Source organism: Desmodus rotundus, chromosome 1, assembly GCF_022682495.2.
Source record: "Desmodus rotundus isolate HL8 chromosome 1, HLdesRot8A.1, whole genome shotgun sequence".
NCBI classification, from domain to species: domain Eukaryota; kingdom Metazoa; phylum Chordata; class Mammalia; order Chiroptera; family Phyllostomidae; genus Desmodus; species Desmodus rotundus.
The window spans coordinates 32,261,727-32,820,292 of NC_071387.1; the positions used below are offsets into that span (position 1 = coordinate 32,261,727).

The 558,566-nt window shown below is 43.1% G+C and overlaps 11 protein-coding genes, 1 long non-coding RNA gene, 3 other non-coding genes and 3 pseudogenes across 48 annotated transcripts in view; 15 read left to right on the forward strand and 3 right to left on the reverse strand.

Annotated features, from left to right (window-relative positions):
• CNTFR (ciliary neurotrophic factor receptor) overlaps positions 1-32,063 on the forward strand; it is a 37,523-nt gene extending 5,460 nt beyond the window's left edge. The window contains exons 2-10 of one of the 2 annotated variants that reach the window (XM_024560082.4): positions 2,473-2,582; positions 14,472-14,556; positions 18,890-19,123; positions 25,558-25,675; positions 25,866-26,032; positions 27,079-27,242; positions 30,586-30,766; positions 31,153-31,321; positions 31,413-32,063. In XM_024560082.4, the coding sequence (XP_024415850.1) occupies positions 14,472-14,556; positions 18,890-19,123; positions 25,558-25,675; positions 25,866-26,032; positions 27,079-27,242; positions 30,586-30,766; positions 31,153-31,321; position 31,413 (1,119 nt within the window). In that variant the 5' untranslated portion in view covers positions 2,473-2,582 and the 3' untranslated portion in view covers positions 31,414-32,063. Of the gene's footprint in view, positions 1-2,472; positions 2,583-5,505; positions 5,655-14,471; positions 14,557-18,889; positions 19,124-25,557; positions 25,676-25,865; positions 26,033-27,078; positions 27,243-30,585; positions 30,767-31,152; positions 31,322-31,412 lie in introns of those variants that run through there. The other variant, XM_045195190.3, reaches the window with a different exon arrangement.
• A 16,295-nt stretch (positions 32,064-48,358) lies between these two features.
• ENHO (energy homeostasis associated) lies at positions 48,359-50,416 on the forward strand. Its single transcript, XM_024560184.4, has 2 exons — positions 48,359-48,696; positions 49,636-50,416. Exon 2 carries the CDS (start codon positions 49,809-49,811, stop codon positions 50,037-50,039), a length of 231 nt encoding a protein of 76 aa, XP_024415952.1. The 5' UTR covers positions 48,359-48,696; positions 49,636-49,808; the 3' UTR covers positions 50,040-50,416.
• Positions 50,417-50,488: 72 nt separating this feature from the next.
• On the reverse strand, positions 50,489-108,004 carry DNAI1 (dynein axonemal intermediate chain 1). 4 transcript variants are annotated; one of them, XM_024560173.3, is made up of 20 exons: positions 107,759-108,003; positions 86,724-86,756; positions 85,268-85,366; positions 84,888-84,968; positions 84,268-84,394; positions 83,891-84,012; positions 83,479-83,598; positions 82,361-82,420; positions 81,014-81,148; positions 76,140-76,224; positions 72,725-72,842; positions 72,401-72,444; positions 63,728-63,975; positions 59,116-59,205; positions 58,896-58,983; positions 58,167-58,246; positions 56,593-56,741; positions 56,378-56,477; positions 53,769-53,954; positions 50,489-50,774 (listed from the first exon to the last, which is right to left on the reverse strand). In XM_024560173.3, exons 1-20 carry the CDS (start codon positions 107,786-107,788, stop codon positions 50,676-50,678), a joined length of 2,094 nt encoding a protein of 697 aa, XP_024415941.1. In that variant the 5' UTR covers positions 107,789-108,003; the 3' UTR covers positions 50,489-50,675. The 4 variants fall into 4 exon arrangements, with proteins under 4 accessions (XP_024415941.1, XP_053779128.1, XP_045051237.1 ...); XM_053923153.1 differs by lacking the exon at positions 83,479-83,598 and having other exon boundaries at positions 107,759-108,004; XM_045195302.2 differs by lacking the exons at positions 58,167-58,246; positions 58,896-58,983 and having other exon boundaries at positions 107,759-108,004.
• Positions 108,005-108,195: 191 nt separating this feature from the next.
• On the forward strand, positions 108,196-161,723 carry FAM219A (family with sequence similarity 219 member A). 8 transcript variants are annotated; one of them, XM_053923187.2, is made up of 8 exons: positions 108,204-108,614; positions 126,776-126,869; positions 133,510-133,598; positions 154,241-154,340; positions 157,031-157,133; positions 157,368-157,448; positions 158,066-158,120; positions 158,665-161,721. In XM_053923187.2, the coding sequence occupies exons 4-8, from the start codon at positions 154,304-154,306 to the stop codon at positions 158,821-158,823; spliced, it is 435 nt and encodes a 144-aa protein (XP_053779162.1). In that variant the 5' UTR covers positions 108,204-108,614; positions 126,776-126,869; positions 133,510-133,598; positions 154,241-154,303; the 3' UTR covers positions 158,824-161,721. The 8 variants fall into 8 exon arrangements, with proteins under 8 accessions (XP_053779147.1, XP_053779139.1, XP_053779156.1 ...); XM_053923172.2 differs by lacking the exons at positions 126,776-126,869; positions 133,510-133,598 and having other exon boundaries at positions 108,196-108,581; positions 158,668-161,723; XM_053923164.2 differs by lacking the exons at positions 126,776-126,869; positions 133,510-133,598 and having other exon boundaries at positions 108,197-108,614; positions 158,668-161,722.
• On the forward strand, positions 110,292-131,555 carry LOC112304399 (phospholipid hydroperoxide glutathione peroxidase pseudogene; annotated as a pseudogene).
• Positions 148,348-150,764, forward strand: LOC112304566 (small ribosomal subunit protein eS26 pseudogene; annotated as a pseudogene). Its single transcript, XR_011651110.1, has one exon. The product of XR_011651110.1 is annotated as a small ribosomal subunit protein eS26 pseudogene (transcript).
• Positions 161,724-162,014: 291 nt separating the features above from the next.
• SPMIP6 (sperm microtubule inner protein 6) lies at positions 162,015-174,635 on the forward strand. 3 transcript variants are annotated; one of them, XM_024560220.3, is made up of 7 exons: positions 162,015-162,164; positions 168,905-169,049; positions 171,144-171,256; positions 172,254-172,329; positions 172,553-172,787; positions 173,963-174,049; positions 174,484-174,629. In XM_024560220.3, the coding sequence occupies exons 1-7, from the start codon at positions 162,030-162,032 to the stop codon at positions 174,584-174,586; spliced, it is 894 nt and encodes a 297-aa protein (XP_024415988.1). In that variant the 5' UTR covers positions 162,015-162,029; the 3' UTR covers positions 174,587-174,629. The 3 variants fall into 3 exon arrangements, with proteins under 3 accessions (XP_024415988.1, XP_045050980.2, XP_045050981.2); XM_045195045.2 differs by lacking the exons at positions 162,015-162,164; positions 168,905-169,049; positions 171,144-171,256 and adding an exon at positions 172,059-172,163 and having other exon boundaries at positions 174,484-174,635; XM_045195046.2 differs by lacking the exons at positions 162,015-162,164; positions 168,905-169,049; positions 171,144-171,256 and adding an exon at positions 172,059-172,163 and having other exon boundaries at positions 172,553-172,782; positions 174,484-174,635.
• A 1,278-nt stretch (positions 174,636-175,913) lies between these two features.
• On the forward strand, positions 175,914-183,152 carry MYORG (myogenesis regulating glycosidase). Of its 2 annotated transcripts, none has more exons than XM_024560142.3 (2): positions 175,914-176,045; positions 179,355-183,152. In XM_024560142.3, the coding sequence occupies exon 2, from the start codon at positions 179,428-179,430 to the stop codon at positions 181,570-181,572; it is 2,145 nt and encodes a 714-aa protein (XP_024415910.1). In that variant the 5' UTR covers positions 175,914-176,045; positions 179,355-179,427; the 3' UTR covers positions 181,573-183,152. The 2 variants fall into 2 exon arrangements, with proteins under 2 accessions (XP_024415910.1, XP_024415911.1); XM_024560143.3 differs by having other exon boundaries at positions 175,916-176,045; positions 179,298-183,152.
• Positions 183,153-183,654: 502 nt separating this feature from the next.
• On the forward strand, positions 183,655-183,818 carry LOC112304636 (U1 spliceosomal RNA). Its single transcript, XR_002974768.1, has one exon. It is a non-coding gene; the product is annotated as a U1 spliceosomal RNA (small nuclear RNA).
• A 5,590-nt stretch (positions 183,819-189,408) lies between these two features.
• On the reverse strand, positions 189,409-202,129 carry NUDT2 (nudix hydrolase 2). 5 transcript variants are annotated; one of them, XM_045195226.3, is made up of 4 exons: positions 201,980-202,124; positions 192,552-192,574; positions 191,914-192,091; positions 189,409-189,982 (listed from the first exon to the last, which is right to left on the reverse strand). In XM_045195226.3, the coding sequence occupies exons 3-4, from the start codon at positions 192,038-192,040 to the stop codon at positions 189,657-189,659; spliced, it is 453 nt and encodes a 150-aa protein (XP_045051161.1). In that variant the 5' UTR covers positions 192,041-192,091; positions 192,552-192,574; positions 201,980-202,124; the 3' UTR covers positions 189,409-189,656. The 5 variants fall into 5 exon arrangements, with proteins under 5 accessions (XP_045051161.1, XP_045051162.1, XP_024415890.1 ...); XM_045195227.3 differs by lacking the exon at positions 192,552-192,574 and adding an exon at positions 200,167-200,292; XM_024560122.3 differs by lacking the exon at positions 192,552-192,574 and having other exon boundaries at positions 201,980-202,129.
• A 250-nt stretch (positions 202,130-202,379) lies between these two features.
• Positions 202,380-285,667, forward strand: KIF24 (kinesin family member 24). 2 transcript variants are annotated; one of them, XM_024560222.4, is made up of 13 exons: positions 202,380-202,569; positions 230,148-230,792; positions 236,321-236,510; positions 245,223-245,320; positions 249,844-250,059; positions 253,353-253,440; positions 263,918-264,039; positions 264,916-265,021; positions 274,604-274,675; positions 276,387-276,496; positions 280,881-283,118; positions 283,677-283,770; positions 284,294-285,667. In XM_024560222.4, exons 2-13 carry the CDS (start codon positions 230,170-230,172, stop codon positions 284,432-284,434), a joined length of 4,098 nt encoding a protein of 1,365 aa, XP_024415990.2. In that variant the 5' UTR covers positions 202,380-202,569; positions 230,148-230,169; the 3' UTR covers positions 284,435-285,667. The 2 variants fall into 2 exon arrangements, with proteins under 2 accessions (XP_024415990.2, XP_045051072.2); XM_045195137.3 differs by lacking the exon at positions 249,844-250,059.
• A 976-nt stretch (positions 285,668-286,643) lies between these two features.
• On the reverse strand, positions 286,644-347,740 carry UBAP1 (ubiquitin associated protein 1). 8 transcript variants are annotated; one of them, XM_024560035.3, is made up of 8 exons: positions 347,514-347,726; positions 345,422-345,468; positions 314,478-314,518; positions 300,377-300,501; positions 294,706-295,641; positions 288,926-289,108; positions 288,106-288,207; positions 286,659-287,546 (listed from the first exon to the last, which is right to left on the reverse strand). In XM_024560035.3, the coding sequence occupies exons 3-8, from the start codon at positions 314,509-314,511 to the stop codon at positions 287,406-287,408; spliced, it is 1,521 nt and encodes a 506-aa protein (XP_024415803.1). In that variant the 5' UTR covers positions 314,512-314,518; positions 345,422-345,468; positions 347,514-347,726; the 3' UTR covers positions 286,659-287,405. The 8 variants fall into 8 exon arrangements, with proteins under 8 accessions (XP_024415804.1, XP_024415803.1, XP_045051073.1 ...); XM_045195138.3 differs by lacking the exon at positions 347,514-347,726 and adding an exon at positions 347,145-347,388; XM_024560036.3 differs by lacking the exon at positions 345,422-345,468 and having other exon boundaries at positions 286,644-287,546; positions 347,514-347,740.
• Positions 347,741-347,793: 53 nt separating this feature from the next.
• On the forward strand, positions 347,794-352,932 carry LOC123479703 (uncharacterized). The gene is made up of 3 exons (XR_006655403.3): positions 347,794-347,916; positions 349,549-349,680; positions 351,050-352,932. It is a non-coding gene; the product is annotated as an uncharacterized lncRNA (long non-coding RNA).
• Positions 349,816-350,055, forward strand: LOC112304606 (cytochrome c oxidase subunit 7B, mitochondrial pseudogene; annotated as a pseudogene). Its single transcript, XR_002974760.4, has one exon. The product of XR_002974760.4 is annotated as a cytochrome c oxidase subunit 7B, mitochondrial pseudogene (transcript).
• A 22,453-nt stretch (positions 352,933-375,385) lies between the features above and the next one.
• Positions 375,386-406,521, forward strand: DCAF12 (DDB1 and CUL4 associated factor 12). 2 transcript variants are annotated; one of them, XM_024560073.3, is made up of 9 exons: positions 375,390-375,969; positions 377,052-377,306; positions 392,411-392,617; positions 393,683-393,743; positions 398,697-398,890; positions 399,862-399,927; positions 402,532-402,694; positions 403,540-403,718; positions 404,422-406,521. In XM_024560073.3, the coding sequence occupies exons 1-9, from the start codon at positions 375,892-375,894 to the stop codon at positions 404,578-404,580; spliced, it is 1,362 nt and encodes a 453-aa protein (XP_024415841.2). In that variant the 5' UTR covers positions 375,390-375,891; the 3' UTR covers positions 404,581-406,521. The 2 variants fall into 2 exon arrangements, with proteins under 2 accessions (XP_024415842.1, XP_024415841.2); XM_024560074.3 differs by lacking the exon at positions 377,052-377,306 and having other exon boundaries at positions 375,386-375,969.
• Positions 406,522-434,715: 28,194 nt separating this feature from the next.
• UBAP2 (ubiquitin associated protein 2) lies at positions 434,716-555,102 on the forward strand. Of its 5 annotated transcripts, XM_053923269.2 has the most exons (29): positions 434,716-434,842; positions 458,273-458,412; positions 474,048-474,133; positions 475,823-475,900; positions 478,087-478,197; positions 482,701-482,854; positions 484,224-484,301; positions 500,755-500,809; positions 502,276-502,379; positions 515,084-515,136; positions 522,143-522,210; positions 524,416-524,602; positions 527,218-527,431; positions 533,297-533,571; positions 534,327-534,496; positions 535,560-535,773; positions 541,471-541,507; positions 543,634-543,817; positions 544,951-545,020; positions 548,810-548,993; positions 549,735-549,826; positions 550,140-550,187; positions 552,546-552,624; positions 552,844-553,049; positions 553,310-553,409; positions 553,492-553,599; positions 553,752-553,819; positions 553,898-554,089; positions 554,174-555,102. In XM_053923269.2, exons 4-29 carry the CDS (start codon positions 475,838-475,840, stop codon positions 554,267-554,269), a joined length of 3,210 nt encoding a protein of 1,069 aa, XP_053779244.1. In that variant the 5' UTR covers positions 434,716-434,842; positions 458,273-458,412; positions 474,048-474,133; positions 475,823-475,837; the 3' UTR covers positions 554,270-555,102. The 5 variants fall into 5 exon arrangements, with proteins under 5 accessions (XP_053779244.1, XP_024415823.2, XP_045051133.2 ...); XM_024560055.4 differs by lacking the exon at positions 474,048-474,133; XM_045195198.3 differs by lacking the exons at positions 458,273-458,412; positions 474,048-474,133 and having other exon boundaries at positions 434,727-434,842.
• On the forward strand, positions 524,718-524,800 carry LOC112304644 (small nucleolar RNA SNORD121A). Its single transcript, XR_002974774.1, has one exon. It is a non-coding gene; the product is annotated as a small nucleolar RNA SNORD121A (small nucleolar RNA).
• LOC112304645 (small nucleolar RNA SNORD121A) lies at positions 542,892-542,973 on the forward strand. Its single transcript, XR_002974775.1, has one exon. It is a non-coding gene; the product is annotated as a small nucleolar RNA SNORD121A (small nucleolar RNA).
• Positions 555,103-558,566: the final 3,464 nt, after the last annotated feature.

A 558,566-nucleotide genomic window follows, 5' to 3' on the forward strand; every position in this document is an offset into this window, starting at 1 on the left:
AGGAGGTTCTTGCACACCCACCAGAACTCTGACCCCCAGGCCTCTGTGTAGCCCCTCTCCCTAGGAGAAGGGAGCTAGCTGCACCGTGGTCTCCCAAAGGTAGAAAGAGCCGGGCCACTGAAGTCAGATGCCGTGTGACCTTGACCTGTGAGCTGACCTACCTGGGCCCCTCCGTGAAATCACAGGATGGGGGCTGCCGGGCCTTGGCCCAGGCCAGAGAAAAGGCGGTTTTGGCACCCATCCAGGCCCCTGACGTCAATGACTCCAAATAATGGAATCAATATTGGGGGCGGGGTGGGGGTGCAAGCGTGAACCAGGCCCCAGCGATTAGAAACAGATCAGCACAAACCCGCAGCTGATTCTGATAGAGCTGCCTTGGAGAGCCAGGGTGGGAGGCCTGGAAGGAGGTGGATCTTCGTGGGGAGCAGGGGCTCAGGAATGGGAAGCACAGCCCCTGATTGTCCCCCGAGTGTCCAGAGCGTGCGGGTATACAAGTGGGGCTGCCTGGGTCAGAATGATAGGGTAGGGACCCCTGTCCTGGTCACTTTCTCCTTTGAGCCTGTGGGGTTCCAAGGCTGAGGGAAGTTCGTGAACGGAGACTTCATCCAGTCTTTGAGTGGTAAAGAGTGGGCAAGGGCAGTTCAGAGTTCATCTCTCTGCATCCCACACTGAGGTCCCTAGGCTGGATTGTACTAAGGGTCACAGGTTGCACCGAGGGGACAGAGAGAGTTGTGAGTGAGACCTGAGGGAAATGACCTTTTGCTTGGAGGCAGAAGGCATTAATCTAAGATTGGGAGATGGATATTCCCCCTCAGATTGGGAGTTTGGCCTCCTCTATCAGCTCGTGTACTTTCAGCCTCCTAGAAGGCAGCAGGTGAGGATGGAGGGGGCCATGGGGTCCATAGGGGGCTGGCCTGGCGGCAGCTGACAAAAAACAGGAAGAAGGGCTGGGGGAGAGGCTGTAATTACGGGGCATTTATTATTAATCAGATGAAATTGCTGGAAGCAGCTGGTGTAATCTGCATGGCGATACAGACTGCGTGCCCCCCCCCAACATGCACACACCACACACACAGCCTGTGCCTTGTTTGCTTTCACAGATTTTTTTCTTGTGAAGGTTGGATGGCTGGCTCTGTTTGTGTCTCTGTGTCTGTGTATGTTGGTGTGTATTGGTCTGCGTTTTTCATGTCCACCTGTCCCCCGCTCTCCCTCTATTGTCTTTTCTTCCAGCTCTGTCATTCTTTGGCCTGATGTGTGCCTCTGTCTCTGTCTTCCTCTCTGCCTCCCTGTCTTTGGGTTTATCTCTTGGTGTGTCTGTATCTGTTACCACCAGCCAGCTTATCTCTAACACCTTGTTTTAGTTTCTGGCCATCTCTCCCTAGTTGGTGGTTACTCTGCCTCTCTGGGTGGAGTTGGATGACATGGAGTTCCTTTCTCATGGGTATGTGTTTAGGCACCTGATCATACCTTTGGGACCAGTTTTTGGGAAAGAGGGACATATGGACCCTGAGGATCTCCTGGGGTCTTGCAGAAGGCAAGGGCTCTGTTAAGGAACTGGAGCTCTTAGAAGCCTTAGGGGCTTTCACGATAGTCCTGAGTACAACGCCAGCTCCCTTAGCAACAGTTGTGTGACTTTGGGCAAGGTGATTTTGTTTTCTGAGCCTCAGTTTCCTCATCTGTAAACAGGATCGCCTCCAAAGGTTGTTCTGATGAATCGGTGCAAAAATGTATGTTATGTACATATCATGGTGTCTGGCTCATCAAGGGTCCTGCAAAGGTATTAGCTGCTACTGTATTATTTTTGGGAAAGGTGCCGTGCAAGTAAGAGAGAAATCTGCAGAGGCAAACTGCTGTAGCAGAAAGGCTTTAGAACTAAGACTCCAATCTACGTTCTGGAACTAATCAGCCTGTGTGGTTTTGGGCAAGTTACTTAACCTTCCCGAATGTCAGTTTTTTCAACTGTCAAATGTGAGTAGTACTAGAACCTACCTCATGGAGAAGTCAGGAAAGTTAAACGGGATCGTGCATATAAAGTGCCTACACAGTCCCTGGCATGTAACAGATGCTCAATAAATCAGAGTGGTGGTGAGGCAGAGGCAGGGAATGGTCACGTGGTGTGTCTCTGTGTGAGTATGCATGTGAAAATATGTGTGATATGGAGGTAATTACGTCCGTGAACTGGTTGTGTGGAGATTTTGGAACGTCTGTGGGTGAGTATCCTATGTGTATCCTATGTGGTGTCAGTCACTGGCTTCTGGCCTCCCTTTGTCCCTGTGGCTCAGAACCTGAAGTCAGGAAGGGGTGCCAGATGGAATTTGGATTATCCTAACTTTTCTTCTTCTAGGTGCTTCTCTGCTGCCTGCCTCCGTCTCTCCTTCTTACAGTGGGGTTGTGAGTATGGAACAGGCTCTGAGTTGGACTAAGGCCTGTGGCTCCTCTGTGACCTCTGGTTTGTGCCCTTTGCTCTTCTAGAATTCAGCCTTGACACATCATCCGCCCCCTTGGTTTCGGAAGTCTCAGGAAGAGTTTGGTCTGGAGGAGGAGGACATTGATGTGCTCGGTGTGCGGCCAGTGGTGAAGAGGTATGTGCTGGGGACCCAGGCCAGGCAGATCCAGCTCAGGGCATCAGGCAGACGTGTGGTGAGTGAAGGCGGGCCTCGGATCCCTCTCTTCTCCTCCCATCTTCTTCCTCCTGATGAAGATGGGGCTTTTCATGCTCTCATAACAGGTCCATAAAGGGGAAGAGACTCACCCATAGTCCCACAGGCGAGAGCGAAGCCCGGTCAGAAAACTGGGTTCCACATGAAGGGACTGAATCCTGGATGTGGGAGTATGTTTCTGTCTCATTGTCTGGCTCCCTCTCTGCCCCCAAAGCATTTCTCTGGCTTGACTGGGGAAGCAGCTGGGTTTGGAGGAGGTGGAATGGGGGGTCAGAAAGTCCAAAATCTTCTGGGGCCAGCCGTAGGGCTGGACCCGACTTTCCCTGCCTTTCATTCAGTCCAGGCAAGGCCCCTGGATTGGCAGCCCGGGGGTGGAGTTGTCCAAGGAATTGAGGCACTGAAGCGGAACGGAAGGGCTTATTGTCCAAAACCCGCCAGAGGCCCACAAAGGCCAGCCGGGCTTTTCATCTCAGCTCCCAAACAGACTGGCCATTTTCCCGGCCCGGGAGTGCTGGGGAATGACCCTTCAGAACTAGGAGTGGGGTGTTGTTCAGGGTAGGGTGGGGTATCCCAGGCTGACACATGGCCATTAAAGAGACTTAAAATGGAGCTGGGGTTCTGAAGGGGAGGAAGGGAGGCTCCAGAGGGCTGTAGAGAGTTAAGCTTCCATCACTGTTCCCAGAGGACCGAAGGACATGGAGTGGGGTGTCTGGTAGAAGTTCAGATTTACACAATAATAGATAATAAATATTTATAGGGGGCACACCTGGGGGGGGTCTGAGGGCTTGCTGGGAAAGTGAGCTACTGGGCACGTAATCTTCCCCGCTCCAAATTGGGAACACCTTAGGGAGAGGGAACAGAAGCTGGAGAAATGCAGGCTAGTGGTCAGACAAGAGAATGGGCTCCCTGCAACAGGAGGGACCAAGGCCAGACAGCAGGAAGGACTTCCTGCCAATGAACAGTAGCTCAGATGCCCTGACCCTGTCCCCAGGGATCCCAGAGGATAGCAAAGAGCAGGGGAGCTGGAGAACACCCCCGGGGGGCTAAGGCTGAGGCAGCTTCTGTGAAGGCTGAGGAGGCTGGAGGGAGGACTTGGCAGTTCTGTCCACCCTCTCCCAGCAGCACCTCCAGCTCCACTTTAAAAACAGCTTTTTAATTTAACAAAGTGGATGAAAAACTGTTTTTGGAAATAAAAGATATCTGCTGTCTCCCAGGCCAGCACTCAGCCCTTGCAAAGAGCCTCTCTCCGGGTTTCTCCCACTGCCAGTGGCTCCTTTCCTCTCTCTGTGTCTCTGTGTATATATTTTGCCATTTCTGCTCCTTGGTCCCTGGCTTTGCTTTGGCCTCCCGTCACCACACCCCCCAAATTCAGCCTCTATGGGAGTCTCATCCTCATTCTCTTATTGCCATGTCTCTGCACTTCCTTCTGTCTTTCTCCCAGTCTTTCTTTTCTGGAGCTTTTCTCTCTCTCTCTCTCTCTCTCTCTCTCTCTCTCTCTCTCTCTCTCTCTCTCTCTCTGCCTCTCTCCCTCTCTCCTGATTCGTCTCTGTCTCCCAGCCTGTCTCAATCTCTGTCTCCCTTCCTCCCCTTCCTTTCTCCCCCAACCCCTGCTCTAAATGGGTCTATTTAAAACACCCGACGCTGCCAAGTTAGAAAAGCGTCTCCTGATAAAGCGCATTAGGCAGAGGGAGGGAGGAGGGGGGAGGAGGGAGCAGCGGTGGAGGGATTGATCCAAGCCCGTAACCCCATTAATCAGGCATTGTGGATCCCCCTCCCTCCCCCAGCTTCAGCCCCTTCAGAGCTAAAAGCCCCTGAAATATTTATCACCCCTCCCCCATGGGGGCGAGGGGAGGGATGTGTGGCCCTTGGTGTGAGCATCCCCAGCTGCTTGGTGCTCCCCCCACCATGTGTATGTGCACACGTGTGCATGTGCTTGTGTCTGCATGGCTGGGTGTGCACACCTGACAGGCCAGGGGCCAGCTGCCGTCTGGCCTTTCTCCCACCCCCCACCCCCCACCACAGGAGCAGCTTGGTTCCCTGGGCAGCTCCCAGTCTGGCTGGGATCCTGCCCTTCCTGAAAGGTTGGGCATGTAGAATAGGGAGACTCCAGGGTCAGGTAGGGGTTTTCATGCCCCCCCCAAATTACAGTAACTGGAGGACTGGGTAACAATGAGGACAGGAAGGTGAGTTGGGGTTCAATGTCCAAATTTCCTGTGGGAGAAGTAACTTGGGGAATACAGTTGGGGACTCCATGCTCCTAAATGCAGGAAGGTAACTTGGAAGGCTGGTTGGAGTTCCCCCTTTTATCCTCAGAGGGCAGAAATATGAGCTAAGGTGGTTTGGGGGTCTCCCATTACCCTCAGAAATCCAGGGAGGTGACCTGGGCCTGGGAGGGGCCCTCCATCACACCCCCCTCCCAGCGTAGGAAGGTCGCCACTCTGGGGGTGATGTGGGGCTGGGTCCCACATCTCAGGGCTTACCGATTCCCCCTGGCAGCAGAGGTCAGTCCTGAGACAAGCAGGGGTCTGTCCGAGTGGCCCTGAGGCAACTTCGACCTGGGCGGGGTCCCGTAGGCCCCGGCTGCCCCTGGGTTTGACGAGGGCCCCCCCCCCCTCCGGAGCCGAGAGGGTCCCTTCCCCCTCCCCTCTCGTTGCATCAAGTGCCACATCTCCTCCTGACTCAGACAATTAGATTCAAAGGATGACCTCACTGCCTGCCGTCCCTCACTCGCTCTCTCCGCTCGCTGGGCTCGCTGGCTCGCTCGCTCGCTCGAGGCGCGCTCCTTTCTCCCCTCCTCCCGGCCCGCTCGCCGCCTCGCTCGCTCCGGCGCGGCCCCTCGCCCGCCCACCCGCTGGGACTCTCGGGTGGGGGGTCCTCTGCCTCCCGGGCCGCTCGGGTCCCAGCCCCGAGCCCCCGGGGCCCGATGCCCGCGGGAGGCCGGGCCGACCCACGGAGCGCCGGAGACACCGACGGGGCGCCTGCGTGGGGACACAGGTCAGTGGCCGCGCGGCCGCAGCCGCACAACTTGTCACCTCCGCTGCCGCTGCCGAGACGCCCCCGCCCGCGCCCGCCAGCCAGCCCGCCTCAGCGCTTCCCGCTCCTTTCTCGGCCCCCGCCCCCTGCGGCTGCTCCGCGCGCTCCCCCTGCCAAGCTGTCTCTCTTCCCTTCTCTTTCTCCCCCTCAAAGCCCCCCCTACCTCTGCAGCCGGTGGGAGGGACTGGGACTTCCTGAGGTCTCAGGGATGGGGCAGGGGGCCCATTGACTGCAGCCGGACCAGGCCTCTGACAGAGAGGGGGCTCTGTGTCTTTTGGCCTGGGGGGGCGGGGGGAAGGGACCACCACCTGGGTGGGAAGGGGGCTACTGGGAGAGAGGCCCAGGGTGTGGGGGTGACATCTAGACAGGGGGATGAGCTCCTGATAGCTTCCTTTTCTCACATCCTGTGGGCCTCTTGCCTGGCTTCACTTGTCCCCGCATCCTAGCCAACTCTAGTCCCCACTGCCTGGTTTCATTTGGCCCACACAGCCTGTGTTCTTTTGGGCCCTGTCACCTGGTTTCCCTAAACCCTGCTGCCTGATCTCTTTTGTCCCCACTGCCTGCTTTCCACACTTCTTACCACCAGGCTTTATGGGATTGCCCTACCTGTTTTCCTTGGGTCCTGCTGCCTGGGCTTTGCTCCCCTGCCTTGCTTCCATGGAGCCCTACCAGGTTCCCTTTAGGGTGGGGCATCAGTGTCCAAGCTACACCTGGTGTGGCAAGTGGTGAGGGTGTCAACAGCATTGCCAGTTGTTCCCTGCTTGGGGCCTGGCCAGCACAGCCTAGATTCCATTCTGCTTGGACAGCAACTTGGTGTCCTTTCTTGTGATGGGGGCGGGGGGGGGGGGCAGGGTGCAGAGCTCCAGGGTCCAAGGACACTTAAGGATCCTTGTCCTCAGTGTTACTTAGGGGAGTGCCAGCTTGGCAGTGCTCTCCCCACCTCTCTTTGGGCCTGACAGTGATGACAGTGCTTTGGCTGGGGGTTGAGATTGAGGCCCCATCTCTTTCCCCTTCCTTCCCTTCCTGCAACCAGGCCTAACATTCAGTGCCCTCTAGTCAATTGTGAGCACAGAGCTTTCGAAGAGGCCTGAACTCACACAGCAGATAGCTAGGCTGAGGGCTGCTGCTGGTCCTCATCCCAGAGAGGAGGGGGTGAGGAGGGGAGACAGTAGGGGCCTGGGGAGGAAGCTGGTCTCTGTGGTTTTCTGGCTCCTGCTCCTACCAGTGCTACCATCTCTTTACCCAGTGTCTTCTTCACCCCTCCTGTCTGGCCTGGAGGTCCCCTCATTCTCAGATGCTAGTGTAGTGGGGGTTAGGGGAAGGAGTAGCTGCCTAGGGCAGTGGTTTTCAACGGGTAGGCCACAAGAATGTTTAAAACATGAAATATCCGACTCTCTGGTCAGGGGCACTGACCCCTTTCCCCTCACATTGTCAGATAAAAAATAACAGCCAACAGAACGATAGCCGTCTGGTGTGAATGAGTCAAAGTTAACACCTATTTTTTTGTCAGGTCAGCAAAAGAATATATTTTTTGGTATGCCACAGAATTTTAGTCATTAGTTTACGTGTGCCATGAGATGAAAAAGGTTGAAAATCACTAGGCTAGGGAGTAATTGTCTATTTCCTCATTTCTAGGGACCGTTGAAGTTCCTCCTGCCCTTTTCCTTCCTGCCTTAGACTTACCCTGCCTTACCCTGAGCTTTATCTCCCTCCCCCCAAGCACTGCCTGGGCGACCCAAGGTCCCCACACTGAGTCACTGGTGACTGGGTGGCTCTGCGTTTCTGGAGGTATGATAGTATCTGTGTGGAAGGAAGACCGGCTGTTCTGAATGTGTGATGGTATCCATATGTGAGACCATCGCTGTTCTGAGTGAGCACGTGTCAGAGAGTTTGTGTGTGACTGTGACTGTAGTGCGTGTGTGCACGCACACCAGTGTGTGCGAGGCTGTGGTGCAGGTGTCCATGTGGGAGGCCGTGACGTGAGGCCATGACGGTGGACTCTGAGTGTGGCATCTCCACGGCGCTTTTGGGTGTGTCTTTCAAACTCTGGCCATGTGTTTGTAGAGGTCGGGGTTTTGGGAGCTCTGCCGGGTGGTTGTAAGAGCCCTAGTGTGTGCTGGGACTCAGGGTGGAGTGAGCACTGGGTGTGTGTGAGCATGTGTGTGCGTACTCATGCCTGTGTTTACCCATCAGGAACAGATTGCTCTGGCTTCCCCACTGTGAGAGGGGAGTAAGGGGGAGGAAGGATGGCTTGCTTTTGCCCAGCCGACCAGAAGCTTCCTCAGAGTGTGTGCAGTGTACGTGCATCTTAGGGGAATGGGGGGAACAGGACACTTACATGAAGACAGTTGAAATGTCTGTCCTCCCCTACCCCTACCCCACATCAGCTCTGTTCTGTCAGGGAGAGACCATCTTAAGTTCTTTTTGTCACAAACCAATGCTTCACATACACCACCTCCCAGCCTCCCTGGGGTGTGTGTGTGTGTGTGTGTGTGTGTGTGTACACAAACTGAGAAGCATCGGCTTCTGTGTGTGTACTTGAGGGTGTGTGGGTGTGTCTGCACCACAGCAGTGATGGGGCCAAGGGTGGGGTGTAGTGGGAGATGCTGAGGCAAATAGGTCTTTGTCCCAGGCCCCAAATCTGGAACGCTATTCTGTCCATTCTCTGTCTCATGGAAGGCCCTACAGCCTCCATCCTGCCCCTGCCTCATCTGCTGTGAGCCCTTGAGCCCTCTCCCCCATCAGCTAAGAGAAGTCTCATTCAAACCCATTGCTGTGCCCATCCCCCACCTTTCTTGGAGTTCTTCCAGCTGTCTAACCTGCTGTCCCAGCATTTGGTTTCTCTAAGAGGAGCAGCCCCTTCTCACCACAGAATTAACCTGACCGGTGTGTGGGCCGTTTCTAGGTAGAGAGATCCTTCTCATTCTTCTAGAAGCCAGAAGGGACTCTGGACTGGGGTTAGGGGGTAGGGGATTTGGTGCTTGTGCCTCAGGTTCTGTGAAGCTGTCCAGAGCCCATGTGCCCAGAGGAAGGATAGGAACTTCTCTGTCCCTTCCTGCTCCCCATTGGAGAGGCAAGGAGCTGGACCAGTTGACTTTGGAGGGAGAAAGCCCAGACCTTTTGCACCTAGAGGGCTACTTATGCACAGACCTACATGTACAAGCCCAAGCCCAGGTTACCAGGCAGCCCCCCTCTGGAGTGAGGCTCCACATGTGGGCATGGGCTGGTGGGATGCAGATTCCCACCTTCTTAGGACAGCTCCCAGTTGCCATCCCGGTTCATCATAGAAGGACCCCGAGTTCCCCTCCACAGCACACCCACACACACACATGCAGCAGGGCACGCACATGCTGATCTCAGGGTCCCCGTGGTGCAAGAGGCTGGGGGTGGGGGGTTTGAGCACTCAGAATCCAGGCTGCTGCCAAAATCCATCGGAATCTTGTCTTCTCCTCTCCTCTCGTCCCTCCCTACCCCCGCCCCCATCTCCGGCTGGGCTGTGGAGGTCATAGCAGCAGGTGCGGATACCCCCCCAACTCACTCACATCGGGCTGCCTCCTTTTCCACAACCTCAGCCAAAGGCTGGAGCTGGGGGACCAATCCCCCTGTCTCCCGCCTGCCCCCTCCCCCCCCCCCCCCCCCCCCGCCCCGCCAAGTGGTGTTCAGCTTCTCCTGCCCCCTTCTATGTGGGAGAGAAGGGGGCCTACATTTGGGTGGGGTCCTTTTCTCTGAGCGCTGGGGCTTGCCTCTGGAGTGTGTGGGATTGCGATAGCCCAGGAAGAGATAAGGCTTGAATCCTGAACTCAGGCACGACTTCTGAGTCCTATCCCCTCGAGGTAGGGGCACTGAGAGCTAAGAGCAGGGCCAGATCTGGATTCAGAAAGGAGAAAGAGCCAGGGACAAGAGACTCAGACAGGAGGGAGAGACAGTACAGGGAGTGGGAGCTTACCCCATGGCCAGCCTCCTCAGCCCAGGAGCTGGCCCCTGACCTGGGCCCGCCCCCTCCCTGGTGGGGGGCCTGCCGGCCAGCTGCCAGGGGCCAGACCTCCCTCCTCAGCCTTCCCCCCCACCCCCAGCCTCTGGACAGCTCAGGCCTCTGCCCCCGCCCCCACCGCCCACGCTGTCCAGGCTGCCTAGGCCTGGTGGGATCTGGGGGCCTCCTGGCCTCAGCCCCTCCTCCCCATCCTGGAGCTTCCCGCCAGCCAGGACTGTCTCTCCCAGGCTCCCCCTGGGCCAGTACTGTTCCTCCCTGCCCACCAGGTCCTTGTCCCTGTCTCTGCCCCTGCTGTGTCTCTCATTTTCTCTCCATCTCCCAGTGTAGGTGTCTCTGTCACTCTGCTCTAATTCCTCTGCAGGTCTCGGGCCTCTAGGTTCCTCCGGCCTTTGAATCAGTTAGTTTATGCTGTGTCCTATACTGAGTTTTTGCCTTGTTCCCAGGATGGACCCCCTAGGGCTGCTGTGGGGAGAGGGAAAGGGGATGAGACCCCAGGACAGAGTGCCTTTTCCTTCACACAGAGGGATTTGGAGTCTGGGGTTGCCAAGGGGGACTGGAAGCTGTGGAGATGTCACCTTGGCTCTGCCGTGGGCCATTTGCCCTCCGCCAGGCCATGGCGGTAGTCCAGGCCAGTGAGCTTCGTTGGATCTCAGTTTCTTGGAGGCACCACATGGGCCTCCTTGCTCATTCACTGTCGGGGCCAGACTGAGTCTATCTGACCACTGGCACACCCACGCCCACGACACCCTGAAGCCCCGAACACACTGCTTCTGGCACATCAGCACCTACACAGTCAGAGCTGGGCCGCGGTCAGTGCTGCGCAGGGCCTCCTGTGCGGGGCCTTGTATGAGCCAACTGCCCGCTGCTGCACGGATGCAGAGGGTCTTTCCCAAACGCGCACTTCCCCTTACTCAGGTTCTACCTTCAGTCGGGCGGGGGCTGAGGGCGGGGGCACGGGGCAACTGCGACCTTGCTGGGGCTGGCAAGAGGGACATGAGGGGGCCCTGGATCCTAAGCCAAACTTAGAACCTGGGTAACTGGGGTTCCTGATCTGGAGCCTGTCACTTGTATCTGTCTTTGTCACTGCTGGTGACTGTCAGCCTCCATGGTGCCAGTATTACTGTAGACTGTTACTGAGTCTTGTTAACATTCCTGTGGTACTGTGGATGTCACTGTCATTGTTACTCTCTGTGACTGTCAGTCTCATTGCATTTTTGATTTTGAAGTTATTGTCACTAGGACTGTCAGTGTCAACAGGTGTCATTGCCCTGTTGGTGTCACTGTATGTGGCCGTCACTGCATTACTGTCAGTGTCATGGCTGTCAACACCTGCGTGTCGTTGTGCGCTGTACAACTGTGTTATTCGTCCTTGGTGTGTTATCAGTGTGTAGTGGTATCTGCGTGTCACAGTGCAACAGTGACAGTAAGTTGGGGGCTCAGGATTTGTCTCTGGATGTGTCACCTGTGTGTGTAACAATGACACTTGGGTTCTCTATCAGGTAAAGTGCTGGGCTCTTCGTGCTGACAGGAGTTTGGGCTGCTGGGCACTGGGCTCCTTTCTTGCTACTGGGGAGCCCTCTGTTCCCCCCTCATTCTGGGCTGGGGCTAGAGGCCAGGCTGGCCCCTGCAGGGGTCCACAGGAGCCTGGGCCAGTTTGCATGGCCCTTATCTGGGGCTTTGTGGGATTTATCCTCCAGATCTATCCCAGAGCCATGGGGTGTGGACTCGGAAAATTCCTGGGAAAGATGCTCTTTGCCCTGGGATAGGCAGCCCGGATGCCTCTGGCCTCAGCTTCCCTACCTGGGAATGGGCCCGGGTGGGACTCTGAGGTGAAGGAGAAGTGAAATTGGCCTGGGGCTTTCTGGATTTGTGAGGCAGAGACAGGATGGGGTTTTAGCACGCCCTTATCTCTTGAGGACTGGGCTCCTGCATCCCCAAAGGGAAGTCCTAGGTCCCTGGGAAGGCCCCACTGTCCTTGTCGCACTGGCCAGACTGCTGCCCTGACACCGTTCGTCACACTGGGGGAGCCGGGTGGGCTTAGCGAGATGCCTTCGGGTTGGCACAGAGGCCCTGCCAGTGTCTCTGTCATTCTCTCTAGTCTGTCTCTCCTGTCCCTGCGTCTCTGCCCATCTCCCATTCTCCCCATCTCTCTTCATGTCTCTTCTTCCATTTCTCCCTATTTTGGTCCCTTTTTGTCTCTCTCGGTCTCCACTCTTGCCTTTCCCTCTCTCCCTGCCTCAGTGTTCCCCCTTCCCTGGGTCTCTCCCTTTTCTGGGTGCCCCCAACCATGCAGTGCCTGTCCTGGTACCCCATCCCCCACTCTCTGCAGTGCTCGCTCTCAGCAGCGCCCGTCTCCCATGGCTGCAGCCCCGTTGGCCCAGGGCCCGGCCCTTACAGTAACTCATCGGGCTGATGGAGGCGACTTTGATGAAGAAGCCATCCCCCACTGCGGGGGCCCAAATGTGTGTGTGTTTGCTCCTATGCATGAACACCCATGTCAGGCTGTCTCCTCGCCCCTGCCCTCCCTGCCAAACTCAGACCAGGAAGGAACTGGGAGCAGAGGGCCGCTCCCCGCCACCCCGCCCCGCCCCATCCCTCTTCTCCCATTCTGTGATCTAATCTCCATCCACTCCGCCTGCCCAGCTGCCTCCCCGTGCCAAGGTTCCTGTTCCCATGTGGTGGGCAGTGGGTGGCACTGAGGTGGAGTGTCTTCCTGCCTGTGAGGAGAAAGACAGGCAGATGGCCGAGATGGTGGGGGAGGGTCTGAGGGCTACCTGCAAGGGTGGAGGTGGGAAGCCAGCTCTTGTTTCTCTCTCTGTAGCACCAGCTCTAAATCCAAACAGTCCTGAGTTCATTTCCCGGCCCCACTACTTGCTGACTGTGACTTTGGTCACTGTCTTAACCTCCTAGACCTGAGGAGTAGCTGAAGATGGGGGAGTGGCTGAGGGTCAGGAGCCAGGCCAAGTGGTAGCTAAGGCTCCAGGAACCACTGCCATGGGGGGGAGAGCCAAGGCCACGTGGGGCCTAGAAAGACGAGCTGTGCCAGGGAGGGGCAGTCAGAGCACCTGCAGCTGTGGCTGGGGGAAAACCAGGGCAGAAGGGGCACTCGCCTGGCGAGGGGCGGGTGTAGCAACAGGCCAGAGGGCCCTCTCGCATTAAGGAGCCTCAGAAGTGAGAGTCCCTCCAACCCCCACCCACTGGTACAGGCTGACACCCAGATTTGTCTCCTCCTGCTCTAGCTGTCTGCAGTGTCTCTGGCTGTTTCTCTGGCAGTATTTCTGACAGTGGCTCTGGCTGTGTCTGGCAGTGTGTCTGACTGTGTGTCTGAGTGTCTCTGGCAGTGATTTTAGTGGTGTGGATACTTCCTGACTGAGCATCTGGCTCCGTCTCTGGTTCTCTCTCTCGCTGTTTTTCTGGGTGTATTCCTATTTGTGTCTGTCAGTTTCTCTGGGGTTTCTCTGCTTGTGTGTCAGGCAGTTTCTCTGGCATGGTTTCTAACAGTGTCTCTGCTCTCTGGCTGTGTCACTGATGGTTTCTCTGCCTGTGCTTCTTGCTCTTTCTCTGGTGCCGTGTCGGCTTACGTCTGGTCGAGTCTTTTATACTGGTTCCGGTGGGTCCTTTGGTTGTGTATTAGCTGTTCTCTGGCTTTGTCTGATTGTGCCTCATAGTCTCCCAGTGTAACTCCAACTGTGTTTCTTTGGGGTGTTTAGCTGTTTCAGGCAGTGTCTCTGCTGTGTGTCTGGCCACACCTTTGACAGTGTCTGGTTGGGAGTCTGGCAGTGTTCTTCTCTGGGTCTCTGCTTCTGTCTGCTTGACAGTCCCCTTTCCTCAGACTGAGTTGGGAGAGTCATATTCAGAGCCTTTTCTGAAGGTAATAGTTATTTCCCTGCTCTCGTGTGTTGGCGTGGGGTTTGAGGGGGACAGCTGGAGCCATTCCAGGTCAATAAGTAGGGAGGCAGTTGGGTCCATCCTGGGTCCTGGGGACATGTCCTGTGTCTGGGGAGTGTGCTTTATGTATCCACGTGGGTGTGCGTAGACACCGATGCACATCTGCTGGGCTCTGGGTCACTGGCTCCTGGGGCATGTGGCCAGGGTGAAGGGTGGGCTGGGATCCCTGACAAGGACCTGTATGTGAAAACTCCTCATTCTTCTCTTGATCATGGGTGCACACCAAAGCAAACACAACCTCTGACCTCGGTCACCACGGACCCCTGAGCTGGTACCCTGCTGCTCTGCACTCCTCAGAGCCCCCTGGCCAGGCTCACTGAGGGGCAGATCTGGGGGGCTCCTGAGCATCCAGGCTTTGGACTGTCTCACCAGGGGCACAGCAAGGGACCTTCCATTCAAAGCAATTTGGAGAAGTATAGACCTCCAACTAAGTTAAAACATTACCCTTTCATTCTGTGATGTTTATAGCTAGTGAGCCAACCTCACCAGTAAAGTTTTGTGTTTTTGTTAGAAGAATGGCCCTAACATTACCCATGTTCTATAACTCATCCATGGTTGACTACTTCCTGCAGCCCGCAGCCTTATCAAGCAACAGACTGCTGTAGGTTGCCTTCTACCATCTTAGCAAACCTTTGCCTATAGAAGCCAATAATGTTGTTTTCTATGGCTGGAAAGAGGATCCTGAGCCCCATTAAGAATGGCACGAGGGGCCAAGGTGCCCTGGCCCTAGGGCTGGGATTTCCCAGTCTCGCCTGAGAAGGGGGGGCTCCTTAGGAGGTTCCTGCCTGGGCTGATGCTGCCCCTTCACCCCCCTGCATTCTCCCTGTTTCTCCCAACAGATGGCTGTTCCTGTCCCATGGGCCTGCTGTGCTGTGCTTGCTGCCGCTACTGCCATTGTCTACGCCCAGAGACACAGTCCGCAGGGTGAGTGCCGGGGGGCGTGGCTTTCCCTGCCAACCCCTCCCAGAGATGAGCGTGGACCTTCCTTGGTATAGTTGTATCCACTCACCTGAGAGCCGCACACTGGCATGTACCGGCATCACCGCCGTGAACACCCAGGAGGACGTGAGGCACAGGGCACTGATGTGCAGGCTGACCCAGTGATGTCGTCTCATAGGCATTGTCCTCCAGTCCCTCCTGGGTGGTCTCATGCTGATGGCATCTCTGTTTTGGGATGGTCTGTACCTCTTCCCACTAGGTTGGATAAAGAGTAGACACAGGTGGGGTGGGAGTTGGGGGTGGCTAGGGCTAGGGCCCCTGTACAGCATCTGGTGAAATGGGGTCCCCTAGGGCCTTTTGGGATGAACAGTGGGAGGCACTGAGAGAGACAGTGGGCAAGAATGCTTCCCCTTATTCTAGAAGAAATATGGGGACAGAGATGGTAGACTGAGAACAAGACGGGAACGGGCAGGGTGACAAGTGGGAGAGGGCTGGCACACTAAGGAAGGGGACTGGTGCCATCAGCTGGAACGGAATGGCTGGAGGAGGCAGGGATTACTCCAGCGGTGCCATTGGCAGGCTCCCGCCCTCCCCCTACCAGTGTCCAGCGAGGGCTCCCCACAGCCCTCAGCGCAAGGAGTGGCATTCCTGCTGGGAAACAGGTACCGTCTCAACCTGACTACCAGTCCTTCACTGCATTTGAGGCAGCACGTCTTGCAACCACATTGTGTATAAGGACTGACCTCAAAACTCCTCCAGTGAGGCTCCAAGAGTAGGGAGCTCCCCTTTTGGGTGTCTTCTGCCCCACCCAACCCCACCTCAGCTGGCTGGGGTAGAACCAGAGAAGGTGGGGGCATCTCTGAGGCTCAGACGTAGAGCAGACCCTGATGGCTGAGCTCTGCCACCCTCAAGGCTGTGGGTTCAAGGAGGGCAGTAGGTCAAAGCTCCTGGGGCCTCTTCCTTGTGAGTCCAACACTAAGACCCAGAGAGCCCGGCCTGCCCACATGGCTGTTCCCCAATGGGCAAGGAACAAAGGGACCACTACTAGGCCAGCCCATCGACCTCCCGCCTCAGTCAGCCTGCCCTGGGCTCCTGTGCCAGTCTGACTTGCCTAGGCCTGCAGCGGTCTCTACCATTGGCCTGGCTCCTGCCCTGTGTATAAAGCAGAGCCACATGGGACCAAGGCCACATCTCTGCAAGTGTGTGAGACTCTTCTTGTGCATTACTCTGTGTTGTTGTGTGGGTGAGACCACATCCCTGATGGAGTGTGCTTCTGTGGTTGCATCCTTATGGGCTGGGCCCCATTGTGACATTGTCTGTCTCTGTGTGTGACCGTGCCCTTCGTGGGACTGGGTCCTTGTGGTTGAGACTACACCCCGTATGTCATAGTTTCTGTTTCCACCTGTGTGTTTGTGTCCCTCTTGAACTGTCTCCTCGTATCTGAGACTGTTCCCATATGTCACTGCATTCTGGGTGACAGTGCCCTTCCTTTGCACGCATGTGATCTTGTAGCAGGTGTGTTACCATCCCTCAGGTGGGAGAGTGTCCCTGTGTGTCTGTGACCTTGTGGACAGTTGTCCTGTATGTGCTTGTTCTTTGTGGTGGTTGTCCTTGCCCTATGTGTGTGGTGATGTGAAGTTGCTGAGGACGCCCAGGGGACTGTTTCCAGCATGTGGTCCCCATGTGAGCCTGTGTGTGCAGGTGTGAGGGAGCCGTCAGCTCTGTCCCTCTGTGCTCTCTGTGTCCATGACCTCATCCTGTCTCTGTCTCTCATCCTGGCTTCTAACAACCTTTTCACAGCTGATTCCTTTGGAGCATTTGTCACCGCGTCAGGGCCAAGAACCCCATCCTCCCCCTGCTGCTTGATTTAATTTCTGAAATGGACAGCACATCAGTAGGGGCACCCATGGGGTGGGAGGAGAGCTGTCCAGAAACAAAGGGTTAGATTGCTGCCATCTTTGGGGCTGTTGCATGGCTGTGTGTGTTGCCATTGTTGTGTGGGTGTAGCAGTGTGACGCTGTGTGATTGTCACGTCACATTGCCCCCTCTGCCTCTGCCTTGTGGCCTGTAGTTGTCTTCTGTCATTGTGTTGTCATTTTCTCATCCCTGCCCTGCCCTTACATTGTTGGTTTGTCAATTGTCATGGGGCTGTGCTTCCATGCCCTCCGTGAGGTGGACGGACAGTGGACAGTGGGGAAGCGTTATCGGATTGCTGTGGTATTTGCTGTGCTGTTGGGCCACTGTTTCCTCGCCATGTGCTCGGACCTGGCCCCAGGATGAAAGGACCATCCTGGGTCTGTGCTAGTTCTGAGCTGCTGTTGGTCAGCGTTGATGTGTTGCTTCTGGGACCATGATGGCCACACCCCCTCCCCAACGGTCAGTTTTCAGCCTCCTCCTCAGGCAGCTGGACGCAGAGTCTCTGCTGGGGGGTGGGGTGCAGAGAGAGGGGCTTGGCATGTTTCCTGGAAGCTCCAGGTTTTTGGAAAGGAGGCTGGAAGGGGGCTCAATGGCTAGGGCTGGTGGATTGGGGGGGCTCTATGACTTGAGCCGTGGACACTGGGCCTCTGGTCAGGGGGAGGCCCCCACTCAGTCTCTGGTCCAGCCTCACAGCTGTGGCCTCCAAGGCCCCCAGCCACCGCCCTTCCGCCCCGTTCATCCTCTGTTCGGCTGGTCCCAGGCCCCACGGACGAATGGTCAGGGCTGGCTGGGTTTCCTGCTTCCCTCTCCTCTGACAGGGACAGGGAGGCTCAGAGAGGGGCAAGACAGAGACAAGCAGCGGGGGAGAGACCTGGAGACATGGAGAGACCCCAGTGCAGGGAGACTGACAGAGGCAACAAACAGGGACAGATGTTCTGGAGCAGAGAAAAGCAGTGCTGGGGAGGGGTCTGCGATGGAAGTGGGCCGGTGGCTGGTGACATAGGGGGATCCCTACCCCCTGCTGTCCTGATGGTGTTAACAAGTCTAATTAAGGGGCCACTGGCCCAACTTAATTGGCTCGTTAACAGGAACTGCCTCTGAAAATTCCCCAACTCAGTGGGGTAGCTCTCTGAGGGGAGACTTGAGCGAGTGTTAACGAGGGATACCACAGCCGCCCCCCCCCCCCACTAACCTCCCTCCCTCTCATTCTTCCCCTCCCATCCTCACTCCACAGATCTGGCTGGGACCAGGAAAGCATCTGTCCTTCCAGCTTGGGGGGCAGGATGCGGAGATTAGATTTGCATCTCCCGCTCTCATGCCTGTTTCTCTCCTGGTGTCTGTACATAGGTGTCTGGGACTTTCTCTGTCCCAAATGCCTCCCCCACCTAGCGCTGCCTCTCGACAGGTGCTCCCTCCCGCCCTTCCACTCCAGTCTCCTGGGCTCCGTCCATCATGCCTGGGTTGCCGAGGCCAAGGCTGGGGTTTGCTTTTGGCTCTGACAGGCCCCTCCTGGGGGCAGGAGAGGAGAGAGCTCTCTCAGCCCCAGCACTCCCCCACCCCGGGCCGACACAGTTCCTGCCTCTCAAAGTTTGACAGCTGCCGGGAGTTCCCTAGGGCTCCGGTCCCCCACCGGGCCCTTTCTCCCTTCTCCTGCTGCTGCCCAAGCCCTGGATGGCTGATGGGGGTGGAGGGCGCTTGTCAGTGGGGCCAGAGTGGGAGAGAGGGAAAGAAAGGCAGGACAGAAAGAGATAAGGATGAGGAAGAGAAACAGATGGGGAAGACAGAGAAAGGAGTCCAGGAATGGGGCCCCTCAGCTCCAGCTTGCCTGGGTAGCAGATGTCAGTGACTGAGGCTGGGCCTGTTGGTGGTACGAGGTGAGGGTCACGGGGGTCAGGAAAACTTTTTTAAAGGACCTTGGGACTGGGGGTGAACTGGGTTTTCCCTGAGTTCTAAAATACCTCCCAGCACTCTAGCTCTGTCCGGGCAGCTCAGTTGGTTAGAGTGTCATCCCAATACACAAGGTTGCAGGTTCAATTCCCAGTCAGGGCACGTACAAGAAACAACCAATGAATGCATAAATAAAATGGAACAACAAAATGGATGCTTGAAAAAAAAATATCTCCTAGTACTCTACACAACCAATCAATTTCCTCCCCTCCCTCCGTCTCTCTCTTTCATGGATGCACACGCGCACACAAGATAGCCCATTCACACACAGTTTTGGAGACACATACACTTGCACAGCCACAGAGACATTTTGCACACCCATCTCCCCAAGCCACTTACACCGTCAGACACGGAGCCTCTTGGCGGGGATTCCCCACTCATGCACATTCACCTGTGGTTGCTGGACACGGCCATGATCTGTGACTTTTGCTCTCTGCCCTCCCCACTCCCACAGAGGCACCCCACATGCAGTATGAGCGCCTGGGCTCAGACGTGACTCTGCCGTGTGGAACAGCCAACTGGGATGCAGCTGTGACGTGGCGGGTAAACGGGACAGACCTGGCCCCTGACCTGCTCAATGGCTCTCAGCTCGTGCTGCGTGGCCTGGAACTGGGCCACAGTGGCCTCTACGCCTGCTTCCACCGTGACGCCTGGCATCCGCGCCACCAAGTCCTCCTACATGTGGGCTGTAAGTGCTGCTCCCAACCCCTCCTTTGATCTCCTACTTCACTCAGAGAGGTTGTCAGTAAGTTCCATATCCTAGCGCAGACAAGGTCCCCTCCTGTCGGTGGAGGGAAGAGGGCTGCAGTACCAGACCCTTGCCCTCTGATTCCATCCCAGTCTGCTCTTCTGATCTCTGAGCCGAGCCTTGTCCACCGAGTCCAGAGCCCTGGGCATTCTGCACATGTGTCTCTCTCCCATCCCCCACGGTCTTGGAGATCCTGAAATCCTGTTCCTAGGACAAGATGGGTAGAGGAGGGCTGACAGGTCATGGCCCATCTGGAGCCTGGTGGGGAGTAATCCTGGGGTGACAGCTTGGGGTGGGAGCAGCCACAGTCCGCTGTGTGCTCTCACAGGGGTGGGCCATGAGGGCCTCACAGAGCAAAATGGAATGTGCGGTTATGTAGGCGTGGGTATGGGCACTCAGGAAGGCCCAGGGGAGAAGGAAGGCTTCCTCGAGTGAGAGGCATGTGGAGACTTAGAAGGTTTGGAAGGTACACTGAAAAAGTTGCTTCTGGCAGAGAGCTGACTGTAACTATAGGTCTCAGAGGCTGGGAGGGCATGAAATGGGGGAAGGCGGGGACAGGGAGATCAGGGTCCTAGAAGCTGGGAAGTGACAAGATTAGGTCATGTTCCTAAAAGATTCCTTTCATTGTCTCGAAGATTGCAGGTTGGATGGGGGAAGCCAGGCAGGAAGGAGGCTGTTGTTGGGATGCAGTAGAAGAGATGAGGACCTGGGACTAGGGCGCAGAGTTGGGGAGGTTGGGAGGAGACGGTTGGAGCTCCAGGAGTTGGTGATGGATCCAGCAGTTGGGGAGGACAAGGGAGTAGAGAACAAGAGGAGTCAAGACAGCTGGCCGTACCAATCAGCACAAGAGACACAGTAGGAGGGTCCTTTGGAGGAGAAGACGGAATGTTCCATTTGGACAGTGTCTTTGGGGTTTTTCTAGAATCAGGTCCCAAGATGAGAATTCATATGGAAGTAGTTTGTTTGGCAGGTGACAGAAACACCATAGGGGAATGGAGAAATGATAGAAAAAGGAAGTTAAGTTAGTCAGTAAACAGTTACCAGCTATCAAGTCTGAGCTATTGGAGCCTAACCCACGGGGGCACTCTGGGAGCCCAAGCAGAGCATGCACCTTGGAGGTCTCCTGCCAGAGGGGGAGCTTGGGTGCTTATATACCAATGCCTGCCCATCCTCGGTTGGGGGATTCTCCTTGGGTGGGGGCAGGGGTGTTGTAATTCTCCAGCAGTTTTTTGGCCTGATGCCGCTGCAGGCAATGCAGCTTTGGTGGCCAAAGAAAGCTCTTAGGGAAATAACTGCAGAAGTGGCAGAGGGTATGGGCAAGGGATCTGTGGCACCACCCATATCTGCTACAGACACATTCGTTGGGGTCCTTGGGCAACAACAGGGAGTTGGTGGCTGGTAGTCAGTGAGTCTGAGGCTTTGGGGTTCAGGGGAGAGGTCTGTGCTAGAGATGGGAATCTGCGGACTTGGCAGCATCAAAGCCATGGGACAGGGGATGGGGGTGGGGGGGCGGCTGGCCAAGGAAGAGATTGTCTGGTGAGGAGAGAAGATGACCCAGAATGAGCCCTGAAAACCATCACTGTATAAGGGGTCGATGGAGAGAAAAGAAGAAGCCAGCAGGAAGGTAGAAGGAAGCCCAGGTGAGTGGGATTTGGAAGAGGGGTTTGGAGAAGTCGGAAGCATGAGGGGATCAGTGTTGCTGAGGGTCAGCTCCCGGATCCCGGCCAGAGGTTCCCACTGACAGAAAAAAGTCCTCAGAAGACAGTTTTATTTATTTTCTCCTTGAGCCAAAGAGTCAAGCTTCTCTGGCCTCATGCCAGTTGGGTGATGCACTCCCACAGTCTAAAGACAGTTTCTTTACTCTCCCTGGGAGCTACCAAGGGGAGGAGATACTGGAGGGGCCTGGGAGTGGGCCCTTGCCCCACTGTCAGGAGATCGGTGGACAGCGGTGGGAAATGTTAGGTTGAAGGTTTGCTCAGGGTCCTCCACAAAAAACATCGACCCACCAGTAGGGCTAGAGGAGGGGTGGAAATATGTTTTGGTGGGGATGTTCCTTTCCCCACAGAAAAGCCTTTGACACATTTAAACTGCAGAGATGGCATTCCCAACCAAACTGCTTAGTTGCAAGTCGGGTGGCGTGACCCCTGTTGGCCAGGTCTAGAAATGCAGGGCCAGACACACCAAGCGGAGGACTTAGCCTTTCCTTAGGGGGTGGGGGTGGGGGGTATATATTAAGTGCCATGGAAGAAGGATGAGGCCAACTTGGCGCTGTTGCTTACACTCCTGACTTCTCAGTTTGATTCCCAGAAGTCTTCAGGAGGGACAAGGATGGTAGTAATGGCTGGGCCTCGGTCACCCTGGGCCCCCATTCTTGATGACTTGATCTTCTTTGAGGGGAGTTGGGTCTAGAAGTAATGGCTGTAGTCCGTACCCACAGGACGTGCCCACAGCGGCCCTGTGGTGACCAGAGCCCAGACCTTTTACATATGGTGCTGACCACTCCCCAGGCCCTGCCTGTCAGAGGAGAGCTGGCCATGAATTGGCTGCAGCATTATCTCTATTTCCTTCTAAAGAGCTGGTCAGAGGAACTGGGGACATTAATCATGATTGTCTCAGTCACTTTATATTAGTAACAAGAGACTGGGTTTGGCAACACTCAATATCAAATTATCTTTCTTGCCAGCACTCAGAGAACAGGACGTAGTTACCCCTGATTTGTGAGTCGTTCAAACCAAAAATTATTTAATGTTTATCCTAGACATACATGATTTTTATCTCTTATTTCCACAGGAACCAGATCATAAAAATATTGTGTTGAAAGTCCTCTGAATCAGACTAGTCCCCGAATTGCTTTCTTGTGATCCACCTTCCTGCTCTCAGGGGGGTACTCACAAACAGCTCTGAGGGGGTCCCCTGCCCAGGATGATGAACGGACCCCCACATTAGACAATAGGGTCACAGGGTTCCCTTTAATAGTCTTGTTTACTAGACACAGCTGATGCAGTATCATTCTGATTTTAAGCTAAAACAAATCAAGATTAATCGACTAAATTTAAATTGGACAGTTCCTTGTCCAGTGTTCTAAAATCTGTATTTGACTGGTCAGGATGGGAGCTTCGGACCCCCTGGTTCAGCATTGATTTGCCCTCAGCCCTGTTTGTCTGGGAAGAGCAGCCAGTGGGAGGCGGCAGGGAGCATTTGGGAGTCCAGAGGTTGGGGATATTGAGGGAGGCCACGAGATGAGACGGGGACAGGCCATGGCCCTTGAATGCCAGGCAGCAGTAGGCGCGTGAGTGAGCGGTGCCTGAGGAGGGCTGGAGCTGGAAGGGTCCTGCCCCGCCCTCCCTGCTCTGGCCAGGCCAGGGGTGTGGACGGCCTGCCCCTCCTTTCTCTGGGCCCGCCGGCAGGCCTCGTGCATGCCGGGGGCTCCAGCCCAGGCGGGCTGGCGAGATGAGAGGAAAAACATGCAGTTTGGTGGGCTGGACATGGAAAAACAAGCCAATTAGGAGGAAAACAAACAAACCCTGGGCCAGCAAGGGCACATGCACACACGGCCCCGCATGGGACCCAGGGACACCCTGCCACTGGCTGACAGCACCATTTGGACTTCTCAGGAGTCCCCACAAGAGGCAACTCAGGATGCCTGGGCATTCAGGAACACGCCCGTATGCCCAGAGTGTGATATGGTATGTGTGTGCATGTGAGCTTTTTCTAACATGCTCTCACACAGTGTCCAGTTCATACGTGTGAACACACTTGGAATTCTGGGCACCTTCCCAGACCCAGTTTGAAAAATACATCGAGGCCTAAACTCTACCTCATATACAGTGTCTCCAGTGTGTGGCCCCGCCGTCACTGTGTCCCAGACAGAGTGGCACTTTTACACGTGCTCTCACAGAGCAGCTCAGCCACACAGCCTTACACATACAGACAATCTCAAACGCAGACAGCCACTCCCTGAGTCACACAGAGCCACTCACATGGTTACACAACCACCCAGAGTCCCGGACACACACATGAAGCCTCTCTGAGTTAACACACACAGCCTCACAATCGCACTGCCTTAAAAAACTGCTTCTCCCCAGACTCCCAGCACACTCGCAGCACACTGTCCCACAGCCTCACACTTGGTCTCTCACAGCACCCCCACCTCCGCCCACCCGGCCCCTCAGCTGGGCTCCAGCTGCAGCAAGTCACTCCTTTTCTTCCTTTTCTTTGTTTTTCTTTCCTCCTTTTCCCTCTGAGAAACCTGGTCCCTGTCAGGAAACCCAAGCCCTTTCCTACTCAGGGCCCTGGGCCAGGCAGGAGTAGCCAGATGACAGACAAAGCCCTGCCTGGCCCCCCAGCCCTCCATGACCTGCTCAGGGAGATTGGTTTGAGGGGGAGGCTGGTTTGAGCAGGGAGGACAGTAGAGGAATGAAGAGGCTGGCCAGTGGGGTGGCTGGCCGGGGGAGGGGGCCTGTGAGCCCAGTGCTATGGCCTGCTCTGCCCTCCCAGGAGTCCCAGGCAGCAGGGAGCTGACTCTGCAGGCTTCAATCCCCCACCCCCACCCCCAGCGCCCTTCTCCTTTGAAGCTGAGGGTAAGGGGGGGTGGTGGCAGAAGGGAGGAGTGGAAGCTTTTCGGTCGACCTCGGAATGTCCTTTCCTCCTGGGGTGGCTGCCAGCTCTGGCCTGGCCCACAGGCCCCCACAAGGCACTTCCTGTGTCCTTGGCCGCCCCCCACCCCACCCCCATGCCTCTGTGCCCCTGGGCAGATAGAGAAGGGATACAAGAGGCACACAGTATGAACATGGAACAGACACAAGATGGACACAGGACAAGGAAGGCTTCCCAGGGGAGGCAGAGAGCAGTGGTCAGAATGCAGGTTACCCCTTGTGGGGGCTCAGCCCGGCTCTGGCTCTCCCTTGCAGGCCTGGGGCATGCAGCTGCCTCTCCCCACAGCCTTGCCCACTCCACGTCTACGCCCGAGCACCTCTGATGCTCCTCTGATGCTTTTCTGAGCCCCTCATCTCTTCTGCTGCAGAGCCAGATGGGGGCCCAGGGTTCAGCCCCAAAACATGCATACTTCACACATACTGGACATGTACGCACAATCACACAGAGCCACTCAGTCACGTGCACACCACAGACGAAAGCCCACAGTTCTCCATGTGTCACCGTGGCCACTCAGCAAGCACAGACATGCACTCCCCTTCACTGTCCCTGGCTTATTGAGCTGCCCCCCTCCTATTTCCTGTCCACCTGTCAGGCAGGGGGCGGGGAGGGAGGGGGGGGCACAGGAGGGAGGTGTCAGTGTCCCTGGAGCCACCACGGACATTCCTTGCCTGGGTCAGATCACAGAAGCTGCCTCCTTCCAGGAACCTGAGCCGGCTGTCCTCACGCCTTACCCAGCGCCTGAGGGTGGGAACAGCTGGACTAAGTGTTCATGGCAGCCAGAGTGTGGTCAGACAGCAGAAAACACTTCCCAAGTGTGTTTGTGTGGTCATGTAGGTGACAGCCCCATCCTTGGGTGCAGCCCCAGCTTTGACTTGCTATGTGACCCCAGGCAGGTGCCTGTCCCTCTCTGGGTGTCCCCATTTTAGAGTGAAGACAGCTGCTGGCCATGTCAAGGGCTTCTTAAAGCGCCTGTGATGGAATGGAGAAGCCGGGCTGGGGCAGGGGCGAGGTACACACCAAGGGAATAGCAGCTTCCTCTCAACTGGAATGTGCACACACTTGCAATCCTATGTGGACTCTGAGAGCATGCACACAGATGCTCCTACACATGTACCTACACCCCATCATGGGTCACTTGTTCATGCCGCACACACATGTAACATGCATGCCCACATGTGCAGACACGTACAGATACAAATGTGAACTGCCGCCCGGTGCTGCTGTTCCTGTGGAACCACCAGGCCTGTCCCCGTGTTTCTCATCCTCTGCTGAGGGGAAGCCTGGGGTGTCTCTTCCTCTGGGAGTGTACCCCAGTCATCCCAGTGACCAGACGCCCTCTTGGCCTCCGTTGCACGATTTGGGGATAGACAAGATGTGGCAGGAGATGTGGGGCTGGGCTGGCTCCCCCAGACATCACCTCCATCCTGTGATTGATGAGCTGAGGCCCACAGCCCCCTGCTCCCCACAGTTCCCGCCTCCATTGAGCAGGTGGGGGGGGGTCCCTCTCCTTACAGCCCTTGTTTTTCTTTAATTAAACATCTGGCTTTCTGTGGCCTGGGAAGCCTCAGACCCTCGCTGACAGTCCCCCCCCTCAACCTCTGGCATTGCTGATGGGTTGGAGGGGGAGAGCTGGGGTTCTGGGGCCCACCTGTCCCCACACTAGTGCAGGGGACTGGGGGCTCCAAAAATGCCCTAACTATGCTGCTTTCTCCCCGCAGTGCCACCACGGGAGCCGGTGCTCAGCTGCCGCTCCAACACGTACCCCAAGGGCTTCTATTGCAGCTGGCATCTGCCCGCCCCTACCTACATCCCCAACACCTTCAATGTGACTGTGCTGTGAGTAGACCCACCTTCGGCATTCCAGTCCTGACCCCTGACCTCTCTCCTGCCCCCCGCCCCCACTCCATCCCGTGCCCACAGTCCAGACCCTCGCCCAGCCTTTGGCTTGACCGTCCCCCAACCTCTGCCCTGCCTGACTCTTCATGTTGGTAGCAGTGCCTTGGGCCTCACCCTCACCCCTCCCCAGGCATGGCTCCAAAATTATGGTCTGTGAGAAGGACCCAGCCCTCAAGAACCGCTGCCACATCCGCTACATACACCTGTTCTCCACCATCAAGTACAAGGTCTCGATAAGTGTCAGCAATGCTCTGGGCCACAACGCCACAGCTATCACCTTCGACGAGTTCACCATTGGTACGTGGGAAGGGGGCTCCCTGCTGCTTACTTCAGTAGGAGTGTGTAAGTGGGTGTGTGCCAGAGGTGTTTATGAGTAATGGTGGGATGTTTACATGTGTGCACGTGTATATGTGATATGTATGTATGTGTATACGTATATGTATGGCATGCATGTACCTGTGAACATTTGAGTGAATGTCTACCTGCAGGGGCTGAGAGACCTCTCCAGCAGCTCTTCCCATCCTCTCTTTGGCTCCCACAGCATACAGGAGGGGGAGGGGGCAGGCTGGGCCAGACCCTTGTGCAGCTGCAGCCTCCACCCCCCGACACTAATAGCTTCCTTACGGCCTGTGATGAATGAGGTGTCAGAACAGGAGACAGGACTGGGACAGATACTGCACTCCCCCCAATCCTCATCCCAACCAGACCCTCTGCTTGCCCCTGCTCCATCCCAGCCAGACCCACGCTTGCCTGCCCCATCCCATGGCTGGGTCCCCAGGCAGATTCTTTCTGCATAAGCTGGGCCCTTATATGCTCCCGTCAGATCCCAGCCTACCTTTAACCCAGGTCTGCAACACCTGTGGACTGTCTTTTAACCTTGACCCATAGAGCAGCTTCAAACCCAGACTCTTCCAAGGGAGCCCACATTTCAGTTTGGAAATGGAAACGTTGAAGTGAAAAGCCAGGGTGGGGCGAGTGTGTGGTGCTGGTGCGTGAGGGGATGGTCCAGATGATGATGGGGTGGTGGCAGAGGCATCACATAGGCTTGTGATGGGGACACTGCTCATCACAGGGGTGTGGTTGTGATAGTGGAGTGAAATTGGGGATGTTGATCTCACAAGCGGGTGACAGTGACCATAATGGCAGTCATTGACGATGACAGGAATGTGAGAGGTGAAAGTAATGAGGTGGTTGTTAATGGCCGTTGCCAGACTCAACAGCAGAGAAGAGGGATGGCAACCGTGGTGACGATGACAGTTGTTAGTGAGGTAAGGTGGCGGACGTGGTGACAAAGTGCTCTTCCCAGAGGTCAGTGTGGTAATGAAGCTGTATCTCCTGAACAGTGAAGCCTGATCCTCCAGAAAATGTGGTAGCCCGGCCGGTGCCCAGCAACCCTCGCCGGCTAGAGGTGACGTGGCAGACCCCCTCCACCTGGCCGGACCCCGAGTCCTTTCCTCTCAAGTTCTTTCTGCGCTACCGACCCCTCATCCTGGACCAGTGGCAGCATGTGAGCGCCCGACCCTGCCCCTCCCATGCCCCGCCCAGATGCCCGAGTAGCTTAATCCCAGCCACAGGGCATAGGAGAAACCTGTGTCCCCACTGGTAGCTGTTCTAGTGTGAAGCCTGCACACAGTCAGAGAGGCTTCCGGAGGGGAGAAGGCACCAGGTGGGCCTGGGAGGGTGGAGCTGAAGGAGGTGTCCTGATCTAAGGCCCTTAGGGGTTCCCAGTCACTCCCATTGGATGGGAACACATCTGTCTTTGTGGCTCCCCAGGGTCTGGAGAGAAATGCTGGAAGGGAACTGGCAGGCAGGGCAGCCTCACTTCTGTTTTCTTACTCCTGGCTCTCAGCCTGACCAGGCATCTCCCTCTTACACTTGGGCGCACCCTCTACGCCTGTGCTAGACCCAAGGGCCAGAAGGACTCACAGATGGGCTCAAGGGGTCAGAATTAGGCAATGGAGTCAAGTTGGGTTCAGGGCATGAGTGCCGGGCTCCAAAGTCAGTTCTAGCTTAGGGGTCAGCCTGAAGTTATAGGTCAGAAGGTGGCCCAGGCTGGGAACTAAGCAGTGGACAGGGGGCAGTGTGGGGTCAAGCTGTGGTCTGGGATGTTAATCAAGCTATGATAGAGCTCCGGGGAGCAGACGGGTTTGGGGCAAACTTGAGGTTCTCTATCCTTGAGAGCCCTAGGCCCATAGGGTAGTGGGTGCTCCGTGTGGCCCGTGATGTCTGTGGGCTAGGACTGGGGCTGAGACGGTGCTTCATAGGGCAACCCAGGGTGGTACCCGGGGGGGGGTCAGCCTGTCCTCTGACAACACCTACCAGGCTCCAGCTTCATCTCTTCATACCCCCCCAACCTCAGCTGGCCTCTAAAGTGCGTAATTCGATTCTAGGGCGCCTGTCCGGGTTGCAGGCCTGTCCCCCACAAAGGCTGCTCACATGCTCACATGTTCCCTGACAGAATCCGGAGTCCCTCCCACCTGGCCAGCTGCCGGCGCCTAATGCATTGCTAATAACCAGGGTCTAGTTTCACAAGCCCCCCTCCCCCGCTAACGAGCTACAGGCAGCAGCCCTGCGCGCGTCGCGGCGCACACGCCTTGCAGTGGACCTGGCACATTGCCCACCACACACACGGGAACATGTACACACATACACGGTTCCCAGGAGGAACCATGCTCCATACATACATGTGACTAACATGGCAAAACCATGCCCTGGCCTCTACCATGGGCAGAGCTGCCCACCACCCTGAGGTGGGCAGAGCAAAATATGTGGGGCTCTGTAGCAAGAATGTGCGTGGCCTGTGGCACGTGCTAGCCCTGTTCCATGTCTCATTGGCATTGCAGTTGGCCAGATTTATGGCTCTTTTGAACTTGAGTTTTGCTCTGAACAGAATCTGCTCTCCCTGACTCTTCATCTTAAAGAAAGGCAGGTGTATAATTGGGGGTGAGGGGTGGGCTGTGGAAGGGAATGCACAGAAAAATATTACTTGGATTTTCAGGAGGAAATGAGAGGAACAGGCCAGGAATTACACAAGAAGGGCCACCGTGAGGCCTGACAGGGGCTGTCGGCCCACGGACAAGGGGGAGGCGAGTACTGGGACCCAGCTTGGGTTCTCCTTCCGAGTGTCTTTAGCTATGGCCCTAACTCAGCAGGGAGGCCTGGAGAGTGGATGGAGGACTCAGAGGTGAGGCCGAAGCCAGAGACTAGGGAATTCTTGCCAATTGAGGAGCCATTCTATCAAGGTGGTGGATTAAGGTATCAGTGAAAACGTAGGAAGAAGGACCCAGGCCAGAAGATGTGACTGCCGGAGGGTATTGGGCTTCTGGTACATATTCCTAAATGTAGGATGCCCACCATAAGCCCACCAACGAGGTGGTCATTTGATCTGCTCCCATGGCTCTCTGCCTTTGGAGAAAGACAGATGTGGATGTCTGGGAGACAGTCAAGGTGGGGGGTGGCCTGGGGGTCAAATCCTGTTAAGAGAGAGAAGGAGCTGAAGGAGCTTGGGCTACTCAGCCAGAGGGAGCTTCGCAGAGTGAAAGAGGACCGGGGGACCAGAGGTGGAACTGGAGCCCAGCTCCAGGAGAGGAGGGTCTGTGGGCTGCCAATCTTCCAGGCCTGAGAGTAGGACTTACTAAGCCCAGGTCTGGGCCCTAAGTGGCTCTCACCCTGACCCTGACCTTTACCAGTGCTTCTGCCTCAGGGGGAACTGGAGAGACTTCCCACCCCATATGGACCCAGTCGCCTGCACACAAATGCACACACACACATGCATATATTCATAGCCTGTCAGGTCAGGTAGCCCAGACCCCTGTTTTCTGGGGCGGGTTGCGGGGGATCAGAACAGGGGCCAAAAAATCCCTGAGGCCAGACGTGGCCCAGAGAAGCCCCCTCCTCCGCCACCCCCACTGGCTGCCCCTGTTTATGAGGCGGCTTAATGAGGCAGCGGGTGCTGCTGAGATGAACCAGAGCCCCACCTGGGCCTGGGAGGGGTGCCGGACAGGCAGGCCAGCCTGGAGTTTGGGGGGAGACCAGCAGGGTGAGGCCTGCGGGGGTGGGGTGGCGATGCCTTCAGGAGGAAATGGAGCAGCTGTTCTGCTGTCCTGCCCCCCACCCCCAGCTGCCCCCCACCCCTTTCTGCCTTAGTCAAGGCCATAACCACACTGAGGCCTTCTTGTAGGGGAGGCCAGGCTGGGGCCAGGCTTGGAGGGGCAGGCACTGTGTACCTGGGAACTCAGGCTCTGAGCTGCAATTCCTGATAACAACAGGTCTGGCTAAAGTCTGTTTGGTGCTTACCATGTGCCCGAGTCCTCATTACACTCCCATGAGATAGGTTGTTAACACCACTGACAGGTGAGGACCGCAAGGCTTGTGTAAGTCGAGTAACTTGGTCACCTAGCTAGTAGCGGGTGAAGCCTAGTTCCAGATCTGTGTAACGTTCCCTCTGAACTGCTTCTTGATGGTCAAGGGCAGCACAACGCCATCCTCTCTCGTCACCTCTAGGCTGGGACTGAGGTCAGGTGTCAGGCTGGGGGTTTTGACAGAGCTGGGATGACAGCAGAGTCCAAACACTGAACAAAGTTCTCCTCTTCTCTCCTAGGGGTGCTTCCAATCACCCTAAAGTTTCTTACTCTCCTTCAGGACCATCTTCCCTCCCTTGGGGATCTCTTCCCTAAGATGTCTTCACCTTCCCACAGGAATGTTCTCAGTGTCCCCTCACCCTCTGGGAAGTCCTCATTCCCCCCAGGGGTGTCTTCACTCTTCTCTCCCCAGAAGTATTCTCACTTCCTTTGGAGGTGCCTCACTCTCCTGACTCCCAGGGGTCCCCCCACCCCGTGGTCTGGCTGCAGGTGGAGCTGTCCGACGGCACGGCGCACACCATCACGGACGCCTACCCTGGCAAGGAGTACATCATCCAGGTGGCGGCCAAGGACAATGACATCGGGACATGGAGTGACTGGAGTGTGGCTGCCCACGCCACCCCCTGGACTGAGGAGCCACGACACCTCACCACCGAGGCCCAGGCTCCAGGTGAGCCTGTCCCTGCCCCCTGTGCTTGCGGTCAGCGTGCACTGTTGCCTGGCTTTGTCCTGCTCCCTGCAGCTCCTCCTGCCCTCTGCCCCAGGGGTCTCCACACTCTGTGCTCCCATTTGTCTGTCTAGCCCCCGCTGTTCCTGGTCCTTGCTGTCTGGACATGCTTGGTAGAGGCCATTGGGTAGAGGGGTCATCGTTGAGCCTTGGGGAAACAGGATTTGCCTGATGGGGGAGGCAGAACATGCTTGAGGGAGGAGGCAGGGGCTCTCCGATGGGGAGGCAGCGCTGGTCTGATACAGGGAGAAGGAGCAGTGTTCCTCGTGAACCCCCAGGTCAGGGGGCTCCAGCCCCGGCCCTGCCCTGAGTTCCCCCATGTTCCCCAGAGACCACGACCAGCACCACCAGCTCACTGGTTCCCCCATCCACCACGAAGATCTGTGACCCAATGGAGCTGAGCAGCGGCGGAGGATCCTCAGCACCCTTCTCAGTCAGCGGCCCTGTCACTCTGGCCCTGGCTGCCGCCGCTGCCACCGCCAGTAGTTTCCTGATTTGGTAAGTCAAGTGAGGATGGGCAGCAGAGGGGAGCCTGTGGGGACCCCCACCCCACCCTTATCCCTCACAGCCCCCTGTGCTGTCTCCCCAGAGCCCGGCATCCCGTGAGGACATGCCAGCGCACCTGCAGAGGAGCAGGAGGCCGGAGCTGAGCCCACAGACCCCGGTTTCTATTTTGCACACGGGCAGGAGGACCTTCTGCATTCTCTTCAGACACAATTTGTAGAGACCCCGGCGGGCCCGGGCCTGCCGCCCCCTAGTCCTGCCACACCACACCGGCCCTCCACCCTCCCTAAGGAGAGGAGGACCATGCAGCTAACCCACCCACCAAAGACCACCCCACCCCCACCTGCCCCCTTGGGCTGGACCCTCCAATGCCAGCGACTCCCAGGAGCCCTTGGGGGGGCCTGAGGGGATCCCCTCACATCCACAGTTTTTCCTCCTGCCCCAGCCTCCTGTCTGTCCCAGGGTCTCTGTTGCCACCATCAGATTATAAGCTCCTGACACTGGGGGGACCCCAGCCATGCCCCTCCCCCCAGCACCCATACTTTTCAGTCCCCACCTCTGCTCCTGTTTTGTATGACCCCTCTTTCCCTGCTCCTACACCACAGTATTTAATGCCCTGTCAGTCCTTTCTAGTCTGACTCAATGGTAACTTGCTGTATTTGAAATTTTTATAGATGTATATACAGGTGTGGGGAGTGGGGGGGCGGGGTTCTCATTAAACGTCACCATTTCATGAGTCCTTGGAACAGACCCGCTTTGGGAGGGTGTCTCTCTTCCAAGGATCCCTCCTCTTTTCAGGCCTGGAGGGGGAAGAAGTTATAGTTGGAGAGAGACAACTCTCCATACAGGTGGGGAGAGGCAGTTCAGTGCTCAGGCTATGTGCTGCCTCTGGGGGTGGGCTTCCTGCTTCTTGGGAGGGTAGGGCTCCCTGGAGGTCAGGGACAGACTGGGGAAGTGAGGGGTCCAGTGAAGCAGGTACCATTTGGGGGTATCCAATTAGTCCTGGAGGCTTCTGGCAGGACAGAAGCCTGTCAAGGTCATCTCTTGAGCTGCCCTCCAGGAGTGCCAAGGCCTGGGCTTGACCCACCAGGGCAGAGATGCAAGAAGGTGAGGAGGCCAGACTTCATTCTGGGGCAAGGGGTGTGGTTGTCATCCCTGCTGTCCAGGAGACAGTCCGGGGGTTCTAGCAGGTCAGGCTTGGGGCTCAGCCAGGCCACAGGGCTCAGAGCGCAGGGCAGCCTGGGCCTGGGCAGGCAGGAGGCTGCATTAAGGAGGCCACTTGGAATGTGATTAGGGCTCAGGCCTGTGCTTCGGGACTGGAAATGTGGAGTCCAAGGTTTGGCCCAGGGTGAGGTTACAGTGAGGGCTCCATGTAAGCAGGAATGAGGGGGCTTCGGTGTTACAGGATGCACAGTCCATCTCCACACCCTTCTAGTTCCCACACTGGGACGCCAGGGTCCCTTTGATATTCTCAGAGAAGGGGCCCCTGGCTGCCACAGCCTGCTCAGGTCTAGCCTGCCTTGTAGAAGCCACCTCACTGTGCACCCTTTGCTGAGACTGCCTGAGGCTGGGACCAAGTTGACAGGCACCACTGGCTGAGGGCAGGGGGAAAGTGTTAGACTGAGCCTTGCTCTGAGCGGCTGGAACAAGAAGAGAGAAGTGGAGTCAAGGCCGTGAGCACACTGACCTGGGTACTTCCCACAGCAGGTACCGACACCACTCCTCCACAAAGCCACCCGTCCCATGTCAAAACAGACATCCCTTACTGGTCTCAGCAGGCTACCTGGGATCATGCTCTGGGAGGAGGATTCACCATCCTCCGCACTGATGAGTCAGGCCTGGGCAGGATTTGGGGCTGGCTCTCCTATAGGTCAGGCCTAGAAGAGAAGGGTGTTCTAGGTGGGAGACCCCATGGAGACCAAGGGCTTGATGTCAGGGCAGAAAGGCTTTTCAAGCTGAGTAGCCCCAGCTATGGGAGCACATGGCTTCTGATCACAGGAAGAGGCTTCCAAGGTGGACATCTGATGAGTGGCCATAGACCTACCTCTGAACCCTGGACTCCCGGTTCTGCCTGTCTGGTCTGTGCCAGGTGTGGCACGGTCCTGAACAGGGACTGCCAACTCTTGCCAAGGACATTGTATTCCTGGGATGGGTCCGAGCCTCCCCCTTTCCTGTCCTTGAGGTAGAGGGGCTGAAGTTAGGGGGTCTCTGGCCCATGCTGCCTTCCTGCCTTGGTCAACCCTGACCCACCAGCCGCCCACCCAGGGCTTGGGCATCAGCAATCTGGCGTCCATTAGCAACATGGGAAAGCAATTACGTGGGGCCTGGGGAGGAGGGGAGGGACGGGGGCCTGCTGGAGCCTTGGAAGCTGATGGAAAGGAGGATTGGGGCATCCCCCTTCCCCCAACCCTGAGAGAGAGACCCAGCCCCTTCCCAAGCCCTGAGGTGGCTGGAAGGGTGGTATCATGCCTCTAACCAGACTGGGCCTGGGCCCGATTCTTCCCTCCTTGGGGGTCCTTGTCCTTGACCTCACAGAGGCTGCTCTGCTCACTTTGGGGGGCATGACTGCTTTCTGCCGCTGCCTCTGAGTGCTGTTCCTCCACATCCATTATTTCCCATGATGGTTCTGGGGAGCTGGGGATAAGTATAGACATCATATTTTGGAGCTAAGTCAGAATGTGGAGAATTAAAACACTGCTGAGGGGGCTGCTAGGGGAGTGTTGGATCCCAGGTCCAATGCGCACAGCAGTCCCGCCTCTCAGCTCACTAGTGTTCTTTGGTGCTCTGGGGATGGGGACCCCCTCTATGCCCCATTCCCATAATGCTGACTTGTCTCTGCCTCTACCCTCTTCTCACTGAATCCATCCCTATTTCTGTCTCTGTCTCCCATTCCTCTCTGAATATGTCTGTGTCCCGGTCCCTATTCTTGTGTTTCTCTCCTTATGTCTCTATCTCATCTCTGTCTCTCTATGTCTTCAGCTCCTATCCCTGCTGCCCTCTTTGTCCCTCCAGCCATCTCTCTATCTCCATCCCCATCTGCCTCTCTGTCTCTTCATCTCAACCTTATTCTCCCTGTCTCCCTGTCTCTCTCTGTCCATCCCCATCTCAGAGTCTCTGTCTCTCGCTGTGTGTATCTCCATCTCCATCCCATCTCTGTGCCTCTTCCCTGACTGTGTCGCCCTTCCCTCCCTTTGCCTCCCTTGTGTTCCTGTGCTGGTCCAGAACCCAGCCTGTGGCCGCTGCGCCTCGCTGACCTGAGCCAGGGGCTGCCCTGGCTTCTGCTGCCCCCTCTCGGCCACCTGCCTGTCGTTCATTCCTGCTGCTGGGCAGGCGGCTAGCCCCACACGCATTCCACATCTGCCTTCCAGCAGCCAGCCAGGAGAGAGGGAGGTGGCCGGGAAACACTAGGCAGGAATCCCTCCTGAGTAGCCTCCGGCCCTGAGAACACCCCAGAGCTAGTGAGCTCACCAACTCCCTGGGCTGGGGCTCTGAGGAAGTTCATTCTCACATGGAGAGAACAGAATGTTTGGCTCCAGTCCACAGCTCTGCACCCTGCACCTGTGTGTCTTTAGGTTTTGAAGCCCACATGTTCGCTATGCCCACAGCCCCGAGCTACTGAACCTGACCCTCAGATAGTAGCACCTGTCTGAGGGTGCAGGGCTAAAGCCCTGGGGGCTAAAAGGGCTGGCATGGAATCTTTACACCCTTCGCTCTCCTGGAGAAGAGCAGAGGGGGAAGGAGATCTGATGAGGGGGGTCTGATAGAGCCAGTCTGAGGAGAGAGGCTGGAGGGGACCGCATCTGACAGGGCCACTCTGATGCGGAAGACGACGGTGAAGGTGAGAGGGCCTGTGGGCTGTGTTTACTCTGAAGGGACATGCTGCTGAAGAGGTCGTGTTTGGGAGGGCCAGTCTGAAGGGTGGGCCAATCTAGAGAGGGTCTAAAGGGTCTGGGCTGAGGAGAGACTACTCTGAAGGCACATGGGTTTGAGACTAGAATCACCAACTAGTCCTAGCTTGCCTGGGACTTTCTCAGTTTTAGCACTCAATACCTCGAGTCTTGGGAGGCCCCTCAGTCCCATGCAAACCGGGCCAGTTGGTCATCCTATTGGAGAAGGCCTTGCCTAACAGCACCAGTCCGATGGGGGAGGCTGCTCTGTGAGTAGATCCAAGGGGACCTGGTCTGACAGTGCAAGTCTGAGGGAAGAGGCTGTTCAAGGGTAAAAGCTTCTTTGGGCAGGAATCAGGCCCAGAGGGGGCAGATAGCTAGGGCCCTTCCAGAAGGGCAGGGGCTTGGGGAGTGGCCACCAGGGGGCAGGGCAAGCCCTTAGGAGAACCAGAGGCAAGGGCCCCAGAGGAGGAACCAGACGGGGTGCAAAGTGTGCCTGCGACAGTGCACGTCTCACTGGGCCATCGCGGCTAATTTGTGGTGGTGGTATGCAACTGTGACCATGTTTTTCAGTGGCTAGGTGACCAGGGCACAGTCCATGGTGTGTTAGCCTGTGATGGAGAGTATAACCTACTGAGGTCATGGCTAAGGTCACAAGTCATTACCTGTGGCTATATGGAAGAGAGCGGGAGCACCTCAGGGCACCAGGACAGGACAGCAGTGCCACTGAGCAGTCAGAGAAAGTTCCCTGGGAAGGGCTGAGATGGGGAGGAGCGACAGGATCTAGACTTTCCTACCTGTGTTGCCTCCAGACACAAGAGCTAAGTGCTTGGCTCACACCTAGGGACGGCTCTCAGGCCACCCGCATACCCAGGCCCTGCCTTCCCTCCTCTCCAGCACCTCTCCTGCTCCCTTCAGCTGGCACTCCTCCAGCTGAACACCACCACTCCCCCTACTCTGCCTCCATCCCCTATCATTGTTCCTCTCCTACTTCCACACCTTGGTTCCTGCTGTGTCCTGCCCAGATGCTCTCCTGTGAATCATCTGAGGTCCCTCTGACTCCACCTTCATGAAACACTCCCTGCTCATTCCCTCTTTACTGTGGACTGAACACCCACCATGTGCTGAGTCCTGATCTTGTGGGCCTCTCTCACCCCAGGAACTTGAAAGGGCTGGGGACTGGAGCTGCTAAGGTTTTACCCAGAGGAGGGTCTGAGGGAAAGGCATGGACGAGGCAAGGCGAGGGACCCTCCAGTGAGGATAGTAAAGTGAAGCCAACACAGAATCTCTCCACCCCGTTCTACTCCCCCCCCACTAACAAAATGAACAAAAGCCAAACAAAACAAAACAAAAATGCTGCTACAAACTCAAGTCCACCCAAACAAGGAAATTCTTTTTCAGAAACCTTAAAAATGTGATAGCCAAGGAAAGTAACAGAAGATTCTGGTGCAACGAGGGAGTGGTATATTTCCTTACCTCGTGCCCCAAAGTAGCATTGAGAGAAAGTGAGTCAACAAAACACCAAAAATTCTCACTATTATCCTTTAGTGTGAGGGAAGTGGACTGTGTGGTGAATAAGTAGACTTAGGAAAAGTCTGGAAAAAAAAATATTGTAAGTAGAAGCCCCTGTGTTCCTTCAGGAGATCCCAGGAGAGGCAAGAAGAGCTCCCATGGCTTGGCATCTTCAAGCGTATGGAGCTTGGGTTGGGGTGCGGGAGACAAGCCAAGCCTGCGGGGTGGGATGTGCCCCACACCCCAGCTGGGGTAAGATATCGAACAGGGCCTCAGAGAAGAAACAGAACTCAGGTCCCAGCCAAGCCAGCCTCAGGCCACAGACATGGGGGTGGGTGGGTTTGAAAGCAATAGTCAGCTTTCAAACCACAGCTCATAGGGAAAGATAAGCTGGGCCAGAGGATATGAGAAGGAGCTCAACGGCCTACATTTCAGAGCAAGAAGACGTTTGCCAAAGTGAGCCATGGTAGACAGTTGTAAGAGGAAAGTCCATGGCCTGTAGCCATACAAACCACAGCCACAATATAGGTAAGAAGGAAGAAAAGAGGGAAAGTGTGAAGGAAGGGAAGGAGGGAGGTAGGAGAGTAGGAAGGAGGGAAGGAAGGAGGGGGAAAGGATTGGAGAGAGGGAGGGAGGAAAAAGGAAGAAGGAAGACCAAATAAAAACAAAATAGATCTCCCTGGCTGGTGTGGCTCAGTAGATTGAGTCCTGGCTTGTGAACACAAGGTCGCTGGTTTGATTCCAGTCAGGGCACATGCCTGGGTTGCAGGCCAGGTCCCCAGTTGGGTCCTGTGAGAGGCAACCAATTCATGTAACTGTCACACATTGATATTTCTCTTTCTCCTTCCCTTCTCCTCTCTCTAAAAATAAATAAACGATTTCTTTAAAAAAACAAAAAATAGATGAAAAACCCACTCTAGAAGAGAACTCACCAAAGGAATAAAAGCATATTCCTGGAAAGTTCTTCCTGTTATAGAGGGCCTTAATTATACTATGAAATCAGTAAAATAAGAACTCAAAGACAAGATGATAAAACAGGATGAGATAAAAAGAGATTATAGAACCGTGGAAAAATAATTAAGGACAAAAACAATACCGTTACAGATGTAACAAAGTAGAAAGAGCAGAAACACAGGTATGGCTGAAAATTGAGGTGATGAATGTTGTACAGGAAAGGTCTGAGATACTGAGAGGAAATGTGATTGGCGAGATGATATTAAAGCAGCCAGAGAGAAGTTAATAGGGCAAAGACAAGCTACCATAAGCATGATTATTGGCAACCCTTTGGAAAGTTGAGATTCCAAAAATGGAACGGAAGAAGGTATTAAGGTATGAAGTACAGAAAAGCTTTCCCTGAAATGAAGAACTGAATAATCGGGTTGAAAGTGCATACCACATACTAAAAACATTAATGCAGAATAACTGGCACTAAGACACACTGGTTTAGTTACCAGACTTTGAGGATAAAATAGAAATACTTTAAGAACCTAGGCATAAAAAGCAAGTCACATACTGGGGCCAATTCAGTCTGATCTCAGATTTTTCCAAGGTAACATTTCACAAAGATAATGAAGAATATCTATCTATTTATCTACCCATCTATTTCTTTTGATTTAAGGCAAATCACTTTACCTCCTGAGCCTCAGATTCCTAATCTTCATTCTGGGGATAACAAGATTTACATTAGAGGACGTTTTTTAGATGGTGAGATAATATGCTATCCCCCCTTGTGGTAGGCTAAATAATGGTCCCCAAATATATCAGCATTTTAATTCCCAGAACCTGTGACTGTTAATTTAAAATGGCAAAGGGATCTTACAGCTTGAGTAAGTTAAGGGTCTCGACATGGGAAGATTAGCCTGAATTATCAGGTGATCCCAATGTAATCATAATCATCCTAATAGAAACGAAGCAGAAGGAGGTGATGGGGTGATGGAAGCAGAGATTGGAATGTGGAGGAAGGGGTCGACAGGCCAAGGAATACAGGCAGCTGCTAGAAGCTGAAAAGACAAGGAAATTGACTCTCAACTTAGAGCCCCCAGAAGAAACCAGCCTTGCCCGCACCTTGACTCTTGTGCCCAATGAAACTGATTTCAGACCTCTGATATTCAGACTGTAAGAGAAGAAATCTGTGTTGTCTGAAGCCATTAAATGTAGGGTAACTTGTTAAAACAGCAACAGGAAACTAATATCACACCTTCCTATGAGCTGTTGCTATTCCCTTGGCCCAAGTTGACCTCCCCGTCCATCTCTTTCATCCCAACTCCTACTTGTTCAATATCTGTTTCAAGTTTCCCTGACATCACCTGCCTTCCACTGCTGCCCAGAGGTAGTGCATCCCCATCACAGCATTCACCACTCTGTGTTACAGCTGCTTATAGATAGGTCTCCTCCTGTCTGCCTGCCCAGCCCAGCAGAGTACCCAGCCTGTTGACTAGTAAATGAATAGATGAATAAATGAGGGCTCAGTGAGTAGTTGGTACCATATAAATAACCATTACTCTCTTTCCTTGTTGTCAGGATCTCTCCCTTCCCTATTTCCACCTGGCTCTCTCTCTTTCGCCAGCCTGTCTTCCACATATACACACTCCTCCAATCTCAGAAAACTGACCTGTGTCTTTATCTGATTTCTTTCTTCAGTCATTGGTCCAAAGCATTCGCTGTTGTGTGAGTCTGTCAGTAGGTTTACGTGTGTGTGTTAAGGAGACCTGTGAATTTTGTGTGTATTTTCCTGGATATGTAGTGAGTTTGAGACACGTGTATCTCTGTTTGGGTGTGTTTTCACATGCATGCCTGTGTCCGTGGGTAGGCCTGTTGTTCCAGTAAACATGTCTTTCTTTGTATATATGCGCGTCTCTGCTTTGTGGTGTGTGTGTCTGTGTGGCGTGTGTCTGTATATTCGGGGAAGGATACATTTTGATTTCTGCCCCCAAGGGATTTGACTGCCTGAAGCAGGAGTTGGTGGGCCAGGATAACTTCCTGCCACAGTGCTCCCTTTCCTGTCTCATGCAGGAGGCTGGGCTTTTTTTTCCTCCCTGTCTCTTGGGATGAGGATCTCAGGCCCAAGGCAGAGTCAACCACAGACATATTCCTGGCTCTGGCCTCATAGAAGCCTAAGCTTTTTGAAGTGATTATGCTAAGGAGAAGGGACAAAGGCAAAGCAATCCAGAGAGTACCCCCAAATGAAGAGAGGGTCTGTGTTTGCATGGACAGGTGAGACAGACAAACACTCCCTACCGACGCCCTAGGAGTGAGGGCAGCGTGGGCTTGGGAAAGAAGGATCCTGGACACTGGACTCCCAATCTGGGCATCACGGCAGAGCCATGTGAATCACAACATAAAATAACCAGGACCTCTGCACAGTTGGGGAAGGTGGGGTGAAGAGGAGCTTGCAAAATCACCTTCCTACTGGCTGCAGGAGGTGGGACCTGGGAGAAGAATTACACTTAGTTTTGTTTTGCTTTCCTATGTTAACCATTTTTAAGTGCACAGTTCTATGGTATTAAGTATATTCACATTGTTGTACAATATATACTTATTTAGCATATATATTTAGTTTTTATAAAATAGGGAAACATTACTAATTTTGCTCACCTCAGCACACCCACCACTGGGCTCAGTGTCACGGGATAAACACACCAGGGGTTGGGGGGGACCACCGTGGAGAAGCAGAAGACACCTGCTGCCCCGGGGGGTGTAGAGCAGAGGAAGGATGGGAGGGAAAAGCAGGAATGGCGAGGACTTTCCTGTGGTCTGTCTTGTAGAGGGGCTGCAGAGGAGGTGGGGCCAGGCAGTCTGGGCTTTGAAAGCCAGAGGCTTCTGCCAAGTGTCAGGGGCCCCTGGTTGCTGGGGCCACCGGGTCAGGTTTGTGTTTGGAAAAGACTGTTCTGGGGCCATGCAGAGGAGGGCAAGGAGGGAAGAGAATGTGGAACACTTGTTGGCTGACCGCATGAGCAGGCCTGAGTGAGGTGCTTTGAATGAACGGCGTGAGAGGCCGAGAGCAGGTAGGAGAACTAAGGCCAAAGCAGGGAAAATGGTGCTTTTTCAAGCACATAGTCACCAAGTCTTAATGAACAATGGGTAGGAAGAAGAGGGAGCGAGAAGAGACTCATACAAGCCCTGTTGGTTGAGAGATGGTACTACTGTTTATTGATCTAGTTAGCACAGCAGAGGACAGGCTCTGACAATAACCATGACTCAGACATCCAATCACTTGCCTACAGTCACAGAGCAAGTAAGGGACAGACGATCTCAGAGGTAGACATGTCAAGTGCAAGGCTTGGGGGACCTCTTGGTGGAAGGCATCTGGTTGGTACTTAAAAGAATGGACACTGAGGTCAGACAAACCTGGGCTCCTGTTGCCCTTGGACAAGTTGATTAATCTAAGGTTTAGTTTCCTTAAGTGAAAAATGGGAAGACAGTACCTAATTCATAGGGTTGTTCTAAGGATTTAATGAAATGATGTACATAAAGAAATTAGCACAGCACCTGCCATGTTGTAAACACGCCATGAATCTTAGCTCTTCTAATAACCATAGCAGCAGCAAGAACAAATACCAGTCTGGGACTTGGGAGTGAGGTCGGGGTTGGTGTTACAGAATTTCCAGCACAAAAGTGGGCACTGCAGCCACAATGCAGAGGAGAGCACTTTAGGAGAAGAGAGAAGAGAGTGGGTGCAGAGAGCACAGTTACCAAGAAGCTGAGGAGGGACCAGAGAGGTGAGGGAGACAGACAGTATGCTTCAGTTAAGGGCAGTGCTGCAAATTTGGGTTTAAATCCATACTGTATCATGGCTGCTATGGGCACCATAGAAAAATGCCTTTATTGCCTTGAGCTCAGACTCCTTCATCTGTTCCATGGACCTTTCTTACTTGCAAGTGAAGGATATCTATGACGAAGTAAAGCTCTGACAGAGTCTAGGCAGTTAATAAACAATAGCTGTTTTAGAAGGAGAAATAATGTTCCCAGAGAGGGTGAAAAACAAGGGAAGATAGAGTTTCAAAAGGGATCAACAGCTTCAATGCTGCCAAGAAGTCAACAAAGATAAGGACTAACTATTCATTGGATGTGACAAGGAGGTGGAAGTGACCTTGTTGATCCTGCTTCAGGGACTGTGAGAGCAGAAGGTGGGGACAGTGGCTGAGGAGCAAAGGAAGGTGAGGAAGTGCAGTTGAGAAAAGAGGTGACAGCCTGGCAGGGCTGATGGTCCGGGTCAGGGACAGGCACAGCTTTGAGATGGGGAGACCGAAGCACATGGCAAGTTTGCTTGTGCCAGAGTGTAGCTGCTTTGTGTCCACCGGCCCCCACCTGCCAAAGACCGGCTCCAGCCCTGAGACTCTTTGTTTTCCACACAAGGCCTTTCTGTCTAGGTACAGACCACAATGCAGTCCCAGAGCCCTGGGTCACCCAGGCACCTTCTCTCTCTGCCCTACTTTCCAGTATGGCTTGGGCAAAGCTGAAATGGTTCATACCTTCTGCCACAGCCTTAGTTTTCATCCCTGTCCTTGCCTGCCTACATCTTCACAGACCAGGGGAGATGGACAGTAGTAATAAAAAGAACTATCAATTATATCCTTTCTCCCGGTTCCTTCCCACCAGTACTTAAATTCCTCACCCGCATGTAAAATAGGCCCAGAACTGATGGGTTCCTTCCCACCAGTACTTAAAACATGCCCACATAAGAAACATAAGAAATTTTTAGAAATGAAAAACTTCCTGACTTCACATCCTTGTGATCCTTCCATATCTATTCTCCTTCCTCCTAATTTTTATAGTCAATCATTTTGAAAGAATTATTTATACCTCATCTACTTCTTACTCTCGAAACCACTCACATCTACCACATACCCGTCTCCACTGCCCACTGGAACTCCTTCTTCCCAAGATAATCGACAACCTCAGTTCTTCAGTCCAGTAGTCCCTTTTATATAAACTACTGGAACTCTCTTTAACATTTTGGACTGCTGATCCCTCCCTCCTTGAACCTCTGTCCTTTGGCTATCCTGAAGTTATGTTCCCTCCTGGTTTTCCTTCTACCTCTCTGACAGCTCCTTCCTTATTTTCTTTGCAGATTTATCTCCCCCCCCACCATCCATGTTTTGTTTGAATTGCCCTCCCTTGTGGTAGGAACTACTTTTCATTCACATGGTTATCACGGGAGCCACCAGCTTATGAGACTTCCTCCCAACACAGATCATTGGTGCAGGGAATGGCTTCTGACCAGAGTCAGGCTGATAAGCGCAAGTCCCTAGGAATTTTGGAACTGGAACTGAGAAGCATAAGCCAGAAGTAGAACTGAAAGAGATGAGCCAACATTTTGGGGGGGTACTTGGATTTAAGCTGTAAAGTTCAGAATTGTCAGAAACTGAGTTTATTAATTGATGGACTGGAGAAGCATAGGAAGCTTATCTGGAGAGAAAACAAAGAAGAGAAAGGAGGCAGGGTAGGGGCAACAGGCAGAGCTTCCCAATTCCTCTGACTCTTCCAGTGTATCTTCATCCTGATTGCCAGAGCCTCTCAGCTTCCTAATCAGGCCAGCAACATTAGAGAACGGCCAATAATAAACTCAGCTTCTGCAATTCAGCAAGGCATCTAGCACTCTGAGGTCAAAACTGAAACACATTTCCTTATCCAAGTTAAATACTTACTCTATTGACCCCTAACTGCTTGCAGACCACCCATTTGGATGTCCCTACCCTGCCAGGCAAATGTGATGGTGCCTCCCTTCGTAAAGTGAGCTGACTGGAACGCAAGCGAGGCAAGGTCATCATGCTGGGGCAGGCTGAAGAAAAGCTTCCGGCCCTGTCACTCCAGCCAATGATTCCCCACGAAGCCAGAAGGCACAGTCAGAGGGATTGAAAGAACCCCTAGACTTACTGCTAGAAAAGAGAAATCACTCCTCCAAGACCTTGGGCAGGCCCTGTATCTTCTTGGCACACCTGGAGATTCAGAGAGCGTGGTTCTACAAAATTCTAGTACTGATTATGGTAGTAGAAATATGTTGTATTCATGGATGTCCTTCCTCTTTTATATTGTCATTTTAAAATCCAGCCTCTTCAGTACAGAAGTCAGAACTAAAATCCCCAGCATCCCTTGCAGCTTGTTTACGGGTATGCTCCTTTCACCACGTGAAACTTGGATGTGTAAATGAGGAATATGAGTGAGGTCAATATCACCAAATTTCACCAGTATTTCTGGTTCTTCTGTCCTTCTGAGCACCGGGAGAATTACACTTCCTTGACTCTTGATGTTAGGTGCGGCTGTGAGATTTTTGGTCAATGCAATGTAAGCAGAAGTCAGTTTTTCCTCCCTCTCTTCTGCCCCAGCAAACTCTGAGGGTTGATAGTAAGGAGATGGAGATGGTGGAGTCTCCAACAGCCAATATCCCTGAGTGACCACAGTGAGCAAGACTCCTCTTCCCCCCTTCATTCTGCTGGAACTATAGCATGAGCAAGAAATACGCCTTTGTTGTTTTAAACCAGTAAGATCTGTAACTGCCGTGTTACCTAGCTAACCCTGACTGATACAGGGTGGAAGCAGGTTAGATATAGGGCTTTGATTTCTGCTCTTGCTGGTAAGCACCACAAGTGTCCAGCTGTTGGGTGTGGAGTTAGTGGTAACAGTGGTGGTTCCCAGTGGTTGCAATATTGAGTTCCTACCACAGAAGTGCCATAGAGCTTGTAAAGTTGGCAGTCAAATTGAAATCCCGGTGCTGCTTAGTATTTGGAATGGCAGTGGTGTGGTTTCCTCATCAGGCTGTGTGGTATGGTTTGGGTATTGTTCCTAGAAACAGCCTCCAGCCCATTTCCTCAGCCCTCCTAATAATTCTGAACTAAATACTATCTTTTAAGCAAATCCCTTTTATGCTTCAACTATCCAAAGTGGGTTCTATTATTTGTGGAAAAGGACTCTGACTGATAAAATTACTATATTTAATAAATCTAATGTTCCATCAATTATAAGAGGCAAGTTATTTTATGAACTACTAAGAAAAAACAGGCTGAAAAACTATTACATGAATTGAAAGACATATTCTGATTTCAGAGTTGTTTAAACTAGAAAAACATGTGTTTTAGGATCAATGAGATACGTTTTTAGCAAAAGGAATTCTCCCCCAGACGAAACTGACAGGCAGCTGATGGTGGTTGTAAAAAAGAACTGTATCGTCTGGGAGGAAAAATAAAACCGCGCCCAGCCCTCATAAATGCAGAAATCTGTGTTTGCTCAGTCCCAGAACAGCCCCTAAGACACCACCAGGAAGTGTAGTACTAATCAGTACGGTGCCCCACAGAGAAATCCTCCATAATGGTGCTCTCGGAACACTGGATAAGGATCTCATCCTTGTGGGCAAGACCTTGGGGCAGCCTATCAGGAACCCGACAGCCAAAGAAGTACGTCAGCAAACAGATGCTATGAGATTTCCTAGTCCCATCATTTTCATTGTTACTTGTGGTCAAAAAATATGTAGATGATGCTTAGGGTTACTGACTGACCACCGTACAGTGCTTTCTGTTTACTTCATTTTATTCTCCATTTCTTCCGTCTCTAAGGATTAGAAGGTTTGGGGCTTTTGCAGGGGTGTTAAAGATAGTTCTAAGGCAGTTTAAGCAAAGGCAATAGGATTATTAGAAACTATGTTCACATCTTGGAGAGACCTGGCGATAACTGCAGTACAAAGGGACATTACCCAGAGAACCTGTATTTGAAGAACAGTGGTCCTATGAGATAAACTCCAGGAACAATAGCTAAATGTGTGTCACTGAGCTTCCCTTCTTCCGAAATGAGGTGAACTTACTGGCATATGTATGTGGGATGGTTGGATTATGTAGGTGAGAGCATTTTGGGAATCATATATAGGAAAACGATATGTGTTGGGCAAAGGGCGAACTACAGTGAACAACTGCCATTCTGCTTTTTCAGGATCTCTCTTCTCCTGGGAACCCCACCCCCATCCCAATGTCCATGGAGTTATCTTGTGGACCATGTTGGGCAATTTGATCCTCATTCATTCCTTGACCACAGTTGATTGGTCCCAAGTTAAGCATCTTATTAAGCTGAGCCAATCAGAGTACTTTCTGAGAATTTGCAAACTGCAACCAAGAAAAGCCAGTGTCTGGTTGATAAGATTTTAAGTTTTGGGATAGTCTGAAGTCAAGATTTCCAGCATGTGGACGAGAAGAGCACTGGAAGCCAGTGTGGGGGTAGGGATGCAGGGTCTGGGGTGGGGAGGGGAGGGAAACGAAGGAGACAGAAAATAATAGAGATGGCAAGTAGAGAGAAAACCTAACGTCTTTTGAGTCTATTAGTTCCAGTTGTCCCTGAGGCATCCCTGTCTTTAGGTTTCATTATCCGATTATAAATGTATCTTTTTTGCTTAAACCAGTTCTTGCTTTTCCTGGGTGAGCTCATCCACTTTCCTGGTTTGACTACTGTTTGCTGTTAACTCACAAAATGTTATCTTCAGCCTGGACCTCCCTCCTAAACTCAGACCTGTTTATCCAACTGTCAATTGGACATCTCATCTTGGGTGTCCATGTACCTCAAATTTATCATATCCAAAGCTGAACTCATCTTCTCCCCAACTCCAGCCCCCTGATGAAACTCACCCCTTCCCACGTGTTCCCTATCTTAGTAAAAGGCATCACAGTACTCCTAGTCATCAATCTGGGAGTTATCCCAGATTTTCTCTTCCTCTTACCCCCATATCCGGTAGGTCTAGGTCTCTAAGTCCCGCCAATTGTAACTCCCAAATGTCCTCAATGCTCTCCTGTTCCCTCCACTCCTCCTCCCCTACATCATGTCAGTCCCTGTACTCCTTGTCTTCACTCGAATGCTTTCAATGCCTCCTTCCCCCCAGCAGCTCAAATCATCCTTCTAATTTCTGGATATTATCACATTATTCCTCTGCTCAAAATTCTTCAGTGGCTCCCCACTGTTTCCAGGCTAAAATCTGAGCTCCTGCAACTAGGTCGCAAACTCACTCACAATGCACTCAGATGTACAGTGATACAAGTCTCCTCTGTTTCCTAGAACTGATTTGATCTTGCTCACAATGGCTCCAACCTGCTGGGTAACAGGGGCAGGAGAACTAAAATTAATCCACTCTGGTAAACCCAGTAGGGTCCAAAAGTTTTTTTTAGACAGTCTCTAAGTAATTCAGAAGGTTGGAATGACTCTGTTTTTCTGATTATTTTACCCTTCCCTTTCTCATTTTCCAGACAGCATTTAGATGTATAGCGATCTCTTGTGAATTTCATGGCATTGGGGGGAAGGGATCCCTTAGCCATGTAGTCCTTGGGGTTGTGTCAGTTGGCTTTTACTGAAATGTGGTTGGTCTGGTGTGAGTGAATCAGTGAATTACAACCCTGAGAGGTAGCTGTTAGTATAACCATTTTACAGATGAGAAAGCTAGAAGAGATTAGTAACTTGCCCAAAGTCACAAAGTTAGGTAAGTGCCAGAACCAGGAATCAAAGCCACTCTGAATCTGGTAGGCACTTGGATCTTAGTTTAGAATTCCAAAGGTAAGTTAAGGCTGGGTCCTGACAGGTGTGGCTCTGGAGGGCTGCTGGTTCCCATCATGGCTCAAGCCTAGGTTTCCGGCCAGGTTCCCAGGTGGGGGCTTGCGAGAGGCAACCAATCCATGTTTCTCTCGCACATCATTGTGTCTCTCCCTCTTTTTCTCTCTCGCTTCCCCCCTCTCTAAATATAAATAAAATCTTTAAACATAAAGTTAAGGCTGGATTTGGGAGCATTGTCTTCAGGGTACAGCTTCAGGGAGGTGTGCGTTCATGGAACACATGTAGAACGTGATGAGGAGAGGGTCCAGTTCGAAACACTTAGGAATATGAGGTAGGGTAGGAAGGCCTACCTGAAGGCCCCTGACCAAGCTGATCTTCCCCTTGGGAGAGCTTCTAGGATGGAGTCATGCCTATTCTAGCCAGGGCTGAGCCATCCCTCAGGGTACCCTATTCCTCTCTGTCCCAGGCTCCCCCACAGCAGCATAAAGTACAAACCTCAACCAATACATATGGGTGGGAACTCAGTAAATGTGTCCAAAGAACTTGTGTTGGCAGAGCTGCTCATACCTCCTGGGGCCAAGGAATGTAGAGCCAACTACAGACCCTCTCTAGGGAAGAAGCAGACTCCACACCCAGGTGGGAGTGGACGTGAGGGAATATGGGGAATTTTCAAGATGAAGAGGTTGTCTGTTACCAAATGTAGGGAATGCAGAGACCCCTACCAAATGTGGAGAAGCGGTCCCCTCAGATACAGGGGTATAAAGGCTTTGGCCTTTCTCAGATGCTAAGTGTGCAGCTCTTCCAGGTGTGAGAAAGCTGGGCAAGTAGGTGGCCCTCACCGCCCCGCCCCCTTCTTCATGGGCAAGCATCAAAACAGAATAGCCCCTTCAGCTCTCCTGCCACCCCCTCCCCAAGCCTGCACAAGGGGCGGGTCAGTCCCCACCCAGCACACGACCAATGGCACGTGAGGCTGGAGTAGCCAGCCAATTGAATGGCAGTAGCAGCGTGTGGGGGGGATGGCTCCGCCCCTCGCAGGCCACCAGCCGCCGACAGCCCGAGGGGCGGGACTATTGGCTGTTTTTGCTGTCCGCCGAATCTGGCCGAGTCCAGCCGAACGCGGCCGAGCCCAGCCGAACTGCGTGCCCGGACCGTTCGCCGCTGCCGCCCGAGCGCCGCCTAGCAAGTGAGCGAGCGGCCCCGGCCACGGAGGAGGCGCCGCCCCAGGGAGAGGAGGTGCCCGCTCCGCAGACCGCCCGCGGCAGAGGCCGCCCCGGTCACGCCGCGGCGGGAGCGGCCGGTGGAGGCTGCGTGGCCGAGGGGGAGGGCCGGGGGAGGGGACTTCGCCCCGGCCCGCCTCCCGCGCCCCCCGCTCGCAGGCTTCTGATCCTCAGTCGGCGCCCAGCATCTCACTGCCCTGGACCCTCTGGCGGGCTTGCACCGGGCTCAACTCAGGTAAGGGGGCCCTTCTCCCACGGACACGGGGGCCGGGAATCAGCAAGATTCAGAGACGGAGGTAAAAAGACCCACACGGAGACACCACCGGGAGAAAGACAGACACAAAGACAGACACAAAAGAGACGCACAGACCCAGAGACAGACCCCACGGAGAAAGGAAGAGACACGTCTATGGGGACAGAGGGACATACAGCCATGAAGAAAGAGGGAGAGACACTAGAGACCCATATGCTGATACAGAGATATACAAAGAGACAGACTGGGAGAGAAAGGAGACATACAACAGAAACACTGAGACACTCAGAGATGGGGACACACAGTCAGCTACACAAATTAGAGGGTGTACAAAGGCAGATGCACACATCAGTCGAGGAAACTGAGAGACATGCAGACATGTACCTGACCTGGAGAGACAGTCCCACAGAGAGGTCACACCTAGGTGCACAGCCTTGGATACACAGACCCACACACACCTGCCAGGGCCTCCACAAAGTTCCCTCTATGTGAGCTGGCGTCGCTGGAGGTCTCCTGGGCTGGCTGGCTGGAGTCCGGAGAGGGGGGAGGTGCCCAGGCCACATTGAAGCTGGTTACAATCCCATCCTCCAAGGTCTTGGGCTCCCTGGGTCCCACCCACTCACAGAGTGCTCTAGAGGGCTGGAACCTGGGTGGGCAGGGCCAGAACATGTCCACCTGTTCTAAGGAGAATGAAATACAGGCTGCCTACTCCAGCTTCCCCACTGTGGGTCTACACCCCCTCCAGGTACCCAGAGCCAGGCCTGAGCATGGGATGTTGGCTCTGTGGAGGGTTTGGGCCTGCTGGGACTCAGTTCTCTGTCAGAAAGCCTGAGATGTGGGAGGGGGCTCTCTTCTCTCCTCCTAGGCCTTACCCCATCCCTTCTCCTCACCACCCTTTCCTTTACTCTGTACCCCCCACAGGCTCAGGACTGCAGGTGGACATCTCTACTGCCCAGGAATCATTGAGTGTGCAGACAGAACAGCCTCCTCAGAAGGCTGGCTATACCGGAGTCCTGCCTCGGCATGGGCCTTGCCATTGAGGCGGCCCCGCTGTTGGCCCCCCTGTCTGTGCTGGTCTGAGGCTGCTGCCTGTCATGGGGGCAGCCATCTCCCAGGGCGCCCTCATCGCCATCGTCTGCAACGGCCTAGTAGGATTCTTGCTGCTGCTGCTCTGGGTCATTCTCTGCTGGGCCTGCCACTCCCGCTCTGCCGACATTGACTCACTCTCCGAATCCAGTCCCAACTCCAGCCCTGGCCCCTGTCCTGAGAAGGCGCCCCCACCCCAGAAGCCCAGCCATGAAGGCAGCTACCTACTGCAGCCTTGAAGGCCCCTGGCCTAGCCTGGAGTCTGGGACCTAAGTCCACTTCATCCAGAGCCTGGGCTCCAGAACTCAGTGTCCAGCCTGTCTGGAGCCGGACCCAGCAGGCCAGAGTGTAGCCAGCCTGGCTCCACGAGGGGCTCTGGTGGCCCTGGGTAGACAGGCCCAGGGTGGGGGTTTATGAGTTGGTGCTAGGGCCTGGGCCTTCTGGACTCTGCTCCATCCCAAGGGCCAGGGGCTGGGTCTACCCTCTCTCTAGGCTGAGTGCCTCTAGGCCCTCTCAGTTGGGGAAGCAAACTGGAATCCTTGGCAATAATGGGAGGGTGTCCAGGCTGGGCCCCTCCTCTGGTCCTCCCACTGTTTGCTGGGTAATAAATGGAAGTATGGCTATACCTTGAGATTTTCTCCTCTTCCTGAGGGCCCTGCAGTAGCAAAATTCAAGGTGGTGGTGGGCTTCCAGACAGGTTTATTTGTGCAAAGTAGGAGTGGGTAATGGTGATGGAGGACCAAGTCCTGGGATGAGGTGCTGGGACCTGATCAGGGGTGGGGTCATATATTGGGTGCTAAGGATGGGCTTGTTACCAGGGTCAGAGGCTACAAGTTCTGGGTTCAAGAAATAGGACAGGGACCGAGGCCAGGCGGTTAGATCTTGGGTTTTACTTCCCTCACCAGGTTCAGCAGTTTGTCCAATTTTGCAATCTCCACAGCTGGACCCTTCTGCACTTCCTGCCCTTTCTTTTCCTGGGGAGAAGGGAAGGACAGAGGGAGGAATAGTGAGGGATGGGCCACCTCTCTGGGTCCCAGCAGTACCTCCTCTGCACAGCGAGCCCCAGCTGTACTCTGCCCTATCAGATTCTAGATCGCTGCCTCCCCCACTCCTACCTGACCTTTCCCCCAACTCAGGACAGGTGACACAAGGGCCTGGCTGAGGCTTGCAGAGCCTCCAGATCTGGCTCTGAACCTCAAATGGATATAGGGTCTTGATGCTGGGAGGAGTGAGGGAGTGTTTCTACCCACTGACCCTCCGAGGAACAAGCCTTTCAAGCCAGGGGGACTGTAGCCCTGGGGAGAGGTGGTGCCTCTGACTGTTGGGACCACCCTTCCCTCGGGAAGTTTCCTGGCTGAGTTCTAACAAGGAGCTAAGAGGTAAGTATTAGTGAGGGAGGGGGTGTGAAAAAAACACAGTGCCCTCACCTGGTACTCTAATACTTTTAGGTCAGGTTGGTAGCAGTGTGCCATTTAGAGCCAGGCCTGTGTCAGACATACCCACAGTTGGGGGAGGGTGTCAGAAGCCCCAGGAGGGCAGATGGGATATTCCTATGAGATTCTACAGGTCCTTGGCTGGGCCCATTCCTCCGAGGAGCAGATTCTGAGTTTATGACCCCTCACTCCCTCCTACAGAGCACTCTAATGTTTTAGCTTGTAAGCCAGGCCCTGAGATACAGAGAGTTGGAACACTGGGGTGTGTCACTCACAGGCCCCGAGAGCTCCTTGGCAGACCAGCACCAGTCCTATCCTCCCTTCTGCCCAGGCAGTGGGTTGTGGGCTAGGTTGGGGCAGCTGCCATTTCCTGCCTTCCCTCTGCTCCTGCCCTCTCAGCCACCTGTGCCCACTGCTCACTGGCACTGTCCCAGCCTTGCCTGCTGAGAGCCCAGCCTGAATCTGGCTTGGGCTGGGAGGTGGGAGAGAGTGCAAGGCCAGCAGCCCCCTTCCTGGCCCCATCGCAGCTGCTGACACCATGCGGAGCTCTTATTTCCTCCTGGTGTGACCCCTGCACCTGCTCCCAAATCTGTCTCCCCTCCCCTTGCCAGTGCCTTTCCCACTACTCAGTTTACCTCTATACTCTAGAGGCCGAGGACAATGATGCCTCTTTTTCTCTCCCTCCCAAATTAAGTTCATGTTCTCTTCTTGGCTTCATCCCATCCCCTGGGAGGTAGCAGACTTGGCTTTTAGTTCCAGTTTTGTAATTAACCCCCTATACCACTTTGGGCAAGTCCCTTGCCTTTCTGAGCTTCAGCTTCCCATGTATATATACAGTAGTTAGGGTTAAATAGTCCTTGACCTTTGATAAGCTCCAGCCCTGGGCTGGGAGTTAGGCCTGTGTGGCCAAGCCTGCTTGGGAAGGCCAGGAGTGATGACCAGGGGACTTCTGTTTGCACCAAGCACTTGGCTGCTGGAGGGTCCGATGGCAATTTCACTGGAACCTCCAAGCCACCCAAGTATCATCTCAGCTGTCACCTCTCAGGCCCTCTAATCCCAAAGTGCCCATGTCCTCAGGTCCTCAGTGACATAGGTTACCAGATACACAGAGCCCAGCTCTCCCAGCCATGACTGACCTTGGCTCTGAGAGGATAATAAATGAAACTGACTGTGGGAGATCCTTGCCTCCCTGGGTCTGGGTGGGCAGAGCAGGTCCCACCCACGAAGGCTGTACTCCTGCCCCAAGAGGTGACCATCGTGCCTCCCACCGGGCTGTCCAGCTCTGCCAGCTCAAGCCTCAGCCTCTCTCTCACTAAATTAAGAGCAGATTTTATCTGTTCCACTAATTGTGCTGCCTTTTTCCCCCTCCTCGAGGCCAACTAGCTGGGCTCAGCAAAGAACTTAAGACCACACCCGACCACCCCACTCCACCCCACCCCAGCCCCAGCCCCAGCCCCAGCCCCAGCCCCAGCCCCAGCCCACCACAGTCTCTGGGCCACAGCTGCAGGCGCTTAGCAGCCTCCTGAGTATTTATAGCCAAGTCCACCCCCTCCCCCAGCTGGCTACAATCACAGACCCCGCCAAACTCCTAGCCCTGGCCTCCCTGGCCATGCAAGCCAGCACCAGAGGGATGGTTCAGTGGCCCCTGCCTTGGCAGGGGTACAGAGGGGCGGGTGTCAGTTGTTGAGAAAGGCCCCTGCCTTTGACTCAAACTGCAGTAAATGCCCCAAATTGCAACTACGAGGTACAGTCTTCAGGTCAACTTGGCCCAGCCCTGGCCCAGCTCCGATCCCAGCCCAGGATTTGGCACAAAACAAGTTCCATTTCCTCTCTTAGCAACCAAGTGGGCAGAACCGAACGCCGGGCTCCTGGGCTCTGGACTTTTAAGTTGGGCCCTTGGCCTCTGGATTCTAAGGCCTGGGTTCTTCATTCTGAATCTAAATTCTGAGGCCTGGACTTTGAGATCATGGCCCTGGATCATGTGGCCTGTATCTGGGCCCTTGGGCCCTGGGCAGTCTCCTGATCATTAGAGATTGCAGAAAAGAACCAGAGCTCAAAAGGAGGACTGCCTGGCTGCTGACCTAGTTCTCCTCACGGCTCAGGCTTTCATTTTTCCCCGTGTGGACCCACAGTTCCCAGCTGATGGACCATTGGAACTGAAGCCCTATGTAAACCCAGCCAGTGAAGCAGTAACTAAGCCCCATGCGCCCAGCTGGGGTGACCTGGTCTACACCAAATAAGCCAATGGTGCCCAAGTGCTTCCCCCAGACTTCAGACCCAGTCGGTCTCCTTCCTCACTGAATGTCTCCACCTGGGGGGTCCGGCAGGAAACTCAGATTCAGCATATACAATCTGATCTCATTGTCTCCCCACAAACCTGCTTCTCCTTTGCTCCTCATTTGGGCTATGACATCACTCTTAGCCTGGGTTTCTCAAGCCACAAACATGGGCGCCACCCCCGACTCCTCCCATTTCTCCCAGACCCCACTACTGTGGACACTATTTCTTTTGGTAGCCCAAACTCCTCAAGCATACCTTCGGCATCTTGCGTAAGTTGGGTGAGAGCTTGAGGCAGGTGACATGCCCACGGTTATCGCCCACAATGATGATGGGGTGGATGGGATTGAACTTCACGTGGGTGATCTTGTTCTTCTTTTTGGCCACCACAGGCTGATTGCAGATGGCCTCGTATTTGTTGATGGACAAGTCAAACACGTGGGTCTGTTGGAGAGGTGAGGGACAACACACTTGGGGTTAATGAGGCTTCAGAGGAACCACCCCTCAGCTTTTGGGAAACACGGTAGAAGCCTGGTACACTGGAAGTGGAGGCAGTGAAGAGGGGATTTGTGTCTCTCTTTATGTTTTTCCTGTGGTTGAGAAAACGCAAATAAAAAGTTGAGAAAATTTAAGTCTATGCAGAATTAACAATAATAGCAGCTACCATTTACTGAGCACTTACTATGTACTAGACTCGGGGTGAGCAAGGTACCTGGTTGTATTATCTAATTAGAATCCTCACAGCCACCCTGCAAGGTAGGTTCTATTATTATCTCCATTTTATAAATGAGGGATAGAGGATCTTAAGGCTGACTTGCTAGTAAGTAGCAAAGTCAGGGTTTATACCAGTTAATATATGTAAGGTATTCAAATAGCGCCTGTCATATAAGCGCTCAGCATATATGTTTGTTTGCTCTTATTGTCACCATGCCTCAGGTCCAAACCATTAGCAACTTTTGCCTGGACAACTGTGTCAGTGTCCGAACTGGACTTCCTGCTTCTACTCCTGCCCTTCTACTACAATCATCCATGCAGCTGCCAGACTTATCTTTTATAAAAAAAATCTAAAGTCCCCCAACAGTTCCCTTCCGCACTATCCCTAAAATCCAAATTCCTTGCTCTAGATTCTCCACTCTCATCTCATATTCTCTCCCCTTTATTCAGCAGACCCCAGCCACACCCTCCTGCCTATTCCTTAGACATCTGGTTCTCACTCTCACCTCAGGGCACCTGCACTGGCTGTTCCCACGGGCGGGCGGAGTACCACGGACACCCATCTTCACGTGGCTGGCTCTTTCCTCCCCTTCAGCTCTCAGCTCGAGTATCACCTCTCTGAGGGCGCTTTTTTGACCACTCACTCTAAGAGACCACCCAATCCTTTTCTTTTACATCAGTCTCTTTCTCTCTTTTAAAAATGAAACAGCTTTATTGAGATATAAAGTACACAATTCTTAGTTTTTAGTATATCCAGTTACGCAACCACCACCACCGATTTTGGAACGTATTCATCACCCTGAAAAGAACCCTTGTGTCCATGAGCAGTCATTCCCGTTTTCTCCCACCACCCCCTCCAGCCCTAGACAATCACAAATCTACTTTCTGCCTCTACGGATTTCCCTATTTAGGCAAATAGAAATAGAATCACATAATGTGTGGTCTTCTGTGACTGGATTCTTACACTAAGCATGTGTTCATGGCTCATCCATGTTGTAGCAGGTGTCAGTACTTTATTCCTTGTTATTGCTAAATAACAGTCCTTTTGGACATACATTTTATTCATCTAGTCATTAACTGATGAGCACTTGGGTTCCTCCCACCTTCTGACCACCATTAGGAATAATGCGACTACGAACATTGATATGCACCTCATCTTTTTTATTTTTTTTAGATTTATTTATGTATTTTTAGAGAGAGGGGAAGGGAAGGAGAAAGTGAGGGAGAGAAACATTGATCAGTTGCCTCTCACACACCCCCAACCGGAGACCTGGTCTGCAACCCAGGCCTGTGCCCTGATCAGGAATCTAACTGGAGACCTTTGGATTTGCAGGATGACACCCAACCCACTGAGCCACATCAGTCAGGGCTGTGTGCACGTCATTCTCTTTTCATTTCTGTCTAAACTTAATACTATGGGAATTTTATTGTTGTTGCCTTTTGCCCCTTTCCCTTCCCTAGAATATAAGCTCCATGAGAGCAGGGGCCTGCATCACCAGACCCTAGCCTCGAGCTGGACGCCACAGTTCGTCCTCAGGAAACACCTGTTCGGCAAATAGATGACTGACTGACTTGAGCGGGACGCGTTAATCACTATAGTCTTTCCTTGGGTAAGTGCCTCACATTCTACATCAAAGTCCATAAGGAAAATGGGTTTGCAGCTCAGAATTTTCTTACAAAATATTTTTTGCTGGGCTTTTCCCAATTCTCAGTGTTGAACAGACCATTCCCATCTCCCCTTCTCAGACTCAACTTGCACACTTCCAGGGAAAGGGGCTTCACCAGCTTTTAGACACTATTTTAATTACAGATCAACTCTGACTCATAAGTTTTTCCTTAGGTCAAGCTGGTTCTTGCCACTCTGTAGCTCCCACCCCAGGTGCCTCAGAGAAGATAACTGCTCCTCATGGCATCTCATCCCCCAGAGTGCTCTCTCCTTCCAGAAGAACTGCCCCATTCTCTCCTCGAGGGCTCATGGGATGAACAGTTCCTCTTTTGACAGGGCCTTGGGTGGCCTGGCCCTTGAAAACACAGACGGACAGTCATTACCTCCTGTCTTCCCCGACCTGGCCTGTGCTCTCCAGGAGGAAGACCCTGGGAAACCTCATCCTATCTCTAGCAGCGGCTCGGCAGGGTAGGGAGAGGACACTCACCTTCCCATTGATGGTGACTGCTGCAAACACAGTAGAAGAGTATGGCGCCCAGGCCACATCGCCCACAGCTGAGTTCAGGTCATAGATGAACATTGGGGTCCTGCAGTGGTGGAGGGGTGGAAAGTTCATGACACAGAGAGTTCACAGTGCCAGAGCCCACAGGCCACCCCAGGGTGGGGCCTGAGGGAGTGCAGGGCCAAGGGCGGGCCCCTCACTTGATAGTGTGGTCCCAGATCTTCACTGTCCAGTCGGAGCTGCAGGACATGAAGACCTTCGAGTGGTATGGGTTCCAGGACACAGCATCCACTGCCATGTTGTGGGCATCATAGGTATCCAGGAACTGACTGGAGTAGGATTTGGAGCACTGGGCGTCGGGTAAGGGATCAGAGGTCAGAAGTGAAAGAGGTCAGCAGCCACCACTTCCTTGGGGGCCCTGGAGGATCAGAAGCTGAGACTTCTCTTCTGTTCTCATTCCCCCTCACAGTCACAGCGAAGCTGGGGCCAGGCTGCTAGCTGCTCTTCTCACCCATGACACATGGGAGAGAAAGGAGGGGCTTAAGGGCCTAGGAGTTAGGGTGGGCAGGGGAGGCTTCCTGGAGGATGAGGGAAAGTGCTGTCGTCTTCCCAGAGGATTCCATGCCAGGGAGAAAAGGCCTGTACTTTCTGAGCCAAAGCAGAATAGGTCTGGGGGTCCTGGGTGACGTGTGGTTAGCCTGTGTCCAGGCCAAGGCTGATGGACAGACAGACAGAGCCCTGGGTCCATCCATAGCCCACAGACAGAATCCTGGCAACATTGCTAAATCTCTCACCTTGCCCAGGTAAAGAGCAGGTGCAGAGACAGGAGCAAATCTCAGTCTCGTGATTTGCCATTCCGTTTCTGGCCCTGACCAGCATGCTCCTACGTTCTCCCTCCTGGAGGCAGTGTGACTGACTAGTTTCATTCCCTGGGCCACCACTGGGAGGGGTGGAGAGGAGGTGGGAACCTCTTTTGCATTCAGACCAGCTTTAGCTGGGCCTCAGGGGCTCCCAGGAGGCTGCCTGTAATTAACATTCTGTGTCTATGAGTCTACAAAAAGCTTGCAGTAGAGCTATTTCTGGGTGGATGGAGAGGTTCAGAAGGATGTTCACCCACTGACACTGAGACCTGGCAGAAAGTGGCCATGAAGTTCCATCCTGCCAGCTAGGATGTACCTGATATTTGGAGATAAATTTTTCTTGTTTCTTGGCCTTCAAAGCTCACCTCAAGTTCATATCTCCTCCAGGAAATCTCAGACTGTTCCAACTCCCCCAACTCCTACTCCCACCTCTATCTCCACCACTCCCAGGAAGGGAGGGACGGCCCTGAGGGAAAGATCCTGGGCTAGGCTAAAGGCACCCTTTAAATCAGGGATCCCCAACCTCTGGGCTGAGGACCAGTATCGTCAGGGCCTGTTAGGAACCGGACCCCAAAGCAGGAGGTGAGCTTGAATGAATGTAATGTGCCTGAATCGTCCCAAGCAATCTCTCTCCGCCCCCACCCACCCTGTCCATGGAAAAATTGTCTTCCACGAAACTGGTCGCTGGTGCCAAAAAGGTTGGGGACCGCTGCTCTAGATTATTTCTTCCCTTTCCTGCAGTTAGCCCCTCTTTCTGCCACCCAGGCAGTTCAAGAAATACACTCTCTTCCCCCAAGAAGCCTTCTAGAACTGATGAGCACTAAGGTTTGTTGGAACAGGGTCTGCTGAGAACGATAAGCTCCCGGGGTACTCAGGTTTAAGCTACCCTGTAAGGAGCTGGCACAGGGCCTCACCTTGTAGATCTTTCCCTCCTCTGTGCCCACTAGGAACATGTAGTCGATCTCTTTATGGAAGTCAAAAGCAGTGCCACAGCCTTGGGAGAAGAGGGAGAAACCATAGCAGGATCCTGGGCAGGCGGCTCCCAGCACCTCCCCTCCATAGCAGGCCCCAGGGGATAGCCCGAGCCCAGCCCCTGAGAAGGCTGTGTAACCAGCTAAGCAAACGGAAACCAGCCCTCCGGCTTGCTGCTGGTCCCAGGCTACTGGGACTCTGCAAAGGGCCAGGGCTTCTGCAGACAGGAATGGGGGCCTGGGTAAACAAGGCTGGGATTGAGTTTAACAGGGTCAGGGTCAGGGTAAACAGGGACAGGGTCTACAAACAGGGACGTGGTCTGTGCAAACAGGGATGCAGTCTGCATAAACAAGGTAGGGATTGAGTACACAGAGACAGAATCTGGGTAAACAGGGGCCTGATCTACATAAACAGGGTTGGATCTGCATAACAGCACTTGATCTGCATAAACAGGAACAGGGTCTGCAAACGGGGATGGAACCTGCACGGGGGAGGGTCTGCAAAGGGCCAAGCCTAGGCAGCCAGGGCCAGACTTTCCCATTACCTCCAGCCTTGGGCCCAGCACAAGTGGAGGAGGGAATACTCAGTACCGGGGAGGGCTACCATCTCTGACCCTCGTGAGGCCTGAGTGCTGTGGCCAGGCCTGGATGCAAGTGAGCTGAGGCTCCTACCCACTGTGTGTATCTGTAGCCCCTCTAGACCTTCCGTGGTGCTGCCCTCCACCTTCAGCTTGATGACATCTGTGTGAACCAGCTCGCTCTGCAGTCACAGAGGGGATGGGGAGGGCACATGGACTGGGCTGTATCAGCAGAGTTGGGGGAGATCCCTTTTCCCTTCAGCTTCCCCAGCTCCCCATCCACCCCTGCATGACCCTTTGTGGGAAACAGGCACCTTCACCAGCGTCCAAGACACGATCCTGCCATCAGATGACACAGAGAAGAAGTTAAGGTTGTTGTCCATGTCATCCTTCTGCCACTTGACCTGAAACATCCCGAACTGTGAGCTCCGGGACACTGCTGTGGTGTTGCATTAGGCCTGTAAGCTGAGCACAGCTCCCTCAAGGACCCATCTGAGGTTCAGAAGCAAGTTCTGGAAGCCCATTTCCCAGAGTCCCTTGATTGACCCTCCCTCCTTCCCTCCCTTTCTCTCTCCTACCCAAACCTGTCTCTCCTATCCCCCTGGCCCTGACTATCCTGGGACAACAGTGCCAAGTCAGGTCACTGCCCTAATCCACTGGCTAGTCAGTGCAGGTGGCCAACTCCTCCCTGGGTTGGGTTCAGCATCTTTACACAGATGGGGCCTGGAAAGGACGGGGCCCACCGACCAGTTTCCTCATTTATAGAACAGGAACCGAATGGCACAGGTTTGTTGTAAGAAAAAATGAGATAATAAATGGGAAGCCCTTAGGTCAGAACATTGCATACATTAAGTGTTCAATAAATGTTAGCTAATGTCCTCATTATCACTATCATCCTAGGAACTGGGGTACACATGTTCTGCAGCTGGCTTTTCCCTGCTTGCTCCCTCCCCAGTCTCTTCCTCCAAGCTTAGCCTTTTCCTACGCAATCTTTCCTCTGTTCCCACCTTCACTTTACCACTAGTTCCTGCTCCCAGAATCTTCCTTTCAAATCTCAGATTTGAGCTGCATTTCTCCATCTACAAATTGGGGTTAATAATCCTGCCCCACCCATCTTCTTAGGGCCAGGCGCAAACATATGGGAAAGTGTTTTAGAGACAGAGCTGTTGTCTTATGAAGATGACACGCTTGAGGCTCGAGTTTCTGTTGCCAGATGTGGAGGCCGGGCCAAGCCCTGTCCCGGAGAGCTGGGGAGGGGCTGGGTGCCTAGAGCTCTCCATCCTCCTGCTCCCTCCAGACTTCCATGCTAGGACCACAGTCCCTTCCCATCACAAGCAGAGGCCCAGTGAGGGAGGACAGAAACCCAGTGCCACTGCCTGTAACCACAACTGTCACCATAGCTGTTGAAGGGGGGGGAGAAGGAAAGGGTCGCCCCTCCCCAGCGACCACCCAGGCCCGCTGGATCAGAGCTGCTTTTCTGCACTTTCACTGAGGGGCCTAGACCACCACAGGGCCTGTGAGACACGAGTCAGAACTGACCTGATACTGAGACCACTTCCCCTTCTGTGTAAAGGTGGTCCCTTTAAAGGGGGGAGGGGACAGGGGTGTCAAAGGCCAGGCTGTAAGAGGCGCTAGGGAACTGCTAAGGGAAGTGTTTAATGAGCAGCCACCAGCATGCATGGAAATTGTATTTCACACCCCACTTAGCAGCCTGATGCCCAATGGGGGGTGGTGTGTGCATCCGCAAGTCAGTGTGTGTGTGTGTGTGTGTGCACGCGCAAGTCACACACATGCTCCTGGGGTAGAGGTGGGAGGGTAGAAATGAAGTGTGGGGGGGTGCGGGTGGTAAGTGCGGTTAAGAGAATGAATAATGCCCAGGGAGCAGGAGGGAGGGAGGAGATGAAGCCTGCTCAACAGACCCTTTCTCTCCTGGCTCATCTGATTAGAGCAGACCTGCTCGACCCCAATTTGTGCTCATGGATCTTTCTTGCCACCTCCCGGTGTTGCACAGAACACACAAACACACACATCCAGCAAAGTGTTGCGGGTTGTGGCTTCACCTCGGGGCCTGAACAGGGCGGGCTACTCAGGCGGGCTCCCTGGGAAGCAGCCTGTGTCATGAGACAGGAACTCAGCCCTCTTTGAACAGAATTTGCTCCCTGGCTCCAAAACCTTCCATGGCTCCCTGCTGCCCACAGAACAAAATCTACCTGCCCCAGCCTGGCATTTGGGATCCAAAATAACCTCCTTAGTTCCCTGAGACACTGTCCCTTTGAGAAGGACCTAGATTCTGATGTCTCGTATCTCATTCACCAGCCTGGTTCTCCTTCAAACTCCTTCAAGCCAACTGCCTATAGGACACCTCCCCTGGCATCCTGTATTAACTTCTGGCCAAACCTGTTCCTCTTCTGCATTTCCCACTTCCGTGGATACCCTACTGGGTGCCCCAAATAGAGTCCCAGGAAACATCATCAATTCTTCCTTTTCCCATATGAAATCCGTTGTTTCCTTCTGTTGGTTTTAATGTTTCAACAGCTCTGGACCCTATCTTCTCATCTGTCTCTTCACTGCCTCTGCCCTAGCCCAGGCTTCAGGATTTCTCATGCTACAGCCAGAGGAAATCTCCAAGACACAAACATGACTGCGTTACTCCTCTGCCCCAGACCCTCTGATGGCTGGGCAGTGATTTTCAAACTATGCCGGGGGAAAATCTTAGGAGCCTGGGGAAAGTACCTCAGGGGACAGAGGGAGTGATAACAGGGGACCCTCAAACAAGCAGGACACATGCTCCAGCACGGTTCCACTTTCATCTTTTTAACACATTGGTCTTCCATACAAACACTTCACTTGAAGCCACCCACCTACAAAGTCCAAGCTTCTTACTTCCCAGAGAAGCACACTCAGGACTGGGTGCCTGTGCTTTTTGCAGGTCCTGCTCCCTCTCCCTGTCTCTCACACTGAGCTCCAGATAATGTGCTGTTTCTCATCAGGCCACTCTGCTTGATGCCCCTGTGTCATTGTACCTGTGACCCCTCCGTATCCTTCTTTATCTAACTCATACTTTCTCATCCCTCGCAACTCAGCTCAAGTATTGCTTCCTCTAGAAAGACCTCCCTGGCCCTCTTGGCCCTGCTCCCCATCCCAGACAATCTGAGTGCCCCTCCTCAAGTGACCCCATGAGCCCTCTGTAGCCCATAGCATACTGCACAGCCATGCTTCGCCTGTGGCTGCGGTCCATCTCCCCACAAGGAACTCCAGAGACCAAGCCCTTAGGCATCCTCAGCTCCCAGAGGAGCAAACAGGGAGGAGGTACCAAATGGATGAATGAGGAAGAGGGGGGCAGGAAGGAAGGGAAAGAAGGGAACAGGAAGTGAGTAAATGAGTGAGAGGCAGGCAGGCAAACTCCTCCCATGTCCCAAGCCATGATTTCAGCCAAGAACTCTGAGTCTTCGGTTTTGCAAAGGCAACAGCTCTGTTTTCCTGACAGGATGGTGGGAGAGCAGAAGGCCACCCATCTCCAGATGGGTTCCAGTCTCCCTGGCACCTGCCCAGTGAGAGGGACAGTGTGGCTTCTGCATGCCCCATTTCTTTTTCCAACGTGCTATTTGATTTAGAGAACACAGCAGAGTGGGAGCAGGGTGGTAACCTTGGCCTCTTGCCTTTTCCTAGGCTCGAGGGTGTTCAGAACAACAGAGATGCTCCATGCTTAGCCCTGGACTATCTGAGAGCAGGGGTTAAGGGCTGATGCTAGTTTAGGCCTGTCAAAGAGGCTCTTTTCTCCTCTCCCTGGGCTTTACAATCCCTGAAGACATCTGTGGATGGAGGCAGTGAACTAGGATGGGTGCTTTTCAGTAGAGAGAACTCTGAGGCTGTGAGCTCTGGCCCCCACTTTGGTGGAGAGTAGTGGGGAGGGTGGGGTGTTCCCTTCCTCTGCCCTTGCTCTGGGTAAAGGATGAAGCTGAAAGATCACCATGTCCCCCATGCCTGGAGAGTCCCCTCTCTGCTGGCCTGTCTGAGAGCTGAGAGCCAGTACCTGGGGCCGGTGTCCACCTGACTGAGGGGCCTCAGGGCCAGAAGAGATGGGTGCAGAGCCTGACTGCAGACTGTGTCAGGGCAGGGGGCAAAGAAGATGAGGAGATAGCTGCCTGATGAGCCCAGAGGCCTTGGGCAACTTGAGGCAAAAATCTATCCTGAGGTTCTCCCAGACCTGCCCATGAGGTAAGAGGACATGGCCTCAGAAGAAAGGGACCTTTGGAACATAGTGAGGAAGGACCTGCAAAGCCAGGGCCATTGAGACTAAAACCATGAAATGAAATGCACTCCCAGTGTAGTGAGATGGAAGACAGGGTAAAATCTAAACCCTATGTCCAGGAATAGTCCCACTCTATGTCTGTCTGGGAAAGAGGGGTGCTAAGAAGCCTCAGGATCAGAACTTGACAACCAGGCCTTACAGTCCCACTCAGAGGATAGAAAATGGGCAGCAACTACACCTGACTGCGAGTTCCCCCAAATCTAGCCCAGATAGCAGAGGAGAGCCTTGTGGGGAGTTGAGGAAGCCCACAGACAGGAGACTGGAGCCCTTGACATACTCAGCAGAGGCCTGTCAGGCTTGCAGGCTTCTAGCCACAGGCTCTGGGTCACTAATCACCACATCTAAGAGAACCTTATCGGATGGATGGGCCGTTTTGATGGAGCTCTGGGGCAGCAGACCCAGCTCTTACTGCAGACCCCCTTACCTCCGGATTCTCACCTTCTGCCCTTCTCTGCCCCTTCTCACACCCAGCTCCTTGGCTTCTTCACTGGTACCTGTGACCCCCCACCCCCTTGCTTGTGGCCCTCTCCTCCCCAAAGCCCCTTCTCCAGTGGTGCCCAAGCCCACACTCTACTCATCCATACCCACATCTCCCCTCCTGGTTCAAGGCTTACCTGCCATACAGGGTCCGTGTGCTTGCCAGATTTGGCTGAGCTGCGGAAGGCGGGCTGGGAGTGGGGCTTCTTGAGGTTGTAAATGGCCACATTGCCATCATAGTGGCCCACCACCACCAGATATGGGTGGTCCACGTGTATGTCGAGACACATGATGCCGCTGTCACTGCTGAAGACGTATTCAGGGAAGCTGGGGTTCTTCATGCTGTAGAGCAGTAGCATGCCTCGGCTCTGCTTCATGAAGTCATCTGCCCCAGGGAAGATGGGCCTCAGTGGTTGGAAAATCCAGCTGCCCTGCCAGGAAGCCCCCATGCCCCATCTTCACTGAATGCACAAGCCCTGCCCTGTCTGCCTCTGCCAGAGAGTGTGGGCTTCCTCTCTAAGCTTCATCTTCTCTGTCTGTGAAATAGAATCATAAAACTTGGCCTATCCTTTCATGGGAGGATCCAACAACCAGTAGAGGTGACCAGGCTTATCCACAGGACTGACCATCATTCTCCTTATTCTCCCTGGGGTGAATAAAGCCCTCCCTGAGGGATGGAGACTCCAAAAGTGGCTACATGAAGAATGTGCATGGGCTTAGGAAGGAGCAGTATCCTCAGAGAGGGTTCAGATGCTTGGACCAGGGACAAGTTGCTATCCTCATAAGCCTTCATAATGCCTATGTGCCTCCCAGCCCCTCAGCCAAGGACAGGGGTTCTGTTTGGGCTAACATGGAATTGTCTATAGGAGTCCCAAACTAGCTACCTCTGGGCATTTTCCTATACCTGCTGGCCCCACAACCCCCATTTGCAGCCTGAACCCTAGATCTAGGCATGCTCCCAGAATCCAGAAGGCTCAGGCCAGCCAGTCAGGCTTCCCCAGGCCACTGTGCCATCCTTCTGGCCTGGGTACAGTTTTGGTGATCAACCACAGACCAGTTGACAGGGTTACTTCTCCCTGCCAGCCCCATGTCAAGGGAGTACTTCCCACTCTTTCTTTCATTCTCTGCATACTCGGTCCCTACCCTGACAGTGCAGTCGCTGAACAAAATCTAGTTCCAAGCCCTTAAGTCTAGCACTCCTGCCACAAGCCCAGGACCTTTCTAAGCTCAGAAGGGCCAGAACTGAAAAGGTAAAAGGCTAGAGTTACGCACCATGTTGGGGGCCCTATGCGAAGGCAGCCTTTTGCCGAGAAGAGGGCCCTCTCCCCCACATAGTGAACAGGAAAGAAAATGCTTCTGTTCTGGGGAAAGTGAGCCTCTTGTAAAGAGAAGCAGCTGGGGTGCTTCTAGCTCCCCTGGAGCTGAGTTGGGTTACTCTGAGCCTGGTGATCTCAAAGCCAATAGGGAGTTGGCCTTGAGGTGGGAGTGGGGAGGAGAGCTGGCAGCACCTCATTCATGGGGCTCCAGAGTAGGCCCAAAGGGTTGACTTTATAAGGGAGAGATCTGCAGCTGGCTGAGGGGAGTCTCTTTCTCACTCAGATCATGAAGGGCTTGAAGTCGGCAGTGTGACAATCACTTGCAGCTCCTTTTGTTCATCACGCAAATCCTGAGCCCTTGATCAGGGCTTCCCCCTAGGCTGGACCCTGGCGGGGGCAGAGACCCTCCACTCAAGACCTGAGCTTGCGCCGCAAGTCAGACCCTGCAGCAGAGTGAGGCAAGTGCTCGCTGGAGAACCACACTGTTACCACCCAGCCAGAGGAAAGCTGCTGCTGATGCCCTTGATGTCCAATCTGTCCTTGATGCTGGCAAGACTGACAGAGGGTGAGTGGGTAGGCACGCGGGTGAGTGAATAAAAGGGTGGCAAGGTGGGTGACTGATGCTCAGGTTGAGGACCCAGATGGGACAAAGTTAGCATGACCTTCACACTTGCTCTCATGGGACCCGGTCCCTTGGGAGACAGCAGTGATGACCTACTTGATTTAGACAAACTGTAAGCACTCCCTGCCCCTGCAGGTGGGCAGAGTCTTCATGACCAGTGAAACCATGAAAGGAGGGTAAGAAACCCTAAGTTGGCTTCGTACCTGTAATGAGGACATCTCTGACCCATTTACTGGGACTAGGAGCTGGCCTTACAGCCCCCTAATTTTACAGATGGGTAAACCAATATTAGAGGGGAGAAACGATGTACCAGGTGTATTAGACCCATCACATGGTGTTCACCACACCCAGGATCCTGTTTATGGCTGAAATTAACCTGCTCAGAATGACACTAATCTGGCTTTTACATGGAGGTAAAAAGAAAGAAGGGGAAGGGGCACCAGACCTAATAGGGTGGTGGTGACTAGCAAAGACAGAGAGAATGTGTAAGGGACAGGGTGGTCAAACAGGATAAGAGGAAACTTCTGGCAGAGAAAAGCATAGATTTCACGAGAGAGGGACACACTGAGCCACCAGTCACTCTGAGGCCTCAGATCCTGCCTTAGTTCCCAGCTCCATGCACCCTGACAGTGAGCCTCCCTTTCCTAACCTGGCACTAGTGGGTCTCTGTTACTTGTGACCAGATGAGCTGTCTTGTGATAACAATCACAGTTTCTAATCATGGCTAGACCATGTGTTTCCTGAATTCCAATTCAGGGCTCTAGCTGCCAAACTCCACCAGGAAGGCAAAGAAAACTCTCATTTACCTGGGGCTTCCTCTTCATGTCTTATTCTATAATATTCTCATCTCTGACTCCAGTGGGCCCTACGAGACCTCACTGTTCCATTCTCCAAGTGTACGCTGTGTGACATCACAGCCCAAACCCCCCACCGTCCCAGTATATCATCATCTTGTTTTCTAAAAGTCCTAAAACGGCATCACTACTCAGACCACCAGTGGTCCCCACGTGATATCGTTGCTCATGCTCCAAGCACTCCTACTGACACCATGGCCCAGCCCCCCAACACTCCCGGTATGATGCCACCAGCCAGGTCACCAGCAGTCCCACTACAACACTGGCATCAAGGTCACCTGCAGTGCTTCATTTCCCAGTGAGGGCTAGAATTCCATTAGGCTCAAGGCTACAGAGCCTGGAGCCCTGGGCCCTGGGGCACTTTGTCCTGAATCGCACAAACTCTGGATCCTCAAAGTAGGGCTGGAGAATCCAGTGACAGTGATGGGAGCCCCCAACCCCACACTCTGTTGTATCAAGAGGCAGAGGCTTGGGTGGTGAACACACAATATAATATAGAGATCATGTATTATAGAATTGTACACTTGAGACCTGTTCAATAAATTATATATATATAATTATAATTATATATATATATATATTATATATATATTAAAGGCAGAGACTGAAGCCTGGGGCCAGAGAAGGAATTCCAGGTTCCTCCAGGCAACAAGATTTCAGTATGCATGGCTAGGTAGAAGAGAAGGAGGAATAGAGGAAGGAAAAAAAAGGGAGAAGAGGAGGAAGGGAGGGAGGGAGGGAGATGAGAGAAAGAGAACCTGGTCTGTGACCCTGAGACAGGAAAAGTGCTCCTGGCCTGGCCTTAGGTCTCCTCCACTTTGTACTTTTACCCTCCTCCAGGAAGCCTTCCAGATTGTTCAGCTTCTCCCCTGAGAGTCCCCCACCTTGGGGAGCTCCTCTGCATATATCTCATTATTACAGAAGAATAGGTCCTTCACTTTGACTTCTACCAAGGGAAGGAGTAAGCATGGCCCATCGTGGCCCTGCAGGCTTGCCTTCTCATGTGGGAGGGTTGCCTCCTGCTAACCCTGCTCTGCTAGATAATCTCTAAGGCCTCTCTGACTTGACCTTCAGTGATCCACGAGATTTGGTAAAGAATCAACTGCGTCTTAGAGCCTGACCTGACGGTTCTCAGGAAGCCATGGTCTCAGGGGAGGGGTAGCTTGATTCTACCATTGACCCCTCACTGCCCTCAGTTCCCTCTGCTAGGGCGCAGGCAAAGCGGTACCCAATGAGGAGCATGGATGAATGTTTTCTTCAACTGGCAATCACCAGCAGGGGTCTCAGCCCCCCAGCTCTATCCCTGCCCTGCAAGTAACAGCTCTACATCATGGGAGGCCACTCTAGAGAGTTCTGGCTGCCAGGAGAAGCCTGGGCTCCTGCTCAGGATTCAGGGAGGGCAAGGCAGGCAGAAGGCACGTTCGAGCACCAGGCTAAAGCCAGGTCAGTGGGAACAGGGAGTAGATGACAAGTTGCCAAGACAAGGACACTGTGCCAACCCCGGACAGCAGGCCCCCTCCTTTCTCACTGTGGCATCCCAAATTAGTCCAGTTCAGGGCTGACTCTAAGGCAGCAGCTGTTTAATGACTCCCTTTATTAAGTCATACAAGAGGCACATGGAAGGGGGCTGTGGTGGGCCGAATAATGCCCCCCCAAAGATATCCATGTCTTAATCCCCAGAACCCATAAATATGTTACTTTGCACAGCAAAGGGATTTTGCAGATGTGATTAATTTAAAGACCTTGAGATAGGGAGATTATCCTGGATTATCTGGCTGGACCCAATGTAACACAAGGGTTCTTATAAGGGAAAGAGGGAGACTGGAGAGTCAGAGAAGGAGATGTAACAACAGAAGCAAATGTCAGAATGATGCAATTGCTAGCTGGAAGGGAGCCACAAGCCATGGAATGTGGGCAACCTCTAGAAGCAAGGAGAGGCAAGAAGATGGATGTTCCCCTAGAGCCTCCAAAAGGAATGAAGCCCAGACAATTCCCTGATTCTTGTTCAGTGAAATTCATTTTAGACTCGTGACCTCCAGAGCTGTAAGATAATGAATTTGTATTGTTTTAAGCCATTTTATTTATGGTGATTTGTTATAACAGGAATAGGACACTAATTTTGTAGGCATTCGGGGAAGGTTGTCTCAAACCTCACTTTAGGTATCACAGGGAGATGCCCCCATAGATAGCACCTTTTCCTGGGATGGTTTGGAAGCGGTCCCTCTGGAAGTCAGGTGGATGGATGCAATGATCCCTAGTACTTCTGATGACCATAATGAAACCCTCCCTCAGTTTCCCCCACCCCAGCCCTACCACCTTGGACTCCAGGAACAGAAATACCCCTTGGATTAGGATTTTTACAGTCCCTAAAAGCAGGGGACCACCCCAAGGCTGCCCCAAGAAACGGCATTAGTGCTAGAGGGTTCCAAACCTCCAACATGGCCCAGAGGCCATGGTGCCAGGCGGGGCTCAGTCTCCCAGGCAGCTGGCTTTTCCAAGTATTGTCATCCAATTAGAATTCATATTTAAATGGTATGGGAAGTTAAGGGCAAAGCCTTGGAGACAGACTACATCAAGTAGGACATTTAATTTGATTTAGGGAAAATGAGGCAAACATTTGAGAACCTAAATAACTAGCCAGTAATTAAACTAACAACGGGACTGCCCTTGCACTGCGACCCAGCGAGCACAGCGGCCTTTATGGACTGTATTTACAAAGAGACATGACAACATAATTAGTCCTGTAAATTTCACGCAGCCTGCAGCCGAGGAGTGATGGATTTTGTGTGTGGAGGGTGAACCGGGAGAAATGAGGTAGATGAATTTCCATTTTCAGTAAATGAAATTAACATTGCTTAATTAGTGAAGCTGACAAATAAATGATCAGGGAAGATTTAAATCCCTACAAGTGTATCTGTGGCCTGGGCAGGCTCAGAAACAGGCCAGGATATGATGCGACTGAGTGGGAATGGGTTTAGCACTGGGACCCAGGGCCTGACTTTGGCTCCTTTTGATGGTGCAGCCCCCGAGGGAAGCTGGGCTAGGAGACAGCTGGGAAGCATCCTCCTGATCTCACACCGTGTGATAGCCAGGCAGGACCACACAGAGTTTCTAAGATCTGTTCCACCATCCCTGCCCAACAGACCATAAGGAGTCCCCTTTACCATGCCATGAACTGGCTAATGGGCTGGAAAGGACCCCATCAGTGCAGAGGCTGACATAATTGCAACCCAGCTTTGCCCCTTTTCCCGGACAAGATCCCTCTGCCCTCTAACATTCCTCCATCTGCTTTCGCCTGCTGATAGCCTCTTTCTCTGCTCTGCTGGTAACATGGAGCCTGGCCCCAGGGGGCACCCAGTCTCTGCCCTGTATGCAACCTGGGAGGCAGAGGTGGGGGGCAGGTGTGAATGCTTCTGTGCTGCTGCAGGCAATGGCCCCAACTCCCTTTTTCCCACCAGGTTGCTCCTGGCCTGGCTCTAGGCGACCTGCCCTGTCCCCAAAATGGGGGATTTGGCCCCCAGCCTCCCTAGGGTACATAGCTACCCCTGCCAAAGTCTTATTTGGCTGTGTCAGAGAATAAACGTATGGGAATTCCAGGCAAAAGGAGGTCTGCGCTGAGCTTATCAGGGTCAAACCCAACAACAAACCCAAATGCTCACTTCAGTGTTTATTCCCTCCCATGAGGCAAACCCTGATGATGGAAGGCTGGCAGCTGGGAGCTTCCAAGGACAGTGTGATGGATGCGCGTGAGCCGGCTGCTCCTCACAATGACCCTGATCGGTAACTGGGCCTTTGGCCTGCCTCAGTTTTGCCCTCTTTTTTCCAGGGAGGCACCTGGGCACTCAAGAGCATGGGAGTCCCAGAGGCAACCTCAGGAGTGAATGCAGGGGCCCTTTTGAGTCCCAGCCCTGCCGGCTCGCTCAGGCCCCTGCAGTGTCGCACTGAGGCAGGCAGGGCTCTGGGGAAGAAATAGCTGTCTGAAAACTGGTCAGTAACTCCCATGCCAGTGACATCAGCAAATGCCCCCGCTGCCACAGGGCCCTGCTCTCTAAAACAGTAGGTAGGGGCCTTGTCTGATCCCCCTCTGCCCCCGTAGCCTCCTATCTCTGCTCAGGTCCCCTGAGGTCCTACAGGAAGGCTACCAGAAAGACCAATAGCCAAATCAACAGTGATTGTCCAGCTCAGAGGGAACATTTACCCCTGCTCTTCCCCCTCCCCCCGCACTTTAAATTAGTGTGCCTCACAGCCTCTCCCTGTCGCCAATGAGGAGATCAAGGCTCAGAAAAGCTTTTGGCCCTAGGTCACACCACTAGAAAGTGACCCTCCAGCCAGAAGGTTTGCCCCGGACTGGCACCTCTCAGGAATGTAGATATGGCTGAAAGGACTGACAGAGGACAAAGAGACCCTCTTTAGGCAAGTGCCTGTCCAAAGGAGGCTGCTAGGCCGGTCGGACTTGAGGTCATCTATTCCTGGGGAGTGGGTTACTCTTCCCCATTGCTCCTGGCAGAGGCTGCCTCCATGGACGGTCTCTACATGACTCCGGTCAGCCAACCCTGCTTATGGCCCTCTGTGGGAGGAAGATGGGACTAGAGCCTAAGGAGTTTCTCTTCCCACCTGCTTGGGGAGCTTCCCACACCCCACCTCAGGCCTGGACAGAGAGCCTGGGCTGAGAGCAGCCTCATACCCATTCATGTCCACACCCACTCCTGGGAGGGCCTGCCCAGCCCCCAGGACCTGTTCCAGGCCCAGTAGCTGCAGCAGAGGGGGAGGAATGTGCTAGTTCCCTGCCAGAGGGGGAGGGCGCTTCCAGCTTGGCAGCAGCCCACCCTCAGGAGTAGGGACACAAAGCAGGCATTTAGGGCATCCTCAAAGGCAGCCCAGACCACGAGACTGGGAGCAGCTCCAAGATCTCCTCCCTGAGAGGAATGACAAATACCAACTCCTCCTTGCCCTCCCTTTCCACTGACTCTCCACCCTGGTCAAAGAATGGGCAGACAGGCGGTCTGAGGGGCAGAGACCAGGAGTTTGTAAGCCTGCCAGCCAGCAGCAGCTTGGAGTATGGAGAGGTTTTCCTGTTTGCAGAAGCTGATCCTCCCAGCTAGAGAAACAAGCCACTAGCCTAGGGAGCTGCGGCTAACTCGAAGTGTGGGGCCCTCTCCCGTTAGGAAGGGGGAACGTCCAGCCCAGCAAAGAGGTAGGGGCTTCTGTAGGGACCCAGGAACAAGAGGGAAAGCAAACTGGCACATAGTTACCACGGTGCTGTCTCCTGCTGCAGCAGGAGAGAATGGGCAGTAGCGCCCTGGATAACAGCAGTCTCCCAGGGCTCAGCGGCCAAGCGCTGCACTCCCCTGCCTGCTCCAGAGCCTGATCAGGAACACTGCCCCCCTCACCCCCCACCATCCCGTCCTTCCTCAGGTTTGGCCCAGTCTATCTTCTCATGCTTCTCAAACCCACTCCTCCATCCTTGCTCCATAGTCACGGGTCAGATCCTCCTTGGCATCTCTCCTTGGGATGCCTGCACCAGTCTCCTAACTGGTCTCCCAAATCCAGTCTCTTGCCTGCAGTTCCACCTCCACCGGGCGTGTCCCTGCCCTTCTCAAATTCCTTCAGTGGTTTCCCCTTAGGAGAAGGTCAGAACACTGTCCTCAGGACAAGGGCCATGCCCCTTGGAATGGCTTACCAAGCCCTGTGGGGGCTGACCCTGGCCCTTCGACAGCTTAATTTCCTACCATATCTCGTGCCTCCAGACCTTTGCCTGTGCTGGTTCCTCTGCCAGAAGTGACCTCCCATTCCTTCTTCACCATAATAACCCCTTCAAGGCTCATGTTGGCATATTTCTTCACCCAGCAGCACTAGTTGCGGGTGTGATTGTTGGTCTTCTGAGAATAGCTGTAAGTTCCAAGGGCAATGGCTGCATCCTAGTCATCTGTATCTTTCACACTTGGCAAAGAACTCTGTACTGAATAGGCACTTAGTGTTTGCTGGTTAAGTGAGCAAATAAATAGCCAGATTACTTACAGGAGCCATGTCCCACTGCAAACAGATCATTGTATTTTGGATTCCTGTAAAAGAAATATGAACCCATTGGCCCAGGAAATGGACATGACTCACCCATGGACGTGAGACTCCCCATGAACACTGGTGCCTATCTACACTGCAGTCATCTGTTGGGCTTAGAGACATGGGCTTATCCTACAATCCTCTAAGAATCCCCATCTCATTTTTTCTCATAATACTCCATGTCACCCTCAAGGTGGCTAAGTCCTGTGGAAGTGCCCTGCTTAGGGCTTGGCAACAGCAGGCACTCAGGGGCTCTGGGATTGCGGCAATGCCTATACTCACCAGCAGAGGGCGGTGACAGCCAGGCGCTTGGCTTTGTCATTTTGGAACTTCCAGAGAGGCAGCAGCGTACCCTCCTGGTCCCGGTATTCGTCAGCAGCATCCTCATAGTACTTAAAATCTTAAACATACACAGGCTGTCAGCCCTGGGACTGCCACTTTATGGCTAATCCATGTCTGTCACCTTCTCTCTGTACCTCCTGGCCAAAACAATTAACCTCTCTGTGTTTCATCTCAAGCAACTCTTGTGAGGATCAACAGAGTTAATATATGTAAAATACTGAGAAAAATACCAGGCACATAAGCAGCTCTCTCTGCATGTTATTGTTACTGTCGTCATTGTTGTTGGAGGTAAATTACAATAAAGCAGCCATGTCTACACAGATAAAATCTCGGGTCTGCCCATCTTAATAGCCATCCATTGCCAAGCCCCACTATAGTGAAACTGCCTGGATCCCTCATGGGTTCTCTGAACTGAAGCTCATCTCCTGCTCTAAATTATCCTCCCTCCCATTTCCTCTAACTTAGGTAGAAGCCCCATCCATCCTGCTGCTTGTCTAAGCCAGAAACCTGGGTAACCCTTGACTGATCTCTCTCCGTCATCTCCTATTTTCCTTCCAATTGTCTTTTCAACCCATTCACTTCTCTCCAAACTCTTAGCCACTGCCCAGGTTCAGGGCCCAACAGCCATCACCTGGATCCTTACACTATTTTCCTAACTGGTCTCCCTATCTCCAGTAACTCCTCCTCCAGCCCATGTCCTGCAGAGCTACCAGAGTGAGAACAAATAAATCACTTCACCATACACCTCCCCCACCCCACTGAGAACCCCTCCGTGGCTCCCCTTGCACAGGGTCTCCCTTGTCAAACCAAGGCTCTGGCCACTACTTCCATGTCATTTTGGCCAGCTGTTCACGTGCCCTCTAAAATGTCCTACTCCTCCGTCTTCCTGGCAAATTCCTACTCACTCCAGATCCACATCAAACTGCTCCTCCTCCATGAGGCCTTCACATTCTTGAGGAGAGTTCACTGCTTCCTCCATTCCAGCCCTGTGTTTCTCCTGTACTGAAACGTCTGCCACACTGTGTTGCCTCGATTTATTCTTTTGCCTGCCTCCTCCACCAGACAGCTTCCAGAGAGCAGGAAGCATGTGCTAGTCATCTCTGGATCCATAGTGCCTAGCACAGGGCCAGCCACAGAGCAACCAACCAATGCCTGCTCAGAGAATGCAACGAAACCAGTTGGCAGAAGTGAGTGACTCTCAGTCTTCTTTCCAACCAAGGGTGGTCTATGAGAAAACGAATCCTTTCATCCCACATGGGGAAGGACATGCCCAGGTATGGCCTCAACCTCTCTCACAATGTCCACACCTTGAGACTGTGGGATCACATTCAAACCTCAAAAACTGTCTTAGAACAACAACAACAAAAAAAAATTAGAGTGGTCAGAGGCATGAGCCTTGATCACATCAGAGGTCCCTGAGCTCGTGCTGTCTCCGAAAGTGCCTCGTTTCAGAGAGACTAATTGGTAACACTTCCCTGTTTTCACTTCTCCTTCGTGATTACACTTTCCCAGAGGGAAGAGAGTATGCAATTTAAAAAAATCAAAGTTCAATGAATTTTTATGTGACTGTGTTCTTATAAATGAAAAGGGTTCACCAAGGCCAATTTCTCCATGGATATTAATCATGTTTGCTGCCCTTTGGGGGGCTGGTTGCAGAGGCTGGGTTTCAGGAAGCCAAGCTGTGTGAGTGACAAATTCATTCAGAGCTGCTGTGTACTTTGACAGCTTTGAAAAGCACTCAAGGTCGTTTTCCAGCCTGAATGATAACAAGGGGGCTTGTTTAGGCTTCTGGTCTTGGCAGCCCCAGTCTCTATGTTCCGTGGGTGAGCAATGAACATCAAGTCACCAAGAAGAGCCCTAGGCTGTCAGCAGAGGAGACCAGCCAGCAGCGAGGAGCTGCCAACTCTGGGGACGCAGCTGCTCCAAATAAATGCACAACCTCTTAGGGAAATACAAGCCACTTGGGAATGTACTGTTCATGCCCTGGGAAGGATTTCGTTTTCTTGGCTCTGTCAAAGAATTTCCCAGGCCCCCAGGATTTAAGTGTTTCTGAATCAATCTTTTTCTTCACCTCATCACTAATTAATCACCAGCATAGACCTATTGAATGTTTACTTGAAATGCCTCTTCCAGCTCAGTGGCTCTGCAACCTCATGCTCAAGTGCTCAGGCTATGGATCCAAGGGGCCTGTGTTTGAGTCCTGATTGCACCACTCACACCTCACGGTGGCTGTGGTTTTGAACAAGTAGCAATAATACAGCCTGAATTTCTCACCTATGAAGTGGTAAAAATAATGGTGTTTACCTGAGATTGTGGCTGTCAGGATTAAATAAAATGACATATGTAAATAACATGGCATAACGCCTGGTACATAGGTCAGGGAACGCTGGTGCTTGTTTTTCATTATGATGACTGCTCCTTTTCTCCATCCCCTGGATGCAGCCCGGGCAAGGTGTGGTGAGGCCCACTTCACTGCACACCAGAAGCTCACTTTCACTCCTGTCTCTGTATCCCGCCCAATCACATTCTCCTCCATTCCTGCTCTCATTGGGCTGTGCTCCAGACCGGATAGTATCTTTGAACTGTTTTCAGAGAAAGCTCAGATCTCCTGTGTGACATCCAAGGCCCTCCTTTAACTGGCTCCAACCACCCATCCAGCCTGAACTCTCATCACTTGCCAAAAAAGCCCCTGTTTGGGTCACTGAGCCTGCTGTCCCTTGTCCCCAGAGTCCACTGGAATTCATTTTCACCACTGGGTCACTGCTCATGCTGTCCCCTGACCAGAACATTCACCCTTCCACTAATCTCCTACTCAGAGTCTGCTTATCCCTTGGCATCGAGCTCAACCCTCCCTGAAGCTTTCCTTGACTGCTGCCACTCATCTTTCATTTCCCTCCCTCCCTTCTCTAGGATCTCCAGAGAAGTTTCTGTCTGCATCTTAGCATTTATATGGTCCCCAACAGAGCACGGAAGCTCAAGACCTAGCTTTGGATCCTCTCTGCCATTTACTAGCCAGGTGGCCTGGGCCCGAGCTTTCTCATGAATGAAGGAGGGTTAATAATCTCAGCTCTGCCTGACTCCCAGGATTCTTGGAAGATGACATTGGTTCACTAATGTGCAGGTGTTTTTTTGCTGCACCATTGTCAGATCTCATTACTACACACATTTCTTCTTATGCCATTGTTAATGGTTGACCTGTGTAAGTCTTGTCTCCATAGTGATATCCAGAGGAAGGAGGGATTTTTTTGTTCTCCTCTTGCACCTATGGGACCTACATGGGACACTCAAATACCGATTTGTATGAGGGTTTTTTAAAGTAGGCAATAATAGTACTTCCTAGAACTTCAAATCTTACCCTGAGCAACATCATCATATGTGTTCTGGTTGACCATCCTCTCCACAATTTTAGCAGCTTGTGTCACTTTGGTGATATCATCACTCTGTGGAGGTACAGAGGTGACAGTTTCTCTTATAAGCCAGCACATGAAAGATCATCTCCCAAGCTACAGCCCAGCCTTGTAATTGGTTCAGCAATGCTTCTCTGACACCATCCACCCCAGGGAGTTCTGTAAAGGTACCTCTTCATGCCTGCAGGCCCAGCTTCCCCCATCACACCCTACTGGGAATGCCTAGCTCACAAGTACCACAAGGAGTCTACACTGCCATACACAGCTCCTGGGCAGAGCCTGATTTTTGTTCTTTCATTCTGAGCTTATTCTGGAAAAGGCATGTCTCTGAGCACAAGATGGGGCATTAAACACAGGAAGGGTACCAGAGCGGAGAGCACACAAGGGCAGGTAGGAGGCTTCTTAGGTGAGAACCTGAGATTTCACCGGTGCAGGTAATGACAAAGAGTCCCATTAAGGGCCTCAGAGATTTAGTTAAAAGTTGAAGAAGACAGAGAGGGAGAGATCTGCTTATACATAGGGAGTATCAGGCAGAACTGACTCTCAATCCAGGGCCCTACATACTGGCCAGACCAAAGAGAAAGTAGGAAGTTTCATGTCAGAGAAAAATGACTCATTTTGAACCAAAAAAACAAGATCATCATTCTGTAAAATTCCATAAATCCACAAGGTAAACCACTTAGCAGGTTATTAGAGGAGCAAAGAGTTTGGGGCTGACAAGCAAAGCCCGTGAGTTTAGGGTGGGTGGCAGGAGTGAACCAGCTGAGTGGACAGCCATCCAAGGGGGCTCCAGAGAGCCAGGCCAATGGCTCTCAAGGATGAGATTTCCCAGGAGTGGCAGTGTCAGAAAGTGGTTATTAAGAGAATGGGTTCTGGAGCCAGCCTGACCTGCATTCCCATCTCATTCCATGGATTAGAAGCCAGGTGGCAACTTTGGGCAAGCTTCTTACTTCTCTGAGTCTTAGAGTATTTGTAATACAGTGGGGATGAATAGTACCACCGGCATCATAGGGCCACTGTAGGAATAAATGTAATAACGCACGTGGTATTATTAACTTGGTGCCCGGTTGGTGATGATGGTGGTGGTGTCAGAGGAAACACACAGACCAGTGTGGTGGGGGCTTATCAAGTCACATATGGGGAACTGCCCTTTGAGAGCCTATTGTCAGGTCTCAAACTAACTCCAAGTTTATCTCAGAAAAGTGACCAAAGACATTCCCTAGGATCTTACAATCACAGTCCTCAGAGTTCGCCTAGTCCCAGCTACTGCTGCTACTACCTGGCTCAAAGCAGGAATTCTTCCCCCTCAGCAGCTTCCTGGCAAACGACTCTCCCTATGTCAGGCAGCATCTTCTGTGATCAGACAGCCTATTGGCTGAAACCTACCTCCTTGGGTCTTTTACCCATGGTCTTAACTCTGTCCTCTGGCCACAGAGAATTGTATGTCTAGTAATAGCTCCTCTGATGTAGGGGACAGGGACTCATCCCCTGAGTTAGCATTTCTTCAAGTGAACCCTCCCAGCTCCATCAACTGTGGTATGGTACCAATCAACACCAAGAGAATACTATGTTAGGGGCTGTGCATACATTATCTTGGTTCTCATGATAATCTGGCAAAGTAGGTATATTAGGATGTCTTTACAGATGAAGAAACATGTTTTAGAAAAACTCAGCTAACAAGTGGCGAAGCCAGGATGTAAACTCAAGTCTGTGGACTCCAGGACCCACACTCTCAGCCCCACATAGACAGCCACTTGCTCTTCAATCTGACCACCTTCCATTAAGGTTTCTGTAACCATGGTCTCAGCACAGAGCCCATAGCCAAACCCCTGATAGATATTCAAGTGAACCCTGACCCAGGCCGACAGCCCCTGTGAAGCCCCTAACCTCTAAGGGAATGGTGCAGCAAAAATCAAGGGTCTGGACAGGGCAACATGCAGTGCAGGGACTTCATCTTTCACCCCAGGGTTCCAATATCCAGTATGGTCATGGCCACTAAGACCTTGGTCTGTGATTAAATGAGACTGAATTGGGAAACGGGAGTTCCAGCCAAGATGGAGGCATAGGTAGAAACCCTTTGCTTCCTCGCATAACCAAAAGGAGGATAACAATCAATCTAAAATCAATAAACAACCCAGAGTGCCAGAAAATCAAACTGCATGAACTCCAACAACCATGGAATTAAAGAAATAGTCAAACAGAACAAGGAGACCGGTAAGGCAGTAGACTGAGAGAACCAGAGGCGAGGCGGCAGACCATGTGGGCAGGGCTGGCTCCAGAGAGTCTGTGGGCTGTGTGGGCAGGGCTGACTTAAGGGGAAACTGAGAGTCAGAGCTGGCTGTAGACTACGGTGGTTGCCTCAGTGGGAGAAACTCCTAGTCTCACAGGAGAGTTTGCTGGAAAGTGGGCTAGAGATGAGCAGGGGAGCTGCATTGTTCCCTCTCTGGCTGCTCCCACAGCAACACTGCAGCACAGCAAGGGGGGTTGCCCTGCCCTGGTGAATACCTAAGGCCCTGCCCCCTTACCACTTAACAGGTGCTCTGAACGAAGAAATAGAGCCAAAATGAAAGAACAGTACAAAACTTCAGAAAGAGAGCTAAGCAATGAGGAGATAGCCAATCTATCTGATGGAGAATTTAAAGCCCTGGTAATCAAAATGCTCACAGAACTGGTTGAGCTTAGTCAAAAAATGAAAGAACAAATGAAAGATACCTCAAATGAAATAAAGCAAAATATTCAGGGAACCAACAGTGACAGGAAGGAAACAAAGACTCAGATCAACGATTTGGAAAAAAAGGAAGAAATAAACATCCAACCAGAACAGAATGAAGAAACAAGAATTCAAAAAAATGAAGAGAGACTTTTGAAACTCTATGACAACTGGAAACATTCCAATATCTGAATCATAGGGGTGCCAGAAAGAGAAGAACAACAGCAAGAAATTGAACAAATAAACTTATTTGAACAAATAATGAAGAAAAACTGCTCCAATCTGGTTAAGGAAATAGACTTCCAGGAAGCCCAGAGAGTCCCAAAGAAGTTGGACCCCAAGAGGAACACACTAAAACACATCATCATTAAGTTACCTAAGAGTAAAGACAAAGAGAGAATCTTAAAAGCAGCAAGAGAAAAGGAAAGAGTTACCTACAAAGGAGTCCCCATAAGGCTATCAGTGATTTCTCAAAAGAAACCTTACAAGTAAGAAGGGGCTGGAAAGAAGTATTCTAAGTCATGAAAGGCGAGGACCTACATCCAAGATTGCTCTATCCAGCAAAGCTATCATTTAGAATGGAAGGGCAGATAAAATGCTTCCCAGATAAGGTCAAGTTAAAGGAGTTCATCATCACTAGGCTCTTATTACATGAAATGTTAAAGGGACTTATCTAAGAAAAAGAAGATAAAAAATATGAACAGGAAAATGACAACAAACTCACAACTATCAACATGAACCTAAAAAGAGATAGAAAGAAAAACAAAAACTAAGCAAACAACTAGAACAGGAACAGAATCAGAGAAATGGAGATCACATGGAGGGTTTTCAGTGGGAAGGGGGAAGGGAGGAATAGGGGGGAAAAGGGACAGGGAAGAAGAAGCATAATTAGTAGGCATTAAATAGACGGGGAGAGGTCAAAGATGGTATAGGAAATAGAGAACTCAAAGAACTTATATTACAACCCATGGACATGAACTAAGGGGGATGGATGCTGGAGGGTTGGGGATTGCAGGGTGGAGGGGGGATAAAGGGGAAAAATTGGGAAAACTGTAATAGCATAATCAATAAAATATACTTAAAAAAAAAAAGAACTTGAACCCAGGCAAAAAAACAAAACAAAACAAAAATCCGAATTGGGACAGTATCTATTAAGCCAAGGCAAGGAATCCTTAAACTGCTCCTAAAATGTGATTTTATCAGGGACATGATAAAATCACATTTGAGTGGAAGTGGGCATACCTCAGCAAAGGAAGCAAAACTTCCTTTAGACCATTTGGCTTCTATTCTAGGGTGGAGCAGAACCACTTTCCTGAGAGCTTTTTGGGAGCTCTCCAAGGTGCTGAACCCAGGCCCTAGCTTCCTGTGGACTTTGTTCTTCCCACCCTATTGCAAGTTAAACTCATCCTGATTTCCATACTGGGATCCTGGTTCCTGACCCAGCTTTCTCTCTATTGAAGGGACAAATGTGGCCCTTCAACATCTCCCTGTGGCAAACCTCCCTGTTGTGACCTCTCACTGTAACTTCTATGATGATGCCAAACCTCTGTGGCTACATTCATGTTGAGCCCCCTAACCATGACCTCTAAAACAACTCCTACGTGGTTCCTCATTGTAAATCCATCAAAGAATGGCCACACTCATTGGCCTGGATTTGCTGTTACCTGTGATCAACTCTGACTTGGCTTCTGGCCCTCAAGACTCACCTGAAAAATTGAGCTCAAGGAAACCCAAGGCCTAAAGGTCAAAGAACAAATCACTCTCCCAAACCCCATAAGCCCCTGTCCATGAAGGGGGTGCCCTATTCCCACATCCGACCCCACCCTGAGAAGACTCCCCAGCTCTTCCAGGGTGCACATCAGGCTTTCAATGTCATTCTTATATTCTCTTGCCCCCTAACCCAGCAATACTCAATCTCTGCTAGCCTCCAGAGTTATATAAAATTTGGAGGAGGTGTGGAATTCCAGAGGCAGTTGTAGCTCTCCTCACATCTTCCCACAAGGAATGAACTATTCATACTTCAACTTGAGTCCCCGACCCTTTGTGTGTCTGTGAAGCCCAGATATCCAGGCTTATATCTACCCAATAGAGCCATGGTAACCCTCACCAAACCTGGGACTCCATAGATGTCATCTTCCTCATGGCCATCTTTCCCATTTTTTTAGTCACTGGTGTCTTTGTCTTCTCCTTCTCTTTGGTCTTTTCCTGCTTCTCAAGTTCCTCTACATAGGCATCATAGATCTCCCACTAGACAAGGGAAAAATGAGAAGGATCAATACAGGGCAAAATCTTCAGCCAGCCTTTAGATCTTAAAGAGTTGATCGTGCCAACCCCTGTTGCATGCCTCCACATCATCCTGTACTTGGCCTACTGTAATTATGTATTGGACATCTGTCTTCCCTGCTAGCCATGCGATGAAAGAGCTCTCAGGGCACCTCTGGGCTGGTCTTTCCACCCTACGGCCCAGGGGCTTGGTTGTCAGCTGGAGATCAGTATTATTTCAGCCTACAACCTCTACAGGCAAAACAAATGGGCAAACATGAGCCTAGCTCACATGTTTCTTGGTGACTTACACAACTTTGAACTAGGAAATAAAAAAAAAAATCTTCCCCCAGGGAGATAGGATAAAATTATTGGTTCAGGCTGGCTGTTTACAGCACTGACCATACATTATCAGCATAAAAAAATAAACAAAAAGTTAGGGAAAGCCTGTTAACTAGATCTGACAGCAAGAGAAGCCCAAGGATAGCAGCAGAGGAAGCAACAAGGATCTGAGGCTGGACAAAAGCCCCAGATCACACTGTGTGCTCTCCAGAGCTGGGCAGTCACTGCCACCTGGAGGCCAGATAAGCAGACCTTATATTTAATAATTCACTGATGGGCCAGTACTCCACATTCAGAGCCCTCCAACAACCCTGTCGGGCTGCTTGTTGTCCTCATTTGACAGAAAAAAGAAAACAGTCATCCAGGGTAACATGCATTGGCCAGGATCTTACAGTATGAGCAGCAGAGCTGGGGCCTGAATTCAAGTCTCTTGGCACCATATTCTGCTCAAATCAGCATGCCTATCTAGTAGGACTTGCAGGGGAAGGAGGGTCAGCAGGAACACTGAGGTTGTTGGAAGAGCAGGGTTAGAGTGTTAATACTTTGGAGCCACCCACAGGGTGCTGTGGGTTACAGAGTCCATGAGGAACTTCCAAAAGTCACACCTCTGTCTCCATTGGTCAGCCTTGCCCTGGGGGCAGGGGCATGTGGCTGATTCAGAGCTCACTGGGTGGGAACCTAGTGTCTCACGTGCCTGCTGTTCAGAGCCTGAACAAGGAGCAGGGAGGTGGATGGATGAGGAGGGCAGACTGTCAGAGGCCTCTTTGACCACACAAGTCTCCCTTGTTGCCAAGCCAGACAAGGAGGAATGGGGTAGGGGAAGGTGATGGTTTTTAGACTGGCTCAGGGTCTCACCTGGTTGGCTGTGGCTGAAAAGTTTGTCCTGGGAGGAGGCTCCATCTGGCATTCTCGGTCCTAGAGAATAATGACAAGAGGAAACCTACAGAAAGCCCTTGGCTCTGTCTCACTGAACCCATCAGTATACCCATTGCTGAAGCATTTCTATTGCAGCTAAGTGGGGAGCGGGACACAGAACTGGGGAAATAAAGAGGGCCAGAGCCAGGGCCAGGGCCAGAGCCAGGACAGTAAAATGACCAAATGATGCAGTGAAAGCCTACATTTTCCATCCAAGTCTCCTTCAGAAAAAGCCTAAGCTAGAGAGCAGGGGCCGTGAAGCCTGATTGTACCAGTTTCAACCAAGAAAAACTCCATGTGGGGGCTGGACAGATCTGCAGGAAATCAGGCCTCGGTGTGGCCAGCCTCTAGACACAGGACACAGAGGTCGGCCTCTGACAGGCCATTGGGCTAATTAATATCCCTCACCCTGAGAAGCCTTCTCTCTCATACTGGGGTTTCTGGCTTCACCAGAAAAATGTACCCCCTCCCCAATGTGCATCACTCAGATTACCAAACATCAGGGTAGGGACTGCAGAAGGTAATTAAGAGCTGTCAAAAACCCACCCTGTAGACCTCTGCTATCCACTCACAGATTCGTTTCTGTAGAATACGGCCTTAGACAGGTGAGTCTCTCACCTGAAATCCTGAGAGGTTCTTTCTGCCTGATACTCAGGGTCCTTCACACTTATGAGCCAGGGAATTGTTCTATCCTTTTCCAGCTAGTCTATCACCGAGACCATCACCTTTGGTCAACCTGGCTCCTAGCCCCACCCCCCAGCACATTCTGGCCTCACGTCTCTTCCCCAGATCCTGATCTCCTCTTCAACACCAATTCAGGTTTCACTCTCTCAGTGGAGGGCTTCATTCTCCTTGTAACTCCCTCTGAACTCCTGCCTGGATGGCGCATGGGGACCTGAACACATGCTCCCAGCTCTCCTTGGAGAGAGTAACCATGGCATCTATCCTGTCGCCCTGCCAGGCTGAGGGCTGCTGGGCTGGGGTCAGGCCTGCTTCTTCCCTCCCATGTACAGTGCAGAGTTGGGAGATGAAAGAGCCGGGGTGGGGGCCTGTACTACCCGGAGAGGGTTGTTGAAGGTCTGTGAGGCTCTCTCACTGAAGTTGAACTGGTTGGTGAGCTTTCGCTCCTTGGGCTGCTTAGGAGTCATCAGTTCTTCTTCCGTCACTTTTTCAACTGCCTGGTGGGGGGAAAAGACCCACAGGACCAGGACTCAGCCATGAGGAAAATGTAGTGGGGAATTGGGAGTATAGGGAGAAGACATGTCTGGGAATAGGATGGCAGTGGGAGAGAGTGATGATACCAGAGGCACTGGTACCTGCAGCCTCTAACTTCTCACTTTGAGTCCACAGTAAGTCAGCCTTGAAGCCCCCCCCCACCCCCGCCGCCCCACCTTGCCCCGCCCTCTGCCCTACCATCTGCAGTCGGAGAGAGAAGGGGCAGGCAGGTTGGAGAGCAATACAACACCGTACCGCTGCTGCAGGCATGTCCGTTTGACTCCCAGCTTCAGCTTCTGCTTCTGCTTCCTTGGGCTCTTCTTCTTCTTCAAGGATTTCTGTTTCTGAAAACACCAACTTGGCAGACTCCTGAGAACCTTGGTAGGACATTGCCGATGAGCTCAAAGTCCAGGCCCACTTCCCCATCCCCTGGCAGGGCAGGGCTTTTAGGTTCCTGCCTTTTAGGCACCCCCCACCCCAGGGTTCTCCTGGCCTGAGTCTCATGGGCTAGCTCCCAGACCTATCCGAGACAGCCAGCTGTTAGATTTTACGTAAGTTGATACTCTGCAACTCCCTAGAGTAACCAGAGAAAGGGGACCAGATTGCAGCCTCAGGCTGGCCCACAGGCCTACCTGCCACTAACTCATCACGGTAGTGCTGCCGCCGTCCTTCATCCGAGTCTTTGGGGATCAGGTTCCCAACCTGGCTGTAGTGAACCGCCAGCTGGTTCACAAAGCCAATAAGCTTATATGTGCCTTCCTAAGAAAAGAAGGGGCTGAGTCAGACAGGGGTCCTCAGAAGGGCTGGAGTCAGAATGTGGCCTGCCTTCACTCTCTCAGACCTAAGACAGTCTATCTGTTAACAGAAATATAACTCACCAAATCCTCAGTTAGTATGAAGTTTTCACTGCATGCCAGTTTGAAAAAGAGAGGGAAAATGGAATAAGGTTTTTTTAAAGCTCTCATTAAAGATACATTTTTAAATACCTTCTGCTTCCAACTTTGATTTACCTATCACTGGCTCCTACATCTATGCCAAGGGATCCTGGCTCACCTCTTTCACCTCAGGTCACACGTAGTCACCACAATGGGGCAGGCCTTGTACTTAGTGGATGCCAAGGCTGGATAGATCCTTAGAGACACAAAATGCCCAATACCCCTGTTCCATACAGGAGGGCCACAGAAATCTAGAAAAGGTTGGCATTTGGCACTTGTTTAGGTCACACAGAAAATGAGAAGCAGGGATGACTTACTTTAAAGCTGTACCTGACGATGTTCTGGGGTGCATGTGGGTTGTTGGCTGTCAGAATTCGGGTGAACTCCTCTTTTAGCTCCTAAGGAAAAGAAATACTAAGAGGGTCATACATGGAGTGCCCCCATCCCACTCTGAGGCTTGGGAGAACACCCCCCAGAGTTTCAGCGGACATCTGACACCCAGGTCCTTGCAGGCTCTATAGAAGTACTATGATAGTAGTACTATCATAGTACTATGATACTATAGTACTGTGAAGTACTATCATAGTACTATAGAAGATAGTACATAGTTCTATAGAAGTACTATCAGTACTATGGAAGAACACACTCGGAAGCTGGAGGAGGTAGAAGGAGCAAGAATAGGATGCTGCTAACTCACCGCATCAGTCAGCTCCAGCTGGTCAGGGGGTCTGACTGTGGCTTTGGACTGGGCCCATTCATCTGCCCCTTCCCCCACTTCAGTCCCTGAATCTTCATCCTGGACAAAAACCTCATGTGAGGATCAGGAGTGCCTGATCTGCTTGGATAAGTAAGAATGCTGCAGGAAGCCCCTCCATTCAGAAAACTTAGAAGCCAAGCTCTGTTGTGATACATAGAATACAAAATATAGAAGACGCCACTCATGAAAGAGTCCAAAGGAAGTGCTCAGGCCAGAGTTCTCATTGCCTGAAAGATCATGGCCACCTCAGCCCTGGGGATCAGGCCTCAGCCCTGGGGGTCAGGCCTAAGCTGGAACACTGTGGTGGGCCTTTGGCCCAAGTAGTGGACAAGAAGAACTGGCTCCTCCCTAGTGTTTCCCCACTCAGCCCAGAAGCTGTGGGCCAGGATCAGCTGCCAAAGACAGGGCTTTACGCAATATGAAAGGATACCCACCTATTCTTTATGCTACTTCAACTTGAATTCATATTTTACCTTCCAATATGCCACCTTGAGTTTACTCTTACGGCAATACTTTCAGTACTTGGTAACTTTAAGCCTTACAGTCCCATCAGATCCTTGGAGCAAAAAAATCAGTAAAAGTTTTTCCTTTCCCTGATAGACCGTTAAACACCTTGCCAGTGTGGCCCATGGCGTAGCAAAAAATATTCACCATCACAAGCAATTAAAGATGTACAAAACAAAAACAATGCAGTTTTTCACTATAAAACTTGTGAAAACTAAAACAACAACGAGTGAAAATAAAACCAACCAACCAAAACGAATACCCAGTGTTGGTGAGGTTGTGAGAAAATAAGCACTCGTAAATCAGCACTACTTTTCTAAAAAGCAATTTGGAAATATTTGTCAAAAGCCTAGTAAGTATTTGTACTCTTTGACTCAGGTTTCTATGTGTGGACATTTATATTAAAGAAGTAACTACAGATATGCCCAAGGATTTAAATGCATGAAAGTTTGTTGGAGGATTGATTGTAACAGTGAAAAAGCAGAGACATCTAAATGTCTAACAGTAGGGCCTGGTTGAACTGATTGTGGGATGGCCTTAGGGAACATATGGTAAAATACCATGCACTAATTATTAATGAGGCTATAAAAGTATTTATTGGTAATGAAAGGTACTCTAAATATATCATGTAAAAAGGAGATTATAAAATAACATACGGTTTGAAATTCCATTAAAAATAAATACATGTCATTTTTATAGTTTGCATAAAAACATCAGGGAAGATATAATATCCCATATTCACTAAGAGGTTTCTAAGGGTAGTAGGTTTAAGGGTGATTTTAATATTCTTTTTTGCTCACTTGAATTTTCTAAAAAATATACAGCTAATAATTGAAAGAGAAAAAGTGTTACTAGCTTCCTGCTGAGAGTCGGTGGCAGTTTCAGCACTTACTCTCTTCCTGGCTCCTCTGCCCACAGTGATGCTCTGAAAGAAAGGAAACAGAAGGTAAGTCGCAAGCGAATCTCCATGAGGATATCAGAGGCAGTACCACAGGGAGGCTTCTGCCCACGGACCTGGCCTCTCATAAGCGCCCCAGCTGGGCTCTGAACCCACAACCAAGGCATGTGCCTGACTGAGGAGCAAACCTGTGACCTTTTGGTGTATCGGATAATGCCCCACCCGAGCCACACCAACCTGGGCAACACGTGCTTCTTAGCCCAGCCAAGGAGGTCCTGTGTCTGAGCCAACCCCAGGTCACCATCAGTGGGACTGACCCACGGAGAGCAACCAGGCCATGTAGCACTGGGCATGTCTTATTTGCAACTAGTTCAACAAACATTTTTTAAAAAGCTTATTTTAAGTGCTCAGCTCTGCACTGGGCATTAAGGGAATTTTAAAGGGTAGATTATATTCCTAAACATTTATTTGAAATGAATGTAAGTTCTTTAGAAGCAGGTACTTTGTTTTGTACACTGCTGTCTCATAATATAGTAGGTGTTCAAAAATACTTGTTGGAAAAAATGAACGAATGCCATCAAACCCATTCGTTAGTAATCATGACCCTGGGAAAAACGGTTTTCCTCTCTGGGCCTCAGTTTCCTTATCAGGAAAATGCATGGGACTGGATACAATGGCCTTCTAGTTCTAACATGCTCGATTTTTATGTTCTTAGGAGCAGCATGCTCAATTCTACCTGAAAAACATTTATTGAGCACCTACTATTTACGTGTCAGGTGCTAACCTAAACAGTGGTACAAAGACGAAGAGAGATGATGTCCCTATCCTAGTTTGTTCAGGGTCTATAGACAACAGAAGAATATGATCAGTGTTCGTCATTTACTCACTTGCTCACTCACTCACTCATTCAGCATATGTGGCTTTGAAAGCCTGTTGTGGGCCGGTAACAGAGACATGTATGTACAGGGTGCTGTAGGAATGCACAGAGGCCCCTACCCAGCCTGAGGTTCACAAGAAAGGCTTCCAGAGGTGGCAATTTCTTAGCTGGCTATCAAAGGACAAGTAGGAGGGTCCAGGTGGAGAAAATGTTTTTCGGAAGGGCTTTTCAGGAGAACACAGGATGTGGGAAGTCTAGATGAGAACAGTGACAGAGACAGTAAAATTTCCACCAAACAAACGAAAACCCTGCAGTAGCCATACAGAACAATAGGTGTTCCAGATGATCAAACAAGAGGAAGATCAGTGAAGGCTGGAAAGGTGAGGGAGAGGCTCTTGGAAAAAGCCAGCCTGGAGCACTGGAGGAGGCGGCAAGGCAGCAGAGAAGACAAAGGGCACATGTTGGTGGCAGCATGGTACACGGGAAAGAGACCTGTGCTCCCAGCTCCTGCTGACTACCTACCTGTGTGACCTTTGGGAAGTCTCTGGGCCTCAGCCTCCCAAATGCAAAGCGAGGGAGTTTGACTATATGGGCTCTTACCACCCTTACGTGATAGGGTCTATAGGAGAGGTTTGGGCAGCAGGGGGAGGGGAGAAAAGGAACTCCAGCGGGGAGAGTAGAGTGTGTCTCTGCTTGAGCTGGGATTGTTGCTGGCAGGGCAGGCAGCAGGATTCAAATTTCTGCCAGGTTACCAAGGTTTCCAGTGATGAGAACCCTTCTCTGAGGCTAAGCTGCATGAGCCAGAAAGCTGCTTTCCTTTAAAGGGCCTCTGATCCCTAAGGTAACGAGATGGAAGCACCACAATGCCCAACAGCTTTCTGGCCCACATCAGAGTATTGGAGGGCCAATCCCAACCCAAACTGCCAGCCTTAAATAGAAAATGAGATCCAGTTACCACTGCCCCCATAAATGTCTGTAAAACATTTATCTGGCAATAAAAGAACTGACAAGGCAATTTGAGTGTAATTGTTTTTGGCAGTTGGAAATATTTCAATTAACACACTATAAAAGCCACACTATAATAAATGCAAAACAGGCCAATGAAATCAGCTACAGCCCTGACTTCCCAACCATGGCGAAGGAGATTGAATGTCAGGCTGCCACTATGGGTCCTTGGTCTTCCAGAAGGAGAAGCCTGAGACACACAAGCCTGAATTCCTGAAAAGCTTTTGATGATTCCTCCCAGAATCCGTCAAACCACAGAAGAAGAAAGCCCAAACTCCCTGCCCTGGCCCTCAGAATCTACCATCTGGCCAGTCTCCATTCTAGCCTGCTCTCCCTCCCTTCATGTGCTAGGACTTTGAGATGCAGCTCAGTGAGGCTAATCGCATTTCCTGAGCTTGGCCTGTGCTTTCCCACCTCTACACTTTTGCTTTTACCGTTCCTCCTTTGAAGGAACACCATCGTCCCCTTCCCCCTCCCTGTTCCCACAGTCTATGCCTAACAAAACCCCACCTAATTAGCCTCTGCTAGTCCTTCATCTAAGTCTGACATATTATCACCTTTCTCCTACCTCCCTCTATTCTTCCTTTTCTCACTTTGAGCAAAGCTCTGCACCACCTTCCATCACCACCACAAGAACTGGCCAAACAGACACTCTGTTGTCTCTGAGTTTTTATCTGAAAACAGGGGCAGTATTATAAAAAGAAACATAATACTGCAGTACATATAGGAGGCAACTTGGAGATTCCAGCAAGGGAGGTCCACCATTCTTATACTATTTAGCAAAGAAGACCCTCTTCTCTTGGAGAGGTTATTATTCTGTTTGACCAAGGAGTGATCAAGAAGAGGAATCACCCCCATGTCCCCAACCACCATGACAATCAAAGTAACCCAGGTCTTCAATGGGATAACAGATGTCCCAGCCAGACTCCTTCAGAGTAGAGCATTTTTCTATTCTTATTGTTACAGATTTTAGTGTGAGCATCCTAAGGGCAGCAACTGGTAACAACACAGCTGTCTCTCAGTTCTCTTACAGGACCTAACATTGCTGAGGGCTCACTTGCTCCTTCTTGAAACTTTTTTTTTTTTAGGATTTTATTTATTTACTTTTAAAGAGAGGGAAAGGGAGGGAGAAAGGGAGAGAAACATCAATGTGCAAGAGATACATCGATCAGTTGCCCCCAGCATGCTCCCAACCGGGGACCTGGCCCGCACTCAGGCACATGCCCCGAATGGGAATCAAACCACTGACCTTTTGGCTCACAGGCCAGCACTCAGTCCACTGAGCCACACCAACCAGGGCTGAAATTTCTTCTCCAACTTCATTTCCATATCACCAACCTCTCCAATAGTTCCTTTCAATATCCTTGATCCCTCCAAGAATATATGTGACCCCACAGTCTTCTTATTCTACATACTCCTCCCTTGGAGAGTGTGTAAAATATTCCCACCCATAGTTTCATCTTCTACCTTATGATGAAGCTCAAATCTACTTCTTAGACTTCCCAGAACCTCACATTTAAATTGATGACAGAGTATTCAAACTCAACGTCTTAAAAACTGACCTCATTATGTTCTTTTTCCACCTCAAGCATTATATTTTTCCACCCGAAACTTCCTTTTTTCCCTAGTATTTCCTACCTCATTCAGCACACCACCATCCATTCAGTCACCCAGGTTGGAAATTGAGAGCCATCAAAGACACCTGCCTTTTCCTCACCCTCCCATTTGTCATATTTCAAAACCTAACAATTCTCTTTGATATCTTTCCTAACTATCCTCTCCAGCTATATCCCCTGTTAATTCAGGTCCTTACTATCTCTTGCTTAACTCTATTTAATTTCCCGTGCTCCAATTTCTCTCTACTCTAATAATTATGTCATTATTGTTTTCAGCTATTGAGTACTTATTCTGGGCCAGTGTCTTACTAAATAATTTATCTTTTTAAATCATCTCATTTAATCTTCACAAATATCCTATAGGTCAGGTGCTATCATTATGCACATTTTACAGATGAGGAAGCTGAGGCATACAGAGATCAGGTAACTGACCCAATAATAACCAGGACTTGACTCCAAACCCATCACTATCTATAAGTGGTCCTTCTAAAACAAATCTGATCTTGCCACTCTCCTGTTGAAAGCCTCCAAAGGCTCCCCATCAGCCATGAGGTGAATCCCAAGCTACCTGACACAACACCCACCTCATCTCCGACTCTTTCCCCCCCACAGTTGTTTGGAGGGTGCTATGAAAATAAAAATTCTAGTCCGTGTAACAGGTGATTATATTGCTACCTATTGGGTATTTACCTGCACTTAGAGCTGTTTTGGTATATGACCCATAGAATAATATAAAAAACCCATTTGTCCCTGAGCATGTTTTAGGGATAAGGATATAAAAAATTCTTAAGCTGTTCCTAATTGTGAAGATAGTATGTATGTGTATGTGTGTGTGTATATATAATTTTTTTTAAGTATGAGATCAGACGTACCCATGAAGCCCAAATGTGGGCTTCAAAATCAACCATACCTGGGTTGGAGATCCCACTCTGTTAGTTCTATGACTCTAGGTAAGTTACTTGTCTTCTCTGAATCTCAGTATTCTAACCTTTAAAATGGGCATCATAACAACATCCTCTCAAACAGCCATGGACTTGTTAGCAGGATTTAAATGAGTCGATGCACATGAAGTTCATAGAGTGGTGGCTGGCCAGAGTTTATGCCCAATACATGGTAGCTGGCAGCATCATATTCTCCCTTATAGACCCTGCTCTGCTCTCGGCCACACAAGATCTATGTTGCCCTGTGCCTACTAGGAAGCACCCGCTATAGGGATGACTAGACCTTTCAACAGATCACATCTCCCCCGAAGAGTTCAATGTTGAAACATTATTGTTCCTGGAAAGAGGGGCTCTTCGAAGCATGTAAACCCACAGACGCTACATCCTCCTGCCTGGGGCCCAGGGGACTTTGTTTACCATTTTAGTTGTCTTGGTCCTTATTTTAAAACTCACTAACAGGTTTCCATTAAGCTAAATTGAAACTAAATACCTCACCAGCTTGCAGTTTCCTGTTTCTAAAAGGGTAAAAGCTCTTAGTCCCAAAGGAGCAGTAATTTACCAACAAATCTTCCTCTAACTACACAGACTGCATTTGAAATCCCCAAGCCTGGTGCAGTGTCTAAAGCACACAGAAGGTACTCAATAAGCACAATTGAAAGAGATCTCTAAATTTTGAAACAGTTGATGAAGGGTAACAGACACCATCATACACTATTTTGGAAGTGCCAACTGAGGCAAACCTTTTATAGCGTTATTTCAATACCTACCAAACTTTTAAATGCAGATACCCCTCAATTCAGCAATTCCACCTTCTTGAATTTTTCCTATGGAAATATTTATATATATGCATAGATGTATACACATAATTGCTTGCTGCATCATTATTTGTAATATTTTTAAATGTAAAGACTCAAATATTTATCAGTAGAAGTCTAGTTAAATAAATTATGATATAGAATGGGATATTATGCATCTTATTAAAAGAATGACATAAACTTGCATGTATTGTTATGGAAAGCTCCCCCAGGTGCATTATTAAATTTTAAAAAAAGGGACAGGAATAGATGACCCATCTGCTTACTTTAAAAATATGTGGGTATGCCTGTCGGAATGGCTATCATCAATAAATCAACTAACAGCAAGTTGGTGAGGATGTGGAGAAAAGGGAGCGCTTGTGCATTGTTGGTGGGTATGCAGATTGGTACAGCCACTGTGAAAAACAGTAAGGAGTTTCCTCAGTTAATTATAAAGGAAACTGCCTTATGAACCAGCAGTTCCACCTCTGGGTATATAGCCAAAAGAACCCAAAACACTAATTTGAAAGAATAAATGCACCCATATGTCACTGCAGTGTTATTTAGATAGCCAAGCTATGGAAGCAACCCAAGTGCCTATCAACAGATGAGTGGATGAAAAAGTTGTGGTACATGAATACGATGGAATAATACTCGGCCATTAAAAAGAACAGTCTTACCATTTGCAACAGCATGGGTAGACCTAGAGGGTATTATGTTAAGTGAAATCAGTCAGTCAGAGAAAGACAAATATCACATGATTTCACTTATATGTGAAATCTAAAGAACAATATAAATGACAAAACAGAAACAGATTCATAGCTACAGAGAACAGACTGATGATTGCCAGAGGGGAGGGGATGAGGGTTGAGGGACTAGGTTAAAAAGATGAAGGGATTGATAAGCACAGATTTGTAGTTACAAAATAGTCATGGGGATGTAAAGTACAGCATAGGAAATATAGTCAATAATATTGTAATAACTATGTATAGTGGCATTTGGGTATTGGAAATATCAGGGGGAGCACTTTGTCAAGTATATGATTGGCCAACCACTATGCTGTACCTGTGAAACTAATATAAAATAATAATGAAAGTAAACTGTAATTTAAAAAATTTTAAATAAAACAAGATTATGTGTATGAATAACTTTGTATGGTATCAGATGGGTACCAGACTTATTGGGGTGATCTCTTTGTAAGTTATATAAATGTCTAATTACTATGTTATATGCCTGAAACTAATATAATACTGTATGTCGACTGTAATTGCAATTTTTTAAAATAAGTAAATTAAAAGAAAAAATATGGGTGTATGTGTATTTGCAAATACATACAAAATTTCTGGGAGAATATAGAAAATCTGTTGACAATGATTTGGTCCAAAAAATGTGATTGGGGAATTGTGGGGAAGGGGAACAATACTGTTCACTTTACACTCATTCTCATGGTTTCAATATTTTTTAATGTGAATGTACATTACTTTTTTATTTTATTTAAAAATTTATTTATTTATTTATTTTTAGAGAGGGGAAGGGAGGGAGAAAGAGAGGGAGAGAAACATCAATGTGTGGTTGCCTCTCACATGCCCCCTACTGGGGACCTAGCCTGCAACCCAGGCATGTGCCCTAGACAGGGAATCAAACCCACAACCCTTTGGTTTGCAGGCCAGCACTCAATCCACTGAGCCACATCAGCCAGGGCATGCGTTACTTTTACAATTTAAAATGCTGGCTGAGAATGTAAAAAATCAACAAAGTACATTCTTTTTTTCCTATTAATGTAGTGTTAGCACAGTGCTCAGAATGCAGAAAAAGGGAACAGGAGACCAGGCTTGTGCCTTCCTGGAAGCACAGGACAGCAGAAGCCAACTGTGTCTGGGACCTTTCCCAAATAAAACTATAGAAGGCAAGGCAGGGTAGGGTTTAAAAGCTGAAGCTCGAGTAAGCCTTGGCTGGATTCTTGACTCTGACATGCGTTCTATGTGAGACCTTGGGCAAGGTACTTATTCTCTAATCCTGATTCTCTTATCTATAAGGTAAAGAAAATATTAGTGCACTCCTCAGTGTTCCTGCAAAGATAAAATGAAATAGTGCATAAAGTTCACCTAACTCAAGGCCCAGCAAGCCCTCAAATAACAGTGGCAGTCTTACTGTGTGGTTGTCATTATTTTATTATTCTATCATAGTCTGCTACACATCTCATTGAGTCCTGTCCTGAGGGTGGTTATTGAATAGTTGAAAAGTGTGTCGTCCAAAATGGACTTTGGAACAAAGCACGTGAGAGACAAAGCACGTCATGCTTTGTAAGAGACAAAGCATGTCATGTGATGACAAAGAGAGCAATCCAACATGAGGATATAACCCTCATAAATATTTATACACCCAACAAAGGAGCACCTAAATGTATAAAGCAAATCTTGATGAACAAAAAGGGAGAGAACAACAGTAAGTAGTCATAGTAGGGGGTTTTTGCACCTCATTGACATCAATGGATAGATCTTCCAGACAGAAAATCAACAAGGCAAGCGTGGCCTTAAATGACACACTAGATCAGATGAATTGATATCTTCAAAGCATTTCATCCTAAAGCAGCAGAATATACATTCTTTTTAAGTGCACATGGAACATTTTCTAGGATAGACCACATGTTAGGCCACAAAACAAGTCTCAATAAATTTGAGAAGACTGAAATCATATCAAGCACCTTCTCTGACCACAATGATATCAAACTAGAAATTAATCACAAGAAAAAAAATGAAAAACACACATAGACATGGAAGCCAAATAACATCTTACTACACAATGAATGAATTAACAATGAAATCAAAAAAGAAATCAAAAGATACCTTGAAACAAATGAAAATGAGAACAAAAAACCCAAAATCTATGCGACACAGTGAAAGCAGTCCTAAGAGGGAAATTCATAGCATTACAAGCCTACCTCAAGAAACAAGAAAAATATCAAATAAACAATCTAACTTTACACTTAAAGGAACTAGTAAAAGAACAATAAACAAAACCCAAAGTGAGTAAAAGAAGGGTAATAACAAAAATCAGAGCAGAAATAAATAAAATAGGTCTAAAAAAATACCAAAGATCAATGAAACCAAAACTTGTTCTTTGAAAAGATAAAGATTGACAAACCTTTAACCAGACTCACCAAGAAAATAAGAGAGGACTCAAATAAATAAAAAATCAGAAATGAAAGAGGAGAAGTAACAACTGACACCAAAGAAATACAAAAAATTGTAAGAAAATATTGTGAATAATTATATGCCAACAAACTGGATAATCTGGAGAAAATGGATAAGTTCCTAGAAACACAGTGTTCCAAAACTGAATCAGAAGGACTCAAAAAATCTAAATAGACAGATTACAAATAATAAAATTGAAGCAGTAATAAAAAAAAAGCCTCCCAACAAACAAAAGTCCTGGACCAGATGGCTATGTGTTCATTAGGGATATTGAATCATACGTAAATTTTACTAAACATTCAAAGAAGAACACCTATCCCTTTCAAGCTATTCCAAAAAATTCAAGAGGAGGGAAGACTCCCAAGCTCATTTTACAAGGCCAGCATTACCCTAATTCTAAAACCAGATAAAGACACTACAAAGAAAGAAAATTATAGGCCAATATCCCTAATGAACACAGATGTTAAAATCCTCAACAAAATATTAGCAAAACAGATCCAGCAATACATTAAAAAAATCATACACCACAATCAAGTAGGATTGATTCCAGGGATGCAAGGTTGGTACAATATCAATAAATGTGATACACCACATAAACAAAATGAAGAGTAAAAACCACATGATCATATCAATAGATGCAGAAAAAGCATCTGATAAAATTCAGCACCAATTTACAATAAAAACTCTGAGTAAAATGGGAATAAAGGGAACATACCTCAGTGTAATAAAGACCATATATGTGACAAATCTATAGCCAACATCATACTTTGTGGGCAAAACTAAAAGCTTTTCCCTTAAAATTGGGAACAAGACAGGTACATCCACTTTCACCACTCTCATTCAACATAGCTCTGGAAGTCCTAGCCACAGCAATCAGACAAGAAGAAATAAAGGGCATCCAGCAGGGGGATGACAATAAAAATACTTCCCATTTATATAGCATCTTCCAGTTTACTAAGCACTTTCAAATATATCATATTATTTGACTCTAATACTAATCTTTTGTGGGTTAATGTTGAATTTTGTCAATTTTTTTTTCTGAATCTATTGAGATGTCATCATACAAATTTTCTCCTTTTTTTTCTGTTAATGTGAAGAAGTACCTTGATTGGTTTTTCGACTTTGGGCTAACTTTGTGTTATTTGTATAAATCCCACTTGGTCTGATATATAATTTTTTTATATACTGCTATAACAGATTTGCTAATATGTTTTGGATTTTTTTTTGCATCTATGCATATGAGGAATACTTGTCTGTCATTTTCTTTTCTTATAAGAGCTTTGATTTTTATATAATAGCTCTTGACTTTAGCATCATCAAATGAGGTAGGTTTTGTTTAGTTCTCCTCCATTATCTGTAAGACTTTTTGTAAGACTGATGTTATTTATTTCTTATATATTTGAAAGAATGAAACCATTTGGGCCTGGAGTTTCTTCGTGGAAAGGTTTTAAATTGTGAATTCAATTTCTTTAAATAGATATAGAGTCTTCATATTTCCCATTTATATTCTTTTTTAATATATTTTATTATGCTATTACAGTTGTCCCAGTTTTCCCCCTTTTGTCCTCCTCCCCCCAGTACCCCACTTCTCTCCAGCAATCCTTCCCCTTATTTCAAGTCCTTGGGTCATGCATATAAATTCTTTGGCTTTTCCATTTCTTATACTATTCTTGATATCCCCCTATTTTGTACTTACCCATTATGCTTCTTAATCCCTGCACCTTTCCCCCCTTTCTCCCTTTTCCCCCTCCCCACTGAAAATCCTCCAAATGATCTCCATATCTATGATTCTGTTCTTGTTCTGGTTGTTTGCTTAGTTTGTTGTTTTAGATTCAGTTGTTGATAGTTGTGAATTGGTTGTCATTTTAATGTTCATACTTTTGATGTTCTTCTTTTTCTTAAATAAGTCCCTTTAACATTTCATGTAATAATGGCTTGGTGATGATGAACTCCTTTAGCTTCACCTTGTCTGAGAAGCACTTTATCTGCCCTTCCATTCTAAATGATAGCTTTTCTGGATAGAGTAATCTAGGTTATAGGTCCTTGCTTTTCATGACTTTGAATACTTCTTTCCAGCCCCTTCCTGCCTGAAAGGTTTCTTTTGAGAAATCAGCTGATAGTCTTATGGGAACTCTTTTGTAGGTAACTATCTCCTTTTCTCTTGCTGCTTGTAAGATTCTCTCCTTATCTTTAATCTTGGGTAGTGTATTTTGATGTGCCTTAGTTTGTGCTTCCTTGGGTCCAACTTGTTTGGGACTCTCTGGGCTTCCTGGACTGCCTGGAAGTCTATTTCCTTGGCCAGATTGGGGAAGTTCTCCTTCATTATTTGTTCAAATAAGTTTTCAATTTCTTGCTCTTCCTCTTCTCCTTCTGGCACCCCTATTATTTGAATGTTGGAACATTTAAAGTTGTCCTGGAGGTTCCTAAGACTTTCCTCATTTTTTAAAATTCTTGTTTCTTCATTCTGTTCTGATTCAGTGTTTATTTCTTCCTTCTGGTCCAAACCGTTGATTTGAGTCCAGGTTTCCTTCCCTTCACTGTTGGTTCCCTGTGCATTTTCCTTTATTTCACCTGTCACTGTCAGCTGATTTCTCAAAAGAGACCTTACAGGCAAGAAGAGTCTGGAAAGAAGTATTCCAAGTCATGAAAGGCAAGGACCTACATCCAAGATTGCTCTATCCAGCTAAGCTTTCTCCATTTAGAATGGAAGGGCAGATAAAGTGCTTCTCAGATAAGGTCAAGTTAAAGGAGTTCATTATCACCAAGCCCTTATTATATGAAATGTTAAAGGGATTTATCTAAGAAAAAGAAGATAAAAAAATATAAACAGTAAAAATGACAGCAAACTCACAGCTATTAACAACCACACCTAAAACAAAAACAAAAGCAAACTAAGCAAACAACTAGAACAGGAACAGAACCACAGAAATGGAGATCACATGGAGGGTTATCAACAGGGGAGTGGAAAGGGGAGAGACAGGGGAAAGGTACAGAGAATAAGTAGTATAAATGGTAGGTAGAAAATAGACAGGGGAAGGGTAAGCATAGTATAGGAAATGTAGAAGCCAAAGAACTTATATGTATGACCCATGGACATGAACTATAGGGGGGGAATGTGGGAGGGAGGAGGTGTGCAGGATGGAGTGGAGTGAAGGGGGGGGGGAAATGGGACAACTGTAATATCTTAATAAAATATATTTTAAAAGATTAAAAAATAAAACCTTTAGATTAACAAAACTTTTTTTAAAAAGCTTGCCATTTGCATGGTATATTTTTTCCACTTATATTTTCAACATTTCTATGTCTTTACATTTAAACTCTATCTTTTATAGGCAGCATGTAGTTGAGTCTTGCTTTGTTCTTTCCTTGCCTGATACTCTGCCTTTTAATTGCAAGTATTGGTCTTTACTATGTTGCTCTTTGTTTTCTATTTTCCCATGTGCTTTTTTTTTCTCTTCTTCATCTTCTGCCTTCTTTTGTGTTAAATGAGGGGTTTTTTAGTATTTTATTTCATTTTCTCTATTGTCTTTTTAGCAATGCCTTTTAGTGATTGCTGTAAGGTTTATAATATGCATCCTAAACTTACCATAGTCTACTAAGAATAAATAAATACCACACAACTTCCTTTTTCACAATGTAATAATCTTACAACATTTTAATTCCGTTTACCACCACCACCTCACCCCTTGTCTTATTGCTGTTACGCATTTTATTTCTATGTACGGTATAAGCCCCACCTTACAATGGTATTATTTATGCTTTATGCAGTCGTATGCCTTTTAAGAAAAGTAACAGAAGAAAAAAAGCTAGTCTTTTGTCTTTAGCCATATATTTACCATCTCTAGTACTTTTTAGTCCTTACTATAGATAGAGCTTCCATCAGGTATTATTTTTCTTCAGCCTAAAGAACTTTTTTTAGTGCTTCTTTAAGATTTTATTTATTTATTTTTAGACAGAGGGAAAGGGAGGGAGAAAGAGAGGGAGAGAAACATCAACATGTGATTGCTTCTCATGCACCCCCTACTGGGGACCTGGCCTGCAACCCAGGCATGTGCCCTGACTGGTAATCAAACCTGCTACCCTTTGGTTTGCAGGCTGGTGTTCAACCCACTGAGCCACACCAGCCAGGGCTCTTTAGTACTTCTTATTGTAAAGGTTTACTGATGACAAATTCAGCTTTAGTTTATCTGAACACATATTTATTTTATCCTTCTTTTTTTAAGGGTATTTTTGCTGGATATAAAATTTTGGGTTGACAATAATTTTCTTTCAGTGCTTTAAATATGCCATTCCATTGTCTTCTGACCTCTGTTGTTTATGGTGAAAAGTCAGCCATAATAATATAATTATTCTCCTGTATGAAATGTGTTATTTATCTTTGGCTATTTTCAAGGTTTTATTTTTATCTTTGGTTTTCAATATTTTGACTATGAGGGTCCTAGGGGTGTGTGTGTGTGTGTGTGTGTGTGTGTGTTTCTCCTTCTTGGGGCTTACTGAGCTTCTGATAATACTGTATGTTCTCCATCAAATTTAGGAAACTTTTTATCATTATGTCTTCAAATATTTTCCCCTTCTCTCTTTCCTTCTGGGATTCCAACTACATACATGTCCCAGATAGATATATAACATATTCCCACAAGCCACTAAGGTCCTTTTTTGTTTTCTAATCTTGTTTCTCTCTACTCTTCATATCGGATAATTTCAATGGATCCACCTTCACATTTAGCTGTTAGGCCCATCCTCTACATTTTTCATTTCCAATATATATTTTTTCATTGTTTTCATTTTTCTGCTTAGATCCCCCATACATTAACTCAGTATTTTCTTTAAGTCTATAGATATATTTATAACAGCTGCTTTAAAGTCACTGTCTGCTAATTCCAACATCTGGGTTATCTCATTGGTGTTATCATACTCTCCTTCGGATCTATTGCCCTGAACTACAATGGTCCCAGGCAGAAAGTGAGGATAAACATGTAACTCATGTTGGGTGTTTTCCTTCCTTCAGGAATCACTGTTGGGAAGGAATGCCTCAAACAGTTCTCTCATACATTGTGTCCAGGATTAGAGTTGTTTACAGTGGGATGTCAAGTTCAGCAGGAATGGCTCCAGCATGGCCAGAATATAAGTTCCATATGTCAAGTTCTTTAAAAGTTATGTATAAAGTGTGTTGCATTTTAAAATTCGTTGCAGAAATGTGCTATTTAAAAACATACCCTAAAGTCTTGTGTAAAGGACAGAACCTTTTGTAATGTAAATATCAGCCCTGAAAGAATACATTGGGCTGGAAAAAATCTGAGGTCCTTCATGCACAATGTATTAAAAAGAGATTTATCAGAAGCAGTGCAGAAGTTACTTTGGAATAAAGCAGGTTATAAAGCTCCTTGAACTGAAGGAGCCAAGGAAAAATCACACCTCCTTCTAAGGACAACTGCCTTGCTCACAGCTTTGGCTGTTAAGAGAGATATAGGATCTTGTTCCTCCTGGATGCAGCCTAGCATAAACAGATGAGCTGGGATCAATCAGATTTCTTCTCCAAGAGTACGAACCGGGACTACAGAGAGTGCTGGTGGTTGGATGGAGATATTGATGGAAATCCTTGTGAATAAGAGAGAGGCTAGAGTAGCCATGATGAGCTAGAAACACACTAAAGGATAGTTAGTAGAAACCATAGAAAACATGGCTGGTTGGAAAATAAAAATAGGGAATGAAACATAATTGCTAGGAGAAGTAGAGAGGCCATGAGAGATATGGAGAAAGTAATTACTACTTACATCTGTTTTAGAACCAATAGTTTTCCAATTCCAGTTCTAGGCTACCTACGTATTTATAATACCCACCCACAACCCCCCCGACATACACACCTTCCCTCTTCATCCACATCCTCCCTTTATTTGAGGTAACTTGAGTGAATCGCTGTTCTTTGCTACGTAGATTGCTTATCTAACATACATGTGTCTTAGAGTTTTCCAGGCCCATAAAGGGCAAGGGAAGTAGGAAAGACCTGGGTATTTTAGGCAGAGGGAACAAAATTATTAACAAAGATATAGAGGCTTGGAACCACATGTCTGTCTAGGGATCAGCAGACTTTTTTACCTATTTGTATTCCAACTTGACCCAAAGCAAGATTTGAGACTGACTACGTGACACATGGAAATAAGTAAATGAGAAAATGAATGTAAGGTAAAAGTAAAAGTAGGAAAATAGGCTTAGCATCAAGAGTAGGGTCCTCACATAATTAAGAGAATTAGGGCTGCTTCAACAGGATGAAGGAAGCCTGAACTGCTTCTCCTGAAAGCCTAGAAAAGTTAGTATCCGGAATATTGCAGTATGTACCTTTCCATTATTCATTTATTTCCTCATCAATGAATTCATTCGGTCATTATTCATTCACCCACTAATTATTAAGCATTTACTATGTGCCAGATCCTAGGATAATAACTAAAGAAGAACCAAGGTTGGTCCCACTTCAAGGGGTCTCAACCTAGGAGGTGACATAAATGGAGCACATAAACCCACCATCAGAACCCAGTGACTCCGTTATTAGGGCAAAGTGTTGTGAGACACAAAGCAGTGAAACCAACATTTGATCAATAGCCGTGTCCTATGCTTGCTTCTTCCATCCACCTCTGCTTCAGCAATTGGGAAGACTGAACACTTTCTACAAATTCCTAACTGACAGAAGACAGTTTCATGTGGCTTGCTCACAACTGGAGCCAGAGAATGAAAATTACTCTTCGGCATCGGCTTGCTGCCTGCAAAGCCCAGGGATAAGCACAAGAGCTCTCTGCCTTTATTATTTGAGTACCTGACATGTACTGAGTACTAACAATGCATTAGGCTCCACAGCAAACGGGAGGAGACCAAGTTCTGGCCTCAAATGTTCGCAGCTGTTTTGTAATCTGATAATTGTGCATGACAAACCTCAGACCGTAACTCTGAAAATAGCATGGCTGTAATCATAACAAAATGGAACAGCCATTGGCAAAATTTGTTTTCTAGTTATCACTTCCATAAGGAATTTCATAATACTACTAGGGAAAGAGAAGAGAAAACTCTCTCAACTTCCTGCCACTAAATCTCTGAATTATCATCATCTTGCATTCATCCATTCCTCCTTTCTCCTCTCCTGTTGCAAAGTGTCCCACCTTCTGTCCATAACTCATCCAGTCTCACCTCCTCAGAGATTTGGCTCTACCCACTAGTTTATCTGTCTCCTTCATCTTCGGCTTCTCCCATCTACGCCAGGGTCCCTCCCCTTGGCATTTAACATATTCAAATTTTACTTTCATCTCCAAAAATCCTGCCTACATGGTCTTTACTGCCTTCTTAGCTCAATTCAGTCTGGCTTTTACATTTGAAATTGTTCTTCCCAAGGTCCCCAGTGACTCACTAATTATTCTATGTCTAGTTCTTATCTTCAGTGACCTCTTAGCAGCATGCAGCATGCAGCATGCCTGACCACACACTCTGTAAACACTACAAACTTATTATAAACATGCTCTTCCTTAGGCTTCTAGGACACTGTTCTTCCTTGTTGTCTTCTAACTTCTCTGCCTCACATTTTATCCTAAATTTTAGACTCCTTCCCCCTTCTAAACCTTCAGTCATGGTGTTCCTTCTACAAGTGTTCCCTACTTAAGTCAGTGTTAGGACATCCTACCACATGCTTCTATAGCACCCCTTGCTACTTCCCAACCACAGCCCATCACTCATTCAATAATAATTCCTTAAAAGCTTCTGCTATGATGACCATTGTGTTAAGAACTGAGAATACAGTTGTGAGCAAAAGCATCCACAGGCCCTGCTCTCAAGGAGCTCCAATTTAATAGGAGACACAATAAAATCAAATAATTACACAAACAAATGAACAATTATACACTGTGATACATGCGATAGGAGAAGTGAGGCAATGAGGCTATAGAATAGAAGAAACTTAACACTATCTTCATTGACAAGACAGGAGGCACTGGAGTGGGTTGTAGGGATTGATATTTGGGCTGAAATCTTAGGCATGAGTACATGTGTGAAGAAAGGTGTGAAGAGTGTTCCAGAAAGAGGGGGCAGCACATATAACTGAAGTACAGCAATAATAGGGGGAAAGTAGTGACAAGTTAAGGCTTAGAGACCCAAGTAGGCCTGAGCCCATACAAGTAACTGAAGGGTTCTCTAAAAATTTGTTCCCTATCCTAAGAGCAATGGGAAGATACTGAAGGGTTCTAAGTGGAGGATGACATATAAGATTGAAAGTTTGAAAATATCACTTGATGCAGTGTAGAGAGTGGATTGGAAGGGGCATGAATGAGTGAGGGAAACACCATTGACAAGGCTTTTACAGCAACTCTGTAGGTTGGGCTAGGGGGTGGCAGCAAGTATGAAAAGAGTGGTTTAATTTGAGAGATATTTAGGAGGTACAGGGGCAAAGGATTATATTTAGGACTTAAGGAAGGTAAGAGGTATAAGGATGGCACTAAGGAGGTTCACAAGAGTGAGGTTATCTTACTTTGGACGCATAGAAACATATCAACTTCCCTTGCATTCTGCTCACCCTCTGCTGTCCTTTCTTCTATGCACCTCAAGCCCAGTCACCAGACTCAAAATCTCTGAATTATCTAAGACCTTATTTTGGCTTTGTACCCAATCTTGCCCTCTTGCTCCTACCCTAGTCACCCTCACCAAGATCAATATTACTATATTGTCTCAGAGCGGCCTCTGGAGAGACCACAAAATAATTCAAAAATTCAAGTCTTTTCTTTCACTCTTACAGGCAAGTGATATAAAATTCCAGACTTTCATATTTTTTATGGTAACCAACTGAGTTATAAAGGAGTACTAAAATTAGCTTTTAACTGGAGTTTGCAGAAGATTTTAATTCAGTTCTCTACTAAGAAGTCTGGCTGCCAGGCAGTATTTGGCAATGTTGCAAAGCTCCTCCTGCACATTTACACATGCAGCCAGTTAGAATTCTCCCAATTTTCAGGAAGAACACTTTGTTATTGGGGCATTACCAGTGAGGTTTTGAGCTGGTCATGGTTTATGGCGCCTGACATTCATTTTAATGACATATTGTGATTCATGGAGCTTCCTTATGATCAATGTAACATGCAATGGGTTATTTGATTAACCCTCTGGGGTAGAGGGATGCACCTCTCTGACCTTATTTCCTGCCACTTCTCCCCTTCCTTGCGGATCCAGAGTATGTATAGCAAGCTCCCATCCTCCTTTACACTTGCTAGGCCCTTTGTCTGGAATGCTTCCCCCCAGATATCACATAGTTAACTCTTTTGTTTCCTTCAGTCTTTCTCAAATGTCCCCTGTGAGGCCTTCCCTGACCACTATATTTAAATCATATTCCTCTGATTCCCTGAACTTCCTCACCTATTTCCCTGTTTTATTTTTCTTCTTGACACCTACCACACCATCTGTTAAACTATATATTTTACTTATTTGTTTATCGACAATTTACCTCCCACTAAAAGTTAAGCTCCATAAGTGCAGGGGTTTTTTGATTCTTTTGTTTGTTGTTCTATCACTAATACCTAAACCAATACCTGGCACATAGTAGGTTCTCAACAAATAATTGTTAAGTGAAAATGACTATTTCTCATCAGAATTTTTGATCTCTTAATCTCCAACACCCAGCTTTTAAGCATGGGTATATGTGGTTCAAATATGAACCATTCATTGCCCTATTACCAAAGCAGGTATTAACACAAACTCAGAAAAACATGCTTCTACTGGGATATTTCTTTTGTTATCCTTTCCCACTTTTCTCCCTATCCTTTCCTGTCCTTCAAACACACTCAGAGTAAAATTTCCAAACAGCTTGAGGCATTAAGAATTCATATTCAACTCATTTTCAGAAGTTAATATATTCCAGGCATTGTGTTAGGTCAAGGGAATCAACAATGAACAAGGCGGATATAATCCTTGCCATCAGTTTATATTCTAGTGGGGATATCACCTGATCCTGCCTCCTGAAAGAGTACTTAATCCCGTGTAGGAGGGTATGGTAGCAAACCTGAGGCGTGATATTTCAAGAGGGGATGAAGGAGAGATTTGGGGCAGGGTGGCATGGAGCAGGTAGCAACAGAGAGAAGAGGTTGCATTAGGCACGCAGGCAGGCAGAGAAAACAGCATTTTCAAAGCCTACAGGAGAAAGAGTGTGGATGTCACTTTCCAGGAAGTGAGGACAGTTCAGTGTGCTGTGGCTGTGGAATTTTCACAGAGCACTGGTGAGATCTGAAGTAGGGTGGGTAGCAAAGGCTAAACCTTGCAAGGTTTTGCAGGCCATACAAAGGAAGTTGGACTTTTGGTACTTTATCCTAAGAGCAAGAGGGAGCAACTGAAAGGTCTGATCAGTAGTAGATCAACATAAACAGTGCAGTTTAAATTCTTCTCTGTTCCTTAACAATCCCAACCCTGATCTTCCCTCTCCATTGCAGGCATTTGAGTCATAGCTGCCTCCTTCCTGAAGCTTTTCTGCTTCTCCAATTTGCATTCTCTCTCCTCAGCTCCAGAGAGCCTATTCTCCCTTATCTTTGTATGCCTGGGTTCTGTCTCCCCCCACTGGACTGATTTCCTAGATGACATGGACAACTCCTCAAACCTCTCTAGGCTGTCCCACAGTCAGCTCATCACTGACTCAGACTGGGCTTAACTGACACAAGATGGTAATGAATACAACCTAGCACAACCCAGCCTTCTCTTACACCCCATACACCAATATTCACATTGTGCTAAAACAACCCTTCCCTGTGGGAAGGTGTGTGCAGGGCCAGATGACCCAGGTTTCTCTGCTTCCTGGCTGCGGCCACCTCTCTCTGCTCTCAGCCTAATTAGCCTCTAATGTCTCTCCTAATGGGCTGGGAAAACTTATCCCTAAGCTTGTTCAAACTGTACATGTTAGAAAAGAAAAATCTGATCTGTAGTGACAGATGATCAGTGGTCACCTGGGGTTAGGGGGTTCAGGAGAACTGACTGGGATGAGGCACAAGGGACCATTTCAGGAAAGAGGAAGTATCCTATATATTGTAGTGGTGGTTCACAAATGTACAAATTATTAAAGAAGATGTTATTTATTTATTTTTAGAGGGAGGGGAAGGGAGGGAGAAAGAGAGGAAGAGAAACATCGAAGTGAGGGGGAAACATCCATCAGTTGCTTCTTGTATGCACTCCGACCAGGGACTGACCCCTGAACCCAGGCATGTGTCCTGACTGGGAATTGAACTAGCAACTTTTCACTTTGCTGGACGATGCCCAACCTACTGAGCCACAAAGGTCAAGGCCACAAATGTACATATTTGACAAACCTTGTCAACATGGACAACTAAAATGATCCATTTCATTGCATGTAAACCAGACCCCAACAATGCTGAATTTAAAACAAACTGTATGTAAGTTAAAAGTCAGTAGGTTCAAGCACAGTACACATGGGACCTTCGAAATGTAGTTCAACGCCACCGTAACACTAGGGCATGGCCCTATGGGGAGGAAAAGCAGCCTCCCCATAGTTGCAGAGATCTTAGATGGGACCATCTGCTATGGAAGGCCAGGTTAGAGAAGCAAAGGAACAAAGGCTAGTACGGAAAAGATGAGACCAAAATATGTAAAGTCAAAACCAGCATGGACATAGATTTGCTCTCCACACTTCGAACTACCTAGGCCTGAGTGAGGGAAATTCAGAATAAATAAATAGAAGTCTTGCCTCTCAGAGCCAGAAACTGCATACTAGTTCCAGGGTATTAATTTACAAAAGGTTTAGAAAAAGTGATTCTTGAAGGACTAAGTGGGTTCACCACACAGGGCTTTCAAGAAGCTGGGCCCTCACCTTCCAGGGAGAGGCTGGGGAGGAAAACTCTCTGTACTAAGTGGGTTAGGGGGGTGATTTTTGGGTTTCCTGGGAGAAGGGATAGCATCTGGCCAGGCAACAACAAGAACACAATGCTCACATGACTGAATGAGTCACAGGAGTGGACCAGGGGCTCACAAGGAAGAGAGACATATGAGGCTCCAGAAATATTTGGGGGAAAGTGTTTGGGGTGTACAGTGTGTGAGTGGGGGCAGGGATGGGAAAGGGATCTCTCCTCTTTTTACCTGACCTGTCTCTCTTCATAAGTCTCCGGGCATAGAAAATCTAAATCACTCTAGCACATAATCTGTCCCGTGTCTCCTGTACACTTCTCTTGTACTCTCTCTATGTCCACACTTACTCCAGCACCAGTCACACAGCAAAGTGCTGGAAAAACAATTTCTTTGGAACAAGAATGTGAGGGCAATAGTTGTACATGTTTATCTATTAGTGGGGGTGGGGAGTTAAGGAGGATGGGTCTGTAGACTGGGCGAAGTGAGGTAATGACAAGTGAAAAAGAGATAGGAAACAGTGGGTCAGGGGCAGTGTGGGAGAGATGGCTAGGATTAGTGGGACATAGCAGGACAGTGTCAGAGGTCAGTGAGAACACAGGCCAGGGGTCACAAGGAGAGAGGAGGTTACAGGTCAACAGCGAGAGGGAGCTGAAGGATCAGTAGGAGAGGCATGATCAGTAATCATTGGAGGTGAAGGTCAGAGTTCATCGCAAGAGGGCAGCAGGTTGGAGGGTTACCTGCCTACGTGGCTGCTGTTTCTGGGGCATCTTCAAAGAAGCAGGAAGCACCCTTAACACTTGGAGGGTCTACAAAACGCTCCTTCGCCTGAAGACAAGAAATTTGTCCGTCCTCTCGATCACGCACAGGAAACCCGGATTCTCTTTCACTTCAATTCCCAGTTGTAGGGGTTCTTTGGGGACAGCGATCGTTGAGGGTCTCTACGCCTTTGCAGGAGGGAATCGGCTCCGCCCCCACGCGGTTACCCAGCAACCAACGGCTTCTAGGGCGCAAGCGCTAGGGACACCCAGCCCCTACTCGAGGGGGAGGCGGGGCTAGGCGTGCGGGGAAGCCTGGTTTCACTAAGTCCCGCCCCCTCAGGATAATTCGATCCGCGGCCACGCGCGTTTGTAACTCCGGACTGTGGGAGGGTCTGTGGGGCCAAGTACCGCCCCCTCATGAATAATGCACATTCAGGCGGTGTCCCGGACCCGGAAGTGGAGTTGCCGAGTCACCGCAGTGGCTGAGCTGCTGACAGGAGGCGGCGGCGGAGGAGGAGGCGAGGCTAGACCTGCGGCTCTGCCCCGCCACAGCCGCGTACTGCTAGACAAGCCTACCGAGCCACGCGGGCCTTAGCCTGCCAGCGAACCTCCCGCCCCACTCCCACCCGTCGATCTGCTCGGCCGCCCGCCCGCCCGACTCGTCCGGGGCGGCCTAGTCTGCACCACCCACCCGGCTCTTGGGGCCGCCGCCCCACGCTGTCCTGTTGGCGTCCCTGGCCGCGCCCGGCCCCGGGCCCGCTCGTTCGCCGGCACCATGATGGAGGAGATCGACCGGTTCCAGGTGCCCACCGCGCACTCGGAGATGCAGCCGCTGGTGAGGGGGCGGGCGGCGGGCAGGCCTGGGCCGGGAGGGGGCGGAGGGAATCAGGCCTAAGGGACTGTACGAAGGGGGAGCCTTTGGATGGGGCAAAGAGAGCCATGAAAACACATCGCTGGGGAGGGGGACCTGCAGGACTTGAACACCGTGGGAGAATCCGCGAGGTGACAGCAAAGGGGCCTGTAAAGGCGAAGGGCACGGTGTGAGGAGGTAGGCCGAGGGAACTACTGGGAGCGCCGTCGGATGGAATCGAGCCGGGCACAATGGTGTACACCAACGAAGGCCCATAGCTGGGAAAGGAAGGGAACTGTCATGGGGCACCGCGGGCGGCAGGCCCAGTGGGCTGGCGTGAGAGATGGGAAGGCGTTTAGCTCTGGAGGCCTGTGATGCTCAGGGCGGGGGAGGGGGTCGGAGAGCAGTCAGGCTAAGAGGGACTGGAATAGGCTTGTAGAGGAGGAGGGCCTGCCCGCCAGTTTGCTGGATTTGGATGGGAACGCGGGGGCAGGGGCTGGTAAGGGCAGGGGGTCGGTGCAGGACCCGGGAATTCCCGTCTTCTCCGGAGGAGAGCGCAGGTAGTCTAAACTGGCGGTACGGGAGCCGGGGAGGAGAGAGTGCAGCAGCGAGATGGAGAATCAGAGGCGTGGAAGAGAGAGCTCCGGAACCGACGGGAGAGGGGGCGGGGCTGCGCTGGAGCGCCTGTGCCCACCTTTTGGAAGAGTCCCCATCCTTCTAGGCCTATGTGCTTGGAGCCCTTGCTGGGTGCCTATCCTACCGCCTGACCGCGGTCAGGGTGTCAGGGAGGAATGATGTCATCGATGCCAGCGCAGAGGGGATGGAAGGGGGAGGACAACACGGTCGCACTGAAGCCAGGCCTAGGGCAGACGGTGCCCGCTGCCCACTGCCTCGAGGAGGGGAGGGGCAGGGCACCTGACTGGCTTGTCCGCCGCCAGGTGGAAGACACCAAGGCCTTGCCTGCCGGTGTAGGGAGAGGGGGGAGCAAGGGAGTGCCCGGGCTCTGTTCTCTGTTCGCTTTTCCTTCTTTCCCCCTTGGAGCCTTAGGGGGAGCTGGAAAGAGGCAGAGCAGGCCAGAAACCTGAAGGCTGGGTGCCCTATTCTCTGTGCTCTGCTGTAACCTAATAGAGCTCTCCAAGCCTTGAAGATGTTGGGCTCCCTAAGCCTCTTCCCTGTGATAGGCCTGGAAGGTGAGGAACTGGTTCTACCCTTGGGCCCCCAGGTCCCTGGCTTGCTGGCCCGTGTTTGTGGCTTCCTGAGCAATAACCTGCCCATTACATCAACCAGGACAGACTTGGCAGGAACCCATGATCTACTCTAAGCCACACCTTTTGGAAGGTGATAGAATCATTAGAGGCTACCCAACAGGAGATAAAAAGCATTTGCCCTCTTTTGTGACTACTTAATCCAGAAGCCAAAAGAGAAGCTTTATAAAAGAGTACCATATTGAAATGGGGAGAGAAATGCTAGCCTGATGGCATCGTTGGGTTATTTGGAGGGCCAGAAAATCTTAGTGAGAAGTCTTTCTCATAAACTTGAAGAACTTTGGGCTGGGTTAAGACGACTTTCCTGTATAGATTATTTTTTCAGCCAATCTGGCTTGTCAAATTAGACTGCGCTTCCAGTTCTAAGCATCTAATTAAGAACCAAAAGAAAGGGTGGATGAAGGAGGTGGAGCAGGAGGAGGTGCAAGTGAGTCAGGAGAAGAAAGCAATGAGTTGGTTCTTGCCTCCCATCTGGGTTTCCTAAAACAGGGAGGCAATAACTGTCTAGGGGACGGGGGAAAGGAACTGAGTCACCAGGCTCTCTCAGTTGTCTTGGGTGCCTCCATCATAGCCTGAAGTTCTCAATGGTGGTTTGATTGAGCCATGACCACAGAAGACTCCTGAGCTTCTTCTGGTCTACATGGCTCTGGAGTAGAAGTGCAAGGGGACATTTATCAGAAAGACTGTAATTGCCTTCAGACCTTTTTTTTTTTTTGAAGGCTAAAGGAACCCTTCTCTGCTAGGGGCTGCTTTGTTGTGGTTGAGTGAGAGCCTTATGGAAGAAGCAACACAGTCATCTCCCATTTGAGGGTCATAGACATTGCCCTGCAGATTTCTGCGTCTTGATCCTTGTTCCCAAGTTGAAGCCTAGAGGATTTTCAAAACTCCGTAAGTGTTCTGTGTATTATTGAGGCCAGCAGACTCTTGTGTGGCATTTCCCCAAGAGTCTTCATTTGAGGGCATAAGGAACCAAGAGGATATACCACAAAAGAAAGGCAAAGTGGCTCTTTAGGGTATTTGAGTATACCATACAAACTAGGGTCCCAGGCTTGAATTCAGCTGTGACCTATTTAATTTCTTGCCATTATTTATTGAGCCCTCCAGGAAGTCCCTCTTCTTCTCTGGCCTTAGTTTCCTCATTTATGAAATGAAGACTATCTCTTTCAAGTTTAAACAATAGCTCCTCATTCTGTCTTCTTTCATATCATTTGCTGATATCATTGATCTCGCAGATTCATTCACCTAATACCTATTGAACATCTGCTCTGTTCTAGATACTCACTAGGTGTTGGGGACACAGTGGTTAGCAACACAGACACAAATACGGCCCTGCCCTTCTGAAGCTAACCGTTCAACAGAAGTTTATTGTTCTTGCTCACTCTCTCAGCATGAGCCCCTCTGAGGGCAGAATGGGGGCTGTCTCCATAAACCCTAAAGGCAACAGGCGATGCTGGTTCAGCATTATTTTCCTTTTCTGGACTAAGCTGTTCTCATACAGGCTCTTCACATGCTCCATCATCAAATAACCCTCCCCTGCTCATAGTGGTGGGAAGAATCCAGAGGCCATTTCTCACTTAGAAAAATGAGCTCTAGGGGGAGAGCATCTTTATCTTTTTATTATTTATTGAAAGAGAAACCCAAGCTTAAAAAGGAGGCCTAGAGAAGTGGCAGGAGCTGGAGAAGAAGGCACAGCCTACAGATCTGGGTGTTTCCAAGGTGTGAATTTAAACATTAGTTCTCAGCTTAGTGGAAGGAAGATATCCCTGCCCTGTTGATGCTGCTGCTGTTGCAGCAGCTGGGAGGAGCCTTCTGTCAGGGGTGGGAGCCTGCCTGAGGGTGTGGCCTCCCTCCTTTCCCCATCACACGAATTATTTAATTGGCGTGGCTGCATGTCAGCAGCTGAACCAGGCCTGGGCTTATCCCTGGGAGTTCCCCAGGGTCTCTTCCTGTCTCCTTATAAGAGGAATGAGAGCTCCTCTTGGAGACCTAGTCCCTGGGCTCCACTCCTGCTTTGTCTGTTTCCTAGATAATCCTTAGTGTTTTCTAGCACAGATTTTCCCAAAGAAACCACTAGGGATAGGCACATCTTCTATGTCAGTTCTGTGTCCAAGCCACACACCTCACTGATCTAGGGAAGCACCCATCTGTCCAAGGCTCTCTATTGAGCACTTGGGTTGAATTTGGGCTACGGTTTGGGTGAGCAGCAGTGGTAGGCTCTATGGTCCTATTGTCAATCTGCAGGGCTGGTTGGTACAGCCTCACAGTCCACAACTTCTACTTGTCTACAACTGGAGAGGAAGAGGTTTGTTGGGGGGGGGGGAGCTTTTAAGCACTTATTTGTATCAGGCAAAGCCCTGCTTCCTATGCTTTCAGAGACCAAAGAGAAAAAAATTGCATGTGGCACCAGGCAGGGTCTTTGTGCACTTGACAGAAATGGTAGTCTGGCCTCCCTGAAACCCAGGTTGTGTGTTAACTCATTTGTTTAGTTCATGAGCATTATGCTCAGGTCCAGGTACCTTAAGGATAGAGACAAGTGAGATCTCTCCAGTGCTTGGCTAGGAGAAGGATGGGCTCATATGGCTACAGGAAGGTTTTAGATACATGTTAGGAAAGAGTGGAGATCAATGGAGGGTGCTCCTGAGAGAGGGTGACACCTCCTTTGGGAGAAAATGAGAAATGCTGAGGTTCTGACCCTTTGACCACCTGAGCTTGGAAAGTAGCTTCAGACTCCTCCTGCCTCCTGACACTCAGGGATGGGGATGACCAGGACATTAATTCAGTGAGAGGACCACAGCAGCTCCTGGAAGTGGCGGAGAGGACATTGTGAAGATAGCAGGAGCCACTGTGGAAAATTGACCCACACGTTTTCTTTGGTCAGGGAGTCTCAAGTTGCCTCCTTGTAGTCATATGACTTTTCAATTTAACGGTGGATTCTCTTAGTGGGTCTATGTGGCTTATGACCTAGTAGTACTTCTCAGGTTCTGGGAAGAGGCCCACCCTTTTCTCTTTTCCTATATTGTAAAGTGAGGATCAGGTTTACTCAGGTCTCTGTCTCATCCCTTACTACTACTCATCACCTCAATCAACAAATACTAAGAACCTACTTTCTGCTAGATGTTGTGCCGACTGACCTCCTAAAACAGAATTTTGCTCTAGGGATATATATACACAGTCAAGATGGATTGAGGTACCACAGGATAATGAGCACTACAAAAAGGAAGAACCAGGTCCATCAGGGCCAAAGGAAAACTGGAAGGGCTCCCAACAAGTGGTTAGGGAATGCTTCACAGAGGAGTCATTGCTGAACTAGCTTTTCTTTTGTTTTTTTTTTTAAGATTTTATTTATTTATTTTTAGAGAGAGGGGAAGGGAGAGAGAAAGAGAGGGAGAGAAGCAATCAATGTGTGGCTTCCTCTCACACACCCCCTACTGGGGACCTGGCCAGCAACCCAGGCATGTGTTCTGACTGGGAATCAAACCAGCAACCCTTTGGTTCGCAGGCCGGCACTCAATCCACTGAGCCACGCCAGCCAGGGCATGAGCTGGCTTCTAGAAGAGGAATAGAAGCTTGGCAGACTGATACGATGAGATGGAAGGCATGGAGGAAGAAACAAAAGGGTGCACTTGAATGACTGAAGTGTTTTATTTTTATTTTATTTTATTTTTTTAATCCTCACCCAAGGATATGTATCTTGATTTTTTTTTAAAGAATTTATTTATTTTTAGACAAAGGGGAATGGTGGGAGAAAGAGAAGGAGAGAAACATCAATGTGTGGTTGTGCCTCTTCTGCGTCCCCCACTGGGGACCCAGCCCGAGACCCAGGCATGTGCCCTGACCAGAAATTGAACCAGCGACCCTTTGGTTCACAGGCCGGTGCTCAATCCACTGAGCCACACCAGCCAGGGCTGTATTTTGATTTTTATAGAGAGAGGGTAAGGAGGGGTAGAGAGAGAGAGAAGCGTGATGTGACAGAGAAACATCGATTGGTTGCCTCCAGAACACACCCCAACGAGATTAAACCTGCAACCTACGTATGTGCCCCAATCGAGAATCGAACCTGCAATCTTTTGGTGTTCAGGATGACGCTCCAACCAAATGAGCCACCCAGTCAGGGCTGAAGGGTTTTAATTAAGGGAATAACATCATCAAATTTGAGTGTAGGACTGACACTGCAGTAGTGGATAAGAGATTAGAGAAGGTAAGATGGAGGTCAGAAAACTAATATGAGGGTGGGTTCGTTAGTAATCCAGAAAGAAATGATTTCAACCTAGAGCTGAAAGAGAGGTGGGGACCTATACTGATATTAATAAAGTGGAATAGACAGGATGTGGTACCTGTTTGGAGGTGGGGTGGAGAGGTAGGGAGTCAAGGATGTATCCCAGGTTTCTGGCAAGATAGCTGGATGGCAGGAGGCACCATCACCACCCCCAGAAAGCTCAGGGGACTGTGTATCTCTTGGCTTCAGGGACTGCTTATACGGGAGAAGGTTGCTGCTTTCCTTTGCTCCGCTGGTGAAGCTGCATTCTCAGGGTTATGGGGTACTCAGAGTCCTAGAAAACTTAAGATCAGAGTGTGACACTGGCCCCATAGTCTCAAAAAGGATACTGAGAAATGCCTGCCAATGAGCGATTCTCCCCTGCAACATGCTTTGATGAATGCGAGTGAGTTGGGGACGGCAAAGAGCCACAGCATTTTGTTTTTGTTTCTGTTTTGTTTTTCTGGCAGCACTTTGGTAAAGAAAACTAAAATTGTTGGCTGAGACAGTGCTTTATCCCACAGTTTCTGGCCTGGCCTTTTACCACCATTCTGTTCAAACCTATGGTTTTCTGACTGATTGGCTGAGCTGGGCCTTTCACTAATTTCTTCTAGCATGGATGTGTGAGTTACTACTTGACTTGCGAGAGTCAGAATAGAAAAGGACACATATCTTCTTTCTCTGAGACCAACCTGGGAAGCTGCAGTTGGGGTAGAAGCAGTACCCAAGCTGCTATCTTCCAGGCAAGATGTGCCAAGGGAGCAGACTTCTGGGATGAGATTGTTCAGAGGTGACTTGGCTTCTTAAAGGCCCCAAGTGTGGCCTCCGTAGGTAGGCAGTCCCATGGTAGCTGGGAGTCAGGCTGAGTCATTTCCATCCCTGAGCTGCCTGCTGCCTGACTGACTACAGCCCAGAGTGAACAGAAATGGAAATCAGAGCCTTCTTTACTTGAGCCTGATTAGCTTCAGGGGCCTTTTCCCCTCCTTGAAAAGGCAGATGGAGACTTGTGTCTGGAGAGAGGATGTGGGACACTCAGCTCCGTGCTGTCCAGCAAACCCTGGAAAACTGGGGCAGGGAGCCCCACAAAGGGCAGAAAGGGGAGAGAGAGTCAGGCTAAGGGCAGATACCCAGAGGTGCTGATTGAAGGAAGCAAGAGCCTGGCTCGGCAGGCTCTCAAGGCATTGTTTCCCAAGAAGACGCTGGTGGGAATTTGGCCATCTGGGTGGGAGAAAGGAAGGAAGGAAGCAGGCGGAGTTGGGACCAGCTCTGAATCTGCCTCTGCTCTGGAGTTCAGAAGTTAGCACATGACTCAAAGACCTCACGGTGGGGCAGCTGAGTGAACTGCTGGGCTTTAGCGAGGGACTCCGGAGTATGGAAGTAGGCTAGGAAGGAGGCCCTGAAGGTCTGGCTAGGAAGGGTAGATGGGGATATGTAGGAGTGCCCCCTGCACATTCTCAGGAGCTAGTTCAAGCAAATATGTACCTGCATTTGTTGCTGTTATTCAGAGATGTAAAATTGAGGATCATATGGTTGTACTTTTGAGGGTCAATTTTAAGTTTCTGTGGTGATGATGATGATGTATGAGAGTGTATACACAAATAAGAAGGTAATAATGTCCGTGAAGGGTGTCCTCTGAATGACCATTCTGGCCCCGAGAAGTGTAAATATGATAAGGGGCCACACCCAGGCAGAAATGAGTCCAGCTACTGTGGTTCCTGGTCTGGTTTTGTCTCTTTTTATCACCAGGCTCTTGGCTGTCATAAGCAGAGTCCACCCCATCTATCTCTGTAGAACAATACCTGAAGGCATACTTTAACTAAGATTTATGGAATTAACTACACCCAAACTGTGGAATGGGAACCATATATATTTTACTATGTGGTTAACATAAACATAACTATGTACAAGCTATAAATTACTTATAGTTCCCATATTAATTTGCAATTTTATCCTTATAAAGGAATTGGTGAAGCCCTCGGCCAAGCATGGCTTACACTAGCATTTCCTTAGTATATCCTTAGGAATATTGGCCCCTTGAGATACTTTATGGGGGAAAATCATCTACAGACAAATTCCTTTGGGAAAAGCTACACACTGTCCCATCACAATGTTCATTAGCATTTTCAAGGCTCTGAGAAGTTCTGCAGTAAAGAAACCTTTCCAGCTTTGTTGAACCCAGTGTTTCCCAAGATTATGTAACCACGGAAACTTTTTTCATATTACATCTGTTAACATCTTGCAGAACCAATGTGTTTCATGAAATACTCTTTGGGAAACTCTGGCTTAGAAATTCATGGCTCTTCTGCTTCAGTCTGAATTTATATTCTTTTCAGTTCTTTTGAACCTCTTTTATATCCTACCATTTCCCCCCTTGCTAGTCTCTACTGGGATATTGCTGCTTTGCCTCAGCGTCTGAATTTATTGCCATCAGTAGGAAGATTTCAGTGAACTCAGGTGCAGAAGCAAATACTAAGTGCCTACTTTTTCTCAAGATATTGTTAAGGGGGGCGGTTATTTCCCTTCAAGTACCTCTACTAAATGATGATGTGGCAAAACCAGCATTTTTACCATGAACTTTTTTTTGACAGCTTGATTGAGATGTAATTCATATACTGTACATTTAACCCATTTAGTACTTTACTTTTAATTCTGGTGTGGCTGCCGCATGCCTCGGTTCTGTTTCTCCTTTTTACCTTGGGCTTTGCTCTGCCTTTTAGTGTTCTGCTAAGCAGGAGAGAATATGAAGATTATAGTTCAAATCTCTCATCAGGAAGAATCCTATCTCAATTGGGATTTAAACTGAAAAGCTGGTTCCCTGAGTAGGGTTCCTCAGTACTTCCTCTGCAGTACCATTAAATGTCCCCCCCTGATCACAGCAGCTCAAGAGGCATTCCTGAATATTCATTTTATATATATAAAATGTGGCCTACTTCATGGGCTACATAAAGCATGGATGATAAGCAAATTTCACCCCTTATGCCAATGCCTATTGATCAATAGTGGCTGCCTGGAGCATGTGTTAAGGTGGATTCCGAGGCAGAGACCTTGTTTAGTGAGAAAGAATGACATGGTTGGTTTTCTCTGTCTGCCGTGGTCTTCAGTAGGGGAAGTATCAGCTCTAGTACTCTGCTTGCCACCCTGACAGCCCTGAATCATCATAGTTATTCTAGGCAAAGAATACAGGAAAGGAAGATTCTTGGAGATGTTAGCTAACTCAGCAATCTGCTTCACTGAGGAGCGAGACTCTTGTGGCTCTTTAAGAAATGAATGGAGGTCCAGAAGCTTATCCTACTTAAAAAAAAAAAAAGGAAGAAAGAAATGAATGGAGAAAAATAATCTTCTCTACTCTGATCTTAAGCATGGGTTTTTGAAGTATTGACTTGATATAAAGTTAATAATCCTTTGTAAATACATAGGCAAGGTGAGAAGGAGTATCCTTGACTCTACTGAGAAGATAAAAGGGAGAAAGAGGCAGATTCAGGAAGAGATCTCATAAATATCACATAAGTGGCTGGCCAAACTTAAAGTGAAAATATAAGCCTTGACCAAAGGACTGGGAAGGAGTAGGCTAATAGAGGACTCCCTTAAGCCAGCAGTCACTGTAGAGGAAAGGCCCTATGGTGGGATGCACAACCTTAGCACTCTTCCCTCGAAGTCCCACCCACAACCTCACCCTCAGGCTAAACAGCCCCTGTTTTTTTCTCCACCATTTCTCCAAAGCCCCAATCACCCTGACTGCTCTACTGGATACTTTTGAATTTCTCACTTGTAGAGCTAGACACGGCCTCTCCACGTGATCTGATCAGCCCAAATTACTGAGCAGCTGCCACTCCTCATTGTGTTGATACTGTACTTCTATTATTGGCAGTTGAGGTTCATGATCATATTTAATAGCTGTACCTATTGTTATATTGAACTCGGGACATTGCTGAAATAGGGTAGCCCTTAGCAATGTAAAATCAAGGCAAGAACCTATAAGGACATCTTGGGCTAGGCTGATACAGGTAAGGGTCCTCTGGACTGGAGAAGTAGTGAATTCATACCTGTTAGAAACTATACCACATGTATGTGTTTTTCCTTTTTATTTATTATTATTTTTTATTGTTTATTCTATTACAATTGTCCCAATTTGTTTCCCTTTTGCCTCCCTCCACCCAGCCCACCACTCCCCCACAGTCAATGCCCTCTCCATTGTCCATGTCCATGAGTCATTCATTCATGTTCTTTAACTAATCCCTTCCCTTTCCTTCCACCCTTTCCCCCTTCCTTCTCCCGTCCTACAGCTACCAGTCTATTCCATGTTTCCATGTCTCTGATTCTATTTTTCTTGTTAGTTTATTATGACCTCACTTATAACTGTATATTGACTTATTCTCAAAATAGTTGGCTGAATTCAGCAATGGAATTTAAATAAGAATCTAGGTGAGGCTGTGTGATTGGGTAGCCTAGGGTAGACCTTCAAAGAGAGCCAGTGCTTCTGTGGACAGAAAACTTAACACGAGTCTGCTATATGACATAGCCACCAGAAAAGCTAATGTGCTATTGGGCTGCATTAATAAAAGTATGGAGTTCAGGTCCTAGAAGGTGATAGTCTTACTCTGTGCTGGTCAGGGCTATCTGAAGTCCTGCATTCTACGCTGATGTCACCATTCAAGAAAGGGAGTGATTGGAATGATGATAGGAATCAAAACCATATAACGTGAGAACAGTTAGGTAAATTGAGGCTGTTCAGTTTAGTAATAAAACAGTCTCAGGGAAAGCATTTTATGATTTTCAACTGCCTAAAAAGGACTAGAGTTAAGAAAGGAAATATGGTCGGACTTCATATTACTTGTGTCTTCGCAGGGAGGAACCAGGGCCATTGGATGGGAGTGTGAACATGCTTTTACCTCTGGACTCCATTGCGTCCTTTTCCCTGTGATAGAGGTTCTTAAACCAAGCCAGAGGCCAGGGCACCTAGAATACATGTTGCTCTTTGTAAAGTGCCACACTTTCTAAAGTAGAAACAGAAGCTAGGAACAACATTTTAGGAATAAACAGCTTATCATGTATGTTCAATATAAACATGTCAAAATAGTTTTCTGTTAATGTGTGTTTGCTAATCTTTTCTGTCTTTCAAAGCCCATCACAAAAGTACCACCTTCTTCTTGCATCCTTTTTCTTTCCCTTCAATAAGGAGTGAACCTTCCTCCATTCTACCTGTCTTTTGTCCCCAATACATTGTCTGTGTGAAGTTTATGGATGCAGTTGTCTTATTCTTATCTTAAATTACTTTTTAAGGTAAATAAAAGATGTTTTCAAAACACCTGTACCACCTTGTGAAGGAGGTTGGGAAAGTCATTTTTGCCAATTTTATAGACATGTAAGCAGAATCCCAGAAAGGTAAATAGGCTTGGCCACTACCTAGTTGGAGGTTGGCACGGCCTAGGCTAGAACCTAGGTATTCTGACTCCCAGGCCCATGATATTTCCTTCACTTTGGGCCAAATTAAGTTCTTATGCATGAACTTAAATTTCTGTACTGGCTTTTAAGGCATCTACACTAGCCTTTTTTCTCTCCCAGCTGGCCACACTTTCTGCCATTCATGCCAGCTCTCTAATACGTCCAGCCTGGCCATTCACCTCCTTTCCTCTACTCTTAATAATTCTCTTCACTCTCTTTCTCTGCCTATTCTACTTCTACCCATTCTTTGGAGGTCCATATAAATTTCCCTTCTCCAGGAAGCCTTCCCTGACTATTCTAGTGAGTTCCCAGCCAATCCTAAAAACCTCTATAACCTCTAGCATATAACTTGATACATATGATATCCTGATTTGTGTTGTCCACTTTGATGTGTTCTGAGTCTCACCATCCCAATTCCCCTCTTTAACTCTTTGGTAGACAGCTTTTGCACCCAGAGCTTACAGTCTGGCAAAGAAGAGATGTGCTCTTGTGAAACAGAGCTAAAGAAGAAAACAACCAGTTCCTTTAAGGATCAGTAAGAGTGGATAGGAAGTTGAGAGGTTATTCTAAGGAGAGGACTAGTAGAGACCCAAAGGACGAATAGGTAGAAATTAGTGAATGTAGTAGAAGGTACATGTGGGTAATTGTGGGAGATTCGGGAGGATACATGGATTGGGGCACTCATTCATTATTCAAAAATAATGAATTTTGAGCATCTGCTCTATGCAAGCCTGTGTACCAGACACAAGGAATAATATGATGAATAAAGCAAACATGGCCCATGCCTTAATGAGCTGGCAATCCAGTGAGAGAGACAGATATGAAACAAATAAAGTACACAAACAAAATTACAGTTACCAAGTACGACAAGTGATAGAAAAGACAAGAACAAGGTTGCATGAGAGAGAATAACAAAGCCTCCTGCATTAGACTGGTGATGTCAGGTCAGGCGCCCGTGAGAAAGTGATGTTTGAGCTCAGACCACAAGGTGAGAGGGACCTTGAATGCTCTGACAAGGAGTGACTTGCTTCTTGCTCCCTAGTGGGGTGAGGTCCCTCAGCTGAGTTGGTAGTCTGAATCCCTTACAAATTAGCCTTTCTTCCTTTGCAAGTTTACAGGACTGAGGAACATAGGAAAACATAGGAGGGTGACCCAGCCCCTCTCCCATTGGCAGCACTGCCAATGGGATGACTGTGCTGCCAGCTTTGTTGTGAGGCTGGAGAAGGTATTGATTGAGTTGTGATGTATAACATTTAGTGAGCCCTGCTGATGAAGAGCTCCTACCTGTCCTCCAACATTGTATGATTTGTACAAATCCTCCTGGAGATGGAAAAAAAAAAATATCTGTAGCTCTTGGAGGGAAAGAAGAGTACCAGCCTGTATGTCTAATTCTATATGCGTCAAGCATGGGGTTCACATTCTCTTTACCACAAAACCCAAATGCTACAAGCAGTTCTGTTCAGGGGCCAGCCTGCCTCTGGTGGGAAAGCCAGGGGCCACATTTGCATACAGATTGTAGCACCTGGTGAGAGTGGCTTCCACTGGGCCTACTGCAGATCCTGAAGGTTTTCCCCAAGGATTTCAGCTTCCAAAAAGTCCTCTCTGCTCTCAGCTGGCCTGCTGATTCCAGCCCTGGCTCAGAGTCACTCGTAAGCTCAGAGAAAGACCAACTGGGAATAATGATGTAGGGAGGTGGTAGTGGGTAGTGGCTTGGGGAAGAGAGGGAAAATTATGTGGAGTTAGGGAGAGAGACCAAATTTGGGGTTGATGTTCAAGGTAGCAAACATTGGCAAAGGGAACCAGTCAGGAACCAAGGTTTGGCATCTGTCAGCCTCCCTATCAACTTGCTGATGGGACCTCATGTTTCAGCTCCTTCACTGAGTCAGGAGCTGAACTACAGGACTGAGGAAACCTCTGGGAACTCCCATGAGAGGAATCTGCTTGAGTATCCTTGAGGGGATGTGGAGATCATGGTGAACTAGTGAGGGGCATGGGCCTCAGGGCAGGCACTGTGCACAGTGATTATAGGAAGTTGGCTGGGTGCGTTCTAGCTCTACCACTTTTGTTAGGACCTTCAACCAGGTTCCTAACCTCTTTCAGGCTATTTATAAAATAAATAAGATCATGTAAGTGAAAATGGACTATGAATTACTGTATCATTCTGATCTAAGGGTTGATGGTGATTAAGGGGATAGTGATTTCCATTTTTCATATTTCCCAATGGAGCTGTTGTGGGGAAGACAGTTTATTCTTCTCATCACCAAATGAGAAGAGTCTTTGGCCTATTCGACGGGACCTTGATGAAGCTTGGCTAGAGATGGAAGTGCTCCGTGCTCCCATTGACTCCCAGAGGGGGTTCCATTGAGTGGGACTGGACTGGAGGAGGCCCTGTCCTTGCCCCCTTCCTGCCATGGCTGTTGCAGAGTCCCGTTGGAGTGGGGTCTTCCTGGAGTGCCCCACTACTGATGCTAGTGGGGGGTGCCATTCTGCTGTTTCAGCTCCCAAAGGCCAACTCTTAGGGCTTAAGAAACATTTGAAAAAGGCCACATTCCTACCATTGCTACTGCTCTCCCCACAGAATAGTGGACTAGAGAAGGAGGCAGTTTCCAGTGTGCAGACCTTCAAAGTTTTAAAACATTTTTTCATGGAAAATTTCTAACATATACAATGTAGAGAAAAGGTGAAATGAACCCCCTGGTACTCATCATCCAAATTAAATAATCATCAACCCAGGACTAACCTTGTTTCACCTATACCCACCTAGTAGACTACTGTGAATAATTACTTCATCTATAGTCTTCAGTCTACTGTTTTTCTGCATATTGTTAATTAGATCTCAGGGTTTGATCAGATTCAGGTTCATTTTTTTTGTAAAGAATACTTCTGAATATGTTCTGTGTACTTCCTATTGCACCACATCGGGAGACACAGGACGTATGGTTGCCCTACTTTTTGTGATGTTCAGATTGATTAGTGGTGTAATTAGCCTGACACCTTCATCACAAAGGTTCACCTTCGGCTTTTTGCCTAATATTTTTAGCAGCTGTTAATAGTCATTGCCTCAGTCCATTATTTCATCAGGAGTTCCCTTCACATTTAGACAACAAAGAACTCCTGTCAATTCTCTGCCTTCACCCCCCACAGGTATCACAGATATCCCTAGCCCTTTCTCCATTTTTAAAAAATTCTATTTATTTTTAGAGAGAGGGGAAGGGAAGGAGAAAGAGAGGGAGAGAAACATCAATGTGTGGTTGCCTCTCACAGCCCCCCTCCTGGGGACCTGGCCTGCAACCCAGGCATGTGCTCTGATTGGGAATCAAACCTGCGACCCTTTGGTTCGCCCTTTTTCCTTTGTGTCTAATTTTTGTATCACTTCCCTTAGCTTATACCATCATTTCCTTCCTTATCAACCCCAGATGGCCCTAGGAAATCTTCAGGGCACTGGTACCCATCCTGCTTCACTGTGGAACTATGTTTCTGAGGGGAGGGTCCTTACTTGGAATCTGTTTTCACACTGTTCTGCTCTCCCACCCCCACCCACCATGAAGCTCCTGGTTCTGCTCTATAATCCTACTAGGGCCACACTTGACCATGCTGGGGAAAGGTGGCAGTTCTAGCCTTTTCCTCCTGTGGGAGGGAGTGTGGCAAGGGCTGGGTTTATTTTACCTTCCCAGGGATTTCTGAGCAGCCTTTTTTTATGCTCAAGAGGGTCTTTCTCACTTGTTTCCTGAGCTTCCTGCCCTAGTCTGAGCACTGGCAGGTAGCCAAGTCTGGTTTCCTGTTTAGCTGGGCTGTGGTCTGGGAGAGGTTGGAGGAGGGGTGGGATGGGCAGCTCTAGCACTCTTAGGTCCTTTTCTACTTCCAGCCAAGTTCAAAAACCTATGAGGACTACACAACAGCTACCACCTTCTGGTACTTTAGCATGCCTGTGCTGCCAGGATCTCCACTCCTAGTTTCTCTCCTCACGTAGCAGAGACTGTAAAGACTATGCACTTGTGTGTGTGCATACACCATGGGTACTGTGACCCAGCTAACCAGGAAGGAACACACAGGTTGAGTGCTGCTTCCTGCAAACCTGAACTCACCTTCGGATCCTGTGTCTGCCCACAAGAGTGCTGCGATTCCACCACCCCAGCCTCTTAGCTGGTAGTCCCTGAGTTCTTATGTCCAATGCATTGGAGAATCCAAAGGGACAGGGAGTCCGAGAGGTAGAGGCTGACTAGGGACTGGTGCAGCAGCTAAAAAACATTAGGAGTTTTATAGGGACAGCCCATCACCGAGTACAGGATTTCAGATCAGAGCTCACAGCCCTGGATACCTCACTCACATTCCCCTCAAATGCCTAGTTCTTTGGGTAATGAGGATGCAGAGGGACTCATTCTGTTTTGGAAAGAGACCTGCTATAGATTACTTCTTTGCTCCCCTCTCTTAGATGGCTACAGCAGAAATCGTGTAAAGCCTTCTCCTTTCCTTCCTATGAAAGGAGATAACAGAGAAACGTGTTGCCAAGTAGCAAGGATGCACAGTACAGCCCCTTACATTTCAACAGCTTCCCCCTTGCTCTTACTCTAAAGACTCTAATCCTTTTTAAAAAATATTTATTTATTTTAAGAGAGGGGAAGGGAGGGAGAAAGAGAGGGAGAGAAATATTAATGTGTGGTTGCCTCTTGTGCACCCCCCGATGGGGACCTGGCCCACAACCCAGGCACGTGCCCTAACTCGGAATCAAACCAGTGACCCTTTGGTTCGCAGTCCCAGCACTCAGTCCACTGAGCCATACCAGCCAGGGCTAAAGACTCTAATCCTTAACATGACCTGCAAGGTTTTATATGGTCCAGCTCCTGCCTGCCTCTCCAACTCATCTCATACCACCGTAAGCCCCATCACTGCATCCAGCCTTACTGGCTTTTCCTCCATATCTCTGATGTCCCAGGTTTCCTTCTGCCTGGAATGGTTCCTCTGTACCTTCTACCTTTTTTTCAGTTGACTTAATCATCCTTCAAATATTAGCTTAGCTGTAATTTCATCACAGAGGGCTTCCCTAAAAATCTAGACTTGGCCAGTGGCCTTCTTCCTATTGCGCTTTTTACATTTACAATTTTACATATGAGTATGTTTGTGTGATTTTTCTATTCACATGGGTACTTCTGAAAGCCAGGTTTCATGAAGACAGAGACCATATCTATTTTTACTTCCTGTTACGTCTCCTATGCCATGTAAGGTGCCTTACATATAAAAAACATTCGCTAAACATCCGTTGAATGAGTAAATGAGTGAACTGAATAAATTCAATCTTTTGTCTCCTTTACTTGGTAACTCTATGTCCTATCTGACCATCATATTCAACTATATACCCTACAGATGTGTGCCCTGCAGTTGATGAGCATATACTGTGTGTCTGCCAGCAGACACCCATTTCATTTAATTTTTTCAACAATATGAAGATATACCCTTATTCTACAGAGAAGGCAAGTGACACCCAAGGTCATACAGTGAGCTAGCTAATAAGCAGCAAAGCCCAGTTTCAGGCCCCACTCTGTGGAGTCTAAGCTCATGTTCTTAACCATGACACTGCACTGCCCCCTTTTGGCAGTTTGGAGAGTTGTCACTGAGAGCCTTCTGTCAGGGGGCCCTGGTTAATTTCAACGCTAAATCAATACTTTTTGGAAGGTAAGTGGCAAGAAGCCATGATTCAGTTCCAGTTCTCCTGGGAGAGACTGTGGAAGTACATGGGAAGGGAATTCAGCTGGGACTTCCCAATGTCAAAAGGTGCATGTGTCCCAGGGGCTGCCTCCCTCTTCCGTGGCCCCTTTGTAGCCTTCAGGGCTTAACGAAATGTCCTGTTTTATTTGTATTTTTTAAAATTATTTTTAGAGAGATACGAAAGAGAGGGAGAGAAACATTGATGTGTGAGAGAAACATCAAGTGGTTGCCTCTCTCATGCCCCCAGCTGGGGGCCTGGTCCACAACCCAGGCATGAGCCACACCAGCCAGGATGAAATGTCCTGTTTTAAAGAGCAGAAGGGTCAGCTGTTGAAATGGCCTGATTACCCATGTCGTAGAGAATAAGAATGGCCTGATGAAGATCCTAAGAAAGATCATTGAGAGTGCGAGAGTTTGTCTCTTTGTTACTTAGTCACTAAGGATAAAGCTCTGGAAATTGGCTTCAGTGCTTTCCTGGGAAATTCACACTCAATATCTCTTGCTGTTGATTTAAAAATCTCAAGTTAATCAGTATACCAAGCTCCTTTTGGTAGCCAGAGAAATTGGGACTGATGAATACTTTAGACTGGATGGAAACAAAACAAATGAGGAGGGAGCAACATAAAACCAAAAAAAACAGCTACCATTTTCTTATATGTGTCAGGCATGCTGCAAAGCGTTTTACATACATTTCACTGAATTCTAACACTGGCCTTGCAAAGTAGGTAATGTTACACCCATGGAAAGGCAAAGAACACTAACAAAGGTAACCTGCTAAATGTCAGACAACCACCTGGCTTTAGAACTAATCCAGGTCTTTCTGACTTCAAATTCCAAGTAGCCTTTGCCCCTTCCAATTTTTGAGAAATACACATTGTCACAGCCTCTCTGGAAAGAAAAAAGGCAACATAATATATGCGTGCCTGTTGACCCCTTCAGCAATTCCACTTCTAGGAATTTATTAATCTAAAGAAATAGGCAAGTGTATAAAGACTTTTTACAAGATATAGTAGTTATAAATAAATATAATAACATTATAGTAGTTGCAACATGATTATTATGGGGGGGGGGAAGTAAATGACATAAATCTCCATCAGTGGGGACTGATGAGATAAATCATAGTACGCCCATTCCACAGCATACATATAGGAAGCCTTCTAAAAGGAAGAGGTAAGATCTCATATGGATTGACATGAAAAGATGGTCAAGATATATATTTCTTTATTGTGGTAAAATGCATGTAACATAAAAGTTACCATTTTGGTGTATATTTTGAATATGGATGATCTGATTCATCTATGCTTAAATTTGCATACGTGAATATACATTTTAAAAGTCTGAGGAGATATAATAAACTGGTCATTGCTTACAGAACTTTCATGTTCTTTTATGTCTTTAAATTTGTTTACCTTAAAGTATTTGAATTTGTTATAACAAACCAATATTATGTTTTTTCTCTTCATTTTGTTTTTCCATTTTAGGAAACAAATGGTCAAAAATCATGCTCTTTCTACTGTATTATGCCTGCCCAGGAGATATAGCTTTTGCCTCATAATTCCCATATTTTTCAATCAGGTATGCACACCAACAAATTGGTGAGATGAATGGGTTATGGAAATACTGCCAGATACTTGTATCCCACTGGTCTGGCCAATCTTATTCCTTCTGGGCCCCACCAGCTTTGACTGGCCACATAGGACTCAGCTCTGTTCACTTCCTTCTTAAGTTCTGCAAAACCCTGTAGCTTTTGGGAGGCAGAACATTTCTCTGGAAATAGAAAGCCATACACTTTGATCAGATACATTCCTGCCTCTTATTTCTTGTTTAGAGATCTCCTGCAGTCTCACCTTCACCATAAAAGAGAAGCACAGGGACAAAATTATTCTCACATTCCCCAAGGGAAAGCCAAAATCACTGATGAGTCAACATTCTGAGTGATTGTCTTTGGCTCTGGGTTCCCTCCCATAATGTTGCTTTAGTGTTGCGGTTTTCGGTATGGCCTTTTAATGTGGTAAAGTAGGAAAGGGGTCAGGAAACTTGGAACCAAGCCCTGGCTAGGTGACTTCAGAGGAGCTGCTCTGCTTTACACGATGTCAGCTTTTTACTCTGTAAAATGGGAATAAATAATAGATGCTGGATTTTTAGGGTAGTGAAAATACTTTCTATGATACCATAGTGATGGATACATGTCGTTTTACAATTGTCCAAACCCATAGAATGTACAACAAACACAAAGACTGAACCACAATGTAAACTGTGGACTTTGGGTGATTATAATGTATCACTAGGTTCACCAGTTGTAACAAATGTACCACACTGGTGGGGAGTATTAATACCAGGCGAGACTGGCTATGTGTATGTGGGTGCAGGGGTGTTATGGAAAATCTCTGTACCTTCCCCTCAGTTTTGCTGTGAACCTAAGACTGTTCTGAAAAAAAAAGTTTTAATTAAAAAAAAAAGATGCTATTTCTCTCAGGATTGTCAGAGATTAAATGAGATAATAAGGAAAAGGCTTTGAAAGCATAGGTTACGATACAAACCAAGATCTGTTTTTTCTGAACTTAACCTTTTATGATTTGCATCATAAACTCTTAAATCAAGAAACATGTCTCTAAATCTGTTTGCTGTGATGTAGCAACTTAATAGGGAGTTAGGGAAGACACTGAATAGTCTGGAAAGCTCACTTCATTCTTAAAACCAACCTGAGGAAAGGGGAGAGAAAGGAGAGTCAGGGGAAGCTGAGTGAAGGGTGTATAAGGACTCTCTGCACCGTCCTTGTAACTCTTCTCTAAATATAAGATTATTTCAAAATAAAAAGTTTCCATTTTAACCACTTCTGTATTGTTTTAATTTACTCCATCAAACATATATTACTTTTTGTAAGTTAAGGAAACCAATGAAGATTTTTTAAATTGTGATATGCTTAACATCACCAATAGAAATTAGAAGTCATCTGCATATAGGGCTGAAAGCTGGAGCAGAGAACAAAGGTTTTAGAAAAATAAGCAACCTGATTGGCAAGTTGGAGCCATGTTATTAAAACTATTGAATGTCAGATTGAGGAGTTTTAAGTAGTGGGAGCAATTAAAGCATCTAGAGCAAGGGATACTGTAATCAGAGCAGTGTTTCATTCCCAGAAGGGAAATATAAGAATGATGCACGGGATGAGTTGAAGGAAGAAGAGGCAGGTTGGGTAGATGAGTGAGCTGCCACTGCAGTGGTCCCGATGTCCTGGAATAAGTTGGTAAGGGCATGAAGCAAGATGCTGGCAGAGAGTATGTAAAAAAAATTAATTTAATTAAAGTATAAAAAGATGAATATTAGGTATGTTGAAGAAAGTGCTACCATAGGCTTGTGATTAGATCACCAGAGGGATGAAAGGGAAAGAGGGGCATCAATGACCCCCTAGGCAGGTCAAAAGGAGACAGGAGCCAACTTGAAAGGGCTTCCAGCGACTCAAAGCTGGAACAATTTGAGCAACACAATAAATAACGATAGTATTGGATTATAACCACAAAAGAAAATAAATATACATTAATCCATACTGATATAACTAAATGATTGAATAAATTAATAAACTGGGAAAAGGGGGCAAATTATTTTTTTAGAATTATAATTTTTATGTATTAAAAAGTTACTTATTAAAATTTATTCATACAGTATTTGTCCCTTGCCATGAACAACAATAATGTAATTTTTAAAAAAAATTTATTCAAAAGTTTTATTTGTGGAAAGAATGAGAGAAATTTTAAAAATACCTTTAGAACATCATAGTAATAATTGCTGCTGACAAGATCCACTGATTGCTAAAACTCATGGATAAAACTTTAAAGAGAAACACCATATTTGCATATCCTATAAGAATCTCAATCAGAATAGGTATTAATTACTGTAGTTGTTTTTAACATGTGTCCACAAATTCTCTGATACTCCTCCCTCTAGGTGATGGAACTTAATTCCCTTCCCAATGATTGCGGCCTAGACTTAGTGACTTGCTTCTGACTAATGAAATGCAGTCAGAACAAGAGAAAAACAATAACTTTACAGTGAAGAAACCTGGCAAATAATACCCTAAGTGATTAAAATTAACAGCACCAATAATAATAAGTCATATACCCCCTGATATGCTGTGATGCAACAGACATATCACCTATATGGTGTTCTCCCCCTACATCCATAAGCTCAATCTAAGCATGAGAAAACATCAGGCAAATCCAAATTGGAGGAATATTCTAGAATATGTCTGCCCTTCAAAAGTCAAGGTCATGAAAGTCAAGAAAAGACACAGAAACTAAGGCGACTATGGAGACATGTTGATGAAATGCAGTATAGATCCTGGAACAGAAAAAGGGATATTAATAGAAAAACTGGAGAAATTTGCACACACCCTGTAGTTTAGACAGTGGTGTAGATTTGAGCGATGTAAAATGCTAAGATCAGGGGAAGCTGAGTGAAGGGTGTACAAGGACTCTCTGCACTGTCCTTGTAACTTCTGTAAATATAAAATTGTTTTAAAATAAAAAGGTTTTAAAATGGCCCTCAGTTTTTTAAGTTAACTGGGGAAACGGTTGTGCCATTAACAAGATAAAGGTAGCTAAAAGGAAAAAGTAGGTCAGAGAGAGGTACGATATCAATGGAAGTAGTAGGCAGTTAGAAATGTGGGTCTGGAGCTGAAGAGAGAGGTCAGAGCTAGAGACATAGATTTGGGAGTAAAACCCAAAAAGATATTCCTTGAAATAATAAGTTTATACCACTATTATATTATATTTCCACATGCAAGAAGAGAGCATGTGAAAGAAGCCAGTGACTAAGGAAAGGATCTATGTCTAGAGTATGACTGGAGGAACAGTAGGGAGGATAGTCAAAACAGATAGATATAGGATGTTTTCAGAAAAGCCAAGGGACATGTGTGCGGCCTGCTGAAGCCTGCCTTTCTGTGTGGGTCTCCAGCAGCCCCGGCCTGGCGAGCACCGTGTGCACATCCTGCGATGACTGGCCCTGTGCTCAGTCCACGCACTGAGTTCTCAGCCAAAGACATCGACAGGCGCATGGACAAGTACCAGGGCTTCGTGTGCATCATCACCAACATGTTCTTGCAATGAGGCAAAGTAGACATAAGCTACACTCAACTAGCCGACATGCTGAGTGTAGTTTGCAGATCCTGGCTTTTCCCTTGCAACCAGTTTGAGATCCAGGGACTAGTGCCGAGATCAAAAAGTTTGCCACTCCGATAATGTCAAATTCAATATGTATAGCAAGATTTATGTGAATGGGGATGACACCCACCCACTGTGGAAGTGGACAAAAGTCCAATCCAAGGGAAGGGGCATCCTGGGGAATGCTGTCAAATGGAACTTCACCAGGTTCCTCACTGACAAGAACGGTAGGCATGGTGAAGTGGTATAGTCCCAGGGAAGAGCCCCTGGTCGTAGAGAAGTACCTGCCCTGTTACTTATAGCTCCACAAGTGTGTATCCCCCATCCGAACCTGCACCCCTCAGAGCCTTCCACCCAGCACCCATGACAGTCTGCTTAAAAACCAGCCTGCTGGTGGGACAGACCTGAGAACCCCACGTGCCACCCTGTAGGAGAAAGGCCCTTAGCCTAGTCTGGCTCGTAGCTGGCATCCCCACTGCTGGCTACTGTGTGGTAATAAAGCATACAAATTTGCCAAAGGAAAAAAAAAGCCAAGGGAAAATAGAATTTCTAGAAAGATCTCGCCAGTACTGTCCAATGATACTGAAAGGTGATGGAAGATCACCTGAGAAAAGACCACTGAGTTTTAAGTAGGAGCTCAGTGCTGACCTCAAAGAGAACAGTATTAGTAGAGTAGGTATGGAGAGGTTGGGTAGCAGACATAGGAATCAAATGGCCAGGACTCAGGGGAAGCAGGCTTGCTCAAGCCAAGCAAGTGGACTTGTGCAGGTGCCAAGGGGAAGGAGCACCTGGAGGAAAGTGGGACGTTCCTGGGCAGAGAGGCAGAAAGTGCTGGTGAGACCAGGTGGGCCAAAGGGCTGGGGCCCAAAGCTCAAGAAGTAGAGAGAACCTTGACCAAAAGAAAGGCTCTGTTGTTTTCTGCTGCAGAACTCAGGCTGAAAGCTAGAAGCCCTGGGTCAAGGATTGCTTTTTTCCCCCCCTGAGCTAGGAAGTCATTCTGCTTCCCATATCCTAGCTTACCCTACTGTGGCCTAGAAAGTTATGCCAGACAGGAAATGAAGTAAGATGAAGTAATGAACTTAATTCATCCTGTCTTCAACTTTTATCTGAGATGGAGAATAAATTGTGTATTAAAATTAGGCATTAAACAGCATTACAGCATGATCTCTATGGGGTGTATGTGTGTATAATAAAAGCTACCCTTTATTGACTACTCATCATGTGACAGGATGGTGATAAGAACTTTATATGTGTACATTATCCCATTAAAACTCTCCCAACAACACTATGAGGTGAGTATTGTTATTTTCCCCATGTTAAAGATGAAAAACAGACCCACACAGATTAGAAATTTGATCAAGAGCACACAGATAAGTCAGTGGCGGAGTCAGGACTTACTCTAAAATGCACTTAACCACTGCTCTATGCTGCCTCTTACTGACACCCATGTGCCCGTGTGTGCACATGGACACATAAGGAATCAGCTTGTGTGCCAGGAGGTTAACATGGAATATAACTCTGGGTGATATGACTAAGGGTGTTTTTTTAAATATTCTTTTGTCCTGATCTTGTACAGTGACTACATATTCCTCTTGAATTCAGAAAAAGAAATCAATATTTTATTTTATATAAGTTTTAAATTTGGGTGCTCTTTGCCAAAATTCCGTAATATCCATGATAGGAACAAAGCAGCTGCGTTCTGTCCAACTGCAGACAAAGGACATTGTACCTTCTCTGCAGCAGTACAGCCTCTGCAGTGACAGGACGGAGGATCTGGCGTATGTGTCTGTGCGCATGTGTTTGAGCACGTGAGTGCGATGGCTGCAGAAGGGAGGGGAGGACTTCTCTGAGGATGTGCCAAAGGGAGAACTCTCTCCCTCACCTACAGCCACTTTGTCCCTGTGCCAGGCCCATTTAGTCCTGAGCATCTATCCAGAGGTACTTGAGATATTTTTCACACATACCAAGATCCTCAACTTTACCCTTTGTTGTAAATCTGGCCAGGGAGCCACGCTGCTGGCATAAAGCCCAGCCTATAGCCGTATAGAGTGATTGGAGTTATTCTGGAGCTACTTCAGGCCATGCAGGACATGGTGCAGACAGGCAGTTGGTATTAAGGATGGGCAGAAAGGGGCCAACAGCATTTAAGTATGGCATTAACCAACAGGCAGGGCTCTCGTCCTAAGCTGCCCAGGTCTTCAGGTGGAGGCAGTTCAGGACCCTGGATAGCTCCAGAGAGGGTCCCAGTCCCTGCCAGGTCTGAAAAGCCTAGGTGACTGAGTCCTTAAGGCCCTTGCTTATTTAATTTTAAACAGCCTTCCTGCACATGTCTCTAGCTGTGAGAGGGGCTGCCCTCTTCTCCTTTGAAGATAAGCCTGATGGATCCAAGGACTCCCCCTTATCCCCTTTAGCCCCTGCCCCACCTTCCCCAACAAACATCTAGCCTGACTGAGCTCTCTGCTGAGGTCACCATCACTCTGAAGATGAAATAAGCTTTCAAGATAACCATGTCAATTTCTGAGGTGTCCTTAGCCAGGACCTGACACCCTGATACCTCAGAGCTGTAGGAGTCTGGGGGGAGGGTAAGAGTAGTGGAACAAAGGAATGTGAAATGGGCCTTTGTCTCCAATACCCCTGCACTGCCCTCTTCAATCTGAGAATGAGGAGTTAAGGGGCAGGGGAAATACTGAGCAAGTTTCAAGGCCTGAACCTGTGGCCTTATATCACTGTACCTTTAGCCTGGCATTGGGAATACACTTGATTTAAAGACATCACTTTTAGGGGAAGGGCATTGACATGAGGTGGAAGGTCACAGATATAACAAATAGGAGCAGAAATGAAACTAGTGAGTCTGGAGCTTCACAGCCTGCCACCCTACCCTAGCCATGCGCATGGCTCCTAGACAGAGGAGAGTTAAATTACCACCGTAGAGGGGTTTTCTTCCCAATTTTCCCAAATCATCCAGAGGAGAACTGTGTTTGAGGAGTCTGGAAGAGCAGAATCATAATCATCTACTAGGGATTTGATTTTCTAGTTGAAATTTCTTCCTCTACTTCCAGGCCTCTTCCATGGCTAAATGAATCAGAACAAGCAAATGAAATTACTATGCTCTCACTTTGATTGTCTGGGCTAGTGAGTGAGGAAGAAGGTAAGTCTGCCTAAATTAAATATGAGTAAAAACACTCAGGATCCCACCTCTGCCAAGCAGCCCTGCTCTGGGCCTTGTGCAAGTCTTTTCTCCATTGCTTTCTTCACCTCTTTTAGGCTCCTGGGTCCCTTATTGAAGGCATTCTCTGAGCCCGAAGGCCATTTGATATGTCTTATATAAAAGAAATTTCTGCCCTGGCTGGCATGGCTCAGTGAATTGAGTGCCAGCTTGCCAACCAAAGGGTTGCCGGTTCAATTCCCGGTTAGGGCACATGCCTGTGTTGCAGGCTAGTTTCCCAGTGCGGGGCACGTGAGAGGCAACCACACATTGATGTTTCTCTCCCTCTCTTTCTCCCCCTCTTCCCCTCTCTCTAAAATAAATAAATAAAAATCTTAAAAATAAAAAAGAACTTCCTGGTCAAAGAAATAGGTGGTAAGACCATATTGAAACCACCAGAGAACAGCTACAGGCTCCCTCTCTTAGCCAGCCAGTCAGTGGGATAGGGAAGGGCAGGGAGAAGAAAAGAATGTCTGGTGTTTCCTAAACCATGAATGGACCTGTCAAAGTTTGGGCTGGAAGGACTAGGGCTGCCACCACCCCTGGCACTCCTGGAGATGGGAGCACTAACAACGTAGCAACTAATTTATTGATGGAAAGATGCTCAGAGGATCTGGATCCAAACTTTCTCTCAGCCCGACCCCTCTCTTGCCTCTACAAATAGTGTATTCCAGCTTCCAGAAGAGACCCTTACTGTGGGATTAAGCACAGGCTTTTGATACACAAGGAAGCCTGGAGAAGAAATGAGAACAGATGAGGACTCTGCCAGACCTCAAGAGAGTTGTTTATGTTGGTTTTTGTTAAAGTAGAACAGGTCTAACCTCATCCGAAGCTTGCTTTTGGCCTGTTCTCTGGGGAGCAAAGGTGCCCACCCCCATGTTTGCCTGCCTTACAGTGGATGCCCTGCAGTCATTGTTTTATTTAGGAGCAGTGATTATGTTACCACAAACCTTACTAAATTGAATACAATCCTGAGCATTCAGAAGAAAAAAACAGTTCAGGACTCAGGGGAGGGAGCAGCTGGCTGGAAAGAAGGGCCCATGAATTCTAATCCCAGGACTGCCATCTGGCATTGACCTGGGACAACTCATTTACTTTCTGCCCTGGAGGCTCTTTCTAGAATCTCAGGGCCTGAATAAAAACAGACCTGTGATCTCAGAGAGTGAATCGACCTGTCTAGACTGTCAAAGTCAGTGCAGCTCACAAGCAAAACTGGAATCCACAGGCCCTATTATCCAGCCAGAGGTTTTGTTTACTGTTCAGGGAGGTTTCTTGTGTTTTCCTTTGCTGTCTCCTTGCCCTTATGTCTGAACTCCCAAGAGCTCCCCTGCCTTGGGCACTGCACTGCCTGGTAAACATGGTTGCAAGCCCCACACTATAAAAAAAAACCTCTTTGAACAGACAAAGGATCAGAGCAGCCCCACCCCTATATCCCTCCAAAGGGTTTTCTGTTGGTTTAGATTCCCACCTGACTACCCATTCCTCTAATACTCAACAGTAAGAGTTGGTCCTTACTCATGTAAAGACCCAGGAGTATGTATCTGATCTGAAAGCAAAATTGGAGCCTGGCCCTCGAGTCACAGAGAAAGCTCTGTCTGTTCAGCTGGTGATCAGTCCCCATGAAAAGCTGACCTGGGGTTGAGCTGCTGCTTTGACCATGGACCTTAAGTGGGGTTTTAACCAGGCTAAGTTTCAATGACGCAAGTGAGGAAAGGTTCTGGGGACTCCTACTTTGGCTGTTCTCCAAAACAACTTCCTGGAAGGTAATCTTTTAGCCCCTGACCAGAGGCTTACAGAGATGAAGTGGTACTACAAGAAGTACAGAATGCAACGTCTGTCTGCGACACCGTTAGATAAGGCCTGGCACAGCCTGGCAGGCCCCTGGCCTTTTGCCACCTCTCTGTTACTGAAATATCTTTGCTGTGGCCTCAAACCAAGTAGAAGGAAATCTATTATCAGACTGTGGCCCTTTGTTCTCTTTGCTAGGCAGTGGGAGGACACATTGGAGAAAGGCATGATCCCTGCCTTTATGAACATTTATTAAACAGATAAATTACACAAATAATCATTTAAGTAAAATTTGATAAGTGTGTGAAAGAAGTGTATGGAAGGGAGGGACTATGAAAGTATATTATCGAGGGGCCTAACCTAACCTGGTATTGATGAAGAGCTTCCTTTAAGGGGTGATGTGTCAGCCAAGGCCTGAAGGACAAGTAAGATCTAGCCATGAGGTGGGAGGGATTTTGGTGCCCTACCAGGAGCGAAGAAGACAGGTGAGACAAAGTTATGAGGTGGGAGAAGAGTGTAGGAGACAAGGTTGAGGAAATGGAAAGGAAGGTGAGTGATTGCTTCTTTACCACCATTCTTAGCTCAGTTTGAATGACTCCTTTCAAAAAAAAAAGGGGGTAGTTGAGACCCACCCAAAGTGCCACAGCTTGCCCCTGGGGAAGCTGGTGCTTGTTGCATCTCCAGAGCACAGGGGACTCTCACAGGAATCCTCATGAGAGACACTTTCGCCCTCAGCCTGGGATTCACACAAATGGAATTGGTCCTCACCTGGTAGCACAGCTCAGGAGGAAGGAGGGAGGAGGCAAGAAAGACTGGGTACTTATTTTTCCTACAAATCCTCTCTGTATGTTTTTCCATTGCTTTGAACTGTTTATTAATACATGACAGAAGCCATTTCCCTATTTAGATGGTTCCACTGGGAATTCCACACCACCACCCCCCTCCTGAGGTAGATAAAAAACATCAGCTTTCAAGATTTTATACTTGGATTTCAGAAACTAAATTACATTACTATGTCCAGTGAGACGGCGCCGCTGCCTGTTCCTATCTGCATGCTCCAGGCACTGCGAGGCAGATAACATCAGCGTGTCGAAGCAGCTCGATCCAGACAATTTGCAGCTGGCTGGAGCCTGATGGTGGCGGGGGAGGGGTGATGGTGGCAAAATTCTCTCAGAATCCAGAGCAGCCCAGGGTTGACTATAGCCTGGGATCCAGGATTTTCAGGTTCTTTTCATAGACCATTAGCTCTCTCCTGTCTGTAGAGAGAGAACTCATCTTAGTCCTACCTAGATGTAACAAGGAGTTGAAAATTACTCTCCTGAACATTAGGAGTAAGATAAAATCACTGAGGATCTGATGCTCAGGTTGTCATTGAAGTGAAAGTTAGAAGGGAGTGGGGTGTGGGTGGGGGAGTGGAAGTCATCACATGGACAAGGCAGGACACCTATGAAATTAGGTGTCCATATAAAAGCCAAAGTATGCCTGGAAATGGTTATTCTGTGCTTCTTTGCAGCCCAGATGTGAGGCCTTATAACTAACCTGACTGCTACAAGGTTGTGGAGTGAAGAGAAAGCATTGTTCCCCTGCCAGGAAACAGGAACTTTTGAAGTTTCCTCTCTAATTGTAACCAAGATTTAACACAACAAAATGAGCATCCTTTCACAGAAAAAAAAAAGTCAGCTTATTTCAAATGCATCAAATAGCATAAAACATTCAACTCTGGTAGCATTTTTAGACCTGTTTTTGAAAATAGTCAACAGTCTGTCCATCCCCCAAATATGATTTTTTTTTTCAAAAAGCAATAGGCCCCAAGGTCAAGATTTTGGGAACAGTCAGTCTCATCTCATTGAGGTTGCCAGTCCTCTGCCCTAATGCAAGCCTGGCTTTCCTAGACCTCAGTGCCCTCCCCACTTACCCATAGGTTCTAGTGTTTGGGTGTACGAGACAGAAGAACTAGAGTCTGCCCCAACTCTAACTGCATAGTTCTTAACTCTCCTCACAGTGGAGGCATACAGTTACTGACTCTATTACTGTACCCGAGGGGTCAATTAATAATGAAGTCAAGTGATTCTTTACTTTTATGTTGTTTTTATAGAAAAATATTACTGGTGGTTTTTAAAGTGAAAAATCCTAACCATCACATAATCATAATATCACTCAGAGTATAGGTTCCCAGGTTGAGCCTCTGCTGGATGTTCATAGTTGGTGAAACAGCGATTCAGCATTCTAGAAAAGTCTCAATACAGTCTTCTCTACTCTGTTCTGGATTTCCAGGCTGCTCCTGTTAGGTCTGTGCAGGCCTCCTGCCCCAAGAACCTGAACACCATGGTCTTTGCTGCTTTTTGCCACTGCCTGGGGTGGATGATTCAAGGCTAAGTCAGGGGCATGTGGTACAGCCTGAATTTGGAGTACCCACTCACCTCTCTGCTTGCAGTTACTTCAAAGTTGGTCAGGCCTTGGTCGCCTTCCCTTGCCTTCAGCACACCCTTGCACACACTTCACTTTTTTAAATTACTCTTACTCTTTTATTTTTTAAATATATTTTTTGATTATGCTATTATAGTTGTATAATATATATATTATACATCTATATATATTGGACACTCCCAATTTTTCCCCTTTGCCCGCCCCCACCTGGTACCACCCTTCCCTCCAATAATCTCCCCCTTAGTTCATGTCCATGGGTCATGCATAAGTTCTTTGGCTTCTCCATTTCCTACACTATTCTTGATATCCCCCTGTCTATTTTTGTACCTACCAATTATGCTTCTTAATCCCTGCACCTTTTTCCCCATTCTCCCCCTGCGCCCTTCCAGCTGATAACCCTCCAAATGATCTCCACAGCTATAATTCTGTTCCATTCTGGTTGTTTGCTTGGTTTGTTTTTTAGATTCAGTTGTTGATAGTTGTGAATATGTTGCCATTTTAATATTCATAGTTTTGATCTTCTTTTTCTTACATAAGTCCCTTTAACATTTCATGTAATAATGACTTGGTGATGATGAATTCCTTTAGCTTTACCTTGTCTGGGAAGCACTTTATTCGCCCTTCCATCTAAATGATAGCTTTGCTGGATAGAGTCATCTAGGTTGTAGATCCTTGCTTTTCATCACTTTGAATACTTCTTGCCAGTCCCTTCTAGCCTGCAAAGTTCCTTTTGAGAAATCAGCTGACAGTCTTATGGGAACTTCTTTGCAGGTAACTGTCTCCTTTTCCTTTGCTGCTTTTAAGATTCTCTTTGTCTTTAACCTTGGCACTTTAAGTATGATGTGTCTTAGTGTGGTCCTCTTTGGGTCCAACTTGTTTTGGACTCTTTGTGCTTTCTGGACTTGTATGTCTATTTCCATCACCAAATTATGGAAGTTTTATTTCATTATTTTTTCAAATAAGTTTTCAATGTCTTGCTCTTCCTCTTCTCCTTCTGGCACCCCTATGATTTGGGTGTTGGTATGTTTGAAAATGTCCCAGAGGCTTCTTATACTATCTTCATTTTTTTGAAATCTTGTTTCTTCTTGCTGTTTTGATTGAATGCTTATTTCTTCCTTTTGTTCCAAATCATTGATTTGAATCCTGGGTTCCTCCCCTTCACTGTTGGTTCCCTGTATATTTTTCTTCATTTCACTTAGTGTAACCTTAATTTCTTCCTTTATGTTGTTGCCATACTCAATGAGTTCTTTGAGCATCCTGATCAACAGTGTTTTGAACTCTGCATCTGATAGACTGGTTATCTCCATTTCATTTAATTCTTTTTCTGGGGTTTTGTTCTTTTCTTTCATTTGTGCCATAGTTCTTTGTCTACTAAACTTGGCAGCCTCCCTATGTTTGTTTCTGTGTATGAGGTAGAGCTGCTTTGACTTCTTGTCTTAGTACTGAGGTCTATAGTAGAAAAGGCACCTGTAAATTGTGTGGGGTGGAGCCTTAGGTAATCACCAGGGCAGGGCAATCTGCTTCACTGCATTGCGGCTCTGTGGGGGTAGGGGGGAGCTTAGAGAAGGGACAGTGCTGCTTCCTGGCTTCTAGAGGTTTGCCTGGCACTTGCCCCGTTTCCAGTCACTTCACCCACTTCCTGTATGTGACTGGCACCCTTCCAGCTGTTGCCCCGGTGCTGAATCCCAGGTGTGCATTTGTGTATGTTCTAAGATTGTGCAGGCCCTTTAAGCAGAATCTCCTGAAAATCTGGGCAAATCTTCCACCACCCCAACCCTCACTGGTTTTTATAGCCAGAAGTTATGGGGATTTATCTTCCCAATGCTGGAACACTGGGCTGTGCAGTCTGGACTTGGGCTGGGATCGCTGGCTCCCAAGGTAACCCTCCTGATTTTTATTCACCACACATGGATGTGGGAACATCCATTCTGCCACCACCATCTCTCCACACCACAGTGCATCTCTGTGCATACCTCTCTGCTTGCTCCATGTCTCCACCTCTCCTACCCATCTGGATGAATGTGGCTTCTTTAAATCCTTGGTTGTCATACTTCCATACAGTTTGATTTTCTGACAGTTTTTGTTATTTGTTTCGAAGTTTAGTTGTAATTCTCTCTGTGGTTACACAAGGAGGCAAAGCATGTCTACCTACACTTCCATCTTGACCAGAAGTCCATCCACACTTCTTAAGAAATAGAAGACCTGCCATGGTCTCTGGACCATGCCTGGACTTCCCTAATGGATGGCTTCTCTCTGTGGAGAGTCTCAAGACTCCTAAGAGTCAGACTCATAATTGCTGAGAACAAAATAAAGTTGTTGCCAAAATATCAGGAAACCAAAGAACAAACAGTGTGTCTTGAGTTCTCTTGGTTGATGTTCAAACAACTTATCCTTCTCTGCTGGCTCTTCTCCCTACCCTCAGCCATCCTCTAGTCTCTCCCATCAAACAAGTACTACTCCAGGACTCTAATTCTGGTTCCCTCTTCTCTTACATTATTCGCTCTCGAAAACTTATCCTTCCCAGACACCTATGACACCAGCTTCTCATTGGTCCCCTGTCTCTCTGACCACAGCTGTCAATCTTCTGCTACCCCTTCACTACTGGTGTTCCCCAAGTTCTTTCCTCCAACCTTTCATAACTACAGACATACACATACCCCTGCATAAAACAAAATCATTAGAACTTGCTCTTATTTCTGTTTCTCTGTCTTATTTGGTGGCACCACAATTCACCCAGTCACCTGAGCCAGGACAAAACCTGGGAGTCATCTTTGCCTAGTCTTTTCCCTCAAACCCAGATCAAATCAGCCACTGAGCCCTGACGGTTTGACCTCAATGTGTTTTTCTTCTCCATCCCCCTTCTTCAACCCCGCTGACTCTGCCTTTTTTCAGGCTTTCATCACCTCTTGCAATGCCTCTTTACCTGTTCTCTCTGACTACAGTTTAATCGTTCCTTCCCATTTTTCTCTCTACACTACTCCCAGAGTGATCTGTCTATATATATCTGACAATGAGTTGAAAATCCTTCAATAGCTTCCCATTATTTCCAGTTAAAGTCCAAAGCCCTAAACATGTCTTATAAAGCCCTCCACAATATTAAGCCTTCCTCCCATTCTAGTCTCATCACCTGCCACTTTACCTCCTATTATGTAACATTCCAAGAAAATTGAGCTATTTCTTTTGCCTGCTATATAGTCATGCATGTCTTCCTCCCTGCTTCTTTCTCTTTTTTTCCCCTTATTTCTTTCTTCTTCATCTGGTTCACTTCTACCTTCTACTCACCCTTCATGCCTCAGTTTTCTTTGAAGAAGTCTTCTCTAATTTCCCAAGGTACGATAGGTGTTTTTGTCCTATGTACGTACCTACAATACTCTATACAAACCTCTGTTCTAGTACTCAGCATATAATTAAAATTATCTCCTTATTCTTTTGCCCTACTCACTGGTCTGTGAGCTCTTCGTGGGCAAAGATCATATTATCTTTGTATCCACCCCACCCATTATAGTGCCTAAAATATAAGTGCCCCTAAAATGTGGGACCAGAACTGAATTTTGGTGGCTGAGACTTTTCATCTTCTTTTCTTGTACTGACCTCTGCTTTTCTCTCCTGGGCTCAGCATTCTTAGTTCCCAATGCTTTTTCTTGCTTGCAGCTTCCTGCCAGTATCTCTCTTTCTGCTTCTTGAGTTATTGACTACTTAAGTGGCTCCAATATTTCCTTCCTATGGAGACTCATTGAGCAGGAAGCTGGTGATCAGAAAGTATCCATGGCATTTTCTAAAGCAGAGCTCCAAGTGTGTGCTGAGCATTGAAGACATAATTAGACTGGTACCAGCCTTCAAGTACCTGCTTTACAAGACAACAGTCCCACCAGCTGTGTGGTTCTGATATGCTGTTAATCTCATGACATTATCTGATGTCTCTGAGGAGGGGCTGGGTATAAGAAATGAGCAAATTAGATTCAAATCCTAGTGCTACTACCTTTAAGGTGTGACTTTGAATATATTACTTTATACAATTTGGTTCTTCACTTTCAAAACGGAATATTTACCTTATTCTTTTAGGTAAACTAAAAGACCAATATTACCTTTGTCTTTTAAGAGGGTTGAATGAGTTAGTATATATAAAGCTCCCAGTACCATAGCTGTACATATAGCAGGTATTCAGGGAATATTATCTAAATGATTTGATGAATTCAGAAGAAACATACCTGGGCTAAGCTGTTTTGAGCAACTCCCTTCCTGGGCCCAGCCAGAGAGCTCTTAGCAGAGCTGCCTCAGGAGCTTTGGGTAGTCCCCCTTTATTTTCCCCCACAAAACTAGTGTTCTTTTTTCACACTGAGGATATAACCAGGTCAAGCCTGGGGAAGAGAGCTCTTTGAGGGGTTTGTCTAGGGATGATGTGTGTGTAGAGGGGCTGGCCTAGAGCCCTGCTATTTAAAGTGTGGTCCCTATACTGAAGCATTGGTATTACCTGGGAGCTTGTATGAAATGCAGACAGTCAGGCTCCACTCCAGACTTACTGAATTAAAATCTGCATTTAAACAATATCTCCAGATGACTTGTATGCACACTAGTGTTTAAAAAGCACTATCCTAGAGATACATAGATAGGCTCAGCAAGTGTAGAGGGATGTGGGCTGAGTAGGTGTGTCAGAGCTGTCTGGTGAAGGCAGCACAGGTGGGGAGGAGCTGAGGGTGGAAGTTGTAGTTAGAGCAAAGAAGGTGTTCCTGAGAGATGTGGGCTTCAGAGCTGTAGGGAGCTGTTTGGGTGAGTGTTGGTTATTGGTTGTTTCAGAGACCTTTCCTATGGGTTCCTCAGGAATGAAGCTGTACCCTTGAGTTAGCCAGTCAGTGTCACTGCACCAGCCAGAAAGTGATAGGTGGGCAGGGAAAAAGGCTCTCTATCCTCCTTAGCCAACGACCACAGAATCATCTAGCTTAAAAGATGAGTACTGTATACCTGCAGAGATGTACAAACAGCAACTGGCTGCTTCATGACTGAAAACTTGCCTTGAGTTTGTGCTAGGCTAGAATCTCCCTTCCCTTCTACCACCAACTGGTGCCTATGCCTCTCTCTCTCTCATCTCTCTCTCTCTCTCTCCCCGCCCCCCCTCACACACACACACACACACACACACACACACACACACACACACACAGACTGACTTCTTGGTCAACCCTCTCTAACCTCCTTTACTTTTGGACTGGGCCCTGAGCCTCCAGGGTCTCTTAGCATTGACCTACCTGCTGAGCAAAGCAGGCCTGGTGAGAGTGACTGCTGGCCCTAAGCTACATTGGAGGCAGTGAGGGTTTGTTTTGCCAGAGCACATATCTCTCTCTTAAGCACTCTTAGGACTGAATCCCTGTTTGCCTTCCCAATAAAAATACTTCCTCAGCCACCCACCTAGAGCCTCTTAACAACTCTCTGTGGGAGACTTGTTTGTGCATCTCAGTGGTAAAGGAAAGCCCCTGCTGTACTCAGCCCACCCCTGTGGCAAAGTAGGGGTTGTAGCAGCAGCAGCAACTAAAAGTGGTAAAAATAGAGTCTGAGCCCCAGAGATGAGCCAGTCATTGTTCGAAATCCTCTTGCCAAAGTACTCAGTTACCTAATACCCAGACTTCTTGTTTAACCAGACTTCTGCCCAGGCCTGACCATCCTTCATGCCTTCCTGCCTCTCAGCCTCTTTTCTCCACCTTAAAAAATACATTTGTGTGCCTATCATCTCCCCTCCTTAAACTGAAGTTTCCTTGACAAGAATCAGGTCTTGGTGTTTTTCTCTTCCCAACATACATTGTGCCCTGCCTGCCCCTTGCTGGTGTTCAATGAATATCAAGCTTTTTTTAACCTGTGGTGAGCTTACCCATGTTTAATTATTGGGAAGACAAACAGGAAAAGAATGGGAGACTGCTCTGGCTAGAGAGCTGAGCTTTAGAGCTGTCTTTGTAAGCAAAAAGCGGGGCATGCTAGGCATAATGGAGGTTAGAAAGTTAGAATGGGCTGAAAAGGAGAGGAAGGGCAGGAGCAGGAAATGCCACAGAGGGGAGAAGCTGTTTAATATCAGCCCTCCTAGTCCATGGTTCATTGCAGACAAGTAGCTCTTTACTCTTCAAAAGGCCAAGAGAAAGGGATCAGAGATGACAGCTCTGTGAAGCATCCCATAGACTGCCAGACTATTACTTTGCTTTCTTGGAAAACCAACAAGTCCAAAAGATTCATGGACCAGTGCAGGCCAGGCAGAGTTACTTGAGTAATTGAAATTACCAAAATCCTCAAGTGAGATTTGAGGCCAAGATCTAGATGAGGAATTTACGTCAGTCTGGCCCAGACTAAACATCACTGACCAGTGACATTTTTCCTTCTTAAGGCTTCTACCATGCTGAGAGCAGGGGACCAGTCTCAAGGACTGTCCAACCAAATGACCTTTATTGATTCCTGGGCAGCATCTCTCCTCAGTGTCTTATGCCTCCTTTCTTACCTTAGGGAACCGGGTTCCACATTCTGGCAGGAAATGGAATGATATTCTGGACCACACTCCCTAAAGCTCTGTTAGCCCTGAGTATTTGATTCCCTTCTTTCCCTCCTCTGGGCCCTGCCTGAGGAGCACCCCAGGTCAAAGGAAACTCAACCCAGAATCCCCAGCCCCTCCAGCTCCCTTGATTTTATAATCATTTCCCCTCTCCTATGAAAGGCCTTATCCCCCAAATCTGTGTTGTCTGAACCTGAATTTAAAAAGAGGAGAAGGGACTTCTTCTCCACTACTCACTCTCACACCATTTTCTCCTACCTTGGGCCCTGCCAACCAATCTTTCTTTACCATTAAGGTAAAATGTACACAACATAAAATTTGCCATTTTAACCATTGTTAATCTATTTTTAAAGAAGTTTACACCTTTATCCCTTTGTCCATTAATTGAAATAGTTGTTTCCTAAAGAGGTTGACATGGGAGGAGGGAGGGGGGTGAGTGCAGGATGTGGGGCTCAAAAACCTTTTAGGTCACAAGACTATACAGGTAACTCCTATGTTTCTAGCTGGTTCAAGATAAGGCAGGAGCCTCCTCAATATCTGGCTCAGAGGATGAGATTAAGGGTGGGAATGAAGGGGCTAGGCCAAGCCAGGCCTCCCAGAGGAACCAAGATTCTCAACTTCTGGCTATGGCTCCTGCCGCCTGGGTCATAAGGCTTGTTCCCTAGGCCGTTATGCACAGGCTTTCCTCAAGCCACAGCTGCTACAGTGCGTGTCCCTGAATTGAAGTATTTGTCCTATATCCCAAACAAAGGCTTCTTGGTTATAGGGATTCCCTGTGAGTAGGAACATGAATGAATAGTAGAGCATCGATCTAGAGAAACAGTCCTACCTGTGAAAAACACAGAACAGGATTCTAAATCTTTTTAAAAATTCACTGGTCTTTCTCCCCATTTCAAAAATGAATCCAGTTCTTTGCCATCCTGGTAGTGGCTTTATATCCTTTATTATTCTTTTCTCTCTGTGTTTCTGAGTAGCTATTTTTGAAAAAATAAATAATGGGAAAGGGAGTAGGAGATGCCCCCCACCCCTTGGGATAACTTCAGAGCCATTTTGGCTAATTCTCCCACCCTAAGCCTGAAAGCAAGGGAGGAGACTCACTCTGTGAGGTTTGCCTCCTGGCTCTGCAATTACAGTCACAGTTCCTTGGCTGACATGCTGGCACAGGCCAAGGACCAGCTAAAGCATGGTGGCCAGCTGCCTGGCAGTACTGATGCTCCATTTAGAGCCTTTCCCAAGTCTCAGTGTAACAGTCTTCTCTCCTTTCATTTTTAATTGGTGGCTTCGAGTCAGGAGTATTTTGTCTGGCAGGTGATGCCCAGAGGAAACTATATTCTTTGAAAGAAGATTCCCCAGAGGGAACCAGGTAAATAAGGACTGGAGCAGAGCTCTGTTAGAAGATAATGGATAGATATGATGACCTGAAATTCCCTGACACACAGTGAAAAATAAAATATGAAAAATCAGCTATAGCTCTCGGTCATGACTTGAGGCATTGTAAACAGGAACAATCCTTTGGGAAAGCAGTTTGGCAATGTGTATGAAGAATCTTAAACATGCTCATGTTTTTGACCTAGAAATTCTACTTAACGTAGGAGATGATCCTAAATGCAAATATATGTGGATTTCAGGGTAGCACTTTTTATTACTGTGAAATTTGCAAACAACCTGAATGTCCCAGGTAAATGAATGGTTAAAAAGTTATTGAATATCCTTTCTATGGATATTATGCAGTCATTAAATTGGTGGTTACAAAACTATGTAAAAATATGGAGAGTTGATTATTTTCTAATACTAAGTTTTAAAAATACAGGCTATAAGATACAGTGTATTGTTTTTAAATGTTGTTCTATGTGCCTGTATTAGTTTGTACTCTCTGGCTACAGGAACAAAATCCAGCTCAAGCTAGTTTAAGCTGCGGAGGAAACTGAACTTTAAGGACACTAGGGTTTCTCATAGTGTCTAGGGTCAGGCATGTAGGCAAGTCTTGGAAGAGTAGGGTAAGCTCTAGAGCCAGAGCCTAAAACCTGGGGGACACTTTATCTCTTATGTTTGCTTCTTTCTGAACATCAGCTTTATTCTCATCTCCAAGCCCAATGGTTTTCTCTGCTATCTAATCCACAGTCTTCAGCTTTATATCCCCCCTTAGTCCCACTTCCCAATTCCGGGGAGTCTCTGCTTGGCTCCACCCGGTCCAAACAGGGCTGGGACCACATAGAACCAACATGGTACCTGGATGCCCACCGCTGACCATGAGGACAGGAGTAGCACTAACTCCCAGAGAGAGGAAACTCCAGAGTGTTGCTACAGTAGTATACACGCAAGAGAGAAATACACTAGAATACGAACAGAGGTTGTCTCAAGGTGGTGAAACTATTAAGGTGATTTTTTAACATTTTATTATGTATTACTTTATAATAGATCTATTAAACTTACTGTGGCTACAGTTGGTTGTTACTAAAGCCCGGGATTAGCAGCACCCTCCTCCATTTTGGTTTTCCCAATAATAGCCACCACAAAAATACTAAAGCTTGGTGGTGCTTGTTTTTAGTAGTGAATTCTCTCCTAGGAACTGTTTAAGGGTACAGAAAATCCTGAGCTACTTGCAGGGCCAATTTGAGTTCTCAAACTCTAGTGTGAGCATAAGAATCCTCTTCACTTCTTTTTGGAAAACTTTGTCCCAAATGGTCTTCAGAAATGTGTTGTGCATAAAGAAAGAGTCCTTTCCTCCTTTGCATTCTGCTGTCAGCACTCAGTCCAGGACTGGAAAGAGAGTGGACACTCAGTGTGTTGACTTTATTTGAATTGAGTCATATTTTAAAGAAAAACCTACAAGGTTGGGGAGATTTAGACTGGTGAAAGAGGCCTCCCTGAGCTAGACAGGATCCTCTGCCCCATCTCCTAAATTCAGGCTTCACAGATTTTTCTCCAGCTTTTCTGTTCTTCTCCCCCTCTTTGTAAGAGCCACTAATAACCTTTGGAGAGACTATCTCCCTTGTTTTTCCATAACTCTCCTCTAGGTCTTCCCCAAAGACTTTAGCCCTGTGAGAAGTCTTTGTCCTTTCCTATTAGTGGGATCCCTAGAGTCTTAATATGTCCCAAAGGGATGTAAATCCTGGCCAACTGCCTGGTACTGCAAGCAGTTCCTGGAGAGATCCTGGAGAAGGAGAAATGGGGAAATAAAAGTGGGAGCTGCCTAACAAATGGACTCAGGAAATGGGACTCAGGACTTTGGGTCATACCAAAGAGTTGTGTTGTCCTAATAGTTCTCATGTTGAGGTGCGGAGTCAGAGACATGGGAATGCCTTAGAGAATGAATGAACAGCTATCTACAGGAAAGTAGAGAGGTCTAACCAATGCCTGGATGCTACTGAATATTTTTGGACAGGAGATTAAGTTTCTGCCCAGCCATGGACATTGGACATAAAGGTATTGTATACCCCTCTAAAATCGATATCTAAACATGCTTATTCCTGCCAAAAGATGTTTTGGGAGAGTGGCATTACCCTGAACAGAGGGACCACAGCCCCAGATAGTTTCTGAGTTGACCTCTGGACAACTTGTGACAGATACAGAGTTGGTCTTTGATACTGTATCATGCTGCACTCACCTGTCAGAGAGTGGTCTCAGGTCCAGGTCTTCCTTGCTTTCCTGTTTCCTTATCAGCATTGTCTTCCTGGCCCTGTTCCTGCACTAAGTCTGTCCTGCTCCATGCTTTTATCCAGGGGAACTGAACAGGGTATAAACGAGACTCCATTCTAGAAGTAGCCTTCCAGCACTTCACAGCTCAGAACTGCCTCTGCCAACTCCCTCCTAAAACTAGAGGAAATTCATGTGTGTTCAGCAAAGAAAGATTAGACAATGTTTGTATAAGCACTGTGTGTCCTCATACTTCATCCTAAATCCACTTGAATTTTCATAATCATGAGAATTAGTGCTTGGAGGCTAGGACACAGGTTGCCTTTCTTGTAGAAAAACATTAAAAGTGAATCAGCCTTTTTTGGGCCCTCGCTTCCAAGATGATGAAGAAAAGAAGGAACAACGGTTGTGCCAAAAAAGGCCGCAGCCATGTGCAGCCTGTTCGCTGCACCAACTGCGCCCGATGCGTGCCCAAGGATAAGGCCATTAAGAAGTTCATCATTCGAAACATAGTAGAGGCCTCAGCCGTCAGGGACATTTTGGAAGCAAGTGTCTTCGACGCCTATGTGCTTCCCAAGCTGTATGTGAAACTGCATTACTGTGTCAGTTGTGCCATTCACAGCAAAGTGGTCAGGAATCGTTCTTGGGAAGCCCGGAAGGACCAAACTCCACCACCCCGATTCAGACCTGCGGGTGCTGCCCCACGTCCTCCACAGAAGCCCATGTAAGGAGCCCTTAAGGACCGAAGAAAAGTTCTCTGGAAAAAATAAAATGGAAATTGTACTTAAAAAAAAAAAAAAAAAAAAAGTGAGTCATGTCTCTCCCCTGAATTATCCATGCTCAGTCCACAAAAGACAGAATTGTTCAGCACCGCGGAGAGCGCCTTTCCTCCTGGCGACGAGCTTGAGGGTGGGTGAAAGATGAGAATTTGTAACTGGGAGCCCAGCCAGTCTGATCTCCTTCCATTCCTGGCCAGCTACAAATTATCCCCCTTTTCCCACCCTGTAGTATTCAACCCCTTCCTTTACCTAACTAGGCTTTTAAGAATGAATTCCCTTAACTTTCCACTCATCTTTCTGCCTCCATGATATCCACATATCCCACCCATATTTACCTCCTTTGCATTTCGGTAAGAAGACTTCATCCTCTGGTCCAAGGTTCTGGTTCTATCTCCTCTTGACTCCTCAAAGACCATTTCTCGTCAAACATCTTTTCTACCCAGATTCCTTCCCCTCAGTCTAGCACAGTGGTATTCCCTAGCTCCAAAATAATCCTACAACTCCAAATCTGGCTGTTATTCATTCTCATTTCTTCACTTCTGAGTCTAGCTCCTTCAAAGAATAGCCTGTGGTCCATTTCTACTTCCTTATCCCCTATTACCTCCTAGATCCCCTGTAATCTAGGCTCTGTTCCTACTCTTCAACTAAAATTGAGCTTGTGAGGCCACCTATGACTTCCTTATTTCTAAATATTGTCTTTATCTTATGGATCCATATGTTTGACACAGTTTTCCTTCCACCTTGAAACTATGTAAATGACTTTCTAGATCTTTTCCTGCATTTCATTTCTGCTTCTACTCAGTCTCCTTTTTCCACTCATTCCCTAAAGTTGGATATGGCCCAGGGTCCCATCCTTGGTTCTTGACTTTTAAAATTCTCCTCAGTCTCTCTGAGATGACTTATTATGCTCTGTGGCTTCCATCACCACCAGCCCATACCTCTTTCCTGAGATCCTAAGCTTAAAATGCTACTAATGATATCAAGCAGGTGTCCAAAAGACACTTTAAAACACAACATGTCTCATGCTGAACTCATCTGGCTTTTCCTGGCAGTGTAGCTGTGCCTTCTCCTTCATTATCTGTCTTACTACGTAGTACCCTTTGCCCAATTAATCCAGGCAATAAACTAGGAATGTCTGGACTCCTCCTACTACATTTTATGTATAAAACCTTCCAATTCTACTCTTTTTAACATCCTCCTTTCTCTCCTTCTATCTTCTGCTTCTGCTTAGTGCCATCTTTTGCTGGCACTGTTGCAATAGTTTCCTAATTATCCTTACCTCCAGTCTAAATTCTCCTGCCATCCATCTTCTACATGGTCCTCAGAGGGTACTTCTACACCTCAAATCTGATCATGTTACTCCCTGCTTAAGGCTTCATTGATTCCCCGTTATCTTCTGAGTAAAGAACAAAGTCAAAGCCCATCCTCCACCACCATCTGAGTCCTCCTGATCCCATGACTTTATTTCCTGCAACTTTTAATCATACCTTCTAGGTTTCAACTACAACAAAATACTGACTTATCCTTGAAATTACTTGAACATTCCTATCCTTAACATTGCTTGAAAATGCAATGTTAGGTTTATGCTTCTGAGCCTTTGCAGATTTTCCTGAATGTCCTTTCTCCTTCCTCTTAAGCCACCTGGTGAACTAATGTTTTGAGTTATTTTAAGGTGGTTCCTCTGTGAAGTTTTCTCTGATCCCCATCCCTTCATCACTTTCCCCTCTACTTTTCCATGGCTCTTGTTACCTTTATTGATAATTACTGGAAGCTCCTTAAAGATGGGCCTATTTTCTATTTTTTTTTATGATCCCCAGGCTTGGCATTGTTAAATAAGTGAGGGAAAATTGAAGCATAGTGGAGTAAGGAGAGAGAGGAGTCAGAATGTCCCATTGATCAGGCCCTCCTCACCCTGTGGAGAGAATACCTTTTCACAGATATCTCCCCACATAAGCCAGGCCTCAACCTGTGTGGTGCCAGGGCTGCAGCTGTGGGCCAGTCACTCACAGGGCACACTGTCCTTGATTGTGTGGGCCTCATGGAACCTGTACTAGTGATAACTTCATAGCTAGCACATATATAGTGCTCAGTATGTACTATACTAAGTGCTTGCATATATTAACTCATGTTAGCCTCACAAGAACCTTTGACATGGGTATTAGTATTAGTCCCATTTTAAAGATGAGAAAACTGAATCCAAGATCACACAGCTAGTAAATGGAAGAGCTGGGATTTATAAAAAGAATGGATTGATAAGTTGATAACTGTTGAAGCTGGTGATAGTTAACCCCAGATCTCACTATATTGGTTTCTCTACTTGTGTATAAGTTTAATAATTTCTATAATAAAACATTTTTTAAAGACCAGATGGGATTAAATCAGTGGATTTTAACTTTTTTTTTTTTTTAAGCAACAGAACCCTTTCTCCAACCAAAAATCTTGCGGAAAGGCTGATATGTAAATGAAATAAAAGTAGATCTACTCTGGTTTCAGAGAAGCCAGACTCCCTCCTATGCTCCCTTCTTGTACTCAGCCCCTCCCAAGGCTCAGGGTTCAGGGAACACAGTTTAATGAAAATCAGTGGACCAAACTAAGTTTAAGGATTCTTCTGGCACTTTTGTCTTCCTCTCATTATGTTGGCTCTGCACTGGCCATTAGCCTATATATCCTGTCCCAGAAACAGTAAGACAGGGCTATTAATCATTTCTGTAGCCAGTGGAGAATTTAAAGGGTTGCAGAAACATGGGTTGCTATTAGAGATGAATTTCAATGTCTGTCTCTGCTGAGTGTTTATTAATAATCTTGCTAATCCCCACTCTAGTTCCCGGATCTAACTCCTATCAGATGTCCTTGGGGGCATTTTAAATTCTCCCTGATTTCTTGGAGCCAGATGCTTCCTTCTGCCTGGATTCCTCTCTGATACTTATATTCATGAATATTTCACATTTAAGCTCCCTGATTACATTTCCATGTGATGATCATAGTGCATTGGCTGCGTTTCTCAGGAAGGACATACAGGAAGTCCACAGTAAAGGCTTGAGTTTTCAGGCACAGTGCCAGAGATCTTTGTTCTTGCCATGGAGATGGCCTTTTATCACAGACGGTGACAGGAAGATGCGGAATGGTTGGCTTTGCATGTGACCTGTCAGTCTAGGGCTTTGCACCCTGACTCATGACCCAAAAGGACTGGCGGTTTGACTCAGGAATCAAATGACACCAGGACCTTCCCAGTGCCTTTAAGGACCACATGTGGGTCCCTGTGACCAGAGTTGCTCAACAGCTTCCCAGCCCCCAGGCAGGCCCTGTCCTTCCTGCACAGCCTCCCTCCAGTGTTACCATTGCTTCCAAGTACCTCCAGCCTGAGAGAAGAAACTGATGAACTCATCTGTACTGAGACAGAAAAAGTTAGCCCCAAATGCCTGAGTGCTTGTGCTTTAAAAGTCAGTCCAGGGAAAGGACAGTGAGGCTTAGAACTCTCATGGGATAGATGGGGTGGAGGGTTATATGTGGGAGATGCATGACTGGAAGGCCATAGACTTAGAAGTCACCAGTGTAAATGTGTTAATCCAAACTGTGGAAGATGTCAGTGTTCCCCAAAAGCAGCAAGGAGGGCTGAGGTCAGAACCCTCCACAGGAAACAAAGGGCTGTGGGATGAGACAGAAATGAGTGTTCCAAAAGCCAGTGAAGGAAAGCATTTCCAAGTGGATGTGGTATGTATGAAATGTGACAAATGCTACAGAAAAAATAATGTGACTGAGGAAATTGGGAATGTGCTAATGCTTCCCTGGTAGGGTCCCACCATTACTTTTATGGGCTTTACCCTTTGAAAGCTCCCCTCAGGCTGCTTTGGGAGTGAGCCCTCCCTGTGGCCTGAGGGGAAAGCCAGAGCCTGGCTCTCAGGTCTCCATGTCTCCTACAGGTAGCACTTGTGAGGCTGTTTTGGCTCCAGAGAGCCATGTAAGGCCCACTAGAGGCCTGCTTCTCCAAGGCTGCAAGGGACAGGTGCTGTCAGTAAGGAGTCTCCCAAGGAGGAGCTGAGCCAAAGAGGCAAAGGATAAAGAATTGGAAAGGTTTGTGGTGTGGGAAGTTACCACTGCAGCACCCAATCCTTTCTGAGCAGAGCCTCCTGCTGTTTGCCTTAACTATAGCTAAGGGTTGGGGGTCAGAGCAGAGGACAGAAACCTGGGTTCTGCCCTCAGGAACTTGTAAACGACTGTGGCAACACAGCCCATCCAGGGCCTTGCACTCTGGGCGGCCTGAGAGAACACAAATAAGGTCAGTATTTTCCTCCAAAACATTCTAGACTTTTCCCTTTCCCTTTAGTGACAAGTATGTTTTCATTTCTACTGCCTCATTCTAAAGGGAACAAAAGCCACCATAATTGTTATACATCCTTCCCTTGCTGAGTCACCAGCAGCCACTCAGATCTCTGGGCCTGTCTCTGGGACCAGTCCTGGAGCATTCTACCTGCCCGTTGGCTCTCTGCATCCCCAGAGGCAGAACAGGCATAGCCTTGGATCCACCCTGCAGTACCCGACCCTTTCTGAGCAGAGCAGTCCTCAAATTCTGGTCCTAGGTAGACACCTTGGATGGCAGCACTCACATGAATGGGTCATCAGTTTCTCATGGAGAATGTGAATGACTCCAGCCCCTTCCAACTGACTAAAGCAGGGTGCTCCAGGGCCCTGGCCCTTGTAGCATAGGTTTGTAGTATTTTGAAGGGATAATCTAGTGAGGCTAGAATAATAAGCAAACAGTACAAGACTAACTGGCAACCAGCTGATTTATCATTGTCTTCTTGCCTACCATACTCAGCCAAACTTTCAGGCCTTACCAAAAGACACACTTTAGAACTCATCTGTGAAATAGAGAAGTCCTCATGAGAATCCTTTTTTTTGTCCAGTAGCTGCAGCCATGAAGTATGACCTGGCTTGGCCAGTCAGTTCTCTGGATCCTGTGAAGGGACCTGTCCAGTGCTAGAGGAATCAAAGAGAAGGCCTGTCTTAGGGAGCACCAACTCCGACCTCAGACTTAGACTCATAGGAACCTAGAAAGACCTTTCCAAACAAGTGCACAGGAAGGGCCCAGAGGAGCAGGCAACTTGTATGGGAGGTTGGAAAAGGAAGTCCTGTGGGTTTAAAGAACTGCACTGGGCTTTCTAGGGGAGCCTGAATTACACAGGACTTAGAAGACAGACACCCAGGTGAGTGCAAGTGAGGCCGAGATCCTTGCCTCTTCTACCCAGTGCAGGGTCTTCCTCTCAAGGTGGATAGATCTGCCTCTCCCTCCCTGAATCTCCTGCCTGCTGCCAGGAACAATTGCCCTCAGAGACCCAGCGTATAAGTGGGAAGGCCAGCTTCAGGGCTGAGAGCAGCCCCCTGTGTTCACTTCCTAACAACTCCCTATCTCTCTGCTTTCTCCCTGCCAGGACCCAGCTGCCAGCTCCACCTCAGACGGGGACTGTGATGCCCGGGAGGGTGAGTCAGTAGCCATGAATTACAAACCATCCCCGCTCCAAGTAAAGCTGGGTGAGTGGGTCTGGCGGGTAAGAGAGATGTGGGGAGTGGACAAGGTGCTCTGGGCTGGGTCTACAATGAGGTGCCACAAGTAAACCAACTGGCTAACTGATTCCAAGACTCACGCCACCAAGTCATTGGCACTGCCAGGTACCTTGTCTCCTGCAAGGCAAAGAAGGAAGTTAAAGTTCTCTGCGGGACCCAAAACTCTAGGAGGCATCTCTGAGGCCAAGATGGCTACAGTTATTCCAGGGGATAGCTGTAGGGATAAATGCATGGAACCCCAGAGAGAGGGCTGAAGTCCCATTAAATACTGAACTAGGCTGAGAAGAAGTTTCCTTAGAGGTGGGGTATCAGTTGCTATGTCTGAGGGTTAGAAAGGAATGAGAATTCCAAAGCCTAGAAGCTGAGCCCTCTCCGCAGTCCTCCCGCAGCTCATCTGGAGATCTCAGGGACTGATTGGCTCCTGTTTGGGAGAATTTTCCCTTCATTGTTTTTTATTTAATAAACTCAAATATTTTCCCCCCTTTCCAGGGTCACCTTTCCCTTGGGGTTTTTCTCATGTCCATTCTGAAGTCAGTTTATGCCACAGCTTTCTCTCCGAAGTCACTTGGCTCCCAGCCACTACCCATAGCTTCTGCTCTTCCTACTTCACCCTAGGCCGAACACTGCCCCTCTCTCTTCAGAGACTAGAGTTTTGCTCATCCAGGCTGCTTCATGTAGTAGACTTTTACTAAAGATTTGGTTTTGTGAAGAGGAATTACAACACAGTACATCCAGGAAAGAGTTTACAATTAAATACAAGTCATTGCTCTCCTTCGAAACTCCTCCACCATCCCTTCCTCCTCAGGCTCTAGCTGCCCACCAGTGGTGGACCCCTCAGCAGAGCCATTACCCATCTGTTCTTAAACCTTCTCCCACTGCAGCTGCCAGGACTCCTTTTCACAGAGTTTTGTTCTTTTATTTATTCATTTATTTGTTTATTTTATTTTATTTTTTACCTTGCTTCTCTCCTTTCAGACCCTACCTAGGGAACCCCTCAGGCTGTTTTCCTAAACAAGAGTGCAGTTCTCTCAGTGGAATTCGTTCATCTTCCAAAGACACCAAACTCACACTGCAGTGAGTTTTTTATATTATTGTTTAATTTAACAGTATAGGTATTTTAACAAGTATAACTTCTTTTACTCTCCCCCATCACATTCTCCTCCCAAGATAATCTTTCCAAGCTTTTCAAAGTTTTTTTTTAGTTTTATTTTGTATTTTAACATTGTCTGAAACTTTTTTGTTTTTGTTTTTCATTTAATGTCTTGGAGCTCCTTCCAATGTCAGTATATAGAGAATTATTTCATTCTTTTAAATGGTTGCATAGTAGACTGTAGTTTGGTTTTGCCAGTATATTGTTTGCATTTTTCACTTTCAGACAATTCCAACATGCTTTTACAATAACACTTTTCTTCCCCTTTCTGTCAGATTACCACCAAAGCTCATTAAAATTCACAACCATGCACTAAGGGAAAAATCACCACCATTTTAAGGCAAATTGCACCCCCTAGAGGCTTGGAGTGGTAATGGTAGCTGCTGCCTGCTGGAAAGAGGCAGGGGGAAAAAAACTGGAGTCAGAAGAACAGAGGCAAAGAAAGAGGGTGGGTGACTGGGAGATGAGAGACTAAAAGACGCGGCAGTCAGGGGAAACTCCAGAGTCACAGTAGCTGGAAATGCCCAGCCGTCCTTCTTCTCCAGAGCTTGTGGTTATTTCATGAGAGCTTTCCCTAGTATCCTTCTCTACCCAATAGTCTCTTACCCTACATTTGAGCTTTACTTGAGATGAGTAGGAAAGGGTGGACAGGCCTCCTCCAGAGCCCAGGAAGCTACTGGTAACTATGCCACACACCAGACAGTAGGTCACCGGGTGGCCAGCCCCATGAATCTGGTAGGCACTGGAGCCGCGGAGAACACAGAGGCTGGCAGAGGAGTCAGGAGCATAGCCAGGAGCAGAGGGGCTCCCACAGCCTCTTGCCCCTTACCCTGCCAGTCCCATCCTGTATCTCCCACTCCACAACCTTTGGTGGCTCCTTTTCCTTCCACATTAATCCCAAACCCCTCTATCTGGCATTTAAGGTCATGCCCTGGGTTTGTAATGAGAGCAAGTCCCCAGGTCCTTAGCGCAGGACCCGGGATTGGTGACACAGATGTTGTTAATAAATAAATGAATGGATAAATGTATCCTACTTTTTCAACTTATCCTCCCTTCATCTGCACCCCTCTGTCCCATCCAGATCCACACTCACTATGCTCACTTCTAAATGCATTTTTTGTATCCCACCTTCCTAGAATGCCCTGCTCTCTCTACCTCTTGAGGTATCATCTGCAGGAAGGCCTGACTGCTCCATCCTTCTGCAGCATCCATCTCTGCCCCTATCCTTTCTCTGGCATCAAGTATACACTTACTGCTGCTCCACATGGGAGTACAGCTCCTGGAAGACAGGGTCAGCCTCCTTCCGTTGTCCCTCACTATTTGTCTTGGGTTGTGCAGCGCCGAGTACTGTCTCCACCAAACAGCAGGGCCTGGAATTAGGATCCCCACCACAGTTCCTAGAGAAGCAAAGGGTTTCCCAATGGAGGCCCAGCCTAGGCTGTTCCAAGCAATAAGGTAGGGTGGCCCTGGGGTGAGGACACAGCTTCCTTCCCTTGTTCCCCTGCAGAGAAGCAACGGGAGCTGGCCCGGAAGGGCTCCCTGAAGAACGGCAGTATGGGTAGCCCTGTCATGCAGCAACCCAAGAAGAACAATGTCATGGCCCGGACAAGGTAGAGGCCCCACCCCACCCCACTTGGACCCTGCCAGCCAGCATGTATATCTCCTGGTCCTGAGCCTTCCCCCATTCCCTCCTTCCTCAGGCCTAGCTCCTCTCTGAGAGGAGAGAATCTCAACAGGGTCCAAGGGGGTGGGCGGAGGGAAGTGGTGGGGCAGGGCCCAAACCAGTCCATTGCCAGGCTTGTGTGATCCAGTTGCCAATCCAATCCCCCAAATTCTCCACCCAGGCTGGTCGTTCCCAATAAAGGCTATTCTTCGCTTGACCAGAGCCCAGATGAGAAGCCACTGGTAGCCCTTGACACTGACAGGTGTGTACAGGGATGTTGGGGCAGCTGGGCAAGCCACAGGAATCTGTATGAACATGGAGTGGACTGTACAGGCCACACTGTTATATTGTCAGAATTGGGATGTTCTTTGGACAGCCAGGAGTTCTCCCAGGGAATGGAATTTTTTACCTGGAGATGGGGAAGAGCAGAGAGAGGAAAAGGGGACTGGCACAGTCTGCCATGGTCTGGGACAATTGATCCAATGGCTGTCCTGAGAATGGGCCCTGACTGGATGCTTACTGCCCTGTCCCCTGCAAGGGAACAGCCTTACTGCTGGGAACACACCTGGCTGACCTGGACTTTGGAAAACCCAACAAGCCAGGGTAATTTGGGCCTAGACAAAAAGGGGGAGGGTTGGGGGAAAGGAATAGCATCTCTATTAGAAGGTTAAAGGTGACAGTTTATTTAGAAAGGTTGGGCTAGGGAACCTGTCTTAAAACTACATTTGCACAGCAAGCACAGTTTTTATTTAGACCGTGCTGTTTATTTGGAAGTGTGGGAGAGAGGTCAGTATTGACTGATGGGGGTAGGGGTGCAGGGAGATTTCTATTTAATTTCCGGAAATCACTTCTTCTCTGTCTTCTTTCCTCCATGGCCAGTGATGATGACTTTGACATGTCCAGATATTCCTCCTCTGGCTACTCTTCTGCTGAGGTGAGGCCCCACCCTTCCCACCCTAGGCACACCCCTCCTCCTAGGAGAAGGGATGGGACCAATGCCAAATTACAGCTGAGGGGAGCTATGAGCAAAGCTAGGCAGAGCTCCTATGGGAGCAGCAGGGACTTAACGGGGTACAACCTGGGATGGCAGAGTCTGAAAAAGGTGAGGTGGCCAGACTGTGGCCTCAAGTTAGTGGATTCTGGGGTTAGGGGCAGGACTTCAGCCCAGGGTTGAAATAGAATGCAGTGTGAAAAACAGGCGACACCTTAGACACCTTATGAAGATGGGCTTGAAATAGGGGCGGAGCCTTAATAGAGGCAGGACCTGAGGTGGGAAGTTGCCCTTAGAATGGGGTGGGGTGTGTCACAGGGAAGTTGTAAAGAAAGCCAGGTCAGAACTGAATTAGTGGAGAAGCCAGGGATTTCAGAGAGACCTGGGATGGGATGGCTCTGGGGATTGAAGGCCTGGGGATGCCAGCAGGCTGTGGTTGGTGCCTTTGGGTCACCCTGAGCCTGACCTCCCTCCCCTTTGTCTACAGCAGATCAACCAAGATTTGAACATCCAGCTGCTGAAGGATGGCTACCGGTTAGACGAGATCCCCGATGACGAGGACCTGGACCTCATCCCCCCCAAGTCCGTGAACCCCACCTGCATGTGCTGCCAGGCCACGTCCTCCACTGCCTGCCACATTCAGTAGCGGGTAGGGCTGCCACAGTCAATGGAGCCGGGCCACTGTGGGCCAGGTTAGACAGGGCAGGGGCCGACCCCTCCCCAGCTCCTCTGCCTGCCCCCCAGCCCTGCGTCCCCTACAGCCACCAACCTCGTAAAAGTCATTGCTTCCTCCTATGGTAGGACGTGTACCTCTGTGTGTTCATGGAGCCGGAGAAACCAAAACCGGGTCTCTCTCCACCCCAGGGGCTGAGGAGGGGAAGGGGCTGTTTGTTCAGTTACTTGGGGGACTTTGCCCAGCACCTTGTCCACTTCCCCAAAGCTGCAGTCCAGTGGGGGAGTGGGGGACTGGACAACAGGGAGGCCGACAGTAATGAGTGGGGAGAGGGATCAAAGCCAGGGGCTTGGCCCCACCCCAGCGAAGCCATGAATCCTCCAGCCCAATAAGGAAAAGGGCTTTGAGGGAGAAAGGCCCAGGGCAGTGGGGCAGGGCCCAGTACCTTAGAGCCCCCTCCAGCACCCCCTGCCCGTCCGTGTACCTATTTGCATTTCTCCCCTCATCTCTAGATGGGAAGCCTGGCCAAGTTTCCCAGTGGAATATTGTCCCCCACCTATCAGATCACTGCCTTCTTCCTCCACTTTGCTCTATTCACCTCTCCTTCCCTTGTTCTCCTAGTTGAAGGTAAAGTGGTTCTTAGAGACAGGCCAGAATTTGGGATGGTTGGGATGATATGATCTATTCTCACCGGCCCCTAACCAATTCATCTCTCTGCCAACACAGCCTTCCCCTGCTCTACTCCCGCACACACACACAGCTTCTGTTCATTGGCCTCTGTCCCAGGCTGGAAGCAGGAGGTAAGGTGGGCCTCGAATGCCCCATTCCCATCTCACTCCAGCCTAAGATTTCAGATCCTTCTCCCCAGTAAGAATTTTCAAGGAAGCAAGCTTAGGAGAATACTGCGGCTGCATGTGTGTGGTAGGGAGAGCTTGGCAGAATGTGTGTGTACCTGAAGCTGTCAGGGGTTTTTTGTGTGTCTCTGTGTTGGGCCTGTCTTTCTAGATGTCTGCTTCTGTCACAGATGGTAAGGAAGTGACTGTGTGGTCTGTTAACAGTGTGAGAGGCTGGTCAGCAGTACGGTGGACTAAGAGCCCTGGACTGTAGGGTCAGAAGCCTGGGTTCTAGTCCTAGCTCTGGCACTGTTCCTGTGGTCTTCAGCAAGCCACTTGTGTTCATTGGGCTTCAACTGTAAAATGAGCAGAATCTGAAATTATTAATGCTGGAGAATTTTTCATAGGCATTTCTGTGGAGGTGTAGAGGGAGGTCTCTGAGTTTCTCTGAGTACACCTAGGGGGCTTCCTGAGTTGTATGTCTGTGTGAAAAGGAGAGGGGGAAGGTCTATGGGACCTGTGTATGTCTGAGTGCATGCAGATCTATTTGGGAATGCGTGTGTGTGTATGTGGGTATATAGTATGTATGTGAGTATATATAGTGTATGGAGCTATATGAGGTGTTTATGAGTCAGAATGTGTGTATTACTGCTTCTGCTGCCATTGCTGGAGTGGGGAGTATGCCAGAAAAGCTGATGATGAAAGTCAAGAGGGAGGATGTGATCAAGGCCCTCCCCTGGGACTGGGCAATGTAGACCTGTGCCCATATGAAGAAAAATGAAAGCACAGTTAGCCTAAGACCACTCAGGTCTATGCCCCACAAACTGCATATCCCAAGGCCAGGGTATATACCCACTATTCTTCAATGCTGTCATCCCAATGCTTCTCTGGATGCCATCCTGGGAGGTGGGACGTGGAAGAGATTGAGAGTAATGAGAGGAAAGAGTAAGGCTGCTAGCTTAGGAAGGGTAGCAGCTCTCCCTGCACCACACCCAGGGGCTACCAGCTTCAAAGTGCTGAGGTGCAGCTCTCCACCCTCAATTCCTCCAACCCACCCCTACCTCCTCTAGTACAGTGGCCTTGGTTAGATGATGAGAAAATGCCAAAGGGAGGCAAGGACAGAGATGGTACCTGTGGGGCCCACAAGGCCCATACCAGCCCCCATCTGTGCCCATATCTCCCACTGTGGTCAGATCCCTACACCCTGTCATCTGGGCCCCAGAGCCAAGCCTCCTACTACTATCACCACCACCTGGGCTCCTTGACTCACCCTTCGAGAACATGGGTACCTCCTCTTTTCCAGGCAGGGCCGCCTCCAGGACTCATTTAGACTGCTACTTTTGCTGCTGATTTCCTGTGTGACTATGGCCCTCTGGCCCTGAGGAATCAGGGAAAAGCTCCCTTTCCACAGGACATACCTAGTTCCCTGGAAGGCAAGAGTTTCTGACTAAAGCAATGTACAAGTGGTGGGGAGAGGTAGAAAGCTGGCAGCCAGCACCTTCTGGGTCTAGGAAGTGTCTTGGAGGATGAAGGGGAGGACTTGAGGCCTTAGCTTGCCCCCTGACACCCTTCCCCCTTGTAGATACTGCCTTAACACTCCCTCTACCCTCAGCTCTGGCTGCCACCCAGCCAGGTTTCTCCGCGCTCACTAATTTATTTCCAGGAAGGTGTGTGGAAGACATGAGCCGTGTATAATATTTTTTTTAACATTTCCATCGCAGTATTGACCATCATCCTTGATTGTGTATCGTGTAACACAAATAATGATATTAAAAGCATCGAACAAGCCAGCCTCAGCTCCCTACCTGGGGTGTGGGCAAGGGGCACGTGGGCTGGGAAGGGGAGAAAACTGATCCTCTGAATGTACATTTCACTCTACCTCTATTCATGGGTTCCCAGGCCAGGCCTACTACTGACCTGCTGCATGACCCTGGTGAGTCACTTGACCCCTTGGAACCTCCCTGTCTCTTCATCAAAGTGAGAAGCTTGGCCTAGATCTCCAGGCGCCTCTGAACTCTTGGAAATTGGGCTCTGTTTAGAGGCTTGAGGGAGGAAGAGGCTGGAAGTAGGGAGAGAATTGGCCTCCTCACCTCCCCCAGGGCTGGTACTAAGCCAGGTGATATCATAATGGGCAGTGCCCATCCTGGAGAGGGAAGCGGGGTGGGGTAGAAGGAAGGCTGTGAGAGAGGGAGGTTGAGAGATCCTCCACAGGAGGGGGGGGTCTCAGCAACTAAGGGCACCTGCTGGGCTAGAGGTGTGGGCTGTCTGGGAGAGGGGATGGTCACTGATGGTTTGCAAGGAGCCCTTGGTAGGTAGATCCCGCCACGGCATTCCCTAAACCCCACCATGTTCCTCTTCTCCCAAAAGACCAAGACCCCCATCAGCACCTACAGTGACTCCTACAGGGCTCCTACCTCCATCAAGGAGGTCTATAAGGACCCACCTCTGTGGGCCTGGGAAGCCAACAAGTTTGTGACCCCGGTAAGTAGAGGTTGGGGGGACAGTCCAGTGTGTACGGCCATGCCTGTCTGGATGAACAGCAGTATGCGGTTGTCATTATGTTTGTAATTATTTGTAGCTTTGCATGTGTGTTTTTTATTCTTTTGCCTAGGTGTGGAATTTATAACAACATATAAAATAGTACAAGATCCTGCCTTCATGGTGCCCTACTACACCAGGGTAGGAAATGGAAAGAGTGAGATAATAATCAAGAAATGAACAAGACAATTATAAATTATCGAAAGCACTATAAAAGGAATAGGGTAATGGAAATGGAAAGTAACCAGAGAGCTACTTAAATAGAGAGGTCACAGAAGTCCTGGATGAGAGCCGTGTGAAGAGCTGAAAGAATAGAGTTCCAGGCAGAACGATCAGGAATTGCAAAGGTACTGAGGCTGCCAGTGGGATATGCCAGAAATGTCCAATGGGCATGTTTTTGTGCATGCGTATCAGAGTCTCCTTGTATCTGTGTGTCTGTACTTGAAGGCAGGTAGCCAAGTGTGTCTGTGCGGCTTGCACAAAATGGAGAGATTTGTGAGTCTAGCTGTGACTGCCTAAGGGAATTTATCTGTGTGCACCATCCAACAAACTTTGTTGGGGATCTACACATGCCAGGCACAACGTGGATACAACAATGGCCCGACCCTGCCTTTTAGGAACTCTCAGCAAACAAGTGAACTAAGTAGGGTTGCCCTGTGTGGAACAGCAGAAGCAGGGGCGCTGGTATAAGAGCTGGGAAGAGGAGAGCATTCCCAGAACTTGAAGGGCCACTAAGGTCGACTAAGGGAGCCAGGGGGAGGGGGCTTTCAGCAGAGCAAAGTCATAAGAAAGGGCAGCCTGAGTGCAGGGACCCACCAGGAACTGAGAACTGCTGGAGCACAGGGAGAGGCTTGCCCTACTGTAAGAGTGGAACCTGCGACCACGGAGGGCCGCAGGTTGTGTTGAGCAACCAGGACATAATGCTCCAGGTTTTTTAATCTGTGAGCGACATTATTAGATTGTGAGTTATGCCACTCTGGCTACAGTAGCAGGAGATTGGAAGGAAGCCCAGTGAGACAGTAAAGGATGAGGGAGGAGGATGTAGGTGAGAGACAAGGAGGCACTGTGGCAGTGAAAGGGGACTTTGTTGGATAAAAGAGGTTTTTCATTTTTTTGAATTTATTTTTCAATTACAGCTGACATATCCTCCACTTTGATTGGAAGTCCTAATTATAGGTGATAATTTTTTAAAATAATTTTTATAATTATAAAATAAATATACGCTCAACACAGAACATGGTGATAACTCAAAGAGACACAAAGAAAAAAGGCCTATAATCTCACTACCCAAAATAACGACTGTTAATTTATTATTACATGCCCTCTTAGGAAGCAAATATTTTTTATGAAAATGGTATCATATTGTATACTAATATTTTCAAACTTGCAGGTTTTTTTAATATATAGCCATATATCAGGTCATTTTCCTTGTCCAAAATATTTTATAATTTTAATGACTTTAGGTATTTTATTTTATGAATGTACCAAAATATATTTAAGAAGTCGTATATTATTGGAAGTTTAGAGTAGTCATATAATTTTGCTAGTACAATTATACAATTATATCTGCTATACAAAGATATATACATATACCTCAACTGTTCCCTATGGATACATCAACTGTTCCCTAAGGATAAGCTCCTAGACATTAAATTGTTAGGAGAAAAGACATGCACATTTTTAAAACTTTTGATATACACTTCAAATTGCTGTAAAAAGGTTTGTAATAATTTACGTGCCCACCAGCAAAATATGAGAGTGCCTGCCTGCTCTTCCATACACAACAGAAGGAAATTTTAAGAAATAGGTCAACATAGCTATATAAAGAAGAGAGAAGAGATTAGGATGATTCCTGGCTTTGGGGCTCTGGCACCTAGAGGAATGGTAGTGCTACTAACTGAGATTTGGAATCGCAGATCATAGAAAGAGATTTGGAGTTCATTTGGGACAAAAATAACCAAGGACTTTCAGGAAAAGATTTCTGGTGGATAGTTGGATATACTTAGCCCTGAAGCAAAAGAAAGATGTTAGGGCTACAGATACAGATTTTTAAATTGTCAGTACACAGGTGGTATCTGAAGTCACAGGAAGGAATGGGATTGCCAAGGAAGGGTAAGAAAATGGCCAATGACAGCACTTTGGAGAATAGCAATATTTAAGGGGTAGGTAAAGGAAGAAGAGCCATAAAAGGAGACAGAATGATAGGAGGAAGGTCAACCAACATAGCATTGTTAGACGCAGGTCAGCATCAAATGTTGTCGGCACAGAAAGGAATCTCTCGGATGTGGTAACCTGGCCAGAGAGCTTCAGTGGGTAGAGAGGAATGAACGCCAGATAACAGTGGAATTAAAAATGAAGGAAAGCCTTCTGTTTCTGGCAGTATGGTGGTCTAGAAACTCTGAAAGGCCCTCCTGCTTCAACACAGCGAGGTCCTGCATAAAAATTAATTTTTATTTTGTTTTGGACTCTCATGAAGGGGAGTGGTCGGTGTACTTAGAAAACAGAATTGCCCTAAGACAAATGCCAATATCAGCACTGCCAGCAGGAGTTTAAGCCTTAAGCTAGCTGAAAGATGGAGGAGCTAAACCTGTAAATTCCAAACTGAACCAGAAAGTTCAGTGACCTCTGGCTTCCTGCCCCTCAGCACACGCACACGCACACACACACACACACACACAGGATGAATGTATAGCTTTCATGGTGAAAAATATTTTCAACGTATGTTTCCAGGTATCCTTCAGAGTAAGGTTAATCAAATCGGAGCTCACAATTAAAAGATATAAGAAAACAAACCACCAGCCAGCAGAAATAACAGACTTAAACCTCCAAGGACTTCAGATATTGGAATAACAAAATACAAAATAATACAAAGAATTAAAGAATACAAAATAATGATGAATTTTTCAAAATAAAATGTGAAATTATCAAATGAGCAAACAATAAGATTATATATTTAAAATACCAGACAAATGTAAAAGAGAACTGAATGGGAATTTTAAAGATGAAAATTGTATGTGTTAAAAACAAATACTCGTACTGGGATAGTGAATGGGTTAAAGAACAGATTAGACACAGCTTAAGAGTATCAGTGAAATGAAAGATAGAATGAAAGAAAACTTCCAGAATGCAGCACAGAAGACGAAGAGAAAATATGAAAGAAACGTTAAGCAATATGAAAGATAGAAAGAGAAGATCCATATGCATCTATTTGGGGCCCCAAAAGGAAAGAGCAGAAAGAATAGGCATTTCTGAAGAGGAAAAAGCACTGAATTTTCCAGAACTAATGAAAGAAATGAATCCACAGTTACAGAATGAACAGAATGGATTCCACACTTAGGTACCTCACTGTGAAGCTGCACACCACCAGCTCAAGAGATGACCTTAAAAACAGAGAAAAGTTGTTTTCCAGGTGTTCTCCTTTCAGGAACAAAATAAAGAAGAAGAATAAATACATTTCCAGGCAAACAAAAACTAAAATGTTTACTACCATCAGACCTATAGTAAAGAAAATTCTAAAGGGCATACTTTGGGTAGAACAAAAATTATCACAAGAAGGACATTCTGAGATGCAAAGAAATGGTGAGCTAAGAAACTGGCAAAGATGAGATAAATTTAAGCAGATGTTGTCTACAGAAAACAATTATAATGATATTTTGCAAAATTTATATAAAAAACCAAAATATTGGAAAATAATATCATGGAAGATGCAAGAATAGGAAAGGAATAAAAACCTGTCATTCACAGATGATACAGTTGTATATATAGAATCTACAAATTATTAGAATAAGAATTTAGAAAATTGGATTAATATAAAGTCAATCACAATCACATCCTTACATCACAAATATTTAGGAAGCATAATTTAAAATATACATATTCTAGCAACAAAAGTAAAAGTAGAAATTAACATTGTGCAAACTGTGTGAATAATATAAAACTTTGAATATTTTTAAAAACACTTAAAAGGAGAGATATCACATGCTTGTGGATAGGAAAAGTCACTAAAATAAGATTCAATGCAATTCTGATTAAAATCTCAAGATTTTTTTCAAGAATTTGACAAGCTGTTTCTAAAATTTATAGAGAAGATCAGAGGCTCAAGAAATAACTAAAACACACCTAAAGAAGAAGGGGACTTGCCCAGTCAGATATTAATATTTATTACCAAACTATATAAATGCATAAAGTGTGTTATTATGTATGGATAGGCAAATTTATTAATGAAATAAAATAAATCAGAAATGGAGCCATACATATATGGAGACAATATCCAACAGAGTCGACTAAAAGTAAAGCTAGGGGGAAAGATATATCAGGCTTGGGGTGGCATCACAAGTCTGGGAGAAGATAGGTACTCAGTGGGACAATTGATTATCCATATAAACAAAAATAAAATCGATCCCTAACTCGCAGAAAACCCCAAAAGCAATACCTGACAGATTAAAGAAATAAAGAAAGCAAAACTGTAGAGCTTTTAGAAGAAAATATAGGATATTATCTCCATTATCTTAGAATGTGGATATATTTCTTAAATCACAAAAGCACTAATAAGAGATTAATAAGTTCAACTATGTTAAAATTAAGAACTTGTGTTCATCAAAAGATTTCACAGACAGAATGAAGATACAAGCCACAAACTGAGAATATATTTGCAACATGTGACTGACAAAGAATTAGTATATAAAATATATAAAGAACTGTAATTTTCTGGGTTAAATTTAAACATGTGTATTGACTCCCTCCTGAAACTCTCAACAACTACAGTAGATAGATATTTAAGACATAAACTCTCAAGAATCGTGAGAAAGAAGAGACATGGCAACAAAATTTCAGAAAGTAGGAAGTATGATAGATAAGTAGTAACTGACTCAGCAAATCTGAGAAAGCTGAATCCAAAGTCAACAGTGGGAAACAAAAGACATAAGTCAACGATAACAGAATTTTACAAGCCTCGGGCATTATTATAATAAATACTAGGCTTCTCTGGAACTGAAGATGGAAGAGGACCAAGGCTAAAATAAGGATGATTTGAAAACTATTTAAGAAGTAGTTCATAGGGTGACTACCCACCCCACCTCTACAAAAGTCAGAAGGCTTATTTTTTGGTGAGGATCTCAGGACTGGGGTTACCAGGCCCAGTTGAGGGCAAGGTACCATATTGAAAACAGGTGAACCTCTCTGTATACTGCATGCTAAAACCGTCAGCAGCATTCTTGTCCACTAGTTCTCAGAACACTGGCAGCTAGGTCACTACCCTCGGGCCAAAGATCGAAAGAGTCCCTTCTGAAAGATCTGATCAGCTGAGGAAAGACCCACAGGTACTGACAGAGTGGGCAAAAAATAGTCCAGCCAGATCATCCTACAATGAGGCTCATGATTGACAAAGTCCACTTGCAGCTCAGAGCCTCCAATAAGCTTTTTAAGTCTCCTACCCATACACATGAGCAGACAATCAAAGATTATAGACATCTGAGGAAGGCTTGAATGGAAAAAGTGATCTCTGTGAGTTCTTCTAAATGACTGTCTCTGCAAATGCGTGCCCATGTCTGAGTGTGTATGTACAGATGTACATTTGTGTGTCTATGAGTATATCTGGGTGCACAGAACTATGTGTATGTATGGACGCGTGAGTGTGTGTACAGTTCAGGGGGGTGACAAGTCATGGGATTCCTCCACCCATATGGAATATGACTGGGCAGGATCTGCCCACAGAACAAAACCTCAGCTGGCACAGAGCATCCAAGAAGCCCCTTAGCTGAGGGGTTTTCAGGGTGGTCTCATCCCTGGAGACCTAGGAGCAGCAAGATCTTATCCCTGGCCAAGAGACTCCTCTCCTCTTTAGATCACGAGGGGACAATGTGGGTGGGCAGTGTCACCACCCAGCACCTTGCTGCCCACTATGAGGAAGTCCTTTCTGGGGTCTGACTTTGTTGGGTGTCCTGTCCCTGTGACCCAACTGCCCTTTCATACTAGCTGCCTACAGACACCTACAGGCCCACAACTGACTTGGCATTCTGCCTTCAGCTGAGGACAAAGGAGCCCCAAAGGGAGGTCTTTATCTGAGATTCCACAGATCTAGCCCAACAAGGAATGATGGGATAAGATGAAGTGAACTCCAAGAAGCAGAGGGGCCCAGGGCCTGAACCAAGGTCGGGGTAGGATGAAGACCAAGGCAAAGTGAGTGTCAGGGTCAAGGGTCAGAACCACTGCAGAAGCAGAGGCCCCTCCAGTCCCGTTCTCCTTCAAGGTGTCAGATTTCAAGGGAGTCCTCCCGGTCCAAAACACCTACACAAGGTAGCCAGCTGCTAGAGCAGCCAGTCTTTCCTGAAGCTTAAGGTTATACCAGGGGCCTGTCGCTCTGTTGGGGGTTATCCACCAGGCTCTGCTCTGGGCAGCTCTGCCTTTAAAGAACTCCCAGTCAATAGATCAGAAGTGAAAATCTCAGCAAATGCCTGGCTCTAAGCCCTAGCCTTGGATGGAAAGAAAAGCAAAGTGTAATTCAAATAAGAGAACTATCCGGAGGGGACCAAGACTGGCATGGGGATCCGTTTAGCATAGGGAGGGGTGTTAGGACATCAGCCAGGGCTGACCTTCTCAATCCGGGCTGGATCTAAGTCCAATAGGACCCCCAAGGCTGGAGTCTCTGTGCACCTAGCCATTTCGTTCCCTCTTCCCTTGCACAGGGCCTGACTCAGACCAGGCAGCGCCACGTGAATCCTGAAGCCCTGCAGAAGATGGTCAAATGTGCTGTGCGGGACTATAGCTATAAGAGTTCCATACCAGGCCACCCCTACTTGCCTGAGAAATACTGGCTCTCTCAAGAGGAAGGTAGGGCCTCACCCGTCACCAACTCTGACCTCATTCAGTGACCCCAAAAGTGACCCCCCACCTGAATCTAACTTGGATCCTGACCACCCTGATCATACATCAGTCTTATTCCCACCCATGACCTGGGCTTCTTCTCCAGCCACACCTGCTCCAGCTTGACTCCCAAACCACCTGACCTGACACTGACCCTGGAGGTGATCCAGGCCATATCTTTTGGGAGCTCCTTGTCTGTTGCATTTGTCTGCTTCCAAAGAACTGGAAGCTGCCTTCCAGAGAACTGGAAGGATAAGATACGGATCTTATTGTTAGAGAGATGGAGTATTAACCTCCTCCAAACAAGTCCAAGTGCCATCTCCTCTCATCTTCTTAATGACTCCGTTCCATCAAGTTCCCCACCTCTCCTGCATCCCTCTTCCTGCCACACCTCTTTGCCTCCACCTGGAAGCCTTTTCCAATATCTTCCTGCCTAAAAATTCTCTCTTCCTCCTCCCCTTCATAACCGAGATTCTCAGAAACAGTCTATGCTCCCTGTTTTTATCTACTTCCTCACTCCTTCTTACACTTCATGAGAAATGATCTTTGTCATTTGATTAGGTGTTAATGGTCTTTCACTCTGTACATTCCAGAAGAGCAAGGAGTCTTGTCTCATTCACAACTATGCCCTCTCCATCTAGAACAGCACAAGACTTCATAAGGATTTGTTGAATGAACTGATGACAACTCTTCATCCAGTTGAAATTGGGGGTCTGCATCTTCTACACGCAGACATTAAAACTGTTCTTGTGTGGTTTTAACTACCACATCCACCAAACTTCAATCTTTACGTTATGAGACCTACCCTATGTGTTTCACTCTCTGACCACTCTCTACTTCTTGAAACTCCTTCCTTCCCCAGCTTCTCTGATGCCTCAATTTCCTGGGTGTCTTGTCCACTCACTCTAGAAACATGAGGGTTCCTCAGAGTACTAATCTGAGCCTTATTCTCTCCTTACTCCTCTCCTGAGACCATTTTATCTAATCCATGTATTTAATTACAACTCCAAGTCTTTATTTCTAGCCATGACCTCTCACCAGACTTCTATTCTCCATCTGACTATGGTCACCTTTACCTGAGTGTCCCAAACACCCCAAACTCAGTATGTGCAGCCTACCAACCCAGAACTCCAAATCCCAATACCCTGCCCCATACACACACCTGCTCTTCCTCTAGGGCTCCCAGACCTCCATTTCTGATGTCTCTTACATGTGTTCTTTAAAGCTGTTAGGAGAGTGGATCACAGAGGGCCTTGTTGGACAGGTGATTGGGTGGGTGGGGCTTTGAAGGTGTTTATGTAGGGAAAGGTCTTGGTCAGATTTTCATCTGTGAAAACTGCTAAAACTTCAATGTAGAGTTTGGGTTGTCAGATTCAAAGATGAGGTAGGGAACCCAGTAGGCTAATAAAATCATAGTTTTCTAAGTTGTAAGTGTTTTACATATGTTCATTCATTTCAATCTCACAACAACCCTATGAAGTAGATGTTAGTATTATCCCATTTTAACACTGAGGAAACAGATATAGTGAAATTAACTGTGAAGGTCACACAGTTAATATCTGCAGAGCTGAAATCTGAAGCCAAGCAGTCTATCTGCAGAGTCCATCCTATTAACTGAGACATTATATAGTCAGTCTCCTGGTTAAGGCACTACATAGATACAGGGGAGCTCATGGGAGACTAGAAGAGGGGATAGAGTCAAGTGATTTTTAAGGAGGCAGAATAAGCAAACCTTGGAGACTGGATATGGAAGATGAGACATAGGGAGAAACTGGGCGGAGGGCCAGTTTCCAGGTTGGTTCTATCAGAGAGGGCGATGCCAGGATGAAAGTGATCAGCTCAAAGGATCCAGACCGCCCTCAGAAGCAACTCTTAGGTAGAAAATGGGCTACATCTCACTAAGAAAAGTATAGGCCAAGCTGGGCTTTGACTGGCCTGAGGGAAATCAGTGGGGGTCCAGTTTTGTGCTGGGGATCAGAGGAGAAACATTTTGGGAGTCTCAGATCCTGGGATGGAATAAGGAGTAACACTGTCTTATTCTCCACCCCTGTAATCAAACAGACAAATGCAACCCAAACTACTTGTGTAGTGACCGGTATAACACATGGAGAATGGGACCTTACCACTGCACTGGCTGGAACAAGTATACCACATGCCTTCCCCGACTGCCTAAGGTATCTCCCGTGCCCAGCACAGATGGGGTCCTGAATGCACACACACACCCACATCCACCTCCCAAACCACAGTGACTGATAATTCACCATTAATTACTCATCCCTTTCCCATTAAAAATGATCCAGGGCTTTTTCCCATCCGTGAAATTAGGGTTTCTATTTTCTAGAAGACAAAGGAACCCAGGAGTGGAGCTGTGCTAGGTCCCTGGGTCCCAATCTCTGGCCAGGTTCTATGGGGACATGGTTAGTGTGCACTCCTTGATGTGCTGCCTTCCTAAAGCTTGCCACTTAGCTCCTTCCCCCATGTCTGGCCAGAGTGTCAGTGATAGGCTGAGTCTACCTGCTCTACTCTCCCTTCCTTTGTGATGTAAGCAAGGATGAAAGGAAGGAGAATAAGGCCACTCATAAGCAGTGCAGATAAATATAGGAGAGTCTTTGAAGGAGAGAGGAAGGAGTCCAGTGGCAGCCCCAGGACTAGGGGAAGAGGAAACGTGAGACGCTCTGAGACTAGGGCAGGGGTTCTCAACTGCAGGCTGATGGCTGAACCTTCTCGAATCAGAACTTCCTCAAGAATCAGAACTTTTCACCAGTTCCCCCAGCGGATTCTGATGGGCAGGCAATATTGAAAACATCTATTAGAGACACCGATTTTTTTTTTTTTAAAGAGAGAGAAACACGGAGACATAGCTAGATAGAGTCAGCTAGAAGAGGGGTAAAATCAAAAGCAAACGCTGAGGCAGGATTGTCAGAGGTTCAGGTCCCCCCACCCGGTCCAACTAGTTTCATTCCCTTCTCCCCGCCCCTCCCCAAGTAGGCGGAATAAACGCGTTGCCCGGCGACAACTCTATAAACACTCAGTGCCTGGGAGAGACGCGCGCATATGGATGGTGGGATGAGGCGCGGCCGGGTACTGTGGTCTGCGTGTTCTGGGAGGGAGAACCTCCAAAAGAGGGTCCTTCTGGGTCAGAGCTTGAGGTAGCCTGTGTGCCATTTCCAGGAGGCCGGGATGGAGACAGTAGTTCGAGGAATGCCGTTGGAGTACCCTCCTAAGCCAGAGCGACTCAATGCCTATGGTAACGGGTGGTGAGGTGGTGGAAGGGAACCGGTGGCGGGAGACCAGAAAGAGAGTGGGGTGGGGACCTGTGGGACGAGTTGGAGGCAGGCGGAGGGCCCTGGAGAGGGTGTAACCCTGTCTCTATCTGTCTGTTTTTGCCTCCCTCTCTCCCTGTCTCTCACCCTGTCCCTTCCCATCCTCGTGATTGTCTGGGTCTGCCGTCTGGGGACCTGCGGGCCCAGAGCGCGAGGTGGTGGTGAACATGCTGAACTCGCTGTCACGGAACCAAACACTGCCGCAGATCACACCCCGATGCGGGTGCGCAGACCCGCTGCCCGGCCGCCTGCCCTTCCAAGGTTACGAAAGCGCTTGCTCCGGCCGCCACTACTGCCTGCGTGGGATGGACTACTGCGTCACCGGGGCACCCTGCAACGAATGCCGCCTGCGGCCTCTGTGCCCAGTGCAGCCGACTGTAAGGTTCGCAGGGCCTCGCCCTGCTCAGCCGGGCCGCGCCCCCAAACAAGCCGGGTCCCCAGAGTCCAGCCTTACCCTGGCTGCAAGCTCTCTATCCCGCACCACTTCTCGCCTTGACCTGCCTCTACACCGGGCCCCACCCCGCTCCATCCCGCTAGGCTCCCTTACTGGGTCCCACCCTATCCTGCCCTCCCTCTCCACGGCCTGAAGGGACCACTGAAGCGGGAGAACCTGCATGAAGATTCCTCCAAGTTTCCGATCCTGACTCTCCGGGACTGTGCTCAAGGTCAACTTGGCTCCTGTATCTGTTCTGGAGGCCCCGCCAAAGGATTTTGTTAAGAAACCTTGCACATCAGTCACATCCCCTACCCATGCCCTCCAGCCCCACTCCCTACCTGGACACCCGGCCCTGGGGACGTGTTCTCAGAAGTGTCCTTTATTCCTGGGCCTCGGGTCACTGTCACTAATGGGCAGGGTTATTGCCCAGTGCCAAGTGAGCAAAGAAATGGTGACTGGATCACCAGAACGCCCGGCCTCCTTGGAGCCTTGCACCACCTCCGGATGTAGACAGCCTCGCTTGTTGCTGCTGAAAAACTGAGGCCCGAGCGCCCAGTTGCAGCCAACTGTAGCGCAGCCTTCTCTCTGCACCTGGCAGCGGGCAAGGAGGGCTGAACCTGGGAAAACAGCAATGTCCATGTCAGTCTAAACAGTTTTGCAGGGGTCGTTCCCGAACGCTGTCCCTAATCCCCTGGCGATACCCTCAGCTCAGGCGGAGAAACTGATTCCTTATACGAGCCTGGGTCTTATCCCTTACAAGGGCAGGGGGGAGAGAAAGTGCCGGAGCCTCAGAAATGTCACCCCGTCGATAGTGTGGAGTAATTGCAGTCCCAGGGCGAGGATCCGGGAACGCCCGGTTCTCAACGACCCTCCCCAGGGTCCAGCGTGTTGCACAGCCCAGCCTGGGCGTGGAAAGGAGGCCTTACGGGGAGGGGGACTTCCAGGTGTCTTCCCAGAGGCGATGTTTCTATGGTTTCTTGAAGGGCCAGGAGGCCTGAGGGGAGAATCTTTGAGCGGTAGGACTGACTCCTGAAGCGTCGCTCGCTCGGTCGTTCTGGGCTGGAGGGTCGGGGGAAAATCAAAAGGCCCGACTCCTCCCTGCCCACCGCTTCCTCCTCCAGGAGTGTACCGCCATTAGAGCACCGGCCAGGAATGCAATGTGCTGTTGTAACTCCCCTGCCGCCATACTACCCATGTCCGAACCTTAGGTAAGTCTGCAGCACACCCGCAAAATCACACGCGCACTGGAGGCTCGGCGGGGAGCTCGGGGATTCGTTGGGGTGGACACTGTCCGCTGCGATGCACTGACTGGAAGGTACCGCCAGGGGGCGCTAGTGCCGCGGGGAAGTGAAAACTGGCACGAGAATGGAGGACCCCATGAGGGCGGGCAGGTTGAGCGGTTACAGGTTGGCAGTGGGACTTAGAATCAAGAGATCAACGCTTTAGATTCAGGGCTTGAAGTAGAGGGTAAGAAGTCAATGTTAGGGAGAGGGTATTGGAAATCAAAAATTTGACGGTAGAACCTGAGGTCAGTGTTGGACCAGTCTTAGGGGTAAAATGTTGAGATAAGGTTAGCATTGACATTGAAAATTGGAATCAGACGGATGAGGGTCCAAAAGGGCTGGCCCATCTCTCCTCACAGGTGGGATACAAGTCACTTTAAGAAGACTGGTGGCGCCCAGAGAAACAACTATGTTGTCCACCCTGAATTTGTGTCGGAAACCTCTGACTGCCGCTGCTGGTAGAGCCTGGGTCAGGCCAAAGAGGTTGAGCAATAAATAAACTTTTCACCCCATAGGTTGTCTCCCGTGTCCTCACCCAGCAAGCTCTGTCAGGGAGGAAACATTCACTCAGGCCTCTGCCAAGCCCCCTAAAACTGAGATGCAGATTCTCAAAGACAACCTGCCCTGAGCCCCCCCCACCCCCATCATCTCAGTACTTACCTTAGGTGCCCCCGAGTGCCCTCCTGACGCACAACATATCCACCGGGAGTCTGCATCTCCTCCACCCCAGAGCCCAAACTAATAGGTCCACCTAGCCATGCAGGGAGTGCCCTCCAGCTAACATTTCTCCAGTGTCTCCTAAACTTAGGGGTCCTCACCCCAGCATCTTAATGGACCCAGAATCCTCCACTCTGCAGTCAGAGCCCTGTCCCTATACCCATAGCTCTTGATTTCTACTCCCAGAGTCTATCACAGCCTCCCAAAAGCCTATATTCAGACACCTTGCTGCCCTCCCCCAACCAAGTCAAGGGGTCTAAAACAATTTTGGAGGGTTTCATGACCAAGAAATTTCAAATTACAAAACAAAGCTCTGCTTCCATGTCCCTCAGGGAGCAAGGGATGGAGTGTTCTGGAATCTCTGGGTACCCCACTCCTTCCTGGAGCGGGGATTTGGCAGGGCATGCCCACTTCCTCGAAGCACAGGAATCTCCCAACAGTTGTCACTAGTGGGTGGGGGCAAAATACCCAGGAGAAGTCAGTCTTCTAGGTCCCTAACCTTGACTGCTGCTGTTTTGGACTGGTGGAAACCTCCCCTCTGGTGAAACCAAGATACCTCGGTGGGGTCCTTGATTGGATCTGCTCTATACTGAGCCGCTGAGATTCTCCCGGTATTCCGCTACCCTTTTGCCCTATGGGAAACTTTTTTTCATATGGAAGAACTAATGAGAAGAGTGTTATACCAAGAGGGCCTCTACCTGTCCAAATCTGGATGGGAAGGAATCCCAAGGGCCAGCTCTGCCCCTTTACCCCGCGTCTCACTCCTTCTCATACACATCCCAAATTTAGCCTGGAGGTGCAAGAATAACCTTGTACATCTGTTCCTTCCTCCAAAACTACATTTCCCATCAGGCCTGGAGAAGAGCCCCGCCTCCAGGCAGGGGTGGAGCCGAGAGGCTCAGGGCTCGTGGCTGCCCTGAGTTACCCAAAGCTGGACGCCGCGAGCAGTAGGGAGAAGGTGGGGGCCAACGGGGAACGGCCTCGAGTCCGCGTGACAATGTGGGAGGTGCCAGGGGCGGGGCTGGACTCGGAGGCTCCGGGGCAGTGCTTAAGACCTGGGCGTGACTGGACAGCCAGAGGGCGGGGCCTCAGCTGTCGGCAACTGGGCAGTGCTCTGCTCCGCGCCCCTGCAGCTCAACTCCCGGCTAGCTAGCGTGGATATCTGCAGGAGCCTTCCTTCTCCGCCACTTCTGGGGTCACTGCCGTGAGTGAGCCCAGGAAGAGAACCTTGGGAGGTTTCTGTGGGAGCATACATCCTTAACTTTCGCACCTAACCGCTGAGTGGGTGGGGAGAGCCAGGACACCTGAGTGACCGTGGTTTCCATTGGGAGACAGGTCCCTTGACCTCAGTTTGTCCCTTTGGATTTAGTAGCTGTTGGGCGGGGCTCTGGGGTGGGTGTGGAGTATTACAGGCTGTGGGCGCAGTTACTCGATTCCCCTGGATCCCGCAGCTGAGCAGGGAAATGGGCTGGATCGAGTTGCCTTTGACATTTCCGCACATTTTCCTGGGAACTGTGTTCGACAAACCACAAAGCTTAGAATGGCCTCCCCTCAATTGGCCGGTCCGGGCCCTCCCCCTCATACCCGACTAGCGCCTGGCAGCCAAGAATGAGGTTGAGTGTCAAGTGGGGAGAGGCTTGGCTAGGGCCGACCCCACTGGGTTGTGGTTGGTCTGATGGCGGAGGCGGCAGATTACAGGAGTCTGTAGCGCCACCGTTAACACGGGAACCACTGTTCTTCCCACACAGCCCGGGTACCAGATACTATTAAAATTGTCCCTTTCCCACCCTCAAGAATCCTTCCTGGAGCAACCAGCGGCGCCAGCCCTTGAGAAAACAGGCCTTACCATGCCCACACCCACTTAATGGAAGCCTGTCCCAGCCTCTTGACCGCAGAGCTCCTCTCCTCTGCTTCATTCAGACAGCCTGTCAGACTATTATCTCCCGCCTCCTAAAACTTAGGCTAATGGAGGGTTAAGCTGGCTTTTTGATTTTGGGCAAACTTGCTACTTGGGTGACTTCAAACAAGTTCCTTTTTCTGATTGGGCCACTGTTTCCACATCTGTACAATGGACGCTGTAGCTATGTCTCCTTTTCGGCATTATTTTTAGGGTGGATGCTCTGGCATTTGGGAGACCAGCATGGGGCCTGCATGGAGTGGGTGCTCAGGCCTGTGGGCTACTGTCCTTCATTGAAGAACTTTGGAATCCTAGAAAGTTAAGATTCTCAGAAATTAAGTGTGGAAAAGGCTTCTGAGGTCCCTTTGGCCTCTCCATGCTACCAGGGTCATGAGGTGGTCTAGTATAAAAGTTTTGAGCACGAGGGGGTCCTATTCAGATATGGACCTTTTCTCCTTATTCCCTTAGCCCCCAGAATGGGGCCTTGGTTGTCTTGAATGGATGCATATAAATGTATAGCCACTCTGGCATGGGCCACTTAAGGCCTTCTTTGGGTTCTGTTTAGATTGAGGGCATCAGTTAATAAGGCTACTGCCTGCATTTTCCAGGAGAACTTTTCTGAACTGCACCTACAGGAAGGGGAGTCCATACTGGGTGGGAAGTCAAAAAACTAAGCTATGTGGGCTGAGAGGAAGGGAATAAGAGGCTGTTCCAGACCAGCCAGAACTGGCCAGCTTAGGGGATGGGGGGCAGAGAGCACAGAAAATGAAGCCCTGAGATAACAACTTGGGGAGGGGAAGTGTGGGGAGTTTGACATCTGGAATCAAAATTCTGATCTATGTCTGGCATTCTTAATAGTCTCTTCATGGGAGAGTTGGGGGAGGTGAAGATACTGAACAGTTCTGGCATCTACGGGGAAATTGTGGGGGACTTAGAAACAGACACTGGCATCTGGGAGGAGACTAATTACTGTTTGCTAGTCTCCTTCTCTCCTTCCCCCTAGCTGGTGCAGCTGCCTGGCTGGCAGTGTGTATGTCTGTGTATGCACCTGGCTAGGGCTATTTCTTTGCTGGACTCTTCCCTGAGGGCTAAATCAGGAAGGGTCAGTGGCCTTGAACAGCAGATTGCAACACACACATTCCTCAAATCTATGTTTCCCTGCAGGCATGTTTGGATGCTGAGCATGCAGCATGTGAGAGCATGTGTGTGTAATGTGTGTGTATGTGCGAGGTGGGGAGGAGGTCTGATCCCTGGAGAGCTGGTAGGTTGAGGAGAGATGTTGGCCTAACTTGGGTGGTTGAAATCTCCTAAAGCAGGTGGCCTGAAGGATTTAGGGTGGGGAAGAAATGAGCTTGGGTCATTATAGGATAGGCCTGGTTGGAAATGGAATCAGAAAGACAGATGAGACCACGTCATGCCTTGTAGCTCAACTGCAAAACTTACACTTCTGAACTTCATCATGAGGGTCATGAGAAACTCTCTAAATTAAGAAGAGATGTGGTCTGATAACTTCTTTTTTTTTTTAGAGGTTTTATTTATTTTTAGAGAGAAGGGAAGGGAGGGAGAAAGAGAGAGAGGGAAACATCAATGTGTGGTTGCCTCTCATGTGGCCCCCACTGGGGACCTGGCCTGCAATCGAGGCATGTGCCCTGACTGGGAATTGAACCTACAACCCTTTGGTTCACAGCCCACACTCAATCCACTGAGCTACACCAGCCAAGGCTGATAACGTCTTTAGAAGGTTCATTATGCTTGCTATAAGCAGAAGGCATTGTGGGAAGGAAGTTGGGGGCAGGGAGGTCTATAGGGGAAGTGTTGAAATAATACAGGGGAGAAAAGACTGTCCAAAACTAGGGCAGGGGCAGCAGGACAGTGAGTGATTGGCAGAGACAAAACCAGGTGGTAGCTGGACCACAGATGTGGTGTTGGGAGCAGAGCAGGAAGGTGGGTAGAGAAATGGACTTGATGAACAGGATGGAATTTGAGGACAAAGTTGGGGAGCGAGAAGCCACCATGGCACCTGAGCCAGGCTCCTGACCCCAGCCCTAATGTCTGAACCCAACCCTGCCTCCTTCCAAACCAAGCCCTAGGACTGATGTAATCTCCATATTTAATCTGTATTCTTTAAATTCCATGCCTGAGCTGCTCCTTTCTTTCTTCTCACCCCTTATGGGGACAAGGAAAGTCATCCTACTGCCCTGCTAAAGGTCTCAAGGAGCTGACTGAAGCATGGCCACATCTCTGGGACACCAGGTCCCTCCAGATCCCTCCCGTTCTCTTCAGCTGGAACTGCCCCCATGTGTGATCCCAGGAGGCCTCACATTCTGTGATCTGGACAGCTCCCTGACCTTGTCTGGTGGTGTTTCTTCCCACAAAAATGGGATGCATGCCATCTGCCCCTCCCCATTCAGAGTCCTGACTAATTTTGGCAAGTATCAGGGCCCTTGAGAAAGGTTAAGACACAGATTGTCCTGGTAAATCTCACCTTTGTCATTTCTCAAGCCATTAATTCCCAGAATACACCTTCCCAAAATATACACCTCTTTTTTCTCGCTGCAGCAAATGGAGATACTATGGAATGAGAAGGTCAGTTCCACCTCTCTCTTCTCCTTCCAGACTTTGGCAGACCAGGTTCAGATGGACTTTGTCAGGTGGCCCCACTACTGGCTCCTTCCATAACTGAGGGCTGATGCCCCAAAATCCTCCAGAGAAGAGCAAGGCCTACCCCCGCCGACGCCCTGGGCACGACACAGGTCGTGAGAGACCCAAGGTTGTCTCAGCCACAGCCATGTACACCTTCCTGCCTGACAACTTCTCGCCTGTCAAGCCCAAGCCATCAAAAGAGCTGAGGCCGCTGCTGGGCTCAGGGGTGCTGGGGCTGCTGCTGGTGTTAGCCGCAGTGGTGGCCTGGTGCTACTACAGCGCCTCTCTACGCAAAGCAGAACGTTTGCGCGCGGAGCTGCTGGACCTCAACCTTGGTGGCTTCTCTATCCGCAACCAGAAAGGCGAGCAGGTCTTCCGCCTGGCCTTCCGCTCAGGTGCGCTGGACCTTGACTCCTGCAGCCGTGATGGCGCCCTGCTGGGCTGCTCTAGAACAGCAGATGGGCGTCCACTACACTTCTTCATCCAGACTGTGCGACCCAAGGACACAGTCATGTGCTACCGTGTGCGCTGGGAGGAGGCAGCACCGGGCCGCGCTGTGGAGCATGCCATGTTCCTGGGAGACGAGAGGGCGCACTGGTATGGTGGCGCTGAGATGAGGACCCAGCATTGGCCCATACGGCTGGAAGGCCAGCAGGAGCCACAGCCCTTTGTCACCAGCGACGTCTACTCTTCCGACGCAGCATTTGGAGGCATCCTGGAGCGCTACTGGCTGTCATCACGTGCAGCTGCCATCAAGGTCAACGACTCAGTGCCCTTCCACCTAGGCTGGAACAGCACAGAGCGCTCACTGAGGCTGCAGGCACGCTACAATGACACACCCTACAAGCCACCAGCCGGCCTCCCCGCAGCTCCAGAGCTCAGCTACCGCGTGTGCGTTGGCTCAGATGTAACCTCCATCCACAAGTACATGGTTCGGCGCTATTTCAACAAGCCATCAAGGGTGCCAGCACCCGAGACCTTCCGGGACCCCATCTGGTCCACGTGGGTGCTATACGGGCGCGCAGTGGACCAGGACAAGGTGCAGCGTTTTGCCCAGGAGATCCGCCAGCACCGCTTCAACAGCAGCCACCTGGAAATCGACGACATGTACACACCTGCTTATGGTGACTTCGACTTCGACGAGGTCAAGTTTCCCAACGCCAGTGACATGTTCCGCCACCTGCGCGACACTGGATTTAAAGTCACGCTCTGGGTGCACCCATTCGTCAACTACAACTCATCATCCTTTGGCGAGGGTGTGGAGCGAGAGCTGTTCGTGCGTGAACCCACGGGCCGGCTGCCCGCGCTGGTGCGCTGGTGGAATGGCATCGGCGCGGTGCTGGACTTCACGCACCCGGAGGCCCGCGACTGGTTCCAGGGGCACCTGCGGCGGCTGCGCTCGCGCTACGAGGTGGCCTCCTTCAAGTTCGATGCAGGTGAAGTCAGCTATTTGCCACGGGACTTTAGCACCTACAGGTCGCTGCCAGACCCCAACATATGGAGCCGGCGCTATACTGAGATGGCGCTTCCCTTCTTCTCACTGGCTGAGGTCCGCGTGGGCTACCAGTCACAGAATATCTCATGCTTCTTCCGCCTGGTGGACCGCGACTCGGTGTGGGGCTATGATCTGGGACTGCGCTCGCTCATCCCCGCCGTGCTCACTGTCAGCATGCTGGGCTACCCATTCATCCTGCCGGATATGGTGGGTGGCAATGTGGTGTCTGAGCGCACAGCGGGTGGCGGCAATGTGCCAGAGCGCGAGCTCTACGTGCGCTGGCTGGAGGTGGCCGCTTTCATGCCTGCTATGCAGTTCTCAGTCCCACCCTGGCAATATGACGCTGAAGTGGTGGCCATCGCGCACAAGTTCGCCGCACTGAGGGCCTCGCTTGTGGCACCACTATTGCTTGAGCTGGCGGGTGAAGTCACTGACACTGGCGACCCAATCGTGCGCCCGCTTTGGTGGATTGCACCAGGCGATGAGACAGCACACCGCATCGACTCGCAGTTCCTTATCGGGGACACATTGCTGGTGGCACCAGTACTGGAACCTGGCAAGCAGGAACGTGACGTCTACCTGCCCGCTGGCAAGTGGCGCAGCTATAAGGGCGAGCTTTTTGACAAAACACCAGTGCTGCTCACCGATTATCCCGTTGACCTGGATGAGGTAGCCTACTTCATCTGGGCATCCTGACCCAGCCCAGGATCCAGGGACCCCACAGTTCTAACCCAAGTCTTTTGCGCAGGCCTCTCACCCTCTATTACAACCACACCGTGTATCCCCAGGGAGTCCCCACCTCTGTACCACCCACTGTGTGGGTGCTGACATAAATGTGCTCCACCCAGCTCCCGTAGGGCCAGGGGAGGGGGCAGTGAAGCACAATCCTAATGGCCCCCTTCCCTACACACTCACTCCATCTGCAGGAACCTTTTCCATGAGGTGAGGGTGAGTGAGCTTAGAGGAAAAAAGTTAGTTCCTGTTACACATGGTTGGGTTTTAAAAGCACACAAAAAAACCCCTCACCCTTTATCCTGGCCTGAGTGGCCATCTTGTCCTTTTGAAGTGGGCACTTGACTCTCTTTAAGGTCCCAAAATAGACCCCTGCCACACTTAGAAGAAGGGTACAGTCTTGGAATTGGAAGCCGGGCCCTGAGTTCCCAGCATTGGCCTGAACTGTGGCTGACCTGCTTTCACTGGAGCTGGCAAGAAGGGAGAGGGGTACTTGGCCAACTGACAAGGAAGCAAGAGGTCCCCTCCCAGAAGACAGGAGGACTTGTTTCAGCACAGTGCCATCATCACTGTCCCTCATTTGTGAACAGGCTCCTAACACTACACTAGCCCACCTGTGCACACATACACACTCGGCCGTGGGCCAGGGCCACTATCCAATGGGTAGAGACTTGCAAAACCATGCAGGCTAGACTTGGTGCCTTAATCCAAGAACCTTTCTCTGTGTGTGTGTGTGTGTGTGTGTGTGTGTGTGTGTGAGAGAGAGAGAGAGAGAGGCGCAGGCATCATGTGTCTCTGGATCTGCAGAATGAACACAACACCCCTGAGACTAGATAAGCCTGGAGGGAGGGGGCAGGGAGCAGATTTGAGGCTTTGATTGTTGACTTGTCCTCCCCGCAGGCGATGTGCCTGGGATTTTGGTAAAAAAATGAATAGCCCTTCAAGATTCCTTAGCTGCCTCACTCCCTGCACATGTGGCAGGGTTGTGGCCTAAAAGGAAGAGATATCCTTATTCTGGTGGTGGTGTGCTTCAGCACACAAACTACACAGGTACATCTCCACCTGCAAATATACATACAGGGTAAGGTCTTTCACGTCAGCTATTTTCCCTAAGAACAATCTCAGCCAGAGTGAGTTTTTTTCTGACTTTGCAGTTGAGTCTGGAGAAGAAGTGGCTTGTCAGAGTAGAGAGGTCAAAAACAGGGCAGGGCTCAGCCTCCTTCCGCAGCTTGGACAGCAGAACCAGTCCCTCAGCCCTAGAGAATGCATCCCTTTGCCCGCCCCTCCACCCCTCTATTTTCTCTGTGCGAAGAATGCCTAATGAAAGTTTAAGGGTACTCAGTGTTGCCCATCTCCAGTGCTGATTCTACCAGTCATCAATAAGCTGTGTGACCTTGAGCAAGCTGTTTAACTTCCCTGAGCCTCGATTTCCTCTTATGCAAAATGGTGATGATAATGCCTACCTTTCAGGTTGTTGTGGGAATTATAAGCACAGATTTATGTAAAGTGCCTGGCACAAGTAGGTGCTCAATAAAGGTAGCTATTATAATACATACTATTTCTTGTTTTCTTGCTTAAAAACAAGGGTTTTTCCAGGCCCTGGCTGCCAGCCCAACTGGCTTCCTATGGGCCTATGTGACATCCTCTTTCCAAACCTCTGTACATAGCACCCACTGAGGCCTGAGTTTGTAATCAAAAGGACACTGTGATCCAGGAGAAAGGCAAGAAAAGACATATCTGAAGGTGGGATGTTGGGAGACAAGATTCCAGGGTCCCCAGGAGATGGGAAGTAAGTAGAATTAGCTTCCTTCTCCCTTTTGTCAAGAACGCATATCAGTTGGTACTCAACCATGAGCCTCCCTGGGCCCTGGTGCCCAGCCATGTGCTAAGGAGTGATCGTAGACTCAGGCTGGGTCCTGGAAAGTTCCCTAAATGGCTGAAGAGCATGACTATGTCTTGAATGGCCCTCCAGCTTTCTATGCAACCTGAAGCCAGTTTACCCAACCTCTTAAGCCTTGGTTTCTTCATCTTTAAAATGGAATGTCAGTGCTTCCCTGGCAAGGGAGATACCATGATCACAAAGGTGGTTTTCCCAGGGCGAAGCTTATCCAGTGCACTTCGGATGCTCTGGCCCCTGCCGTTTTCCCAAATGTGGGAAACTCAACTGCATAATTTGTGGTAGTGGGGGACTGAGTTTGCGATCTCCCCTAAGGAAAAATAAAATAAAGTGGAATATCTAGGATTCATTAAGATGTGTCTGAAAAGCACTTATGCAAAAATTGACAAAGAGTAAATGCTCAATGAATGGTAGCTCCTATGAACTCTTATTTAAAAAAAAAAAAAAAAAGAACAAAGAAATGTTCTACCTACAACCTGTGCTGTCCAATATGGCAGCCACATGTGGCTTCTCAAATTTAATTTTAAAATTAATTAAAATTAAACAAAATTAAAAATCCAGTTCCTCGAGCATACTAGCCATATGTCAAGTGTTCAAAAGCCATGTGTGACTAGTGGCTAACATATTGGACTGTTTAGATTATAGAACATTTCAATAGTTGCAGAAAGTTCTATTAGAGTCCTATGAAATAGGGAGGGATAAAGTAATCTGGAAGGGAGGAGGAGTACCCTTTAGAAAGGCATGGAGGGCAGGCAGCCGCATTTCACAGCCTCAGTGGGGGAGGGGCACCCCATGCCCTGGGAACACTCCCTGTGGGGGGGGGGGGGGCGGGGCCAAAGGGAAGAGTGTCCTTGTCTGGCCAAATTCTAGCAAACTGGCCTTTGCTTTGTGATATGGTTTCTAGTCTGGCCCCTGCCATTGGCCTGATTATTCACAAAATCACAGATGAAAAACCTGAACCACTAAGAGAGGAGGGCATTGGCCTGAAGTCACACAGGAGATTTGCAACCAGTGTTGACTGGAACCTGATGTTCTGCATCCAGACGCCTAGGACATCCCACCTAGCATTCACCTACCTGCCAACAGCATGGCTCTGCCCTGGCCTGTACAGCTCCAAGGATGGGGAGCCAGCTGAAATGTGTGGCTCTGAAGCTGCCACCCAGTGAACCTGATTCTAGGCGAAGAAATATTTTCCCTCCCTCATAGACACCAAAAAGAGAGGTTCAAGTACTTGAGGTGGGGGTGGGAGCTGGAACGACAAGAACTGTGAGAAAGAGCTGAGTCTTGGAGACAAGAGGAGGGGAGGGAAGTAGGCTGGAAGCTACCTCTACCCCTATTCCCTAGGATGCCAGGGGCTCTGGCCCCCTCCAGCCTTGTCCAATCCCCCAGCCCTGCCAACATGTCTTGCATTCCAAATTTATCTCTCCCTCTCTCTCTGAACATCTGGATTGGGGTGGGGGCTACCCCTCCTCCATGGAGATTTCAGCAGCTTTGTAATGGACAGAATCCCTCATTGGTCTCCCCTTTAGACCTGGGCTGGTGGGGGGGGATGTTGATATAAAGGAACGGGAACCCCCTTCTCCAGAGGTAATGGGGAGGGACTGCATGGCCACTACAGGAAATCTAGCACTGGGGCCTAATGTCCTCATTCTGTGACCCTGTGCACCCTAAGAGTCTGCCTCAGTTTCCTTTCCAATACCATATGAATCAGCTGAACCCTGGCCAAGCCCCTTCTCTAAGACCAAGATGTGAATTTCCTGGAAGGGTCTTTGCCCTTGTTTCCCCAGATTTTGGGTAAAGTGTCTCTCAGCTTGGCTGACTCCAGAGCAAGTCTTCCTCTGCTGGTTCCCCTCACTGAGCTTTCTAGTCCCTTCTCCCCTCCTCAAGCCCAAGGCCGGTGTTGACCTCTCCATCCCCTGCTTTAGGTCACTGCTCCATGTCAGGCCTTATCGATTCTAGCCTAGACCACTGCAGTGGCCTCCTAACTGTTTCTGCTTTTTGACCTTTTAATCCAATCCACATAGCATCCAAGGAAAATTTTTTTTATTGTTGTTCAATTATAGTTGTTCCCATTCTTCCCCCATTGCTCTCCCTTGCCCTGCCCCCCACATTCATTCAACCCTTCCCCTTACTGTCTTTGTCCATAGGTCCTTTATACTTGTTCCTTGACTTAACCCTTCCCCTTCTTTCTCCCATTATCCCCCTCCCTCTTCCCCTCTTGTCACTGTCAGCAAGGAAATCTTTCTGAAATTTATTTATTTCATTTAGGAAAAAAAAAATCAAGCTGTGGTGTTCAAGGCCTCTAAGATCTGAATCCTCCTTGCACCTCTGTTTCTGTTTTGCTCGCACGCACACACACACACATATAAACATATTTTGAAAAGCACTTCAAGAAATACTACCTTCTGTTCTGGGAATAGCTGCACAGCCCATCGCAGCAAGGGGCAGCCTTCCTAGACCCAGGCCTGAAAAAAACTGCAGTGGCAACTGGGTGATTTCCTTTCCTGACATTGTCTGAGTCAATGGGACTTCTCTGACACCCTCCCCTCTCTGGCACAGCCCAGCTCCCCAGGAACAACCTGGTGTTTATCTTAAGGCTAGCCATTTACTTCATTATGCCCAAGAATCTTTCCAGCAGCTTGAGAGGAGGGGAGAATTCTTTCTTTTTTCCAATGTATTTCACCATTTTAATAGAAGGGAAAACAGACTTCCTCTGCTTTTTAAATTGAGCTATAATTGACATAGCATTGTATTACTTGCAGGTACACAACATAATGATTCAATATGTGTGTATATTACATTGCCACAGTGAGTCCAATTAACATTTGTCACCATTCATAGTTACAAGAAAACCTTTTTTCTTGTAATGAGAACATTCAAACTGTCAGATATGCAATACAGTACTAACTATAGTAGCTATGCTGTACCTTACATCCCTATGTCTTATTCTATAACTAGAAGTTTGGACCTTTTAACCCCCTTCACCCATTAAGGGAGGGGAGAATTCTTGGCATTATGTGGCAAGCCCTGAGTCTGGCTGAGGAGTGAAGCTGGGGGAGAAATGAAAAGGAAGAGGAGGAGGCCCTGTCCCTGGGAGTTCCCAGTCTGAAGAACAGGAAGAGGTTGTGCCTCTGTATTTTGTTTCCTTGTGCTGTTTTTACCTTCCTAGCCACCTTTCCCCTCCTCAGAGAGCCCAGCTGGAAATTTCCTATTACACAATCCTGAGCATGAGATGGACTGGGAGGGGAAGGGAGTCGAAGGGGGGCACAGGTTGGGAGGAAGGGAGAGAACAGGTTTCTCTGGGCACTTATAGCATAGTGTCAAGGTGGCAACAGCCCAGCTGGTGTGGCCCTCCTCTACAAAAGAAGACACACTGGGCCACAGACTGGACCCATGGAGAAATCAGCCCCTACTTCCGAACACGAGGGACGCAGCTGGGGTCCTATACCCATACAAGTATTTCAACTGAAACTCTACCATTAAAACTGCCATTATATTAGTGGGGGGAGGGGAGGTTTGGGGGTGGAGGGATTGAGCAAAAAAGAAAAAGGACTCATGGACATGGATGACAGGGTGGTGATTGCTGGGGGTGGGGACTAATTGATAATGGAAAAAATATATAATAAAGATTATATATTTTAAAAAACTACCACTAGGTCCTGGCTGGGTAGTTCAGGTGGTTAGGGTGTCGTCCCATTACTCCAAGTTGTGGGTTTGATCCCCTGTCAGGGCACGTACAAGAAGCAACAAATGAGTGCCTAAATACATAGAACAACAAATCAATGGCTCTTTTTCACTCCCTTCCTCTCTCTCTTAAATCAATCAATAAAGTTCCTTATAATTAAAAAAATAACTGCTATTCTAACTGTATTCTTTTGGGTCTTCAATTCAGCAAACAAGCCTACTGTGGGGGTGTAAGGTATTACTTTTGGGGATCAAGAGGGCATTTCGGTTTTCCAGAGCTTCTATTAAATTTCCCTAAAAGGGGGCAACTTAAGACCATGTTGGTGGGGATTAGTCCATTATGTTTTCATCCTGGGGTGGGGTGGTGGAGGTGGCAGTGAGAAGAACAGGTGGAATTCCAAGAGGAGCCTCTTTGGGTGTGGGTGGAGGAACAGGATCGTATTTATAGGATGGGTGGTTATTAGGAAAAGCTTCCAGAAGATGCTCTGGATCTTGGAGGGACTCAAACTAAAGGGGAAATTGTGGCCTCAGCCCGACAGTTCTTGAACAAGCCCAGCTGGACAGAAGCAAAGTGGTGGTGACAACAAAGCCTACTCCCCTGTCACATCCCAGTCTGGGTCTCTTTCTCTCACCCTTACCCACCCCCCATAACATGCCCCAGTCCCACCCTGTCAATTCTTCCTGTAAATCAAGCTACTAAGTACAATTTATGGTCTATCCCTTCTCCAAAGTACCTGTGTTTTAATGGAAAACTCTGTGAAGCCCAGAGTAATGACCCCAAAGCCATACGAGATACTCTGAAGCAGAGTCTTTCCTCTGGCACCCATTCTCACAGAATCCCACATTCAGGCAACTGCCAGGGCCATCTACCTTCTTAAGCTTCAGTTTCCCCAACTATAAAAATGAGCAGCAAAAGAGGGTCATTTTCCTGGTCCCTTCCAACTGCGACATATGAGGTCTTAGTATTTGGAGATTCCATAGCCTCCCATGCTGAGAGCACAGGGCTGGCCAGCCTTTGTTAGGAGGCAGCTTGTCTGTGGTTTGGCACCACTGCCCGGCAGGCATTTATTAAATCAATGGGATGTGGTCCCTGCTGGCCTAGAAAGAGAACATTAAGCTCCAAAAACTTCCTGCAGCAGGCCTCCTCCTTCAGAGTGCTGCTCAGCGGCGAGGAACCAAACCATTCAGGTCTCTGGCGGGGCTCCAAGATCCTGTTCACTAGTACTTTTGCCCTGTCTGCACGGAGAACCAGTGACTGAAAACATCTGGAGGCCTGCTTAAGACCTGGACCACTTCTCTCTCCCTCCTCTAGGAGTGGCAGTTCTTGACCCTGGTAATCTGGGTTGACCTTTACCAATGACCCTTGCCATCCAATCTTCTGCACTTCATTGGGCAACAACCCTCTTTAATAAAATCCACATGAACCCAGCTGCTAACAGCTCCTGGAAGGGCGATAGGATCTAACACCTGCCCTGCATTCCTTGAGCCCTAGTAGCAAGGGAAAAGAGGGCTGAGACCCAACTCTTGCGCCTCTAAGTCTTCCAGTTCAGTTGTGGAGAAAGGGAGTAGGTGGGAAGAGAGAAAAACCAATGATGAAGGATTGCTAAGGGTGGAGAAGGCAGCTGCAGGCGAGGAGCGCATACGTGCAGGGACAGGGCTGCTGGGTGGTACAGCAGAGCAGGACCTGTCGTGTCTCAGTCAGTGACCTCAGTTAAGGCTGACAAGGACCATGCTGACTCTGGGAGGCAGGACTGGGCCAAGAGGTTGGAGTACATGTGTCACTATCCTGCTGGTGGCCCATAGTGGCCTGTACCTCTTCTCCCTGCTGTGACCTGGTTGTCCCAAAGTTCTTTGGGTCTCTAATTATTTTAGAAAAAATTTGCTGAGCACCTACAACACGTGTGCCTGCTGCTGGGAGAGATACATGAGTGAGCAGACCAGACCCCATTCCTGTGCTCCAGTTCCACTCCCCTCATATCCTGTCTGACTACAGGGAGAAAAGTCTCAGTGGGGGTGGGGTGAGAGTGCTTGGAGCTACAGAGGCAGGAGAGCACCCCTGGCAGTGTTGGATCTCGCTTATTCTGACTCCCTCCCTTAGCTTCTTTGGGGTACAGAGCATGGGCACAAGATTTCCTCTGGCTACGGTCAGAGCTCCGATTCACTTTAGTGTTTGTTCTTCTCCCACCAAGAGCAAGAGTCGAAGAAATAAAAACAACTGGTTAAAAGGACAGAGAAGCTGCTTGAGGTTTATTAAATACAAGGATGTACATTTTTAAAAAAAATCCTACTTTGCCTGCCTTTCCACCCAGGTAAGATTTTTGCTTGCTCTCCTCTGAGAGTCCTTAGCTGCTTTTACTAACTTATCTGCTCTTCGCTATGATGAGCCAAAGACCAGCACAACTTTCCTCAGAGCTGACAGTGGGTTCATCTCAGGAAGCCCTCAAAGATCCCAAGGCAAATGACCATTTCAGTTAGCTGGGGCCACTGTGGAGCAGAGAAACTGGTGTCCTTCTTGGAGCGCTGCCTTCATTTCCTCGAATTGAGCCAACTGGCAGGCCTCGTCCAGCCCCAGCCAGCGGTAAGCTTGGTGCTCGTGGGAGAGGCGGATCTCCACATTGCCGTCCTTCACCTCTGCCAGCCAGTAGATGACTGTTTTGGGTTTCTTCCTGGCCACATAATTGAGCTGCCTTCTGAACCCCTCAATGATGGTCAGCTGGCTTGCTTTTAGGCCTGTTTCCTCTTGAGTCTCCCGCAGGGCTGTTTCCAATTCATTTTCTCCTGGTTCCACATGGCCTAGTTAGGAGAAAAGAGAAAGAGGGGGGGGATAATCTTCAGAAAAGCTGGATTTTCCAGGTTAAATGATTTAAAGATGGGATCTTCGGTGACTTTTCTGGCTGTTGCTAGGGTAAGGGGAGCCTAGAGATTGGCATCCTAACATGCTTAGGAATGGGGTACAGGGCAGGTAGTGTCTGGCTCTGCAGTGTCTGGAAAACCCCACCTCCCCACCCATCTTCTCCACAGAGAGTAAAACAGACCATGTGTTTGGCAAGTCTGGTCTAGAATTCTGCTTCTTTGATGGTGAGAGAGATGGTCTCCCTTAGACCTGTGCTTTCTTATTCTTTGGAGCCCTCCCCATCCCATATTCTCAGGGACACCTTTCCCTTGGAGACCTTAACGTGATTTTCCCAAGGGGCAGTCCCATCTTGGCAAATGGGAGCTAGCTGAAGAGGGAGCACTTTGCCTACAATCCACAGTAAGGAGTTAACACTGTCTGCATCTGGTCTCTAAAGTCCCAGGGCCAACACACAGGCTCAAAACCATGCACTGCGGCACCAGCAGCTGTTTCCAAGTAGCTATCAAGGCTTTTCCAAATTGTTTTCATCTCTATAACTGAGCAAGACCAGATTCTGGTTTCATAAGGAAAGTCCTGATGGGAACTTAGACTAAGGACAAGCTGAGAAACAGTTCTAAGAAAATTTGTTGGCAAGACCCGAACCCAAGCAGACAGCTGCCAAGAAACTGTTGTAGGAGAACGTGAAGCTCTGCAGACTGGGAACAGCTCTCAGCTCCGCCTCTAGGCCCTCCTGCAAATTCTCGGTGTGCCCGGAGGAGCCAAGAAGGATGGGGAGGGGTCTGGCAGCCTCTGTCAACACACAGCTCCAGCAAGTTGCTGGGGGCCTCCTGGTTCAGGAGCTCACGGGGAGCAGGATTTCTGAGCTGTTCCCTTCTTGGTTCAGAGATAGGGCTATATCCTAGGCTTCTTCCTTCCTGGGGGTCCTCACAGTGCTGCCCTGAGTCAGCTGCTCCTGCACAGCTCTGACAGAACGCAACAAGCAGTTTGGACTTAAACCATTCTAGCTCATGACTTCTGGAGAATTTTCTCTGTATGGAATCTCATATAGAGCCATGTACACAAGGACAGGTAGGTAACGCATCCAGGGGTGAAGGTGAGGGGGATGCTGATGGTGACAGAAATGACTCTGATTCAGGATGTCTTACCTTCCCTCAGAAGTGTGTGGGAGTCTCTAAACACACCTTCCCAATATCAGCTATTCAGCATTCTGCCCATCAATTTTAACAGGGTAACTTCTCCCCCCAGGTCCAAGCAGGAAAATATTTGGAGAGGTCCTCTGAAATCTTTCAGTGTAACTTAGGTGATCAGGGGACTAGTGTGACTATTCCTGTTCATAGTATTTGTGACTCTTTTGTCCCTTTTTTCATTTTGTTTTTCCCTAGTGAAATTCAAATGTGCAAATTTTATTTCCTCTTCTCATTTCCTTGTTTTCCTCCACCTCTGGATCCTTGTTCACCTACACCTGCCCCCCACACCCCCACCCTGCTCCCTCTGTCTGGGGGTTGTTCACTCTGAGCTCCTCACCTGTCTCCCAGTAATGACTTGACCCCAAGGACGCCAATGCCCAGCCTAGTGCCTTTCCTCCTTCCCAGCCATTCATGAGAGGCTGGTGCTGTGGTGAATGATATACACACACAAGCCCCAGGTGCTTCTTCTGTCCCGGGATTCAGTCACGGAGTTCTATTTCCAGCTCTGCTCTGGCCTAGCACGAAGACCTGGTATGTAGAAAGCATCAGGGGCTTCTACCCTAACCCCACACTCTCCTGCTGCACAGTCACTGGGAAGCATGACTTGGGGGAGGCCTGGCAGGGTGGATTTCTGAATAATGCCTGGCACTTTCCCAAGAGCCAGCCCCTCTAGCTCCTCGTACCTTTAGGAGGAGTCCAGTGATGAATGCCATCCGATGCCTGCAGCAGTAGAAACTCAATTGCAGTGTTGTCCACCTTGGGAACGGGGCATCTTCGGAAGATGATCAAGCCACATGCTTTCAGGGCCATGGTCTGTTTGAGGACTTAATAACCCAGAGCAGCCAACCGTGACCTCATCACCTACAGAAAAGGCAGCATGCCAAGAGCCACTGGGGGGGAACTAGGAATCAGAGAGACAGGCCTTTGTAACTGCAGGACCCTGGCCCCACCCTGTGAGTGTGGCTCTATCCCAACCCCTCTAGGTCTCCCTGCTAACACACAGGGCTGATGTGTGTGTTAGGCCTTTAGCCTAAGTCTCTGGAGCAAAGAGATCCCAACAATGTGGAATCTGATGGCTCAGAGGGAGTCACTTAGGAAAGGCAGCTTGGTGTATACATTTTTGTTATTGATTTTTTTAGGCTTTTATCCACGTTTTGGAAGGTTAAACATTCACATGGTTCAAAATTCAAAGTTCAAAAGGGCATACATAGTAGAAAGTCTCCTTCCCACCCCATCAAAGGCAAACTAGCATAGTGGTCAAGGTTGAATCTAGAGCCTGGGTCCAAGTTCTGGCTCTGTTCCTTATTCACTGTATAATTACCTTGGAAGCCTCAGTTTCCTCACCTGCAAGACAGGATAATAACAGTTCTATCTCAAAGGGTGGCTGTGTGGATTACATGACTTAACTTCCGTAAAGTGCTTTAGAACAGTGCCTGGTATGTAAATAAATTTCAATATGCATAAAAAATGTCTGGAAAGATACACATCATTAATAGTGTTTCCTGGAGGATAAGATTATCAGAAGACTTTCACTTTCTATTCCACTTATTTCTGTATTGTTTGTATATTTACAGAGAACATTTACTATTACAATCAGCCACATAATAAAGACTAAATTTTTTAGCCTTTTCCACTTCATGTAGTCTTTCTTCCACTTCAGAAAAATATATCGACGACCACAACAAAAGAGAAGAAGAAAGAAGAGTAGAAATATCTGCAGAAGTGAAAAAAATTCAGCATCTGAGGGGGGGCATGTAATCAAGGTAACAAAAATATAGGAGATGGTTTATGTAAAGCCCTGCTAAAAGAAAAATTTGTGTCATTTATTCATTCAATAAATATTTAGTGAGAACCTACTATGTACAAAACATTGTTCTAGGCCTTTGCCCTCATGCAGTTTATATTCCAGTGTAAGAGGCAGACTTTAATCAAATAGTTAAGCAAACTAAAAAATAATTGCCAATAAGGTATGTGCTACAAAGGAAAAATGTATGATGGGCAACTTGACCTCGTCTAAGGGATCAAGGAAGGATTCTTAGAAGAAGGGATGTTTGAGCAGAGAATAAATGATGAGTAAAAGGTAAGCTGGCAAAGGGAAGGAGGAGAGAGGTGTGCTCCAGGTGGAAGGAACAGCATGGGCAAAGGTCCTCAGGTAGGATGGTAGAACTGAAAGAAAGCAGAGTAGTGCCTCAAATGCAGCAAAGCCTGGGAGAGTGGTCCATACAGGAAGAGGCCTGAGTCAGCAGGGCCTCATCTGCAAGATTCCAGGGCCAAAGAGCGAGCTGCTATTCCCAGACAGCAGAACTAATTATAGAGAGGGTGGCTGGGGAAGGAGCTGATAGTCTCTATGGCACCCCTGTTGGTGCTCAATCCAGATGAGCCTGCATCGTCCTGACTCATGTGGATCAGTTGGTTGGGCATCCCCCCTCCCCTACCCATCCCCCCCACAAAGCAAAAGGTTCTATTCCTGGTCCACAGTCGGGCCTGTACAAGAGGCAACCGACTGATGTTTCTCTCTCACATCAATGTTTCTCTCCCTTTCTCCTCCCTTCCCTTCTCTCTAAAAAAATAAATAAATAAAATCTTTTAAAAAAAATTACCTTGCATCTATTGAAGGCAACCTGTTCCAGGGCAATTCTGAAGACTACCAACAGAAGGTAATGTTACTCTAGGGCACAGGTGGCAAACACAAGGCTCGTGGGCCAAATCCGGCTCTCCACCTTGTTTTATCTGGCCCGACACTTTGTTTCTACCCAGTGGCAGCGCTGAGCTCCTTGCCCCTAGTTAAGGAGTACTGACATTTATACAGTCCTAAAATTACATTTGGCCCTTTGAAGGCAACCATGAGGCTGATGTGGCCCCCGGTGAGAATGAGTTTGACACCCCTGCTTTAGGGAATAGCGGTTCCTAACCAGAAAACCAAACACACCTAACACTGAGGTCTTTCGAAACCTTTCTAAACTTGTAACGAGAATTTTTAAGGATAGGAAATAATCTGAAAAGTGGTTTCTGGAATGGTCTATGCTATCATGTATTGTTGGTGAGAGAATAAATTAGCATATCCCTACAGGAGGGCAATTTGTTTATGAATACGAAATCACAGCACATTCCCTTGCCCTGGAAGGGTTGCTCATTTGGTTGGAGCATCATCTTGATACGCCAAGGTTGTAGGTTCGATAGCTGGTAAGGGCACACACAAGAATCAACCAATGAATGCTTCTCTCTCTCCTTTCCCATCCTCTCACTCTCTAAGATCAATAAACTTAAAAAACATTTAAAAAATCATAATGTATTCCTTAGATCCAGTAATTCCATTTCTAGGCACTCTGATCCATGTAAATACAGGGTCTGGCAGAAGTAACACCTGCTTGAGTATGGTTGGTAGGGCAATAATATGGGTGTTATCATTTATAGATTTAATTTGAACATTTCACCTAATATGTCATATGGTGTGCTTGAGTCTGCTACTGTTATGTTACAGAATTACATGCTTACAATTTTGCAATAAAAAGGGGTGTTATTTGTGCCAGGCCCTGTATGTATTCAGATGCACATACAAGGATGTTCATTACAACTTTGTAATATCAAAAAAAAGGCAAAACAAATATCCATCAATACAGGAATAGTTAAAGTGCAGTATATCTGCATGATAGAAAAGTTATGTGTGCTCTCTCTTTTTCAGAGCACACCCGTGCCTTTCCCTCTTTCATCCCCCTCATGGCTTATATCTCTCTCTACCTCTTTCTCCTAAGTTCCAAAGGCCCTTCTATTACCTCTATAACTTTCTAAATAAGCTTTCTCTTATAGTTAGAAAAAGAAGGAAAATTATGAAGCCATAAAAAATGAGGTAGAGCTAAATATTCTGCTTGTAAAAAGATTTTCAGACATACTAAGGGGAAAAAGTATGGTTTAGAATAGTATGTATAATGTGATACTATTTGAGTTTAAAAATTCATATTTAAACAGGTAGCAGGCCTTAGTGAACATTTGTGTTTTGTTTCCCTAGTGTCCCTATTTATGCTAAAAACTTTCCCCATTCTGGAAGCCAGAAACAAAGGTTTCAAATTATTGATTCCAGGTATAGTCAGAACCAGGTATCGGACCCCATTCCCCCTCTCCCCTGTAGGCTCCATCAAGAGGCTCAGGAAGTATTAGCAAGTTATAAGGGTAGGGCACCTTACCCCTGCCTCAGGTGGAGTCTCATGGAATAAATGTTAGAATCCCTAGATAAGCCTTGGAATCCAAGACTACAGGGCACAGTGCCCTGCTGAGGACGGGAAGTCCCAGAGCATTCCTCCATACCACTGACATCACCGACATAGCATAGGGAAACAAAGATGGGGGAGCCAAGAAGACAGGCCTGAGGTGGCCATGAGGAGCCAAAGGGGAAAGGGGAGCAGGCCAATATTTTCCTATGGGGAGCGGGCTTAGTGGAGTGAAGGGCATACCCTAGCAAAAATGTATCTTCAGTAGATATCAATGTGTAGGAGTGACAACATCTAAAAACTGGGCCAACAGTTCATCTCAATGAGACCAGAAGAGCTCTGATCGAGAGCTAGGATTAGATCACAGGTGGCAAACATAGGCCTGTGGGCCATATCCGGCCCGGCACCTTGTTTCTACCCAGTGGCAGCGCTGAGCTTTCACTTAACTGTTAAGAAGTAGTTACATTTATACAGTCCTAAAATTACATTCAGCCCTTTGAAGGCAACCATGAAGCTGATGTGGCCCCTGGTGAAAATGAGTGTGACACCTCTAGATTAGATGTTCTCTTCCTACCTATGCTCTTGACCCATGGAAAGAACAGATCTAGAAAGGCAGAGCTATCAGTCCTTTCAATTGCTTGGCTTGGGCCATTGGTTCTGTTGAAATTCTCCCTCCTTCCCCATACACATAACCTCCTGCTCATCCTTTCAGAAGCTCAGATGTCACCTCTTCTGTGAAGACTTCTGGCTTCTAATCACCCCATCTTCAGGGCCTTTCACGTGGCTTGAGTAAATTTCTATGATATGGTTTGATGAGAGAAGCCAAATACTATGAGCAACAGAAAATTGAGGATTTAGTATATGATTTAAACCTTGTGCAATTATGAAAGTTGAGGGAGAAATCCATGCAACCCTATTGCCTCTGCATCTGGAGTTGGGCCTGAGGTCTCTATAACTCAGACAAGGCCAGTAGTTGGGAAGGAAAGCTATCTGTGGAGGACAGCAAGGAAAACTGGAACATGAGAGAACAAATCAGGACCTACGCAAGGACAACTGGAACTCATGAGGACAAACTGAAACTTGTAACTTCCTTTCACTGTCTGCAAGCTCATAGACGCAGGTGACTTGAAAAAGCTGGAGCTCCTGGCCACAGAACTGAATGTACACCTGGCCCAGGATTCAAAATAACTGAAGGGGGAGATTCAGTGGAGCGGGGGAGCTGTAGGCCTTGGTGCTGTCGCACATCAACAATATGAGCCAGCAGATCAGTGTCAAAAGGTATGCACTGCCACCATGCCTGGCATCCTGCCCTGTCCTTCACAGTGTGATGGCAGCTACTACACTTCAGCTTTCCAAATCTTGAGTACAGGAAGGGAATCCTGGGAAACCTTAGCTAAGTGGACACAGTACAAAACCACCACAAGCGTGCATACCTAGTATGGTAAATCTCTACAGCTTTGGCAGGGAAGAACCAAACCATGAGCTCTGTCTCCTTGGGACTCAGCACAGCAGCCCTCAACAGATGTTCATTGACTCAACAAAACTCTCTCCCACCCCTCACTCAAACAAATGCTCAGGGTATGTCCTGGGAATTTGGGAAATAGCCCAGTGTTTTTCTAAAGTGTCGTTTACATAAAAGTCAATGGAGCTATTGTTGGGGGTTTTCTGTTTTTTTGGGAGCCCACAGAGCTGAAACTGTCCTGGGGTTTGAAAGCATCTCCATTCCACCCCCCACACCTCCCCCCTACACACACACACACACACACACACACAGACTCCAAATGATTTCAAACCTCAGCAGGTTAAAGAACACAGAATGCGATATGCAAATATGCCTGCAGCCAGGATCACGGAGGTGAGAACGCCAGGATGACAGCAAATAATTCACACTTCAGAAAAGTGACAAAGTGCCTTCGGTGGTTAAAGGAACCTGAAGAACAACAACAACCTCTCTCAATGTCATCAGAAGGTTCCAGAAGCTAAGGAAAAGTGCTCTTGGCTTTCTCTCTATACACAACTCCTTCTCAGCCTAGAAGGTTCAGGATTTAGGTGTCAAAAAATAATTCACAGATTAATGGTTAGACTGATGTGTTGTGTTTCAGTATTTTCATCAAATGAATCGGAGTGCTATTGCAAGCACAGCTCAATCTCAAAGCCCTCAAATATACCTTTAGATACAGAGAGAGCTCCCCAAATCCTCCCCCAACTTGTATTTCAGTCTAAAATCCCTTTAGCAGAAATGTTTCATGCCACCATCCTATCAATTAAGCATCTACACTGTGCCAGCTACACTGCACTGTGCCGGTTCTTTACATGTATCTTTTTTTTTTTTTTAAATCCTCACCCGAGGATATGTTTATTGATTTCAGAGAGGAAGGGAGAAAAACATCAATATGAGGGAGAAACATTGATTGGTTGCCTCCCACACGTGCCCCGACTGGGGATCACACCACAGCCTAGGTATGTATATGCCCTGACTAGGGGTCAAACCCGCAACCTTTCGGTGTACTGGACTATGCTCCAAGCAACTTAGCCACCTGGCCAGGGCTACATGTATCTTTTTTAATGCTCAAGACAACTCTTCATGATAAGCATTATTATTTTCATTTTATGATGAGGAAACTGAGATTCAAAAAGGTTACAATAATTGCTCAAAGGCATAGTTGGTCTGCGAATGGTGGGATTTGAATCTAAGTAAGCCTAACTCCAGAGCCTATATATCCTTTCCCCTTATACAGCTTTCCCTGCCATGAAAGAGCAGGGCTTGGAGCACAAATGGCCCTGAGAGAGGACACACAAGTGATTTATAAAATTACTTCCAATCCCCAAATTCCCAGTCTTTGATCTATACTCATATGGAGAATTCTGAAGGTGTCTGGCTAGAACAGAACAGGTTTTAGTTGGAGGGGAGTGTAGAAGAAGGCTTGCCTGGTGCCCAAAGACAACTCTGGAGGGGTAAAGCATAAACCTGAGTCTCCTAAACTTTGCCTCTCTATGCCTCCTCTGCTTTTTCATGGGAAATAGGAACCTAAAACCACATGTTCAAAACCACGCCCTGTAGCCTGGGGGTTCCCAAGTACTGAGTGTTGGAAACACCCTTGATGCTAGTCTTGGACAAGCACCTAACTTAAGGTGCTGGTGTCCAGAAAATTTGCCCAGGCCATTCCACCATGAGGAGGGCCACCTCTGCTGGCCTACAGGCAATTCTGACTACTCAGCTTTCCCTTACTTCCCACCACATAATGGTATTTTCTCTAATTCCCTTCTTCCCTTTCAAAGGAATGGACAGACATGAGCAGTCCATCCATGAATAAAGCTCTCCCTTGTAACAACAGCAAAAAGAGAAAAGAAAACAGAAAAGAAAAAAGCCCCTAACTACCATGACTACATTGAGACAAAGAAAATGTTCCTTCAGCTGCACCTTTCCTTGGACATCTGCCACTTTCTTTTCTCACAGAGACCAAGCTGCTGAGTCATCTTGCTATCTTTGCTATTTGGCTGAGGGAGGAAATAGATTTCACCTGCAATGAAATGAATATTGGCTTCTAGGATGAGGCCAAAGTCAGACAAGGTTGGGACAAAAATCATACCTAGTTGAAGGGAATCTGTTAAGTGGCCTATTAGTGCCATCTGCTGTACGATTCTGGAAAGCAAGCATGGGAATTCTAATATTAGAGACTGAAGGGATTCATTTAATAATCATCTTACATCTGTTGAGTGTGTCCCATGTGACAGGTAGTGTGACAGGATTGAAGAGTAGATATGAAGCTGAATACTACAAAGCCCCTGCTTTCTAGGGGTTCACAGCCTAGTGAAAGTGGGATACTTAGACACGTTACCAGTGTATTTTGTGTATCATACAGGTATGTGTAAGATGGAAAGCTAGCAAAGAAAAAGAACTGATTATCTTTAGGGCAAAGGGATACCCCAAAGGGATTTTGTTTTATTGTTGTTCAATTACAGTTGTCTGCATTTACCCCCTACCACTGACAAAGAGATTTTGAAGGGTGGTTAGAAGTTGACCAGAAAAATAAAGGTGGAGGTAAGGAGCACTCCAAGCAAAAGCATGAGTGTGGGCAAAGACCCTCAAGCACAAGATGACATTCCATGGCTAAACAGCTTAGTTTTTATTCTGCAGGCAATGAGGGGCCTTTGACAGCGATGAAGGTTATAATACGGTCAGACTGACATTTTACAAAGACATTCTGAAAGAAAGGAAAGTGGACATGGATTACAAGAAAGGTGGAAATGAATTAGAAGGAAAGACTGGAGGCAAGGAGACCATCAATTACAAGCCTGTTGCCAACAGTCCAGATGACAAATGATAGAGTTACATTAAGGCAAAGGCACTGAGAAAGAAGGGATGAATTTGAGGGATATCTCAAAGAGCAAATCAACACTATTTGATGTTTCCGTGTGTGTGTGTGTGTGTGTGTGTGTGTGAGAGAGAGACAGACAGACAGACAGACAGAGAGGCAGGGAGGAGGGAGGGAGAAAGGCGTTTGGTTTGGGTGACTAGGTACAAAAGCAGCAGGTAGAGTAGGGAGTAGAATGTAAGCTAATGATTTCTGGTTTGGACAAGTTGAACTTAAAGTGTTACAGACTAACCACAAGGTAAATTGACATATGGGTCTAGAGTTCGGTGACCTTCTGATCCCATCTCTTCATTTCCCAAGGTGGAAATTTTCATTAGAGAAAAATTCTCTCATAGTAGGTACCTCTGCGACCCACCTCACTCCATTTGGGGAAGTCTGCCTGTGCATCTGGTATTCCAAGCATTTTCAATCTCTTACAGTCAGGAACAGCATGGCTCAGCACAGAAAAGCATGGCTGGCTTTGCAGTGAGAAAGATCTAGTCTTTAAACAGTTGTGTTACTTTCAGGAAAATATTAACTGCTCTAGGCCTCATTTTCCTCATTTGTAAGATGAGGATAATTCCTACTTTTCATTGTTGTTGTAGAGTTTAAAATAATGTATACATAAGGTCTGACATATCAGAAGTACTGAATATATGTCACTCTTATCCCTCAATCAGGGGTAAGAAAGGTCAGAAAGATCTTTATAAAAGATCAGAAAGCTTCTTTATGTTGCTTTAAAGGCACACTCTTAGCTTTTATTGATAGTTGAATCAAGAAATGGCTTTTCATATTTTCTGCAAAACTGCGGGTGAACACATCATTCATCACACCATGTATATTCCTTATGTAAAAGGTCTCACAAGATAAATTCCTTTTAATATAGGTACTAAAAAGAAATTTCACTCTTTTGAATGGGTTGTTTCCTTAGTTATTAGTTATTTCTTCTTCTTCTTTTTTAAAGATTCTATTTATTTTTAGAGAGGGGAAGGGAGAGAAGTATCAATGTGTGGTTGCCTCTTGCACACCCCCTACTGGGGACCTAGCTGCAACCCAGGCTCATGCTCTAGTATGGGAATCAAACCAGCAACTCTTTGGTTAGCAGGCAAGCAATCAATCCACTGAGCCACACCAGCCAGGGCTAATTACTTGTTATTTCTTTAACTGACAAGTTTGGGGTTAAATTTGGTACTCAATTACAGTAAGTCTACTGGCCCTTTGGCTAATGTATTTGTTTCTATTATGAAGTTAATAGCTACCAATTTTTGAAGAGTTACTACTTGCCTGGCATTGTGCTAAGTGCTTCACCTGCATTATTTCAATTAATCTTCCCAACAACCCTCTGAGGCACAGGTGGCAAAAACAAGGCCCTGGGGCTGAATGCGGCCCTCCACCTTGTTTTATCCAGCCTGCAACGTGTTTCTACCTGGAGGCAGTGCCGAGCTCTCACTTAACTGTTAAGGAGTAGTTACATTCATACAGTCCTAAAATTACATTCAGCCCTTTGAAGGCAACCGCAAGGCTGATTTGGCCCCTGGTGAAAATGAGTTTGACACCCCTGCTCTAAGGCATTACTGCCATTTTTCAGAATAGCAAAAAGGAAACTATGGCTCAAGAGAGGTGTCTGGATAGTAACTCAAAATCAGGTCTGCCTGACTCCTTACATCACTGCTCTAAACCTCAACTCTATATTACCAGTCTACATTTGGCTATTCGTTTGCATTCAGTTTACTTTACTTACGTGTATAGCTTAAATATAATAACAAATACATAGGGCCCAAACCAGGTCAGAACAAAGACTAAGGAAGTGATGTTTTAGGTAATGAGACTCTCGTATGGTTTTCTTTCTTTCTGCTATACTTGCCACAATATTTTCCATTCAATAAACGAAGCAATTAGAACACATAAAATCTTTTTTGGGAAGTAGGCAGGGATTTAAATTTTAAAACAAGGTAAAAACTGAGGCCCAGGGAGGGGAAGATATGATGGGTTCGGGCCGCGAGGCCCTAAACCTGGGAACACTCTGGGATCACGGTCACCCATCTCATCACCACTCGGAACTGGGCAAGCAAAGCTCAAACGGCATTGAACTCTCCCCTCCCTCAGCACACAGAAAACTGAGGTCCTGCAAGCGGCTGGGGCTCGGTTCGCCCACGCCTCACTGGCAGCTGGGCGGACGGCGCACGCACCTTTGACCCTGCAGCGACGCGTGATCAGTCCGTTGCAGTGCCTGAGCCTCAGCTGCTCCACGGAGAACTGAACCCAGAGCGCCCACTCTAAGAATACTCAACCCCAGCGGAGGAAGGCCGGAGACTCGCGGACCGACGGGAAGTACCTCGACCAATCCGGAGAACGCGATTGAGCGTTGGGTGACCAATAGTATGAAGGAGAAGGATCATCGACCCGCCTCCAAGGTGCCTTTCTCTTACTCAGAACATCGCGAGATTTTCACTCAGCGGAACGATTGGTTGAAAGACGGAAATTGAGAGTAACGCCCACTGATTTTTTGGGTCTCTGATTGGTCTCTTAGAGGAGAAGACGGCCAAAATCCACGAGATCCCTGGATGCCCATTGGGGGACAATGCGGGACTACCAGCGCGCGGGTGTCGGCGCGGGCGTTCGAACCGGCTCTCGGCGGCGTTACCATGGGGATGCGGCCTGGCAGCTACCTCAAGCTCGAGAGTTGACGGGACGCCTGAGTCGCCAGCTTGGGGGCTCTCTCCTGTCATTTTCTGTCCTTAGATAGAGTTGACCGTGGAGAAATTTGGAAGCCTCCGAGGTGAGAAAGGGCGGGTGAGCACCGGAACGGGCTAGGCCTGGTGGTGAGCCTTGGCCCCTGCCCCGCGGGAGAGGCACCGTGCTCAGGGCACCCGCCGAGCGCGTGAGAAGGCGGGCGGTTGTGAGTTGGCCTCTCCCGGTTGCCAGAGCGCTCCACTTTCCTACCCTTCATCCTCACATCGCCGCCTTTTCTCCAGCGATTATCTTGGACGCCACTTCTATGAAACCTTTTCTGAGTCTCGAAGTCCTTCTGTCTTTGAACCCATTACCCTGTCTGGAATCTCTCTCTCTCTCAGAGCGCTCCTATTCCTCCTTGGGTTATTCGTGTACTAACGCAAACCTCATTCTCCTCCCTTCTCCAATGTAATTCTGAGGCCTTTGAGGCAAGGCAAGCATTTTCACGATGTTTTACTCAGACATACCTCGTAGATATTGCAGATTGGGTTCCAGACCACCGTAACGGGAGTGTCGCAATAAAGCGAGTAGTAATCGTTGTGCTGGTGGAGGGTCTTGCCCAACAAAGTGAAGGGCAATAAAACGAGGTATGCCTGTAGTAAATTTTTCAGGAAATGAGTTTAATTTAATTCACCACAGATAGAGGATTCCCCTCTAGGCCATGTCCCACTTCCCCCTCTCATACAGAGATTATTTTTTATTTTTATGGGAGTAGAGGGTGGAAACCCTAATCTCATGTGCAAAAGGACATGAAAGTTCAAGGTTGGCCTTCCCACTCTGTGAAAGGAAAACTTGCTACAACTCTCCCTGCATTGTGGCCTTTAGTCTTGGTCTCCCAATGCTGTTATTAGATTCCCTCCCTATTAGTCTTTGCTTAAAACAAATAATTTTGTTGTTGCTGTATGCCAAGAGAGTTTGTCTCAGTTTCTTAGTGACTCACAGCTATTGTGTTTCAGAAAATACTTTAAATTATTTTCTCTTTTGTGTTTATTTTGCACTTGGAGTCTCTACTTCAGTGTATATAGCGGCTGCTCATGTAGCTGTCATTCATCAGGTGTCCATGATAGAATTGCATTATCAAGTTGGTTTCATTGTTAACTCCTAAGACGATATATGCCTGATCTGCTTGTTGATGATTCTTATATTAAAATCATAGCTCAATGAAGACTTTAAAAAAGAGAATGAAAAAGTAAGGTATAGCAGCTATGTTTTTGTTACCCTCTTATAAATGTTTGAAGACTACCAGACTGCAGATCTGTGACATGTAATGGAAACCAGACTGGAAATTCAGGGTTTGGTGATGGCTGGCTTTGCAAGTCATTTAGCCCTTTTGTTTATTTATTTATTGTATCCTCACCTAGGAAATTTTTTCATTGCTTTGAGAGAGAGGGAGTGAGAGAAAGAAATATCAATTGGTTGCCTCCCATAGGTTCCTGGACTAGGGATCAAACCCTCAGTCTAGGTATGTGCCTTGATTGAGAATTGAACCCACAGCCTTTTGGTGTACGGGACAATGCTCCAACCAATCATTTAGCCCTTTTATTTTATTTTTTTAAAGATTATTATTTAGTTTTAGAGAAAGGGGGAGGGAAGGAGAAAGAGGGAGAGAAACATCAATGTGTGGTTGCCTCTCACGTGGCCCCTCACTGGGGACCTGTCCTTCAACTCAGGCATGTGCCCTGACTGGCAATCAGACCAGCAACCCTTTGGTTTACAGGCCATGCTCAATCCACTGCCGGGATTGAACAACCCCAGCCAGGGCTCATTTAGCTCTTTTAAAACTCACTTTTTCCACCTAAGAAATCAAAGGGTTGAATTAGATTAGAATTCCTGTAGCTCTATTATCAAGTTAATCAAGCAGTTGATGTTATGTAGACATCACATACTCAGTCTTCCAATACAGGTGGAAATAATAGTTACCATTTATTGAGTTTAAAAGTTTACCCTGTGTCAAGCACTATATCAAAGGTTTTATATAAATATTACATTTTTCTTAGCATAGTACATATGGGCTGCCTGTTCTTTGGGGATTTCTATGGAGGGAGGCTTCATCATATATATAGGCATGATCAATTACTAACTCCATTTCCATCCCTCTCTTCTCTCTGGAGTGTGGGAGGTGGGGCTCAAATGTCCATGCTTCTAATTATGGCTTGGTCTCTGGTGACCAGCCCCCATCCAGGAGCCCACCCAGAGTGACTTCAGAACAAAAGATGCTCCTGGTGCCTTATCACTTAGGAAAATTCACAAGGGTTTTAGAACCCCTGGGTCAGTAACCAGGGGCAGAGACCAATGGATATTTTCTATTATCTCACACCATTCTGTTGTTCTATGCTTACATATCAGAGACTGAATTTAGCACTTTATTTATATCCCAATTAATTCTCACAGTAGCAAGCATCTTTTCCAAGTCACTCTTATTATTATTTTTTGCTGTTTAACTTCAGTAACTTCCTGAATGATCTTTCTTCTGTTTTGCCTACCCTGTATAATCCATTCCCCACATAAATGGCAGAGTGATTTTTAAAGATCATGTTCTTTCCCCACTTCAAATTCTCCAATGACTTCCTGTTTCACTTTAAAATCCAGATACTGTGACATGGCCCAATAGATCCTACCTAATCTGGCCCCTACCTTTTTGTGCTCATATAATACTACTCCCCCTCTCACTGAGCTAAAACCAAATCGGTCTTTTGTTTGCTTAGTCGTGGCATTCTCGTTTGCACCTTAGGGCCAGTGTGTTCATCTGGAATGCTCTTCCTCCTGATCTTTGCACAAATGACCCCATATTATTTCAAATTTCACCTCAAATGTTCACATTGGAATGAGACCTTTTATTTTTTAAAAAACAGTTTATTTTTTATTATATATTTTTCCATTACCAATTTTTGCCTTTATACCCTCTTCTACCTCCATCCACTCTCTAACCCCCTCAATCACTATACACTGAATGAGACCTTTTCTGATCTTCCAATGTTATGTAGACCCTTCACCCTCTTTTATTTATTATTTTTAACTTTTTTAGCATATTTTATTGATTATACTAATACAGTTGTCCCAATTATTTCCCCTTTGCCTTCCTCTGCCTGGTAGCCCCCCTTACCTCCAGCAGTCAACCCCGCCCCTTAATTCATGGGTCATGCAATTTGGCTTCTCCATTTCCTATACTATTCCTAACATCCCCCTGTCTATTTTGTACCTACCAGTTATGCTTCTTAATCCCTGTACCTTTTCCCCCATTCTCTACCTTTGCATCCCAGTTGATAACCCTCCAAATGAGCTCCATATCTATGATTCTATTCCTATCCTGGTTATTTGCTTAGTTTGTTTTTTTAGATTCACTTTTGATAGTTGTGAATTTGTTGCCGTTTTAATGTTCATAGTTTTGATCTTTTTCTTAAATAGATCGGTTTAACATTTCATGTAATAATGGCTTGGTGATGATGAACTCCTTTAGCTTCACCTTGTCTGGGAATCACTTCATGTGCCCTTCCATTCTAAACCATAGCTTTGCTGGATAGAGTAATCTAGGTTGTAGATCCTTGCTTTTCATCACTTTGAATACTTCTTGCCAGTCCCTTCTTGCCAGCAAAGTTTCTTTTAAGAAATCAGCTGACAGTCTTATGGTACCTCCTTTGTAGGTAACTGTCTCCTTTTCCTTTGCTGCTTTTAAGATTCTCTATCTTTAACCTTTGACATTTTAATTATGATGTGACTTGGTGTGGTCCTTTTTGGGTCCAACTTGTTGGGACTCTCTGTACTTCCTATCCTTGCATGTCTATTTCCCTCACCAAATTAGGGAGGGATGTTTTCTTTCATTATTTTCAAATAAGTTTTCAATTTCTTGCTCTTCCTTTTCTCTTTCTGGCACCCCTTTGATTCGGATGTTCATACATTTGGAGATGTCCCAGAGTCTTTGTATTCTCTCCTTGGTTTTTTGAATTCTTGTTTCTTCTTGCTGTTCTGGTTGAGTGCTTATTTCTTCCTTATGTTCCAAATTGTTGATTTGAATCCTGGCTTCCTCCCCTTCACTTTTGGTTCCCTGTAGATTTTTCTTTATTTCACTTAGTGTAACCTTCATTTCTTCCTTTATGTTGTTGTTGTACTCAATGAGTTCTTCAGCATCCTGGTCACCAGTGTTTTGAACTCTGCAAGAGATAGGTTGGTTATCTCTGTTTTGTTTAGTTCTTTTTCGGGGGGTTTGTTTTTTTTTTCTTTCATTTGGACCATATTTCTTTGTCTCCTCAATTTGGCAGCCTCTCTGTTTTTGTTTCTGTGTATTAGGTAGAGCTGCTTTGACTTCTTGTCTTAGTACCTTGGCTTATAGTAGAAGAGGCACCTGTAAATTGTGTGGGGTGGAGCCTTAGGTAATCACCATGGTAGGGCAACCTGTTTCACTGCTTTGTGGCTCTGTGTAGGGGGTAGGTTTGGAGAGGGGACAGTGCTGCTTCCTGGCTTCTAGAGGTTTGCCTGGTATTTGCCCCGTTTCCAGTCACTTCACCCACTCCTTGTATGTGACTGGCACCCTTCCAGCTGTTGCCCTGGTGCTGAATCCCAGGTGTGCATTTGTGTATGTTCTAAGATTGTGTGGGCCCTTTAAGCAGAGTCTCCTGAAAATCTGGGCAAATCTTCCACCACCCCAACCCCCACTGGCTTTTACAGCCAGAAGGTATAAGGATTTATCTTCCTGCCACGGAACCCTGGGCTGTGCAGTCTGGCCTCGGTCTGGGATCGCTTACTCCCAGGGTATCCTTCCTGATTTTTATCCACTACATGTACATATGGGACCACCCTTTCCACTGCCTCCACTGCCCTCCTGTGCCACACTGCATCTCTGTATCTCTCTGTGTCTCCGCCCCTCCTACACTTCTGAATGAATGTGGCTTTTTTAAATCCTTGGTTGGTGAGGTGGTTCCAAACAGTTAGATTTTCTTCTTTTTCTTCTTTTTAAAGTATATTTTATTGATTTTGCTATTACAGTTGTCCCTTTATTTCTCACCTTTATTCCACTCCACCCTGTACCCCTGCAGATACCCACCAGAGTTGCCTACTACCCACCCCCCCTTAACTTCATGTCCATGGGTTGTACATGTAAGTTTTTTGGCTTCTCCATTTCCTATACTATTCTTAACCTCCCCCTGTCCAGTTTGTATCTACTGTTTATGCTTCTTATTCGCTGTACCTTTTCCCCTCTTCTCTCCTCTCCCCTCCTACTGATAACCCTCCATGTGATCTCCATTTCTGTTATTCTGTTCCTGTTCTAGTTCTTTTTGTTTTAGGTTCTGTCATTGATAGTTGTGAGTTTGTTGTCATTTTACTGTTCAAAGTTTTGATCATCTTTTTTTTTAATATATTTATTGATTATGCTATTACAGTTGTCCCATTTCCCCCCCACTCCACTCCATCCTGCCCACCCCCTCCCTCCCACATTCCCCCCCTATAGTTCATGTCCATGGGTCATACTTATAAGTTCTTTGGCTTCTACATTTCCTACACTATTCTTACCCTCCCCCTGTCTATTTTCCACCCATCATCTATGCTACTTATTCTCTGTACCTTTCCCCCCCTCTCCCCCTCCCACTCCCCTATTGACAACCCTCCATGTGATCTCCATCTCTATGGTTCTGTTCCTGTTCTAGTTGTTTGCCTAGTTTGCTCTTGTCTTTGTTTTAGGTGTGGTCGTTAATAACTGTGAGTTTGCTGTCATTTTTACTGTTCCTATTTTTTATCTTCTTTTTGTTAGGTAACTCCCTTTAACATTTCATATAATAAGAGCTTGGTGATGATGAACTTCTTTAACTTGACCTTATCTGAGAAGCACTTTATCTTCCCTTCCATTCTAAATGATAGCTTTGCTGGATACAGTAATCTTGGATGTAGGTCCTTGCTTTTCATGACTTGGAATACTTCTTGCCAGCTCCTTCTTGCCTGTAAGGTATCTTTGGAGAAATCAGCTGACAGTCTTATGGGGAATCCTTTGTAGGTAACTGTCTCCTTTTCTCTTGCTGCTTCTAAGATTCTCTCCTTCTGTTTCATCTTAGGTAATGTAATTATGATGTGCCTTGGTGTGTTCCTCCTCGAGTCCAGCTTCTTTGGGACTCTCTGAGCTTCCTGGACTTCCTGGAAGTCTATTTCCTTTGCCAGACTGGGGAAGTTCTCCTTCATTATTTGTTCAAATAAGTTTTCAATTTTTTGTTCTTCCTCTTCTCCTTCTGGCACCCCTATACTTCGGGTGTTGGAACATTTCAAGATGTCCTGGAGGTTCCTAAGCCTCTCCTCATTTTTCTGAGTTCTTGTTTCTTCATTCTTTTCTGGTTGGATGTTTCTTTCTTCCTTCTGGTCCACACCATTGATTTGAGTCCCAGTTTCCTTCGCATCACTATTGGTTCCCTGTTCATTTTCCTTTGTTTCTCTTAGCATAGGCTTCATTTTTTTCATCTGGTTTTCGAACAGATTCAACCAATTCTGTGAGCGTCTTGATAACCAGTTTTTTGAACTGTGCATCCGATAGGTTGGCTATCTCTTCCTTGCTTAGTTGTATTTTTTCTGGAGCTTTGAAGTGTTCTGTCATTTGGGCCTTTTTTTTTTTTTTTTTTTTTTGGTCTTGGCGCGTCTGTTACTTAAAGGGGTGGAGCCTTAGGTGTTCACCAGGGCGGGGTAACGCTGGTTGCTGCACTGTGATGCTGTACGTGGGGGAGGGGCCGAGAGGGAGTAATGGCGCCCGCTCCACTCTCCACCAGATTTCAATCTTTCACTCCGCTACCCACAATGAAACTGGGCCCCTCTGGTGCTGGTTCCCGAGTGGGTGGGCTTGTGCACGCCCTAGGCCCCCGTGGGTCTCTCCAACGACCTCTCCTGTGAGGCTGGGAGTTTCTCCCACCACCTCAGCCCCCACAGGTTTTTACAATGAGAGATTATGAGACTTTCTTTCCTGGAGCTGGAACCCTGGGTTGTGCAGTCTGTCTCGCTCCCCAGTTGCTCCTCCTGGTTTATCCTCAAACAAATGTGGAATCACTTGGTCTACCAGCTGCTGCCACACCGGCCAGGTTCTCCAGCCTTGGCCTTGCCACGACTCCTCTCCTGCCCAGCTGCCTTTTACCGCCCCTCATACCGGTCTGGATGAATGTTTCTACTTTAACTCCTTGGTTGTTGGACTTCCACACAGTTCAATTTTCTGGCAGTTCTGGTTATTTTTTGTTTTTAAATTTGTTGTCCTTTTGGTCATGCAAGGAGGCAAAGCGTATCTACCTATGCCTCTTGGTTGGAAGTATAAACAGTTAGATTTTCTTTCAGTTCTAAGTGTTACTTGTTTTAGAAGTATAGTTGTAATTCTCTCTGTGGTTGCATGAGTAGGTGAATCCTGTCTACTACGCCTCCATCTGAACTGGAAGTCCTAAATTTTTTAAATGTATTGATTTTAGAGAGAGGAAATGGAAGAGAAGGAGAGAAACATCAATGTTGTTGTTCTATTTAGTTATGCATTCATTGGTTGATTCTTGTATGTGCCCTGACCTAAGGTTGAACCTGCAACCTTGGCGTATTGGGACAATGCTCTAACCAACTGAGCTGCTCAGCCAGGGCACCCTGCTTTATTTTTTTATAGCACTTACTGCTATCTGAAATTAGTTTTCTTATTTGATCATCATCTCCTCCCACTAGAATAATAGCATGTTGAGTTACCTTATCTGTTTTGTTCACTGTTGTATCTATAATGTTTAGAAGAGGGTCTATCTCATGGAAGGCTCTCAAAAACTATTTCTTGAATGACTGGATGAAAAATTCTTGTCGGAACTATGACCATAGCTGTGTCCATAGCAGTTCATTTGAACAGTACAACCCTGTTTCATTTTGTTGTCCAGGGGCAGTGAGTCAGGGCACCACCAGCTCTGCCATCTTTTCCTGAGTAATCAAATTACCCTGATACAATAGTTCCTAACAACGTGTGACTACAAATGGTATCAAATGTTTTTGTATAGTGTTTAAAATAATGCAGGGATATTGATTCACTTGTGCATTAAATAAATATTGAATTTTTATTATTTCTAGACAGTTTTTTAGATACTGGGGATGAAAAGATTAATAAGACACATTCCTTGACCACAAGGACATCATGTCGTAGTAGAGGAAATAGACATACTCATAGATAATTATTACAGAACGTAATTACAATGATAGAGATATGCAAAAAGTATGATATAAACACAGAAGGGACATCCAACCACATCTGGGGAGATCAGAAAAGACCTCACTTGTGTTTTAATCAGTGGGTAAGAAGTAGACAGATGAAGTGAAGTTGATGAGAGTGGCAGGAGGCCATTCAAGAGTACAATGTAAAAAAATGCACAGAGAAATGAAACCGTGTAAGAGGTTGACTAAACTGGAGAGAGAAAGGGGCTAGACTTTGGAAAGCTTTGTAGGACATGCTAAAGATTTTGTCCTTTAGATAGGTGGCAGAATGCCACTGAAAGGTTTTAAATAAGGGAGCATCATGGTCATAACTGTGTTTTCAGAGAATACTCTGGCTCTGTATTGGAGAGGACGGTTTGGGCAAAACTGGGGTCAGGCAGAGCAGTTAAGATACTGGGGCTGAACCACCAAGGCTGTGGTGATAGGATGAGGATAATAGGGAAATCTGACAAATATTTAGATGATTAAATTGAGTGAACTTGATTATATTTGGGATTAAAGGGAGAATTAAAAGTCTGGGATGCTTCCCAGTTTAGCTCTGAGTGACTGAATAGATGGTAATGTCACTCACCCAATTCTACTCCCCAAGGAACAGAAAGGTGGAGAGACGGACTTTGTGGTGAGGTAATGAGTTTGGTTATTGATAAATAGTTCAAATGCTCAGTCATGGGGGCATTTTGATAGTGATTCCTGCATAGTTTTGCTGCTAGACATCCTTAACATTGTCAGTTTTCCAAAGTCACACTGGAATTCTGGAAGTACCTACTTAATAATATTGCGCAGTATCCAGGCCAAAAAGACTCTAGTTGAGGTTTCACTAGCAATGAGGAACTATGTCTATGATAATTGCCACCTCATAAAAAGTTTTAGAAGATTAATCAAGCAGCACAATTAACTACATATTAATTACCTATTAATAATTCCAGTGAATGTAATTATTGTTTTCATTGTCCTTTGCTCTCTCAGCATTACTCCTTTAGGTGTCATTTTGGTAACAGTCCCCAAAAGCATATAACCCTGAGTAAAAGAATTTATATCATCTAAGGAATTTATAAAAACTGATTACCCAAGTTATTTTTCCAATTAAATACTAGGTATATTTCCTAGCCAGGGAGCTCAGTTGGTCAGAGCATCACCCCATATGCCTATCCCCAGTCAGGGCACATATAAGAATCAACCAGTGAATGCATATCTAAGTGGAGCAACAAATTGATGTTTCTCTCTCTCTCTCCCTCTACTAAAAATCAATTAAAGAAACCCATGAGATATATTTTGTTGAAAGTATTTAAAACTGCAAAATGGCAACTTCTGCAATTTGGATTAGACCATGATTTTAAAAGTGAATCACTGATTTCAAACTCAACATTGGTTACCACCTGTTACTGGGAATTTTTTCAAAATTAAACCTTTATATTTAGAGAGAGTAACACTTGCACTATTTTAAGATACCTGGGTTCAACACTTTTGTTCGGTCTATTTTTAGGTGATTGCTTGCATGCTTTTCACCAAACTTAGAAACCTCATAATGGGGTTCTTGAAAAGAATTGCAGTAATTGCAAGCATTAGCTGCTTAACTGCAAACAAACTTGAACCTTTTTTTTAGTTACAAAAAGAAACCATCTCAAAAACTACTTTTATGTATAACTCACAATTGGTATCTCAATATCCACTTCTAGCCTTAAGAATTCCATTAAGTGTCATATATTGTCATTCTTTTGCAGCTGTTATTTTAAGCAGTTGTCTAGTATCATTTGTGTTCTGTTGAGATCAGTAGTCTATAGATAGAATAACCCCTAGAGTTTGAAATAACTAATTCCCTTGTTGGGGGAAATATATATACTGTATTATTCACCCTTTAATCTCCCACTGATAATCCTGAGTTTCTTGTGTTCTTAATTAAGGACCTTATGCTTAACATAATGTAAAGAGACATTTTAATGAAAATTGATTAGGAATGTTGGGTTTGTATGGTATCCAATTTTAATGGTAGAGTGGTCTCAAGGACTTTGTTAGTGATACCTTAAAAAGTGATCATTATTAGTGGTTGCCTAGGACTAGATGGGTTGGGAGTTTAATATATGAACATACCGAAAGCCACTGAATTTACTTTAAGTGGGTGAACTTGATTGGTATGTGAATTACTTTCTTAATAAAGCCATTCTATATATTTGAAAAAGTGGTCATTGTCACAGCTTAGGGGAACTCAGATTTAAGAAATATTTCTTGGCAGTCAGAAGCTATTTTAGTCCTTGTATTTTTATACTACTTATATAATAATAGTTAGAGCAAATAATATCCTCTAATGTCAGCTGACCTTCCATGTAGTCCTTATTATCAGGAACAGCATATTCATTTAAAACATATAATTAAGCTGTCCCTCCCCTCTCTCCACTTGCACCGTCTTCCTTTAGGCATGTCTCTCTCCTAAGCTCCAAGGGCCCTTGTTTTGCTCTGTAACTTGTTTCCTGAGCCCACACAGCCCAGCTGGCTCAGTTCTTTCATGGCTCTGTGAATTTCTAAGTAAATTTGCACTTGTATTTGAAATAAATAAATACATATAAATAAAAATATAATTGAGTAAGTAGAGAGTAGAAAATGGTAAGATTGAAAAAGCCACTGAGGTTTAGCCTACCTAAGCTGTGTTATCTTAAACAAGTCAATCGTTCATATAGTCTCAGTTACCACATAAAATGAGGGTGTTAGACCTGACCATGCTTCTCAAACTCAAATGCCCATAGGACCATCCAATTAATGTAAATAAATAAAGTTGATTGGTATACAGGAATCAGGAGCAAGGAGGGATCATGGGCTATAGAATAGTGTATGATCTTCTAAAGAGAGCAGGCACAACTGAGTTTAGGTCTGTTGTTACTATTTTATTGTAGGCCCAATGTGATGGTATCTTTTAATTTCTTTTAAAAGATTTTATTTATTTATTTTTAGAGAGAGGAGAATGGAGGGAGAAAAAGAGGGAGAGAAACATTAATGTGCAAGAGAAACATTGATGGGTTGCCTCTCACACACCCCTAACTGGGGACCTGGCCTGCAACCCAGGCTTGTGCCCTGACTGGGAATTGAACCAGCAACCTTTTGGTTTTGGGGACGACGCTCAACCTACTGAGCCATATCAGTCAGGGCTGTACCTTTTAGTTTTTAAGAAAAGCAGAAATGGGATGTTTTTAATTGCTCATGATTTTTAAAAATTGTAATTCTTAAAAAATGTAAACTCTATGTAAGTTAAACTGCCTGGTATGAAAGAATCCTTCATGGGCCAAATGTTATAGAGTAGATCAGCTATAGACTTGGTCTCTACTGACCTGGCTAGTGGGATTCCTTTTTTTTTTTTTCCTTTATCTTATACAAATATAATGTGGTACATACCAAAAATATGTGTGAAACATATGTAAATTATACATCATCAGACAAAATGAATAAATACCTAAGACCTAGCACATAATCTCCCTGTGTTCTCCTGTTCCCCATTTCCCTGCTGTCCCTCAGAGGTAACCATTATCCTACATTTTGTGTTTAGATGCCTGGGTAATATTCAGTACATTGGATTTGCTTGCTGTTGGGCCTTATAGAAAGGTACATTGTTTTCTGGGGTTTTTCTCCTCATGATGTTTCTGAGATTTTATAAATTGTTTAGGGTAGCTGTTTACTTGTTCTATTATCATTACTTTCTAACATTCCATTATCTGAATATGCCAAATTTACTTATCTATTCTCCAGCCAATGGACATTCGAGTTATTTCAGTTTGTAAAGGCTCTTGTGAATATCGCTGCTATGAATATTTTTTATGTGCCTCTGGAAGCACATGCGCAAAATTTTTCTTGGGTTGCGTGACTTGGTTGTAGGATACATGAAGACCAATTTCATAAGATAATGCCAAACTATTTTTCGGTGTTATTGACTTAGCCCCATGATCCTTTACTCTGAAAGTTCTCCATAAACTCTGTCTTCTCTAACTTAGTATATGTTCTTCTTCCACACCTTTTTCCCTCTTGGTGAAGATAACCTTTTGCTTCATTGTTCCTTTGTTATATTTTTCTAGAGAACTGTATGTTCTCTGCCATTTAATTAAGAACTTTCTCTGAAACATAATAGAATCATTTAAAAGTAGGTATTCTTTTAATTTCATAAATATAACTTGCTGAAAGTGCCTTTTAAAAAGCTTTTCCATGCAGAAATGTTTATTTAAAAATGTAATGTTCATTTAGAGAATTTTGTAGGTTGTATTTATCAGGTTCTACTTAGGATTATTTGCATATAAGTTCTACTTACTGTTTGGCTGTATTTTTTTAATTACCTCACAAATGATCTGGTTATTTATGGCATTTGTGAACTTTTTGTTATTTCAGGAGTTGCTCAGGATAAATAATTTTAAGATTTCATTGTTGAATGGAGAGAATTTTTTTTTAAACTAGGGAGCATGAATTATTTCTGTAATAATTTTGAATATTTTTTAAAAGGCCATGAACACACAAATGTTTTCAGCTACTGTAAAAGTTACCTAAGCCACATTTTACTTTCCTCTTCCCTGTATTCTTTATAATAAAATAAATACAACTTTACAGAGAATTACTGAATTAACCATTATAAAAATTACGAAGATTATATGATATTATTATATCCATGTACAAATGAGTAAGGCTTTTTAAAAAACAGGTTTCTTTTATTTAAAATAAGGAAGGATAGGGTTTCTAAGCATCTTAATAAAATGAAATAGGCTTTGGTTTATGCATTATTAGGCTTATTTGAATCACTTTTAAAAAAGAATAGCCATCACTCTCACCTGGGACATGTTAAGCTCTTGAGATTTTCATTCTTGGTTTGAAGAGTCTAAAAATATATTCAACATGTGCATTGTAACAACTCTTAACCACAGCTCAAATTTCTGTAGAAAATTTCAGTACCTTTTTCTCAATTTCTCCCATGGTTAATTTTATTTTTGATAATTATAGAAATGAATGTTTTAGGGGAAGAGTTTTTCCCTTTTAGATGCTAGTGTAACATGTAAAATCTAATATTACAAGGTTTCTTTTTGGAGTGACAAAAATGTTCTAAAATGTGGTGATGGTTGCACAACTCTGAATTCAACTAAAAACTGTTGAATTGTATACTTTAAACAGGTGAGTTTTATGGTGTGTTTTATCTCAAGAAAGTTATTAAAACTTAATGATGCCCTGGAGGGATTTATTGACCCTTCCACCCCCATTTTCTCTTTGATAATTGAAGTATTTGGGATACACATGAATTTGCAAAACTAAAAATAACTTGGATACTTTAGAACTTGGGCCACTTTTCCCCAGTTTTTCTAGTCAGGAAGGAATATATAGACTTTAGATTTAAGTTTTCTACTTTTTCATAGCATTCAAATACTTTTATTAGAAATATTGAATGATCTGGACGATTATAAAAGTGGGCAATAGTAGATTCTGATATTTTCTTCAGGTTTTTTGAAATTATAATATCTGCTCCTTGGTTCATGTTAGTTACTGAATTGTCTTCCCCTAAAAATAGAGGACACAACTCTTTCGGCAAAACATCCTACCTACCCATGGGATTGCTTCAAACATTTTTTAAAATATGAAATACTTTTTTCAGGTTATTGACTCTATATGTATATTTGTTTCACTAATGCCTTGTTTTTCTCAGGTTGTCGTAAAAGCATTCATGATTTATGAAATTTCTTTACTAGCAGATATTATTTAGGTTAGTGAAAAAAACATGAAAAATAGTATGGTCATTTTAAGTTGTTTCCAATGACCTAAGAAATAAAGTCACACCAAATGGATATCCCACAAAGGGGAAAATCTCTTTGGTCTCCATATATATATTTAAAATAACAATTACACTATGTGATTTTATTTTATGAGAAATTCTAGAAAATACAACTCATCTGTAGTGACAGAAAGCAGGTTAGTGATTTCCTGGGGCCAAGGGCAGAGGAGAGGATTTACTGCCGAGGAGTATTAGGAACTTTTAGAGGTGATTGATGGGATTGTCTTGCTTTTATTTTGATTGATGTGGTTACATGGGTAAGTATTTTTCAAGACTCATAGACCTGTACACTTAAAATGGGTCTAGTTTATTATATATAAATTATACCCCATTAAAGTTTATTAAAAGAAAATACATTTAGAGAATTTTTGTTGTTACAAATTTGACATACACATGACAAATTTGTATCCAGTGTTAGTCTTATATGGTAGTCAGGCATGTATGTCAACTATTTATTACAATGAAGGAGAGAAAAGTACTTGTACAATTGTCATTAATGAAACAGTTTTAAATTAATAGAAGCTTACACATAGTGTTACTGTTAATTAGTATATTTTATAAGTATAATACACCTACTTCAGTATCTCTAATCCCTTACCTTTTGATTTGTTGTATATTCAGCTTTTCATCAGTCAAATATGGCATGTCCTCGAATAATGCTGTTTTGTTATCACATTGATGAGATACCTGAAGAACTTAACTCTTGTTTTTATTATTTAGCCTATAGTAAAATTGGTTTTGTTATATGTCATTTCGCTTAGTTACAGCACCTATCAACAATGTTAAGTGAGGACTTACTGTAATAAAAACCACCTGTTAATAGTGTTAAAAGTCACTCTTGTGGCACATATGTTTGTTTCTAATGAGTCAACACAGCTACATGCCAGGCACAGTGATCGAGTACTGAATAAGAGAACATGGCCCCATCCTTTTGGATTACTTTATAGTTTTCACATTTGTTTTACGTAAATATCTTACTGCATCCTTTGAGAAAGGAAACTGAAATTCAGAGAAAGTAAATGAGTTTTGCCCAAATGAGTTTTGCTCAGCTAAATGACTGAGAGTTATCTGATTCTAAGTTCAGTTTCAGGCAGTTTTGGTGGGTAGAGTTACATAGTTTAAGTAGATAAATTGAGAGTTTGAAGGAGCATGTTAAATAGTTGGATCTTTTCCACATCCTGAAATGTGAATAAACTTCCTTAATTGTGTATAAAGTTTCATATGTTCTCCTTCCAGTTATTTTCTTGGTCACCAGGATAAGAAAATTTGAATTTCTGCCAATTGGATTTCTTCCAAGACTATTTCTGATTGTTACCCCAACAGCTGAGACCTAACAGTCTGTGGGTTTGTCAGAAAGGAGAACTCTGCATACTTGTGGCATTCATTGTGAGTGGGCCCTTACATGTAAAAACCTGCCCATCTGTCTTCTATTGGATTTTGCTGATTTGCAGGGCATTTTCCCGGTGGTGGCAGCTGTGACATTCCATGCTGCTACACAGATCTGCAGGAGGCAACCAGTCTGCTGAGCTGGGTAGATAGCAGGCCTGTTTTGGGGCTGGCAATTGGACTCTCTTTGCAGCTACTTCTGAAAGAGGCAGCATGGAGTAGGGAAAAACAGATGGACTGGCCATGAGAAAATCTAAGTTCTAATCTTAGAAATATCACTTGACAGCTGTGTTATCTTGGGCAACTCACTGCTTCATTTTGATCTTTCACCTCCTAAGTAAAATGGGTGTGTGTGTGTATGTGTGTGTGATACGTGCATTATGAATAAATCTCAAATCATTATGCTAACTGAAAAAAGCCAGATACAAAAGAGAATATATGGTATAACTCTATTTACATTAAACTTTTAGAAAGTGCAAACTAATATAATGACAGGAAGCAGATCAATGGTTGCCTAGGCCCAGGGGCAGCAAGGAGGATGGATATAAAGAGGCATGAGGAATCTTTTGAGGATGATATTCTGTATTTTAATTGTGGTGGCAGTTTTACCGGTATACATAGCTGTCAAAACTCATACAATTGTACAATATCGTGCACACACACCAAAAAAGGAGGATTCTAAGACTGTTTCAGAGCTAAATAAGAAAGAACATTGAAGTAGGTTTGGATTATTTGTCATGGGCATGGGAGAGGGGAAAACCAGCACAGATATGTGTTTGTAGGCTATGTATTTGCCCTCTTTGCTCTTGATTACCCAGTAAAGTTAGAGCTAAAAGAGTAGGAATGCTCAAATGAAGCAAGTCAACAATCATCAACCTCGGCATCTAATCTTCTTTCTTTACCCATTTGTCATTTTTATCTGAATCTTTATGAACTAGTAGTGGTGGAAGACATTTGAGATCAGTCAAATTTCTTAAAATATATGAAGTATTTAATTTATTAAAAATTTTGGCCTTATATTCCACTTGTTTGATTATTCTGCTTCTTAGTGTTTATTATATCCTATCACCTTTATGTTGAGGAACTCCATTTACATCCCTATAGTCACCATATGACAGAAGTATCAATGGTAAATTCTTGAAATTTAAGAAAGGGCACAAGAAATAAAATGGAAATGACCTGACCCCAGATTCTCATTCTGTATTCTATTAATGGTTGTAAATGCCTCAAAGTTTTCCTTTTTTTTTTAAATCCTCACCTGAGGACATTTTTTTATTGCTTTTAGAGAGAGAGAGGAAGGGAGAGAAACATTGATATAAGAGAGAAACATCCATCAATTGCCTCCCATACATCCCAGAACCAGGGATCATATGTACCCTGACTGGGGATTGTATGCCCTCCCAGACCAGGTAACAAACTCACAACCTAGGTATGTGCCCTGACCAGAATCGAACCTGCAAACTTTCAGTTAAGGGACATTGTACCAACCAACTGAGCCACACCAGCCAGGGCCAAAGTTCTTCTTAATAAGTTCTTCCTACCCTGGCTGGTGTAGTTCAGTGGATTGGGCGCAGGCCTGTGAACCAAAGGGTTGCTGGTTCGATGCCCGGTTGGGGGACATATCTGGGTTGCAGGCCAGGTCCCTAGTGGGGAGTGTGTGAGAGGCAACCACACATTGATGTTTCTCTCCTTCTCTCCTTTCCTTCCCCTCTCTAAAAATAAACAAATAAAATATTAAAAAAAAAAAAAAAAAGCCTTCCAGAAGCCACAACTGATTATTTGGAATTGACACTGAAGTTGAAAATTGACCTAGAGAAAGACTATTCAGTAACTCCAATACGAAAGGAGTAGTGATTGACCTTTCTGTATCAATAAGCTACTTGTGTCTATAAAGAGCTGTTCCTGATCTACAAAGGGAACAGAAGGGCCAGTGTTGTGCACATTCTTTTCCTCTTTCCCTAATGCCCAAGCCCTTTCTGCTTTCTTTATCCTTTCTTGCTGGGAATGCATAACTTTTAGCTGGATGTGGGACTATGTGTGGCTACTTCTAGTTTCTTAGAGGAAAGCCAATTTTAGGTTTTGGCTAGGAAAGTACAAGGTGAAGGTGTCAAAGACTTGAAACAATTAATTGGAATACATGAAATATATTAAAAACCCATGAATTAATAATGAATTTGAGCCCCCCTAGACCTCCCCAAAAGAACTTATTGCATACCATCGAAAATAACTAGGGCACTACTACTATGAAAATGGCAATTAAAAGGAAAGAATACCTTATGTCTGCCTTCATATATAAACTCTACTTTTGGACAACTTAATAGCCTTAGTTTTTGACAGAAAGTTCTTTACAGATAAATTCCACAAAGAATGATAGATTCAAAAAATCACCATTTTGCAACCTCTTAAGAAAATAATTGAGGCAGGTAACTATTGTCAGTGGATGAAACCAGTAAATTGGCTGGTTGATGGAAAAACTTTACATTGAAGGAACCAGGCTGCAGTTTGTAGACATTTGTATGTGTTTTGATGTGTTGTATTATGAAGCACATGGTAACACCTATGAAGTATTTTTTACCTAAAATGTGGAACTTGATTCTAATATAGGGTTGCCATATTAAGCCAAAACAAAATAAGACACCTAGTTAAATTTGAATTTCCAATTAATAGTGAGTGATTCTTTTTTTTTAGCATAAGTATGTCCCATACTTGGAACATATTTGATTTCTACAACGAGTCAATTGAATAGGAAGCAAAAAAAAAAAGGACCAGGTACTTTAACAAAAATAAAAAATACTTAAGAGACATAAGAATCAAATGTGTACCTTTTCTGGATTCTGATTTGAACAAAAAGCTTTTTTTGCAGATATATTTTATTTTATTTTACTTTAAAGATTTTATTTATTTATTTTCAGAGAGAGGGGGAGGGAGAAAGAGAGGAAGAGAAACAGCACGCCCCCAACTGAAGACTTGGCCTAGAACCCAGGCATGTGCCCTGACTGGGAATCAAATCGGTGACCTTTGGTTCACAGGCCGGCACTCAATCCACTGAGTCACACCATCCAGAGCTATGCAAATATATTTTTAAAATATATATTTCAAGGTAGATATTTAAAAAAAAATTAAAGTCATTTCTGAGATAATTGGGGTGATTAGATTATAGACTGAGCATAAGATACCAAAGAATTATTTTTCATTTGATTAGGTATAATAATGGCATTGTGGTTATATGAGAAAATATCCATTTAAAAATGAATATAAGGCCAGCATTATCCTAATTCCAAAAGCAGATAAAGGCACTATAATGGAAGAAAATTCTGGGCCAATATCCCTGATGAAAATAGATGCTAAAATCCTCAACAAAATATAGCAAACTGAATATAGGAATGCATCAAAGATCATAAACTATTAAAAAGTGGGATTTATTCTGGGAATGCAAGGTTGGTACAACATTTGCAAATCAATAAATGTGATTCACCCCATAAACCGAGTGAAGGATAAAAACCACATGATCATATCAATAGGTGCAGAAAAAGCATTTGATAAAATCCAGCATCCATTAATGATAAAAACTCTCAGCAAAGTGGCAAAACATAATAAACATAATACATAATAGAGGCCATTATGTCAAACCAACTGCCAGCACCATACTCAATGGGCAAAAACTACTAGCATTCCCCTTAAGATCAGGAACAAGACAGGGATGTCTGCTTTCACCTCTTTTATTCAACATAGTACTGGAAGTTGTAGCCATAGCAATCAGACAAGAAGAAGAAATAACAGGCATCAAAATTAGAAAAGAAGAAGTAAAACTGTCTTTATATACAGATGACATGATACTGTACACAGAGAACCCCAAAGATTCCAAGAAACTACTAGAACTGATAAATGAATTCAGCAAAACAGCAGGATACAAAATTAACATCCAGAAATCAGTTGCATTTTTATATGCCAATAACAAACTAACAGAAAGGGAAATTAAGACAACAATCCCATTCACAATTGCTTCAAAACAAAAAACCTAGGAGTAAATCTCACCAATAATGTAAAAGACCTGTACATGGAAAATTATAAGACACTAAAGAAAGAAATTGAAGAAGATACAAATAAGTGGAAGCACATACTGTGTTCGTGGATAGGAAGAATTAACATCATTAAAATGTCCATAGTACCCAAAGCAATCTATAGATTCAATGCAAGTCCTTTCAAGATTCCAATGACATATTTCACAGAACTAGAACAAATATTTCAAAAAATTTATATGGAACCACAAAAGGACCCACATAGCAACAGAAATCTGGAGAAAGAAGAACAAAGTTAAAGGAATCATGCTACCTAGTGTCAAACTGTACTGTAAGTCCATGTAGTCAAAACAGCATGGTACTGGCATAAAAACAGACACATTGATCAGTGGAACAGAATAGAGAGCCCAGAAATAAGCCCACACCTTTATAGTCAATTAATATTTGACAGAGGAAGCAAGCACATACAATGGGTGCAGGCACTGTGGAAAGTAGTATGGAGATACCTCAAAAAATTAAAAATGGAACTGCCTTTTGACCCAGTCATCCCACTTCTGGGAATATATCCAAAAGGACCCAGAACACTAATTCAAAAGAGCACAATCACTCCTATGTTCATTGCAGCATTATTTACAATCACCAAGATATGGAAGCAGCCCAAGTGTCCATCAGTAGATGAGTGGATAAAACAACTATGGGACATTTACACAATGGAATCCTACTTCGCCATAACAAAGAAGAAAATTTTATCCTTTGTGACAGTATGGATGGACCTGAAAAACATTATACTAAGTGAAATAAGCCATTTAGAAAAAGACAAATACCATATGATTCCACTTATTTGTGGAATCTAATGAATAAACTGAACTAGCAAGGAAAATGGGGAACAGACTCATAGATGGAGAGCAGGTGACAGCTATTGGGGTGTTAGGGGGCATAGGGATGGAATGAAAAAGTAAAAGGACTCATGGACATGGACAACAGTGTGGTGATTGCTGGGTGAAGGGGGGGTATAAGGGCACTAAATGGTAATGGAAAAAATACAATAAAGATTAAATAAAAGTAGTAATAAAAGAGTCACTGTGTTGAAAAAATACATCTTGAAACTGAAAAAACAAAAGTTATTTTTCATTTCTAAGACATAGAACAGTGAGAGATACAGTAAAATGTCCTTCTGTAGACCTACTACACATCTTCTCCAGCACTGCCATCTCTGAGGGCAGAAGGTGAGATTACTCTTCTCGGGAAAGTTCCCTTTCAGTCTTTTAACTCTACTTCTTTTGAGAAGCTGCAGAATCATAGTTTTCAAGCACTAGTCTGGGAATCCTTTCATTCTAGAGTCACTTCCAAGGACTGGGGGACATATGATGAACACTATCCCAAATCTTGATATCAATAGAACCTAAAGGCTATTAATTCCATTCACCCATAATTTAAAAAAATTAATTTAGAGATGAAATGATTTTGGGATTTATTTTAAAGATTTTAATTATTTTTTAGAGACATGGGAAGGGAGTGAGAAAGAGGGAGTGACATGGAGAAAAACACCAATTGGTTGCTTCTTGCACACCCCAACTGAATCCTGGATTTTGCCTCTAACCAGTAATTTTCTGTACTAGTTATTACTAAACAAACTCTTTGGTAGTCTAATGACATGTTTTAAATTAAAATCTTACTTGACACCTTAAAATAGAAAAAAAGAAACCATGTGAATGTTTTGCCCTCTATTCTCTTCTGTCTTCCTCCCTACAGAATGAGAATGTATTTGGTGCCAGTGGTAGTTTTAAGGGTCTATGTTTACTGAATGTCTATGATGTGTACCCCAGTGCTTTAGTATTAGTTACCTTCTATCCACTAATAAAGTTGACATGTCAGTATTTTATTTCTATAGCTAACCTATTTCTAAGAAGGGTGAAGGGGCCCCCTACAATAAAACATAGTTACAAATAAAACATTGAATTAAAGTGAAAGTATGAATTTATGGGTAGGTGTGTGGAGAAGCGTCATTATCCTGATAAGCCTGCCTAAGGAGATCTAAAGCAAAAATCCTGGGGTACAGATAAAGTTCATTTCAGTGATACTTTGGAAACTTGAATCCAAATATACTTAAATATATTTGTATAAAGAGAAAAGTTTTAGTTTTATGTAGGTTTTTTTTTTTTCCTCCCTACCCTTCCCAAGGGAGACCCATTGCTACTTGTAGATTATGACCTTTGTCTGGGCAACTGCTATAATTTATAGTCTAGGTCAGTGGTCCCCAACCATTTTGGCACGAGGGACCGGTTTTGTGGAAGATAGTTTTTCCACAGACTGTGGAGGGGGATATGGCTTTATAGCCTGCCACCAGATGCAGCTTAACTGTCACTTGCCAATCACTGATAGGGTTTTGATATGCCTCTGCAAGCAATTTTGTTATGGTCTCTGTGCAGTCAAACCTCTCTGCTAATGATACTCTGTATTTGGAGCCGCTCTCCAGTGCTAGCATCACCACCTCAGCTCCAGCTCAGATCATCAGCATTAGGTTCTTATAAGGAGCATGCAACCTAGATGCCTTGCATGTGCAGTTCACAGTAGTGTTTGCACACCTATGAAAATCTAATGCCACAGCTCATCTGACAGGAGGTGGAGCTCAGGCGGTAATGCAAGCAGCTGTAAATACAGATGAAGGTTCACTTGCTCACCTGCTGCTCACCTCCTGCTGTGTGGCCTGGTTCCTAACATATCACAGACCAATACAGGTCCATGGCCCAGGGTTTGGGGACCCCTGGTCTAGGTTATCCTGTTAACAGACCACCAGCTTTGGACTTGTTTGTTCTCCTCCCTAATTATCTAATCAGGCATCTAGATGATCCTTTGCTCCCATCCTCTTCTACCCACTGAAAATAAGCCCAATAATAAAATTAATTTTAAGATTTTTAAAGAGTAATTTAGCCCTGGCTGGTGTGGCTCAGTGGACTGAGCACTGGACTGCAAAGCAAGGGGTTGCCGGTTTGATTCCCAGTCAGGGCACATGCCTGGGTTGCTGGCTAGGTCCCCAGTAGGGGGCACGTGTGTGACAAGCACACATTGATGTTTCCCTCCCTCTCTCCCTTCCCATCTCTCTAAAAAAATAAATAAAATCTTTTAAAAAGAGTAACTTGCATTGAAATTATCAATCTTTAATGATAACCAGTAAATAAACACTATCTTTATTTTAGGGTTCACTCATGTAGGGTTTTTAAATGGAATTCTGGTTTAACTAGATTAAATAGCTTATTTAAAGCACCTAAGCATAATGCTTGTCCTAAAATAGAACTCAGTAAATTTTAGTTTAATGAGATCATCAAAGTAGTATGACTGTGGACTATTTGCTGAAATAATAGGATTAACCTTGTTATATAAGATGGGGGGTTTTGTTTTTTTTTTTTTTTGGAACTATATGCAGTGTTCAGGGTGATGTTGGTAAAGACATTGTGCATATTAGGCTCTTCTAGGTTGTAAGAATCCTAGTTGTCTTCTTTACTTTGGGTGATGGGACTTGTAGAGAATTAGGAAACTGAGAGAAAATGGCTCCATAGCCACAGAAGCAGGCTTCATGGGCTCTTCTAATCATTGGTTGCCTTGGGTAAAAAGTAGAAATGGTGGAACTTCTTGTCCTTTGTCCTAAGCAGATTTTGTTAATTCGACAAATATTTGTTGCACATCTATCTAGCACAGTGCTAGGCTGAGTGGGATCACATTGCTTTTCTGTTTAAGAATTGACATTACAGTATAAGGTAGAGCTACCTTACATGTATGGAACAAGGCTGGCAATATATTTAAAAAATAGATGAGTCTAATAAATGCCCTATCACTTTTACCATCCAAACACTATAGGAGTTTGGAGAGAGAAATCTCATCTCCCTGGGGTAACTCATTTATTCAGCAAACATTATTTATGAGTATGGATTGTTTTTAATGGCTATAACAAAAAGCATATGGAAGTGCCTATGTTAAAGAGTAGATTGCAGTATAGTTATGAGTACAGTGTTATATACAAAGTAGAACGATGCATTAAAGAAAAGAAGGCTAGGGGGGAAAACACCAAAATAATAACAAGAAATTGGATCAGGTCATTTGGGGAGGTTGGGAGATCAGGAGGTAGATGAAATTAGAAATATATATATATTTTTTTATATATATTTATTGATTATGCTATTACAGTTGTCCCATTTCCGCCTCTTCACTCAACTCCATCCTGCCCACCTCCTCACTTCCACATTCCCCCCTTATAGTTCATGTCCATGGGTCATACTTATAAGTTCTTTGGCTTCTACATTTCCTACACTATTCTCACCCTCCCCCTGTCTATTTTCCACCTATCATTTATGCTATTTATTCTCTGTACCTTTCCCCCCTCTCTCCCCCTCCCAATCCCCTATTGATAACCCTCCATGTGATCTCCATTTCTGTGGTTCTGTTCCTGTTCTAGTTGTTTGCTTAGTTTGCTTTTAAAATAAGTAATATAGTCACATAATTTCAATATTTTAAAAAACAGCTGTTCTAGGTCCTGCTCTGGGTGATGGAGATGGCAGTAAACTAGAAATAATAGGAAAGGTAATAATAACCACCAGCATTTATTGGTACACAATAGTCTTCTTCTCATGCTTGACCTCCACCAACTGTTCCCCTTCCCCTAGACCAATATTATTACTTTTTTTTACATCCTGTCAAAGATATATTCTGCCTGATAAGCAAATATGTAGATCTATTATAGATAAATGATCTCTTTCTCTTTAACAAATGGTACCTTTACTATACAAACTGTTAACTTGTTTTAATCACTTAATATATTGGAGACCTTTCTTTTTATTCAATAAAATATTGAGTGTTTACTTATTCTTTGTAATTGCTTCATAGTATTCCATTTAATGGATTGCCATAATTTATTTAATCAGTCCCTATTCCATTTCTTTGCTATTACATAAAGTGCTGCAATAAATAATTTTATACCTGTGTCATTTTGGACTTGTATACAATATCTTTGTATACATTACAGTGTATACAAAGTTCCTAGAAGTGAAATTGCTGGATTAGTACATTTGCATTTGTAATTTTGATAAATCTAGATCAGTGTAGTACATTCGTAATAACCTGGGGAACTTTTTCAGTATTCTTATGTCTATACCCACAAAAACCTGGGAGGTTCTTTTTTTTTTCCTATGGATCTGGGATGGGACTCAGGTATCTATGAGGCGTTGGACCTTTGTAAAATGGAATGTGGTACAAAGGAGCCTATCTAATTTTAAAACAAAAGAGCAGAGACTAATTACAAGGCTCAGAAAGGCACCATGCTGCCAATTTATGAAGAAGCAAGCCATTGGATACTTTGAATCTTTATGTACGGATTATTGCTATATCTGGCCTTTTCCCCCACCCCATATTAGAGGATATCTAAGCAATGCAATATGAATATATTAGTCTCACAAGTACTTATTAAGAGATGGAATAGAAGCCATGATAATCAGAATTAGATTGGGAAATCTTTGGTATGTCACCGAGGAAATAAATGTGTGAAATACAGGATCTTGTACAGCCTGTGGAAAGTAAGAAGACTTCATACCACTTAACCTGTTCCCCTGGATAAGACTGAGTCAGGTGAGGAATATAACTACTTAGAAATAACTTAAAACAAAATTGAAGGTGTTTTTTGTCTTAAGTTCTGAGCTAGGTGGTGAAGATAGTAACACTGATAACAATCACAGTAGTAATTACTACCAACAATTACTGGACACTAAGTATGTGCTGTGCACTGTGCTGAGAGTTGTAAAAGTGTTTCCTCATTGAGTACTAATCCTAGGAATTGTGGGGACTGTTACATTCCCATTTATAGTTGAGAAAAATGAGTTTCAGAGGCATTAAATAAGTAACTTCCTAAAGGTCACACATGTGTCTACTTCATAGGATTGTTTGAAGGTTAACAAATAAAGTACTTAGAGCAGTGCCTAGTATGTAATAAATGCTCAGTACATACTAACTGTATTATTATTACTGAAGTACAAAAGAAATACCAGTTATCCCTAGCTAGGGCATACCTTACTGAAGAAAAATATAAATAAGAGTTTTTCCTGGGAAAGACAGGTATTTCAGGTGGAAGAAACAGTAGTAAAGGGATTGGTAGCCTGGTTTAACTATTGCATTAAGGTGTTTGGCAATGAAATGGAAGAAGAGGCTGAGAGATGAAAGAAGGTTTTATGCAGGTGAGGGGTAGCTGTTGAGCTATCTTGAAAGGATGAGCATAACTCATTTTAGTAAGCAGAGGGAATTGGAAACACTAATGGCAAAGATACGTTTAAAAAGTCATAGGCCCTGACTGGTGTGGCTCAGTTGGTTGGGCATCATCCTGCAAAGCAAAAGGTTGCCAGTTTGACCCCAGGTCAGGGCACATGCCTGGGTTGCAGGTTTGGGGTGCAGACGAGAGGCAACTGATCAGTTTCTCATGTCAGTGTTTCTTTCCCTGTCTTCCTCCCTTTCCCTCTCTCTAAAAATAAGTAAATATTTTTTTAAAAGTCATAGAAGGGATGTTGCAGTTATCTTACTTAGTTTACTACTGTGTAAACTAAAGCTTAGTGGCTTAAAACAATTACTGTTTTATTTGCTCACATAGTTCTGGTCTCTCCTGGGGTCACTCATGTGCCTGCGGTCATCCGGTGGTACCACGTGGGCTAAATACTCTAAAACGGAGGTGTCAGACTCATTTTCACCAAGGGCTACATCAGCCTCTCAATTGCCTTCAAAGGGCCAAAGTAATTTTAGGAGTGTATAAATGTAACTACTCCTTAACTGTTACGGAGTTGAAATTACATTTGGCCCTTTGAAGGCAACGGTGAGGCTGATGTGGCCCTCGGTGAAAATGAGTTTGACACCCCTGGAAATGTCTTCTGTCACACATCTTGTTCTGATGATGGCTGCAGGCTGGGCAGCAGAAGTGTTCCAAGAGAACAGAAGCTGCAAGGACTCTTGAGGCTTAGGTATGAAGGTCACACAGTGTTGTTTCTACCATATTCTCTTGGCCAAAACAAGTCACAAGGCCAGTAATGGAAGGAGAAATAGATTTCATCTCTTGATGGAAGGACCAGCGAAGAATTGGTGGCTTTTTTTTTCCAGTCTGCCACAAAAGGAAAAGGGCAGGATGAGTTTAGGATGTGTTACTTAGCTAGCTCCTTTGGCCTTTTCTTTATTTAGCCTAAGTAGCATTTCCTCTGAACTTAATTATGCAAGGTCCTTTAATCATCATTATAACTCAGCCCTGACTCTTCTGTTTCTCCTAGAATGAAAACAAAATGTAAATTAAAATGAAAAACAGAAAAGCTTTACCAAGAACTAATCAAATTTTGGAAACTGAATTATAAACTTTTTAAAAAGAAAATGTGGCTGGCTTTTGAATAGTCTCATGAACTTAAACTTAACAATAGTATGGAGAAATTCTTCAGGGTCCTGACTTTAATAATATACTAGAATTATATGTGATTACCCCATCATTTGTTAGTATTTCATTAGATACCTTGGCATATTAAACATTTTAATGTGCAGTCATTTAAAATCTTGACCATAGTATTAATTTCCTTTTATTCATATTCTGTACAGGTGGACAGCTACAACCATCTACCTTTTAGAACAATTTGAAATTGTGAAACAGTAGATTCCAAATTAATGATGTCTAGCTTTTACTAGTACTCAGCAGATACAAATGTGATTTTCTCAGCGTTATATTAGTTTTTAATCCTTTGTGGTTTGCTATTTAATTCTGCTTTCCATTCTAAAAGAGTTCTTAGCCTTTGTTCATTAATCATGGAAACAGTTGTGCAACATGCCTTGATGTTAACTTGAACATCTAAAATTAGTCCTGCTACAGTCAGTGGTTGGGAGCAGTGGTTCAGTAGTCTGTGGCATGTGTTAAGTAGACATTGCGACTTTGGAAAGAACTCCCTAGAAATAAGTAAGTGACTTGTGTTAAATGTGTGTGGCCTGTAGCTATGTATATATACAATTGAAAGTCTCTCTTTATTAAGCAGACGAATAAACTATATCTGTTACTACAAATGCATAATCGGCATATTTGTGTGACTAAACTATGCTGTTTAATCACTTCAGAAGAAAAATATATTTATTGAAAACTTGGTATGCTCGAATGGATTTTTCTGCATGTTTTGTGATTTTCATTTTTTAAAAGAATAATTGTATTATACGTACTGTATTATAAATGAGTGACTTTTTTTTTCTTCATAGTTTATAGAACCTGTTCACAAAAATGACATCCTGGTTGTATGAATGTCTTTGTGAAGCTGAACTTGCACAGTATTATCCTCATTTTACTGCCATTGGCCTTCAGAAAATAGATGAATTAGCAAAAGTTACAATGAAGGACTACTCCAAATTGGGAGTCCATAACATGAACGACCGCAAACGTCTCTTCCAACTTATCAAAATCATTAAGATTATGCAGGAAGAAGATAAAGCAGTCAATAGCCCAGAGCATCCTCTTCAGACAAGCAGCTTGTACAGCAAGCCTCGGGAACCTAGATCTGGACCTCGCAGACAATTGCACTTTGATTCTCCTGCTGACAGCAAAGATAGAACTACCAGCAACTATGGGTTTGAAATATGCAATTTATCAGATTTTCCTGCAAATGAACAGAAATCTAATTACCTCAAAGTGCTGGAGCACATGCTACCAGATGATTCCCAGTACCAAACAAAAACAAGAATTCTGAATGCCATAGCAGCTGATTCCTATGAGCAAATAGAAACTAACACTTCACTCTTTTCATCAAATCGCTTTTCTCCAATACTGGGGGATTGTGATATTCCCATTATTCAAAGAGTCTCTCATGTTTCAGGATATAACTATGGAATCCCTCATTCTGGTATCAGGTAATAATAATTTATTTTTCCTTCTTCCTTTCCTTGTCTTCCTTCCTTCTTTCTTTCCACCCTTCCTTCCTTCCTTCTTTCCTTCTTTCCTTCTTTCCTTCCTTCCTTCCCTTATTTATTTATTTATTTATCTATCTATCTATTTATTTATTTTTTTGAAGGGAGGGTGGGCTTAGGCAAGGGCAGGCCTCTTAATGACCAGGGGAGTGCAACCTACTCCTTATTTACAGAAAGTGGTGGTGAGCAGCTTCTGCACTGATTGATAGAAATACCTTGATAAGGGAAAATTCGTGCAGAATTGGGACTTTCCAGATGGGACAAAGATGATACTGTTCATATATATCAAGCAGCTGCTACTTGCCAGGATCCACTATTATTCCTATAGCAGAACAATTTCTATTTATTGTAGTATAATATGATACATCTAGTGCATCCCTGAAGGTAAAACAGTTAACTAGCCTTATGCAGTGGGGGAAAAAATTATACAACCCACAGGATATTTTTTTGGACGTCAAATTTACTTCAACCAACCAGGATACATAAAGCTTAGTTAAAAACAAAGAGCATGTAGTTGAATTAAGTAGGTCTTTGGAGAAGTTAGTTTACCTGCATGTATTGAAATACGGTCCTGATTTTGAGTGCCTTCCACAATTCTAACTAGCCCTGGAAGAGCAGACGATTTTGGTGATTGCAAAGAGTAAGACACTGTTGACAGAGTTTAGGGTTTGAGAGTCAGGGTAATTATAAGTTATTCTCAAGTTAGAATTTTAAATAAGGTCCCTAAGGAATGAAATATCAAGTAATACTTAATACTAATATTGGTATAATAGAAGAAATTTTTTAAATAACATATATTGCTTGTTTTGTTTAAAAGTTTTAGATAGTGAGTTACAGAGAAACAAAATACTTTCTTAAGCCACATTTTCTTTTCTCTCTCCTTTTTAAAGCTATTATCCATAACTTAAAACATGGTATTTACATCAGGTCTTATATTAGCTAAGGTTTCAGAGGATCTCATAACAACCAGTTCTCTATTCAAAAAAAAAAAAATAGAATACCAAATTTTAAAGACAAAAATACCTTTAGTAATTTGACATATATAAGTGAATTTTTGTGGCATTTCTAAAATTTTGGGGTGGTTTAGCAGAGCACAGAACATATAGTACCGTTTTCTTCTTTCAATTGCGAAAGTACTAGACAGTCTCATAATCATCAAAGCCAAGATTATTGCTGTACTATTGGTGAAAGAACATACATTTTCTTGACTATTACAGTCTTTTGTTGAACAACACATAAAAATCTAAATTGGGTCCTGGCTGGTGTGGCTCAGTTGGTTGGAGCTTTGTCCCTTAGACCAAAAGGTCGCGAGTTGGATTCTCAGTCGGGGCACATACCCAGGTTGCGAGTTCCATCCCCCATTGAGGCGCATACCAGAAGGTAATCACTCTATATTTCTCTTTCTCTCTCTCTCCCCACCGCTTCCCCCCTCTCTAAAAAGCAATGAAAAAAATCAGGTGAGGATAAAAAAAAAATTTAATTAAAAATATCTAAATTGGAATTATTTATAAATAGAATAAAGATACTACTCTATAAAGATACTGCATTATTTATTTGGGTAGAGTGGATATTTTAGTTTAAATATTGCTATCTCATTTATTTGGCAAACATTAAGTACCACTTCTGCTAGGCTTGATTCTGGATAATATAAAGATTAGGCTATCTGGAGACTCTTAGTGTCTTAGGGGACAGCATAAGTGGGAAAACGGAGTAACAACCATATGGTAAAATACGTACATTTATAGAGGTTGACACATGACAAACCCAGAGCAAACTGTTCAATTGAACTTTCTCATCTTTATATCATTACGTTACCATTGTTTATTATACAGATGCTCCTAGACTTACAGTGGGATTATGTCCCATCCATTGTAAGTTAAAAATATTGTAAGTTGAAAATGCATTTAATACACCTAGTTTACATCATTGCTTAGCCTAGCCTTCCTTAAAAATGCTCACAACACACACGCCACCCAGAAAAACCCACAAACCATGAAACAAAAAAAAACTGGCAGTGCAGTAATTGCAGTGATTAGACCTTCGACCCTACTTGTCTCATGGCACACGTAAACTAATGACTAAAATTCTGCGGCCCACCAAAAAATACATTTTTTGATGATCTGATTAAAAAAATAGGTATGATTTTGATTGATGATAATAGTAATTAGTAAATTACCTATCCTTTTTGCTCCAGTGACTTTTTAAAAAATCAGGTGCCTATACTTGTGTATAAGGATTTCTGGTACAAAGAATTAATCAATTAGACACAACCTTATTATGTGATGTAACTAATAAAATACAACTCTATTATATGACCTATGTATTTATGGTTCAAGACAGGGCATTCACATCAGAGGGTTGTTGTTGTGTTGGCTGTTGTCATTTTTTTTTTAATTTGACAATCTAAGGGAAAAGAGGCTAATGCCCCTAACTAAATAGTTAGGTATTGCTAGTTTTAAAAATTCTTGTGGCATGATGGTTGAAAATTGCTGCTATAGAAATATCAGTTCTTCACCCTCTTAATCTCTTGCCTAAGTAGGAGCTACAGCTCACTGCCATTGTCCAGCATCATGAGTATCTTACCACAAATCACTAGTCTGGGAAAAGAACAAAATTCAAAATTTGAAGTGTGGTTTCTACTGAATGTGTATCTCTTTCCCACCATCATAAAGTCACAAAATTATAAGTTGAATCATTTAAGTTGGGGGCTGTCTGTATTAGAGAAATAGAGATAAAAAAAAGCACATTTTTCCCTAACAATTCTCAATATTGCTTTCTCACTCATACCCTAAGTAGGAGTCAAGGTTTCAGAACACTGAGAAACTCCTTCACCAATTTAAGGCTTGCTGTTAGGGAGTCTTCCTATCCAAAGAGCATTCTCTCTGGATGCTTCAACTCAGATACACTGAAAATAAATTGCTGGCCTCAGAATTTTAGGTATTTAGAGAACTGGTTGCCTTGACTTAAGACTTCAAATAGACCTAACTCCAGCTGTCTTAACTCTTTGCATGTCAGACAGATATAGTTTATTTCTTCTAGGGGAGATTGGACATTAAAACCAGAACCTTTTAGAACAATGTTCATTTCTTTTTGTCCTTTGAACTTGAAAACTACAGTCCTTTTTTATATGACCCATCATCCTAAAGTCCCTGGTCTATTTTGGAAAGACTATTTTCTGTCCTCTTTGATTAGCTTTATACAAGTAAGTTATTAATATTTACCAACAAGAGACTTTGACACAAAGCCCTTGTTAAAATGATGCATTAAAGTTTTGCTTTTTCACCAATGTCATCCCAATAAAATCAGTAAAAATTCAAAATTTTTTATTTTTCGTGTAAAAAACAAACATAAACAAAAGAAGAGAGAATAGAACAGTGAACATATGAGGATATGCCCATCATCCATTTTTTTTTTAAGATTTTATTTATTTTTTAGAGGGAGGGAGGGAGGGAGAAAGAGGTGGAAAGAAACATCAATGTGTGGTTGCCTCTTGCTTGCACCCCACTGGGGACCTGGCCTGCAACCCAGGCACATGCCCTAGACCGGGAATTGAACCGGCAACCCTTTGGTTTGCTGACAAGTATTCAATCCACTAAGCCACGCCAGCCAGGGCCTGTCATCCACTTCAAACAATTGTCAAGATTTTGCCACACTTAACCTAAAAATGGTATGGTATGCTATATGTTGGTTAGAAAACAAAATATGCTTTAAAAGCCTTGAGTTATTATTTATACATTATATTAGAAATGTATTTGCCACTTTTTACTAATTTAGATCCTGTCAAAAAGTAATTTTCTAGCCAGCTATAGAGCCTATAAAAATTGAAACTGACATGAAACAATTATAATAGCGAAATATCCTATTTAAAATATATGGAGACAGAAGATAATTTGACTGGTGGGCACACCATACAATATACAGACTATATGTATCATAGAAATGTATGCTTGAAACCTATATGATCTTATTAACCAATGTCACCATAATAAATTTAATTTAAAAAATAATAAAATGTGCTATAAAAGGCTTTTTAGGGGCTATTAGAATCAAATTCTAAAGTGTAAAAAGTATAAAGGAAGAGAATAATTTGTCTTGCTAAGACAATCTTAGTATATATACCAAAGGCATTGATTCTTGTAAAACTCCTCCTTTCAAGAATTCTATTTTCTTGTTACCTAGCTTAAAAGGAGTTTATAGGTAAGTAGTCAGATTTTAGATATGTGGTATTCATACATACCACCATTACACTCAGCAAGTAAACCTGATGAATTTTGTATCCCTAACCCAAGAACTATTTGCCTCAAATATTCTGAATGTTAAGGTTGATGAGCCAGAGAAGAAATGCATCTGAATAGAAGGATGAATTAGTGGTGGATAGAACCAGTCAGAAAATTGTCCTAGGAAGAAGAACTGTAAGATTGTGTCCTAACAAATAAATATATATTGGGTTGAACAAAAAAGGAAGTATGAGGATAAGACAAAGGCAGGATATATCTGGGAAGAACAGGGGAAAAATACATCAAAGCCTATCAAATACTTCAAGGTATTTAGTAAATTCAGATAGAATAAAAAAAGGTATTACATTGAGTGATCAAGAAACCTAGCCCTAGCCGGGTAGCTCAGTTGGTTAGAGTATCATCCTAATATGCCAAGGCTGAGGGATCAATCCCTGGTCAGGGTACATACAGGAATCAACCAGTTAATGCCTGAATAAGTAGAACAACAAATTGATGTTTCTCTCTCTCTAAAATCAATAAATAAAAATTTAAAAATATTAAAAAAGCAGCAAATGTACAAGAATAATTGAACCGAAACAAGGGTTTGGATCTTGTAAAGGCCTCGGAGGGGTGACCGCAACATATTGCATTAGATTTTGAAGATTGATTAGCCTGAGTTTTGGAGATGTAAAGAAAGAGCATCCATCATATATCGTTAGAAGCCTTTTGGAAAACCACATCTGGAAGCCAAACACGTGTTTCAGAGCTAAAACAAACTCTTAGGGTTTGGAGGTGATTTTTTTGTTTGTTTTGTTTTTTTGGTCAGGAATTTTTAAGATTTTATTTATTTATTTTTAGAGAGGGGAAGGGAGGGAGAAAGAAAGGGAGAGAAAGAAACATCAATATGTGGTTGCCTCTTATGCACCCCCTACTGGGGACCTGGCCTTCAACCCAGGCACGTGCCCTTGACTGGGAATCCAACCAAGACCCTTTGAATCTCAGACCTGTGCTCAATCCACAAAGTCACACCAGCCAGGGCTAGGAATTTTTTTTTGGAGTGGAGTAGATAGGGATAGAGATAGAAGTAATCAGGAGGATTTAGCTAGTAACTTTCTTATTGTCAGAACTTTAATATGCAACACTTTATGTATATTTCACCTAATTTATAACAAAATGTACTAATACTTTGATCTCTTAAGTAGCCTTAATCTATTATTTAAAAATAAAGGCCTACTTATTAACATACTATATCAGACAGAACACCTCAGAGAAAGAGAATCCTTGGACTGAGATGGAGAAAATCAGAGTCTGTGTTCGAAAACGCCCTCTGGGCATGAGGGAAGTACGTCGTGGAGAAATTAATATTATTACAGTAGAAGACAAAGAAACTCTACTTGTTCATGAGAAGAAAGAAGCAGTTGACCTCACACAATATATTCTGCAGGTATGATGCTTTTCTTTTGTATTTAGAACTAATATTAAATATGTCAAAGTTTTGCTTTTTGTTTGGCAACATACAAATTCTAAATTCCAGTTTCTTGTTTGGGTGTTGGTCATCTCTGATGTAAATTGCATTAAATCATTGATACCCTAGGCCTTTATTTTTTAAATAAAAATGGGATATACAAAAACTTCATTTCTCTGTGCTAATGCAATAAGGCTGTATGACACATCCACTTAACATGCTTTATGTGAATTTAATTATACTTATTTAGCCAAAAGAAAGGGAATGAGGGGATAAAAGGAATTTAAATAATGAATTGGTGATAGGCAGTACTCGTCACTGAGCATATGCTCCAAATGACTGTAAGATGGCCATACATTCTTAATTCTCACCTGTCTCTCACTGTGTGAGCTTCTCACTCTGTTGAATGTGAGTCTTTAGTTTAGTAATGCAGGATATATTTTTGAGCAACAAGGCTCCAGATTGCCAGCCAACTGCTTATTTTGATTCTCAGCTGTCTTTTAGACTTAATTTGGTGGAAATTGGGCTCTTCGAGTGCCACTTTGTACAGGCCACTTTGTGCAGTGGGTGAATATCATCCAGGGATACAACTTTACAACTAACATACAAGCATTTAAATAAAACACTGGTTGCTCAGACACATAAAAAGTGTTCACTGCCTGCCAGAATGATTGTGAAGAGTTCAAAGAGAAAGGGTTTGGTATTGAAAGGAACTTATTCTAAACTGGTAACTCTTCAGTCTTGTAGGGAAGCAGCAAAACACATATATGGAAGATATTGTAACTTAGGTACTCCTAAAATTGTGAAGCAATTGTGAATAATCTAAAGCCAGGGGGTAATCCACCAGAAGTTAAGATTTGGGAATAAAGAGTTTCTCTTACTCTGAATCTGCCTCCCTTCCTCCTCTTCTCCTCCTCTTCCTCCTCCTTTTTTCTCTCTCTCTCTGTCTGTCTGTCTGTCTGTCTCTGTCTCTCTCTCTCTCTGTCTTCAAAATCCAGTGATTGGTAGAGAGAAAAAACAGTAGTGAATAATCTGGTGTGCTAACATTTCACCTTGGCCAGCTGAGATTTTACTGTACTGGAACAAATCTATTAACACTGAAGTCATTTTAACACTTCCCCCCTTTTACACTTGCATTGTTCTTCTTTTTCTTTGGTTACCAAAATTGGGTTTAAAAGTATCATTCAAAATAATCCACTCAGTCTTTTCTATGGGCACTAAATTACTAGGCCACTGTATAATTAACCCAATCACTTCAACAGCCTTATCGATTGCTGATCAATGCACAGTCTATTAGGTCTAGGTGGGAGATATTTATTTTGAAGATGGTCCAAATGAACAATTAGTTGTAATAGCTACTTACAGCCATAGTAATAGCCCTATCCAATCACCATCTACCCAAGATTGCCTTAATGATGCTTCTGTCACAATAATTCCCTCAAGGAGGCATCATCTTATCTTTTGTATTTTTCCATTATCCCAAAACACAATAACCTTATTTCTTTGTTATTACCATTGATCAATACTTATTGAATACCCATAGTTTCTGTAGCACTTTCTCAGCTGTTTGAACTTAGGACCTTTGCTCTCATAGATCAAAGTCCTTACCTATCAATGCTATAATATAAAACTGATAGGGTGGTTCCCCCCCATCTTTTTTCCTTATTTATGTAGAGAGAAGAAAAGAAAACTCTAGGAAATATTGATCCTAGATTCTTTGGGGTTTATTTTGAAACTTATTTATGTTTGTGTTCATTTAACTAAATATTATATCCTTTCAAATCTCATGTTACTTAGTATATATGATCATATACATGTGGTGTACTACACTAACCATTAAATTTTATGTCATTGTAATAAGTGAAAAAACAGGGAAACCTGTATGTTTCATTCCAATTTCTTGAACAAAGAAAATATTAGAGAAAAAAGATAGTACTGAAGTATATCAAAAATCAATAGTGGCAAGAGTGTTTAAAATCTTGCTTCCTAACTGTCATCAGTTTGGCTAAAATAAACATTTTTTTAAAAGATTTTATTTATTTATTTTTTAGAGAGAGGGGAAGGAAAGGAGAAAGAGGGAGAGAAACATCAATGTGTGGTTGCTTATGGTGTGCCCCCTACTGGGGACCTGGCCTGCAACCCAGGCATGTACCCTGACTAGGAATCGAACCACTGATCCTTTGGTTCGCAGACCACGCTCAGTCCACTGAGCTACACCAGCCAGGGCAAAAATAAACATTTTTTAAAACTATGTTTTATTGATTATGCTATTACTGTTGTCCCATTTTTTTTCTCCCCTGTATCCCCCTCCACCTGGCACTGCCCTCCCTCCAGTGTTCCCTCCCCTTAGTTCATGTCCATGGGTCGTACGTACATATACGTTCTTTGGCTTCTCCATTTCCTATACTATTCTTAACCTCCCCCTATTTTGTACCTACTAATTACACTTCTTATTCCCTGTACCTTTTCCCCATTCTCTCCGCTTCCCCTCCCCGCTGATAACCTTCCATGTGATCTCCATTTCTGTGATTCTGTTCCTGTTCTAGTCATTTGCTTAGTTTTCGTTTTGGGGTTTTTTTTTTTAGATTAATTGTTGATACTTGTGAGTTTCTTGTCATTTTACTATTCGTATTTTCGATCATCTTTTTCATAGATAAGTCCCTTTAACATTTCATATAATAAGGCCTTGGTGATGATGAACTCCTTTAACTTTACCTTATCTGGGAAGCACTTTATCTGCCCTCCCATTCTAAATGATAGCTTTGCTGGATAGAGCAATCTTGGATGTAGGTCCTTGCCTTTCATGACTTTGAATACTTCTTTCCAGCCCTTTCTTGCCTGTAAGGTTTCTTTTGAGAAGTCAGCTGATAAGGGAATTAGTCTTATGGGAACTCCTTTGTAGGTATCTGTCTCCTTTTCTCTTGCTGCTTTTAAGATTCTCTCCTTATCTTTAATCTTGGGTACTTTAATTGTGATGTGTTTTGGTGTATTTCTCCTTGGATCCAACTTCTTTGGGATTCTCTGAACTTCCTGGACTTGCATATCTAGTGCCTTCACCAGGTTGGGGAAGTTTCCCTTCATTATTTTTTCAAATAAGTTTTCAAATTCTTGCACTTCCTCTTCTCTTTCTTGTACCCCTAAGATTCGATGTTGGAACATTTAAAGTTGTCCCAGAGGTTCCTAAGCCTCTCCTCATTTCTTTGAATTATTCTTTCTTCATTCTGTTCCAGTTGAGTGTTTTATTTCTTCCTTTTGTTCCAAATGGTTGGTTTGAGTCCTGCTTTCCTTCTCTTCACTATTGGTTCTCTGTATATTTTTCTTTATTTCACTTTGTATAGTCGCCACTTCTTCCTTTATTTTGCATTTGTACTCAATCATGTCTGTGAGCATCCTGTTTACCAGTGTTTTGAACTCTGCATCTGATAGGTTGGCTATCTCCTCATTCTTTTCCTGGAGTTTTGATTTTTTTTTTCATTTGGGCCATATTTCTTTGCCTTGGTGTACCTGTTACATTGTAAGGGGCAGAGCCTTAGGTATTCACCAGGGAAGGGCAACCCACTTTGCTGTGTTGTACCACTGTATGTGGGGGAGAGGTCAGAGGGAACAATGCCACTTGCTCTCACCCTACTTTCAGTCATTTCCCTCACTTCCCACAAGCTGATTGTGCCCTTTTAGATGCTGGCCTGGTGCTGATTGCTGGGTGAGTGGTCTTGTGTATGTTCTAGGATCCCATGGGCCCCTCCTGTGAGATGGCAGTTTCTCTTGCTGCCACAACCCCCGCAGGTTTTTAGAGCCAGAGTTTTCGGGGCTTTAGTTTACTGCGCTGTAACCCTGGGTTATGTGGTCTGTCTCACTCCCCACACGCAGTCCACATGCAAATGTGGAATCACCTGGTCCATCAGCTGCTGCCTTGCCTTGTGTCCTCTCTGCCCCGGCATCCTATCTCCATACCTCCTACCAGTCTGGATGAATGGTTCTTCTTTAACTCCTTGATTGTTAGACTTCCATACAGTTCGATTTTCTGGAAGTTATGGTTGTTTTTGTTTTTAAATTTGTTGTTTTCCTTCTTTTGACTGTGCAAGGAAGTGAAGTGTATCAATGCCTCCTGTTCTGGTTGTTTGCTTAGTTTATTTTTTAGATTCAGTTGTTGGTAGTTGTGAATTTGTTGCCATTTTAATGTTTATAATTTTAATCTTCTTTTTCTTAGATAAGTCCTTTTGACATTTCATGTAATAATGGCTTGGTGATGATGAACTGCTTTTGCTTTACCTTGTCTGGGAAGCATTTTATCTGCCCTTTAATTCTAAATAATAGCGTTCCTGGATAGAGTAATCTAGGTTGTAGGTCCTTACTTTTCATCACTTGGAAGACTTCTTGCTAGTCCCTTCTAGTCTACAAAGTTTCTTTTGAGAAATCAGCTGATAGTCTTATGGGAACTTCTTTATAGGTAACTCTGTTTTTCTCTTGCTGCTTTTAAGATTTTCTCTCTGTCTTTAACTGTTGGCATTTTAATTACGATGTGTCTTAGTGTGGTCCTTTTTGGGTCCAACTCGTTTGGGACTCTCTGTGCTTTCTGGACTTGTATGTCTATTTCCTTCACCAAGTTAGTGAAGTTTTCTTTCATTATTTTTTCAAATAAATTTTCAACTTCTTGCTCTTCCTTTTCTCTTTCTGCCACCCCTATGATTCAGATGTTGTACTTTGGAGATGTCCCAGAGGCTCCATAATCTATCCTAGTTTTTTTGAATTCTTGTTTCTTTTTGCTGTTCTGATTGAAAGTTTATTTCTTCCTTATGTTGCTAATTGTTGATGTGATTTTCAGCTTCATCCCCTCCACTGTTGGTTCCCTGTAGATTTTTCTTTATTTTACTTAATGTAACCTTCATTTCTGCCTGGGTCTTTTTTATGCTGTTACAGTACCTAATGAGTTCTTTGAGTATCCTAATAACCAGTGATTCGAACTCTGCATCTAATAGGTTGCTTATCTCCATTTCGTTTAGTTCTTTTTTTCTGGAGTTTTGTTCTGTTCATTCATTTGGGCCATATTTCTTTGTCTTTTCAATTTGGCAGCCTCCCAGTGTTTATTTCTGTGTATTAGGTAGAGCTGCTTTGACTCCCTGTCTTACTAGCGTGGCCTATTATAGAAACGCACACCTGTAAGCTGTATGGGGTGGAGCCTTAGGTCGTCGCCAAGGCCGGGTAACCTTTGTCACTGCTCTGTGGCTCTATGGCTCTCTGTGGGGGAGGGTTTGGAGAGAGGGCAATGCTGCTGGAGTTTTGCCCAGGAAGAAGCTGTCTCCTGGCACTTGTCCTGTTGCCAGTCACTTCCATTTCTCTCTGTATGCCTCTAGTGCCCCTCAAGCTGTTGCCCTTGTGCTAAGTCCTAAGACTGTTGTGGGCACTTTAAGAGGAGTCTCCTGAGAATCCTGCAGTTTCTTCTGCTATCCCAACCCCCACTGGTTTTTACAGCCATAAGTTATGGGGACTTACCTTCCTGGTGCTGAAACCCTGGGCTATGTGGTCTGACCTGGAGCTAGGATCCCTTGCTCCAGAGGTATCCCTCCCAATTTTTATCCACTGCACGTGAATGTGGGACTGCCCATTACACATCTCTGCCTCTCCAGGCCTTTCCGTACCTCTCCATGCTTCTCTGACCCTCCTCTGACCCTCCTACCTGTCTGGATAAATGTGGCTTCTTTAAATACTTGGTTGCTGTACTTCCATACAGCTCGATTTTCTAACAAATTTGGGTGATATTTGTTTTGTAGTCTAGTTGTAATTTTTGCTGTAGTTGTGTGAGGAGGCAAAGCGTGTTTACCTGTGCTTCCATCTTGACTGGAAGTCTTGCTAAATTAAGCTCTTATAAACATTTTTTAAAAAGTTAATGGTGGCTATCTCTGAGTAGTAAAATTTACAGATAATTTGTTATTCTTCTCTATTGTTTTCCATGTTTTTAAAATCTTCTAGAGTCAGCTGTGTTGTTACTTTTATGTGAAAAAGTAAAAACTTTTTGATAGAGTTACCTATTTCAAAAGCAAAAGGTACAAAAGGTTATACAGTAAGAAGTATTTCTCTAATTCCATTTCCTCTTTGAAGGCAACCAGTATTAAATGTTATAAGTGTATCTTTCCAGAGGTATTCTACAAATACATGTTACTTTTATAATCTGAAAAAACTTATTTAAAAAATAAACTATGAAACTCTGATCATATCAAGGCCAAAGTGTTAATCTAACCTTATTGATAAAGTATGATCAAGTGAAAGTATATGTGAAGCAAAGGATTTTATGAATTATAATAATCTTATACATCCACATATCTTTCATTAAAGATACTTACAAAAGTACTGGAAAAATTAATACCTAAATTCTGTTGAAAGGTAAGATACTAACCCCTGTCAGTAAGTGCTTTCTAAGGTATTTTACTCAACATCTAAAATTATTCACTAATACTTGTAGAAGGAAAGGAAAAATAGCTATATACTTCATGAAATAAATGAAAGCTCCAAAAATATATTCCTATATATTCATCTTTTTTTTAAATGATTTTATTTATTTAGTTTTAGAGTGAGGGGAAAGGAAGAAGAAAGAAAGGGAGAGAAACATCAATTGGCTGCCTCTTGAACATCCCCAACTGGGGGCCTGGCCTGCAACCCAGACATGTGCCCTGGCTGAGAATCAAACCAGTGACCTTTTGGTTCACAAGCTGGTGCTCAATCCACTGAGCCACACCATGCAGGGCTCTATATTTACTTCTGTTTGTTTCTTCTTTTTCTGAGAAATATCAAATACATAAAATGTATTTTGCTTTGATTTCATACTTAACTATAAAGACTGTTGGTGATATTTGATCAATGAATGGATTTGACTCCTTGCTTAAAGACCAGTTAAGTTAGATATAAATCATGTTCATTAAATCCAGATTTTGGATATATATTTTATTTTTTATTTTGCTATTTTAAGCTTAATTAAGGATATAATGAACCCCCATGTACCTATCACCCGGGTTCAACAATTACAAACATTTTACTGCTCTTGAAATCGTATCACATTTTTCAAAGTACTAAAAGTTCACAGGTCTCCTCATTATGCTGCACAGATTCATACTTTCTCACCTCCTAACTTTTGGAGATTTTTTTCTAACTGATAAATTCATTTTTTGGCCCCAATTTCTTCTTAGATGACCTAACGAATTTCCATTCTAATGTAATGTAATGGTACCTGAAACAGAATTGAACCTGGGGTAGAGTGACCCACAGTAAATTGGCCCAAGTTCACTTTTCTGGATTTGCCATATAATTTTTCCTTTACTGTATATTTACAGTAGGTCCAAAAAGTAGCAGAAGATAAGGCCTCATCCCTCATTCATTATTTGTGGACTGCCATTATGATGTTACAATCAGGCTTGACATTATTAGAATTTCTTACTCAGTTATAGTTGGACTGCCAACATGGTAATCCTCTAAATTATACAAATGATTATGGCTCCTGAACTAATGCTTACCAGAACCAATTCAGTGGCGTCTTCTATCTCTCCTTTTCCAGATTACTTTTCATTTGGGAGTCATCTTGGATTCCTTTTTCTCCCAAACTTCCCTCATTCAGTCAGTTGCCAAATTTTACATGTTCATCTCCTTTAGTTCCATTATCATCATCTAATTTAGACCGCTTTTACCTCACCACTGAATTACTGGTGTTCCTGTTCCCAACCCATCCATAGTGTGAAGCCAGATTAATTGTCCAATGAAATGGCTCAGATCATCCCTCTCCTTTGCAAAGATTTTTATTGTTTTCCCACTGCTTACTGAATTAAATAAGAACATTTTACCCCCTCCCTTAGTCCCAAGATCCCTATAACATAGTCATAACTCATTATTCTAGCCTTCTTTTGTACTTTTCTACCTACCAAGATCCTAATTTCAGTCACATTGAGTTCTCCCTGTTCCCTAAACATTCCTTGTGCTTTCCTTCTTTGACTCTGCTCATGTTTCCACCATGCTTATAATACCTTCCCTGACTTCATCTCTACCTCTCAAATTTATCTTCTTTCCCCATGGCCCATTCCCAATACAGTCTTTTTCTCATAAAGTCTTTCCCAATCAGAGGAAATATGTTTCTCCTTTGAACTTCACGTATACTTTATCTGTCAAGTTTTTTCTACCTTATAGTCATTTGTAAACTTGTCTGGATTAACATCTTTATGTTGTAGGGTGGTATAATGGTAGGGTAATGTCTTTGAGTCCCTTGAAGAGCCTACTGTAATATACATGCTACCAGCTGAGCAATAAATGTTTATTAAATTAAAAGTTAAGCTGCGTAACTTATGGAATGGAGGTCTTCCTCCAGAATTCCCATGTTAGCCATAGCTGGGCTCTGAGGATAATCTCCGTAGAATCAGTTTCTCTCCTGGACCTAAGGAGTGTTGGCCCCCTCATATACTCATCAATTTACTTCACTTAAGAGAGAATGAAAATTGTGTGCCTTTGTTTTTACATTATAACAACATGTCAAACAGAGATCTCTAGTAGAAGAAGGCACTGTCATTTGACAGGTTTTTGGGGTTTTTTTGTTTGTTTATTATAAGTTTATCATAGTGAGTTACTATTAGTTAAAAATGTATTTGTGCTTTTATCGTGTGTTAACTGGATAGTGGTGAGGAAAATGTCTTTATAAAAACCAAATTTATTTTACAGCATGTCTTTTATTTTGATGAAGTCTTTGATGAGGCATGTACCAATCAGGATGTATACATGAAGACTACTCACCCGCTCATTCAGCATATTTTCAATGGGTATGATAGTAATTTTCTGCTGCTTTTGCTCTTTATTTTTTATTTTCCATAAATCATATTTTTAAAATAAATATTACCTATGCTGTTTTTTGTTCTTTTGAATTAAACATGAATTTGTGTTTTGATCTTATGAATTTAAATTAGTCTCTTCTGAAAAATTCAGTGTCTCTATTTGTAGGATTTACCAAGCATTTAGGAATTTTCAGCAAAATTTCCTTTTACACTGATGATATTGATTATCTGTGCTCAGTGGAAAAATATAAGCTGACAGCAATATAATTTCATCAAGGTCCTTAGAATAAAAAGGTATAAGTGGTTGTAGTTAGTTTGAACTTTTTTTTTAAGTTGTTCCAATTTTTTTTTCAATTTTTCAATTATTTTATTGTTGTTCAATTACAGTTGTCTGCATTTTCTCCCCCACCCCCACCCCAGCCAAACCCACCTCTCTGCCCTAGTTTGAACTTTTGATACTAGGAGTTATGTATTCTAGCTATAGTTTCATTAATTTTCTCCTTTGAGTAGAAAGTTAAGTGCCTATCACTTATCCATCTTTCATAAATGTATTTTTTAAATTTTGAAATAGGCCCTGACTGGCGAGCTCTGTTGGTTAGAGCATTGTCCAGATACCCCAAGGCTGTGGGTTTGATCCCCGTTCGGGACACATATAAGAAACCACCAATGAATGCATGAATAAATGGAACAACAAAGCAGTGTTTCTCTCTCTCTCTCAAATCAATAAAGTAAAAAAGATTAAATTTTGAAATAATTATTTATACTTAATAAACACTAAATGGTACAGAAAAGGTAGTAGAGGCTTCTGTTGTGTATTTAAAATGTAGGCATGTATGCCAAACAATCTACTAGAGTTGCTGATTCTAGAGTATTTTGGGGTTTTTTTTCAAATAACTTTTATAATGTGAAAAAACTGAGGTGTAATTCACATGCAATAAGATACACAGATCATAAGAAGTATTCAGGTTTAATGACTTTTCATAGTGTATACATCCAGCTAACCAATACCTGGAACAACATATAGAACATTTTCGCTACCCTAGAAGTTCTCCTATGTCCCTTTTTAGTTAATTTTATACTGTTACCCCCAGGTCTTATATAACCACTGACCTGTTTTCTGTCACTATAGATTAGTAATAGAATCACTGTGATATATTCTCTTATGCCTGGCTTCTTTGTTTAACATAATGTTTTGTTCTGTTTTGCATTAGTACATGTTGTTGCATGTGCCCCTTGTTTTTATTGCTGGGCAATATTCCCTTCTATGAATATACCATAAATTGTTTATCCATTCTCCTGTGGATTTACATTTGGGTTGTTTCCATTTCTGGACTATTATGAATAAAGCCGTATAAACATTTTTATACAAGTATTTTGTGGACATGTTTTCATTTATCTTGGATAAAAACCTAGAAATGGAATTGATGGCTCACAGGATAGATATGTTTATAAGAAAATGTCAGTTTTCCGTGCATTACTCTACTTCCAGCAACAATCAACATATGAGAATTCCAGCTCTGTATCCTCAAACATATTTGGCATTGTCAGCCTTTTTTATTTTAGCAAATCTAATGGGTATGGAACTATATCTTATTGTGTTTTGGGTTTTTTTTAATAATTTTTATTTTTAGAGAGAGGGGAAGGGAGGGAGAAAGAGAGGGAGAGAAACTTCAATGTGTGGTTACCTCTCTCATGACCCCTATTGGGGACCTGGCCCACAACCCAGGCATGTGCCCTGACTGGGAATCAAACCGGCGACCCTTTGGTTCGCAGGCCGGTGCTCAATCCACTGAGCTACACCAGCCAGGGCATTATTGTGTTTTTAATTTGAATTTTCCTAATGCCTAAGGATATTGAGCATGTTTTCATGTGCTTATTGGTCATTTAAATATCTTCATTTGCCTATTTTTTATTGTCTTTTTGTTGTTGTTTTGTAGTCATTTAAATTTTTTATAATTACTTGTATGAGCAGGCTAAAAAAGTAAAATATCTTCACATTCAATTTTTTATGCACAAAATCTAGAGTGTACTGTCTGAGAGAGTAAATTTTGAAAATAAGTTAGAATTTGGATGTTAAGACATTGACAATAAAAATAAGGACCCTGGCTAGTGTGGCTCAGTGGTACACCAGCCTGTGAACCAAAATGTTGCTGGTTGGATTCCCAGTCAGGGCACATGCCTGGGCTGCAGGCCAGATTCCCCGATACATGGTACAGGAGAGGCAACTACACATTGGTGTTTCTCTCCCTCTCTTTTGCCCTCCCTTCCCCTCTGTCTAAAAATAAATTAAAAAATAGATAAAGAGTTGCAAGTTAAGTACAGCTTAACTATAAATTCTATAAAGTGCAATAGAGATTCCTCATGACCATATTTGTTATTTCTTTGACAAGCTCATCACTAAAATGTTCCGAAGATAAGCAAGATGGTACTCTCTACTCTCATTCTGCTAGGTCTTCAGGGTATTCAAATTTTCCTTCTGTTATCATTTTCCTAACTATGCCTCTAACCTTGTATTCAAGTACCCACACTGCTGGGAGCCACAGTCTGTTGGGTTGTTGGTTTTTTTTTTAAGTTATAGTTTTTGGAGACAGAGGGAGAGATACGAGAGAAAAAGACCTGTTTGTTGTTTCACTTATTTATGCGTTCATTGGTTGCTTCTTGTATGTGCCCTGACCAGATACTGAACCTGCCACCTCCACAAACCTTGGCATATCATGACAACACTCTAACCAACTGAACTACCCGGCCAGGGCCTGGGAGCCATGGTTTAAAAAATAAGAAGTAACTGGTCTGTGCTTCAAGCAGTTGAAATCTGATTAGCTCCCATCTCTTGATTCTCACACTTTCACAGTTCTTTTCCTCTTGTCATATCATTCCTTCTTTTATATCTGGCTTCAGTTCCATTTCGTTGTGTTCATCTCTCTCTACTCACCTCTGGCCTCTCCCTACCCCCCATGTCCATACATATTTTTTCCTTAAAGCATAGCTACTGTCATCATTAATCCACATGATTCCTGTTCAAGAGTCTGCAATAACTACTTCCTACCTAACATTATATTCACTTTCTACTCAGGACTCTTATACATGGTCAGATCCCACAATGCTCCAGTAATTTTGACTCGCAACTCCTCTTAAAACATACTGTGTTTGGCCTGGCCGGGCTGGCTCAGTGGATTGAGTGTCAGCCAGGGAACTGAAAGGTTGCCAGTTCAATTCCCAGTCAGAGCACATGCCTGGGTTGTGGGCCAGATCCCCAGTTAGGAGTGTGCAAGAGGCAACCTATATGTATCTCTCATATATCGGTGTTTCTCTCCCTCTCTTCCTCTCTCACTTCTCCTTTTGCTAAAAATAAATAAATAAAATCTTAAAAAAACAACATACTGTGATTGGTAGGTTGTTCTTTTAACTTCCCACCTCTTATTCTGCGGTTCTTTACACTCATACAGGGTGTGTGCACACATTTATCCACGTGCAAGAATAGTGATTCTCACTTAGAATCACAGAATATCAGGGCTAGAAGGGATCTTAGAAGTGACCTAGCAATTTATTGATGAAAGTGAAAACTGAGACCCTGAGAGAAGCCCTTTTATGAGTCCTTCCTCAAATACTTTGCTTACATTGTTTTCACCTGTCTAAACTTCCTTAATATTTACATGAGCGGTCACTACCATCATGTTTATATCACATGATCTTCTATGAGTTATTGTATTTCATTCTCTATTACTTCTTTCAGCAGACTTGTCTTTCCAGATTAACACAAAATCATCTTCTCTGGGACCCTCTAAAGCATGTAGGACGGGGTATCAAACTTATTTTCACTGGGGGCCACATTAGCCTCGTGATTGCCTTCAAAGGGCTGAATGGAATTTTAGGACTGTATAAATGTAACTACTCCTTAACAGTTAAGCAAGAGTTTGGCACTGCTGCTGGGTAGAAACAAGGTGCCGGGCCGGATAGAACAAGGTGGAGGGCCGGATTCAGCCCGCGGGCCTTGTGTTTGCCCGCTGTGATCTGGTAGGAGTCCTTGTTTCCTTATCTTTCAGAGTTGTCTTATGGTCTTACCAGTTCCATAAAAAATTTCTGTCAGAAAACTCATGTACTGCTTTGAGAATGTTTTTTCCTCTTCCCATGTTTTGATAATGTAAAGCTCTCTTCTTAAAAGGATTATATGTTTATAGCTGTATTTTGTCAAAGAAATTCTTTTTCAACCTGACTTTTATCATTAAAAATCTATGGGTAGAGCCCTCACGGGTATGGCCCAGTTGGTTGGAGCATTGTTCTGTAAACCGAAAGGTCATGGGTTTGATTCTTGGTCAGGGCACAGGTTGCAGGTTCAGTCCCCTGTCGGGGCCTGTATGAGAGGCAACCAATTGATGTTTTTCTCCCTCTCTCTCTCCCACCCCCTCTCTGTAAAAATCAATAAGCATGTCTTTGGGTGAGGATTTAAAAAAATCTATGGGTAGGCTATCATTTCTGTCATGTATAAGTGATACAAATTATTCTTCCCTCAGAGGCAATGCCACTTGCTTTGCATATGGACAGACAGGTGCTGGAAAGACCTACACCATGATAGGAACTCATCAGAACCCAGGACTGTATGCTCTGGCTGCCAAAGATATCTTCAGGCAACTAGAAGTGTCTCAGTCAAGAAGGCACCTCTTTGTGTGGATCAGCTTCTATGAGATCTACTGTGGACAGCTTTATGACCTCCTAAATAGAAGAAAAAGGTACTGGATATGAGTGGGAAACTGCGAATCTGTTCATCACTATTTTAAGCCAGAGTCCCAATGAATCATGGGATTTATTGAGACATTAATACCATTTTGTGAAATGAAAGTCTCCTGAATCAAATACATATTTTTGAAACTGTCAGTTCAGCTATAGAAAGATTTAAATTAGCCTTTCAAGTGATCAATGTCTAATGTTTATCCAAATATTATCCCTTTTAGCCATGGCTGATGTGGCTCAGTGGATTGAGTACTGGCCTGCAAACCAAAAGGTCTCTGGTTCGATTCCCTGTCAGGATACATGCCTGGGTTGCAGGCCAGGTCCCCAGTTGGGTACATGCAGGAGGCAGCTGATTGATGGTTCTCTCACAAATTGATGTTTTTCTCCCTCTCTTTCTCCCCTGCTTCCTCTCTTTCTGAAGGTGAATAAATGAAGTCTTTAAAAAAAAAAATTATCCCTTTTATTTTGGTCTATGAAAAAGGTCTAATTTCAGGAAGTCAGGAAGCCAACATATACTTAAATCTCTTCATATTCTTTTGACCTATTATTACACTGGAAGAACTATGAATAATGTTTCCTACTTTTTCCTGTTTTTTTTCTTTTTTTCCCTCAATCTTATGATGGACTTCATGATAGTTTTCTTAAGTCAGTTGAATGAGAAGAAAACCCCTTTACTTCACATTAGACTTTTAACTCATATAAGGCTTAAACTGTTGCCCTTACAACATAATATAATTTAGAAATGTATTCAGTAACTCTAAATTTAAATCCCTATTGTATTTTTATGGCATAAAGTTTTATTTAGGTTGAAACAGATCACTTAGTAGGAGGCAATGAAGCTGTGAAGGTATTGACTGACTGGGAAAATAGGGGGGAGAGAGGAAGTAGGGGAGGTGGGAGGATAAAAGTTTGTCATAACAGAATTAACCAGACATGAAACATGTTGGGAGTAGCTATACCAGGTGGAGAGGAGTGAGTTGAGGCTGAACATGGTAGAAGACTGGGAAAACCAAATCAGTGAAATAGACTAGCCCCACAACAAAGGGATCCATGCCCCTACAGAACTGTCCAAAAGGACATGGAGTTCCACGAGCTCCAGGCAAGCACTGGAATGTGGAGTGGACATGGAGGAGCAGCTCCAGTTCAGTAGAGAAAATGTGGTAAGGCCAGCCCCCACTGAAGAGGGACGTTAGAGTATTCAGTATCATAACTGGAGAGGCCACTGTGTGGGCTGAGGCAAGCCGTCATTCTGTGGACTCTAACACAAAGGGACCTCTAGGTATGCCACAATTCAGAGAATATATAGGTTTTAGGGGTTCAGGCGTGCCAAATAAAGAAGGGTGTGCCACTCTAGGATTGCTTTGGCAAAGAGTTGCCTTTTTTTTGCTCTCTCTGTGTTGGTTTTGAAGCCTCAAGTTAGCTTAATCATGTCTTCTCTTCCAACCCCAACAATCTTATTCGGGGTCCTTTCCATTCAGAATGGCCACTTCCTTTAAAGAACAGTTGGCATGAAAATTAAAGCCACCATTGTGCTGTGTGTGTGGTTTGTTTTTTGTGTGTGAAGGGACAGTCAGATTATTCAGCTGTAGTGAGTGTAATTCTTTAATGAATGGCCCAGGTATATTACCCTGTATATTTCCATTCTTTAATTATAGCCAAAGGGATGGGAATATGCTAATTCCTGGTTTGAAGCTTCTCTAGGGCTCAGAAGGAAAGACCCAGACTTATTCTTTGTCTTGGGCTGTGGGTTTTGTTTTTTTTTTAATCTCTGGCTAATTGGCTAATATTGCTTTGTTTCCTCCCCTTTTCGGTCTTCTGAAATGTCCTGATCTGCTGATGGCCACACTTTCTTGTTTGTTTTAGAGCTGTTATAATTTATTCTGTTGTTTTTATAATAAAATATATCTTCTATAATAGTGGGGCTTTGACAGACATAGAAAAAGTATGTGTGTGTGTGTATGTATATGTGTGTGTGTATGTATACTTGATCTACCTCTTAAACTAGAAACCAGAGTTTAAGGATCTTCAAATTAAGTCTTAAAAGTAGAAGATAAATTGTTTTATACCCTCGCATAAAAAGCGATAGAAATCTTCCTCATAGGATTTAAAAATCTAGCAGTATGTTTGGGCTGTGTGTTAGGAACCTTGCTGGAGTGGCATAGGGCCTGGGAAGTGTGTTCAGGAATGACATGAGGGTTCTGAAACCTAGATCCATCCTTTATTCCATAAACCTAACTGTTCCAGTAGAGTTGTTTTCTCAATGGTCATGAGCATCTGTGAACTGTTTTCCTTCAATCTTAAAAAAATTTGGAAACTTGGGAGAAGCATAGGCTGAGAAAAAAAATTGGAGAAAATATCATTTCCTTTTTTATGAAATTCAATTTCATTTCTAACCTTAATCAGTATCTTATTGAGGGGGGAAAATAACCTTAGAGTCTTCAATAGATTCAATACATGCCCCTTGGTGGGTCTGGCTTAATGATGATGGTAGACCATAACCACTCATTACATGCAGGCCTGGGGCATTCAGTTGTAATACCAGCTCTTCCTTGTTCTCTTGGAAGATATATCAGGACTGCTTCTGTTGCAAGTAAAATAAAACCCCACTTATACTGGCTTAAGCATTTAAGAAAATCATTAGCTCGTGTAACTAGAAAGCCTAGAGATCTGTCAGGCCTTAGTGCCTTTACTGTAGCAGCTCAGGGATGTTATAAGGACCCAATTTCTTTGCATCTCTGCTCTACCTTCTATGGTGTTAGCTTCATTCCAGAACTGTCTTTTTTGTGAATGTTAAATGGTTGCAACTGCTCCCAGGGCCACATGCTTTTACTTCCAGAGAGAGAGAGAGAGAACGAGAGAACACCTCACAGATAGCCAGAGAGCCAGATATCTAACAACCAGATTCTCGGACTTGATTTTGATTGGATCTGGTAGAGGTACCATATCCACTCCTGAACCAGTCACTCTAGCCAGGAATACACCATCCACTGATTGGCATAGGTTTAGGTTATACGTGCATTCTTTTTGTTGTTGTTCCCCTCCCCTCCTATACTTTCATTCTTTTAACTATAGCCAAAGATGCTGATTTGTTTACAACAATCGAGGACCACACCTGAAACCCTGGATGGGGGCCAGGAGATGTGGGAATGGTTGGGGAGAGTGCACATGAAGCCCACCCAGAGGGCAAAACTGCTACTTAGTGATAGGGGAGTAGTGAAGTGGTTTCTGGGGAGGCAAGAACAAAGTCTATTACAGCAGCTCTGTCATACCAACCATGTTCTTGCATCTGCAGGCTCTTTGCAAGAGAAGATAGCAAGCATGTGGTACAGATCGTGGGACTGCAAGAGCTTCAGGTGGATAGTGTGGAGCTCCTCTTAGAGGTAACTCTCCCTTCTTTACTATGGCACTGTAGCAGCCTAAGTACAGGAAAAGAATTTGTTTTGCTACCTAGCAAGTATAATGGACTCCGATTTAGGCAAAGGGCAATGGCAGGCATACCACTTCACATTTATAAATGCAAGTCCTTATAGGTTGTCTATAAGGCAGTGTCTCAATGCCATGGTAGAGGGGGTAGGGCATGTGGGAGAATCTAATGCATGAGAAGATGTTCTTAGGCCAGTTTCAAAGGCTGCTAATGTGTACTTCTCTGGTAGTTGGCCCTGGGAAAAGCTGCTAGAGAGAAATATTCTTAAATAAAAATTTCTATAGGTAATACTTTCACATGGGTTAAAAATTCAAAAGGTCCAATGAAAATATTCCTTCTATTCCCTTTTCCTGAGGCAACTAATTTTTTTTTTAGGTTTTTTTTGTGTGTATCCTTCCAAATGTATTTTTAAATCTTATTTTATTAAAAGTTATCTTTTTAATTATAACCAGAGTAACACTTATCATTAAATCTGAACATTAAAAAATATGTTATAGAAAAATAAAGTCTCTCTAACATGCTGTACAGTACTACTCCTCATTCTCCACTGAGATATCCACTGTTAATAGTTTCAAATATTTAGATTTTTTTTCTGTTTTGGAAATTTATTAAATTATGTACAAATATACTTCTGGGGAACCTTCCTTTAATGTAATTAATGTCAACCTTGGTTTATATTAGATCATCAGGAGGATTTTTTTCCTTACTTAAAAAAGATGGTTTAACCTTTTTTATTGTGAAAAATAACACTACAGAAAAATGCATAAAATCTGAATGTGTACAGTATAAAGAAACAAGTACACTCATAATCAACTACCCACATTAGTAAATGGAACATTGGGGCACTCCACAAGAACCCTGTACAACGACCCAATTATACTCCCCTATTTTCCTGACTTTTATACTAATCACTTTCTTGTCCATTGTTACAGTTTTACCAACTATGTGTTACCCATAGATATAACTTAGTTTCACCTGTTTTTCAACTTTGTGTGAATAGAATCACACTGTGTGTATTCTTTTGTGTCTTGCTTCTTTTGCTTAACATTATGCTTTGGCGTTCCATCTATGTTTTTGCATATGGCTGTAATTCTGTTCATTTTTATTTGTAGTTAGTGTTTAATCATACGAATATAGTACAGTTTATTTCACCATTCCAATGTTAATGAACAATTGGGTTGTTTCTGTCTGGGGCTTTTCTGAACAGTACGGCTGTCAGTGGCCTTTACGTGTATTTCAGTATGCAGCACATGAGCTCTCTAGTTTGTAGTTGTGATACACATATCTTCCACTTCACTAGATTATGCCAACTGCTTTCCCAAGCAGTATACACTCCGACAAGCAATGTATGATCAATCCTTTGCTCTTCATCTTCACCAACACTTTGATTTTTGAATTTTTGCTTATTTATAAGTATTTAATTTTATCTTTAATTGCATTTCACTGATTAAAAACAAAGTTGAATAGCTTTTTTTTACTGTGAACTTTATTTATTTTAATCACTTTTTTCAATTACAGTTGACATACACTATGATATTAGTTTCAAGTGTACACCCCAGTGATCAGACATTATATAACTAAGTGATCGCTCTAATAAAACCTCATACCCGTCTGACACCATGCATAGTTATTAGAATATTATTGGCTATATTCCCTGTGCTGTACTTTACATCCCCATGACTATTCTGTAACAACCAATTTGCATTTCTAAATCCCTTCACCTTTCTCACCCATACCTGGAACCTCCCTTCCAAGTGGCATCCTTGAAATGTTCACTGTATCTATGAGTCTATTTCTGTTCTGTTTGTTCATTTATTTTGATTTTTAGATTCAATTGAATGAAGTTGAATAACTTCCCTTTTTTAACTTATATTTTTAATTTTCTCTTTGGGAATGTCATTTTGGGTCTTTTCCTCCATTTTGAGTTGTCTGTCTTTTACCGATTTGTATATTGTGGATATGAATCTTTTGTCAGCTTTGTGTCATAAGCATATTGTCTTGTGCTATGGCTTGTCTTTCTAGTTCTATCATGTATTTTTGTTGTTGTTCAGTTACATTTGTCCCACATTTTTCTCCATTGCTCTCCCCTGCCCCATCCATACACCCCGCCCCCCACTCCCACAGTCAATCCCAACCCTGTTGTCCGTGCCCATGGGTCCTCTATACATGCTCCTTGACTTGCCCTTTCTCCTTCTTTCCCGCATTGTCCCCTGCCCTCCTCCCATCTGGTCACTGTCAGTTTGTTTTTTATTTCCATGTGAGGCCATTTAAATCAGAATCTCTCAAGGGTGAGGCCCAGATATTGGTATTATTAATTTTAAAATTAATTTATTAAATTGGCTTATTCAATTTTTAATTGAAATATAGTTCACAACCATAAAATTCACCTTTTAAAGTGTACATTTCAGTGTTTTTAATGTAATTTTCTTATTAAGATATAATCCATATACCATAATATTCACCCTTTTAAAATATAGAATTGAATGATTTTTTTTGTACTTTCAAAAAGTTGTACAGCTATTACCACTATCTAATTCCAGAACATTTTCATCACATCAAAATGAAACCCCATATTGTTAGCCAGTTACTCCTTTGTTTTTCCTGCCCCACCGTGCCTGGCAACCACTAATTGTTATCTGTGTGGATTTGCCCACTCTGGCCATGTCATATAAATGGGATCATACAATATGCAACAGCTCGTCTCTGGCTTCTTTCATTTAATACAGTATTTTCAGGTTAATCCATGTCATAGCATGTATCGGTATTTCTTTCCTTTTTATGGCTGAATAATATTCTACTGTATGGATATTTATTCATTCATCAATTGATAAACATGGAGGTTGTTTTCACTTTTTGGCTATTATGAATAATGCCAAGTACAAGTTTTTGTGTAGAAATATGTTTTCAGTTTTTTTGAGTATACGCCTAGGAATGGAATTACTGGGTCATATTTTTTGAGGGACAGCAAACTGTTTTCCCAAGTGGCTGCACCATTTTTTCATTCCTACTAGCAGTGTATAAAGGTGGGTATTATTTTAAAAGTTCCCAAGCTAATTAATTCTAACATGCAGCCATCATAGTCATTCTTCTTGTATATCCAACAAGCCTGGCTAGAGTCAAAGGGAGAAAGCTGGAAGGACAGGCTGGGTACTTGACCATACTCGCCTTTAGAACAGCTTTACAATATACCCCTCCATGGACTTGGGTGCAGGAAATGGAAGGGTAGCCCTCCATTGATTTGTCTTTTTCTCACAGTTTTTCTTTCCTCGGACAAATAGGTAAATTTTGTTTAGGGAATGGGACCCTCATGTTTGTGTGATTATTAGATTCCTGAGTCCTGGGATCCAAAACCTGAGCATAGACCTGAGTATGACTGCTTTAGAGGGACACCTAAGAGTCAAGAGCCCCTTAGATTACAGAGGCAGGCGCAGAACAAAAGTGTTTGGGATGTGTTGAAGGGGCTCCCCTGACACTGTGGCCATTCTTACCTGTCCAGGACTCCCTCCACTGTGAAATCTTAAGGAAATTGTTTCTCATACACCTATTCCCATAGCCCCACTTCCCCCAGCCATTTATTTGTTGTTTTGGCGGGGAGTTTCAAGATATTTGGTCCTCATGTGATGCCTTTGTCCCTGGAGACTACACCAACTCAATGGGAAAGGAGCAAACACTAAGAGGAAGTCCCATTTCCTTTGCTATGGGCCCTGGACAATCTGGTGTCAAATCACACCCTCATCCTGGAAGAGTTTATGGCACTGCTCTATCCTAAGGTATGTTTCTTAAGCAGAGAGAAGCTTCTTGTCAGACAACATATTGTTGCCATTGATACTGTCAGTCTGTAGTTCATATGAGGTTGTACAAGAAGGAGGCCAGCTGAGATCAAGGTGGAAAGCTGGTATAAATTATGAATATCTGACATGGTTACCCTCATAAACATTTATTGACTCGAAACAACAGCACTTGCTAACTCAGATGTCACACTTTCACTATGTCTCAGGTGTCACTGTTCATGTTCACTCAGGTATCACCCATGTGTTTGCTCAAGTGTCACCCTCAGGTATCATCTTCAAGTGTTACCCTCACAGATCCCCCTCAGGCTCACTCAGATATGGCCACTTTTTACCTACTTCACAACTGACAGCTTTATTATTTTTTTAATCATTTCCTTGGCTGTACTTGGTAGCAGAGACCAACATAGCAAGAACTTCCTCTAGATAAGCCTCAGTTAGAGGCTTAATCTATGCACATTGCCTATCTTACTGAAATACTCATAGCCCTTCTTTGATACTTGTGCAGGAAGGTTAGTGATTAAAGCTTTGTAACTAAACAGTGCTGCATCCCAGTGCTGTGTGTCCTTGATCATGTCCTTTACTTTTCTGAACCTGAAATTTGTAGATGATAGTAGATGACTGGGTCTCATAATAGAGAAGGAAATGAGATAACATACATAAAATGCTTACCATGATGCTAGCTCAGGTTGTCATATCTATTATTCTTATTAATAAGTCCCTGAATGTTTCCCAATGTCACAGATTTCAGCAATTGCCTCTACTTTCTGTTGTAGCAGGTCCCCATTTTACTCACAAAACATGTTTTGTATAAAGGACCAAGATTTAGAAACTTGCCCAATAGACTTTAGTTATGGAAGAAGGAATTTGAGAAGGAGGGGTGGTAGTGAGAGAAAAGGGGTGGGCTAGTGATTTTTAAGGTGTTAGCATTAATTTTGCTCCACTTCTAGACTTTAATTTCACCCAAATAAATTTGCTTTTTTTTCCTCTTTATTCTCTTTTTCCCTCCCTCACTCCCCCCTTTCCTTCTTTCTTTTTCTTTTTACTTTCTTGTACTGGGGAGCCTGTGGGAATTTCATGTTGAACTATAAAACTCTGTTTCCTCATGAAACTGATTGATGATTTACACTTGTGAAAAATAGTTTAAGTTTTGGAAGTTTACATGGTGATGTTAGTTCTTTAGTATCTTTTTTAAATTAATATTTATTGAAAATTAACTGTGCCAATTATGTAACTAAATGTTTTACATATATTATCTTTTTAATTCTCATAAGTAACCTATGAGATTACTATTTTATAGATAAGAACTGGAGACCCTAAAAAGTTAAGTGATTTGCAAGTGTTCACACATTGCAAAAGTTTACACAACTGCCCTAGCCAGGTAAGTAGCCCAGTTGGTCAGAGCATCGTCCTGATACGCCAAGGTTTCTGGTTTGATCCCAGGGCACAGCACATACAAGAATGAACCAGTGAATTCATAAATAAGTGGAACAACAAATTGACGTCTCTCTCTCCCTCTCCCTCTCTCTCTCTCTCTCTCTCTCTCTCTCTCTCTCTCTCCCCCCCATTCCCCTCCCTTCCTCCCCCTCCCTTCCTCTCTCTAAAATCAATAAGTGAAAAATTAGTTTTTAAAAGTTCACACAACCATATGCCAAAGCTGGAATGTGAACCCAGATAGTCTAACTTAAGATTTCAATCCCTTGTAACTGCTACACTTGCGTTGTATGTCATTTACAAAACTTTGCCTGATGATCTTAACAGCCACCTCATTTTCTACTCCTCAGAGCTTAGCTGCTCTGTTCCACAGTCTCTGAAAGTCATGGTGATGTTAGGCTATTACTGAAGCTGAGAAAATTGGAACAAGGACCAGAAATTCCTTCATGCCTTCCCTAAAAGGCATGTAGTCAAAAAAGTTTGCCTCAACATGTTAGGTTTTCTGAGACACACTCACAGTTACCTAGTTCGTCATGGTAGACAAGGTGTAATGAAAAGCCAAGTGCAAAACTCTATAACAGAATCACAGAAGCCAGTCTTTCTTGAGTCCCCTTGGAGTGAATTTTACCACAAGCCACCCTTTCAGCTCCCTGTCAGTATACACAGTTCCTGACCAGGTAGAGCCTTGATGCCTCTCAAAGCTCTCACTAGGTTTCAGCAGAAGTACCATCATTACTCACATGTGGCAGAAGACACCTGGCTTCTATCCTTAGCCTCATTGTATTCTACCTATGTGACCTTGGATAAATCACTTAACTTCTCTGTGATCCCTTCCTTATCCATCAAGCATATTGCTTACCCATATGTGGAGATTTATTCTTTTTAAGTATATTTTATTGATTATGCAATTACAGTTGTCCCATTATTTTTCTCCCCTTTATTCCCCTCTGCCCTGTACCTCCTCCCTCCAGCATTCCCCCCAACTTAGTTCATGTCCATGGGTCATACATATAAGTTCTTTGGCTTCTCAATTTCCTATACTATTTTTAACCTCCCCCTGTCTATTTTGTACCAACTAATTACACTTCTTATTCCTTGTACCTTTTCCCCCATTCTTTCCACTCTCTCTCTCCAGTGATAACGCTCCATGTGATCTCGATTTCTGTGATTCTGTTCCTGTTCTAGTTGTTTGCTTAGTTTGTTTTGTTTTTGTTTTTTAGGTTCAGTTGTTGATAGTTGTGAGTTGTCATTTTACTGGTCATCGTTTTGATCTTTTTTCTTACCTAAGTCCCTTTAACATTTCATATAATAAGGCCTTGGTGATGATGAACTCCTTTAACTTGACCTTATCTGGGAAGCACTTTATCTGCCCTTCCATTCTAAATGATAGCTTTGCTGGATAGAGTAATCTGGGATATAGGTCCTTGCCTTTCATGACTGAATATTTCTTTCCAGTACCTTCTTGCCTGTAAGGTTTCTTTTGAGAAATCAGCTGACAGTCATATGGGAACTCCTTTGTAGGTAACTGTGTCCTTTTCTCTTGCTGCTTCTAAGATTCTCACCTTCTGTTTCATCTTGGCTAATATAATTATGATGTGCCTTGGTGTGTTCCTCCTCGGGTCCAACTTCTTTGGGATTCTCTGAGCTTCCTGGACTTGCATGTCTATAGTTCCTTCACCAGATTAGGGAAGTTTTCCTTCATGATTTTTTCAAATAAATTTTCAATTTTTTGCTCTTCTTCTTCTTCTCCTTCTGGCACTCCTGTGACTCAGAAATTGGAATGTTTAAAGTTGTCCCAGAGGTTCCTAAGCCTCTCCTCATTTCTTTGAATTCTTGTTCCTTCATTCTGTTCCAGTTGAATGTTTATTTCTTCCTTTTGTTCCAAATGGTTGATTTGAGTCCTGCTTTCCTTCTCTTCACTGGTGGTTCCCTGTATATTTTCCTTTATCTCACTCTGCATAGCCTTCACTTCTTCCTCTATTTTGTGTCTGTACTCAGTCATTTCTGTGAGCATCCTAATTACCAGTGTTTTGAACTCTGCATCAACTAGGTTGGCTTTCTCCTCGTCGCTTAGTTCTTTTTCTGGAATTTTGATCTTTTCTTTCATTTGGGCCATATTTCTTTGTCTCAGCACACCTATTACATTGTAAGGGACAGAGCCTTAGGTATTTACCAGGGCAGGTCAACCCACTTCTCTGTGTTGTGAGGTTGTATGTGGGGGAGGGGTCAGAGAGGGAACAATGCCACATGCTCACCTTTTGTCCTGCTTTCAGTCACTTCTCTTGCTTCCCACAACCAATTTGGGCCCTTCTGGTGCTGATTCCTGGGTGGATGGGTTTGTATACATTCTAGGACCCTGTGGGTCCCTCCAATGGACTCTCTTGTGAAACTGGGTGTTTCTCCTACTGCCACCAGCCCCATGGGTTTTTACAGCTAGAGGGTTTTTTTGTTGGGTTTTGGGTTTTTTTTGCTTTTTTTTTCTCCATGTGTGGTTGCCTCTTGTGCACCCCCAATTGAGTACCTGGCCCGCAACCCAGGCATGTGCCCTGACTGGGAATCAAACCAGTGATCCTTTGGTTTGCTCATGCTCAATCCACTGAGCCACACCAGCCAGGGCTACAGCCAGAGGTTTTGAGGCTTTTTGCCCCATGCCGGAACGTTGGATTACGTGGTCTGTCTCACTCCTTGGTTGTTCCTCCCAGTTTATCTGCACATGAATGTGGAACTGCGGGGTCCTCCAGCCTCTGCCTTGCACACATCTTCTCTGCCCCAGCTACCTGTTTCCACCCCTCCTACCAGTGTGGATGAATGTTTCTTCTTTAACTCCTTGGTTGTCAGACTTCCATACAGTTTGATTTTCTGGTAGTTCTGGTTGTTTTTTTGTTTTTAAATTGGTTGTTGTCTTTCTTTTGGTTGTGTGAGGAAGCAAAGTGTATCTACCTATGTCTCCATCTTGGCCAGAAGCCATATGTGGAGATTTAAAAGATCTCTCTTGTCTCTTCATGGCATTTATAAAAGATGAAACAAAACTGTGAGAACTCTGAAACTCTAGGAAGAAATGCACCAGAATCTTAATTCTGGAATTATGGGAGGTATATATTTTCTTTTTCTTGTATTTTCTAAGTTTTCCACAGGAAGCATGTCTTAATTTTATAATAAAAAGTTTGATAAAAAGAACAATATAAATCTAAAATGTTCTGTTACTATTGCATTGTTACCATATATGTAAGCATGAAGTCAGGGTTATTGGGAGAGGCTAGGATGAGGAAGTGCATTTAAAGTGGAGGCTTCAAGCTCTGGCTGGTGTGGCTCAGTGGGTTGAGAGCCGACCTGTGAACCAAAGGGTCACCGTTTCAATTCTCAGTCAGGGCACATGCCTGGTTTGCAGGCCAGCTCCCCAGTAGGGGGCATGTGAGAGGCAACCACACATTGATGTTTCTCTCTCTCTCTTTCTCCCTCCCTTCCCCTTTCTCTACAAAGTAAATAAAATCTTTAAAATTTTTTAAAAATCTCTTTCCTCAAATACACACTTGTTTGAAAAAAAATAAAATAAAATGGATGCTTCAGTCACATATATGGCTTTAAGTGACATTGCCAGCAACCAAGCTTATTTAGTAGTACTTTTCTTGACACTTGCCACACTCAGTATAAGGGATTATTGCTCTAATTTTCCTGATTAGCAGCAACATGCTATCCATGTAGTTGATAATCAAGTTTTATAAATTAACATGTTCTTCCCATTACAGAAGGATTTATTAGCTAGTCCCTTTAAACTTTTAGCAAGCTATTTACAAAATTAGTGCATTCACACTATGACTCTAAATTTTTTTAAATACAATTTTTAATTCACATATAATTAATGTTTAGAAACACAACTATTCCTCAGACCATGGAGGAACTTATTAAATTTTAAAAAGCACAAGCCCCTGCTTGTTAAGTTATTTGTGGCTTATTGTGGAAGTTTGACCCTCAACTTATAGACTCTTAATTTGCAAACTAGCTATGTTCAATACAATAGAAATTAAAATTATGAGAGATGGAGAAAAATTAGATAGGACTTTCAATCCCTTAATTTACTGCAATATAAAAAAAATTATCATCAGTGCCACACAGTGTAGTGGGAACCACTTGGGCTTTGCAGTCATACATACTGGATGTGGAATTCGGTTCTGCCACACAAAAGCTGTTTATGAGGAAATCAACCTCTGAGTTACTCCTCAGCTATAACTGGGCATGATGATCATACTCACCTCACATGAGGCTGTTGTGAGGATTCTATCAAATAATATATTTATTTAAAAAAGATTTTATTTATTTTTAGAAAGAGGGGAAGGGAAGGAGAAAAAGAGGGAGAGAAACATCAATGTGTGGTTCCCTCTCACGTGCCCCTCACCAGGGACCCAGCCTGTAACCCAGGCATGTGCCCTGACTGGGAATTGAACCGGTGACCCTTCAGTTTGCAGGCTGGCACTCAATGCACTGAGCCACACCAGCCAGGGCTCAAATAATATGTTTAAAGTTTTTCACCTTTTTGGTTCGTAGAAATTAATACTCCTTCCTCTATCCAAAGTAAGGGCAGCATGCTTATATATAGCTGTTTTCAGTGGCTAGAGGCCAATCCTGAGTTTTACTTCCTCCTTCCCATTCCCTGAGGCCAGAGGGTCCCAGGTTTGTCTTTATTCCTATTTGGAGGGGTATTGCTCCCAAGGGAAATCATGGGCTCATGGCAATTACAATAACTCATCACTTCCTTGTTCCCACACATCAAGCCTGACCCATTTATGACTGCATCCTGGTGGAACAGGTGGATGTGATCAGTTATTCCGTGGTGCACATTTCTGCCCTTTGCTTCAATTACTAAGATAGATGGGTATTATGAGACCTTGCTTTGGAGCTAAGTTATGCCTTAGGGATTTTTGTCAGGCTAAATCCATCAAAGATATTTTTTAAAAATATATGAGATCAAGAAGTAAATTAGCTTTCAAACTATTGAATGTTCTCCCCCAGGGTTAGTATTCCACGTTGTTTTTATTGCTGTTGGGTACTTACTCTGTATGATTTAGTGTTTAGACAGCTTTTAACATGAAGGGGAAAACCTGCAGTGTACTGACAAAGTTACATGCCTGTCTTGTTGCATTCAGCCCACTCTTAGGAGTTAGAGGGCTTTGTTTACTCCTTGGGGATGTCACCCTATGGGTTTTATTTTTTCAGGTGATTCTGAAGGGCAGCAAGGAGCGCAGCACCGGGGCCACTGGAGTTAATGCAGACTCTTCCCGCTCCCATGCTATCATCCAAATTCAGATCAAAGATTCAGCCAAGAGGACATTTGGCAGGTGAGCTGGAAATATTTAAGGAATTGCATTGTCTGCATTTCCCTAATGTGACTTTGAAATATGTGTTATCAACAACAGGACACTCTGCCACCATGGAGTCCTTTATTTCAGGGATACAGAGTAGAGTTGTTAGCCCTGAAATAAATCATTGTATTAAAGTGCCATCAGTTGATTAACCATGAAGTAATGGCCTATTGTTGGTCAACCCTGAGTTATTAAAAGGAATATCGATTGCTTCTAACGTGAAACATGGTATCAGCAGAGGAATAGCAGAGAATGCATCTCAGAGAGCTTACAGACCAAAAAAAGGAAAATTAATCCATCCTTCTTAAAAGAAACCATAAGACAATTGGGTACATTCATTGCTTCTCTGGTGCTATCTTAGCAAACTCTGCCACACTGATGGATGAGCCTATCTCACTTCTGAATAATGAGTCTTTTTCTTCCTTTCTCCTTTGTCTTTCTTTCTCTCTTTGTCTTTCTTCTTCCTCTTTTTCTTTCTCTCATTCTCTCATTCTTTCTTTCATTTTTTTCTTTCTTTCTGGTAAGCAGTCCCCAAAAGTTTCTTTTTAATTATCTAAGTGGTCCCCTAAGTGATTTACAGTGTGATCATTTAGCCTTATGGGAAGAATGTTTTATTAATTTCAGTCATACTTTCTCACAAATGATTAAAACCAATGGAAGTGTCTGGGTGAACAGTGCCAGCAGCAGCAGACAGAGCAGAATCTTGTAATACTTTTGGAAAGCTGACAGTAGTGTCTTTTTTTCCCTGAATACGGGCCAGTGTTAATTTCTTCTGGCTGTCACAAAATGCTGACTGATGTAAAAATAAACCAAAACCCCAAAGAAGTCATCCCTGCTGTCTCTTTTCTCTAGGATCTCTTTCATTGACTTGGCTGGCAGTGAAAGAGCAGCAGATGCCAGAGACTCAGATAGACAGACAAAGATGGAAGGCGCAGAAATTAACCAGAGTCTTCTGGCTGTAAGTTGTTCAAAAGCTTTAATCAAAAAATCCTTCTTGAGAGATTTTGCCCCTTGATACATGCAGGCAGAGTGGGTGAGGGTGGGATGGAATCAACAAAAAGGCATGCTCTTGTCTGGCAGTGAATTGCAGGGATGGAGATGGAGGCTGCCAATAAGATTCTCAACAATTCTAGACAACCTTTCCCTTCCCTCCCTGTCTCTTCTTCGCCCTCTGGTCAATCCCTGCCTCTTAGAAACAGAGAATTATTTCCCCTCTCATCAAGTTTTAAAATTGTATTAATTTTCAAACATACAAAAATAGAACAAAGAGTATAATAACCTCCCAAACACTAGTCACCCAGCTTCAACATATGAAAAACCTGACCAGTACTTTCCTTTCCCTAGTTGGATTATTTTAAAACAAGTCCTATCATCATGTTATTTCTTCCACAAATATTTCATTATGTGATAAGATTCCTATTTTTAATATAATTGTACCACTATCATACGTAAAGAAATAATTACTTAATGTTATCTGTTATCCATTAAGTATTATAGTTTCTTTAGTTGTTCTATAAATGTCTTTTAAAGGTTGCTTTGTTCAAATCAAAATGCAAATAAGATCCTTGGATTGCTTTTGGTTGATACGTCTCTTTTATTCCATATAAGTTCTCTCTCTTTTTTTTAAAGATTTTTTATTTATTATTTTTTTTTAGAGAGCGGGGAAGGGAGGGAGAAAGAGAGGGAGAGAAACCCCAATGTGCGGTTGCTTCTCATGCACCCCCAACTGGGGATTTGGCCCACAACCCAGGCATGTGCCCTAACTGGGAATCGAACCCATGACCCTTTGGTTCACAGGCCGGCGCTCAATCCACTGAACCACACCAGCTAGGGCTGTCTCTCTCTCTCTCTCTCTCTCTCTCTCTTTTTTTTTTTAAATATCTATGTATTTGTTTAAGAAAACTGGGTTACTGTCCTATAAGATTTCCATAGTCTCGATTAAGCTGACTATATCCCCATGTTGATGTATAAAATGGTACTCTATCCTATATATTTTCTATAAAGTGGTTGGTTAAGATCTGTATTTGTGCTGTTCAATAGACATGTAGTCACTAAGCTACATGTAGCTATTGAGCACTTGCAATGTGAGGAGTCTAAACTGAGACCTACTCTAAGTGTAAAATACACACTGGATTTTGAAGCATGTAAAGCATGTAAAATATCTCAATATTTTTTCATATTGATCACATGCTGAAATATTTGTGAATGTATCAGACTAAACTATATAATTAAAATTATGTATTTAATATTATAATTAATATATGTTAATGTAGGTACTAGAAATTTAAAATTACATATATGGTTTGCATTCATAGCTCACATATTTCTCTTGTGTAAGTGCTGATTTAGAGGGTTGGTCAGATTTAGGTTCTATCTTTTTTTGGCAAGAATAATTTATGGATTATTCTTAGATTTCTTATAGGAACACATCAGGAGGTACAGAATGTCTGGTTATTTCTTTTTGTGATTTTGAAAATTAAGAAAGATTCAAATGTTGTCAGCCTAATTCCTTCATTATGAAGTTTTCCATCAATCTTTTTTCACCTGATGGTTTTAGCAGCCATTGTTGAGCATCATTTATATCCATTGTTTCATTAGGGATTCCAGAATGTCGATAGTCTAATGCTAATATTCCTTCTGTACTTATAGCCAGAAAAAACTTTTCTTCAATTCTCTGATTATCCTGAAATATAGTTCATACAGAGGAGACAAGATAAATGCTTGATTCTTTGCCTTTACTCACCAGTTTTCAGAATGAGTTGGTGTCTTGGTAGCCTAAACAAGACCAATGAGTTTGTTGTTGTTGTTTTTGTTTACTTTTGGGGGGGTTTTGTATTACTACAAACTCATTGTATGTCATTGTAATCATTCTTTTTGCTACTTAAATTGTGTATCTTTGGCTAGTAGGAACCTTTTCAAGTATGTTCTTGTGTCTCTTTGACCCAATCTTACTAGTTCCTGATGGTTTCCTGGCTTTCTGTTCTAGGCTTCTAGGTTCGTCTTTTACATTTCCTTTCCCAGGTTTGAATCAGCCATTTATTCATCAAGCCTTGGTTTCAGAGAGAAATGATATTTAGAGACCATTTAGGGGTACTAAGGGTGCTTACCCCCACTGGATTAGTCCTTGCTTCTAGATCTTTTTGATGGACACAACTAGATTTTTTTTTTAAGGAAAATATATCAGGGATTCATACTAATAAATTAATTCAAATTAAGATTATAGGGTTTTCCCCAAAATACTAATTTGAAAGCATATATGCATTCCTATGTTCATTGCAGCATTATTTACAATAACTAAGATATGGTAGCAACCCAAGTGCCCATGAGTAGGTGAGTAGATAAAAATGTTGTGGTACACATGCACAATGGAATATTACTTGGCTATAAGAAAGGATGGGATCTTACCATTTGTTACAGCATGGATGGACCTAGAGGATATTATGCTGAGTGAAATAAGTCAGTCAGAGAAACAAATACCATATGATTTCACTTATATGTGGAATCTAAAGAACAAAATAAACAAAATTGGAACAGACTCAAAGATACAGAAAACAGACCAATGGTTGCCAGAAAGGAGGACTGGGTGAAAAAGGCAAAGGGATTAAGGAGTACAAATTGGTAGTTACAAAATAGTCACAGGATATAAAGTACAACATAGGGAATATAGTCAATAATACTGTAATAACTATGTATGGGGCCAGGTAGATACTGGAAATACCAGGAGGGATACTTTGTAAAGTATGTGATTGTCTAACCACTATACTATACACCTGAAACTAATACAAAATATTACTGAATGTAAACTATAATGGAAAAATTTCTTTACATTTTATAAAAGCTACAATGATGATAAGTAGCAGTTAAAAAAGATTATAGGGTTTTTGCTTAACAGTTTGACTTTGTATTTCTCTCCCTTTTATGCTAGAACTCTTAAATCCTAAAACATTAATATAACCTTATTTGCTCTACTTTAATATATATATTTCAAAATAATGCTATTATTATTACTCATAATATGACTACTGAATTCAAATTAAGATTCCTTTGCAGTTTCCTGTTTATCCTTAGGTTGTATCCCACTAGGGATATACAATCCTAATATTATGTTGGGAAGTCACTTGGAATAATTCTTCACTGTGTGTTGAAGCTTATCAGTTTCATATTCAGTTAAAGTAAAAATTATAAAACAAGGCACCTTCAGAGAAGTCTGGTATCCATCCCTGTCCCCTCAACTCTTACTTTCCTCCTTTTCAATAATCATTTTTCTACCTATGTATATGTTTGTATTCACTCCTTTTTCTCAGGGAAAAAAAGGTAGCATTGTGTAAACACGGTTCTGCACTTTGCTTTTTTCCCATTTAATAGTATCCTAGAGCTCTCTCCATAGCTGTCTATAGAGGTCTTTCTTCTTCCTTTTTACAGCTGTAATAGTGCTACCTGTGCCCCATTATTTAAGTCCTTTCGATCAGAACTGAAGTCTGCACCTGGGCACTTTATTTCTAGACCTCATAAGGAATAAATTGGGAGGCTAAGAGAGGTGAAAGAAAAAAAATCAGCATTTTTAAATAATTTTTTTAAAGATTTTATTTATTTATTTTTAGAGAGAGGGGAAGGGAGGGACAAAGAGAGGGAGGGACACATCGATGGATCATTGCCTCACGCACACCCTCAACTGGGCACCTGGCCCGGAACGCAGGCATGTGCCCTGACTGGGAATTGAACTAGCAACCTTTTGGTTTGCAGGCCAGTGCTCAATCCACTGAGCCACACCAGCCAGGGCCTTTTTTAATATTCAAATAGTTTTACATTTACAGAAAAAGTTGTAAAAATAAATACATACCATTCCTTCACCCAGCTTCTCTAATGTTAGCATCTTACATAGCATAGTAAAATGATCCTAAATCAGGAAATTAACATTAGTGTAATGTTATTAATTAATCTACAAACTTTGTTTGAATTTCACCAGTAGTCTCACCAATGTCCTTTTTCAGGTTCAGGATTCTAAATATATTACATTTAGTTGCCATGTCTCTGTAGGCTCCTCAGTTTTTGACATTCATAGTCTTAAACCTTTGTAGAATGCTGACCAATTATTTTGCAGGAGTCTGTGAATTTGGGTTTGTCTGATGTTTTTCCATGATTAGACTGAGGTAATGACTTTTTAATGAGAATACCACTGAAGTTGTGTCCTTCTCAGTATATCATAATATGTGTTGTGGGAAGTCATTATGTTTTATTACTGGTGATGTTAACCTTGATAACCTAGTTAAGGTGGTTTATACTAGGTTTTTCCACTGTAAGGGTACAATTTTTTTCCTTTGTAATTAATAAGTATCTTATGGGGAGATACTTTGGAACTATGCAAATATCCTGTCTACATGAATGGATGTCTAATTTTAGCATCCATTGATGAATCTTACCTGCAGCACTTACTCTGGTGTTTACTTGATGGGAATCTCTATTCCCATTATTCTTTCTATATTTATTAGTTGGAATTCTGCTGTAAGAAAGAGCTGTTCTTTCTCCCCAATTTATTTATTTATTAGATTATTTATATATAACAGTAAATGGATATTTTTTTTATTACTAGAGCATAATCCATTTTTATCATTATTTATTTTGTTGCTCAAATTGTCCCAGATTTGGCTATTGGAAGCTCTTTCAAATTGGCTTCTTTAAAAAAAATTTTTTTTTAATTTATTTTTAGTGAGGGAATGGAAGGGCAAAAGAGAGGAAGAGAAACATCAACGTGTGCTTGCCTCTCACTTGCCCCCTACTGGGGACCTGGCCCACACCCCAGACATGTGCCCTGACTGGGAATGGAACCGGCAATGCTTTGGTTCACAGGCCAGCACTCAATCCAATGAGCCACCCCAGCCAGGGTCAGATTTTGGCTTCTGTATCCTTTTGACATGCCCCTTCATTGTTTGAGCATCCTGTTGCTTTTTGGTACTACAAGATGTCACACTCTCATCTTGTACTTTCCCACCCCTAACCCTGAAGTCAACCATTTCTCCAGGGAACCTCAGAACCAATATATTTTGAGTACTTACTATAGGATGATCAGTTTAGTGTTCACAGCGACTCTGTGAAATAAGTTAATCAAGTTCTCTTGTTCCCACTTTATCGTTGAGCATTCTGAGGCTTGGATGGGTTGAGTGAATTAGCCAAGGGTCCACAGCCTCTAGCTAGAAATCTGTAATTCTCATATTTAAAACTATGGCCCAAGAATCAGCTATGGAACCTGAGAAGGAGTACCTGTGAAGTCATACAACCCTTTGGGGCTTGACTATACCTATCTCACGTGGGCAAAATAGCAAGTGAAGGGGCCTGGGAACAACCCATCTATAATAGAATCAAAATCTTGTAATCCATAAGGTACACAAAGGTGCCCCTTGTTTCTTTCCTGTGTATTTTACTTGGATATTCTAGTGTTTAGTAAAGTATACTTTCCATTTCCCAAGACCTCATAGGAATTGATGGCCACCCTTAGACTTGAATATATAAGGGGTAGTTAGCACTCAGTGTCATGTTTTGGTTACCTGTTCATTCTGGAGAATGTTTTCGGTGCTAAAGTTTGGGGATATTGCACTGATTTGAAATAAAAGAGGAAATTGAAATTCCCTTGTACCTTCTTATACCCTGCAGCTTCTTAGAGAGGGGTTAGCTGCAGGCATGTGTGGTTGCAGTCAAGAACAGCCACAGCAAACCCTCAAAGCCACTTACCTGTTCTTGGTGAATTCCTAGCATTGACACTTCCAAAGGATTCCTTCCATTCTCTTTCCTCCCATCCTTTTCATTTACTGCCTTGTAGCCTAAATGCATGACTCAGAAATAGATCTCTCCTCCCTCATCTTGTCCCACCCCCGGAGGTTTGCATATACAAGTCTCTGCTGGCACTAGTGATGCCCGGTGAGCATTTATTTGATGGCTCTGCCCAGGAGCAAGTGACTTGCTCTTATCTTTGGGTCACATCCCCTGCTTTTTTAGAATGAGGAGGTAGGCCTAAGTGATTCTCAGTTCCTTCCCAGCTCTGACTCATTCTCTGCCCCATTCAGACAGCTTATATCTTTTCTTTCTTTTAAATTATATTTTCTTGATTATGCTGCTACAGATGTCCCAGTTTTCCTCCTTTGCCCCTCCATCACTCCCTACTTCCTCAGGCGACCCCCACCCCTTTGTTCATGTCCACGGGTTATGCATAAAAGTTCTTTGGCTACCCCCCATTTCCTATGTTGTACTTTACATCCCGATAGCTATCTGTGACTACTAATTTGTACTTCTTAATCCCCTCACCCATCCGGCAACCATCAAAATGCTCCCTGTATCCATGATTCTGTCTCTGCTCTTTTTGTTTGCTTAGTTTGTGTTTTAGATTCAATTGTTGATAGGTATGTGTTTATTGCCATTTTATTGTTCATAATTTTGATCTTTTTCTTAAATAAGTACCTTTAATGTTTCATATAATAATGGTTTGGTGATGATGAACTCCTTTAGATTTTTCTTATCTGGGAAGCTCTTTATCTTCCCTTTGCTTTAAATGATAGCTTTGCTGGGTAGAGCAATCTTGGCTGTAGGTCCCTGCTTTTCATGACTTTGAATATTTCTCTTTTTTTAAGTATTTTTTATTGATTATGCTATTACAGTTTCCCTAATTTTCCCCCCTTCACCCCTGCTCTGTCCTGCCCCCCAACCCTCCAGCTTTCCTCCCCCCTTAGTTCATGTCCATGGGTCATATATGTAAGTTCTTTGAGTCCTCTGTTTCCTATACCATTTTTATCTCTCCCCATCTATTTTATGCCTACTAATTATGCTTCTTCTTCCCTGTACCTTTTCCTTGAAAATTTCTTACCAGTCCCTTCTAGCCTGCAGAACTTCTTTTGAGAAATCAGCTGACAGTCTTATGGGAACTCCTTTGTAGGTAACTATCTGCTTTTCTCTTGATGTTTTTAAGATTCTCTTTTTATCATTAACTTTTGGCATTTTAATTCTGATGTATCTTGAAGTGGACCTCTTTGCAGCTCTTGTTTGGGACTCTTTGTGCTTCCTGGACTTGTATGTCTATTTCCTTTAGCAAATTAGGGAAGTTTTCTTTCATTATCTTTTCAAATAGATTTCCAACTTCTTGCTCTTTCTCTTCTCCTTCTGGTGAATGTTGGTGCACTTGAAGTTGTACCAGAGGTTCCTCCCACTATCCTTGTTTTTTTGGCTTCTTTTTTTTTCTCCTTATTGTTCTGATTGGTTGTTTTTTTCCCTTATGTTCCATATCATTGCCTTGATTCTTGGCTTCATCCATTCTACTGTTCATTCCCTGTAAATTTTTCTTTATTTTCATTAGCATATCCTTCATTTCCTCCTGAGTCTTTTTTATGCTTGAAGTCCTCACTAAGTTCCTTGAGCATCCTTATAACCAGAGTTTTGAATACTGCTTCTGATAGATTGCTCATCTCCATTTTGTTTAGTTCTTTTTCTGGAGTTTTGATCTGTTCTTTCATTTGGGCCCTATTTCCATGTCTCCTCATTTTGGCAGCCTCCCTGTGTTTGTTTCTGTGCATTAGGTAGAGCAGCTATGACTCCGTGTCTTGGTAGCATGGCCTAATGTAATAGGTGACCTATAGAGTTCAGTGGCACAGCCTCCCCTATCACCCAAACTGGGTACTCAACGTGTGCCCTCCATGTGGGCTGAGTACACCCTCCTCTTGTAATTGAGCCTTGATTGCCATTGGCAGGTCAATGGGAGGGATTTCCCCAGGCCAGTCAACTGCAAGGACAGGCTGTGACCACTGACCAACAACCTTTGTCCCCCCGTGGAGGATCAGCTGTGCAGGGGCAGGCTAGTGGTGTTCCGACATGGTCTGTAGCTGTCCGCTGGGTGCATAGGCTCTGGGGTTTCCTGAGTGGTGCAGGCCAGGGTCAGCCACCATCTGTGTTCCACCTGGGGCCTCCCAGCATGAGCTACAAAGCAATCTGAAGATAGTAGCTACTTATTCTGGGCTTTGCAGTTCCCAGGCGAAGCCAAACTGTGATCCAAATCTGGCTGATGCTAGTGCTGGGCCTGGGGCTTCTTAGCCAGAGCAGGTTCTAGGGGCTCACTGAGGCTGGATGTTGCTTGTTTGAGAGGATTTAGGAAGATGTGAAACTGAAACCAGCCATTCGTATGGAAAAGCCACTGGTAACAGCTTGGGTGGGTCATAAGTTGGGTGGGGTGGAATTCCTGGGCTTCACCAGGGTGGAGCAAATGGTGTGGGCAAGGTTGATGGAGTCTTAGGTATGGCCCCCTCCTGCTGGCTCTGTGGCTCTGTGCAGGGGGCGGGGAGGGCTCAAAAAGGGAACGATGGCCTCTGCCTGCCTTTCTTTCTGGAAGAAAGCTGTCCCCCAGTTCTCACCCTGATGCCAGTCACTTCAGTTCCTCCCCATATGCCACTGGTGCCTTTCAAGCTGCTATCCCAGTGCTGGAGGTCAGACGGAGTGAGTCTTTGAGTAAGTCTGTGTGAGGGCCCTTTAAGAGGAACTGCTTGGGAATACAGCAGTTTCTATCCCTGACTCAAACCCATTGGTTTTTATAGCCAGAAGTTGTGGGGGATTATCTTCCTGGCACTGGAACCCAGGGCTGGAAGGCATGGTGTGGGGCTGGGGCCCCTTGCTCCCGAGGTATCCCTCCTGAATTTTTATCCACCACACATAGGTAAGGGTCCAGCCCGTTTCATGTCTCCACGTCTCCTACCAGTCTGGATGGATGTGGTGTCTTTAGTTCCATAGTCATCAGACTTCCATTCACTTGATTTCTGATGGTTCTGAGTGACGGTTGTTCTGTAGTTTAGTTGTAATTCTGATGTGGTTGTGTGAGGAGGTGAGCCGTGTTTACCTACACCTCTATCTTGATCAGAAGTCTCAGGCAACTTATAGCTTAACTTACACTTGATCTACAGTGATAGGTGTGCACATGTGAGTGGGAAAGTGAGAGCAGTGGCACAGGTATTTTTTCTACTTTAAATGCTTCTGTAGTTGGGAAGAGTGTGAGAAGAGGAGAGAAGAGCAGCTCGTGAGCCGGAACTGTCACTGTATAAGCTTAGACTTGGGACCTGTGGAAAGTGCTTGAGTCTGTCTGTTCCACACTATCAGGGCTAGTCACTGCTTTTAAGTTGGGGGTCCTTATGTAGCACAGCTAGCACAGGGTGACGTTTCACAGTCTAGCTTTATTTTTCTTATTATTTTTTAATCCTCACCCGAGGATATATTTTCATTGATTTTAGAGAGAGAGGAAGGGAGAGAGAGAAAAATATCTGTTTGAGAGAGAAACATTGATTGGTTGCTTCGCAACCTAGGTATCTGCTCTGCCCAGAAATCAAACCCAAACCTTTTGGTGTAAAGACAACGCTCCAACCAGCTGAGCCACCTGGTCAGGGCTAGCTTGATTTTTTTCTTGTTGAACAGGAAACTACCAGGACATTTGACTTCTCTTTGGACTTTCTTTTGAAAAAAGAAAAATGTCTTCTGTTACTCTCTCATTGCATGTGACATTTGATGTGCTCGTTTGCAGCTGAAGGAATGTATCCGCGCACTGGATCAGGAACATACCCATACTCCCTTCCGGCAAAGCAAATTAACTCAGGTAAAGCTAAATGTGAGCTTCGAGTTTGTTCTGATTCACTCATTTGTTCCTTTTTCCATTCACGTGTTTGTTCAAGCATTCACTGGTAGCAAGGCATGATGCCACGCCACAGGGTGGGGTGGGGGTGGAAGAAAATCACGTTCCTTCCAGGAGCTCTCAGTCTAGGTGGCGAGAGGGGCATCTTCACGCAGGGAAACTTGCAGTACGAGGCAGCTGGGCTCCCATGGGGGCAGTAGGGCTCTTCTGGTCATTACCTGACAGCTTTTTGCTTATTTCTAATGTAAAGAAACCTTGTCGAGTTAGTGGAGTCTCTGAGCCTTTGAAGGAGGTGTGGTGCAGCTGTACTTGGTACTTTCTTAGCTGTATAACTTGGACCACTGTTTTGATGCAGGGAATAATGGCTTCAGATACAAAGAATGGTAGGCTTTTGATATGTACTGATAGGAGAGATGGCCAAAATCTATAGTTTAAAAATATGAAATGAGAAAAACTACACAGAAAAATTAGGCATGTTAACTGGATTATTTTGAGTGGTAGAACTGTAGGTAATTTTTTCTTATATTTTTTTTGTCATGGAAAATGTGCTTCAGATTTATAAACAGGAAATACCAATAAGGCAGCATCTGTAATGGCTGCAGAAGATGGCCCATAGACGGTCTGCCTAGGCTCAATGAGCTGTGAAGACAGGTACGGATGGATGTCCTGCTTCCTTTCCTCACCGAGTGCTGTGCACAGCAGAGGACAGACTAGGTAGAGGGTGGTCTTGGCGAAGATCTTCGCGTACTGGGAGAAGTTTTCTCTCTCTGCAGCCAGACCAGCGACTCCACAGAGGCTGGGGTAGAACCTATAGTGACACAGCTCCTTGCTAGGCAGAAGTGGTGACATATGGGTTAGATGTGTCTTCTCAAACATGATTTCAACCAGGGACCTATGAGACCCTTCCTACACGCAATGAGCCCTGATTCTGACATTTGCTCTATTATTTTTTTAAAACAAGTTCCTCATCCCAGAAAATGTGTGTCTATTTAATTAAAATAATAATGATAATTCAAACAGTACATACAAGTACAAAGAAGATGCGGAAAGGTTCCTGAAAATCCCACCTCCCAGTGGCAATCACTGCTACATTTTGGTGAACATCCTTCCACGGATCCCTCTGCCCTGTATCCACACGATGATCCACATATAGAGTTATGCAACTAACTCTAAGATGGTTTTAGATCTTTCCATGCACGTAAGTGCAGATATACATAATTATTTTGAATGGTTGTATTGTATTCAGTTTATAATTACCTGGTTTGTGCCATTTATAGATCTTTAGATTTACCAAACCAATAGTGTGTACATTTTCTACACTTTGATACATATTACCAAACAGCCCTCCCAAAAGCTCGTACCAGTTCGTGGTACACAGTACTTGGGCAGTTTAGCAGGGTATCATGAATCTTTATTAATTTTATGGGTGAAAAAAGTATTAGTTTTTTTAGTGGTCTGTTTGCATTTCTTTAATTAATGGTGAAGTGAGTACTGTTTGGTTTGGGGTTTGGGGTTTGTTTGGGTTTTTTTGTATTTATTGATTATTTGTTTCTTCTTTTGTGAATTGCCTTTTTGTAGTCAGGGGAACTATGGCCCAGTGTCCTGCACGCACACAATAAGTAGTCAACATGCCCTTTGTTAGTTGGTTCATTGGCCCGCCTTTTGTTTTGGATAGGTCCTGAAAGACTCTTTCATCGGCGATGCCAAGACCTGTATGATCGCCAACATCTCACCAAGCCACGTGGCCACTGAACACACTCTGAATACCTTGCGCTACGCTGACCGGTGAGTCCCTCCTAAGTGGCAGTTCATGTGTGTGTGTGTGTCTGTGTGACACACACATAGGGATCTGACCTTGAGCTCCACAAGCCTATTCTTGAGGAAGTGATCATACCACCAAGGTTTTGTGCAACTGGTCATTTGAAAAATGTGACCTGGTAGACCCTGACATGGTACAACTGTGAATGTGACAAGAGGAAGGTGACACATGCCCTTGTTCAGGAGACAACTCCATCAGTAGCTTGTAAATGGCTAATAGGAGATGAAATATTTCTCTGGGGTGGAGTCATCCCACTAACCTTAGCCCTGATTGTAAGGGATAGAATACATATTGTTTGTCAAGGCAGAAGCAAGTAGAAAAGGCCAACCCAGACATGTTACAGAAGGTTAAACTGAGGCCCAGAGAACAGCAAGAACTTAAAAAGGGCCCATTGGGAGTTGTTGACATAGCTTGTACCTCTCACCCTGTGGTCACATGTGTTTCCTATGTGGGGTGAAAATGCTTTTATTACCATCCTTTCCTCTTGCTACTTTGCTGCCTGGTCCTATCTTACACTCTCCTCTTTAGTCTTCCAGAAGCTGTCTCAGAGGTTAACAGCCTATTTGAGGGAAACCTACTTTTTAATTACTGTTGAAAAATATTTAGTATCGGTGGCATTTTATGAAACTCACTGAAAAGGAAAGATGAGCTATCGTTTAGCTCAGACGAGAACGGGAGCCTTGATTCTCTTTCTCCACTGTGTCTCTGCTGCCCAGAGAACACTTGCTACCTAGTAGACGCACAATAAGTATTTGTGAATGAAAGGACGAGCACTTCCTGGGTGTCAGAGCTTGAGTGAGGCCCTCTGTGTACCTTAGCGCATTTAAACAGGAGAGATCATTTACGAAGTGGTTCCAAGAGTGGGCTGTGGGGTCAGACTCTAAGCCAATACCCTGCTTCTGTCACTAGCTAGCTGAGTGACCTCAGACAAGTTTTCAACTTCCCTGAGGCTCAGTTTCCTTCGCCGAAAGGGGATAATAATAGCACTTACCTCAGATAACAGATATGTGGAACCAATGTGGTGATATGCATGAAGAGCTTAGCACCATGCCCAGCATGTAGTGAGAATTCAATATATGGTAACTTTAACAATAGTAATATTAATAGGTTTCCCAAATAAATTTCCCAAAGGAGGCTTCTTTATTACATGGTTTCCTAATGCCAGCACACTAGCATTTCATGAACCGAGATCAGACAGAAGATGTGCGAGGATCCAAAATTGTTTCCAAAAAACCACTTTGGCTTGAAGTTCTTTTCCCCCATATAAACATTACTCAGCTTCAGCAGTTACTAGCTCTAAGCTGGTCTTGTTTCATAACCCCACCCAGGCCCCAAATAGTAGACACCATATCAGCTGCTTGAACTACGTCATTAGGAGCAGAAAACAAGATATTCCTCTCAGTGCTCAGTATGGAAGATGGAAGTAACTCTGTCATGGGGACGTCTTGAGTACAATTGAGAAATTCTTTGAAATAATTTTGGTTACAAAAAATAGGAAAAGTACAATAGAAAGAATCTTTCCCACTCAAAACAGTCTGATAAATTATTGAAAATAAATATGAAATCTCTTTGCTTTATGTGCTTAAATGAGGCCTGACTAAATTAATTTTAGGTGACAATCTATGCCCTCACAGGATGAGGATGATTTTATTGCTTATTTTAAAATTTCCCCTCTCTAATTTAAAATGTTCATCTCTCCACATACTAGGAAAATGCTGCTAAATAGTTCAAAAATAAAGTTCCAGCTGGACCCCTAACAGGTATGTCAGAAAAGAGTTCAGTGACAGAAGTGATTTAGGTAACAGGCAGAGTACATTGGAAGCATTTAGCATCAATGAATAAATTACCTATAAGATTCCTTTTGGCACTCAGGTTTCCAGAATTATTGACTATTACTCCTAGAAGGAATCTTGGTGTCTCTCTTAATGAAACTAAAATAGCTCAGATTTTAATAACAGGAAGTAACCTGGGACCGTTTCAACTTGCTGCACCACCTGTCAGCCCTTTCTGCGCATGCATGCCCTCCTACAGCACCTAAGCAAAGGCCCATCCGTGAACACAGTTCATGTCTTGCTACATATCTCTGCTTAGCTGTGTTACCTGCCTGCCTAAAAGGAAGATTTAAATCAAGTTTCAGTGTCAGGTTTACTATCTTGGTTTTCAGAAATGGCCAAAGTGGTCATTCAGCCCCCATTGAGGATTGGATTAAAATCAAAACAATGGAAAAGACATTTTCCAGGAGATCCCAGGCAGAAGTACTGCTCCCTCATAGGAGACTGTAATGCAGAATCTACAAACCACTGGAGAGTTACATTTTTACTTGATGTCTTTTATAATTCCTAATTTTTATAGTGTTTTGTGTTAAGTATCACAGACTAAGAGACTTTGATCTTGGTAACTGAATCCTAGCAGATACCTAATTCTGGATTTGTCTGTGCTCTCTAAAATTTCCTAGTGGATTCTATTTCTCTGTCTGTGGGGTGATTTTGCCTCCCTGGGGACATTTGGAAGTGTCTGGAGACACTTGGTTGCCGTGTCTGGGGAGAAGCACTACGAGCATCTGGTGGGTAGAGGCCAAGGGTACTGTTAAACATGCCACAGTGCTCAGGACAGCCCCCACAACAAGGAATTGCCTGGCCCCAAATGCCACTAGTGCTACAGGTGAGAAACTCTGGGAATAGACAGTCATTTTCCCCTTAATGGTATTGGCACAAGCTTGCTTATTTCTAGAGGGCTTTTGTTTCTTGAAGTACCCAGCAGGTTTGAGGGAACCTCAGAAGCCTGAAAGTAGGTGGTTTTCGGGTAAAGAGGGCTATTTGGGGGCCAGTGAGTGGGTGAGCTCCTGAGTGGCCCCCCCTTCAGGAATCAAGGAGTGGGCCCTACTTGTGTTACCAGAAAGGGGACCTGGCCCATTGTGGGTCTGCCTAGGGCCAGCTGGTAGTGTGTGGGTTCTTGACTTTGTGTAGGAAAGATTTCACAACACAAGTCCAGGTGACTATGAGGGTACACTTACTTATTAGAGCTGGAACAGTAAACAAGGAAAGGCTTAACGTAGAAGAAATAACAGGAGGGCTTAAATGGGGTGCCTTGGCTCTCTGGAAAAATCATAGAAAAGAAATGAGCCTTCATGGGGCTGCTTTAGCTCACTAGAAAAGGGAGGGGCCTTGGGGACAGGTTCAGGGGCCTGCCTGGGCCGAACTGTCACTGCCCATTGCTGCCCTCGTTACAAGGCTCATGGGGTCCCCCAGAGTTTAGGAGATGCATGTCTGTGGGAAGATGGAAGGGGAGGGGAAAGGTGTGGGCCTCCTACAGGGAAAGGGAGGAAGAGCTGGCACTGGGCCCTTCACCCTAAAAACTTTTAAGGGTAGAGATCTTAGGGGAGGCCCGAGGGGAAGATCTCAATGCATCAGCTTTTGGGGTGTGTCCTCTCAGGGCGTGGTCTTTGATTGGCGCCAGGGCAAGGGGTCCTTATTCAATGCGACTGGCCCCACATGAGGTTAGCTTGGCTTTCTGGGCCTAGAGCTGAAACAAAACTGAGGCCTAGATGTTATCTCCAGGGAGCAAAGGCCAGGGGAGGAGAGGTTACCCTAGGGGCGAGGTCCTTGTTTTCCCAGTTTTGTCTCCTGCCAGGTAGTCAGGGACATTGAGGGAAGGGGCTTGGGCCCTCCATCCTGATGGCCATCTGCTCCTGGCTGTGAACTGCTCGGCCAGTTTGTTCAGCTGTTTGTCTTAGTTCCCATTCCACTCGCCAAGGAGTATTCCTAGCTTCTGTCTTGCCTCACTTGGACGTAGTGCAGTTCTGACACTAGCTCCCCTGGCCTGTCCCTCACATGGGACTGTGGTGATTTCTAGAACTCTATGGAATGTTGGGTGCATGCTTATATCCTCAGAGAAGACATGGACTTTTTCTGTTCAAAGGAAGAAGCATGTCATGCTGAAGCAGAATCTCCCCATTTCTTATTCTCTCCCAGATTAAAAAAAATAACTTCCAATCCTCATAATACTTTTCTTTAAGTTTTGTTTTCTCTGAAAGCTGTATAAAAGGTATTATAGACCGTGAAAAGTCAGACGCCCTGGCTGGTGTGGTTCAGTGGATTGAACGTGGGATGTGATCCAAAGGGTCGCCAGTTCAATTCCCAGACAGGACACATGCCTGGGTTGCGGGCCAGGTCCCCAGTGGGGCCACATGAGAGTCAACCACACTTTGATGTTTCTCTCCCTTTCTTTCTCCCTCCCTTCCCCTCTAAAAATAAATAAAATCTTTTAAAAAAATCAGGTTGCATTCTGAATAGAACCTTTAAAAAAAAAGAACATGAAACATCACATTTAACATAAAATGGTTATTTACAGGGTCAAAGAACTAAAGAAAGGCATCAAATGTTGCACTTCAGCTGCCAGTCGAAACCGGACTTCTGGAAACTCTTCTCCAAAACGAATTCAGAACTCCCCTGTGGCCCTGACAGGGGACAAGTGTTCTCCAAAAAAAGTCAAGCTGGGGCTTCAGCAGTCACTCACAGTGGCACCTGGCTCCATGAGAGGGAAGGCCCACCCTCTGGCCAGCCACCCACCCAACATCCCTTTTGCTTCCGTACCTAAAGTCCCTGGTAAAAGGGGTGGTTCCAGAGGGAGTCCTCCTCAGGAGTGGGTCATGCAGACTAGCCCTGTCAAAGGAACCATGCGGTCTGGACATTTAGCCAAAAAAAAGGAGGAAGAGTCAGCTTCACTGGGCTCTGAGAAAAATCAAATCAGCAACAAAGCTGCCCTCGGGTGGGGAAGCAGGGCCCCTGGCCCAGGAGAAGGCCTGGTGCTTGGTAAGCTAACCAACAAGTACAAGAAAGTGCAGACTGTGCAGCCAGTGCAGAAGCAGCTCGTGTCACGAGTTGAGCTCTCCTTCGGCAATGTGCACCACCTAGCAGAGCACAGTCAGGGCGGCACGGAGGGTACGCTCGCCAGGCCTGCCTCCGACGCTTGGACAAACGTCCCTCCACATCAGAAGGAAAGGGAGGAACATTTGCGCTTTTATCACCAGCAGTTCCAGCAGCCACCTCTCCTCCAACAAAAGTTAAAGTACCAACCGCTGGCAAGGCTTTTATGCCAGTACAGACCCCAAGAGGGGCAGCTCCAGAATGAGACTCCTCCTCCCCTGCACTCTAATTCTGAGAGTCATGGAGGCCAAGCTGAGGACCTTGACGACAGCGATTTCAGTGAAGATTCTTTTTCACATGTCTCCAGTCAGAGGACCACAAAGCACAGGAACACTCTGGAGAATAGCGAAGGCTCATTTTTCCTTCATCAGAGGGAACAAGGTCCTGAGGAGCAGGTGGCCGAAAGGCGGCAGAGTCTCTTTTTTAGCCCCAGGTTGGATGGTGATGAGAAGGATCTAGCCGGAAGCTGGATATACTCCAGGGGTCCCACAGGCCACAGGAAAGCAGCAGTTGATCATGGCCACAGCCCAAGCAAGGTGCCCTCGGACTGCAGCAGAGAAGAGGACTCGACTTCCTCAGGGCCTTCTCCCAGAGACACGCTGGCAGAGAAGCCTTACTGCTCCCAGGTCGACTTTGTATATAACCAGAAAGGAGGCGGTGGCTCGGCCTCTGATCTCAGACAGAGTGCCTTCAGAAGTGAAGTTCCCGGGCAGGCTGAGGGCAGCTCACCGTCCCTGAAGGAAGATGGTTTCACTTTATCACTATCCCTCATTGCAGTTCCTGGATCCCCAGACCAAAGAGACACAGTCAGCACACCTCTGAAAGAAATCAGCGAAGACAGCCCGAATATGGCAACCAAAACAATGAAAAATAGTAACCCTTTCCGAGGAGAAGACTCCAGAGAAGAATCAGGCACATGCTCTGAATATGCTTCTGGACTGATGGCTCCCCTCACTGTGTCCCTCCTGGAGAACCCAGATGATGAGGGCCCCCCTCCCTTGAGTCAGCCAGACCAGCATTGGGCTGCACACAGTCTAGCAGGCACAGGGGGGCCAGGGGTGGGCCACAGAGGGTCACCTGGTGATGAAGAGGCAGTTCTGCCAGTGTCTTTGGCAAGTGGGCACCTGTGGCTATCGTCATCTCCCCCTGACAATAAGCCTGGTGCTGATCTTCCAGCTCTGTCCCCTTCACCCATCCGTCAGCACCCACCTGACAAGCTGCCGAAAAGAGAGGCTGACCTGGGGGAGGTCAACCAGAGCAGAGAGATTGCAGTCTTCTCCCAGCAGAAGGTGGCTAGTGAGCAGTATGATGCCGATGCTGAGGAGACAGAGCTGAACAGCTCCCAGGATTTCCTAGGAAAGCCCTTCTCCACCATACGTACTGGAGGACCCTACTGTGAGCCCACACCCACCCCACGAACAGGAAGCAGTGATGTGGCTGACCAGCCCTGGGCTCAGGAGAGAGAGCCTCTGGCAGGGCTTGGTTGGCAGGAGCTGGGTTTGCCCACAGACTCCATCAAGTTGCCCTGCTACAATGAGGACATCGTATGGCTCAAACACAGGCCAATCCAGAAGTGCTTAGCAAGGCCAGGCTCTCCCCTGATCCCCAGCTGCTCTCCCAAGACTGTCGGGACACTGCATCAGCCCACCCTGGGGCATGCACAGTAAGTTGGATTTTCTCCCTGAGACTTGAACCCCTTTGGCACCCCTAGGCCCACCCCAGCTTAACATTTTATCTGTTCTGGGAATGGCTATGGTTGGCTGTGTCAGAGCTGTTTGACTAGAGGAAGACTTGTCCAGCTTCTCAAGGGGGTCTGCCTAGGTGGATCTGAAATGAACAGCAGGAATACTGGAGCAGGCCTGCCAGAATGGATGGACCCTCTTCCTCCTAGGCAGCAGGCTCTACTTTGTGCCAAGAATGACAGCTACAGTTGGAACAGTCTTGAGCCTTTTTGCAGAGAAGCTGTGGGGAGCTCTGGGGAGCTAGGGGATAGCTCCAGAGACCCTGTCTCTCCTGGCATCTCACTGGTATTCCCTACTGCCTTGACAAGTCCAGAGAAGAAAAGGTGAGGGAGGGAGGTGGGGTGAGCTGGTCCTGGTCAAAGCCCTGACTACGTGGGGTAAAGCCAGCTCCTGCCTTGGACATGGGGCCCAGTTCTAGAAAGCTGCCCAGGCGAGATGGGAAGCCCAGAGGCTCACAGCATCCCTTATGATGTTCCCAGGCAGGTGGTCATCCAAGCACACCAGGAACAGTTGGATGAAATGGCCAAGCTGGGCTTCAAGGAAGAGACCCTGATGAACCAACTGGCTCCTAATGTAAGTGGCGTTGGCTGGATACCCAGGGGCTTTTGAGAATTAGCCTATAGCCAGTTTGATGGTCAACTTTGTTTGCGGTTAGCTGTGGGGTAAGGGTCTGCTGTCACACTCTACCCGTTGTTGAAGCCTTGGGCCTCCTCCTGCCACTCCTCTGGAATAGCTCGAGGGAGCGCAGGGACAGGCAGGATAATGGTACTATACTCCCTATTCTCAGGCTAAAATGTTTCCAGCCTCTATCCTTCACCATTCGGCCCTCCTACTGGCTTACTAGGGCCCCTCCTATGATAGTAACAGTGAGCCACATGCAGACCAGAAGTACTTCTATGAAAGTAACCCCTACCCTGAAAAACACCTCTCTAACGTGTCTCCAGTGCAGAGAAGTGGGCCCCACCCTGTGCCATAGTGACTACCTTGCAGGTTTTCCACCTGGAGGGGCCTGGGCTCTGAAATCTTCCTGCAAGAAAAAAGCAGATCAGGGAGAGTACGAGCAACAGCACCATTTGTCCTTTGTTTCCTATCTCAGGATTTTGAAGACTTTGTCACTCAGTTGGATGAAATCATGGTTCTGAAGTCCAAGTGCATCCAGAGTCTGAGGAACCAGCTGCAGCTATACCTGGCCTGCCACGGGCTATCTGAAGCCCCTGAGAAGACAGTGGTGTCTTAGAGCAAGATCCAGTGTGGGGTAGTGGGACAGCTCAAGAGCCTGTGCTGGTTCTCAGGGCCTGGAGGGGCCTCTGCCAGGTCATCCTGCAGATACCAGAACCCGTTCGCTAGTCCTGTCATGCCAGCCACACACGGCCTCGACTGGGCCCCAGCCCCTCTCTCAGGGACAAGCCTCTATCCCTCAGTTCCAAATAAGCACAGGAGTATCTTAATGTGCCCCTCCCTTTTATTTGGGGCTGAAAGGGAATTTGTCTTACTAACCACTTGTCTGTAGAAGGCACAGTTGGGTCCAACAATAACCCTGTAGATGTTTCTGAATTTGAAATTAAGAGTATGGGTAGTCAGTGGTAACCTAGAGGCCAGAGGTCACAAGCTGGGGAAGATAACGTGCTGAGCCCAGGAGCTTTATCAGGTGAACTCTGTGCCTGTCGTCAGGACTCAGCCAAAAAACTAAAACATTGGTGATGGTGGTGCAGGGGCAGGGTGAGCTCTGCCCCACTGTTTGGGGCTTTAGGTTAGCTTCTGAAATGGAAAATGAATAAACCTCAACTTGCTGTGTGTTTAACAGCAGATGTGAGCCAGGCTTTATGCTTTCAGTTCTCTTCCCTTCCTACAATCCAATTCTTTCTCCATGTCTGCCTTGTGCTGGGGTGATCAGGCTTTTACAGGCCCCAATAGTCCTCATACTCCTGTGGCAATTCCTGGCTCCTGTCTCAACTCCTCACCCACCACACCCATGCATGGAATAGCTGAGGCAGCGCTTCTCAGACAAGTCTGCCCCCTAGCCTCACCTGCATCCAGAATCACGCTGGTCCACTCCTCAAGAGTCTGTTCAGTATCTTGGCATCGAGTGTTCTAGTCAATAGTCTGAGACTCTGAAGCAGAATTTTTACACACACATCTTAATTTTTCTGCTTGCTGTCTATCTTTTTAGCAGGAAGAAGCTAAGACAAGAAATACAAAGTGGCCTCCAGGTAGCCTACTGTCTTATTTACCAAGGCCACCTGGATCGAATTGAGATTCACGTGTCACTGCCTGGCCCTGAGGCCCATTATGGTGTGAAACTTTAATTTCCTACAGGTAAAGAATAACTTTTTAAAGTTTTAAAAGGAGGACTTAAAGGCCAGGAGAGGGATTAACTGACTGAAAACTGCAGCCTGCTTACTACCCTTTGTCAACTTTTGTCAGCCTCTGGCCATGCCTGATTTGACCACGAGAGGGCAGCCTATTTCCACCTTGGTGCTTCCCTACACTCATCTTTCAACTTCTCTGTATGCTTGAAAATCCTAATAAAACATGGGAAAATTCATTGCCATAATTTAGATGGCAATTGTAGGACTTTTTATTCCCCTAAACAAACAAACAAACAAGCAAACAAACAAGCAAGCACATAACAGAGTCCTGAACTGCATCGGGAGGAGAGAATTGTTCACCAGCCCCAAACCAGAGGTCTAACTCCATTTTTCTACATTGCGGCCGTTATGTCACAGATCTCAGAAGTTTCTTATTGAATTACATCCAGCGAACACTTATGGAGCACCTACTGTGTGCAAGGCATGGTATGGAGAAAATTCTGGCAACAGATAAACTGCATTTTGTAGACATTTCGACATAGAGGGACACCAATTTAATTGCTGAGGTTTGAATTATGGTTGTAATATTCATATATTAAACCCAAATGGAATATATAAATCCAAGGCCCTTGATTCTTAGTTGAGTACTATTTCCATGACATCACCCTCTACAGATAAAATAATTATACCAGAGCCAGACAATAAGGTGAAGGGGTGTTAACAGATTTATAGACAATACAGAGAGAGTGGGATTAAAATGCAAAAGCCAAATTCCTCAGCTTGGCATTCAAGGACCTCCCTGATCTGCTTCCAGTCCCAGGATAATAGAAAGTCATGCTTCAGCCCAATTGAAATACCTGATATTGTCCCAGTACTCCAAGTCCTCCCACTTCCCTATATTCGTTCATCATGTCCCTTCTGCCTGGAAGGCCCTCCCTGCCATCTCTGCCTTACCAAAGTCCATTTTAACCTTCGAACTGTAGCTCTAATGTCAGTTCTTCCACAAAGTCTTGTACATAATTGGCATTAGATAAATACTTGTTAAATTAACATGTGAGTTAATGAACATATGCTATGTCTACAAATATGGCAGCAGGGGAAAAAAAGCAAGAGAAAAAAAGCAAGCAAAAGAAAACATGGCCTCTGAAAACTTGGCCTGTTTCTCTCAAACTTGATACTCTGGGAAGGGGCCAATGATTTCTTAATGTGACAACTGTTTCGTAGAGCAGGGGGTCTCTCAATCCTGGTAGCAGAGATTTATGGCCCAAACCAAGCCAAAAGAAACAGGCTAGGTCGGAGAAGCATGGTAACTGCCTGGCAGAAGAGACAAACTCAGGGCCCCATGGGGAAAAGGGCATTCTTCGCACCTCAGTTACATTGCAGAACCAGTGTAACACTAGAGACTGTTAAAAAGGAGAAAAAATTAAAACCCTGGAAGAACCTTTCAATTGCACTCAACCTGGATTAGAGTTCAGTCCACCAGTGCAGGGGAGAGAAGCATCCGGCCCCAGAGCAGCACTGAGTATGGCCTTCCCAGCCCTTCTCCCCGACTCCTTTTGGCAGCCAGGCCAGGTTTCAGCTGAGGGCATACAGACCCCAGAAAAACCAGAGAAGTCTCTCCGGAGGGCCAAGGTGGGAAGGACACTTCTCAAAATACAAACACATTTAATACGGAAGGAGCCAGGACAGTTCTGAAGGCATTCACACGCCCAAATCTTCCCCACTTTCTCCCCAGCTCAGAGCCTAGGCTCATAGAGACTGGCAAACACAGTCTCCACACCTGACCTTCCTCCCCCAAAAGAAAATCTGGAAGTGTGCCCCTTCCCCTTCCCCACAGGTGGGCTCTCCGGGGCCTCCTGCAGGGGTGGTTCCGTGGCAGGGCGTAGGCTGGGCCTGGTCTCAGCTGGCTCCAGCCCGAGCCATGAGGTCTTCCAAAGCATTCTCCTGGTCATTGTTGTGTAATAGCAGAACTTCCTTAATGTCTTTCAGTTCAAAGCCCATTTCCTTAAATTTGCTCATTAACTGAAGAAACTCCATCATCTAAGGGACAGAAGAGAGTACAGATTAAAGAAAGGGGTCTGGCTGCACAGCTGAATGGGGAAATACACGTGTAGGGGGATGCTTGGGGGAGACTGCATCCTTTGCCAGAGCCTCCTGAGCCTCTCTGAGGTCCCCTAACAAGCAGAAGAGGGCTGTGGAGCAAGGTGGGACAGGATGATGTCACAGCCTCAAATCTTGCTAACCTTTGTTTCAGCCCCATCACCCACATCCACACTTCCACCCTGGCAGGATACTGGACTCAGAAACGGCTGCTGTCCAGGCAACAGGATAGGCAGTGACTAACAGTCTTCCCAGTCATCCAAAAGTATGGCTTTTTGCCCAGGTCTTTTCCCCGCCCCCTTCTTTGGGATTCTAGATTGTCTCTGACCCAACGTTTCACCTGAGCCAAACACACCTAAAGTAGCCAAACACCCATCTACACTGGGAAGACTCTGTGCTTCAACTGCCTCTGCCTGCAGTCACTGGTAGGGAAAGGGGGTTGTGGGCCAGTGGGAACCTTCCATTCCAGGGGGTTCTCATCAAGCATGAAGGTTCCTACCTTTTCCTCTGAACACTGGTGCATTTCCAGAGCCTCCTCCACTAGAAGAGGATCGAAGCCCTTCTCACAGAGCTGTCCATGTACAAAGAGATAGTCGAGAATCTAAAAAAGAAACCAAGTCTAAGTACCTACTGCCACTCCTGTTTCCCGAGAGTCTTACACAAACCAGCAAGTGTGACGTCTGCTCCCCACCCTGGCTCTTAGATCCTAGACAGGACTTGATTTTGTGCCTTGAACTCTATCCAACACAGCAGGACCTCAGTGACTATCTGCTGAACAGAGAGGCACACCCTCCTGAACATGACTAGCCACTTTTCAAAGGTGTTCCTGTCACACTGACGCATATCTCCCAGAACACTAACTACAGCCTGTGCAGGATATTCCTCTATGAAACAGCTCAAACCAGAAAATGCTCTTAAGGTTTAGGACGCCAGTACCCTATTTTGAAACTCCCTGGGCAATCATGACAAGATAAACATTTCTGGAAGAAATCTGATTACACCTCAACCCCAGGGTGCACTTGCAGGAGGGGCAGAGAAGGGGGGTAGTTGGATAATAGTCCAACAGTTTCAATACTCCCAAGGCTTTCCAGAGCCTTGGTTCCAGAGCAGCCCCACAACAGAAACACTGCTGCTGAGGCTGCTGGTTTCCCCAACAAAGTGCCCTGAGTCCCCCCAAACTCACAGGAACAGACAATGGTGCTGTGTGTCTGAGGGGCTCTAGGGTAGAGGCAGGACACTACTTCAGTTCCAGAGGGCTGGGACCTCTCTGGCTGACCACATACCTCTCCCCACCCGGCCAACCACACACACACACTCACCTGCTCAATATTCTCTCCTTTCTTCTTCATGGCTCTCAGGACACACTCATACGAGTAGCCCATGTTGACCACTGTCTCCACACACTGCCGCTCACTGGGGGACAGTGTCTGCAGTTCAGAATAAGCCTGGGGACAGCTGGGAGTGTTGGGCACTTGTGACACTGAGAAATTAGGAGGTGTAACCTGGTGGTAGAGAAATAAGAGGATCAAGGCAAGAAGAAAGACACAGGCCCCAGAAGACATGTCACTGAAATGACCCAGTCTACGGGCTTGCCATTCCTGACACTAATCAAACCACTAGTCAAGCAGTCTGCCTGGGAGGAAGGGCCAGGGTGCTGGCCAGACATCCTGAAGGGGAATGAAGAGGGGTAGGGGAGCTCCAGCTGAGGGAGGGAAAAGCTGGGAAAACATCTCCACGTGTGGCTGTCCTCTGCCCTCAGCCCACCTTGTGGAATGAGAAAGCATCACAAGAGCCACATGCCCTTCCATGGCCTGATCCCCTGGACTTGAGTTGAAGTTCTGCCCACGGGACTGAAGCCCAAGGTGGCTGCTATTTCTCTCCAGGGCTCCATACCCCTTTCCTAGGCTGTGTCTCAGGAGAGTCCTGAAGGGATCATTTACCTCAAAAACCCCAAACTCTGGAGCTGTGTCCCCCAATGTCTCTATCCTCACTTCTATCATTGGGCTGGGCAAACTGTGAGCGCTTATTCCCACACACGTACTCCACCTTCGCCCCACACCATGTACTGTGCTTCGATTCCCTGCTACTGCTGTCCTACAAAGCCAGGACTAAAGGACCATTAGCCACACCAGGCTGTGCCCTCAAGGACTGTGATGTGTACTCCAGGGCCCTACCTCTACTGCACTGGTACAGGCAGCCTGATCTCAGGCACCCAACCTTTTAACCCCAGTCTGATGGGTGGACAGAGTCCCATGATTAACTCCTCCCATCACTTCTGATAATGACTCAGGCCCAAGGCATGAAGGCCAAAGGACCAAAGTACAGCTTGGCCCAGCTCCCAGGAGCCAGGAAAAATGTTTCAACAAAATTTTCTTTATTTCCTTTTTTTTTATGGGGGAGGGATGGTAGGGTTAGGAGACAGAGAGGCAGGGAGCCCGCTGTCACAGAAGCAAGTTCAAAATTACATAGCTAAAACTCAAAGTCGGCTAAGAAAAGCCAAAAAGACTACAGGCCTCAAAATGCACTGCTTCCACTTAGCCATCTAACCCACAGTAACAGGCTCAGCCATTAGGTTACAGGAGTCACATCAATCTGGCCACTTTGCAGGCCCCAAGAGCATCTGTCTGTCTCTCTCTCCAGGCACAGAGCCTTGCATGGGCTCAAGAACACCTACAGCAAATAACATTTTGGTCACACTGGTAGCACAGTACTTTTCACATCAAACTATGTTAACAGGAGCTCTGACTCCTGGGGGCCTAGCTTTGCGCTTGGCACTTAGAGGGCTCTGATCAACGGGTGTTGAAAAGTGGGGGACTATTAGGATTTCAAAGGGGCAATTTTACTTAACACAGCGCTGATCCTCCCTCCCCAAAGCCCACTAAAGTAATGTGAAAACTATTAACCTTTAAGGTCAAAGAAAAAGAGGGAACAGTAGGGGAAATATATTACAATGAAATTTCAGAACATGGAATGCTAAAGGAGGCATGGTAACTGACAGAAGCAATGAAATTATAAGAGACAGTCCACCAGCCCCTCCAGAGACAGGTTCAGTGTTTGGAAGCACCAGGTACTGTTGGGATAAGGCAAGACCACAAAAGAGTGCTCAAAGCAGGAAAACCCTCGGGCAACACCTTTCCCACCCACCTTCACCCCTCTACAGGAGGCAGAAGGTTTAGTCTCTAGAAAATGCAAACCGGGCACCAAAAAGGAGATAAAACACCAGGCATAGCACACAGCAGAGAGAGATAAAAACCAAAATGGGTATAAAAAGTCTTTACCAGCCTTACCCAACCTTTCTTAGCTCTCAAGCAGAATTCTCTGGAGAAACTATAACCGTATAGACCTTCACATGCTGACATTTTGCAGAGCTCCCCTCAACGCCCACTAACCTTCAACTTACAGTGCAGTTTAATGATCAGCAAGCACAGCCCAACACATACATTCCCCCCTTTTTGTTTTAGTGCTCACTCTTAAACATGAATAGAAAGCCAAGCCACCAACATGAAATACCAAAACAGAGTAGACAAAGCACTTGGAAATTTAAAATATGATAGAGTAAAATTTTTATTTAAAAGGTTGTGAGATTTTTAAAAAGGTTATAAGAGAGTCAAGGAAATATCCCCAAGAGCTAGGAAATAGTAAAAGATAGCAAATCAGAAAAACAGTCAAGGAGAGCCAACACCCAGGTTATAGGAATTCCAGAAAATAGTATCAAAGACATTTCACCCTCCACCCCACAAAAATCCTAGATTTTAAAACTGAGCCTGATTGAGCCTTAGTTTGAAAGGATCCAGGAAGGCCTCACACAATGAATGAACAAGGCCCATCATTGGTAAAATTTCAAATCTCCAGAAAGGAAGCAAAGAATCCCAAAACTTAGGGGAGTCAGGGCAGGAAGAACAACTCAGGATGGCACAGGAATGTGGAATACTAGAAACCAGTGGAGCTTATACTTCAGTAAAAAAAAAAAAAAAATTTAAAGGGAGCAATGTCTTGAAAATTCCTAAAGGAAAATGATCTTCAAATAAGAAATCTAGATATCGCCAAGCTATTACTCACACATGATGGTAAAATGAAGACATTTTTGTCTTCATGTGTGGACTCAAAAACGGAAGGGTTAACTGATATATTTAAATGGGAAAATTATCATTAAGCCTTTGATAGGTCTTTTGGAGCATATGAAGGTCTTTTGGAGCATTTGAATAAAATTAGAAATAAATATAAAGAGACTATGCAGCATTTTTAAATAGGGTAGTTTATGAGAAAGGAAAAGCCACACAAAAAGTAATCACAGTATACTATCTGAACGTGGCAATATATATTTACCAATCATAGTAATGTGAGTAAATAGCACTAATTAACCCAAAATCTGTGATATAAATATGATGGAGGATCGGGAAGAAGGTGGAGGACAGGCCACTGTAAGAGCTAAATCCTCAGCAACTATTAAAGTACAAAACTGTCTAAAATGGATGAATTTAGAAAAAGCTATATAAGCATTTTATTTAGAAACAGATAAATACCAGCAGAAATAGCTTAAAGTGCCTGAATAATGGGAAGCAAAAGAGCTGCAGACAGGTGAGGCAGGGAGCTACTGTTTTTCAATATAAGCCTTTTAAATACTACTGGCTTTCATTCAAATATACTTGTATTACTTTGATAAACATAAGTTCATTTAAAAAATCTAGAGATAGAGAACTTTGTAAGTATTAAAGCAGTGACAATATAAGAAATGATCAACAGATTCAAACATTGGATGCTAAGAGATTCTGTATGTCAAAAACTTTAAAATACAAGTAAAAAGAAAATAGGCACTTTTTTTATGCTTAGTGGCCACAATTAATAAACTGAGAACTCAGAAGTGTAAAGGAAAAGGCAGAAATATTTTGCTGAAGTAACTATCTAAAAAGAGGTATGTATCCACACCTGGAGGAAGAGAACCTAATGGTGGAATGAGCCTCACCTGTGAACACAGCCAGGCCCCCTGAACGGTTGGGGGATGACGGGAAGAGACACTGGCTAGAACTGGGTCAGGCGGTTTTATGTTGGATGCAGAATAAGGGTACATTACAAGACTGTTCTCTCAAGATGATCCCATGGAGTTCTCAAGTTCTAAGATTAGTTTATGTAGAAACTAAAACATGAAAATATGAAAAGAAAGAACCAAACACTGGACCTAAAATAGCCAATAAGAACCAAATTCCAGGAATACCTCCCCAGGAGCTTCTCAGTAAAGGGTATGTACTGCCCAGCTGACCACACCACCACTCCCTGGCCTCAAGTCACTAACTATCCTGGAGGGAAGAGCTTCTCTCACTGGGAAAGGTTCTCACTGTGGGTTTCAAAACCTCACACAGAGAGAGAGAGCCAAGATGGAAACCAGGCTTTTGTCCCCTAAGGCTAAGGGTCAAGACTTCCTTAGAATACCTGAACTCCGGCTCTACCTCTATCTGCCCCTCGAGGGCAGGAAGTCCCCAAGCCAGCAAGAAACAGGCCCCCTCTCACCCTAAAATGAATGGATCCAAAAGAAATTTCACAATCAGGTGGGTCAAAGACTGATGAGTGTTCTGGTGTGAGAAGGTCCTCTGTCATTAGTTCATCTAAGTGGTTACTATTGTGGCGGGGGGGGGGGGGGGGGCGGTTTGAGGATCCCTAATCTTTCCCAGAGTGCTTTTAATTTCTCTAAAAGTATATGAGTCAGGAAGAATTAGGATGAAGCCTACTCCTAGGACATAACACTAGAGTTTTACGTACTCTGTCGAGTTGATCTGGGCCAAGGCCAATGGAAGTTTACAAGCAGCAGCAAGCTCTGACATCGGAAGCTCTGACATCGGAAGCACCGACACAGAGACGATCACTTAGCAACGACGCTATCACTGAGCCCTTACACTGGCTATCAGGAGGCCAAGGCTCATCCTTCCACCAACAGCAGGTGTGTTGCGGTCTCTGGCAGATATCCCACCAATACACCCAGCCTCCTCTCTAGCTCTAAATACAGTCCTTAATAGGCCATCATTTAAAAAATCTGTGGACTGGTTAGCAAAGGGTTCTTGGGCTTACATGGTATCTATCCTAGAGAGCAAGAATGTATCACTCTGCTGCTGAACCAACTGCAAGAGCTAAGGCTACACTGTCATGAAGTGACCCCACTGCATATGCAACTTTTGCGTGTGTGACAAAACTGGATTTTCTAAGATGACACAAGGTAACTTTTTTATCAACACTAAATCTGAATTCCTACCTTCCCTTCCTCTCTTTCTCTTTGGAGAAAACTGCAAAACTCTTAGTAGAGAGGGGGAAAAAGGAATTGCAGGATTAAAATCATGTTTAAAAGTGACAAATTTTTACGTTTTAATTGGATTTCCAATACAGATTATCTCTCAGGGACTAAGACGCCACCCAGTCTGAAGAGACCACCCCAAATTAGCTGAAGCATGGTACACACAAAGAACCGAACTTCGGGGCAGCATGAGGGGAGAGGGAGGCAGGGAGAAGATATACGGAGTACCAAGGTACCTTAAAAAAATAAATAAATAGAGGTAATAGGAAAAAGTCTCACACACACACACACACACACACACACACACACACGACATGCAGCACAGAAAAACTGATTAGGCAAGAAAACACCATTCACATGACATACTATCTTTTCAAAGGAAAAGACTAAAGGACACGGGCAGAAACAGGCCCACATTAACCACACAGGTGCAGACCTAATACTACTCGTCCTCCGGAAAAATCCAGAGTGCATACACTTATATATAAGCACGGTTAATTGGGCCGTGCCCATCTTGCCCTAAACCTTGAAAAAAAGAATGTGACAGTGGCAACTGCTAGGTAGAATTTAGAAATCTTTGGAGCTTTAATTTAGGGGGATTTTATTTTTTTAAAGATTTTATTTATTTATTTATTTTTAGAGAGAGGGAAAGGGAGAAAGAGAGGGAGAGAAACCTCAATGTGTGGCTGCCTCTGTGAACCCCCAACTGAAGACCTGGCCTGCAACCCAGGCATGTGCCCTGACTTGGGATCAAACCGGTGACCCAGTCCACTGAGCCACACCAGCCAGGGCTAATTTAGGGGTATTTTAAAGGCTTACCGTGGGACCTGTATTTGGAGGTGATGATTCTTCTGTGCACACAGACAAGACAGAGAAGGAAGGCATCTGGGAAATCATGTCAGAAGGGGTCAAGGTTGGCACCTCTGTGCCACTGTCCAAGTTCAAAGCTGAAAGCCCAAGAGTATGATGCCCATTGAGCTCGCTGGCACTGCTTTGGGTGGAAGGCTTTAGGGAATTCTGAAATGTGCCACTGCGGAGGCAGGATGTGCTATGGAAAGTGCTTGCCAGCTTGGCAGTCTTCTGATTGCTGTCATCAGAGTCAAGTTTGGGGAAGGACAGGGATTTGATATTGCTCACTGCAGGAATGGGGGGGAGGGACACTTTGGAAGACAGCGACATCTTTTCACAGTTGCCCAACTGTGGTAAGGTTATAAAGCCATTGGGTTTGTGAAGAGGCTTGAAATCTAGCGTTGCCCGCTCTAGGGATGCCAGGACCTCTTCATCCTGTAACACAGACCCAGAGCCTCCTCTGGGCAAGTTATTATCCAATAACTGAGCCACAATGGGTCCAGTGGTTCCAGTCAGAATGTTTCTCAGCTCTTCCTTCTCATCAATAGTTTTTAACTCGAGATTATCAAATGGATCTTCTTCACACTCAAAGTCAGCAGGATTGAAATCTGCCTTTGTGTGGGGTGGGCTGAGAACTTTCTGTTTCGTGGCACTGCTGCTGACCCGAGTTGGGGTGAGGATGCTGTTGTGCTGTAAAGTGGCAAGGATGGGGTTAATAGGAGGTGGCATTGCAGCTGGACTGTGAGTCTTGGAGAAGCTCATTTTGCTATCGCCTTCTGGCCCACTCTTAGAATTCACTTTAGCTTCTGCTTCCTCAGCCATGCGCTCTGCTTCCCGCTGGGCATCTTGGATTTTCTTAATATCTTCAGCCCACTCAATGGTCTTCTTTTCCAAGGAGAAGTCATACTGAAAAGATATATCAGAGAAAGGAGGTGTGAACCCAGGTGGCTGCCCCTCCCCAGTGCAACCCCACCGAATTCACTTCCCTACTCAGCACAAGAGGAGAACTGGGCAAGGCTGCATATAAGGTGTATTGGATGACCAGGCTTCCTAATCAGAGGATTTAAGCAAACTATGCTCCCAGGTTACTTCTAGAAATTAACTAAAAAGCGCTCCCACCACCTCTAATCCTATGCACCAGGCCAAATGTTACCTAGCCATCTCCCTTGCTTCTCTCCCCTCAAGCCATTTCCTTCCCTAGAATTCACTGGTAGCCCAAAGCTTCATAAAGCTTCCCTGATGGCCTATTCCTTCCTTCTAACTCTTATAAAGCATGTCTTTACCATCTGATGCAGAGCTTAGCTTTAATCTTTCCCTAAACACTTCCCCAACAATATCATAGGCCTCTTGTGCGCAGCAAACTGGGCTTTAGGCCTTAAGGTCTCTCATCTAGCACAAAGCCCTAACAGATCCTGTGCTCGTTAATAACAGCTCCGAACATTTAAGGAGCACTTACAAAGTACCATGTGTGATTTGAAGCACAGAAGCACAGTTATGTAACAGCTCTACAGATTTTCTCAACAACCCTTTAAAATAGGTACTGTTATCTTTCAATATCTAACAATATCTAACAATAGATATTATCTTTCCCAAGATAAGAAAAGCTATTAAGTGGTAGAGCCTGGACTTGAACCCAGACAGTCTGACTAAAAATTCTATGCTTCTTCAACCACTATGAAATTGTAACAAACAGACTGTACTCTAAATGCAGGAAAACTGCTTATTAAGAAATCCAGATATATTCAAATTAAGATTTTACAGAGCAAACTGCATAAGGATTTACTTTGTAGTTCCTTAACAACACCTTTAAGTATAGCTCAATTTATAAAAATTGCACTTGCACACTCAAACAAATACACCTATTAGATAAAATGAAATTCACCTAGAGATAGGAGAAAACGAAACCTTTGGTGTTCACCCTAACGCATCAGAGCTAATCCATGTCTTGTGTGCACGTTCAAGGTTGGAGACACATTAAAAGTAAAAAAGAGAGGTAAAGGAGGGAAAAGAGATACAGAGTTAGAGGAAATATAACAAAGTACCTCTAGTCATCCCCAAGACTTTCAGCTTCAAACAACACAAGAGAAAACTGGAAATAAACCTTTCATGTTCCTTTATACCCGAGCCAGCTTTTAGGCCTCAGAAAGACACCTAGAGAATTAGTGTGCTTCCCTTCCACCACTAACAGCACAGTGAGAAACAGCACTCAGGCAAAGACTGCTGCTTCTAACTGTGGCAGAAATCCAATTTTGCAACTGTTTCCTCCACCAAAAACTGAGGCTGTGAACAACTTTTCTGCTGCCTGTAAACACAGGTCTCTGATATTTTACTCCCAAGAACATTGGAAATTTCTTTCCTCTTTAATAAAACCATTACTGAGCTTTTTTGGTTTTTAATTACTAACATAATGTAGAATACATGGGACATACAAAAATACAGGGAAAAATAGCAGAAAATTACAGTAAAAAAAATAAAAGAATGTGGTTTGAGTGTACAATAGATAATAACAGCTAAAAATATGGAGTACCAGGAACCAGAGTAAGCACTGTAAGTATATTACTTTACTTAATCCTTATAACAACCCTTAAAGCTAATTATCCCCCATTTTACAGATGAGGAAATGGAAGCTTGGAGAGTTCCAGCATTGTGCACAAGATTGCACAGCTAAATATATGGCAGTTCTAGCCCATGAATGAGTGACAGCAGAATCCATTCTAAACTTTGACACTAAAGGCCACGCCCCACTACTGTGGCTAATACCACCACATTTTTAATGAAGCTTTCTGGACCCTGGGTGCAAGGGTTATGCATGTTTTTTAATTGGCTCCCTCTGATGACTTTTCAGCTGAAAAACTGAGCTTGTACTACCATGCAAGGGCAAATATGACAAAATTACAGGAAGCTTCAAGCTAGCATTCTATAGCTCTAGGTCTGACTATTCTCTGCACAGGGAGGGATGTAGCACCAATACCACAGCCAAATTCCCCATGGAGACCCCAGGCAGTTAAAGTTTAAGGCTAATCTGAGAACAAATTAGAGAACAAAAAAATTTCAGCTGGCCCACACAGGAATAGAACTTGGAACCTTGACCTCCCCTTTTGTTATTAGTGGGGGCTGTGACTGTAGTGAGTACTGATCAAATAAATAGAAAATTCCCAGCATTCAAAACAAGTTTTCTGCACTGGCTGGCGTGGCTCAGTTGGGCGTTGTCCCACAAACCGAAAGGTCACTGGTGTGATTCTCAGTCAGGACACATGCCTGGGTTGTGGGTTTGGTCCCAGTTCAGGGTGCGTACAGAAGACAACCAGTCAATGTTTCTCTCACACAGATGTTTCTATCACTCTCTTTCCTCCTCCCTTCCCCTCTCTCTAAAAACAAAAATTTCAATTTAAATTTTAAAAAAAATTTAAATAAACAAGTTTTCTGAATGGATCAATGAAGCGGTGGACATTATGAGAACTGATGAAAGAAGACAGAGACGTTTTTGTCATATTGCTAATAGTATCCTGTACAGAGAGGTGTTCCCTGAATATTTGTTGTTGCCAACAAAAAAGTCACCAGGCAAACAAAACAAGGTAAAACTTTGTAAGAGAAATCTATACTTTTCTAGTCCAATAAAGTCTCCATACACAAAAGAAATATCAACCAATTCAGCATTCAAAAATATATAAGCTACTCAACATCGTTAGTAATTGGGGAAATGTACACCAAAACCACAGTAAGAGACTACTGCACACCCACAAGCATGTGTATAACCAAAAAGACAGATAACAACAAGAGCTGACAAGGATGTGGAGAAACTGGAGTCCTCATGCAGTGTTCCAGTTTATAAAATAATGCAGCCATGCCCTGGCCATTATGGCTCACTTGGCTGGAGCACTGTCCGGTAGACCAAAGGTCACGGGTTCAATTCCTACCCAGGTTGTAGGTTTGATCCTTGGTCCTGTGTGAACGAGAAGACAACCAATCGATGTTTCCCTCTCACATCAATGTTCCTCCCTCTCTCCTCTCTCTCCCTCTCTCTCTAAAAGCAATGAAAAAATGTCCTCCAGTGAGGATAAAGTAATAATAATAATAATAATAATAATGATAATGACAATAATGCAGCCACTTTGGAAGAGTCTGGCAATTCCTCAAAAGGTTACAGCGACCATATGACCTAGCAATTCTGAAAATGGAAAGCACACGTCCACACAAAACCCTGTACACAAATGTTCAAAGTAGCATTATTGCTAATAGTCAAAAAGTGGAAACCACCAAAATATCCATCAACTGAAGAATAAGCAAAACATGGTATTATCAATACAATGGAACGTTATTCAGCTATAAAAATAAATGAAATACTAATATTTCATTCATACACTATGAATACACCTTGAAAACATTATGCTAGGTGAAATAAGACAGTTACAAAAGGCTCTATGTTGTATTATTTCATTTCTGTATGTCTAGAATAGGCAAATTTATAGAGACAGAAAGTACATTTAGTGTTTGCCAAGGTCTGAGGGAGAAGGGAAAATAGGGAGTGACTTCTATGGGCACTGCGTTTCTTTTGGGGGCCATGAAAATGTTCTAGAATTAGATCATAATGATGGTTACACAGCTTTGGATATACTAAAAACCACTTATTTACACACCTCAAAAGGGTGAATTTTATGGTATGTCAATTATATCTTAATAAATGTTATTTTCAAAAATGTAACTAAAATATTTCCACTATGATTGCTCATGCATGTAGACTGAAAGATATGACAAAGAATACTTTTCAGAATAACATGCTGATGCCTTAGTAAATCCTTCAGAAACAAAACAACTTTGACAGAAGGCATATTTTTTAAAAATCTTAAGTCACAGGAAGAAGTCTGTTCTGTGTTTGCACCTGACTCCTCTAAACTGTAAGCTCCTTGAGGACAGTGATTAAAGCATTCACCTCTACCCTCAGCCTAGCAGAGCACCACTCAACAGCAAGCATTCATGAAATGTGCACTGGAGGAAGAAAGCAAGTCACAAAACACAGGGCGATTGCTGCTTTCAAGAAGGAATTCTATGTACACATTTATATTAACTGGGCTTTGAAGATGAGATGGTTGAGAAAGAAGCTTTTGAGGAGATGGCATTTCTAGAAGAGTAACAGCTGTTAGTACGGTGAGAAAGAGAAAAAATATTCCAAGTGGAAATAACAGCTCATGAGAAGAAGTATGGTATAGACAGGTAATATACACAGTATATTCAACAAATTGCTAGTCACCTGGTTTGTAGGGAACATGGATGGACGGGAAGGTAAAAGGAAGAGACCGCAGAGAGAAAAATATTATCTAACTTGAGTGACTAAGATAATGAGGCTATTAACAAAGAAAAGGAAAAGAGGTGAACAAGGAAGTCAGATAGGCAATGGGGATTTGTTTCAGACAAAGCACAGAATCCCAGGAATTTAACAGATTATACAAGATCTGTAATTGATACACAAACGTGTGTGTTTGTGTGTGTGCTCGCGAGAGAGAGACAATGTGAGCCAAGCACTAAAAGCTATAAGAAATACAAATAAGAGATATGAGAATTTTTTTTCTATTTTACTATAAATCAAATTCTCACTTATTAAACTTTTAAATGCACTAAACTTTAACTAAAAATCACCACTTACCTGTACTTCTCTGACAACCTGCAAACAATCAGGCAAGGAGAAGCCAATAGGTAGACCAACTTTAGCTGGTGTTTTGAATTTGTCTCCTATCTTAAATGGGACATCATCAAGGTAACTGAAAGTCCCTACAATCAAAAATAAAGTAGAAAATATCAGCAAAAATCTTATTATTTGTTTTGCTATAAGCTTATATCTAGGATACAACATTAATTTATGCTATCCTAAGACTAGAAGTTCCTTCTGTGACTCCTTACCTTCTCCTGACCCCTAGGTCTCTAAGGAAGAATTCCTATTTGATTGTATTAGGGTTTATTTTCAATTATACTTAATGTAAAAGCCAAAGTACTCATAGTGACCTAAAAAGCCTCCCCGATGCTCACAACCTCTCTGCCCTCAACGCCTAATAGTTGCCTCCTAGCTCACGGACTAAGTCACAGTGATTCTCTGTTCTTCAACCTTGATCTAGGTCAAAAATTCTGCCCTGGCTGCTCTCTCATTCTGGGGTGTTCTTCCCTCAGATATTCATGTGACTTATTCCATTACACCTTTCAAGTCTGCCCAAATGTCACTTTCTCAGTGAGGTGTGCCCTGACCACTCTACTTAAAATTACTGCTACCCCACCCTTAGCTCAATACTCCCATGTTACCATCTATCTTTCCCCCCATAACACTTACTACCCTCTAACATACTGTCTCTCTTGCCCAATGGAATGTCAGCTCCTTGTAGGCAAATATTTAAGATGATTTTATTCACTGATGTAGTCTCAAAACCTACAACAGTGCCTGGCACATATTGGGAATTTAGTAACTACTTCTTAATTGATGACAGAATCTCCACAAAAGAATCTCCTTGATTAGGATTTTTCTACATTAGTAGGAATCACTTCTTAATATAAAGAATCACTCTAGATTTTTTGTTTTTAAGACTACATTCTGGACTACATTCTACATTTTAAGAAGCACAGCACTTATAAAAGAAAAGAAAACCAAACAAGGCCATGGGAATCAGAATAGGACTATCAAGAGAACACAATTAGCCTGACCAGTGTGGCTCAGTTGGCTGGGCATCGTTCCACAAAGCACAAGGTTGCCAGTTCAATTTCCGGTCAGAGCACAGGCCCGGGTTGCAGGCTCAGTCCCCATTTGAGGCAGGACCGAGAGGCAACTGATCAGTGTTTCCCTCTCACATCGATGTTCCTCTCCCTCTCTTTCTCTCTCCCCCCTCTCTAAAAATTAATAAATAAAATCCTTTTTAAAAAAAGATGAAACTGCTTTATCTCCCTGAAGGTTATGTGGTCTGCCTATCATAGTGGGATAACACAGAAAAACCAGGACACCATCACAGATTGATAAGGTCAGACAAAATGAGAGTGGCTCTGATAGCTAAACGCTCCCAACTGGACCATGGTTTCTTTTCTGGACCAGGTTTGTGGCTAACTTATTGGCGGATCATCACAGGCAATAAAACATAATTGATAAAATGAATTTTGTTTTTTCAATATTAGTTACTAAAATAAGGCTTGTTTCTGGACCTCATGCTACTGTATCTTCTTGAGTACTCATAGACAAAGTAAGACAATTATACCTCTTCCAGGAAGATGAATTCTCTCCCTCCTAAAAACTCTTTAGATTTGGCCCTGGTTGGTTTGGCTCAGTGGACTGGGCGCCGCCTGAAAACCTAAAGGTCGCTGGTTTGAGTGCCAGTCAAGGCACATGCCTAGGTTGCAGGCTGGGTCCCCAGTTAGGGGCATATGAGAGACAACTGATTGATGTTTCTCTCCCTCTCCCTCCTTCCCCTCTCTCTCTGAAAATAATAAACAAAATCTTTAAAACTCTATTGATTTAAAGACCTATCAAGGTCATGATACATTTGCAATCCTGTCATCATTCCCAATTCTGATGTAGATATTGCTGATATACCTGAAACCCTCCATCAGGAAGAAGACCCTTGCTCCTACCCTAGCCAGAATCAAAACATTTTTAACTATTTCTAACTCAGCTTGCAAGTTAAAATCCATAACTGTTCAATTTAATAATTTTTCTGGAGCATAACCAAAATTATTAACACTACAGAAAATTTCCAAGTTGGTCATACCTTTGTAAGTACTATTTTCTTAGCTGGCAATGCCCATCCCAGTCCCACTCTTACTACTAGATCAATAATTTTTAGCTCTCTAAGAATTAACTTAAGAGCACCTCCCTTCTCAATCTCAGAACTCCTAGTTCATACCACCACCTCAGGTCTTACCACTCTGTGTTGTTAATAGTTTGTTTCCTTGTATTCCCCCCAGAGACGATAAGTGTGAATTTGAGTGCTCCTGAATCAGGGATAAATGCTTCATATCTACATCCACGAAGTTCAGTATAATGTCTGGCAGATGAGATTTTCTCAGTAAGTAAAGAATAAAGAAGACATGGTCTTATACTTCTTTCATATTTAACTGTCACCCCCACACTAACTCACATTCAATTAGTATTTATTAAAATTCAAATGGCAAGGCTAGTTATGAAAATGTTTTAATAAGAGTACTCATGCAAGACACAAGCACATTCCTAAGATTCTGGACAAAGTCACAAAAATATAACAGATTCCCCCCGAAAAAACAAATCAAGTACCATCCCGGTCTGCAAACAAAACTAAGTGTTGGTTACAACACTAAAACACTGTGCCACTTATAAAATACTTTATGTTATAGAGATTAAAAACAAAGCTCTTTTTAATTTTAAAGAATTTTTATCCAACTGTCTTCCATGAAAAAGGGTGCTCAAATGTTCCTGAAAGTTAGATTCTAACTTTGGCTTGTACCCTGATTAGATGGAAACAAAGTTGAAATTAGCATTGTCTAAGAAGCATTGGAAAGAATACAATCAAGTTAATCACAAAATTAAGTTTTTTGTTTAAGAAAAATTTAAGTATACATTTGAAGAAAGTTAATTATATGATATACACATATTACAAAAAAAATCCTATCCAAATAACACAAGCATGTATGATATACAAGTAAATCTATCCACATTAATACTAACAAAATGTTCTTAAATAAAGGGTTCTATTATATGGTAATAGAGAGTTGTGGATCGGGGGAACTATATACCAAAAAGTACTAAAGAACCTAAGTTGATTGAGAATACCCTTCAAGAATGGTGTTCACTTTCCTTGCCTACCTTTAAGTTAGGACATGCTAACAGTATTATATCCACTGATGACTTAATATTCTATAAATGGAACTAGGCCCTAGCTTAGGGACAGACAAGATCAAGTAGCACCAATTACAGATATCTGCTTTAAAAAGGCATTTTTATTTCACTTACAAAGCCAATGCCAAGGTGATTTAGCACATTCTCTAACCTTCCCTTAGTTCTTTAAACTTTCTCAACAGGGATTGAGCAATTTTATGATTACTGGGAGGACAGGACAGAAATAAAAAGCAAAAGAAATCTAAAGAGATGGTAACAGGACACTTCCAGTCAAGATGGTGGCACAGGCAAATACGGCTTGGTTCCTTGCACAACCACATCAAAATTATAGCTAAACTACAGAACCACCATCACACAGAACTATCAGAAATCAAGTTAAATGGAATCTGGCAACGACAGAATTAAAGAAACCACATTCATCCGGACTGGTAGGAGGGGTAGAGATGCAGAACAGGCTGGTCCCACATCCATGTGTAGTGGATAAAAATTCAGGAGAAATATATCAGGAGAAAGGGGTCCCAGCCCTATAACAGGGCCCACAACCAAGGGCTCCAGTGCCAGGAAGGTAAGCCCCCATAACTTCTGGCTGCAAAAACAGGTGGGAATTGAGTCAGTGGAAGAAACTTCTGGAGTTCCAAGCAGTTCCTCTTAAAGAATCCACACCTGGACTTACTCAGACTCACTCCCTCTGAGCTTCAGCAAAGGAGTAGCAGTTTGAAAGGCATCCCTGGTATACAGGGAGGAACTGAAGTGTCTGGTCAAGCAAAAGCTGGGGATAGCTTTCTCCCAGGCAGAAAGGCTGGAAGAGGCCATTGTCCCTTTTCTGAAGCCTCCCCCAACAGAGCCAGCAGACTGGTGCCATATCTGAGACTCCATCAATCTGGCTAATACTGTTGGCCCACCCTGGAGATCCCCTAAGGTACCATCCACCCAACTTATAGCTGTTAACAGTGGCTTTTCCATATGAATGGCTGGTGGTGGCTCATGCTTCTCAACTTCCTAAATCCTTTCAAACAAGCAACAGCTGGCCTCAGTGACCTGCCCCCCCACTCCCCAGTCCTCTCCTATTGAGGAAGGCCACTTACCTATTGCTAAGTGGCCCCAGGCATGGCACTAGCAGAAGCCAGCCTAGATTCACAGCTTGGCTTCACCTGGAAATCTCCAAGCCCAGGACAAGTAGCAGCCATCTCGAACTGCTTTACAGCTTAGGCAGGGTGGCCCTGGGTAAAACACAGGTAGGGGCTAACCTTGGCCTGCACCACCTGGGAAACTCCACGGCCTGCACACCAGTGGACAGCTACAGACCACATCAGAGCACCACCACCCTGCCCCAGCACAGCTGATCTTCCACAGAGGGCAGAGGTTGGCGATCAGTGGTCACAGCCAGTCCTTGCAGCTGACTGGCCTGAGGAAATCCCTCCCTTTGACCTTCCAACAGCAACCAAGACTCAACTACAAGAGGAGGGTATACTTAGCCCATATGAAGGGCACACCTCGAGTACCCTGCTTGGGTGATAGGGAAGGCTGTGCCACTGGACCCTACAGGACACCTACTCCATTAGGCCACACTACCAAGACACAGAGTCAAAGCAGCTCTACCTAATACATAGAAACAAACACAGGGAGGCTGCCAAAATGAAGAGACAAAGAAGCATGGGCCAAATGAAAGAACAGATCAAAACTCCAGAAAAGAACTAAACAAAAGGAGATAAGCAATCTATCACATGCAGAGTTCAAAACACTGGTTATAAGGATGCTTAAGGAACTTACTGAGGACCTCAACAGCATAAAAAAGATCCAGTCGGAAACGAAGGGTACACTAACTGAAATAAAGAACAATTTAAGGGAAACAACAGTAGAGTGGATGAAGCTGAGAATCAAATCAACAATTTGGAACAAAAGGAATCAAAAACAACCAATAAAGAACAAGAAGAAGAAAAATCCCTCCAAACCAGGACAGTATAAGCAGCATGTGGGACAACTTCAAGTGTTCCAACATTCGCATCACAGGGGTGCCAGAAGGAGAAGAAAAACAGCAAGAAATTGGAGATCTATTTGAGAAAATAATGAAGGGAAACTTCCCTAATTAGGTGAAGAACCTAGACATGCAAGTCCAGGGAGCACAGAGAGATCCAAGCAAGATGAATGCAAAGAGGCCCACTCCAAGACACAGCATAATTAAAATGCCAAAAGTTGTTGATAAAGAATCTTAAAAGCAGCAAGAGAAAAGCAGTTAGTTGCCTAGAGGGGAGTTCCCATAAGACTTTCAGATTTCTCAAAAGAAACTTTGCAGGCTAAAAGGGATTGGCAAGAAATATTCAAAGTCATGAAAAGCAGGGACCAACAGCCAAGATTGCTCTATGCAGCAAAGCTAATCACTTAGAATCAAAGGGCAGATAAAGTGCTTCCCAGACAAGAGAAATCTAAAAAAGTTCATCATCACCAAACCATTATTATACAAAATGTTAAAGGTACTTATTTAAGAAAAAGAAGATCAAAACTATGAACAATAAAATGGCAAAAAAATACATATCTATCAACATTTGATTCTAAAAAACAAACTAAGCAAACAAGAAAAACAGAGACAGACTCATGGATACAGACAGCATTTCAATGGTTGCCAGATGGTAGGGGGTGGAGTGGGGGAATGGGTGAAGAGGTGAGGGTATTAAGAAGTATAAATAGGGAGTTACAGAATAGTCATGGGAATGTAAAGTACAGTATAAGAAATGGAGTAGCCAAAAAACTTATACACATGACCCACAAACATGAACAATGGTGTGGGGATTGCCTGAGGAAGGGGGGGGAGGTGAGTGAAGGGTGTCAAAAGGGGAAAAATTGGGACAACTGTAATAGCATAATCAATATAATATAACTTAAAAAAAAAGTAAAGAGAAGGAAAGAAAAAAAGGAATCTTTTGAATAATGGACAAAGACTACCTTAAGTACAATTAATCACAATGCTATGATCATTAAAAAGAATTCTTTGGGGGGGGGGTGGAGGGATGGGGAGAAAAAGCACACAACTGTAACTGAATAACAATAAAAAATTAAAATTAAAAACAAAGAATTTTTTTTTGGAAATATAATCATGCCTTAGAAACTATTCATTTTTACTCAATATATCAGACTATCTATTTAAATATATCAGTTTATCTTATTTTTCAATATACTTTATGTTTTAAATGTATTTAATAAAAACTCCACACATGGACAGATACTTTGTTTCAGTCTTAGTTACTGAAAATCTTTCTAAAATGTCTGGGCCCATTTTCCTAAGTTCTATTTAGAAAAAGAAAGCACATCTCTGATGACCTGTGGCTGTGTAGTTTGAAGTCAGGCTCTGCACATCACTTTGCATTATGCCATCGAAACAGACAGGGTTGCGTGTGTAATGACTCATCATAAATTCTAGGAAGGCTTCATTCTGTTCTCTTTCTTTCCAGATTGCTAATATGCTTATGATCTTGTGAACTACTTGTTTTACTGGAAAAAAAGGTGCAATTCCATGTAAGAGAGAAATTTCTAATAGAAGGTAGGAAAATAATTTGCTTAATTCAGGTTTTACTGTTCATTCAAATGTATCCAAACAGGTTTTTGAAAAAGAACAGAACAGATCAAAGTTAAAATTATGTAAAAAACTGAATTCCATAATTGGATATCACTACACCTTAAAGCCTAAACCAGGTAACACTTGCAAAATTAGACAGGTAGGTAGGTAGACAGACAGACACACACACAAAATTACACAGAGATCTGTTATAGAATGTGAAGTAGGAAGAAAATGCTATGCATACCCTAGTAACAAAAACAAGCCAGATAACCTACAAAATGAGCTTTTTAATATACAATGTAATTAAAATACACTGGATTAAAAATAAGATACAGAGAAGAAAATGTGTTCCATCAAAAGGGGGACCAGTCATCAGACCCTAATATAGGGATGGCTAAGAAATTTAAATAATTAGAGAGTTTTAAAATAACTACAATAAATATGTTAAAGGATCAAATGGAAAAGGTGAACATGTGTGAGAAGACAGAGAATTTCAACAGAGATGGAAATATAAAGAGACAACTGGAAATGCTAGAACTGCAAAATGCAGTATTAGAGAAGAAAATTTTGATAGTTCATAAGCCAGGCTATGCACTCACTAATCCAGAGATAATACTCAGCAGAGGAAAAAATCAGAGAACTTGAAGTTAGGTCAAAAAAAATTAACTGAATGGAAACACCAAGAAAGAAGTGGGGAAAAAATGAAACCGAACCTTAAGAGATCTCTGGAACGTTATCAAACAACCTAACACACACGTAATAACTGGAGTTTCAAGAGGATAAGAGAGAGACAATGGGCCAGAAGAAATGTGGTAAGAGATAGTGGCTACAAGTTTTCCAAAAGTGATTTAAAAAGACATTAACCCACAGATTCCAGAAGTTTAGCTTACTCCAAGCAGAATAAATACATAGAAAACCACACCAAGGCACAACACAGTCAAATGCTGAAAACAAAAAGTACAGAGAAAATCCTGAAAGAAGAGCAACAGCATACTACATACAGGAGAACAATGATTAAATGATTGCCAACTTCTCTTTGTAACTCTTTAAAGCATTAACAGATCAGCATTGAAAACATTTTCTATAATATGAAATACCCTTTTCTATCACTCAGCAGAAAAAGTATTTCAATATCTTAGTAGAAAGTAAACCAAGAACAAAATGCACCTCTCCAGAAGTTAGCTAAATGGTCATAAATAGGACAGCTTGGCCTTTCAAAGGAGGGAGTTTATTTTTATTAAGTTGGGTTATAGAGACATATTTTCCTCAATTAAAATCTCAAGGCATTAGGTATTATTTTTTCAGGTATTAAAATACTAATTACTATTTGTTTGTTGAAATATTTTTTAAAAAAGAGAAGCATTTTTTAGAATCCTTTAAAAGTCACTTCTGGGAAATAACTTTTTTTCTTAGATGAAATAAGTGGCTAATTAGTTAAAAACTAAAGAGGACTGACATTTTAAAGAACCAAAATCCAAGAGAGGCCTGCTTTAAACTACCCGGACTATATGATGCACTGGACCATAAGACGCACCTAGGTTTTAGAGGAGGAAAATAGGAAAAAAAATTTTGAAGCAAAAAATGTGGTCCTGCTCCTGCGACCCTGCTCCACCGCTGCCACAGCACCTGTCCCCCAAGAGCCAGGTAAGCTACACTCGGACTATATGACGCACCCCCCTTTTCCTCCCAAATTTGGGGGGTGCATCGTATAGTCTGAAAAATACAGTACATCAAGGGTCTGTAATGAACATAAAGATAATATATTTAAAGGTCTTTGAAAAGTAACTGTTTATACCTCTCATTCTGTTATTTAGGAATATATGGTTATTAATTACAATGGAAGAAATTCAATCTCAGTTGGAAAAAATAAACTTGAAGGTCAATCAAATGGAGGCATAAGACAGAAGAGCACAAGATCTAATTAGCCCAAATACTAAATAGGAAAAAAGCATTTTCATGAGAGCAGTTAACTCCTTGTCCCAAGTACCCTAGAAGACTTACACACAACATACACTCTCCCTCTCTCTCTAACCCCCAATGGACCAGTCAGAGAATATCTAATTTAGGGGAGTACTCTAAATTTTGACCAGATACTCCCTTGACCACAAGAGACAACTCTAGCTATATGATGTTAGCCACTTAAGCTGAAAGATCCAATAGCAAGAAGCACCATAACTGGGGTGCCCATTTTTGGCCCCATGTACTCTACACAAGTAGGCCAAAGAGCAAGTCTACATAACAGAAGAATTAAAATGGAGCACAACCACAGAGCAAAGCAGCGAGAAAAGTCTTTTTAACTTCCTAAGTGATAGAAGGAGTAGTAGCCTTAATTTCCTGGCTTTCTAGTTTCAGCCTTATAGAGCCAGGCTGAACTTGATTCCCTGCACTCAGATGCCAACAAGATTGCCTTTTAATTATTCTCCACCTCTTACCTTTAGTTTATATTTCTTAAACTACATGATATCTAAAAATGAGATTTTTAATATAAAATCCCAACAGAAGTTACCTAAAACTCAAACAGGAGCTCAGCAAATTAAATCATAAGAAGCTCAGCAAATTAAATTAAAGAAAGCAAAAATCTTTTCCCAAATTTTACTCAGGTAGAATAACTCATCCAACAAAAAAAATTTTACATTAGGAAATAGAGAAAGGTGTAAAAAAGCCTTTATTGATGAGATAACTTCAGAATTATAATCTCTCTAAATTGGTTAACTGAAACACAGAACCTAGGGTCCAACTTATTTTCACTTCAATCAATCAAAAAGAGTTCCCTAAGGTTCGAGATAGAAAGTTTGTCTTTTGAAATAGGATTCTAAGTTTAAATTTTTCATTTTTGCTATTTTCTCTCACTGGGTCTTTTTTGTGTTCTTGGCTGTCTTCTCTTTTCCCCTGGAAAAGGGATCCAGAGGCAACTTCAAATCTACCTCTTTTACTATCATTTGAATACAATCATGGGTAGCTTAATAACAGGGACATATTCTGAGAAATGCACCAGTAGGTGATTTCATCCCTGTACGAACATCACAGAGTGCACTCACACAAACCTAGCCCACTGCAAGTAGAGGCTACACGGTACAGCCTGACTGCTCCTGGACCGTAAGCCTGTTACTGCACTGAATACTGTAGGCAATGGTAGGTAGCACAATGGTAAGTATCTAGATGTAGAAAAGGTACAATAAAAATATGGTATAAAAGATAGAAAATGATATACCTGTATAGGGCACTTACCATGAATGGAGTTTGTGGGACTGGAAGTTGCTCTGGGTGAGTCAATGAGTGAATAGTGAGTCAATGTAAAGGCCTAGGACATTACTGTAGAATTTATAAACACTGTACACTTAGGCTGCACTTTCTTAAAATGTATTCTTTCTTCAATCATAAACTGTTTACTTTTTAAAACTTTTTTGTTAAAAACTAAGACAGAAACACACAATTGCCCAGGCCTACACAGGGTCAGGAACCGTCAATGTCACTGTCTTCCACCTCCACAGTTTGTCCCTCTGGAGGACCTTCAGGGGCAATAGCACACATGGAGCTGTCATCTCTGACAGTGACAATGCCGACTTCTGGAACACCTCCTGAAGGGCCTGGCTCAGGCTCTGCTTGAGGGGTGTCACTCTTTTCAGAAATATGTCCATGTGGCTTTGCTTGGTTTGATTCTTTTTTCCATCACAGATTTGCTCCTAAGCAGATAATGCACCATAAACATTCCTGTTAATGAAAACCTTGCAGTGTTGGAGTCTATGTTCTCAACTTTTTAGAAGCTCATAAAGGTCTGTAAAAGCTTCTTTTTTAAAAACCTCAACTGAGGACATTTTTTCATTGCTTTTAGAGAAAGGGAGAGATAGAAACATCAATTGGTTTAGCACCGGGTTCCCCATGAACATGTGGTGGGCGAGGGGATGGTCGCCTTTCCAGTTGCACCCCCGGGCTGACTTTCAATAGATCACAGCAAGGAGAAACATCAATTGGTTGTCTTTTCATACATGCCCCGATGGGGGATCAAAACCTGCAAACCGAGAATCAAACCTGCAACCTTTTGGTCTTCGGAATGACACTCCACCCAACTGAGCCACGCTGGCCAGGTGCAAAACCTTTTGCTAAACTCTCCATTGTGAATTTTCTTGGGGGTTCTTCTACTTCTTCTCCTGCAGTTTCTCTCTTGACTCTTCTTCAGCTATGTGTACCTATTCCAGTTATAACAACTCATTAGCCAAATCCTCAGGAATCACCTCTAGGAGCTCCTCAATGTCACCTTCATCCACACCCAGGTTAAACTTGTTTGCCATCTCAACCACAGCCTTGTTGATTTCTGCAACTTCCGCATGCTTGGCAAATCCTTTGAAGTCACAGATGAACCTCTTGAGTGTCCTCTTCCAAGATGTCATTCACACACTTGGTGACACCACCCCAAGCTCAAGCAAGGTTCTTGATGCAGTCATAGATGTTGTAATCCTCCCAGAATTGCATCAGTGTCTTCCTCAGTTGCGGCAATAGCCTGGGCAAAGGTCCTCCTCAGGTGGTGGGCTTTAAAAGCTGCTTTAACTCCTTTACCCATTGATTGGATCAAAGAGTGGAATTTGGAGGGAGAACCACCACTTTGATTTTGGGATAAAGATCACCAATAAAAGGAAAATGTCCAAAAGCATTACCAACAATACGCAAAGTCTTGAAAGGTATGTTATTTTCCAAATAGCACATCTCCATTTCACAAGCACAGCAATTCAGGAGAGCATCTTGGAAGGGAAACTTAGTCATCCATGACTTCTTACTCTTCCTGTACTATCCTGGCAGCGTGTATACTGGCAGCATCTGCTTACTGATATGCCCGAAGGCCTTGGGGTTCTCACTGTGCCAGGTCACAAGAGTTTCAATTTGTAGCCTGCAACATTGCCCCCAAGCAACACTGTTGTCCTGTCCTTAGAAGCCTTGAAACCTGGCATGGACTTGGCCTCCTTAATAGATGAAAGTCCTTTCAGACATTTGTTTCCAGAATATGGAGGTTTCATCCATACTGAATATTTGCTCTGGCAAGTAATTTTCCTCCACAATCAGCACATCTAGAGTTTCCAAAAATTCTTCAGCTGCCTTCACATCAGCACTCTTAAGACTCACCAGTCCCTTTTTCGTTATGTAATGAGTAACAATTCTTAAATCATTTAAACTACCCAGAGCTAGCAGTATATTCACCACTGTAGTCAGGTCCAGCCTTTTCTTTCAACATCACAAATTCTTGCTTTGACCATGGTCATCACAGTGCTGAGAGGGATAGATATGCTTATATATCTGGTCTTCAATCCAGGTCATTAGAACTTTCTCCATGTCTCATTAGGTCCTTCTCAGATTTTTATTAGTCTTATTGCCTTCCATGAAGCAGATACTTTAACAGCTTCTGTCACTTTGTTCTTGTTCTTCAAGATTATAGCTATGGTGGAATGAGACATACCTGACTGGCGAGCAATAACCATCACTGACTTTTCCACCTTCGAAGGCCTTGATCACTCTTAATTTCATTTCCAAATCATTCATTCAATATGGCTGCTTATTGGCAACTTAACTGCCGTGATGAAGAAAACAACCCAAGATCAAATCACACAGAAGAGAAAATGATGCAACCTAGAGATGCAGTAAACATGTGACGCCTGAGCCTGCTCCTGACATACAGGGCATACTGTTTTACGGAAAACTTTTTAAAAAATATAGATAGAAAGAGTATAGCCTAAAATAACAATAAAAAGTATAGTACAGTAAATACATAAACCAGTAACACAGCTGTTTACTACCATTATCAAGTATTATGGGCTGGACATAACTGTGCGTGTTACAATTTTATAAGGTAGCAGTGCAGTAGGACAGTTTATATACCAGCAACACCACAAACACATGAGTAATGCACTGCTGTGCTACAACACTCTGACAGCTATCGCATCACCAGGTGATAGGGCTGTTTCCTGTATTTGGTCTATTGTTAACCAAAATATCGTTATGCAGCACATTACCATATTTGGAATGAGTCCTGTAATAATCCTGTAACAATAGGATAACTTACCTGGCATATCTGATGCCTAACCTGTTACACAAAATGAAAATTTCAGAGGCTGAATGACAACTCCAAAGGGATTTAACAAAATATATGCATGTAATGAATGTTAAGTATATGTACAATGGTGACTCAAAATATTAAAGCTGTTATATATAAAGCATGTAAGCAAGTTACCACCACAATGACTGCTGTACTACCCTGACTCAGCTGGCACTAACAAGCAACCTCAGAGGTCAGAAGGGCAGACCACCACGTGCTGTCAAGCTGCCTAGCAAATCATTCTTTCAATGGCATGACTTTTAAAATGAAAAATCAGTTTTAAAATCCCTTTAAAAACAATAGTGTCATCTGGATATTTCTGGTGTTTAATCCTTTTCTTCTACTATATGAAAAGAGGTCTCTAATTATAACTTTTTAGGTACTTCCATTCCTCCCAAAAGCAGACAATAAAGTTTTCAAAAGTCGTATTTTAGAACAAGATGGTAAACCATTAGTCTCTAATGCAAAATTGTCATTACTACTATTAATACCTTTATAATATATTGACCTACTGCTCATGGTTTATTTGTAGTATATTACTTCGTTGGTGGGGGGTAACTAAACCAAAATATTATGAAGTATTAACTAGAAGTTTAGAATTTTTCACACGAGATAGAGAAGAGCTATGACCAAGGAATGATAACTACTTCAAAATACTGCTAAAACAACAAAAATAGGCAGCCTCCCTAACCATCCCTGGTTATCAAGTAAAATAACCATAGAGAGACTATTAACTATCCATTTGAGGAACTACTTAATTGTTAATGCTATCTATTGAAACAGACTCATTGATACAGAAAACAGCTGATGGTTGCCAGAGGGAAGGGGGATTGGAGGGCTGGGTAAAAAAGGTGAAGGGATTAATAAATACAAACTGGTAGTTACAGAACAGTCACAGGGATGTAAATTACAGCATCAGGAATATAGTCAATAATACTGTAATAACTCGGTATGGGGCCAGGTGGGCATGTGAAATATCGGGAGGACCACTTTGTAAAGTATATGATTGTCTAACCACTATGCTGTACACTGAAACTAATACAGAATAATACTGACTATACATTGTAACTAAAATAAAAATACCAAAGTAAGAAGTATATATTGAACATATTAGTTATCCGAAGTCCTATAGAATGTGCACGCTACTCTGTTGTACAATTTTATTTTTCTCAAGCTGCTCATTTAAATAAACATGTTAAGCACGTAAGTGATTTCAAATTCTCTGATCAAATCAAAATTTAAAGCATGATATCTAACAGTCTACTTACCATGAAAATCTGCACCCAACTTCTTAGAAGCCATTTAGAACCTGAAAAACAAAGAAATATTTCTTAGGCTCGTGCCGCCTTGAAGGAATATAAACAAATCATTACAAGAAAATATAGGATACAAAAAAAAAAAAAAAAAAAAAAACCCCAGAAGACTAAAAGGTGACAGAACTCATACAGTCTCCAAACTTCTCAGTCCCAAAGCCTCAAAAAAGAAAGCAGAAAGGGGGGAGAAATTAGCTTTCTAGAGAAAAATTAAACATTTCTGAAATCTGCAACATGTTCTGGGGGGAAAAATGACAGTAGCATGCTAGCCACTGACAATTTACAATTGTCACTAGCCACTTCACAATTTACATGTGAATTGGCAAAAGAATAAATTACTAAGTACATATCTTCCTGATATAAACTGTCAATAATAGACTAAAAAAGATATTCCATTTATTCAGTTATGCAAAATTACAACTTTTACTGTCAATTAACTATAACTGTTAAGACTGAAATTTCTGAAGTGAGGAATGAATGGCATACAAACTTTTGTACTGTTTTAATCTTGTATAAATTTTTTTTTTTTTTTAAACCAAGGGAAAGCCTGGCTGGTGGCTCAGTGGATTGAGTGCCGGCCTGTGGAGCAAGGGGCCCCTGGTTTGATTCCCAGTCAGGGCACATGCCAGGGTTGTGGGCCAGGTCCCCAGTAGGGGGACACGAGAGGCAACCACACATTGATGTTTCTCTTTCTCCCTTCCCCTCTAAAATTAAAGAAATAAAATCATTTAAAAAAGGGAAAAAAAACATAAAGCCATACATCTAGCTTAATATTATCTTTGCATTTTCAATCCTTAGATAAGTGGGTACAAAGTCTTGCACAAATACTCTGAGCTCTTCAACCTAAAGTTTATCTCCCTCGATATGGTATGTTGTTTTTACCTTTAATTTACCTAAGACATAAGCAAAAAAACTTTTTTTAATTAAGACTAAGTATATGAATTTACGGTATGGTGCTCATTAGCCTATATTATAGCAAAATGCAAAGAATCATAGTGAAAATGATTTATTTTCCACTGGGAGTTTTTTTCCAAGTGAGTATATTGTGCCTATCGTGAAAATCACTCAAAATCTGCACAGGATTTTTTTTAAAGCAAACTGACAAGTTGATTTTAAATTTTACATGGAAAGGCAAAGGAAATAAAATAGCCAAAATAATTTTGAAGAACAAAGATGGAGAATTTACCATCTAATTTCAAGACTTACTATTAAGCTACAGTAATTAAGAAGACAGTGTGGAAATGATATAAGGATATCACATAGAACAGGACAGAGTCCAGAAATACTCATACACATATAGTCAATGATTTTGGTTTTTTTAATTATTTATTTATTTTTAGAGAGAGAGGAAAGGAGGGAGAGAGAGAGGGAGAGAAACATCAATCTGTTGCCTCTTATACACACCTCAACTAGGGAACCTGGCAGACACCCAGCCATGTGCCCAGACTTGGAATCAAGCCAGCAACCTTTCAGTTTGCAGGATGTCACCCAACACACTAAGCCATACCAGTCAGGGCATCCACTTGATTTTTTTAAAGTACATTTTATTGATTATGCTTTTACAGTTGTCCCAATTTTTTTTCTCCCCTTTATCACCTTCCTCCCTGCACCCACCACCCAGCTTTCCCTGCTGCTTCATTCATGTCCATGGGTTGTAGATATAAATTCTTTGGCTTCTCCATTTCCCATATTATTCTTAACCTCCCCCTGCTTTGTGCCTGCCTATTATGCTTATACTCTGTACTTTCCCCCCATTCTTCCCTCCACTCCCCACTGATAACCCTCTTTGTGATCTCCATTTCTATGACTCTGTTCCTGTTCTAGTTGTTTGCTTAGTTTCTTTTGTCTTTGTTTTTTAGGTTCAGTTGTTGATAGTTGTGAGTTTGTTGTCATTTTACTGTTCATAGTTTTTGATCTTTTACTTCTTAGATAAGTCCCTTTAACATTTCATATGCTAAGGGCTTGGTGATGATGAACTCCTTCAACTTGACCTTATCTGGGAAGCACTTTATCTGCCCTCCCATTCTAAATAATAGCTTTGCTGGATACAGTAATCTTGGATGTAGGTCCTTGCCTTTCATGACTTTGAATACTTCTTTCCAGCCCCTTCTTGCATGTAAGGTTTCTTTTGAAAAATGAGCTGAGAGTCTTATGGGAATTCCTTTGTAGGTAAATGTCTCCTTTTCTTTTGATGCTTTTAAGATTCTCTTCTTCTCTTTAATCTTGGGTAATTTAATTGTGATGTGCCTTGGTGTGTTCCTCCTTGGGTCCAACTTTTTAGGACTCTCTGAGCTTCCTGAACTTCCTGGAAGTCTATTTCCTTTGCCAGATTGGGGAAGTTTTCCTTCATTATTTGTTCAAATAAGTTTTCAATTTCTTACTCTTCCTCTTCTCCTTCCAGCACCCCCATGATTCAGATGTTGGAAGGCTTAAAGTTGTCCCAGAGGTTCCTAAGCCTCTCCTTATTTTTCACATTCTTGTTTCTCCATTCTGTTCTGGTTGGATGCTTATTTCTTCTTTTTGTTCCAAATCGTTGATTTGAGTCCCAGTTTCCTTCCCTTCACTGTTGGTTCCCTGTGTATTTCCCTTTATTTCATTTTGTTTAGCCTTCATTTCATCCTTCATTTTGCAACCAAGCTCAATCAATTCTGTGAGCATTCTGATTACCCATGTTTTGAACTCTGCATCTGACAGGTTGGCTATCTCCTCATTGCTTAGTTTTTTTTCTGGAGTTTTGATCTGCTCTTTCATTTGGGCCATAATTCTTTTCCAGGCGCACCAGTCTGGTTGAATGTTTCTTTAACTCCTTGGTTCTTCTACTTTCATGCAAATGATTCTGGCAGTTCTGGTTGTTCTTTGTTTTTTTTATTAGTGGTTATCCTTTTTTTGGTTGTGAGAGGAAGAAAAGCGTTTCTGCCTATGCCTCCATCATGGCTGGAAGATCGGCATCCAATTGATTTTAAACAAAGGTGAAAAGGCATTTCAAAAGAGGATGGTCAGTCTTCTCAACAAATGGTGTCAAACATTCATATGCAAAAACAAAACAAAACCTTCAATTCATGCCTTGTACCATATATAAAAATTCAGGGGGATGGAAAGATTATGGCTAAGGGCTACAAAGGCTCTTTTTGGGGATGATTAAAACATTTTATAGAAGTTATTGTGGTGATGATTGCACAACTTAATATACTTAAAACCACTGAATTGTACATTCTATTTTTTTCTCTTAAAAATTTTTATTTATTTATTTTAGAGAGAAAGGGAGGGAGGAGAGAGAAAGAAACAACGTGTGGCTGCCTCTTACACGCCCCCTACTGGGGACCTGGCCTGCAACCCAGGCATGTGCCCTAGACTGGGAATCAAAACCGGCAACCCTATGGTTTGCAGGCCAGTGTTCAGTCCACTGAGCCACATCAGCCAGGGCTAAATTCTATATTTTAAATGGGTAAATTGTATGTGGTATACTGATATACATCACAACAACATGGATGAATCACAAATGCATCATGGCAAGTGAAAAAAGCCAGACTCAAAAGGTTACATACCATGTGATTCCATTTACAATATTCTGAATTGGGGACAGAAAATTAATTTAGCTACCAGGGACTGATAGTGGCAAAAGGAGCTGTCTATGAAATGGAACACAGGGCCCTGACCAGTGTGGCTCAACAAAATGGACACTGTCCTGCCAAACCAGAAGGTGGCCAATTAGATTTCTGGTCAGGGCACATGCCTAGGTTGTGGGTTCAGTCCCTATTTGGGGCATGTGCAAGAGGCAACCAATCGATGTTTCTCCCTCACATCGATGTTTATCTGCCTGTCTTCCTACCTTCCTTCTCCTCTCTCTAGAAAAAAAAAAAAGAAAAATTTTTTAAAGGAACACGAATTTTTTAAGTCGATAGAGCTATTTTATATTTAACTGTACTACTGGTTAATGGACTCTATGTTTTTGTCACAATTCACAGAACTAAAAACTGAACAGTAAATTATACTATATATATGGTTTATATGTAAACTGTACCTCACTGTTCTAAAAGGTATGTGAGGGAGTAATTCCCAAAAACTTTTATTTATAAAACACTGTGTATTTATTCTTTCATGTTTAAACTTCAGTCACCTTCAAAGTACTCTCCATTTGATGCAGCACACCTATCAAGACGTTTCTACTGCTCAAAAGTTTCTGAACTCGTCAGTTGCCTTTTACTGCGTCTGTCATTTCTTTGTTTCACATCTTCCACATTGGCAAAACATTTCCCTTTGAGGACTTTTTTCATCCAGGGAAACAAAAAAAGTCACTCAGGATGAGATTGGTGCACAGGGGCCATGCCATTTTTGACTGAAAACTGAACACTCAGCATGGTGTGGGCAGGTGTGCTGGTGAATCACAGATCACAAAATGGGCAAACACATTTAAAGAGTCTTCAAAAAAATTCACCGAAGCTAAATGCAGCCGCTCACAACAATGCCAATAGGTACACTGATACAGATGGGTTCCTAGAACACTCACCTAGCAAGGCAGCCTGTACTACAAGGGGCCCACCCTGCAGAAGAATAATTCCCTTTTTTAGGGCGGGGTGTCACCCCTTGTATATACCCATCACACTGAAATTAGATAAAATGGAATCACTGGCCCTCTCTGGTATGGCTCAATGAATTGAGTATCAGCTTGAGAACCAAAAGGTCATTGGTTCGATTCCCAGTCATGGCACATGTCTGGGTTGCAGGCCAGGTCCCCAGCAGGAAGCAGGCAAGAGGCGACCACACACTGCTGTTTCTGTCCCTCTCTTTCTCCCTCCCTTCCCCTCTGTCTAAAAATAAATAAATAAAATCTCTAAAAAAACAAGAATCATTGAATAATATGAGTAATATTTTAACTCATCCTAGTGGAATGAATTTTATTTTTTTAAGTGCCAGAATTCAAGATAAATTCCATAGCTGTATCAAATTCTACTGTATTAGTGTGCTATATGCATGATGGACAAGGGTTTTATACGGTGATGTATATAGTTTCTAACAGTGAATTTATTCCCTATTAAAAAGTTAAAATAAATAAATAAATAAAATTTAAGTTGAAGTAAACCAGTTTAAGTGTCTCTTAGTTTAGAAAAAGACAGAGACTTGCAGCCAAGATGGAGGCACAAGTAGAGCTATTTTGCTTCCTTACAACCAAAAGAAGGACAACAACCAATTTAAAAACAAAAAACAACCAGACTACCAGAAAATCAAAATGTATGGAAGTCCAACCACCAAGGAGTTAAAAAAGAAACATTCACCCATACTAGAAGGAGGGGCGGAGGCAGGCAACCTATGAAGACATGAAGCAAGGCAGTGGCTTGCAGACCAGGCAAGCCCACGTTCACCAGTGGAGAAACTGAGAGGAACAACTGGGGAACAAGACAGACCACGCAACCCAGGGTTCAAGCACAGGGAAGCAAAGCCTCAAAACCTCTGGCTGTAAAAACCAGTCAGGGTTGCAAAAGTGGGAGAAACTCCCAGTCTCATGAGAATGTCTGTTGGAGGGGCCCAAAGGGTCCTAGATCATACACAAACCCACTCACCCAGGAATCAACACCAGAAGGACCCAATATGCTTGTGGGTAGTGGGAGAAGTGACTGAAAGCAGGGCAAGAGTCAAGCAAGTAGCACTGTTTCCTCTCTAAACTCACCCCCACATACAGCACCACAAGGCAACGAAGTGGGTTGCCCCACCCTGGCAAATACCTAAGGTTCCGCCCCTTACAATGTAACAGGTGCTCTGAGACAAAGAAGTATGGCCCAAATGAAAGGACAGATCAAAACTCTAGGAAAAGAACTAAGCAACGAGGAGATAACCAACCTATCAGATGCAGAGTTCAAAACACTGGTAATCAGGATGATCACAGAAATGATTGAGTACAGAGGAAAAAATGAAGACTATGCAAAGTGAAATAAAGAAAAAATATACAGGGAACTAACAATGAAGGGAAGGCAACCAGGACTCAAATCAACAACTTGGAACAGAAGGAAGAAATAAACATTCAACCAGAACATAATGAAGAAACAAGAATGCAAAGAAAATGAGGAGAGGTTTACAAACCTCTGGGACAACTTCAAACATTCCAACATCTGAATCATAGGGGTGCCAGAATGAGAAGATGAAGAGCAAGAAATTGAAAACTTACTTGAAAAATTATGAAAAAAAGCATTCCCACTCTAGCAAAGTAAATAGACATACAAGTCCAGGAAGCAGAGAGAGTCTCAAAGAGGAACATACCAAGACATATCGTAATTACATTACCCAAAATTGAAGAGAAGGAGAGAATCTTAAAAAGTGACAAGAGAAAAGGAGACATTTACCTACAAAGGAATTCCCATAAGGCTATCAACTGATTTCTCAAAAGAAACCTTACACACAAGAAGGGGCTGGAAAGAAGTATACAAAGTCCTGAGAAGCAAGTACCTGCATCCAAGACTACTCTATCCAGCAAAGCTATCATTTAGAATGTAAGGGCAGATAAAATGCTCCCCAGATAAGGTAAAGTTCATCATTGCCAAGCCCTTATTATATGAAATGTTAAAGGGACTGATCTAAAAAAGATCAAAGCTATGAACAGTAAAATGACACAAACTCACAACTATCAACAATGAAACCTAAAAAACTAAACGAACAACTAGAACAGAAATAGAATCACAGAAAAGGAGATCACATAGAGGGCTATCAGTGGGGAGGGGGAGGAGGGAGAATGGGGGAAAAGGTACAGGGAATAAGAAACGTAGTAAGTTCAAAATAGACAGAGGGAGATTAAGAATAGTATAAGAAATGGAGAAGCCAAAGAACTGATATATACGACCCATGGACATGAACTTAGGGGTGGGAGATGCTGGAAGGAAGAGGGGGAGAAAAAAAATGGGACAACTGTAATAGTATAATCAATAAAATATACTTTTAAAAATTCCATTAAAAAAAAAAAGACAACTTGAGACTTCCGGTGAAGATGGTGATGTAGGCAGACATGGCTCACCTCTTCCTGCAACCCCAACAAAATTAGAACAAAAATATAGAACCATCACTCTGGAATGTCGGAAACTGAGTTGAGCAGAAGTCTGACAAGTGCAAAATCTAATTGAATGGAAGTCTGTAAACTTGAGAATGGAAGAAACCACATCTATCCAGACAGGTAGATGGGTTGCATATGCGGAACGGGCTGGCCCCACACCCACATGTATAAAAATTTAGAAGGGATATCTGGGGAGCAAGGAGGCCCAAACCCATACCAGAATACCCACCCCAGGATTCCAGAGACAGGAAGATAAGTCCCCACAACTTCTGGCTGCAAAAACCAGAGGAGATTGAGTTGGTGGAGGAGGCTGCTGGAGCCCTAAGCAGTTCCTCTTGGGGAACCCACACCCAGACCTACCTACTCAGACTTGCTCCCTCTGAGCACCAGCACCAGTGGCAGCTGGAAGGTCATCAGTGGTGTACAGGGAGAGACTGAAGTGTCTGGCATCGGGGGAGCAGAGGCCTTTGCTGAGCCCTTCCCCCACAGAACCAGTAGGCTGGTACCATATCTAAGACTCCATCGACCTGGATGATACAGCATGACCCACCTTGGAGATGCACAGAGGCTCTACCCCACCCAACTTAGGGGCCCACCCAAGCTGCTTTTCCACTAGAGTGACTAGTCTTGATTCCTAAATCCTATCAAACAAGCAACAGCTGGCTTCAGTGAGCCCTAGTAGCAGCCAGATTAGAGTCACCGCTTGGCTTCACCTGGGACTCTCAAACCCAGCACAAGTAGCAGCCATCTCATATTGCTTTACAGCTCAAGCAGGATGCCCTGAGCAAAACATAGGTGGGGGCTGACCTCAGCCTGCACCATGCAGGTAACACTAAGGCAAATGCACCCAGTGGACAGTTACAGACCACATGAGAGCACCACCACTCTGCCCCTGAACAGGTGATCCTCCAGGGAGGACGGAGGTTGGTGGTCAGTGGTCACAGCCAGGCCTTGCAGCTGACTGGCCTGGGGAAACTCCTCCCATTGACCTGCCAACAGCAACAAAGGCTCCATTACAAGAGGAGGGTGTACTTAGCCCACACAAAGGGTGCACCTCAAGTACCTAGCTTGAGTGATAGGGGAGGCTGTGCCACTGGACCCTACAGGATACCTACTTCATTAGGCCACACTACCAAGACATGGAGTCAAAGCAGCTCTATCTAACACATAAAAACAAATACAGGGAGGCTGCCAAAACAAGGAGACAAAGAAAGATGGTCCTAACGAAAGAACAGATCAAAACTCCAGAAAATAAGCTAAATGAAATGCAGATAAGCAATCTATCAGATGCAGAGTTCAAAACTGGTTATAAGGATGTTCAAGGAATTTAGTGAGGACCTCAAAAGCATAAAAAAGATCCAGTCAGAAATGATGGATACACTAATTGAAATAAAGAACAATTTACAGGGAAACAACAGTAGAATGTGTGAAGCCAAGAATCAAATCAATGATTTGGAACATAAGGAAGCAAAAAACTACCATGCAGAATGACAAGCAGAAAAAAGAATCCAAAACAAATGAGGATAGTACAAAGAGCCTCTGGGACAACTTCAAGTGTTCCAACATTCGCTGCATAGGGGTGCCAGAAGAAGAGAAAGGGCAAGAAATTGGAAATCTATCTGAAAAAATAGTGAAAGAAAATTTTCCTAATCTGGTGAAAGAAACAGACATGCAAGTCCAGGAAGTGCAGAGAGTCCCAATTATGTTGGATGCAAAGAGGCCCATTCAAAGACACATCATTATTAAAAAGCCAAAGGTTAAAGATAAATAGACACTCTTAAAAGCAAGAGAAAAGAAGTTAGTTACTGGAAGGCTGACAGATGGGAAGGGGAAAGGGGAGAATGGGTGAAGGGTTGAGGGTATTAAGTACAAATAGGTAGTTACAGAATAGCCATGGGGATATAAAGTACAGTATAGGAAATGGAGTAGCCAAAGGACTTAAAACTCATGACCCATGGACAGGAACAACGGTGGGGGATTGCCTGAGGGAATAGGAGGCATTGGGTGGAGGGGACAAAGGGAGAAAAATCAGGACAACTGATTTTTCATAATAGCATAATCAATAAAATATAATTTTAAAATAAAATACAATAGAAAAAAAAAGACAAGTTGAAAAGTGCAAATACAAATAAATTATCTTAATACCATGTCTTTACCTGGTAAAATACCTTCTAAACCTAGCATACATAGAGCACAGCTAAAATAGTTTTTAAAATGCAGTCACAATTACTAGTAGGTTTTCTCTATGGCATGATGAAAATGTTCTAAAATAAACAGTAATGATGATTCCAAAACCCTGTAAATATACTAAACATTATTGAATTGTATTTTTAATGGGTGAATTGTATGGCATGTGACTTATATCTATAAAATTGTTATCAGCCCTGGCTGGTGTGGCTCAGTGGATTAAGTTCCAGCCTATGAGCAGAAAGATCACCAGTTCAATTCCCTGTCAGGGCACATGCCAGGATTTCAGGCCATTGTGAAAGTGCAAGAGGCAACCAACCAATGTTTCTCTCCCTCTCTTTCTATTCCTTCCCCTCTCTCTACAAATAAGTAAATAAAGTCTTTAAGAACTGTTACCAAAAAAACGTAGTTCTAGCCCTTACTGGTGTGGCTCAGTGAGCTGGGTATCATCCTGGAAACTGAAGGGTCACCAGTTCGATTCCCAGTCAGGGCACATGCCTGGGTTGTGAGCCAGGTCCCTGGTTGGGGGTGGTTGGGGCATGCGAGAGGCAACCGATTTATGTTTCTCTCGCATATTGATGTTTCTCTCCTTCTCTTCCTCCCTCCCTTCCCCTCTCTAAAAATAAATAAATAAAATCTTTAACACATGGTAGCTCTAAATTTGGCTTTGGTAAGCTATGCAACTAAAGAATGATAATTAGGTGTAGAGGAAGGAAAGGTACAAATGAGTGACATCTTTTCACTTTCATAATAGCTATTATGAATGAAATAACTAGTAATTTTATGTATTGGTAAAAGAAAATTTTATTCATTCATTTTTATAATCTGTAGGATAATAAATTAACTGCAGGTACCAAACAAAACAAACCACTTCCAACAGACCATTCCTGATTCTAACTTAGCCAAGGCCAATTCATATAGGCATTTCCCTAACTTATTTTATATCCCAACTTACCTATCTGTTCTACCTTAGGGAGGAAGTCGTAACAGTAGCAAAGAGGCATATATTAGTCCTAATGTCCAGTGAACTCAGAAGTGCTAGGTGTCCCCACATTAAGGCTTACCTGACAGCAAGTGTCATTCAAGGACAGTTTAAAGTGGCAACAGCAAACAATTATGTCATTTCTATTACTCACAGATAGTTACTGGTTAGTTAACGGCTATGGACTTATAATAACAATGCTGAGTAGAAGAAAAAGACTACACCCAACTCCTCTAAAGATAAAAATTATTATATATAAAGCATTCTCAAATTTCAAAAGAAAGAAGCCATATTTTTAAATTTGTAAAAAGAAAAGAGATCAGAAAAGTGACTACCTTTCAGTGGTAGGGCTGAAAATAATTCACAACATTTTTCATGGATTCTGAACATTCTATGGCAAACAGGTATAATTTTTTTAAAACTTTACTTTAAAAGTTTCAGTTTCCAGCATGATGTGGGGATAAAGTACTCTGGTTGATAATCTAGTTAATAGAAAGTTAAAATTATAAAGTATATGGGTCATCAATTTTCACAAAACCAACAAGCCATAATGAAAATGATTTAACCTTTTTATATGTGCGAGAAACATTTCATAGGCTCCTAAAGGATTTAGGGCCATCATAATGTACATAAACCATAACAATACAGAGACTTTTAAACCCAAAAGCAAGATTCTTGGCAGCCTCAACCTTCCCACATAAGCATGTATCAGAAATGTGTTTTTGTAAACCTCTGCTGGGAAAGCAGCAGTATCTAAGCATCTGCAATGAGTGCTGTGAATATAATATACTCACAGACAGGAATGAGCATTTTCATCGCTGTGTCCCTAATATTTATTAATATTGTTGGATATCAGGTCTCTGAAGAAGCAGCTGTTTTTAAGAGGTAATGGCTAGGGAGAGGCTACTTGAGCCCCTGATTTAATAATTTTGCAAACAGGCTAACATCAGGGATGTTTTAAAGAAGTTCCACCAAATTTAAAAGGATTCTTTTATTAAAAATTGATTTGAAAGAAAGGAAGGAAGGGACATAAGGGGCCGGAGGGTGGGGAGAGAAACATCAGTGTGAAAGAGAAACATTGATCGACTGCCTCCAGTAGGCGCTCCGACCAGGGACTGAATCTGCAATTCAGGTATGTGCCCTGATTGGGGACTGAACCCACAACCTTTTAGGCACACGAGACAACACTCGAACCAAGCCACCTGGCCAGGCTTAAATGGATTCTCATGGCTCTTTTTTAAAAAAGGCTCTACCAAAAGACAACCCAAGAATGAGAGAAAATATTTGCAAATAATATATCTTATAAGGAATCTGTATCTAGAACATATAAATAACTCTGCAACTCAATAATCAAAAGACAAATAACCCAATTAGAAAATAGGCAAAAGGATTCAGAAGTCAATTATCCAAAGATAAACAAATGACCAAGAAGCACTTAGGATGTTTGACATCATTATTCATTCACTAGGGAAATGCAACTGAAAACTCCTCTTCCTATCCCCATGTTAAAGCATGCATATTATCTGCAACAAAGCAAAATTTCTATTAAAAAAAGAAGAAGAAATGAAAATTAAAATATAATACTCCTTATTACTAAATAAAAGAACGTAAATTCTTTAAAATCATGCTTCAATAGAGCTGATAAAATGTAGATTTTCAAAGTGTTTTTTAATAGTAAGATGATTACTGAATGCAACTCCTATTATATTTTCTACAAACCTTAATATACAAAAAAAATACACACTGATCACATACAGTAAATTTTTCTGTTTGGTATGCAGTAAAAACTTCATTGTCTCTCAAGGATCGAAGGCATCTGAATAGCTACTTAAGATCAAAATTTCTTTCCTGAAACATCTAAGCAAAATCAAGTGATATATATATAAGCTTCCTCATAAGCTGCTTATATTTAATTGTAACCATTTATTTTATAGTTACTTTCTATAATTTAAGTGTTCAATTATGGAAAATGATTAAATTATGCAAAATATAGAAGATGGGTCATGATGGCATTCAATGTCTACTGAAAGTATATATTAATGGGAAATAAGTATAAGCTTTAAAATGTTTTTACAAGTTGAATTAGTTTAATTATGTGACAAATGTTCATAAAACAAGACTGAAGGAAACAATTTGCCCCCAATGTAAAACTTTAAATGCTCACAGAAAGAAAAAGTTTCATAAGCAAGGGTAAATTTCCACTAAAATAAATATAAATGCTTCTATTAAAGGAAAAGTATCAAGTAGAAATAACAATTACCACAGTTTTCTTTTCGTAAGCTTTTACACTACGAAAATGTAGAAATCCCTGAAGCAACCAGGAACTTCAACAATGTTCTATTTTGCCAGTTCCATGCCACTTGAGTTCAAATACTACAGAAAGAAAATGGTAACTTAAACTTTGAATCACTGATTAAGACATCTAAAAAACACAGAAGATGAAACAGGTAATGAGAAGAGAACTTCAGGGAGAAAAGGAGGAGCTAGAGTACAAGAGGTAGAAGAGAAGGAGTAAGGAATGGAAAAAGGGAAAGCTGGAGAGGGTAGGGGAAGGAAAATAGGAGACCAGGAGGATGAAAACAAATATTCTAGGAAGGCCCAGGCCCTTTCAAAAGCGGAAGAGAAAGCCCAAGGGCAATTATATTATGTTTTCATTTTCTTTCTTCCCTTTCTCCTATCATCATTAAATTACTACTGCATGAAATTATACTCTACAAACAGCTTCCCAATACACCATAGCAATTTAGGATCTTAGTAAGCTATCACAGTCGCATTTGTGCTACAAGAGCTGCAATTAGGAATTCCCCAAGATACAAATTAATCCAGGAAATTTTCCAATTTACAAAAAAAGATGGCTTCGGGAATCATCAAATTTCAAGTCTGAAAACAGAGTTAACAACCATATGACTAGCACTAATACCAACATATATATGACAAAAATCACATGTTTCACTATTAATATGTCAGTACTAGGCTATCCTACATGAGAAAAAGCTTTCCTTTCTCTCAGTTCTCAGAGCCATTTTGGAGCCTCGCTTCCTTCATCAGTAAAATAAGAGTAGTAGCCCTGGATGGTGTGGCTCAGTGAACTGAGTGTCTGCCTGCAAACTGAAAGGTTGCTGGTTCGATTCCTAGTCAGCGCACATGCCTGGGTTGTGGGCCAGGTCCACAGTTGGAGGCATGTGAGAGGCAATGCTTCTTTCACACATCGATGTTTCTCTCCCTCAATTTTCTCCCTCCCCTCTCTAAAAATAAATAAAATCTCTTTTTAAAAAGGGAGTAGTTGACTGAATAACTACCCCCACATAAATCTATAATGGTAGAATAAAATGAAGGAGAAATATTCATGTTTCCAAATTAAATAAGTATTCAGCATTCAAGATAAGTGATTTCATCATTTACTATACACTGTAACTTTCAAAGTGTCTACTGGCAAAATAAAAAGGTGCCCATATAGCAACCAAAATCCTCTAATCCTCCCCACCTCATTTTTTAATTTTAATGATCCAGGAAACCCAGAGGTCTGGAAACCATTTTTCTTACACTACTTATAAAAATAATTACCTAAAATGAGTCTGATAATAAAAACAAAAGAACATACTTCTGAATACTGCCTGAGATAGAGCAAGAGCTCAACAAAGGTTGGTGGATCGAATATAACTTGTCACAAAGTAAACAATTTTCCAAGTACTGTATCAGTAAACTGGTGTACCTAGACAAAAAAAAAAAATGTAGATTTTTATTTGAAAATAGTGGTATTAGAGATTTATTTTGAGTAAAGAATATGGCTGTGAACACTGAATTGAGCTTATGAAACCTTACATTCAGTCTCTTTAAGTCTGAAAATTAGCCAGACACTATTTCCAGGATCTATCACTGTCTGCAAGTTCTGTGTATGCAAAACTAAGGCCTCTTATTATTGGCTGCTGCCTGTCAGCATATTTGGCTGAAGATGAAAGGCCAACAACAGAGGTCAACAGTACACTGATTCATATTGCAGAGCATTTCAATAGCCCCAGTAAGCTTTTCTTTATGCATTAATTTCTTCTTTCAATTAAGCTCGAATACTGTTTGTTCAGTCAGGTTTTTCCTGAATACCACTGTCTTATGGAAAGCTAAAAAGGAAAATCTAAATGTGAGTCACTAACTTGCAGGATGTAATGGGCCCTGCTATTTTGGAAAGGGGGAGTATAATACCCATGTAGATATGGAAACAAGGGTAAGACAGTCTTATAATAGTAGTTATAATTGGGTGATGGGTGTACAGGTGGGGCTTTTGGTTTTCCTTTTCTGCTATTTGCTTTTTAAGGTTTTTATACACATACTTTGTAATTAGGGGAAAAAATCTAGAAAGCAACAGACAGGGAAAAAACCTACCACATACCTGTAAGAAGGTTAAAAAGAAACAACATAATATTGGGGGGGGGGGGTTTGGAAGAATATACCAGTGGTTTCTAGATGAGTAAAAACACCTAGAAACACACAAAGGTTCTAGATTACAGACTTCACAGAGATCTAACTGGTGTTTGCTTTTATTGCCAATAAAGGATACAATCCATGATGAAAAGCTAACATTACAAATTGCCCCAAATAACATAGTATCACCACTCACAAAGTAAAAACTACAAGAAACAGAACGAGATAGAAATACATAATTAATAAGATAGGTCTAATTTGAATTATATGCCAAAAGCACCCTAAAAGCGTAATATACCTTTTTTAAAAAAGATTTTTATTTTATTTTATTATTTTTTTTTTTTTTAGAGAGATGGGGAAGGGAGGAGAAAGAGAGGCAGAGAAACATCAATGTGTGGCCGCATCTCGAACACCCCCTACTTGGGACCTGGTCCGCCACCCAGGCATGTGCCCTGACCAGGAATTGAACCAGTGACTCTTTGGTTTGCAGGCTGGTGTTCAGTCCACTGAGCCACACCAGCCAGGGCCATAATATACCTTTTTAAGTACTCACAGAACACTTCACAAAAACTTAAGTAAACATCAGGCCACAGAAAAATTCCAATAAATTTCCAAAATCAAACATAGCACAGCCAATAGCTAAAAGACAAAAAACTTAGAAATTCCATTTTAAAAAGAATCCTACTTATTATTTGGTTTTCTAAACTGTCTTAGAAAACTCATGGATCAAAGAAGAAACCAAAATTAAAATTAAAGAAGATAATGACAATAAAAATATTGCATTTAAGAACGTACAACAGCCCTGGCTGGGGCTGCGAACCAAACAGTTGCCGGTTCTATTCCCACTCAGGGCACATGCCTGGGTTGTGGGCCAGGTTCCCAGTGGGGGGGGGGGGCCATGTGAGAGGCAACTACACATTGATGTTTCTCTCCCTCTCTTTCTCCCTCTCACCCCCCTCCTTCCCCCTCTCTCTAAAAATAAACATAACTAAAAAAAAAAAAAAAAAAGAACTTACAACAGACAGCTAAAACAGAACTCATGAAAATTTATGGCACAAGGACTTAGGATATAAATAGCCATTTAAGAAAACCACAAGACTGGAAACAATAAAAATATAGGCAGAAAATAATAAATTAAAAATCAGGAAAGTTGCCCTGGCTGGTGTGACTCGGATTGAGTGCCAGCCTGCGAATCAAAGGATTGCCTTTTCAATTCCCAGTCAGGGCCACATGCCTCTGTTGCAGGCTAGGTCCCCAGTTGGGGGCACATGAAAGGCAACCAAATTGATGTCTCTCCCTCTCTTTCTCCCTCCCTTCCCCTCTCTCTAGAAATAAATAAATAAAATCTTTTAAAATATAAATTTTAAAAATGTTAAAAAAAAAAAGAAGTCTAATGAAAACATACAATGTACCACAGGAGTTAAGAAATAAAAATAGCCCTGGGTGGGTAGCTCTGTTGGTTAGAGTGTCATTCCACTATGCCAAGGTCGTGGGTTCAATCCAGAGTCACATACAAGAATCAATCAATGAATATATAAGTAAGAGCAACAAACTAATATTTCTGTTTCCCTTTTTGCCCTCTTCCTCTCTCTCTCTCTAAAATAAATAAGTAATTTTTTTTAAGAAGTAAAGATAAACTTAAAAGGTACAGGCATATATTAAAAGTCTATTAAAAGGCACAAAAGAAGATTTACACGATTGGAAAAACATGATAATCTTGGACAGGACACACAACATCACTGAGATCAATTCTCCTGCCCTGGCTGGTGTGGCTTAGCTGGTTGAGTGCTGACCTGTGAACCAAAAGGGTTCAGGTTTGATTCCTGGTCAGGGCACATGCCTGGGTTGTGGGCCAGATCCCTGGTAGAGGGCACGCAACAGGCAACCAATCAATGTTTCTCTCACACACTGATGTTTCTCTCCCTCTCCTTCTCTCTTCCTTCCCCTCTCCCTAAAAAATAAATAAAATCTTTATAATAAAAAAATAAGATCAATTCTCCCTAAATTCCTATATAAATTTGGCAATGATACAATGAAGACTAAAGTATTCTGTCTTTTTAATACTAGACAAGTTCATTCTAAAGTTCATATGGTAATAACAATTATGTAACAACAGCCAAGAAAACTCCATATAAAATAATAAAGGGAGACCAATCTATCAAATGTTAAAATACTTATTGTAAGATATAGTACTTAAAGCTGTGCTGTACTGATACATAAAGAAACATATCAATGAAACAGAAGAGAAATCCCTAAAATACCCCATATATGGAAATCTGGTATATAATAAAGCTGCATTTAAAATCTGTGAAGTGATAGGACAACTGGGTAGCCATCTAGAATAAATGAAAAAATGTAACATTGGATTCTTATCTCACACTCCTTACCAAAATAAATTCCAGATGGATTAAAGGTATAATATGCAACTGCCCAAATGTATAAATCCTATTTTCACTCTACACAGAAAGCTAATGGGCAAAAATAACAAGTATCTTAAACTTAAAATCCAAAAAATGCTTGCTTTATAAAAAATTTAGAAAATGAAAGTTATTTTTAAAGTCAAGTAGCTGTAATGTATGTTTTCTCACTAATTACTCTTGCAAATGAGGTTTTACCAAGTTACTAATCATATGGTATACTTAAGACTGTAATAAAAGCAGCTAGTGACTCAACACAAAGTTCATTACACACAGCTTAATAAAAATTGGTTATAGTTGAATACCAACTCATTAAAATGTAAAAAAGCAACAAGAGGTTTACTGAACCCAAAAATCATCTCCTCTCCAACTCTTTCAAAAATCATATTACACCTGGCTGCTGTGGCTCAGCGGATTGAGCATTGGCCTGCAAACCAAAGGGTAACCAGTTCAATTCCCAGTCACCACCGCACATGCCTGAGTTGTGGGCCAGCTCCCCAGTTGGGGATGTATCTCTCACACATTGATGTTTATATCCCTCTCTTTCTCCCTCCTTTCCCCTCTCTCTAAAAATAAATAAATAAAATATTTTAAAAAAGAAAAATAAAAGAAGGGAACTATTTCAACTTGATAAAGAGCATCAATAAAAAAAAAAAAGTACAGTTAACATCGCACCTAGTAAAAGACTCTTCCCTTAAGCTCAGAAATAAGGCAAGGATGTCCACTTTCATCACTGATATTGAACATTGTATTGTAGGTTCTAGATAGTGCAGTAAGACATGAACAAGAAATAAATGGTATCTAGACTGGAATAAGCAAGTAAAATCTGTCTTTTCTATACAGACAACATGACCCGTAGAAAATCTAGTAGAATCTGCAAAAGAATATTAGAACTAATATCTAAGATTGGAGGCTATAAGAACAATACATAACAATTCATTGCATTTTTATATACTAGCAATAAACAAACTGAAATTTTAAAAATCACCATTTATAATAGCACCAAAAATTATGAAACTCCTAGGGATATAGGAACAAAAAAATGTGCAAAATCTGTACACTGGAAACTAAAAAGACTATTCAGGCTACTTTAACAAAATACCGTAAACTCGGTGGCTTATAAACAACAGAAATGTATTTCTCCTAATTCTGGAGCTGGGAGTCAAAGATCAACGCACCAGCAGATTTAGTGCCTGGTGAGAGCCTGCTTCCTGGTTCACTGACAGCTATTTTTTCACTATAACCTCCTAAGACAATGGAATTGGGCAAGGAAGCTCTCCTGGGCCTCATTTATAAGGGAATTAATCACAAAGGTTCCTTGCTCATGACCTAATTACCTTCCAATGGACCTCCAAATGCCATCACCTTGGGAATTAGGTTTCAACATATAAATTTGGGTAGTAGGGAGGGGAAAGGGGGTGAACAAATAGTCTATAACAAAGACCTAAATAAATAAATATATACCATGGTAATAGACTGTAACACTCAATATTTCCAAGATGTCATTTCTCCCCAAATTGATCTATAGTCAATACAATCCCAAACAAAATCCTACCAGGCTTTTTGTAGATATTTTGACAAGTAATTCTAAAATTCACACAGATGCAAAGAACCTATATAGCCAAAACCACTTTAAGACACTTCCTGATTTCAAATTTTATTATACAGCTACAGGTATCAGATAGTGTAATATTGGCATAAAGATAGACAAATAAATCAAGAGAATAGAACAGAGTCCAAAAGTAAATCCACATGTATCTGGACAAACTATTTTTAAGCTACAAAAGCAGTTCATCAGAGAAAGGGTAATCTTTTCCACAGAAGGTACCAGAACAAATGAGTATCTGTATTCAAAAAATAAAATAAAACCAACCTCCCCCATCCATATCTCACAACATGTAGAAAAATATTGCTTTAAAATGCACCATAGACTTTGTAAAATCTAAAATTATACAACTTCTAGAAGATAATGTAAGAGAAAATCTTTCTGACCTTGGGTTAGGCAATGGTTTCTTAGATATTAACACCAGAAGTACAAACCAAACCAGACAGAAAACAGATACTGTATGATTTTACTTATATAGGGCATCTAAAAGAAGCCAAAACAAATGAACAAAAAAACCCAAAATGGAACCAGAAAACAGAGAAGAAACTGATGGTTGCCATAGGGCTGAGGTTAGGGGGATAGACATGTAGGCCAAAAAGGAGTTCTACTGAAATTAAACTCACAGGGTGATCTAATCATAAATTCCTAATGTGGCAAGTCATGGTAGGTAGTCACACCCTAGGCATATATTAACTTCTTTAGTAAAAGACTTACTTTGCCTTAAACAAGCCCTATCCATTGTTTCTGTGAATCTAGGTTAAGCTTTGAAATGCCCCCTTTCAGACCCCTCCTTCTAAAGTTTGACCATCAATGAGAGAGCACAAAATCTTAACTATCCTGTAATCTGATCAGGGTCTTGCTTTCTCCCACTTTCATGTAAACTTCCTTGCTATCCTCCTTAATCTCAAATGCATAAAACAAACTGCAAACTGTTATTCTTCTAAGCATTTTTCTCTGTCTGTGGAGATCTTGTTTCTAGGTGTCTCCCTGTTTGACTCTAATTTTTACAAAAATTCTCTATAGGTTTGGACATTCTTATATCAACAGGTGAAAAAAGTGAAGGACAGTAAGAGGTACAAACTTCCAACTATAAAATTATACAGCACAGGGAATATAGTCCATAATATTGTAGCCCTGGCCAAATAGTTCAGTTGGTTAGAGCATCATCCCAATATATTAAGGTTGCAGGTTGTGGTGTAGCTCAAGACATGGCCCCTTCCACCACCCATGATGAGGGCTGGCCATGGGGCCACTGGCCAGAGGGAACGTGTTTTGCTTTGGGAATGGATTGTAACTCCTTCCTTATCTCTGCCTGGGAGCCGCTTCTGGCCCTATGACTGCTTCTTGACCTTTCTTTCTGCACATATACACTGATGTAATGTAGTTTAGTCACATGTAGGACACATGCTTCCTTTGTCTAGGACCCATTATAACAAGCCTCAGACCGGAGGAGGTGTGGTCTCTCTCGCACTGACCTGCCACCATCAGTACATTCCCCTGTAATGTAATAAACGGCATGTCCACATCGGCTAGTCCTCCGGGTGGTTTTATCTGAGTATCATGAACAGTTAAACAACCCCCTGATTTGGGGCTCCTGTGCTACACAAGTTCAATCCCGGGTCAGGGCACATACAAGAATCAACTAATGAAGGCATAAATAAATGGGACAACAAATCCATGTCTCTCTCTCTCTCTCAAATCAATAAAAAAATGTTTAAAAAATATTGTAATAACTTGGCATAGTGAACAGATGGTTACTAGACTAATGTGATGATCACATTGTAAGCTATAAAAATGTTGAATCACCATGTTGTACACCTAAAACTAATATACTATTGTATGCCAACTATAATAAAAAGAAATTTTAGGAGGTCCAAGAAGGCAGCAGCACCTCACCCACTCCCATTGGCAACCTCAAATACATACATACATACACAGAGTACAATTACTCCTGTGAGATAACTGAGGGCTTGAATGAAGAGCTTCTGAACAAACAAGAGAAAGAGACAGAATAGAGAAGGCTGGGAAACCAGGGGAACACCCTTCTAGAGCTATGTGAAGAGTCTGGAGAGGTGGAACCCAGAAGCACCATGGTTTACACATCCACCTCCATTTCCATAGGGCAGGCAAGAGCTCTGCTTGGGTGCTTTGGCCTACCTGCAAGATCATGGCATGTTCCCAGCGCTCCCAGCTACATTACAGAACAAAAGAAGAAAGCAGGAACAACAGGGCGTCACCACACACTTCCTTTCCAGGAGAGCCACTCTAACCCAGCAAGTCAGTGCTCCAAGCACTCTAAGCACCTGCCTGGCTCCAATCAATTTCCCTAAACCAGGGGCCACATCAGCCTCAAGGTTGCCTTCAAAGGGCCTTTAGGACTGTATAAGGTAACTACTCCTTAACAGTTAAGCAAGAGCTTGGCGCAGCTGCTGGGTAGAAACAAGGTATCCAGCCGGATAAGACAAGGTGGAGGGCCAGATTCGGCCCGCAGGCCTTATGTTTGCCACCTGTGCTCTAAACTATCCGGCACAGAAAACCTACACACAGAGGTCGCTTCTATATAAGACCACTTCCTGTATAACAAACAAGATAAAGAAACTGCATAGAGTTGGTTGGGGAGCCATGAGAGCTTGCCGGGCACTATCAGAATTCTCCTGGGTCAGTGATGCAGATGAGTATATTGTTTATGCCCCCCCACACCTCCATAGGGTGGGTGTGGGCTGTATCCAGGTGCTGTGGCCTACCTGCAAGATCACTACAGCGTGTTCCTGGACACATTGCCTGAGCCCATAAAGGGAACAAGCAAGATCAATAGGGTGCTACTACATGCACCTGGACTCCCCACCCAGAGAACCTCTGGATTGATAGGCCAGTGCCCCAGACACTTTAGGCACCCACTTGGCTCCTAGCAGCCTGTCAAAACACCTGGCACACACAACCTACACATAAGCCAATTCTACAAAAGGTCACTATTTCAACACAGGGAGAGATAGCTATTTTGTCAAATTCATATAAACAAGCATAGAAAGTCCAACAAAATGAAAATACAGAATATCTCATAAATGAAGGAACAAGAAAATCCCCCAGAGGGAAAAAACAAATTAAGAAAATAGCCCTGGCTGGTGTGGCTCAGTGGATTGAGCACCAGCCTGAGAACCAAAGGGTCGTTGGTTCGATTCTGGGTCAGGGCACATGCCTGGGTTTCTGGCCAGGTCAGGTCCCCAGTGGGAGGTGCATAAGAGGTAACCACACACTGATGTTTCTCTCCCTCTTTCTCCCTCCCTTACCCTCTAAAATAAATAAAATCTTTAAAAATAAAGAAAATGGGGATAAGAAATTTGCCTCATAAAGAATTCAAAGAAATGATCATAAGGATGATCACTGAGGGTGGAACAGAGGAACTCAGGGAGAACTTCAACAAAGACTTAGAAAGTGTAATAAAGAACCAAGCAGACCTGAAGACTACAATAACTTAAATGAAAAATACATTAGAAGGAATAATAGATTAGCTAATACAGGACAATGAATCAGTGAACCGAAAGACAGACTAAGTGGCTATCAACCAATTGAAACAATAAAAAGAAAAAAGAATTTTAAAAACAATGATAGTCTACAGGATCTCTGGGATAACATCAGCCCTTCAAACATTTCCATTACAGGGATCCCAGAAGGAGATAAGAGAAAGGAACAGAAACTCTCTTTGAAGAAATAATGGCTGAGCCCAGGCTGGTGTGGTTCAGATGGTTAGAGCATCATCCTGTAGACAGAAAGGTCACAGGTTCAATTCTCAGTCAGGGCACATGCCTGGGTTGTGGGTTCCATTCCCAGTCAGGGCTTGTGTAAGAGGCAACTCATCAATGTTTCTCTCTCCCTCTCTTTCTCCTTCCCTTCATCTAGAATCAATGGGCATGCCCTTGGTTGAGAATAAAAAAGAAAATGACTGAAAATTTTCTTAACCTGGAAAAAGATACCCAGGTCCAGGAATCACTGAAGAGTTCCAAACAAGATGAACCCAAAGAGACATACACTAAGACATATTTTAATTAAAATGGCAAAAGTTAAAGAGACAATCTTGAAGAAAGCAAGGGGAAAAGAAGTTACATACAAAGGAAACCCCATAAGGCTATCAATGATTTCTCAGCAACAACTTTACAGGCCAGAAGGGAATGGCAGAACATCTTTAAAATACTGAAAGAAAGGAACCTACAACCTAAATACCTTACCTGGCAAGGTTATCATTCAGATTTGAAGGACAGATAAAGAGTTTTCTGAACAAACAAAAACTAAAGGAGTTCATCACCATTAAACAGGGCTTTTGAGAGATGTTCAAAGGTCTTTAAGCAGAAAAGGAAAGGCCATAACCAGAAATAAGGAAGTATAAGGAAAAAAAAAATCTCATAGGTAAAGCCAAATACTTAATAAATATAGCACATCAGCTATTTTAAAAGTTACCACAAAGGTCAAAAGAAAAAATTATTGAACTCAACTCAAACTACAACTAGTAGTTAGGAAATGCACAACACAAAAAGATCTAAAATGACATTAATAACATAAAGAGTAAAAGAGGAATAAGAATGTAGTCCTTACAGACTATATTCACATTTAATGCCTATTAGCTTGAAATAGACTGCTATAAATATAGAATAATGTACATAAATATCATGGTAACCACAAACCAAAAACCTACAAAAGATATACAAAGAATAAAGACAAAAAAAAAAAAAAAAAAAAAAAAACCACTAAAGAAAACCAACAAACCACAAGGGAAAAGATCAAGAGAAGATAGAAATAGAGAAGAACTGTAAAAGCAGTGAAAAATAAATAACAAAATGTCAGTAAGTACATACATATCAATACTCAATTTAAATGTAAATGGAGTAAACGTTCCAATAAAAAGAAATAGTGTGGCTGAACACATACAGAAACATGACCCATCCATATGCTTACAAGAGATGAACACTTCAAACTGAAAGACACCTCTAGACACATACAGACTGAAAGTGAAGGGATGAAAAAAGATATTCCATGCAAACAGAAAGGAAAGGAACGCCGAGGTAACAATACTCATTATCAGACAATACAGACTTTAAAACAACGATTGTAAAAAAGACAAAGAAAGATATTACATAATTATAAAGAAGTCAAAGAAAAAATATAACAATCATAAATATCTACACAACCAACATAGAAGGCACCTACATATATTAAAAAATTATTAATGAACATAAATGGAGAAATCCACAGTAATACAATAATAGGGGATTTTAATACCCCATTGACATCAATGGATAGGTCAAGACAGAAAATTAGTAAGGAAATAATGGCCTTAAACATCATATTAGAGCAGATTAACTTAATAAACATTTATAGAACATTTCATCCAAAAACTACAGAATATACTTTTTTTTCAAGTGCACATTGATAGATCCAGGATATATCATGTATTAGACCATAAAACAAGCCTCAGTAAATTCAAGAAGATTGAAATCAAGAAGAAAAAACAAACAATGAAAACAAAAGGAACAATAAATAAATAAACTTTTTAAAAAACAAAAAAATGAGAAAGAAAGTAAAGACTGAAATCAAATCAAGCACCCTTTACAACCACAATGGCATGAAACTAGAAATCAACTACGGGAAGAAAACTGGAAAAAAATATATAAATAAGTGAAGACTAAACATCATACTACTAAATAACTGATGTATCAAACAAGAAATCAAAAGTTATCTTGAAACAAATGAAATGAAAACACTTTTCAAAATTTATGGGATACAACAAAAGCAGTTCTAGTCCTGGGTGGTTGGCTCAGTGAACTGAGCACTGCCCTGTAGATTAAAAGGTCGCCAGTTCGATCCCCAGTCAGGGCACATGCCAGGGTTGCAGGCCAGGTCTCCAGTGGAGGGCGTGGAAGAGGCAACCAATCAATGTTTCTCACACATCTATGTCTCTCTCCCTCTCTTTCCCTCTCTAGAAATAAATAATTTTTTTAAAAGAAAGGCAGTTCTAAGAAAGAAATTCATAGCTATACAGACCTACTTCAAGAAACACGAAAAATTCCAAATAAACTAACTCTACACTTAAAGGAACTAGAAAAAGAAAAACAAAGCCCAAAGTAAACAGAAGTAACAAAATAGTTAAGATCAGAGTGAAATAAATAAAATAGAAATTTTTTTAAGTAAAAAAGATCAAAACTAAAACCTAGCTTTTAGAAAAGATAAACAAAATTGGCATACCTTTAGTCAAACTCATCAAGAAAGCCCAAATAAATAAATCGTAAGTGAAAGACAGGTTATAACCAATACCACAATATAACAAAGAATTATTAAAGAATACTAGGAACAATTATATCCCAAGAAATTCAACAAGAAAAATGAATAAATTTCTAGAAGTATATAACCTACAAAAACTGAGCCAGAAATAAATAAAAAGCATAAAAACAAACTGAATCCTGTCTGGTGTGGCTCAGGGGATTGAGTGTCAAGCCTGCAAACCAAAAGGTTGCTGGTTTGATTCCCAGTCAGGGCACATGCCTGGGTTGGGAGATGGGTCACAGCTGGGGGTGTGCCAGAGGCAACTGATTCATGCTTCTCTAGCACATCATCGATGTTTCTCTCCCTCTTTCTCCTTCCCTTCCCCTCTCTCTAAAAATAAATAAATAAAATATTTTTTTTAAAAACAGACTACTTACTAGCAATAAAAGTGAAGCAATAATAAAAAAATCTCCCAATAAGTAGAACTCCAGGACCATGATGGCTTCACAGGTGAATTCTACCATTCAAAGATTTACCGTATTTTGCCTTATATAAATGTGCACTTTTTTGCCCAAATTTTTAGGAAATAAAGGATGCACATTATACATGGATATTATGACTACATACCATGGGTATAACAATCCTGTGTATAATGCACACAAAAACATGGGTGCGCATTATACATGGGAGTGCATTATACATTGCAAAATATAGTAATACTTAAGGACTCATGGATGTGGACAACAGTGTGGTAATTGCTGGGGGGGTGGGCTGGGGGTATAATGGGACTAAATGGTAATGGAAAAAACACAATTAAAAATTTTTTTAAAGAAGTAATACTGGACTTCTGGTCAAGATGGAGGTGTAGGTAGATACACTTTACCTCCTTGCACAACCACAAGAAGGATCACAACTAACCTCAAAACGAAAAACACCCAGAAGTGCCAGAAAATTGAACTGTATGGAAATCTGACAACCAAGGATTTAAAGAAGCCATATTCATTCAGATGGGTAGGAGGGGCAGACAAGGGAGCTGGGGCAGAGAAGATACAATATATGGAGGCAAGGCAGCCATCCAAACAGGCAGTTCCACATTCCCTAAGGTAGATAAAATTGGTAGGGATACCTTGGGAGCAAGGGATACCTTGGGAGCAAGCGATCCCAGCCCCAGGCCAGACCACGTAGTTCAGGGTTCCATTGCCAAGAAATAAAGCCTCATAACTTCTGGCTATAAACACTGGTGGGGGTTGGGGAGGCAGAAGAAACTGCTGGTCTCCCAACAGAGTCCATTTAAAGGATCCACATTGTCCTAGAACAAACCAAAACTCAACTAGTCTGGGAGCAACCATGGGACAGCAGCTAGAGGGGCGACAGTCACATACGGGGAGGGAGTGAAGTGACTGGAAACAGGGCAACTTCAGAGCAAGCCTCAGCAGCAATATCCCCCCTCTGAAACCTCCCCCACAAAGAAGTACAAAATGGTGAAGTGGGTTGCCACGTCTTGGCAAATACCTAAGGCACAGCTCCATACAGATTAACAGATGTACTGCGTCAGGAAGTCAAAGCAGCTCTACCATATACACAGAAACAAATACAGGAAGGTTGCCAAATTGAGGAGACAAAGAAATATGGCCCAAATGAAAAAACAGAACAAAATCCCAGAGAAAGAACAAAAGATAAGCAAAACAGAGATAGCCAACCTATCAGATGCAGAGTTCCGAACACTAGTGATTAGGATGCTCAGAGAACTCACTAAGTATGGCAAAAGCATAAGGGAAGAAATGAAGGCTACACTAAGTGATGGAAAGAAGCTGGGGATCAAATCAATGATTTGGAACAGAAGGAAGAAATAAACAGTCAACCAGTACAGAATGAAGAAACATGAATTCAAAAAAACAAGGAGAGAATAAAAAGACTCTGGGACATCTCCAAAAGTACCTATATCCAAATCATAGGGATACCAGAAGGAGATAAGGAAGACAAGAAATTGAAAACTTAATTGAAAAAATAATGAAAGAAAACTTCCCTAATTTGCTGAAGGAAATAGACATACAAGTCCAGGATGTACAGAATCCCAAACAAGTTGGACCTAAAGAGGGTCACACCAAGATACATCACAATTAAAATGCCAAAGGTGAAAGATAAAGAGAGAATCTTAAAAGCAGCAAAAGAAAAGGAGACAGTTACCTACAAAGGAGTTCCCATAAGACTGTCAGCTGATTTCTTAAAAGAAACCTTGCAGGCAAGAAGGGGCCGGAAAGAAGTATTCGAAGTTATGAAAGGCAAGGACCTACAACCTGGATTATACTATCCAGCAAAACTATCATTTAGAATGGAAGGGCAGATAAAGTGCTTCCCAGACAAAGGAGTTCATCATCACCAAGCTATTATTATTACATGAAATGTTAAAGGGACTTACCTAAGAAAAAGAAGATCAAAACTATGAACAGTAAAATTACAGCAAACTCACAACTAACAACAACTGAATCTAAAAAACAAAAACAAACTAAGAAAACAACCAGAACAGGAACAGAATCATAAATATATAATCATTTGGAGGGCTATCAGTGGGGAGGGGAAGGGAAAGAATGGGGGAAAAGATACAGGGATTAAGAAGCATAAATGGTAGGTACGAAACAGATGAGGATGTTAAGGCAAGTACAGGAAATGCAGAAGCCAAACAACTTATATGCATGACCCATGGACATGAACTAAGGGGGAGAATGCTGAAGGGAAGGGAGGTACTGGGTGGATAGGGGCACAGGGGGGAAAACTGGAACAACTGTAATAGCATAATCAATAAAAATGTTTTGAGAAAATAAAAGAATTAATACTTATTCTTCTTAAACTATTTCAAAAATTGAAGAGGAATAAACACTTCCAAAGTCATTATACAAAGCCAGCATTACATTGATACCAAAGCCAGACAAAGACATTACAAAAAAAGAGAAAATTACAGGCCTATATCCTTCACAAACACAGATGCAAAAATTCTCTATAAAATATTAGCAAATTGGATTCAACATTAAAAGGATTATACAACATGACCCCAAGTGGGATTCATCCCAGGGATACATGATGGATCAATATCTGTAATATACATCACATTAACAAAATAAATAATAAAAACACCTGATCATCAACAGATACTAAAAAAGCATTTGACAAAATCCAACATCTTTTATGATAAAAGTTCTCAACAAAATGGGTTTAGAAGGAACATATCTCAACATAATAAAGGCTATATATGACTACCAAAGGCTAATTATCATACTGTTACCCACAGCAATCAGACTAATCAGAAAAAATGAAGAAAAGCTCTCATTATTTGCAGATGGTATAATGCTACACATAGAAAACCCTAAAGACCCCACCAAAAATTATTACAACTAACGAACAAATTTGGTAAGCTACAGGATACAGAATCAATCTGCAGAAATCTGTTACATTTCTATACACCAATAACAAATGATCAGAAGGAGAAATTAAGAAAATCCCATTTATAATTGCTTCAAAAAACATAATATACCTAGGAATAAATTAAACCAAATAAGTGAAAGACATTGAAGAAAGAACTGAAGCACATGCAAATAAATGGAAGGATATACCTTGCTCATGAATTGGAAACCATAAACTGTTAACCATAAACCAAAACTGTAAACCTATTTTTGCCCACTCCTGTATGCCACAAACCATGAGGAAAAAAAGAGACTGAAAATGTCAACTCATTAAAATTACACTTTTCCCTCCAAAAGACTAGGAAGATATGAAAAAACTGGTGACAAATTGAGAGGCTATTTGGAATTCATGAATTAACAAATAATTAATATACAAAATATATAAAGAATTCAATCAGGAAAAAAAACCTCAAAATAAAAATAGGCACAAAACTTCACAGAAAGAGCACAAATGGCCTATAAACATATGAAAAGATGCTCAACTTCAGGAAATGTTAATAAAAACACAAGAGATACCATTTCAAACCCACTAGATTAGAAAAAAAAATGTAAAAGTCCGAAAATATTGCCCTAGCCAGGTGGCTCAGCTGGTTGAGCAGTCAGTCATTCAGTATATATAGCAAAAGAATGTGGGTTCGATCCCCAGTCAGGGCAATTATCTAGGTTGTGGGTTCAATCCCTGGCCAGGAGGCAACGGATACATGTTTCTCTTTCACATTGATGTTTCTCTTTCACATTGATGTTTCCCTTTCACATTCATGTTTCTCTTTCTTTCTCTCCCCCCACCTTCTTCTCTCTCTAAAATCAATAAAAGATATCATCAGGTGAGGATTAAAAAAAAAGTCTGACAATATCAAGTGTTGGAGAGGAAGTTTAAAACAAAACACACACTTACTGGCTCTTAACTCAGTAAGCATAATATTCACATTTACCATGAACCAATTCAATGACTCAAAAACTGTAAGTGTTTGGTAAGCATTAATCAACTGATAATGACCAATCCAGAATTCTGGGAATACGTTCAAAATACTGCCAAATGCAAATTTTGGCCCTTAATGAACTGGGTCCAACCTGACTCAGCAATACAAACAAGAAAATTTTTAGTCACTTATCCAGTTTCTCTAGTTTATTTTGTTAAGTACAAAATATTAAGGTATTCATTTCCTCCTGAAATACTGATGACATCTTAAGTGACTAAAATTTTAATGAACTGCCCTGACTAGTGTGGCTCATTTGGTTGGGCATCATCAGCAAAGTGAATGGTCACTGGTTCAATTCCTGATCATGGCACATGCCTGGGTTTTAGGTTCAGCCCCAGGTCAGGCACATATAAGAGACAACCGGTCAATGTTTCTCTCTCATATCACTGTTTCTCTCCCTCTCTTTCTCCATTCCTTCCCTCTCTAAAAATAAATAAAATCCTTAGAAAAAGAAATTTTTAATGAACTATTTATCATTCCAATAACACTACTATTTCTGTGAGAACAAGTAGTTTAAAATAGCATGACTTTAAAACTAGTGCTTACACAATTTACTTGATAGGAATTATATAGAATGGCCCTGTGACCACCTAAGAGGGGCAAAATGGTGCAAGAGATGCAGTAGGGGCATTTAAAGTTGGCAAGCACTACCATTCTATAGCTGTAACTTTAGATACCTAAATTACTCAGCTTCAGCCCTGGCTTGTGTGGCTCAGTGGATTGAGTGCCAGCCTGCAAACCAAGGGGTCACTGGTTCGATTCCCAGCCAGGGCACATGCCTGGGTTGAAGGCCAGGTCCCCTGTGGGGGGCATGCAAGAGGCAACCACACATTGATGTTTCTCTCCCTCTCTCTCTCTCCTTCCCTTCCCCTTACTGTAAAAATAAACAAAGTATTTTTTTTTAATTACTCAACTTCTCTGATCCTCAACATCTAGAAGGATGAATATCACAAGCTGCCCACCTGATCCAACAGTGTGGATTAAATGAGATTATGTAAAGTGCTTCGCATTAGCACAGGCCCAGTGTTGGCACCTTTCCCTTTGTAAGTCTTGCTACTTTCACCTAAAATTTTTAAGCCTGAATTGTAATTCTCAATTCATAGAAAACATTACTCTCACATACAAATTATTTTCCAATGTTACAAGAAATTGTGGACTATAGGTTAGAAGAGCAATCCCTTCCTTCTTTCTCTAATTGAAAAAATTTTTCCTGTAAGAAATTAGATTCTGGCCTGACCAGTGGCTCAGTTGGTTGGAGCATCATCCTGTACACCAAAAGGTTGGAGGTTCAATTCCTGGTCAGGGCACACACCTGGTTGAGGGTTCCATTCCCCACCCTGATCAAGTCACACACAAATGGCAACCTTACAAGAGGCAACCAATCAATGTTTCTCTCTCTCTCTCTCAAATCAATAAATATATCCTCAGTGAGGGTGAAAGGAGGGAGAGAGGGAGGGAGGGCAGTAAGGAAGAAAGTCGGTCAAGTGCTTGTTTTTTTTTTCCTAAGAAAAAGTTTATTTAATACTTAAAGTACTTATTGAGAAAGATTGTCTAAAGAAAATTACCTGATTAATGATGAACTGATGGTTGGTTTTGGAGTTTTTTGGATGGTCTGTGGGAAAAAAATTTTACACTAAAATAATCTACATGTGATAAACCTCAAAATATTCAACAGCATGATTAAAAAACAGGAAATATTTATAATACTGGTACCTACATGTTTGGTTAATGAAAATACATCTACAATACTGAAAATAATTGAGAGAATTTTAGTCAGTGAATAGACCTCAGAAATCTCATTTTAAATACCTTACTCTAGTCAAGATATAAAAGAAAAAATACACAAGATAAAGTGACATTTGCCAGTTCAAGAAATGTGAACTAGCAACCATTGATGAGAACTGTCTACAGACCTATTATTATTTTATCAGGATACTATTACTGTCTTCTTCAAAATCAAAATGAAACAACCCCTGGCTGGTGTAGCTCAGTGGATTGAGTTCGGGTTGCGAGCCAAAGGGTCACAGGTTTGATTCCCAGTCAGGGCACATGCCTGCGTTGCGGACCAGGCCCCCACTAAGGGGCACACAAGAGGCAACCACACACTGGTGTTTCTCTCCCTCTCCTTCCCTTCCCCTCTCTCTCCTTCCCTTCCCCTCTCTCTAAAAATAAATAAATAAAATCTTTTAAAAAATTAAAATGAAACATAAAATCTTTCAGATATACATAAAATGTACCATGATGAGTCATGAGTCAAATACAAAAGAAAAATTCTGGAAGTTTTTATATTCACAAACTTTACTTTTCTTCTGCTGTCTTCATTTCTAAAATAACGCTTTATCTTCCAATGAGGCCATAGCAAGTTATTTGCTATGCAGTGATAGAAATGATTACTAAAGAAACATTAATATTCCCATTTCCATAATTACAGCTCTTACTAATGCAACACACAATAGGCATTCAATAAGTGCCAAATAAATCACAGAAAAAATAGATACAAATAAAAAGAATAAGACAGATTAGAAACAAAAATTTCATTCATAAAGTTCCACTTAAAAATAAGTTACTGCAAAAAAATAAGTTAATGTAGACAATGTAATACTTTAAACTTTGGACATTTCAGTCTTTGTACAAAACAATACAGAAACCCTCAGTTTAACTTGTTTGAGACATTAACTAGAAAGGGCTAGCTATCACTAACGACTAAGTGTCCTGTTTATTCCACCATGAAATCTGACAAAATTCTTAAAGAGAAACGTCTATCATATCTATCCAAATTCTCAAATACTAACCCACAGTTGAGGAAAGAGAGAAAGCACTAGTAAGTGCAGTTAGAACACAATATATTTAATAGTTAACTAAATTACCAAATCTGGTTTGCAATACTCCATGGTGTCTAAAAACTCTCAAAAGTTTCAGTTTAATATAAAATCTATTTTTATGCTCAGCCATACTTTTAAGAGGCTATGCTGGAAACCAGTACATGTGGCAATAACACTAATACCAGAGATCACTGATACAGATCAAATAAACTGTAACTTGATGTTCCACAAGAAAGATTTGAGGCTGTTTCAGAGGCACAGGTGGACTGTACAGGTAACAACAGACGTGGCAAAATAAACAAGGTATCTTCTCCAGATGGAGAAGGCCTGACAATGTCAAAGATATCCCCAAAGATCACCCACCCCCGGGTTCGTTCTCCTCCCTTTCTCCCAAATCTCATCACCTCAGGGAGAACTAAATCTGCACCTCAAGTCCCCGGCTCACCCTCAACTCCACATCACTTACCTTCTTTACTAAAACCTGGATCCACCTCCTCGGAATTCTCTAATTTCTACCGAGCTCTCACTCCACCAAGATAGATGTCTACAGCCCTCATCTTCCAGTAGTTTATTAGTCTCCTTAATCCGAACTCATTTTCCCACAACCCATCTGCCCTCCTCCCCTTTCAACTCACTCCGACCCATCTCCCTGAATCCTCCCCAAGTCCGGATCTCTGACCCCTTCTCCCTCCCACTCCTTCACCTGCAACTCCTTTCACCCAACTGGGCCTCTAGCCTCTTTCCCGGCTTCCCTCCCCCATCCGTCTCCCGGTACCCGCGCCCTACCCCCAACTCCGCCCCTCTGCCCCCTCCCCCAGAAGGAGGCCCCCCTCACCTGAACGCCACTACAGCCACTGTCCCAAAACCTGAGAGGTGCTAGCGCCGGCCGACCTCCCAGGCTCGGTCCTCACTGAGCTTTTGACGGCCCCTACGGAGAGCAAATGCCACCACCTTCAACTGTACGCGCCCCGGGCCAGGCCGTCACCGAAGCCACCACCAGTACCACAACCGCCATGTTGAAGTCCTACTTCCCTCCTCCTTCCCTTACCGCCCCGCCCTTTTGGGCGTCTGATGTCACGCCGCTGCACTCCACGCCCCCTGGGCCAATGGGAGGGGCTGACGGTGACGTATTAATGTCTGTTCTAGTACTAAACTTCGGCTACCTGGAGCGTTGCAATTGGAACCGGTGAACCCTGCTGACCCGAAGAGAGGGAAGGAAAGAGGGGGTCGATGAGAGGGTAAGGCTTAGGGGTTGGACAAGAGGATTTAGGAAGAAGGGTTGAAATTTAGGGACGAGAGTTGAAGGAGCGGAAGGCAGATAACATTCGGGAAAATGAGTTCAGATTTAGGAGACTAATATCTACTGGGATGGGCGCAGAAAATACCTGGCGGGAACCGAGATGCTTGAAACACGAAGGGAAGTACGAAGATTTACCAACGAGACCTACTTGGGAAATCAGGATGTCTGGCTTGTGGTCCCCAGTCAGTGACCTGGTACAAGTCCTAGCGTTTCTGTCCTCACTTTGCCCATTTACAAATGAACGGGTTGAAAGGTGACCTCTAAGTCCTCCAATTCTGACATTCACCCAGTTTAAACCAGCTAATCCGATTCCAATCCTTTATTGCCTTTGGTCTTTATTGGATGTCTTCTGGAATCAGAATGGAGGATTCAAAACTGAATGAGATGAATCTTGGTTCCCCAAAGTTCCTAAATGGTAGGGGAAATAGAAGCATAAACATATAACTCCAGGAAAAGTCAGAGGGCGGCTTTTTTTCCCACTTGATCTGGAAAAATTGACTTTTAGCTAAGGGATTAGGAAAGATTTACATCTACATTTTCTGGGTAGGTAAAGAGTGTATGTTCTTGTGTCTAATTCTCCAGTCCTGTTTTCCTTCCAAATCTCCAAAGGAGATAATATATGTACTTTGAAAGGTGCAGCAATTTTAACTCACAATGAGAGAGTTCCAGAAAGGGAGTGTTACAGTGAGCAAAAAATAACAAATGATCAATTCTGGATTATTTGCCTATGTAATTCAACAGATAATGGACAGCCACGGGTTTGTGGAGAGAGCAGTGAGCTAAGCAAAGTTCTTCATCAGGAGAATTAAAAAGGTAGCAGTGAATAAAATGGATTGGAGACTACATGCTACTCTTCTGCATTGAGTAAAAGAACTCATACTTGAACTAAAGCAGAAATAGCGGGATGGAGACTAGAGGATAAACTGGGGCAAGATTTAGGAGATTGACTCAACGAGATTAAGAGACCTACTATATGGAAGGAGAAATTGTGAAGAAGGAGCCAAGTTTTGGGGGTCTCTTACTAACAGAAACAAGACAGACCTAAGGTAGATAATAGTGAGTTCAGCTGGCCAAACTGAGATTAAGATGAGGGCAAATTTTCTGGAGAGATGTTCAGGAGGGAATGTGAGCTTAGCTATCAGGAAAGAGGTAAAGAGTACACATGTGTAGTGTATTACTACTCCTCGAACAAATACCCACTGGGGATACAGCAGTATATGAAAGAAACATCCCCCATAAAAAAATCCCTGTTCTCATAGATTCTAGATTTCTCATACATCTCATAGATTTCAGCTCCTTAAAGTTAAGGAGTAGTTACATTTATACAGTCCTAGAATGACATTTGGCCCTTTGAAGGCAACCACAAGGCTGCTGTGGCCGGTGAAAATGAGTTTGACACCTCTGTCATAGAACTTACATTCTAGAGGAAATAACTAATAATAATGATGGTGATAGGTGTTAAGAAAAGTAATAAAGCACAAGAAAGACAATAGAAAGTATCCATGGTTAATCTAACTCTCTCTCTCACCCCAACACCCACCCCACTCCTTTCCCCCCTTCCTTCCCTCAGGCACGTACCTGTACCTTTGCTTCCTCTCTCCTAAGCTCCAACGGCCCTTCTTCTGCCTCTGTAACTCGTTTTCTGAGTCTACGCAGCCCAGCTGGCTAGTGAGCTTCCTCTACCTTGGGAGGGAAAAAAAAAGTAAGTATCCATGGTTGAAATTTATAAAGGATGGCCGGGGAGGTTCTTTTGCAAGGGTTCTTTGCGAGGGTACTTGATGCGAAGTTCCAGCAAACCAGCAGCTACAGTTGCTGCAGTTCACTCTTCAGCTTCACAATGTTTCCATTGGCCAAAAATGTGCTAAGTTATCTCCCATTTTGAGACATTCAGCAAACAACGGCAAGGCAGATCAACCAGAAATGGACACCTGATTTCCATGACAAATATGGTAATGCTGTATTAGCTAGTGGAGCCACTTTCTGTGTTGCTGCATGGATGTATACAGCAACACAAATTGGAATAGAATGGAACCTGTCCTCTGTTGGCAGAGTTACCCCAAAGGAATGGAGAGATTAGTAATCATTGCAGCTGGTGTAATAGTTGTCTCAAAATCAACTCACGGTTGATGGCAAGTGAAAGCACTGTGTACCCATTAAAATATGGCATGATTGATAAAATAAAGTACATATGAAACCTTCAAAAAAAAAAGGATGGCCAGGGAAAGGTGACATCTGAGTAAAGACCTTACGGAAGGGAGGAAATGAGTAGTCATGTTGCTATAGAAGAAGAAAATGCCAGGCCAAGGCAAGGAAACGGTAAGCATAAAGGCCCTGAGGTGGAAGCTAACCTTTTATATTCTAGGAAGAGTAAGCAGCCCAGTACTCATGACTGGAATGGGGTGAGTAAAGAGGAGATTAATAGATGAAGCCAGAGAAGTAACAGGAGGCTAGATCACATAGTGTCTTATAGATCATTTTAAGGACTTTGGCTTTAACACCAAGTGAGATGAAAGCCACTGGCAAGTTTTGAGCGGGATCACTGTAGCTACTATACTGAGCAAGAAGGGCAAGAGTGGAAGCCCTTAGTGGTTATTGCAGTAATCCAATAATAGGCAGGCTCTTGGTACATTTTGAAGGTAGACCATAAGAATTTGCTCGCGAATTAGTTGCATGGTGGAGGAAATCAGAGGACTCAGGAAGACTTCAAGGTTTTTGACCTGAGTCAAATTCTTGCAAGTTTGGCTAGAAGAATGGAAATTTAGATTAATTAAAACTTCTGAGGATAGGACCCTTTGGAACACTGACAAATAGGGCATGGAAAGAGGAAGCAGAGGAAGAGACAGAAAAGTAGTGTCCAGAGAAGCAGGAAAGGAGTCAGAAGACTAAGGTGCCATGGAGGATTAGGAAGGAAAAACCTTTGGATGGCTGGGCCTGTGCCTCTCCTCTCCAAAGTCCTAACTCCCTGAGTCCAGAGACCAGCCTCCCCCATCAGACAGGAACTTCCTGAGATTCCCCATCAGCCTAAGTCTCCTGATCCAATAATATTTCTTTTTTTGCCTTTTTGCTTTAAGTGTGGACCATGTTCCTCACCACCTACTACAGGGCCCACCTGCTATGTGCGACCCAGCCACCATGGAGGCAACACATCCTTAAAAAATGGGAGGAAAAAGATGGAAGAAAAAAAAAAGAAATGGGAAGGAGTTGGGGACACTACCTGGAAAAATACTTCTTCACCTTCCTAGGAGTGACTCATAAATGTCAGTTCCCAGGTATAAATCCCAGTGGTAACTCAAGATGTGGCCAGAAAAGGCTGAACAGGATGCCAGTCCTCTACTACCCCTGCCCTGTGTCTGGCCCATCTCAGTGCAACTGACATTGGTCTAGAAACAGCATTCCAGGCCATGGAGCAACAGCTCAAAATCTTCCCTCTTTTTTGTACTCTTTCTCCCTCCTTCATACACTACTAGACTTTTATGGAGTGTAAGAGCAGAGGCAGGAAAGACAGATAACCAGCCCTACAATCTTACATTCATTAAGCCATCTGGCATTGACTAAGTTCTATCATGTGTCGGGCACCATGGGTCTACAAACATGCTCTAAAGAAGGTCAAGTGAGGGAATTGGACAGTTTAGTTATACAGATAATGATGGTATCTGGCAGATAATCATCTGAGTTTCCTACGTAACACATTCCATGCCTGAGGAGTAGATGGGATAGAGCATTTAGGTGGACTTGAGAAATCAAGGAAGATTTCATGGAGAATGGAAGCATTTAATTTAGGCCTTAAAGAACAAATGGAGGGTGCCCAGAGCAGTTTGAGCAAAGGCATGTATGGAGGAAAGTTCTAGGAAAATTAAGAATCAGTAAGTAGGGCAAAGGATATATGTACGAGAACAGAGAAAGACAAGATTGGAGAGACCAAGAGGGAAGAGGCTTGACTTGGATTTAACAGTTCTAATGCTGTAAATAAAGTTATTGGCATCTTTTCTCCTGTGAAATCCAAGAGAAAAGTCAGGATGAATCCTGAGAACGTTGGAAGTCAGGTTGAAACCCTTTATCCCTCCTCATAAGCTCAAGGTTACTATTAGGGAATCAGGTCTCTGGGTCACCTCTGAGGTTCCTTCTGATTCTAAGATCTATATGATAACCATCATAAGAAGATGCAATTATCCTAATGACCATAAAGATGATTTCAAATTCCAAAAGCATGAAAATATAAATGTAACAACAACTCTAAAATGTTAGGAAAAAACAGCTGGTGTGTTGTAGAATTGAGCAGTGGAAACCTGTATAATTTTGTTAACCAGTATCACCTCCAAAAAATTCAATAAAAAATAAAATGTTAGAAGAGAATATAGAATTTTTTTTGAGTCATGGGTGGGAAAAACTTTCTAATCATGACACCAAATTTAGAAGCCATAAAGGAAATGGTTGACAGATTCTGTTTGTTTGTTTGTTTGGCAGATTTGATGATGGCAAAAGACCCCTGCACAAAGTGAAAAGATAATCTAGAAAAAAATATTTGTGACCTACATATCAGAAAAGGGTTAATTTCCCCAAAAAGAGCCCCTACAAATCAATAAGAAAAACAGAATGATCCAATAGAAAAATAAAGATGTAACTTTTTCAAGAGGCGGTTCACTAAAGAAGAAATACAAATAGTTAGTGAACAAAATAGCTGGTAAAAAAAATGTTCAACATCACTGATAATTTTTAAAAATGAAACAAGACCCCATTTTTCACCTCACAAAATGGCAGCAGCTAAAAAGGATTAATTATATCCAATGCTGGCACAGAGGGAGGGAAAAAAGCATTCTTATACCCTGTTGATGGCGGTATAAATTGGTGAAACCTTTTTGTAGAACAGTTTGGCAGTGATTATCACAATATATTGTGAAATAAAGAAGCAAGTTGCAGAATAATGCCTATTGTATTCATTTTTATAAAAACAAAACAACTACATAGATAGATGTATGTATATATATGCATAAAAGAATACACACCAAACTATCAATTTTGGCTCTGGAGAGAGCAAGACTTGGGACCAAGAAAGGAGGGGAAGTATAAACCATGTAGAAGATGGCAGCCACTGCTGGAAAATACTTCCACAGTCATAAGAAAGAGGAAGAACTACCCTGAATTCCCTCTCTCCCCACCTTCAATCTCCTGCCCATGCCTCCCATTGACTGAATCTAGCTAGTATCCAGTTGGCAATAGGCTGGGAAATTGTAGTAGTTTTGAGAAAAAAGAAGAGAGAATGGGTGTGAGAACAAATATATTATTGAGTTGTTCATGGAATCAGTGAAGGAGATGGAGAACCGGTATGAAAAACAAGAGAGGCCCTGGCTGGGTAGCTCAGTTGATTAGAGCATCATCCCAATATGCCAAGGTTGTGGGTTCAATCCCTGGTCAGGGGCACATGTAAGAATCAACCAATGAATGTGTAAGTGGAACAACAAATCGCTGTTTCTCTCTCTCCCTCTCATTTTAAAAATTTTTATCTTACGTATTTATTTATTGTTTATGCTATTACAGTCGTCCCAATTTTCCTCCCTTTACCCCTTTGCACCCCTCGTGCTCCCCACTTCCACAGTCATTCCCCACACCATCGTTTATGGCCATGTCTCTTTCTCTCTCTTAAAAAAATCAATAAAAAATGGTTAAGATGGCAAATTTTGTTTAAAGAAAAATAGGGGAAAACCTAGTTTCAAAAAAAAGAAAGACGAAACAAAGAAAAGAAAACTTAGTAAAAAGGCACAGCAGGAAACTTGGTAAGAGTCCTCCTGTAAGAGTAAAAGCCAATTAGTCAATAGTAAATAGTAGCTCAGTGGATTGAGTGTGGACCAAACCCACAACCCTGTGAACCAAAGGGTTGCCAGCCCAGTCAGGGCACATGCCTGGGCTGCAGGACAGGTCCCCAGTGGGGGGCACATGAGAGGCAACCACACATTGATGTTTCTCTCCCTCTCTTTCTCCTTCCCTTTCCCTCTCTCTAAAAATAAATAAATAAAATCTTTTTTTAAATAATTAATTTTATATTTTTAATAGTATGGGTAGACTGTCCTGGCACTGAGCTGAAAGAGCCCTGTCCCTAGTAATTTCCTGAGTTAATATACTGAGGTCTACTACACACCTTGTGCTGCAATGGGAACAAACATTAAATAAGACCTTAGTAATCAAGAACCTTCGGATGAAGACAAATACATAAACAGACAATTACAATGGAGTTAAATAATCTCAGTGAGCTCCAGGACAAGGCCAGCCACTACACTAAACTGTGCCTTTGTGCAAGATAGAAAAAGGCACCCTCTGTGTTTGGATGCAATGCCAGGGTACACAGTTTGGCAAATTGAGTGCAGCAGGATTTGAGCCCTCTCTAGATCCCTTAGCCAGGCACTTTTGTGTAAAGTACAAAGTGCACATCCATACATGGCTGCCCTGCTTGAGGATGTGGAGACTGGCACCTGTGGAAGCAGAGTAGAAGTAGCCTATGGGGATGTGCATCTGTGCAGCAGGAAGCCCTGGGAGCCCAGCCTCCTAACTCACAACATCATTAAAACCTTAATGATTTCATTTGCTTCTGGTGCCATGACAAGGAGTTGGTAAAGAGAAGCCCCGAAAATTTGGAAAGACTCCTTTGGAAAGAAAAGTTGACAGATGGTGTTTACAATACTGCTCTGATTCTTCCATCAGAGTGAATGCCAGATGTTTTCTTCTGGTTTCCAAGGTAGTGTGTAAGATCTAAAAAGTTCCTTTGCCCAAAGATAATGAAACACTGAAATACAGAGTTAAGCGTGAACACATAGACCAGAAAATCCGTGCCAGGTCCACAAAGTTTGGTCTGCTCCTATTGTGAATCTAAGGTTTATTGCTACCATTCTAGTCTTTCTTGTTTGTTTGTTTTATAGAGATAGGGGATAGGAGGAGAAAAGAGAGGGAGAGAAACATCCATTGATGGATAGATTGATTGATTGTCTGCCTCCAAACTGCAAGCCAGGCACGTGCCCAAACCAGGAATCTAACTGGCATCCTTTCACTTTGTGAGACAACACCCAACCAACTGAACCACAGCGGTCAGGGCTCTACTCTTTTCTTTAAGTCCTGTAACAGCATCAGTGGATTTATCCAGCCACATGACACAATGATATGTAGCCATTAAAAAGAATGTTATAAAGGCAAAACTAGAGACCTCATAAGTGGTTGCCAGTGGTTGGGAAAGAGGGACAAATAGATGAAGTACAGAGCATTTTTAGGGTAGTAAAACTATTCTTTATGATACTGTAACAGTGAATACATGACATTATGCATTTGTCAAAATCCATACAACTGTACACACAGAGTGACCTTAATGTAAACTCTGGACTTCAGCTAATAATAACACATCAATATTAGTTCATCAATTATAACATTATATGTACTACATTAATACAAGGTGTTACTAACAAGGGAAACTGGGGGGGTGGTGAGGAGAATACAAGAACTCTCTCTACTGTCTGCTCATTTTTTTTCCTGTAAATCTAAACTGTTCTAAAAAATAGTCTTAAAAGAGGATGTTATAAAATATGTAAATGTAAAAAGAGGCTTATATAACATTGCTAAGTTTAAAAACAGTTACTAACAATATACAGAAGATGGTCTCATTTTTGTAAAATTATACACAACATAATTTTGAATTTGAAATTATAAAAGGATATGCCAAAATAGTTACACTGGTTAACTCTTGCTGGAAAGATTATGGGCAATTTCTAATTTCTTCTTTTTGCTTGTTTATTTAAAAATTCTTTTAAGCATTTTTTATTACACAAAACACATGAATACTTTCTCAGTGTAAATGATTCAAACAATAGGAAGTGAGGACTTCCAGCCAAGATGGAGACATAGGTAGATATGCTTTGCTTCCTTGTACAAACAAAAGAAGGACAACAACAAATTTAAAAACAAAAAACAATCAAAACTGCCCAAAAATTGAACTCTATGGGAGTCTGACAACCAAAGAGTTAAAGAAGAAACATTCATCCAGACTGGTAGGAGGGGCTCAGAAATAGGCAGCAGGGGTGTAGTGGATACAGGGCAAGGTGGTAGACCAGGGTGGTCCCACATTCACATGCAAATAAGCCGGGAGGAACAACTGGAAAGCAAGACAGCCCGCACAACCCAGGGTTCCAGTGTAGGAAACTAAAGCCTCAAAACCTCTGGCTGTAAAAATATGTGGGGGTTGCAGCAGACAGAAACTCCCAGCCTCACAGGAGAATTTGTTGTAGAGACCCATTGGGTCCAAGAACGTACACAAGCCCATGCACCCACTCACCTGGGAATTAGCACCAGAAGGGCCCAATTTGCTTGTAGGTATCGAGGGAAGTGACTGAAAGCAGGTGAGAGCCAAGCATGTGACATTGTTCCCTCTCTAACCCCTCCCCCACATACAGAACCTACAAAGCATCAAAGTGGGTTGTCCCACCCTGGCAAATACCTAAGCTCCGCCCTTTACAATATAACAGGTGTGCTGAGACAAAGAAATATGGACCAAATGAAAGAACAGATCAAAACTCCAGAAAAAGAACTAAGCCATGAGGAGATAACCATCCTATCATTTTCAGAATTCAAAACACTGGTCATCAGAATGCTCACAGAAATGATTGAGCATGTATGCAAAATAGAGGAAGAGTGAAGGCTATGAAAAGTGAAATAAAGAAAAATGTACAAGGAACCAACAGCGAAGAGAAGGAAACCAAATCAGAAGAGAAGGGACTCAAATCAAAGATTTGGAACAGAAGGAAGAAATAAACATTCAGCCAGAACAGAATGAAAAAACAAGAGTACAAAAAAATGAGGAGAAGCTTAGGAACCTCTGGGACAACTTTAAACATTCCAACATCTGAATCATAGGGGTTTCAGAAGGAGAAGAGGGAAAACAAGAAATTGAAAACTTATTTGAAAAAAAAAAGTGAAGGAAAACGTTCCCAATCTGGCAAAGGAAATAGACTTCCAGGAAGTCCAGGAAGCTCGGAGAGTCCCAAACAAGTTGGACTCAAGGAAGCACACACCAAGGCACATCATAATTACATTAGCCAAGATTAAAGATAAGGAGAGAATCTTTAAAGCAGCAAGAGAAAAGGAGACAGTTAACTACAAAAGAGTTCCCATAAGACTATCAGCTGATTTCTCAAAAGAAACCTTTCAGGCAAGAAGGGGATGGAAAGAAGTACTTAAAGTCATGAAAGGCAAGGACCTACATCCAAGATGACTCTATCCAGGAAAGCTATCATTTAGAATGGAAGGGCAGATAAAGTGCTTCCCAGATCAGGTCAAGTTATAGGAGTTCATCATTACGAAGCCCTTATTATATGAAATGTTAGAGGGACTTATCTAAAAAAAAGAGAAGATCAAAACTATGGGACTTCCGGCCAAGATGAAGGCATAGGTAGATACACTTTGCCCCCTTGCACAACCAAAAGAAAGACAACAACAAATTTAAAATAAAAAAATAACCAGAACTGCCAAAAAATTGAACTGTACGGAAGTCCTACAACCAAGGAGTTTAAGAAGAAACATTCATCCAGACCAGTTGGAGGGGTGGAGATGGGCAGTAGGGGTGGAGAGGACTCACGACAAGGCGGCAGCTGGTGGACTGGGTGAGGAGGCAGCTGGGGAGCAGGTGGTCCCACGTTTGCATGCGGATGAATCAGGAGGAACAACTGGGGAGCAAGACAGACCATGCAACCCAGGGTTCCAGTGTGGGGAAATAAAACCTCAACACCTCTGACTGAAAAAACCTGTGGGGGTTGAGGTAGCAGGAGAAACTCCCAGCCTCACAGGAGAGTTCATTGGAGAGACCCACAGGGTCCTAGAATGTACACAAGCCCACACAGCTGGGAATTGGCACCAGAAGGGTCCAATTTGCTTGTGGGTAGTCGAGGAAGTGACTTAAAGCCTGTGAGAGCTGAACAAGTGGCACTGTTCCCTCTCTGACCCCTCCTCCATATACAATGCCACAACACAGCAAAGTGGGCTGTCCCGCCCTGGTGAATACCTAAGGCCCCACCCCTTATTAAGTAACAGGGGCACTGAGACAAAAAAATATTACTCAAATGAAAGAACAGATCAAAACTCCAGAAAAAATACAACTAAGTGATGAAGAGATAGCCTACCTCTCAGATGCTTAGTTCGTCATTACCAAGCCCTTATTATATGAAATGTTAAAGAGACTTATCTAAGAAAAAAGATCAAAAATATGAACAGTAAATAGACAACAAACTCACAACTATCAACAACGGAACCTAAAAAAAAAACAAAAACAAACTAAGCAAACAACTAGAGCAGGAACAGAGTCACAGAAATAGAGATCACATGGAGGGTTATCAGCGTGGAGGGGAAGGGAAGAGAATGGGAGAAAAGGTACAAGGAATAAGAAGCATAATTGGTAGATACAAAATAGACAGGGGGAGGTTAAGAATAGTATAGGAAATGGAGAAGCCAAAGAACTTATATGTATGAACCATGGACATCAACTAAGGTGGGGGAATGATAGTGGGAGGAGTGATACAGGGCAGAGGGGAATAAAGGGCAGAAAAAATGGGACAACTGTAATAGCAAAATCAATAAAATATACTTAAAAAACAATAGGAAGTGTATTTTAGTACATTGTGATGTGCTCCCCAGATCTCCACCCTTTTCTTTTTAAATATCTTATTTATTTATTTTTATTAAGAGGGGAAAGGAAGGAGAAAAATAGGGAAAGAAGCATCCATATGTGAGAAATATATCGATTGGTTGCCCCTCGCACGCCCCAAAATGGGGACCTGGCCCACAACCCAAGCATGTGCCCCAACTGGGAATGGAACCAGTGACCTTTGAGTTCGCAGGCCAGCACTCAATCCACTGAGCCACACCAGCCAGGGCAGCCACACCAGCCACAGCTTCACTCTTACTTTTTTTTTTTTTTTTTTAACTAAGGTAAAGATGGCCAACCTAGCAATCAAAAGAAATCAAGGTTAGAAGATGAAGGGACTGAGTCAAGATGCATTGCCCAGTTTCTGGGCCAGAACCAGTTTTCAGACCTGGAATCCAATGACTGAAGGAGAGGCCATGTCTCCAGGAGGAAGGACCCTGCAACACCATGGCAAGTATATATGGCAATGATAGCCCCAATCCTTCCACAAAGGCATCCAGTACCATTTGGACAGACATACACAGGGGACAGGGGAATATTATCCAAGCAATTGGAGGACTGTTGGACACAGAGCCTGAGATGAAATTGATACTAGGGGACCCAAAACATCATCAGGGGTCCCTAGTTAGAGTGGTGCCATATGGAAACTAGGTAATAAGTGGAGTCCTGGCCTAGGTTCAGTTCACAATTAATCCACTGTGTGCACATACAACCCAGTGGTAATTACCCCAATTCTCAAATGTATAAATAAAATTGACATACTTGGTAGTAAACAAAATTACCACATCAGTCCCATAACCTGTAAAATAAGAGCTACAGTAACAGAAAGGCCAAACAGAAGCCTCTGAAACATCCTCTTCAGCCAGGCAAAATAGCAATAAAAAACAACATTACCTCTTATGGGAAATGGTGGCGATTGGTGATACTCTTAAATATTTAAAGGATATCAAGATAGTGATCCCTATCATATTTGCATTTGATTCAGCAGAGAATTATTCATCCTTTGACAAACCACCCCAGGCCTGACCATAAAACATCAACCACACTGACAAAACAACCCATCATGCACTTGGTTTGTAAGACCCATCAAATCCTAAAGTCAGGTGGGCCCAGAAGCAATCTGCCACAAGTTGGATATGGTACATTCAAGATTAGACCCAAATAGGGCCAGATAATACAAATACGCTGCACACAAATACAAGCAGGTGGCTGGACCCCCAAGTCATTCACTGCTGTTACATTGGCACCTCTCATTCAGCTTATATCTGTTGTCATATATGCGTTTCTGGCCCAGATAACAGAGGAAGTTAGTTTGGTAGGTGAGTACAAGCAGAAAATACTGTAGTTTCCTCACATAGTGGTAAGCCTGAAAGACAGCTGTGAAAATAAATCCTCCCAATCAGTGAACTTGGGCAGGCGCAGTATCTACTTTTGATGGAAACAGAAGTGGTCTGAGGTTAGGTATATTCAGAATTGTAAACAGTGGTGAATGAATTGGTTGGCTAGAGAACTTGAATGAGAAAGACTGTAAAATCAATAAGAAGGTCTAAGAAAGAGGCATGAAGTATGAAGATCTTTGTATTGCATGTGTATTAGTTTGCTAGGGCTGTGCCATAACAAAGTGCTACAGATGGGGTAGCTTAAATGACAAATTTATAGTCTCAGTTGGGGGCTAGAAGTTCAAGATCAAGGTGTCTGCAGTTGTGGTTCCTTCTGAGGCCCCTTGCCTTGGCTCGGAGATGGCCGCTTCCTTGGCAGGTCCTCGCACAGTCTCTCCTCTGTGTGTGCACATCTCTGGTGTCTCTGTGTTTCCAAAATTTTCTCTTCTTACAACATTAGGTTGGGGTCCACCCAAACAACCCCACTGTAAACTTAATCACCTCTTAAAAGGTCTATTTCCCAATACGGTCACATTCTGTGGTACTGTGAGTTAGGGCTCAAATAGATGAATTTGTGGGGCAGGGGAACACGATTCAGTTCACAATACGTTTAATGCATACCTGAGACTCCACTACAGAAGAAGCATTACACAACCAAGAAAATGACTCAACCAATTGATAACAGTAAGCCTCTGTCACTGACCACCCCAGAGCAGGAACAGTGGGCACATAAAGTAGCCATAGTGGCAGTAACGGAGGCTTTTCGTGAGTCCAACAGCACAGTCCAACAGCATAGATTCCCATTCACTGAAGCTTCTCTGAAAATAGGCAATTTCCCCAAATTGCCTATCAAAGTGATTTAATCACTTTACCCTGGAACCAAAGTGTACAGAGGTATGTGTTTTGCTATACTCTTACCAACATTTTATTTTTTATTGTTGTTCAAATACAGTTGTCTCCATTTTCACCAACATTTTAAATGATTGATCTTTTCAATTTTGTAATGATAAATGGTCTTTAATTGGAGTTTAATTTGCATTTCCTTGTGTTGTATATTTCTTTGTAGGGGTTCAGAGCAGGCCTTTCCCAGCCCTGATTGGTGTGGCTCGGTTGGCTGGGCATTGTCCCACAGACCTAAAGATCACTGATTCAATTCCCGGTCAGGGCACATACCTGGATTGAGGGCCAGGTTCCTGGCTGGGGACGTGCAAGAGTCAACCGATTGATGTTTCTCTCCCTCTCTCCCTCCCTTCCCCTCTCTGAAAATAAATAAAATCTTTAAAAAAAGAAAAAAAGAACATCCCTCCCCAAAATATGCCAAAGAAAACGTACCATTTTGGCATGCGAATTATTTGGAGCTGAGAGTAATCAAGTCCCTGTGGGCTCAGGAGAAACTTTTACCATTCCCTCGAAGGACTTAAATTTAGGGTCTTGCCCACAATAAGAGTTATCACCAGAAATAACTTTCTTGTTTTTGTTTTTAAAGATTTTATTAGAGAGAGGGGAAGGGAGGGAGAAAGAGAGGGAGAGAAACATTATGGATTGGTTGCCTCCCATACATGCCTTGACCAGGGACCGAACCTGCAACCTAAGCATGTGTCGTGACCAGGAAACAAACCAGCAACCTTTCACTTTGTGGGAAGAAACCCAACCAACTGAGCCACACTAGTCAGGCCCAGAAATATCTTTTTTAAAATCTATCTATATGGCAGGGCAAACTACTAATTACTGAGCATCTTGCTCTTATCATCTTGCAATGACTTTTCTCCCTTCTGAAGATCCAAGGCTTCTTCACTTATCCTTAGCTCAAATGTCATATATAACTCATTTTCTCTTTCTGTCTTTGAACCTCTCATATGTGTGGGGTTCCTGTAAGAAGGTATGTAATTAAATTTGGTTATTTTAACCTGTCTCATGTTGATTTAATCATTAGCCAGCTGAAAGAAACTTTGGGGGGGGAGGAAAGTTTCTTCTGCCCCCACAATTGCATTTATTAACCATTTGTGAATTGCTTGCTATTATTCCTGCCCATTTTACTACTGGGTTGTTTCCCTTTTTCTTATGGATTTTTAAGAATTGTCATATATTCTATGCATTAATTGTCTGTTAAATGTATTAGAAATGTCATTTGCCATTTAAGTTTTATGATGTATGTGTTTCCCCCCCCTTTTTTTACTCCAATGCAATTAAATTGATGAATTAAAGTTAACCAAAAAGGAGATTATAAATTTCCATAAGTGGAATAAATGTCATTGGACTTGCCTTCTGATGATAAACAATTAGAAGACTGGATAAAATATATGAAACAACTGTTTTCAGATACTGGACTAATGAGCAGTGTAGAACTATGGACCCTGAAAGAAAAAACAAAACAAAAAGGATGAGCTCAACAACACTTTGTATTTCTACCTAGAGTCGCTTTCCAGACTTCAGCTCAGGGTTGGGGAACCCTAGCAGAACACAGCAGTTTTGTTGAGTTGAGGAAGCAGAGATCAACTTTGAGACTGAGACAGCTGCAAAGCAGAATGCCAGAGAAGAAAGAGCTACATGGGAAAAAAAGAACCAGAAATATGCATAGGGGTCCCATTGAGTCTGAGGCTAAATACTAAGCCACATGTAAATAGGGTGAAACTCCATAAGACTGGTGAAAGAACTTGTCAAAGATAAACAAAGCTGGACACTAGTTAAAGTGATAAACACATATTTTAATTGGTAATATACTACTGCAATAAAGAAGAGAGTCCAAGATGAACCAGACTCAGCTTCAATTGATACAGAGGTGATGGGGCATATTAAAGAGAGAATGAGGGAGTGAGTAAGCAGGGGGTAGAAGGAGTCTGAGCAGAGTCAGGGAATTGAAAAATTACAAAAGGTTTGGTCAGTGTAAATGCCAATTGCGCCAAGTCTGTCTTTTAGCTGGAAATTATCTAAATTAGGATTCTATCTTTCCACAGAGACTGAAAGAGGAAGCCCTATCCTTGCTGATGATTATGTTTCAAAGAAATTGCTTTCAGATCCTCGAGAAAGACACTTTGGAATTATAAGAGATATGGGTCAATCTCAAAGGGACAGAAGAAAGATTCAAAATTGTAGGCTCTTTCTAGTAAATACTCTGGGAAGTGGTAGTCAGGGGCCTATTGTCAGGTGTTGGATAGAACAAATAATAATTCTTTTGGCAGTCTCGAGCTCTCTCAGGCAAGTGCTTTAAGGGGAGTTAGGTGGCATTATCCTAGGAACGCAGCCTTGAGCTGTTAGAAACCATGTTAGTGTTGAAGACTTTTAAAGAGATTTTATTTATTTATTTTTAGAGATGGGAAGAGAGGGAGAGAAACATTGATATGAGAGAGAAACATCGTTTGGTTGCCTCTCCTGCGCATCCCGACCAGGGACAAACCCACAACCCAGGCATGCGCCCTGATGTGGAATCCAACTGGCGACCTTTCACTTTGCCGGTCAACGGCTCAGCCAACTGAGCCACACTTGTCAGGGCTGTGTTCAAGACTTTTAACGTGAGGAAAGGAGGCTGGACAAAATAATTTTTGCTGAGACTCCATATTTAAATATATTAAAACTAACGGAAGGAAAAAAAGTGTTGAAGGAACAGTATAGGTCAGTGCATTTTAATAGAGTTAGCTCTATGAGCTCAAGCAGACAAAAAAAATAGATGTAAAATTTAAATGGTACCAAATTATAACAATTACTGTCTTAGGTTTATTTAATATTTATTTGATTTTATTTTACTTCTGCATGCCTGGATTGCGCATGTCTGGGTTGCAGGCCAGGTCCCCGGTTGGGGGTGTTCAAGAGGCAACCGATATCTCTTGTACATTAATGTTCCTCTCCTTCTCTCCCTCCCTTCCCCTCTCTCTAAAAGTAAGTAAATAAAAATGTTTTTAAAAAGATGTTGATAAGAAAAACTGGCAACTTTCTTCATTTTCTACTCCTCTTGGTTCATGTTTAGCTCTATTTTATTTCTTCCCCATATTCTTGGGAGAGTAGGAAGGAATAGATGAAATAAAGATCAAGAAAAATTGCTGCTCAGTGGCAGAAAAAAATGGAATCTGGAAAATCCAATTTTGCTCATGATATTTCATTATAGGGAATACATTATTTTAACCAGATCAATATAATATCATTACTAAAATTGTTCTATCATGTCATTAAGCTGCATTTAAGTGTAGAAAAAAACATTCCCATGCTCACCCTGATGACTCAGGCTTCAGCTTAAGTCAGGTCTGCAAAAGGGAGATAAAGATGCAAAAGTCGTCATGGAGGGGGGAAAATACTCCTTCAGCCAGAGTAGGTTTCCACCCAGATGCCGTACTTGGATATTGATTGGTGGTCAAGAGTGGGCTGATGTCAAATGGTACTCTGATGTTTGCCAGTCCTCAGGGTATCAGGGAACAGCTGGGAAGGGAGGATTTCTGCCTAGACTTCCACGTCCCAGCCCTACTCTCTCACAAAAGTGATCCCATTAGCCACGTGGTAAGGGATGGGGAGTGGAAGCCTGGAGAAAGGGAAAACTAGACAGATTAGCATGTGGTTCCTTCATCAGAACGGGGACTCATAAGTCAAAGTGAGACACAGATGGTCTTCTGAAACCGGAAAAGGCGGCATTCGTGTTGCCTGTCACTACCAGAACCAATAAGTAGAGACAAGGTTTGAATCTTTATGGGCCCTTTATTCAGATGGCCAGCAATCTGAGAAAGTGGCAGGTTATGTACCCTAAAGACCACTTACACTTCAAGTGTCTTACACTTCATTTCAAGCCAATGTTTTTTATAAGGAGGAAAAAAAAGTGTAGGTAAGGGGCTTGGAATTCAGCATGAAAGTATGTAAGGGGTTTGGAATTCAGTAAAAAGGTTAATCAGATAAAAGCTGCAGTCCAGCAATTTTCCTAGCATTTTTTCATCTGCTGACCGGTAATTCTTTATCTGTGTCCTGGGCAGCAGACATCTCTTCCTGGAACACATGGCTCAAATACCATCTTGATTGCTTGCAGTCCTCCTGGGGCACAAAAGTTGAATTGCTTATGATCTCCTGGAGTCAAGGTGAGTCATACCTTCAGTTCCTGAAACAATAGCTTTTTAAATGCATAATTACTAAGCTTATTAACTATAACTTAAAACTAAAAATTTTCCAACTCTGAGTTCCCCCATCACTTCCAAGTAATTAGAGAAATCCCCAGCATTTTTAATCCCTGTACAGCCAGACTGCTAAAAAAGAAAGAAAGAAAGAAAGAAAGAAAGAAAGAAAGAAAGAAAAGAAAAGAAAAGAAAAGAAAAGAAAAGAAAAGAAAAGAAAAGAAAAGAAAAGAAAAGAAAAGAAAAGAAAAGAAAAGAAAAGAAAAGAAAAGAAAAGAAAAGAAAAGAAAGGAAAGGGAGGGAGGGAGGGAAAGACATGGAAGATATGAAAGGTCCTTGCTTGGGCAAAGTGCTGCATCTTGACATTCCTTCCCAGAAACACTGGGGTTGTTCATCACCCTCTCTTACAATGTCCTGAATCAGGTTTCATACTTCGCTTCTTTCTCTGGTCCCCCCCTCCCATCTGTCTCACATATTATGGAGAATTGGCTGAAATATGATCTATTGGCTGCAGCCAGAAATTTCTCTCCTATGGGTTCTTGCTGATTGTTTCAGCTGAATTCCCATTAACAGTAGAAAAAACTCCATTATTAACATACTCAGTAATGTTAAGACTTGACCTGGGAGCCTAGAATAGTGATTACTGCTTGATTCTGACCCCATCCTTAAGAAGTTGTGAAGGGTGAGAGAACCCTTTGTCACTAGCACTGACTGTGCACTCATAGCAACAGGTGTGCAAGATCAGGTGTAAGAGATACCCCTTGGCTCTGACCAAGGAGAGTGGCTTTACAGAGCACCAGAGGGATGACTACCAGAGCTACCTGTGCCTAGAATGACTTCCTAGAGTATGATGGGACTTTGTATTGATCTCCCCACTGCAGAGGGTAAAATGTCCCTAACTGCGTAATATAAGGGAAAAACTGTTGGATTGGGTAGCAATTGATATGGTTTTCATCCTGCCTCTACCAATAATTTGCTATATGGCTTTTGTAAGTTGCTTTACCTGAGTCTCAAATTCCTCCTCTGTAGAATATGGATGATAGTGTCTATTTCTCAGGTTTTTTGAAAGGTTCAAGCAGAACAGTGCTGTGATAGTGTTTTAAGAAGCATAAAGGGTTATAAAATAGAATGGAGTATGAGGTTCCCAGACAGAGACTTCTATCTCTTGGTTCTGTTTTCCTCAGTGTTGATTTTATTCTTAGATAGGCTTGCTCTATGGTATGGCAAATTGATCCCAGCAACTCCAGCCTTATATTCCCCTAGTATAGTAACCCCGGTATTTTGAAAGCCTTTTTTTTACTAATACCTCCAGTTTTGGCTAGGACTAGATTACAAACTATAATACGATTTAACCGTAGTCAAATGGCTGGGACAGCCTCAGGTCAAACCACATGAATTATAATTAAGAGTAAAATTAGGTTGTGTTACCAAATGCATGGATACTAGAAAGATCGAGACAATATTACAGTACCTTGTAAGGTAATGTAGAGAAATTAGAAGTTTGGGGTTTTTTAAGATTTTTTTTTGTTTATTTTTGGAGAAAGGGGAAGGGAGGGAAAAAGAGAAGAAGAGAAGCACTGATCAGTTGCCTATCGCATACCCCCAACCAGGGACCTGTCCTGCAGTCCAGGCATGTGCCCTGACCAGGAATCGAACTGGTGACTTTTAGGTTTGTGGGACGAGGCTCAACCCACTGAGCCACACCAGCCAGGGCAAGAAATCAGAAGTTTTGATGAAAGGGGGGAACATAAGGCATTTATGATTGCCACATTGAAGACTTCCTCAAAATGCCCTTGTATGGAAAGAGAGAAGGCTGCCTAGAACAACACAGCTCCTCTATTCCCTACAAATCCTATTGCACACAGGAAACAATACCCTCTGCCCACTGTGACCAAAGAGATGTGCCTGTCCACTGCTTGGCCAGATGCCTACTGCCGCACTGTGAGCTGGGGAGAGCCTCTGAGGGAAAACATGGTTTCCATCCTTAGGGCTATTTCACTGGTGTCTAGATTAAGCAGGAAAAACACAAAAGATATGTTTATTAACATCAGGAGCTAAAAATCTGGAACCAGTGAGATATGGAGAAGTGTGTGTGTACGTACACATACATATAACTACAGAAAATGAATAATGGATTAGAAGAGAGGTGGGGAAGAAAAAAAGAGAAGACAGAGTTTGGCTTTCTACATAGGTTTCATATTCTTATTGCCTTTTTTCTCTTATTAGTGCTTTTATCAGTTAGGATATTGACTAGACAGAGACAAAAGTATCAGTGGCTTAACCAAAGTAGTTCTGTTTCTCTTCCTGGTAAAAGTCTGAACTGATAGACCATGAGGGACTGGTCGGGGCTTTGTTCCCTGGAACTCTCAGTTCTGTCCAACTTGTTACTCCACTCACGGTATTACACTCCGGCCACAGAGTCAAAGTTGACTCACTATTACTACACTGCAAAGAGGAAGAGAAAGTCAAGCTGCTTCCTATTAAAGGTGTGACCTGAGAATTGCCAATAATATTTCCACTCACCTTCCTTTTGGTAGCCAGAATATAGTCACATTGTCATACATAGCTGCAAGAGAGGTTAAAAATGTACTATAGCTGACTGCCAAGCACCTGGCTAAACCTAGGGGGAATTCATTACTTCATTACAGACAGATGGGTATACAGCAATCACTTTCCTTCACCCTTCCAATTAAAGTCATCTTCTACCATTCCCTTGAAACTCTGCATCTATCAAAAATTAGCTTCTGTGATCTCTTTTAAGAGGCCATTCCTTAAAAAAAAAAAGAAAGAAAGAAAGAAAAAGAAGCTATTCCTTAACCTCTTCCTTCACTGAGCTTCCATGGTCCTTTGCACACTTTTTTTAAAAAATGGACTTGAGAGAGAGAAATATTAATTTGTTGTTGTACTTATTTATGCATTTATTGGTTGATCTTGTATGTGTCCTGACTGGAGATAGAACCCACAACCTTGGCATATCAGGATGATGCTCTAACCGAGCTATCTAGCCAGGCCCTTTTTCAAAATTCTTATGGCCCTTAGGCTGGTATTTTAGATAGATGGGTTCCCCTACTAGCCTATGAATTCCTTCAGGGCAGGAATAAAGTCCAAGTCAGATCTCTGCTGTCTACCACACCTATCACATAGTAGGGCCTAAAAAATGATTGCTGATTTAGTGAATATTCTTCTCTTTTCTGAACTTTTGAGGGTAAGTTGGAAATACAATTATAATGTTGGAAAATTAGAAACCCCTAAATACTTCTCCTACATAACTACATTTTTAAATTACAGTTTAACAGAGACATTCTTAAATGCCTGGAGGACAGGAATGAAGGAAGGAAGAAAAAAAAGGATTAGAAAAGAAAAAAGTAAAACAAAACTCCAGGTCTTTGCTGTGATCTGTGTCGGATCACTCCTTCCATACTAGCGAAGTTGTTTACAACTCTACCTTGACCTCTCCTTCACATGTGCTCTAGCCTAAACATCAGCCAAAGGTGAGAACTTATGGTCTTAGTTCTCTAAGTATGTGTCCTTCCTTTCCCATGTATGGGGCTTTCTAGATCATCCAGTATACACAAAAACCTTTCAAAGCCTTTATTCCCCTCAAAATCTCACTTCCTAGAATTTCCTCTCAGGCTTTTGGTGCATCTATTGTTTGCTGCAGTGTTTTGTGTGTGTGTGTGTTGCCTAGAGAGCAGCAATTTGTTCATTTGTCTGTCAATGTTTTTAGGGAGAGTCCTCTTATGTAGTCCCTCTGCCCTGATAGGGTTCCAAGTTAGGTGAAAAAGAGGGAAGCCCTTTGCATCAGTCCTTAAGAAAAACCCCAGTCAGGTCAAAAGGACAAACACTATTCCTTTGGAACAAGGTCTTCCAGAAGCAGGTATCCACACTGAAAATATGGGTTGCCCTCTTTTTTTTTTTTTTTTTTTTTTTTTTTTTTTTACATATGAGACTATTTATTTTATTTTTAAGGCAGTACTTATTTTCTTTTTATTTATTTATTTTTCAATTACAGTTTACATTCAATATTATTCTGTGTTAGTTTCAGATGTACAGCCTAGTAGTTAGAAAATTAGTTACTTTAGTCCTGGCTGGTGTGGCTCAGTGGACTGAGCCACTGGTTCACTGAGTCACTGGTTCGATTCCAAGTCAGGGCACATGCCTGGGTTGTGGGCCAGGTCCCCAGTTGGGGGTGTGTGAGAGACAACCACACATTGAGCTTCCTCTTCCTCTCTTTCTTCCTTCCCTCCCTTCTCTCTAAAAATACATAAATAAAATCTTTTTAAAAAGTAAAAAGTAAAAAAGAAAGAGAATTACTTATGTTAGCCCTGGCTGAGTAGCTTAGTTGGTTAGAGCATCATCTCAATATACCACGGTTGCAGGTTCAATCCCCAGTCAGAGCACATACAAGAATCAACCAATGAATGCATAAATAAGTGGAACAACAAATCCAATGTTTCTTTCTCTCTCTCTCTTCCTCTCTCTAAAACCAATCAATAAATAAAACTTTCTCAAAAGATAAAAACATTATGTACTTTACAGAGTAGTCCCCTCAATGTTTCCAGTATCCACCTGGCCTCATACATAGTTACCACAATATTATTGAGTATATTCCTTACGCTATAATCTACATCTCTATGACTATTCTGTAACTACTAATTTGTATTTCGTAATCCCTTCACCTTTTCCATCCAGCCCCCAACCCCTATCCCCTCTGACAATTGTCAGTCTGTTTTCTGTATCTTGGAGTCTGTTTCTATTTTGTTTATTTTCTTCTTTAGGTTTCGTATATAAGTGAAATCATATGGTATTTCTCTGTCTTTCTCTGTCTAACTCATTTTGTTAAGTATAATACTCTCTAGGTCCATCCATGCTATTATTGCAAAAGATAAAACTTCATTATTTTTTATGGCCAAGTAGTATTCCACTGTGTATATGTACCACAGGTTTTTCATCCACTCATCTATTTATGGGTGCTTGGGTTGCTTCCATATCTTGCCTATTGTAAATAATGCATCAATGAGCATAGAGGTGCACATATTCTTTTAGGATAGGTTGCCATCTTTAAGATTGTGTCGACCAAGTGAAGACAGTGGAACAAGGGTAAGTCAAGACAACACAAAGATTTCCTACTTGTTTCAGTGACCTTTCTCCTGGTTAAACATTCACTTGGTTGCTGTAAATTTTTGACTAGCTCCCAGAGTACTGGTAAGGTTGAAACAGTTTTTGCCAGGTTTTTTCAGTTTCTGAGGAGGGATGGGCCTCATACTCTGCCGTTTTCACTGATGCCACTCCTATCTTCTATACCTTTTTACTATTCTTTATCTCTTTGTGTTATTCTCTGGGTGACTTTCTTAGAGTCATCTTCTAATTCATTAATTCTTTCTTTGTGTCCATTTAAGACAGTATATCTTGTTAATTGAGATTTTTCCTCCCCAATAACTATATTTTTCCAGTTTAGGAAATCCTTCTCAGGACTCCTGATTGATTCATTTATTTTTTATTTTTTAACTTTCCATTTTAAAGTAATTTTTTAGAGAGAGAGAGGAAGGGGGAGAGAGGGAGAGAGAGAGATCGATTTGTTGTTCCACCTATTTATTCACTCATTGGTTGATTCTTGTATGTGCCATGACTGGTGATCGAACCTGCAACCTTGGTGTACTGAGATAATGCTATAACCATTTTTAAATAAATTTAGATTTACAGAAGTTAAAAATAGTATAGAAAGTATATTCCTTACCCCACTGGTCCTACTTCTATAACCATGGTATATTTATCAAAACAAGAAACTATTTGATACAATGCTATTAATTTTATTCAGATTTCTCCAATTTTTCCACTAATGTCTTTTTTTATGTTCAGAATCCAGTCCAAGATACTATTTTTCTTCCAGATGTCAACTCTCCTTAGACTTGCTTCAGTCTGTGATAGTTTCTTAGTCTGTCTTTGTCTCTTATGACCTTGATACTTTTGAAGAGTATTGGGCAAGTATGTTGTAGATTTCTCTCAATTTAGGTTTTCCTGATATTTTCTCACTACTATACTGGAGATATAAATTTTGGGGAAGAATGCCATAGAGATTAAGGACCCTCCTCATCACACCACATCAGGAAGTATTAATATCAATGTGAATTAATATTATTAAAGTTTACCTTGATCAGTTGGTTAAGGTGTATCCGCCAGGTTTCTCTACTCTAAAGGTTACTATTTTTCTCTTCCCATACTCTATGCATTAGAAGTCAGTCACTTGGTCCAGTCTACATTTTTAAAAAAAAAGGAAATTAAGGTAAGCTCTGGTAGCTCAGTTGGCTAGAGTGCCATTCTAATAGACCAAAGTTGCAGGTTCTATCACAAGTCAGGGCACATACAAGAATAAACTAATGAATGCATAAATGAGTGGAACAACAAATCAATGTTTCTCTCTCTCTCAAATCAATAACAATTTTAAAAATTTATAATAAAAAGATAAAAATTGTTATCCACTGGGTAATGAAAAAGTGACTGGTGAGTCTAAGAGTTCTGGTAGGCAGGCAGCTGAAGAATTTTTGGAAACTCTAGATGTGCTGATTGTGGAGGAAAATTACTTGCCAGAGCAAATATTCAGTATGGATGAAACCTCCATATTCTGGAAACAAATGTCTGAAAGGACTTTCATCTATTAAGGAGGCCAAGTCCATGCCAGGTTTCAAGGCTTCTAAGGACAGGACAACAGTGTTGCTTGGGGGCAATGTTGCAGGCTACAAATTGAAACTCTTGTGACCTGGCACAGTGAGAACCCCAAGGCCTTCGGGCATATCAGTAAGCAGACGCTGCCAGTATACACGCTGCCAGGATAGTACAGGAAGAGTAAGAAGTCATGGATGACTAAGTTCCCCTTCCAAGATGCTCTCCTGAATTGCTGTGCTTGTGAAATGGAGATGTGCTATTTGGAAAATAACATACCTTTCAAGATTTTGCGTATTGTTGGTAATGCTTTTGGACATTCTCCTTTTACTGGTGATCTTTACCCCAAAATCAAAGTGGTGGTTCTCCCTCCAAATTCCACTCTTTAATCCAATCAATGGATAAAGGAGTTAAAGCAGCTTTTAAAGCCCACCACCTGAGGAGGACCTTTGCCCAGGCTATTGCCGCAACTGAGGAAGACACTGATGCAATTCTGGGAGGATTACAACATCTATGACTGCATCAAGAACCTTGCTTGAGGCATTTCCTTTTCCCGAAAGTGACCAGAGGTGGTCTCTGAAGATGGTTTGCTATTCACTTGACCCAGAAAAACCCACGAAATCATGCAAATCAAGAGGTTCAAGTCTTCATGTTCACTTTTAAGAACACTCGTGAAACTGCCCAGGCCATCAAGGGTATGCATATTCAAAAAGCCACCAAATATCTGAAAGATGTAACTGTAAAGAAGCAATGTGTCCCATTTTAATATTGAAGATGGGAGAAAAACTAAACGGACTTTTGGGCCAACCCCTCCCCCAAAATAGTATAAAAAATAAAAAATGGTACACCTATATACTGCTTGCAGGACTGGAAGTTGCTCTGAATGTGTCAGTGAGTGAATGTAAAGACCTAGGACATTACTGTAGAATTTATAAACACTGTATACTTAGGCTGTACTCAATTTATTTAACATTTTTTCTTTTGCCCCAATTGGGGTGGCTTAGTTGGTTGGATGTCATCCTGTAAAGCAAGGTTGCTGGTTCAATTCCCAGTCAGGGCAATGTGTCCTATCGATACAATGGTGGAGTTGGTAGGTGTGCCCAGGCCAAACAGTGGGGCTGGACAGAGGGTCGGTGGCCCAAAAAGAGGGCTGAGTTTTTGCTGCACATGCTTAAAAATGCAGAGAGTAATGCTGAACCCAAGGGTTTAGATGTAGATTCTCTTTTCATTGACCTCAGGTGAACAAAGTTCCCAAAATTGGTGTAGAACTTACAGAGCTCATGGGAGGATTAACTAATACATGAGCTCTCTGTGCCACATTGAGATGATCCTTACTGAAAAAGAGCAGATTGTTCCTAAACCAGAGGAGGAAGTTGCACAGAAGAAAAAGATATCCCAGAAAAAAATGAAGAAACAAAAGCTTATGGCCTGGGAGTAAATTCAGCATAAAATAAATACTAATAATAAAATAAAATAAATTTAAAAAAGAACCTTGCTTGAGCTTGGGATGATGTCACCAACAAGTGTGTGAATGACATCTGGAAGAAGACACTCAAGAGGTTCATCTGTGATTTCAAATGATTTGCCAAGCATGAGGAGGTTGCAAAAATCAACAAGGCTGTTGGAAATGGAAAGGCTGCTGAGATGGAAAACAACCTGGGTGTGAATGAAGGTGAGAGTGAGGAGCTCCTAGAGGTGGTTCCTGAAGAATTGACTAATGAGGAGCTCAAAACTCTCAACATGTATTACCAATTTGTTTTGAGTCAGGGCCAAGTATCACTATGATTGTTCCCAATTTACAGACATGGCAAGAGACATCAAAATATCAGTCTTTTAAAAGCAATTGTACCCTTTATCGATGTGGCTCAGGTGGTTGGGCATCATCCTGTAAAGTGAAAGTGAAAGGTTGACGGGTGGATTCTTGGTTTGGGCACATGCCTAGGTTGTGGGTTTGGTCTCTAGTAGGGACATATACAAGAGGCAACCTATCAATGTTTCTCTCTCACAGCGATGTTTCTCACTCTCTTTCTCTTTCCCTTCCTCTCTCTCTCTCTAAAAATAAATAAATACAATCTTTAAAAGCAACTGTTAACTTTTAAACGTCCAAATGAATCATTTTATCTCCACAGAAATGGTGAGCTCTGCTGTGAGGTGCATTTAGAGATAGTTCTTGGAGTGTCAAGAGGAAGTGTGCCAACCTTTAGGATGAGTCTGCAGCCTCTGATATGGGTAGGGGAGACCAGAATCCAAGCACAGCCCAGCATGACCTTAAGATTCTTAAAGGAATTCCAGACTCTTGCTCAATGGACTACTGGGTCATCCGGGGCATTGTGAGGCAAGACAGAACTGGAACAACAGGCTCAAAAAAGGACAATGAGTCACTTCTGACCCATTCACTGTGTGCATGTCTCTGAAGGAATAGGCCTGACCAAGTAAGATGGGGCTGCCTTTTTCAAGGTGGCATTAGTGGTTAGTGGCAGTGCTGACCTGACCTGTGATGGGGGAGGATCCTGTCTCAATGTGGGTCTCTGGTTCGGCTTGGTAAACAAACCCAAATCTCCTTGGCAACAGAACTTCAAATGGGCCAACAGAGCTCCCTGGAGGTATGAGGCCTGAAGCCTGAAGGGACCAGCAGGTAACTGGGCACTGCAGCCTGAGTCTGGTCAGCCAAATGAAAGCATTTCTGCCTCCTTGTAGGGTTTTTTGTGTTTTGCCTGAGAAATGTAGAGGCTGGCACTCACATTCCTATAGGATCTCTTAATAATGGAGGCAACGGTGATTCTGAAGAAACCCCCTTGGTTGGTGGTTAATGCCAACCCTAACTGGAGTGAGAAGCCAATGTCCACTTTCTTCTGCATGGTTCAGAATTTTACCCAATCTGCCTGATGGAGATGCAACCTGGGCCCTGAGTAGAGGCAGGCAGTGGCAGTCCCCTACTCCTCGGTTTAGGACTGCATGGGAGATATAAGAAACATAAATTACGGGGTGAAACCTATTTTATAAAACAAAAAACATGGTGTGGCCTTCAGGCCATGGGAACCTAAAGGGAAGTGAGGTCGCAGCAGCAAAGGTGACCGAGGGGCTGTTTCCTGTTAGGGCTGGAGAGAGGGTTAGGCGGGGAGGGGAGGAGACCAGGGGAGGGAGGGGGGGAGGAGACCAGGGGAGGGAGGGGGGGAGGAGACCAGGGGAGGGAGGGGGGGAGGAGACCAGGGGAGGGAGGGGGGGAGGAGACCAGGGGAGGGAGGGGGGGAGGAGACTGAGTGGAGAATGGAGCCTCGGGGCTCTCCAGGGGTGGGGAGAGGGCGGCCGGAGGCCCGGCGTTCGGCCTAGGTTGGTTGCTCCGGCAGGGCAGGTTCTCCGCAGAGGGAAAGTATGTCCATGCTGGCGTGGATTCTGGGCCGGACTCCACCTAGCGGGACTGAGGGAAGAAGGTTTTGTCTCTCCCTACCATGTTCAGCCTTTGGCGCCGCGGCTCCGCGTGCCACAGGTTCAGGGAAACGCGAGGCCCCTGAAGCGAGATAACTAGTGGCGGAGGCCGGGTAAGGGCGAGGAAGTCCCTCCCGGAGAGAGGTTAGCTGTCCTCACTTCCGGGTACGGAGGGCGGGCGGGCGAGGGGTCCGAGGTTTGGCGGCTAGAAGCCGGATTCCATTTGCTTCAGGTCGCCTCCCCCCTGCGGCCACAAGAGGACGGTTACAAATAGGCAGAATGCCCCCAGGCAACATACCTGAGCTCTCCTTTGAGCTCTAAACCCCGCCCCTCTAGTCCCAGCGGCGTCTACTTAGCGACTTGCTGCGAAGTGCGGCTGCGCAAGGGTGACGGGACGAGGGGGAGGGGTGTTTTGGGTCTAGCCGCTCGCCGTCCTTTCCCGACTCGGTCGTCGGGAAGCTTTTCGTTCCTGCTTTCCTTTCCCGTCCCCTTCCCCTTCCCCAGCCTCGGTCCCCTGTTCCTCCTTTCCTTCTGCCTGTCTCCCCTCTTTCTACTGACGCCCCGGGTCCGGGCCGTTTTCCGGGCCGGGCACACTAAAGTGCACGGCCCCGGGGCCCAGTATATGACCCGCCGTCTTTCTCGCCCTCGCTTCCCCCGCCCCATGTGGCTGCGGGGCTGCGGCGGCGCTGCCCACTATGGCCCGGAAAGCAGTTAGCAGGAAGCGGAAAGCGCCAGCCTCGCCGGGAGCTGGGAGTGACGCTCAGGGCCCGCAGGTGAGGGTTGAGAAGCTGGAACTTGGGTGATAAGGCGGAGGCACACAGAGGGGAGTAGGGTTCGCACAGCAGGGAACCGGAACCGGGATCTGAGGTCTGTGGTCGGGGAGGGGGCGGCGGAGACCGGAGTCCGGCCCTGTACAGTCAGGGCTGGGCCATCAGGCGTTCACTGGAGAGCAGATAGGCCGGGATGAGGAGCCAAAGGGGAACTTGGAAACAGGGCTTGTGCGGAAGGCCTGCAGCCGGGAATGGAGCTTGAGTAGAAACCAGAATCTGGGCTTTGTAGGAAGGAAGTCCAGGGGAATTGGGAACAAAACCTCCCAGAAGATAGGGAAAGGGAGAGTGCAGCCCCCTTACAAGGGCCCCGAGAAGCAGGGATGATTGCGTCTTTAATAAGGAGTCTCGCTGTAGATACCCAGGCCCTGAGCTGGCAACTTGGACCCCTGGAACAAACAGTTCCTAAGTAGAATCCCTATATCGCCCTCTTTGGAGGGGAAGACCTAGTTGGACGCGTACCCGGACTCTGATTTCCCGTGCTTCCCATTTCGTTGGTGTTTGATTTTCGAATTCTACAACTGCCTGGAGCGCGGGCCTTGTGACATGGGGGCGGCCATTGATCGTGCATCCTGGAAGACCTGGGACCCTAAATCTGACTCCTTGGGCTGCATAATTCATGCTCTGCGGGGAGTACAGGCTGAGAGGGAGAAGGGGGCTAGGTGGAGATGTAGCCCAGGTCAGTACAGGAATCTTTCAGCCCCTCATTCCCTTCCCTATCAAGGATAACTTTAGGGAATCTCTATCTTTAAATCCTTAAAGACCTAGTAAACTTTTTGTCCTCTTCTCTGCTTCCATTCCCTTGTCTTTTCATTCCTTCTTTCTCATAGGTTTGACTACGGAGCAGCATCTTTTCAATGTTGAAAGAGTTAAACTGGACTGTCTGGGTTGAGATTCCTGTTCTTGTATTTCTCTTGCATGTAAATCCTGTAGGATGAGCTCTTGGTGATTTCTCTAATACAATAGGATCCCTTGTCTGAAGGAAGGAAGGTAGCCAAAGCCCTGATTTCTAATATTGCTTTCCACAGTTTGGCTGGGATCACTCCCTTCACAAAAGGAAAAGACTCCCCCCAGTGAAGAGATCCTTAGTGTACTACCTGAAGAACCGAGAAGTCAGGCTACAGAATGAAACCAGCTACTCTCGTGTGTTGTATGGTTATGCAGCACAGCAACTTCCCAGTCTCCTGAAGGAGAAAGAGTTTCACCTTGGGACCCTTAATAAAGTGTTTGCATCTCAGTGGCTGAATCATAGGCAGGTGGTGTGTGGCACAAAATGCAACACGGTAAGTGTCTGGGGGGATGTGCACTTTATCCTAGGCCCTGGATATATGGCTCCACATGCTATAGAACCTCTCACTGCTCGTTTTCCCCATCAGTTTCTCTTGGGAGGAGATGGCTTTACTCTCCTTTCTATTTTCTTCTGTCTCTTAGTGACGTCTTCCTCTTTTTCTGCTCCTTTTCCCACTTCTACATTTCAGATAAATCTTTTGAGGAGTGTGTTTCTGCAGGCCTCTTGCCATATGGACGTTCCACTGCTTCTAGAGTTTTTTTGGCTTCATTTTTTTTTCTGTGTTGCTTTTTAAGTCAGAGGCCTCAAAGGAAAGATGTAAGAAAAAGACCTGAGAGGAAAGACTGAGCATTTTTCAGGATACATGATTAGTGAAAACCAAGGTGTTAGCTGCTAACCTAAAGGCATATGTAGAAGTATTTAAAATGGCACTTGACATTCACTTTTAGGGAATACAATCTAAAGATGTACGCATTTCTTATAAGAATGGGCAGGGAATATGTGACTGGTGGTATCTTTCAGGATGTACATGTTTGCTCTTTGCAAAGTAGTGTCCTTGAAAAGGATTCAGAGGAGAGAAAAATTAAGTAGGGGAGAGTATTTTTACATAGAATGACTTAGAAAACAATTATAAGTGAATGAAGGGAAATTTATCAGTAAGCTATATAACCAGCACAATTATAGGTGTGGATAAAATAAATCAATCTATGATTGGATATGATGGATATGGTTGGAACAGAAGGGTGCAAACAGCATGATGTCAGAGGAAGAGCAAGTGAAATGAAGCAAAGGCCTGGAGGTGGGAAGTGATCCTGAATGAAGTATTAAAGATCATATGAGGCCTACCTGCTCTCTTCATTTTCACCTCACTCTGTGTGAATAGAAAAGTAATGTCATAATGGCTGGTAAATTTACCCTGGACAGAAACATATCTTGGATCAAGAGAGATGGTTGCTGTAGGTCAAGAAAGTCTTAAGTACTAGGAGAAGTGTATGATTATAAAGGATGCAGGCAATGATTTAAACACGAGTTTGTATTTTGGGGTTTGTTTTTTTTTTAGATATTATTTATTTTTAGAGAGATAGAGGGGAAGGGAGGGGGAAAGAGGAAGAGAAACATCGATTGGTTGCCTCTCATACGCACCCCATTCAAGGACTGAACCTGCAACCCAAGCATGTGCACGTGTCCTGACAGAATTGAACCGGCAACTTTTTGCTTTGCAGGACAATGCCCAACCAACTCACAGTGGTCAGAGCTAAACATGAGTTTTAAGGAAGGAAATAATACCGTGGTTGGGGCCAAGCTTTCATTTCCTCTTCTGCTGAAGGCTTTTTGTCATATAGAAAAACCCTTACAAAACTAAGTAGTGGTGGCAAGCCTTTACAAACTTCATTCTTCTAATCTCTGAGGCTGCCACTCCCAGTTTAAGAGAACTGTCATCATTGTCGCTTGGAGTAGAAACAGCCTTATTTGGAGAAGTTCATTCCACTTCCCACGCATACCATTACAGTGTTTTGCTCAACAAGTGTTGCTGAATTGTAAATTGAAGTAATCATCATAGTCTCCTGCTTCTGGCATTTATTATTTTGAAGGTGAGAATAATATTAAGTAATAATTTAACCTATTGTTAATACCTACCTCTCCTACCTCTTTCTGCCTTTCTTTGTCCTCATGACCTTAAGCAAGGGCCTATTTTCTTTTTATAGTTAGTGCTTTTATTTTGTTTATGTTTGTTTTTATTTATTTATTTTTTGTTTAGCCTCCAGAAGCAAAGCAAGATATCAGGAACACTGATCTTCTCTGAACTTTGTGACATTTGGCAAATGATTCCCTTAGCTGTGCCTTTGTTTTCCTATCTCTAAAATGGGAGGTGATGCCCTGGCTGGTGTGGCTCAGTGGATAGAATGTCAGCCTGCAAGCCAAAGGGTTCCCAATTCGATCCCCAGTCAGGGCACATGCCTGGGTTGTGGGTCAGGTCCCTGGTGGGGTTTGCTTGAGAGGTAATAAATACATAAATAAAATGGGAGTGGTAATATCGAGTGCTGAGAAGGTGGCTGTGGACATTTTGGGAATAATTCAAGTGCGCAATATCTTACTCAGAAATAGTATTAGTGATAGTGAATCCAAAATCTTTTCCAATGCTGTTAGCATTCCCTGGGACTTCCCTCAGTTTGAAAGAAAGAAAAGTTACTTAAATGATTTTAGGGGAGGAGAAGTTCATGTTGGATTCTCCAGAGTAAGTTAGATTGGGCTTTATACATCAGGGTAAAGGGTTACAGGGTCAATTCCTGGTCGGGGCACGTGTGGGAGGTGGCTGATCATTGTTTCTCCTCTTCTCTTTCTCCCTCCTTTCCCCTCTCTCTAAAAATAAATAAATAAAATCTTTAAAAAAAAAAAAAAAACCCAAATGCTAAATAGCCAGGTCGTTTCCAGGTGAACTGGCATGGGGCTCTAATCCTGAAATCTCTGTTGAGTCAGTGGATCATCCTTTGTGATAAAAGCAGCAGAGACATTTTGTAAACTTTGCTGTAGTTTATTTCCCTTGGTGGGAATTGCCCTAGGCTGACAGTTAAACTGGAAGGCAAGTAAGCACAGGAATAACAGCATAGATGACTGGCCTATGTTTTAGTCATGAATAACATTAGTATGGTCATATTTTTACTAAAGTATTTAAAGAAAAAAAAGGTAGTGTAACCTTAATTAGAACATGGATCTGAGAACCAGGATGGGTAGGTATATTTTCCTGGTTTAGTGTTACAAACTAGATTGTGTATAAAGCCAGGCAGAAAAGCTAAACTAAATAAGAGGAGTTTGCCAGGCATAAAACAGTAAGAAGTAGTGGAGACTGCGAAGAACCAGAGAAGAAGAATTGGCTCCAGCCAGCTGTTGCCATGTAGCAATTTGGGTGTAGCATTAATAGATATTTTTCTTTTGAAGAGAAACTGGAAGTCTATATTTAGGGGAGAAAGTGTCAACCATTTATATGGGGGGGGGGTTTGGTTTTTTTGTTTGTTTTGAGAGTACATTTATTAAAGCTGAGGACAGTGAAACAAGGAAGGGCTTAGGATAGAAGAAGCAAGAGGGTGTAGGGGGCGCTTCTTTGGCTGTCTGGAAATGTTAGAGGAAAGAAATGAGCCTAGGCAGGGCTGCTTTGGCTCACTGAGAAGAGAAAAGGGGGGCCTTCGAGAAAGGTTCAGGGGGCCAGCCCAGGACAAGCTGCTGCTGCCCATTGCTTCCCTGGTTGCAAGTCTCATGGGGTCCCTTAGAGTTAAGGAGATGCAAACTGGTGGGGAGGGTGTGGATGTGCTCCCAGGACGGGGAGTGCTTTAAGGCATATTGAGAATCTGGTGTGACAAGAGCTTGTGTGTCTAGAAGAGACTTGTGAGATTAAGGTTGGAAATGTCCATTAGGATCAAATTGTGGAAGCCCTTGAATGTCAAGCTAAGATTATACCCTGTGGAGAACGGCGAGATAAGGCCCAAGGATTTTTAAGCAACAAGTGACATCATTGGAGTAATGTTTTTAGGGAGAGAAGTTGTATGATGCTAGTGCTGTGGTATGGATGAGAGGTAATGAGTGGCAAAACCAGGAAAGTAATGGGGAGAGGGAAAGGAGGGGCCAGATGTGACATCTTAGAGATAGAATCTGTAGATAATGACATGCTCATATTTAATTGATTCAGAACAATAAGTCAAAATTGATACTGATGTTTTCAACCTGGTTAACTGGAAAGATGGCAGGGTGAGAGTTAAGCAGATTTGAAGAGAAAATGAATTTAGTTTTGTGCTTTCATTTAGTTGAAGTTTGGGAGAGGGGTAAAGATTGAAGTTAGTGGTTTGGGAATGATGTATGTATAAGGTATTATTACTATAATATTACCTTGGGAGAGAGGGTAAGAGTTTCATAATCCTTCCCTAAAATAGCAGATTTTTCATTATATGTGTATTTTCTGGGCACAGTACAGGGAAGGTGGTCTGGAAAGCAGTCCACAGTTCTCACTAGATTTTTAAAGGAAATACTATGAGCCAAAAATGATTAAGGACTATTGATATTGAAAGAGGGGCTAAGAACAGTACCTTGGAAAACACCTGTATTTATGGGGCAAGAAGAACTGCTACATACAGGGGGAGCCAGGAGGTCAGAGGAAAACCAGGGGGGTACCAAAACCAATTCAAGAGAGTAGATAGGTATTCTTTGAGGGGGATGGTTTGAGCATAAGGATGGTATAGGCAGAGTGACAATGTATGCGAAGTTTGAGGTATTTAATTTTAGACATGAGTTTTATTTCCCATTTTTTGATACCCTCTAGCCAAAGACTACCAGAGACTTAGATGCAGTTGCTCATTGCCACTATGGAGAACCTATACCATAGGGAACCATGGGACCTCTCAGTAAAAGAATGTTAGAAAGGTTTTACAAAGATGATTTGGGGGAACCCTTTAAGAAATGGGAATTTCATAGGAAGATTTTTTTTTTTACTTTATTGTATTTTTTCCCATTACCATTTAGTTCCCTTATATCCTCTCCCCACTGTAGTCACTACACTATCCATGTCCCTGGCATGGACAGTGTAATACAAAAATTTATTTATTCTTAATACATTTTTATTTATTGGCTCTGGCTGGTGTGGCTCAGTGGATTGTGTGCCAGCCTGTGAACCAAGTTTAATTCCCAGTCAAGGCACATACGTGGGTTGCGGGCCAGGTCCCCAGTTGAGGGTCAGCGAGAGGCAACCACACATTGATGTTTCTCTCCCTCTCTTTCCCTCTCCCTTATCCTCTCTAAAAGTAAATAAATAAAATCCTTAAAAAATTTTTTTTATTTGTTGATTTTAGAGGGAGAGAGAGAAACATGAATTTGTTATTCCACTTATTTATGTATTTATTGGTTGATTCTTGTATGTGCCCTGACCAGGGATCAAATTCGTAACCTTGGGATATTAGGACCTCCCTGTAACCAACTGAGCTCTGGCCAGGAACTCATAGGAAAATTTCTTGTGAAATTATTTTCACCAAGACACCAATATGGGTGAACTGATAGTACCAGGCTGGATGTCAGGGCTGTTTTTCTCTTTCTCACCGTCTCCCAGAGGTGTACAGCTGACTTTACAGATAGACTTGGTGGATCTTAATGAAGCAAATGAGTTTAGGCTGCAATTTGCTGCCAAATGAGAGAAGGAGGAACTTTGAGGAGCTTAATTTTGGGGGTGGACTAGAATGGTGGATACCAGGGTTGAGAGAATAGCTATACTATATCCCTGAGTTTACATGTTCAGATTCCTGAAATCATAAAAGCAGAATATGAAACTCAATTTGAGACACAGGAAATAAAATATGGTGAAGTGTGGAAGCTTTACTCTGACCAAATTTTTTATTCATTCCCCCTTGTTTTACTCTTTTATTTTCCCAAAGGGATTATAGCCTCTTAGAAAATGCCGTAAAATGCTTGCAGAATTCCCTGGACTCTGCCAGATGTACAGCTCAGGTTAACAGTATACTTATCTATATGATCTTTCCATGTTTTGTAATTAGGATAGTAACCTGCTATTTAGCCATTTTTCAAATGGCGTGTGGTTCTCTGTCTTATTTTCAGAATATTTATTTATCTTTATCTTATTTATCTTATTTTCAGAATATTTTCTTTTGGAGAGGAAAATTTTTAGCTATGGAAGTGATAGAATTGTTAGTTGGCAAATTCATTCTTCTGGGGCACGTGTGCCACAGTGTTTCTAGATTGGAAATCATTGTGGAAATGCTTCATAAATTCTCGTGTTCCACACAGAGTTAATTGATGTCATAAGGCTTTAGGAAAAGCAGCAGAAGGAATAAGTTTATGCCTCTCATATGTGAATGTGCTAGTGTTGGCTGCTCCTTTCTGACTTGTCTTCATCCTGGGAAGGCCTTGCTTGGACTAGCACAGGTGTGAGCCCCAGGAATCCTGTTTCCTGTAGTGCGTTAATAGACTTTAGGTCACTCTCTGTATGTGAGAAAATTAATTATAAGGATTTTAAGGCCTGAGCAGCTGTCATATGGAGGGATTCAAGAACTTACTTACGGCAGCTTTTCTCAACAAGAGTGGCGGTATTGGTGGTTTCTTCCTTGTCTGGGACTTCACTTCATATTGCTGGGTATTTCACATTTCTGGCTTCTGCTTTGTAGATGCCAGCAATACTCCCATTCCCTCACCTGCACCCTCTGTAATTGTGACAGTCAGGCACAGGCACATATACACATAGGCACCATGCATTAATGCCCCCAATTGACAACCATGCAAAGGTTGAGGCGGGCAGTTTTTCTCTTAAGTGATCTGAGTCTGTTGTTTCAAGTTTAGTCTGTTTGAAGCTTGGAACATTGGAGAGTGAACAGAGGAGGAGCACTGACTCCTGTGCTCAAGGATTTTTTCCTAGCTGTATCCTTGGTGGACATTATAGTCAAGAGTAAGAGGTCTTTACTTCTTCTCAAGCTGACATATGGACATTTTTCCATTGGAATGGGAGCAGTGGCTATGGCTGGCTCAAGATGAGAGTTAGCTTTGGCTGGTGTGGCTCAGTGGATTGAGCGCTGGCCTGTGAACCAAGAGGTCATCGGTTCGAACCTCAGTCATGGCACATGCCTGGGTTGCTGGCTGGGTCCCTGTTGGGGGGCACACAAAAGGCAACCAAACATTGATGTTTCTCTCCCTCTCTCCCTCTCTTCCTCTCTCTCTAAAAATAGTCTTGGGAGGGGAAAAAAGATGAGAGACAAATACGAGCTTTTCCTGGTGATAGGAGTACGGCTTTTCTGCCTGACCCTTAAACAGGGTACTGTTCATGTGTTTGTTTCTTGGTCTAGGAGATGAAAATAAGAAACTGACTCAAAATTGGCAACCGGGTTCAATCCAGGATTATGGTTGGGCTGCAACCTTTGACTTCTTAATCTGGCTGCTAATTCTACTTGAATGACCTTATTTGTCTTTGTATCTGTGCAGGTCACCAGTCCCTCTCACACATTAGGTGGGGGTGTTCTCATCAGGACATTTATTAAATGTGAAGGGGATTGGAGTAATGTTTCTACATTTCATTGACTGGAATGTAGTGGGACAACTTTGTAGTTTGTGTTCACTATTAAATCCATAAGCATTTATTGAACATTAACTGAGTCTTCCTGTGTATAGCAAGACATTACCTCATCTGGGGTTGCAGTGATATAAAAACAACCCCTCCCCCGTAAAAAAATAAAATAAAAAAAGCACCTGTACATAAAAATCCCAGACAGAGCTGGGAAGAACAGTGAAGATACTGGAATCCTAACCACTGACCTCCCATTTCTTATTTTATAGTTGAGAAAACAGACACAAAGGAAAGAAGTGATTTACCTGAGACTTTATAATAATAGGTGCCAAATTAAGTTTGGGCCCCAATTTTTCTTATTCCATATCAGAATTCTTTATAGTTTACAAAGTACTCCTCAAATTTTTTCACTGAAATACCCCTAAAGACAGAGGACTACTCACTGAGTAGACAGTACTGAGCAACTATGATATACCTTTGAAGTTCCAAGCATATCTTAAATATTCTTGTGCACTTTCCATTTTATACTATATTTATAACTCTTTTAATATAAAATACTATGTTAGGGGAAGGCTGGAAATCTTCATTCCTGATTAATGTTCCCATAAGATGAGGTACCAGTTTTTCCTTTAAAAAGCATATGACCACACCTTGTATAATACATGGATCCTGACCTTACTTAGCTGGGGCATGATACATGACTACATGCAAAGTTTGTTACAATGTAGGTGCTTTATTAGTAGTTCCAACCAGGAGTGCTCCTACAGGAAGAAGTCATTATTAAGGTTAGGGTATTTAGAGATGATTTCCTAGAGGAGTAAGGGGCTTCAACTGATAGAAAGGAAACGGGTGTCCATTCCGTAGCAGAGTCAGGAACATAAAGAACGTTGAGGAACTCTGAATAGACCCATTTGGCTGATGCAGAGCACAACTACAGAGAAAGAGACAGACTCAGTTGCTGGGGAGTTGGGTGGCAAGCCTAACCAAATCTCCCTTGGGTAATTTTTTTTTCTTTTTCCTTTGGTTCATGTCTAGTCTTTAATAATGAATAATCTTGTTAATCACCTTTCTCATCTGGAGAGTTGAGTCATATGCTTGGCAGCATGGCCCTGGTGAATTTAGGGCCTATTCCTGCAGCCCTGTAGCCTTGGAGGATAAGGAAACCTGGGTTGCAGAAAGCAGAGCTTTGCTGCAGGTGCCTGGCAGGCCAACTACCTGGGGAAAGTTGTTCCTGCTTTTCTTGGAAATCTTCCTGTAGAAACCAGTTTTCCCCACCCCTAGGCCTAATCATTAGACTGGCTGCCATAATGCCGAAGGAATTAAAAAATTCCATGAGCTAAGCATGGCTTCTTTTGCCAGTCTACCTTTTAAATTGATGCGTGTTTGATTTCTGGTCATGTAGGCCTTTGTTTCCCAAGCATGACCTAGGAACCACCTGCATCACAGTCACTTGTGGTATGTGTTTAAAATGCAGTTTCCTGGTCCCCATTCCAATGCTGATTCAGGATTTCCTTCAGTGAATCCTAGGAATTGGCTTTTTTTCCTTTTTTTAATTTACTTTTAGAGAGAGAGAGGGAGAGAAACATCATTGTGTGAGAGATACATCAGTTGGTTGCTTCTCACACACCCCCAGCTGGGAACTGGCTCACAGCCCAGGCATGTGCCCTGACTGGGAATTGAACTGGCTGCTTTTTGGTTCACAAGTCAACACTCAGTCCACTAGGCCACACCATCCAGCATAGAATTGGCTTTTTAAACAAGCTCCCAGGCTATTTTTATGTGAATCATTGGCTTAGACTTTATGCTAAACAGCAGTAATTTTGCCACCTTGTTAAATATAGGCCAGTTGTTTGAATCCTTGTATTTTCTAAACCACACTCAAGGTACAGGTTAGTCTATCAGATTTAATAAACCTGGAAGCATTTCTTTGTAGGCATTTTGGTTAATATCCATTCAGTAGCCAGTAGGGTGTAATTAAATCTTACTTCTGCACTTTGAGGAAGACTTAACAAATGATTTTTTTTTTTAATTTGCCCGTTCCTAGTCTCAGTTACAAAGCAAGAGATTTGCCTGTTATTTTTTTAGGTCAGATCTTAGCTTAGGCCTTTAGTTTGTAAGTTTTTGGTTTCTTTTCTAGAAAAGTAATATGTAAACATATATCAGAAATATGCTCTGCCCTGACTAGTGTGGCTCAGTGTGTTGGGTGTCATCCCGCAAATTGAAGGGTCACTGGTTCAATTCCCATTCAGGACACATGCCTGGGTTGCAGACCAGGTGCCCAGTTGGGAGTGTGTGATAGGCAACTGATGTTTCTCTCACCCACAGATGTTTCTATCAGTGCTTCTCCTTCCCCAATAAATAAATAAATAGAAATAACTGGACTTACACCAACAAATTTGATTTAGATTTGATTGTCATTTTGTATATTGGGATTCATAGGTTGAGTCTGGGTCTCATTTCTTACTAGTTTTATGCCCTTGCATAAGCCAGATATATATTCTAAACCTTCTCTCACCTTTAAAATAAATGGAGAGAGGAGCAGAGTCATGAGGAGAGTTACTGAGATGTTAGCAGAGTGCCTAGAACATGTGCTTTGTAAATTGTTGATATAATTAATGGTGGTGGTGAAGGAGAAGGAGGAAATGTGGCAATGGTTTGATGGTTCTTGGTTCTAGGTGTATTTCTGGCCAAATTCGGGTACACTTAAGAGAGCATTATTTCTCTACCCTATAAATGGCTGCTTTCTGTTTGTCATTCACATCCCAAATAGCTTAGACATTTAAAAGTAATTCATTTAGATGTCATTACTATAAGAGGAAGTACAATTTATGCCCCAGCTGGGTAGCTCAGTTGGTTGGAATGTCGTCCAGATGCCCCAGGGTTGCAGGTTCAATCCCCAGTTGGGGCACACACAGGGGTCACAACCAATGAAGGCATGAATAAGTGGAACAATGAGTCAGTGTTTCGTTCTCTCTCTTTAAAAATCATAAATTTAGAATTTTTTAAGAAGAGGAAGTACATTTGTAAATTATAGGAAATCATATTTAATTTCACTATAAAAGGAATATAGAAAAAAGTCAAATACTTTTCCGTATTTTCCCTCTGCAGACCCAACTATACAAATTAAACATAAAGTAAAAAACAGTTCTAATAACAACGTGGTGGAACAATATATATAGCGCCACTAAAACTCTTTTGAGAGTAATTTGGCATTATGCTTCAAAGGCCTGATATATATTATTTGTTGAATGGAGAGCCTAAAAATATCATACCTTTTGACTTGATATTTTCAGACTAGGAATTTATCCAAAAGAAAAATCTTTTTTAACAAGCTAATTATTGGAAGCTATTTTATCTAAATGCTAACAATCAAATACTTGAGTTAATTTATGATAAATCAAATGTGCATGATACTATACAGATATTAACATAATTGTGAAGACTAATAACATGCAAAGCATTTGATGTATTGAATGTAATGAGATAAAATTCTGGCCCTGGCTGGTTGTAGCTCAGTGGATTGAGCACGGGCCTGTGAAGCAAAAGGTCTCTGGTTCGATTCGCAGTCAGGGCACATGCCTGGATTGCAGGCTAGGTCCCCTCTAGGGGACACGCAAAAGGCAGCCACACTTTGATGTTTCTCTCCTTCTCTTTCTCTTTCCCTTATCCTCTCTCTAAAATGAATAAATAAATTAAATAAAAATTCTATCTGCTGATTATAATGTACAATAATTATATATGCATGTGGTTAAAGACTAAACAGAAACTTGACAAATGAAAACAGATTTGAAAAGAGGATTCTGAGTGATCTTTCTTGCATTTTTTTTATTTCTATTACTGTTGATAAAGTGTTATCAGTGAACTTGCATTTTTTAAAAAGGTTACTTCAACTAGATAAACCTCAGTTTTTCTTAGCCTAAAGCAATGGTGAAAGTGGCCTTGACCAGTTACCATTCGTTTCTTGTTTACTGATAAAAATTGAACACAGTTTTGTACTACACTTCTTTTCTGGGGAGAGTGAGTAAAATAGGGGCTTGAAAATACAGTAATAGAATATACAGCAACAGGAGTTTCCCTTCTTGGTCACACAAGTGTTTTGGAGCTCCAAATAGCGCTTAAAGAGAGATCTTGCTTCTCAGTGGGCAAATACACAACCATATTGTCCTTAAGTATTTGTGCTATAATGCTCAGGAAGGAAGACTGTAGCTTTACCCAATCCCCTGTGGTGTTTTACTAGTTTAAAATTACTGACTGTAATTAAAACTGTTCACCTGTGTTATTTCCTTAACATAAATTCCTAAAATTGAAATTGCAGAGTTTACACATTTTTAAATTTTTGGTATGTATTGTCTGGCCATTTTCTGTTGTGTTTCTTGGTCTTGGCTCTCTGCTTTGCTCCTCCCCATCTTCTGGGTTTGGAATAGGAAATGGAGTCCTTTTGATTTGAACTGTATTTTCTTTCCCCCAACTTTCAGTAAACTTAGGCTGCCCACTTGCCTATTACTGTCTGACTCCATATAGTTTATCTTGATGTCTGTGTGACCTATGTGGATTTGCTTTCCTTTCTCCCATTAGGCTCTATCTAAAACACTCTTGAGTTTTAGAAACTTTGTGAGCCCTTCCGTGTTATTAAGCCACCTTGATCTTTCTGTGTGTACACATTTGCATGTGTCTACGTACACATTCATGCATGTAGAGATGTAATTGCTAGTCTTCCTCATTGTAAGGGCTTTGCTTTCTCCCCTCCCCCGCCCCAACCCATTCTGGAATGTAAACTGCAGGGAGCTATTGAGCTTCAAGTTTACCTTGCCGTGCAGGTAGTTTCTGGCAGGGATCCCAGTAGGTTAATGTGGAATGGCCCCATTCTGGGAAGTGTTACAGGAGCTGCATGAAGCCTTGGCCCCTTGTCAGACAGCTTGGGGAGCTCCTCCATATCACTGCCCCTTCCTTTGAAGAAGGAAAAGGGCTCCATCCTTCACATGGTGCTTTGTCATTGCTATGCAAGGATAAGGTGAGGTTGGGTGTAAACTCTTGGTTTCCTAGGCTGTCTGCAGACCCAACTATTACCAATTTTTCTATCACCCTTACATCAAATATTTTTCATCCAGTGTAGAAGCTTTTCTTATACCATGCAAAACTAAACAAACGTGAGAATAGTATACTATCAGCTATCACTTGTTAAGCACCTATTCTGTGCTGAGCCCTGCGCTAGACAGCTTATATTTTATTTTATCTCTTAGCAACCCTATGAGATAGATAACATTACTCAAGTGTTACAGATCACAAGATTCAGAACGGTTAAGTGACTTGCCTAAGATCATATAGCTAATAGGTAACCAGTTTGGAATTCAAAGCTAGATCTTCTCCAACTCCAAAACTGAAGAGGCTGGGCTTTATACTTTCTTGGACATTAATAGATGAAACCTTTTTTTCTTACCTTTTCTGGATTGCAAAAGTGGAGAGAATGGCAAAGGAATTGACTAAAATAATTCTTAAAAGTTTTAGCCAGCCCTCAAATTCCACAAGAGAAATTCAGATCTTTGCAGGTTGCAGGTCACTTTACTCTTGTGTCTTATCAAATCCATTGCCCTCAGTGTACAAAGCCAATTCTCTTCAAATCAGTGCTTCTCAAACTTTAGTGGACGAGGAGATCTTGGGAAAATCCATATTCTAATTCAGATCTACGCCAGGGCCTAAGGTTAGAAAGAGAGAGAGCACACGTAAGCTCGTACGAACTCCCCCCAGGTTGTTGTAATTTCCGAGCCTGGACATGTAGGGAATATTCAGAGAGGACATGTCTGACTTGAATCATGACAGATAAATACATGTTGGCCAGGTTGAGAAGAGAGTAGGAGAAAGCATTTCTGGCATTGTGAACAGTGTCAGCATGAAATAAAACATATATTTGATTGAAGATTTTTGTTTGAATAATAATAAACAGTTATTTCTAGAGCATAAAGTCCATGGCAGAATGTGAAGTTAGAGAGAGAGGGAGGGAAGGGTCAGATTGAGGAGAATCTTTTTTTTTTTTTTTAATTCTCACCTGAGAATATCCTTATTGATTTTTTTAGAGGGCGAGGAAAGGGGAGAAAAAAAGAGAGAGGGAAACATCCATGTAAGAGAGAAGCATTGATCAGTTGCCTCCTGTATGCGCACCGACTGGGAATGGAACCTGCAACCTAGATATGTGCCCTGACTGGGCATCGGACCCTCTCAACCTTTTTTGGTGTATGGGACGATGCTCCAACCCAACTGAGCCACCTGGCCAGGGTGAGATTGACTATCTTGGTGCCATGCTAAGGAGCTTGCACTTAGGTAAAGGGGAACCATTGGACATTTTTTAGGTGACACAGGAGGATTCCTGTTTTTATGAAGAGAACTCATTATAGTGTGGAGAAGAGTTTTGATGGTGGCCTTGTGTGGAGGCACAAAAAATATTTGCAGTTGTCCAAAGGAGAGGTAGTGAGCGAGGATGGAAAGGAGGAGCCAGCTGTAAGAATACTTTGGTGACAGACTTGACAGGTCTGGGTTGGGTGATGGAATGACAGAGAAAAGGAAGTCTAGCATAAATTTCAGGCTTGGGTGACTGGGTAGATTGTGGCATGAGATGAAATGAGCAATTTGGGGAGGTGGAAGATGCTTTCTTTTGGACACAGTTAGTTTAAAATGCCTGTGGGACACATCAGCAATGGTACAAGTTAGGCAGGGGGTTTGCCTTAAGGACTTACATTACAGAATGGGGGTGGTTGTTCCCCCCCACTCTACCTCCTTTGTGTAATTTTTCCTTAGTCCTCTCTGTCTGACACTCTTGTTCTAACTACTCCTGCTTTCCTTCATATATATATATTTTTTTTTAGTTAGTTTGTTTGTTTGTTTAAGTTTTTTTTCATCCTCACTTGAGGATATGCTCATTGATTTTAGAGCGGGGGGCGGCGGGGGAGGAGAGATAGGGAGAGAAACATTGATGTGAGAAACATTGAGCAGTTCCTTCTCATTTGGGCCCCTACCAGGGACCGAACCAGCAACCTAGGCATGTGCCTTGGCCAGGAATCAAACCCATTACCCTTTGGTTTGCAGGACTATGTTCCAACCACCTGAGCCGTGCAGGCCAGGGCTCCTTTTTATATTTTAAGTTTAAGGCCTATCTAGTTTCTCCTTTCACAAATCTCCTTCTGTGCAAGCAGTGGGTTACTTTATACAAAGATTTGATGTGATTGGGCTTTGCCACAAAATTACTAGTAGGATTTTAAATCAACTTCCTGGACTATATGGTATATGAGGGCAGAGATTACTTCTCTGTTATTCGTACTCACATCCCTAGTTGGTGCTGAATAAAGGAGTGAATCATTAAATCACATAACAGTGTTGAATAGTAGACTCTGAAATGCTCTTTCTCTAAGACTGACCTTTTCTGTAAAACATTTCTTTGAGTTGAATCTTGGAGAATGAAACGGTTTAGATTGGTAAAGAAATGGAGCAGAGCATTTCAGGCAGAAGCAGCACCGTGAGCAGAGGCGTGGAGGCATAGAACAGAATGGTGTATGTGTGATAGCGATAAGCAGTGAGATATTAACTCTTACCTTGTCATATGTCTCAGGTCACTCCAGCAAACGTAATAACATTTATAGGTATGTTTAATAGTGGTTGTGATGTGTTCTGGGAATTGTGTTTTGTTTCTAAGTGTCTGTGCATGTATAAATAAGAATTTGATATCTAAAATATGCCCAAATTGGCAGAAAACCTTTAGTCAGTTTATTTAGGTCCATAGTCTAATGCAAGTTATCTTTGAAGCTGTTTTTGAATCCTAAGCAAAATTTATTGCTTCCTAATCTGTGTTTATGTAGCATATTATACTAATCTCTGTTATAATTTCTTATTTTCACGTTTCATTTGACTAGTAGCCCTGCCCATGCCTTTAATAATTCCCAGTATCTAGCATGTAGTAGGCATTAATTAAATGTTTGATGGATAATGAAGTGAATGGATGTTTGTACTCAGGGTCAACCACATTAAGGAGAAGGTATTTAGCTTACGTCCCTTTTCTCTTACAGCTCTTTGTAGTGGATGTCCAGACAAGCCAGATTACCAAGATTCCCATTCTGAAGGACCGGGACCCTGGAAGTATAACCCAGCAGGGCTGTGGTATCCATGCCATTGAGCTGAATCCTTCTAGAACACTGTTAGCCACTGGAGGAGACAACCCCAACAGTCTTGCCATCTACCGACTGCCTACACTAGATCCTGTGTGTGTAGGAGATGTAAGTTTCCCCAGTAATTGAAGTTAGAGATAGCCTTGTTTTTCAGTAGGGCTGGGTAGATCACATGGACCCTCCTCCCACAAGCCCTCTGAGAAGGGGTAGTTTTCCCTAGATATCTGCTGACTCTAGAGGTATGGGGCTGAGGTGTGAGGGTGGAGATTTCAGAAATGGGGACTGGACTCCCCATAAGGAGTATCAGGTATATTGACAGAGAGTATTTGTTTGATGAAGGGGCAAGCAGTGTACCTCAAAGGCCAGCAGAAGTGGGTTAGTGTTTGAGTCCAGTTTCTTCTCCTGCCCATAGTCAGAAAACAAAGTTTATTAAATCATTCATTCAGTAGCTATTGAGCCTTCTGTGGCCAGGCATTATTTTATACACTTGGAACTCAGCAGTGGATAAAACAGATAAAGCCTCTGTCCTCTTGAAGCCTGCATTCTAGTGAAGGGAGGCAACATATAAGCCATGTAAACCAATAAATACCAGCAGTATGTCAGAGTTGATAAGTGCCAACGAGAAGAGTAAAGGCAGACTAAAGCAATAGAAAGTGTGTGGAGAATGCTATTTCAGAAGATAGCCCCACTGATAAGAATGACATTTGAGCAGGGAGACTCAAAGGAAATGAGGGTGCAAACCATGTTGATGTCTGGAAGAAGTTGCAGACAGAAGGAACAGCAAAGAGATCAGTTATGGTTGTTATTCTAGGAAGCAAGGAAGAGAGAGTATGACAAGGCTGGAGGGATTAGAGGTGGGTGATTGTATGTAGAAGCCCCAAATAAGATATCCAGAGCTAGAAGTCCAGTGATATGTGTCTACCAGACATGCTTATTTTCCATAGGAATGCCAGTTTCACTCCAGTTTTACACTCCTTAAGACAGAAGTTAAAGATTATGGGATCATGCCCTGTGGGTTGAAGTAGCCAGAGATCAGAGTTGTAATTTTTACAAAGATAGTTTCAGCCAGACTTGTATGCTTTTCAAGAGTGTGCATTGTAATCCTTATTTTACTGATTTCCTTTTTTTTTTTTCTCTCTCTCTCTCTGTATTTGTCATTCCTTCGTCTCCAAGGATGGGCACAAGGACTGGATCTTTTCTATTGCTTGGATCAATGACACTATGGCTGTGTCTGGTAAAATTGCCTTTTTGTAGGGAGTTTTGGTGTGGTGGGGAGGGGGAGAAGTTAAATTCAAAAGGGATAGTAGTGTGAATGAAAATAGCCCAGTAAACAGACAACCAGGAGTCAGGAGATCTTGTTTCTAATATTGGCTCTTTCTCTGATTTACCATGTGACCTTGGATAAGGCATTTCCCCTCTGTATTCCTGATCTAGAAAATGGAGGTACTGGCATGCTTCATTTATTATTCATACTTTGTTCCCCCCAAAAAAGCATGTGTGATAGCATATTAGCATCTTTGTGGGCTCCATTTAAATAATGGTTGTTAACATGTTTTGGAAAAGTTGATTGCTTTATAGAATATTAGGAGAAATTATCATTTTCTGTACAACTAAGTATATAACATTAAGTTTCTTATTGATAAAAGCTATACATTATTTTTTTTCCCAGTGGTAGAATAGTAAAAAAATATATATGGAAATGAGTGTAGAAGAGATAACCTAGAGACATACAAATGCTTTCCGGATACCCACAGAAACCTAGGAGGTAGGCTCAGAGTGCAAACCATTTTTACTGGGTACTCATATGTAAAAATATAACCCTCCCATTCCAGATTCCCAAGTAAAAATAATGTTATTGCTAAGGTAAGTACTTCACACATGTTGCCTCCTATAATCCTCTGAACAGTACCAGAGGGTTTGCATTATTAGCCTCATTTCACAAATGAGAAAATTTAGATTCTGAGGGGTTATTACTATTAGTTACCGTAGCCACACAGATTGTGAGAGATGGAGTCAGGATCTGAATCCAGGTCTGATTTCAAAGCCCATACTTAGAACTGTTAAAACTAGTGGAACGTAAATATTTCTCCTTTGGAGTCTTTTTTTTTTTTTTAGAGATTTTATTTATTTATTTTTAGAGAGAGGAGAAGGGAGGGAGGAAGAGAAGGAGAAAAAGAAACATCAATTGGTGGCCCCATCAATTGATGGTGCCTATGCTCCCAGCTAGGCACCTGGCCCATAACCCAGGCATGTGCCCTGACTGGGAATCAAACCAACGACCCCTTGGTTTGCAGGCTGATGCTCAATCCACTGAGCCATACCAGCCAGGGCTCTTCTTTGGATTCTTTGCAAGGCAGTAGAAAGCAGCCAGGAGGAAAAATGAATCTAATGAACAAGTATGTACTCAGCAGTGGTTGAGAAGTTTTTTATTCCCTTTTATTTGTCTCCCCAAGCAATGACAGGGCAGAGGCTGTAATGTTACCTCTGTAGAAACTGCACTAAATTTGGTTGTTGGAAGCCAGGATTTGTCTTTATTTGGGATCCTCCCATCTCTTCTTTCAGATACCCTGCCAGTGTCCTATGTTTTCAAGCTGATAACTCCCAAGTGTGTATTTCCTGAGCAAAAACAGCAGGTTTTAAGAACACTGCCTCTGATATTAGAGACCTGGATTTGAATCCTGGTCCTTCCACTTATTAGCACCATGATTTTGAGCAAGTTACTTAAGCTTTTTGAGAGAGACTTGGGTTTCCTCATTTGTAACATGGATAATGGTAATATATGCTCTAGCAAGTCACTGAGAAGGTTAAATGAGATAATACATAGTGGCTACCATACTGAAAATGCTCAATACTTATAAACCAGTGCTGATGTTCAGAATTGATAATAAGCATCAATCCCTGAACATTCCACCTCAAAATCTGTATATTTAATCTCATCATCACCCTTTCAAAACTTCCCTCCACCACATTGACATATATTAGTGAGTGCTCCTTCTTTTCACCCAGCTACACAGCCAGAAAACTAAGACTCATCTTAGGCTCTTTAGTCTCCTTAGAATACCAAGCCATGTTGATACTATTTTCTAAAGTATTTCTGTATCCATCAATTTTTTTTTATCTGCTCCATACGAGTCCTGATACATCTCCAGAGTTACTGAAGTATCCTTCTGCGAGGTCTCTCTGGAAAAAGTCCAGCCATTGTTAACATAACGAAAACAGTTTGCACAGCATCGACATAACCTGGCAGCCAAGGAGAGGGGACTGGGATGTGCATGCATGAACAATGACGACTTCGCTGTACTAGTTGGGGGGACAGAGGTGCGGTAGATGCTGTTGAGTGTGGCTCTTGCATTCAAAATGACTGAGTGAGTAGAGCAGTGAATTTGCATCAGATTTGCATCAAGTTTGAACATTCCTCCACGGAAACTATTCAGATGATTCAGAAGGCTTTTGGGGGTGATACAATGAGTGCAGTGCAAGTAAAAGTGGTGCAAATGTTTCAAAGATGGTTGAGAATCTGTTGAAAGTGATCCACATTCTGGAAGGCCTGAAACAAGCAGAATACCTGAGAATGTTGAATGTGTGTGGGCTGCAGTCAACAAAGATTGGTGACTGACAGTGTGAGAACTAGAAGCTGTTCTGGGGGTTCCAAAAACTGTGTCCAAGGTTTTGATGCAGGTTTTTGGCATGAAACGTATTGTAGCAAAATTTGTTCTGTGGCTTCTGCTGCCAGAGCAGAAGGAACATCATGCTGCAGTTGCTAATGACTTGATTCAGACTGCTACCAGTAAACCAGATTGCCTCAAGAAGGTCATAACTGGAGATGAATTGTGGGTCTACAGCTACGATCTGGAAATGAAGGCCCACTCATCCCAATGGAAGTTGCATGATTCCCCATGCCTGAAAAAGGCATGGCAACATCACAACAATATCAAGACCATGTTAACTGTGTGTTTTGATTGGGAAGGTGCCTGCTTTGAAGGGGACTGAGGCATCATTGTCCCATGTAGAGTGTTTCTTGTATCTTGAATCTTCTTCAGTAAGTGTCTTTCATAGTACATGGCTGGATACTTTCTGGACATACCTTGTATATTTTCTTTCTGCTTTTAGTTTTGTCTCCTTGAATTTAATCTTCATGTTGCCGCCAAATTCTTTAATTTTTTCTTAGTGTGAAAATAATACACATAAGAAATTTTTTTAATCCTCACAAGGATATTTTTATTGATTTTAGAGAGAGGGGGAGGGAAAAAGAGAGAATCCTGGTATGCACCCCGACTGGGGATCAAATCTGCAACCCAGGTACGTGCCCTGGCTGGGAAGTGAACCTGCCACCTCTTGGTGTACAGGATGATGCTCTGACCAACTGAGCCACTCAGCCAGGGCAAGAAATTTTAAAAATACATATAAAGAAAAAAAGGAAATAAGAATTACCCACATTATCTCAACCCAGAGATAATCACTGTTAACATTTTGAAATACATCTTGCTAGTCTTTTTTTTTTTAGTACATATTTTTTAGTTGGTTAAAATGGGGTCATATAGAGGGATGGACATATGGATAGATGTATGACATATCAAGTATAATAAAATGGTAGAATTAAGTATACAAATTGTAGAATTCAACATTTCAAGATATTTGAAGTTTTTCAGAAAAACTTAATGCAGTTTAATTTTTTAAATTTTCACAATAAACGCTGTGTAGATCTCTAGCTGTGCCCTGGCCTTTTCTAGATTTCATACAGGACGAACCCTCTGCTTTGAATCCCTGCCCACAGTCCTTCTGATGCAAACAAATTGGGTATTTCTGCCATGTTAGATGATTCTTACTACAAAGCATTCAGGAGATTTAAGTGTAGAAAGGGCACCTGGTTTCAAAGGAGAGTTGGCAAATAACTTTACTGGAAAGGAATTTTAAAACCATGATTTTTTTAGTGGTGTTTGGTATTCTGTTTTATAACTATACCATAGCTCTATTGATGGAAATATAGAGTGTTCTGAATAAACATCTTTGTATATGGGTCTTAACGACCAAGCGTTGTTCCTAGATGGGAACACAAGCTTCTGCGTTTTGCTGCAGATTTCTTGGTTGTATTCAGTTACTACCAGCAATGTATGTAGGGCTCAATTTAAAGAAAAATGTTCTTAGTTTTTTAAGTGGTTCATTATTGTTTGCTAAGGAAAACTATCTTCTTAAGCATTTAGTTTATGTAGAATAGTCATTCTTAATAGAAGAATTGTGGTCCCTCTGGGTCCATGGGAAGCCTTTAAGAAGGCCATGAATCTCCTTGTAAGTAAATATATAATGTGGTGTTTTTGTGTATTTTTCTAGAGAGATTCCTAAGTCTCTTGAAGGGTTACAAGACTCAAAAGGTTAAGTACCAACTGACGTAAAGTGGAAATTCACAAACCCTACTGCCCAGTAGAAGTCACCTGCGTGTGCATGCCCAAGTGACCTAAGCATTTGGCTTGGAAAATTATGGAGCTTTATCAAACTCTTCGGTGAAAAATCATGTTATGCTTAAAGGATATATATAGCCTTGACTGGTGTGGCTCAGTGGATTGAGCACTGGCCTGAGAACCAAAAGGTCTCTGGCTCAATTCAGGTCAGAGCATATGCCTGGGTTGCAGGCCAGTTCCCTGGTTGGGGGCAGCCAATTGATGTATCTCTCACATACAGTGATGTTTCTCTCCCTCTCTTTCTCCCTTCCTTCCCCTCTCTAAAAGTAAGTAAGTAAATAAATAAATAGAGGATGTATATATTTTTTTCCTTACTGGAGAATACATTTTTTATTGATTTTAGAAACAGAGGCAGGGAAAGAGAGAGAAACATTGATTGGTTGCTTCCTGTATGCATCCTTACTGGGGATCAAACCTATAACCTAGGTATGTGCCGTGACTGGGTGTCGAACCCACAAGCTTTTGGTGTACGGGACGATGCTCCAACTAACAGCCATGCAGCCAGGGTTTAAAGGTTATATTTTAACTACTACACCTTAGTTGAATCATCCCCTTGGTCTAGCTATTAAATGCGTACATCTCTGTTTTGGAGTGGGCAACCTGACCAAGCTTTAGCACGCACGAGGATGATGCACAAAAAACTGGTCTGAAAAAGCCTATTTTTGGTTTCTGTGGGACTGTTCTGTGGAGAGTTGGGTATGTCTGACATTTGTGGTCTCCTTGACTTGCAGGCTCACGTGATGGTTCTATGGGACTTTGGGAGGTGACAGATGATGTGTTGACCAGAAGTGATTCAAGGCACAATGTGTCACAAGTGCCTGTGTATGCCCACATCACTCACAAGGCCTTAAAGGACATCCCCAAGGAAGATACAAACCCTGACAACTGCAAGGTCCGTGCTCTGGCCTTCAACAACAAGAACAAGGTACGAGCTTGCCAAAGGTTCCCTGAAGCCTGTTACTCTTGTTCCAGCTTCTTGGCTTATGTCTTAGAAGAGGCACCTCCCTTTTCCCCTAAATCAGTGCTTGCTGCGTAGCATGGTTCTAAGCCCACAGAGCACCTCTTGAAGACTAAGGGATGTTGGTGATAAATTATAACAAAGTAAAAAACCCACCCTTTGTATTGAGCTCTGCCGTATTTCTCTGGACGGTCCATATTTGTGGACCAGCCTTTCAGAGTCTCCCCAGGGCCACTCTGATTTGACTCTTATTTGCATATGCCTTTGCAGGAGCTCTATTTTGGGTGTTATTTTCATGTATGTCTCTGAAAGCAATCACTTATTTTCTCTTTGGTATTCAGTTTATTTTTATTTTTTCATTGTCTCTTCACAACACTACCACCAGATCTTATCTTAATCATTGAGTTAGATCTGCAACTGGGGTATTTAGTGTTGAGATGGAGACCTAGAGCCAGAAGATGAAAAAGGCTTCTTCCAAAATCTGAATCAGGCCACAATTTGAAGGGTAGTTCCCTTAGCCTTTTATCTCCCTTCGATATTTATGTCTTAGGGGTGATTTATCTCTCCTAACTTAGACCCTCCACTTATAGAAGCTCTTACACTGAGACTTACAAAACTGTCCTTCATGTGTGTGCTTTGTTCTGTCACTGAGGATGTCATGGGAATGATTGCATAGTAAGCGCTTTTTGAACCATGTCATTGCTAGAAACCAGGCTGACTTCTTGGATTCTCTCAAGAAGCAGTATGAATTTAATAAGCTGTCCAGATGCATTCCATAGGCTTGATAATGAGATGATACTCCCTGGCACCCCTGCTGCAATCATCATGGGATAAGAATGAAGAATGGGAGGACCTGAACTTCAACGTTTTCCCCTGCTTACCATTGTGTATTAGGTGCTACAGATTGGAATATAATCTCTTCTTCATTTCTCTTGTAGGAATTGGGAGCAGTATCTCTGGATGGCTACTTTCATCTCTGGAAGGCTGAAAATACACTGTCTAAGGTGTGATAAACATGACTTAGTAGTTTTACTTAAAAATTCACCTTATGGTTAAAATACTTTAATTGTCCCTGAGCTTTTTCCTTTTAGTCTAAAGTGTCAGTGCTGCAAGGATCTGGGCATGTGATTCCATGGTGCCTGAAATCCTGGGTCTGGCGTGCCTCTCTTAAAAGTCTTTAGCTCTGCCTGCCCTGGCTGGTGTGGCTCAGTGGATTGTACACCAGTCTGCAGACTGATTTCGATTCCCAGGCAGGGCACATGCCTGAGTTGTGGGCCAGGTCCAGATGGGGGTGTGCGAGAGCCAACTGATTTGAGGTTTCCCTTGCACACTGATGTTTCTCTCCCTCCCTTCCCCATCTCTCTAAAAAAATAAATAAATAAAATCTTGGGGATTACAGGAACTACTATAAAGGACACATGGACAAAATCAAGGGGGAGGGTGGAGGTGGGGGAGGGAGGGGGGATGGGGTGGAGGGATGGGGAGAAAAGGCACACAACTGTAACTGAATAACAATACAAAATTAAAATAAAAAAAAAAAGTAGTGACAATAAAGGGCCAGACAGAATGGGGAAAAAATAAATAAGTAAAATAAAAAATAAAATAAAATAAAATCTTTTTTTTTTTTTAAGTCTTTAACCATGGCCAGGTAACTAAGTTGGTTAAAGCATCATCCCAATATGCCATGATTGTGGGTTCAATCCTCAGGTTACATACAAAAAGCAACCAATGAATGCATAAATAAATGGAACAACAAATCAATCAATCTCTCTCTCTCTCTCTCTCTCTCTTTCTCTCAACATCAGTAAATAAACATTTTTTTTTAGAAAGTCTTGCCCTGGCTGGTGTGGCTCAGTGAATTGAGCACCAGCCTGCGAATTGAAAGGTTACCAGTTTGATTCCTGGTCAGGGCACATGCCTGGGTTGTGGGGCCAGGTCTCCAGTTGGGGGTGTGCAAGAGGCAACTGATCAATGTTTCTCTTGCACATGGGTATTTCTCTCCCTCCGTTTCTCCCTCCCTTTCCCTCTCTCTAAAAATCTTTTTTAAAACCCTCTCTCTAAAAAGTCTCTTTTTTTTCATCTTTAACTTTTTTACAAGATTTTATTTATTTATTTACTTTTAGAGAGGGGAAGAGAGGGAGAGAAACATCAGTGTGTGGTTGCCTCTCGCGTGCTCCCTGGTTGGGACCTGGCCTGCAACCCAGATGTTTACTGATAGGGAATTGAACCAGCGACCCTTTGGTTTGTTGGCAGGCAACTCGATCCACTGAGCCACACCAACCAGGGCAAGAAAAACCCCAAGTCTTTAAAAGAGGTGCACCCTCTTCAGGGCATGCCCACTCAAAATCTCCTTTTTGAGTGAGTTTTCTTCTAAACTCTTAAGGGTCCCCACAAGACTTGCAACCAGGGGAGCAATGAGCAGCAGCAGCTCGTCCTGGGCTAAACCCCTAAGCCTGTCTCCAAGGCCCCCTTTTCTCTGGCTTCCCAGTGAGCTAACAGCAGCCCTGCCTTGGCTCACTCCTTTCCCATAACATTTCTAGACAGCCAAAGCAGCCCTGCTTAGGCTCGCTCCTGTTGCTGCTTCTATCCTAAGCCCTTCCTTGTTACATTGTCCTCGGTTTTAATTAAATGTACTCTCAAAATCAAAGGAAAAAAAGGCTTTGAAAGAGATCAGAGGAGCACTCCTTTCCCATTGCAAGGGCTTGCTGAGAGGCTCCTTTAACAAGCAGCCCTCCAGTCCACGATACATTTAAGCATTTGCTTATGGATTTTTGACTTTGGCCTGTTGTGAGTGCAGGAAAACTTAAATGTTAGGAATCACTGGCAACTGAAGATCAGCTAAACTAAGATTAATCATCTCTGAAATAATCATGTAATGAGAATTTGGATTTAACTTGTAATATTTACAAGCAACTTTTGCATAAAGTGAAGCCTACCTGTGGATCATTTGCCCTCTTCTCATGCTAGAGGCCTTTGCTACTTGTTACTTCTGTGATAAACTCTCAAGAGTTATCAGAACGTCGGGAATTATTTAAGTCACAGTAGCCTTTGAACCCCTCTTGCTTGGTGCCTTACATGCAGAAAGCACCCACGGAGATTTGGCAGAATGGGAAGGATCCAGGGTTAAGACTGGTGGGCGTTACTTGGGGTTGAACCAGTCCCTTTCTGTAATGTCCAACCCCACACACGTGGGGAGTTAGGCTGAGGGTAGCCAGAATCGAGTTCCTTTGAAGAGCAGTGAGAAGGGTGGTGGCTCTTCCTGGCAGAGAAAACAGAGTGGGGCCTTGGTTGTAGTGCCCTGGGGTTATCCTGGGAAACAACCTGCAGGTTTGGGTCTTCTCTCTGCTTCTGATTATCTAATTCCAGCTTAACCTTTTCCCCTAACCAACCTATACAGTCTATATCTTATACAGTCACCCTCTCTTTCTCTTACATACCTACTTGTGGGGCAGTGTGTTATTTCCTTAATTGGAGCTTATCTTTTTTTTTCCTCTGACTTTGTGTCCTTGTATACAAGGGAAAACCCAGAGGTAGGTGTCTAAGAACAATGCTCTGCTCTGTGCCCTCTGGTAATGCTACAGATGCATCTCTTCTCTCTGTGTTTTCAGCTCCTCTCCACCAAACTGCCATATTGCCGTGAGAATGTGTGCCTGGCCTATGGTAGTGAATGGTCAGTATATGCTGTGGGCTCCCAAGCTCATGTCTCCTTCTTGGATCCACGGCAGCCATCATACAACATCAAGTCTGTTTGCTCCAGGGAGCGAGGCAGTGGTAAGAGTCCCCGTGTTTGGGTTTGTTTGTTTTCAGGTATAGTTAAGATGCTCGCATTTCAGAACAGAGAGAATAATATGTATAATGGGAGTGGTAAGGGAAAGAATAAATAGGCTTTGCGGGAATGATACCTGCAATGTACAGTTTTGAGAGGTTTTGGTCACTGTTACAGGAGTAGGTTTTATACCTCATAAGGAAATACTGATGCCACAAATGTTATTCCACAGCTTTTATGTGCCAAGAGACATCTTCATATCCCATACACTTATTTGATACACAGATGCTTTTTGCCTGTGACCCAGAGTGGTTGGGTGACTTGTTTTAAAATCACATTGTGAGAGAGAGTGCTTCTTCGGGTCCTTCAGTTCTAGGCTGTTTGCCACCCTCATAACACAATACCAGATGAAGACATCTTGCAGTGCCTCAGTAGTAGTATTCAGTCAAATACAAGGAAGTCTTTATTAATGTAATGATTTGTAAATATGCCTATCACCCTCCGTTTCAATATAGGCTGGAAACATAATGGAGAAGAGCTTAGAGTTACAAATAGTGACTCCAGAGTGAGCCTAGGGGAGGCAAGGAGGTTCAGGGCTCACTTACGGTCTTAGGCCAAAACCATCTTGAGCATCACAGGTATCTGGCCTTTGTCTAAGGTTTATGGGAAGGTTCCTGTTAGGTATATGGATGGCAGTATGTCATCAGGGTTCTCTGGCTTTTGATTGATATATGCCTGCTATGGGAAAGGTACACAGGGCTACCATGTGAACCTGATAAGAGAAATTCAGGCTAGCAGACTATCAAGTGCATGCTCTCCCTGCTCATTGCTCTTCACTTTTCTCTGTCAGGGATCCGGTCAGTGAGCTTCTATGAGCACATCATTACTGTGGGCACAGGCCAGGGCTCCCTGCTATTCTATGACATCCGATCTCAGAGATTCCTGGAAGAGAGGCTCTCGGCTTGTTATGGGTCCAAGCCCAGACTAGCAGGGGAGAATCTCAAACTAACTACTGGCAGAGGCTGGCTGGTAAGTAAGCCCCTGCCCAGCATAATTACTGGACAATGACAGAAAAATTGTCTTTGCTGTATTCCCACCCACTCCCACTGACATACCACTACACATATATATTTTCACTAGTGAGAGGCACTCCTTGGACCAGAGGCACTTTTCACTTGATTTTGCTTCTGTGTTGGCATATCAATGGGAAAACAGACCCAGTGAGACACACTAGTTAACCTAGGGTTTCCCCCCAGGTGATAATAGAGCAGGAAGCAAAAGGAACCTCCTACTGAGGCAGCCAGTGAATTATTAAAGAGTTTGGTTCCAGCTGTCCTAAGAAGACCTTTGGTTTGTGTAGCAATTCTACAGCCTGCTTAGTTCCTCCCCAATATTCAGTTGGAAAAGTGAGGCTTCTAGCCCGGGTAGCTCACTTGGTTAGAGCATCATCCTAATATGCCAAGGTCGGTCAGGGCACATACAGGAAGCAACCAATGAATGCATAAATAAGTGGAACAAAAAATCATTGTTTCTCTCTGCCTCTCTCTAAAATTAATTAAAAAAAAAAATGAGGCCCCTATTCACATTAGCATCAGTCTACTGACATCAGTTTATAGGTACAGGACCCTCGTCTCTTAAAAAAACAAGAAAGTATTCCTGTCCCTTCCTTCCCCCTTTCCTGCCCCATGGCCTAGATTGCTAAAAGAGTCTCTCTCTCTCTCTCTTTCCATAGAATCATGATGAAACCTGGAGGAATTACTTTTCGGACATTGATTTCTTCCCCAATGCTGTTTACACTCACTGCTACGACTCATCCGGAACAAAACTCTTTGTGGCAGGGGGTCCTCTCCCTTCAGGGCTCCATGGAAACTATGCCGGGCTCTGGAGTTAATGACAACTAACTCTCTCCCGAAATGCAGAGATTTACACTAACTTCCATCCTCTGTTTCCTTGTTTTTCTTTTGATTTTTTTGCAGTTGTGTGAGGCCCTCATATTTTAGTGGGAACACCAGAGTTTGCCTATGGTTTAGGCTCTTGACAGAAAGAAGTTCTACATAGAGATCTGAAGGTTTTGTTTGTTTGTTTTTTACCTTTTTCCTCTTTTGGTAATCAGAATTTTACTATATTTTTTCTTTTTGGCTTCTCAACCAAACGTCTTTAGTTCCTATTTGTATTTTTTTTTTTTTTTTCAAGTGACACACACTTTCCTCTCTCTGATTTCCTTAGGCTGACATAGTCATTCTCACCCTTACTTCACTCTTGAGAGGTAGGGCTCCTTTACAATTATGTGGTTGCTGTCAGACTTTCTGTGAAAGTTTGGGGGCTTTGTGTGCCTGTGTACGTGTGTGTGTGGACTTGTGTACCTCTAAGTACTGTGTGTTACTGAAATTACTTGGAGTAAGGATTACTTGTAATTAAAATATTTATAAAAGAAACAACTTTGTCCACAGAGTCCAGCTTTGGGACTTTATCTTGTTTTTTAAAGTCTAATAACACTGATTATGGAAAGTAAAAACAGAAAGAAAAATCACCAGGAAAACCTTTTGAATTAGGTTACAAACTTCCTGGGGACTCTTGTGCCAGGATTCCAAAGTGATCCATCCCCTCCCTGTCTTCCATCTGTGTGTCCCCCAGGTGAGAACACTTCTCTTGATGTGTCACTTTCACTTCAATTTCCTGTCCACTTAACCAGTGGGCCACTCCCCTAAAACATCAGTCTCCATCCAAATACTGCTCTGGAGACTGCAGAAGGCTTGGTAGAACTTGGTAAAGGGGATCCCCACCCCATCCTTCCTTGCCCTCCCCTCACACAAGACCTGATCTGGTATCCCAGGGACCTGGAGCTGGGGGCCTCAAGTAAGCTAAGATTAACATACTCAGTCCCCTTGGCTTTGGGGAGAAACTTCTCCTTTGCCTTTCTTCTAGTCTCTGCAGTGGGTTTTGCTTTTGATTTCTAAATTGGGTTCAGTCCAGGAGGATGGGGAGAGTAGGTGCTTTATCTGTATGTAGTGCGTGCTTCATGTGTGGAATGTTTGTTTTCTTAATACTGTGGGGCTGGGGTTGAAGCCTCCTCTCACACTCTGTTGGCTCAGCCCTGGGATGGTGATGTGGTGGCCCGCAGCCACCAGCATTGTGCATGTTAAAAGCATTGGTGTGATTAGTAATTTGTTCTTCCCTTGAACCGTCTAGTCTGAGGTTTTTAAACTTGCAGGCACTGACTAACCGTGATGTCCAGTTATTGCTTGCTTTTTATGCATCATGTTGAAGATAACAGCTGTTTCCACCAACAAATTTTTCCTCCATTAGAAGCACATAACTCTGCTTCTGTCAACAGCCCTTTCTGAGGAAAGGAAAAGTCATATTTATTCCTGCACTCCAGGTTGTAAATTGCTCTCCTAGACATCCCTCTCTTCCGGCTGTGAGAGAGAAGATTGAAAAGAGTGTCTTGATGATGGGGGCCGGTGGGAAGGGAAGTCCGCGAGTCACCATATCTTGGTGGCACAATGCATACACCACAGGTTCTAGAATTCTCGTCCTGTAACATAGAGAAATAGGTGCTATAAACAGGGAATTAAGCAAAATGCTGGATGCTGTAGATCTTTTGTCTTAATTTTTTTTTTCTATTAAACTACAGGCTGTAGATTTCTTAGTTCTCACAGAACTCCTATCATTTTAAACCAACTTGTATATTTAAAAAAAATTTTTAAGTAGGATGTTTTGTTTTGTACTGTTGCCCAACCCTTCTTTGTGGGTAGTGCGTTTGAGTTTCTTTTCAAAAATGTAGCACTTGACTTTTTGCCAAGTAAAAAAATAAATATTATTCCAGTGCAAAGTGGTTTGAGTGAGTATGTATAGCCAAGAGGCAGAAGAAAAAGGCCCTAAGTAACTGGTTGGGGTGCTAGGATTGCTTAGCGCAGAAGGGAAACACAAGTGTTCCCTCAAGATTAAAGGCAGGTGAAGTGGGCCCTCGCTGGTGTAGCTCAGTGGATTGAATGCTGGCCTATGAAACAAAGGGTCGCCGGTTCCATTCCCAGTCAGGGCACATGCCTGAGTTGCTGGCCAAGTCCCCAGTTGGGGGCATGTGAGAGGCAACTAATTGATGTTTCTCTCCCTCTTCCTCTCTCCCTCCCTTCCTCCTAAAAATAAATAAATACAATCTTTTTTTTAATCTTTAAAAAAAAATTTAAAAAGGAAGGTGAAGTGCAAACACCAAGACCTGCCTGGTCTTGGTCCCCAGCTCTGTCTGGCCCAAGATAAGTTACTCTGAGATCCAGCTGAGGGTAGATATGTCCACTGGAAGTACTGTGGTGCTTGAAAAAAATATAGAGGCTGAAGATTAGGGAGGGTGCTAGTCCTTGCTCTGAATTACCATGGATGTGAGGAACCCAGTATTGGTGATAGGCCCTATCTGCTTCAATGGAGGGTGTCCTAAGAGTGACTATGAAAGTGGGTGCACAGTGCTCTGGGAACAGGGGTTTTTGGTTTTGGGGGTTTTTTAGAAAGAGAAACATCAATGAGTTGCTTCCCATAGCATCCCAACCAGGAATCAAACCTGCATCCTAGGAATGTGCCCTGACTGGGAATCGAACCTGGCAACTCTTCCAACAAGCTGTCTTTTGTAAGAGGACACAGTGAGCATTGTGAATAATGCTCTTCCCAGAGCCTGTTTAGGACTGTAGCTGAGAAAAAGGCAAACTGCTAAATCATTCGACCCTCCTCACAGCCATATCTGGAAGACCCATGAGGGCAGGGCCTATTTCTCTGTCACATGACACTTGCTCCTTTCCAGGGCAAGCTGGATATAGCTGCCTTTTGCACCTGACTTTAAGAGACTGGTTCCAAACATGAGTCACACAGACACCTACCTATATGATTAAAGGCTGCAAAACAGGAAGTGGGAGGTGAATAAATTGAAACAATTGAGAGAGCTACCTAGAGAAGGGTCATATTTGGGAAGGGAATGGAATTAGCCTTTGCCAAAATGAGGTTTTTAGAATTCCCAGCCCACGGACCAGTCTTCAGTGTTTGCAAAATGTTCCATGGTCAAATTATTTTGGGGAAATACAGGTTAAAACAAAGGCATGCTTCACAACCTCAGGTTTTTGGTTACTATGTTCATGGAACATGATCAGAAAAAGGTGCTAGTGTGTGGGGTGGACTGGCCTGGGCCTCTGGCCTCTCTGGAATTTTGGCCCTGCTCCCATTTTCCAGCTGGATTTTCCAGCAAAGTATGTATTACAGAAGGGCTTTGTGGATTTTATGGGGCCCCTCCCTTTCCTGCCAGCAGTCTCTACTCCCAGGCCATGAAGGAATTTCCTTGTTCTCCCTCAGGCCACATGCCTCATTCCATATGGCCTACTTGGCTCCTCCCATCATCCTTTGGGTCCTTTTACAGAGGCTTTGGAACCTTATTTTTGCTCCAGGTTCCCTGTGCTGGCCACTCCAAGAGTTGATTAGTATTGATGTGGCCCTCAGTGTTTCTAATAAAGGTCAGAACTCCCAGTCCAGGCCTCTGATCCAGCTGCCACCCAGAGAGTTCCTCAAACAGATACCCAGAAATAGCAAGTCAGAATGTTTGGACCCTTTGCTTAGCATTGGGGGGTTAATCTTGTAAGAACCTAGGACCCAAGTGTTTTTTGGGTTTTTTTTTTTTTTTTTTTTTTGTCTTCAGTTGACTAGTGTCTGGGAAACAGTATTGGGTGGGAGGGAGGTTTGGAGAGGAGAAAGGAAAGATCACTCTGTTATGTGCTCTTAGACGTATTTCATGCTAGAGTGTTGAGCTGGCTGGAAGCTTTGGGAGGGTAGAAACATGGGCTTCTAATTCTGGAACTGCTGTGAAGACAAAAGAAAATTTGGGTTTCTGCCCTGGCTGTTGTGGCTCAGTGGGTTGAGTGCCAGACTGAGAAACAAAGGGTTGCCAGTTCAATTCCCAGCCTAGGACACATACCTACAGGTCCCCAGTAGGGGGCGTGTGAGAGGCAACCACACATTGATGTTTCTCTTCTCTAAAATAAAATCTTATAAAAAGTTTTTTTGAAAGGATAATAATACTCATTAACTGAGCACAGAGTCACATGTTTACTACATTTGTTGAGCAATATTCCAAACTGTAATTAACATCCCTAATTCTATGGACAGGAAGAAAACAAATGATCAACTACCCTAAAGAAAATAAACTTCAGTTCTGGCTGAGTAGCTCAGCTGGTTGGAGCATCGCCCCCATATGCTGAGGTTGTGGGTCTGAACCCTGGTCAGGGTGCACACAAGAATCAACCAATGAATATATAAATATGTGGAACAACAGCGTTTATCTCTCTCTGAAATTAATAAAATAATTAAACCTCAAAAAGAAAAAAGAAAAACTTCCTTCACTCATAACTACTTTTTTCTTAGCTGGCGGCAGCCTGGACAGAGAATGAAGCTTTGTTCTCCAGGGCCAAGGCCATTTGCAGATTGCAGAAGACAGCACGGTGGGTGTCGTGGCCTGAGTTCTGGTGATTTCGGCCCTGCGATGTGTTGCTTACTTGAGAAACATCCCTCACCTTCACCACCCCCACCCCCTGTGCCCTTCTTGGTTCTTCTGTTAAAATTATTATCCCAACCACCATGCTTAAAGTTCCACCATTAGATCTTTTTTTCTTTTAGGGGGATGTTATATTACCTGATTAAAGATACTATTCCCCGAAAGGGGATACATGTCACCCCTACCCTCTCCACCCCAGTGCCAGCTATTCACAGTATGGACTAAAGGGGAGGATATCAATTCAGTTCTAGTTCTACCACTGCTGCTTATGACCATATAGCTTGGGACGAGTTTTCTCTTCTCTGGACATCAGTTTTTTCATCTTACACAATGAGAGGAGTTGAGATGATTTCCTGGATCCTTAACATCCACAACTATACTGATACAGGGAAGTCTAAGAATAACAAAAAATGAATCCTTTCCTTAAGCAGTTTGGCCTCCACCCAGGTGAATATTCCAGCAGGTTTGCTAAATTTTTGGTAGGTCTTATTTTCCTAATGGCCTCCAATAAAACATTGGGAATTGTAGTGGGTTGAATAGTGTACCCCAAAAGTTCGCATCCACCTGGAACCTCAGAATGGGATGTTATTTGGAAATAGGGTGTCTGCCGATGGATATAAGGTAAGGATTGCGATGAGATCACACTGGGTTAAGGTAGGCCCTAGTTCCAATGAGAGTATCCTTAGGAGACAGACACGGACATACAGAGGCACACAGAGAAGGCGATGTGAAGATAGAAGCAGAGGCTGCAGTGATGCAGCTTAAGCCACGGGATGACCTGAGCCAACAAGCTGGAAGAGGCAAGGAAAGATTCTCTCTTAGACTCTTAGGGAGGAGCACAATGGCCCTTATGACACCTTAATTTTGGACTTCTGGCTTCCAAAACAGAGAATTTCTGTTGTTGTTTTTAAATCCTCACTCAAGGACAGTTTTTTTTTGTTTTTTGGTTTTTTCCATCACTTTTAGAAAGAGAAACATCAATGTGAGAGAGAAGCATTGTGCCCAGATGAGGGATCAAACCCGCAACCTAGGTGTATGTGACCCAACTGGGAATCAAACCCACAACCTTTCTGTTACAGGACAACACTCCACAAGTGAGCCACACCAGCAAGGGCAAGAGTTGCTGTCGTTTGAAAACCAAGTTTGTGGTAATTTGTTTTGGCAGCCCTAGCAAACTAATACAGGAGTATTCTGAGGAATTTTCAGATACCAATTTGTATAAAGTCACACTTGAGATTTAAGGAAAAAATATTCTTTTATGATAATACAAAGGTGAACTATGCTCACATAGTGGGGCTAACACTTGTAAAGGCAAAAATTAAAGCTCAGAACCACACTAGAATTAATTCTGTGTAGGGAAACCTGTCCCTTCCAGACCGAGGCAGTAATCCCCCAAACTGCCTACCTCTGGTTGCTTTCTGATCACAGATTATCTCAACATTTTTTAAACTTTCATTCTAGGTCATCTCTTTACAAATCAGATTACAGAGTCTTAGGATGCTTTTCCATCCTGAATTTATTAGCCAATAACATGTACAGCTAGCAATCTGCCATTCCCCTTGATAGCAGGAAGTAACAGGAGATCTAGCTAAGGCCTGAGACATGCATCAACAATAAAGTCAGCATGGACTTGACTTTTTTAAAAGATTTTGTTTACTTTTAGAGAGAGGGGGAGGAAGGGATAGAGGGAGGGAAACATTGATGTGTGAAAGAAACACCAAATTGGCTGTCTCTTGCATGCCCCCAACTGGGGATGTGGCTCGCAAGCCAGGCTTGTGTCCTGACTGGGAATCAAACAAGTTACCTTTAGGTTCACAGGCATTCAGTCCACTGAGCCACGCCAGCCAGGGCTAGTGGCCTATTTAACTGGTGACTGTGGTTTCTATTAGGAACCCGTAGCCTGTCAAAATAGTGTTTATTATGTTGAAAAAATATTGATTATATCCAATGACCCAGCAGTCTCACTTGTGGGAATTTTAGGAAATACTCTAGGCAAGCATGCAAAGATAGATGTATAAGGACAATTGTCACAGCATTAATTAGCAAAAAAACAAAACAAAAAAACTCAAAGTGTAGCCCTGGCCGGGTAGTTCAGTCTGTTAGAGCATCATCCCCATGCGCCAAGGCTGCTAGTTCCATCCCTGGTAGGGACACATACAAGAGTCAACCAGTGAACGTATCTATCAGTGGGGCAATGGGTTGATTTTTTTTCCCTCTCCTTTCCTCTCCCTCTAAAATAAATAAATTTTAAAAAATCAACCAATGAATGCATAAATAAGTGGAACAACAAATCGATGTTTCTCTCTCCCTTCCTCTCTCTCTATAAAATTAAAACAAAAGGCCCTGGCTGGTGTGTTTCAGTGTATTGAGTGCCGGCCTGCAAACCAAAGGGTCATGGGTTCAATTCCTAGTCAGGGCACATGCCTGGGTTGTGGGCCAGGTCCCCAGTGAGGGGCATATGAGAGGCTACCACACATTGATGTTTCTTTCACTCCCTTCCTCTTTGTCTGAAAACAAAATAAATAAAACCTTTAAAAAAATTTTTTGATGGAAGTATCCTGTCTATTAATAAGAAAATGGTTAGCCCTAGCTGGTGTGGCTCAGTGTTTTGAGTGCAGGCATGCAAACTGAAAGGTCACCGGTTTGATTACCAGTCAGGGCACATGCCTGGGTTGTGGACCAGGTCCCCAGTAGGTGGTGTGCAAGAGGCAACTGATCAATGTATCCCTTGTACATCAATGTTTCTCTCCCTCTCACCTTCCCTTACCCTCTCTCTAAAAATAAATAAAATCTTTAAAAAATTAAAAAAATTTTAAAGTTTCTAAAATAAATAAAAAATCAATCAGTGAGTGTATAAATAAGTGGATATCTGTCTCTGAGAAGTATCCTGTCTATTAATAAAAGAAAATGGTTAGCCATGGCTGGTGTGGCTCAGTGGGTTGAGTGCTAGACTGCAAACCAAAAGGTCGCAGGTTCAATTCCCTGTCAGGGGACATTCCTGGGTTGGGAGTCCCTGGTTGGGGGCATGCAAGAGGCAACCAATAAACACTTTGATGTTTTTCTACCCCTCTTTCTCCCTCCCTTTCCTTCTCTCTAAAAAATAAAATCTTTTTTAAAAAAAAAGAAAAAAGAAAAATGATTAAATGAAAATCTAAAATATTCATGGTTCTATCTTAGCACAAAAAGAGAGACCACAGCATTACCTATTAAGTATTCTTGCCAGAAAATCAAACTTTATCTGAACAAGCTTTTAGATGTTATCAGTTCTTAGAAAATACTGTGCATAGAGGAACATATTAGTGGTATAGCAGGGATGCAAATAACCAAATCCAGAATGTAGGGGAAATGACCTGTTGGGGTTTTTTTTTCAACAAATAATTAACAAGAAACAGGACTGTTATACCTTAAGGGAGACCTGAGACAGGTATATCAGGCAAATGTAATGCATAGATGGTGTTTGTATCCAGATTCAAAACACTGCAATGGTAGAAAGATAATCAGGAAAAATTTAACACTAACTGGATATTAGATCATAGTAAAGTGTTACTTTTTCTAGGCATAATAATGATATTATGTTTATGTTTTTAAAATTACTTATTTATTTAGAGAGAAGAAGAGAGGGAGAAAAAGAGGTAGAGAAACATACATCACTGTGACAGAGAAACATCAATCGGTTGCCTTTCATACACACTCCAGCCCAAACTCACCACCTAGGCATATGCCCTGATCAAGAATTGAACTGATGACCTTTTGCTTTGCAAAATGAGGCCCAACACCCAACACCTAGGGCTGTGGTTATGGTTTTTTTTTTAAGATTTTATTTATTTATTTTTAGAGAGAGGGGAAGGGAGGAAGAAAGAGAGGAAGAGAAGCTTCAATGTGTGGTTGCCTCTCTCACACCCCCACCAGGGACCTGGCCTGCAACCCAGGCATGTGCCCTGACTGGGAATCGAACCAGCAACCCCCTGGTTCACAGGCTGTTACTCAATCCACTCAGCTATGCCTGCCAAGGCTATGTTTTTACAAAGTGATTGGCTCTTAGAAATATTTCATTTACAGGTGAAATAACATAATGTCAAGGATTTTTAAAAAGATTTTATTTATTTTTAGAGAGGGGGAGAAAGGAGGGAGAAGGAGAGGGAGAGAAATTTTGATGTGCAAGGGAAACATTATCGGTTGGTTGCCTCACACATGTTCCCAGTCCGCCCCCACCTGGAGACCTGACCTGCAACCCAGACATGTGCCCTGACCAGGAATTGAACTGGTGACCTTTCGGTTCATAGGCATCAGCCACACTGAATCCACTGAGCCACACTAACCAGGGCAAGTATTTCTTTTAACATAATCCAGAGAATTGCCCCGGCCGGGTAGCTCAGTTGCTTAGAGCCTCATCCAGATATGGCAAGTTCCAGGTTTGATCCCTGGTCAGGGTACATACAAGAAACCAATGAATATATTGATGGGTGGAACAATGAATCAATGTTGATCTTTCTCTCTCCCTTTCTTTGAAAAAATAAAAAATAAAAAAATGTTTAAATGTCAAAAAATTTATAACCCTGACTTATGGCCAAGATGGAGGCAGAGGTAGATATACTGTGCCTCCTTGCACAACCAAAAGAAGGACAACAACAAATTTAAAAACAAAAAAAAACAGAACTGTCCCCCGGCTGGTGTGGTTCAGTGGAATGAGCACCTGCTTGCCAACCAAAGGGTCACTGGTTCAGTTCCTGGTCAGGGCACATGCCTGGGTTTTCAGGGCACAACCTCACTCATCTATATTTCTTGCCCTCTCTTTCTCCCTTCCCCTCTCTGAAAATTACCTACAAAGGAGTTCTCATAAATAAATAAAATCTTAAAAAAACAAAACAAAACAGAACTGCCAGAAAATTGAACTGCATGGAAGTCCAACAACCAAGGAGTTAAAGAGGAAACATTCATCCAGACTGGTAGGAGAGGCAGAGACAGGCAGATGGGGTGGAGAGGACCCACAGCAAGGCGGCAGCTGGTGGACCAGGGCAAGCAAGGCAGCAATTGGCAGAGTGGGCAGTCCCACATTTGTGTGCAGATAAACTGGAAGGAACAACTGGGGAGTGAGACAGACCGCACAACACAGGGCTCCAGTACAGGGACATGAAGCCTCAAACCTTTTATTGAAAAAACCTGTGGGGGTTGAGGCAGCAGTGAGAAAAACTCCCAGCCTCACAGAAGAGTTCATTGGAGAGACCCACAGGGTCCTAGAATGTACACAAACCCACCCACCCAGAAATCAGCACCAGAAGGGCCCAATTGGCTTGTGGGTAGCAGAGGGAGTGACTGAAAGCCAGAGAGAGCTGAGCAAGCACCATTGTTCCCTTTCGGACCCCTCCCCCACATACAGTGCCACATCCAGTGACGTGGGTTGCCCTGCCCTGGCGAATACCTAAAGTTCCACCCTTACTACGTAACACGTGTGGCGAGACATAAAAATATGATCCAAATGAAAGAACAGATCAAAGCTCCAGAAAAAATACAACTAAGCAATGAAGAGATAGCCCACTTCTCAGATACAAAGTTCAAAACACTGGTAATTAGGACGTTCACAGAAATGGTTGAGTATGGTCACAAAATAGAGGAAAGAGAGAAGGCTATGAAAAGTGAGATGAAAGAAAATGTACAGGGAACCAACAGTGACAGGAAGGAAACTGGGACTCTAATCAACAGTTTGGAGCAGAACAAAGAAGTATACATTCAACCACAACAAAATGAAGAAACAAGAGTTCAAAAAAATGAGGAGAGGCTTAGGAACCTCTGGGACAACTTTAAATGTTCCAACGTCTGAATCATCGAGGTTCCAGAAGGAGGAGAAGAAGAGCAAGAAATTGAAAACGTAATGAAGCCCTGGCTGGCATGGCTCAGTGGATTGAGTGCGGGCCTGTGAACTAAAGGGTTGCAGGTTCATTTCCCAGTCAGGGCACATGCCTGGATTGTAGGCCAGGTCCCCAGTAGGGGCCATGTGAGAGGCAACCACACATTGATGTTTCTCTCCCTCTCTTTCTCCCTCCCTTCCCTTCTCTAAAAATAAATAAATAAAATATTTAAAAAGAAAAAAGAAAATGTAATGAAGGAGAACTTCTCTAATCTGGCAAAGGAAATAGACTTCTAGGAAGTCCAGGAAGCTCAGAGAGTCCCAAAGAAGTTGGACCCAGGGAAACACACACCAAGGCACATCATAATTACATTACCCAAGATTCAAGATAAGGAGAGAATCTTAATAGCAGCAAGAGAAAAGGAGACAGTTACCTACAAAGGAATTCCCATAAGACTGTCAGCTGATTTCTCAAAAGAAACCTTACAGGCAAGAAGGGACTGGAAAGAAGTATTTGAAGTCGTGAAAGGCAAGGACCTGCATCCAAGATTACTGTATCCAGGAAAGCTATCATTTAGAATGGAAGGGCAGATAAAGTGCTTCTGAGATAAGGTCAAGTTAAAGGAGTTCATCATCACCAAGCCCTTATTATATGAAAAGTTAAAGGGACTTATCTAAGAAAAAGAAGATAAAAAATATGAACAGTAAAATGACGACAAACAACTATCAACAACCAAATTAAAAAAAACAAAAACAAAAATGAACTAAGCAAACAACTAGAACAGGAACAGATTCACAGAAATAGAGATCACATGGAGGGTTATCAGTGCAGACGGGGAGAGGGGAGAATGGGGGAGAAGGTACAGGGAATAAGAAGCATAAATGGCAGGTACAAAATAGACAGGGGGAGTTAAGAATAGTATGGGAAATGGAGAAGCCAAAGAACTTATACGTATGACCCATGGTCATGAACTAAGGTGGTAGAATGCTGGTAGGAGGGGGTACGGGGAGAAGGGAGTTAAGGGAAGAAAAAATGGGACAACTGTAATAGCATAATCAATAAAAATATTTTTAAAATAACCCTGAGAATGACATGATTTTAAAGCAATAAGTTGATAATTGTTGAAGCTGGTAGATGGGTATATAGGGCCTCAGTATACTAGTCTCTAATTTTATAATGTTAGAAATTTTCTGTAACAAAAACTTTAAAATGGTACATACAGGTAAATCTATATGTACTGACACAGAATGATGGTAAGACACATTATTAAATATAAACCAGCTCCTAAAACACAGGATATCTTGGTGGCACTTTTTTATTCTTTTGTTTTTCTGTATTTTCTCGTAGCATTACTTAAACTGCTCTCTTCCCAGTTGATCTTCAACATGTGCTGGCTGTGAATAAGAAATTAATAATAAGGATGAGGATGAACAGAGAACCTGGATTGCTTTTTTGCTCAAAAAGCCTACAATAGCCCTGGCTGGTGTGGCTGAGTGAATCGAGCACCAGACTGCAAACCAAAGCTTTGCTGGTTCAATTCCCAGTCAGGGCACATGCCTGGGTTGTGGGCCAGATTCCCCAGTAGGGGGTGCTTGAGAGGCAACCACACATTGATGTTTCCCTCTCTTTCTCCCTCTCTTCCCCTCTGTACAAATAAATAATTTTTTTTTAAAAGCCTGCAACAAAAATTCCTCACTTCCCTTCCTTTTGCATAAACCTTCAGCATAAAACTAACCATAGGCCAGCCAGCTCATCCAATTTTCTGAACTCACACTACACTCTCCTTGTCAAATTGTTTTCATCCAAAAAAGAAATTGCTCGTAACAAACTCTTCCTGTCAAAATCATTCAAGGTGTAGCTTGGGTCCTAACTCTTCTCGTATGTCTCCCATGGTCACACCCCGCCTTCAGAAAGCCCTGCTCTCCAGGGTCTTTCCAAGCACTGGCAGATACAGAATTGTTCCAAGAGCCCCAGTGTCTTCTGGGGAGACTGAGTAAATTCCTTTGGGCCAATGTACCCATCCTACACCCAGTAGGGGGAGCCAGAACTTAGTTCTCAAGCTCTGGAGGTACCACCCCTACTTAAACTCCATTAAAAGTGTAATCAAAGATGTGCTCAAAACATGTTTTTTAAGGGCGGGGCAGTGAGGCTGAGCTATATAAGCTCAGTCTTGAAGGAGGTGTTTCTTTTTTTCTATAATGAACTTTTCAGAGTAGCAGTCCTTGAACCAAGCTCGCCTGTACATCTATGTGCAGATCTGCTTTACAAAAATATATGCACGTGATCCCAGCAGGACCTCCAAATATACAGGGTCTGGCAGAAATAACACCTGCTTGAATGTGCTTGGTAGGGTAATAATATGGGTGTAATAATTTATAGTTTTAATTTGAACATTTCATCTAAAATGTCATATGCTAGGCTTGAGTGTGATATTGTTATGTTACAGAATTACATGCTTATGATTTTGTAATAAAAGGTTTTGTAATAAAAAGAGGTGTTATTTGTACCAGACCATATATATATACATATATATGTATATATATATATATATGCACACAACTTCTCAAAAGTGTGTGTGTGCTGTTTAAAGCCAGGTAGATTTGTTGTACAAGGAATAAACAGGATATTGCCATTGGATCTCCAAATTCAATAAACTAAATGTTGGTTGGAGAAGTTAGGCAGGAGGCAGCTTTGAAAAAGAGCACTGGATCTGATGTTTCTAGTTCAATCCTCTCTAACCATTAATCAGCTGTTTGACTGTAGGCTGTTTGTATATCTGGGATGACTATGAACTTCTGCAATAAGGGATGTGAAAGTGCCTGAGAACAGAGCAGAGCTGTAAAGCATTCTTAGGGCTCAACAAGCTGAGCCATCTGTTGGGATTTCACAGTCCCAGGGACATGGAAGATCTCCCTCACTTAAAGTCAGTCCAAATAATCGTGACTATTAACTTTGACAGAAACTTCCAAATCCTCAAGCATCCAGCTGAGCTTTTACCCACACAGGAACCTGGAGCCTTTTTATGCCTCCTAGTTGCCACCTTCTCTTTTAACTACAGAGAGGTGAAAAACTTAGCCAGGCTGCCCACATGGGAGGACGAAGTCATGTGTGGCCTTTCTCTCAGAATCAGGAATCAGGGGACCTGAGTGACCCTGGAGAGAAGCTCCCTAAGATTCTGGGAGGCAGCTTCTCAAGGAACACCAAGAACTCAGCTAAGAGCTGAACTGGTAAAATTGGAGCAAGGACTCAAGGAAAGAGGTGTTGGTACTTGTAGGAGATGCCCTCTCAGGCAGAAGTGGCCACTGCTGACCAGAGTTGGGGGTGACGGGCATTAGATTTGCCTTGTAGGCAAGACCCCAGCATTTACAGGGCCATTTGGGGTCCATCTGTGTTTGGAATCAGGTACTGATTTGTTTTCCTGAGGTCTTTCCTGTCCCCAGGTCTCAATCTGCACCATCTGCAGCTGGCTGTGGGGACAGTAGCAGTCGTTTCTGTTGGGGCTATTCTTCAGCAGGGCAAGTCCAGGAACTGGTTTAACTTGCCTCTGAGAACCTTGACTCCACCTGAGACTCTTTTGCCTTCAGGGAAGGGAGGTGGAGGAATGAGGGAGGAGGAGACTGTGAAGTCCGGAGATTTCTGGAGAGGTAACTCTGAGGGAGGAGAGGTTCCCCAGGCTTTCCTGATCTGCCACCAAACTATCTCTGCACAGATCCTAGAGCAGAGACCCCAGCCCCTCTCCGACTCTCCGGTCGTGACCACCACTCTCAGTTCTCCAGGAAGTCGCCCCTTAGAGAAGTCTTCCTTGCTCCTCAACTTCGTGCAGGTCTCCAGGGACAGTCATCTACGGTCAGGCCTCACCCTGTACGGACTAGACTCAGTTCCTTGAGGGCAGGGCCTAAGTCATTGTCGGAATCTCCACCAGATCTGTGTGGAGTCAGTGTTGGGCTGAGGAGCAGAGCAGCCTCTAGAAACTTCCATTCGCCCATCCAGTCTTCTGCTTCCATCAGCATATGACAGTTCAATAGAGGACTCAAGAGTTAGAAATTTTAGTTTAAGGTAAATAGTTACAAGCCTAGTAAGTAATGCATATGTTAAAGCTTTTGTTTCACAAACTACAGATAAGGCCCATCCTGGCTCCTGGGAGAGACAGCCGACCTCCTGGGGCACTGCTAAAGATTACCGCCTGGGGACAAGTAGAGGCATCCGGGCCATTGTGTTCCAGGGAGAGACAGACAACCACCCACCCTTGGGAACAGCTAACTGCCCAGGGTGAGAATACTGCAGCTTTTTTAAGTAAATTCCCCTGAATTTCAAACCCCATCACTGTACTTTGTTCTCTCTTATAAAAACGCTGGCTGGAAAGAAAATGTAAGCCTGCCATCTTCTCAGATCGCAGGTCATCTGAGTAAAGCGCCCATAAAGATTCAATCCCTATCTCTGCTTATTGGGCGTGGTACCTGACAGGCAGCCGGACGCCGGTGTCTTTTCCGGTTTCACGTTCAGTACCCTGACTTGCAACTTTCTGGTCTCCTGTGAAAGCTTATGTTCCTGGTGGCTCACTGTGTTGCACACTTTAGGGCCAAATTATAGGGTGTAAACAGCATTGTTTGAAATTTTGGTAAATAAAAATGATGTTTCTCTAAATCTGCTTTCCTCCCTGCTCACTCCCTCTGGCCTCTTATCAACAGGCTTCCTTATCCTCTGGCTTCTGATTAAGTTTAGCCAATGGGGACTGGAAGGAGGGAGGAGAAGGACTTGAGATTGTTTATTGGCCATCACACACCCCATCTTCCTAAAAGTAGGGTCTCTGCAGAACCCTCTCGGGTGGCTCTTTCCATATACTCTCTGCTCCTTCCACATACTCTGTGCTCCCTGTTGTCCTCTCAGGCCCAGTAGCAATCAAGTTCTCCCACTGTCACTGGCCTGCGGTTTTGGAACATCTCTTTCTTGTTGCCTTTTCTTTATTAAACTCTCCTCAATTATCCATCTGTTTCTTAGTGGGACCCTGAAAGATAGCACAGGTACCACTGAGATATGTCAATCAATGCCTAACCTAACTCTGTCACTTGTCTGTCGGACCGTGACAAGTTACCTAGCCTCTCTGAGGCTTGGTTTCCTCATATGCCAAATACTGTAGGGAGGGGAGGGGTGCTCTGAGGTCACTTTCAGCTCTTGGAATCTTTGGTTCTAAGTGTATGTAGCTCTTACAAGGCCCTGGCCAGGTAGTCAGTTGGTTAGAGCATTGTCTCAATACACCAAGGTTAAGGGTTTGATCCTGGATCAGGGCACATGGAAGAATCAACAAATGAATGAATAAATAAGTGGAACAACATATCGATGTTTTTCTCTCTAAAAATCAACATAAGCCCTGGCTGGTGTGGCTCAGTGGATTGAGCGCCAGCCTGTGAACTGAAATGTTACCAGTTGGATTACCAATCAGGGCACATGCCTGGGTTGTGGGCCAGGTCCCCAGTGGGGGGCTTGCATGAGAAGCAACCAAACATATTTTTCTTCCTCTCTTTCTCCCTTCCCCCTTTCTAAAAATAAATAAAATCTTTTACAAAATAAAAATAAAAATCAATATTAAAAAAGGGGTTATGGAAAAAAGCAAGAAATACCTCCATCTGTGCTTCATTTGTATTTATTTTAAACATGGTCCTTTCCATGACATTCTCCAGAGACGAGATAGGAATCAGCTTTTATTTTGTCTTCAGCTGTTTTTATTTATCTTTTCTTGTTAGAAAATGTAAGAAAAATCTCTCTCCTGGTGTTTTTTTTTCCTCAGTCGGTTCTATTAATCTAGTCTCCCTGCATTTTTCTTCTTTTTCTTTGTTTCTCCCCATTAAAACAAAGAAAAGGAAAAAGGCCATCTCCCTCAGGACCCACGGAGCAGGGAAGAATCAGAAAGTTCCCAGACAAAGGTGCCAGGCAGGGATCCGAATGAGAGGCAGAACTGACTGGCACCTGGAGCTGTCAGTTGGAGGGAAAGAGTCCCCGGAGCTGGCAACTTCAGGCTGTGGACAAGTTTTCCCAGGCTGAGACCAAGGCTAGCAATTAATTTAACTTTCTACTTTGGACTGAATCTGAAACCGGAAAAGACACCGGAGTTTGGGCTGCCTGTCACTACCAAACCAAATAAGCAGAGAAAGGGACTGAATCTTTATGGCACTTTATTCAGATGGCCAGCGATCTGAGAAGATGGCAGGTTCATACCCTAACAGACCATCTTGTCTTTTCTTTCCAGGCCAAGGTTTTTATAGCACATAATAAGCAAGGTGTGGTGAGGGGTTTTGGAATTCAGGGAAAAAGTCCATTGGATTAGAAAAAAACAACTTCGGCATTCTTGTCCTGGGCAGTGTGGTCTTTAGCTGTGACCTAGGTTGTGGTCATTGCACCCTGGAGCACAATGGCTCAGATATCATCTGGAATTGCTTGCAATCCTTCTGAGGAACAAAGGAGGAACTGCTTGTGGTCTCCTGGAGACAGGGTGGGTCACACCTTCAGTTCCTGGAACAAAAGCTTTTACGTGCATTGATTACTAAGCTTATTAGCTATTACTTAAACTAAAATTTTCCAACTCTTAGGTCCCCTATCAAATCTACTTTGGGCAGAATCTGCCTGGCTGTCTCTTGTACCACTCAAGTGCCTTGCACCTATGATTTTAGGGAAAGCACTAAAAGCCAGAAAAGGAGGCTAAGATTTCTCTTTAACTGAAATCACAGATGGCTCTCAGATTTCTAGATCTGGAAGGACTTTGAAGGTTACAATAAAATATTCTTGTTTTACAAATAAAGGAACCAATATCCAGAGATAAAAAAGGTGCCCAAGGTCACACAATGCAAGATAAATAGTGCTGGGCTCTGCTCTTAAGTGCTTTCCACATATTAACTCATTTAATCTTCATAACAACCGTATGGAGGAAGCATTAGTATTATCATTTTATTTTGCAGATGAGGAAACAGGCCCAGAGAGGTAAAGAAACTCGCCTGCACTGGAGTCTGTATTTTCCACTACTTCACTCTACCACCTCCAGGATTACACTGTAGCTTGATAAACATCGTAGCTTAAAAGAGGGTATGGTGGCAATATTTATGTTATGAATTAGAAATTGCTATAAATCAGGGCTTGTTTTGTTGATTGTCAAGGCTTAAGAGTGATGAAGATGCAAAGGCCTGTACAGGAAAGGAGATGCAAAGACCCTATGAGAGAGATGGGGGATCACCCCGGAAACAGCCTTGATCTCACAGCTCCCGTTCATATACCTTTTTCTTGTCTTCTCCCTATCAATAAATGGTCATTTCTGGTGGTAGTGGTGGTAGTGGTGCTGCTGTGTGTGTGTTTAGATATAATTTACATAAAATAAAATGCAGAGATATTAAATATTCACTTCATTGAGTTTTGACAGTATACACCCAGCAACCACCACTCAAAATAAAACATATTTCCATCACCCCAGAAAGTTCATTCAAGCCTCTAACCAATACATTTCCACCATGGCTCCCAGCCTGCCCTCCCCCAACCACTTCCTGATGATTTCTTTCAAGTAAATGGTATGTCAATCTTCCAATTGCTCAGGCCAAAAAACTTTAAGTCATCCTTGACTCATCTTTTTCTCTGACACTCCAGATCCAATCTATCAGCATTTCCTGTCAGGTAGGTTTCAAAATATATCCGAAATCTAACTGCCTCTCATCAATGCCACTGCTGCCTCCTTGGTCCAAGCCACGTCCTCTCTCACCTCCCAGCTGGTCTCCAGCTTCCTCACATTCACATGCTCACTCCTCTACAGTCCGTTCACGCAGCAGCCTGCGTGATCTTTTAAGAATGTAAGTTCAGATTACAACACAACTCTGTGTGAAACTCTGCAGTGCTAACCCCCTCTCAGGGTAGAATAGACCTCAGTGTCTATCATTAGGCTACACAGTCATCTCTACCTTTTGGATCTCAATCTCTCCCTCCCTGCTGGCTTACCAGGCTCCAGCCAAAACAGCCTCCTTGCTCTTCCCTGAACATACAAACACATTCCCACCTCAGTCTTTATCCTTGCTGGTTCTCCTATCTGAGACACTCTACATGACTCATTCTATTAGTTCATTAAGGCCTCTGCTCAGTTATCTTATTATAGACAACTTCCCAACTGCCCACCCAAAATAGCACATTCCCCTGACACTCTGACCCCGGACTCTGCTTTATTATTTCTTCCTAGCCCTTACATCATATTATATCTATTTACTGTCTGTTTCTCCTAGTGAAGTGTGCTGATAAATGTTTAAAAACCAGCTCTCTGAAAAGTATGAATGCATATACACGTATATACAAATGTAATTTTATTTATGAATTGACTGACATAAAGGATGTGTAAAACACAACTTACAAATAATTAACAAAAGATACTCATTATAAATTCCATATTCCCACTGAGTACTTCTGCTGATATTTGCTAACCTGTTGTATCCCTAGCTATTCTATCTTTGCAACTGACTGCCAAAGGCAGTTCCAACATAAATGTTGGTTAATATTTTCACTGATAGATGGAGAGTGTTTTCCAACACCACCAGGCAATTCTCAAATTCTCAGGTGGATGAAGACTGGGTGTCCTACAATTTAACTCAATTCTGACGCTTTCTGCCTGGAGGTAGTGTCAGATCCCACAGGTTAAGGGCTCAGTTAAGACGGCCCCCTCTTCAGCTGCCAATTGCAAGTCCAGGTTGTCACTGCTGCTCCTGACTGACTGGTTGTAAATCAGAAGTTCCCATGACCCCCTCTTCAGGTTTAATCATTGTTAGAACAGCTCAGTCAAACATTCACTTATGTTTACCAGGTTATTATTATGGATATTATTATTTTTTGAAAGATTTCATTTATTTTTCAGAGAGAGAAGGGAGGGAGAAAGTGAAGGAGATGAACATCGATCCGTTCCTCTCACATTCCCCAACTGGGGACGTGGTCTGCAACCCAGGCATGTGCCCTGACCGGGAATCTTTTGGTTCGCACAGTTCAGTTCTCAACCTACTGAGCCACACCAGCCAGGGCAAGGATGTTATTTTTTAAAAAGGGTTTTATAAAGGATACAGACAAACATTGAAATGAAAAGGTACACAGGACGCGGTCCAGAAGGCGCTGGAGTGTAGGAATGGAACTGGGGTGTGCCACCTTCCTGGCAGATGGATGCACTTACCAACTCAGAAGCTCATCAAATCTTCCTGAGTTTGGTGGGTGGAGCAGAGAGTTCTGACTCTCTAATCACTGGATCTTCCCAGTGATAAGCCTTATTTTGAGATACTAGGTACCCCCCACCCTACCTCATCTCATTAGCATAAACTCAGGTAGGAAAGGAAGGGCTTGTTACAATAACAAAAGGCATGCCTATCATTTAGGAAATTACAAGGTTTTTAGGAGCTCTGTGCCAGGAAACAGGGATCAAATATATAAGACAAAAGTGTAAGAGCTTTACTCATTCATCAGTGAAGTGAGCAACCTCCTTGCTAAATTGAGTAACAGCTTTTGAATGCTGAAAAAATATATAATTTTTGTAGTGTTCACAATGAAACAGCTACATCCATGGCATACTTTTAAGTATAATTTACATTATTAACATTTTTAAAAAATTATACTTCATTGATTATGCTATTACAGTTGACCTTATTTTTCCCTCTTTGTCCCCCTCTACCCAGCATCCCCCACTTCCTCAGGCAATCCCCACTGAGTCATGCATATAAGTCTTTGGCTACTCCGTTCCCTATACTATACTTTATAACCCCGTGACTATTCTGTAACTACCGATTTGTACTTCTTAATCCCCTCACCTCTTCATCTGTTCTCCCCCACTTTCCTCCCATCTGGCAACCATCAAAACGTTCTGCGTATTCATGATTCTGTCTCTGTTCTTCTTGTTTACTTAGTTTTTTAGATTTAATTGTTGATAGATATGTATTTTTTGCCATTTTTTATTTTTTAAAGAAGATTTTATTTATTTACTTCTAGAGGGGAGGGGAGGGAGGAAGAGAGGGAGAGAAACAGCAGTGTGTGAGATACTTGGATCTGTTGCCTCTCGCACGCACCCAACCAGGCACCTGGTCCACAACCCAGGCCTGTGTCCTGACCCGGAACCGAATTGGCAACCTTTCGGTTCACAGCCAGCCCTCAATCCACTGAGCCACACCAGCCAGGGCAAAATCCTTTTTTTTTTTTAAAAAAAAGAATGGTGAATAACTTCCAGCAATCGAGTATATAGCAATACATAACTATAGTTAACAATACTGTATTGTATGCTGGAAAGTTGGTTTAATGTTCTCACCATAACAACAATAAAATGGTAATTATGTGAGGTAAATAAAGCATTTATTAACTAACCTTATTGTGGTCAACATTTAGCAATATACATATATATATATGTATCAAGTCATCACATCATACACTTCAAATTTATACAATGTTATATGTCAATTACATCTCAATAAAGCAGGAGGAAAAAAAGAAATTGACATTTTTTTCCCTGCTAGATTATAAAAGCCTTTAAGACAGAATCTGATTGTCTCCCATGTCACGAGTCACGAGCATTTACTTAGTAGGAAACAATAATTATTTATCAAAGGGCAGCCCAGGGAGAGGAAAGCACAACAGCTAATCTCTCTAGGCCACAGATACTTCTCTTTAAAATAAGGATGACTGTCCTGATTGGTGTGGCTCAGTTGATTGGATGTCCCACAAAGCAAAAGGTCTGAGGTTCAATTCCCAGTGAGGGCACATGCCTGGGTTGAGGGTTCAGTCCCTGGTCGGTCAGGGCACGTACAAGAGGCAACTGATTGATGTTTCTCCCTTACATCAATGTTTCTCTCCCTTTCTTTCTCCTTCCCTTTCCCTCTCTCTAAAAATAAATAAATAGCTCTTGCTTGTGTGGCTCAGTGGATTGAGTGCTGGCCTGTGAACCAAAGGTTTGCTGGTTGGATTCCCAGTCAGGGCACATGCCTGGGTTGTGGGCCAGGTCCCCAGTTGGGGCACATGAGAGGCAACCACACATTGATGTCTCTCCCTCTCTTTCTCCCTCCCTTCCCATCACTCTAAAATAAATAAAATTAAAATAAATAAATAAATAAATAAAATCTTTAAAATAAGGATGGCCAGTGTGGCTCGGTGGGTTGCATACCGGTCTGAGAACCAAAAAGTCACAGGTTCAACTCTCTGTCAGGGCACATGCCTAGGTTGTGGGCCTGGATCCCAGTTGGGGGAGTGCAAAAGGCGACTGATTGATGTTTCTCTCGCACTTTGATGTTTCTCTCCTTCTCTTTCGCCTTTCCCCTCTCTCTGAAAAGAAATAAAATCTTAAAAAAAAAATAAGGATAAGGTTGCGGGTTTGATCCCTGGTCAATACACATATAAGAAGCAACCAGTGAGTGAATAAATAGAACAAATAGATGTTTCTCTCTCCACCCCACCTCCAAATAATAATAATAGTAATAAGGCTGTTTCCTTGCCTGCCAGGAAGCTGAAGATGAGCTCACAAGTCATTTCCCAAATCCATGACCTATTTCACAATTTTTCCCTTGAGCAGAACCTGGTAAGAGAAATGTCAAGAAGCATTGTGGCTAAAGGCACAATGCTTTCAACCAAAGGCATTTGAGCTTTAAGAAGCCAACAGGTGTAGTCATTCTGTCCCTGCAAAAGGCCATAGTGAACTATCTTTAGCCTGGAACAGGGCCCAGACTGCTGGGAGATTATTGTTTGGCTGGGGAAATGTCAGAGATGGTCTGGGCTGATAGGTTGTTAAGCCCTCTCCGTCCCTCCATAGTGTGCTATGGGAGGGGCAGGCTGGGAACTATGCTCATCCTTATCAGAGAAGATTCCTCCTGGCAACTACCGTGTATCAGTTCTTGGAAGCTCAACAGAAAAGTTGTACTTACATTTATTCAGTAATTTAAGATTGATATGTGAGCGCTCAGTGAAAATATTTTTTCTTTAGTGATCACAGCTGGCCCATCCTCAAATGGCAGAACTGGCACCATATCAGCAGATCTGAGAGGGTAGCTTCCTCATCTAAAATATCCACCCCTCCACCTGTCACTGCACCATGACAGCTTAATTCGTCAGGGTCTCTAAGGAGGCTTTGCTGCTTCTAAAGACATTTTGCTTCTATTGACATTCCAATGCCTCCTGAAAGAGCATTTTGGCAAGGATTAGTAACAGGAAGAAATAAATTCCTTAGCCTAGCAGTCAAGACACTATACAATCAGATGTTACCTCTCTAATTTTATCCCCAAAGAACTCCTTTCAGCCAGACTGGTCTTTTAGCCTACACTGCATTTACTGTTCACACAATTTCCTCTGCCTGGAATTCCTGCCTGCCTGAAATATCTGGCCACCCATTTTCTCCTAGTCTGTTTCTCTTCCACTTTTCAGTGGCCATTTATTTATCACCTACTATAGTGAAGCACTATGTCTGGGAACTTTTTCTGTTATTGTTCACAACACCCAGAACAGAGAACAGAGCTGGGCACATGACAGGCATACCATAAACCAGAGGTCAAAGTCACCTACTATTCCTTCTGTCTAGAATTTGCTAAATTCTAATTTGGATATGTAGGTGGGTATGTATTAGTTTCTACATCTCCCTTGCAAGCAAATGTAAAACAGAGACTTTTCTCAGATAACTACTGAAGGCAATGGTTTTCATTTTGCTTACTTATTTAAATATTTTATTTATTTATTTTTAGAGAGAGGGGAATGGAGAGAGAGAAACATCGATTGGTTGCCTCTCACACATCCCTAACTGGGGAACTGGCCTGCAACCCAGGCATGTGCCCCAACTGCCCTGACTGGGGATCGAACTGGCGACACTTCAGTTCGCAGGCCAGCACTCAATCCACTGGGCCACACCAGCCAGGGTCAGTTTTCATTTTAAAAATATTTAATAAGTAGGCTTACTATGAGCAAGATCCTGTATTAGCTGCTAGAAATACAGACATGAAAAGACATAGTTCCATCTCAAGAAGCTTATAGTGTAGTGCAGGAGAGACCAGCAAAAATACTAATGATGCTAAAGAAAATAAACACCATGTATGCAGTCAGGGAAACATGGCTTTGAATCCTGACTCTGAAATTTGGTAGCAGTACGATTTGGAATTAACTCTTTCTGAGGCATGATAACGATGATGATGATGATATTGTTAAGAACCATCGTTAGCTAGTGGACTGTAGAAAAATAGGAGGTGGGCTGGATTTTGCTCACAGATTGAGTTGTGCTTTGCTGACCCTTGTTCTAGGATCTAGGCCTTCCTGGATTTCTCTTGAACCCAAGCCTTAACTACTGACTAGGGATATACAAGTACTGATGTAACCAAATAAAGTTATTCCTGGTAATAATAGTTCCTTATTATTCTTTTTTAATTTTTAAAACATTTTTATTTATTTATTTTTAGAGAGAGAGGAAGGGAGAGAAACATCAATGTGTGAGAGATACATAGATAGGTTGGTTGTCTCTAACACGCCCCCAACTGGGGACCTGGACCGCAACTCAGGCATGCACCTTGACTGGGAATTGAACTGGTGACCTTTTGGTTCTCAGGCCAGCACTCGACCCACTGGGCCACACCATCCAGGGCTAAATTTTTTATTTTATTAAGTTTATTGGGGTGACTTTGGTTCATAGGGTCATATAGGTTTCAGGTATACATTTGTATGATACGTGATCTGTATATTGCATTGTATGCCCACCACCCAAAGTCAATCCTTATCATTCTTTTTTTAAAAAATATATTTTAAAAAGATTTTATTTAATTTTTTTTAGAGAAAGGGAAAGGAAAGGAGAAAGAAGGAAACATCAATGTCGTTGCCTCTCATGCACCCCCCAACTGGGGACCCAGCCCACAACCCAGGCATGTTCCCTGACTAGGAGTTGAACCGGTGACCCTTTGGTTCGCAGGCCAGTGCTCAATCCACTGAGCCACACCAGCCAGGGCAAACCCTTATAATTGTTATAGTATAATTATTTTCTGAGGACTTTCATATGCAGTATCTTTCATGAACCTGACAATGCCTTATAAACAGAATTTAGCTCCTCTATATAGATGAAGAAACAGGCTCAGAAAGGGCAAGTTACTAATTAGTAGAGTTAAGAGGGAACTAGACTTGTAAAGAAATGAAGCACAAGTGCTACTAGTGAATCTTTTTATCTATTCCACATAGGTCTCAGAGGGTGGCATTATCATTAACTGTCTACTGCTTCCAAAGGTCAGCATGCTCACAGCTCAGCTGGCTTTGGGCATAAACATACCTAAGAAACTGATGCTATATCCCAAATCATCATTGTCAAAGTTGTAGTCGTATTAATTTTTAGCCAGGCAAAATAACATATAGTCTTCTGGTCAGCAATAAACTCACACCTCTGGAGGAAAGTCTTTATGAAAAGCCAAATTCTAATTAGAAAATGATTAATTACATGGAACATAAGTTGGGGAATCTTGGGTGATTCTTATTGCTAATGGGTATTGAGCACCCATCTCAGTCCATTAAAGACAGGGATATGCCACAGGGCCCAAAATGTCCTATGTGCTGGTCAGGCCAGCCTTTTCCTGGCATGATGTACATTTTTGCTTAAGATTTACTTTTTATTTACTTATTTAAGATTCTATACAAATCATTCCCTTTCAGTTATCATATTATTTAGGCAGGGCATAATGCATTTGATTATGATAATTTATTTTACTATAAATGAGTAGTTTAGACTTAACGGTAATTCACTTTATCTAGGTTGTAAAATTTCTGCTTTGTAGTTTTATACACCTTAATTCTATTTTCCTAAATTTCAGCCACCTATTGCTGATTCTTTCTGAGATGGGCCTCATCAAAGAATGAAAACCCAGACTTCTGAAAATTTCTCCAGTGTATTTTCTTTTTAAAGCTATTTAAAAAAACGTACTCACCCGAGAATATGGTTATTGATTTTAGAGAGTGAGGAGGAGGGGGGAGAAAGAGGGAAAGAAACATCACGTGAGTGAGAAACATTGATTGGTTGCCTCCTGACGTGCCCTCACTGGGGATTGAACCCGCTATGTTTAGGTGTATGGGACAACCCTCCAATTAACTGAGCCAGCAGGCTAGGGCCTCCAGTGTATTTTCTATTATATTATGCTCTGACTTAAGCAAATAAAAACTGGTGAAAGAGATGGTGATGTTCTTTGCAGTCACAGGATGTGAAATCAGTTTTAGAGTCACGGTCTCAGAGTCAGGCTGGAAAAAGGAGTTAGTTTCCTCAGGGGAAACTATTGTGAGAGGTCGGTCCCATTGCACCCAGGTGATAATAACTATAAACAGTGAGGTTTTAGGACTTTAATACCGTTATTTTTTTTCTCTGATTCTAGGTCCTACGTAGAACTTCTTCCTTTTTTTTTTAATTTTAATTTTTTATTGTTATTCCATTACAGTTGTGTGCCTTTTCTCCCCATCCCTCCACCCCACCCCAGCCAAACCCCCCTCCCTCCCCCACCTCCACCCTCCCCCTTGATTTTGTCCATGTGTCCTGTAGAACTTCTTCCTTGATACACGAAAATTTAATGAAAAAACAGATTTAAAAAAAATTTATTGATTTTGGAGAGAGAGGGAGAGATAGAAACATCCATTTGTTGTTCCACTCATTTATGCATTCATTGGTTGATTCTTGTATGTACCCTATACATCCAAAATTTGTAAAGAACTTATAAAACTCAACACCAAAAAAACCCTCAAACCAATTTAAAAAACGGGCAAAGCATAAGACTGTCAGCTGATTTCTCAACAGAAACTTTGCAGACCAGAAAGGATTGGCAAGAAGTGACAAAAAGCAAGGACCTATAACCAATATTACCCAGTACAGCTATCATTTAGAATTGAAGGACAAATGAAGGAAGAAAAAGCTATAGGTCCCTGGCTGGTGTTGCCCAATGGGTTGAGTGCCCGCCTGCAAAACCAAAACTTGCTGGTTTGATTCCCAGTCAGGGCACATGCCTGGGTTGCGGGCCAGGTCCCCAGTTGGGGGCATGTGAGAAGCAACCAATTGAGGTGTCTCTCACACATCATTGTTTCTCTCCCTTTCTTTCTTCCTCCCTTCCCCTCTCTCTAAAAATAAATAAATTAAATCTTAACAAAAAGAAAGAAAAAGAAAAAGCTAAAGGAGTTCATCAGCACGAAATCAGTATTATATGAAATGTTAGTCCTGGCTGGTGTGGCTCAGTGGATTGAGCGCTGGCCTGCGAACCAAGGGTTCACTGGTTCAATTCCCAGACAGGGTATATGGCTGGGTTGCAGGCCAGGTCCTCAGTTGGGGATGCTTGAGAGGCAACTGCACATTGATGTTTCTCTCCTCTCCATCCCTCCCTTCCCCTCTCTTTAAAAAATAAATAAAATCTTAAAAAAAAAAAAGTTAAAGGGTCTTCTTTAAGAAGAAAAAAGACCACATATATCAATAAGAAAATCTCAATAAATACATATCTAGCAACAATTCAATCTAAAAAACTAAATAAATGAAGCAAAACAGAAACATACGCATAGACACAGAGAATATTTTGATGGTTCCTAGATAGGAGGGTGGTTGAGGGGAAGGGTGAGAAAGGTGAAGAGATTAAGAAGTACAAATCAGTTGTTACAAAATAGTCATTGAGATGTAAAGTATTGCATAGGGAATGCAGTCAATAATATTGGAATAACTATGTGTGATGTCAGATGGGTTTGAGATTTAACAGGATGATCATTTAGTAAGTTATATTATGTCTAATCACTGGGGTGTACACCTGAAACTAACAAAATAATGTATATCAACTATAATTAAAAAATAAAAATGATTTAAAAATGGGGGAAAAGATGGGCAAAGGACCTGAAGATACACCTCTCCAAAGAGGACATACAGATGGCCAATAGACATATGAAAAGATTCTCAACATCACTAATCATCAGAGAAATGCAAATTAAAACTACAAGAGATATCACCTCACACTTGTCAGAATGGCTATCATCAATGTCAACAAACAACAAGTGTTGGAGAGGATGTGAAGAAAAGAGAACCCTTGTGCCCTGTTGGCCGGAATGCAAACTGGTGCAGCCACTGTGGAAAGCACTGTGGAAGTACTTCAAAAAATTAAAGATGGAACTGACTTATGACCCAGTGATTCTACTTTTGGGAATCTATCCGAAGAAACCTGAAACACTAACTCGAAAGAATACGTATATGCACCCCTATGTTTATTGCAGTGTTGTTTACAATACCCAAGATTTGGATGCAGCCCAAACGCCCATCAGAAGATGAGTGGATAAAAAAGCTGTGGTACATTTACACAATATAATACTACTTAGCTATAAAAAAGAAGAAAATCTTACCTTTTGTGAGAGTATAGATGGACCTTGAGAGTATTATGGTATGTGAAATAAGCTAGTCAGAGAAAGATTAAGTACTAAATGATTTCACTTACATGTGGGTTGGGGGACTGGGTGTAAAAGGTGAAAGGATTAAGAAAAACAACAACTACAACAACACCACCTCATAGATACAGGCAACAGTATGGTGATTACCAGAGGGAAAGCTGGGTTGGGGGTAGGTGGGAGGAGGGTAAAGGGCCCTGACAGGTGTGGCTCAGTTAGCTATGCATCCTCCAGCAAAGTGAGGGGTTGTCAGTTCCATTATGGGTAGGGGCTATACCTGAGTTTTTTGTTTTTTTTTTTTTTACTGGGTGGGGGTGCACAGAAGAGGCCAGGGATCCATGTTTCTCTCTCTCCCTTCCCCCTCTCTCTCTACAATGCAACATACAGATGATGCATTATATAATTGTATACCTGAAACCTATATAATTTTATAAACCAATGTCACCCCAATAAATTAAATTAACCCCCCCACCCCAAACACCAGTACCTCTTCCATGTAAAAAATTAAAACAGTACAGATTAGGTTGATTATAGTTCCTTTTGACCAGCGTCCTCAATCACAAACCATCTTTCCTATTCTTAAGGAACAGCTACAACATGTAATCAGGTTTGTATATATCCTTTCAGAATTGTTTTCTCGTGCTCTTTCCATTAAGTTTTTGCCTCTCAAGGGCAGTTGTTACCTTTGACTCTCCCACATATTTCTATAAAACAGGAATACAATGAAGAAGACTCCTGAGCAGACACAATCCTAGCTCACTGTCAAAAGGGGAGAGATAAGATACATCTACCCATGAATGGTCATAAATTCTATTTGTTAAAGGCGCAGTCTGAGCATTCTTTGATCAATTCAGATGAATAACAAAGGCCTCCCCCAATTGAGCAGGACCGTTAAGGTTTTCGATCGCGTAATTTAACCTACAACTAGGCTATTAGTAACTAGCAAGTTAGTCTGAAATTGGTATTGTGCCTTGAACAAAGATCAGTATGTTAATTCCCGACCCATCTTACTTAGACCTGTTGTGTCCAAAGGGCACACACAGGGTGTGAAAATAATTACGAATATTTATTGAGGATTTTCTATGTGTGAAGCAGGTAGTTTACATAATCTTTAATTTTAACCACCAGGTGAAGTATTGCTACCACAAAGGAAAGCTGGAATTGAGAGGTAAGGCCTGCTGGACTCCAAAGCCCATGTGTCTAGCCAGCATGGGATACTGCCTTTGAAGATCAAATAGGCCAGTAAATGAGAAAACACTTTAAACTCTAAAACACTGCACTACAATTGTAAACCATTATCTCCTCCCCCCCCGCTTAATTCCTTATGTTAAAACAGGTCATATCTTTTTGAGAGGATTATTCATTGGAGAGAGAAAATCTGGTTTGGGTTCGAAGCAGGAAACAACTGAACCCCTTTAATCCTTTTTTCATGCTTAAAACGGGGGACAGTCCTTTTCTCAAAGTGTTGATTACATGACTTAATGATAACAGTTGTATAAACGGCGGACGTGGAGTTGGCGTTCAATAAATGTTAATCTTTTCAGCAGCAGGGGCTCGGGAATGCAGAATTCGATCCCACACTTAGTAAGACAAGCCGCGAGACCCTCCGGTGCTATAGAGGTTCCTTTTGAAGCCCGCTTGGTGCCGGCGGTACCGTGGCTAGCCGTTGCCGTTTTCCCGCGCAGGGAACGGGGCTGCGCGCGAGCACGCGACTGTGGGTGTGGAAACCCTCTCTCGCCGGGAGTACATCTCAGAGCAAGAACCACGCTCAGCCGCCTGGCAGGAAGCACCCAATGGTATTAGTCTCAGATGCTAGCCCTCTTCGCTTACCCTTTCGGCCTTGCCTGGGCATTAAGTCTTACACGCGCCGCCTATAAAGCTGCTAGGGAAGAGTTGCGCTTTTGGGAGCCTGTGCAGCAAGTTACGAGTCGTAGCCCCCGCGCAACGTTTGTTAACTTCAGTGGTTGGACAACGTCACGTGACTCAGGCAGGAAAGACTTGCCAAGCCTTGTGAGGTCATCACAGCGCGACAACGAGCTGCAGTATTGAGCATCCTGGATTCGGTGGATAGTTCTCCCCTGATAACCTCGGGTGCGAGAAATTCCGTAAAATCTTCCTTATTTGCCCCATTCCCGCTCCTCCCTGTGCCTTGACGCTTTGGGCCTTCCCGATTCGCGTCGGGCGTGGGTAGAGGAAGTGATGAGCCCCTGGGCGGGCTGATGAGCCGCGCAGCAGAGACGCGTGTGGCTCCTCCTTCGCCCGTGACGTAGGGGTCACGTGACTGGATGGGCCGCTTCGGCCGCCGCCGCCGCTTTGTAAGAGGCACATTGGCAGGTAACGAGCGGCAGCGGTGGCGGCGGCGGCGGCGGCGGGTGCCAAGTGCAGCGAGAACAGCCTTGGTAATTGGCACCCTCTCTCTCCTTCCCAGTTCCAGGGCTCTCAGTGCTGCGGGGTGCGCTTTCTAGCGTTGCGTTCAGCTCTTTTTTCTTCTAACCCCCTTTTTTCCTCCTCCAGCGCCCACTCGTGAGGACCGGGCCGAGCTTCCTTTGCCGGCTTCATGTGTTCTCACTACGCCCAGGCCCGGGCGTCCTCCTTCCTCTCCCTGGCCTGTTGCCCCTTGCTTCTTCCTGCCTACCCGGGTCCTAGTCTGCCTGGCCCCACCCAGCCCCTGGGGGCGCCTTCCACTCCCCTCCGGGTTTCTCCCCTGGAGGGAGTGGTTTCTTTTTCCCTCCCACCTCGGTCCCTTTCTGAGTGTCCTCTGGAGCTCCCGCACCACGCTGACGCTCCTCATCCTGATCACCTTTCCGTTTTCGCGCGTGTCGCACACTAGTCCTGGGACTGGACCTCTTAGAGACCAACTTCTGCGCTCTCCAGCCTTTCCCGGCTTACCCGCAGACATAGTTCAACTCAACTTCTCCTTTTTGTTCTGGAAGGCTTTGGTGTCAGACTTTTGGGACTCAGTTTTCGTAGTACTGGTTCCTGTTGGCACTTTGTAAACTAAAGCGCTTTCTGTTATAATACATTTGAAAATGTCACTCCTTCCTTAGTGTATTACATCTTTTTTGTTTTGTGTCTGAATAACTTTCTCACTGGGCTGTCCCACCTTTTCCCCTGGGTTATCAATCTAATTGCTCAGGCTTCAGAAGTGCCACTACTGTGGTCTCTTATCCTTGTTCCCTCTAGGAGTTGATTGCCTGTTATTTCCTGTTTGACTTAATCTTGTAGTTTTTTACCACCTCAGTTGGATTAAGTTTTTACTTACATCCAAGGTATATGGTCTGCCGGGATTTAGGCTTACTTTTCTCAGCACCGGTGTCCTAACATTTGAGAGCCTTTTAAAGTCTCCAGAATGTATCCAAAGATCATCGTTTATTTGAAGGCCATATAACTAACATTTTGCGTGAACCCAGTTATTTTGTATTTTCTATTATTATTATTTTTAAAGATTTTATTTCGTTTTGGAGCGAGGGGAAGGGAAGGAGAAAGAGAGGGAGAGAAACATCAATGTGCGGTTGCCCCTCGCAAGCCCCTTGCTGGGGATCAGGTCTGCAACCCAGGCATGTGCCCTGACTGGAAATTGAACTGGCGACCCTTTGGTTCGCAGGCCCACACCCAGTCCACTGAGCTACACCAGCCAGGGCTTTTCTATTATGGTAGTACTTTTTAAACCAAGATTGATGCAAGGAGTGTGTTCCTCACTTTTTGCCATGACATGTGCATCCTTTTTAGTGTTAGTTTATTAAAAGGTGGTTGGAAGATGGACATAATACCTAAGAGCTCCTGTATCGTAGGAATTAATTAGGTGCCTAGATTGGGATGGTACTTATGTCTTAGGAAAGGAAATAAATTCCACTCTTGGGGGTGTCCAACCTGCGGCCTGTGGGCTGCATTTGGCTCAGGATGGCTATGAATATGGCCCAACACAAAATCGTAAAATTACTTAAAACATTATGAGATTTTTGTGATTACATGTTGCAATGTATTTAATGTGTGGCCTAAGACAACTCTTCTTTCAGTGTGGCCCAGAGACGCCAAAAGGTAGGACCCCCCCCTGCATGATAGGGTCTTCCAGCACACCAACAAGCTTATTACCATCTTGCAAGGCCCCCTCCTTGGCTAGGGCTATCCTCCCATTTGTGTGAAGACTTCCCTTATCTATCATTATGCAGAAACGATTTACTTCCCACACTGCTCTTCTGCATGCCTCCAGTGAGTTCCTCCTGATTTTTCCTCCTTATGGCTAGTTCACATGTGTAATGAGATTTCTCCCCACTCCTGTCCAGCTTGTTCCCCACAGCTCTGATTTCCTTGCTACCTTGTGTCCACTGATCCTCAATAATTAAACAATTCAGAGAAGGGAGATTTGTGTTATGATTGAAATGTGGTTGTAAATGGTGGCATGGGAATGAGGCCATGAGAAAAAAGCTTGTGGTAATTGCTTCTCCTGACTATTTCCTGCTGCTCTGGTTTCCTCTGGCCTCTCTCTTTAAATATGGGCTGTACCAGCAGTAGTCACATGGACCTGCCTTTAGAACAAGGCTGGAACATCAGTAACATCTCTGCTTCCCTTTCCTGGTAACTAACTGGTGCAGCCTGTGCAGTGCTCACTACAGTGTCTCATGGTATTAGCCTGGGTGACTTATTTTTTTTAGAAGAAATAGGAGAACATGAAGGAGAATAGGTGTAATTCAATATGCAATGTGTATTGATGGGAACTGGTTAATATCCCTACACCTTTAATTATATACTACAAGTGGAAAGTGTAAACCAGTCTTGAATATTTGAACTGGTCTTAGATGATGCTTTCGTTTTGTAAGGGTTAGTCTTGAAGTGTTGATTCTGTAGTCTTTTTTTTTTTTTTAATGACTTAGGATTTTTTAAAAAAGATTTTATTTATTTTTAGAGAGAGGGGACAGGAGGGAGGGAGAGAGGGAGAGAAACATCAATGTGTGGTAGCCTCTCACAAGCCCCCTACTGGGGACCTGGCCCACAACCCAGGCATGTGCCCTGACTGGGAATCAACCTGCAACCCTTTGGTTTGCAGTCCGCTACTCAATCCACTGAGCCATGCCAGCCAGGGCAAGATTTTTTTTGTTGTTGTTAAAGACTTCTTTTTTGTGTAAGTGTATTTTGAAGGATTAATGTCTGCTCAAGAGAAGCAGCCTGTGTGAATTCACAGACTGATGTTCCTCTGCTCTTAAAAATTTATCTTCTCTTTGTGAGTTAACCTGTAGTTAGTTCTTAGTTGTTAATTTGAGTAAATTGAGTGTCCTTTAAAAGTTGAGTGTTATGGCAGCCTGTGGTGTTGACTGATGAGGTGGTGTATCTTAGAAGCAGCTGTTTTTTTCTTTTCTCCTCTTCCCCCTCTCAAAAAAAAGAGAGTGGAGATGTAACTTGAAGGGAGGCAAAAAGAGGGAAGATTTATAAGGAAGTACCACCATGTAAACCTATAGTAGGTTTTGAAATAGTTTTGGTCCAGCTATCCAATATGTATCTAGGAATAGAATCCTTTTTCTTTTTTGAGTCCAAGAACCAAATTAATCAGTTTTGATTAGACAGTTATAATGCAAACTGCATATGCTTTTTTTTTTTTAGTTTTTTTGACAGTGTTTTTCTCATTGATCCTACATACCCTGTACTTTTTAAATTGATTTCAGAGAGAGAAGAAGGGAGAGAGAAGAGAGAGAAACATCGATTTGTTGTTCCACTCATTGATGCATTCCTTGGTGGATGTTTGTATGTGCCCTGACCAGGGATTGAATTTGCAACCTTGGCATATGGGGATCATGCTCTAACCAACTAAGCCACCTGACCAGGGCTGTCCTGTACTTTTTAAAGAAATTAAGGTAAATTATTTTAGTTTTAAAATGTCTTCGCATAGGTTTTGAAGACCAGGCTTGTGAATTTCTGGATGACACAGCATGTCTACTAGAGTGAGTAGGTAGTAGGCAACATTGATCAGTTGCCTCCCCTACGTACTCAAATTGGGGATCAAACCTGCAACCTAGGATGTGCTCTGACCAGAAAAGTGAACCTGCAACCTTTTGGTGTAAAGGATGATGCTCCAACCAACTGAGCCACCTGGCCGGGGCAACAATATATAGTTTTCAATTTTCAGATAACTCATTTTCATGCTGGAGTTATGAACTAAATTGAATTGGACCCCAGTTGGAATTAATTAATTTTATTATTATTTTTTAATCCTCATCCATGGATATATTTATTGGTTTTATAGAGAGAGAAGGAGAAACATCGATTTATTGTTCTACTTATTTATGTATTCTTTGGTTGATTCTTGTATGTGCCCCGGACCGGGGATTGAACCTGCAACCTTGGTGAATCGGGATGATGCTCTGACCAGCTGAGGTACTTGACCAGAATGTGTGTTCTTTGAAGGGTGGGATTTTTCATTTGATACCAGTGTTCGGTCGGCATTGTCAAATCATTAAACAAGAACAAGGGGGCTTAAAAATAGACAAGTTTAACTGAGATAGTTTAGGAAAAAAATGATCAGCTTTAGGATTGATTGATAAGCCTAACATTAAATAACTTTTCAGACCAAACCCAGTACCCCTCTGTTTTTCTCAAATTAATTAACAAATTTTAAATTTAGAGTAAGTTTTTGGATCAGGTTGGCTGGTACTATTTTGCCTAACAAAATACATGAGGAAAATTTGAAAAAATTAAAAGGAGGTGAAAATGACTTAATGGTTCAACATTTTATTGTATCCTTGCTCTTATTTTTTATATGATGTATGTACTTTTTAAAATGTTAGAGAAAAGGTTTATGAGGTGTAAAAACACATGTAGAGTTTTCAAAAACAAAATGACCAAGAAGTAGAACATGACAGCTGTCTAAAAGCCCTGTGTGTGTGCCATCTCTCGAGGCATTGGTTTGTCTTTACTAGAGGTAACCATTACTCTACATTTTGGGTTTATTATTTCTTAGAGTAATTTTTACTTTATATATGTGTATACCCATAAAACAATATATGGTTTTATTTATTTATTCATTTATGTAGAGATCCGGAAAGGGGGAGAAAGAGGGAGAGAAACATCCGTGTGCAACAGAAACATCGATCAGTTGCCACTCGCACACCCCTAGCTGCCCCCAGCTTGGGACCTGAACCATTACACAGGAATGTTCCCTGAGCGAGTACTGAAGCAGAGACCTTTTGGTGTGTGAGACGACGCCCAACACACTAAGCCACACCAGTCATGGCACGATGTGTAGTTTATTATTATTTTTTTTAATCCTCACCTGAATATATTAATTGATTTTAAAAATTTTTTAGAGAGACAGACAGACATCGATGTAAGAGAGAAACATGGATTGGTTGCCTTCCTTACGTACTCAAATTGGGGATCAAACCTGTAACCTAGGTATGTGCTCTGACCGGGAAGTGAACCTGCAACCTTTTGGTGTTAAGGGATGATGCTCCAACCAACTGAGCCACCTGGCCAGGGCAACAATATATAGTTTTCAGTCGTGATCTACGTGGGATTTTATGATTCTTCTGATACTTGTTCATTCTTAAATGTTTTAGATTCACCCATGATTAATTCTTACGACTGTCATTCACTTTCAGTAGTATGGTAGTTCATTGTAAGGTTATGCCACATCCTCTTCTATTGTGATAGACATTTGTCTCATTTACAGGTTTTTGTGTTATTTTTTGGTGATTACAAATTACAGTTGTCTCCTTGTGAACATTTGCATGCCCTCTCTTCCACTAAAAGAGACAGATTTCTCAAGATTATATATGTAATTGGGAGTGGAATTTTGGGCTATGTGTGGGATATGTGTAACTTTACTAGATAATTCCAAGCTGTTTTTCATGGTGTTGTACAGTCATTCTTAATTAGGCTTCTCATTGGAACACAGATAATTGAGTGACTATTTTCTCAGTTCTCTTGAGGGTATTATATAACTGGTATCATTCTAGAAGCCTAGGGATGAAGTTTAATTCATACATATAGTGGATACCTTGGACATTGGAACTTAATTTTCAAGACTGAATAGTTAAGAGTTTCACATCCTTGCCAACATTTGGTATTGCTTTAATTTTTAGTTTTAGCCAATACCAGTGAATGTTTTAATTAATTAATTTAATTTTATTTTTTTAGAGATAAGGGGACGAAGGGAGAAAAGGGGGAGAGAGAACCATCCATGTGTGAGAGAAACATGAATCAGTAGCCTCTCGCATGCCCCTAACTTGAGGTGCTGGCCCACAACACAGGCATGTGCCCTGAGTAGGAATCAAACATGCAACCTTATGGTTTGTGGCGTGATGCCCAAACTTCTAGTGGGATGTTTTAGATAGATTTTTTTATGAACACCACACAGCAAGACTTGACTTTATTAATACAACTTGCCAACTTCTCTTTTTACTGGAGCACGAAGACCATTCACATTTATTGGAGTTATGGATATTCTGGATATATTTCTACCATCGTAATCTTCCACTTGCCTGATCTTTACTGTTTTTCTGTCCTTTTTGCAGTTTTCATTTTCTTTCCATTTGGTTTCCTCCAGCTTTTTAATTTTAACATTTTCAAATCTATAAAAGCTGAAAGAGTATAATAATGAACATGTGTATGCCTACTTAACATTTGCCACATTGACTTTTCTCTCTGCTACACTATCTTTTGATGCTAAATAATTTAAAAGTGCAAACATCTTGACATTAATGCCTAAATATTTCCTTAGCAAGCATCTTTTTACAATAAAGAGCTTCTCTTACAAATAACCACAATAGTATTATCACATCTAGGAAAGTGAATAGTTATTTAATAATATATAACATATGTCAATAATTACATCTGGTTTAAATCCACATTCAGATTTTCCCAGTTGTTCACAAAAAGCCTTTTTAGTCTTCCAGTCCAATCAGGGTTTCTTATTTACCGTATTTACATATTGCCACATAACCCATTTCTTTTAAAAAAGATTTTATTTATTTATTTTTAGAAAGACAGAAAGGGAGGCAGAAAAACAGGGATCGGTTGCTTCTCACATGCCCCCAACTGGGGACCAGGCCTGCAACCCAGGCATGTACCTGACTGGGAATCAGGTACATGCCTGGGTTGTACAACTGGCAACCTTTTGGTTCACAGTCTGGCACTCAGTCCACTGGGCCACACCAGCCAGGATTCCGTTTCTTAAATGATTATTTTCTCAGGTGTATTTGACAGTTAGACTGAGAATATTTTTATTGATTGTAGAGAGAGAGTAAGGGTGAGAGAGAGAGAGACAGATTGATGTGAGAGCTTCCTGCAGGCACTTGGCCTGGGATTGAGCCTACAACCTAGGTATGTGCTGTGACTGGGAATCGAACCTGGAGCTTTTTGGCATTTGGGACAATGCTCCAACCAACTGAGCTACCTGGCCACAGCACATTAAACATTTTCTTTAGGTCAACTTTTTATAGTAACTTATTGAATGTCTCAATTTTTTTCCTCCAATCAAGGTCTCAATTTTTATTTTTTAAAAATTCCTTGTGATTGAGAGTGTTGAGGCAATGGTGGAAAAAATACCTTGTATTTTCATAAAAATGTAGGTGGTAGTTAAGGAACAAAATCCTTGTTAGTTAAAATAGGCTATTTGCTATTTTATTATCACAGAGGTGTTTGCATTTTTTTTAAAAGATTTATTTCTTTATTTTTAGAGAGAGGGGAAGGGAGGGAGGAAGAGAGGGAGAGAAACATTGATGGGAGAGAGAAACATGAAACATCCATTGGTTGCTGCTTATATATGCACATGCCGAGGCAACCCAGGCATGTGCCCTGATGGGGAATTGAACCGGCGACCTTTTACTTGGCAGGACGACACCCAATCAACTGAACTAACACCAGTCAGGGCTGGGTCTGAGTAAGTTTAAGAAATTAGTATTTCTATTTTTGGCTTATAGTAATAGCTAGACATGATATAGCTATCTTGGAATAGCGTAATAAGAGCTGTATTGAACTTTTAATGAATCAGTTGTGAAATATTTGTGTATTGTAACAATTGGGGACCAGATGGTTCGTGTGAAGATGTGAAAAATGAAAATAACCTGATATACTGGGTTGGCCAAAAAGTATTTACTTTTTTCCATACGATGGCTCTAGTTGTGCTTAGTTGTCTTTAACTTCATTCAAAACAATTTTTTTAAATAATAGAATACTTTTATTTTTTAAAAGATTTTATTTATTTACTTTTAGAGAGGAGAAGGGAAGGAGAAAGAGGGAGACATCAATGTGTGGTTGCCTCCTGCATACCCCCTACTGGGAACATGGCCTGCAACCCAGGCATGTGTCATAGACTGGGGATTGAACCGGTGACCCTTTGGTTCTCAGGCTGTCACTCAGTCCACTGAGCCACATCAGCTAGGACCATACATAACAATTTTGTTAGATTGTATTGTGACAGCTGTCATACCAGCCTGCATTTAAAACTTACCAAAGTTGGTGAATTTTTGTGTAGCCATTTTAACATTGAGGAGGGAAGAAAATACGCAGCATTTCTGGCATACTATGTTTTATTATTTCAAGAAAGGTAAAAACACAACTGAAACACACACAAAAATTTATGCAGTTTATGGAGAAGGTGCTGTGACTGATCAGATGTATCAGAAATGGTTTGCGAAGTTCCTGGGAACTATTGACATTTTGGCAAAATAATTCTTTGCTGTGGGGCTTGTCTTATGCATTGGAAGGTGTTTACCCGCACCCCTGGAAGCTATGGCGGGAGATAGCCGACATACTCAAAATATCCAAATCCATCAGGTTATTGGTGAAAATAAAAAATGTATCTTATTTTACGGAAAAAAATTAAACAGACTTTTTGGTCAATCCAATAGTATAGTTTTTTTTGTTTTTTTAAAGTGCTGTTAGAAGAAGGGGTAAGGCTGGCCATGAATAATGAGGGATTTTTCAAGGGGAAGGAGGGCAAAGAATCATAAGGTAGCTGCTAAGATAGGATTCTGGGTAAAGACGGGGTTTAGATTCAAGAAATTATGGTTGGAGTGGGGCATGTCTGGAAACCACCATAAGCAATTACATACTTTTTTCTTTACTGACTTTAGTTAACCTGAGAGAGACATGTGAATATAGCAAATAATTTTTGATGTTTTATAATGTTGAAGAGTTCACCAGCACTCATTTTCCATTGGCAGATTATATTCACAGAGTAGCAGACAACATTGTGGTTCCCTTGTCAGCCAGTCCTGGGTGTAGGGGGAGTTCAGCCTTGTCCACCAGCTGCTTGAGTCGTGACCCTGCCCTCAGCAGCTGTGGAGAATAAAAGTATCCGCTTGGTCAGCTCCTGGCGTACAGGGCACAAGCAGTTGAGCTGCATGGAATTGGGTCTCATACTAGAGTTCCTTGGCATTTTAGCTGCCCTAGTCTCTCCTAGGTTTGGGGATATAGACTTCCTCTTGTTGGCTGTTCCCAACAAGTTGAGGTTCTTAATATAAACTAATCCTGTTCCCTGCAGAAATGAATAAGTGAATTTCCTCTGCAAAAAAAGGTTGAGAATAATGGGTATTTTCTTTCTTTCTTTTTCTTTTTTTTTGAAGATTTTACTTACTTGTTTTTAGAGGGAGGTGAAATCAGTTGCCTCTCACACACCCTGAACTGGGAACCTGGCCTGCCACCCAGGCATATTCCCTGACTGGGAATCAAACTGAAGACCTTTTGGTTTGCAGTCCAGTACTCAATTCACTGAGCTATACCAGCCAGGGTGGTTTCTTTTAAAATATTTTTTAATTTTTTAATTACAGTTGATGTACAATATTAGTTTTAGGTGTATAACTTACAGGTATTTCCTTATTAGAAAAAGCAAGAACACAGATTGGAAGTTATATAAAAATAATAAAGCACAACTGGTACAAAAACATTACAACGTAGAGCCAAAAGGAGCACCTGTGGGTATCTGAAAGTCTCTTAAGCTAGGTGAGATTCTGATTCAGAACCAGATCTTTCGCATCAGATATGAGCTATGTGAGTGAGGCCAACAGTAGTTACATGGTTTTTTGTTTCTTTAAAACAATTTTAATTTATTTTTTAGAGGTTGGGGAAGGGAGGGATAAAGAGAGGGAGAGAAACATCAATATGTGGTTGCCTCTTGTGCGCCCTGCAACCCAGGCATGTGCCCTGACTGGGAATCGAACTGGCGACCCTTTGGTTCTCAGGCTGGCACTCAATCCACTGAGCCACACCAGCCAGGGATCTGCTGGTTTACTTTTATGTTACAACTAATTTAGGCCATTCTTGGACTTTAAATAATCTAGGAAGCTTTATATGTTAATTTGAATGTGTGTCAGATTGACTCAAGTAAATTTACGAAAATTAAAAAAAAAATGTTAAAAGAGGTAGTAGCAGGTCTTACCTGTGTCAAAATCTATCATATCTTTTTAATTTATTTTGAATGAGGTGAGACAAATAAAGGGTTTTAAAATTTGGTTGGAAAGATTGGAATAACCCGGTGTTTCCTTCAGCTCAAGAACCTGTGATACGAATGTTTGAATTTCTACCGAGTTATTTTTAGAATCTCTTGCTCTTGTCTGTTTCTATTCTAAGAATTCTCTTGGACTCCGTTCCAGGATAGTAGAACTCTCAGGGGTGGAGAGTGATAGAAGGGATGGAAAACAAGTGTAAACTGAATTCCTATGGTCTGGCAACTAGGTGCTTATTGCAGAAGCGTTCCTATTTACCACACGTAACTGTTTCCAGAAAAGAGGGCATAGAATTTTCCTGTATGACAGTATGTTAGTTAAAGGTGTTGATTTTTATAGTCTAGATTTCATGCCTCTTCATTTTCACAGTTCTTTGGTGGCAACAGTTTTTAAGGGTGTTGATAATTATTTTGGTAACATATGCTCTTTTCTTGATTTATAAATTCACAGTCTCTAGAAGTTTCATATAAACTTTATATAGAAAATTTGTCAGAACGAGCCCTGGCTGATGTGGCTCAGTGGATTGAGTGCCGGCCTGTGAACCAAAGGGTTTCTGGTTTGATTCCCAGTCGGGGCACATGCCTACATGCCTACATGCCTACATGCCTACATGCCTACATGCCTGAGTTTCAGGTCAGGTCCCCAGGATGGGGTGCGTGACAGGCAAACCACTCATTGATGTTTCTCTCCCTCTCTCCTTCCCTTCCCCTCTTGCTAAAAATAAATAAATAACAGAGACAACTGTACTTAAATAACAATAAAAAATGAAAAAATAAAATAAAAAATAAAAATAAATAAATGAAATCTTTAAAAAAATTGTCTGAACCATACATTCTGTTAAATTGATATTAACTTCTGAACTCTCTTTTTTCATATTATTTTAGTAACACTATTTCCTGTGCTTGCATTTAAACTAGTCTTATCTCTGAACAACTTTTTCTAAATATCTTAAGCATTAAGACTTTATTTATGAACAGAAATTCAGCTATTCTGACATTTCAGTATTAGTTTGGAGAACCATATTGAGAGAAAATAAGCTATTCTGAATTTGTTTAGCTAGCATCCTTAGAAGCATGTCCTGGGTCATCATTTTTTTCAAAAATTTTTTTTGCAAGGATTGCATTTGCAATGTTTATGCCAATGGCTTGTTGTTGTAACAGTTTATGAATATATAACACAAAACAGTAAACCTTAATTAAAAGAGAAAGCTGATTATTTCCGATAAACTATTTAAACTTAAACTAAGCAATGTACTTTTCATGTTTTACAAAGCAATTGTCTGGGTCAGCCACAGAACTGGGGCTTATAGCCTAATAGCCTAATGACCTGTTCATTATCGAATGTGGATTGATGATTGGAATGGAGATCTAAAGTCAATATTTATACTGAGTGAATAAGTAAAATTTTAATAGTTTGATACAAAAAGGAGTTCATGGTTTTCCTGATAAATGAGGATTCAGATACATTTTATATCAAAATTTTTAGTTGGCATAGCAAGGCTAAATAAACTAAAAGTCTTTTTTGTAAATCAAAAAAACTCAATTTTATTTGACTTTGGGTGGTGGGCACACAATGCAATATACAGGTGATGTATCATAGAATTGTCCACTTGAAGTCTATAGAATTTTATCTACCAATGTCACCTCAATAAATTTAATTTTAAAAAACTTAGTCTTGGCATCCACTCAACTTAGCTTATTTTCTGTAGCTGCAGATTTTCATCACCAGATGGCACTCCTACTGTAAGAAATTCTCATTGTGTTACATTTAATGTACCTAGTTCATTTTCATAAATGGGGCCAGATAGGGATAAACAGTTTAAAAGATAAATGAGAAAATGGTCATATAATTTAGTTAAAAAAAAAAAAACAACTGTTTGGAAATCTGTAAGTACAATCATGTGCTATCCTGAGAAATGCGGTGGTTAGACAATTTTATCATTGTGTGAACATCATAGATTGCAGTTACATAAATCTAGATGGTGTATATCCTTATCTGCAAGCCTGTACAGCGTGCTATTATATTGAATATTATAAGCAATAGTAACACATAGTAAGTATTTGTGTATCTAAGCATATCACAGGTACAGAAAAATATGGGATAAAGATTTAAAAAATGCTACACCTGTATAGGGCACTTAGCATGAATGAAGCAACTAGTAGCTGCTCTGGGGGAGTCAGTGAGTGAGTGGTGAGTAAATATGAAGGCTTAGGACATTACTGTACACTACTGTAGACTTTAAACACTGTACACTTAGGCTATACGCAGTTTATAAAGCAACATGAACTTAAACCAAGCACAAGAGAGGATGATGCAAACGAGAGACATGAGATGCATGAAGCTGCTGCCAGTGTAATATCACATACTGTTTTATAGCAAACTTAAAACTTCAATTATAGTTGGCATTCAGAATTATTTTGTATAATTTCAGGTGTACAGCATAGTGGTTAGATATTTATATATTTTATGAAGTGATCCTCCCATTGGTACCCACCTGGCACCATACATAGTTACCACAATAGTATTGACTACATTCCTTGGTCTGTGCTGTACATCCCTGTGTCTCTTTGTAACTACACGTTTGTACTTTTTAGTTCTCCCTCTTTTTGCCCAGCCTCCCAGTGCCCCTTCCCTCTGGTAACCATCATTTTGTTCTGTGTATCTACGATTCTATTTCTGTTTTTTATTTTGTTCTTTAGATTCCACATGTAAGTGAAATTGTGGTATTTGTCTTTATTTGTCTGATATTTCACCTAGCACAGTACCCCCTAGGTTCATCCATATCACTTAGCCAGGCAGATTTTGATTGGATGCTTAATTTTAGATACTTAAGATCAAATTATAGAACATTAGTGCTTGAGGTGATTTTAGAAATCAAGTAATCACTTTACTTCAGAAATGCTAATATATATTACATTTGTATGATGCTTCACAGTTTAAAAAATGTGTTTGTTCATGTGTATTTATTATAACTGAGACCCCTAAACTCAAAGTTCTAAATAATGGCAAAACGATGAACATTCTTCCATTTAATGCAACCAAAACAAAACTCAAACCAGCAAAATCTCAGAATTGTTAAACTTAAAAAAGGATGTGAAGTATGAACTCATACTGAGAGGCAGATTCAAATATAGTAAAAAATTTTAAACCATATTGGACATACGAGATAATTCTGGTTAATTGGTTATTTGCTGCTATTGTGTATGTAAAAGGTAGTGCAGTAATATGCCCTGTGGCCTTTATCTAGCATTCCAGTTAGCAGAGGGCCTATTGAGAAGATAATATTAGGACAGATAATGTAGGAAAAACTTGTCAAACCTTTTCTAGCTAAAATAGGCAGGGGACATAGTTTTTTTTGTGATGCCAGAATTGATATATTGAATTATGGTTAGTGTCCTGTATTTAAATTTTAAAAAATATTTTATTTATTATTTTTTAGAGAGGTGGGAAGGAAGGGAGAAAGAGAGGGAGAGAAACATCGATGTGTGAGAGATACATCAAGATACATCAATCGGTTGCCTCTCACATGCCCCTAACCGGGGACCTGGCCTGTAACCCAGGCATGTGCCTTTGACTGAATCGAACCTGCGACTTTTGGTTCGCAGACCGGTGCTCAATCACTGAACCACGCCAGTCAGAGTTGTCTCCTGTATGTTAAAATACACAGGTCCAAAAGATACCTAGAAATGTTAGTATAATGTCATTTTATTAACCTGGAATTTATTAAGATATGTAAATAGGGGAATATTGTTATACATCATGTGAATGCTAGCTTTGAGGTCTCCATAACTGATTGTTCTGCAAAACAGAATTCCATTTATTGTTCTTTTGGAATCATTGACTTGGCTATGATTTGGTCTTTATTAGGCCATTCTTTTTGTTTTGTGTTTTTTCTGTTGTTTTTTAATTTTCTTTTTTTAAATTGTTTTTTCGTTTTTGTTTCCTTTTTCCTATTTTCTTTTTGCTTTCTTTTTATTTTTTTTCCCCGTAGTTTCTCTTTTTTCTTTTAGGTCATTCTTAATTTCTAAAAGTTACCAGCTTCATGGGCTCTCTCTGGAGCCCGCCTTTCTTCCCTGTCAGGCATGCATCTTTATTTTTCTGCCCTAAACTCTTTTTTTTAAAAAAATTTTATTGTTATTCAATTACAGTTGTATGCCTTTTCTCCCCATCCCTCCACCCCACCCCAGCCGAAACCCCCTCCCTCCCCCACCTCTACCCTCCCCCTTGATTTTGTCCATGTGTCCTTTATAGTAGTTTCTATAATCCCCTTTCCCCACTGTCCCCTCCCCACTCCCCCCTGGCTATTAGATTATTCTTACCTTCACTGTCTCTGGTTATATTTTGTTTGCTTTTTTCTTTTGTCTCCTATACTCTTAAGGGTTCCCATAAGACTTGCATCCAGGGGATCAATGGCAGTGGCAGCGGCAGCTTGTCCTGGGCATGTGCCCTGAACCTGTTTCCAAGGCTTCCTTTTCTCTAACCTTTCAGAGAGCTAACAGCAGCCCCACCGTGGCTTGCTTCTTTCCTGTACATTTCTAGAGAGCCAAAGCAGCAATCCCTAGGCTCTTTCCTGTTGTTTCTTCTATCTGAGACTTTTCAGTGAGCTAAAAAGTAGCTCTGCCTTGCCTTGGCTCACTTCTTTCTTTTTAAAAAATATTTATTTATTTTATCCTCACCCAAGGACATTTTTCATTGCTTTTTAGAGAGAGGAAGGGGTGGGGGGAGAGAGATCAGCAGCCCTCCCAGTGTGTGCCCCAACTGGATCAAACCCACAACCTGGGCATATACCCTGACTGAGAATCAAACTCACAGCCTGAGGCAGACCTGCTCCCGGCTTGGTCCCTTTCCAGTGACACTTCCAGAATCTCCATATATATATATATATATATTTTTTTTCTTTTTTTACCACAACCCCCACCCATTAGCGTCCCATCTCTTCTATTAGAAAAACCCTCTGCTCTAGTCAAATTTGATTACACAACATACACTGCCTCTAGGCTTTTGACTTGACTCTGTCCTCACATACACAAAAAATAATAAAAAAAATAAAAGTTATCAGCTTCGAGAACATGTCATTTAAACAGATTTATCAAACATCTTTTACATTGGCAGCTACTGAGTAGTGAAGGGAACAAAAAAATAAAACGAGTTTCTGGCCTTTTTATTAAAGTTAGGAAGGCAAGTTAAATATGGAAGATACAATACATAAGCTAGCCTTGGCTAGTATGTTTCAGTGGATTGAGCTCGGTCCTGTGAACCAAAGGGTTGCTGGTTCAATGCCCCTCCAGGGCACATGCCTGGGTTGTGGCCGGGTCCCCAGTAGGGGGTGCGTGAGAGTCAACCACACGTTGATGTTTCTCTCCCTCTCTCCTTCCTCTTCCCCTCTTTCTAAAAATAAATAAAATCTAAAAAAAAGCAAACATAAGCTAAAATATGAATTGCATATAGATGTTGTAAAATTAAAGGAAAGTTAATATATGAAAAGTATATGGAAATATAATCCTAGAAATCTCTAGCCTGTTTGGAATATTTTAAATGGACTTTGATAGAAACCTAAAGGCTTGTTAGTGTGATTTCTCCTATTTGAATTATTTGCCTTTAACTTCTGTATTTCTATGCCAAAATAAGTTAAAGTGGTTCTGAAACTTTGTATATTAATTTTGCATGTTTGAGTATTTTATCAAGACAAATTGTTCTTTGTTAAGGTAGTATTTTTCAAATATACATTACTTTTAATTTTTATTAAATATTGAATATGTAGACAATACTTAATCTTAGTATTCTTGATTATAATATGTATTCTGATTTTGGATTTTATAATATGACAAATGTGTGTAATAGTTTGATAATTATAAAATAAAAATAAAGCAAAGAATATCCAAGTACTATCACCTGGTTAAGAAAAAGATATTTTTGAAGTTCCTAGGGTGCTACTTCCCAATCCCAACCCATGAATTAGGCAAAATTAGCCTTTAACCAGATTTTTTTTCATCCTTGTGTTCATCCTTTCCTTGTGTTTCTTTATAGTTTTAACACCTATTTTCATAAACAATATATTGTTAATTTTATATGTTTCTTGAATATTAAATTAATGTAACCATAGTGTATATATTCTCCAAGTCTGTGTTTTCTTTTTAAATTTGCCTTGGCATATGTTCCTGAGTTTCTTCCAACATGTATGTGGTCGTTATCCATTTTCATTGCCTTATGGTATTTTGGTAGAAAGTTGTTGAAAACAATGTTTGGATTGTATTGAAAATAAAGTGCCCATAAAGATTAAAAAAAAAGAAAAGGATTTTTAGTTTGAGTGAATGTCGAGTTTTTATCAGTGCCTTATTTTTTCTTTGTGGCTGAGATGTTTGTACAGTTATATCTCTCAGTGGCAAGTAGAGTGTGGTGGCACTGCCTTTTATTTTAACTAATGCTCCTTATTCCTCTGAATCATACACTTGGAAAGCAGGGTCAGTCCAGACTGTTATGTGTATTTTGTGGTTTCTACAAGGGGAGTACGAGTACCCCTTGTAGACCCAGAATCTTTAACTTCTGCCAGGGGCTGTGGATGCGAAAGTTTCGGGATGGTGGTGGAGTGCAAAGCTAAGGGAGATAATTTAGTGGTGCCCTGGCTGGGTGGCTCAGTTAATTGGAGCGTTGTTCTATACACCAAAAGGTTGCAGGTTTTATTTCCTGTCAGGGCACGTACCTAGGTTGCAGGTTTCATCCTGGTCAATGTGTGTAGGGAGGATCGATATTTCTGTCTCCCTCCCTTCTCTCTCTAAAATCAATGAACATATCCTCAAGTGAGGATTAAAAGAAAAAAAGAATTTAGGGCTATGGTGGTTATCTGGGTAGAGATGATCACAGATAGAGAAGTGCATGCTTGCTTATTATTTATTTACAAGAAAAAGCTCTTGAGAAATATGATTAAGAAATTTTTCTTTCCTTGACCAAAAGAATATTAAAGAAATTGTTTACAAGTGAGTATTCTTGCAAAGATGATTTGTTACTAAAATGGATTGTTAAAACTTTTTCACGTGTCCCTTGTAGCCTGAAATCTTATGACCATTCTAAATTAAAATTTTCAACTTGCCATATATTGCCTTCTCTCTTTTTCCTTTTACCATTTTCTTTAACGTGATATAACATTTCATATTTAGTCATTGGATTTGGATTTCTGTTTTGCTCTTTTCCATTTCCTATCCTACCCTTTGTTTTGAAGCCTTTGTTTTCTGGAGAGGCAAAGGTCCTGTCAGTTCAGATGCCTTGAAAGTAGGTCTTGGAGCACGAACATAGCCAAAGCCAAAATCTTAGTAGGTTTATGACTCTGCTTTGAAAAATGATGGTTTTATGCGTAATGCTTTCCCCATTTTAGGCCTTGTCAGCAGAGAGAAATGTAGCTCTTTAAACAGAGGACCTTGGTGAGGAGCTTCTAGGGTTTCCTAAGAGGAAGGATATGATGCAGCCTCAAGGAGGTGGGTTGGAACAGTTAGCACAGAGTAGTAAGCTTCTTTCCTGGATGTTTCATCCATTGAATCATCTTGTAATTGGTAGACAGTGTTAAATTCCCAGTTTCAATTTTCAGTATAGTAGCCTTAGCATTAAACATTTTTTTGGTATAAAGTACATTATTTCATGTGCCATATTTAGGCCAGTTGATTCAAGCAGATATTTTTATGTCATAGAGGGTTAATCTGTATCCACGTTATACTCTTAAAAATGTGGTTCCAAAGGAAGGATATATACCATATTTTTCGGACCGTAAGACGCCACCTAGGTTTTAGAGGAGGAAAATAGGAAAAAGCACTTCCAAAACCCCTGGCGCCACCACGACCCGACCTGTCCCTAACCCAAGCTGGGCAAGCTACATTGGACTATAAGACGCACCCCCCAAACTTGGAGGGTGCGTCTTATAGTCCGAAAAATGCGGTAGCTTTCCCTGCTAATTATGTTCATCTAAAACAGCAGACTTTAACATTACCATAGTTGAATGGGTTTGTACCATCTCAGCAGATCTTGATGAGAAACATTTTCTTTAGAATACATAGGTCGTATGTTGATTAAATACCAAGACTAGTGTGAATTTATCGAGGTTCACAAGAGTGTGTTGTGTGTGTTTTCCCTAGTTGTTCCATTGGGAGAAAAGCATATGCCATTTGATTTAGGGGAGCAGAGAGCCCATTTAAAAAAGCTTGAATTCTAAGATTTTATTTTATGACCAAATTAGCAGTCATATTTTTAATTTTACCTGATCAGGGACACCTTTAAGGTTTTAGTATATTTTAGAGTTCTACTAAATCCTTAGAGCAGGGTGTTTAACCTGGGTGCCCACAGACATTTTAGGAAGTGGAGTGCGGTCTCTCATGGACAGGCTTTGGGGAGGGATATGGGAGATGTAAACCTCATAAGGTTTCAGGTAGAATTTTGTGTGGATTTGTATTTTTCTGAGGAGAGAGCCCATAGTTTTCATCAAATTGCCTAATTACTTAATGAATCAAAAGGTAACAGTCACCATATTAGAAGGAAACATCTTTAATGGAAGACATTATTTCAGAGTGTTATTTTTGCCTCTAGTGAGGTTGCAAAATACAAATCCAGCAGTCAGGATTGCAATAAGCTGGAGAGCAGACTTTTAGGAAGGGATGTTTTCAAATATGTATTGAAGCTTAAAGCTTATGGGAAAGGCCCAGTGAGTGAGCAGCTCTTCGCCTGGCCATGTCAGCTGTGCCTTACATAAATGGACTCTTTCAAGTTAAAAATTCAAATCTTTTTTGTTTTGTAGGCTATTTCAGCAAGGGATCTATTTATCTTAACTCACTTCTCACTTGACTACTCAGTTAAGTTGTGATCTTGAATTTCTGACATTCCAGTTGCTTTCATGGTAACAAGTGGATTAGTGCCACTGGCTGTTCGAGGTTTCTGCTTTCAGTTTTCTCAGTGTCAGTGTTCAATTCTTTTTACTTGTTTTCTGTCCATTTCCTCTCATATTCATCTTAGTAGCAGTTACAAACCTTTGCCATTTTCTTACATTCTGCCATCCCCCATTCATCTAGTAGTCATTCTCTGCAGATATATTTTTTAAAGATTTTATTTATTTATTTTTAGAGAGAGGGACAAAGAGAGAGAGAGAACCATCACTGTGTGTTTGCCTTTCATGTGCCCCCTACTCGGGACCTGGCCTGCTACCTAGGCTTGTGCCCTGACTGGGAATTGAACCGGCAACCCTTTGGTTCACAGCTGTGTTGTGCTCAATCCACTGAGTTACACCAGCCAGGGCTTTCTGCAGATATTTTTGTATATTTTACTAAAAAAGTAACGATAGATACAACAAACTCCACTGCCTGTTTCTCCTAATCTATAAATTTAGCTGCTGCCAGACCTGTCCATTTCTTCATTTTGCTGGACTATGGAGAGGAATCCCTCCTCTAGTCCAAGTGAATCATTTTCCATTATTGCTGTCTCAATTTGTTGCCTCTCAATTATCCCCTCTTTTGCTTCAAGGCCTCTTTTATTGAGAGAATTAAGCACACATACTGTATGAGGTCCTGGAAGAACACAGGTGAGTGGGATGATACAGTTCAAATGGGGCTTACAGTGTAATAGACTTGCTCAGTGTACCTCATCCTTGGAAGATTCTACTTTGATGCTTTGCATACTACCTCTTGCAAGTACAGTTATTATTGTTTGCCATCTCTCTTCCTCCCTTGCCTTGGCTTTTTTCCTCACTATTGTACTGAAACCATATTGGCAGTGGTCACTGGTGACCTCATTACAGCGTTCCAACAGACATTTGAGTCATGCAGTGATTTAAAATTCTTGAAAATACAGAAGTTTTTACTTCCACGTTATTTTAAGTGTTCATGTTGTTCATCATTGTTATTTAATTTTTTTGAGTTTATGTGACCAGCAGGAAAAGTTAGAGAGATACATGATGCTTCAGAAGGAGGCTGGCTATAAATTGTAGTGTCGTTAGCCACAGGTCGTCTGCTTTGGAGACTGCATTGTCTATAGCTGGATGCTCTGTGGCTTGTTTTTATAATTAAGAGTTTCGTCTCTTTTAGCCTGGCCTCTGGCCTCTGTTTTGCTAGTTTAGAATTATGAAGGCAACAGTTATTTTATAATTTAGTACCGTTAGGATTGTAGGCTGTGTACCTCAGGAAATAAGCAGTTAGGACTCACTCTCTTATTTTACATCTCATTGATCTGTGTAGCACTTTCCAAGTTTTACATCTAATTCCTAAAATGGAGATTATGCCAAGTTCTGTAGAGTATTATTGAGGATTACAGTGAATTATGTATATAAAATATTCATCTTGGTGCTCAGTACATAATATATTTGAATAAAAAGTGGTTTTCCAAAAAGTTCTATTATGTCCACAGTGATCCCCTAGCCTGCTCTCATTCCCGGATCTCATTCTCCAGAGGCAGTTACTTTCAAGAAACTTGAGTATTTCTTCTGCTATTGATGTTTCCCTCTCCTTCCCTTGTTTCTCAGTTTGTATTTATAATTTCTCCTATTCTCCTAGTATTATATAATAATTTTTGGTTAGATCAGTATTATAACCATGTAAATGTTACTCACAGTTGAGCTGTGTTGCCTTTTTTTGGACTTAATAGTTGTTTTTTTCATAGTTGCTTAGATTTCTATGTAGCCATCATTGGTTAACATCTGTACTCTATTTCATATATGCAGTTTAACTTCTTAGGATGATCAAAAACATTTTCTTGGAGGCATCTCGTTCCTAGCCCTCTCTTGTTCTCCTGCTCTGATTAGATTTGGTTGCGCTAAGGCACAGGTGGCAAACATAGGCCCACCAGCTGAATCTGGCCCTCCACCCTGTTTCATCCGGCCTGGCACCCTGTTTCTACCTGGCGGCAGCATCAGGCTCTCGCTTAACTGTTAAGGAGTAGTTACATTTATACAGTCTTGAAATTACATTCAGCCCATTGAAGGCAACCATGAGGCTGATGTAGCCCCCTGTGAAAATGAGTTTGACACCTCTCCTAAGGACTGCTGCTCAGCTCTCATCTTGATCTTTTTTCAACTGTAATTTGTGGGAGCCTCCTCTCCTGTGTTGGATCCCGTTGTTATCCACTGATCTGTTTTCTGTCCCTATATGACATTCTGTCTGTTCCAGAAGGTCACAAATTGAATCATACAGTACACAGCCTTGTGAGTCTGACTTTTTTTTTTTTTTTACTAAGGATAATGTATTTGAACTTCATCCATGTCGTTTATATCAGTAGTTGATTTCTTTTTTTAAAACATTTTATTTATTTATTTTTAGAGAGAGGGGAAGGGAGGGAGAGAGGGAGAGAAATATCAATGTGTGGTTGCCTCTCATGTGGCCCATCACTGGGGACCTGGCCTGCAATCCAGGCATGTGCCCTGACTGGGAATCAAACCGGTGATCCTTTGGCTTGCAGCCTGTGATTCTTTTTTGTTGCTGAATAATTTTCAGTTGTATGGCTATGCTACATATTATTGACTCTTTGAAGGACCTTAGGCTTATTTCCACTTTGGGGGGACTGTGTTTAAAGGTGCTATGAGTATTTAGATTTTTTTTTTAAGAATTATTTATTTATTTTTAGAGAGAGGGGAAGGGAGGGAGAAAGAGGGAGAGAAACATCAATGTGTGGTTGCCTCTTGTGTGCCCCCAAATGGGGACCTGGCCTGCAACCCAGGCATGTGCCCCGACCAGGAATCGAACCAGTGACCCTTTGCTTTGCAGTCTGGTGCCCAATCCACTGAGCCACAGCAGCCAGGGCTAGATCATTTTTTGAGAAAAGTGGTCCATGGCTATCCCAAGTTAAAAGGGAGGCTGAGGAATTGAGAGTTTAGTTTTTTGCCTTCTTTACCAGAGGAGGACAGTATGGTGGTATGTTGTGAATAGATCGGTAGCTAATTCATGGTGTTAATTGTCAACAGCTGCTTATTGGTTTGCTCTTTTTCTGTTTTGTTTCTTCCAGGAGTTTCTTGAGTTTGAGATATTGCATATGCGAACTAAACTTGTTTCTTTATTACATTGATTGGTATCCTTGCTGAGTGTAGAATTCTAGTTTGGAAATTAAACTGAGGTGTTGCTGTATTGTTTTTTAAATTATAGTAAAGTATATATAACATGAAGTCATTACACAGTAACTCTCCATTCTCCCTTTTTCCTAATCCCTGGTAACCACCATTCAACTTTGACCATGAATTTGACTATTCTAGATAACTTACATAAGTAGCCATACAGTAATTTTCCTCTTTGATTGGCTTATTTCATTTAGCATAATGTCCTCAAGGTTCATCCATGCTGTAGCACGTGTCAGAATTCCCTTCCTTTTTAAGACAGAATAATAAATAATTCATTGCATGTACATACCACATTTGCTTATCCATTCATCTGTTGAGAGAAACTTGGGTGGCTTCCACTTTTTAGCTATTGTGAATAATGCTGCTATGAACATGGGTGTACAAATATTTCTTCAAGATCCTGATTGCAATTTTTGGGGGTATTACTGGAAGTGGGATTATTGAATTATAGGTAATTCTATTAAAAAAATTTATTTTGGTAACTGCCATATATTCCATTGTGGCTGCACCATTTTACATTCCTACCAGGAGTATACAGGGGTTCCAGTTTCTCTACATCCTCGCTAAAATGGTTATTTTCTATATTTTAATTTCTTTTTATTGTAATAGTCACTTTAATGAGTGTGAAGTATTATTTCATTGTTATAATAATGTTTTGATGGCATATTATATTTAGTTATATGCTTGACATTTAACTAGCTATTCAATAAGTATTTGTTGAATAAGTAAAGTAAAAATATATGCCAATTGTTTTGTCTCCTTGGAAGATTTACAAGTGGCTTTTGCCTTTAGGTATAGCTTGTTACTGGACATCACATTTTGAATTGGATTATTGCCAGGTAAAATCTTGGCTGGATGCAATTTTTGTTTTGGGGTTCAAATACCAATTGCAAATAGGAAGAGTAGATTAAACTACATGTAGTAACTATGTCCAGGGTGGGACAAAAGTAGGTTTACAGTTGTATGTGAAACAGTTTATTCTTGTATTTATTAATTATTGTATTATTTTCCAACTGAACAATGGTGGACCTACTTTTGCCCCACCCTGTATAGTGATAAAATAATTGCTGGTTAAAATTCATGGTATTTGAGATTTTTGTTTAGAATTGCTATACTTGTACACCTTAGACTTTTAGATTGTGTTAGTGGAATTGGCATAAGAGGTGCTAGGAAAACCTAAAATCCTAAAGGGTTGTTTTCTTGAATTTGTGTTCTAGAGAACATCTGATCTGTCTTATGTTTACTCCTTATCCCTGTATTTTATCCTTGCCTTTTAATGTGATTTGCAAGTTTTACTCACCATGCCTGCTTTCTTGCAGATTTTCTATATTGTACATACATTATTTTGTATATGCTGTGTATGATGACTTCGGTGAGCAATGACCGTTCCCGAGGTGCTCGGGAAAAAACACAGATTTCAGCAACACAGGCAACACAACTACAGAAACAAGTGGTACAGGTAAGTTTGCCATGTTTAGAGTTACGGAAATTTAGGAAGTACATAATGCTGTAGTGTTCTCCTTTGTAGGAAACTTTAGAATTTTAAATCTTATTTTTAAAATGTAGATAGTATATAATAGGAAAGAGGACATATTATTGATTCAGGTACAGTTGAATGTTGTTCCTTAACTATTTAATCCTGAGCTTTTTCTTGCCACCTGTTAGCCTCTGGGCCATCTTTTTTTCTTTATTACAGTATGAATCTGTGTCCCTGGAATGTAATATGAAAATCCAGATTATACAGAGAAATCCTACTCTGAGGTAGAGGTATATCTGAATTATAAGAGACTTCTAAAACTTTTCTTCCCAGCATTGTTAACTGGAAAGAGTGCTTTAATCTTAGAATGTCTTAATTAACAAGATTCATTTATATAAAATAATTAGTGTTAAGTAGTCCCTCCTCAATTTATTTATATTATTTTAAATGATGTGTGACAATCCATGTAAAATGCTAAGCACAGTACATGGTATGAAATTGGGCATTTTATATATATTATTCATTAGATTGGTAAACCTTTTTTCAGAGGCAGTATGGAGTGAGTAAACAAACCTATGCAGTCCATTATAATTTCAGATTGATGATTTGACGGGACTTTGATAGCTAATTGCAATTATGTGTACCCAAGTGCCCTGTTGATATGAAGGGACACAGGGAGTGGACTGTATTTAATAGTTGCATTATATTTTTAAATACAAGGTTAGCCTTGTATTTTACTGCTATCAACAGACATACATCTCTGTTATTCAGTACTTGCTCCTAAGTATACTTACCTTGATAGGTATTATTTCATAGCTGATCAAGAAAGACTGTCTGTTGGAAAAACTTGGATTTTTTTGAATAGGCTCTTCCTTTATAGATAAATGCTTAAGAGAATGGTTGATGAATGGCTTCTTATCAAAGAAGAAATACAAGTTATGAGTAATCATAGGTGTGACCCTGTTAATCAAAGAAATACAAATTAAAACAAAGATATTTTCTTTGTTTTGTTCATCAGATCACTAAGGTTTAAATGTGTGGTCTTTTGAAGGAGGGCCAAATGAAATGTAGGGAATGTAAGCTGTCTCTCTCCCACCCAAGTAAAGTCCTTGTGCTGATTCCTGGAGAATCAAAGTGTCTAGACTGGAGGAGGGAGGACTCCCTCCTAAGGGTTGTCTTTAAGAGTTTTTCCAAGGGCCTTTTGGGGATGGCGAATTTTATCTAATTAGGGGAAACAACTGCCAACTGAGTTGTGGGAAGAATTCCTAGACCCTTAGGTTATTAGTTTTTCTTTTTTTGTAAAAGAATGTGAGAATTTCTTAAAACAGTATTATGCATTGGTGAAATTGTTCATGTTTATTTATACATAAATAAATCCCATTCTGGGAAATGTATTCTAAGAAAAAACCTTAAAGGGGAGGCTTTAGCCCTGGCCAGGTAGCATAGCAGTTAGAGTGTGGTCCCCATACACCAAGTTTGCAGGTTTTGATCCTGGGTCAGGGCACATGCAAGAAGTGATGATCTGTTTTTAATGCGTCATATCTTTATGAACAGAACATAGGTTTGTCCTGTTCATTAACGTGGTGGTGATTGATGAATTTTATAAAGTGGTGTTTCTCTGGTATCTTGTGGAAAGAGAAATACTTTAATTTTTAAAATGGTGTATTCTTTGCAGAAAGTTGTTCTAAGGAATTAGAACTTGCATAAAGTGTGATGAGGAAGTGGTAACCATTACTCTTATTGTATATTTCACATAAGATATGAAGTGACTAGGATAATATTTAAAATTATGGTGGGAAATGCCGGGTGTCTGATCAACTGAGAAAGGCTGCAAAATAATACTTAGAATATAGCACAACTCTTAAGAAAAAAGACTAGTAGACTATGTTACTATTGTTTCTCTTTGGGTGATGAGCATAAGGATGACTTAAAATAATCCTACTTCATCATATTTTCTAAACTTTCTGGGTGACAAAGAAAAAACTTGTGGGTTTACTATAAAAAGCTATCAACACGTTCTTTGTTACGAAAGTATCTTAGCTCAGAATAAGCCAAGTGGATGAAAGAGAGATCCAGGGGAAGAGATTAGTAACACTGCTTTTCTTGGCAAGACTCCCCCCCCCCCAACTTTGACAGTTGTGTGGTAGATGTCACTAATGTTTGTTGTAGGGAAGGGTGCCATTAACCTCATTTAACTTTGAATTACCAGTTGATTCTGTTTATTCCTCTGATTCCACAAGTTGTGCAGACATAGAGCTCAGCCTGGCAGCTTTCCCATCATGCTCTAATTTATGTTTGGGGCTTGTTTATCTAATACTTAATTTTCTTCTTGATTAGGATAGTTGGCAAAAGTAAAAATATTTAAAGTTCTAATTTAAAATGTTTTGTATTTCATTAATATGCTATGCTAGTGCTGCAAAATGGTACTTGTTAAACAGCTGTTAAGTGCATCAGCTGTGCTTTCAGAAGTTACATCTAGATGGTCTGTACCCTTTCGGGAATAAAACAGATAATATCATTGACGAGAAATGCAAAGAATATTTGAGTTATAGTACTTAAGCTTAAGAAGCTAAGTATGGTCCTGGCTGTGTGGCTCAGTGAATTGAATCCCAGCTTGCGAACTGTAAGGTCAATGGTTTGATTCCCAGTCAGTGCACTTGCCTCCGTTGCCGGTTGGAGGCATGTGCGAGGCAGCTGATTGATGTATCTCTCACATGTCAGTGTTTCTCTCTCTCTTTCTCCCTCTCTGCCCCACTCTCTAAAATTAAGTAAATTCTTTTTTAAAAAGTCTGAATAAATTAGTAGTTGATATAATAAGATATAAGTATCTTATATATGGTAATGAATAGTAACTTTACAGTTAGAAATGTGTGGGTGAAACAGTATCAAAATAAAAATATAGAAATATGTAGAAGCCCCAGACTGTTGACCTATAGCAAAATGTTATTACTAGTAAGTACTCTGCTTATAATCTGCAGTGAGAGTGTGAACTTGAGGTTTTTTTGTTAATATTTTATGTTGTAAAAGAGTCAGGAGAAGCTTTCTTTTTGTGACTTGTGCATATTCAGGAAGCACAGGCAGTTCTCAGGCAGTTGTCAAGTTTAAATGTTGCTGCCTTTAGTGCTATTTTTTGTGGCCGTTTACCTCCCTGCTCCATTACTTTTTTTAAAAAAGATTTTATTTATTTTTAGAGAGAGGAAGAGAGAGAAAAAGAGGGAGAGAAACAGTGTGTGGTTGCCTCCTGTACTCTCCTTACTGGGGACCTGGCCTGCAACCCAGGTGTGTGACCTGACCAGGAATCCAACAGGCGACCCCCTGGATCACAGGCTGGTGCTCAATCCACTGAGCCACACTAGCCAGGGCCTGCTCCATTACTTTTAATTGATCCTGCACCCTTTATCAGAAAGATATCACAGCTATGTGCTGAATTTGTGTCTGAAATGTCTTGAACCAGGAACATTCTTGTAGTACACATCATACGGTGAGTGAGTGTGTTCACAACTGGTCTGCCATTCACTTTCTTGGGCTTTTCCCCTTTTGTCTTTCTATTTTAGCTCCTGAACATCTATTTCATTCCCCTCCTTTCCCTTTGCATTTTCTTTTTGACCTTCCCCAAGGCTTCTTTTGATCTCTTGAAATTTTTTTCCTCTAATATTTTGTTATGAAAACGTTCAAATACAAAGAAGAGTGGAGAGTTGTACAGTGAGCACCCATATACTTCACTGTTACCTTTTTGCTGTATTTGCCTTATCACATCTGACTAGAGCTATCCATCATGCCATCTTATTTTTGATGCATTTCAAAGTAAGTTAAAGACATCAATATACTCTGTCCTAAATACTTTAACATACATTGCATCGAGTTTAATATTTGTTTAGGTTTCTTTCTTTAAGGTGAAATTCACATACAGATATATTTTAAGTGTATGAGGTCATTTTTTGTTGATTGCATATACCTGTGTAACATAGTCCCCTGTCAGGATACAGAACATCCTCCTCATCCCAGAAAGTTAGTTTAATTTTTTTTTCTTGGTGCAGACATCCTGCCTGCTTTAGGGTTCTGGTGATTGTCTTTCTGTACTGCTCTCACCTTACCCCAGCTCTCATTTCTGTGTACTTCTTTTCAGTTCTCTTGCAGGTTTCCCATACTGTAATGTAGACTGTTCTCTCAGTTTGCACATGTTGTGGTCACTTTCCTCAGTCTTTCAAGTACAAAAGAACACATAAAAATCATCTCCCTTTACATCCCTTCATTCTAATGACAACCACACCCCTAGCCTAGACCCTCTTTGCTGCATTCTTGGACTGTTAAAATAGCTTCTTCCCTCCCTGGGAGGCAGCATGATTGACACACTGGACATTACAAGCCTGGTAGTTAAGAGGCCTGTGCCAACAACACCCAGCCTAAAAGCATGAGTAAGGGACTTGGGGGTCCAGTACAGAGTTAAACTGAGAGGATCACTTACCTCTAAGTCCCTTCCCAGTTATAAAATAGAAGCTCTACTTGTGATTTAGTAATTTCTATAATAGGACCTTTTATCTCTTAGAAAGATAATGCTTCAGGGGTGAATAATATTATGATGGTTCTTTTCCAGATTGCTGTTGGCCCTATTCTATATATACTTGTAATATGTTTTTCTCAGGTTTGCATGCATATTGCAAAGGTGTGTATATTTGGATATTTTCTATTTTAAAGCCACAAAAAATTAGTTTATGTATATATTCTTCTTCCCTTGCCTAATTAATTTTGCTTAAGTCCCTTGCTTAAGGACTTTATCTAATTGCTTTAATTAGACCCTCCATTATGGAAGGCAGGAACAGTCATCTTTGTTTTGTTCTTGGTCGTAGGGGTAAAGCTTTCAGTCATCTTTCACCATTAAGTATGACATCAGCTGTGGGTGTTTTTTTTTAAGATTTTATTTTTAGGGAGAGGGGAAGGAAGGGAGAAAGGGAGGGAGAGAAACATCATGCCTCTTTCTTGCCCCCAACTGGGGACCTGGCAGCAACTCAGGCATGTCCCCTGACTGGGAATCAAACAGGTGACCTTTTGGTTCCCAGACTGGCGGTCAATCCACTGAGCCATACCAGCCAGTGGGGTTTTTGTAGCTTCCTTTATTAGGTTGAGAAAATCCCCTTCTATTTCTAATTTATTGAGTGTTTTTATCATGAAAGGCTGTTGGGCCTTATCATGTGGTTTTTCTGTCTTTCTTTAAATGATCATGTGGTTTTTATCTGTTCTACTTTATATAGTATATTATATTGTTTGATTTTGAGATGTTAACCTTGTATTTCTGGGATAAACTTAACTTGGTCATGGTGTAGAAATCATTCTGTATGTTGCTGATTTGCTAGGATTCTGAGGGGGATTTTTTTATAATTTCAAAAAATTTATTGACTTTTAGAGAGGGGAGAGGGAGGAGAGAGAGAAGGGGGGCAGAGAGAGAGTCGTAGATTTGTTCTACTTATTAATGCACTCATTGGTTGATTCTTATGTGTGTCCTGACCGGGGATGGAACCTGCAAACTTGGTAAATTGGATCATTGCTCAAACCCAAGCAGTACCCATCCTTTTTGGCCCCGGGGACTGGTTTTGTGGAAGTGAGGGGTGGAGCTTAGAAACAGGAGGCAGAGCTCAGGCAAGCTTCCCTCCTTGGCCCAGTTCGTAACTGGCCCTGACATGAGTCCATGGCCCTGGGGGTTGGAGACCCTTGCTCTAACCAATTGAACTACCCCCTCCCCCCCGACGCCCCCCGCCACAGCCCCCACTCCCCACCAGGGCTTGGAGTATTTCTTTTAAGGTTTTATTTATTTATTTATTTATTTATTTATTTATTTCTAGAGAGAGGGGAAGGGAGGGAAAGAGAGGGAGAGAAACAACAGTGTGTGGTTGCCCCTCAAACACCCTTAACTGGGCTCCTAATAACCTAGGCATGTGCCCTGACTGGGAATTGAACCAGTGACCTTTCAGTTCCTAGGCTTAGGCTCAGTCCACTGAGCCACACCAGCCAGGGCAGGATTTTTCACCTATATCGATGAGATATTTTTCTGTGGTTGTTTTCCTGTGTTGTCTTTGTGTTTGATATCAGTGTAATATTTGATAGAATGAGTTAGGAAGTTTTCCCTCCTCTGTTTTTTGGATAAGTTTGTGAAGAATTGGTAATTGGTGTTCATTCTTTCATTGTTTGGTAGAATTTAACAGTGAAGCCATCTGGGCCTGGTCTTTTCTTTGTGTGAGTTTTTTGATGACTAATTCAACTATTTGTTATAGAGTTTCAATTTTCCTTGAGTCAATTTCAGTAGTCTGTATCTTTGTTGACTTTTGTCTAAATTATCTAATTTGGTGGCATACATTTGTTCACGGTATTCTCTTATAATCCTTTTTATTCCTCTAAAATCAGTTGTGGCAGTCCTGTTTCATTCCTAATTTTTATAAGTCTTTTTTTTAATTCTTAAGTCTTCTCATTACTTGAGTTTTCCTCCTTGTTCTAGCTAAAGTTTTATCAACTGTTGGTTTTGTTGACTACACCCTCCCCCAAGGGCCAAGTTTTGGTTTCTTTGATTTTTTTTCTGTTATTTTTCTATTCTCTAGGTCATTATTTCCTTCTTTAGGAAAATTTTTTTGGAATAATTTTAGGATTTGCCAAAATGTTGGCAAATGATACAGAGAGATCTCTTTAACTTTCACACGGTTTAACATTAAAATTTTATGTCAAGTGTTGGCAAACTTTCTATAAAGGGTCATGTAGCACTTAATAAAATAAGAGCTCTGCAGGCCACACGTCATCTCTGTTGTATGTTCTTTCTCGTTGGTGTTTAACAACACTTTAAAAATGTTAAAACCTTTCTTAGCTGGCACGCTGTACAAAATCAGATTCCAGATTGTAGTTTGCTAACCTCTATCTTATATAACCATTTGTTAAGCCTAAGATAATAACATTGGTACAATATTGTTAACTAAATTATAGTCTTTATTTGGATTTCACTAGTTTTTGAACCAAGGCCCCTTTTCTGTTCCAGGATCCATTCCAATTAGTCGTCTCCTTAGTCTCTCTTGATCTGTCAAAGTTTTTCAATATTTACTTGTTTTTCATCACACATTTGAAGAGCATATTTATCAATTTTAAAAATAGTTACCTATCATTTTTCAAAGGTGAACAATTAGTATTTTTAAAAATCATTTTGAGTTTATAACTTTAAATTTGATCTGTTTCAGTTATTTCTAGTTATTGTCCTTTTGGAAGTTCAGATTATTCCATTTTTGGCCAATACAAGTGTTTTAAAGTTGGCTCCTGAGTGTTTTTTTTTTAACTTTAAAAATTATAGTTGACATAGAATAATATTAGTTTCAGGTGTACAACATAGTGACTAAACATTTTTATCCTTTGCAAAGTGATCACCACAGTAAGTTTAGTAACCATCTGTCACTGTACATAATTATAAAATTATTGACTATTCCCTATACTATATATGATGACATCCCTGTGACTCCCAAGTCCTGGCTTCTGAGTGCTTTTTGACTTGGTCCTAATAAATCTTTGGTAGTTTCTTCATAAACTGGTATGGCAGGTATTCCAGACTTACCTCGTGTACTTCCTGCATTGTATGTGGAACAAGCCATTGCTCTAAGGAACTCTGGCATCTTGTAGTGGGAAATGTTATATAGAGACCTCAATCTGCTAACTGATGGTGTTTATTATTACTGGGTTGGTAAATTGTTCATAGGTCTCCTCAGAGGACAAAGCTGTGAAAAATGAATTAATGCTGATAGTTCAAATTCAGGACTACTTTTATTTCACGTGTTTATCACCTCCACACTGAGACTCCTGATGTCCTGATAACTGGAGATGGTAAAATTAGAAAATCCCAAAATCACTCACTTGCTTTATCCCACTTTATATATGTAATGCCACATCATGCTTTCCCCGTTCTAACTTTGATTTCTCGTGAGCACAGCCTTTAACATTGTAAAAAGAAGTAGGAGAGGCTCCTTTTTCATTCCAGATGCTTTCTTAAATGTTGGTTTGTTTTTATAAAATATCTTGGTCATTGGCATCAGAATTTGACACACTAAATATAAATGTTTTAAGTTCTCTGCTGGAGTAGCAAGGTGTGTATTAATTCCTGTTCCTGTAAGAATTTTCTGGATTTAAGATTTTCAATTTTACCTTGAAGTCAGTTGATAGAAAAATGTCTAATCGAATACTTAGGGCACACACTTATTTCAAGGAGACTGCTTGGTTCAGTTGGTTTAGCTTTTAAACCCATAACAGTAGCATGCAGGATAATAACACTTTTATACCGAGGGCCTTGGTCTTTATCAATATTGATGACAAATATTCAACAACCAAGAGGTACTTTGTGTGTGGATGTGGGAAGTGTCTACAATCCTTTTTCGTATCAGGGATCTCACAGTCATACTTGCTTTTACTGCTTGCTCTCTCATAATGTTTCCTGTACCTGGGAACCACTGCTAGCTGTCATTCCATTATTCTACTACATAGCCACTGTTTTGGGTTATCTAGAACAGATTAGTCACTCTGCTGGAGTTCAGTAATTTGTTCTGTGCTTCTTTGTGCATGGTTTTCCCTATTACAGCCCTAATACAAGGCCACCTTAAGAGCCTTAAAAGCATATTTTACTTGATAGAGGTGGCCTTCAGGTGAAAAATTATGATGTGGCAGCCAAATAGGTTCACTCCCTGCTTCAGGATACAGCTTCGGTACTCACGGCGCCTGACTCAGACGGCAGGCCATCTGGAAGTTCTAGAGATTCCCCAGCTCCTCCTCTTTAATCAGTACCGTGTCTGTATACTTTGTTCATGTATGCATTGTATACTGTACTTTTTCCCTTTGAGACATTTAGTTTTATTTCCACAATAGGTATATGCTTAATAGTCACCATTAATACGTCAGTGTCTCAAGTCTAAGTCATGTTGGTTGATACCTTAGGAAAAGGCTCATAGGAATAATATTTCCTGTGTATTTTGGTGCTGGAAACAATTAATGTCCTTTATACTTCAGTGTAAGGTCGTTTTGTTGGCAGTATTTTCTTTACTTGAGGATCTTAAATGTTACTTTATTATTTTTTTCACAAAACTTTTGACAGGTTTATTGATACTTTTTATATGAGAATTTCTTTCCCGTATAACTATTTTTCCAGTTCTGCCTAATATCCAACAAATAATTTCACTTCTGAATCCAAACCTTTTACTAGGAAATGTGCAGTGTGGGTTGTTATGGGTTGATATTCTCAAGTATATGATGTGATTTCTATCACATATTTAATATTACTTTATTTCCTTTCCAGACATTTTTCTTGAATTTTAGTTTTAAGTATTTGTGCTGTTGTTCCCTTTCTGTCTTTTTTCCCCCCCTTAAGAGATTTGTATTATCCACAGGTTCAGGTTGGGTTGGCTTTTGCCATTGTTCAATATTTAGTGCTTCCTGCCCTGAGCAGCATGGCTCGGTTGGGCATCAGCCTGCAAAGTGAAAGGGCACCAGTTCGATTCCTAGTTGGGGAGCATGCCTGGGTTTGGTCCCCATTTGTGCGCATACCAGAGGCAACTGATAGATGTTTTTCTCTCACATCACAGTTTCTCTCTCTCCCCTTCCTTTTCTCTCTTGCAAAATAAATATTAAAAAAAGCATTTAATAGTTCTTTATCTCCCATTCCTTCTTTTCATTTCTCTTTCTTTAAAATTTATTTTTACTTTAAATATTTTCCCCTTTCACCTTTTATATTTCTCTTGAGTCATTAACTGTTAAAAGTTTAATTTTGTGTTTCTTCTAGTATAGTCTTGATTTTTACTTCTGAATTAGAAAAACTTAGACATGTGTTATTCTTTTATGTCTTGTATCATTTTCTTCATGCTCAGTATCTTTTAGTATGTTTTGAAACAGAGGATAGCAGTTTTACTTTGTTCTCTAGGCAGATCTTTTGTTTCTTTTTTCTTTGTATGTGGCTCAATTATGATTCTATTCCTAGTAGGTTCTCTTGATGCCTTTGCTGGTTAGTTTCAAGAGTTTATCACAGTAACTACCCCTTTTGAAACCTTTCTGCAGTCCTGGTACTTAGGTTACTATTAGAGTTGTCAAAACCCTACAGTGTCACCTGCTTTTCTCAAATGACCCACTTTTTGGTGAATACCTCTTAACTACTTGGGATTTTTCTGTTCTTAGATTAATCAAATACCCAGTGCTTGCCTCTGCTTACTTTGAATGGACAAATTGATACCTGATAGATCTTGTATGTGTTGGTGGTTTTTCTTTTCTTTCTTTAATTTTTTTTGTTAATTGATTTTAGAGAGGGGGGAAGGGAGGGAGAAAGAGGGAGAGAATCATCGATGTGAGAGGGAAACATCCATCATTTGCCTCTTGCATGTGCTTTGACTGGGGACCAAACCTGTAACCCAGGCATGTGCCTTGACTGGGAATTGAACCCTTGACCTTTTCAGTTCGTGGGACGATGCAAAATTGAGCCACACGGCCCGGGCGGTGGTTTTTCTTGCTTCTATTTTGAGGTTTGTGATGGGTACCTTGTCACCTAGTTTGGTGTATTGTTTTATACCAAGGGATTTTGGTTTTGCTGTAAAGCTGCACCAGTAGTTTAGGGCAGCAGTCCCCAACCTTTTTGGCACTAGGGGCCAGTTTCGTGGAAGACAATTTTTCCACGGACTTGGAGTTTGGGAGATGGTTTCTGGATGATTTGAGCTCACTACATTCAAACTCACCTCCTGCTATGCAGCCTGGTTTCTTTCTAACAGACCTGGACTGGTATTGGTCTGTAGCCTGGATGTTTGGGGACCCCTGGTTTAGAGAACTCTTACTATACCCTTTATCAGATTTTTAACATAGTGCCACTTTTGCTATATCGTATTCTTTTTTCTGTATTTTCCTATCTGTATATACACATACATGCGTTACTTGTTCTGAGCCATTTGAATTTATTAAATACATTTTGTATGTATTTCCTAATAAGAAGAATTTTCTTGCCTTGGCCGGGTGGCTCAGTTGATTGGAGTGTCGTCCTGTCCACCAAAAGGTTACGGATTTCATCCTAGTCAGGGCATATACCTAGGTGGTAGGTTCAATCCCCAGTCAGGGTGAGTACAGGGGGCAACTGATCAATTTTTCTTTTTCATGTTGATGTTTTTCATTCTCTCTTTCTACCCCCCACCACGTGCCTTTCCTCTCCAAAATCAGTAAAACATATCCTTGGGTGAGGATTAAAAAAAGAAGAATGTTCTTTATACAGACACAAGTTTAGCATTGCTATACTGTTATTTATGGTTCATATTCTGTTTGTGGTGATGTGAAATTGTTACTTATTCCAATAATGACAGTTATTCTAGTAATGTTCTCTATAATGTGTTTCCCCCTTTCATTATAGAATCATCACATATCCCATTTGTTTGACATCTCTTTAGTCTTCATTAATCTGGAACAGTTTTCAACCTTTCCTAACCTTCTGTAGTACTGGCGATTTTGAAGACATATAGGCCAGTTATTGTATAAAATGTTCTTTGATTTTAGTTTGTCTAATGTTCCCTCATGAACATAAAGTTCCCTTATATTCAGGCTATAGACTTGTGGTTGGACTTGTTCATAACTGGCCTGAGTATTTCCCAGAGTGCCACGTGTGGAGTCACATGGTATCTATGGGCTCCTCACTGATGATGGTGCTTTTGATCTCTCAGTCCAGGTTTTGCCCATTTCCTCTCATTTACTATTGCTGTGTTTTGTCTAGCAACTAGAAAGCAATCTTTGTGGAAATGCTTTGAGACCATGTGCAAATAACCTTCTCATAAAACTTTCCCCCTTAGGATTAGCATTCATTGATTATTTTTTCTGTACTAATCTTTACTCTGTTGGTTGCAAAATGAAGATGTCTAGCTCTTCTTAGTCTTTTTTCATTGCCATATTAGTAACTATATTTTTAAAAGTTTATCCTTATTCCAGCACCCCTCTATGGGCTACTGTAGGGTTAACCTTTCTGCTGCATATACCTGTCAGGAGCTGGTCATGATTGCCCCCACCTGAGCTGCTTTCAGTCTCAGACATTGTAGGACAGAGCACAGTGTCAAATAAAGTCTGCAAAGATGATAAATTACTTACTAAAATAAAATTCACCCTTACTAGTGATCTAAGAAATAAAAATTTAAGCTGAGTAGGGAGCATTGACTAAACTGGCATTTTTTAAAGTTGGAAAGGTTTTTGAGGAAGCAGACTCTTTAAAACTGGTGGAGTATAAATCTTTGCAGATATTGTACAAAGTATTTTTGAGCAGATGGTATGAAATCCTTTTAACATTTTTTGAGACATTTACTTTATATTTTTGCATTTATTCTAAGCAACCTGTATCTTTTGGAGATAAATATCCATATATCGTGGATATATATGCAAAATAGGGGGTCAAGAAGGTGGCATTGGTAAAGAAGGCTTGCCTCCTCACAAGCAGATCAAAATTACAGCTAAAATATAGAACAACCATCACTCAGTACCGTTAGAAATCAAGTTGAATGGAAGTCTGACAACTATGGAATTAAAGAAACCACATCCATCCAGACTGGTAGGGAGGGGTAGAGACTTGGAACGGGCTGGTCCCACATCCATGTGTGGTGGATGAAATCCAGGAGGGATATCTCTGAAGTGAAGAGTCCCAGCCCCATTAAAGGCCACTAAGCCCAGGGTTCCTGTGCCAGGAAGATAAGTCCTTATAACTTCTGGCTACAAAAACGAGTGGGGATTGAGTAAATACAAGAAACTTCTAGTGTCCCAAGCAGTTTCCCTTAAAGAACCCATACACGAACTTCCTCAGACTCACTGCCCCTGCACACTTGATCCTCCACAGAAGGCGGGGGGTGGTTGTCAGTGGTCACAGCCAGTGCTTGCAGCTAACTGGCCTGGGGAAATCCCTCCCATTGATCTGCCAACAGCAATCATGTTTCAACAACAAGAGGAGGGTGTACTCAGTCCACATGAAAGGCACACTTTGAATACCCAGCTTAGGTGATAGGGGAGGCTGTGCCAATGGACCTTACAGTATACCTGTTATATTAGGCTACGCTACCAAGACAGGGAGTCATTAACAGCTCTACCTAATACATAGAATCAAGCACAGGGAGGCTGCCAAATTGAGGAGACAAAGAAACATGGCCCAAATGAAAGAATAGATCAAACTTCAGAAAAAGAACTAAGCAAAATGGAGATAAGCAGTCTATTATGTGCAGAGTTCAGAACACTTTTATGAGGATGCTCAAGGAATTTAGTAACTCTATAGCATAAAAAAATTCAGTCAGAAACTAAGGATGCACTAATTGAAATAAAGGACAATTTACAGGGAAGCACAATAGAGTGAATGAAGCTGAAAATCAAATCAGTGATTTGGAATTAAGAAAGTAAAAAATGACCAATCAGAACAACAAGAAGAAAAAGTATTTAAAAAAATGAGGATAGTGTAAAGCAGCCTCTGGGACAGCTTGAAGTGTTCCAACATTTGCATCGTAGGGGTGCCAGAAGGAGAAAAGAAACAGCAAGAAATTGGACATCTATTTGAAAAAATAATGAAAGAAATGTACCAAATTTGGTGCAGGAAATAGACATGCAAATCCAGGAAGCACAGAGAGTCCCAAACAAGATTGATGTAAAAAAGCCCACTCCAAGACACATCATAATTAACATGCCAAAGTTTAAAGATAAAGAAAGAATCTTAAAAGCAACAAGAGAAAGGAAGTTAGTTACCTACAGGGGAGTTCCCATAAGACTGTTACGTGATTTCTCAGAAGAAACTTTGCAGGCTAGAAGAGATGGCAGTAAATATTCAAGTCATGAAAAGCAGGGACCTATAGCCAAGATTACTCTACCCAGCAAGAATACCATTTAGAATCGAAGGGCATATAAAGAACTTCCCAGACAAGAAAAAACTAGAGTTCATCATCACCAAACCATTATTATATAAAATGTTAAAGGGACTTAAGAAAAAGATCAAAACTATGAACAATAAAATGGCCATAAATACCTATCTATCACCAATTGAATCTAAAAAAGAAAGTAAGCAATCAAGAACAAAGACAGAATCATGGATAGGGACAGCATTTTGATGTTTGCCAGATGGGCAGAGGGTGTGGGGGAATGGTGACGGGATTAAGGAGTACAAATAAGTAGCTACAAAATAGCCTTAATACACATGACCTATGTACATGAACAATGGTGTGTGAATTGCCTGAGGGAGCGGGGTGTGCTGGGTGGAAGGGGAAAAATTGGGACAACTGTAATAGAATAATCAAAATTAATTTAAAAAACAAATTAGATATAAATTGGATCTCTATAGTATTTATAGTATATAGTGTGTATATACTATACTATGCATCCATATTATGGATGTACCTTTAAATTAGGTATAAATTTGATCTCTGTAGTGTTTAGGTAGTAATGAAAAATTTGTAAGTAGGCAAAATGCAGGACCTCTCCAGTGGATTGTTGGGTAACCAATAAACATGCTCTAGATACAATAAATTGTGTGTGTGTTTCCCTACAAAGTAATCTGTTTAGTATTGTTTTTTATATCAGAAAAAAATGCATGATGTTTTTCCAGAAGATATCCAGTCATTTAATGTGAAAAATAGAGAAATTTATTGAAGATTCAAGATACAAGAAACATTGTACATAGGACAATGACATCTCAGTCCACTTCAAATTAGTCACCTTGGGACCTCACACAGTTCTCCCAATTGCCATTAGCTGCTCTGTTGTACTTTTGTGAATCTCAGGAGTGGTCTGACGTCTCTTCCCTTCCAAAGGTTATTTTAGTTTTGGGAAAAGCCAGAATGTGGGGCACCAAATCTGTACTGTAAGGGGGCAGAGTCACCTGGGTGATTTGATGTCTCGCCACAAACTCTGCAGAAGACATGATGCCTGAATGGTGTGTTGTTGTGATGAAGCTGCCAGTCACTAGTCGCTCATAGCTGTGGCCTTCTGAATCCTCAAAATAGTTTCCATGGAGGAATGGTCAGGCCTAGTGCAAAATTCAGTGCAGATTGGCTGCTTTACTTGCTCAATCATTTTGAATATGCTGACCACACAGTACACAAGCTCACTCAATGGAGTCTACCGTCCCCACTGACTAGTACAGTGAAGTTGTCACTGTTCATGCATGCACATTCCAGTCCATTCTCCTGGGCTGCCAGGTTGCATCGATGTCGTGCAAACTTTTCGTTATGTTAACAATGACTGGACCTTTTTGGACAGACCTCATATATGTGCCAAATAAATAGTTTAGATATTAGATGGTTATGTGTCACCGTAATTTTCTTGTGGAGTGTGTGACAATTTTTTAATTCATGGAAATTTAGTTGTGGGAAGTGGTGAGTATTACTGTGCTTGGAATGGAGCAAGGTTGAATGAATATGAGTACATTTTTCAATTTTTATTTGAGACCAGAGAGTGGAAGATATTGTTATTAAGGAAATGGATAAAAATTAATCATGTAGGCTTTCAGCACCAGGGGCACAAATAGTTTACTTTCATCCATAGAAGATGGCCTTTATCCAGTACACAAATGTGTAATGAGGAAGGGTCGTTTTTCCAGAGCTCATCTTGTCCTTTGATTTTTCCTTTTTCAGTTATTTCATGCCTTTGGTCCTTTTGGCTGCAGCACTGGGACTTCTCAGTTGGTTATGGGTCAGGGAAATGATTATCTAAAGTGCAGGTAGGTGTAGTGAGAGTATATGTAAGGTCCTTATACACACTGAGTAGCATTGAGGTAAAATTGGCCATATGTCTGGATACTGAGTTTCTGAACAGATATTTTTTGGTTGTAGTGATGGAGCACTGTAGCAGTTCAACTGAGGTCACAACAAGCAGGCATAGGTTGGGGTAATGGGATTAGCCATTAGATTGGAGGGAAAACAGGCCAAAGCTAGCTGGATCTATTATAATCAACCACCCACATGGACTAGAGATTTTTTGAAATGTGTATATATTTAAAGCAGAGAAAAAAGTTGTTCATTATTAGCTGTTGTGGGTATCATTCAGTAATTTGAACTGTTTAACTTTTTGAACATGTATCTTGGGAGTTAGAATAGATTTTAGCTAACAAGGTTAAGTTTTGAAAAAAATAAACTGTATTGCAGTAATTTTAGATTTACCACAAAGTTGCACAGAGATAAAACAGAGAGTTCCTGTATTTCTCTCATCTGGTTTCCCTGTTATAATCATGATACCTTTGTCAAAGCTAAGAAACCAAATATATTACTATTAACTCACTGCATAAAAGAATAACATTTTTATGCCTAATTTATTGCTTAAAATACTACAAAACGAAATCTCAAAAATTTAGGATTTTTTTTTTTAATCCTCATCTGAGGACATGCTTATTGATTTTTTTAGAGAAAGGGGAAGGGAGGGAGGGAAACATCGATGCAAGAGAGAAACATCGATCTGGTTATGTCTTGACTAGGTACCAAAACCTCAGCCTAGGTATATGAACTAACCAGGAATCAAACCCGTGACCTTTTAGTTTGCGGCATGACACTTCAGCCCACTGAGCCACACCAGTCAGGGCATAATTTGATTTTTTAAAACAGGATTTTGAGACCTGACTGGTGTGACTCAGTGGGTTGGGTGTTGTCCTGCAAACCAAAAGTTTGAGGATTTGATTCTAGTCAGGGCATATGCCTGGGTTGCAGACCAGGTTTCCGGTTGGGGGCGTGATCGATATTTCTTTCCCTCTCTTTTTCCCTTCCTTCCCTTCTCTCTTTAAATACATAAATAAATAAGTTTTTAAAAAAAGAATTTTGAGTTAAAATAAAGGCAATTGGAGAACATTTTCTGAAGAGGTGACTAATTTTGTGTTTGAAAGTTTCTCTTTAAAGATTTTTGTTAAAACCATTTTTATTATTAAAAAAGTAACTTTAAAAATAAATTTTATGTAGATATTATAGTCTTTTCTCTTCAGAACTGACTATGATATCTTTTTAGGGTTAACACTGGAGCTTTTTTGCTTTTTGGACAAGGCTGGTTCTGAGCCTGTATCCTGACAGTTGTTTTCACTGTTTTCTATTCTTCCACTTTCTCTTGTCCTGATTATCCCTGTCTCCCCAGGGGAAGGAAAATTCAAATGAGTCAGTGAAAATGAACAAGAACTTCAGGTCATTTGGCTGAACAAATAGGACCTTTATATCATTTAATTTGATACTTATTTACTTTATGGGTATATAGGTTCTATATGTTTGAGAAATCTTAATCCAGAATCCTTTTTTTTTTTTTTTTTTTTAGTTAATCATTATTTTTATCATAGTGCTGGAGTGCTTGAGAACTTTTATCTGTTTGCATCAGATTTTGGCATTAACTTATATTTTTGGTACTCAAATCTTTAACAATTGTTTGTACTTTCTAGGCAACAGCTGAACAGATGCGCCTTGCTCAAGTGATCTTTGATAAAAACGATTCAGAATTTGAAGCTAAAGTTAAACAGGTATGTTTCTGGCAGAGGATGTTAGCGCTTTTGTAATACATTTTTATTATGTTTTAAAAATATAATTCTACTAGAGATTTTAATTTTAAAGTATGCTGCTTGCTTAATCTCAACTAATTGTATTTTGAAGTTGTGAATACATACCTATATTGGTGGCTGGAATGAAGGAATTGAATATGTTCATTCTCTTGGCTGTAGAATCTTTGATATACTATCGTTAAACGTAACAACACTAGATTTTCGTGAAAGCACATTGACATTATCTATACCTATATATAGAAAGTATATTTAGTTTTTGGCAAGTTCTCGGAAAATTTTATTTGATGTTAAAGAAGAATTAAATTACCCTTTAAAACATGTTGGTGATTCCATACATGTTGGAAAAGTATAAAGGTAAATTTCAGGGTGATGTCAGAATTTAGAACTTAAATGAGAGGACTTTTTGATAATATAATCTTAATTTCATATATACTTTTTTCCTGATAAGACTTCTTTTTCCCTTCAAGATTTTAGAAACCAAGCTCTTATAAATCTTACCTCAGTCCAAACCTTGGTAGAGATCTACCGATAGTTGTTTCTTGGAGTGAACACTGTATAGGGAACTCTTCATAGCTCTCCACTGAGTAAACTGTTCTTACTTGGAGTTTCTGTCATCACACTAGTGATAATATATTTTTTAAAGATTTTATTTATTTTTAGAGAGAGGGGAAGGGAGGGAGAAAGAAAAGGAGAGAAACATTGACTGGTTGCTTCTTGCTCGCCCCTAATTGGGGACTTGGCCCACAACCCAGGCATGTGCCCTGACTGGGAATTGAACCGGCCACCTTTCGGTTTGCAGGCCGGCATTCAATTCACTGAGCCATACCAGCCAGGACTAGTGATAATATTTTTGAAAGGCTGCAAAAAGGATTTATTAAAAATTGTAGAGCTTGTTCTTTGGAATGAGATTTATGAACAGTTTGTGACATACATACAATATGTTATATTGCATTTTATCTGAATATCATAGCAAATACAAAAGAACGAACCTTGGTCCAGGAGTTTAGGGTTTTAAGTGCTAACTTTAGTTCTGTCTCTTACCCAATCATTGGAGGGATTTTGATACTTATTGTTCATTTGAACAATTGCATATGACAGAGATTAGGCCAGATCATTGATAAAAATCTGACATTATTAGTAGATACCCAAAGATTGAAGTACTGGAAAGCTCTAGGGGCATGTAGCACTTTCGCTGTGTAATACAGGGAGAAAATGAGAGAGACAGAATGGTGCAGTGCAAAGATCTGTATTCATGAGATCAGGAGACCTGGATTCCAGATGGGCTTGCCGTTAATTAGTTTTTTGACCACAGAGAAATCACTTCAGATGTTGGGGTCAAACTATTTTGAACTTCAGCTAGTACATAATAAAATGGTTAAATATAGTTAACACACAACAATCATGCTTTTGTTAACTGTTAATGGAGAAACCTGTATTGTGTCTAATCTGTTTGTTCTTGGCGATGAAAATGTTAAGTAGCTTCATCTCTCCTCTTAAAGAGAATGCACCAAGGGGATTTCTTTGATTACTTCAAACATAGCACCCTGTGGAATCTGCTTGAGAACATGCTATGTCTAGGAGTGAGTGTTGTGGTAGCCTCAGAATTCTTTGTGAGACCTCAGGTGTTACAACTTTTTACATGTGTTATAAGCCGAGTAGTAAAAGTTTTTGTAGGGAACTTTGCCCCTCTGCAGAACAGATGGACTGGATGTTCTGTAATGGTGGTCACATACACTTGGTCTTTGGGAAACATGGAGTCAGTCCCACTTAATATTTGAGTAGTTTAGAATTTGGGGAATCCAGGCCATGAATCTAAGTTTGAGTAGTCAATAGCTGATCTAGAGTATTCTGAGGATGTTGATATATGCGTATGTGTGTGCTGCTGATTAATAATCTGACATTGGTCCGCTTGGAGGAGGGTTGATTTGTAGTTCGACTCTGCCAATATTGGTGAAAAGACATGGGGTGGCCACAAAAAAACAAAAAATGGAAAAACCCCCCCAAACAGGTAAAAGCTCAGAGTGCGGAAGAGGCCATCTTCATGTGGAAGGATTGAATAATTTCTGTCTTTGTGTAGAAGAATCTTAAAATTAATATCAAGTGTTGTTTTTGGGTCTTCCTAACCATTTTTAAAATACTTTTAATAGCTTATGGAAGTGACAGGAAGAAATCAGGATGAGTGTATAGTGGCCCTACATGACTGTAATGGAGATGTGAACAAGGCGATCAATATATTGCTGGAAGGGAATTCAGACACGGTAAGATTATTAAGTAATATGAATTGATGTGCGGTGCTAAGATTTGTTTCCAATTCCACATTGCATTTTAAATTTCACCTTATTTGGGGGTGGGGGTGGAGGGGATTATGGGTGCCATTCCATATTTGTTTTAAGATCCAGAAAGAACACTAACCTAAAATGACTGTTTTTGTTATATATGGTTTTTTCATGAAGTCATAGAATCTGAAGACTCAAAAGAGAACTTGGTCATCTACTCCAGCCTTACACAGTTTCCAAAATTCTCTGGGCCTGTGGACATTTTCACCACCTGAAAAAAACTTCTCTTGGCTCCACTGCTCATGTTTCTTCATCTCAGTCGTCACCTCTTACTACTCCTTATGTCTCTAGACTAACAGAAAACCAGGATTTGCTGGTATATCTATTTGCTTATGTGTGAATATTCTATAGACGCATTTTCGTGACAGTTTGACAGATACATAAAAGGGGAAAAGGTTTTTCTTTTTTAGCTTAGGAAAGTTTGAAGAAATGTGTAGGCACACTAGAGCTCATCTCTTAATTTAGGAAGGATGCAACTAAAGCCACACCAAGTGGTTGTCAGCCCTAATCTTTTGATTTCTACGTGGAGATTGCACAGTATTTCATTTGTATTTTATAAACTGAGGGTTAAAACAAATAACGATTTAACTGAAAAAGGGTACAAAGATGAACACATCAAGAAGTGCCTTCCTTGTCAGTGTTCAGGCTTAATCAGGTTCTTATTTTTAGGGTTAAAACTGTATTAGAGTCAGGCTGTATAAAAATGAACTGCCACGACAAGTTCAAATGCAGAATGAGTATCTTTTTATTTAATATGAAATAAGGAGAATGAATTTTATTATTAAATTAGATACTTGGGAAGGTATTTGCAGTCTCTGTGGGTAAAATTCCATGTAAGATAACACTGGTCCACATGGTAAACTACTACATATGTCAGTTTGTTGGGAAAATATATCATGTGAAGTGATGAAATAAAATTTTGAATAACTTTTGTTTGCGGAGAGCCTTGTATTTACTGGTTTTTATAAAATATGGGAAATGTTTTTGCCTCATTACTAATGAATTCTGTGTAGAATGGCTCTCGTTATTTTCAAAATGAACTGAAGGGCTTAACTTCCCTCTTTACAAAAAAATCATTGTGGACAAATGAAATATTTCCAAATTATTAATTGGAGGACGTATTTTCTCTTTTTCTGGTCAAGGTAGGATGGGACCTACCTTCTGTTACCTTTTCTTTATCTCTAGCAGATTTCGTTCTTTATGTGGTAGGTGAATTTTTAAGTCTTAAAAGCTGAGTTCTCTCTTTGTGGTTTATTGAGTTTTAACTTCTCATTTGGGACTGAACCCAAAGAAGGTGTCTCTGGCTGACTGTTAAATAAATAACGTTGTTTTTGTTAGCTTAAACAAACAAACAAGCAAACTTACTTTTAGAGAGAGGGGAAGGGAGAGAGAAAGTGATAGAAACTTCAGTGTGCAAGAGATACATGGATCTCTTTCCTTTCAATTGCCCCCGACCGGGGACCTGGCCCACACCCCAGCCATGTGCCCCAACTGGGAATTGAACTGGCAACCTCTTTGTTTGCAGGCTGGAGCTCAGTCCACTGAGCCACACCAGCCAGGACTTTTTTGTTAACTCTTGAACCTAGAAATCACACAGTGGTAGCCAGATCAGGCTTGTTTTCTTCAAAGATCAAAAAATAGTAAATTAGTACTTAAATCTAGGCACAAAAGATGTATGCTTGATTGGAGTTAAGAGGATTTAGGGGGAATGCAGCAGCATAGGGAAAGTCTTTGAGAGACTCTGTTTGTTTATGATTATTCTGTGGCGCATCTTTTCTTTCACGTTACTTGCATATCTCTTGCCTGTTTGTTGTCTGCATCATGGCAACCAGCAGCAAATTTTGTCCGTTTGGCTGACTTTTACTTTGTGCCAAGGTCTTCTGAAACAAAATTATTACTTTGCAAAAAACATGAAGTGGAACTGTGTATGATACTTTTAAAGATGAGTTTGTCTTTCTCATGTATAGTTGCTGTCACAAAGGAAAACATTGAATGTGATCATAAGTACTGAACTTTCTGTTTCATCACAAATGCTGCTTGTTTGAGTAACAAAATAGTTCTGAAGTATCAATCCCTTGCATTAACGTACTTTTTTGTTGTTGTTAATTTAATACAAACAACACATGTAGTTCCTGGCAAATATGAAGGGGTAGGAGAGTGATTTTGAATAATCTGGCCTGGAAAGTGTCGTTTGGGAGAACCATTACTATTAGAGTTTCTTCAGTCCTATTGTACAAGTAGCCAAGTACAGATGACAAAGGTTGACAGAAGTTCTGTTGAAAATCTTTTGTAATTGTTTCACTTTGAAAGCCTGTGTGGATGCTTGTAGACTCTTGTGCAACTGTGCAGTATTCTCTTTAGCATTTCCTGTGGTGTAAAACCAGTTGCCCTTTAAAGGTTCCTTTCCTGCTTTCCCTACAAATAAGTTCTTGTTAGATTATGTACAATCCACAAGCCAAGATTTGCTTCAGGGTATCCTTTGCTGAATGAAATGGAGTATGATGCTTCTCTCTTTCAGATGTTTTACATAGAGAGTCTGTTCCTTTATAATGATTGAGTCTGGCAGTGTAAAGATATTTTAAATTGTATATATATGTACCTTATGATGCCAACTCTACTGTGTTTAAATTTTCTAGGACCTCTTTGTTAACCCAGGAGGACAAGATTCTATTCTACATAGTTGTCTTGTTTATTTATATTAGTGAACATAATAAATTGAGTTTGCATACTAGAATTTTTTGCTGGAATAAATAAGCTTTATTGTTTTCTTTAATTAAAAAAGCAATTCAGAAAGATAAAAGGTTAAATCCAATTAAATATCCTTACTTAGATAACTATTTCTAACTTTCTCTAATATGTGCACAGGCTTTTATTTGAACTAAAAAGTGTAATTCTATTTTATATACTATTTGCTGAAAGCTTGCATCACTTATATCATGGATCTCTTTCTTTGTACACCTAGATGACTCTTAAAATGGCTGCATACTACTCCCTGTATGGATATTCCAGAGTAGAGAGTTTCTTAGCAAGATATTTGGGGAATTCCTGTCCCCTCCCTTCTTCTCTTCTGCTCATCATTGTCTGTGTGAAATTTTCAGATTATTTCCTCTGAATAAAGGCCTAGACATAGAATTGCTGGGTCAATAGCTGAGAACTAATAAAAATTTGGGTACTATTGCGAGGTAGACTTCCAGGAAGGTTAGAATAGATGCATGTTTAACTAGAACTAAAATACCTGATTATTCTGCTCTAACTATGGATGTTGATTTTTAAAATCTTTATCAAACCTTAGAGGTAGGAAATAACTTGTTTTAATTTGTATTTTTTAACATCCCATCATTTTATATGTAACTAAATATATGAGTTCATCATAGGGTTATAGATATCAAAAGTTTTTCTTTTAAAAATGTTTTAAACCTAGCCCCTATTGTTGTAGAAGTAATTCAGCTATATTTCTAATTTTCGTTTAATTTCCAGTGCTTATGTTTATTTGGATATACAATGTTAGTAATTTTCTTCAGGTTTTTTAAAAGCCTAAAATAGTTATGTGAGGTAGATTATGGGAGAGTAAATGGAAACAAACTGTCCGATTTTGAAATTGCCCAGTAACACACTGTGATCCATATCTTAATACTTACATTCACAAGAACATAGTTACATTGATAAGAACATAGTGTCTCATTCTTTTCTTAGCAATCTTTAAAGTAGGTTTACAGTTGTTCGTATGGAAGATCATATAATAACTAATAAATGATACTACAAGAATAGTCTGTGTTTTGTGGGTTCACAACCGTAAATCTACTTTTGCCCCACCCTGTATGTGGTGTGATTTGGTTTGGTATCACCATCCCTGGAGAGGTGGAGAAGAGAGGTTATATATATAATTTGACTTCATTAAAACAGGTTTTCCAGGTTTTAATTTTGGGTACTTTACTTTAACCCCAAATTTTATTTGTTTACCATTAAAAATTTTTTGATGGTTACTTGGGATAACTGAATAGGGAAAGTTGTATTTCTGAGATTTTAGGGTATCATACTGTGTAACTTTGTAATCTTTGAGCATCTGTGTACTTAATAGGTTCAAGTCCTACCCCTGAGGTAAGGTTGGCATAGAGTGGGAACTTGGGGAAATGACATTTACTTTATTCTCATCAGCATAGGAAAAGTCTTCCTGGTGGGACGTGTATTTATATTGTCAACTCAGCTAGTCACTGATCTTTTGTGCTCTGTATAGCAAAGAAGCTTACCAAGAGGTTTGCCGTCTTTATCATTAGAAAGTAGAAGTACATAAAAAGAATTACAATGGTAGGCAAGCAAGCTGCAAGGCATGGGTAATTAGGTTTGGAAGATATAACGTGTACACACTCTTGATAATTGTACACACTTTGAATGACAACTCTGAATAACAATTCTTATCTTCGGTAGACTTCATGGGAGACTGTAGGGGGAAAGAAGAAGAATTTTGGAAAAGAAAGTTCGGAGAACAAAGAGAATAGAGAGAAGAGAAGTGAGAGAGAAGTGAGTCGTGCACGTGGAAACAACAACCGGAAAGGAAGAGGTGGCAATCGTGGGAGAGAGTGTAAGTATGGACCTTTCCCCTCAACTTTCTATGATGAAAATTTTTATAGACATTTTCGGAAGCAACTCTGAAACTCTGAAAGAGTAGGTCAACAAATGCCCATAAAGCCACTTCCTCAATGTATCATTTGTTATTACAGTTAACACTTTGGTTCTAATGAACTTAGTTAACTTAGTAACTGATGCTCTTTCACATCAGCACTGACCTGGGCTGTAGGTAGGTAGTCATGTGTATTGAGACTGCCTGTTGTTGTGAATGAAGTGCATCCTCTAATTTTAAAAGGGTTTTCATTAACTGCTAGATGAAGGTGTGTATTCTTCCCCACTTGTGGATACTCATGGTATAGGCAAAGGTTAAATTAAGTGGAAAGTTGTTGAATAGGGAAGGTTTTCTTTGTACTTAACATTACACTCAGGTTTTGGCATCATTAACTGAAAGCAACAACCTGCTGTATAGACATACCAAAGTAGCTAAATTATGAATGAATAAAATGTAAATATTTAACATGTCACTTTGGAGACTTGCTAGATTATTCCATTGATATTTATTATGTACGTACTATGTAATAAGTACTCTTATAGGCATACTGCAATGAATAATACAGAGATCCTTGTCCTCCTAAAACTTACCTTTTAATGGAGGTAGAGTGAGATGTAACAATAAAATCGAAAAGTAACATTTCATATTAATATATCTCTATGGTGTTATGTAGAAATTATGCTGTGGGGAAAAACAGAGAGATGGGGATTACAGGGAAGGGGTGTGGCAAATTTAAGTGGAATAGTCACCAAGAAAGGCCTCACTTACAACTCATAGGAGTTAGTCCCTGAAAGAGATGAAAGGAACAAGTTGTGCCAATGTCACTCATAAAATTTCTGTATTATATAGAATCATTAATGCCATTACAGATATGAGGAGAAAAGACTATGTTGGCATCTTCTGGACAGTATCCAGTAAAAACCTGTCTCTAACACTAGTTTCTTCAATAATTTAATATTTCCTTGGTGGTGGTATTTTGTTACTGTATGCCTTTGTAGACCTTACACCTAACCAGTGAGCAAATTTGTTGTGTATTACATAGTTGAATAACAAAAGTAGGTTTTTGAAGCAAATCTTACTTTAGGGGAGGGCAAGTCCAAATAGAAGAAAGAAAAAGTGGTATGTCATTTTAAATTTCTTTTTAGAATTTTCACCTATGAATTAATAAGGAAATGTGCTACTGTTTTTGAGCCGCTTATGTTTGGTTTTGCTTTTTCTTCTTTTTGAAACCTTTGGTTAAATTTTAGCCTTTTAAAAAAAGACTTTTTGTTCTTGCCTTTAATAGCTATCTGGTATGATTATGTGTAAGAGGTGCTTTTTAATTTCTTAGTTAGAGGCGAAGAGAATGGAATTGATTGCAGTCAAGGAGACAAGCTTTCAGACCGTGGCAAGCGAGCCCGTGGTAGAGGTAAGACAATAAGGGGGAAGGAGATGCTTGTGATCGGAAAAAGGAGGCAGGCTATTTGCTGTACGAGGCACTGGCTAAGACATGGCAGTGTATTTTGAAAGAATGGTTCACTGATGTCTGTATGAATGAAGTGTTTGGATTATGTACTTTTCGAGGAAACTATTGGTTATTTTCAAATGAGCTATGAAGATCCTTTGTATGAATAATTTAAAATTTGAAGTTCTGACCAAATGTTATTATTAATTCTCTTATGTTGGACTTTAAGAAATGTATTTTAACCCCAACTGGTGTGGCTCAGTTGGTTGGGTGTCATCCTGCAAAGCCGAAGGTCACCAGTTTGATTCCTGGTGAGGGCACCTGCCTGGGTTGTAGCCTGGAATCCTGGTTGGGGTACGTGTGAGAGGCAACGGTAGATGTTTCTCTCACACGTTCATGTTTCTCTCCTTCTCTTTTCTCCCACCCTTCCCCTTTCTCCAAAAATAAATAAATAAAATCTTTAAAAAAGAAAAAAAGAAATGTATTTTATCACTGGCCAGGTGGCTCAGTTGGCTGGAGTGTTGTCCTGATATGCCATAGTTGTGGGTTCAATCCCCAGCCAGGCACTTAGAAGAATCAGCCAATGAATGCATAAAAAGTGGAACAACAAACCGATGTTTCTCTCTTTCTCTCTCCCCTCTCCCCCTAAACCAGTTTTTGAAAAATTTTGAAATAAAAAACCACCCTGTTTTACCCACTGGTTTTAAAATTAAAGTTATTTGCCCATTGATGATACCTTCCCCTAAACCATTTTCTGTTAGTGATCATTTCTTAACATTTATTAATTTAAGATGTCATTAAGCCACTTTAAGAATGTAGTTTCAGTTCTAACCAGGGTGGCTCAGTTGGTTGGGAGTTGTCCCACTGAGCGAAAGAGAAGTTGCCAGTTCTATTCTCGGTTGGGGCACATGCTTGGGTTGTAGGTTTAGTCCCTAGTTGGGACATGTATGAGAGGCAACCGATGGATGTTTCTCTCTCACATCAATGTTTCTCACCCTCTCTTTTCCCACCCTTCCTCTCTTTCCAAAAAATAAAAATAAATAAAATCTTAATCTTCATTGAAAAAAAAGCAGTGTACTTTCGTATATCTTAAAGTTGTGACTGAATTTTCTGAGTACATGATGTAATAATGTACAGACCCTGTTTTGGTTCAGTGGAGGAGCTACCTGAATTGACTGGCATTAGATTTTATCCATTATTCAATGCAGTTGTGACTCTTCTCCAAATGAGCATTTTATAGTGACAGAATTTTTCAGAAATATTAAATGTAGCAATAATGTAGGTAGTACCATACTATCAATTCCCTTTGCTGTTCACTCATCCTACAATACTTGACTAAACTTCTACTCTGTGGGCCAAAAGCAAATTATTTCCAGAGATCAGAAAAGGACAAAATTAGCCTTGAGTGAATTGAGTGCCGGCCTGAGAACCTAAAGGTCGCTGGTTTGATTCCTGGTCAGGGCATATGCTTGGGTTGTGAGCCAGGTCCCCATTTGGAGGCAAATCGGAAGCAACCAATCGATGTTTCCCTTGTACTAATTTGCCAAGCGCAGTCAAAATAAGATTAGAATTATCGAATAGATTTTAATTATAATTCCTCTTTCTTGCCTTTTTTTATTATGCCCATTTTTAAACAGACAAAAATGGAAAGAGTAGTTAAATGATCCCCATGTCCATTCTTGTTCAACTATGCTTAAGGATTTTAGCCATATTTACTTTGTCGCTGACATTCCTTTCTTCTTTTCTCTGCAGAAATATTCGAAAGTATTGGATATATATTTTTGGGTCACTTACCCCTAATTACTATGAAAAATGTAGACAGTTTCATATGTAACCATAATGCTATTTTTACACCTAAAAAAAAAATCATAGTAAATTTTTGTTATCTAGTACTCAAACCATATATAAATTTCCCTGATTATTTTAAAAATGTCTTTTCATAATTAATTTCTTTGATTCAGATTCCAGACAAGATCTGTACATTACATATTTTGATTCTCTCTAATCTGGAGTAGTTCTTCCCCATCTTTGTGCCTCCACTTTTTTCTGTGTACATTGATTTGCTGTCAGAACCGTGTCGTGTGTTCTATAGGATGTCATGTTTTACATTCTGTATTTGTGGTTTGTTTCTCATGGTGTCATTTAGCTTATTATTTTAGCCCTCATATTTACTGTGATTCATCCGTAGTTTTTTAGGTTAAGCGTAGGTGGTATTTGTTGAGTATTCTACAGTATATTGCATTGTACCAGAAGGTACTTTTACATCTTCCATTTAATTTTTTAAATGAGTTTATATATTGGTGGGTTTAGAATTAGTGTAATTGAAGTTCTTCTACTTTTTAAATATTTTTTAAAAATTCATGTTTAGAGAGAGGGGAAGGGAAAGAAAAAGAGAGGTTGAGAAACATCAGTGTGTGGTTGCCTCTCGCACGCCCCCCACCAGGGACCTGGCCTGCAACCCAGACATGTGCCCTGACTGGGAATCAAACCAGTGACCCTTTGGTTTACAAGCTGACGCTCAATCCACTGAACCACACCAGCTAAGTTCTTAACATAGTCCTTATCTTATTTTTTTTGTTTTGTTTTTATTTTATTTATTTTTAGAAAGAGGGAAAGGGAGGGGGAAAGAGAGGAAAAGAAATACTGATTGGTTACCTCTTGCAGGGACCAGGCCCTGCAACCCATGTGCCCTGAGTGGGAATTGGATTGGCAACCTTTTGCTTTCTGTAATGACATTCCACCAATTGAGCTATACTGGTTAGGGCCATATCTTGGTTTTTATTTTTTAGTTTTTAAAAGATTTCAGCACTGCAACATATATAATGCCACATTGCAATTTTCTTTGTGACAAAAATAGTTTGCTCAGGGGAAGTGTTGGACGTTACTTTTTGTCTTTCAGATGTTGAGGGCTGTAGCTAGGCCTGCTACCACTTTATTTTTGGTAAAATGAGTTTTTATGGTATTTACCTAAGTTGTTAGAATTACGTAATTCTGGAATGTTTTTCTCTCTGTGAGTTGGCCATAATGGAACAAATAATAGATAACATTTACTATGAGTGTCGGATTGTATGGTAGGCATTTTGCTAGTAATTTACATGTATTTTCCTTTAATTTGTCACTAAAAACCCATTGAGGATTGTTGTTATTTTCATTTTACAGATTACAGAGGGGACCAGATTATTTGCTCATGTTTGAACTATTGGATTGGCCAAAAAGTCTTTAGTTTTTTCCGTAAAGTAAAAGACCCATTTTTCATTTTCACCAATAACTTTATTGATTTGTATATTTTGAGTATGTTGACTATCTTCCCCATGGTAGAACTTTGAGGTTGTTCTCAATCAATGTCTTGATTTGATCGCTGTATCAACTTCAACTGGTTTACCTGACCTTGGAGCAGCTTCCAGAGAGAAATCTCCAGCATGAAACTTTGCAAACCACATTTGACATGTTTGATCAGTCACAGCACCTTCTCCATACACTGCACAAATCCTTTTTTTTTTTTTTTTTGCATTTCAGTTGTTTTTACCTTTCTTGAAATAATAAAGCATAATATGCTGAAAATGTGTTATTCCATCTTCAGTATTAAAATGGCTGTACAAAAATTCACCAATTTTGATGTTTTTAAATGTACACTGATATGATATCTGTCCCAATATAATCTAACAGAACTGGTTTGAATGAAGTTAAAGACAGCTAAGTACTACTAGAGCAACTTACAGGGAAACCGAATGAACTTTTTGGCCAGCCCAATAGTTTTATCTTACTCTGGAACCGAGGTTCTTCAGGGAGTCAGAGTGGTAGTAGGTGGTTGTCTACCTTGCTGCCACCTTCCTTTCTCAAGGATGACAAACTTCTTAATATTAGAGGTGGAGCTAAATAGCTTTCTTTTATGAAAACTGGAAGGACTTAACTAGTGGGTAGTCCTGAAACAAAGTCCATTGGGGACTATTGAATAGTTTATGAGAGACTGGATTAATAGGAGCAAAACCAAGTAAAATCTTATATAGGGATGACACGGGCTTGCATTAAGATCCCTAATTCAAGTGTGTTTACTTTTAAGAAAGGATGTAAAGTGATGGGTAAGGAACTCAGATTGACTCTTTATAAACCCAGTTAGACTTTAAAAGAAAATCCGTCCACCCTCCCCCACATATACATAAACTTACGGAGGTAAAATTTTTACATCATAACACCTATATTTAAATATATTTAAACAGCCTATTGGAAGGTATTTGTCTGTGTCTGGAGATTTTTTTAAATCACTTAGTATCCAAAGCCAGTACAAGACAAGAGAGGGGAAAAATATATAGTACCCAGTATGCACAAAAACACAACCTTTTTGCTCAGTGAATATTTGTAAAGTCCAGTTTGATAGTAAGTGAATAGTGGTTCAAGACTAATAGTTTACATCACTTTCATAATCAAAAGAATAAATGTTCTTTTTTTATGTAACATGTTCCTTTCCAAAAGTTGGGTTGGCAGTTATTTAATGTCTTAATTTACTCTTGTGGTTTGTTGAATTAGCCTTAAAACAGTCGATCTATCTCCTTGTAGTTATTTTTGATCTCTTGGGTAGTAGACAAATTTTTAAGTGTATTTAAAAACAAGTACATGCTTTTAAAAGTATGTACTTTAGGCCCTGGCCAGGTAGCTCAGTTGGTTTGAGCATCATCCTGAAATGCCAAGGTTGTGGTTGATCCCTGGTCAAGGCATGTGCAAGAAACAACCAGTGAACATAAATAAGTGGAACAACCTCTCTGTCCCTTCTCTCTCCCAAATTAATAGATTAAAGTGTGTGCTTTAAAAACAGTTTTTTAGGTCCATTGCATTTATTCTCTCATTGTGGGCTCCTGTTGCTGGCTTCACATTGGCTGTCCCTCAGAATGCTAATCTACAGTTGTGATCAAATCTGCTAAAATTTTTAGAGTTGATAAAATTTCAGTAAGTCATGCTTTTTCCCCTCAATTTTTGCCTTATGTTGGCTTACAAATGTTTTGAAACAGCATGGATTTAATATGCTAACCTATAATTTTTTTTATAATGTGTGTTCAGATGTGATAATTTCTGTTACACAAAAAATCATGCATATCATAATATGGGAGTGTGTTTAATAGCATAAAAAATATGTACTGTAGTACATACTTTTGAAATGAAATAAAATCAAGTTCCCTTATATCCCTAGTTTTTCTCTACCTTTCCCTGAATGTTTGCTATTTGTTTAGGGGACCAAGAATCAGTGTGACACTTGTAACAATTTTTCTGTAATTAAAGTTTGTGGAAAGGAATCTTTTGAGTTGTGTGTTTTTGTGAGAAAACAACGGACTCCTTAAAGAAGAGTGGCAGTTGTGATGGGCTATGTTTAGTGTTCTGGTCTTTGCTTTTTGAAAACTAAGCTTGGTAGTTGGTGTGAAAACCTTTGGAACTTTATAAATGTTGACTATTCAGAGGTACTTGGTTATCAAATTGTATTGTGTAGCTGGTATTAAGTATCCGCTGCTTTTAACTAGAAGTGTTCCTGAACTGTACTGACTTAATCTTGAGGTTAGTTGAAGACCATGTTGAAAATCCATGAGATTGGGAATGTTCTGGGTAAAGTCTTTGTCATATGTCATGTACTAATTAGTAAAAACTAAGTATAATTCTGTGTTCCAGGAGCTGAAACTGCTTACTATTGTGTATATTTAGGAACATGGTTTTATAAAGAAAATTCCAAATTTACCATTGTCACACTAAGGATAGGAAGATGCTAAGGAAGATGGATGGCATCTATACTCCTTGGTTTTTAGGCCTTAGACCTCGAAGTGTCCACCTTGGAAAAGAAAGAAAACAGAAGGTAACAAAAAGAATAGAATGGTTGTTATTGGCGACTAAATTTTGCTATGCCTCTTAGGTCAGGGAACTCACAGTATAATACCAATGTCATGTGCCTAATTAATCCTCAGCGCCCTATTCTAGTTAGAAGAAATTGCTGTGGAATTTTTTTGTCTTAAGGTTTCAGGAATACATAAGAACTGGGGTGTCTTATGAGGTAAAGGTTTTTCTTTTCCAGGGTGTTTGATCCTTGAGATCCTTCTGGCCTTAATGGGTTTCTTAGAGAAAGGGTCATATCTTCATGGGTGAATTCCACTGCTGCACTATTGAACCCCTCAGTTTGTCCCTTTGAAAGTAAGGATCGAGTGACAGTACTTGTATTGGTTGCTTAGGAACATATTTAAAAATTAAAGGCTGATGAAAGACTGATTCTTGTTACAAATGGGACAGATTTATTGATATAAAAACCCATCCTACTGGATAGCCAGTGAGTTGGAGAACATGACTATAGATGGGAGTTGGGTTGACTAGTGCCAATAACTTGAGATAGACTTGATATGTTTACTTTGCTTTTATTTAGGCAAATAAAACTAAAAGAAGGAAAACTTAACAGACTAAGTAAAATCACCATAAAATTTTGAAGAAGTCATAAATGTCAAAGATGAAATCTTTGTTTTACTTCATGTTTTTTTCTGGACTCTGTGGTGATTGTTCATTGAATTTTCCCATTGGCAAATTAATAGTGAACAAGAGCAGCATGCAGACAATCAAAAGATATGGTCCATTTGCACTTGGTAGGTGAAAAATCGGAACTTAATTTTTCTAGTCAAAATCTTTAGCAATAGCTTGATATAAAACTAGCTGTTGAGACCAAATTGGTTTTTTGTCTTTGTTCTTTGCTGGATCAGTTGGCCCCTCTAGATAAGTTTATGCAAGAGTGGGAAGGAGCCAGATTCAAGCTGAGCCACTTGGGAAATTATTCCTGTAGAGTATCTCTTATATAAGGTGTTTAGATATTGAAGGTGAGAATTTGGGTTAAGGAATTGAGTTATAAAGGAATTGGGTTAAGGCTGAAATGCTAGGATATCAGGTAAGTACGTTTATTAGCAGGCTGATAGATTGTCCATGGTGAAAAGAGAAGCTCCTGGCTGTTGGCAGTCCTACTGAGCTTTCCTAGGACTTTTCTGAAACACAACTCCAGGGTAGTAAAAATCCATTGGAAGGAGTGGGCTTATGCTGGTATTGGCCACTTGTTTGATGATACAGGGGAAGCAGCAATTAAAATTGTTCTTTCAACCATTATTCTGAAAAGCGGGAAAGAGATAAGCAGAGAGGAATTAACTGTGTTACAGAGAACAGTGTATAGGTGCTGTTCTTTGTAATCTACCTCAGTGTATTTAAAAAAATAATTTTAAGACTTCTTTCCTTAAGGTATTTTAGACTTTCAGGCTTTATATGATATAGGCCTTTATTTCCTGTCATACCTTCTTCCATCTTTTATGTATCTGTATTTCTGGGTGTGTATTTTTTCTAAAGTAAACTGTGTATTTTTTGTCTTGGTATATTTAGGAGCTCCAAAATAATACAAAATTTAAAGTGGTTCATTTGTTTCCTTTTTATTGAATTTTTTGGGGTGACACCGGTTATCAAAATTATACAGGCTTCAGGTGCACAGTTCTACAACACGTCATCTGTACACTGTGTTGTGTGTTCACCACCCCAAGTCAAGTATTTATCTGTCGCCGTTTACTCTTTGTACTCTCTAGAGTGGCTCATTTTTACTGGCTGTTTTATTTAACTTTGTGTTGAATGTACTTCATGGAGAAAAAGATTATTACAATACTTTCCATGTGGGCTATCTGATTTTCTGTGCTATACCAGAATGTGTTTATGTATTAACAATGACACTCTCACCTTAAAGATTAGATTACATGATAGTTATTTTTAAGTTGTCTAAATAAGTGAGAAGATACAGTCAAGTCATTCCCCTATACTTTTATTCCTATAAATATCTTTATCTTTTTTATTGATTCATTTTTTGGCAACATGTGTATTGTTTTTCTCTTGTCTTTTAGTGAGAGTGAGGGGTGGTTTCTTTCTGGATGGAAGAAAAATAATGTGGTGGAAAAGGCAACAATAGTTACCCTTTTGCCTTTTTCACTCCTTTGCTTACCCCACTGTTTTATATTAAACAACACAGTTTATTTACTTTTAAAACTAAAACATGAATGTGGTCTGTATAATACAATTGAAAAGTAATTATCAAGCACCAACTATGTGTTAACATTCTAGTCTTAATTTTTGAATCCTCTGCAGTGCCTTCTTGGGTCCTGGTATAAAAGAATATTTGATGAAATGCAATATTCAAAATTAATCGTTGAACAGCTAGGTTGTTTCTTGTAATTAAGTAGTGATAACTATTGCACTTCTAAATATGAGTTTAATCCATGAAAAAATTTCATATTTATGAGCCCTGGCTGGTGTGGCTCAGTGGATTGAGGGCTGGCCTGCAAACCAAAATGTCGCTGGTTTGATACCCAGTCGGGGCACATGCCTGGGTTTGCAGGCCAGGTCCCCAGTAGGGTGACGGATGAAAGGCAACCACACATTGATGTTTCTCTCCTTCTGTTTCTCCTTCCCTTCCCCTCTCTCTAAAAATAAAAATAAATAATCTATAAAAAATTCATATTTATGAAATTGGGGTCACATACTAGTATTAAATACATAATATTTAGGTACCTATTGTATTGTAGAAGATACTGCTGTGAATATGACATGGTCCTTTATATCCCGGCTGGGGAAGAAGGAGAGACAAAGAAAAGCCCTTTTCTATTTACTTCAGGAAATGGTTGGTGATGTGATTAACTGTCAGTAGTTGTCCTAACAACTGTCAGTAGGGTCTCCTTCAGTTTGAGTGCCCTGGGGTGGTCCCTGAGGAGGTGGGATTTAAGCTGAGGAGGAAGAAAACCATGTAAAAATCTGGGTAGGAACATTCTGTGTGGAAAGGCACAACTAGGGCAAATGTGAACAATTGGATTTTTTTTACAGAATAAACACTTACTGGAATATGAAATAAACTAAGAAGTACTCAAGGTGTGGTTTTAACATTTTATTTTGAAATAAATACAATTTTGTATAATGTTCACTAGATCACCCAAATTTCAACATTTTACAACATTTTTGCTTTATCATTTTCTCTCTGTATGTATATATTATTGTTTTTTCTAAAACCTTTGAGTATAAATTCCAGACATAATGCCATTTTACCCCTTAATATTTTAGTGTGTGTCTCCTGAGAAGAAAAGATACTCTTGTAGAGCTACCTTAAAATGATAGAGTCAGAAAATTACTCTTGAGGCAATCTAGAGGCCTTATTCAGAAATTTTAATTTATCTTGCTGATGTTTTCATAACAGTAAAAGAAAATATTCTGGTCTGGGACCTAATCCGGGAACACACATTGTATTTAGTTTCTCTGTCTGTTCTAGATTGAATTTGTTCTTCAGAACAGTTTATCACTCTGGAAAAGTCTTTGTCTTTCATGGCCTTGATGCTTTTGAAACATATGGACTCTCGTAGAATGTCTTTCAATACCAATCTGAGAAGTTTTCTCCTAACTCAGCTTAGCTATTTTTGGCAGGAGTACCACAAAGTGACCACAGCTGTAACATGAGGCAGCTTTATCCCGTTACTAGTGATGTTATATTTTATTTAAGGAAGGTGATTTCTGCCAAGTTTCTCTTTTGAAAAGTTACAACCCCCCTCCCTTTTATAAGTATTTTGGGGGAGGGAGAGTACTCTGAGACTTTGTAAATATCTTGTTTTCATCCGACTTTCATTCTCTAGTATCAATTTTTTTTTTCCTGAAGTAATTATTTTGACACATTTATAATCAGACTTTCTTGCTAAGGAAAAAGCTAATATATGTATGGCATATAAGGGCGGATTCTAAGGCTTTCTTCCTCACTTAATTCCAGGGGTATTTTGTTATTGTCATTTGTTCAATTTATGCTGCTTTAGGCTGGGGAAGGTGTATTCCTACCTCTACAAGAATATAATACCCTGACTCAGGGACAGAGAGTTACAGTTTGCCTCACTCCCAAGTCTCTCAGTTATAGAAGCCCCAGAGATGCTCTACTTTGAGGTGGGCTGACAGGTTTCTGGGCATGGGGACAGCTCATAACAACCATTTTTTATCACTGAACCAGCTTTTGACTATTTGGGGACTTCTGTTTGTACAAAGAATTTTAGAACTAGTCATGAGCCAGAGTGTGCAGTGATGAATTAAAGTACATGTGCTTTCTGGTGCATTTGGCTATTATTAAAGCCCTCTTTACAGTCTTTTGGAGATAAGGGAAGGGGATTGCTTTCTGTCTTCCTAGATGAGGATCACTCCCTACTGGCTGTTACTGTGTGGCACCAGGGGGGACATCTGGAGTTGGTTGATTGTCCTGAGTTTTGGCTTTTTTCAACGGAAATGAACACCTTTTCTATTCTGGCTCTCAGTATAAAAGACATAATACTAAAACATTGAAAACTTGAGCAATTATTTACTATAGATGTAGTACAGAATCCCTAGAGAAACTGCTAGGAGAAAAGGTATAGCGTTTATCATTACATTGGTTTATTTTTTAAGATGATCTTTTTAAATCTTGTTTTTCTCTATTAAAAGACCCTGGGTCTTTATTTTGAGCTGTTAGGTGAAAATAGCTGTTCGCTCATACAGAACAGTCTTACTGGTAACATCACTAGCCAGGGGAATAGGAAAGAACAATTTTGTTATCTTGCTAAAATTTGGGTTCAGTTTTTAAAAATCTTAAGATGTTTGGCTTGTTCGTGCTTAATACTTGACTGCAAATATTAACCATATCCACGTAGTTGATACTGACTTTTTTCAGGGAATTTGCAGGATTTTTTGAATTACTTGTCTTAGGATATGTATTTCTCCAATAAAATTCTTTCTCCTCTTTTATGCACATCTTGCTTCCTAGCTCACGTATTTTAGATATCATTTAATGATTTCTTAGCAGAATCCCTTTTTAAAATTTTGCTGATACTAATATTTAAGCACTGTTAGTGCAGTTTGTCACATGCATGCCAGTGAAATGCATTCTCTTTTGTTACAGGTGCACATGAACCCACTTGCCAGGAGTAGTTGTGTTTTCCTTTTGCTTTCTTCCTTGGTAACTGTTCATTATAGCAAAAAAGAAAATATTCTTGAGATAGAATTTATGTGCCATGCAATTCACCCATTTAAATTACACAATTCAATGATTGATTTTTAGTATATTCATAGAATTATGCAACCATCACCATAATCAATATAAGAATATTTTTATCACTTCAAAAAGAAACTCTGTACCCTTTATCAATTCCCAATTCCTTTACCCTCATCCCCTGCCCCAGCAGTAAACAAGCATTAATCTAATTGCTATATGTATGAATTTGCCTATTCTGGACATGCCATGTAAATAGACTCTTACAGTGTTGGTTGTTTTTTGTTTTTTTTTTTTTGTAACGGGCTTCTTTCACCTAGCTTAATGTTTGAAAGGTTCATCACTGTTGTAGAATGTATCAGTACTTCATTTCTTTTTATGACCAAATAACATTTCATTGTATGGATATACAACAGGGTTGATTTTTTTAACTTTGCTTTTTGACAGCATTACAATAGACAGTAGCTATTGTTATATGTTATTAAGATTCTTCCACTTATTAGGACATTTCCCTCTATTCCACCATCTCTGGGAATAAGGTAGATTTTATCAAGACCATATTTTTAATAGTTTAACTTGAACTGTTGGATAAGTTAGCTAGACATGATTAATATACATTTTAGTTACATTAGCATAGCTAATGTAGCTCCTGGCAACCACTTTTCTCTGAATTTGACTATTTTTATGTACCGCATATAAGTGGAATCAAAATATTTGTCCTTTTGTTACTGGACTGTTTCTCTTAGCACAGTGTCCTCAAGGTTCATCCGTGTTGTCTCATGTGTCAGACTTTCCTTCTTTTTAAGGCTGAATAACATTTCCCTTAATGTATATACCACATTTATCCATTTTTCTACTTATCTACTAATAGGTACTTGGGTTGCTTCTGCCTTTTAGCTATTGTGAATAAGGCTGATATTACTGTTGAAATAACTTAAGGCCCTGCTTTATTTCTTTTTTATTTTTTATCTTTATTATATTTTTCCATTGCCATGTCCACTGCCCTTATACCCCTCCCCTCAGCAGTCACCACACTGTTGTCCGTGTCCATGAGTCCTTTTTCATTTTGCTCAATCCCTCCACCCTCTAACCTTTCCCACCCCCACTCGCTGTCACCTGTTCTCCATCTATGAGTCTGTCTCTGTTTTGCTTGTTAGTTCAGTTTGTTTATTGCATTCCACGTATGAGTGAAATAATACAGTGTTTATCTTTCCCTGACTGCCTTATTGTTCTCCATGTCCATCCACACTGTCACAAAGGGTAAAGTTTTCTTCTTTCTTACAGCCAAGTAGAATTCCATTGTGTAAACGTCCCATACTTGTTTTAGCCACTCCTCTACTGATGGACACTTGGGCTGTTTCCATAGCTTGGCGATTGTAAATAATGCTGCTGTGAACGTAGGGGTGCTTAAGTTCTTTCGAATTACTGTTTTGGCTTCCTTTGGATTTATTCCCAGAAGTGGGATTGCTGGGTCAAAAGGCAGATCCATTTTTAATTTTTTGAGGTATCTCCATACTGCTTTCCACGGTGGCTGTACCAGTCTACATTCCCACCAACAGTGCAAAAGGGTTCCCCTTTCTCTACAACAAGCCAGCACTTGTTTTTTGATAAGACCCTATTTTCATATTCTCTTGAGTGGAATTGCAGGATCATATGGTAATTCTATTTTTAATTTTGGGAGGAACTGCCATACTGTTTTCCATGGTGACTGCACCATTTTATGTTCCTACCAAAAGGTGCACAAGAGCTTCAATTTCTCTACATACTTGCTAGTTATTGTTATGTTCTATTCTTTTTTTTTAAGAGTAGCCATCATAATAGATACCAGGTTTCCCTAATGATTAGTGATGTTGAGAATCTTTTTGTGTGCTTTTTAACCATTTGTATATATCCTTTGGAGAAATATTCAAGTTCTTTGCCCATTTTTTAATTGGGTGGCTCATTGTGTTGAGTTGTGCAAATTCTCCTTGAATTCTCAGTATTACCGCTTTGGCAAATATCTGATGCGCTGGTGTTCGACAGGTTGCTTTTGTACTCTGTTGGTGTTTGTCATCTATTTATTTTTGTTGATAGTGTTTGGGGGTTTTTTTTGGCAATTTTATAACTTCATTTGACAATCAGCAGTTAGTTTTCATCCAGTTAACTGTTTGTAGTTTTTTGAAAGTGGTGAGAGGGACGTAGGTGACCAAAGTATAGAGCTTGTTTGGTGAATCTTCACCCTCATTACATTTTTTGGACTACCGCCCCAGGATACGGTATGTGACATTCCTTATTCCTTTGGCTCAGACAGCTTTGTCCAGCCTGGTGCCAATGCAGACATCTGGAGCTCCCATCTCCTTCATGGCAAAGTTTTGGGGTGTGCTTGTGAATGTTCATGGTGTATTCACTGGTCGCTACCTCTTTGATAGCACAATGGCCCATATTTGCAGGAGCCATTATGCCAGGCCCAAGTTGGAAAGGAGAGTGAATTTTGATGCACAAATCTGATGTCTCTTTTTCTTCCTGGCCTATGCCTTTCATGTCATATCCGAGAAATCATTAACTCAGTGCTTTGAAGCTTTTGCTCTATATTTTGTCCTTAAGAGTTATATAGTTTTAGGTCGTTAAGTCTTTAATCCACAGTTTAGGATTCTGATCAAGAAAGACTGAAGAGTTGTTGAATAAAGTTTTCTGTTCTTGTCAGCTGCCTTGATTGCTGGCACATGGGTTATTGGTTAAAGTCCTACCATTGAAAATGGTATTTAATGGTATAGTGCTACCAGTTTACTTAGCAGTTTTCTCTTTCTGGTTCTCATTTTATTTTATAGAAGAGGCTTTACAATGTCATGTTGGTTTTACTATCTTGTTTTAAAAGAGCCAGAATAGTTTTTATTTTTATTTATTTTTATGTTTTAAAATATATTTTAATGATTATGCTATTACAGTTGCCCCAATAACTCCCCCCTGGCCCTCCTCCATCCAGCACCCCTCACTTGCTCAGGCAACCTCCCCACTGTTGTTCATGTTCATGGATCACGCATATAAGTCTTTGGTGACTCCCTTTCTTATACCCTACTTTATATCCCCATGGCTGTTCTGTAATTGCCTATTGTACTCCTTAATTCCCTCACTTCTTCACCCATTCTCCCACAGCCGCTCCTATCTGACAGCCATCAAAATGCTCTCCCTATCCAAGATTCTATCTCTGTTCTTCTTGTTTGCTTAGTTTGTTTTTTAGATTCAATTGTTGATAGATATGTATGTTTTGCCATTTTGTTGTTCATAGTTGTGATCTTTTTTTAAAAAGATTTTATTTATTTTTAGAGAGGGTGAGGGAGGGAGAAAGAGTGGGAGAGAAACATCAATGTGTGGTTGCCTCTTGGGTGCCCCCTGCTGGGGACCTGGCCCATAACCCAGGCGTTTGCCCTGACCGGGAATCGAACCAGTGACCCTTTGGTTTGCAGGCCAGCACTCAGTCCACTGAGCCACACCAGCCAGGGCTTTGTCCTTTTCTTAAATAATTCCCTTTAACATTTCATATAAAGGTTTGGTGATGATGAACTCTTTTAGTTTTTTTCTTGTCTGGGTAGCTCTTTATGGGCCCTTCGATTCTAAATTATAGCTTTGCTGGGTAGAGCAATCTTGGCTGTAGGTTCCTGCTTTTCATGACTCTGAATATGTCTTATCAATCCTTTCCAGCCTGCAAAGTTTCTTTTGAGAAAATAGCTGACATTCTTATGGGAACTCCGCTGTAGGGTAACTGCTTTTCTTTTGCTGCTTTTATGATTCTCTTCTTTATATCTTTAATCTTTTGGCATTTTAATTTTGATGTGTCTTGCTGTGGTTCTCTTTATATCTGTCTTATTGGGATTCTGTGCTTCCTGGACTTGTATATCTATTTCCTTCACCAACTTAGGGAAGGTTTCTTTCATTATTTATTCAAATGGGTTTTCAATTTCTTGCTCTTCCTCTTCTCCTTCTGGCACTCTTGTGATGTGAATGTTGTAATGCTTGAAGTTGTCCCAGAGGCTCCTTAGCCTCTCCTTGTTTCTTTTGGATTCTTTTCTCTTCTTGCTGTTCTAATTTTTTCTTCCTTGTGTTCCAAATCATTAATTTGATTCTCAGCTTCATCCACTCCACTGTTGATTCCCTGTAAGTGTTTCTTTATTTCACTTAGTGTAACCTTTATTTCTGCCTGGGTCTTTTTTATGCTGTTGAAGCACCCAGTTGAGGGTCCTGATAACCAGTGTTTTGAACTCTGTATCAGATAGTTTATCTCCATTTTGTTTAGTTCGTTTTCTGGAGTTTTGTTCTATTCTTTCATTTGGGCCTTGTTTCTTTGTCTCCTCAATTTGGCAACCTCCCTATGTTTGTTTCTATGGATTAGGTAGAGCTGTTTTGACTCCCTGTCTTAGTAGCGTGGTCTAATGTAGAAAAGACTGTATATCAGGTTGGATGATGCAGAGCCTTATGTAATTGCCAGGGCAGGACAACCCCTGTGAACTAGGGTGATGGAGTCTCAGATATGGTGGGGCAGCTCTGTGGCTGTGTTGTGGAGGGCTCAGAGAAGGCTAAGTGGCCGCTGCCTGGACTCTGGAGTTTTGTCTGGAAGGAAGCTATCCCCCGGCACTTGCCTTATGCCGGACACCTCAGTTTCTCCCTGTATGCTCTGGTGCCCTTCAAGCTGCTGCTTGGTGCCGCAGCCCACAGGGAGTGAGTCTGTGTAAGTCCTAGTCTGTTGTGAGCCATTTAAAGAGGAGAGCCTGAGAATACCGTAGCTTTTTCCACTGCCCCAACCACCACTGTATTTTACAGCCAGAAGTTAAGGGGACTTATCTTCCTGGCACTGGCACCCTGGGCTGCATGGTCTGGTGTGGGGGTGGGACCCCTCGCTCCCGATATACCCCTCCTAATTTTTATCTACCACATATGAGACCATCTGTTCCACGTCTCCACACCTCCTACCTGTTAGAATGAGTGTGACTTCTTTAATTCCTTGGTTCTCAGGCTTCCATACAGCTCGATTTTTTGACGATTCTGGGTGATCCTTATTTAGTAGTTTAGTTGTAATTTTTTGCTGTGGTTGTGCGAGTAGGTGAGCTGTTTTTACCTAGGCCTCCATCTTCACTGGAAGTCAGAGCCAGAATATATTTTAATATAATCTGCCTGTGTTAAGATGCTACATGTGACAAATAGTATACAAGCAGACAAATATTCTTCTATACTTTTAAATCAATAGTTATGTAGGTAGTTGTGTCAGTAGGGACCAACAGGTTGGGTGTACTGGAGGGAATGATGGTACTATTAGGAACAGTGACAATATTTTTTGAATAGCTGCATATAGGATGAAGTTAGTCAAATTGTAATTGTGTAGGACACAAGTATTGTTTTACACTATAATTTTTTTTTAAGGATTTGGACATGGCAGAGGGAGAGGGGCAGGAAGAGTCTCAACCCAAGGCATGGGGTAAGTTTAGTCATCCTATTTTTGTAGTTACTACCTTCCCTAGTTGTTACTTTGAGGTTTTACTTTTTCTTTACTGTACCTAATTTATTCTGGTGAGTCAGATATTCTGGTGCAATGGGCCTTACTTAGAGCAGAGTTTTTAGCCTTGATTCTGTTGACATTTTGGATTGGATAATAGTTTGTTCAGGTGATGTGGTGTCCTTTTCATTGTAGGTTGTTTAGCAACATCCCTGGCCGTTCACAGCTAGATACTGGTAGCACCCCTTCTCAAGTCGTGACAATCAAAAATGTCTCCAGACATTGCCACATGTTTCCTGGGAGGAAGGTGCACAGTCGCCCCTAGCTGAAAAACCACTGCATAAGAGTTATGTTGGTAAATCCAGCAGTAGTCTTTGAGTGGTAAATAAATGCAATGTTTATTTATGTCAAAGTGATAGTTTTTCCTTGAATTGTAATGGTGAATGGTGATCATACTATTACTAAATAAGTGGTATAATCAGTTTGTTCATTATCTCCTCCTGTTCTTTTGCTTTTTGGTGCGTCTAAAACATTAGCTTCCCCCAGATATTTAGAAAAAAGTTTTCAAGCATTTTACAGAAGCCATATGTAGATTATAGTCAAGAAAGGAAGGGAATTGGTTCCAGGAAAAGCCCTATGTCTCTCCATATCCTTAGGACAGCACTGGTAGGGGTCCCTGCCATCTGTTTTTTGCTGGAGCTCCCTGTAGATAAAGGAAGGGTGAAAACACTGGGAGCAAACACTTAAAAGTGTATGCCCGGCCCAGTAGTTTTAAACTGTTTTGTGGATTTTGCTGTTTACTTTCAAAAACATTATTTGTGATTAAAAAAAGCTAATGATAATCTTAGTTAAGCTGGAAAGAAAATTTTGTTGTGAAAATTTCAAAGATAGTACTTAATTTGGCTCTAGTTAGACCTCTGCGTCAAGGGAATTTAGGATTTTAATGAGCCAAAAAAGAGGAATTGAACAAAACATTTTTGTTTCTTGTTCAAAACATTTATATCTATTGTTTCAATTAAAAAAAGGGCTCAGATACAACTGTTGTAAAAGGTTCAAAGCCAAACTTGGATTTTGATTTCAAAAGAAAAGACAAGTTGCAGTTCAAGTCTGGATTTAGTTTTCAGGGGGACTTTCCATAGAGCCCTCGTGCGGCCTGCAGTGATTGTGTGTCCACACCTGTTTCAGATGCATAGGACAGCAATTTCGGGAAATAAGGGCATCTCATTGTGTAAGAGTGCATGGAAGGTCCCTAGGCAATTCTGCTCTTCAGAAGATCTGTATCCAAGTAGCCAGAAGAATTTAGCTATAATTAAATAGGAGAATAAAGGTGACGTTTCTTATAGTGGCTCTTAGAAGGGACAGGGCTTGTTTTGGGAAGATGATGTACAGTTAATTTTGTGACTTTGTTGATTGCTTCATTTGCCTTTATTCTTTATTTCAAACCCCAGGACATTTAATCCTGCAGACTGTTCAAATTCTCCATCTATAGATGGGTGTGGGACAAAACCAGTAGTTTGGGAAGCTGCTCAGAATGGTGCAGATGAGGGAAGTGGTAAGTGCCTATTGTTATCAGAGATGTGCTTTCAATGTTTGAGTTAACATGCATACAAAGATGACATCAAAGTGTGCTGATGGAGAATAATGAAAAACAGCCTGCTGTCCTGCCTTTGAGACTACTGTTAGGTTGTTCTTACACCTCCAAAGTCTCTCACTTAACAAATCTCATTGATGATACGGTATTTGATTTTTTCCCTTTCTGCACTCGGAGGAAGAGCTTGTAATCAGTCTGTGTAAGTCAGCACAAATCCACACTCAAATCTCAGTGTGTCAGGCATTTTTTATTTTATTAAAATTTATTTTTCGTTGCAGTCAACATTCAATATTATATTAGTTTCAGATGTACAGCATAGTGGTTAGACTTTCATATAACTTATGAAGTGATCCCTCTGATAAGTCTAGTTACCCCCGTCAGTGTGTCAGGGATTTACAGAATTTCTTAGGAAAACACTTCTTACGGGAAGTATGTTAATGGTGGACACTAAAATTTGGGCAGATAAAGTGATAGATGATAGATGGGTTTAAGGCAGCAATTACTTTTGCAGGTTTTTCTGTATCCTGCTGTTTTTGGATTATTTCTTTTCTGAAATTCATGGGTAGATAATTGTTAATTGGGCTTGTTTATTTAATAGAGGTCTTTGGAACATTTGTTCATGATAATAACTTGTGATTGTATTCATTAAGAAATAATTTGATACTTCTATATAACATCAACTCTGGTAAAAAAACAAATAAGACAGTGCATCACAGAAGCACAGTCAATGAGCTAGAAACCAAAGATTGTGTAGAGATGATCAACAACAGTTATAAATGATAATTTGAAAAGACTAGGTAAATTCATAAACATTGTTGGACTGATCAAGGAGAAGCAGCATAAATAATTGGTTGTAGGAATGAGAAAAGGAATATTAATATCAATTATTTATGATCAGTATTAAAAGATCATAGGCAGATACTTTATGTCGATACATTTTGTGCTAACATTTGGAATTAATCTCACTTTCAACACAGATGTAAAGTCTTAAGCCAAAATGCTAGAAAACAGAATTTGTGAAGATAGAAAAAAGGATAACACACATCATAGCCATGTTAAATTTATACCTGGTACTCAAATTTGTTTAACATTTAAAAACCAGTCAACTCCTAGATATGTTTTCAGGATAATAGAAGATTTAGGTTCACAGAAATGTTCTCTATAGAAGCATAACTCATAATTGCTAAAAAGTGGAGACCAATGTCTTTCAGTGGAAAAGTAAAATGTCTATTATCCATGCAATGGAATATCATTCTGCCATAAAAAAAGAATGAAGTACTGATATTGTATGATTTCATTTATGTGAAATGTCCAGAGTAGTTAAGTACATAGAGACAGAAAGTAGGTTGGTAGTTGCCAACATCTTGGAACCTTTGGGAATAATAAGTACTGACTGCTAATATGTTCAAGATAACTTTTTTTTCTTTAAGATTTTTTAAATTTATTTTTTAGAGAGGTGGAAGGGAGGGAGCAAGAAATCTAGAGAGAGAAACGTCAATATGTGATTGCTTCTCACACACCCCCTACAGGGGACTTGGCCTGCAACCCAGGCATGTGCCCTGACTGGGAATCAAACTGGCGACCCTTTGGTTCGCAGGCTGGCACTTAGTCCCTAAGCTACACCAGCCAGGGCAAGATTACTTTTTGAAATGATGAAGGTATTCTGGAATAGATCACAACTTGTGAATATACTAAAAACTACTCAGTTGAATACTTTAAAAGGATGGGTTTTATGCTTTGTAAGTTATATCTCAACAAAAATGATTTTTATGCATTCCTTTAACAGAATAAAGGAGAAAATTCACATCGTTTCAATAAGGAAAACATTCAACAAAAACAATATCTGTCTTGTTTTTTTTAAAATCCTCACCTGAGAATAAATGTATTGATTTGAGAGAGAGAGGAAGGGAGAGAGTGAGTGAAACATTGATGTGAGAGAGAACATAGATCAGTTGCTTCCTGTATATGCCTCAACTGGGGATCAAACCTGCAACCTTTTGGTACATGAGATGACTGTGAAGCTATAGTGCTCAAGGCTTGGAATTGACGAAAGCATAGAGTGAGATCAATTATATAATTACAGGTATAGAAATAAACCCACAGGTACATGGCTAATTGATTTTGGACAAAGGTTCAAAGACAGTTTAGTGTCTTAGGTTATACTGTATACAAAAAATAACTGGAAATGGGTAATATCTCTAAATGTGAAATCTAAAAGCACAACTTCTAAAGAAAATAGGGGAACAAATCTTAGTTACTTGGATTAGGTAAAGAAAAGTAAAAGTCATAAAAGAAAAACTTGATTCTTTAGAAGAGAATAAAGAAAACAAAAGGACAAGGCATAATTTAGGAGGAAATATTTATAAAACTACTTAAAAAGATTTTTAAAATATATAAAATGTATTCTTTTATATATGTAAAAAGACTTTTTAAATATATACAGAATATATAAAGAAGTCTCACAACTCATTAATAAGAAAGCAAACAACCCCCCTAAACAACAAATGAGCAATTAAAAATGAACAAAAAAATGAAAAAAATTTTTTGTAGAAATGGGTTGTAGTACATTAGTTACTATGCAGATGTCCTTAATCCCAGTGAATTCTACATTTCAAAAGGGTTAGCGTGGCCCTGACATGTGTGGCTCATTTGGTTGGGCATCTCTTCGCAAAGTGAAAGGTCGTTGGTTCAGTTCTAGTCAGGGCATATGCTTGGGTTGCAGGTTCAGTCCTTGGACCAGTCAAGTATGAGAGGTAACTGATTACTGTTTCTCTCTCTTTTTCTCCCTCCCTTCCCTTCTATCTAAAAAGAAATAAGAAATAAAATGTTGAAAATAAATAAATAAATTGAAAGCGTTAACATAGTATATTTTGTGTAGTATGTTTTTTATCATAATTTTAAAAATGCCATAGAACTTAGACACACATAGCATCTATGCCAAATTTCTGGTTATTATGTTGTACTATAATTTTGTGAGATGTAATTATCCAGGATATTGGGTGAAAGGTAACTTCTTGTGAATCTAATTATTTCTGAATAAAAATGAGTGAAAGATTTGAGCATGTTTCACAAAGAAAGATTCGAATGGCAAATAAGCATACAAAAACACTCTCATCTTCATTGGTCATTGGGGAAATACAAAGTAAAATCACAATAGGTTACCACCATTCATCCGTTAAAATAGCTTTAAGAGAAAACTGACAGTACCAAGTGTTAGTGAAAATGGCAGAGTAATTTGAACTCATAAATTTCTCATGGGAAAGCATGCGTTTAACATGCAATCTGACAATCCCAATACTGGGTTTTTATCGAAGAGGAATGAAAACACATCTATACAAAAACCTGCATGTGATGTCTATAGCAGCTTTATTCCTAATCACTGAATTTTAAATCAAGTGTTGAAACAATGTTGAATTACTTGATTAACTGCTATTTTCCTTTTTCTTATTCTGCCTCTTTTTCTTTCTCCTGTTTTCTGTTTCCACTTTTGCTTCATGCTTTTTTCCCCTCATTTTCATTTAGTAGCAGATTCCTTACTGAAAAACACTTTCAGTAAGTGTTTTTCACTTACTGAAAAGTAAGTGAAAAGCATATTGTGTTTGATGCAGAATACAATTAAAGGATGTGTGTTCACCTGATGGGGTGCCGTTTCTCTGGAGACCTCACAGAATGCTGTTGTCTTGCTGATAACACAGAGTTGAGTCCAGCCCTCAGTCTTACGGGTTCAGAAACATGACTCCTGACAGCATAATAATCAAATCCATTCCTTAGAGTCACACTAACACTAACCAAAATACAAAACTGAAGGATAGTCAGAATACTTACTTATACATTTACTAAAAGCAGTGTACCTATTAAGTAGTTTGGAGTGCTCTTTGACACGTGGGAAGGGAGCTTGGAGAACCTAGGGTAGTTGATGCAAATTGGGTGTTCAAGGTCCACCTGGCTAATAAGATTCATACTTGAGTCACAGTGGCCTGTCACAGTGTGAATTACAGTAAGTTTCCCTCTCATTGGAGCACAGTATGTACTGAGGTTTGATGCATCTCTTTTTATTTAATTTGCTGACCATTTTCTCTTCTGATGAATACCTTAATTGTTCTGATATGTTAAAAACTTCCATTTTATATTGCTCTACATAACTGGCATCAAATGCTCTGAATATAGCTCAGGAAAGGTATGAATTTTTATTTTAAAAATTTCCTTAAGAATTTTATAAAATGTTTATAATATCTTCCATTTTATCAAGGTTAACTAATAGAACCCATCAAATAAATGTGTGTAATCTATATTTTTACAACTATATAGTGTTCTTCAGATTGACTTCCAAGGCACCACAGATTTTTGCATCATCGTTTTCCTTTCTCATACATGGCTGCCTTGTATGTGCTTTTTTAAAAGTGTATTGATTGATTATGCTGTTACAGTTGTCCCATTTTCTTCCTCCACTTTATTCCCCTCCACTCTGTAGCTCCTCTCCCTCCAGCATTCCCCCGCCACCTTAGTTCCTGCCCATGGGTTGTACATATCAGTTCTTTGGCTTCTCTGTTTCCTATGCTATTCTTAACCTCCTTCTATTTTGTACCTACCAGTTATGCTTCTTATTCCCTGTACCTTCTCCCCCGTTCCTCCTCTTCTCCCTCCCTGCTGATAACCCTCTATGTGATCTCCATTTCTGTGATTCTGTTCCTGTTCTAGTTGTTTGCTTAGTTTGTTTTTGTTTGTTAGATTCAGTTGTCGATAGCTGTGAGTTTGTTGTCATTTTACTGTTTATAGTTTTTGATATTCCTCTTTTTCTTTGATAAGTCCCCTTAACATTTCACATAATAAGAGCTTGGTGATGAACTCCTTTAACTATACATTATCTGGGAAGCACTTTATCTGCCCTTCCATTCAAAATGATAGCTTTTCTGGATAGAGTAATCTTGGATGTAGGTCCTTGCCTTTCATAACTTTGAATACTTCTTTCCAGCCCCTTCTTGCCTGTAAAGTTTCTTTTGAGAAATCAGCTGATAGTCTTCTGGGAACTCCTTTGTCAGTAACTCTTCTTTTCTCTTGCTGCTTTGAAGATTCTCTCCTTATCTTTAATCTTGGATAATGTAATTATGATGTGTCTTGGTGTATTCCTCCTGAGATCCAACTTCTTTGGGACTCTCTTCCTGTCCATGGGTTGTACATATCAGTTCAACCCATGAGCTTCCTGGACTTGCATGTCTATTTTCTTTGCCAGATTGGGGAAGTTTTTCTTTATTATTTTTTCAAGTAAGTTTTCGATTTCTTGCTCTTCCTCTTCTTCTGGCACCCCTGTGATGTGGATGTTGGAACATTTAAAGTTCTCCCAGAGGTTCCTAAGCCTCTCCTCATTTTTTTGAATCCTTGTTTCTTCATTTTGTTCTGGTCGAATGTTTGTTTCTTCCTTCTGTCCCAAATTGTTGATTGGAGTCTCAGTTTCCTTCCCTTCACTGTAGGTTCCCTTGTATATCTTTTTCTATTTCATTTTGTATAGCTTTCATTTCTTTCTTTATTTTGCGTCCATACTGAATCATTTCTGTGAGTATCCTGAATTACCAGTGTTTTGAACTCTGCATGTGATAGGTTGGCTATCTCCTCGTCACTTAGTTCTTTTTCTGGAGATTTCTTTTTTAAAGGTTTTTTTTTTATTATTATTTTTAGAGAGGGATAAAAAGAGGTAGAGAAATATCAATGTCTTGTTGCCTGTCATGCAACCTTCACCAGGGTCCTGGCCAGCAACCCAGGCATGTGCCCTAGATTTGGAATTGAGCCAGCAACCTCTTGATTTCGCAGGCTGGCACTCAATACACTTACTTAGCCACACCGGCCAGGTCCTTTTCTGGAGTTTTGATCTATTCTTTCATTTGGGCCATATTTCTTTGCCTTGGTGCACCTGTTATGTTGTGCCCTTCATAACAGGAGGCACAACAGGAGGGGCAGAGCCTTAGGTATTCCCCTGGGCCAGGGAAACCCACTTTGCTGCCCTTGTGATGTTGTATGTGGGGGGAGGGGTCAGAGAGGGAACAATGCCACTTGCTCAAGTTGTGCCCAGCTTTCAGTCATTTCCCCCCGCTACCCACCAGCAAATTAGGCCCTTCTGGTGCTGATTCCTGGGTGTGCGGGCTTGTGTAGATTCTAGTACCCCATGGGCCCCTCAACGAACTCTTCTGTGAAACTGGGAGTTTCTCCCACTGCCACAACCCTCACAAGTTTTTACAGCCAGCAGTTTTCAGGCTTTATTTCCTGCACTGGAACCCTGGGTTACGTGGTCTGTCTTGTTCCCCAGTTGTTCTTTTGGTTTATCTGCACATGGATGCGGGACTGCCCAGTCAGCCAGCCTCCACCTTTTCCTGCCCTGTTGCCAGCCACTGCCTTACTGTTTGACCTCTCTGCCCTGGCTCCCCATCTTCACACCTTCTACCAGTGTGGATGAATGTTTCTTCTTTATCTCCTTGGTTGTTGGACTTTCATACAGTTCAATTTTCTGGCAGTTCTGGTTGTTTTTTTGTTTTTAAATTTGTTGTCCTTCTTTTGTTTGTGTGAGGAAGCAAAGCATATACATCTATGCTTCTATCTTGGCTAAAGTCCACATATGTGCTTTTGAGAGAGGACCAACATCAAGTTAAGTTGGACATAAAACATATATCTCAAATTTATTAACATGAAAATTAATTAATGTTTTTGACATTTTCATATGTTTGAGGCATAGGTCTACAGGCCTGTAATGGAAACCAAGATCTTAGTATAAAATTTTAATATTCCAAAGTAGGATTATGATTGGACTCTGTATTCCTTTATATCTGAGGTCTGATGTTTTTTAGTCTACCTGGGTTACTGCAACAACTTGGTGTTGGCTTCTGGCATCTGGTTTTCCCCCCTACGGCCTGCCATACCACATTACCATGTTGCACTGCTGCTTCCGGTTACGTACATATGTTGTCTTCTGCCCAATTGTAAATCTACTGGATTCTGACCCTATTCTGCATGTTTAACTTTGTATTTTAACTTTCAATACACTTTAGAAATGGCTAAGATAGTAAGTTTTATGTTACTAGTATTTTACTAAAACTTAAAACTTTTTTAGTAAAAAGGAAATTACATTTTAATCTTTAGGATGTTTTTTAATACTTTATATATAGGTTTTTGTAATGCCTGATTGTCTTTCTCCTCTAAAATATCTCTTCTTTATATATCATTGTGTTCAGATATTTTCCAGCCTTCAGTTTTTTGCTATGCTCCATCTCACCCCATAAGCTTTCTGTTACCATTCCAGCTTTCATTAACATCTTTGTACTCCAAATTTCCAGTGCATAATCAGCTTCATGTAATTTATCATTCAGTAATATACTACTTTTATCACTCACAAAATTTTTGTCTTTCCTGTGAGTTATAACTTTGGAACCTTTCCTGTGAATTATGACTTTAACTTGTTGGCTTTCAGTCCAGTATTGGTTGTTTGATGATTGATGATGGAGTTCTTAGGAAAATTCAACCATAAATGATTTCTTTCCTATTATAATTTTAGATGCCTTAAAAGTGAATGTTTTAGGAATGATTTTTGAGGGTTTGAAATTGTTTTTCAATGTCTATTTTTTCTTTCTTTACTTTATGTATATTTTATTGATTGTGTTATTACAGTTGTCCCAGTTTTTCCCCCTTTGCCCTCTCTGCCCAGTACCCCCCTTCCGTCCAGCAATCCCCCCCTTAATTCATGTCCATAGGTCATATATCTAAATTCTTTGGCTTCTCCATTTCCTATACTATTTTTAACATCCCCTTGTATATTTTTATTTACCAATTATGCTTTTTAATTCCTGCACCTTTTCCCCCATTCTCCTTACCCTCCCAGCTGATAACAGTCTAAATGACCTCTATACCTAGGGTTCTATTCCTGTTCTGGTTGTTTGCTTAGTTTCTTTGTTGTTTTAGATTCAGGTGTTGATAGTTGTGAATTTGTTGACTGTGTACTGTTCATAATTTTGATCTTCTTTTTCTTAAGTAAGTCCCTTTAACATTTCATGTAATAATAGCTTCGTGATGTTGAACTCCTTTAGCTTTACCTTGTTTGGGAAGCACTTCATCTGTCTTTCCATTCTAAATGATAGCTTTGCTGGATAGAGTAATCTTGGTTGTATGTAGGTCCTTGCTTTTCATCACTTTGAATACTCCTTGCCTGCAAAGTCTGTTTTGAGAAATCAGCTGATAATCTTTTAGGAACTCCTTTGTAGGTAATTCACTTCTTTTCTCTTGCTACTTTTCAGATTTTCTCTTTTATCTTTAACCTTTAGCATTTTAATTTTGATGTGTCTTGGTGTCGTCCTCTTTGGATCCAACTTGTATGGGACTCGCTTCCTGGACTTGTATGTCTATTTCTTTCACCAAATTTGGGAAGTTTTCTTTCATTATTTTTTCAAGTAAGTTTTCAATTTCTTGTTCTCACTCTTTCCTTCTGGTACCCTGTGATTAGGATGTTGGCACATTTGGATATGTCCCAGAGACTTCTTATTCTCTCATTTTTTTTCAATTTGTTTCTTCTTTCTGTTCTGGATGAATGTTTATTTCTTCCTTATGTTACAAATTGTTGATTTGAATCCCAGTTTCCATACCTTCACTGTTGGTTCCCTGTAGGTTTTTCTTTATTTAACTTAGTGTAACCTTCCTTTATGTTGCCGCACTGAATGAGTTCTTTGAGCATCCTGATCACCAGTGTTTTGAACTCTCCATCTGATAGGTTGACTATCTTCATTTCGTTTAGTTCTTTTTCTGTGGTTTTGTTCTGTTTTTTCATTTGTCTCCTCAATTTGGCAGCCTTCCTCTGTTTGTTTCTGTGTATTAGGTAGAGCTGCTTTGACTCCTTATAAAAGGCACCTGTCAATTGTGTGGGGGCAGAGCCTTAGGTAATTGCCAGGGTGGGGCAACTGGCTTCACCCTTTTGTGGTCTGTGTGTGGGGGAGGGCTCAGAGAGGGGACTGTGCCTCTACTAGGCTTCTGCAGATTTGCCCGGCACTCTGTTTCCAGTAACTTCACCCACTCTCTGTATGTGACTAGTGCCCTTCCAGCTGTTGCCCTGGTGTTGAATGCAAGAGTTGATGGGTTTGCATACGTTTTAACACCATGCGAGCCCTTTAAGTGAAGTTTCTTGAAAATCTGGCAGTTTCTTCCATTGCCCCAACCCCCCTGCTTGTTTTTACAGCCAGAAGTTACGGGGATTTATCTTCCCGACGCTGGAACCCTGGACTGTGCAGTTTGACCTGGGGCTGGGATCACTCACTCCCAAGGTATCCCTCCTGATTTTTATCCACCACACATGAATGTGGGACCACCTGTGCCTGTTCTGCCTGCCGTTGCCACCTCTCTGCGCCACACTGTGTGTCCTTGCCTCTCTGCCCCATATCCTCGTCTCCACCTCTCCTACCCGTCTGGATGATTGTGACTTCTGTAAATCCTTAGTTGTTGGATTTCCATATAGTTCGATTTTCTGATAGTTCTGGGTGTTACTTGTTTTGAGATTTAGTTGTAATTCTTTTTGTGGTTGTTTGAGGAAGCAAAGCGTGTCTACCTACACCTCCATCTTGACTGAAAGTTGTTTTCAGTTTCCTCATTAGAATGTTTCTAAAACTTCTTAGATCAAACTTCAGCTTTTTCTAGAATTTGTCAGTCTTTAAATTATAGTGCTGTCTTCTGTGATGAATTTGACAAAACGTGCGTAGTGAAGGTTGGATGGAGGTCGTACCAGGAACATTGTGTACTGGCTATCTTTGAAATTAGTCCAGTTGGGAGCTTTTAAAATTATACATGTACTTGGAGAAAAGCCTGAAAGGAAATACATTAAAAGATTGGACAGTACCTATTAGTACTTGAAAGAAAGTTACATTGTAGAAAGAAGGTAAGAATGAAGGGTAGGTGAATGGCTTACCTTAGATTCGGGTAGCTTGGTGTAGGGTGTACTAAGAGGCCTGTGCAGGGTCCTACAGTCAAGGTTTCAGGACTCATTTCCAACAAGGATTAATTTCACCTTGTGTTTTTTTGCTATTAATTCTTTCTACTTTTGCATAAGAAAATATCTTAATTCAAAGAGGTTTTATAATTTTTTATGGCACTTTCGGAGAAATTATGGAAACCATTTAAAGATATGATGAGTGAGCCAATACAGAGGATCAGATTGAAATATTTATTTAGTCTTAACTATTACAGTCGAACCCCCTCCCTTTTTTTGGAAGAGAGAAAGGGAGGGGAGTGTTTCCTCAATCCATTGAGGTGTTGCTTCCTAGCAGTTGTCATCAGTTTGGCTTAAACGAACTCGTTAAAATTTTTTTCAAAAAAGAGAGAGAGAGGAATATCAATTTGTTGTACCACTTATATATGCATTCACTGGTTGATTCTTCTATGTGCCCTGACCAGGGATCAGACCTACAACCTTGGTGTATGAGGACGGCGCTCTAACCAACTGAGCTACCCACCCGGGGCTGTTACAGTTGACCCTTGAACAACACAAGGGTTAGGGGTGCCAACCACCCTCCACATACGCAGATTCCCAACTGTGGTTCGAAAATTCACTTGGCTGTTGAATGACGTGAGTTTGAACTGCACGAGTCCACTTACATTCATTGTTCAAGGGTTAAAGGATACGTGTAATCCAAAAACACGAGAGAGCGGGGAATGTATCTACCCACACCCTTCCTTTAATGAATTTTCCTTGTGTTCCATGATAATAGATGAAGTCTCAAACTGATGTGTCTAGGTTTCTCATTCAGGGGTCGTGTTTTCAGGTTTGAACATCTCCCTTTTATACCTACATCTTAGGTGATATTTTAACAGGAGCCATGCTCCATAAATCCATAGACTCTATATTTGTTTGCCATAACCAATCAAAAATTAGGGACATCCTGTTGAAAGCATTCTAAAAAGGGCTCTCTTCCTGGATAACACCATCAGCTTTCTTACCAGGTGGTTTGTTACTAGGTTACTGACCTGATTCCTGGGAAATCAGAGCTGGTCACCTGCTTTTCCCTCAGTAATGTACCTCTCCTCTTCTTTTCACACACAAACCTCATTGAAAGTTAGGTGCTCAACTCATTTCTTCCCATTGAGGGAACTGAAAGCATTCACAATTCCACTTCCTAAGGGTGCTTATAGCAATTATTTTGGTGTATTTTCTTTTGAAACCATTTTCTCTGGTTGCGTGTTTGCATGTATGCTTTAAAATAGTGGGCCTATACTTATACAGGATCTCTTAAGTATAAAAGTCAGCAGTTTTAAATATCAGTACTTTTCTTTAAGTCACTTAATTGTTTATAGATGTTTATTCTTTTAAGAGCTGTTTGAGCACATTTTCTGTGTCTGCTCTTCAGGAGTTATAGCACCAGACTTCATATGAGCGGGACTAGTGTTCAGCTTCGCTGGAGACCAATTAGGAAACCATACAGCGGAGCCAATACCTTAGTAAAGGAGGCTTATGGAAATACGAGGGGGGCACCCCCCCAGAAAACTGGAATTATCTTCTGGAGGGCGGGCCCCTTGTAGTATAGGCTTCTCCTGCTAGGTGAGTGTTCTAGGACCCATCTGTGTCAGTGTGCCACCAGCTGGCATTGTTGTGAGAGTCTGCATTGGACTTCAGTGAATTTTTTTTAGAGACTCTTTCAAGGTGTTTGCCCATTTCATGATGGGCGATTTACGAAGCGTACCTGTCTGCACTGTGCTGAGTGTTGAGCAGTTTTTGACTAAAAACAGCATGTTCCTGTGCCCTACTCTTCCTATTCATTCAGTCTTGCCCCGAGTGAATTTTTTTTTGTTTCCCCGGATGAAAAGAGTCCTTAAAGGGAAATGTTTTGCGGATGTGAAAGTGGTGAAAAAAAAAATGGGAGAAGCACTAAAAGGCATCAAAATCAACGAGTTCAAAAACTGTTTTAAGCAGTAGGAAAAAAGTCTCAATAGGTATATTGCATTAAATGGAGAGTACTTTGAAGGTTACTGAAGTTTAAACATGTGAGAATAAATTCACAATTTTTTATAAATTCTGGGTTTTGGGGGGGCCCCCCTTGTATAATAATTTGGTGATCCACGTGAAAGGGTTCAAGGTAGACCTGCCTTCATTGAATTTTGTTCTGTGCTTTAACTTTATATATAAGGACTGTTCTCATTGTTTAATGTGTATATTTGTGTTCTGCCCATACTTTTTTTTTTTTTTTTAAGATATTTTTAGAGAGAGGAGAAAGGAGGGAGAAAGAGGGAGAGAAACATCAATCACAGCCCCATTTGGGGACCTGGCCTGCAACCCATGCATGCATTCCCTTCACTGAGAATTGAACTGGTGACCTTTCAGTTTGCAGGCCGACGCCCAACCCTCTGATCCACACCAGTCAGGACTTGTGCCTGTACTTTCTTACTCATGGCAGAATTGCCTGGATATCATCTACACTGAAGTAGAATCAGTTTTAGGCATTGCTTTGAGTTTACATGGGTAGTATCTAGCTAAGTTGCATTTGAAACATGATGGATTTTACTGAGAGTAGATTAAGGGCCCCTTAGTTCTCAGATTGTAGACTAAATTGCTAGTGAAACACAGGATATATCATGTGCAGTACACAATAGAAAATCATTTAGAATAAAACAGTATTTGACTTTGTGGTATAAGCTGTGATTATTGTCAACAGGGGCCTGGAAGAATTCTGTGGAGGAGTGGACAACAGAAGACTGGACGGAAGATGTAAGTGTTTGCCAGATCAGGCCCGCCTTCCTTCTGGTTCCTGGCAGGGACGTGTGTGTTTTGATGACAGTCTGATATGTCTGTGGCTGGCCGTTCATGGCTCCTTTTCAGACGCCTGGGATTGCCATGGTTTTGTTTGTTTGTTTGTTTTTTAGCAGATGGAAGGAAGTTGGTGTTTTGAGATTTTTAAGAAACTGGGTTTTAAAGTCTCTACTTAAAAATTGCCAGGTATTAAATAGGACCGAAATCATTTTTTAGTCTATCTTTGTTTTGTTTGACCTGATAACCTACTTATGCTATTGCCCTGGCCTATGAACTATTTATTATTCTTTATACTACTTGTATTAAAGGGGAGAGTCTATGTTTGGGTCACAGTTGAAATTAATAAGTCATTCTGGTTCTAGGGCTAATTCTTCCCCTTTCAACTAGACTGGCTCTGTTTTGGGTATTCATTTATTCCACAGCCATTTTTGAGTATACTACATTAGCTTTTGGGTACTGTTGATCTCTTAAGTTCTGGGTCCTGTGTAAGATATTCTTTGATAAAAAATATTGATCAAAAAAGACAAGGTAACGGAACTGACAGCCCTGTATCATATTTTGTACCATTTTTGTTTGACTCCCAAGGACCAGGACAGATATGTGTGCATGGTAGAGAATTACAGCGCACATTGGGAGGGAGAACATGAAGGGGTTATAAGTACTGAACTTCAAAATCACATAAATTGATTTAGACTTAGAGATTTTGGGTTATTTTTTTGTTTTGTTGTTTGGGTTTGTTTTTTTTTTTTTCTTTTGAGATTATTTTTCCCCTGTCCCATTTTGCATGCAAAAATATTTAAATGGTGGTTTTATTTAATGTGAAATCACTTATGCTTTCTTCCCTTTTTTTTTTGTTTTTGTTTTTTTAAGCAGTATTATACTTGGCTTCTTAGGGAGTGAGCTGGGTAGGGCATGAGGAAGGAGGAGGCTAGATAGGCTCATTTGGTTGGAATTTAGAAGCCTTAAGATATATATATATTTTTTTTCTTTTAAGGATTTTATTTATTTTTAGAGAGGGGGGAAGGAGGAAGAAAGATAGGACGAGAAACATTGATTGGCTGCCTCTTGCACAGCCCCAACCAGGGAGCCGGCCTACAACACAGGCATGTGCCTTGACTGGGAAACGAACCAGCGACCTTTCTGTTTGTGGGACAATGCCTAACCCACTGAGTCACACCAGTCAGGGCTTATGCCCATACTTTCCTTTCTTCCACATGCTAACCATAAGTCCTTGGGATATCATGTCACCAGGTTCTCTGTTATCTGTAAGAGTGATTATTTGATTCATTGGAGGGAGAAACAACGATGGGTGAGAGAAACATTAGTTGGTTGCCTCTTGCATGCCCACTATCGGGGACCTGGCCTGCAGCCCCACACATGAGCCCTCAGTGGGAATCGGATCATCATCCTTTTGGTTTACAAGACAGTGCCCAACCTTCTCAGCCACACAAGTCAGGACTTGTGCCCATACTTTGTGATTTCAGTGATAAGACAAAGTCAAAGGGCTCCTTTCTTTTTTGTTTTTTTAAATTGATTTTCGAAAGAGAGGAAGGGAGAGTCAGACAGGCATCGGTTTGTTGTTGCACTTATTTATGCATTCATTGGTTGATCTATGTGCCCTGACCGGGGATCAAACCCTGGGGATCAAACCCGGGGATCAACCACCACCTTGGTGTATTGGGATGTTGCTCTAACCAACTGAACTACCCAGCCAGGGTGTCAGAGGGCTGATTTCAAACAAAGCCATTCTACTTTTAAATGCTTTGTGTTACTAGAATTTTTGCTGTGAGTTTTTGGGAGCAAAAAGTATTTTAGACTTTATATTTCATTGGTGTTGTCTGGGTCATAGGCAAGTTAGAAAATCAGTATCAGGTTAGAAGGCAAAAAGGAATGTATTCAGACCTACCTAGGTTGACCTTTTGACATTGGATGAGACATCTTTCCTTTCTGAGCCTTCGTTTTTCTTTCCTTTCTTCAAGCCTCCTGTTTTTATCAATATAATGAGTATCATAATAGTTGGCCTGCCTAACTCACAGGGTTATTGTGTGGGTCAGAAACAAGCAGTTCAGCTAACAAGCAGTTCAGCTATACACACATACAGAAAAATAAATATTCTGCTGTATAGAGCACATTTTTTGTAATAGAGGGATCAGGCCAGATCACTGAGAGAAGGCAGGGTGTGGGGAGAAAAACCTCAAGGTGGAATTGAAGATTAAAAGCAGAGGGACTGCTGGAGGAGAGAGATTGCCCGAGGCAGACAATCAGCTCGTGACTTAGCAGAAGGGAGCTTGTACAGACCATGCATGATTCAAGACTTCTGCCCCCTTATGCAACATAGTTGCCGGGTGAGGGGAAAAGGGAAACAGCTGACATTAGCCCCCATTGTTTGAAAAGGTGGACACTCCCACTGCGTTCCGGCACACATGGGATTTTGGGAGAGGACTTTGAAACCAAAGGTGGGCAGAAGCCTCACTCTTGCTTTGCCCTGCATAGGTGGGAATGGCAAATGCCAGGATTGCTTGGGGTTTTGGCTCACATGGTTGGAAGTCAGCTCCTGGAGGCAGGGTGCCGCACTGGGATGCTTGCCTTCCCAGGCAGCAGCCCTTGGGACACTAAGACCCAGTGCAGGATGGTATACAGGTCCTGGACTGCTTTCATTCTCTCACTCCGAGAGCAGCACACAGAGGTGTGAGCTGGGAGGTTCCTTTGATGGAGCTTCCTCTGCATGATTGTGTGGAGTAATCTTGAGTGTGCACCCAAGACCCTGAGAGAGAGAGGGAGCTGCTGTGAGGTGATAGCGACTCTGGCCAGAGAAAGAACGAGCTTGGAGCTGTAGAGGTGGAGACCCAGTTGACTAACAACCTTGGGCTACAGATACACAATGGGTGACTTCTGGACATGGATGTGGACTTCAGTCTTACTGAGGGTGGCTGGTTTTCTGTGTTTTGCAGAGGTTGGTTTGGTTGGCTTGCAGCAGGAATGCTCCAGCCCCCTCAATTTGGGCACCCTATAATAAAACTATTTCCCCACAAACCTTTGTGTTTTATGTATACATGGTGACAAGCAGCCAGACCCCATGCTGCCTGGTTACATTTTATCACAACGAAATTTATAGTTACTGGAATGAATTAGCATAGAGAATTTGGCCATTTTCGTTTCTCAGTAGTTCTTTAAAAAATCTGAAAGTTTTCTGTGGTGATACAAAGTTATGGTGATTGAAAGGAGAGTAATCTAAAATGCAAATACTAAATTCCTTCTAGAGCTTCTAGAACAATAACTGTTTACTTTTCCCTCTCCATCCCTTTTCTTTAAAAATGCAAAGCAGCCCTGGCCAGTGTGGCTCAGTTGGTTCAAGTGTTGTTCCGTGGATCAAAAGGTCACAGGTTTGATTCCCAGTTAAAGCACATGCCCGGGTTGCTGGTTCAATCCCTGGATGGGGTTCATATGAAAAACAGATGTTTCTCTCTCACATGGCTGTTTCTCAGCAATGAAAAAAATGTCCTTGGGTGAGGATATTTTTAAAAAAGGTAAGAAGGAAACAGTTCATTCTCTGTATTGTACCAGGGTTAGATAGATGTCAGTGATATCCGTGGTTCTTATTAACCTTGAACTTAATATTTTGAAGACTTTAGATTTACTCCTTCATTGCTTTTCATTGGAAAAAAAGAATTACTCCTTTATTGCTTCTCTTTCTTAACTCTGTTTAATATATTTAAGATTCTTGAAGGCAAAAATGGATTACTTGAGACTCTTAGGATACTACCTTCAAACAGGTTCATCATTAAGCCCTTCTTGTTGAAACGCTAATCAATTAGTACTTTTTACTGTCTCCTCTGTCTCTGTCTGAATATTAATGGCTGAGGAAGTCTGATTTTATATAGCGTGTCAGAGTTTTGAAACATTTAGAAATGATAAGAATTATAACAGCTTCTGGTCAAGATGGTGATGTAGGCAGACATGGTTCACCTCTTCGCACAACTACATCAGAATTAAAACTAAACCATCTCTCAGGAGGGTCAGAGTGATGGTTGAATGGAAGCCTGGTAGCTACGGAATTGAAGAAACCATATCCATCCAGACTGGTAGGAGGGGCACGGATGAAGAATGGGCTGGTCTCACATCCAGGTGGATAAAAATTTGAGAGGGATATCTTGGCAGCAAGGAGCCCCAGTCCCACACCAGGACCCTCAGCCCAGGATCTCAGTGCAGGGAAGATAAGTCCCCACAACTTCTGGCTTTGAAAACCAGTGGGGATTGAGTCAGTGGAGGAGGCTGCTGGAGCCCTAAGCAGTTCCTGTTGGGGAACCCACACATGGAATAACCTACTCATAGTCACTCCTCCTGAGCTCCACCACCAGGGTGGCAGCTGGAAGGTCACCAATGGGATACAAGGAAAGACTGAAGTATCTGGCATTGGGACGAGCCAAGGCCATTGTTCTCTTGCTGAGCCCTTCCCACAAAGAGCTGATAGGCTGGTCCCATATCTGAGACATGATCAACCTGGCTAACACTGTGTGACTCACCTTGGAGATCCACAGATGCTCTACCCCACCCAGTTTAGGAGCCCACCCAAGGTGTTTTTCCATCAGAATGGCCAGTCTTGGGTCCTAAATCCTATCAGACAAGCAATAGCTGGCCTCGGTGAGTCCTAGTGGCAGCCAGATTAGAGTCACAGCTTGTCTTCACCTGGAATTCTCCAAGCCCAGCACAAGTAGCAGCCATTTCAGACTGCTTTGTAGCTCATGTAGGGTACCCTGGGCAGAACACAGGGGCTGACCTTGGCCTGCACAACCGTGGAAACCCCAGGGCCACTGCACCCACTGGACAGCTACAGACCACATGGGAGCATTACCATCCTGCCCCTGCACAGCTGATCCTCCAAGGAGGATGGAGGTTGGTGGTCAGTGGTCACAGCCAGGCCTTACAGCTGACTGGCCTGGGGAAATTCCTCCCACTGATCTGCCAACAGCCACCAAGGTTCAACCACAAAAAGAGGGTGTACTCAGCCCACACAAAGGATGCACCTCATTACCTAGCTTGGGTGATAGGGGAGGCTGTGCCACTGGACCCTACAGGATACCTACTTCATTAGGCCACACTACCAAGACATGGAGTCAAAGCAGCTCTACGTAATACATAGAAACAAACACAGGGGGGCTGCCAAAATGAGGAGACAAAGAAACACGGCCCAAATGAAAGAACAGATCAAAACTCCAGAAAAAGAACTAAACAAAATGGAGATAAGCAATCTATCAGATGCAGAGTTCAGAGACACTGTTAATAAGGATGCTCAAGGAACTTAGCGAGGACCTCAGCAGCATAAAAATGACCCAGCCAGAAACAAAGAATACACTAATTATAATAAAGAACAATTTACAGGGAAGCAACAGTAGAGTGGATGAAGCCGGGAATCGAATCAACGATTTGGAACATAAGGAAGCCAAAAACTACCACACAGAACAAGAAGCAGAAAAAATAATCCAAAAAACGAGGGTAGTACAAAGAGCCTGTGGGACAACTTCAAGTGTTCCAACATTTGCCTAATAGGGATGCCAGAAGGAGAAGAGGAAGGGCAAGAAATTGGAAATCTATCTGAAAAAACAGTGAAAGAAAACTTCCCTAATTTGGTGAAGGAAATAGACATGCAAGTCTTAAGAAGTGCAGAGTCCCAATTTTGATGGATGCAAAGAGGCCCACTCCAAGACACATCGTTATTAAAAAGCCAAAGGTTAAAGATAAAGAGAGACTCTTAAAAGCAAGAGAAGAGAAGTTAGTTACTGGAAGGCTGCCAGATGGGCAGGGGGTCAGGGAGAATGGGTGAAGAGGTGAGGGTATTAAGAAGTACAAATAGGTAGTTACAGAATAGCCATGGGGATGTAAAGTACAGTATAGGAAGCAGAGTAGCCAAAGAATTTATACCTGTGACCCATGGACATGAATAAAGGTGGGGGGATTGCCTGGTGCTGAGTAGGAGGTTGCAAAGGGGAAAAATCAGGACGTCTAAATAGCATAATCACAAAAATATAATTATATTATTAAAAAATGGTTGTAACACTCTTTGAATAGCATTATCATTAGTTTATTGTCGTATTAGATCAACATTTATTAGCCTTCAAAGTCCAACCTACCTTTCAATAATGTTGATTGAAGTTCCAAAAAGTTTTATCCTTGTGCCTTAAAAGTGCATTAAAACAATATGCATGAGTCTCGGAGTGATTATGTTGGGTGAAAGAGACCGAAAAAGAATGCATTTTTTAAAAATCCCGGTTCTAATTGCAGAAAATACAGTCTATAATCTGTGGTGACAGAAAGCAGATTGGCTGTTGCCTAGGGGTGAAGGTGAGTGGTGGGAGGGGTTGACACTCAGGGACTGTGGCGAGCTTTTTGGGTAGCAATAGGTGTGTTCACGGTCTAGATTTGGTGATGGGTTCATGGGACTGCATGTGACAAAACTCACTTAATATTTCAGGTTGAATTTTTGCAGTGCATTGTATGTTTCATACCTCTATAAAATTGTTTTTTTAAAAACAGTAAGGAAACCTTTTACTTAGAGATGATTAATAAAGGAAATATATAAAGCCATCTGTCTGAGGAAAGCAAGCATAAATTATTTTGCCTTTTCAAATCTCCCTAATCCTTTTTGGCATCATGGTGACCAGTGATTTTATTGGTATTCTCATTTTCTAGAACGTCAGATAGACTGCGACTTGAACTTGGTGTGACTTGACTTCACTGTGTTCCCTGAAACCCTACTGTGGGCTGGCTTACCAATCTAAAATTATTTTCACTGAACACAATCCCTCGTCTTGACCACCTGTGTACTTTCTTCCCTTTAGACTGACTACCTTCGGGTGAACTGTAATAAGAGTACCGGTGACTGCAAATTGTTAGGGATTTGATACATTTTTGGTTTTATGTTATATAAAATAAGATTAAAAGATTTTTTTTCATCCCTTTCATACAGCTTTCTGAAACAAAAGTTTTCACTGCCTCATCTGTTCCACCAGAGAATCATATCACACCTGGACAAAGGTAAGATACCTTTTGCCGTGTATCGTTTGTTACAATTGAAATATTTTGCCTCAGGAAAATTGTTTTGGTTCTTCGGTCTCTTGATTATTTTTACCTTTTCTTAAATCTTTTTGGGTTTTTTCCCTTACTTTCTTAGACTTTGTTTTATCCCAAACCTACCTAGTAAGCTGACAGAACCTCCATCATTTCCTAGTAGGTTGTAGCTACTGATGAATTGAAATATTTGTGTTTTGCCCTGGCTGGTGTGGCTCAGTGGATTGAGTGCTGGCCTGTGAACCAAAGGCTTGGCTGGTTCGATTCCCAGTCAGGGCACATGCCTAGGTTGCAGGCCAGGGCATCGGAGAGGCAACCACACACATGTTTCTTTCCCTCTCTTTCTCCCTCCTTTCCCCTCTAAAAATAAATAAATAAAATATCTTTAAAAAAAATAAAATAAAATATTTGTGTTTTGCTTGTGATGGAGATTATGTTAAACCTATGTAATAATAATTTTTTACTTTTATAAACATGTTTTTTGACAGATGAACCTAACACAAACTTTACTTTGGGTTCTTCATATAATACTATTAATTTAGATCCTCTCAGGCTGGTACAGACTCCTCATTTTTTATGGGTTCTACTATTTTTAATCTAGTCGCTCATAGATTACAGAAAAGGAAGGAACCTTGGGGGTAATAGAAATGTTGGTAGAATTTCTACAGAACTAAATTACATCCTAGTTTTTATAATAAGTCTAAAAACTTTTCATTATACTTTGAAAGTACAGTGACCCAGAAGGATTAAAACCTTGATATGTATCACACCTGAGAATTGAAGACTGTTTTGAATCTAACATGCTCGAGCTCATGGTAAATGACACGGTTATAGGACTTTGTTGCAGGGAAATAAAAATGATCAAACATTATGTCTTGCAATGTGTTGTTTTGTGCATTGCTAAGAATTTCTTGTTAAACGGATGTAACTTCTTCATTGAATTCACTGCTCAATGAATTTGATAGGATCATTTTCATCTTTTAAAAAATGAAGTGGCCTTTTCATGTTTATTTTTCAGAAGACATTGTTGTACCATTTTTTTATGCGTATATTTCATCAATCTTTTGGAATAGACCTTGCTCTGTTCTTGTTGTAATGAAACTTTTTTGAGGTGAGTCATATATAATATAATTATTCTGGGTTTGGATTCCTGAAGTATCCCATAAGCCAGAACATTACCTTGGATCCAAAATACTAGTCTGGGACTTCAGCCTGGCTCTGGGGAAGTCAGAGTGGTAGTGCGTGGGTAGAGGAACTCAGGTCCAGGAACTGTGCTGTGTATCAGGAGTGCGTCTTGAATTATTTTACCCTTTAGAGTCTGCCTTACTTGCATTGTGGAAGTGTCAGTCGGGAGACTGACTGGAAACTGGCCTTTGAAAGATTTTAATGGAGCAAATTATCATGTCAGGTAATCTTGTACACCTTGCAGGTCCTGTGGAGAAGAGTTAGTAGCTCACTCGCATGTCAGGTAGTATATATATCTGGAGATCATTTCTTCCTCATGCTTTCAGGTTTTTAGGCCAAGGTTCTCAAATTGGAATATCTGTGTTTCTAGGGCATCACAAGAGTTGTATTTAACAGAGTGTTTGTTTAAATATTGTGCATTCTACTGAATATTTAAGGGAGAAAATTACATGAACCTAAATATATTGATTTACAGAGTGCAGAACTTACAGGGACATTTATGATAAATACGATATTCCGTGAAAGGTCTACTATGGCTGTTGCCCTCATTCCCCCACAGTATGGATTCACTGTCCTTTAGGGAAGTTGGAGACACTGGTTCCAAGTACTAAAAGGAACAAAATATCCTAAAGGAAGCATGCCAAACTTTAGAAACGTATTTAAGTTACTCAATTGCTCTGGCTTTTCAAATCAGTTGTCTCTGTTCCATTTCTGTGGAAATACCACAGTGCACCTTTTCGTTTTTCTTCTCTGCAATGCCCTGCCTCAGTCTGTGGCCTCATATGGGGTGTGTGTGTGTGTGTGTGTGTGTGTGTGTGTGTGTGATCGATGCACTCCTTTGGCTTCCCCTAAACTCCAATTTCCAAAGGTTTTCCTTACTTAAGTAATTTTTGGCATGAATTTACTTTATATTGATTCACTTCTCAAATTCATTTGTTGGGAAGATTTGTTTATGACTTGTTCCTCATTTGCTTTTTGTCTGCTTAGCATTGATCTGGTAGCCTTGCTCCAGAAGCCTGTTCCTTCCAATCAAGTCTCAGAAGTCAACTCCTTTGAAACGTCCCAACAGCAGGGCTTCGGCCAAGCCCTTGTCTTCACAAATTCTCAGCACAGCAATCAGATGGCACCAGGGACTGGCAGTTCCACTGCTGTCAACTATTCTCCTCAGAGCCTGGTAATTTTATTTCAGTATGGGATTTCAAGGGATGTGCCATGAGCAGCTGTATTCTAGGATGACACATGCCTTATAACTATTTTCTAAATGCAGAAAATTTCTGCAGCACATCTCAGTCCAGAAAACAATGATGTGTTCATTTCCAAGCACATATCTGATGATTCCATGTGGAATTCAACTATTCTGAGTTTTCTGGACAAAGATAAAAATACTTCTTTTTGAAGTTGAAATCTTTTCAGTCATAATCATTCAGGCATTCTTATTAATGATTTTTTCATGCGTTTTGTTTCAAGGTCTGTTTCTATAGTTAAGATGTTAAAATTTTTATTTTCCAATTTACTTAAATGTAAATGTTTGTCAATATTGTCTTGCTAAAATCATGCAGAAACCATTCTTTCCAAGTCTGCCTAGGGGCTTACTTTTTTTGTATTTTTATTTACTTTGTTATTCCATAAACTTAGTGTACTTTTCTTAAAAGGCCACACTATGTAATGGGGACCCTTGTAATTTGATGTGTTTTCATTGAAACAGTATCATCTGCTGCTGCATATATGACTCTGGACTCCCCGTGAAAGTTAAGCTCCCATTAGAAAGAACTTAGTAAGTTTTTAGGGAAGGGTGTGAAGCTAGGCTGATGGAAGTAGAAGATCTGAAAGCATAGAATGTAAAAAATGTAGCTGCAGAATGGGGAAGTGAAGTCCCTTCCCTGTCCAGCTGTACACAGTTATGAGTTGGCAGAAGGGAGGTTAGAAGGACCATAAACATAGATGCACAGCTTTCACTGATGATAATTATTTTGTTCATTTTTGCTGTGTTTTATCTGAAATCTACAGTGGAGAGACGGAATTTCTTATGAATATGATGCAGTCTTTTCCTTTTACCTGATTCAGAGTCATTTGCTGTACCCTAATAAAATGTAGAATTGAATATGCAAACTTTTCATTGCTGTATTCTACTCTACAGACATCTCGGGTCAAGTGTATCTGGCTTGGAATGTACTTGGCATTTTTTGTGTTATTGAAGGTTGTTCATGAGAGGACGTCAGCGCTTGCAGTGGGACAGTCCAAGCTTTAGTGCCCTCTCTGCTGTGAGAGGGCCTAATAGTACCCGCTGCTCAGTTTTGATTGAGCCATTGTGCCCTTTCCTCCTCTGCCTTTCCATCTGCTACTAGTATACTGAAGTTGTGTCCTTGCGGACATGCTGGAATCTTAGCCAGGCTGCAAGAGCAGATAGAACCTGCGGTTTTTTTTGTTTGTTTGTTTACAGTGACCTTCAGGTGTGTTGTTTCTGTCATAAGTAACACCTTGAGAAACTGGTAAGAATCGTTACCAGTAAAGTGGATTGAAATGTACAGGGGGAATTAAGAGATCCTTTGCTGGCGTTTCACTGAGGTGGGGATTTCATTGTGTTGTATGGCACACACAAAGTACATTTTATAAAACTAGCTGATATAGGATAGAGATTAGGTGGGGAAGGATGAAGAGTAGAGGCATCATTCGAGAAGCCTTCATTGCACCAGTGGGCTTGAGCTGGGTTTTTGGCAGATTTATAGCAATGAAAGAGAAGTTGTAATGGGTAGCATGAGCCGAGAATTTGGAATATGATAAGTAATGTGAGCCCAACTGTTCTAATAGCAGATTCCATGATTGATGTGTAATAACTGTTCACAACCTAAAGTTTTACTGACACTGGAGGATTCGGGTTTCCTTTGAACAACAACTAGGATACTCTGTGCCCTTGGGCATTGATAACAAATAATTATTTCAGCTTCCTAGATCTGGCCTCTTGAGGGAGTGCAAATCATTTCTGTTTTTGATCTTCTGTCTTCGGTGGTTTTGAAAGTTATTTTTGACAAAGTACTTTTCAGAAACTAAATGATTTTGATAATATAAAAATGCAGTTAGTTGATCTGCCATTATGTTCACGAGTCATAGGCTTTAATTTTCCTGAGGTCTTCACATCTGACCTGACAGGATAGATACGGGAAATGTCACATTGTCTTTTGTTTGCTTGCTTGTGGAATGTATTTGGTATTCTTAGGCATCTAAACAACTTGAAATAAACACAGCAGTGTCCAGAATATTTGCTCAATATACAGATACCTCCTGTGTCTGATTTTGGAATACTGACTTTTTAAGTAAGGGCTGTGACCTGCATTTAATCTTGCAGACCTCATGGCTGATCTTTTTGTGACCAAACCTAGTCTAATCATTAAAGATGATTACTGTTCCATGCATTAAAAGAATAAAACACTATTTTTGTTTTATAAGCTTGTATTTGTTGTTTAATTCATGACATTCCTCCTTAGTTTAAAAAAATAGTATTTCGTGAATATGTGACATCACTTTTTAAAAACACCAATTTCTTAAAATCTAGGGAATATGTTTCCTTTTCCTTTAACCTCATATGAAAATCAGGAAGTCTTGCTGGGTTTATTTAGTTAGATCTTATTGCATAGGAACATTTTCATCTTGTATTTGCTCATATGAGTCTTACTAATTCAGATTTTCTGGATCATAGTTTTTAAATTTCTTGTGAAAAATACCTGGCATGTTTTAAAGCCTGGGTTAGAAATTCTGTATTGTTTAGGATTTCTGTTTTCTTTTCCTTTAAAGTCATCCGTCCTGGGTTCAGGATTTGGAGAGCTTACACCTTCAAAAATGGCAAACATCACCAGCTCCCAGATTTTGGACCAGTTGAAACCTCCAAGTTTGGGCCAGTTTACGACCACCCAGAGTTCACAGCAGAGTAGTACGAGCCCTCCCACAACCACTTCTTCTTGGGACCTCAAGCCCTCAGCTACCCAGTCCTCAGTCCTTAGCCATTTTGGTAAGTGTACATTTTCTGTGGTTGTTCACAACCTAAGCGCTGGCAGAGGCTGTTGACTTGAGAATACTGATGTGGAATTTGTCCAGAGATTATTTTTTTAGTAGAACTTTGCAAAGTTTCTGAATTGAATCAGTCAGATTTGTATTGTGTAAATAAATACCTGCATTTATTTGTTACTAGCAGTAGTAGGTCCTACCTTGGAGAGATGTGCAAAAGCATGGTAAAAGCATGCAAGTGTAAGGAAACAATTTTCTGAGCTTATTAGAAAAAGGTGGTGGCAGAAGGTGGACTATGGCAGAAGGTGGACTGTGGAAAACATTTTAAATCACACCGACTACATTGCTTTCTGATTCTTAACATTTGCATGTATTCACTATGATTTGGTTCAGCCTTACCATCTGTGGTTTGTAAATTAAAGGCAACACATGTAAGTTGGAGGTTTTCTAAATTCTACTTACATAGGTTTTGTGACATTAAACTACCATCTCCTGCCTTGCCCAGGTGGCTCAGGTGGTTGGAGTGTCGTTCTGTAAAACAAAAGGTTGTGAGTTTGATCCATGGTCAGGGCACATACCTAGGTTTGTAGGTTCAATTTCCTGTCAGGGCATGTATGGGAGGCAACTTATCAATGTTTCTCTCTTACATCAGTGTTTCTCTCTCTCTTGCCCTCTTCCCCCTTCTTCTCTTTCTAAAATTAATAAACATGTCCTCAGTGAGGATTAAAAAAAATCTTTGAACTACCATTTTCCACCAACACACATCACACTGTATTAAGGAATAGCAGGGGGTTACATTAAACATAGGGTTGGTTGTGTGGGCTGGTTCATGTTTAGGGCATATTAAGTGACATGGAAGCACATTTCTCTGCTGAATAAAAAAGGCTTACTGTTATGGAATTACCTGAGACTATTCCCAGGTTTGAAGTGATGCCTACCAAGGAAACTCGTAAGAGACTCAGTGCCCAAGGTTTTTTCGTGGGGTTGGTTATTTAGGCATCCTCTGCCTAGTACACGCCAAAATTACAGATTCCTAGAAGGAAAGCAAGTGTTCAGAGTAAACCATGTTGTACAAGTATTCAAGGCACAGAGGCACCTTTAGTGGTTAGAGTTGGCACTCTTTCCCTAGAACATACAAAAATTCCGTGTTCTCAGACACCAGCCAAGAGCTAATCTTGCAAGCCTGCATTACTTTTAAAAAATTTTTTAAATTTTTTTCTTTTATTCTATAGAGGGGGGGAGGGAGGGAAAAAGAGAAGGAGAGAATCATGCATGTGAGAGAGAGACATCAATTAGCTGCTTCTTGCATGCCCCCATCTGGGTCCTAAACGCGCAACCCAGGCATGTGCCCTGGCTGGGAACAGAACCTGGGACTTGCCCAACCAACTAAGCTACACCGGCCAGGGCACAAACCAACATTTCTTGGCAGCTGTAGACCTCCTGTTAATTTTTTCTGGCATACTTACTAAGAGATAATGAGGTTTTATATTTAAGGATGCCATTTATATTTTCTTTTTAAAGTCTGTCTTTTTTTGTAGGTGCCTATAATACTAAATCCCAAAATAAATTCATCTAGCGTATACACTAAGTCATGGGTTGGTAAACCTTCAACTCAATCTGCTACCTGTTTTTGTAAATACATTTTTATTGGAACAAGGCCACAGCCATTTACATATCATCTATAACTACTTTCAGTCTACAAAGGCAGATTTGAATAGTTGCTAACAGATTGCTTTTAAAGCCTAAAATAATTTACTCCCTGGCCTTTTGCAGAAAAAGATTGATAGAGGTAACATTTCAAATCAGTGGTGAAAAGGTGTTTGTTGCTGTTGGATATCTGGCTGAAAGATGAAGTTGGATCCCTAACATCCACTCTACACCATAGTGCCAAATAGGTCAAATATTTAAACATAAAGAGTGAATCTAGAACAGTAATAGAGAAAAACATAGGAAGATTTTGATATATTCTGTATGAGGTGGACTTTTCTAAATATGGGAAACACCATAAACAAATCACAGGGGAGACAAACTTTGAAAAAATATTTGAAAATCGTATCATAGACAAAAGTGATCATAACTTCCTTAGTATAAAGAATAACTAAAATTCAAGGAGACCAAAAAGAAGTTAAAAATGGTTGAAGAGGTATGGACAATAACAAGTTCGTAGGCCAAGAATACTTAAGTATATCAATGACGCTTAACTTACATCATTTTGTTTTGAATCTTTTATACTATTTTTCACCTGTGAAACTAAGAAGGACGAAAGTTTGGTATGCAAAAAAGCATGTGTTCTCTCTGTGGATAGGACTTTTAAAGTGTTTGTTAAAATATAAAATATAGTCATTTTTTGAACCTATCCAGCTTACAAGAACCTATTTCTTATAAGTATACTTGCACTTGAGCAAAATGTCTTAAATAAAAATATAGTTACTGTAATATTGTTTTCCATAGCAAGATATCGGAGAACCTAAAAGTCCATTAATATAGTTCTAGTTTTAGAATGTGATACCTATGTACATTGGATTACTATGTGGCCATAAAAATGAAGTAGCTCTTTATTCCATTAATATGAAACAATCTGAAACCTGAATGATTTGTGAGGAAGCAAGATCAGTAGATAGATAGGAAGTAGTGTGTCTTTCTCTGTATATTTTGTGTAATTGAAATACTATCTCTGAAGATACTCAAGAAAGTGGATATATTGCCTACCTTTGTGGAGCGAATTGGGACAGGGTGGAAGGGTGATTGGTAGTCATCATATACATTTTTGTACCTTTTGAATTTTATAATACTACATATGTTACTTAGTGAAAAAAAATTAGTGAAGTAATTTTCAAAAGTTTAGTAGAAAATCCATAAAGCAACAAAAATACAATTCTCTGTTAGCTAAAGGCCAGATGCATATACCCACTGTATAGTATCCCTACCTATAAACTGCTCAAAATTGCATTTAGAGACTTCCGGTCAAGATGGCAGTATAGGTAAACATTGCTCGCCTCCCCACACAACCACATCAAAATTATAATGAAAATACAGAACAACCATCACTCAGAACTGTCAGAAATTGCATTCAATGGAAGTCTGACAACTATGGAAGTAAAGAAACCACATCCATCCAGACTAGTAGGAGGGCTGGAGATATGGAATGGGTTGGTCCCTCACCTACATGGGGTGAATAAAAATTTGGGAGGGATATCTCAGGAGCAGGGAGTCCTAGCCGTATACCAGTACCCCACCCAGGGTTTCTGTAACAGGAAGATAAGTCCTCATAACTTCTGGCTGCGGAAACCAGTGGGGATTGAGTCAATAGAAAAAAGTGCTGAGTCCCAAGCAATTCCCTTTAAAGAACTCACACACGGAATTACTCAGACTCGCTCTCTCTGAGCTCCACACTGCAGTAGCAGCTTGAAAGGCACTGGTGGCATAAAGGGAGGAACTGAAGTGTCTGGCATCAAAGTGGGAGCTAGAGGACAGCTTTCTTCTAGACAGAAAGGGGGGCAGAGGTCATTGTCCATTTTCTGAGCCCTCACCTCAAGGAGCCACAGAGCCAGCAGGCCAGTGCCATATCTGAGACTCCATCAACCTGGTTAACACTATTTCTCCTGCCCTGGAGATCCTATGAGACTCCGTCCCACCCAACTTATGGGCCCAACCAAACTGTTAACCATGACTTTTCCATATGAAGGCTGGTCTTGTCACGCAACTCACAGCTTCCTAAATCCTATCAGCAAGCAATAGCTAGACTAAGTAAGCTCCTAGCCCCTGTACCTCTTGCAGAATAGCCCCAGTTCTGGCACTGGCAACAGCCAGCCTAGATTCATACCTTGGCTTCACCTGGGAATTTCTAAGCCCAGCACAAGTAACAGCCATCTCAGACTGCTTTGTAGCTCATGCAGAGTGCCCCTGGGCAGAACACAGGGGCTGACCTTGGCCTGCACAACCGTGGAAACCCCAGGGCCACTGCACCCACTGGACAGCTACAGACCACATGGGAGCATTACCATCCTGCCCCTGCACAGCTGATCCTCCAAGGAGGATGGAGGTTGGTGGTCAGTGGTCACAGCCAGGCCTTACAGCTGACTGGCCTGGGGAAATTCCTCCCACTGATCTGCCAACAGCCACCAAGGTTCAACCACAAAAAGAGGGTGTACTCAGCCCACACAAAGGATGCACCTCATTACCTAGCTTGGGTGATAGGGGAGGCTGTGCCACTGGACCCTACAGGATACCTACTTCATTAGGCCACACTACCAAGACATGGAGTCAAAGCAGCTCTACGTAATACATAGAAACAAACACAGGGGGGCTGCCAAAATGAGGAGACAAAGAAACACGGCCCAAATGAAAGAACAGATCAAAACTCCAGAAAAAGAACTAAACAAAATGGAGATAAGCAATCTATCAGATGCAGAGTTCAGAGACACTGTTAATAAGGATGCTCAAGGAACTTAGCGAGGACCTCAGCAGCATAAAAATGACCCAGCCAGAAACAAAGAATACACTAATTATAATAAAGAACAATTTACAGGGAAGCAACAGTAGAGTGGATGAAGCCGGGAATCGAATCAACGATTTGGAACATAAGGAAGCCAAAAACTACCACACAGAACAAGAAGCAGAAAAAATAATCCAAAAAACGAGGGTAGTACAAAGAGCCTGTGGGACAACTTCAAGTGTTCCAACATTTGCCTAATAGGGATGCCAGAAGGAGAAGAGGAAGGGCAAGAAATTGGAAATCTGTCTGAAAAAACAGTGAAAGAAAACTTCCCTAATTTGGTGAAGGAAATAGACATGCAAGTCTTAAGAAGTGCAGAGTCCCAATTTTGATGGATGCAAAGAGGCCCACTCCAAGACACATCGTTATTAAAAAGCCAAAGGTTAAAGATAAAGAGAGAGTCTTAAAAGTGGGAAGAGAAAAGTAGTTGCCTAGAGGGGAGTTTCCATAAAACTGTCAGCTGATTTCACAAAAGAAACTTTGCAGGCTAGAAGGGATTGTCAAGAAATATTCAAGTCATGAAAAGCAGGGACCTACAGCCAAGATTGATCTACAAAGCAGAGAGAGCATTTAGAATCGAAGGGAGACAAAGAGCTTCCCAGACAAGAATAAACTAAAGAGTTCATCACCAAACCATTATTATATGAAACGTTAAAAGGACTTACTTAAGAAAAAGAAGATCAAAGCTATGAACAATAAAATGGTAGTCATACATATCTATCAACAACTGAATGTAAAAAGCAAACTAAGCAAACAGGAAGAACGGAGACAGAATCATAGAAACGGAGAGCATTTTGATGGTTGCCCGATGGGAGAGGGATTTGGGAGAATGAATGAGTAGGTGAGGGGATTATGAGGGGAGTAAGTACAGTTAGGTACAAATAGCCATGGGGATATAAAGTATAGTATAAGAAATGGAGTAGCCAAAGAACTTATATGTGTGATCCAGGGACATAAACAATGGTGTGGGGATTGCCTGAGGGAGTGAGGGGTGCTGGCTGGAAGGAGACGGGAAAAAAATCGGGACAACTATAATAGCATAATCAATAAAATGTAATTTAAAAAGGGTTTACAATTGTAATACAAATACATAATACAGTAATAACAATAGAAGAGCAAATTCTCTTTTGTGTACTCATCTATAAACCTACTTTTGACTACCCCAGTACATTCGTTACACACGCGTGTGCGTGCATGCACACGCCTTTAGAGAGAACACTGATGGGATTCAGCTAGAAGATGGTTGGGAGAAACTAGTGATGACTGTAACTCTTCACTGCCAGTGAAGGTGAAAGAGGGAGGTCTAAGCCCATGTGCCAAATAATTGATTGTTGTTGCCTTTTTTTTTTAACCCCCTCTTTTCATATTTCCTAGACTTTAAATCTCAGCCTGAACCATCCCCAGTTCTTAGCCAGTTGAGCCAGCGACAGCAGCACCAGACTCAGACCGTCACTGTTCCTCCTCCTGGGTTGGAGTCCTTCCCTTCCCAGGTAAAACTCCGAGAGTCAGCACCCAGAGACGGTACCTCCACTGTGAGCAAACTCTTACAGCTTCCCAGCCTGACTGTTGAAAACATTGCTGTGTCTGCCCACCAGTCTCAGCCTAAACACAGCAAACTCACTAAGCGGCGGATACCTCCAGCTTCTAAGGTGGGTATTCCATTGTGAAGTCACCGTCCCAGGGCAGATGTGCCATATTTTGCTATATATAATGCACAGTTTTTTGCCCAAATTTTTAGGGAAAAAATAAGGATGAGTATTATACATGGGCATAATTATTACATACCACGGGTATGTAATAATCCCGTCTATAATGTGCATAAAAACATGGATGCGGATTATACATGGGGGCACATTATACAAAGCAAAATGCTGTATTTTAATGTTTAGTGTAAGTGTTAGGTTAGCAAGTCTCAGAAACTGGATATACTATTTTTCAAACACATAGCTTACTGCTTTATGAGGAATTGCCTGTTTCTGAGTGCCTGGGCTGTTAGAGGGAACGGGTTTGTACTGAAAGAGACTAATTGAAATGAGAGGATCTGCTCAAAGAGTCTGATGGTCCGGTGTGCTCAGCTGTGTCCCATGGGTGGAGGACCAGTGGGTCTTTGGCCAGATAATACTCTAAGGAGTTCTCCTCCTTCACTCATCCACAGCCACAACCCCTCCCCCGCTTATGGCTCTAAGGAAGCAGTTGGTAACATTCTCCTGCTAAATTTTGTGTTTTCTTTGCTGTTTTCCCTTCTAACTCTTTTTAAAAAATGATTCCTTTCCTTCCTTTTGGCCTTTCTTTCCTTGTTCCTCAGGCATGCCCTAGGAACCCAGTGTTCATTTGGCTCTGGTACATGCCTTTGGGGCTTGACATCCATGACTTCTATTCCTGACATGGTGGCTTTGCTTTACAGACCCCGGCTTCTGCGGTGGAAATGCCTGGTTCAGCAGATGTCACAGGATTAAATGTTCAGTTTGGCGCCTTGGAATTTGGATCAGAATCCTCTCTCTCTGAATTTGGATCAGCTGCAAGCAGTGAAAATAGTAACCAGATTCCCATCAGCTTATATTCGAAGTCTTTAAGGTATATAACTCCCCACTTCTCTGGTTTTGACTGAAGTAAGTCTTTTGTTTCCAAGGTAAACAGAGCTTATGAAATCATCTGGTGGAGACAGACGATACACCCTATAGTAGTGGGTTTGTGCAGCCATCACCAGAACCTAATTCGGGGTTTTCCTTTCATCATCCTAAAAAGCAACCCTGTGCCTATTAACAGCTACTCCCAATTCCCCTTCCCCTCATCCCCTGGCAACCAGTAAACTGTCTCTGGATTTGCCTATTCTGGACATTTCCTATAACTAGAATCATGGAATTTATGGCTGTTTGTCACTGACTTATTTTGCTTAGCCTGGTGTTGTCAAGGTTCATCTATGTTGTAGTACGTATGCATTTTGTTTTCAAGTAATATTTTATTGTGCACACGTACCACATTTATTCATTCATTCATGAGTTGATGGACATGTGGATTCCCACTTTTTGGCCAGGATTAATCATGTTGCTGTGAACATTCAGTTACAGGTTTTGTGTTCTTTTGGTTCTTTGGGTATATAACTAAGAATTGCTGGGTTATATGGTAACTTATATTTAACCATTTGAGGAAGCATCAAGCATTTTCCCCAGTGGCTGCTGCATTTTACATTTTTATGTGTAACCTCTGAGGGGTGCAATTTTTCCCATCTTGCCAACACTTACTTTCCTTCAGTGGAATATTTTATAAATAGTGAAGCCCAGATTTTAGATTTTATTACATTCATTAATCTTTGCACTTTCCAGAGCCCAAACCTGATACTTGCTTGGGTTCCCTTTCTAAAGTTGGTTTCAAGGCATCTGGATTCCTTAACTCTTAAAGTTCTCCCCTTGCCTGTTACTTCAATTAGGTTGGTCTAGCTTTTTTGGAGGGTGGAGTTGGACTGGGGGTTGTTTCGAATCTTCAATGCATTGTTAATAAGTTTAAAGAATGCAGTAGTATAAACTTGTGGTTGTATACATGTTTCATTTAGAGCATGCCAAAGTGATGAAATAGTTCCATGTTATGAAGCCATGGAAATTGACACAAATTTATGTCTCATACCTTTTATTCTTTGCAGTGATTCTTTGAATACCTCTCTACCAATGACCAGTGCAGTACAGAACTCTACCTATACAACTTCAGTCATTACCTCCTCCAGTCTGACCAGCTCATCCCTGAGCTCCACTAGCCCAGTAACAACGTCTTCCACCTATGACCCGAGTCCTGTGCATAACAGGGTTGCATACCAAAGCTCTGTGAGTTCATCGGAGTCAGCTCCAGGAACTGTCACAGTAAGTGGTCTTTCAGGTTTTTTCTTGTCCTATTTGGAGCTCGGCGTGTAGTTTGGGAAATGAAGCTTTTTGATTGAGACTTTCTTGTACAAATGGTCTAACCATTTTGAGTAGCATTCTTGTAGTTGGTGGAATTTGGTAACAATAGGCATCTCATTTGAAATCTGCCGTTCAAACACCATGCACACAGGAGTGTGGGTCATGGACCCGAAGCATAGTATAAGGAGTGGTTTGGATGGGGTAAGAGGGGACTGTAATCTTACCTGTAATATTTTAGTTCCTTGTAAAGCAAAGATATTCAAGCTTTATTGGTGAGAGCACTTTAAGAAGTGGATAATAGGGTGGGGGGTGGGGGCGGGGATAGTGGGAAGAGGGTATTACAGGAACTACTATAAAGGACACATGGACAAAACCAAGGGGGAGGGTGGAGAGGGGGGAGGGAGGTGGGTTCACCTGGGGTGGGATAGAGGGATGGGGAGAAAAGGCATACAACTGTAATTGCATAACAATAAAAAAAAAAAAAAAAAAAAAAAAAGAAGTGGATAATAATAGCCCTGGCTGGGCCCTGGCTGGGGCCCAACTGGTGTGGCTCAGTTGGTTGGGCATCATTTTGCAAAGCGAAAGGTTGCTCGTTTAGTTCCTGGTCAGGGCATGTGCCTGGGTTGCGGGTTTGGTCCCTAGTTGAGGTGCGTACAGAAGGCAACCAGTCGATGTTCCTCTCCCTCTCCCTCTCCTTCTCCCTCCACCTCTCTCTAAAAAGTAAATAAACAAAACCTTTAAAGAAAATAACAACCCTGGCTGAGTGGCTCAGTTGATTGGAGTGTTGTCCCACGCACCAAAAGATTGAGGGTTCGATCCCCATCAGGGTGTGTGTGGGAGGCATGCGATTGGTGTGTACGCTCGCTCTCTGCCCTCCTCTCACCTTCCTCTCTCTCTAAAATCAATAAACATATCCTCAGGTGAGTATTTTTTTAAAAAGTGGATGATAACAAAAATATTAAAAATAGTGGAATTGGCCTAGCAGAAATTTGGGTTCTTTTTTTATCCCCCTTCCTTCCTTCCTTCCTTCCTTCCTTCCTTCCTTCCTTCCTTCCTTCCTTCCATCCATCCATCCATCCATCCATCCATCCTTTGATTTTACCTATTTATTTTTAGAGAAGGGGGAAGAAAGGGAGAGAGGAATATTTATACATCTATACTTAAAAGATTTTTTTAAACTAACTTTCGTTTGTTTTTTATCTTTTATGTTAACATATATTCCTCAAATATCTGGCGATTCAGGCTGCCTACTTGAACTAAAAGGTTATCTAAGGGCTCAGGCTTGGGGTGGGTTTGGATGTGGTTAACTGAGCGTTCCTGTGGGACAGCATGGGCAGGCCATTTCTGTTGTTAACTCCCTTGTCAGCCCTTTTGGACCTTTTCTGTTGAGCTTGTTTCGATTCTACAGGGACTGTTTCTAATCTCTTCCCTATAGGGCCAGTGCCTGTCTGTCAGTGTTAAAACTGACAGACTTAGTGGGAAAAGAAGGCTGCCTTTGGCATATTCATTTTGTCCGCGTTGACTGGAACTATCTGTTTTTTAAGGTGCTCCTGGCCATGTGTTAACCTCTTGAAAAAGTATAGAGCCTCTGGGGAATGGTGGGAGGGGCATTCACTCCGTTGTGGGAGGGCAGGAGGGAGGAGACCGGGGATCTGATCCTGCAGTCTTTAAACAAACCCTCCTACATTTAACCCTTCCTCCACGCCCACTTCCAGAGAGTTATTTGATATAGAAGAATACTGAGTTGCTTGGTAATGGTTTTTGTTTTCTGGTTTTCCCTACTACTGGCTTAGGATTTGGTCTTACAAGGGCAACTAAGTAATTACCTTTTCTTCACCTGTATTTGTCTTTCTGGGTTTACATATTTTTTAAAAGCCACGTATTTTTGACCTGTCATCTTTAACATAAAGTTTATTCATGTGCTTTCCAATATGGTAACCACTAGCCACATGTAGTAGTTGATTTAAATTAAATAAACAACAGTTAAATTCCTCAGACACACCATTTGTTTGTTTGTTTGTTTATTTTTTGAATCCTCACCTGAGGATATGTTTATTGGTTTAAGAGAAAGAGTGAGAGAAAAGGCAATGTGAGAGAGAAACATCGATTGGATGCCTCCCGTACATGCCCTGACTGGGGATCAAACCCACAACCTATTATTGTTGTCTCAGGCAGATGCTCCAACCATCTGAGGCACTCGGCCAGGGCTACCATATTTTAAATGCTCAATATCCAGATACATGGTTAGTGGCTAGAATATAGGAACATGCACATATGGAATATTTATTTTCAAAGTGTATTTTATTGATTATGCTATTACAGTTGTCCCATTTTTTTCCTCAGCTTTATCCCCCTCTGCCCTGCACCCCACCTCCCTTCAGCATTCTCCCTGCCCCTTAGTTCATGTCCATGTGTCATGCATATATGGTTTTTGGCTTCTCCATTTCCTGTAGTATTCTTAACCTCCCCTTGTCTATTTTGTGCTTACCAATTATTCTTCTTATTCCCTCCCCCCCATTCTCCCCCCTTCTCCCCCCTTCTCCTCCCTGCTGATAACCCTCCATGTGATCTCCAGTTCTGTGATTCTGTTCCTGCTCTGGTTGTATGCTTATTTTGTTTTAGGATCACTTGTTGATAGTTGTGAGTTGTCATTTTAGTATTCATAGTTTTGATCTTCTCTTAGATTAAGCCCCTTTAACATTTCGTATATAAGGGCTTAGTGATGATGAACTCTTTTAACTTGACCTTATCTAGGAAGCACTTTATCTGCCCTTCCATTCTAAATGATAGCTTTGCTGGATAGAGTAATCCTGGATGTAGGTCCTTGCCTTTCATGACTTTGAATACTTCTTTCCAGTCCCTTCTTGCCTGTAGGGTTTCTTTTGCGAAATCAGCTGATAGTGTTACCGGAACTCCTACGTAGGTAACTATCTCCTTTTCCCTTGCTGCTTTTTAAGATTCTCTCCTTATCTTTAGTCTTGGGTAACTTAATTATGATGTGTCTTGGTTTGTTTCTCCTTGGGTCCAACCTCTTGGGACTCTCTGAGCTTCCTGCACTTGCATGTATGTCTATTTCCTTTGCCAGGTTGGGGAAGTTCTCCTTCATTATTTTTTCTAATAAGTTTTCAATTTCTTGCTTTTTCTCTTCTCCTTCTGACACCTCTATGATTTGGCGTTGGAACATTTAAAATTGTACCAGAGGTTCCGAAGCCTCTTCATATTTTTGTTTCTTCATTCTGTTGCGGTTGAATGTTTATTTCTTCCTTCTGTTCCAAATCATTAATTTGAGTCCCAGTTTCCTTCTCTTCACTGTTGGTTTCCTGTGTATTTCCCTTTATTTCACTTTGTATATCCTTCACTCCTTCCTTTATTTTGTTTGTACTCAATCATTTCTGTGAGCATCCTGATTACCAGTGTTCTGAACTCTGCATCTTATAGGTTGGCTTTCTCCTCATCGCTTAGTTATTTTTCTGGAATTTTGATCTGTTCTTTAATTGGGGCCATATTTCTTTGTCTAGGCGTACCTGTTATGGTTCTAAGGGGCAGAGCCTTAGGTATTTGCCAGGGCAGGGCAACCTACTTCATTACGTTGTGGGTGAGGGGTCAGAGAGGGAACAGTGCAGCTTGCTTGGTTCTTGCCCGCTTTCAGTCACTACCATCACTTCCCACAAGTGGACTTCCCACAAGTCCATTCAGGTGCTGATTCCCGGGTGGGTGTGCCTAGTGTACATTCTAGGATCCTGTGGCCCCCCTCCAACAGACTCTCTTATGAGACTGGGAGTTCCTCATGCTGCCACATCCCCCACAGGTTTTTATAGCCAGAGGTTTTGAGGCTTTGTTTCCTGCACTAGAACCCTGGGTTGTGTGGTCTCACTCCCCAGTTGTTCCTCCCAGCTGATGCCAGTGTGGGACCACCTGGTCCACAAGCTTTTGCTTCATCCACCCTGCCTGCCAGTTGCCACCTCGCAGCCCTAGCTGCCCATCTCCATCCCTCTTACCAGCGTGGATGAATGTTTCTTTAACTCCTTGGTTGTTGGACTTCCATGCAGTTTGATTTTCTGGCAGTTCTGGTTGATTTTTGTTTTTGAATTGGTTGTTATCCTTCTTTTTTTGTGTGTGAGGCGTGACACGTATCTACCTACACCTTCATCTTGGCCAGAAGCCAGAATATTTCTATTCCTGCAGAACATGTCCTTGGACAGTGCTGGTCTGTACAGTTTCTAAACATGTAAGACTACATACTGTCCAAGCTTAAATCTTTACCTCCACAGTATCTCAAGTTCAGCTCTAACTTTACCTCTCGTTTTGTTTACACACGCCACTGTTCACTCATTCTTTGCTCTGCTGGCTAAACTCAAACCCCTATAGTTTTCTGATCCTCCTGACCATTTGATACTTTACTTTGACTAACACCATTGTGCTGCCCAGCATTTCCCCAACACAATAATGTGACTCCTGCGTTGTGTCGGTTTGTCTGTTGTTTGTGTTTTAAAATTAATTTTCAAGGTGGAGTGAAATATTCCTCAGGTCTGATTACTGCTGTTTCCCATTCCCCTTTTCTGTTCTTTCGGTCTGGTGTAATTTTGAGAAGACTTCTTCATATGTCAGGGTTCGTGCTGTTCAGGATGCACACGCTCTGCGTCGTGAGTCTGTGTTTAGTGAGTAGAGGCAAAAGCGTAGCGCTTTGGTTGCCCTCTAACGTGTTGTTATATATTGGTTGCTCTCTATCCGTTGTTATGTTTCTCTTTCCCTAACTTTAAACTTTTAAAATCACGGGCTTTTTTCCTAGCAGGTCTGTTTTATTGTTTACATTTATTGTAAATAATCTCAAGCTGTTTAAAAAAAAATGTGTTGTAAATACACATTTCACGAACAGAAATTTGGGTTAATGTAGAGGTAACAGCTATAAGGCTTGTCTTTTTCTTTAGCAGTTTTGACATTTGTAAGAAGGAAATTTCTGGTAGCCTCTTTCTGCCGTTGGGGGCAGTGTCTGAACCTCGTAGACTCCAGTAGCAATCGCTCTCTGCCTGTCTCCCCTGCTTGGTCTGTGGAAGCAAAAGTGTTCAGTGTCAGTTGGCTCTAAGGAAACGCCTTATGGTTAAAACTCAAACCAGTTGTTTTCATGTTCTGCTCTTTTTGGGACTACCACACTGTCCCAACCTACTCTTCCCCCACTCAGTTCAGAAAAGCCATTTTTCAAAGTAACATCTCTTTTCCTCTGAGAACCATTTGCTGTTAATATAAAATACCATTCCTTGTTTGAAAGCTATCTTTGTTTTATAACTGGGAGTCTTTTTCTTTATTGCATGATTGATACTCAGAAGGCAAGGCTACACATGAGAGAAAAAGGCTTCTTTCTGGTGATTTCAGTATAATGAGAGTTCCTAAGTTCTTTGTAATGCTTAATAATTTTTAGGACTGTTTTCTGTGATTTGGGTCTCATGTCATGTCCTTGTTAACCTCTAAATTCCCAGTATGATTTTCAAAATGTCATCTCCTTGGGATTTATTAACAATTTGTCCTATTGCCCCTTATTTTATAAAAAGATAAAATAGAGCAGGCCTTGATGATGATTAATGTGTTTGTGCCTATGCCCCAAAAGAAAGTCATCTGAGTTTTTTTATTTTCTGGGTTTACTTTATTTTCTCTTCCTTACAGAATGGACGTGGTGGTCGAAGTCAGCAGGCAACAGACAGTAAGTGAATAAGCTACCTAACTTCGTCACGGGCAGTGGGAACCAAGCAAAAACGAGCATCGCTGACTTGTTGGGGAACACAATAGGCTAATGTCTAATTCTACAAAAATAGTCCATTTAAATTTTTTCTGATAGCTGCTTCTCATCCATTGTTGGCACCCTTTCTTTGGTGGGGTTTAGAAGTTCAGCTAGAGATTTCCGTGGGACCAGGTTGTAGCTGGTGGCATTATTAGAAATGAAGTAATCTCATATTATTCTGCCTTAGTCAGACTGTACCCAGAGTGTAGCATTGATTTAAAAGATGCCTTGCTCAGAGGTGCAGGTTCTAAGATGGTCAGAGGGCTCCCACTGCAGTAATGTACAAGACTTTTAAAGCAGACATTGGCGTACTAGCTCAGGAAAGACATGTCTATTGCCTACAGATTCTGACAGACTGTTGCTAGGAAGAGAGAGGAAGTGTGGCTCCCTGTAAAGACTTGGGAGAAAATGAGGGGATTCTCCACCCCACCCTACCCCTGCCAGTTCCAGTGCAGCTCAGTGATCACTGGATGTAGTGCAGGTAAATCCCTGTTAGGTGTTTCTTTTTCTTTTTTCTTTTTGTTCTTGGATAGCCTATCTGTGATTGTTTATGGTGATTTTCATTGATCATTCAGGAAGGCAAGTGGTATTGAGTATGGAAGCCAGAAAGACCCTCTTTATTTACGATTATTTTTTGGAACACCGAGATAGAATTTTGTCAGTCCTGGACTGGACCTCAGTAGGAATTGAAATGACATATATGGTTTACCCAGAGTTTTGGTATTGCTGGGCTGCCAGAGCTGTTTGGAGCAACACTGGTAGCTCTGAGAACCGTGGATGTCAGAGGAAGTTCTTAATTCAGAAGCCATGGTGGCAAGTTTCTTTTGGGCAGACATGGGGTTGAGAATACATGGAGGTGTACTAGATTGGTTGGAGACTTTTAAATGAGATAATAAGATATAAAATGTCTGGAAAACATAGCATACGTTTTAGATAGGTTTTATCTCCCATACTCTCTTCCCCTCCTATTGTCTCTCCCACTCACACCCACATACTTGTTCTTCAGGCAACTTTTTGTGGACCTGTAATCAGCGTGATCGAAGACTTTAACTTCTGGGGTCTGAGTTTTAGGTCAGGGTGGTGTCTTCATCTGATTTCTGTAAGAACAGGTGTCGTATTTGGAATAGAATATCAGTAGTGAGCAAGCCTCAGGAAAGGAAAGGCTACTTTAAGAATTGACCACACTGTGTTGAGACTGTTGCTGCCCATGTTTGTTTTCAGACTGTCCTTCCTTTTAGAAGCTAGTGTGTTTTCTACTGGCTTCCAGGGAGTGCTGCAGGAGGGTAAAGTTGCTTCTCCTTCCTAACTGGAAAAGACAGTGATGCTTTGTTTCCAAGCACATATCCGACTTGTATGTGTGGATGGCACTAAAACTGAGTCTTCTCTGCAGTTAGGATTGTTGCACTCCTGGTCTTCTAAAAGCCTAATATACTCTCAGGTTAGTGTCTTCAAGCACAAGTGAAGGAAGTGCTCCCTGTGCCTTTGAAGTAGGTGTTGGACAGCAGCTGTGTGTTTTTTCTGCGGATTTTAGGCATCAGAACTCCACAATATATGTACCCTAGGCTCTCGACCCCCACCCACCTGCCCTAAATTGGCTTTGAGCTTTCACAAGGTCAGCTTGATCTGATACTGATTTGATAGGAGCAAAGATCTAGCCCTTGGGTGGACAGATTTTCACTGTTGCCTGTTGTACTTTCTAAGGAAATTTTGCCTCACTTTATAATTATGTATGTCAAACTCAGAGCCTCTTTCTGGGTGTGGCTTCAGGGTTGACCAGCCTCCTTTAGTTGGGAGAAGTATGTCCACATCATAGGACAGGTTATGATGATAAATGTGTCATTTCCTCCTCTGCTTGAGTCCTGTGCATTTTACCATCGTGAGTCCTTCTGATCGTAGTATCTGACAGAAGACTGGAGATATGCTTGGGCATTTTCTGCGGGGAATGTAACTTTGTATATGTCTCAGCTGAGCCTGACGTGTCATAGACATTGAGTTCATTTCAGATATTCCTGGTTGGATCTGGAATTAAACAGATCTGTTTCTTTCAGCTGCTTCATCCGTTCCAGCTCCAAAGACAACAGACCCTCCCTCTGCCCTCCCATCTGTGGGCTCCCTGCCCAGCACCACCTCCTGCAGTACGCTTCTGCCCACTGCACCTCAGCACACTGCCACTTTGCCCTCCTTGTCCCAGCCTGGTGACCTGTCCAGCAACCCCCTCTCCCAGCTTAGCAGGTATGAGGAAAATATGGGCCCAGAATGAGAGGCACACTGGGGCGAAGTCCTGGGGCCCTTATAGAAGGCTCTTTCCGTGAATGAAACCTACTTGTTGCCCCTAGCATGGCATGTTGGCGTTTGCAATAATGCTGTAGAGTAGGTTTGCGCTGGGTGGAGTCACCAAAGCACTGGAGATGAAAACTTTGTGCCTCTGCTATCACAGATCACTTGGCCCCTTGGGAATATAGGGTGGAGCCAAGGGGTTGCTGCTACTGTTTTTCGACCCTCAGGAGGGTGCCACTAGCTGAGCCTCTCCTCCCAGCTCTGGGCTCCTGCCGCTGATGCAGACCGCCCTTGGGTTTCTGAGCAGGTCTGCGACTTGCACTAGTCATGGCTTCACAGATCAAGTTACTACAACAGGGTGTAGGAGAATGGGTTTCATTTGGTTCTCACCTTGTGTCTCCCCCCACCCTGTCCAATAAATCAATTTTATTGATTTATTTTTAGAGAGGGGGGAATGGGGGAGAAAGGGAGAGAAACATCGATGTTAGAGATCGAAACATCAATCTGTTGCTTCTAGCACGCCCCCAACCGGGAACTGGCCTGCAACCCAGGCATGTACCCTGACTGGGAAGCAGACTAATGACCTTTCACTTTGCAGGATGAGGCTCAACCAACTGAGCCACACCAGTCAGGGCATCACCTTGTGTCTTCTAAGGAGAGTCCACCTCCTTGCTTTAAGCATTTGAATTGAATTCTGGATTTGATGGCACTTCTGGCTCTGAATTTGGCATGTGCGGTTGAACATAGGAACTTCTTTCCAACACACAGATGTAATGGGATCTCTACGGCTGAGTGTTCTTAGTGCAGTCCTGTTCTTTTTCCAGTATAAACAGCAGATGGTTACAGCTGACTGAAGCTGGCCTGGAGGTTTCCCAGGACAGGATGTTCCAGATCCTTGTGGTGGGTGATCCTTTAGATCATTCTAACCACCAGATCCCCTGGACTGGGTTTCCAGGTGATGGGTGTGAAGCTGAAGCTTCTGCTGTAGGGATGGGGCAAGCTTGTATCTTGCTCACCTGGACATGGGGGGCTCCATTCCTGTGGAGTGACTTGGGCGGACGTATGTGGTGCTCTGTTTTGTCTTCTAGTTCACTCCCCAGCCATCAGAGCAGCCTCTCCTCTGCACACACAGCACTCTCCTCGAGCGCGTCACACACAGTAAGTATCTTCTTGGCTCCCCCTCCACCACCCTGCTCAGCGAGCTTGGAGCTTAGTCACCTGCACGTGGGCCTTTAGTTTGTGGATTTTAGATGTCTGAGATACTGTGGAATTGTTTGGCTGCCCTGATGTCTCAATCTAAGTATGTGTTTGGAGCACCGTGGAAGACATTTTGCTTTCTAAGTTCATGCCTCTGTGGAGGAGTTACTTCTCCAGACCTGATATGTGATGGGTGGTGAATTTACTCCCAAGAATTCGCTGAACTTCCTGTTCGTTACAGGAGACCTTTCTGCCTGGCAGGGGTGACTTATTTTCTGGGAGATGTTATGTTGAGCTATTTGCAAGCTTTTAGAAGAAAGTGGGCTCATTGCTAACTTCAGCTGGGGCTCCACTAAAAGTCAGCTTTAATCAAGGCCATTTTTCCTGGCTAACCCTCTGTTAGTTCATGCAGCCCAATGCCAGAATATCCATCCTCTGCCATGTGCACACGCATAGTTCTCTGAGACTGACGGCCCTGGCTCTTCCCCTAGTCAGTGTAGCTGCATTCCAGTGTGTTGGCGGTCATGGGGACTTCCCTAGTTGTGGCATTAGGTATTCTGTCCCCTGTTAGCTTTGGCCATCTCAGGCCATTTCTCCCAACTCAAAGGTAGAGGCTTTAGGCAGGGTGATCGTGATGAACAAAGTCAGGAATGTGGAGAGGCGAGTGCGGAAGCACAGGTGGTGCCCCCTGGAAGCCCTGCTGTGCCAAAGAGTAGCCCTAGATGGTGGTTGTCGAAGGGTGGTTCTCGAGGTTTGAAGTTGAGAGTGTGGTTCCAGTGGTGGGAGTCTGTCTGGGTTGTGGGGGGTTGAAGCATGAATGGTTGTGAAGTAGTGATGCGGCAGGGTGGTGGGAGGATACTAATGCTAGGAGAGACTTGAGCGTGAAGATCGGTGGAAAGAAAGGTCCCTGAAAAAAAGAACAAAATGTCTCTCTCCAAGTTTGGAGTGGAAGGGTCCCCAAGCAGGGAAGGGAGCTTTGAGTACAGATGAATGGAGGAGTCAGAAGATCTGGGAAATTTGTTTCCTCTGAATAAGAGATCTACTCATTTGCTGCAGAATGAGGTCATGGAAAAGGGTCAGTTCTACCCTTCCATCACAATCTGGCCAACATTTGAGTCTTGTGGACACTTGTTTTCCAAGTGAAATGTTAGGAATGATTTTTTGTCATAGAACACACCGAGCACCATCTTCATACCAGAGCACGAGGCGGGGGCCTCTGCACACCTGCCTGTGCCCGTTAGGTCAGCGGGCGCCGTGAACTGCCTGTGCCCCAGGCACTGGTGCTTTGGAGCCCACTGCCCTCACTCCACAGGCTAGCAGCCCCTGTGTCTCGCAGGAAGCTCCAGATTATACAGTCCAAATGGCTGTGGCCAGAATTGCCTTGTGCAGAGTGTCCGACACTTTGTCAACGTGAGAGGGTTGCCACGTTGCTACCATAGTTGTCAGAATCATTAATGAAGGGTGTGAAAAGGCGTATACTGAAGTCTTTCCGTCTCTAATCTGCTTGATTCTACCCCTCTTTCTCCTGTTTGCTTGATCCTCTAGAGTTCTTTTTAACCTATAAAATAGTTATTTTTCTTTACCCTTTGCTATAGCAGAAACGTGATATTTCATACGTAGTACCCTTCTCTATTTTCTTAACAAGTGTGTCTTTGAGATGTTTCTGTGTTGAAACACAGAGTTCTTGTTCTCTTTCCACAGCTCTCCTGTGTTACGGTACTTAATCAGTCCTCCACCGATCAAACTTCAGGACCATTTTCAGTCTTGATCCTACAGTGTTCCTTTGATAACCTTCTACAGGTGGTGTTTCACTGTGCAGCAATATCTAGAGGGTAAATCCTAGTGTGGAATTGCTAGGCATTTGTCACTTTGTACACATTGCCAGATTGCTCTGTATAGTGATTTCCAACCTGCTTACCTCCCAGTGGCAGTGGATGAAATGTGCCGTTTCTCTCCTGCCTCCCGAAATGGTGTTATCGAATATTTCTATTTTTCCATTGTGTTAATAGAAAAATGACCTGACAATATAATTGTTAATTGAATGAGGTTGACCATCTTTTTTTTTTTTTTTTTTACATCTTAGAAAGCCATTGTTTTTTGTTTTTGTGAGCAGTTTATATTGTTCATTTATTTGTCAGGTCCTTGGGGTCTGTTTCTAGGCACTCTACATTTGGGAGTCTAGTAAGTAGCCCTCGAATGTAGAGTACAGATATTTTCCCTACACTTGTCGTTTTGTAAATATTTTTGATTTTTATATAGTCAGCTCTATCAGTCTCCCTTTCATAGTCATATTATGTTAAGTCAGGTCTTCCCCACTTGAAGGTTACAAGGGAAGTCTTGTTTTGTTTTCTCCTGATCTCCGTGCCCTTGTGGAAGGTTGGGTGCGGCTTTGCTCATCTGGGCCCCTCTGAGGAGCTGACTGCACGGCCCCACCGGATGCACTGAGCGAGCCCTTTAAATGGGATGGAGGCCTGTTACTGCAGCAGCGTGTTGCCCTCGCAGGTCTGGGGTGCGGGGCGGGGGCAGAGATAAAAGCCCATCAGCGTCAGCTTGATGTAGGAGAGGTTTGCTGGGTACCTCTTGAGTTCCTTTCAGCAAACCAGGAACTGGTTCTCTAGAAAGCTGCTCTTGGTGGGAAGCCTGGACCCATATAGAGGACCATGGAGCATTCTGGCCTGGTTTGCCCTTGCTCCATGGAGTGCTCTGGCACAGCCTTTGCCCTGCTCCTTGGGTTCTTCTCACCCTGGTTCTGTCTGTCTAGGCTGAAGGAGCAGGAGTCCTGGGGAGTCCCAGGAGACCATGATTTTACCCACCTTTATCTTACAGAACCAATTCTGGATATTAGGGCCCTTAGGCTACTGGGTTGGGTATCCTGTGGGGATGAGACCTACAGAGCTGTCTGTGCAATGGGAAGCAGAGCACGCTGTGGTCCCATTCCTCCCGAGGCTTTCTGTTCTCTGGCTTCTCTCCTTCAGGAGTTTCCGGGATTCTTCGTTCAGCACACATTCTGGTTTGGAGGCTGGTCTCAGTCTTCTAGAGCCTTTCTCTCCCTCTTTGGGCCTTTCTTTGCCCCACCAGGTGCATCTCTTCTACATTATTACCAGCTGAAGCCGAGCAGCTAGGCAGGAATCCTGGAACACAGACTCTTCAGAGCTTTCTTCTGGTTTCACTCTTCCTTTCTAGGTGGATCATATTGAGCAGGCATTGGGGCAGGCCATGCCCTTCTAGGTAGGCCCTGGTGGCTTGCAAAGTGTCACCAGGTTCTGGAGCAAAGGCCTTACTCTGAGCCACCTGTGACTTCCAGATCAGAGTAGCCCAATGGAAGGACACCCCCGAAGGCTCTGACTTGGGCTGGACTGCCTGTGGTCTCTCTTTCATCTCTCCTGAGACTACTTGCTTTCTGTGAGGTGGGTTCTTGCCTCATACTCAAGACGGTCTATGTTCAAGATTTACTTTGGGTTTCAGTGCCCTGTGGCATATACCAGAGCATGAGCAACTGTAAGAATTTTTAGTATGGTTTTGATTATGAAGCTCAGCTTTAATAGTCCTTATACTTAAAAGTTGTGTTCTGATGGCCTCACCTAACTGCCGTGTGAGGGGCTGCGGAGGCTAATGTGTGGTCATACAGGCAGTGAGCACAGGCCCCTCGGGTCAGAATCTCAACACTGCAGGCCCAGATGCCAGGCTAGGTTCTCCAGCCTCTCGTGCTTTCCCCCAGATCCATGTGTCCTGGCTTTTTTATTTTGCCAGCACGCCAGTGTGGAGAGCACTCCTCCCCTCCAGTCCTCAGCCACCTTCTCAACAGCAGCAACCTCCGCCTCGAGTGCCACGTCCTCAGGGCTCAGCAGCGTGAACACGGGGAATAGCCTCTGCCTGGGTGGGACCACTGTGAGCGCCCCCAGCAGTACCAGAGCCACGCCCTTGGTGACCTCAGGTGTGTGCCCCAGAGGCCTTTCCCACCTGCCCCCAGCCCCTCAAAGGTGCACACTTGGCTTCCCAGGGAGGGTGCCCATAAACTGTCAGGATGCCATGCACCTCAGAGGGTCATAGTCTTCCTCCGGCCCTGCCGCTGGTCACTTGTCCTCTTCGTTCCACTGACCTCTTGAGGCCCAGTCCTTCCACCCCTGATTCAGGTGGGGTTGGGTGAAATTGGTCTTTTGGGTGGGCTCCCCTGGGCAGGATTCCTGGCAGCCTTTGTGCTTCTAGCTCCCCAGTCTTTTCTGTTCTCACTCATCCCTGGAGCTGCAGTGACGTGGTGACATAGAGGTGCCAGGGAGCAGTTGGCTCCTGGTCATTTTATGTAACTGATTGCCTGTTAGCCATATCTGGGCAGTCTGAGTGAGCCAAGCACACTGTAGTTGGGTAGAAACTGCTAAAATTCACCTTTGACATGCCTTGTCCCTCTCCTGGCAATGCCCAGCTCTCCTTCTGTTCTGAGGAGGGATATTGTTCTTTATGTTGAGGTTTGTCCAGTGCAGTGTGACCTTCAGGAGTGGCGGGGCGGGGGCAGCGTTTCTTTCCCAGCTTGGGAAGAGCCTGGAGGCAGGCCACGTGCTTTCTACTTCCCAGCAGTTAGGGCAGGGCTATGGCAGTGAGCTGAACACTCCCAGCCCCACAGTGGCTGAGGAGGCTTAGTGTTTGTGGTAGGCACTTTACTTTTCTTGACTTTTCTTAGGCAAAGCGCCCCCCAACCTGCCCCAGGGGGTGCCTCCCCTGCTGCACAACCAGTACCTCGTGGGCCCTGGAGGACTGCTTCCTGCCTACCCGGTGAGTGCATGGTGTAGCTCCTGGCTAGCCTTGGCTCCCCCTGCCCTCAGGGGCTGGCACTTGGCAGAACCTGGTAAAGGAGGCTCTAGGTTGCTGCCACTCCTTCCTGGAGCCCTTCCATCTCTGCCGGTTGTACCCCTAGTATTTCTCCCCCAGCCAGGCTCCATCAAGGTAGGGTGTCTTCTCAAAGCAGCTCATCCAGGTCCTCCTTCTGAGTGTGTCCTATCCTCCCATCCTGTTTAGGCCCCCACATTGGCCTGGGCTTCCCAGGGGTAATGTATGGTCCCTAACACCCTTTTTGGTCCTCACACAGATCTATGGCTATGATGAGCTCCAGATGCTGCAGTCACGGCTGCCAGTGGTGAGTGGGGTATGGCAGTGGGGGTGGGGAGGATCGAGGCTCTTTTACAGGTCCTTCCTCCCTTTGCCACCCTGCCTAGCCGTCAGGACACTCAGCCTAAGGCTGAGGAAGCTGCTTCCTTTTGTTAGTTGTGCTGGTGCATCTATAGCTTGGGCATATGAGTGTCCTGTGCTCATCCCTGGGGAACATAAAGGCCACTGGGACCTGGGGTCCCAGTAGGTAGCACCTGTACTAACTGTGGGTCATTCTCTTCTCTCATCTTCCCCTTAAAAAAAAAAATATATATATATATATCTATATGACACAAAACTGGTGGTGTTTGCCTGCCCCTAGGGTTGTTACAGTTTTCTTCACAGTGCCACTCAGTGTCTTTGTTTTCTGACGTGGGCATTGGTAAAGCTTGTGATGGCACCTGCTCTTCTGTCCCCAGCTGAGTAACTAGCTAGAGCTGACAGCTTTAAGGGCCCTTCCGAGTCTGGCCTGCCATCACTGTTTGCAAGAATGCTAGTCCCAGGATCTCCCCGGTTGCTACAGCCTCATTCTGAGGCCAGGGCTGCCTGTTTATTCTGACCCTTGTTACAAGGATGAAGCACTGGGCCTTCCCTGGGATGGTCTGGTGAAAGGACTGCAGTGGGGGAGGGCCGTGGAGAAGAGCATGCTCCCTGCTCTGACAGCCTGCAGGCTCCTGCATCACTGCTCCTCTCCAGCTCTGGTTTCCCAGACACCTGGTAATTTTCAGCAGTGCAAGGCTTCTGTCACATTGTTGGGAAGAAAAAGCTGTTTGGATACTAGTGTCCCCTCTGGTGGATGTGGTCTTTTCTATTCCCCAGGGAAGCTGTTTTCTCTCCAGTGAGGTGTCCTTCCTCAGACTCTTCCCCATTGGTGATGCTCTCCACTCCCCACCCTGCCCATCCCCAACCTGGCCACAGAGAGCTCAGGCAGCTACAGGTATTACCTTCATCTCCTTGTTCCCAGTGGCTGAAGCTCTTGGCTCACAGGAGAACTCCCCTCCATCTGCTTAAGTATATCTAAAAGGCAGGGGCTGGTAGCTGGGCCCCATGCGCAAACCAGTAGCCCATTACGCTGCTGCCCAAGGGCCTGCTGGACTCTAGCTGTTGCCTACACCCCCAGTGAAAGGATGTTGCAAGCATGGGGATGTCTGAGCCTTAGGGCTCTGTGGGGAAGCTGGAAGTGGCCCTGGACTCCCTGCTCACAACCATCTGGCCCAGGAGCCCCAAGGCATTAGGGATGGGATGCAAAAGGTGGCCCTGAGTGCCACTGCATGTGGGTCCTAGTCAGACCCCCAAGTAGTGGCTCATTGGAATCCCAGCCCTAGGAGTCGTCTGCCTTGTATTTCTTTTATTGTTCTGTGCGTTAGAAGAAATCACTTCTGAGTCTACCTTTTGAGATACAGTGCTTTCATTTTCCCCTTGGTCATTCCTTAGCCTCTGGCGCTCTTTTGTTCCCACCTTTGGGTTTTCATTTCTTCTGTGAAAGAGCTCCCCGTCCCTGGCTTTCCCCAGGCCTGTTCTCAGTTGTGTTGCTACTGTTTTCCTATCCCTGCCTCCTCCTAGGGTCCTGGGCTGAGGATGCTACAAGTTTTCTGGAAAAAGGAGGCTGAAGGAGAGTGTAGGTGCCATTCTTAGCCACTATGGCTCTGACCAGGCACTGTTGCCCACGACGAAAGCAGAAGGGCCTTCCCTTGGCTCAGGCCAGGGTGTGGGATGTTTGGGACATAGTAAGGGTCGGGGCAGGCCTCCCCTTTTCCACAGAGCTCCACCGTGTTTTGCCCTCTTGGTATCCATACTTCCACTGGCTCCTGTGGGGTGTCAGTGTTGCCAGGGCAGAGTGGGTGATGAGAGACAAATTCAGCACCTTAACCTGGGGTCCTGCTTGTATTCCTGGGGACCTACCTGGCATTGCTGATCTGACCCCTGTTAAACCCTTTAGGCACCTCGTCTCCTGCTGACTCCTTTCTGGTTTCTACTGTCAACTTTCTTAGCTGCTTTTTAGAATCTCTCAGGTGGGAAATGCCAGCAGAGTTGGTTCTGCCACTGGCATTCACCAGCATCCATCTACAGCGTAAAATGGATATGTTAGATTGGCCCTCCTGTGGCTCTGCCTATGGAAGGCTGACAGTTGGCCAGGGTGTCTGCATGCTATGTGCTTTGTGGCTACCACATGGTACCACTCCACCAAGCACCATTTACTTTGTGAATGTGCACGGGACGTCCCTGGGGCCTAGCTTTTCCCAGGAGTGCGGCATCACGTGGAAGTACCTATGCTGCCTGTTGAGCCTGCTGTCCAGGAAGTGGGGCAAGGCTGTTCTGCTTATGGAGCCTCCCTGGTCTCTCCTAGGATTACTACGGAATTCCCTTTGCTACGCCCACAGCCCTTGCCAGCCGAGATGGGAGCCTCACTAATAACCCATATTCAGGTTAGTCTTGGTTCAGGAAACAGGAGTGGGGTGGGGGATTGCATCAGACTGGCCTACAGCTAATCCCAGGCTTCTGGAAACAGAAGGGTTAAGAGAGGCCTGCTAGCTTCCCAGTGTTGAGCCTGCAGCCGCACCTATTCTGGTTTGCAGGAAGCAGCCTGGCTTTTTCTTCTGGTTGGATAAGGGCAGTGACCAGAATCAGTGTTCCTCTTCTCCTAGGTGATGTCACAAAGTTTGGCCGAGGTGACTCTGCATCCCCTGCACCCCCTACCACACTGGCTCAGGCACAGCAGAGCCAATCCCAGGCCCACCACACCCCCCAACAGCCCTTTCTGAATCCTGCACTGCCACATGGCTACAGCTACACTGGCCTCCCTTACTACACAGGCGTGCCCAGTGCCTTCCAGTATGGGCCCACCATGTTTGTGAGTATCTGTGGGAACTGTAATTTCAGCTATGGGGAGCAGAAGCAGAGAGAGAGGGACATGACCCCACTGAGAGTTTCATCTGGCCTTCAGGAATGTTTGGGCTGGTGGTGAAGGTTGCTTCTCTATATATTTTTATATCCAGCATACACTGAATCACTCATAAACACTGGTCCCTTGAGATTGTGCTACCTGCTGCCTTACACTAAGCAGGGGTACCTGATCTGCTCCTCCAATGCCACTCCTGCTTGCCCCACCAGGTCCCTCCAGCCTCAGCCAAGCAGCATGGTGTGAACCTCAGCACCCCCACCACCCCTTTCCAGCAGGCCAGTGGTTATGGCCAGCACAGCTACAGCGCAGGTAAGGGGTGCTCTAAGCACGGAGACATGGATAGGGCAGGCATGCCTAGCTCACACATGCCTCTTGTACCCTGCTATGCTAGGTTATGATGACCTGACCCAGGGGACAGCAGCGGGAGACTACACCAAGGGTGGCTATGGTGGATCATCACAGGCACAAAACAAGTCTGCAGGTTCTGGGCCTGGCAAAGGTAGCGTCTGCCCCTCCTTTCCAGGATTGAGGCCTAGAATAGTTATCTCCTCCCTGGCTCCTTCTCAGGCAAGGCTACCCCAGAGTGCCCCTGGAGGTGGGGTGGCTGGAGCTGGGACCAACTGCTGTGGGAACAACTGCTTTTCCTCCTAGGAGTGTCCGTGTCTTCAAGCACCACTGGCCTACCTGATATGACTGGTTCTGTCTACAAGACAACTCAGGTGAGGGAGGGATGGGTGGGTGTATTGGTTGGTGGGAGGTGTAACCCAGGTCCTCACCATTGTCTCTTTGCCCTACAGACTTTTGATAAGCAGGGATTTCATGCAGGGACTCCTCCACCATTCAGCCTACCCTCAGCCTTGGGTTCCACTGGGCCCCTGGCCCCTGGAGCAGCTCCTGGTTATGCACCCCCACCATTCTTGCATATCCTGCCTGCCCACCAGCAGCCTCACTCACAGCTGTTACACCACCACCTTCCCCAGGATGCCCAGGTGAGCCCAGTGATGGCGGCAGCCACCCTGCCTTGGGTTCAGGGTTCTGCTCCAGCCTTAACAGCCTTCTCTCCTCCTCCTCAGAGTGGCTCGGGTCAGCGCAGCCAGCCCAGCTCCCTGCAGCCCAAGTCGCAAGCCTCCAAACCTGCCTACGGCAACTCTCCATACTGGACAAACTGAACCCTGAAGAGCGGGTGGGCTGGGGGAGGGCTTGCCCTGGGCAGGAGAGAACACATGGAGCCCGTTTCTGGGAGCCCAGCACCCTTTCCTAGAATTCCTGAGACGTGTAACTGTGTCAGCCGAGCCTCTGTGGGGAGCCTCCCTCCCAGACTCGCTTGTATGTAATGTATTTATGTATGTATTTGTAAATGTGACAGAAATCTTGGGGGAGTGGGAGGGTTACAGGTGCTGCTCCCCACTCAAGCCCCTTTTCACTGTAGCAAAATAAGTCCCCCTCCTGCCTTCAAGCCTTCCACATAGCCCCTCTGCCAGGAGGTTGCTAGGGGCGGTGTCTGGAAGGGCTGGATTAAGGCAGTTGGGTAATGGGGTCAGGTACCAATGAAGAATCACGACTTATCTCGTGCCCTTGTAAACCATTATTTGAGTGTTTTTCCCTGTAATTTCTTTATCCCTCTTGAGGAGAAACTGGTCCTTTTGTCATCCGTTATGTTTCCCTCCTGCCAAATCTTGATCTGGGAATAGCAGACACATTCCCCACCCCCCTCCCACTCAACATCAAAGTGGCACATTGAGCAGGGGCATATGCTTCTGGTCTAGTCTTGTCCCCAGAGACTTGCCTTCTCTGGCTGACCATTTTAATAATAATCTGATTTTGTGCTCAGAGATGTTCAGCCAGTGAGCTCCCCTTTTAAAAGAAATAAAAGATATGCTCCATGAGAGCACGTCTCCACGCAAAGGCTCCTCTATTCCAGTTGTCCTGAACCAGATGGGCGACTGCTTCAGGGGTTTTCCTCTTTTGCCCAAAGTCCACCTAATAAAGTTCTGAGAGCATGCACAGTCTCTGCGTGGTGTGACTAAAGGATAGCTCAGGGTCAAGGCCATCTTCATTATGGTTCCATGGACTCTTGGACTCCACAGGGCTGAAGAAAAGCTCATGTGGTCACAGTCTTCCTGACAACAGGTTGTGAAGGCTTAAATTGGTATTCCTTTCTTTGCTTGGCCCTTCTCTTGCTTTGGCCCCAGTCAGCATCCAGGGAGTGGAGGGTAAATGATACAGCTGAAAGGACAGCAAAAGGTCCTGACAGGGCACAGGAAGTGTTTGTCGAAGTTAACTTTGCAGTCTCTTACAGGCTCCATCAGCAAGAATGCCAGGACAGGGTAATTTCTTTCCCAGAGGCCAAAGGTACTTACTACTAACATGGTTCTAGGCCTGTGAGAGAGTAAGTTTGAACAGCTAAACCTTTGTTTTCATCAGCCAATCAATATTGTTTGACAGTCAAGTCTGTAGTGGAACAGGTGACTAAGGAGCCAGAGTGGTATGTAGTAGGTAAGCACATCCTGGCCTAAATATCTGCTCCAGATAATCCCATGAAACTATTCACCTGGAAGCAGAATGCCGACTTCCCCTAAACTAAGCCAGTCCTCCCTCTTGCTTCTAGGCCACCAGGCAAGAGAGGAGCCAGGGCCATAAACTGTTCCTGTGTGTCTGGCAGGAGGCGGCCTTCCCCAGTTGTCTAAGGCACAGCTGTGCTACAATCTGGCTGGCAACTCAGACTCAGAGGTGTTGACTAGGCTAAATAAGCAAATAAAATGAATACTGCTTCAAGTGTTGGTTAAATCAATATGCCAAAACCGGCCCAGGACCACTCTTTACCTTTTCTACTTTAAAGTCAATGGTCATTTCATCAGATTGGACATGTGGCTGCTGTTAATCCACAGCTTGGGATCCTGGCTTTAAAAAAAAAAAAACAACAGGTAAGTGTCCACAGCCAAAACTAAATGGGAAATTTTATTAAACTGTGATCTCCTGTTTGATGCTTGATCCTTGCTTTTATCAGCAGGAAGTTCCCAAGATAAGTGACAATAAAAACAAATGCCCTTCTAAGGAGGGCAGTGGAACACCTCTCCATCCATTCCCCTGACCTACTTGGGCTGGCAGATTGTGCCCTATTTCAGAATTACAGTTAACAAATGGCTGTGTCTTTAATAACCTTTCTTAAAGCTAGGTAAGGATTGGGAATATTCTGCAAGGTGAGCTGATAAAAGCATAAAAGGCAGGTCAGCCAGAGTTGGTTTCTGTTGTTTAATTTATCAGCTGAGTCCTGGGCATAATCTGCAAGGGAACAGCAGAAATACTGAGACCACCTTTAATTTTAACAAAAGGAAAAAAAGAGGGTCATCCCATGGGGAAGTAGCAATACAGGTATATTTTATTTCACATTTTATTAGTAGACAGATGGGCAGAAAAAGACAAAATAAACCACTAAAGGGGAAGTTCAACACAAAATGCATCAGATAATCTTTTCTCATAAGTTAAACTGAAGAAAAACACCTACAATTTCAGCTAAGAAAACTATTAAAGTCAGGTGTGACCTGCTGGTTTCAGAATAGTTGAAAATTGCATCTGAATCTTTTTGTAAATGTAAACTTTTTTTAAAAATCAGGATGGGAGGAAGGGTGGAGGAGAGTTAATTTTCAGTAGAGAACTACACATTTTCCCCTTCAATCTCTTTCTGTGTGTCCCAAAATAAGGAATTAGCAAATAAACACCAGGGAAGAGGAAAGATGATACTACCAAAACAAAACAACAAACCCCCTCCCCCCCCCAAAAAAAAGTGGGTAGGGGGAACTGTCTGGCTTAGAAAAGAACTCTGGAATGATGTGAAACAGAAAGGGGAAGACTTTGAGAACGGAATCATGATAGCATATTTTCTCCACCCAGCCTCAAAAAAACACAGACCTGAAGAGCACCCAGAGAGGCCTCCACTAGAATCAAAAGGAATCTAAAAATGCAGGACTTGAGCCTGAGATCTCAACTCCTAAAAAGAAAGTTACAAGCTCAAGTTTTCTTTTGCCACAGGATGTGTGCTCGAGACAGAGCTCTGGAACCAGCATCTGGGTTTTACGAGTCAGTGTGAGCTATCAGAAAGAATGTCTACCTGTTAGCAAACCAACATACCCCAGTCTTTTCTGATTGTACTCTATCAGAGACAAACCCAGCCCTAAATAGTGACACCCCAAAGGGCTGAGAGGTACAACCTCCACCTGGCTCTCTGGCTCCCTGAGTCAACGTGCAACAGGCCAACAGGGCCTAATGGGACAGGGCTGAGCAGCATAGCACCTCCTACAAACGCCAAGATGCCCAGCCTGCCCTGGGAAAGAAATGCTTTAGCAGTAAGAGAAAAGCTTAATTTTAGGGGTCTGATAGGGTGAGACCAAGCCACCAGCTGTAAACGTATGGGTGTGTGTGGATGGTGGGTAGGGGGTAATCAGCATTATGAGAGACTGGGCTCCAGGAGGTTTGCTGGTTATTTGGAAGCATTACTTAAGCATGGGAAGTCTCCTAAGAAGGATGATCCCTTTTAGGAAAGTCCGCAGTCTTGCTGTTTTCTGAATCTGACTGGAGTCACTAAATTCAAGGGTGCAAGTAGCCCTGGCCCCATGGGGATCAGGCTCAATATGGCCCCATTTGAACCTAAGCACGCTAAATGTTATCATTATTAGACCAAACTTCAGAGGCCAGAAAGTTGCTGGGAATTAGCAAACGTTTAGAGAGTTTGACGAGCTAATGAAAACCCTGAGATCATAAAGGAAGGAGGAGCTAAGGAAGTAAGCATCACCTACTCTGTCCTAGGATCCATCCTACCTTGTCCTTCATCAACCCTTTTGTTCTTTCCGAGCTAAAGATCTGAAGAAAAGGAGTTGACACTAGTGCACAGGGATCTGCAGTATGATTATTGTCGGTCTTTGCTGTATTTTCCTTCCAAAACCTGTGATTTTACATCTTAATGAATTTTCCCCACTGGAAGAACACTATTCTTGTATGAACTGGCCAACTCCCATGAACAAAAATCACCATCAAGTTCTGAGGTCCCTGGTTGGTGAAGACTGATGGATCTCAGAATTGATTGACAAACACATGATTGACACTGGGAAAATCAAAGCTGCAGCAATTGCATGGCAGGAAGCTCTAGCATCACCCAGACACTGCCTGCTGCCAACTCCCTCAGCCCTGCCAGAAGTGTCAAAACAAGCCCAGGGCAAGCTCCATGCACAACTTCTGCTTGCGCTCCACAGCCAGAGTATGCTGAAAGGAGAGCGAAGTCCAGGTCACATCCAATGAGGAAAGGTACCCGGTCACGCATGTCTCACATATATCCACAGTTATCACTAGCTCAATGAAAACCAAAATCTTAACACATGCACCTAGTATTAATACTGAATAATTAAAACTGGCTAAAGAAATCCTCATGGTGAGAGTGTATCTTTGAGGGAAAGGCCTTTTTAAATATATAAA

What these genes read in the sequence shown, in the direction of transcription:
- ENHO (XM_024560184.4), top strand. Translation starts at nt 49,809, where the DNA reads ATGGGGGCAGCCATCTCCCAGGGCGCCCTCATCGCCATCGTCTGCAAC.
- DNAI1 (XM_024560173.3), bottom strand. Translation starts at nt 107,788, where the DNA reads ATGCCCCAGAAACAGCAGCCACGTAGGCAG. An exon ending in AGCTGGAGCTGACTGATGCG is followed by an intron (nt 84,969 to 85,267) that starts GTGAGTTAGCAG and finishes TCTTTTCCTTAG; the next exon opens with GAGCTAAAAGAGGAGTTCAC. An exon ending in GCTACAGATACACACAGTGG is followed by an intron (nt 58,247 to 58,895) that starts GTAGGAGCCTCA and finishes TCTTCTCCCAAG; the next exon opens with GCTGTGGCACTGCTTTTGAC.
- FAM219A (XM_053923163.2), top strand. Translation starts at nt 108,555, where the DNA reads ATGATGGAGGAGATCGACCGGTTCCAGGTGCCCACCGCGCACTCGGAG. An exon ending in ACTCGGAGATGCAGCCGCTG is followed by an intron (nt 108,615 to 154,240) that starts GTGAGGGGGCGG and finishes TCTCCCTGCCAG; the next exon opens with GACCCAGCTGCCAGCTCCAC. An exon ending in AATGTCATGGCCCGGACAAG is followed by an intron (nt 157,134 to 157,367) that starts GTAGAGGCCCCA and finishes TTCTCCACCCAG; the next exon opens with GCTGGTCGTTCCCAATAAAG.
- SPMIP6 (XM_024560220.3), top strand. Translation starts at nt 162,030, where the DNA reads ATGTTCCTCTTCTCCCAAAAGACCAAGACCCCCATCAGCACCTACAGT. An exon ending in CTGGCTCTCTCAAGAGGAAG is followed by an intron (nt 169,050 to 171,143) that starts GTAGGGCCTCAC and finishes GTAATCAAACAG; the next exon opens with ACAAATGCAACCCAAACTAC. An exon ending in TACCCATGTCCGAACCTTAG is followed by an intron (nt 174,050 to 174,483) that starts GTAAGTCTGCAG and finishes CTCTCCTCACAG; the next exon opens with GTGGGATACAAGTCACTTTA.
- MYORG (XM_024560142.3), top strand. Translation starts at nt 179,428, where the DNA reads ATGCCCCAAAATCCTCCAGAGAAGAGCAAGGCCTACCCCCGCCGACGC.
- NUDT2 (XM_024560122.3), bottom strand. Translation starts at nt 192,040, where the DNA reads ATGGCCCTGAAAGCATGTGGCTTGATCATCTTCCGAAGATGCCCCGTT. An exon ending in TCACTGGACTCCTCCTAAAG is followed by an intron (nt 189,983 to 191,913) that starts GTACGAGGAGCT and finishes TCTCCTAACTAG; the next exon opens with GCCATGTGGAACCAGGAGAA.
- KIF24 (XM_024560222.4), top strand. Translation starts at nt 230,170, where the DNA reads ATGACATCCTGGTTGTATGAATGTCTTTGTGAAGCTGAACTTGCACAG. An exon ending in ACCTTGCGCTACGCTGACCG is followed by an intron (nt 276,497 to 280,880) that starts GTGAGTCCCTCC and finishes GGTTATTTACAG; the next exon opens with GGTCAAAGAACTAAAGAAAG. An exon ending in TGAACCAACTGGCTCCTAAT is followed by an intron (nt 283,771 to 284,293) that starts GTAAGTGGCGTT and finishes TTCCTATCTCAG; the next exon opens with GATTTTGAAGACTTTGTCAC.
- UBAP1 (XM_024560033.3), bottom strand. Translation starts at nt 300,583, where the DNA reads ATGTTGTATCCTAGATATAAGCTTATAGCAAAACAAATAATAAGATTT. An exon ending in CTCCAAATACAGGTCCCACG is followed by an intron (nt 289,109 to 294,705) that starts GTAAGCCTTTAA and finishes CTCTACCACCAG; the next exon opens with GTTACACCTCCTAATTTCTC. An exon ending in ACCAGTGTTCAGAGGAAAAG is followed by an intron (nt 287,547 to 288,105) that starts GTAGGAACCTTC and finishes TCTGTCCCTTAG; the next exon opens with ATGATGGAGTTTCTTCAGTT.
- DCAF12 (XM_024560073.3), top strand. Translation starts at nt 375,892, where the DNA reads ATGGCCCGGAAAGCAGTTAGCAGGAAGCGGAAAGCGCCAGCCTCGCCG. An exon ending in GTGACGCTCAGGGCCCGCAG is followed by an intron (nt 375,970 to 377,051) that starts GTGAGGGTTGAG and finishes TGCTTTCCACAG; the next exon opens with TTTGGCTGGGATCACTCCCT. An exon ending in CCTTCAACAACAAGAACAAG is followed by an intron (nt 398,891 to 399,861) that starts GTACGAGCTTGC and finishes TTTCTCTTGTAG; the next exon opens with GAATTGGGAGCAGTATCTCT.
- UBAP2 (XM_045195198.3), top strand. Translation starts at nt 434,729, where the DNA reads ATGGGCCGCTTCGGCCGCCGCCGCCGCTTTGTAAGAGGCACATTGGCA. An exon ending in TTGAAGCTAAAGTTAAACAG is followed by an intron (nt 475,901 to 478,086) that starts GTATGTTTCTGG and finishes TACTTTTAATAG; the next exon opens with CTTATGGAAGTGACAGGAAG. An exon ending in CCTCGAGCGCGTCACACACA is followed by an intron (nt 545,021 to 548,809) that starts GTAAGTATCTTC and finishes TTATTTTGCCAG; the next exon opens with CACGCCAGTGTGGAGAGCAC.